This window comes from Mobula hypostoma, chromosome 2 (genome assembly GCF_963921235.1).
Source record: "Mobula hypostoma chromosome 2, sMobHyp1.1, whole genome shotgun sequence".
In the NCBI taxonomy this organism is placed as follows: Eukaryota; Metazoa; Chordata; class Chondrichthyes; order Myliobatiformes; family Myliobatidae; genus Mobula; species Mobula hypostoma.
This window is the reverse complement of record NC_086098.1, coordinates 161,674,788-162,251,503: the sequence shown is the minus strand read 5'-3', so window position 1 is coordinate 162,251,503 and position 576,716 is coordinate 161,674,788. Positions and strand designations below refer to the sequence as shown.

General features: G+C 51.0%; 6 protein-coding genes and 1 long non-coding RNA gene across 10 annotated transcripts in view; 2 read left to right on the top strand and 5 right to left on the bottom strand.

Moving 5' to 3' along the window:
* Positions 1-98,238, bottom strand: part of mtss1 (MTSS I-BAR domain containing 1) — a 180,009-nt gene extending 81,771 nt beyond the window's left edge. The window contains exons 1-3 of the mRNA XM_063040953.1: positions 97,821-98,238; positions 81,273-81,334; positions 6,327-6,400 (exon numbers count right to left, since the gene is read on the bottom strand). Coding sequence (XP_062897023.1) covers positions 6,327-6,400; positions 81,273-81,334; positions 97,821-97,895 — 211 coding nt within the window. The 5' untranslated portion in view covers positions 97,896-98,238. The remainder of the gene's footprint in view (positions 1-6,326; positions 6,401-81,272; positions 81,335-97,820) is intronic.
* A 65,465-nt stretch (positions 98,239-163,703) lies between these two features.
* Positions 163,704-319,103, bottom strand: osgn1 (oxidative stress induced growth inhibitor 1). Of its 3 annotated transcripts, none has more exons than XM_063073642.1 (7): positions 318,993-319,095; positions 312,540-312,629; positions 212,696-212,827; positions 205,957-206,093; positions 187,753-187,944; positions 172,706-172,797; positions 163,704-165,674 (listed from the first exon to the last, which is right to left on the bottom strand). In XM_063073642.1, exons 3-7 carry the CDS (start codon positions 212,757-212,759, stop codon positions 164,681-164,683), a joined length of 1,479 nt encoding a protein of 492 aa, XP_062929712.1. In that variant the 5' UTR covers positions 212,760-212,827; positions 312,540-312,629; positions 318,993-319,095; the 3' UTR covers positions 163,704-164,680. The 3 variants fall into 3 exon arrangements, with proteins under 3 accessions (XP_062929712.1, XP_062929730.1, XP_062929721.1); XM_063073660.1 differs by having other exon boundaries at positions 319,000-319,017; XM_063073651.1 differs by lacking the exon at positions 312,540-312,629 and having other exon boundaries at positions 318,993-319,103.
* On the bottom strand, positions 232,161-236,980 carry LOC134357690 (uncharacterized; the record flags this gene model as incomplete). The annotated part of the gene is made up of 2 exons (XM_063069312.1): positions 232,161-232,225; positions 236,920-236,980. Coding segments are annotated over 2 exons (126 nt in total), but the record flags the coding sequence as incomplete, so codon positions are not given.
* Positions 319,104-319,252: 149 nt separating the features above from the next.
* Positions 319,253-366,571, top strand: LOC134342620 (uncharacterized). Its single transcript, XR_010017059.1, has 4 exons — positions 319,253-319,369; positions 322,996-323,271; positions 355,604-355,949; positions 365,816-366,571. It is a non-coding gene; the product is annotated as an uncharacterized LOC134342620 (long non-coding RNA).
* eif6 (eukaryotic translation initiation factor 6) lies at positions 338,655-435,627 on the bottom strand. The gene is made up of 6 exons (XM_063040952.1): positions 435,343-435,627; positions 409,429-409,514; positions 376,311-376,486; positions 352,505-352,681; positions 351,550-351,731; positions 338,655-338,847 (listed from the first exon to the last, which is right to left on the bottom strand). Exons 1-6 carry the CDS (start codon positions 435,447-435,449, stop codon positions 338,838-338,840), a joined length of 738 nt encoding a protein of 245 aa, XP_062897022.1. The 5' UTR covers positions 435,450-435,627; the 3' UTR covers positions 338,655-338,837.
* Positions 435,516-443,066, top strand: LOC134357679 (uncharacterized). The gene is made up of 5 exons (XM_063069302.1): positions 435,516-435,522; positions 435,587-435,802; positions 439,918-440,174; positions 440,325-440,389; positions 442,702-443,066. Exons 1-5 carry the CDS (start codon positions 435,516-435,518, stop codon positions 442,856-442,858), a joined length of 702 nt encoding a protein of 233 aa, XP_062925372.1. The 3' UTR covers positions 442,859-443,066.
* A 131,145-nt stretch (positions 443,067-574,211) lies between these two features.
* mmp24 (matrix metallopeptidase 24) overlaps positions 574,212-576,716 on the bottom strand; it is a 269,586-nt gene continuing 267,081 nt past the window's right edge. The window contains exons 10-11 of one of the 2 annotated variants that reach the window (XR_010017057.1): positions 574,582-576,716; positions 574,212-574,532 (exon numbers count right to left, since the gene is read on the bottom strand). The exon at positions 574,582-576,716 is cut by the window's right edge and continues 467 nt beyond it. The gene's annotated coding sequence lies outside the window, so the exon portion shown is untranslated. The other variant, XM_063040950.1, reaches the window with a different exon arrangement.

Below are 576,716 nucleotides of genomic sequence, written 5' to 3'. Positions count from 1 at the left end.
TTGTGGAGATTCACAGCAGAACAAAGAAATAGAACAGAATCAACGGAAAACTACATTCGAAGAAAGACCAATGTGTAAAAGACACTGTGGAAATATGAAAAAAATCAAATATAGCTGCAAAAAAAGTTTGTGAACCTTTGCAATTATCTGGTTTTCTGCATTAATTGCTCATAAAATGTGGTCTGATCTTCATCTCAGTCACAATAATAGACAAACACAATATGCCTAAACAGTAGCACACAGACAATTGTACTATTTGTCAATACTGAGTGCACCACTTAAACAATCACAGTCTATGTTCAACAATGTTTGTGAACTTCTGGGTTAGGGTATGTGAACTCTAACCCTTCTACAAAAGCTATTTGGAGTCAAGTGTTCCAATCAATGAGATGAGTTTGGAGGTTTGGGTTACAGAGGCGCCCTGCCCTATAAAAAAGATGCACTAAGTCAGGTTACTGATAGAGCCTGTCGGCTACAAAAGTATTTCTAAAGACCTGAGTGTTCATCGGTCCACAGTAAGAGGAATTGTCTACAAATGGAGGAAATTCAGTACTGTTGCTACTCTCCCTAGGAGTGGGCATCCTGCAAGAACACAGCGTGCAATGCTGAGGGAGGTGAAAAAGAACCCAAGACGATCAGCAAAAGACCTGCATTAATCTCTAGAACCTGCTGAAGTCTCTGTTGTGTCCACTGTAAGGAAAACACTGAACATGAGTGGTGTTCGTGGAAGGACGCCTGGAGGAAACCACTGTTCTCAAACAAAACATTGCTGCACATCTCAAGTTTGCAAAAGACCACCTGAATGATCCACGACACTTCTGGGGCAATGCTCTGTGGACAAATGAGGCAAAAGTTGAATTTTTGGCAGAAATGCACCTTGCTATGTTTGAAGGAAAAAGGCACTGCATACCAATGCTAAAACCTCATCCCAACTGTGAGACATGGTGGAAGGAGCATCATGGTTTGGGGTTGCTTTGTGCCTCAGGGTCTGGAATGCTTGCAATCATTGAGGGAACAATTAATTCTAAATTGTACTAAGATATTGTCCATTACCTGAAGCTTAATAGAAGTTGGATGATACAACAAGACAATGATCTGAAAACCAAGAGTGAATCAATAAGAGAATGGTTTAAAAAAAAAAGAAAATTCATGTTTTGGAAAGGCCAAGTCAAAATCCAGAGCTTAACCCAACTGAGGTTCTGTGCCATGATCTGAAGAGGGCTGTTCATGCAAGGCATCCCAGAAATATTGATGAATGAAACAGTTTTGTATGGAGGAATGGTCTAATATTCCTCCTTGCCACTGTGCAAGTCTGATCAACAGCTCCAGGAAATGTTTGGTGGAGGTTATTGCTGCCCTGTCTGCTGTGCTCAGTGCCTGCTAACATGAGAAATAGATAAGCGAGACTTTGGGTCTACTCGGGGCTGCTCTGGGGTTCGGTTCTGAGGACTCAGCTTTGGTTCCAAATGTTGTTGTTTGCAAGGTTTTATTATTTTTTTTCCTCTTGCACATCGAGTGTTGGTCTTTTATTTTTATTCTTTTCTTCTTTAATTGGATTCTTTCGGGTTTCTTGCTTCGTGACTACCTGTCAGCAAGCGAATCTCAAGGTTGTATAATTTATACATTCTTTGATCATAAATGAATCTTGAGGAGGTTCTACCAGTTATAAAACACAAGAGTTCACATACTATTTCCAGCATGGACTGGGAATAATTAAACAATATGTTCAATAAAGACATGAAAAGTACAATTTTGTGTGTGTGTGTGTGTGTGTGTGTATGTATGTGTGCACACGTACCTGTTATTAGTTTAGGTAGATTGTGTCTATTATTGTGACTTAGATGAAGATCAGACCATATTTTACTAATTAATGCAGAAAACCAGGTCATTACAAAGGGTTCCCAAACTTTTTCTTGCAACTGTAATAACAGGTTGATGGTTCTTGGTTAGTCAGAACATCAATGGTTACAGGGAGAAGGCAGAAGAATGGGGCTGAGGGGATAATAAATCAGCCATAATGAAATGGCAGAGCAGACTCGATGGGCCGAGTGGCCTCATTCTGCTCTTATGGCTTATAATAAATAACTCTGACAACACGGGTTGGAAAGTCCTTGTCCAACAGGTATGCACAATATAGAGCCTGTGATCACTTTGTTACCATCTGCGTTCTCTGATCAATACTCTGTCCAGTACTGGCACAGGGGCTGAGATAGCGACTCCCCGGCTGTTTCCTCTCTGCGCTACAACCTTGCCTGACCGCCACCCTCAAACCATCTCAAATAGATGGTAGGGCTCATTTTGACAGGGGAGGAACGGAGATGAACAGATCCGGGGAAAACTGATAAACATGAGGAAAGGGAACGGATGGAGGGGTGAGGTGAGAGCACAACAACTCTGTGCCATGGAGTTCGATGCATGGTTTACATAGAGTTGCAGAGGCACTGCTGAGCAGTTTTTTTTAGACATACCGCGAGGGACCGGCCCTTCGAGCTTCACCGCCAGCAACCCACCAATTTAACCCTAAACTAATCACGAGACAACTTACAACGACCAATTAACCTGCTAACCAGTAGGTCTTTGAACCGTGGGAGGAAACTGGAACATTCCACGGGAAGGACATACAAACCGCTAACAGTGGGGAAAGCAGAACACAACAGAGAAAAGGCCATTCAGTCCCTCACTCCTGCTACCCCAGCCAATCTATTAACTCCCCCCTGTTCTGCACTAACCCCACACCCCCAACTCTGTTTCCTCTCCAACACCATCACTGACACTGAAGAGGAACTGGAAAGATTCACCAGAGACATGGTGGGGGGTGGGGGGTGGGGGAGGGGACTTTTTTTCATTTAAAGGTACATGATATAGGTTCCAGTAGCTTTAAGATGGATAGACCCCCAGGCCGAGATTAAATGTTTTCCATGCCCCAGAAAAAGCCAAGGATGGAATAGGGAGGACTTGGTCTATTCCTCAAGAGGGGAGGGGCAGAGGAGAGAGGGAGACAGGATGAGCAACTACAGGTCAGCCTGTCTCAGGACAAATCATAGAACATACATTACAGATCAGTACAGGCCCTTCAACGCACAAAGTTGTGCCAGCCTACTCTAATATCAATCTAACCCTTCCCTCCCACATAACCCTCCATTTTTCTATCATCTAAGTGCCCAAGAATCTCTTAAATGTTGTTAGTGTACCTGCCTCCAACACCACTCCCGGCAGAGCATTCCACACACCAACCATTCTCTGTGTAAAAATCCTACTCTGACATCCCCACCCCCCCCCCATATACTCCTCCAAACATAACCCTTCATACTAGCTTTGTTAAAGAATTCTAAGCAATGGCATAAATTAGCATCAATTAGGTGAGACTGGCACAACACAGGCCAAATGGGCTACCCAGTCCTGTACCATGTCAACCCAGGAGAACAGAGCTGTCATACCCAAGTTTCTTTACCATTGTTTGCACTGTTAACACCTTTGTGGAGAGGTTAGGAGATTCTTTTTTTAGTACACGCATGTTTCAGGAGGTTTGACAAAATTTCACACGGCAGTCCAATCAGAAAGCTAATGTCTATGGAATCTAAAGAATGCAAGATGTGTTAAAATAGGTTCTGCAGGTGAAACCAAAGACTGCGGGTTCTTCTCAAGGTATGGGCGAATGACAAGGGAACACAAGGTACACGGAGATGACACTGGTGTTACTCTATCAGGAACCAGAATTGAGAAACTTGCCAATGCTACTGAAACTTGATTAGTTTTAGAGCCTGAAATACACTTTACATTGAACTGGTGACCTAACCACCCCAAGGTATTAGACCAACTACATCCTCTCAAGTCATTGCTTCCAAGATTTTGCATTCTTTCTCTGGGACATCGGAGCAGTCAGATGTCTTCACTCAACCCACAAGGGTCTGCACAATGAGCAGGGGACACAGCGAGCCCAGATCAACCCAACTGGGATTCAAATGGGGAAGTGAGAGGTGATGTTCTGGAGGGGAAAAAGTGACATGCTGTGGGATAGAGGCATCAGACAGAGCCCTGGAGGGAGAAGGACAGGGTGGTGAGGAGCCTGAGGCAGCACAAAGACTGTGAGAACCTGAAACAAACAAAATTCTCAAAGCACCTAGCAGGTCAGGCAGCATCTGTGGGGAGAGAAATGGAGTTAATGTTCCAGGTTAATAATTCCATCAGATGAAAGGTCACAACTTGAAATATGAACAACATTTTCCTTCCCTCCATAAAGCTGCCCTGGCTTGTTGGTATTGGTGGAGTGAGACATACGGCATGGCTAGAGCACTGGACATTGTTACTACTGTTGGTGTGCCTCATGGCTATCTTATCGAGCCACTTTAGTTTATCCCACTTTTTGTAATCATAGTGCCATCCATGGTGGATATCCCCGAAGGCAGTTCTATCAATGCTGTAGGTTAGCTGATTGGTGAGGATGATGTCCAATAGGTTCATCAACTTTTAATGTTAGAAATAAGCACATGCTAGGCAGGTTGTGAGAATGGAGAAGGAAGAGGCAGATGGAATACCGTGTAGGGAAGGGTATGATCATGCACTTTGGTTGAAGGAATAAAGGCATAGACTATTTTCTAAGTGGAGAGAAAATACAAAAGTCTGAGGTGCAAACGGACTTGGGAGTCCTTGTGCCGAGCACCCTAAAGGTTAATTTTCAGGTTGAGTCTGTGGTGAGAAAGACAAATGCAATGTAGCATTCATTTCAAGAGGACAAGAATATAAAAGCAAGGATGTAATGTTGAGACTTTATAAAGCACTGACCAGACCACACCTGGAGTATTGAGAGCAGTTTTGGATGTCGCATTAAAGAAAAGATTTTCTAATATTGGAGAGGGTCCAGAGGAGGTTGACGAGAATGAATCTGGGAATAAAGAGGTTAATGTCTGAGTAGGATTTGATGACTCCGGGCCTGTGCTCAGAGTTCAGAAGAATGGGGGGGGGGGAGAGGAGAGGGGTGGGGGGGACTCGTTGAAACCCATTGAATATCGAAAAACCTTGATGGAGTGGCTATGGAGAGGATGTTCCCTATGGTAGGTTAGACCAGAGGGCATGGCCTCAGAATAGAGACGTCTATTTACACAGAAATAAGGAAGAATTCTTTTTAGATAGAGGGTAGTGATTCTGTGGAATTCATTGCCACAAATTGCCGTGACTAAGCCACAGGAGATTGATAGGTTCTTGATCAGTCAAAGCATCAAAGGTTCCGGGGAGAAAGCAGGAGAATGGGGTTGGGATAACAAATCAGCCATATTGGAATTGTGAAGCAACTCAATGGGCCAAGTATCCTGAGATCTTTCCTATATTGCATGGTCCTATGGTCTGCTGGAAGGCAATCAGGGTGGGTGGGGGGGGGGCCTGGGCCCCACCGGGAATGCACGCAGGGCTGGTGTGGGACGCCTGGGCCTACTGGGAATGCACACGGGTGGGGCGGGACGCCTGGGCCTACTGGGAATGCACACCTGCACCCATTGGGTCGATGCATATGGCTGAGGTGAGGACACGACACTGCTACAGTAGCGAGACAACATAAAGTTGTGACCAAGGCAACTATAGAGAGGATGGGATTAGACTATGTGCACAAGACATCTGTGATGTTGTTGGGGCTGAGGATGTGGCTATATTTATGATTGGACAGACAGCGCCAGCTCCCTCAGAGGGTCAGTAACCCAAGGGCAGAGGTTTATGGTGTTGACAGGAGGTGCAAGGGTATTGTGTGGAGTTTTGTGAATGGTAGGAGTTGAGCATTAACTGAGAGGATTCTGAGGCAGCAGACAGATGATCAGAAGAATTTGGATTGAAGATGGCAGATAGGATTGGACCAAATGACTTCTGGGGCAGCATGGACATAGTGGATCGAATGGCCTCTGTTCTGGTAATTTCCATGATTCCAAGGCTCAGACACAGGAACCCTCTCACTGGATGGATGACTGTCTCCCCAACATCACCACACAATTCTGAATCAATTTTCTCACTCCCAGTCAGAGAAATAGGCCCTTCGGCCTAACTCTCTCACGCTGACCAACATCCCGTTAATGTACCCGCCTCAACCATTCCTCTGGCAGCTTCCCGCATCCATCTGAGTGAAAATGTTGTTTGCTAAGTTCCAATTGAACATCTTCTCTCTCACCTCAAACCCAATTCCTCTAGTCCTTCTCCAGCCATGTCCGTTCACCCAATCCATGTCTCTCATGGTATTGTCCACCTCAAAAGGGTCACCCCTCATTCTCCGACACGCCAATGTAAAAAGCTGCCCAACCAGTCCCTCAAATGCCGACACCATCCGCATGAATCCTCGAAACACTCACCTCGTGTGTTTGTGGCCAGGTCTGCCACTTTCTGGAAAGCATCGAGGAAAGCACCTGCGATAACGATAGTTGTCCTGCAACAGAGAAAGGGCCTTCTCTGGTCACTCAGGCCTGGAAAGACTGGTACGGTGTCACCTCTCTCCCCCGACATGCTCTCCAACACCCTGCAAACGTCACCCTCTCTCCAACATCCTGCAAACGTCACCCTCTCTCCGACACCCTGCAAACGTCACCCTCTCTCCAACATCCTGGGAACATCCCCCCTCTCTCCGATATCCTGGGAACATCGCCCCTCTGTCCGACACCCTGCGAACGTCACCCTCTCTCCAACATCCTGGGAAAATCCCCCCTCTCTCCGACACCCTGTGAACGTCACCTTCTCTCCAACACTCCGCGAACGTCACCCTCTCTCCGACATCCTGCGAACAAAACCCTCTCTCTGATACCCTGCGAACGTACCTCTCTCTCTCTGACACCCTGCGAATGTCCCCCCTCTCTTCGACACCCTGCGAACGTCACCCTCTCTCCGACACCCTGCGAACGTCACTCTCTCTCCGACACCCTGCGAACGTCACCCTCTCTCTCTGAAACCCTGCGAATGTCCGCTCTCTCTCCGACACCCTGCGAACGCCAGCCTCTCTCCGACACCCTGTGAACGCCCCCACTCTCTCTGACACCCTGCAAACGTCACCCTCTCTCTCTGACACCCTGCGAATGTCCCTTCTCTCTCCGACACCCTGCGAACGTCCCCCCCTCTCTCCAATACCCTGCGAACGCCACCCTCTCTCCGACACCCTGTGAATTACCCTCTCACTGACATCCTGTGAACGTCACCCTCTCTCCGACACTCTGCGAACGTCCCCCCTCTCTCCGACACCCTGCGAACGTCCACCCTCTCTCTCCGACACCCTGCGAACGTCACCCTCTCTCTGACACCCTGTGAACGTCCCATCTCTCTCCGATACCCTGGCAACATCCCCCCTCTCTCCGACACCCTGCGAACGTCCCCTCTCTCCGACACCCTGCGAACGTCCCCTCTCTCTCCGACACCCTGCGAACGTCCCCTCTCTCTCCGACACCCTGCGAACGAAACCCTCTCTCTGACGCCCTGCGAACGTCCCATCTCTCTCCGATACACTGGCAACGTCCCATCTCTCTCCGATACACTGGCAACATCCCCCCTCTCTCCGACACCCTGCGAACGTCCCCCGTTCTCCCCAACACCCTGCAAACATCTCCTCACTCTCTGACACCCAGGGAATGTCCCCCTCTCTCTGACACCCTGCGAATGCCACCTTCTCTCTGACATCCTGCGAACAAAACCCTCTCTCTGACACCCTGCGAATGTCCCATCTCTCTCCGATACCCTGGCAACATTCCCCCTCTCTCCGACACCCTGGAAACATCCACCTTCTCTCCGACACCCTGGGAACATCCCCCCTCACTCCAGAACTCTGCGAATGTCCACCCTCTCTCTGACACCCTGCGAATGCCACCTTCTCTCCGACATCCTGCGAATGAAACCCTCTCTCTGACACCCTGCGAATGTCCCCCCTCTCTCCGACACCCTGGGAACATCCCCCCTCACTCCAGAACTCTGCGAATGTCCACCCTCTCTCTGACACCCTGCGAATGTCCCCCCTCTCTCCGACACCCTGGGAACGTCCCCCCTCACTCTGACACCCTGCGAACGCCACCCTCTCTCTCCGACACCCTGCGAACTTCCACCTCACTCCGACACAATGTGAACGTCCCCTCTCTCTCTGACACCCTGTGAACGAAACCCTCTCTCCGACACGCTGCGAACGTCACTCTCTCTCCGACACCCTGCGAACGAAACCCTCTCTCCGACACCCTGGGGAACGTCCCCTCTCTCTCCGACATCCTGCGAATGTCACCCTCTCTCTCCGACATCCTGCGAACATCCCCCCTCTCTCCGACATCCTGCGAACGTCCCCCTCTCTCTCCGACACCCTGCGAACGTCCCCCCCTCTCTTCGACACCCTGCGAACGTCACCCTCTCTCTCCGACACCCTGCGAACGTCCCTCCTCTCTCCAAAACTCTGCGAATGTCCACCCTCTCTCTGACACCCTGCGAATGCCACCTTCTCTCTGACACCCTGCGAACGTCCCCTCTCTCTCTGACACCCTGGGAACGTCCCCCTCTCTCCAACACCGTGGGAACGTCTCGCTCTCTCCGACACCCAGCGAACGTCCCCCTCTCTCCGACACCCTGGGAACGTCCCCTCTCTCTCTGACACCCTGCGAACGCCACCCTCTCTCCGACATCCTGCGAACGTCCCCCTCTCTCTCCGACACCCTGCGAACGTCCCCCCACTCTCTTCGACACCCTGCGTACGTCACCCTCTCTCTCCGACACCCTGCGAACGTCCCTCCTCTCTCCAAAACTCTGCGAATGTCCACCCTCTCTCTGACACCCTGCGAATGCCACCTTCTCTCTGACACCCTGCGAACGTCCCATCTCTCTCCGATACCCTGGCAACATTCCCCCTCTCTCCGACACCCTGCGAACGTCACCCTCTCTCTCTGACACCCTGCGAACGTCTCCCTCTCTCCGACAGCCTGGGAACGTCCCCCTCTCTCGACAGCCTGGGAACGTCCCCCCTCCCTCCGACACCCTGGGAACGTACCCCCTCCCTCCGACACCCTGCAAATGCCCCCCTCTCTCTCTGACATCCTGTGAACAAAACCCTCTCTCTGACACCTTGCAAATGTCCCCCCTCTCTTTGACACCCTGCGAACGCCACCCTCTCTCTCCGACACCCTGCGAATGATACCCTCTCTCCCACACCCTGCGAATGTCCCTCTCTCTCTGACACCCTGTGAACGTCACCCTCTCTCTCCGACACCCTGTGAATGTCCCCTCTCTCTCCAACACCCTGCGAACGTCCCCTCAATCTCTGACACCCTGCGAATGTCCGCTCTCTCTCCGACACTCTGCGAACGCCAGCCTCTCTCCGACACCCTGCGAATGTACCCCCTCTCTCCGACATCCTGGGAACGTCTCCTTTCCCTCCGACACCCTGCGAACATCACCCTCTCTCTCTCTGACACCCTGCGAATGTCCGCTCTCTCTCTGACACCCTGCGAACGTCACCCTCTCTGACACCCTGCGAACGTCACCCTCTCTCTCCGACACCCTGCGAACATCCCCCCTCTCTCCAACACCCTGCGAATGTCCACCCCCTCTCTGACACCCTGCGAATGCCACCTTCTCTCTGACACCCTGCGAATGAAACCCTCTCTCTGACACCCTGCGAATGAAACCCTCTCTCTCCGACATCCTGCGAACATCCCCCCTCTCTCCGACACCCTGCGAACATCACCCTCTCTCTCTCTGACACCCTGCGAATGTCCGCTCTCTCTCTGACACCCTGCGAACGTCACCCTCTCTGACACCCTGCGAATGTCACCCTCTCTCTCCGACATCCTGCGAACATCCCCCCTCTCTCCAACACCCTGCGAACGTCACCCTCTCTCTCTGACACTCTGCGAATGTCCCCTCTCCCTCCCCAACACCCTGCGAACGTCACCCTCTCTCTCCGACACCCTGCGAACGTCCCCCCTCTCTTCAGAACTCTGCGAATGTCCACCCTCTCTCTGACACCCTGCGAATGCCACCTTCTCTCTGACATCCTGCGAACGAAACCCTCTCTCTGACACCCTGCGAATGTCCCCCCTCTCAGACACCCTGCGAACGTCCCCCCTCTCTCTGTTACCCTGCGAACATCCCCCCTCTCTCCAGAACTCTGCGAATGTCCACCCCCTCTCTGACACCCTGCGAATGCCACCTTCTCTCCGACATCCTGCGAATGAAACCCTCTCTCCGACACCCTGCGAATGAAACCCTCTCTCTGACACCCTGCGAATGAAACCCTCTCTCTCCGACATCCTGCGAACATCCCCCTCTCTCTCCGACACCCTGCGAACGTCCCCCCCCTCTCTTCGACACCCTGCGAACGTCACCCTCTCTCTCCGACACCCAGCGAACGTCCCCCTCTCTCCGACACCCTGGGAACGTCCCCTCTCTCTCCGACACCCTGCGAACGTCACCCTCTCTCTCTGACACCCTGTGAACGTCTCCCTCTCTCCGACAGCTTGGGAACGTCCCCCTCTCTCGACAGCCTGGGAACGTCCCCCCTCTCTCCGACACCCTGCAAATGCCCCCCTCTCTCTGACATCCTGTGAACAAAACCGTCTCTCTGACACCTTGCGAATGTCCCCCCTCTCTCTGACACCCTGCGAACGCCACCCTCTCTCTCCGACACCCTGCGAATGATACCCTCTCTCCCACACCCTGCGAATGTCCCTCTCTCTCTGACACCCTGTGAACGTCACCCTCTCTCTCCGACACCCTGCGAATGTCCCCTCTCTCTCCAACACCCTGCGAACGTCCCCTCTATCTCTGACACCCTGCGAATGTCCGCTCTCTCCCCGACACTCTGCAAACGCCAGCCTCTCTCCGACACCCTGCGAACGTACCCCTCTCTCCGACACCCTGCGAACGCCACCCTCTCTCTCTGACACACTGCGAACGTCCCCTCTATCTCTGACACCCTGCGAATGTCCACTCTCTCTCCGACACTCTGCGAACGCCAGCCTCTCTCCGACACCCTGGGAACGTCTCCTTTCCCTCCGACACCCTGCGAACATCACCCTCTCTCTCTCTGACACCCTGCGAATGTCTGCTCTCTCTCCGACACCCTGCGAAAGTTCCCCCTCTCCCTGACACACTGCGAACGCCACCCTCTCTCTCCGACACCCTGCGAACGATACCCTCTCTCCCACACCCTGCGAACGTCTCCCTCTCCCCGACACCCTGGGACCGTCACCCTCTCTCCGACACCCTGCGAACGTCCCACTCTCTCCGACAGCCTGGGAACGTCCCTTCTCCCTCCGACACCCTGCGAATGTCATCCTCTCTCTCTGACACCCTGCGAATTTCCCCTCTCTCTCCAACACTCTGCGAACGTCCCCTCTATCTCTGACACCCTGCGAACGTCACCCTCTCTCCAACACCCTGCGAACGTCACCCTCTCTCTGACACCCTGCAAATGTCCCCTCTCTCTCCAACACCCTGCGAACGTCCCCCCCTCTCTCCGACACCCTGCGAACGTCACCCTCTCTCTCCGACACCCTGCGAACATCCCCGCTCTCTCCAGAACTCTGCGAATGTCCACCCTCTCTGACACCCTGCGAATGCCACCTTCTCTCTGACACCCTGCAAATGTCCCCCTCCTCCGACACTGTGCGAACGTCCCCCCACTCTCTGACACCCTGTGAATGACCCTCACTCTCCCACACCCTGCGAACGCCACCCTCTCTCCGACACCCTGGGAACGTCACCCTCTCTCTCCGACACCCTGCGAACGTCACCCTCTCTCTCTCCGACACCCTGAGAACGTCCCCACTCTCTCTGACACCCTGCGAACGTCTCCTCTCTCTCCGACACGCTGCAAACGTCACCCTCTCGGACACCCTGTGAACGCCACCCTCTCTCCGACACCCTGGGAACGTCCCCCCTCTCTCTGACACCCTGCGAATGTCCCCCCTCTCTCCGATACCCTGCGAACATCACCCTCTCTCCGACACCCTGCGAACGTACTCCCTCTCTCAGACACCCTGCGAATGCCACCCTCTCTCTCTGACACCCTGCGAACGAAACCCTCTCTCCGACACGCTGCGAACGTCCCCCCTCTCTCCGACACGCTGCGAACGTCCCCCTCTCTCTGACACCCTGCGAACGTCCCCTCTCTCTCTGACACCCTGCGAACGCCCCTCTCCAACACCCTGCAAACATCACCCTCTCTGACACCCTGCGAACATCACCCTCTCTCTCTGACATCCTGCGAACAAAACCCTCTCTCCGATACCCTGGGAACATCCCCCCTCTCTCCGACATCCTGCGAATGAAACCCTCTCTCTGACACCCTGCGAACGTCCCCTCTCTCTCTGACACCCTGGGAACGTCCCCCTCTCTCCAACACCGTGGGAATTTCTCGCTCTCTCCGACACCCAGCGAACGTCCCCCTCTCTCCGACACCCTGGGAACGTCCCCTCTCTCTCCGACACCCTGCGAACGTCACCCTCTCTCTCTGACACCCTGCGAACGTCTCCCTCTCTCCGACAGCCTGGGAACGTCCCCCTCTCTCGACAGCCTGGGAACATCCCCCCTCTCTCTGACACCCTGCAAATGCCCCCCTCTCTATGACATTCTGTGAACAAAACCCTCTCTCTGACACCTTGCGAATGTCCCCCCTCTCTCTGACACCCTGCGAATGATACCCACTCTCCCACACCCTGCGAATGTCCCTCTCTCTCCGACACCCTGCGAACGTACCCCTCTCTCTGACACCCTGCGAACGCCACCCTCTCTCTCTGACACACTGCGAACGTCCCCCTCACTCCGACACAATGTGAACGTCCCCTCTCTCCCTGACACCCTGCGAACGAAACCCTCTCTCCGACACCCTGCGAACTCCACCCTCTCTCCGACACCCTGCGAACGTCACCCTCTCTCTCCAACACCCTGCGAACGCCACCCTCTCTCTCCGACACCCTGCAAACGAAACCCTCTCTCTGACACCTTGGGAACGTCACCCTCTCTGCGACACCCTGGGAACGTTACCCTCTCTCCGACACCCTGGGAACGTCTCCTCTCCCTCCGACACCCTGCGAACGTCACCCTCTCTCCGACACCCTGCGAACGTCCCCCGTTCTCTCCGACATCCTGCGAACGTCCCCTCTCTGTCTGACACCCTGCGAACGTCCCCTCTCTCCAACACCGTGGGAACGTCTCGCTCTCTCCGACACCCAGCGAATGTCCCCCTCTCTCCGAAACCCTGGGAACGTCCCCCTCTATCCGAAACCCTGGGAACGTCCCCTCTCTCCCCGACACCCTGCGAACACCACCCTCTCTCCGACACCCTGCGAACGTCACCCTCTCTCTCCGACACCCTGCGAACGTCCCCCGTCTCTCTGACACCCTGCGAACGTCCCCCTCTCTCCGACATCCTGGGAACGTCCCCCTCTCTCCGACATCCTGGGAACGTCCCCCTCCCTCCGACACCCTGGGAACATCTACCCTCTCTCCGACACCCTGGGAACACCACCCTCTCTCCGACACCCTGCGAACGTCCCCCCTCTCTCCGATACCCTGCGAACGTCACCCTCTCTCCGACACCCTGCGAACGTACCCCTCTCTCCGACACCCTGCGAACGCCATCCTCTCTCTCCGACACCCTGGGAATGTCACCCTCTCTCCGACACCCTGCAAACGTCACCCTCTCTCTCCGACATCCTGCGAACATCCCCCTCTCTCCGACATCCTGCGAACGTCACCCTCTCTCTCCGACACCCTACGAACGTCCCCCCCTCTCTCCGACACGCTGCGAACGTCACCCTCTCTCTCCGACACCCTGCGAACGTCACCCTCTCTCTCCGACACCCTGCGAACGTCCCATCTCTCTCCGACACCCTGCGAACGCCCACCTCTCTCCGACAACCTGCGAACGTCTCCCTCTCTCTGACACCCTGGGACCGTCACCCTCTCTCCGACACCCTGGGACCGTCACCCTCTCTCCGACACCCTGGGACCGTCACCCTCTCTCCGACACCCTGCGAACGCCCCCGTCTCTCTGACATCCTGTGAACGAAACCCTCTCTCTGACACCTTGCGAATGTCCCCCCTCTCTCTGACACCCTGCGAACGCCACCCTCTCTCTCCGACACCCTGCGAACGATACCCTCTCTCCCACACCCTGCGAACGTCCCTCTCTCTCCGACACCCTGCGATCGTCCCTCTCTCTCCGACATCCTGCGAATGTCTCCCTCTCTCCGACACCCTGCGAACGTCTCCCTCTCTCCGACACCCTGCGAACGTACCCTCTCTCTCTGACACCCTGGGAATGTCCCCCTCTCTCCAACACCGTGGGAACGTCTCGCTCACTCCGACACCCTGCGAATGTCCCCCTCTCTCCGACACCCTGCGAACATCCCCCCTCTCTCCGACACCCTGCGAATGTCACCCTCTGTCTCCGACATCCTGCGAATGTCACCCTCTCTCTCCGACACCCTGCGACGTCCCCTCTCTCTCTGACACCCTGGGAACGTCCCCCTCTCTCCAACACCGTGGGAACGTCTCGCTCACTCCGACACCCTGTGAACGTCCCCCTATCTCCGACACCCTGCGAATGTCCCCTCTTTCTGACACCCTGCGATTGTCACCCCCTCTCTCCGACACCCTGCGACGTCCCCTCTCTCTCTGACACCCTGGGAATGTCCCCCTCTCTCCAACACCGTGGGAACGTCTCGCTCACTCCGACACCCTGCGAACGTCCCCATCTCTCCGACACCCTGCGAACGTCCCCCCTCTCTCCGACACCCTGCGCACGTCCCCCCTCTCTCCGACACCCTGCGCACGTCACCCTCGCTCTCTGACACCCTGCGAACGTCCCCTCTCTCTCTGACACCCTGGGAACGTCACCCTCTCTCTCTGACACCCTGTAAATGTCCGCTCTCTCTCCGACACCCTGCGAACGCCAGACTCTCTCCGACACCCTGCGAATGCCCTCACTCTCTCCGACACCCTGCGAACATCCCCCCCTCTTCGACACCCTGCGTACGCCCCCCCCTCTCTGACATCCTGTGAACGAAACCCTCTCTGACATCCTGCAAATGCCCCCCTCTCTCTGACATCCTGTGAACAAAACCCTCTCTCTGACACCTTGCAAATATCCCCCCTCTCTTTGACACCCTGCGAACGCCACCCTCTCTCTCCGACACCCTGCGAATGATACACTCTCTCCCACACCCTGCGAATGTCCCTCTCTCTCTGACACCCTGTGAACGTCACCTTCTCTCTCCGACACCCTGTGAATGTCCCCTCTCTCTCCAACACCCTGTGAACGTCCCCTCAATCTCTGACACCCTGCGAATGTCCGCTCTCCCTCTGACACTCTGCGAACGCCAGCCTCTCTCCGACACCCTGCGAATGTACCCCCTCTCTCCGACACCCTGGGAACGTCTCCTTTCCCTCCGACACCCTGCGAACATCACCCTCTCTCTCTCTGACACCCTGCGAATGTCTGCTCTCTCTCTGACACCCTGCGAACGTCACCCTCTCTGACACCCTGCGAATGTCACCCTCTCTCTCCGACATCCTGCGAACATCCCCCCTCTCTCCAACACCCTGCGAACGTCACCCTCTCTCTCTGACACTCTGCGAATGTCCCCTCTCCCTCCCCAACACCCTGCGAACGTCACCCTCTCTCTCCGACACCCTGCGAACGTCCCCCCTCTCTTCAGAACTCTGCGAAATGTCCACCCTCTCTCTGACACCCTGCGAATGCCACCTTCTCTCTGACACCCTGCGAACGAAACCCTCTCTCTGACACCCTGCGAACATACCCCTCTCTCCGACACCCTGCGAACGCCACCCTCTCTCTCTGACACACTGCGAACGTCCCCTCTATCTTTGACACCCTGCGAATGTCCGCTCTCTCTCCGACACTCTGCGAACGCCAGCCTCTCTCCGACACCCTGGGAACGTCTCCTTTCCCTCCGACACCCTGCGAACATCACCCTCTCTCTCTCTGACACCCTGCGAATGTCTGCTCTCTCTCCGACACCCTGCGAAAGTTCCCCCTCTCTCTGACACACTGCGAACGCCACCCTCTCTCTCCGACACCCTGCGAACGATACCCTCTCTCTCCGACACCCTGCGAACGATACCCTCTCTCCCACACCCTGCGAACGTCTCCCTCTCCCCGACACCCTGGGACTGTCACCCTCTCTCCGACACCCTGCGAACGTCCCACTCTCTCCGACAGCCTGGGAACGTCCCTTCTCCCTCCGACACCCTGTGAATGTCATCCTCTCTCTCTGACACCCTGCGAATTTCCCCTCTCTCTCCAACACTCTGCGAACGTCCCCTCTATCTCTGACACCCTGCGAACGTCACCCTCTCTCCGACACCCTGGGAACATCCCCTCTCTCTCCGACACCCTGCGAACGTCACCCTCTCTCTCTGACACCCTGCGAACGTCTCCCTCTCTCCGACAGCCTGGGAACGTCCCCCTCTCTCGACAGCCTGGGAACGTCCCCCCTCTCTCTGACACCCTGCAAATGCCCCCCTCTCTCTGACATTCTGTGAACAAAACCCTCTCTCTGACACCTTGCGAATGTCCCCCCTCTCTTTGACACCCTGCGAACGCCACCCTCTCTCTCCGACACCCTGCGAATGATACCCTCTCTCCCACACCCTGCGAATGTCCCTCTCTCTCCGACACCCTGCGAACGTACCCCTCTCTCTGACACCCTGCGAACGCCACCCTCTCTCTCTGACACACTGCGAACGTCCCCCTCACTCCGACACAATGTGAACGTCTCCCTCTCTCTGACACCTTGGGAACGTCACCCTCTCTGCGACACCCTGGGAACGTTACCCTCTCTCCGACACCCTGGGAACGTCTCCTCTCCCTCCGACACCCTGCGAACGTCACCTTCTCTCCGACACCCTACGAACGTCCCCCCCTCTCTCCGACACGCTGCAAACGTCACCCTCTCTCTCCGACACCCTGCGAACGTCACCCTCTCTCTCCGACACCCTGCGAACGTCCCATCTCTCTCCGACACCCTGCGAACGCCCACCTCTCTCCGACAACCTGCGAACGTCTCCCTCTCTCTGACACCCTGGGACCGTCACCCTCTCTCCGACACCCTGGGACCGTCACCCTCTCTCCGACACTCTGCGAACGCCCCCGTCTCTCTGACATCCTGTGAACGAAACCCTCTCTCTGACACCTTGCGAATGTCCCCCCTCTCTCTGACACCCTGCGAACGCCACCCTCTCTCTCCGACACCCTGCGAACGATACCCTCTCTCCCACACCCTGCGAACGTCCCTCTCTCTCCGACACCCTGCGATCGTCCCTCTCTCTCCGACATCCTGCGAATGTCTCCCTCTCTCCGACACCCTGCGAACGTCTCCCTCTCTCCGACACCCTGCGAACGTCCCCTCTCTCTCTGACACCCTGGGAATGTCCCCCTCTCTCCAACACCGTGGGAACGTCTCGCTCACTCCGACACCCTGCGAATGTCCCCCTCTCTCCGACACCCTGCGAACATCCCCCCTCTCTCCGACACCCTGCGAATGTCACCCTCTGTCTCCGACATCCTGCGAATGTCACCCTCTCTCTCCGAAACCCTGCGACGTCCCCTCTCTCTCTGACACCCTGGGAACGTCCCCCTCTCTCCAACACCGTGGGAACGTCTCGCTCACTCCGACACCCTGTGAACGTCCCCCTATCTCCGACACCCTGCGAATGTCCCCTCTTTCTGACACCCTGCGATTGTCACCCCCTCTCTCCGACACCCTGCGACGTCCCCTCTCTCTCTGACACCCTGGGAATGTCCCCCTCTCTCCAACACCGTGGGAACGTCTCGCTCACTCCGACACCCTGCGAACGTCCCCATCTCTCCGACACCCTGCGAACGTCCCCCCTCTCTCCGACACCCTGCGCACGTCCCCCCTCTCTCCGACACCCTGCGCACGTCACCCTCGCTCTCTGACACCCTGCGAACGTCCCCTCTCTCTCTGACACCCTGGGAACGTCACCCTCTCTCTCTGACACCCTGTAAATGTCCGCTCTCTCTCCGACACCCTGCGAACGCCAGACTCTCTCCGACACCCTGCGAATGCCCTCACTCTCTCCGACACCCTGCGAACATCCCCCCCTCTTCGACACCCTGCGTACGCCCCCCCTCTCTCTGACATCCTGTGAACGAAACCCTCTCTGACATCCTGCAAATGCCCCCCTCTCTCTGACATCCTGTGAACAAAACCCTCTCTCTGACACCTTGCAAATGTCCCCCCTCTCTTTGACACCCTGCGAACGCCACCCTCTCTCTCCGACACCCTGCGAATGATACACTCTCTCCCACACCCTGCGAATGTCCCTCTCTCTCTGACACCCTGTGAACGTCCCCTCAATCTCTGACACCCTGCGAATGTCCGCTCTCCCTCTGACACTCTGCGAACGCCAGCCTCTCTCCGACACCCTGCGAATGTACCCCCTCTCTCCGACACCCTGGGAACGTCTCCTTTCCCTCCGACACCCTGCGAACATCACCCTCTCTCTCTCTGACACCCTGCGAATGTCTGCTCTCTCTCTGACACCCTGCGAACGTCACCCTCTCTGACACCCTGCGAATGTCACCCTCTCTCTCCGACATCCTGTGAACATCCCCCCTCTCTCCAACACCCTGCGAACGTCACCCTCTCTCTCTGACACTCTGCGAATGTCCCCTCTCCCTCCCCAACACCCTGCGAACGTCACCCTCTCTCTCCGACACCCTGCGAACGTCCCCCCTCTCTTCAGAACTCTGCGAATGTCCACCCTCTCTCTGACACCCTGCGAATGCCACCTTCTCTCTGACACCCTGCGAACGAAACCCTCTCTCTGACACCCTGCGAACATACCCCTCTCTCCGACACCCTGCGAACGCCACCCTCTCTCTCTGACACACTGCGAACGTCCCCTCTATCTTTGACACCCTGCGAATGTCCGCTCTCTCTCCGACACTCTGCGAACGCCAGCCTCTCTCCGACACCCTGGGAACGTCTCCTTTCCCTCCGACACCCTGCGAACATCACCCTCTCTCTCTCTGACACCCTGCGAATGTCTGCTCTCTCTCCGACACCCTGCGAAAGTTCCCCCTCTCTCTGACACACTGCGAACGCCACCCTCTCTCTCCGACACCCTGCGAACGATACCCTCTCTCTCCGACACCCTGCGAACGATACCCTCTCTCCCACACCCTGCGAACGTCTCCCTCTCCCCGACACCCTGGGACTGTCACCCTCTCTCCGACACCCTGCGAACGTCCCACTCTCTCCGACAGCCTGGGAACGTCCCTTCTCCCTCCGACACCCTGTGAATGTCATCCTCTCTCTCTGACACCCTGCGAATTTCCCCTCTCTCTCCAACACTCTGCGAACGTCCCCTCTATCTCTGACACCCTGCGAACGTCACCCTCTCTCCGACACCCTGGGAACGTCCCCTCTCTCTCCGACACCCTGCGAACGTCACCCTCTCTCTCTGACACCCTGCGAACGTCTCCCTCTCTCCGACAGCCTGGGAACGTCCCCCTCTCTCGACAGTTTGGGAACGTCCCCCCTCTCTCTGACACCCTGCAAATGCCCCCCTCTCTCTGACATTCTGTGAACAAAACCCTCTCTCTGACACCTTGCGAATGTCCCCCCTCTCTTTGACACCCTGCGAACGCCACCCTCTCTCTCCGACACCCTGCGAATGATACCCTCTCTCCCACACCCTGCGAATGTCCCTCTCTCTCCGACACCCTGCGAACGTACCCCTCTCTCTGACACCCTGCGAACGCCACCCTCTCTCTCTGACACACTGCGAACGTCCCCCTCACTCCGACACAATGTGAACGTCCCCTCTCTCCCTGACACCCTGCGAACGAAACCCTCTCTCCGACACCCTGCGAACGTCACCCTCTCTCTCCAACACCCTGCGAACGCCACCCTCTCTCTCCGACACCCTGCAAACGAAACCCTCTCTCCGACACCCTGCGAACGTCTCCCTCTCTCTGACACCTTGGGAACGTCACCCTCTCTGCGACACCCTGGGAACGTTACCCTCTCTCCGACACCCTGGGAACGTCTCCTCTCCCTCCGACACCCTGCGAACGTCACCTTCTCTCCGACACCCTGCGAACGTCCCCCGTTCTCTCCGACATCCTGCGAACGTCCCCTCTCTGTCTGACACCCTGCGAACGTCCCCTCTCTCCAACACCGTGGGAACGTCTCGCTCTCTCCGACACCCAGCGAATGTCCCCCTCTCTCCGAAACCCTGGGAACGTCCCCCTCTATCCGAAACCCTGGGAACGTCCCTCCTCTCTCCGATACCCTGCGAACGTCACCCTCTCTCTGACACACTGCGAACGTACCCCACTCTCTGACACCCTGCGAACGCCATCCTCTCTCTCCAACACCCTGGGAATGTCACCCTCTCTCCGACACCCTGCAAACATCACCCTCTCTCTCCGACATCCTGCGAACATCCCCCTCTCTCCGACATCCTGCGAACGTCACCCTCTCTCTCCGACACCCTACGAACGTCCCCCCCTCTCTCCGACACGCTGCAAACGTCACCCTCTCTCTCCGACACCCTGCGAACGTCACCCTCTCTCTCCGACACCCTGCGAACGTCCCATCTCTCTCCGACACCCTGCGAACGCCCACCTCTCTCCGACAACCTGCGAACGTCTCCCTCTCTCTGACACCCTGGGACCGTCACCCTCTCTCCGACACCCTGGGACCGTCACCCTCTCTCCGACTCCCTGGGACCGTCACCCTCTCTCCGACACCCTGCGAACGCCCCCGTCTCTCTGACATCCTGTGAACGAAACCCTCTCTCTGACACCTTGCGAATGTCCCCCCTCTCTCTGACACCCTGCGAACGCCACCCTCTCTCTCCGACACCCTGCGAACGATACCCTCTCTCCCACACCCTGCGAATGTCTCCCTCTCTCCGACACCCTGCGAACGTCTCCCTCTCTCCGACACCCTGCGAACGTCCCCTCTCTCTCTGACACCCTGGGAATGTCCCCCTCTCTCCAACACCGTGGGAACGTCTCGCTCACTCCGACACCCTGCGAATGTCCCCCTCTCTCCGACACCCTGCGAACATCCCCCCTCTCTCCGACACCCTGCGAATGTCACCCTCTGTCTCCGACATCCTGCGAATGTCACCCTCTCTCTCCGACACCCTGCGACGTCCCCTCTCTCTCTGACACCCTGGGAACGTCCCCCTCTCTCCAACACCGTGGGAACGTCTCGCTCACTCCGACACCCTGTGAACGTCCCCCTATCTCCGACACCCTGCGAATGTCCCCTCTTTCTGACACCCTGCGATTGTCACCCCCTCTCTCCGACACCCTGCGAACGAAACCCTCTCTCCGACTGCCTGCGAACGTCCCCTCTCTCTCCGACACCCTGCGAACGTCCCCCTCTCTCTGACACCCTGCGTACGTCACCCGCGCTCTCCAACACCCTGCGAATGTCACCCTCTCTCTCCGACATCCTGCGAATGTCACCCTCTCTCTCCGACACCCTGCGACGTCCCCTCTCTCTCTGACACCCTGGGAACGTCCCCCTCTCTCCAACACCGTGGGAACGTCTCGCTCACTCCGACACCCTGCGAAAGTCCCCATCTCTCCGACACCCTGCGAACGTCCCCCCTCTCTCCGACACCCTGCGCACGTCCCCCCTCTCTGCGACACCCTGCGCATGTCACCCTCGCTCTCTGACACCCTGCGAACGTCCCCTCTCTCTCTGACACCCTGGGAACGTCACCCTCTCTCTCTGACACCCTGTAAATGTCCGCTCTCTCTCCGACACCCTGCGAACGCCAGACTCTCTCCGACACCCTGCGAATGCCCTCACTCTCTCCGACACCCTGCGAACACCCCCCCCTCTTCGACACCCTGCGTACGCCCCCCCTCTCTCTGACATCCTGTGAACGAAACCCTCTCTGACACCCTGCAAATGCCCCCCTCTCTCTGACATCCTGTGAACAAAACCCTCTCTCTGACACCTTGCAAATGTCCCCCCTCTCTTTGACACCCTGCGAACGCCACCCCCTCTCTGACACCCTGCGAATGCCACCTTCTCTCCGACATCCTGCGAATGAAACCCTCTCTCTCCGACATCCTGCGAACATCCCCCCTCTCTCCGACACCCTGCGAATGCCACCTTCTCTCCGACATCCTGCGAACGTCCCCTCAATCTCTGACACCCTGCGAATGTCCGCTCTCCCTCCGACACTCTGCGAACATCCCCCCTCTCTCCGACACCCTGCGAACGCCACCCTCTCTCCGACATCCTGCGAACGTCCCCCCCTCTCTCCGACACCCTGCGAACGTCCCCCCCCTCTCTTCGACACCCTGCGAACGTCACCCTCTCTCTCCGACACCCAGCGAACGTCCCCCTCTCTCCGACACCCTGGGAACGTCCCCTCTCTCTCCGACACCCTGCTAACGTCACCCTCTCTCTCTGACACCCTGTGAACGTCTCCCTCTCTCCGACAGCTTGGGAACGTCCCCCTCTCTCGACAGCCTGGGAACGTCCCCCCTCTCTCCGACACCCTGCAAATGCCCCCCTCTCTCTGACATCCTGTGAACAAAACCGTCTCTCTGACACCTTGCGAATGTCCCCACTCTCTCTGACACCCTGCGAACGCCACCCTCTCTCTCCGACACCCTGCGAATGATACCCTCTCTCCCACACCCTGCGAATGTCCCTCTCTCTCTGACACCCTGCGAATGTCCCTCTCTCTCTGACACCCTGCGAATGTCCCCTCTCTCTCCAACACCCTGCGAACGTCCCCTCTATCTCTGACACCCTGCGAATGTCCGCTCTCTCCCCGACACTCTGCAAACACCAGCCTCTCTCCGACACCCTGCGAACGTACCCCTCTCTCCGACACCCTGCGAACGCCACCCTCTCTCTCTGACACACTGCGAACGTCCCCTCTATCTCTGACACCCTGCGAATGTCCGCTCTCTCTCCGACACTCTGCGAACGCCAGCCTCTCTCCGACACCCTGGGAACGTCTCCTTTCCCTCCGACACCCTGCGAACATCACCCTCTCTCTCTCTGACACCCTGCGAATGTCTGCTCTCTCTCCGACACCCTGCGAAAGTTCCCCCTCTCTCTGACACACTGCGAACGCCACCCTCTCTCTCCGACACCCTGCGAACGATACCCTCTCTCTCCGACACCCTGCGAACGATACCCTCTCTCCCACACCCTGCGAACGTCTCCCTCTCCCCGACACCCTGGGACCGTCACCCTCTCTCCGACACCCTGCGAATGTCCCACTCTCTCCGACAGCCTGGGAACGTCCCTTCTCCCTCCGACACCCTGTGAATGTCATCCTCTCTCTCTGACACCCTGCGAATTTCCCCTCTCTCTCCAACACTCTGCGAACGTCCCCTCTATCTCTGACACCCTGCGAACGTCACCCTCTCTCCGACACCCTGCGAACGCCACCCTCTCTCCGACACCCTGCGAACGTCCCCCTCTCTCTCCGACACCCTGCGAACGTCCCCCCCCTCTCTTCGACACCCTGCGAACGTCACTCTCTCTCTCCGACACCCAGCGAACGTCCCCCTCTCTCCGACACCCTGGGAACGTCCCCTCTCTCTCCGACACCCTGTGAACGTCTCCCTCTCTCCGACAGCTTGGGAACTTCCCCCTCTCTCGACAGCCTGGGAACGTCCCCCCTCTCTCCGACACCCTGCAAATGCCCCCCTCTCTCTGACATCCTGTGAACAAAACCGTCTCTCTGACACCTTGCGAATGTCCCCCCTCTCTCTGACACCCTGCGTACGCCACCCTCTCTCTCCGACACCCTGCGAATGATACCCTCTCTCCCACACCCTGCGAATGTCCCTCTCTCTCTGACACCCTGTGAACGTCACCCTCTCTCTCCAACACCCTGCGAATGTCCCCTCTCTCCAGCACCCTGCGAACGTCCCCTCTATCTCTGACACCCTGCGAATGTCCGCTCTCTCTCCGACACTCTGCGAACGCCAGCCTCTCTCCGACACCCTGGGAACGTCTCCTTTCCCTCCGACACCCTGCGAACATCACCCTCTCTCTCTCTGACACCCTGCGAATGTCTGCTCTCTCTCCGACACCCTGCGAAAGTTCCCCCTCTCTCTGACACACTGCGAACGCCACCCTCTCTCTCCGACACCCTGCGAACGATACCCTCTCTCTCCGACACCCTGCGAACGATACCCTCTCTCGCACACCCTGCGAACGTCTCCCTCTCCCCGACACCCTGGGACCGTCACCCTGCGAACGTCCCACTCTCCCCGACAGCCTGGGAACGTCCCTTCTCCCTCCGACACCCTGTGAATGTCATCCTCTCTCTCTGACACCCTGCGAATTTCCCCTCTCTCTCCAACACTCTGCGAACGTCCCCTCTATCTCTGACACCCTGCGAACGTCACCCTCTCTCCAACACCCTGCGAACGTCACCCTCTCTCTGACACCCTGCAAATGTCCCCTCTCTCTCCAACACCCTGCGAACGTCCCCCCCTCTCTCCGACACCCTGCGAACGTCACCCTCTCTCTCCGACACCCTGCAAACATCCCCGCTCTCTCCAGAACTCTGCGAATGTCCACCCTCTCTGACACCCTGCGAATGCCACCTTCTCTCCGACACCCTGCAAATGTTCCCCTCCTCCGATACTGTGCGAACGTCCCCCCACTCTCTGACACCCTGTGAACGTCCCCTCACTCTCCCACACCCTGCGAACGCCACCCTCTCTCCGACACCCTGGGAACGTCACCCTCTCTCTCCGACACCCTGCGAACGTCACCCTCTCTCTCCGACACCCTGAGAACGTCCCCACTCTCTCTGACACCCTGCGAACGTCTCCTCTCTCTCCGACACCCTGCAAACGTCACCCTCTCGGACACCCTGTGAACGCCACCCTCTCTCCGACACCCTGGGAACGTCCCCCCTCTCTCCGACACCCTGCGAATGTCCCCCCTCTCTCCGATACCCTGCGAACATCACCCTCTCTCCGACACCCTGCGAACGTCCCCCCTCTCTCAGACACCCTGCGAACGCCACCCTCTCTCTCTGACACCCTGCGAACGAAACCCTCTCTCCGACACGCTGCGAACGTCCCCCCTCTCTCCGACACGCTGCGAACGTCCCCCCTCTCTCCGACACGCTGCGAACGTCCCCCCTCTCTCCGACACCCTGCGAACGTCCCCTCTCTCTCTGACACCCTGCGAACGCCCCTCTCCAACACCCTGCAAACATCACCCTCTCTGACACCCTGCGAACATCACCCTCTCTCTCTGACATCCTGCGAACAAAACCCTCTCTCCGACACCCTGCGAACGCCACCCTCTCTCCAACACCCTGCGAACGAAACCCTCTCTCCGATACCCTGGGAACATCCCCCCTCTCTCCGACATCCTGCGAATGAAACCCTCTCTCTGACACCCTGCGAACGTCCCCTCTCTCTCTGACACCCTGGGAACGTCCCCCTCTCTCCAACACCGTGGGAACGTCTCGCTCTCTCCGACACCCAGCGAACGTCCCCCTCTCTCCGACACCCTGGGAACGTCCCCTCTCTCTCCGACACCCTGCGAACGTCACCCTCTCTCTCTGACACCCTGCGAACGTCTCCCTCTCTCCGACAGCCTGGGAACGTCCCCCTCTCTCGACAGCCTGGGAACGTCCCCCCTCTCTCTGACACCCTGCGAACGCCACCCTCTCTCTATGACACACTGCGAACGTCCCCCTCACTCCGACACAATGTGAACGTCCCCTCTCTCCCTGACACCCTGCGAACGAAACCCTCTCTCCGACACCCTGCGAACTCCACCCTCTCTCCGACACCCTGCGAACGTCACCCTCTCTCTCCGACACCCAGCGAACGCCCTCCTCTTTGTGACACCCTGCGAACGCCACCCTCTCTCTCCGACACCCTGCAAACAAAACCCTCACTCCGACACCCTGCGAACGTCTCCCTCTCTCTGACACCCTGGGAACGTCACCCTCTCTGCGACACCCTGGGAACGTTACCCTCTCTCCGACACCCTGGGAACGTCTCCTCTCCCTCCAACACCCTGCGAACGTCACCCTCTCTCCGACACCCTGCGAACGTCCCCCGTTCTCTCCGACATCCTGCGAACGTCCCCTCTCTGTCTGACACCCTGCGAACGTCCCCTCTCTCCAACACCGTGGGAACGTCTCGCTCTCTCCGACACCCAGCGAATGTCCCCCTCTCTCCGAAACCATGGGAACGTCCCCCTCTCTCCGAAACCCTGGGAACGTCCCCTCTCTCCCCGACACCCTGCGAACACCACCCTCTCTCCGACACCCTGCGAACGTCACCCTCTCTCTCCGACACCCTGCGAACGAAACCCTCTCTCTGACACCCTGCGAACGTCCCCCTCTCTCTGACACCCTGGGAACGTCCCCCTCCCTCCGACACCCTGGGAACATCTACCCTCTCTCCGACACCCTGGGAACACCACCCTCTCTCCGACACCCTGCGAACGTCCCCCCTCTCTCCGATACCCTGCGAACGTCACCCTCTCTCTGACACCCTGCGAACGTACCCCTCTCTCCGACACCCTGCGAATGCCACCCTCTCTCTCCGACACCCTGGGAATGTCACCCTCTCTCCGACACCCTGCAAACATCACCCTCTCTCTCCGACACCCTGCGAACGTCTCCCTCTCTCCAACACCCTGCGAACGTCTCCCCCTCTCTCCGACACCCTGGGACCGTCACCCTCTCTCCGACACCCTGGGACCGTCACCCTCTCTCCGACAGCCTGGGAACGTCCCCCCTCTCTCCGACACCCTGCGAACGCCCCCGTCTCTCTGACATCCTGTGAACGAAACCCTCTCTCTGACACCTTGCGAATGTCCCCCCTCTCTCTGACACCCTGCGAACGCCACCCTCTCTCTCCGACACCCTGCGAACGATACCCTCTCTCCCACACCCTGCTAACGTCCCTCTCTCTCCGACACCCTGCGATCGTCCCTCTCTCTCCGACATCCTGCGAACGTCTCCCTCTCTCCGACACCCTGCGAACGTCTCCCTCTCTCTGACACCCTGCGAACGTCTCCCTCTCTCCGACACCCTGCGAACGTCCCCTCTCTCTCCGACACCCTGCGAATGTCCCCTCTCTCTCCGACACCCTGCGAACGTCCACCATCTCTCCGACACCCTGCGAACGTCCCCCCTCTCTCCAAAACTCTGCGAATGTCTACCCTCTCTCTGATACCCTGCGAATGCCACCTTCTCTCTGACATCCTGCGAACGAAACCCATCTCTGACACCCTGCGAACGTCCCCTCTCTCTCTGACAGCCTGGGAACGTCCCCTCTCTCTGTGACACCCTGGGAACGTCCCCCTCTCTCCAACACCGTGGGAGCGTCTCGCTCTCTCCGACACCCTGCGAACGTCCCCCTCTCTCCGACACCCTGGGAACGTTCCCTCTCTCTCCGACACCCTGCGAACGTCACCCTCTCTCTCTGACACCCTGCAAATGTCCCCCCTCTCTCCGATACCCTGCGAACCTCACCCTCTCTCTGACACCCTGCGACCGTACCCCTCTCTCCGACACCCTGCGAACGCCACCCTCTCTCTCCGACACCCTCGGAATGTCACCCTCTCTCCGACACCCTGGGAACGTCTCCTCTCCCTCCGACACCCTGCGAACATCCGCTCTCTCTCCAACACCCTGCGAACGCCCCCACTCTCTCCGACACCCTGTGAACGTCCCCCCCTCTCTCCGACACCCTGCAAACGCCCCCATCTCTCTGACATCCTGTGAACGAAACCCTCTCTGACACCCTGCGAATGTCCCCCCTCTCTCCAAAACTCTGCGAATGTCCTCCCTCTCTCCGACACCCTGCGAACGAAACCCTCTCTCCGACACCCTGCGAATGTCCCCTCTCTCTCCGACACCCTGCGAACGTCCACCCTCTCTCCGACACCCTGCGAATGTGCCCCCTCTCTCTGACACGCTACGAACGTCCCCCCTCTCTCTGACACCCTGCGAACATCCCCCTCTCTCCAACACCGTGGGAACGTCTCGATCTCTCCGAAACCCTGCGAACGTCGTCCCCTCTCTCCGACACCCTGCGAACATCGTCCCCTCTCTCCGACACCCTGCAAACGTCACCCTCTCTCTCCGACACCCTGCGAACGTCCCCCTCTCTCTCCGACACCCTGCAAACGTCCCCCCTCTCTCCAAAACTCTGCGAATGTCCACCCTCTCTCTGACACCCTGCGAACATACCCCTATCTCCGACTGCCTGCGAACGTCCCCTCTCTTTCTGACACCCTGCGAATGTCACCCACTCTCTGACACCCTGCGAACGAAACCCTCTCTCCGACTGCCTGCGAACGTCCCCTCTCTCTCTGACACCCTGCGAACGTCCCCCTCTCTCCGACACCCTGCGAACTTCACCCTCGCTCTCTGACACCCTGCGAACGTCCCCCTCTCTCCGACACCCGGGGAACATCCCCCTCTCTTCAACACCGTGGGAACGTCCCCCTCTCTCCGACACCCTGGGAACATCCCCTCTCTCTCCGACACCCTGAGAACGCCAGCCTCTCTCCGACACCTGCGAACGTCTCCCTCTCTCCGACACCCTGGGACCGTCACCCTCTCTCCGACACCCTGCGAACATCCCCCTCTCTCCGACAGCCTGGGAACGTGCCCCCTCTCTCCGACACCCTGCGAACGCCCCCGTCTCTCTGACATCCTGTGAACGAAACCCTCTCTCTGACACCTTGCGAGTGTCCTCCCTCTCTCTGACACCCTGCGAACGCCACCCTCTCTCTCCGACACCCTGCGAACGATACCCTCTCTCCCACACCCTGCGAACATCCCTCTCTCTCCGACACCCTGCGAACGTCTCCCTCTCTCCGACACCCTGCGAACGTCTCCCTCTCTCCGACACCCTGGGACCATCACCCGCTCTCCGACACCCTGCGAACGTCCCCCTCTCTCCGACAGCCTGGGAACGTCCCCCCCTCTCTCCGACAGCCTGGGAACGTCCCCCCCTCTCTCCGACACCCTGCGAACATCACCCTCTCTCTCCGACACCCTGCAAACTTCCCCCCTCTCTCCAAAACTCTGCGAACGTCCCCCTCTCTCTGACACCCTGCGTACGTCACCCGCGCTCTCCAACACCCTGCGAATGTCACCCTCTCTCTCCGACATCCTGCGAATGTCACCCTCTCTCTCCGATACCCTGCGACGTCCCCTCTCTCTCTGACACCCTGGGAACGTCCCCCTCTCTCCAACACCGTGGGAACGTCTCGCTCACTCCGACACCCTGCGAACGTCCCCATCTCTCCGACACCCTGCGAACGCCCCCCCTCTCTCCGACAGCCTGCGCACGTCCCCCCTCTCTCCGACACCCTGCGCACGTCACCCTCGGTCTCTGACACCCTGCGAACGTCCCCTCTCTCTCTGACACCCTGGGAACGTCACCCTCTCTCTCTGACACCCTGCAAATGTCCGCTCTCTCTCCGACACCCTGCGAACGCCAGACTCTCTCCGACACCCTGCGAATGCCCTCACTCTCTCCGACACCCTGCGAACATCCCCCCCTCTTCGACACCCTGCGTACGCCCCCCCTCTCTCTGACATCCTGTGAACGAAACCCTCTCTGACACCCTGCGAATGTCCCCCCTCTCTCTAACACCCTGCGAACGCCACCCTCTCTCTCCGACACCCTGCGAACGATACCCACTTGCCCACACCCTGCGAACGTCCCCCTCTCTCCGACACCCTGCGAACGTCTCCCTCTCCCCGACACCCTGCGACCGTCACCCTCTCTCCGACACCCTGCAAACGTCCCCCTCTCTCCGACAGCCTGGGAACGTCCCCCCCTCTCTCCGACACCCTGCGAACGTCACCCTCTCTCTCCGACACCCTGCAAACTTCCCCCCTCTCTCCAAAACTCTGCGAATGTCCACCCTCTCTCTGACACCCTGCGAATGCCACCTTCTCTCTGACATCCTGCGAACAAAACCCTCTCTCTGACACCCTGCGAACGTCCCATCTCTCTCCGATACCCTGGCAACATTCCCCCGCTCTCCGACACCCTGCGAACGTCCCCCTCTCTCCGAAACCCTGGGAACGTCCCCTCTCTCTCCGAACCCTGGGAACGTCCCCTCTCTCTCCGACACCCTGCGAACGCCACCCTCTCTCCGACACCCTGCGAACGTCACCCTCTCTCTCCGACACCCTGCGAACGAAACCCTCTCTCCGACACCCTGCGAACGTCCCCCTCTCTCCGACACCCTGGGAACGTGCCCCTCCCTCCGACACCCTGGGAACATCCACCCTCTCTCCGACACCCTGGGAACATCCCCCCTCACTCCGACACCCTGCGAACGTCCCCCCCTCTCCGATACCCTGCGAACGTCACCCTCTCTCTGACACCCTGCGAACGTACCCCTCTCTCCGACACCCTGCGAATGTCCCCTCTCTCTCCGACACCCTGCGAATGTCCCCTCTCTCTCCGACACCCTGCGAACGTCCCCCCCTCTCCGATACCCTGCGAACGTCACCCTCTCTCTGACACCCTGCGAACGTACCCCTCTCTCCGACACCCTGCGAATGTCCCCTCTCTCTCCGACACCCTGCGAATGTCCCCTCTCTCTCCGACACCCTGCGAACGTCCACCCTCTCTCCGACACCCTGCGAACGTCCCCCCGCTCTCCAAAACTCTGCGAATGTCTACCCTCTCTCTGATACCCTGCGAATGCCACCTTCTCTCTGACATCCTGCGAACGAAACCCATCTCTGACACCCTGCGAACGTCCCATCTCTCTCCGACACCCTGTGAACGTCCGTTCTCTCCGACACCCTGCGAACGTCCCCTCTCTCTCTGACACCCTGGGAACGTCCCCTCTCTCTCTGACACCCTGGGAACGTCCCCCTCTCTCCAACACCGTGGGAGCGTCTCGCTCTCTCCGACACCCAGCGAACGTCCCCCTCTCTCCGACACCCTGGGAACGTTCCCTCTCTCTCCGACACCCTGCGAACGTCACCCTCTGTCTCTGACACCCTGCAAATGTCCCCCCTCTCTCCGATACCCTGCGAACCTCACCCTCTCTCTGACACCCTGCGACCGTACCCCTCTCTCCGACACCCTGCGAACGCCACCCTCTCTCTCCGACACCCTCGGAATGTCACCCTCTCTCCGACACCCTGGGAACGTCTCCTCTCCCTCCGACACCCTGCGAACATCCGCTCTCTCTCCAACACCCTGCGAACGCCCCCACTCTCTCCGACACCCTGTGAACGTCCCCCCCTCTCTCCGACACCCTGCAAACGCCCCCATCTCTCTGACATCCTGTGAACGAAACCCTCTCTGACACCCTGCGAATGTCCCCCCTCTCTCCAAAACTCTGCGAATGTCCTCCCTCTCTCCGACACCCTGCGAACGAAACCCTCTCTCCGACACCCTGCGAATGTCCCCTCTCTCTCCGACACCCTGCGAACGTCCACCCTCTCTCCGACACCCTGCGAATGTGCCCCCTCTCTCTGACACGCTACGAACGTCCCCCCTCTCTCTGACACCCTGCGAACATCCCCCTCTCTCCAACACCGTGGGAACGTCTCGATCTCTCCGAAACCCTGCGAACGTCGTCCCCTCTCTCCGACACCCTGCGAACATCGTCCCCTCTCTCCGACACCCTGCAAACGTCACCCTCTCTCTCCGACACCCTGCGAACGTCCCCCTCTCTCTCCGACACCCTGCAAACGTCCCCCCTCTCTCCAAAACTCTGCGAATGTCCACCCTCTCTCTGACACCCTGCGAACATACCCCTATCTCCGACTGCCTGCGAACGTCCCCTCTCTTTCTGACACCCTGCGAATGTCACCCACTCTCTGACACCCTGCGAACGAAACCCTCTCTCCGACTGCCTGCGAACGTCCCCTCTCTCTCTGACACCCTGCGAACGTCCCCCTCTCTCCGACACCCTGCGAACGTCTCCCTCTCTCCGACACCCTGGGACCGTCACCCTCTCTCCGACACCCTGCGAACATCCCCCTCTCTCCGACAGCCTGGGAACGTCCCCCCTCTCTCCGACACCCTGCGAACGCCCCCGTCTCTCTGACATCCTGTGAACGAAACCCTCTCTGACACCTTGCGAGTGTCCTCCCTCTCTCTGACACCCTGCGAACGCCACCCTCTCTCTCCGACACCCTGCGAACGATACCCTCTCTCCCACACCCTGCGAACATCCCTCTCTCTCCGACACCCTGCGAACGTCTCCCTCTCTCCGACACCCTGCGAACGTCTCCCTCTCTCCGACACCCTGGGACCATCACCCGCTCTCCGACACCCTGCGAACGTCCCCCTCTCTCCGACAGCCTGGGAACGTCCCCCCCTCTCTCCGACAGCCTGGGAACGTCCCCCCCCTCTCCGACACCCTGCGAACGTCACCCTCTCTCTCTGACACCCTGCAAACTTCCCCCCTCTCTCCAAAACTCTGCGAACGTCCCCCTCTCTCTGACACCCTGCGTACGTCACCCGCGCTCTCCAACACCCTGCGAATGTCACCCTCTCTCTCCGACATCCTGCGAATGTCACCCTCTCTCTCCGATACCCTGCGACGTCCCCTCTCTCTCTGACACCCTGGGAACGTCCCCCTCTCTCCAACACCGTGGGAACGTCTCGCTCACTCCGACACCCTGCGAACGTCCCCATCTCTCCGACACCCTGCGAACGCCCCCCCTCTCTCCGACAGCCTGCGCACGTCCCCCCTCTCTCCGACACCCTGCGCACGTCACCCTCGGTCTCTGACACCCTGCGAACGTCCCCTCTCTCTCTGACACCCTGGGAACGTCACCCTCTCTCTCTGACACCCTGCAAATGTCCGCTCTCTCTCCGACACCCTGCGAACGCCAGACTCTCTCCGACACCCTGCGAATGCCCTCACTCTCTCCGACACCCTGCGAACATCCCCCCCTCTTCGACACCCTGCGTACGCCCCCCCTCTCTCTGACATCCTGTGAACGAAACCCTCTCTGACACCCTGCGAATGTCCCCCCTCTCTCTAACACCCTGCGAACGCCACCCTCTCTCTCCGACACCCTGCGAACGATACCCACTTGCCCACACCCTGCGAACGTCCCCCTCTCTCCGACACCCTGCGAACGTCTCCCTCTCCCCGACACCCTGCGACCGTCACCCTCTCTCCGACACCCTGCAAACGTCCCCCTCTCTCCGACAGCCTGGGAACGTCCCTCCCTCTCTCCGACACCCTGCGAACGTCACCCTCTCACTCCGACACCCTGCAAACTTCCCCCCTCTCTCCAAAACTCTGCGAATGTCCACCCTCTCTCTGACACCCTGCGAATGCCACCTTCTCTCTGACATCCTGCGAACAAAACCCTCTCTCTGACACCCTGCGAACGTCCCATCTCTCTCCGATACCCTGGCAACATTCCCCCGCTCTCCGACACCCTGCGAACGTCCCCCTCTCTCCGAAACCCTGGGAACGTCCCCTCTCTCTCCGAACCCTGGGAACGTCCCCTCTCTCTCCGACACCCTGCGAACGCCACCCTCTCTCCGACACCCTGCGAACGTCACCCTCTCTCTCCGACACCCTGCGAACGTCCCCCTCTCTCCGACACCCTGGGAACGTGCCCCTCCCTCCGACACCCTGGGAACATCCACCCTCTCTCCGACACCCTGGGAACATCCCCCCTCACTCCGACACCCTGCGAACGTCCCCCCCTCTCCGATACCCTGCGAACGTCACCCTCTCTCTGACACCCTGCGAACGTACCCCTCTCTCCGACACCCTGCGAATGTCCCCTCTCTCTCCGACACCCTGCGAATGTCCCCTCTCTCTCCGACACCCTGCGAACGTCCCCCCCTCTCCGATACCCTGCGAACGTCACCCTCTCTCTGACACGCTGCGAACGTACCCCTCTCTCCGACACCCTGCGAATGTCCCCTCTCTCTCCGACACCCTGCGAATGTCCCCTCTCTCTCCGACACCCTGCGAACGTCCACCCTCTCTCCGACACCCTGCGAACGTCCCCCCGCTCTCCAAAACTCTGCGAATGTCTACCCTCTCTCTGATACCCTGCGAATGCCACCTTCTCTCTGACATCCTGCGAACGAAACCCATCTCTGACACCCTGCGAACGTCCCATCTCTCTCCGACACCCTGTGAACGTCCGTTCTCTCCGACACCCTGCGAACGTCCCCTCTCTCTCTGACACCCTGGGAACGTCCCCTCTCTCTCTGACACCCTGGGAACGTCCCCCTCTCTCCAACACCGTGGGAGCGTCTCGCTCTCTCCGACACCCAGCGAACGTCCCCCTCTCTCCGACACCCTGGGAACGTTCCCTCTCTCTCCGACACCCTGCGAACGTCACCCTCCGTCTCTGACACCCTGCAAATGTCCCCCCTCTCTCCGATACCCTGCGAACCTCACCCTCTCTCTGACACCCTGCGACCGTACCCCTCTCTCCGACACCCTGCGAACGCCACCCTCTCTCTCCGACACCCTCGGAATGTCACCCTCTCTCCGACACCCTGGGAACGTCTCCTCTCCCTCCGACACCCTGCGAACATCCGCTCTCTCTCCAACACCCTGCGAACGCCCCCACTCTCTCCGACACCCTGTGAACGTCCCCCCCTCTCTCCGACACCCTGCAAACGCCCCCATCTCTCTGACATCCTGTGAACGAAACCCTCTCTGACACCCTGCGAATGTCCCCCCTCTCTCCAAAACTCTGCGAATGTCCTCCCTCTCTCCGACACCCTGCGAACGAAACCCTCTCTCCGACACCCTGCGAATGTCCCCTCTCTCTCCGACACCCTGCGAACGTCCACCCTCTCTCCGACACCCTGCGAATGTGCCCCCTCTCTCTGACACGCTACGAACGTCCCCCCTCTCTCTGACACCCTGCGAACATCCCCCTCTCTCCAACACCGTGGGAACGTCTCGATCTCTCCGAAACCCTGCGAACGTCGTCCCCTCTCTCCGACACCCTGCGAACATCGTCCCCTCTCTCCGACACCCTGCAAACGTCACCCTCTCTCTCCGACACCCTGCGAACGTCCCCCTCTCTCTCCGACACCCTGCAAACGTCCCCCCTCTCTCCAAAACTCTGCGAATGTCCACCCTCTCTCTGACACCCTGCGAACATACCCCTATCTCCGACTGCCTGCGAACGTCCCCTCTCTTTCTGACACCCTGCGAATGTCACCCACTCTCTGACACCCTGCGAACGAAACCCTCTCTCCGACTGCCTGCGAACGTCCCCTCTCTCTCTGACAACCTGCGAACGTCCCCCTCTCTCCGACACCCTGCGAACGTCACCCTCGCTCTCTGACACCCTGCGAACGTCCCCCTCTCTCCGACACCCTGCGAACGAAACCCTCTCTCCGACACCCTGCGAATGTCCCCTCTCTCTTCGACACCCTGCGAACGTCCCCCCTCTCTCCGACACCCTGCGAACGTCCCCCCTCTCTCCGACACCCTGCGAACGTCCCCCCTCTCTCCAAAACTCTGCGAATGTCTACCCTCTCTCTGATACCCTGCGAATGCCACCTTCTCTCTGACATCCTGCGAACGAAACCCATCTCTCTCCGACACCCTGTGAACGTCCGTTCTCTCCGACACCCTGCGAACGTCCCCTCTCTCTCTGACACCCGGGGAACGTCCCCCTCTCTTCAACACCGTGGGAACGTCCCCCTCTCCCCGACACCCTGGGAACATCCCCTCTCTCTCCGACACCCTGAGAACGCCAGCCTCTCTCCGACACCTGCGAACGCCCCCACTCTCTCCGACACACTGCGAACGTCTCCCTCTCTCCGACACCCTGGGACCGTCACCCTCTCTCCGACACCCTGCGAACATCCCCCTCTCTCCGACAGCCTGGGAACGTCCCCCCTCTCTCCGACACCCTGCGAACGCCCCCGTCTCTCTGACATCCTGTGAACGAAACCCTCTCTCTGACACCTTGCGAGTGTCCTCCCTCTCTCTGACACCCTGCGAACGCCACCCTCTCTCTCCGACACCCTGCGAACGATACCCTCTCTCCCACACCCTGCGAACATCCCTCTCTCTCCGACACCCTGCGAACGTCTCCCTCTCTCCGACACCCTGCGAATGTCTCCCTCTCTCCGACACCCTGGGACCATCACCCGCTCTCCGACACCCTGCGAACGTCCCACTCTCTCCGACAGCCTGGGAACGTCCCCCCTCTCTCTGACACCCTGCGAATATCCCCCTCTCTCCAACACTGTGGGAACGTCTTGCTCTCTCCGAAACCCTGCGAACGTCGTCCCCTCTCTCCGACACCCTGTGAACGTCGTCCCCTCTCTCCGACACCCTGTGAACGTCGTCCCCTCTCTCCGACACCCTGCAAACGTCACCCTCTCTCTCCGACACCTTGCGAACGTCCCCCTCTCTCTCCGACACCCTGCGAACGTCCCCCCTCTCTCCAAAACTCTGCGAATGTCCACCCTCTCTCTGACACCCTGCGAACATACCCCTATCTCCGACTGCCTGCGAACGTCCCCTCTCTTTCTGACACCCTGCGAATGTCACCCACTCTCTGACACCCTGCGAACGAAACCCTCTCTCTGACACCCTGCGAACGTACCCCTCTCTCCGACACCCTGCGAACGCCACCCTCTCTCTCCGACACCCTGGGAATGTCACCCTCTCTCCGACACCCTGGGAACGTCTCCTCTCCCTCCGACACCCTGCGAATGTCACCCTCTCTCTCCGACATCCTGCGAACATCCCCCTCTCTCCGACATCCTGCGAACGTCACTCTCTCTCTCCGACACCCTACGAACGTCCCCCCCTCTCTCCGACACACTGTGAACGTCCCCCCTCTCTCAAAAACTCTGCGAATGTCCACCCTCTCTCTGACACCCTGCGAATGCCACCTTCTCTCTGATATCCTGCGAACGAAACCCTCTCTCCGACTGCCTGCGAAAGTCCCCCTCTCTCCGACACCCTGCGAACGTCCCCCTCTCTCCAACACCCTGCGAACGTCCCCCCTCTCTCCGACACCCTGCGAATGTCCCCTCTCTCTCCGACACCCTGCAAACGTCCACCCTCTCTCCGACACCCTGCGAATGTGCCCCCTCTCTCCGACACCCTGCGAACGTCCCCCCTCTCTCCGACACCCTGCGAACGTCCCCCCTCTCTCTGACACCCTGCGAACATCCCCCTCTCTCCAACACCGTGGGAACATCTTGCTCTCTCCGAAACCCTGCGAATGTTGTCCCCTCTCTCCGACACCCTGCGAACGTCGTCCCCTCTCTCCGACACCCTGCAAACGTCACCCTCTCTCTCTGACACCCTGCGAACGTCCCCCTCTCTCTCCGACACCCTGCGAACGTCCCCCCTCTCTCCAAAACTCTGCGAATGTCCACCCTCTCTCTGACACCCTGCGAACATACCCCTATCTCCGACTGCCTGCGAACGTCCCCTCTCTTTCTGACACCATGCGAATGTCACCCACTCTCTGACACCCTGCGAACGAAACCCTCTCTCCGACTGCCTGCGAACGTCCCCTCTCTCTCTGACACCCTGCGAACATCCCCCTCTCCGACACCCTGCGAACGTCCACCCTCTCTCCAAAACTCTGCGAATGTCTACCCTCTCTCTGATACCCTGCGAATGCCACCTTCTCTCTGATATCCTGCGAAAGCCACCTTCTCTCTGATATCCTGCGAACGAAACCCTCTCTCCGACTGCCTGCGAAAGTCCCCCTCTCTCCGACACCCTGCGAACGTCACCCTCGCTCTCTGACACCCTGCGAACGTCCCCCTCTCTCCGACACCCTGCGAACGTCCCCCCTCTCTCCGACACCCTGCGAATGTCCCCTCTCTCTCCGACACCCTGCAAACGTCCACCCTCTCTCCGACACCCTGCGAATGTGTCCCCTCTCTCCGACACCCTGCGAACGTCCCCCCTCTCTCCGACACCCTGCGAACGTCCCCCCTCTCTCTGACACCCTGCGAACATCCCCCTCTCTCCAACACCGTGGGAACATCTTGCTCTCTCCGAAACCCTGCAAACGTTGTCCCCTCTCTCCGACACCCTGCGAACGTCGTCCCCTCTCTCCGACACCCTGCAAACGTCACCCTCTCTCTCCGACACCCTGCAAACGTCCCCCTCTCTCTCCGACACCCTGCGAACGTCCCCCATCTCTCCAAAACTCTGCGAATGTCCACCCTCTCTCTGACACCCTGCGAACATACCCCTATCTCCGACTGCCTGCGAACGTCCCCTCTCTTTCTGACACCCTGCGAATGTCACCCACTCTCTGACACCCTGCGAACGAAACCCTCTCTCCGACTGCCTGCGAACGTCCCCTCTCTCTCTGACACCCTGCGAACATCCCCCTCTCCGACACCCTGCGAACGTCCACCCTCTCTCCAAAACTCTGCGAATGTCTACCCTCTCTCTGATACCCTGCGAATGCCACCTTCTCTCTGACATCCTGCGAACGAAACCCATCTCTGACACCCTGCGAACGTCCCATCTCTCTCTGACACCCTGTGAACGTCCCCTCTCTCTCTGACACCCTGGGAACGTCCCCCATTCTCTCCGACACCCTGCGAACGTCCGTTTTCTCCGACACCCTGCGAACGTCCCCTCTCTCTCCGACACCCTGCGAATGTCCCCTCTCTCTCCGACACTCTGCAAACGTCCACCCTCTCTCCGACACCCAGCGAACGTCCCCCTCTCTCCGACACCCTGGGAACGTCCCCTCTCTCTCCGACACCCTGCGAACGTCACCCTCTCTCTCTGACACCCTGTGAACGTCCGCTCTCTCTCCGACACCTTGAGAACGCCAGCCTCTCTCTGACACCTGTGAACGCCCCCACTCTCTCCGAAACCCTGCGAACTTCCCCCTCTCTCCGACAACCTGCAAACGTCTCCCTCTCTCCGACAACCTGCAAACGTCTCCCTCTCTCCGACACCCTGGGACCGTCACCCTCTCTCCGACACCCTGGGACCGTCACCCTCTCTCCGACAGCCTGGGAACGTCCCCCCTCTCTCCGACACCCTGCGAACGCCCCCGTCTCTCTGACATCCTGTGAATGAAACCCTCTCTCTGACACCTTGCGAATGTCCCCCCTCTCTCTGACACCCTGCGAACGCCACCCTCTCTCTCCGACACCCTACGAACGATACCCTCTCTCCCACACCCTGCGAACGTCCCTCTCTCTCCGACACCCTGCGAACGTCCCTCTCTCTCCGACACCCTGCGAACGTCTCCCTCTCTCCAACACCCTGCGAACGTCTCCCTCTCTCCGACACCCTGGGACCGTCACCCTCTCTCCGATACCCTGCGAACGTCCCACTCTCTCCGACAGCCTGGGAACGTCCTCTCTCCCTCCGACACAAAGCGAACGTCACCCTCGCTCTCCGACATCCTGCGAATGTCACCCTCTCTCTCCGAAACCCTGCGAACGTCCCCTCTCTCTCTGACACCCTGGGAATGTCCCCCTCTCTCCAACACCGTGGGAACGTCTCCCTCACTCCGACACCCTGTGAACGTCCCCCTCTCTCCGACACGCTGCGAACGTCATCCTCTCTCCGACACCCTGCGAATGTCCCCTCTTTCTGACACCCTGCGATTGTCACCCCCTCTCTCCGACACCCTGCGAACAAAACCCTCTCTCCGACTGCCTGCGAACGTCCCCCCTCTCTCCGACACCCTGCGAACGTCACCCTCTTTCCGACACGCTGCGAACGTCCCCCTCTCTCCGACACCCTGCGAATGTCCCCTCTTTCTGACACCCTGCGATTGTCACCCCCTCTCTCCGACACCCTGCGAACGAAACCCTCTCTCCGACTGCCTGCGTTTGTCACCCACTCTCTCCGACACCCTGCGAACGAAACCCTCTCTCCGACTGCCTGCGAACGTCCCCTCTCTCTCCGACATCCTGCGAATGTCACCCTCTCTCTCCGACACCCTGCGAATGTCCCCTCTCTCCGACACCCTGCGAATGTCACCCTCTCTCTCCGACATCCTGCGAATGTCACCCTCTCTCTCCGACACCCTGCGACGTCCCCTCTCTCTCTGACACCCTGGGAACGTCCCCCTCTCTCCAACACTGTGGGAACGTCTCGCTCACTCCGACACCCTGTGAACGTCCCCCTCTCTCTGACACCCTGCGAACGTCACCCTCTCTCCGACACCCTGCGAACGTCACCCTCTTTCCGACACGCTGCGAACGTCCCCCTCTCTCCGACACCCTGCGAATGTCCCCTCTTTCTGACACCCTGCGATTGTCACCCCCTCTCTCTGACACCCTGCGAACGAAACCCTCTCTCCGACTGCCTGCGAACGTCCCCTCTCTCTCCGACACCCTGCGAACGTCCCCCTCTCTCTCCGACACCCTGCGAATGTCACCCTCTCTCTCCGACACCCTGCGAATGTCACCCTCTCTCTCCGACACACTGCGAACATCCCCTCTCTCTCCGACCCCCTGTGAACGTCCCCCCTCTCTCCGACACCCTGCGAACGAAACCCTCTCTCTGACTGCCTGCGAACGTCCCCTCTCTCTCCGACACCCTGCGAACGTCCCCCTCTCTCTGACACCCTGCGTACGTCACCCGCGCTCTCCGACACCCTGTGAATGTCACCCTCTCTTTCCGACATCCTGCGAATGTCACCCTCTCTCTCCGACACCCTGCGACGTCCCCCCTCTCTCTGACACCCTGGGAACGTCCCCCTCTCTCCAACACCGTGGGAACGTCTCGCTCACTCCGACACCCTGCGAACGTCCCCATCTCTCCGACACCCTGCGAACGTCCCCCCTCTCACCGACACCCTGCGAACGTCACCCTCGCACTCTGACACCCTGCGAATGTCCGCTCTCTCTCCGACACCCTGAGAACGCCAGCCTCTCTCTGACACCTACGAACGTCCCCCCCTCTCTCCGACACCCTGCGAACGTCCCCCCTTTCTCAAAAACTCTGCGAATGTCCACCCTCTCTCTGACACCCTGCGAATACAACCTTCTCTCTGATATCCTGCGAACGAAACCCTCTCTCCGACTGCCTGCGAAAGTCCCCCTCTCTCCGACACCCTGCGAACGTCACCCTCGCTCTCTGACACCCTGCGAACATCCCCCTCTCTCCGACACCCTGCGAACGTCCCCCCTCTCTCCGACACCCTGCGAATGTCCCCTCTCTCTCCGACACCCTGCAAACGTCCACCCTCTCTCCAACACCCTGCGAATGTGCCCCCTCTCTCCGACACCCTGCGAACGTCCCCCCTCTCTCCGACACCCTGCGAACGTCCCCCCTCTCTCTGACACCCTGCGAACATCCCCCTCTCTCCAACACCGTGGGAACATCTTGCTCTCTCCGAAACCCTGCGAACGTTGTCCCCTCTCTCCGACACCCTGCGAACGTCACCCTCTCTCTCCGACACCCTGCGAACGTCCCCCTCTCTCTCCGACACCCTGCGAACATCCCCCCTCTCTCCAAAACTCTGCGAATGTCCACCCTCTCTCTGACACCCTGCGAACATACCCCTATCTCCGACTGCCTGCGAACGTCCCCTCTCTTTCTGACACCCTGCGAATGTCACCCACTCTCTGACACCCTGCGAACGAAACCCTCTCTCCGACTGCCTGCGAACGTCCCCTCTCTCTCTGACACCCTGCGAACATCCCCCTCTCCGACACCCTGCGAACGTCCACCCTCTCTCCAAAACTCTGCGAATGTCTACCTTCTCTCTGACATCCTGCGAACGAAACGCATCTCTGACACCCTGCGAACGTCCCATCTCTCTCCGACACCCTGTGAACGTCCCCTCTCTCTCTGACACCCTGGGAACGTCCCCCATTCTCTCCGACACCCTGCGAACGTCCGTTCTCTCCGACACCCTGCGAACGTCCCCTCTCTCTCCAACACCCTGGGAACGTCCCCCTCTCTCCAACACCGTGGGAACGTCTTGCTCTCTCCGACACCCAGCGAACGTCCCCCTCTCTCCGACACCCTGGGAACGTCCCCTCTCTCTCCGACACCCTGCGAACGTCACCCTGTCTCTCTGACACCCTGCGAACGTCCGCTCTCTCTCCCACACCTTGAGAACGCCAGCCTCTCTCTGACACCTGCGAACGCCCCCACTCTCTCCGAAACCCTGCGAACTTCCCCCTCTCTCCGACAACCTGCAAACGTCTACCTCTCTCCGACACCCTGGGACCGTCACCCTCTCTCCGACACCCTGGGACCGTCACCCTCTCTCCGACACCCTGGGACCGTCACCCTCTCTCCGACAGCCTGGGAACGTCCACCCTCTCTCCGACAGCCTGGGAACGTCCCCCCTCTCTCCGACACCCTGCGAACGCCCCCGTCTCTCTGACATCCTGTGAATGAAACCCTCTCTCTGACACCTTGCGAATGTCCCCCCTCTCTCTGACACCCTGCGAACGCCACCCTCTCTCTCCGACACCCTGCGAACGATACCCTCTCTCCCACACCCTGCGAACATCCCTCTCTCTCCGACACCCTGCGAACGTCTCCCTCTCTCCAACACCCTGCGAACGTCTCCCTCTCTCCGACACCCTGGGACCGTCACCCTCTCTCCGACACCCTGGGACCGTCACCCTCTCTCCGACACCCTGGGACCGTCACCCTCTCTCCGACACCCTGCGAACGTCCCACTCTCTCCGACAGCCTGGGAACGTCCCCTCTCCCTCCGACACAAAGCGAACGTCACCCTCGCTCTCCGACATCCTGCGAATGTCACCCTCTCTCTCCGAAACCCTGCGAACGTCCCCTCTCTCTCTGACACCCTGGGAATGTCCCCCTCTCTCCAACACCGTGGGAACGTCTCGCTCACTCCGACACCCTGTGAACGTCCCCCTCTCTCCGACACCCTGCGAACGTCCCCCCTCTCTCCGACACCCTGCGAACGTCCCCCCTCTCTCCGACACCATGCGAACGTCACCCTCTCTCCGACACCCTGCGAATGTCCCCTCTTTCTGACACCCTGCGATTGTCACCCCCTCTCTCCGACACCCTGCGAACAAAACCCTCTCTCCGACTGCCTGCGAACGTCCCCCCTCTCTCCGACACCCTGCGACCGTCACCCTCTTTCCGACACGCTGCGAACGTCCCCCTCTCTCCGATACCCTGCGAATGTCCCCTCTTTCTGACACGCTGCGATTGTCACCCCCTCTCTCCGACACCCTGCGAACGAAACCCTCTCTCCGACTGCCTGCGAACGTCCCCTCTCTCTCCGACACCCTGCGAATGTCACCCTCTCTCTCTGACATCCTGCGAATGTCACCCTCTCTCTCCGACACCCTGCGACGTCCCCTCTCTCTCTGACACCCTGCGAATGTCCCCTCTCTCCGACACCCTGCGAATGTCACCCTCTCTCTCCGACATCCTGCGAACGTCACCCTCGCTCTCTGACACCCTGCGAACGTCCCCTCTCTCTGACACCCTGCGAACGTCCCCCTCTCTCCAACACCGAGGGAACGTCTCGCTCACTCCGACACCCTGCGAACGTCCCCCTCTCTCCGACACCCTGCAAATGAAACCCTCTCTCCGACACCCTGCGAATGTCCCCTCTCTCTCCGACACTCTGCAAACGTCCACCCTCTCTCCGACACCCTGCGAACGTCTCTCTCTCTCCGACACCCTGCGAACGAAACCCTCTCTCCGACTGCCTGCGAACGTCCCCTCTCTCTCGGACACCCTGCGAACGTCCCCCTCTCTCTGACACCCTGCGTACGTCACCCGCGCTCTCCGACACCCTGCGAATGTCACCCTCTCTTTCCGACACCCTGCGACGTCCCCCCTCTCTCTGACACCCTGGGAACGTCCCCCTCTCTCCAACACCGTGGGAACGTCTCGCTCACTCCGACACCCTGCGAACGTCCCCATCTCTCCGACACCCTGCGAACGTCCCCCCTCTCTCCGACACCCTGCGAACGTCACCCTCGCTCTCTGACACCCTGCGAACGTCCCCTCTCTCTCTGACACCCTGCGAACGTCCCCCTCTCTCCAACACCGAGGGAACGTCCACCCTCTCTCCGACAGCCTGGGAACGTCCCCCCTCTCTCCGACACCCTGCGAACGCCCCCGTCTCTCTGACATCCTGTGAATGAAACCCTCTCTCTGACACCTTGCGAATGTCCCCCCTCTCTCTGACACCCTGCGAACGCCACCCTCTCTCTCCGACACCCTGCGAACGATACCCTCTCTCCCACACCCTGCGAACGTCCCTCTCTCTCCGACACCCTGCGAACGTCTCCCTCTCTCCAACACCCTGCGAACGTCTCCCTCTCTCCGACACCCTGGGACCGTCACCCTCTCTCCGACACCCTGCGAACGTCCCACTCTCTCCGACAGCCTGGGAACGTCCCCTCTCCCTCCGACACAAAGCGAACGTCACCCTCGCTCTCCGACATCCTGCGAATGTCACCCTCTCTCTCCGAAACCCTGCGAACGTCCCCTCTCTCTCTGACACCCTGGGAATGTCCCCCTCTCTCCAACACTGTGGGAACGTCTCGCTCACTCCGACACCCTGTGAACGTCCCCCTCTCTCCGACACCCTGCGAACGTCCCCCCTCTCTCCGACACCCTGCGAACGTCCCCCCTCTCTCCGACACCATGCGAACGTCACCCTCTCTCCGACACCCTGCGAATGTCCCCTCTTTCTGACACCCTGCGATTGTCACCCCCTCTCTCCGACACCCTGCGAACAAAACCCTCTCTCCGACTGCCTGCGAACGTCCCCTCTCTCTCCGACATCCTGCGAATGTCACCCTCTCTCTCCGACACCCTGCGAATGTCCCCTCTCTCTCTGACACCCTGCGACGTCCCCTCTCTCTGACACCCTGCGAATGTCCCCTCTCTCCGACACCCTGCGAATGTCACCCTCTCTCTCCGACATCCTGCGAACGTCACCCTCGCTCTCTGACACCCTGCGAACGTCCCCTCTCTCTCTGACACCCTGCGAACGTCCCCCTCTCTCCAACACCGAGGGAACGTCTCGCTCACTCCGACACCCTGCGAACGTCCCCCTCTCTCCGACACCCTGCAAATGAAACCCTCTCTCCGACACCCTGCGAATGTCCCCTCTCTCTCCGACACTCTGCAAACGTCCACCCTCTCTCCGACACCCTGCGAACGTCTCTCTCTCTCCGACACCCTGGGAACGTCCCCACTCTCTCCGACACCCTGGGAACGTCCCCACTCTCTCCGACACCCTGCGAATGTCACCCTCTCTCTCAGACACCCTGCCAACGTCCCCTCTCTCTCTGACACCCTGGGAACGTCCCCCTCTCTCTGACACTGTGGGAACGTCTCGCTCACTCCGACACCCTGGGAACGTCCCCCCTCTCTCCGACACCCTGCGAACAAAACCCTCTCTCTGACACTCTGCGAACACCCCCCTCTCTCCGACACCCTGCGAACGTCACCCTCTCTCTCCGACACCCTGCGAACGTCCCCCCTCTCTATAAAACTCTGCGAATGTCTACCCTCTCTCTGACACCCTGCGAATGCCACCTTCTCTCTGACATCCTGTGAACGAAACCCATCTCTGACACCCTGCGAACGTCCCATCTCTCTCCGACACCCTGCGAACGTCCCCTCTCTCTCTGACACCCTGGGAAAGTCCCCCGTTCTCGCCGACACCCTGCGAACGTCCGTTCTCTCCGACACCCTGCGAACGTCCCCCCTCTCTCCGACACCCTGCGAACGTCCCCCCTCTCTCCGACACCCTGCGAACGTCACCCTCTTTCCGACACGCTGCGAACGTCCCCCTCTCTCCGACACCCTGCGAACGTCCCCTCTTTCTGACACCCTGCGATTGTCACCCCCTCTCTCCGACACCCTGCGAACGAAACCCTCTCTCCGACACCCTGCGAACGAAACCCTCTCTCCGACTGCCTGCGAACGTCCCCTCTCTCTCGGACACCCTGCGAACGTCCCCCTCTCTCTGACACCCTGCGTACGTCACCCGCGCTCTCCGACACCCTGCGAATGTCACCCTCTCTTTCCGACACCCTGCGACGTCCCCCATCTCTCTGACACCCTGGGAACGTCCCCCTCTCTCCAACACCGTGGGTACGTCTCGCTCACTCCGACACCCTGCGAACGTCCCCATCTCTCCGACACCCTGCGAACGTCCCCCCTCTCTCCGACACCCTGCGAACGTCACCCTTGCTCTCTGACACCCTGCGAACGTCCCCTCTCTCTCTGACACCCTGCGAACGTCCCCCTCTCTCCAACACCGAGGGAACGTCTCGCTCACTCCGACACCCTGCGAATGTCCCCCTCTCTCCGACACCCTGCGAATGTCCCCCCGCTCTCCAACACCCTGCAAATGAAACCCTCTCTCCGACACCCTGCGAATGTCCCCTCTCTCTCCGACACCCTGCGAATGTCCCCTCTCTCCGACACCCTGCGAATGTCACCCTCTCTCTCCGACATCCTGCGAATGTCACCCTCGCTCTCTGACACCCTGCGAACGTCCCCTCTCTCTGACACCCTGCGAACGTCCCCCTCTCTCCAACACCGAGGGAACGTCTCGCTCACTCCGACACCCTGCGAACGTCCCCCTCTCTCCGACACCCTGCAAATGAAACCCTCTCTCCGACACCCTGCGAATGTCCCCTCTCTCTCCGACACTCTGCAAACGTCCACCCTCTCTCCGACACCCTGCGAACGTCTCTCTCTCTCCGACACCCTGGGAACGTCCCCACTCTCTCCGACACCCTGCGAACGAAACCCTCTCTCCGACTGCCTGCGAACGTCCCCTCTCTCTCGGACACCCTGCGAACGTCCCCCTCTCTCTGACACCCTGCGTACGTCACCCGCGCTCTCCGACACCCTGCGAATGTCACCCTCTCTTTCCGACACCCTGCGACGTCCCCCCTCTCTCTGACACCCTGGGAACGTCCCCCTCTCTCCAACACCGTGGGAACGTCTCGCTCACTCCGACACCCTGCGAACGTCCCCATCTCTCCGACACCCTGCGAACGTCCCCCCTCTCTCCGACACCCTGCGAACGTCACCCTCGCTCTCTGACACCCTGCGAACGTCACCCTCTCTCTCCGAAACCCTGCGAACGTCCCCTCTCTCTCTGACACCCTGGGAATGTCCCCCTCTCTCCAACACTGTGGGAACGTCTCGCTCACTCCGACACCCTGTGAACGTCCCCCTCTCTCCGACACCCTGCGAACGTCCCCCCTCTCTCCGACACCCTGCGAACGTCCCCCCTCTCTCCGACACCATGCGAACGTCACCCTCTCTCCGACACCCTGCGAATGTCCCCTCTTTCTGACACCCTGCGATTGTCACCCCCTCTCTCCGACACCCTGCGAACAAAACCCTCTCTCCGACTGCCTGCGAACGTCCCCTCTCTCTCCGACATCCTGCGAATGTCACCCTCTCTCTCCGACACCCTGCGAATGTCCCCTCTCTCTCTGACACCCTGCGACGTCCCCTCTCTCTCTGACACCCTGCGAATGTCCCCTCTCTCCGACACCCTGCGAATGTCACCCTCTCTCTCCGACATCCTGCGAACGTCACCCTCGCTCTCTGACACCCTGCGAACGTCCCCTCTCTCTCTGACACCCTGCGAACGTCCCCCTCTCTCCAACACCGAGGGAACGTCTCGCTCACTCCGACACCCTGCGAACGTCCCCCTCTCTCCGACACCCTGCAAATGAAACCCTCTCTCCGACACCCTGCGAATGTCCCCTCTCTCTCCGACACTCTGCAAACGTCCACCCTCTCTCCGACACCCTGCGAACGTCTCTCTCTCTCCGACACCCTGGGAACGTCCCCACTCTCTCCGACACCCTGCGAATGTCACCCTCTCTCTCAGACACCCTGCCAACGTCCCCTCTCTCTCTGACACCCTGGGAACGTCCCCCTCTCTCTGACACTGTGGGAACGTCTCGCTCACTCCGACACCCTGGGAACGTCCCCCCTCTCTCCGACACCCTGCGAACAAAACCCTCTCTCTGACACTCTGCGAACACCCCCCTCTCTCCGACACCCTGCGAACGTCACCCTCTCTCTCCGACACCCTGCGAACGTCCCCCCTCTCTATAAAACTCTGCGAATGTCTACCCTCTCTCTGACACCCTGCGAATGCCACCTTCTCTCTGACATCCTGTGAACGAAACCCATCTCTGACACCCTGCGAACGTCCCATCTCTCTCCGACACCCTGCGAACGTCCCCTCTCTCTCTGACACCCTGGGAACGTCCCCCGTTCTCGCCGACACCCTGCGAACGTCCGTTCTCTCCGACACCCTGCGAACGTCCCCCCTCTCTCCGACACCCTGCGAACGTCCCCCCTCTCTCCGACACCCTGCGAACGTCCCCCCTCTCTCCGACACCCTGCGAACGTCACCCTCTTTCCGACACGCTGCGAACGTCCCCCTCTCTCCGACACCCTGCGAACGTCCCCTCTTTCTGACACCCTGCGATTGTCACCCCCTCTCTCCGACACCCTGCGAACGAAACCCTCTCTCCGACACCCTGCGAACGAAACCCTCTCTCCGACTGCCTGCGAACGTCCCCTCTCTCTCGGACACCCTGCGAACGTCCCCCTCTCTCTGACACCCTGCGTACGTCACCCGCGCTCTCCGACACCCTGCGAATGTCACCCTCTCTTTCCGACACCCTGCGACGTCCCCCATCTCTCTGACACCCTGGGAACGTCCCCCTCTCTCCAACACCGTGGGAACGTCCCCCTCTCTCCAACACCGTGGGAACGTCTCGCTCACTCCGACACCCTGCGAACGTCCCCATCTCTCCGACACCCTGCGAACGTCCCCCCTCTCTCCGACACCCTGCGAACGTCACCCTCGCTCTCAAACACCCTGCGAACGTCCCCTCTCTCTCTGACACCCTGCGAACGTCCCCCTCTCTCCAACACCGAGGGAACGTCTCGCTCACTCCGACACCCTGCGAACGTCCCCCTCTCTCCGACACCCTGCGAATGTCCCCCCGCTCTCCAACACCCTGCAAATGAAACCCTCTCTCCGACACCCTGCGAATGTCCCCCTCTCTCCGACACCCTGCGAACGTCCCCCCGCTCTCCGACACCCTGCAAATGTCACCCTCGCTCTCCGACACCCTGCGAATGTCACCCTCTCTCTCCGACATCCTGCGAATGTCACCCTCTCTCTCTGACACCCTGTGAACGTCCCCCCTCTCTCCGACACCCTGCGAACGTCACCCTCTTTCCGACACGCTGCGAAGGTCCCCCTCTCTCCGACACCCTGCGAATGTCCCCTCTTTCTGACACCCTGCGATTGTCACCCCCTCTCTCCGACACCCTGCGAACGAAACCCTCTCTTCGACTGCCTGCGAACGTCCCCTCTCTCTCCGACACCCTGCGAATGTCCCCTCTTTCTGACACCCTGCGATTGTCACCCCCTCTCTCCGACACCCTGCAAATGTCCTCTCTTTCTGACACCCTGCGATTGTCACCCCCTCTCTCCGACACCCTGCGAACGAAACCCTCTCTCCGACACCCTGCGAATGTCACCCTCTCTCTCCGACACCCTGCGACGTCCCCTCTCTCTCTCTGACACCCTACGAACATCCCCTCTCTCTCCGACACCCTGTGAACGTCCCCCCTCTCTCCGACACCCTGCGAACATACCCCTATCTCCGACTGCCTGCGAACGTCCCCTCTTTCTGACACCCTGCGATTGTCACCCCCTCTCTCCGACACCCTGCGAACGAAACCCTCTCTCCGACTGCCTGCGAACGTCCCCTCTCTCTCCGACACCCTGCGAACGTCCCCCTCTCTCTGACACCCTGCGTACGTCACCCGCGCTCTCCGACACCCTGCGAATGTCACCCTCTCTCTCCGACATCCTGCGAATGTCACCCTCTCTCTCCGACACCCTGCGACGTCCCCCCTCTCTCTGACACCCTGGGAACGTCCCCCTCTCTCCAACACCGTGGGAACGACTCGCTCACTCCGACACCCTGCGAACGTCCCCATCTCTCCGACACCCTGCGAACGTCCCCCCTCTCTCCGACACCCTGCGAACGTCACCCTCGCTCTCTGACACCCTGTGAACGTCCCCTCTCTCTCTGACACCCTGCGAACGTCCCCCTCTCCCCAACACCGAGGGAACGTCTCGCTCACTCCGACACCCTGCGAACGTCCCCCTTTCTCCGACACCCTGCGAATGTCCCCCCGCTCTCCGACACCCTGCAAACGAAACCCTCTCTCCGACACCCTGCGAATGTCCCCTCTCTCTCCGACACTCTGCAAACTTCCACCCTCTCTCCGACACCCTGCGAACGTCTCCCTCTCTCCGACACCCTGGGAACGTCCCCTCTCTCTCCGACACCCTGCGAATGTCACCCTCTCTCTCCGACACCCTGCCAACGTCCCCTCTCTCTCTGACTCCCTGGGAACGTCCCCCTCTCTCCGACACTGTGGGAACGTCTCGCTCACTCCGACACCCTGGGAACCTCCCCCCTCTCTCCGACACCCTGCGAATAAAACCCTCTCTCTGACACTCTGCGAACACCCCCCTCTCTCCGACACCCTGCGAACGTCACACTCTCTCTCCGACACCCTGCGAACGTCCCCCCTCTCTCCAAAACTCTGCGATTGTCTACCCTCTCTCTGACACCCTGCGAATGCCACCTTCTCTCTGACATCCTGTGAACGAAACCCATCTCTGACACCCTGCGAACGTCCCATCTCTCTCCGACACCCTGCGAACGTCCCCTCTCTCTCTGACACCCTGGGAATGTCCCCCGTTCTCTCCGACACCCTGCGAACGTCCGTTCTCTCCGACACCCTGCGAACGTCCCCTCACTCTCTGACACGCTGGGAACGTCCCCCTCTCTCCAACACCGTGGGAACGTCTCGCTCTCTCCGACACCCTGGGAACGTCCCCCTCTCTCCGACACCCTGCGAACGTCCCCTTCTCTCCGACACCCTGCGAATGACCACCCTCTCTCCGACACCCTGCAAACGAAACCCTCTCTCCGACACCCTGCAACGTCCCCTCTCTCTCTGACACCCTGGGAACGTCCCCCTCTCTCCAACACCGTGGCAACGTCTCGCTCACTCCAACACCCTGCGAACGTCCCCCTCTCTCCGACACCCTGCGAACGTCCCCCCTCTCTCCGACACCCTGCGAACGTCACCCTCGCTCTCTGACACCCTGCGAACGTCCCCTCTCTCTCTGACACCCTGGGAACGTCCCCCTCTCTCCAACACCGTGGGAACGTCTCGCTCACTCCGACACCCTGCGAACGGCCCCCTCTCTCCGACACCCTGCGAACGTCCCCCCTCTCTCCGACACCCTGCGAACGTCACCCTCGCTCTCTGACACCCTGCGAACGTCCCCTCTCTCTCTGACACCCTGCGAACGTCCCCCTCTCTCCGACACCCTGCGAACAAAACCCTCTCTCCGACACCCAGCGAACGCCACTCTCTCTCCAAAACTCTGCGAATGTCCACCCTCTCTCTGACACCCTGTGAATGCCACCTTCTCTCTGACATCCTGCGAACGAAACCCTCTCTCTGACACCCTACGAACGTCCCATCTCTCTCCGATACCCTGGCAACATCCCCCCTCTCTCCGACACCCTGCGAACGTCCCCCTCTCTCCGACACCCTGGGAACGTCCCCTCTCTCTCCGACATCCTGCGAATGTCACCCTCTCTCTCCGACACCCTGCCAACGTCCCCTCTCTCTCTGACACCCTGGGAACGTCCCCCTCTCCCCGACACTGTGGGAACGTCTCGCTCACTCCGACACCCTGCGAACGTCCCCATCTCTCCGACACCCTGCGAACGTCCCCCCTCTCTCCGACACCCTGCGCACGTCCCCCCTCTCTCCGAAACCCTGCGAACGTCACCCCCTCTCTGACACCCTGCGAACATCCCCCTCTCTCTGACACCCTGCGAACGTCCCCTCTCTCTCTGACACCCTGCGAACATCCCCCTCTCTCCGACACCCTGCGAACACCCCTCTCTCTCCGACACCCTGCGAACGTCACCCTCTCTCTCCAACACCCTGCGACGTCCCCTCTCTCTCTCTCTGACACCCTGCGAACATCCCCTCTCTCTCCGACACCCTGTGAACGTCCCCCCTCTCTCCGACACCCTGCGAACATACCCCTATCTCCGACTGCCTGCGAACGTCCCCTCTTTCTGACACCCTGCGATTGTCACCCCCTCTCTCCGACACCCTGCGAACGAAACCCTCTCTCCGACACCCTGCGAACGTCCCCTTCTCTCCGACACCCTGCGAACGTCCCCCTCTCTCCGACACCCTGCGAACGTCCCCCCTCTCTCCGACACCCTGCGAACGTCACCCTCGCTCTCTGACACCCTGCGAACGTCCCCTCTCTCTCTGACACCCTGGGAACGTCCCCCTCTCTCCAACACTGTGGGAACGTCTCGCTCACTCCGACACCCTGCGAACAAAACACTCTCTCCGACACCCTGCGAACAAAACCCTCTCTCCGACACTCTGCGAACATCCCCCCTCTCTCCGAAACCCTGCGAACTTCACCCCCTCTCTGACACCCTGCGAACATCCCTCTCTCTCCGACACCCTGCGAACGTCACCCTCTCTCTCCGACACCCTGCGAACGTCCCCCCCTCTCCAAAACTCTGCGAATGTCTACCCTCTCTTTGACACCCTGCGAATGCCACTTTCTCTCTGACATCCTGTGAACGAAACCCATCTTTGACACCCTGCGAACGTCTCGCTCTCTCCGACACCCTGGGAACGTCCCCTTCTCTCCGACACCCTGCGAATGACCACCCTCTCTCCGACACCCTGCAAACAAAACCCTCTCTCCGACACCCTGCAAACGAAACCCTCTCTCCGACACCCTGCGACGTCCCCTCTCTCTCTGACACCCTGGGAACGTCCCCCTCTCTCCAACACCGTGGCAACGTCTCGCTCACTCCAACACCCTGCGAACGTCCCCCTCTCTCCGACACCCTGCGAATGTCCCACCTCTCTCGGACACCCTGCGAACGTCACCCTCTCTCTCCGACACCCTGCGAACGTCCCCCTCTCTCCGACACCCTGCGAACGTCCCCCCTCTCTCCGACACCCTGCGAACGTCCCCCCTCTCTCCGACACCCTGCAAACGTCACCCTCGCTCTCTGACACCCTGCGAACGTCCCCTCTCTCTCTGACACCCTGGGAACGTCCCCCTCTCTCCAACACCGTGGGAAGGTCTCGCTCACTCCGACACCCTGCGAACGGCCCCCTCTCTCCGACACCCTGCGAACGTTCCCCCTCTCTCCGACACCCTGCGAACGTCACCCTCGCTCTCTGACACCCTGCGAACGTCCCCCTCTCTCCGACACCCTGCGAACGTCCCCCTCTCTCTGACACCCTGCGAATGTCCCCCCTCTCTCCGACACCCTGCAAACGAAACCCTCTGTCCGACACCCTGCGACGTCCCCTCTCTCTCTGACACCCTGGGAACGTCCCCCTCTCTCCAACACCGTGGCAACGTCTCGCTCACTCCAACACCCTGCGAACGTCCCCCTCTCTCCGACACCCTGCGAACGTCACCCTCGCTCTCTGACACCCTGCGAACGTCCCCACTCTCTCTGACACCCTGCGAACGTCCCCCTCTCTCTCTGACACCCTGGGAACGTCCCCCTCTCTCCAACACCGTGGGAACGTCTCGCTCACTCCGACACCCTGCGAACGGCCCCCTCTCTCCGACACCCTGCGAACGTCCCCCCTCTCTCCGACACCCTGCGAACGTCACCCTCGCTCTGACACCCTGCGAACGTCCCCCTCTCTCCGACACCCTGCGAACGTCACCCTCTCTCTCCGACACCCAGCGAACACCACTCTCTCTCCAAAACTCTGCGAATGTCCACCCTCTCTCTGACACCCTGTGAATGCCACCTTCTCTCTGACATCCTGCGAACGAAACCCTCTCTCTGACACCCTACGAACGTCCCATCTCTCTCCGATACCCTGGCAACATCCCCCCTCTCTCCGACACCCTGCAAACGTCCCCCTCTCTCCAACACCCTGGAATCGTCCCCTCTCTCTCCGACATCCTGCGAATGTCACCCTCTCTCTCCGACACCCTGCCAACGTCCCCTCTCTCTCTGACACCCTGGGAACGTCCCCCTCTCTCCGACACTGTGGGAACGTCTCGCTCACTCCGACACCCTGCGAACAAAACACTCTCTCCGACACCCTGCGAACAAAACCCTCTCTCCGACACCCTGCGAACATCCCCCCTCTCTCCGACACCCTGCGAACGTCACCCCCTCTCTGACACCCTGCGAACATCCCCCTCTCTCTGACACCCTGCGAACACCCCTCTCTCTCCGACACCCTGCGAACGTCACCCTCTCTCTCCAACACCCTGCGAACGTCCCCCCCTCTCCAAAACTCTGCGAATGTCTACCCTCTCTCTGACACCCTGCGAATGCCACTTTCTCTCTGACATCCTGTGAACGAAACCCATCTTTGACACCCTGCGAACGTCTCGCTCTCTCCGACACCCTGGGAACGTCCCCCTCTCTCCAACACCGTGGGAACGTCTCGCTCTCTCCGACACCCGGGGAACGTCCCACTCTCTCCAACACCCTGGGAACGTCCCCTCTCTCCAACACCCTGGGAACGTCCCCCTCTCTCCGACACCCTGCGAACGTCCCCCCTCTCTCTGACACCCTGCGAACGTCACCCTCGCTCTCTGACACCCTGCGAACGTCCCCCTCTCTCCGACACCCTGCGAATGACCACCCTCTCTCCGACACCCTGCAAACGAAACCCTCTCTCCGACACCCTGCGACGTCCCCTCTCTCTCTGACACCCTGGGAACGTCCCCCTCTCTCCAACACCGTGGCAACGTCTCGCTCACTCCGACACCCTGCGAACGTCCCCCTCTCTCCGACATCCTGCGAACGTCCCCCCTCTCTCCGACACCCTGCAAACGTCACCCTCGCTCTCTGACACCCTGCGAACGTCCCCTCTCTCTCTGACACACTGGGAACGTCCCCCTCTCTCCAACACTGTGGGAACGTCTCGCTCACTCCGACACCCTGCGAACGGCCCCCTCTCTCCGACACCTAGCGAACGTCACCCTCGCTCTCTGACACCCTGCGAACGTCCCCCTCTCCGACACCCTGCGAACGTCCCCCTCTCCGACACCCTGCGAATGTCCCCCCTCTCTCCGACACCTTGCAAACGAAACCCTCTCTCCGACACCCTGCGAATGTCCCCTCTCTCTGCGAACGTCCCCCCTCTCTCCGACACCCTGCGAACGTCCCCCCTCTCTCCGACACCCTGCGAACGTCCCCTCTCTCTCTGACACCCTGGGAACGTCCCCCTCTCTCCAACACTGTGGGAACGTCACGCTCACTCCGACACCCTGCGAACGGCCCCCTCTCTCCGACACCCTGCGTACGTCACCCTCGTTCTCCGACACCCTGCGAATGTCACCCTCTCTCTCCGACATCCTGCGAATGTCATCCTCTCTCTCCGACACCCTGCGACGTCCCCTCTCTCTCTGACACCCTGGGAACGTCCCCCTCTCTGCAACACCGTGGGAACGTCTCGCTCACTCCGACACCCTGCGAACGTCCCCCTCTCTCCGACACCCTGCGAACGTCCCCCGTCTCTCCGACACCCTGCGAACGTCACCCTCGCTCTCTGACACCCTGCGAACGTCCCCTCTCTCTCTGACACCCTGGGAACGTCCCCATCTCTCCAACACCGTGGCAACGTCTCGCTCACTCCGACACCCTGCGAACGTCCCCCTCTCTCCGACACCCTGCGAACGACCCCCCTCTCTCTGACACCCTGCGAACGTCACCCTCGCTCTCTGACACCCTGCGAACGTCCCCCTCTCTCCGACACCCTGCGAATGTCCCTCCTCTCTCCGACACCCTGGAAACGAAACCCTCTCTCCGACACCCTGGAATCGTCCCCTCTCTCTCCGACATCCTGCGAATGTCACCCTCTCTCTCCGACACCCTGCCAACGTCCCCTCTCTCTCTGACACCCTGGGAACGTCCCCCTCTCTCCGACACTGTGGGAACGTCTCGCTCACTCCGACACCCTGCGAACAAAACACTCTCTCCGACACCCTGCGAACAAAACCCTCTCTCCGACACCCTGCGAACATCCCCCCTCTCTCCGACACCCTGCGAACGTCACCCCCTCTCTGACACCCTGCGAACATCCCCCTCTCTCTGACACCCTGCGAACACCCCTCTCTCTCCGACACCCTGCGAACGTCACCCTCTCTCTCCAACACCCTGCGAACGTCCCCCCCTCTCCAAAACTCTGCGAATGTCTACCCTCTCTCTGACACCCTGCGAATGCCACTTTCTCTCTGACATCCTGTGAACGAAACCCATCTTTGACACCCTGCGAACGTCTCGCTCTCTCCGACACCCTGGGAACGTCCCCCTCTCTCCAACACCGTGGGAACGTCTCGCTCTCTCCGACACCCGGGGAACGTCCCACTCTCTCCAACACCCTGGGAACGTCCCCCTCTCTCCGACACCCTGCGAACGTCCCCCCTCTCTCTGACACCCTGCGAACGTCACCCTCGCTCTCTGACACCCTGCGAACGTCCCCCTCTCTCCGACACCCTGCGAATGACCACCCTCTCTCCGACACCCTGCAAACGAAACCCTCTCTCCGACACCCTGCGACGTCCCCTCTCTCTCTGACACCCTGGGAACGTCCCCCTCTCTCCAACACCGTGGCAACGTCTCGCTCACTCCGACACCCTGCGAACGTCCCCCTCTCTCCGACATCCTGCGAACGTCCCCCCTCTCTCCGACACCCTGCAAACGTCACCCTCGCTCTCTGACACCCTGCGAACGTCCCCTCTCTCTCTGACACACTGGGAACGTCCCCCTCTCTCCAACACTGTGGGAACGTCTCGCTCACTCCGACACCCTGCGAACGGCCCCCTCTCTCCGACACCTAGCGAACGTCACCCTCGCTCTCTGACACCCTGCGAACGTCCCCCACTCCGACCCCCAGCGAACGTCCCCCTCTCCGACACCCTGCGAATGTCCCCCCTCTCTCCGACACCTTGCAAACGAAACCCTCTCTCCGACACCCTGCGAATGTCCCCTCTCTCTCCGACACTCTGCAAATGTCCACCCTCTCTCCAACACCCTGCGAACGTCCCCCCTCTCTCCGACACCCTGCGAACGTCCCCCCTCTCTCCGACACCCTGCGAACGTCCCCTCTCTCTCTGACACCCTGGGAACGTCCCCCTCTCTCCAACACTGTGGGAACGTCACGCTCACTCCGACACCCTGCGAACGGCCCCCTCTCTCCGACACCCTGCGTACGTCACCCTCGTTCTCCGACACCCTGCGAATGTCACCCTCTCTCTCCGACATCCTGCGAATGTCATCCTCTCTCTCCGACACCCTGCGACGTCCCCTCTCTCTCTGACACCCTGGGAACGTCCCCCTCTCTGCAACACCGTGGGAACGTCTCGCTCACTCCGACACCCTGCGAACGTCCCCCTCTCTCCGACACCCTGCGAACGTCCCCCTTCTCTCCGACACCCTGCGAACGTCACCCTCGCTCTCTGACACCCTGCGAACGTCCCCTCTCTCTCTGACACCCTGGGAACGTCCCCATCTCTCCAACACCGTGGCAACGTCTCGCTCACTCCGACACCCTGCGAACGTCCCCCTCTCTCCGACACCCTGCGAACGACCCCCCTCTCTCTGACACCCTGCGAACGTCACCCTCGCTCTCTGACACCCTGCGAACGTCCCCCTCTCTCCGACACCCTGCGAATGTCCCTCCTCTCTCCGACACCCTGGAAACGAAACCCTCTCTCCGACACCCTGCGAACATCCCCCCTCTCTCCAACACCGTGGGAACGTCTCGCTCACTCCGACACCCTGCGAATGTCCCCCTCTCTCCGACACCCTGCGAATGTCACCCTCGCTCTCTGACACCCTGCGAACATCCCCTCTCTCTCTGACACCCTGCGAACGTCCCCCCTCTCTCCGACACCCTGCGAACGTCACCCTCGCTCTCTGACACCCTGCGAACGTCCCCCTCTCTCCGACACCCTGCGAACATCCCCCTTCTCTCCGACACCCTGCGAACGTCCCCCTCTCTCTGACACCCTGCGAACGTCCCCCTCTCTCCGACACCCTGCGAACGTCCCCCTCTCTCCGACACCCTGCGAACGACCCCCCTCTCTCCGACACCCTGCGAACGTCACCCTCGCTCTCTGACACCCTGCGAACGTCCCCCTCTCTCCGACACCCTGCGAATGTCCCTCCTCTCTCCGACACCCTGCAAACGAAACCCTCTCTCCGACACCCTGCGAACATCCCCCCTCTCTCCAACACCCTGCGAACAAAACCCTCTCTCCGACACCCTGCGATGTCCCCTCTCTCTCTGACACCCTGCGAACATCCCCCGTCTCTCCGACACCCTGCGAACATACCCCTATCTCCGACTGCCTGCGAATGTCCCCTCTTTCTGACACCCTGCGATTGTCACCCCCTCTCGACACCCTGCGAACGAAACCCTCTCTCCGACTGCCTGCGAACGTCCCCTCTCTCTCCGACACCCTGCGAACGACACCCTTCGAACGTCACCCTCGCTCTCCGACACCCTGCGAATGTCACCCTATCTCTCCGACATCCTGCGAATGTCACCCTCTCTCTCCGACACCCTGCGACGTCCCCTCTCTGACACCCTGCGAACGTCTCACTCTCTCCGACACCCTGGGACCGTCACCCTCTCTCCGAGACCCTGCGAACATCTCACTCTCTCCGACACCCTGGGACCGTCACCCTCTCTCCGACACCCTGCGAACGTCCCACTCTCTCCGACAGCCTGGGAACGTCCCCTCTCCCTCCGACACCCTGCGAACGTCACCCTCTCTGCAACACCGTGGGAACGTCTCGCTCTCTCCGACACCCAGCGAACGTCACCCTCGCTCTCCGACACCCTGCGAATGTCACCCTCTCTCTCCGACATCCAGCGAACGTCACCCTCGCTCTCCGACACCCTGGGAATGTCCCCCTCTCTCCAACACCGTGGGAACGTCTCGCTCACTCCGACACCCTGCGAATGTCCCCCTCTCTCCGACACCCTGCGAATGTCACCCTGCGAACATCCCCTCTCTCTCTGACACCCTGCGAACGTCCCCCCTCTCTCCGACACCCTGCGAACGTCACCCTCGCTCTCTGACACCCTGCGAACGTCCCCCTCTCTCCGACACCCTGCGAACATCCCCCTTCTCTCCGACACCCTGTGAACGTCCCCCTCTCTCTGACACTCTGCGAACGTCCCCCTCTCTCCGACACCCTGCGAACGTCCCCCTCTCTCCGACACCCTGCGAACGTCACCCTCTCTCTGACACCCTGCGAACATCCCCCTCTCTCCGACACCCTGCGAACGTCCCCCCTCTCTCCGACACCCTGCGAACGTCACCCTCGCTCTCTGACACCCTGCGAACGTCCCCCTCTCTCCGACACGCTGCGAACATCCCCTCTCTCTCTGACACCCTGCGAACGTCCCCCCTCTCTCCGACACCCTGCGAACGTCACCCTCGCTCTCTGACACCCTGCGAACGTCCCCCTCTCTCCGACACCCTGCGAATGTCCCCCCTCTCTCCGACACCCTGCAAACGAAACCCTCTCTCCGACACCCTGCGAATGTCTCCTCTCTCTCCGACACCCTGCAAACGTCCACCCTCTCTCCGACACCCTGCGAACGTCCCCCCCCTCTGACACGCTGCAAACGCCCCCCTCTCTCTGACACCCTGCGGACATCCCCTCTCTCTCCGACACGCTGCGAACGTCCCCCCTCTCTCCGACACCCTGCGAACATACCCCTATCTCCGACTGCATGCGAACGTCCCCTCTTTCTGACACCCTGCGATTGTCACCCCCTCTCTCTGACACCCTGCGAACAAAACCCTCTCTCCGACTGCCTGCGTACGTCACCCTCGCTCTCCGACACCCTGCGAATGTCACCCTCTCTCTCCGACATCCTGCGAATGTCATCCTCTCTCTCCGACACCCTGCGACGTCCCCTCTCTCTCTGACACCCTGGGAACGTCCCCCTCTCTCCAACACCGTGGCAACGTCTCGCTCACTCCGACACCCTGCGAACGTCCCCCTCTCTCCGACACCCTGCGAACGTCCCCCCTCTCTCCGACACCCTGCAAACGTCACCCTCGCTCTCTGACACCCTGCGAACGTCCCCTCTCTCTCTGACACCCTGGGAACGTCCCCCTCTCTCCAACACTGTGGGAACATCTCGCTCACTCCGACACCCTGCGAACGGCCCCCTCTCTCCGACACCCTGCGAACGTTCCCCCTCTCTCCGACACCCTGCGAACGTCACCCTCGCTCTCTGACACCCTGCGAACGTCCCCCTCTCTCCGACACCCTGCGAACGTCCCTCTCTCTCCGACACCCTGCGAATGTCCCCCCTCTCTCCGACACCCTGCAAACGAAACCCTCTCTCCGACACCCTGCGAACGTCTCCCCTCTCTCTGACACTCTGCGAACGTCCTGCCTCTCTCTGACACCCTGCGAACATCCTCCCTCTCTCCAACACCCTGCGAACGTCACCCTCTCTCCGACACCCTGCGAACAAAACCCTCTCTCCGACACCCTGTGAACATCCCCCCTCTCTCCAACACGCTGCGAACGTCACCCTCTCTCTCTGACACACTGCGAACATCCCCCTCTCTCTGACACCCTGCGAACATCCCCCTCTCTCCGACACCCTGCGAACGTCCCCCTCTCCCCGACACCCTGCGAACGTCCCCCCTCTCTCCAAAACTCTGCGAACGTCACCCTCTCTCCGACACCCTGCGAACAAAACCCTCTCTCCAACACCCTGCGAACGTCTCCCCTCTCTCCGACACCCTGCGAACGTCCCCCTCTCTCCGACACCCTGCGAATGTCCCCCCTCTCTCCGACACCCTGCAAACGAAACCCTCTCTCCGACACCCTGCGAACGTCTCCCCTCTCTCTGACACGCTGCGAACGTCCTGCCTCTCTCTGACACCCTGCGAACATCCTCCCTCTCTCCAACACCCTGCGAACGTCACCCTCTCTCCGACACCCTGCGAACAAAACCCTCTCTCCGACACCCTGTGAACATCCCCCCTCTCTCCAACACGCTGCGAACGTCACCCTCTCTCTCTGACACACTGCGAACATCCCCCTCTCTCTGACACCCAGCGAACATCCCCCTCTCTCCGACACCCTGCGAACGTCACCCTCTCTCCCCGACACCCTGCGAACGTCCCCCCTCTCTCCAAAACTCTGCGAACGTCACCCTCTCTCCGACACCCTGCGAACAAAACCCTCTCTCCGACACCCTGCGAACATCCCCCCTCTCTCCAACACCCTGCGAACATCACCCTCTCTCCGACACCCTGCGAACGTCACCCTCTCTCTCCGACACCCTGCGAAAGTCCCCCGTCTCTCCGACACCCTGCGAACATACCCCTATCTCCGACTGCCTGCGAACGTCCCCTCTTTCTGACACCCTGCGATTGTCACCCCCTCTCCGACACCCTGCGAACGAAACCCTCTCTCCGACTGCCTGCGAACGTTCCCTCTCTCTCCGACACCCTGCGAACGTCCCCCTCTCTCTGACACCCTGCGAACGTCACCCTCGCTCTCCGACACCCTGCGAATGTCACCCTATCTATCCGACATCCTGCGAATGTCATCCTCTCTCTCCGACACCCTGTGACGTCCCCTCTCTCTCTGACACCCTGCGAACGTCCCACTCTCTCCGACAGTCTGGGAACGTCCCCTCTCCCTCCGACACCCTGCGAACGTCACCCTCTCTGCAACACCGTGGGAACGTCTCGCGCTCTCCGACACCCAGCGAATGTCATCCTCTCTCTCCGACACCCTGCGACGTCCCCTCTCTCTCTGACACCCTGGGAACGTCCCCCTCTCTCCAACACCGTGGCAACGTCTCGCTCACTCCGACACCCTGCGAACGTCCCCCTCTCTCCGACACCCTGCGAACGTCCCCCCTCTCTCCGACACCCTGCAAACGTCACCCTCGCTCTCTGACACCCTGCGAACGTCCCCTCTCTCTCTGACACCCTGGGAACGTCCCCCTCTCTCCAACACTGTGGGAACATCTCGCTCACTCCGACACCCTGCGAACGGCCCCCTCTCTCCGACACCCTGCGAACGTTCCCCCTCTCTCCGACACCCTGCGAACGTCACCCTCGCTCTCTGACACCCTGCGAACGTCCCCCTCTCTCCGACACCCTGCGAACGTCCCTCTCTCTCCGACACCCTGCGAATGTCCCCCCTCTCTCCGACACCCTGCAAACGAAACCCTCTCTCCGACACCCTGCGAACGTCTCCCCTCTCTCTGACACTCTGCGAACGTCCTGCCTCTCTCTGACACCCTGCGAACATCCTCCCTCTCTCCAACACCCTGCGAACGTCACCCTCTCTCCGACACCCTGCGAACAAAACCCTCTCTCCGACACCCTGTGAACATCCCCCCTCTCTCCAACACGCTGCGAACGTCACCCTCTCTCTCTGACACACTGCGAACATCCCCCTCTCTCTGACACCCTGCGAACATCCCCCTCTCTCCGACACCCTGCGAACGTCCCCCTCTCCCCGACACCCTGCGAACGTCCCCCCTCTCTCCAAAACTCTGCGAACGTCACCCTCTCTCCGACACCCTGCGAACAAAACCCTCTCTCCAACACCCTGCGAACGTCTCCCCTCTCTCCGACACCCTGCGAACGTCCCCCTCTCTCCGACACCCTGCGAATGTCCCCCCTCTCTCCGACACCCTGCAAACGAAACCCTCTCTCCGACACCCTGCGAACGTCTCCCCTCTCTCTGACACGCTGCGAACGTCCTGCCTCTCTCTGACACCCTGCGAACATCCTCCCTCTCTCCAACACCCTGCGAACGTCACCCTCTCTCCGACACCCTGCGAACAAAACCCTCTCTCCGACACCCTGTGAACATCCCCCCTCTCTCCAACACGCTGCGAACGTCACCCTCTCTCTCTGACACACTGCGAACATCCCCCTCTCTCTGACACCCAGCGAACATCCCCCTCTCTCCGACACCCTGCGAACGTCACCCTCTCTCCCCGACACCCTGCGAACGTACCCCCTCTCTCCAAAACTCTGCGAACGTCACCCTCTCTCCGACACCCTGCGAACGTCACCCTCTCTCCGACACCCTGCGAACGTCACCCTCTCTCTCCGACACCCTGCGAAAGTCCCCCGTCTCTCCGACACCCTGCGAACATACCCCTATCTCCGACTGCCTGCGAACGTCCCCTCTTTCTGACACCCTGCGATTGTCACCCCCTCTCCGACACCCTGCGAACGAAACCCTCTCTCCGACTGCCTGCGAACGTTCCCTCTCTCTCCGACACCCTGCGAACGTCCCCCTCTCTCTGACACCCTGCGAACGTCACCCTCGCTCTCCGACACCCTGCGAATGTCACCCTATCTATCCGACATCCTGCGAATGTCATCCTCTCTCTCCGACACCCTGTGACGTCCCCTCTCTCTCTGACACCCTGCGAACGTCCCACTCTCTCCGACAGTCTGGGAACGTCCCCTCTCCCTCCGACACCCTGCGAACGTCACCCTCTCTGCAACACCGTGGGAACGTCTCGCGCTCTCCGACACCCAGCGAACGTCACCCTCGCTCTCCGACACCCTGCGAATGTCACCCTCTCTCTCCCCGACATCCTGCGAATGTCACCCTCTCTCTCCAACACCGTGGCAACGTCTCGCTCACTCCGACACCCTGCGAACGTCCCCCTCTCTCCGACACCCTGCGAACGTCCCCCCTCTCTCCGACACCCTGCAAACGTCACCTTCGCTCTCTGACACCCTGCGAACGTCCCCCTCTCTCCGACACCCTGCGAATGTCCCTCCTCTCCGACACCCTGCAAACGAAACCCTCTCTCTGACACCCTGCGAACATCCCCCCTCTCTCCAACACCCTGCGAACAAAACCCTCTCTCCGACACCCTGCGAATAAAAACCCTCTCTCCGACACCCTGCGATGTCCCTTCTCTCTCTGACACCCTGCGAACGTCCCCCCTGTCTCCGACACCCTGCGAACGTCACCCTCGCTCTCTGACACCCTGCGAACGTCCCCCTCTCTCCGACACCCTGCGAATGTCCCCCCTCTTTCCGACACCCTGCGAACGAAACCCTCTCTCCGACACCCTGCGAATGTCCCCTCTCTCTGACACGCTGCGATCGTCCCCCCTCTCTCTGACACCCTGCGAGCATCCCCTCTCTCCGACACCCTGCGAACGTCCCCCCTCTCTGACACCCTGCGAACGTCCCCCCTCTCTCTGACACCCTCCGAGCATCCCCTCTCTCTCCGACACCCTGCGAACGTCCCCCCTCTCTCCGACACCCTGCGAACGTCCCCTCTCTCTCCGACACCCTGCGAACGTCCCCCCTCTCTCCGACACCCTGCGAACAAAACCCTCTCTCCGACACCCTGTGAACATCACCCTCGCTCTCCGACACCCTGCGAATGTCACCCTCTCTCTCTCCGACATCCTGCGAATGTCATCCTCTCTCTCCGACACCCTGCGACGTCCCCTCTCTCTCTGACACCCTGGGAACGTCCCCCTCTCTCCAACACCGTGGGAACGTCTCGCTCACTCCGACACCCTGCGAACGTCCCCCTCTCTCTGACACCCTGGGAACGTCCCCCTCTCTCCAACACCGTGGGAACGTCTCGCTCACTCCGACACCTGCGAACGTCCCCCTCTCTCTGACACCCTGCGAACGTCCCCCTTCTCTCCGACACCCTGCGAACGTCACCCTCGCTCTCTGACACCCTGCGAACATCCCCTCTCCCTCTGACACCCTGGGAACGTCCCCCTCTCTCCAACACCGTGGCAACGTCTCGCTCACTGCGACACCCTGCGAACGTCCCCCTCTCTTCGACACCCTGCGAATGTCCCCCCTCTCTCCGACACTCTGCAAATGTCCACCCTCTCTCCGACAACCTGCGAACGTCTCCTCTCTCTCCGACACTCTGCAAATGTCCACCCTCTCTCCGACAACCTGCGAACGTCTCCCCTCTCTCTGACACGCTGCGAACGTCCCGCCTCTCTCTGACACCCTGCGAACATCCTCCCTCTCTCCAACACCCTGCGAACAAAACCCTCTCTCCGACACCCTGTGAACATCCCCCCTCTCTCCAACACCCTGCGAACGTCACCCTCTCTCTCTGACACACTGTGAACATCCCCCTCTCTCTGACACCCTGCGAACATCCCCCTCTCTCCGACACCCTGCGAACGTCACCCTCTCTCTCCGACACCCTGCGAACGTCACCCTCTCTCCCCGACACCCTGCGAACGTCCCCCCTCTCTCCAAAACTCTGCGAACGTCACCCTCTCTCCGACACCCTGCGAATAAAACCCTCTCTCCGACACCCTGCGAACATCCCCCCTCTCTCCAATACCTTGCGAACGTCACCCTCTCTCCGACACCCTGCGAACGTCACCCTCTCTCTCCGACACCCTGCGAACGTCCCCCTCTCTCCGACACCCTGCGAATGTCCCTCCTCTCCGACACCCTGCAAACGAAACCCTCTCTCCGACACCCTGCGAACATCCCCCCTCTCTCCAACACCCTGCGAACAAAACCCTCTCTCCGACACCCTGCGAACAAAACCCTCTCTCCGACACCCTGCGATGTCCCTTCTCTCTCTGACACCCTGCGAACGTCCCCCCTCTCTCCGACACCCTGCGAACGTCACCCTCGCTCTCTGACACCCTGCGAATGTCCCCCTCTCTCCGACACCCTGCGAATGTCCCCCCTCTTTCCGACACCCTGCGAACGAAACCCTCTCTCCGACACCCTGCGAATGTCCCCTCTCTCTGACACGCTGCGAACGTCCCCCCTCTCTCTGACACCCTGCGAGCATCCCCTCTCTCTCCGACATCCTGCGAACGTCCCCCCTCTCTCCGACACCCTGCGAACATACCCCTATCTCCGACTGCCTGCGAACGTCCCCTCCTTTTGACACCCTGCGATTGTCACCCCCTCTCTCCGACACCCTGCGAACAAAACCCTCTCTCCGACTGCCTGCGAACGTCCCCTCTCTCTCCGACACCCTGCGAACGTCCCCCTCTTTCTGACAGCCTGCGATTGTCACCCACTCTCTCCGACACCCTGCGAACAAAACCCTCTCTCCGACACCCTGCGATGTCCCTTCTCTCTCTCACACCCTGCGAACGTTCGCCCTCTCTCTGACACCCTGCGAACGTCCCCCTCTCTCCGACACCCTGCGAATGTCCCCCCTCTTTCCGACACCCTGCGAACGAAACCCTCTCTCCGACACCCTGCGAATGTCCCCTCTCTCTGAAACGCTGCGAACGTCCCCCCTCTCTCTGACACCCTGCGAGCATCCCCTCTCTCTCCGACACCCTGCGAACGTCCCCCCTCTCTCCGACACCCTGCGAACGTCCCCTCTCTCTCCGACACCCTGCGAACGTCCCCCCTCTCTCCGACACCCTGCGAACGTCCCCCCTCTCTCCGACACCCTGTGAACATCACCCTCGCTCTCCGACACCCTGCGAATGTCACCCTCTCTCTCCGACATCCTGCGAATGTCATCCTCTCTCTCCGACACCCTGCGACGTCCCCTCTCTCTCTGACACCCTGGGAACGTCCCCCTCTCTCCAACACCGTGGGAACGTCTCGCTCACTCCGACACCCTGCGAACGTCCCCCTCTCTCTGACACCCTGGGAACGTCCCCCTCTCTCCAACACCGTGGGAACGTCTCGCTCACTCCGACACCTGCGAACGTCCCCCTCTCTCTGACACCCTGCGAACGTCCCCCTTCTCTCCGACACCCTGCGAACGTCACCCTCGCTCTCTGACACCCTGCGAACGTCCCCTCTCCCTCTGACACCCTGGGAACGTCCCCCTCTCTCCAACACCGTGGCAACGTCTCGCTCACTGCGACACCCTGCGAACGTCCCCCTCTCTCCGACACCCTGCGAATGTCCCCCCTCTCTCCGACACTCTGCAAATGTCCACCCTCTCTCCGACAACCTGCGAACGTCTCCTCTCTCTCCGACACTCTGCAAATGTCCACCCTCTCTCCGACAACCTGCGAACGTCTCCCCTCTCTCTGACACGCTGCGAACGTCCCGCCTCTCTCTGACACCCTGCGAACATCCTCCCTCTCTCCAACACCCTGCGAACAAAACCCTCTCTCCGACACCGTGAACATCCCCCCTCTCTCCAACACCCTGCGAACGTCACCCTCTCTCTCTGACACACTGCGAACGTCACCCTCTCTCTCTGACACACTGCGAACGTCACCCTCTCTCTCTGACACACTGCGAACGTCACCCTCTCTCTGACACCCTGCGAACATCACCCTCTCTCCCCGACACCCTGCGAACGTCCCCTCTCTCTCCAAAACTCTGCGAACGTCACCCTCTCTCCGACACCCTGCGAATAAAACCCTCTCTCCGACACCCTGCGAACATCCCTCCTCTCTCCAATACCCTGCGAACGTCACCCTCTCTCCGACACCCTGCGAACGTCACCCTCTCTCTCCGACACCCTGCGAACGTCCCCCTCTCTCCGACACCCTGCGAATGTCCCTCCTCTCCGACACCCTGCAAACGAAACCCTCTCTCCGACACCCTGCGAACGTCCCCCTCTCTCCGACACCCTGCGAATGTCCCTCCTCTCCGACACCCTGCAGACGAAACCCTCTCTCCGACACCCTGCGAACAAAACCCTCTCTCCGACACCCTGCGATGTCCCTTCTCTCTCTGACACCCTGCGAACGTCCCCCCTCTCTCCGACACCCTGCGAACGTCACCCTCGCTCTCTGACACCCTGCGAACGTCCCCCTCTCTCCGACACCCTGCGAATGTCCCCCCTCTTTCCGACACCCTGCGAACGAAACCCTCTCTCCGACACCCTGCGAATGTCCCCTCTCTCTGACACGCTGCGAACGTCCCCCCTCTATCTGACACCCTGCGAGCATCCCCTCTCTCTCCGAGACCCTGCGAACGTCCCCCCTCTCTCCGATACCCTGCGAACGTCCCCCTCTCTCCGACACCCTGCCAACGTCACCCTCTCTCCGACACCCTGCGAATGTCCCTTCTCTCTCCGACACCCTGCGAGCGTCCCCTCTCTCTCCGACACCCTGCGAATGTCCCCTCTCTCTCCGAGACCCTGCGAACGAAACCCTCTCTCCGACATCCTGCGAACGTCCCCTCTCTCTCCGATACCCTGCGAACGTCCCCTCTCTCTCCAACACCCTGCGAACGTCCCCCCTCTCTCCGACACCCTGCGAACGTCCCCCCTCTCTCCGACACCCTGCGAACGACACCCTCTCTCCGACACCCTGCGAACGACACCCTCTCTCCGACACCCTGCGAATGAAACCCTCTCGAACACCCTGCGAACGTTCCCCTCTCTCCGACACCCTCCGAATGTCTCCCTCTCTCTCTGACATCCTGCGAACGAAACCCTCTCTCCGACACCCTGCGAACGCCACCCCCTCTCTCTGACACCCTGCGAACGTCCCCCTCTCTCCGACACCCTGCAAGTGTCTCCTTTCTCTCCGACACCCTGCGAACGTCCCCCCTCTCTCCGACACCCTGCGAACAAAACCCTCTCTCCGACACCCTGTGAACATCACCCTCGCTCTCCGACACCCTGCGAATGTCACCCTCTCTCTCCGACATCCTGCGAATGTCATCCTCTCTCTCCGACACCCTGCGACGTCCCCTCTCTCTCTGACACCCTGGGAACGTCCCCCTCTCTCCAACACCGTGGGAACGTCTCGCTCACTCCGACACCCTGCGAACGTCCCCCTCTCTCTGACACCCTGGGAACGTCCCCCTCTCTCCAACACCGTGGGAACGTCTCGCTCACTCCGACACCTGCGAACGTCCCCCTCTCTCTGACACCCTGCGAACGTCCCCCTTCTCTCCGACACCCTGCGAACGTCACCCTCGCTCTCTGACACCCTGCGAACGTCCCCTCTCCCTCTGACACCCTGGGAACGTCCCCCTCTCTCCAACACCGTGGCAACGTCTCGCTCACTGCGACACCCTGCGAACGTCCCCCTCTCTCCGACACCCTGCGAATGTCCCCCCTCTCTCCGACACTCTGCAAATGTCCACCCTCTCTCCGACACCCTGCGAATGTCCCCCCTCTTTCCGACACCCTGCGAACGAAACCCTCTCTCCGACACCCTGCGAATGTCCCCTCTCTCTGACACGCTGCGAACGTCCCCCCTCTCTCTGACACCCTGCGAGCATCCCCTCTCTCTCCGACATCCTGCGAACGTCCCCCCTCTCTCCGACACCCTGCGAACATACCCCTATCTCCGACTGCCTGCGAACGTCCCCTCCTTTTGACACCCTGCGATTGTCACCCCCTCTCTCCGACACCCTGCGAACAAAACCCTCTCTCCGACTGCCTGCGAACGTCCCCTCTCTCTCCGACACCCTGCGAACGTCCCCCTCTTTCTGACAGCCTGCGATTGTCACCCACTCTCTCCGACACCCTGCGAACAAAACCCTCTCTCCGACACCCTGCGATGTCCCTTCTCTCTCTCACACCCTGCGAACGTCCCCCCTCTCTCTGACACCCTGCGAACGTCCCCCTCTCTCCGACACCCTGCGAATGTCCCCCCTCTTTCCGACACCCTGCGAACGAAACCCTCTCTCCGACACCCTGCGAATGTCCCCTCTCTCTGAAACGCTGCGAACGTCCCCCCTCTCTCTGACACCCTGCGAGCATCCCCTCTCTCTCCGACACCCTGCAAACGTCCCCCCTCTCTCCGACACCCTGCGAACGTCCCCTCTCTCTCCGACACCCTGCGAACGTCCCCCCTCTCTCCGACACCCTGCGAACGTCCCCCCTCTCTCCGACACCCTGTGAACATCACCCTCGCTCTCCGACACCCTGCGAATGTCACCCTCTCTCTCCGACATCCTGCGAATGTCATCCTCTCTCTCCGACACCCTGCGACGTCCCCTCTCTCTCTGACACCCTGGGAACGTCCCCCTCTCTCCAACACCGTGGGAACGTCTCGCTCACTCCGACACCCTGCGAACGTCCCCCTCTCTCTGACACCCTGGGAACGTCCCCCTCTCTCCAACACCGTGGGAACGTCTCGCTCACTCCGACACCTGCGAACGTCCCCCTCTCTCTGACACCCTGCGAACGTCCCCCTTCTCTCCGACACCCTGCGAACGTCACCCTCGCTCTCTGACACCCTGCGAACGTCCCCTCTCCCTCTGACACCCTGGGAACGTCCCCCTCTCTCCAACACCGTGGCAACGTCTCGCTCACTGCGACACCCTGCGAACGTCCCCCTCTCTCCGACACCCTGCGAATGTCCCCCCTCTCTCCGACACTCTGCAAATGTCCACCCTCTCTCCGACAACCTGCGAACGTCTCCTCTCTCTCCGACACTCTGCAAATGTCCACCCTCTCTCCGACAACCTGCGAACGTCTCCCCTCTCTCTGACACGCTGCGAACGTCCCGCCTCTCTCTGACACCCTGCGAACATCCTCCCTCTCTCCAACACCCTGCGAACAAAACCCTCTCTCCGACACCGTGAACATCCCCCCTCTCTCCAACACCCTGCGAACGTCACCCTCTCTCTCTGACACACTGCGAACGTCACCCTCTCTCTCTGACACACTGCGAACGTCACCCTCTCTCTCTGACACACTGCGAACATCCCCCTCTCTCCGACACCCTGCGAACGTCCCCCTCTCTCCGACACCCTGCGAATGTCCCTCCTCTCCGACACCCTGCAGACGAAACCCTCTCTCCGACACCCTGCGAACAAAACCCTCTCTCCGACACCCTGCGATGTCCCTTCTCTCTCTGACACCCTGCGAACGTCCCCCCTCTCTCCGACACCCTGCGAACGTCACCCTCGCTCTCTGACACCCTGCGAACGTCCCCCTCTCTCCGACACCCTGCGAATGTCCCCCCTCTTTCCGACACCCTGCGAACGAACCCCTCTCTCCGACACCCTGCGAATGTCCCCTCTCTCTGACACGCTGCGAACGTCCCCCCTCTATCTGACACCCTGCGAGCATCCCCTCTCTCTCCGAGACCCTGCGAACGTCCCCCCTCTCTCCGATACCCTGCGAACGTCCCCCTCTCTCCGACACCCTGCCAACGTCACCCTCTCTCCGACACCCTGCGAATGTCCCTTCTCTCTCCGACACCCTGCGAGCGTCCCCTCTCTCTCCGACACCCTGCGAATGTCCCCTCTCTCTCCGAGACCCTGCGAACGAAACCCTCTCTCCGACATCCTGCGAACGTCCCCTCTCTCTCCGATACCCTGCGAACGTCCCCTCTCTCTCCAACACCCTGCGAACGTCCCCCCTCTCTCCGACACCCTGCGAACGTCCCCCCTCTCTCCGACACCCTGCGAACGACACCCTCTCTCCGACACCCTGCGAACGACACCCTCTCTCCGACACCCTGCGAATGAAACCCTCTCGAACACCCTGCGAACGTTCCCCTCTCTCCGACACCCTCCGAATGTCTCCCTCTCTCTCTGACATCCTGCGAACGAAACCCTCTCTCCGACACCCTGCGAACGCCACCCCCTCTCTCTGACACCCTGCGAACGTCCCCCTCTCTCCGACACCCTGCAAGTGTCTCCTTTCTCTCCGACACCCTGCGAACGTCCCCCCTCTCTCCGACACCCTGCGAACAAAACCCTCTCTCCGACACCCTGTGAACATCACCCTCGCTCTCCGACACCCTGCGAATGTCACCCTCTCTCTCCGACATCCTGCGAATGTCATCCTCTCTCTCCGACACCCTGCGACGTCCCCTCTCTCTCTGACACCCTGGGAACGTCCCCCTCTCTCCAACACCGTGGGAACGTCTCGCTCACTCCGACACCCTGCGAACGTCCCCCTCTCTCTGACACCCTGGGAACGTCCCCCTCTCTCCAACACCGTGGGAACGTCTCGCTCACTCCGACACCTGCGAACGTCCCCCTCTCTCTGACACCCTGCGAACGTCCCCCTTCTCTCCGACACCCTGCGAACGTCACCCTCGCTCTCTGACACCCTGCGAACGTCCCCTCTCCCTCTGACACCCTGGGAACGTCCCCCTCTCTCCAACACCGTGGCAACGTCTCGCTCACTGCGACACCCTGCGAACGTCCCCCTCTCTCCGACACCCTGCGAATGTCCCCCCTCTCTCCGACACTCTGCAAATGTCCACCCTCTCTCCGACACCCTGCGAATGTCCCCCCTCTTTCCGACACCCTGCGAACGAAACCCTCTCTCCGACACCCTGCGAATGTCCCCTCTCTCTGACACGCTGCGAACGTCCCCCCTCTCTCTGACACCCTGCGAGCATCCCCTCTCTCTCCGACATCCTGCGAACGTCCCCCCTCTCTCCGACACCCTGCGAACATACCCCTATCTCCGACTGCCTGCGAACGTCCCCTCCTTTTGACACCCTGCGATTGTCACCCCCTCTCTCCGACACCCTGCGAACAAAACCCTCTCTCCGACTGCCTGCGAACGTCCCCTCTCTCTCCGACACCCTGCGAACGTCCCCCTCTTTCTGACAGCCTGCGATTGTCACCCACTCTCTCCGACACCCTGCGAACAAAACCCTCTCTCCGACACCCTGCGATGTCCCTTCTCTCTCTCACACCCTGCGAACGTCCCCCCTCTCTCTGACACCCTGCGAACGTCCCCCTCTCTCCGACACCCTGCGAATGTCCCCCCTCTTTCCGACACCCTGCGAACGAAACCCTCTCTCCGACACCCTGCGAATGTCCCCTCTCTCTGAAACGCTGCGAACGTCCCCCCTCTCTCTGACACCCTGCGAGCATCCCCTCTCTCTCCGACACCCTGCGAACGTCCCCCCTCTCTCCGACACCCTGCGAACGTCCCCTCTCTCTCCGACACCCTGCGAACGTCCCCCCTCTCTCCGACACCCTGCGAACGTCCCCCCTCTCTCCGACACCCTGTGAACATCACCCTCGCTCTCCGACACCCTGCGAATGTCACCCTCTCTCTCCGACATCCTGCGAATGTCATCCTCTCTCTCCGACACCCTGCGACGTCCCCTCTCTCTCTGACACCCTGGGAACGTCCCCCTCTCTCCAACACCGTGGGAACGTCTCGCTCACTCCGACACCCTGCGAACGTCCCCCTCTCTCTGACACCCTGGGAACGTCCCCCTCTCTCCAACACCGTGGGAACGTCTCGCTCACTCCGACACCTGCGAACGTCCCCCTCTCTCTGACACCCTGCGAACGTCCCCCTTCTCTCCGACACCCTGCGAACGTCACCCTCGCTCTCTGACACCCTGCGAACGTCCCCTCTCCCTCTGACACCCTGGGAACGTCCCCCTCTCTCCAACACCGTGGCAACGTCTCGCTCACTGCGACACCCTGCGAACGTCCCCCTCTCTCCGACACCCTGCGAATGTCCCCCCTCTCTCCGACACTCTGCAAATGTCCACCCTCTCTCCGACAACCTGCGAACGTCTCCTCTCTCTCCGACACTCTGCAAATGTCCACCCTCTCTCCGACAACCTGCGAACGTCTCCCCTCTCTCTGACACGCTGCGAACGTCCCGCCTCTCTCTGACACCCTGCGAACATCCTCCCTCTCTCCAACACCCTGCGAACAAAACCCTCTCTCCGACACCGTGAACATCCCCCCTCTCTCCAACACACTGCGAACGTCACCCTCTCTCTCTGACACACTGCGAACGTCACCCTCTCTCTCTGACACACTGCGAACGTCACCCTCTCTCTCTGACACACTGCGAACATCCCCCTCTCTCTGACACCCTGCGAACGTCACCCTCTCTCCCCGACACCCTGCGAACGTCCCCTCTCTCTCCAAAACTCTGCGAACGTCACCCTCTCTCCGACACCCTGCGAATAAAACCCTCTCTCCGACACCCTGCGAACATCCCTCCTCTCTCCAATACCCTGCGAACGTCACCCTCTCTCCGACACCCTGCGAACGTCACCCTCTCTCTCCGACACCCTGCGAACGTCCCCCTCTCTCCGACACCCTGCGAATGTCCCTCCTCTCCGACACCCTGCAAACGAAACCCTCTCTCCGACACCCTGCGAACGTCCCCCTCTCTCCGACACCCTGCGAATGTCCCTCCTCTCCGACACCCTGCAGACGAAACCCTCTCTCCGACACCCTGCGAACAAAACCCTCTCTCCGACACCCTGCGATGTCCCTTCTCTCTCTGACACCCTGCGAACGTCCCCCCTCTCTCCGACACCCTGCGAACGTCACCCTCGCTCTCTGACACCCTGCGAACGTCCCCCTCTCTCCGACACCCTGCGAATGTCCCCCCTCTTTCCGACACCCTGCGAACGAAACCCTCTCTCCGACACCCTGCGAATGTCCCCTCTCTCTGACACGCTGCGAACGTCCCCCCTCTATCTGACACCCTGCGAGCATCCCCTCTCTCTCCGAGACCCTGCGAACGTCCCCCCTCTCTCCGATACCCTGCGAACGTCCCCCTCTCTCCGACACCCTGCCAACGTCACCCTCTCTCCGACACCCTGCGAATGTCCCTTCTCTCTCCGACACCCTGCGAGCGTCCCCTCTCTCTCCGACACCCTGCGAATGTCCCCTCTCTCTCCGAGACCCTGCGAACGAAACCCTCTCTCCGACATCCTGCGAACGTCCCCTCTCTCTCCGATACCCTGCGAACGTCCCCTCTCTCTCCAACACCCTGCGAACGTCCCCCCTCTCTCCGACACCCTGCGAACGTCCCCCCTCTCTCCGACACCCTGCGAACGACACCCTCTCTCCGACACCCTGCGAACGACACCCTCTCTCCGACACCCTGCGAATGAAACCCTCTCGAACACCCTGCGAACGTTCCCCTCTCTCCGACACCCTCCGAATGTCTCCCTCTCTCTCTGACATCCTGCGAACGAAACCCTCTCTCCGACACCCTGCGAACGCCACCCCCTCTCTCTGACACCCTGCGAACGTCCCCCTCTCTCCGACACCCTGCAAGTGTCTCCTTTCTCTCCGACACCCTGCGAACGTCCCCCCTCTCTCCGACACCCTGCGAACAAAACCCTCTCTCCGACACCCTGTGAACATCACCCTCGCTCTCCGACACCCTGCGAATGTCACCCTCTCTCTCCGACATCCTGCGAATGTCATCCTCTCTCTCCGACACCCTGCGACGTCCCCTCTCTCTCTGACACCCTGGGAACGTCCCCCTCTCTCCAACACCGTGGGAACGTCTCGCTCACTCCGACACCCTGCGAACGTCCCCCTCTCTCTGACACCCTGGGAACGTCCCCCTCTCTCCAACACCGTGGGAACGTCTCGCTCACTCCGACACCTGCGAACGTCCCCCTCTCTCTGACACCCTGCGAACGTCCCCCTTCTCTCCGACACCCTGCGAACGTCACCCTCGCTCTCTGACACCCTGCGAACGTCCCCTCTCCCTCTGACACCCTGGGAACGTCCCCCTCTCTCCAACACCGTGGCAACGTCTCGCTCACTGCGACACCCTGCGAACGTCCCCCTCTCTCCGACACCCTGCGAATGTCCCCCCTCTCTCCGACACTCTGCAAATGTCCACCCTCTCTCCGACAACCTGCGAACGTCTCCTCTCTCTCCGACACTCTGCAAATGTCCACCCTCTCTCCGACAACCTGCGAACGTCTCCCCTCTCTCTGACACCCTGCGAACGTCCCGCCTCTCTCTGACACCCTGCGAACATCCTCCCTCTCTCCAACACCCTGCGAACAAAACCCTCTCTCCGACACCCTGTGAACATCCCCCCTCTCTCCAACACCCTGCGAACGTCACCCTCTCTCTCTGACACACTGCGAACGTCACCCTCTCTCTCTGACACACTGCGAACGTCACCCTCTCTCTCTGACACACTGCGAACATCCCCCTCTCTCTGACACCCTGCGAACATCCCCCTCTCTCCGACACCCTGCGAACGTCACCCTCTCTCCCCGACACCCTGCGAACGTCCCCCCTCTCTCCAAAACTCTGCGAACGTCACCCTCTCTCCGACACCCTGCGAATAAAACCCTCTCTCCGACACCCTGCGAACATCCCCCCTCTCTCCAATACCCTGCGAACGTCACCCTCTCTCCGACACCCTGCGAACGTCACCCTCTCTCTCCGACACCCTGCGAACGTCCCCCTCTCTCCGACACCCTGCGAATGTCCCTCCTCTCCGACACCCTGCAAACGAAACCCTCTCTCCGACACCCTGCGAACGTCCCCCTCTCTCCGACACCCTGCGAATGTCCCTCCTCTCCGACACCCTGCAGACGAAACCCTCTCTCCGACACCCTGCGAACATCCCCCCTCTCTCCAACACCCTGCGAACAAAACCCTCTCTCCGACACCCTGCGAACAAAACCCTCTCTCCGACACCCTGCGATGTCCCTTCTCTCTCTGACACCCTGCGAACGTCCCCCCTCTCTCCGACACCCTGCGAACGTCACCCTCGCTCTCTGACACCCTGCGAACGTCCCCCTCTCTCCGACACCCTGCGAATGTCCCCCCTCTTTCCGACACCCTGCGAACGAAACCCTCTCTCCGACACCCTGCGAATGTCCCCTCTCTCTGACACGCTGCGAACGTCCCCCCTCTCTCTGACACCCTGCGAGCATCCCCTCTCTCTCCGAGACCCTGCGAACGTCCCCCCTCTCTCCGATACCCTGCGAACGTCCCCCTCTCTCCGACACCCTGCCAACGTCACCCTCTCTCCGACACCCTGCGAATGTCCCTTCTCTCTCCGACACCCTGCGAGCGTCCCCTCTCTCTCCGACACCCTGCGAATGTCCCCTCTCTCTCCGAGACCCTGCGAACGAAACCCTCTCTCCGACATCCTGCGAACGTCCCCTCTCTCTCCGATACCCTGCGAACGTCCCCTCTCTCTCCAACACCCTGCGAACGTCCCCCCTCTCTCCGACACCCTGCGAACGTCCCCCCTCTCTCCGACACCCTGCGAACGACACCCTCTCTCCGACACCCTGCGAACGACACCCTCTCTCCGACACCCTGCGAATGAAACCCTCTCGAACACCCTGCGAACGTTCCCCTCTCTCCGACACCCTCCGAATGTCTCCCTCTCTCTCTGACATCCTGCGAACGAAACCCTCTCTCCGACACCCTGCGAACGCCACCCCCTCTCTCTGACACCCTGCGAACGTCCCCCTCTCTCCGACACCCTGCAAGTGTCTCCTTTCTCTCCGTCACCCTGCGAACGTCCCCTCTCTCTCCGACACTCTGCAATCGTCCCCCTCTTTTCGACACCCTGCGAACGAAACCCTCTCTCCGACACCCTGCGAATGTCCCCTCTCTCCGACACCCTGCGAACGTCCCCCCTCTCTATGACACCCTGCGAATGAAACTCTCTCTCCGACACCCTGCGAACGTCCCCCCTCTCTCCGACACCCTGCGAATGAAACTCTCTCTCCGACACCCTGCGAACGTCCCTCCTCTCTCCGACACCCTGCCAACGAAACACTCTCTCCGACACCCTGCGTATGTCCCCCCTCTCTCCGACACCCTGCGAACGACCCCCACTCTCCGACACCCTGCGAACGTCCCCCTCTCTCCGACACCCTGCGAACGTCACCCTCTCTCCGACACCCTGCGAATGTCCCTTCTCTCTCCGACACCCTGGGAACGTCCCCCTCTCTCCGACACCCTGCGAACGTCCCCCTCTCTCCGACACCCTGCGAACGTCACCCTCTCTCCGACACCCTGCGAATGTCCCTTCTCTCTCCGACACCCTGGGAACGTCACCCTCTCTCCGACACCCTGCGAACGTCACCCTCTCTCTCCGACACCCTGCGAACGCCACCCTCTCTCTCCGACACCCTGCGAACGTCGCCCCTCTCTCCGACACCCTGCGAACGTCCCCCCTCTCTCCGACATTCTGCGTACATCCCCCCTCTCTCCGACACCCTGCGAACGTCCCCCCTCTCTCCGACAGCCTGCGAACGTCCCCCCTCTCTCCGACAGCCTGCGAACGTCACCCTCTCTCCGACACCCTGCGAACGTCACCCTCTCTCTCCGACACCCTGCGAACGCCACCCTCTCTCTCTGACACCCTGCGAACTTCCCCCTCTCTCCGATACCCTGCGAACGTGTCCTCTCTCTCCAACACCCTGCGAACGTCCCCCCTCTCTCCGACACCCTGCAATCGTCCCCCTCTTTCCGACACCCTGCGAACGAAACCCTCTCTCCGACACCCTGCGAATGTCCCCTCTCTCTCCGACACCCTGCGAACGTCCCCCCTCCCTCTGACACCCTGCGAACGAAACTCTCTCTCCGACACCCTGCGTACGTCCCCCCTCTCTCCGACACCCTGTGAACGTCCCCCCTCTCTCCGATACCCTGCGAACGTCCCCCTCTCTCCGACACCCTGCCAACGTCACCCTCTCTCCGACACCCTGCGAATGTCCCTTCTCTCTCTGACACCCTGCGAGCGTCCCCTCTCTCTCCGACACCCTGCGAATGTCCCCTCTCTCTCCGAGACCCTGCGAACGAAACCCTCTCTCCGACATCCTGCGAACGTCCCCTCTCTCTCCGATACCCTGCGAACGTCCCCTCTCTCTCCAACACCCTGCGAACGTCCCCCCTCTCTCCAACACCCTGCGAACGTCCCCCCTCTCTCCGACACCCTGCGAACGACACCCTCTCTCCGACACCCTGCGAATGAAACCCTCTCGAACACCCTGCGAACGTTCCCCTCTCTCCGACACCCTCCGAATGTCTCCCTCTCTCTCTGACATCCTGCGAACGAAACCCTCTCTCCGACACCCTGCGAACGCCACCCCTCTCTCCGACACCCTGCGAACGTCCCCCACTCTCCGACACCCTGGGAACGTCCCCCTCTCTCCGACACCCTGCGAACGTCCCCCTCTCTCCGACACCCTGCGAACGTCCCCCTCTCTCCGACACCCTGCGAACGTCCCCCTCTCTCCCACACCCTGCGAATGTCCCTTCTCTCTCCGACACCCTGGGAACGTCCCCCTCTCTCCGACACCCTGCGAACGTCCCCCTCTCTCCGACACCCTGCGAACGTCACCCTCTCTCCGACACCCTGCGAATGTCCCTTCTCTCTCCGACACCCAGGGAACGTCACCCTCTCTCCGACACCCTGCGAACGTCACCCTCTCTCTCCGACACCCTGCGAACGCCACCCTCTCTCTCCGACACCCTGCGAACGTCGCCCCTCTCTCCGACACCCTGCGAACGTCCCCCCTCTCTCCGACATTCTGCGTACGTCCCCCCTCTCTCCGACACCCTGCGAACGTCCCCCCTCTCTCCGACAGCCTGCGAACTTCCCCCCTCTCTCCGACACCCTGCGAACGTCACCCTCTCTCCGACACCCTGCGAACGTCACCCTCTCTCTCCGACACCCTGCGAACGCCACCCTCTCTCTCTGACACCCTGCGAACATCCCCCTCTCTCCGATACCCTGCGAACGTGTCCTCTCTCTCCAACACCCTGCGAACGTCCCCCCTCTCTCCGACACCCTGCAATCGTCCCCCTCTTTCCGACACCCTGCGAACGAAATCCTCTCTCCGACACCCTGCGAATGTCCCCTCTCTCTCCGACACCCTGCGAACGTCCCCCCTCTCCGACACCCTGCCAACGTCACCCTCTCTCCGACACCCTGCGAATGTCCCTTCTCTCTCCGACACCCTGCGAGCGTCCCCTCTCTCTCCGACACCCTGCGAGCGTCCCCTCTCTCTCCGAGACCCTGCGAACGAAACCCTCTCTCCGATATCCTGCGAACGTCCCCTCTCTCTCCGATACCCTGCGAACGTCCCCTCTCTCTCCAACACCCTGCGAACGTCCCCCCTCTCTCCGACACCCTGCGAACGTCCCCCCTCTCTACGACACCCTGCGAACGACACCCTCTCTCCGACACCCTGCGAACGACACCCTCTCTCCGACACCCTGCGAATGAAACGCTCTCTCCGACACCCTGCGAACATCTCCCCTCTCTCCAACACCCTGCAAACATCCCCCCTCTCTCCGACACCCTGCGAACGACACCCTCTCTCCGACACCCTGCGAACGACACCCTCTCTCCGACACCCTGCGAATTAAACGCTCTCTCCGACACCCTGCGAACATCTCCCCTGTCTCCAACACCCTGCAAACGTTCCTCCTCTCTCCGACACCCTGCGAACATCCCCCCTCTCTCCAATACCCTGCGAACGTCCCCCCTCTCTCCGACACCCTGCGAACATCTCCCCTGTCTCCAACACCCTGCAAACGTTCCTCCTCTCTCCGACACCCTGCGAACATCCCCCCTCTCTCCAATACCCTGCGAACGTCCCCCCTCTCTCCGACACCCTGCGAACATCAGCCCCATCTCTCCCTTGTACCAGGTGATCGTTGACCGCCCCCCCCCCAACACCTTACTAACGTCACCTCCCGTTTGCAACACCCTGCGCACGTCGACCCCCCCCGACAAACTAAGAACGTCACACTGTCACACATTTTGAATATCACCTGACAATCCCTCACCATGTGAATGTCACCCCCTTCACGCTCTGTGAATGTCACCCCAACACACCCTCCCGATTTGCCAAAGTCACCCCCTCTGACACCCCACAAATGTCACTCCCTGACACCCTCTCCCCCCCTGCAAACGTCTCCCCCTCTGCATCCTGACCAAGCGGGCCAGTGAATTCTCGGGCAGTGCCACAACACATTCTGGTTTTGTTTTCTCGCCTGACCTCTGGCTACATCCAGTCTTCTGGATACCCAGTTTCAGTGACCCAGCTCTTACTGCTCCCACCCTTCGTCAAGCCCCCATCCTCCCAAAGTTACCTCTTCCTCACTGAGCCCAACAGCCCTCCCCCAACGGCCCACAGTCCGAACTACACCCGACATCACCAGGCCAGCCCCCAAACACTTGCACCCTGACCCACCTAATCCTCACCCCACTGCTCCCCAAACACCCTGACCCACCCAATCCCCACCCCACTGATCCCCAAACACCCTGACCCACCCAATCCCCACCCCACTGCTCCCCAAACACCCTGACCCACCCAATCCCCACCCCACTGCTCCTCAAACACCTTGACCCACCCAATCCTCACCCCACTGCTCCCCAAACACCCTGACCCACCCAATCCCCACCCCACTGCTCCCCAAACACCTTGACCCACCCAATCCCCACCCCACTGCTCCTCAAAGTCATCCAGGATTCCAGGGATTCAGCACAGACGTGAGGTACCAGGGCCTGTCTCTTCATTGAACCTGCATACCTGAGGTGTGACTGCAGCTTTGTGGTTTTCGAGATGAAGTCCTCCCAGACTGGGTACCCACCCTGGAGAGAGAGGAAAACTCGATCAACAACACCGCACACAGCAGCCAGCCTGAGCCCATGGGATTTAAATGAACACGGCCTGTTGGATCGTGACAGCACTAACATAGGAACCCACCTCTGACCACTGACACTCAACACATTAGGCAGGGAGCAACCCCCAGTGTAGTTCAAGGGCACCTGCTCACATCTCTTCAGGGAGAGTGGGAACTTGTCCTGCCCATTTTGGAGCAAAACCAACCAGGTAATTTCTGGTTCCAAGCAGTCACACAGCAGCAGGTACCCCGTACCCTGTAAAACTCGTTCACCTGAAACTGTACCCTGTAAAACTCGTTCACCTGAAACCGTACCCAGTAAAACTCCTTCCTCTCACCTGAAACCGTACCCTGTAAAACTCCTTCCTCTCACCTGAAACCGTACCCTATAAAACTCCTTCACCTGAAACCGTAGCCTGTAAAACTCCTTCACCTGAAACCGTATCCTGTAAAACTCCTTCCTCTCACCTGAAACCGTAGCCTGTAAAACTCCTTGCTTTTGCCCTTGCTTTTGACATTTGCAGCACAGGATCATCTGTTCTTTATATCACTCCAAGGAAAACTAGTCCAGCCTGTCTGATCTTCCCCCATAATTGAAGTCCTTCAATCCAGTCAACATCCTGGTAAGTCTCCTTTGTACTCACTCCAGCACAATCACATCCTCTCTGTGTGGTTAGCACATAGGCAATGGGCCACAGGGTCTTTTTCTCCACTGCACGGTGTTGCTGTTGGGGGTGGGGTGGGGTGCACGGAGGCTGACCAGAGATATCTGACCAACAATCCAGTGTAGGAACCATGGCCCACCCCCTCACACACCTCTGTTTCCACCCACATCCCCACCACTAGGGATGGAAAGTTTCTAAGGGAAGGGAGAAATTGAGGGGAGTATTTTTCCAGGCAGTGGGAATGGGTTGGTGAACTGTCCCGATTAGAAATTAGTTTCAGACTGTGAGCCTGTGCTACCTCTCATGTGAGTTCACACTGCTGAAGCAAACGCGTGCTTCCTGCCTCGCCCTTCTCCACTACAGGCTCTCTTTGGAGTACACAGTTTCCTTTACAGATAAGCACTGTGGCTCCCCACCCTAAACAAACAGCAGGGAGAGAAGGCAATTGGTAGCTCTGTGCTTGGAGAGGCTGTGCAGCAATGACCCGGGACTGATCAAGGCCAGGCCATTTACTGGCCAAGTTCAGTGCCCACAGGGATTAAACACCAACACGAGGGCTACTGCTGGCAATGTGCCCACTCTGCATTGCCTGTGGACCAAGCCCTGGCTCACATTGGCAACACTGGCTGACCACAGAGAGAGAGAAATAAAGAAGGCATACAATAGAGAAAAATAGAGGGCTATGGGTAACCCTAGGTAATTTCTAAAGTAAGGACATGTTCGACACAGCATTGTGAGCTGAAGGGCCTGTGTTGTTCTGTAGGCTTGGTATGTTTCTATGTTTTTAATATGCTTGCTGTCACTGGTTGGGGCATAGAATACCAGAGTCGGGAGACACATTTGGAATATCGTGTACAGTTCTGCTACAGAAGAGGTTCACCAGGATGTTGCCTGGATTACAGCGGAGGAGCTGCAAGGAGAGGCTGTATGAGGGTCAGAAACTGAGAGGAGACCTGATAGAGGTTAAGATTATGAGAGGCATGGATAGGGAGGTAGTCAGACAGCCAACTGTTCCCAGGCAGAAGCCTCAAACACCAGAGGGCATGCGATTAAGGTGGAAGGGGGTAAATTCAAAGGAGATGTGTAGGGCAATTTAGAGTGAGGAGTGCCTGGAACAGATACAGCAGAGTCATTTAAGAGGCTGTTAAATGGACACGTGAATATGTGGGACGGAGGCATACATGCAGAAGGGATTTTGCTCAGCACAGACATTATGGGCTGGGGGCCTGTTCCTGTGCTGTACTGTCACGGTAAGCGTGTCCAACAACTGGGAAACCTGTGCGGAGGGAAAGTGCACAGTCAGAAGGGCAGTCTCGACAAAGCTTTGAAACTGAAGCTGCCAAGGTGGTTTCCTGATGCACAGCAACTTTCATGTGTCACAGAGACCAACCCACTTGTTTCTGACATCTGCCGCATCTAATTTCCAATTCAGGGAGATTGCCTGTGCCTGACCCCAGGAATGTGTGACAGGAGAGTGTGGAGACAGATCCATTCTGTTCCTGACCCTGGGAGTGTGTGATGGGACAGTGTGGAGAGAGATTCATGCTGTTCCTGACTCCGGGAATGTGTGATGGGACACTGTGGAGAGAGATCCATTCTGTTCCTGACCCTGGGAGTGTGTGATGGGACAGTGTGGAGAGAGATTCATGCTGTTCCTGACCCCGGGAATGTGTGATGGGACACTGTGGAGAGAGATCCATTCTGTTCCTGAACCTGGGAGTGTGTGATAGGACATTGTGGAGAGAGATTCATTCTGTTCCTGACCCTGGGAGTGTGTGATGGGACAGTGTGGAGAGAGATTCATGCTGTTCCTGACTCCGGGAATGTGTGATAGGACATTGTGGAGAGAGATTCATTCTGTTCCTGACCCTGGGAGTGTGTGATGGGACAGTGTGGAGAGAGATTCATGCTGTTCCTGACCCCGGGAATGTGTGATGGGACACTGTGGAGAGAGATCCATTCTGTTCCTGAACCTGGGAGTGTGTGATAGGACATTGTGGAGAGAGATTCATTCTGTTCCTGACCCTGGGAGTGTGTGATGGGACAGTGTGGAGAGAGATTCATGCTGTTCCTGACCCCGGGAATGTGTGATGGGACACAGTGGAGAGAGATCCATTCTGTTCCTGAACCTGGGAGTGTGTGATAGGACATTGTGGAGAGAGATTCATTCTGTTCCTGACCCTGGGACTGTGAGATGGGACGTTGGTGTCGAGGGAGTTTCACTCTGTCTGACCCCGGGAGTGTGTGATGGGACAGTGTGGAGGGAGCTTCACTCTGTGTCTGACCCCTGGAGTGTGTGATGGGACGTTGGTGTGGAGAGAGCTTCACACCAGTCCCATCGACCCACACCCATCTGACCCTGGGTGTGTGAGATGGGACAGTGTGGAGAATGTGATGTGTGATGGGACTCTCTGTACCTGACACTGGGAGATGCGAAGTAGAACAATACAACACAGGAACAGAACTTCAGCCCACGAATTCTGTGTCAAACACGATGTACAATTAAACTGATCACTTCTGCCCTTCCTTCATCTGTATCCATGCCCCGAACATTCGTCTGCCTATCTGAAAGACTCATGAACACCTCCATCATCCGGCAACATTTCCCAGACACACACTACTCTGGAAAAAAAAATTGCCCCACCCACCCTCTTTAAACTTTTCCCTTCTTACCTTAAAGTGATGCCCTATAGAACTTAACACTTCTACCCAGTGTGAAAGATTCTGTCTGCCCAACTCACCCTTCCATAACTTTATAAATTCTGTTGGGCCTCTCTTTAGCCTCAACAACCTAAGATAATCCAACCTTGTCTTCAACCCCTTCAAAACCCCCACGCCCTTCCTGCAAAGCACACAATATTCCCAAATTCACTGTCTTCTACGGCTGCAGGATGACTGTTCTACACCGTTCCACAACCAACCAATATAAAGATGTCAAACACCTCCCTTACCACTGTCTAACTGGAGTGTGACTTTCAGGAGCTAGGAACTTAAATGCCAAGATCATTCTGAAGAGGATGTGTAGACTACCAACATGGATATATTTACACTTTGGTTAGACACTGGGTTGAAAGTTTGAGGGTGTTGATATAATTGAGAAGATCCCACTCTCTGCTCTCCTGCAGAGGGACCCCAGGCTGTGGCAGTGGATCTCAGTTCTAAGGTAGTGTCCTGTGCTGACCTTCATCCTTACCATAGAACATTATAGCACACAAACAAGTCCCTCCATCCATCTTGTCCATGGCAAACCATTAATCTCCCTGGTCCCATCGACCCACACCCGGACCATACCCCTCCATATCCCTCCCATCAATGTACCTATCCAAACTTCTCCCTGGTCCCATCAACCCACACCCGGATCATCATAGCCCTCCATATCCTTCTCATCCATGTACCTATCCAAACTTCTCCCTGGTCCATTGACCCACACCCGGACCATACCCCTCCATATCCCTCCCATCAATGTACCTATCCAAACTTCTCCCTGGTCCCATCAACCCACACCCAGATCATCATAGCCCTCCATATCCTTCTCATCCAAGTACCTATCCAAACTTCCCAAATGTTGAAATCGATCACTTCTGCTGGCAGCTCATTCCACTCTCACTACCCTCTCAATGAAGAAATTCCCCCGTGTTTCCCTTAAATATTTCACCTTTCAACCTTAACTTCTAGTTGTAGTCTCACCCAACCTCAGTGGAAAAAGCCTGCTTGCATTTAGCCTATCTATACCCCTCATAATTTTGTATACCTCTATCAAATCTCTTCTCAATCTTCTATATCCAAGGAATACAGTCCCAACCTATTCCACCTTTCCCTATAACTCGGCCCTCCAGTCCCAGCAACATCTGTGTAACAAACAAGATCGGCAGGTGCTGGAAATCCGAGCAACACACGCAAAATGCTGGAGGAACTCAGCAGGCCAGGCAGCATCTATGGAGAAAAGGACAGTCGATGTTTCAGGCCGAAACCCTTCCGCAGGACTGAAAGTTTTGACATTTTTGACAAATCTTGACAATGTGATGCCACTTTCAATGAATTATGGACCTGTATTCCTTTTTCCTACCACCCTCCCCAGTACTCTCCCATTCTCTCCCTACTCTGGTTGGTCTTCCCAAAGTGCAACACCTGACATTTGTCTGCATTAAATTCCATCCGCCATTTTGCAGCTCACTAAACCAGTTGGCCCAGATCCCGCTACAAGCTTTGATCATTTTTCTCGCTGTCCACTTCATCCTTAATCTTGGGGTCATCCACAAATCTGTTGATCCAGTTCACCAGATTATCATTCAGATCACTGATATACCATCACTACACGCGCTAACCAGAAGTCATGGGTGACCGCGGAGGTGCGTGCGCTGCTGAGGACCCGTGACTCCGCCTTCAGAGCAGGCAACAAGGCAGCCCTAACAGCGAGGGCCAGATTGTCCCGGGCCATCAGGGAGGCAAAGCGTGCACATGCCCAGCGAATCCACAGCCACTTCCAGGACAGCGGAGACACACAGCGCATGTGGAAAGGCATTCAGGACATCACCAACTACAAGACAACACCACCTGACTGTGTGGGTGATGCCTCCCTCCCAGATGCGTTGAATAACTTCTACGTTCATTTTGAGGCGGATAATGACGTGGCGGTGAGGAAGACCACCCCTCCTCCAAATGACCAGGTGCTGTGTCTTACCGCGGTCAATGTGAGGAGAACCCTGTGCAGGGTCAACCCACGGAAGGCTGCTGTACCAGACAATATTCCTGGCAGAGTGCTTAGAGGATGTGCAGATCAGCTAGCAGAGATTCTCACTGACATCTTCCCAACATCTCCCTGAGCAGCGCCATCTTTCCTACGTGCTTCAAGGTCGCCACCATCGTCCCCGTGACGAAGAAGTCTTCAGCATCCTGCCTCAATGACTACCATCCCGTTGTACTCACATCCATCATCATGAAGTGTATCAAGAGGCTCATCATGAGGCACATCAAGACCCTGCCGCCCCCTTCACTGGACCCCCTGCAGTTTGCGTACTGTCCCAATCGTTCAACAGACGACGCCATTGCCATCACCCTCCACCTGGCCCTAACCAACCTGGGCAACAAGGACACATACGTTCGAATGCTGTTCATAGACTTCAGTTCAGCATTCAAAATAGTTATTCCTCAGAAACTGATTGGAAAGCTGAGCCTACTGGGCCTGAACACCTCCCTCTGCAACTGGATCCTAGACTTCCTGACTGGGAGACCTCAGTCAGTCCGGATTGGAAGCAGCATCTCCAACACCATCACACTGAGCACGGGGGCTCCCCCAAGAGTCCACTGCTGATCACTCTGTTGACCCACGACTGTGCTGCAACACACAGCTCAAACCACATCATCGAGTCCGCCGATGACACGACCGTGGTGGGTCTCATCAGCAAGAACGATGAGTCAGCATACAGAGAGGAGGTGCAGTGGCTAACGGACTGGTGCAGAGCCAACAACCTGTCTCTGAATGTGAACAAAACAAAAGAGATGGTTGCTGACTTCAGGAGGACACGGAGCGACCACTCTCCGCTGAACAGCGGCGACTCCTCCCTAGAGATTGTTAAGAGCACCAAATTTCTTGGTGTTCATCTGGCGGAGAATCTCACCTGGTCCCTCAACACCAGCTCCATAGCAAAGAAAGACCAGCAGCGTGTCTACTTTCTGCGAAGGCTGAGAAAAGTCCATCTCCCACCCCCCATCCTCACCACATGCTACAGAGGTTGTATTGAGAGCATGCTGAGCAGCTGCATCACTGCCTGGTTCGGAAATTACACCATCTTGGATCGCAAGACCCTGCAGCGGATAGTGAGGTCAGCTGAGAAGATCATTGGGGTCTCTCTTCCCGCCATTACAGACATTTACACCACACGCTGCATCCATAAAGCAAACAATATTATGAAGGACCCCACGTACCCCTCGTACAAACTCTTCTCGCTCCTGCCATCTGGCAAAAGGCATTGAAGCATTCAGGCTGTCACGAGCAGACTATGTAACAGTTTCTTCCCCCATGCCATCAGACTCCTCAATACCCAGAGCCTGGACTGACACCAACCTACTGCCCTCCACTGTGCCTGTTGTCTTATTATTTATTGTCATGCCTGCACTGTTTTGTGCACTTTATGCAATCCTGAGTAGGTCTGTAGTCTAGAGTATTTTTTGTGTTGTTTTACGTAGTTCATTGTAGTTTTTGTATTGTTTCATGTCTCACCATGTTCCTGAAAAACATTGTCTCGTTTTTACTGTGTACTGTACCAGCAGTTATGGTCAAAATGACAATACAAAATGACTTGACTTGACTATAGATGATAAATCTGCCAGCTTCCGGTCAAGATGATGCATGCGTACAACACTCCTTCGCTTGACATCTTCTGGATAGATCGTCACTTCTTTTCTGGTTGTTTGTCATTTTGAGTGTGACTGCGGAACCGTTGGACCTGTGGTTTGCTGTTTGTGTGTCCCAGCACTCTGCAGTCCCTGGGAGGAAGAGGCATCTCGTGGCGGGCAGGCTGCAGGACGGGGCATGAGCGATGTTCGGCGCCACTTGGCCCATTACAGCGGTGAGGGAGACTGAAGCATCCAGGGAAGTGCAGAGCATGAGTGCCAGCTGCCTGCCCGCTGATGGCAGAGGAATGCTCCTCCACGCTGCCAGACAGCCTGCACCTGTGTCCAGAGAGTGTTGCCTAGGCTTTCTGCATCTTGGATGTGGACTTGGAATATATAGAAACATACATCAAAGTTGCTGGTGAACGCAGCAGGCCAAGCAGCATCTATAGGAAGAGGCGCAGTGGACGTTTCAGGCCGAGACCCTTCGTCAGGACTAACTGAAGGAAGAGTGAGTAAGGGCTTTACTCACTCTTCCTTCAGTTAGTCCTGACGAAGGGTCTCGGCCTGAAACGTCGACTGTGCCTCTTCCTATAGATGCTGCTTGGCCTGCTGCGTTCACCAGCAACTTTGATGTATGTTGCTTGAATTTCCAGCATCTGCAGAATTCCTGTTGTTTGGAATATATAGACTTCTTTTTCAGTCTTTAGTGTTTTTATATTCTGTATTTTTCACCCGATCTTTCTGTTTTTATTGGGTGGGAGGACGGATTTGGGGGGGGTGTCGATATGCCTGATCCATTTCGTTTGTTTTTTTGTGTGGGAGGAGGAATTTGGGGGGGGGGGGTCGATATTCCTGATCCGTTTTGTTCGTTTTTTTTGTGCGATGATGGGGGATTTGGGGGTTGATGATCGTGCTGCCTTTCTTTTATTTCTCGGTTTCATGGCTACCCGGAGAAGAATAATTTCAAAGTTGTTTACCTTGATAATAATTGAATGTTTGAACCTCTGAACAATGGACCCAGCAACCCTCTACTACCACTCTCTGGCATCTCCCAGAAAGCCAACGTCTAATCCAATTTACTACCTCATCTTGAATGTTGAGCAACTGAATCCTCTTGACCAGCCTCCCATGCAGGACCTTGTCAAATGCCTTGCTAAAGTCCATGTGGACAACATCCACTAGCATGCCTTCATCAACTTTCCTGGTAACTTCCACAACAAACTTGATAAGATTGATTAGACACGACCTAACTAAAAAAATTCATTTTTGAAGGCCTCTCTCTTTCCAAGTACACCTTTGTCAGAAAACAGCCTGTCCCAATCCACACTTGCCAGATCAAATTTCTCCAATTTAGAATCTCAACCCCCGAACCAGACCTATCTTTTTGCATATTGCTTTGAAACTAATGGCATTGTGATCATTAAATGCAAAGTGTTCCCCTTCACAAATTTCTGTCACCTGCCCTGCCTCATTCTCTCATAACAGATCCAGTATCTCACTCTCTCATTGGGAGTATTGATAAAAGAAACTTTCTTGAACACATTTGATAGACTCTATCTAGACCTTTTTCAGTATGGAAATCCTAATCAACATGTGGAAGGTTAAAATCACCTACTATCACAACCTTCTTCCTACAGTCTGTGATCTTTATAGAAATTGGTTCCTCCAAATCCCACGGACTGTTGGGTTGTCTATAATATAGCCCCATTAACATGGTCGTACCTTTCTTATTCCTCAGTTCCACCCATAAAGTCTGACTAGATGAGTTCTCCAGCTTCGTCTGTCCCGTCTGAGCACTACATTGACATCTTCCCTGACTAGTAATGTCATCCCTCCCCCTTTAATCCCTCCCATTCTATCACATCTAAAACTATCAAGCTGCCGGTTCTGCCCCTCCTGCAACAAGTCCACTAATGGCGACAACGTTATAATTCCAGGGGTTGATCCAAGCTCTGAACTCACCTGCCTTTCCTGTGATACTTCTTGCACTGAAATATACACAGCTCAGAACGTCAGTCCCACCATCTCGACCTTTTGATTGTTGACTTTATGTCGGCTCCACAACATGTCTCCAATATCTCTCTGCTATCTGTTCTAGCATTCTGGTTCCCATTCCCCTGTATAGCCTAGCAAACCTTCCTGAGAGGATAATAATCCCTCCAGTCCAAGTCCCTCCTGTACACCTTCCCTGGGAGAGAGCCCAATGATCCAAAAAAAAATCTTATCCCCTGCCTCCTTCACCAACTCCTTAGCCACGCGTTACATTGTATGATCTTCCTGTTTTTTGCCTCACTAGCATGTGGCACAGGTAGCAGTGCTGAGATCACAACCCTGGAGGTCCTGCCCCCTTAACGCAGCACGCAACTCTCTGAGTTCCCTTTGCAGGACCTCGTTACCCATGTCACTGGACCATAACCCCTGGCTGCTCACCCTCCCCCTTCATAATGCCGTGGATTCCATCCGAGATGGCCTGACCTTGACACACAACGGACGGTTTGATTGTGGAGTGCACAAGGTGGAGCCACTTCAGAGCACAGAACTCAGAGAGAACCTTGCCCTCTAGGTTCAGTGCCAGTGTTGAAGAGAGGCCGTGCAGTAACAGGAGAATCTCCCCTGCATAGCCCGGGTAACAGTGGGCAGTCACCGACCAGAGCAGAGACAGCAGGTTCACACTCACGGGGCTGCTCCCCAGTTCAACTCCCAAGGTGCCTGTGGGGGGTGCGGGCTGCCAATGAGAGGGGTAGATGGTGGGTGGGGAACAGTGGCATTGGCACAGTCATTGTCTGTGCCAACGAGAGGGGTAGATGGTGGAGGGGGAATAGTGGCATTGGCACAGTCATCATCTGTGCCAACGAGAGGGGTAGATGGTGGGTGGGGAACAGTGGCATTGGCACAGTCATTGTCTGCCAACAAGAGGTGTAGATAGTGGTGTGGGCACAGTCATCATCTGTGCCAACCAGCCTCACTCTGACTGCCCTCCTTCAAGCCCAATCCCACCTCAGCTACTGGAGCTTGATGGGCATCAGCTGCCACACAGGAGGGCACAGAAAGGTCCCAGCAGCCTGAGCATGAATCTCCGGGCAGCTAAGCAGGGAAGGGGTAAAGAGTGAGCTCAGTCCACAGAGGGGCCTGAATCCCAGTCACACCCCCAGGAGGTGAAGGGGTGGGGTATTCTCCTTGTCCCAACTCCTCACACAGGGGAGTAGCTACCAGAGCCCAAAGACTGTCAGGCCAGCAGTGCTGAGGGGTCTCCCTGTCCACGGCCGAGAAAGCCACAGGGGAGGACAAAACGAACTGGAGGTGCTCTCTGCCCTAGCGATTGGAGGGGCCGAAGATGGTGAGGACACTGACACTGGAATGAGTATTGCCCGGTGTGTGAAGCACATCGCCTCACAGGAGCCTGGACTGTATACCATCTCTCAGTGAAACAGAGCCAAGAGGCTCAGGCAGGAACAGCGTTAAATCCACAAGTTGTAACAGGCAGCAAGCAGAGGATGAGTTGTGGGGAGAGGAAGGAACAGTGAGTCAGTGATGAGTCAGGCTCTGTCATACTGTTGGTTTGAGGGCCAGTCAAACTCGAGGCTGAGGTGTGCAGGGGGTGGAACTACAGCTGGGTGGGGCCAGCAGCTAGTGATGAACCATTGGCCAGACCCAGAATGGGGAACACAGTTCAGATGAGCGATTGATCAGATCCTGAGAGGGGACCACAGTTCAGATGAGTGATTGATCAGATCCAGAGTGGGGAACACAGGTCAGATGAGCCATTGATCAGATCCCGAGTGGGGAACACAGTTCAGATGAGCGATTGATCAGATCCTGAGAGGGGACCACAGTTCAGATGAGTGGTTGATAAGATCCCGAGAGGGGACCACAGTTCAGATGAGTGATTGATCAGATCCCGAGTGGAGAGCACAGGTCAGATGAGTGATTGATCAGATCCAGAGTGGGGAACACAGTTCAGATGAGCGATTGGTCAGATCCCGAGTGGGGAACACAGTTCAGATGAATTATTGATCAGATCCCGAGTGGGGGAGCACAGTTCAGATGAGTGATTGATCAGATACTGAATGGGGAGCACAGTTCAGATGAGTGATTAGTTAGTCCCAAGTGGGGAACACAGGTCAGATGAATTATTGATGAGACCTGGAATGGGGAACACTGGTCAGTGACTCACCTGTTCACCACTCATTCATACCCTCTGCAGTAAATGGTTACACCGAGGCAGAGAGTTCGCTGCATTCCTGCATACCACCACAGACTGCAGCTCACTCTGGGGCTAGCAAAGGCCCATTACCATTACCACAACCACAGGCTATCAGACACTGCCCAACAGCACCTTCTGTGTGCTCAGTGACAGCCCACGGACATATCAGACCACAGGGACTAGGCATAAACATACAGTATCGCCCCAGTAAACTGTCATACCCCACTATAACAGGCACTGTCCAAACACAAAGCCTGGTAGTTTGGAAAGTCAAGATAGGCACACGGATGAAAGGAAAATGAAGAACTATGTAGGAGGGAAGGGTAGATTGATCTTGGAGTAGGTTAAGGGGTTTGCAGCACATCATGGGCCGAAGAGACTGTGCCGATTTAGAGTTGGACTGTCACAGTAAACAGTAGGGCCCTGGGGAGTGCTGTGTAGCAGAGGATCCTCAGAATACAGCTAACGGTTCCCTCAAAGTGCTATCATGGGTAGACAGGCTGGCCTTCACCACTCAGGGCAGTCTGTATCGAAATTGAGAGGTCACGGTACAAGATGCTGATGAGGCCACACTTGCAGTGTTGTATTCAAAATGTTATTAAATTGGAAAGGTGCAGGAAAGATTTATAAGGATATTGTTAGAAACATAGAACATAGAATAGTACAGCGCAGTACGGGCCCTTTGGCCCACATTGTTGTGCTGACCCTCAAACCCTGCCTCCCATATAACCCCCATCTTAAATTCCTCCATATACTTGTCTAGTAGTCTCTTAAACTTCACTAGTGTATCTGCCTCCACCACTGACTCAGGCAGTGCATTCCACACACCAACCACTCTCTGAGTAAAATACCTTCCTCTAATATCCCCCTTGAACTTCCCACCCCTTACCTTAAAGCCATGTCCTCTTGTATTGAGCAGTGGTGCCCTGGGGAAGAGGCGCTGACTATCCACTCTATCTATTCCTCTTATTATCTTGTACACCTCTATCATGTCTCCTCTCATCCTCCTTCTCTCCAAAGAGTAAAGCCCTAACTCCCTTAATCTCTGATCATAATGCATACTCTCTAAACCAGGCAGCATCCTGGTAAATCTCCTCTGTACCCTTTCCAATGCTTCCACATCCTTCCTATAGTGAGGACACCAGAACTGGACACAGTACTCCAAGTGTGGCCTAACCAGGGTTTTATAGAGCTGCATCATTACATCACGACTCTTAAACTCTATCCCTCGACTTATGAAAGCTAACACCCCATAAGCTTTCTTAACTACCCTATCCACCTGTGAGGCAATTTTCAGGGATCTGTAGACATGTACCCCCAGATCCCTATGCTCCTCCACACTACCAAGTATCCTGCCATTTACTTTGTACTCTGCCTTAGAGTTTGTCCTTCCAAAGTGTACCACCTCACACTTCTCCGGGTTGAACTCCATCTGCCACTTCTCAGCCCACTTCTGCATCCTATCAATGTCTCTCTGCAATCTTCGACAATCCTCTACACTATCTACAACACCACCAACCTTTGTGTCGTCTGCAAACTTGCCAACCCACCCTTCTACCCCCACATCCATGTCGTTAAGTAGAGGTCCCAGAACAGATCCTTGTGGGACACCACTAGACACAATCCTCCAATCTGAATGTACTCCCTCCATCATGACCCTCTGCCTTCTGCAGGCAAGCCAATTCTGAATCCACCTGGCCAAACTTCCTTGGATCCCATGCCTTCTGACTTTCTGAATAAGCCTACTGTGTGGAACCTTGTCAAGTGCCTTACTAAAATCCATATAGATCACATCCACTGCACTACCCTCATCTATATGCCTGGTCACCTCCTCAAGGAATTCTATCAGGCTTGTTAGACACGATCTGCCCTTCACAAAGCCATGCTGACTGTCCCTGATCAGACCATGATTCTCTAAATGCTCAGACATCCCATCTCTAAGGATCTTTTCCAACAGCTTTCCCACCACTGACGTAAGGCTTACTGGTCTATAATTACCCGGACTGTCCCTACTACCTTTTTTAAACGAGGGGACAACATTCGCCTCCCTCCAATCCACCGGTATCATCCCCATGGACAATGAGGACATAAAGATACTAGCCAGAGGCTCAGCAATCTCTCCCTTGGCCTCGTGGAGCAGCCTGGGGAATATTCCGTCAGGTCCCGGGGACTTAACCGTCCTAATGTATTTTAACAACTCCAACACCTCCTCTCCCTTAATATCAACATGCTCCAGAACGTCAACCTCACTCATATTGTCCTCACCATCATCAAGTTCCCTCTCATTGGTGAATACCGAAGAGAAGTGTTCATTGAGGACCTCGCTCACTTCCACAGCCTCCAGGCATATCTTCCCACCTTTATCTCTAATCAGTCCTACCTTCACTTCTGTCATCCTTCTTCACATAATTGAAGAAAGCCTTGGGGTTTTCCTTTACCCTACTTGCCAAGGCTTTCTCATGCCCCCTTCTTGCTCTTCTCAGCCCCTTCTTAAGCTCCTTTCTTGCTTCCCTATATTCCTCAATAGACCCACCTGATCCTTGGCTTCCTAAATCTTATGTATGTTGCCTTCTACCACCTGACTAGATTTTCCATCTCACTTGTCACCCATGGTTCCTTCACCCTACCATTCCTTATCTTCCTCACCAGGATAAATTTAGGACTCGAGAAATTGGGTTATAGAGAGAGATTGGACAGACTTTATCTTCATTCTCTGGAGCGTAGGAGACATAGATGATCTTATAGAGGTGTATAAAATCATGAGGGGCTTAGAGAGGGTAAATACACTGAGTCTCATTCCTAGGGAATCAAGTGGAGGGCAGAGGGTTAATCTGAGACAGGGAAGAGTTGTACACCACACTCAGAGTACATGGACGGAGTGGTTGGTTGAGGCAGATACACAAAAGATATATGGAGAAGTACATGGCCAGGAAAAGTTTAGAGGGAAATAAGCCAAATATCAGCAAATGAGACTGGGAATCTTGGTTGACATGGGCCAGATGGGCTGAAAGGCCTTTCTCCATGCTGAACGACTCTTGGACATTCACAGGTCACAACAGAGAGATAGACGGGTCAGACACTCAGTTATTTCAGCCAGTGAACCAGCCCTACAGCGTTACAGCCAAGGCCAATCGGTCTATCCCATCAGTACTGTTCTATCAGCCTCACAGGTTACTTGTCTTCATGTCACAACTTCCTTTGCCCCCGGTGCAGAAACCTCCTCCTGGAACATGCAGCAGCTCCTCGCCCGCTGGGTCCAGGCACAGCTGTCAAAGTGACACCGGCACGTGTCGGCTCCGCGTGCCGGCCACAGGCGCACAGACACGACGCGACTGCCATGGCAGGAGTAGAGCAGCACCGGTGCCCTGTACAGCTGGTGTCTCCACACCTGAGTGATGCTTTGAAAGGTGATTGACGGGCAACAGTGAGGCACTGAAGCACTGCACTACTGGGCACTGAAATATGGTGACCTTGGGCACTGGTGTACTGCACCACCAGGCACTGGCATGACAGTCTGAAAGACAAGTGCTGGGTAACTTTTTGCCCGTATCTGGTCAGGACATGCACAGTCCAGCCATAGATGGTTACACCATCATGTAACACAGTCTGGACAGCAAATTGTGCTAATGGTCACAGCAGGTCGTAACAGTGACCACAGTTCCGGTATGTTGAAACACACACTGACTGGGACAGCAACAGCAGAGTCTCAATCCGGAGTCTCCCAATGAAGCTGAGTCACAATCTCCCAGGAGGAACCGTGCACCAGAGTTTAACACTGAACCGGGCAGTCAGAGTCTCCAACCTCTTTGGACAGCGAACGACGGCCACAGCGTGGTGGTGCTTGACAGCTCTCACCAATTACTGCCCCTTTCCTCTGCCGAAACACGAAATGAGGCAGCAATACCCAACACAGACACACCTTAGCCACAAACAACTTGAGAGAAACACATCTATATCATTGCAGTTTAAATGTTCCCAAAGATTAGATCTGTAAAGTTAAACATTCCACCAGACTAGATTAAACTTTGAAAAGACTCTTTACAATCTGCCGACCACAGCTGAAGACTGACTTCCAGTATTAAACCACCTGATATTTAACGCATTCAATGGGCTACTGTCAGTGTGCAGTTCTCAGTCTTTGTAACAAGTGCTCCAGCTCTTGCCTCTTTCACATTGTACCTAGCAAGCGTCACAGTCTCTCACACACACACTCCCAAGGAGAGGCACTTCCCAACAACTGACTCCATATCAATAAACGTCTCTCAGTAAAGACTTTGGCCAGACACCTTTACTCAAACCACATCAGACAGCTCAGTCTGTAAGACACTCCCACTCCCTCCCTCTCAACCCACCCTCACTCAGCACCTCCCCCTCCCTCACCCACTCAATCCCCACTCCGAGTCCCTCAGCCCACCACTCGGTTCCCTCCCCCGTCCCTCTCTCCCTCAGACCCTCAGCACCTCCCACTCCCTCACTCCCCCTCCAGACCGTCAGCCCACCTCCTTTCCCCACCCTCCCCTGCCCCTCAGCCCCTCTCCCTCACCCTCCCCGCTCCCTCAACCCCTCTCCCCACCCCTTCACCCCCTCTCCTCTGTTCCCTCAGCCCCTCACCCCCTCCCTCCTGTTCCCTCAGTCCCCCTTCCCTTCCCGCTCCCTCAGCTCCCTTCCCCTCCCTGCTCCCTCAGCCCCTCTCCCCTCGCTCCCAGCCCCTCTCCCCCCTCCCCGCTCCCTCAGCCCCTCTCCCCCTCCCTCCCCGCTCCCTCAGCCCCTCTCCCCCTCCCTCCCCGCTCCCTCAGCCCCTCTCTCCCTCCCTCCCCCGCTCCCTCAGCCCCTCTCTCCCTCCCTCCCCCGCTCCCTCAGCCCCTCTCTCCCTCCCTCCCCCGCTCCCTCAGCCCCTCTCTCCCTCCCTCCCCGCTCCCTCAGCCCCTCTCCCCGTCCCTCCCCGCTCCCTCAGCCTCTCTCCCCTCAGCCTCTCTCCCCCGCTCCCTCAGCCCCTCTCCCCTCCCTCCCCAGACCCTCTCCCCTCTCTCCCCAGACCCTCTCCCCCTCCCTCCCCCGCTCCCTCAGCCCCTCTCCCCTCCCTCCCCCCGATTCATCAGCCCCCTCAGCCCCTCTCCCCTCCCTCCCCCCGATTCATCAGCCCCCTCCCCTCCCCTCCCTCTCCCGCTCCCTCAGTCCTCCGCCTCCAGTCCCTTCCTCCCTCCTCCTCCAGTACCCCAACCCCTCTCCTCGCTCATTCGTTCTCCCACCTTCATGTCGCTCATGATGGTCTGGAAGAGGCCGCCGAGCGCGCTGCAATCCTTCTCCATTCCTCCCGCGTCCATCTTCACCGCGCCGGGTCTCGGTGTCGGGGCTCCGGGACTCCGTCCGATCGGTCACCAGGGCTCTGGGATGGTTGCGGCGCTTAGATGCCGCACGGATACATTGTATCAGAATGTAGCTAGTGGCGGCTCCCGACTCCCGACTCCCGGCTCCCGACTCCCGACTCCCGGCTCCCGACTCCCGACTCAATGCCCGCACTTCCCTCACTCCTTTCGCTCTCTCACTCTGTGTGTGTGTGTGTGCGTCTGTCTCTCTCTCACTTCTCACTTCCTCTCTCCCTCACTACCGCCCTCACTGACCCTCTCGTTCGCCCCCGGCTCCCATTTTCCTCTCCGGGGGCGGCCGCTTCAGTTCGGGGCGGAGTCGAGTATCTTCGGCAATTTCCGCTCAAACGCTTCGGGCATTTCCGCCGCTGCTGCTTACAACGCGTCCGCTGCCCCAGCATTGGGCACCACACTGCCGCCCCCCCCCCCGGCCGCACCACGCTGCCCCCAGCATTGGGCACCATACTGCCCCTCAGCCGCACCACTGGCCATAGACCGAGCTACCGACCACACATCACCTACTGATCATCGTGACCACTCGACCTGGGAGTTTGATGCCATACACAATGGAGGGCCTTGACTTTGTACTAAGCACACTTTTCAAAATAAAATTTAAAAACAGGAATAGAACTGAATAAGAGTCCTCCTCGTCTAGGGTACTCTCTGCCCCTGTGGTGCCATTCTGCAAAGCCTCCAGTTAGTCAATGGCACTGGTCCCTCTCCAGGGACACCCCCAGGAGAGGGGCAGCTATTCTGCTCAGGAAGAATCCACTGCCAGGACCTTGGAACGTCCAGCTCAGTCAGGATGTCCACCTCGGCCAGAATATCCACCTCACCTTGACCAGGCCCAGGGTCAAAGCCATGAGGAGGATGACCAACCATCTGGGTCCTTCCTCCAGCACAGATCCCTGCTTCTCTGAGAACCTTCCACTGGCTATTGATCTGCACAACTGGCAGAACAGACCACCCTGGGGGTGTCTGGTTGGCATGGTGTGGGTGGAGAGTATGCAGGCAGCAGGATGTGGCCGCTCCTGCTGGACTCCTCTCCAAAGTCCTTTGAACTTTCAGCAGACATTCTGCAACAGTGTGCAAAGTGGAATCCAGGCTACAACTACACCAAACCCTCAAAAGAGTTTTTGTAAAGCCTTCTCCTGAGCCACGTGCATCCCTCTGCAACTGGTTCCTAGAAAACCTCATCCTGATTCCTGGTAGAAGGAGACAGACCAGCTACCTGGGAAAGGTGGTCCCGGATTATATAGATGTTTCTTTCCCTGGATGGACCAAACCAAGACCGATGATGTGGGGTAGTATGGAGCCCAGCTGATGAACAAGGCCTGTAATCCACTTCAATGTCAGATGTTGGAAACACTTAATTACTTAACGGGTCAAGCTATGCACTTCCAACAGTCAGTGAGGGAAGAAACGGTTGGTCTTTTAAGTCAGAATTTGGTTTATTGCCAATAACATCACATATGTCAAAGACCCTTCTTCAGAAATGGAAAAGTGAGAGAGAAGTTTGTTGAGGGGTGGAGAGGGCAGAGGGAATGTCTATAAATGGGGCAGATCATCTCTCATTTGACAAATCACCTGAAATTTGGTCAAGGTAGCAATTCCTTTTAAAAATCAACTGTGGACACATCAATGGAGAGGGCATCTACAGCATTCAGAATTCAGAATTCCGAATCAGGTTTATTATCACTGGCATGTGGTATGAAATTTGTTAGCTTAGCAGCAGCAGTTCAATGCAATGCATAATCTAGAAGAAAAAATGATAATGATATATTATATTATATATTATAATATATTATATCATAAAATGATATAATAATTATAAGTAAATAGCTGAGGTAAGTACCTGAAATTGTTACATTTAGTATTAAATACCAAAACCTTTTAAGTTTCCAATATAAAGTTTTCAACATTTTCCATCTCATCTTGAAGCAGTGAACTTGCCTGCACACACAGACTTCCTTACAGAAACAACCTGTCGTACTCTGCATGCAGCCTCACCAGACCCTGCAAACATGCATCAAACTCCCCACCCCTCACATCTGCTAATAATTATAACGGATGAATATTCTTACAGGTTTCACGTGATTTGTCAAATGAGAAGATGAACTGCAGATGCTTGGTGTGGAAATTCTTGATTACGTGGTTTTCACTGAGAGGGGCACAGAACCAAAAGCATCTCAAAGGTACTGTCATTGGGACATGGGCTAATACAAGAGGGCAACAAGAGGGCATATTTTTAAGATGTTTGGAGGAAAGAATGGGGGGGGTGATGTCAGATGTAGGTTTTTTTACACAGAGAGTGATGGGTTTGTAGAACACACTGCTAGGTTGTTGGTAGAGGCAGATACATTGGGGACATTTAGAAAACTCAGGCACATGGATGATAGAAGAGTGGTGGTCTATGTAGTGGGGAAGGGATAGGTTGATCTCAGAGTGGATCAATTTGCTTTGTTGGTAAAAAAAAATGAAATAAAATCATTAGAAAGAGGTGACATACATCAAAGTTGCTGGTGAACGCAGCAGGCCAGGCAGCATCTATAGGAAGAGGCGCAGTCGACGTTTCAGGCCGAGAAAGAGGTGACATAGGGTTGGAAGGTGTTGAATCATTGTTGATAGATCTAAGGAACTGCAAGGGTAAAAAGATCCTGATAGGAGTTGTATGCAGACCCCCAAAGGATGTGGCCAACAAATTACAACATGAGATCAAAAATGCATGTCAAAAAGGCAATGTTACAATAGTCATGGCAGATTTCAATATGTTGGTAGATTAAGAAAATCAGGTTAGTGCTGGGTTATACGAGGGGGGACCTCTAGAGTGCCTATGAAATGGGTTTTTAGAGCGGCTCATGGTTGAGTCCAATAGGGCTATTCTGGATTGGGGTTTGTGTAATGAACCAGAATTGATTAGAGAGTTTAAGGTAAAAGAACCCTTAGGGGAAAGTGATAATACAGTAATATGATCAAATTCATCCTGAAATCTGAGGAGAAGCTAAAGTCGGATGTATCAGTATTACAGTGGAGTAAAGGGAATTATAGAGGCACAAGCGAGGAGTTGGCCAGATTTGATTGGAAAAGAACACTGGCAGGGATATCGGCAGAGCAGCAATGGCTGGAATTTCTGGAAGCAATTCGGAAGGCACAGAATATATACATCCCAAAGAGGAAGAAGTATTTTAAAGGAAAGATGACACAACCATGGCTAACAAGAGAAGTCAAAGCCAACATAAAAACCAAAGACATAATAGAGCAAAGTTCAGTGGGAAGTTAGAGGATTGGGAAGCTTTTAAAAACTAACAGAAGGCAACTAAAAGTCATTAAGAAGGTTAAAGAGGATACCAAAAGTTTCTTCAGATACATAAAGTGTAAAAGAGAGGCGAGAGTGGATAGCGGATTGCTGGAAAACGATACTGGAGAGGTAGTAAAGGGAGACAAGGAAGTGGTGGAGGAACTGAAGAAGTGTTTTATATCAGTCTTCACTGTAGAAGACAGTAGCAGTATGGTGGAAGATCCAGGTATCAGAGGTCATGAATCAGAATCAGGTTTATTATCACCAGTATGTGTCATGAAATTTGTTAACTTAGCAGCAGCAGTTTGATGCAATACATAATCTAGAAAAAAAAAACAATAAATAAATAAGTAAATCAATTACAGTGTATGTATTTTGAATAGATTAAAAATCGTGCAAAAAGCAGAAATAATAGTAAAAAAGTAAGGTGATGTTCACAAGTTCAATGTCCATTTAGGAATCGGATGGCAGAGGGGAAGAAGCTGTTCCTGAATCGCTGAGTGTGTGTCTTCAGGCTTCTGTACCTCCTACCTGATGGTAACAGTGAGGAAAGGGCATGCTCTGGGTAGTGGGAGTCCTTAATAATGGACGCTGCCTTTCTGAGACACCGCTCCCTGAAGATGTCCTGGGTACTTTGTAGGCTAGTACCCAAGATGAAGCTGACTAAATTTACAACCTTTTGCAGCTTTTTTGGCCCTGTGCAGTAGAACCCTCCACTCCCCTCCCCCCCCACCATACCAGACAGTGATGCAGCCTGTCAGAATGCTCTCCATGGTACATCTGTGGAAGTTTTTGAGTGTATTTGTTGTCATACCAAATCTCTTCAAACTCTTAATGAATTACAGATGCTGTCTTGCCTTCTTTATAGCAGCGTCAATATATTAGACCACATTAGATCCTCAGAGATCTTAACACCCAGGATGGTATACACCCAGAGCTCTGAAAGACGTGGCTGAGGAGATTGTGGAGACATTCGTGATGATCTTTCAAAAATCACTAGATTCTGGAATGGTTCCGGAAGACTGGAAAATTACAAATGTTACTTCACTCTTTAAGATGGGAGAGAGGCAGAAGAAAGGAAACTATAGTGGTGTCCCACAAGGATCTGTTCTGGGACCTCTACTTTTCATGATTTTTATTAACGAGTTGGATGTGGGGGTAGAAGGGTGGGTTGGCAAGTTTGCAGACGACACAAATGTTGGTGGTGTTGTAGATAGTGTCGAGGATTGTCGAAGATTGCAGAGAGACATTGATAGGATGCAGAAGTGGGCTGAGAAGTGGCAGATGGAGTTCAACCCAGAGAAGTGTGAGATGGTACACTTCGGAAGGACAAACTCCAAGGCAGAATACAAAGTAAATGGCAGGATACTTGGTAGTGTGGAGGAGCAGAGGGATCTGGGGGTACATGTCCACAGATCCCTGAAAGTTGCCTCACAGGTGGATAGGGTAGTTAAGAAAACTTATGGGGTGTTAGCTTTCATAAGTCGAGGGATAGAGTTTAACAGTCGTGAGGTAATGATGCAGCTGTATAAAACTCTGGTTAGGCCACACTTGAAGTACTGTGTCCAGTTCTGGTCGCCTCACTACAGGAAGGATGTGGAAGCATTGGAAAGGGAACAGAGGAGATTTACCAGGATGCTGCCTGGTTTAGAGAGTATGCACTATGATCAGAGATTAAGGGAGCTAGGGCTTTACTCTTTGGAGAGAAGGAGGATGAGAGGAGACATGATAGAGGTGTACAAGATAATAAGAGGAATAGGTAGAGTGGACAGCCTGCGCCTCTTCCCCAGGGCACCACTGCTCAATACAAGAGGACATGGCTTTAATGTAAAGGGTGGGAAGTTCAAGGGGGATATTAGAGGAAGGTTTTTTACTCAGAGAGTGGTTGGTGCGTGGAATGCACTGCCTGAGTCAGTGGTGGAGGCAGATACATTAGTGAAGTTTAAGAGACTACTAGACAGGTATATGGAGGAATCTAAGGTGGGGGCTTATATGGGAGGCAGGGTTTAAGGGTCAGCACAACATTGTGGGCCAAAGGGCCTGTACTGTGCTGTACTATTCTATGTTCTATGTATTGGCCAGTTAGTCTGACCTCAGTAAACGGGAAGACGTTGGAGTCGATTATTAAGGATGAGGTTTTGGGGAACTCAGAGGCACATGATAAAAATAGGCTGTAGTCAGCATGGTTTCCTCAAGGGAAAATCTTGCCTGACAAATCTGTGGAAATTCTTTGAAGATATAACAAGCAGGATAGACAAAGGAGAATCAGTTGATGTTGTGTACTTGGATTTTCAGAATGCCTTTGACAAGGTGCCACACATGAGGCTGCTTAACAAGCTACGAGCTCATGGTATTACAGGAAAGATTCTAGCATGGATAAAGCAGTGACTAATTGGCAGAAACCAAAGAGTAGGAATAAAGGGAGCCTTTTCTGGTTGGTTGTTTGTGACGAGTGGTGTTCCACAGGGGTCTGTGTTGGAACCAATTCTTTTTACGTTATATGTTAATGATTTGGATGTTGAAATTGATGGCTTTGATGCAAAGTCTGTAGATGAAGATAGGTGGAGGGGCTGGTAGTTTTGAGGAAGTAGAGAGGCTACAGAAGGACTTAGACAGATTAGAAGAAAAGACAAAGGAATGGCAGATGGAATATAGTTTCAGGAAGTGTATGATCATGCATTTTCATAGAAGGAACAAAAGTGTAGACTATTTTCTAAAAGGGGAGAAAATTCAAAAATCAGAGGTACAAAGGGAGAGAGTTCAAAGGAGGTTCACAAAAATTATTCTAAGATTAAATGGGTTGTCATATGAAGAGCATTTGATGGCTCTGGGCCTGTATTCACTAGAATTCAGAAGAATGAGGGGTGAACGAACTGAAACCTCTTGAATGGTGAAAGATCTTCGTGGAGTGGGTGTGGAGAGGATGGTGTGAGAGTCTGAGATTAGATGACACACCTCAGAATTTGGGGGTGGGGGTGGGGAAATATCATTTTAGATTGATGAGGAGGAATTTCTTTAGCTAGACAGTGGTGAATCTGTGGAACTCTTTGGCATCTGTGGAGGCCAAATCTTTATGTATATTTAAGGCAGAGGTTGATAGATTTTTGGTTGGTCAGGGCATGAAGGGATATGGGGAGAAGGCAGGAGATTGGGGCAGAAGGAAAATTGGTTCAGACATGATGAAATGGCGGAGCAGACTCGATGAGCCAAATGGGCTAGTTCTGCTCCTGTAGCTCATGGTCTTATAGACTAAAAGGTCAGCACAGCATCGTGGGCTGAAGTGCCTGTTCTGTGCTGTAATATTCTAAACTTGTCAGTAATCAATGAGATGCCATAGAAGTTTTGATGAAAGTTTGTTGACCTGATATTTGTACTGTTGATATCCATGGATGCTGCCTGACCTGCCGAGTATTTCCAGTGTTTTGATTTTATCCCATTCCAGATGTCATGCTGACTTCACTTCAACAATGTGTAGATACAGACAGTACAAAATTATGACTAGCACTCTGGAATTAATTACTGTGCACAGGTAATTTGAGACATCATTTGGAAAGACCTTGCCAGAACCCGAAGTTTGTTTGTACTGAAGCAGATCCTGTCCAACTGGTTTGTGGTGGTGAGTAGCTGGTGAGGCTGCTCAGAAAGCTCAGCGTGTTTAGTCTGCCTGCTCTGGCTCTTACAGCCGATGGGACATCGACCGTCTCGACTTCACCACTCCTCTCTCCAATCCTAACCTCACTCCTTCCGAACGCACTGCTCTCCACTCTCTCTGCGCTAATCCTAACCTCACCATCAAACCCGCGGATGTGTGGGGGAGGGGTGGTTGTAGTTGTCTGGCAGACTAACCTCCACCTTGCTGAGGCCTGCAACAACTGTCAGACAACTCCTCTTATTTACCCCTTGAACAGGAGCACCAGGCCATTGTCTCCCACACTATCACTGACCTTATTAACTCTGGGGATCTATCAGCCACTGCCACTAACCTCATAGTTCCCTCACCCTGCACCTCCTGTTTCTACCTCCTACCCATGATCCACAAAGCTGCCAGTCCAGGTAGACCCATTTTTTTCTGCTTGTTCCTGCCCCATTGAACTTGTATCTGGATACTTCGACTCAGTTTTATCCCCCCAGTTCCCTCCCTACCTACCTCCATGACCCTTCACATGCTGTTGATCTTTTCAATGTTTTCAAGCTCCCTGGCCCCAATCATCTTATTTTCACATTCCCACTCCCACTCCCTTATACACTTCCATCCCCCACCAGGAAGGGCTCAAAGCTTTCTGCTTCATTCTGGACACCAGACCCAACCAGTTCTCCTCCTCCATACAGCAGAACTTGTCCTCACTCTCAATAATTTCTCCTTTGGCTCCTCCCACTTCCTTCAAACAAAAGGAGTAGCCATGGGCACTCGCATGGGTCCCAGCTATGCCTGCCTTTTTGTCGGTTACATGAACAGTCTATATTCCAAGCCTATACCGGTGTCCGTCCTGCAGTTTTCCTACGCTACATCGATGACTGCGTCCTGCATCCATGTGGAGTTCATTGACTTCATTAACTTTGCCTCCATCTTCCACCATGCCCTCAAATTTATTTATTTTATTTTTTATTTTTCATGTTATTAACATACGAGAGGTGATTGATAAGTTTGTGGCTTAAGGTAGACAGCGTCAATGTTAGAAAACCTAGCACATTTATTTTTCAACATAGTCCCCTCCTACACATACGAACTTAGTGCAGCGGTCGTGGAGCATACGGATCCCTTCTTTGTAGCAGTGGTCCACAGCAGGGGTGATTGATAAGTTCGTGGCCTAAGGTAATAGGAGATGAGTTATTAACTTCAAACTTTCTGCATTTATCACTCAGAGTTGAATTGCACGTGCATGTAATGAGGGTGTCTTTGACCTCCAGGTGGTCCACAGCAAGGGTAATTGATAAGTTTGTGGCCTACAGTAGAAGGAGATGAGTTATACAGCTCTCGTTACATGCACGTGCAGTGCAAGTCTTTGAGTGAAAAAGAAAGGGGCTTTCCTTCCTCCACCATCAACACTGTCCTCAACCACATCTCTACCATTTTACGCACGTCTGCCCTCACCCCATCTTCCTGCCACCCTACCATGGATAGGGTTCCTCTTGTCCTCACCTACCACCCTACCAGCTTCTGTGTCCAGCACATAATTCCCCGTAACTTCCACATTTCTCCAACGGGATCCCACCACCAAGCACGACTTTCCCTCCCCACACTTTCTGCATTCTGCAGGGATCGCTCCCTATGTGACTCCCTTGTCCATTCGTCTCTCCCCACTGATCTCCCTCCTGGCACTTATCCTTGCAAGCAGAACAAGTGCTACACCTGCCCCCACACCTCCTTCACTACCATTCAGGGCTCCAAACAGCCCTTCCAGGTGAGGTGACACTTCACCTGTTGGGGTCATCTACTGTATCCTGTGCTGCTGGTGTGGCCTCCTGTATATCGGTGAGGCCTGACGTAGATTGGGAGACTGCTTTGCTGAGCTGCTACACACGGTGTGCCAGAACAAGTGGGATATCCCAGTAGCCACCCATTTTAATTCCACTTCCCATTCCCATTGCGACATGACAGTCCACGGCCTCTCCACTGCCACGAGGACACACCATGGTGGAGGAGCAACACCTGATTTTCTGTCTGCTAGCTTCCAACCGATGGCATGAACATTGATTTCTTGAACTTCTGGTAATGACCCCCCCCCACCCCGTTCACAATTCCCCATTCCTAATTACTTCTCACAGCTTATCTCCTTACCTACCTATCGTCTCCCTACTGCTCTTCCCTCTTCCCTTTCTTCCATGGTCTTCTGTCCTCTCCTATAAGATTCCCTTTTCTCCAGCCCTTTCACCAATCGACTTCCCAGCTCTTTACTTCACCCCTCCCCCTGTCAGTTTCACTTATCAGCTTGTGTTTCATCCTCTCCTCCCCCGCCCCCCCACCCACCTTCTAACTCCGACCGCTCATCATTTATCTCCAGTCCTGACGGAACTTCACTGTTTGCTCTATTCCATAGAAGCTGGCTGGCTGGCTGAGCTCTTCCAGCATTTTATGTGTGTTGCTTGGATTTCCAGCATCTGCCGATTTTCTCTTGTTTGCGGTGAGAAAGGGGAACCGAGTCCAAATATCAGAGCAGCAGCGTGTTCAAAGCTGGAGAGAGACACCTTCCTCACAGGGTGCGGGCGCCTGAACTCTGACCTTTCCCGGCCATACCACAATGGCTTTGGTCACCTCGCAGTCACGGCGGGTAGTGCTGTTGTCTCTCAGCCCCAGAGATGTTGGTTTGATGCCGACTTCCACTGCTAACTGTGCGGAGACAGTCTGATTGGTAACCGAGTCACAGAGAGATCTCGTACGGAGACAGGGTGATTTGTAACAGGTGTAACCGGGTGACCATTGGATCTTATTCAGCATCGCTTAAAGTGTACGTAGGCATCCATCCAGGTAATGCTAGAATAAGCTGTCTGTGCCTTTAGGGGAGACGGTGATGGCACTATGCACGCTCGGGATAGTGGGCAGACCGTTTTGCTCCCTGCTGAAGACGTGGTAAGGCGTTGGGATTTGGTTCCTCCCGAGGCTGGGCATGGTGAGGGAAGATTTCCACGAGTGAAGAAATCAACGCTGGGTAGCGTGGCTCACCTCACCATCCAAGATTGCCCCTATCGTATTTATACCGTATTAGTTCTGGTATTTTTATACTGCATCCGCAATTCTGTCCATACACCAGGGTGTGAATCGGAAGCTAAACTGAGATTGTAACGGCAAGAACTGGTTGTAAATTCATTCGTTTTGTTTCGCGACCCTCTTCTGGCACTTAAACATCGAAAACCGATAAAGGAATTAAAATCCGAAAAAGTCTTTGTTGTCCTGAGCGTGTACTTTTCCCCAGGCTACACAGAATTAGACAGAGATCTCGTACGGAGACAGTCTGATTAGTAACAGCCACAGAGAGATCTCGTACGGAGACAGGATGATCGGTAACAGAGTCACAGAGAGATCTAGTATGGAAACAGGCCAATTGATCACAAACATCTCGGACTGAGACAAGGTGATCAGTAACAGAAAGATCTTGTTCTGACACAGGGTGATCAGTAACAGAGACAGAGAGATCTCGTACCGTGCCAGAGTGATTGGTAAGAGTCACAGGGTGATTGGTAACAGAGTCAGAGAGCGATCTCGTTACAGACACGGTGATCGGTAACGGAGACACAAAGTGATCTCGTACAGAGACAACAGGAATTCCTGCAGATGCTGGAAATTCAAGCAACACACGTAAAATTTGCTGGTGAACGCAGCAGGCCAGGCAGCATCTCTAGGAAGAGGGTTACTCACTCTTCCTTCAGTTAGTCCTGACGAAGGGTCTCGGCCTGAAACGTCGACTGCACCTCTTCCTAGAGATGCTGCCTGGCCTACTGCATTCACCAGCAACTTTTATGTGTGTTGCTCGTACAGAGACAGTACGGTGACTAACAGAGACACAAGGTGCGGAGACAGTCCAATCCATTACAGAGAGATCACATATGGAGAGAGGCCGATCCGTAACAGTCACAGGGTGATCTCGTTTGGTGACAGGCCACTTGGTAACAGCGTCACAGAGATCTTGTATGGAAACAGGCTGATAGGACAGATGATAAAATAGCATGCAGTCGGATTGTCAGGAAGGGCAGGCAGGTGATGGGACTTATTTTCAGCCAACAAACTGAGCATCAAATCATTAGGGATGCAGAACCAGAAACGATAGCAAATACAGTACTCAAGGTGTTGTATCTAAATCGACGTAGAAAAATAAGGTGATTGATCTTGTTGTAATATTACAAATTGCCAGGTATGATGTCGTGGCCATCACTGAATCATGGCTGAAGAATGGTTGCAGTTGGGAGCTGAATGTCCAAGGTTACTCATTGTATTGGGGTGGGGGGGGGCAGGAAGGTAGTCTGAGGGGGTGTTGTGACAAGTAAAGAATGGCATCAAATCAGTAGAAAGATGTGACATAAGATCGGAGGACATTGAATCCTTGTATGTTGAGTTAAGAAACTGCAAAGGAAAAGGATGTTGGTGGTAGTTATATACAGGCCTGGGAGGGGGACCACAGATTACAATGGGAAGTAGAAAAGGCAAGTTATGGTAGTCATGGGAGATTTTAACCTGCAGGTCAATTGGGAAAATCAGGTTAGTAATGGATCTCAAGAGAGTGAGTTTGTTGAATGTCTAAGAGATGGCTTTCTAGAGCAGTTTGGCGTTGACCCTACAAGGGGATCAACTATACTGGACTGGGTGTTACGTATTGAACCAGAGATTAGGGAGTTTGAGGTAAAAGAACCCTTAGCAACCAGTGATCACAATATGATTGTGTTCAACTTGAAATTTGATCAGGAGAAAGTGAAGTCTGATGTAGCAGTATTCCAGTGGAGTAAGGGAAATTACAGTGGTATGAGACAGGAGTTGGCCAAAGTAAATTGGAAGGAGCTGCTGGCAGGGATACCAGCAGAGCAGCAATGGCTTGTGTTTCTGGGAAAAATGTGGAAGGTGCAGGACATGTGTATTCCAAAAATGAAGAAATACTCAAATAGTAAAATAATACAACCATAGCTGAGAAGCAAAAGAAAGGGCATACATCAAAGCAAAAATTAATGGAAAGATAGGGGATTGGGAAGATTTTAGACTAAAAAAATCATTAGAAGGGAAAAGATGAAATATGAAAGCGAGCCAGCAAATCATATCAAAGTGGATAGTAAAAGTTTTTTCAAGCATGTTAAAAATAAAAGAGAGATGAGAGTGGATATAGGATTGCTAGAGAAACAATAACAGGGGACAAGGAGTTGGTAGATGGACTAAATGAGTATTTTGCATCAGTCTTCACTGTGGAAGACACTAGTAGTGTGCCAGATGTTGAAAGGTGCGAGGGAAGAGAAGTGAGTGCAGTTATTATTACAAGGGAGAAGGTGCTCAAAAAGCTGAAAGACCCAAGGGTAAGTAAGTCACCCAGATCAGATGAACTGCACCCTAGGGTTCTGAAAGAGGTAGAGATTGTGGAGACATTAGTAACGTTCTTTCAAAAATTATTGGACTGTGGCACTGGAAAATTGCAAATGTCACTTCACTCTTTAAGAAAGGAGGAGGGCAGCAAAGAGAAAATTACAGACCAGTTAGCTTGACCTCAATGGTTGGGAAGATGTTGGAGTCAATTGTTAAGGACGAGCTGATGGAGTACTTGGTGACACAGGACAAAATAGGACAAAGTTAGCAGGACAAAGTTCAGGGAAAAATCCTGCCTGACGAACCCGTTGGAATTCTTTGAGGATATTATAAATAGAATAGGTATAGGGGATGCAGTAGATGTTGTATATTTGGACTTTCAGAAGACCTTTGACAAAGTGCCACACATGAGGCTGCTTATGAAGTTAAAGACCCATGGTATTACAGGAAAGTTACTAACATGGTTAGAACATTTGCTGATTGGAAGGAGGCAGCCAGTGGGAATAAAAGTATCCTTTTCTGGTTGGCTGCCAGTGACTGGTGGTGTTCTACAGGGGTCGGTGTTGGGACCACTTATTGTTATGATGTATATCAATGATTTAGATGATGGAATAGATGACTTTGTTGCCAAGGTTGCAGATGAGACAAAGACTGGTGGAGGGGCAAGTTGTGTTGAGGAAACAGGTAAGATGCAGAAGGACTTAGGCAGATTAGGAGAATGGGCAAGAAAATGGCAAATGAAATACAAGGTTGAAAAATGCATGGTCTTGCAATTTAATAGTGGAAATAAATGTGCAGCCTATTTTCTAAATGGGGAGAAAATCCAGGAATCTGAGATGCAAAGGGACTTCAAAGTCCGATTGGTAACAGAGTCACAGAGTGATCTCATTCAGAGACAGGCCAATCAGTAACAGAGTCACAGAGAGATATCGTAAGGAGACAAGTCATTTGGGAAAGAGGGGCTGGGGGCAAGAGGATGCGTGAAATGGGTAAGAGAGGGTGGGGAAGGGGGATAGAGATGAGGTAAGAGATGGGGAATAAAAGGGGAGGGGGAAGGAGAAGGGATGGAAGAAGAGAAGAGATGGGTATGAGATGGGGAAGGAGAAGGGAAAGAGTTAGGGGAAGGAAAGAAGAGATGTGAAAGAGATGTCAAGGAGGTGAGGAAGTGGTGCTGAAGATGTGGGAAATACGGGGTTGGAGGGGACGGGAAGATGGGGAAGAGAAGATGGGGACGAGAAGATGGGGACGAGAAGATGGGGACGTGTGGATTGAAGGGGAGGAGAAAGAATGACGTGGAGAAGAGGGTTTGAATGAATGGGAAAGAGAGAGATAGAAGGAAGAGATTTGGGTATAGATAAAGGTGACAGATGGGGTAAAGAGAGGCAGAAGAGATGGCAGTTGGAAAAGTGGTGGGGCAAGATGGATCTGGGGGGAAGAGGATGAAGTGATGATTGAGAATGGCTGAGGAGCTGGGGGACAGAGATAGGGGTTTGAGTCGGGGGGGACAGAGACGGGGGAAGGAGTTGGTGGAACAGACTTAGGGGGACGGGGTCGGGGTTGGAGAGGACGGAGTCAGGGGGAGGGGGGACAGAGTCGGGGGGGATGGGGAGATGGAGTCGGGGGGACAGAGTTAGGGGGACAGGGGGGAACATGTTGGAAGGCACCCTCGGGATCTGAAGGAAGTATGCTTGAGTGCTCAGCGTGTTGGTGGGTGTAGGGACCAGCGACTGTTGACAGTGCATGAGTGCTCAGTGTGTTGGTGGGTGTAGGGACCAGCGACTGTTGACAGTGCATGAGTGCTCAGTGTGTTGGTGGGTGTAGGGACCAGCGACTGTTGACAGTGCTTGAGTGCTCAGTGTGTTGGTGGGTGTAGGGACCAGCGTCTGTTGACAGTGCTTGAGTGCTCAGTGTGTTGGGTGTAGGGACCAGCGTCTGTTGACAGTGCTTGAGTGCTCAGTGTGTTGGTGGGTGTAGGGACCAGCGTCTGTTGACAGTGCATGAGTGCTCAGTGTGTTGGTGGGTGTAGGGACCAGCGACTGTTGACAGTGCATGAGTGCTCAGTGTGTTGGGTGTAGGGACCAGCGTCTGTTGACAGTGCTTGAGTGCTCAGTGTGTTGGTGGGTGTAGGGACCAGCGACTGTTGACAGTGCTTGACTGCTCAGTATGTTGGTGAGTGGAGGGACCAGCGACTGTTGACATCTGTTGACAGTGCTTGAGTGCTCAGTGTGTTGGTGGGTGTAGGGACCAGCGTCTGTTGACAGTGCATGAGTGCTCAGTGTGTTGGTGGGTGTAGGGACCAGCGACTGTTGACAGTGCATGAGTGCTCAGTGTGCTGGGTGTAGGGACCAGCGTCTGTTGATAGTGCTTGAGGGCACAGTGTGTTGGTGGGTGTAGGGACCAGCGTCTGTTGACAGTGCTTGAGTGCTCAGTGTGTTGGTGGGTGTAGGGACCAGCGTCTGTTGACAGTGCTTGAGTGCACAGTGTGTTGGTGGGTGTAGGGACCAGCGTCTGTTGACAGTGCTTGAGTGCTCAGTGTGTTGGTGGGTGTAGGGACCAGCGACTGTTGACAGTGCATGAGTGCTCAGTGTGTTGGGTGTAGGGACCAGCGTCTGTTGATAGTGCTTGAGGGCTCAGTGTGTTGGTGGGTGTAGGGACCAGCGTCTGTTGACAGTGCTTGAGTGCTCAGTGTGTTGGTGGGTGTAGGGACCAGCGTCTGTTGACAGTGCTTGAGTGCACAGTGTGTTGGTGGGTGTAGGGACCAGCGTCTGTTGACAGTGCTTGAGTGCTCAGCATGTTGGTGGGTGTAGGGACCAGCGACTGTTGACAATGCTTGAGTGCTCAGTGTGTTGGGTGTAGGGACCAGCGACTGTTGACAGTGCTTGAGTGCTCAGTGTGTTGTGTGGAGGGACCAGCGTCTGTTCTGATTGTGCTTGAGTGCTCAGTGTGTTGGTGGGTGTAGGGACCAGCGTCTGTTGACAGTGCTTGAGTGCTCAGTGTGCTGGGTGTAGGGACCAGCGTCTGTTGACAGTGCTTGAGTGCTCAGTGTGTTGGTGGGTGTAGGGACCAGCGACTGTTGACAGTGCATTGGTGCTCAGTGTGTTTGCGGGTGTAGGGACCAGCGCCTTTTGACAGTGCTTGAGTGCTCAGTATGTTGGTGGGTGTAGGGACCAGCGTCTGTTGACAGTGCATGAGTGCTCAGTGTGCTGGGTGTAGGGACCAGCGTCTGTTGACAGTGCTTGAGTGCTCAGTGTGTTGGTGGGTGTAGGTGCCAGCGACTGCTGACAGTGGATGGGTGCTCAGTGTGTTGTGTGGAGGGACCAGCGTCCGTTCTGATTGCGCTTAAGTGCACAGTGTGTTGGTGGGTGTAGGGACCAGCGACTGTTGACAGTGCATGAGTGCTCAGTGTGTTGGTTGGGTGTAGGGACCAGCGACTGTTGACAGTGCATGAGTGCTCAGTGTGTTGGTGGGTGTAGGGACCAGCGTCTGTTGACAGTGCTTGAGTGCTCAGTGTGTTGGGTGTAGGGACCAGCGTCTGTTGACAGTGCTTGAGTGCTCAGTGTGTTGGTGGGTGTAGGGACCAGCGTCTGTTGACAGTGCTTGAGTGCTCAGTGTGCTGGGTGGAGGGACCAGCGTCTGTTCTGATTGTGCTTGAGGGCTCAGTGTGTTGGTGGGTGTAGGGACCAGCGACTGTTGACAGTGCATGAGTGCTCAGTGTATTTGCGGGTGTAGGGACCAGCATCTGTTGACAGTGCTTGAGTGCTCAGTGTGTTGGTGGCTGTAGGGATCAGCGACTGTTGACAGTGCATGAGTGCTCAGTGTGCTGGGTGTAGGGCCCAGCGTCTGTTGATAGTGCTTGAGGGCACAGTGTGTTGGTGGGTGTAGGGACCAGCGTCTGTTGACAGTGCATGAGTGCTCAGTGTGTTGGTGGGTGTAGGGACCAGCGTCTGTTGACAGTGCAGGAGTGCTCAGTGTGCTGGGTGTAGGGACCAGCGTCTGTTGACAGTGCTTGAGTGCTCAGCGTGTTGGTGGGTGTAGGGACCAGCGACTGTTGACAGTGCATTGGTGCTCAGTGTGTTGGGTGGAGGGAACTGCGTCTGTTCTGATTGTGCTTGAGTGCACAGTGTGTTGGTGGGTGTAGGGACCAGCGTCTGTTGACAGTGCTTGAGTGCTCAGTGTGTTGGTGGGTGTAGGGACCAGCGACTGTTGACAGTGCTTGAGTGCTCAGTGTGTTGGGTGTAGGGACCAGCGACTGTTGACAGTGCATGAGTGCTCAGTGTGCTGGGTGTAGGGACCAGCGTCTGTTGACAGTGCTTGAGTGCTCAGTGTGTTGGTGGGTGTAGGGACCAGCGTCTGTTGACAGTGCTTGAGTGCTCAGTGTGTTGGTGGGTGTAGGGACCAGCGACTGTTGACAGTGCATGAGTGCTCAGTGTGTTTGCGGGTGTAGGGTCCAGCGCCTTTTGACAGTGCTTGAGTGTTCAGTGTGCTGGGTGTAGGGCCCAGCGTCTGTTGACAGTGCTTGAGTGCTCAGCGTGTTGGTGGGTGTAGGGACCAGCGACTGTTGTCAATGGTTGAGTGTTCAGTGTGTTGGGTGGAGGGACTAGCGTCTGTTCTGATTGTGCTTGAGTGCACAGTGAGTTGGTGGGTGTAGGGACCAGCGTCTGTTGACAGTGCTTGAGTGCTCAGTATGTTGGTGGGTGTAGGGACCAGCGACTGTTGACAATGCTTGAGTGCTCAGTGTGTTGGGTGGAGGGACCAGCGTCTGTTCTGATTGTGCTTGAGTGCACAGTGTGTTGGTGGGTGTAGGGACCAGCGTCTGTTGACAGTGCTTGAGTGCTCAGTGTGCTGGGTGTCGGGGCCAGCGTCTATTGATAGTGCTTGAGGGCTCAGTGTGTTGGTGGGTGTAGGGACCAGCGACTGTTGACAGTGCATGAGTGCTCAGTGTGTTTGCGGGTGTAGGGACCAGCGACTGTTGACAGTGCTTGAGTGCTCAGTGTGTTGGTGGGTGTAGGGACCAGCGTCTGTTGACAGTGCATGAGTGCTCAGTGTGTTGGTGGGTGTAGGGACCAGCGTCTGTTGACAGTGCTTGAGTGCTCAGTGTGTTGGTGGGTGTAGGGACCAGCGTCTGTTGACAGTGCTTGAGTGCTCAGTGTGTTGGTGGGTGTAGGGACCAGCGACTGTTGACAGTGCATGTGTGCTCAGTGTGTTGGGTGGAGGGACCAGCGTCTGTTCTGATTGTGCTTGAGTGCTCAGTGTGTTGGTGGGTGTACGGACCAGCGTCTGTTGACAGTGCTTGAGTGCTCAGTGTGTTGGGTGGAGGGAGCAGCGTCTGTTCTGATTGTGCTTGAGTGCACAGTGTGTTGGTGGGTGTAGGGACCAGCGTCTGTTGACAGTGCTTGAGTGCTCAGTGTGTTGGTGGGTGTAGGGACCAGCGACTGTTGACAATGCTTGAGTGCTCAGTGTGTTGGGTGTAGGGACCAGCGACTGTTGATAGTGCTTGAGTGCTCAGTGTGTTGGTGGGTGTAGGGACCAGCATCTGTTGACAGTGCATGAGTGCTCAGTGTGTTGGTGGGTGTAGGGACCAGCGTCTGTTGATAGTGCTTGAGTGCTCAGTGTGTCGGTGGGTGTAGGGACCAGCGACTGTTGACAGTGCATGAGTGCTCAGTGTGTTGGGTGTAGGGACCAGCGTCTGTTCTTAGTGCTTGAGTGCACAGTGTGTTGGTGGGTGTAGGGACCAGCGTCTGTTGACAGTGCTTGAGTGCTCAGTGTGTTGGTGGGTGTAGGGACCAGCGTCTGTTGACAGTGCTTGAGTGCTCAGTGTGTTGGGTGTAGGGACCAGCGTCTGTTCTGATTGTGCTTGAGTGCACAGTGTGTTGGTGGGTGTAGGGACCAGCATCTGTTGACAGTGCACGAGTGCTCAGTGTGCTGGGTGTAGGGACCAGCGTCTGTTGACTGTTGTGCTTGAGTGCACAGTGTGTTGGTGGGTGTAGGGACCAGCGTCTGTTGACAGTGCATGAGTGCTCAGTGTGTTGGTGGGTGTAGGGACCATCGTCTGTTGACAGTGCAGGAGTGCTCAGTGTGGTGGGTGTAGGGACCAGCGTCTGTTGACAGTGCTTGAGTGCTCAGTGTGTTGGTGGGTGTAGGGACCAGCGTCTGTTGACAGTGCATGAGTGCTCAGTGTGCTGGGTGTAGGGACCAGCGTCTGTTGATTGTGCTTGAGTGCACAGTGTGTTGGTGGGTGTAGGGACCAGCGTCTGTTGACAGTGCATGAGTGCTCAGTGTGCTGGGGGTAGGGACCAGCGTCTGTTTGACAGTGCTTGAGTGCTCAGTGTGTTGGGGGTGTAGGGACCAGCGTCTGTTGACAGTGCATGAGTGCTCAGTGTGTTGGTGGGTGTAGGGACCAGCGTCTGTTGACAGTGCTTGAGTGCTCAGTGTGTTGGGTGTAGGGACCAGCGTCTGTTGAAGTGATTGAGTGCTCAGCTGTTGAGTGGGACCAGCGACTGTTGTTGGTGGGTTGTAGGGACCAGCGACTGTTGATAGTCCTTGAGTGCTCAGTGTGTTGGTGTGTAGGGACCAGCGTCTGTTGACAGTGCTTGAGTGCTCAGTGTGTTGGGGGTGTAGGGACCAGCGACTGTTGAAGTGCTTCAGTGTGTTGGGGGTGTACTAGCAGCGACTGTTGACAGTGCTTGAGTGCTCAGTGTGTTGGTGGGTGTAGGGACCAGCGTCTGTTGACAGTGCTTGAGTGCTCAGTGTGCTGGGTGTGGGACCAGCGTCTGTTGATAGTGCTTGAGTGCTCAGTGTGTTGGTGGGTGTAGGGACCAGCGACTGTTGACAGTGCTTGAGTGCTCAGTGTGTTGGTGGGTGTAGGGACCAGCGACTGTTGACAATGCTTGAGTGCTCAGTGTGTTGGGTGTAGGGACCAGCGTCTGTTGACAGTGCTTGAGTGCTCAGTGTGTTGGTGGGTGTAGGGACCAGCGTCTGTTGACAGTGCTTGAGTGCTCAGTGTGTTGGTGGGTGTAGGGACCAGCGTCTGTTGACAGTGCTTGAGTGCTCAGTGTGCTGGGTGTAGGGACCAGCGTCTGTTGATAGTGCTTGAGGGCTCAGTGTGTTGGTGGGTGTAGGGACCAGCGTCTGTTGACAGTGCTTGAGTGCTCAGTGTGTTGGGTGTAGGGACCAGCGTCTGTTGACAGTGCTTGAGTGCTCAGTGTGTTGGTGGGTGTAGGGACCAGCGTCTGTTGACAGTGCATGAGTGCTCAGTGTGTTTGTGGGTGTAGGGACCAGCGCCTTTTGACAGTGCTTGAGTGCTCAGCATGTTGGTGGGTGTGGGACCGCCTTTTGCGGGTGTAGGGACCAGCACCTTTTGACTGTCCTTGAGTGCTCAGTATGTTGATGGGTGTAGGGACCAGCATCTGTTGACAGTTAATGGGTGCTCAGTGTGTTGGTGGATGTAGAGACCATCGTCTGTTGACAGTGCTTGAGTGCTCAGTGTGTTGGTGGGTGTAGGGACCAGCGTCTGTTGACAGTGCTTGAGTGCTCAGTGTGTTGGTGGGTGTAGGGACCAGCGTCTGTTGACAGTGCTTGAGTGCTCAGTGTGTTGGGTGGAGGGACCAGCGTCTGTTCTGATTGTGCTTGAGTGCACAGTCTGTTGGTGGGTGTAGGTACCAGCGTCTGTTGACAGTGCCTGAGTGCTCAGTGTGTTGGTGGCTGTAGGGATCAGCGACTGTTGACAGTGCATGAGTGCTCAGTGTGCTGGGTGTAGGGACCAGCGTCTGTTGATAGTGCTTGAGTGCTCAGTGTGTTGGTGGGTGTAGGGACCAGCGACTGTTGACAGTGCATGAGTGCTCAGTGTGTTGGTGGGTGTAGGGACCAGCGTCTGTTGACAGTGCTTGAGTGCTCAGTGTGTTGGTGGGTGTAGGGACCAGCGTCTGTTGACAGTGCTTGAGTGCTCAGTGTGTTGGTGGGTGTAGGGACCAGCGACTGTTGACAGTGCATGAGTGCTCAGTGTGTTGGTGGGTGTAGGGACCAGCGTCTGTACTGATTGTGCTTGAGTGCTCAGTGTGTTGGTGGGTGTAGGGACCATCGTCTGTTGACAGTGCTTGAGTGCTCAGTGTGTTGGTGGGTGTAGGGACCAGCGACTGTTGACAGTGCTTGAGTGCTCAGTGTGTTGTGGGTGTAGGGACCAGCGACTGTTGATATGCTTGAGTGCTCAGTGTGTTGGTGGGTGAGGGACCAGCGTCTGTTGATTTGCTTGAGTGCACAGTGTGTTGGTGGGTGTAGGGACCAGCGTCTGTTGACACTGCTTGAGTGCTCAGTGTGTTGGGTGTAGGGACCAGCATCTGTTGACAGTGCTTGAGTGCTCAGTGTGTTGGTGGGTGTAGGGACCAGCATCTGTTGACAGTGCTTGAGTGCTCAGTGTGTTGGTGGGTGTAGGGACCAGCGTCTGTTCTGATTGTGCTTGAGTGCACAGTGTTGGTGGGTGTAGGGACCAGCGTCTGTTGACAATGCTTGAGGGCTCACTGTGTTGGTTCTAGGGACCAGCGTCTGTTGACTGTGCTTGCGTGCTCAGCGTGTTGGTGGGTGTAGGGACCAGCGACTGTTGACAGTGCTTGAGTGTTCTGTGTGTTGGTGGGTGTAGGGACTAGCGGCTGTTGACAGTGCTTGAGTGTTCTGTGTGTTGGTGGGTGTAGGGACCAGCGTCTGTTGACAGTGCATGAGTGCTCAGTGTGTTGGTGGGTGTAGGGACCAGCGTCTGTTGATAGTGCATGAGTGCTCAGTATGTTGGTGGGTGTATGGACCAGCGGCTGTTGACAGTGCTTGAGTGTTCTGTGTGTTGGTGGGTGTAGGGACTAGCGTCTGTTGACAGTGCTTGAGTGCTCAGTGTGTTGGTGGGTGTACGGACCAGCGTCTGTTGACAGTGCTTGAGTGCTCAGTGTGTTGGGTGGAGGGAGCAGCGTCTTTTCTGATTGTGCTTGAGTGCACAGTGTGCTGGGTGTAGGTACCAGCATCTGTTGATAGTGCTTGAGTGCTCAGTGTGTTGGTGGGTGTAGGGACCAGCGACTGTTGACAGTGCATGAGTGCTCAGTGTTGGTGGGTGTAGGGACCAGCGTCTGTTGACAGTGCTTGAGTGCTCAGTGTGTTGGTGGGTGTAGGGACCAGCGTCTGTTGACAGTGCTTGAGTGCTCAGTGTGTTGGTGGGTGTAGGGACCAGCGTCTGTTGACAGTGCTTGAGTGCTCAGTGTGTTGGTGGGTGTAGGGACCAGCGACTGTTGACAGTGCATGAGTGCTCAGTGTGTTGGGTGTAGGGACCAGCGTCTGTTGACAGTGCATGAGTGCTCAGTGTGTTGGTGGGTGGAGGGACCAGCGTCTTTTCTGATTGTGCTTGAGTGCACAGTGAGTTTGTGGGTGTAGGGACCAACGTCTGTTGACAGTGCTTGAGTGCTCAGTGTGCTGGGTGTAGGGACCAGCGTCTATTGATAGTGCTTGAGGGCTCAGTGTGTTGGGTGGAGGGACCAGCGTCTGTTGACAGTGCTTGAGTGCTCAGTGTGTTGGTGGGTGTAGGGACCATCGTCTGTTGACAGTGCAGGAGTGCTCAGTGTGCTGGGTGTAGGGACCAGCGTCTGTTGACAGTGCTTGAGTGCTCAGCGTGTTGGTGGGTGTAGGGACCAGCGACTGTTGACAGTGCATGAGTGCTCAGTGTGTTTGCGGGTGTAGGGACCAGCACCTTTTGACAGTGCTTGAGTGCTCAGTATGTTGGTGGGTGTAGGGACCAGCGACTGTTGACAGTGCATGAGTGCTCAGTGTGTTGGGTGTAGGGACCAGCGACTGTTGACAATGCTTGAGTGCTCAGTGTGTTGGGTGGAGGGACCAGCGTCTGTTCTGATTGTGCTTGAGTGCACAGTGTGTTGGTGGGTGTAGGGACCAGCGTCTGTTGACAGTGCTTGAGTGCTCAGTGTGCTGGGTGTAGGGACCAGCGTCTGTTGATAGTGCTTGAGGGCTCAGTGTGTTGGTGGGTGTAGGGACCAGCGACTGTTGACAGTGCATGAGTGCTCAGTGTGTTGGGTGTAGGGACCAGCGACTGTTGACAGTGCATGAGTGCTCAGTGTGTTGTGTGGATGTAGTTACCAGCATCTGTTGACAGTGCATGAGTGCTCAGTGTGCTGGGTGTAGGGACCAGCGTCTGTTGACAGTGCTTGAGTGCTCAGTGTGTTGGTGGGTGTAGGGACCAGCGACTGTTGACAGTGCTTGAGTGCTCAGTGTGTTGGTGGGTGTAGGGACCAGCGTCTGTTGACAGTGCATGAGTGCTCAGTGTGTTGGTGGGTGTAGGGACCAGCGACTGTTGACAGTGCATGAGTGCTCAGTGTGTTGGGTGTAGGGACCAGCGTCTGTTGACAGTGCTTGAGTGCTCAGTGTGTTGGTGGGTGTAGGGACCAGCGTCTGTTGACAGTGCATGAGTGCTCAGTGTGTTGGTGGGTGTAGGGACCAGCGTCTGTTGACAATGCTTGAGTGCTCAGTGTGGTGGGTGTAGGGACCAGCGACTGTTGACAGTGCATGGGTGCTCAGTGTGTTGGGTGTAGGGACCAGCGTCTGTTCTGATTGTGCTTGAGTGCACAGTGTGTTGGTGGGTGTAGGGACCAGCGTCTGTTGACAGTGCTTGAGTGCTCAGTGTGCTGGGTGTAGGGGCCAGCGTCTATTGACAGTGCTTGAGTGCTCAGTGTGTTGGTGGGTGTAGGGACCAGCGACTGTTGACAGTGCATGAGTGCTCAGTGTGTTGGTGGGTGTAGGGACCAGCGTCTGTTGACAGTGCTTGAGTGCTCAGTGTGTTGGGTGGAGGGACCAGCGTCTGTTCTGATTGTGCTTGAGTGCACAGTGTGTTGGTGGTTGTAGGGACCAGCGTCTGTTGACAGTGCTTGAGTGCTCAGTGTGCTGGGTGTAGGGGCCAGCGTCTATTGATAGTGCTTGAGGGCTCAGTGTGTTGGTGGGTGTAGGGACCAGCGACTGTTGACAGTGCATGAGTGCTCAGTGTGTTGGTGGGTGTAGGGACCAGCGACTGTTGACAGTGCATGAGTGCTCAGTGTGCTGGGTGTAGGGACCAGCGTCTGTTGATAGTGCTTGAGGGCTCAGTGTGTTGGTGGGTGTAGGGACCAGCGACTGTTGACAGTGCATTGGTGCTCAGTGTGTTTGCGGGTGTAGGGACCAGCGACTTTTGACAGTGCTTGAGTGCTCAGTATGTTGGTGGGTGTAGGGACCAGCGACTGTTGACAATGCTTGAGTGCTCAGTGTGTTGGGGGTGTAGGACCAGCGACTGTTGACAGTGCATGAGTGCTCAGTGTGTTGGTGGGTGTAGGGACCAGCGTCTGTTGACAGTGCTTGAGTGCTCAGTGTGTTGGTGGGTGTAGGGACCAGCGTCTGTTGACAGTGCTTGAGTGCTCAGTGTGCTGGGTGTAGGGACCAGCGTCTGTTGACAGTGCTTGAGTGCTCAGTGTGTTGGTGGGTGTAGGGACCAGCGACTGTTGATAGCCCTTGAGTGCTCAGTGCGTTGGGCGAAGGGACCAGCGTCTGTTGATACTGCTTGAGTGCTCAGTGTGCTGGGCGTAGGGACCAGCGTCTGTTGACAGTGCTTGAGTACTCAGCATGTTGGTGGGTGTAGGGACCAGCGACTGTTGACAGTGCATGAGTGCTCAGTGTGTTGGGTGGAGGGACCAGCGTCTGTTCTGATTGTGCTTGAGTGCACAGTGTGTTGGTGGGTGTAGGGACCAGCGTCTGTTGACAGTGCTTGAGTGCTCAGTGTGGTGGGTGTAGGGACCAGCGACTGTTGACAGTGCTTGAGTGCTCAGTGTGCTGGGTGTAGGGACCAGCGTCTGTTGATAGTGCTTGAGTGCACAGTGTGTTGGTGGGTGTAGGGACCAGCGTCTGTTGACAGTGCTTGAGTGCTCAGTGTGTTGGTGGGTGTAGGGACCAGCGTCTGTTGACAGTGCATGAGTGCTCAGTGTGCTGGGTGTAGGGACCAGCGTCTGTTGACAGTGCTTGAGTGCTCAGTGTGTTGGTGGGTGTAGGGACCAGCGACTGTTGACAGTGCATGAGTGCTCAGTGTGCTGGGTGTAGGGACCAGCGTCTGTTGATAGTGCTTGAGTGCACAGTGTGTTGGTGGGTGTAGGGACCAGCGTCTGTTGACAGTGCTTGAGTGCTCAGTGTGTTGGGTGTAGGGACCAGCGTCTGTTGACAGTGCATGAGTGCTCAGTGTGTTGGTGGGTGTAGGGACCAGCGTCTGTTGACAGTGCTTGAGTGCTCAGTGTGTTGGTGGGTGTAGGGACCAGCGTCTGTTGACAGTGCATGAGTGCTCAGTGTGTTGGGTGCAGTGACCAGCGTCTGTGCTTATTGTGCTTGAGTGCTCAGTGGTTTGGGTGGAGCGACCAGCGTATTTTCTGATTGTGTTTGAGTGCACAGTGTGCTGGCTGTAGGTACCAGCGTCTGTTGATAGTGCTTGAGTGCTGAATGTGTTGGTTGGTGTAGGGACCAGCGTCTGTTGATAGTGCTTGAGTGCTCAGTGTGTTGGTGGGTGTAGGGACCTGCGACTGTTGACAGTGCATGAGTGCTCAGTGTGTTGGGTGTAGGGACCAGCGTCTGTTGACCGTGCTTGAGTGCACAGTGTGTTGGTGGGTGTAGGGACCAGCGTCTGTTGACAGTGCTTGAGTGCTCAGTGTGTTGGTGGGTGTAGGGACCAGCGTCTGTTGACAGTGCTTGAGTGCTCAGTGTGTTGGTGGGTGTAGGGACCAGCGACTGTTGACAGTGCATGAGTGCTCAGTGTGTTTGGGTGTAGGGACCAGCGACTGTTGACAGTGCTTGAGTGCTCAGTATGTTGGTGGGTGTAGGGACCAGCGACTGTTGATAGTGCTTGAGGGCACAGTGTGTTGGTGGGTGTAGGGACCATCGTCTGTTGACAGTGCTTGAGTGCTCAGTGTGCTGGGTGTAGGGACCAGCGTCTGTTGACAGTGCTTGAGTGCTCAGTGTGTTGGTGGGTGTAGGGACCAGCGTCTGTTGACAGTGCTTGAGTGCTCAGTGTGTTGGGTGTAGGGACCATCGTCTGTTGACAGTGCATGAGAGCTCAGTGTGCTGGGTGTAGGGACCAGCGTCTGTTGACAGTGCTTGAGTGCTCAGTGTGTTGGTGGGTGTAGGGACCAGCGACTGTTGACAGTGCATGAGTGCTCAGTGTGTTGGTGGGTGTAGGGACCAGCGACTGTTGACAGTGCATGAGTGCTCAGTGTGTTGGTGGGTGTAGGGACCAGCGACTGTTGACAGTGCATGAGTGCTCAGTGTGTTGGGTGTAGGGACCAGCGTCTGTTGACAGTGCTTGAGTGCTCAGTGTGTTGGGTGGAGGGACCAGCGTCTGTTCTGATTGTGCTTGAGTGCACAGTGTGTTGGTGGGTGTAGGGACCAGCGTCTGTTGACAGTGCTTGAGTGCTCAGTGTGCTGGGTGTAGGGACCAGCGTCTGTTGATAGTGCTTGAGGGCTCAGTGTGTTGGTGGGTGTAGGGACCAGCGACTGTTGACAGTGCATGAGTGCTCAGTGTGTTGGGTGTAGGGACCAGCGACTGTTGACAGTGCTTGAGTGCTCAGTGTGTTGGTGGGTGTAGGGACCAGCGACTGTTGACAGTGCTTGAGTGCTCAGTGTGTTGGTGGGTGTAGGGACCAGCGACTGTTGACAGTGCTTGAGTGCTCAGTGTGTTGGTGGGTGTAGGGACCAGCGACTGTTGACAGTGCATGAGTGCTCAGTGTGTTGGGTGTAGGGACCAGCGTCTGTTGACAGTGCATGAGTGCTCAGTGTGTTGGTGGGTGTAGGGACCAGCGTCTGTTGACAGTGCTTGAGTGCTCAGTGTGTTGGTGGGTGTAGGGACCAGCGTCTGTTGACAGTGCTTGAGTGCTCAGTGTGTTGGTGGGTGTAGGGACCAGCGACTGTTGACAGTGCATGAGTGCTCAGTGTGTTGGGTGTAGGGACCAGCGTCTGTTGACAGTGCTTGAGTGCTCAGTGTGTTGGTGGGTGTAGGGACCAGCGACTGTTGACAGTGCATGAGTGCTCAGTGTGTTGGGTGGAGGGACCAGCGTCTGTTCTGATTGTGCTTGAGTGCACAGTGTGTTGGTGGTTGTAGGGACCAGCGTCTGTTGACAGTGCTTGAGAGCTCAGTGTGCTGGGTCTAGGGACCAGCGTTTATTGATAGTGCTTCAGTGTAGTGTGTTGGTGGGTGTAAGGAGCAGTGTCTGGTGACATTTCATGAGTACTCAGTGTGTTTGTAGGGACCAGCGTTTGTTGACAGTGCGTAAGTACTGAGCATGTTGGTGGGAGGAGGGACCAGCGTCTGTTCTGATTATACTTCAGTGCACAGTGTGTTGGTGGTTTTAGTGACCATTGTCTGTTGACAGTGCATGAGTGCTCAGTGTGTTGGGTGTAGGGACCAGCGTCTGTTGACAGTGCTTGAGTGCTCAGTGTGTTGGGTGTAGGGACCAGCGACTGTTCATAGTGCTTGAGTGCACAGTGTGCTGGGTGTAGGTACCAGCGTCTGTTCATAGTGCTTGAGTGCTGAGTGTGTTGGTTGGTGTAGGGACCAGCATCTGTTGACAGTGCTTGAGTGCTCAGTGTGTTGGTGGGTGTAGGGACCAGCGACTGTTGACAGTGCTTGAGTGCTCAGTGTGTTGGTGGGTGTAGGGACCAGCGTCTGTTGACAGTGCATGAGTGCTCAGTGTGTTGGTGGGTGTAGGGACCAGCGTCTGTTGACAGTGCTTGAGTGCTCAGTATGTTGGTGGGTGTAGGGACCAGCGACTGTTGACAGTGCTTGAGTGCTCAGTGTGTTGGTGGGTGTAGGGACCAGCGTCTGTTGACAGTGCTTGAGTGCTCAGTGTGTTGGTGGGTGTAGGGACCAGCGTCTGTTGACAGTGCATGAGTGCTCAGTGTGTTGGTGGGTGTAGGGACCATCGTCTGTTGACAGTGCAGGAGTGCTCAGTGTGCTGGGTGTAGGGACCAGCGTCTGTTGACAGTGCTTGAGTGCACAGTGTGTTGGTGGGTGTAGGGACCAGCGACTGTTGACAGTGCATGAGTGCTCAGTGTGTTGGGTGGAGGGACCAGCGTCTGTTCTGATTGTGCTTGAGTGCACAGTGTGTTGGTGGGTGTAGGGACCAGCGTCTGTTGACAGTGCATGAGTGCTCAGTGTGTTGGTGGGTGTAGGGACCATCGTCTGTTGACAGTGCAGGAGTGCTCAGTGTGTTGGTGGGTGTAGGGACCAGCGTCTGTTGACAGTGCTTGAGTGCTCAGTGTGTTGGTGGGTGTAGGGACCAGCGTCTGTTGACAGTGCTTGAGTGCTCAGTGTGTTGGGTGTAGGGACCAGCGTCTGTTGACAGTGCTTGAGTGCTCAGTGTGTTGGTGGGTGTAGGGACCAGCGTCTGTTGACAGTGCATGAGTGCTCAGTGTGTTTGGGTGTAGGGACCAGCGTCTGTTGACAGTGCTTGAGTGCTCAGTGTGTTGGTGGGTGTAGGGACCAGCGACTGTTGACAGTGCATGAGTGCTCAGTGTGTTGGGTGGAGGGACTAGCGTCTGTTCTGATTGTGCTTGAGTGCACAGTGTGTTGGTGGGTGTAGGGACCAGCGTCTGTTGACAGTGCTTGAGTGCTCAGTGTGCTGGGTGTAGGGACCAGCGTCTGTTGATAGTGCTTGAGGGCTCAGTGTGTTGGTGGGTGTAGGGACCAGCGTCTGTTGACAGTGCTTGAGTGCTCAGTGTGTTGGTGGGTGTAGGGACCAGCGACTGTTGACAGTGCATGAGTGCTCAGTGTGTTTGTGGGTGTAGGGACCAGCGACTGTTGACAGTGCTTGAGTGCTCAGTGTGTTGGTGGGTGTAGGGACCAGCGTCTGTTGACATTGCATGAGTGCTCAGTGTGTTTGCGGGTGTAGGGACCAGCGCCTTTTGACAGTGCTTTGTGCTCAGAATGTTGGTGGGTGTAGGGACCAGCGTCTGTTGACAGTGCTTGAGTGCTCAGTGTGCTGGGTGTAGGGACCAGCGTCTGTTGACAGTGCTTGAGTGCTCAGTGTGTTGGTGGGTGTAGGGACCAGCGTCTGTTGACAGTGCTTGAGTGCTCAGTGTGTTGGTGGGTGTAGGGACCAGCGTCTGTTGACAGTGCTTGAGTGCTCAGTGTGTTGGTGGGTGTAGGGACCAGCATCTGTTGACAGTGCATGACTGCTCAGTGTGTTGGGTGTAGGGACCAGCGACTGTTGACAGTGCATGAGTGCTCAGTGTGTTGGGTGTAGGGACCAGCGTCTGTTCTGATTGTGCTTGAGTGCACAGTGTGTTGGTGCGTGTAGGGACCAGCATCTGTTGGCAGTGCCTGTGTGCTCAGTGTGTTGGGTGGAGGGACCAGCGTCTGTTCTGATTGTGCTTGAGGGCTCAGTGTGTTGGTGGGTGTAGGGACCAGCGTCTGTTGACAGTGCATGAGTGCTCAGTGTGTTGGTGGGTGTAGGGACCAGCGACTGTTGACAGTGCATGAGTGCTCAGTGTGTTGGTGGGTGTAGGGACCAGCGACTGTTGACAGTGCATGAGTGCTCAGTGTGTTGGTGGGTGTAGGGACCAGCGTCTGTTGACAGTGCTTGAGTGCTCAGTGTGTTGGTGGGTGTAGGGACCAGCGTCTGTTGACAGTGCATGAGTGCTCAGTGTGTTGGGTGTAGGGACCAGCGTCTGTTGACAGTGCTTGAGTGCTCAGTGTGTTGGTGGGTGTAGGGACCAGCGACTGTTGACAGTGCATGAGTGCTCAGTGTTGGGTGTAGGGACCAGCGTCTGTTGATAGTGCTTGAGGGCTCAGTGTGTTGGTGGGTGTAGGGACCAGCGACTGTTGACAGTGCTTGAGTGCTCAGTGTGCTGGGTGTAAAGACCAGCATCTGTTGACAGTGCATGACTGCTCAGTGTTTTGGGTGTAGGGACCAGTGTCTGTTGATAGTCCTTGAGGGCACAGTGTGTTGGTGGGTGTAGGGAACAGTGTCTGTTGACAGTGCTTGAGTGCTCAGTGTGTTGGGTGTAGGGACCAGCGTCTGTTGACAGTGCTTGAGTGCTCAGTGTGTTGGTGGGTGTAGGGACCAGCGACTGTTGACAGTGCATGAGTTCTCAGTGTGTTGTTGGGTGTAGGGACCAGCATCTGTCAACAGTGCATGAGTGCTCAGTGTGTTGGTGGTTGTAGGGACCAGCGTCTGTTGACAGTGCTTGAGTGCTCAGTATGTTGGTGGGTGTAGGGACCAGCGACTGTTGACAGTGCATGAGTGCTCAGTGTGTTGGGTGCAGGGACCAGCGTCTGCACTGATTGTGCTTGAGTGCACAGTGTGCTGGGTGTAGGTACCAGAGTCTGTTGACAGTGCTTGAGTGCTCAGTGTGCTGGGTGTAGGGACCAGCGTCTGTTGACAGTGCTTGAGTGCTCAGTGTGTTGGTGGGTGTAGGGACCAGCGTCTGTTGACAGTGCATGAGTGCTCAGTGTGTTGGTGGGTGTAGGGACCATCGTCTGTTGACAGTGCAGGAGTGCTCAGTGTGCTGGGTGTAGGGACCAGCGTCTGTTGACAGTGCTTGAGTGCTCAGCGTGTTGGTGGGTGTAGGGACCAGCGACTGTTGACAGTGCTTGAGTGCTCAGTGTGTTGCTGGGTGTAGGGAGCAGCACCTTTTGACAGTGCTTGAGTGCTCAGTGTGTTGGTGGGTGTAGGGACCAGCGACTGTTGACAGTGCATGAGTGCTCAGTGTGTTGGGTGTAGGGACCAGCGTCATTTGATACTGCTTGAGGGCTCAGTGTGTTGGGACTAGGGACCAGCATTTGTTGACTGTGCTTGAGTGCACAGTGGGTTGGTGGGTGTAGGGACCAGCGTCTGTTGACAGTGCTTGAGTGCTCAGTGTGCTGGGTGTAGGGACCAGCGTCTGTTGATAGTGCTTGAGTGCTCAGTGTGTTGGTGGGTGTAGGGACCAGCGTCTGTTGACAGTGCATGAGTGCTCAGTGTGCTGGGTGTAGGGACCAGCGACTGTTGACAGTGCATGAGTGCTCAGTGTGTTGGTGGGTGTAGGGACCAGCGTCTGTTGACAGTGCTTGAGTGCTCAGTGTGTTGGTGGGTGTAGGGACCAGCGACTGTTGACAGTGCATGAGTGCTCAGTGTGTTGGGTGGAGGGACCAGCGTCTGTTCTGATTGTGCTTGAGTGCACAGTGAGTTGGTGGGTGTAGGGACCAGCGTCTGTTGACAGTGCTTGAGTGCTCAGTGTGCTGGGTGTAGGGACCAGCGTCTGTTGATAGTGCTTGAGTGCTGAGTGTGTTGGTGGGTGTAGGGACCAGCGTCTGTTGACAGTGCATGAGTGCTCAGTGTGTTGGGTGTAGGGACCAGCGTCTGTTGACAGTGCTTGAGTGCTCAGTGTGTTGGGTGGAGGGACCAGCGTCTGTTCTGAGTGCATGAGTGCACAGTGTGTTGGTGGGTGTAGGGACCAGCGACTGTTGACAGTGCATGAGTGCTCAGTGTGTTGGGTGTAGGGACCAGCGTCTGTTCTGATTGTGCTTGAGTGCTCAGTGTGTTGGTGGGTGTAGGGACCAGCGTCTGTTGACAGTGCATGAGTGCTCAGTGTGTTGGGTGTAGGGACCAGCGTCTGTTGACAGTGCTTGAGAGCTCAGTGTGTTGGGTGTAGGGACCAGCGTCTGTTGACAGTGCTTGAGTGCTCAGTGTGTTGGTGGGTGTAGGGACCAGCGTCTGTTGACAGTGCATGAGTGCTCAGTGTGTTGGGTGTAGGGACCAGCGACTGTTGACAGTGCATGAGTGCTCAGTGTGTTGGGTGGAGGGACCAGCGTCTGTTCTGATTGTGCTTGAGTGCACAGTGTGTTGGTGGGTGTAGGGACCAGCGTCTGTTGACAATGCTTGAGGGCTCAGTGTGTTGGGTGTAGGGACCAGTGTCTGTTGACAGTGCTTGAGTGCTCAGTGTGTTGGTGGGTGTAGGGACCAGCGACTGTTGACAGTGCATGAGTGCTCAGTGTGTTGGTGGGTGTAGGGACCAGCGTCTGTTGACAGTGCTTGAGTGCTCAGTGTGTTGGGTGTAGGGACCAGCGTCTGTTGACAGTGCTTGAGTGCTCAGTGTGTTGGTGGGTGTAGGGACCAGCGTCTGTTGACAGTGCATGAGTGCTCAGTGTGTTGGTGGGTGTAGGGACCAGCGTCTGTTGACAGTGCTTGAGTGCTCAGTGTGTTGGGTGTAGGGACCAGCGTCTGTTGACAGTGCTTGAGTGCTCAGCGTGTTGGTGGGTGTAGGGACCAGCGACTGTTGACAGTGCATGAGTGCTCAGTGTGCTGGGTGGAGGGACCAGCGTCTGTTCTGATTGTGCTTGAGTGCACAGTGTGTTGGTGGGTGCAGGGACCAGCGTCTGTTGACAGTGCAGGAGTGCTCAGTGTGCTGGGTGTAGGGACCAGCGTCTGTTGACAGTGCTTGAGTGCTCAGCGTGTTGGTGGGTGTAGGGACCAGCGACTGTTGACAGTGCTTGAGTGCTCAGTGTGTTGGTGGGTGTAGGGACCAGCGTCTGTTGACAGTGCTTGAGTGCTCAGTGTGTTGGTGGGTGTAGGGACCAGCATCTGTTGACAGTGCATGAGTGCTCAGTGTGTTGGTGGGTGTAGGGACCAGCGTCTGTTGACAGTGCTTGAGTGCTCAGTGTGTTGGGTGCAGGGACCAGCGACTGTTGATAGTGCTTGAGTGCTCAGTGTGTTGGTGGGTGTAGGGACCAGCGACTGTTGACAGTGCATGAGTGCTCAGTGTGTTGGGTGTAGGGACCAGCGACTGTTGACAGTGCATGAGTGCTCAGTGTGTTGGGTGTAGGGACCAGCGTCTGTTGACAGTGCTTGAGTGCTCAGTGTGTTGGTGGGTGTAGGGACCAGCGTCTGTTGACAGTGCTTGAGTGCTCAGTGTGTTGGTGGGTGTAGGGACCAGCGACTGTTGACAGTGCATGAGTGCTCAGTGTGTTTGTGGGTGTAGGGACCAGCACCTTTTGACAGTGCTTGAGTGCTCAGTATGTTGGTGGGTGTAGGGACCAGCGACTGTTGACAATGCTTGAGTGCTCAGTGTGTTGGGTGTAGGGACCATCGTCTGTTGACAGTGCATGAGTGCTCAGTGTGCTGGGTGTAGGGACCAGCGTCTGTTGACAGTGCTTGAGTGCTCAGCGTGTTGGTGGGTGTAGGGACCAGCGACTGTTGACAGTGCTTGAGTGCACAGTGTGTTGGTGGGTGTAGGGACCAGCGTCTGTTGACAGTGCATGAGTGCTCAGTGTGTTGGTGGGTGTAGGGACCAGCGACTGTTGACAGTGCATGAGTGCTCAGTGTGCTGGGTGTAGGGACCAGCGTCTGTTGATAGTGCTTGAGTGCTCAGTGTGTTGGTGGGTGTAGGGACCAGCGACTGTTGACAGTGCATGAGTGCTCAGTGTGTTGGGTGTAGGGACCAGCGTCTGTTGACAGTGCATGAGTGCTCAGTGTGTTGGTGGGTGTACGGACCAGCGTCTGTTGACAGTGCTTGAGTGCTCAGTGTGTTGGGTGTAGGGACCAGCGTCTGTTGACAGTGCTTGAGTGCTCAGTGTGTTGGTGGGTGTAGGGACCAGCGTCTGTTGACAGTGCTTGAGTGCTCAGTGTGTTGGGTGTAGGGACCAGCGTCTGTTGACAGTGCTTGAGTGCTCAGCGTGTTGGTGGGTGTAGGGACCAGCGACTGTTGACAGTGCATGAGTGCTCAGTGTGTAGGGTGTAGGGCCCAGCGTCTGTTGATAGTCCTTGAGGGCACAATGTGTTGGTGGGTGTAGGGACCAGCGTCTGTTGACAGTGCTTGAGTGCTCAGTGTGTTGGGTGTAGGGACCAGCGTCTGTTGACAGTGCTTGAGTGCTCAGTGTGTTGGTGGGTGTAGGGACCAGCGACTGTTGACAGTGCATGAGTGCTCAGTGTGTTGGTGGGTGTAGGGACCAGCGCCTGTTGACAGTGCATGAGTGCTCAGTGTGTTGGTGGGTGGAGGGACCAGCGTCTGATCCGATTGTGCTTGAGTGCACAGTGTGTTGGTGGGTGTAGGGACCATCGTCTGTTGACAGTGCTTGAGTGCTCAGTGTGCTGGGTGTAGGGACCAGCGTCTGTTGACAGTGCTTGAGGGCTCAGTGTGTTGGGTGTAGGGACCAGCATCTGTTGACAGTGCTTGAGTGCACAGTGTGTTGGTGGGTGTAGGGACCAGCGTCTGTTGACAGTGCTTGAGTGCTCAGTGTGCTGGGTGTAGGGACCAGCGTCTGTTGATAGTGCTTGAGTGCTCAGTGTGTTGGTGGGTGTAGGGACCAGCGACTGTTGACAGTGCTTGAGTGCTCAGTGTGTTGGGTGTAGGGACCAGCGTCTGTTGACAGTGCTTGAGTGCTCAGTGTGTTGGTGGGTGTAGGGACCAGCGACTGTTGACAGTGCATGAGTGCTCAGTGTGTTGGGTGTAGGGACCAGCGTCTGTTGACAGTGCTTGAGTGCTCAGTGTGTTGGGTGGAGGGACCAGCGTCTGTTCTGATTGTGCTTGAGTGCACAGTGTGTTGGTGGGTGTAGGGACCAGCGTCTGTTGACAGTGCTTGAGTGCTCAGTGTGCTTGGTGTAGGGACCAGCGTCTGTTGATAGTGCTTGAGGGCTCAGTGTGTTGGTGGGTGTAGGGACCAGCGACTGTTGACAGTGCATGAGTGCTCAGTGTGTTGGTGGGTGTAGGGACCAGCGTCTGTTGACAGTGCTTGAGTGCTCAGTGTGTTGGTGGGTGTAGGGACCAGCGACTGTTGACAGTGCTTGAGTGCTCAGTGTGTTGGTGGGTGTAGGGACCAGCACCTTTTGACAGTGCTTGAGTGCTCAGTATGTTGGTGGGTGTAGGGACCAGCGACTGTTGACAATGCTTGAGTGCTCAGTGTGTTGGGTGTGGGGACCAGCGACTGTTGACAGTGCATGAGTGCTCAGTGTGTTGGTGGGTGTAGGGACCAGCGACTGTTGACAGTGCTTGAGTGCTCAGTGTGTTGGTGGGTGTAGGGACCAGCGTCTGTTGACAGTGCTTGAGTGCTCAGTGTGTTGGTGGCTGCAGGGATCAGCGACTGTTGACAGTGCATGAGTGCTCAGTGTGCTGGGTGTAGGGACCAGCGTCTGTTGACAGTGCATGAGTGCTCAGTGTGTTGGTGGGTGTAGGGACCAGCGACTGTTGACAATGCTTGAGTGCTCAGTGTGTTGGGTGGAGGGACCAGCGTCTGTTCTGATTGTGCTTGAGTGCACAGTGTGTTGGTGGGTGTAGGGACCAGCGTCTGTTGACAGTGCTTGAGTGCTCAGTGTGCTGGGTGTAGGGACCAGCGTCTGTTGATAGTGCTTGAGTGCTCAGTGTGTTGGTGGGTGTAGGGACCAGCGTCTGTTGACATTGCATGAGTGCTCAGTGTGTTTGTAGGGACCAGCGTTTGTTGACAGTGCGTAAGTACTGAGCATGTTGGTGGGAGGAGGGACCAGCGTCTGTTCTGATTGTGCTTGAGTGCACAGTGTGTTGGTGGGTGTAGGGACCAGCGTCTGTTGACAGTGCATGAGTGCTCAGTGTGTTGGGTGTAGGGACCAGCGTCTGTTGATAGTGCTTGAGTGCTCAGTGTGTTGGGTGTAGGGACCAGCGTCTGTTGATTGTGCTTGAGTGCTCAGTGTGCTGGGTGTAGGGACCAGCGTCTGTTGATAGTGCTTGAGTGCTCAGTGTGTTGGTGGGTGTAGGGACCAGCGACTGTTGACAGTGCTTGAGTGCTCAGTGTGTTTGCGGGTGTAGGGACCAGCGTCTTTTGACAGTGCTTGAGTGCTCAGCATGTTGGTGGGTGTAGGGACCAGCGTCTGTTGACAGTGCATGAGTGCTCAGTGTGTTGGTGGGTGTATGGACCAGCGTCTGTTGACAGTGCTTGAGTGCTCAGTGTGTTGGTGGGTGTAGGGACCAGCGGCTGTTGACAGTGCTTGAGTGTTCTGTGTGTTGGTGGGTGTAGGGACCAGCGTCTGTTGACAGTGCTTGAGTGCACAGTGTGTTGGTGGGTGTAGGGACCAGCGTCTGTTGACAGTGCATGAGTGCTCAGTGTGTTGGTGGGTGTAGGGACCAGCGTCTGTTGACAGTGCATGAGTGCTCAGTGTGTTGGGTGTAGGGACCAGCGTCTGTTGACAGTGCATGAGTGCTCAGTGTGTTGGTGGGTGTAGGGACCAGCGACTGTTGACAGTGCATGAGTGCTCAGTGTGTTGGGTGGAGGGACCAGCGTCTGTTCTGATTGTGCTTGAGTGCACAGTGTGTTGGTGGGTGTAGGGACCAGCGTCTGTTGACAGTGCATGAGTGCTCAGTGTGTTGGGTGTAGGGACCAGCGTCTGTTGACAGTGCATGAGTGCTCAGTGTGTTGGTGGGTGTAGGGACCAGCGTCTGTTGACAGTGCTTGAGTGCTCAGTGTGTTGGTGGGTGTAGGGACCAGCATCTGTTGACAGTGCTTGAGTGCTCAGTGTGTTGGGTGTAGGGACCAGCGTCTGTTGACAGTGCATGAGTGCTCAGTGTGTTGGTGGGTGTAGGGACCAGCGTCTGTTGACAGTGCATGAGTGCTCAGTGTGTTGGGTGTAGGGACCAGCGAATGTTGACAGTGCTTGAGTGCACAGTGTGTTGGTGGGTGTAGGGACCAGCGACTGTTGACAGTGCATGAGTGCTCAGTGTGTTGGGTGGAGGGACCAGCGTCTGTTCTGATTGTGCTTGAGTGCACAGTGAGTTGGTGGGTGTAGGGACCAGCGTCTGTTGACAGTGCTTGAGTGCTCAGTGTGCTGGGTGTAGGGACCAGCGTCTGTTGATAGTGCTTGAGGGCACAGTGTGTTGGTGGGTGTAGGGACCAGCGTCTGTTGACAGTGCATGAGTGCTCAGTGTTTTCTGGGTGTAGGGCCCAGCGTTTGTTGATAGTGCTTGAGGGCACCGTGTGTTGGTGGGTGGAGGGACCAGCGTCTTTTCTGATTGTGCTTGAGTGCACAGTGAGTTGGTGGGTGTAGGGACCAGCGTCTGTTGACAGTGCATGAGTGCTCAGTGTGTTGGGTGTAGGGACCAGCGTCTGTTGATCGTGCTTGAGTGCTCAGTGTGTTGGTGGGTGTAGGGACCAGCGTCTGTTGACAGTGCTTGAGTGCTCAGTGTGCTGGGTGTAGGGACCAGCGTCTGTTGATAGTGCTTGAGTGCTCAGTGTGTTGGTGGGTGTAGGGACCAGCGTCTGTTCAGATTGTGCTTGAGTGCACAGTGTGTTGGTGGGTGTAGGGACCAGCGTCTGTTGACAGTGCTTGAGTGCACAGTGTGTTGGTGGGTGTAGGGACCAGCATCTGTTGACAGTGCATGAGTGCTCAGTGTGTTGGTGGGTGTAGGGACCAGCGACTGTTGACAGTGCATGAGTGCTCAGTGTGTTGGGTGGAGGGACCAGCGTCTGTTCTGATTGTGCTTGAGTGCACAGTGTGTTGGTGGGTGTAGGGACCAGCGTCTGTTGACAGTGCTTGAGTGCTCAGTGTGTTGGGTGGAGGGACCAGCGTCTGTTGATTGTGCTTGAGTGCTCAGTGTGTTGGTGGGTGTAGGGACCAGCGACTGTTGACAGTGCATTGGTGCTCAGTGTGTTTGCGGGTGTAGGGACCAGCGACTGTTGACAGTGCATGAGTGCTCAGTGTGTTGGTGGGTGTAGGGACCAGCGACTGTTGACAGTGCATGAGTGCTCAGTGTGTTGGGTGTAGGGACCAGCGTCTGTTGACAGTGCTTGAGTGCTCAGTGTGTTGGTGGGTGTAGGGACCAGCGACTGTTGACAGTGCATGAGTGCTCAGTGTGTTGGGTGTAGGGACCAGCGTCTGTTGACAGTGCTTGAGTGCTCAGTGTGTTGGTGGGTGTAGGGACCAGCGACTGTTGACAGTGCATGAGTGCTCAGTGTGCTGGGTGTAGGGACCAGCGTCTGTTGACAGTGCTTGAGTGCTCAGCGTGTTGGTGGGTGTAGGGACCAGCGACTGTTGTCAATGGTTGAGTACTCAGTGTTCTGGGTGTAGGGGCCAGCGTCTATTGATAGTGCATGAGTGCACAGTGTGTTGGTGGGTGTAGGGACCAGCGTCTGTTGATAGTGCTTGAGTGCTCAGTGTGTTGGGTGTAGGGACCAGCGTCTGTTGACAGTGCTTGAGTGCTCAGTGTGTTGGTGGGTGTAGGGACCAGCGACTGTTGACAGTGCATGAGTGCTCAGTGTGTTGGGTGTAGGGACCAGCGTCTGTTGACAGTGCATGAGTGCTCAGTGTGTTGGTGGGTGTACGGACCAGCGTCTGTTGACAGTGCATGAGTGCTCAGTGTGTTGGTGGGTGTAGGGACCAGCGACTGTTGACAGTGCATGAGTGCTCAGTGTGTTGGGTGCAGGGACCAGCGTCTGTTCTGATTGTGCTTGAGTGCACAGTGTGTTGGTGGGTGTAGGGACCAGCGTCTGTTGACAGTGCTTGAGTGCTCAGTGTGCTGGGTGTAGGGACCAGCGTCTGTTGATAGTGCTTGAGTGCTCAGTGTGTTGGTGGGTGTAGGGACCAGCGACTGTTGACAGTGCTTGAGTGCTCAGTGTGTTGGTGGGTGTAGGGACCAGCGTCTGTTGACAGTGCATGAGAGCTCAGTGTGCTGGGTGTAGGGACCAGCGTCTGTTGATAGTGCTTGAGTGCTCAGTGTGTTGGTGGGTGTAGGGACCTGCGACTGTTGACAGTGCATGAGTGCTCAGTGTGTTGGGTGTAGGGACCAGCGACTGTTGACAGTTCATGAGTGCTCAGTGTGTTGGTGGGTGTAGGGACCAGCGACTGTTGACAGTGCATGAGTGCTCAGTGTGTTGGGTGCAGTGACCAGCGTCTGTTGATTGTGCTTGAGTGCTCAGTGTGTTGGGTGCAGGGACCAGCGTCTGTTCTGATTGTGCTTGAGTGCACAGTGTGTTGGTGGTTGTAGGAACCAGCGACTGTTGACAGTGCTTGAGTGCTCAGTGTGTTGGGTGTAGGGACCAGCGTCTGTTGACAGTGCTTGAGTGCTCAGTGTGTTGGTGGGTGTAGGGACCAGCGTCTGTTGACAGTGCATGAGTGCTCAGTGTGTTGGTGGGTGTAGGGACCATCGTCTGTTGACAGTGCATGAGTGCTCAGTGTGTTGGTGGGTGTAGGGACCAGCGTCTGTTGACAGTGCTTGAGTGCTCAGTGTGTTGGTGGGTGTAGGGACCAGCGACTGTTGACAGTGCATGAGTGCTCAGTGTGTTGGGTGGAGGGACCAGCGTCTGTTCTGATTGTGCTTGAGTGCACAGTGAGTTGGTGGGTGTAGGGACCAGAGTCTGTTGACAGTGCTTGAGTTCTCAGTGTGCTGGGTGTAGGGACCAGCGTCTGTTGATAGTGCTTGAGGGCACAGTGTGTTGGTGGGTGTAGGGACCAGCGTCTGTTGACAGTGCATGAGTGCTCAGTGTGTTTGTGGGTGTAGGGACCAGCGCCTTTTGACAGTGCGTGAGTGTTCAGCATGTTGGTGGGTGTATGGACCAGCGTCTGTTGACAGTGCTTGAGTGCTCAGTGTGTTGGTGGGTGTAGGGACCAGCGTCTGTTGACAGTGCATGAGTGCTCAGTGTGTTGGGTGTAGGGACCAGCGTCTGTTCTGATTGTGCTTGAGTGCTCAGTGTGTTGGTGGGTGTAGGGACCAGCGTCTGTTGACAGTGCTTGAGTGCTCAGTGTGCTGGTGGGTGTAGGGACCAGCGTCTGTTGACAGTGCTTGAGGGCTCAGTGTGTTGGGTGAAGGGACCAGCGTCTGCTGACAGTGCTTGAGTGCTCAGTGTGTTGGTGAGTGTCGGGACCAGCGGCTGTTGACAGTGCTTGAGATCTCAATGTGTTGGTGGGTGTAGGGACCAGCATCTGTTGACAGTGCTTGAGTGCTCAGTGTGTTGGTGGGTGTAGGGACCAGCGACTGTTGACAGTGCATGAGTGCTCAGTGTGTTGGGTGGAGGGACCAGCGTCTGTTCTGATTGTGCTTGAGTGCACAGTGTGTTGGTGGGTGTAGGTACCAGCGTCTGTTGATAGTGCCTGAGTGCTCAGTGTGTTGGGTGTAGGGGACCAGCGTCTGCTGATAGTGCTTGAGGGCTCAGTGTGTTGGTGGGTGTAGGGACCAGCGACTGTTGACAGTGCATGAGTGCTCAGTGTGTTGGTGGGTGTAGGGACCAGCGACTGTTGACAATGCTTGAGTGCTCAGTGTGTTGGGTGTAGGGACCAGCGACTGTTGACAGTGCTTGAGTGCACAGTGTGTTGGTGGGTGTAGGGACCAGCGTCTGTTGACAGTGCATGAGTGCTCAGTGTGTTGGTGGGTGTAGGGACCAACGTCTGTTGACAGTACAGGAGTGCTCAGTGTGCTGGGTGTAGGGACCAGCGTCTGTTGACAGTGTTTGAGTGCTCAGCGTGTTGGTGGGTGTAGGGACCAGCGACTGTTGACAGTGCATGAGTGCTCAGTGTGTTGGGTGGAGGGACCAGCGTCTGTTCTGATTGTGCTTGAGTGCACAGTGTGTTGGTGGGTGTAGGGACCAGCGTCTGTTGACAGTGCATGAGTGCTCAGTGTGTTGGTGGGTGTAGGGACCAGCGTCTGTTGACAGTGCTTGAGTGCTCAGTGTGTTGGTGGGTGTAGGGACCAGCGACTGTTGACAGTGCATGAGTGCTCAGTGTGTTTGCGGGTGTAGGGACCAGCGTCTGTTGACAGTGCTTGAGTGCTCAGTATGTTGGTGGGTGTAGGGACCAGCGACTGTTGACAGTGCTTGAGTGCTCAGTGTGTTGCTGGGTGTAGGGAGCAGCACCTTTTGACAGTGCTTGAGTGATAAGTATGTTGGTGGGTGTAGGGACCAGCGACTGTTGACAGTGCTTGAGTGCTCAGTGTGCTTGTGGGTGTAGGGACCAGCATCTGTTGATAGTGCTTTAGTGCTCAGTGTGTTGGTGGGTGTAGGGACCTGCGACTGTTGACAGTGCATGAGTGCTCTATGTTGTGTGCAGGGAGCAGCGTCTGGTGACAGTGCATCAGAGCTCAGTGTGCTGGGTGTAGGGACCAGCGACTGTTGACAGTGCATGAGTGCTCAGTGTGTTTGGTGTAGGGCCCAGCGTCTGTTGATAGTCCTTGAGGGCACAGTGTGTTGGTGGGTGTAGGGACCAGCGTCTGTTGACAGTGCTTGAGTGCTCAGTGTGTTGGGTGTAGGGACCAGCGTCTGTTGACAGTGCTTGAGTGCTCAGTGTGTTGGTGGGTGTAGGGACCAGCGACTGTTGACAGTGCATGAGTGCTCAGTGTGTTGGGTGGAGGGACCAGCGTCTGTTCTGATTGTGCTTGAGTGCACAGTGTGTTGGTGGGTGTAGGGAACAGCGTCTGTTGACAGTGCTTGAGATCTCAGTGTGTTGGGTGTAGGGACCAGCGTCTGTTGACAGTGCTTGAGTGCTCAGTGTGTTGGTGGGTGTAGGGACCAGCGACTGTTGACAGTGCATGAGTGCTCAGTGTGTTGGGTGTAGGGACCAGCGTCTGTTGACAGTGCTTGAGAGTGCTGAGTGTGTTGGTGGGTGTAGGGACCAGCGTCTGTTCTGATTGTGCTTGAGTGCACAGTGTGTTGGTGGGTGTAGGGACCAGCGTCTGTTGACAGTGCTTGAGTGCTCAGTGTGTTGGTGGGTGTAGGGACCAGCGTCTGTTGACAGTGCTTGAGTGCTCAGTGTGTTGGGTGTAGGGACCAGCGTCTGTTGACAGTGCTTGAGTGCTCAGTGTGTTGGTGGGTGTAGGGACCAGCGTCTGTTGACAGTGCATGAGTGCTCAGTGTGCTGGGTGTAGGGACCAGCGTCTGTTGATAGTGCTTGAGTGCTCAGTGTGTTGGTGGGTGTAGGGACCAGCGACTGTTGACAGTGCATGAGTGCTCAGTGTGTTGGGTGTAGGGACCAGCGTCTGTTGACAGTGCTTGAGTGCTCAGTGTGTCGGTGGGTGTAGGAACCAGCGACTGTTGACAGTGCATGAGTGCTGAGTGTGTTGGGTGCAGAGACCAGCGTCTGTCCTGATTGTGCTTGAGTGCTCAGTGTGTTGGATGCAAGGAGCAGCGTCTGTTCTGATTGTACTTGACTGCACAGTGTGTTGGTGGTTGTTGGGACCAGCGTCTGTTGACAGTGCTTGAGTGCTCAGTGTGCTGGGTGTAGGGACCAGCGTCTGTTGATAGTGCTTGAGTGCTCAGTGTGTTGGTGGGTGTAGGGACCAGCGACTGTTGACAGTGCATGAGTGCTCAGTGTGTTGGGTGTAGGGACCAGCGTCTGTTGACAGTGCTTGAGTGCTCAGTGTGTTGGTGGGTGTAGGGACCATCGACTGTTGACAGTGCATGAGTGCTCAGTGTGCTGGGTGTAGGGACCAGCGTCTGTTGACAGTGCTTGAGTGCTCAGCGTGTTGGTGGGTGTAGGGACCAGCGTCTGTTGACAGTGCTTGAGTGCTCAGTGTGTTGGTGGGTGTAGGGACCAGCGTCTGTTGACAGTGCTTGAGTGCTCAGTGTGTTGGTGGGTGTAGGGACCAGTGACTGTTGACAGTGCATGAGTGCTCAGTGTGTTGGTGGGTGTAGGGACCAGCGTCTGTTGACAGTGCTTGAGTGCTCAGTGTGTTGGTGGGTGTAGGGACCAGCATCTGTTGACAGTGCATGAGTGCTCAGTGTGTTGGGTGTAGGGACCAGCGTCTGTTGACAGTGCTTGAGTGCTCAGTGTGTTGGTGGGTGTAGGGACCAGCGACTGTTGACAGTGCATGAGTGCTCAGTGTGTTGGGTGGAGGGACCAGCGTCTGTTCTGATTGTGCTTGAGTGCACAGTGTGTTGGTGGGTGTAGGGACCAGCGTCTGTTGACAGTGCTTGAGTGCTCAGTGTGCTGGGTGTAGGGACCAGCGTCTGTTGACAGTGCTTGAGTGCAGTGTGTTGGTGGGTGTAAGGAGCAGTGTCTGGTGACATTTCATGAGTACTCAGTGTGTTTGTAGGGACCAGCGTTTGTTGACAGTGCGTAAGTACTGAGCATGTTGGTGGGTGGAGGGACCAGCGTCTGTTCTGATTATACTTCAGTGCACAGTGTGTTGGTGGTTTTAGTGACCATTGTCTGTTGACTGTTCATGAGTGCTCAGTGTGTTGGGTGCAGAGACCAGCGTCTGTTCTGATTGTGCTTGAGTGCTCAGTGGGTTGGGTGGAGCGACCAGCGTATTTTCTGATTGTGCTTGAGTGCACAGTGTGCTGGGTGTAGGTACCAGCGTCTGTTGACAGTGCTTGAGATCTCAGTGTGTTGGTGGGTTTTGGGACAAGCATCTGTGGACAGTGCTTGCATGCTCAGTGTGTTGGTGGGTGTAGGGACCAGCGTCTGTTGACAGTGCTTGAGTGCTCAGTGTGCTGGGTGTAGGGACCAGCGTCTGTTGACAGTGCATGAGAGCTCAGTGTGCTGGGTGTAGGGACAAGCGACTGTTGACAGTGCACGAGTGCTCAGTGTGTTGGTGAGCATAGGAACCAGCGATTGTTGACAGTGCACGAGTGCTCAGTGTGTTGGTGGGTGTAGGGACCAGCATCTGTTGACAGTGCTTGAGTGCTCAGTGTGTTGGTGGGTGTAGGGACCAGCATCTGTTGACAGTGCATGAGTGCTCAGTGTGTTGGTGGGTGTAGGGACCAGCGTCTGTTGACAGTGCATGAGTGCTCAGTGTGTTGGGTGTAGGGACCAGCGAGTGTTGACAGTTCATGAGTGCACAGTGTGTTGGTGGGTGTAGGGACCAGCGACTGTTGACAGTGCATGAGTGCTCAGTGTGTTGGGTGGAGGGACCAGCGTCTGTTCTGATTGTGCTAGAGTGCACAGTGTGCTGGGTGTACGGACCAGCGTCTGTTGACAGTGCATGAGAGCTCAGTGTGTTTGGTGTAGGGACCAGCAACTATTGACAGTTCATGAGTGCACAGTGTGTTGGTGGGTGTAGGGAACAGCGTCTGTTGACAGTGCTTGAGATCTCAGTGTGTTGGTGGGTTTTGGGACAAGCATCTGTGGACAGTGCTTGCATGCTCAGTGTGTTGGGTGAAGGGACCAGCATCTTTTGACAGTGCTTGAGTGCTCAGTATGTTGGTGGGTGTAGGGACCAGCGTCTGCTGACAGTTCATGAGTGCTCGGTGTGTTGGGTGTAGGGACCAGCGACTGTTGACAGTGCATGAGTGCTCAGTGTGTTGGTGGGTGTAGGGACCAGCGACTGTTGACAGTGCATGAGTGCTCAGTGTGTTGGGTGGAGGGACCAGCGTCTGTTCTGATTGTGCTTGAGTGCACAGTGTGTTGGTGGTTGTAGGGACCATTGTCTGTTGACAATGCTTGAGTACTCAGTGTGCTGGGTGTAGGGACCAGCGTCTGTTTACAGTGCATGAGTGCTCTGTGTGTTGGTGGGTGTAGGGGCCAGCGACTGTTGACAGTGCTTGAGTGCTCTGTGTGTTGGTGGGTGTAGGGACCAGCGACTGTTGACAGTGCTTGAGTGCTCAGTGTGTTGGGTGGAGGGACCAGCGTCTGTTCTGATTGTGCTTGAGTGCACAGTGTGTTGGTGGGTGTACGGACCAGCGTCTGTTGACAGTGCATGAGAGCTCAGTGTGTTTGGTGTAGGGACCAGCGTCTGTTCTGATTGTGCTTGAGTGCTCAGTGTGTTGGTGGGTGTAGGGACCAGCGTCTGTTGACAGTGCTTGAGTGCTCAGTGTGCTGGGTGTAGGGACCAGCGTCTGTTGACAGTGCTTGAGTGCTCAGTGTGTTGGTGGGTGTAGGGACCAGCGTCTGTTGATAGTGCTTGAGTGCTCAGTGTGTTGGTGGGTGTAGGGACCAGCGTCTGTTGACAGTGCTTGAGTGCTCAGTGTGTTGGTGGGTGTAGGGACCAGCATCTGTTGACAGTGCATGAGTGCTCAGTGTGTTGGGTGTAGGGACCAGCGTCTGTGCTTATTGTGCTTGTGTGCTCAGTGGGTTGGTGCGTGTAGGGACCAGCGTCTGTTGACAGTGCTTGAGTGCTCAGTGTGTTGGGTGGAGGGACCAGCGTCTATTGATTGTGCTTGAGTGCTCAGTGTGTTGGTGGGTGTAGGGACCAGCGACTGTTGACAGTGCATGAGTGCTCAGTGTGTTGGTGGGTGTAGGGACCAGCGACTGTTGACAGTGCATGAGTGCTCAGTGTGTTGGTGGGTGTAGGGACCAGCGACTGTTGACAGTGCATGAGTGCTCAGTGTGTTGGTGGGTGTAGGGACCAGCGTCTGTTGACAGTGCTTGAGTGCTCAGTGTGTTGGTGGGTGTAGGGACCAGCATCTGTTGACAGTGCATGAGAGCTCAGTGTGTTGGGTGTAGGGACCAGTGTCTGTTGACAGTGCTTGAGTGCTCAGTGTGTTGGTGGGTGTAGGGACCAGCGACTGTTGACAGTGCATGAGTGCTCAGTGTGTTGGGTGTAGGGACCAGCGTCTGTTGACAGTGCTTGAGTGCTCAGTGTGTTGGTGGGTGTAGGGACCATCGTCTGTTGACAGTGCATGAGAGCTCAGTGTGCTGGGTGTAGGGACCAGCGACTGTTGACAGTGCATGAGTGCTCAGTGTGTTGGGTGTGGGGACCAGCGTCTGTTGACAGTTCATGAGTGCACAGTGTGTTGGTGGTTGTAGGGACCAGCGTCTGTTGACAGTGCATGAGTGCTCAGTGTGTTGGGTGAAGGGAACAGCGTCTGCTGACAGTGCTTGAGTGCTCAGTGTGTTGGTGAGTGTAGGGACCAGCGACTGTTGACAGTGCATGAGTGCTCAGTGTGTTGGGTGTAGGGACCAGCGTCTGTTGACAGTGCATGAGTGCTCAGTGTGTTGGTGGGTGTAGGGACCAGCGACTGTTGACAGTGCTTGAGTGCTCAGTGTGTTGGTGGGTGTAGGGACCAGCGACTGTTGACAGTGCATGAGTGCTCAGTGTGTTGGGTGCAGGGACCAGCGTCTGTTCTGATTGTGCTTGAGTGCACAGTGTGTTGGTGGGTGTAGGGACCAGCGTCTGTTGACAGTGCTTGAGTGCTCAGTGTGCTGGGTGTAGGGACCAGCGTCTGTTGACAGTGCTTGAGTGCTCAGTGTGTTGGGTGTAGGGACCAGCGTCTGTTGATAGTGCTTGAGGACACAGTGTGTTGGTGGGTGTAGGGACCAGCGTCTGTTGACAGTGCAGGAGTGCTCAGTGTGCTGGGTGTAGGGACCAGCGTCTGTTGATAGTGCTTGAGTGCTCAGTGTGTTGGTGGGTGTAGGGACCAGCGACTGTTGACAGTGCATGAGTGCTCAGTGTGTTGGGTGTAGGGACCAGCGTCTGTTGACAGTGCATGAGTGCTCAGTGTGTTGGTGGGTGTAGGGACCAGCGACTGTTGACAGTGCATGAGTGCTCAGTGTGTTGGGTGCAGTGACCAGCGTCTGTGCTGATTGTGCTTGAGTGCTCAGTGGGTTGGGTGGAGCGACCAGCGTATTTTCTGATTGTGCTTGAGTGCACAGTGTGTTGGTGGTTGTAGGGACCAGCGACTGTTGACAGTGCTTGAGTGCTCAGTGTGCTGGTTGTAGGTACCAGCGTCTGTTGATAGTGCTTGAGTGCTGAGTGTGTTGGTTGGTGTAGGGACCAGCGTCTGTTGACAGTGCATGAGTGCTCAGTGTGTTGGGTGTAGGGACCAGCGACTGTTGACAGTGCATGAGTGCTCAGTGTGTTGGGTGTAGGGACCAGTGTCTGTTGACAGTGCTTGAGTGCTCAGTGTGTTGGTGGGTGTAGGGACCAGCGACTGTTGACAGTGCATGAGTGCTCAGTGTGTTGGGTGGAGGGACCAGCGTCTGTTCTGATTGTGCTTGAGTGCACAGTGTGTTGGTGGTTGTAGGGAGCAGCGACTGTTGACAATGCTTGAGTGCTCAGTATGCTGGGTGTAGGGACCAGCGTCTGTTGATAGTGCTTGAGGGCACAGTGTGTTGGTGGGTGTAGGGACCAGCGTCTGTTGACAGTGCATGAGTGCTCAGTGTGTTGGTGGGTGTAGGGACCAGCATTTGTTGACAGTGCGTAAGTACTGAGCATGTTGGTGGGTGGAGGGACCAGCGTCTGTTCTGATTGTGCTTGAGTGCTCAGTGTGTTGGTGGGTGTAGGGACCAGCGTCTGTTGACAGTGCTTGAGTGCTCAGTGTGTTGGGTGGAGGGAGCAGCGTCTGTTGATTGTGCTTGAGGGCACTGTGTGTTGGTGGGTGTAGGGACCAGCATCTGTTGACATTGCATGAGTGCTCAGTGTGTTGGTGGGTGTAGGGACCAGCGTCTGTTGACAGTGCTTGAGTGCTCAGTGTGTTGGTGGGTGTAGGGACCAGCGTCTGTTGACAGTGCTTGAGTGCTCAGTGTGTTGGTGGGTGTAGGGACCAGCGTCTGTTGACAGTGCTTGAGTGCTCAGTGTGTTGGTGGGTGTAGGGACCAGCGTCTGTTGACAGTGCATGAGTGCTCAGTGTGTTGGGTGTAGGGACCAGCGACTGTTGACAGTGCATGAGTGCTCAGTGTGTTGGGTGGAGGGACCAGCGTCTGTTCTGATTGCGCTTGAGTGCACAGTGTGTTGGTGGGTGTAGGGACCAGCGTCTGTTGACAATGCTTGAGGGCTCAGTGTGTTGGGTGTAGGGACCAGTGTCTGTTGACAGTGCTTGAGTGTTCAGCGTGTTGGTGGGTGTAGGGACCAGCGACTGTTGACAGTGCATGAGTGCTCAGTGTGTTGGTGGGTGTAGGGACCAGCGTCTGTTGACAGTGCTTGAGTGCTCAGTGTGTTGGGTGTAGGGACCAGCGTCTGTTGACAGTGCTTGAGTGCTCAGTGTGTTGGTGGGTGTAGGGACCAGCGTCTGTTGACAGTGCATGAGTGCTCAGTGTGTTGGTGGGTGTAGGGACCATCGTCTGTTGACAGTGCAGGAGTGCTCAGTGTGTTGGGTGTAGGGACCAGCGAATGTTGACAGTTCATGAGTGCACAGTGTGTTCGTGGGTGTAGGAACCAGCGACTGTTGACAGTGCATGAGTGCTCAGTGTGTTGGGTGGAGGGACCAGCGTCTGTTCTGATTGTGCTTGAGTGCACAGTGTGTTGGTGGGTGTAGGGACCAGCGTCTGTTGACAGTGCTTGAGTGCTCAGTGTGTTGGTGGGTGTAGGGACCAGCGTCTGTTGACAGTGCTTGAGTGCTCAGTGTGTTGGTGGGTGTAGGGACCAGCGTCTGTTGACAGTGCTTGAGTGCTCAGTGTGTTGGTGGGTGTAGGGACCAGCGACTGTTGACAGTGCATGAGTGCTCAGTGTGTTGGGTGTAGGGACCAGCGTCTGTTGACAGTTCATGAGTGCTCAGTGTGTTGGTGGGTGTACAGACCAGCGTCTGTTGACAGTGCTTGAGTGCTCAGTGTGTTGGGTGTAGGGACCAGCGTCTGTTGACAGTGCTTGAGTGCTCAGTGTGTTGGTGGGTGTAGGGACCAGCGACTGTTGACAGTGCATGAGTGCTCAGTGTGTTGGGTGTAGGGACCAGCGTCTGTTGACAGTGCATGAGTGCTCAGTGTGTTGGTGGGTGTAGGGACCAGCGACTGTTGACAGTGCTTGAGTGATCAGTGTGTTGGTGGGTGTTGGGACCTGCGACTGTTGACAGTGCATGAGTGCTCAGTGTGTTGGGTGCAGGGACCAGCTTCTGTTCTGATTGTGCTTGACTGCACAGTGTGTTGGTGGTTGTTGGGACGATCGTCTGTTGACAGTGCTTGAGTGCTCAGTGTGCTGGGTGTAGGGACCAGCGTCTGTTGACAGTGCATGAGTGCTCAGTGTGTTGGTGGGTGTAGGGACCAGCGTCTGTTGACAGTGCTTGAGTGCTCAGGGTGTTGGGTGTAGGGACCATCGTCTGTTGACAGTGCATGAGAGCTCAGTGTGCTGGGTGTAGGGACCAGCGTCTGTTGACAGTGCTTGAGTGCTCAGTGTGTTGGTGGGTGTAGGGACCAGCGTCTGTTGACAGTGCATGAGTGCTCAGTGTGTTGGGTGTAGGGACCAGCGTCTGTTGACAGTGCATGAGTGCTCAGTGTGTTGGTGGGTGTAGGGGCCAGCGACTGTTGACAGTGCATGAGTGCTCAGTGTGTTGGGTGCAGTGACCAGCGTCTGTGCTTATTGTGCTTGAGTGCTCAGTGGGTTGGGTGGAGCGACCAGCGTATTTTCTGATTGTGCTTGAGTGCACAGTGTGTTGGTGGTTGTAGGGACCATCGTCTGTTGACAGTGCTTGAGTGCTCAGTGTGTTGGGTGTAGGGACCAGCATCTTTTGACAGTGCTTGAGTGCTCAGTGTGTTGGTGGGTGTAGGGACCAGCGTCTGTTGACAGTGCATGAGTGCTCAGTGTGTTGGTGGGTGTAGGGACCAGCGTCTGTTGACAGTGCATGAGTGCTCAGTGTGTTGGTGGGTGTAGGGACCAGCGTCTGTTGACAGTGCTTGAGTGCTCAGTGTGTTGGTGGGTGTAGGGACCAGCGACTGTTGACAGTGAATGAGTGCTCAGTGTGTTGGGTGGAAGGACCAGCGTCTGTTCTGATTGTGCTTGACTGCACAGTGTGTTGGTGGTTGTTGGGACGATCGTCTGTTGATAGTGCTTGAGTGCTCAGTGTGCTGGGTCTAGGGACCAGCGTTTATTGATAGTGCTTCAGTGTAGTGTGTTGGTGGGTGTAAGGAGCAGCGTCTGGTGACATTTCATGAGTACTCAGTGTGTTTGTAGGGACCAGCGTTTGTTGACAGTGCGTAAGTACTGAGCATGTTGGTGGGTGGAGGGACCAGCGTCTGTTCTGATTATACTTCAGTGCACAGTGTGTTGGTGGTTTTAGGGACCATTGTCTGTTGACAGTTCATGAGTGCTCAGTGTGTTGGGTGCAGAGACCAGCGTCTGTTCTGATTGTGCTTGAGTGCTCAGTGTGTTGGTGGGTGTAGGAACCATCGTCTGTTGACAGTGCATGAGAGCTCAGTGTGCTGGGTGTAGGGACCAGCGTCTGTTGACAGTGCTTGAGTGCTCAGTGTGTTGGTGTGAAGGGTCAGCGTCTGTTGACAGTGCTTGAGTGCTCAGTGTGTTGGTGAGCATAGGGACCAGCGTCTGTTGACAGTGCTTGAGATCTCAGTGTGTTGGTGGGTTTTGGGACCAGCATCTGTTGACAGTGCATGACTGCTCAGTGTGTTTGGTGCAGGGACCAGCGACTGTTGACAGTGCATGAATGCTCAGCGTGTTGGGTGGAGGGACCAGCTTCTGTTCTGATTGTGCTTGACTGCACAGTGTGTTGGTGGTTGTTGGGACGATCGTCTGTTGACAGGGCTTGAGTGCTCAGTGTGCTGGGTGTAGGTACCAGCGTCTGTTGATAGTGCTTGAGTGCTCAGTGTGTTGGTGGGTGTAGGGACCAGCGACTGTTGACAGTGCATGAGTGCTCAGTGTGTTGGGTGTAGGGACCAGCGTCTGTTGACAGTGCTTGAGTGCTCAGTGTGTTGGGTGAAGGGACCAGCATCTTTTGACAGTGCTTGAGTGCTCAGTATGTTGGTGGGTGTAGGGACCAGCACCTTTTGACAGTTCATGAGTACTCGGCGTGTTGGTGGGTGTAGGGAGCAGCGTCTGCTGGCAGTTCATGAGTGCTTAGTGTGTTGGGTGTAGGGACGAGCGAGTGTTGACAGTGCATGAATGCACAGTGAGTTGGTGGGTGTAGGGACCAGCGACTGTTGACAGTGCATGAGTGCTCAGTGTGTTGGGTGGAGGGACCAGCGTCTGTTCTGATTGTGCTTGAGTGCACAGTGTGTTGGTGGTTTTAGGGACCATTGTCTGTTGACAGTGCATGAGTGCTCAGTGTGCTGGGTGTAGGGACCAGCGTCTGTTGACAGTGCTTGCATCCTCAGTGTGTTGGGTGAAGGGCCAGCGTCTGCTGACAGTGCTTGAGTGCTCAGTGTGTTGGTGAGTGTCGGGACCAGCGTCTGTTGACAGTGCTTGAGATCTCAGTGTGTTGGTGGGTTTTGGGACCAGCATCTGTTGACAGTGCATGAGTGCTCAGTGTGTTGGGTGTAGGGACCAGCGTCTGTTGACAGTGCTTGAGTGCTCAGTGTGTTGGGTGGAGGGACCAGCGTCTGTTGATAGTGCTTGAGTGCTCAGTGTGTTGGTGGGTGTAGGGACCAGCGACTGTTGACAGTGCATGAGTGCTCAGTGTGTTGGTGGGTGTAGGGACCAGCGACTGTTGACAGTGCATGAGTGCTCAGTGTGTTGGGTGTAGGGACCAGCGTCTGTTGACAGTCCATGAGTGCTCAGTGTGTTGGTGGGTGTAGGGACCAGCGTCTGTTGACAGTGCTTGAGTGCTCAGTGTGTTGGTGGGTGTAGGGACCAGCGACTGTTGACAGTGCATGAGTGCTCAGTATGTTGGTGGGTGTAGGGACCAGCGGCTGTTGACAGTGCTTGAGTGCTCAGTGTGTTGGTGGGTGTAGGGACCAGCGTCTGTTGACAGTGCTTGAGTGCTCAGTGTGTTGGTGGGTGTAGGGACCAGCGACTGTTGACAGTGCATGAGTGCTCAGTGTGTTGGGTGTAGGGACCAGCGACTGTTGACAGTTCATGAGTGCAAAGTGTTTTCGTGGGTGTAGGGACCAGCGACTGTTGATAGTGCTTGAGTGCTCAGTGTGGTGGTGGGTGTAGGGACCAGCGACTGTTCACAGTGCATGAGTACTCAGCGAGTTGGTGGGTGCAGGGACCAGCGACTGTTGACAGTGCATGAATGCTCAGTGTGCTGGGTGTAGGGACCAGCGTCTGTTGATAGTGCTTTAGTGCTCAGTGTGTTGGTGGGTGTAGGGACCAGCGACTGTTGACAGTGCATGAGTGCTCAGTGTGTTGGGTGTAGGGACCAGCGTCTGTTGACAGTGCATGAGAGCTCAGTGTGCTGGGTGTAGGGACCAGCGACTGTTGACAGTGCATGAGTGCTCAGTGTGTTGGGTGTGGCGCCCAGCGTCTGTTGACAGTTCATGAGTGCACAGTGTGTTGGTGGGTGTAGGAAACAGGGTCTGTGGACAGTGCTTGCGTCCTGTGTGTTGGGTGAATGGACCAGCGTCTGCTGACAATGCTTGAGTGCTCAGTGTGTTGGTGAGTGTAGGGACCAGCGACTGTTGACAGTGCATGAGTGCTCAGTGTGTTGGTGGGTGTAGGGACCAGTGTCTGTTGACAGTCCATGAGTGCTCAGTGTGTTGGTGGGTGTAGGGACCAGCGACTGTTGACAGTGCTTGAGTGTTCAGTGTTGGTGGGTGTTGGGACCTGCGACTGTTGACAGTGCATGAGTGCTCAGTGTGTTGGGTGCAGGGACCAGCTTCTGTTCTGATTGTGCTTGACTGCACAGTGTGTTGGTGGTTGTAGGGACCATCGTCTGTTGACAGTGCTTGAGTGCTCAGTGTGCTGGGTGTAGGGACCAGCGTCTGTTGACAGTGCTTGAGTGCTCAGTGTGTTGGGTGTAGGGACCAGCGTCTGTTGACAGTGCTTGAGTGCTCAGTGTGTTGGGTGTAGGGACCAGCGTCTGTTGACAGTGCATGAGTGCTCAGTGTGTTGGGTGTAGGGACCAGTGCCTGTTGACAGTTCATGAGTGCACAGTGTGTTGGTGGGTGTAGGGACCAGCGTCTGTTGACAGTGCTTGAGTGCTCAGTGTGTTGGGTGTAGGGACCAGCGTCTGTTGACAGTGCTTGAGTGCTCAGTGTGTTGGTGGGTGCAGGGACCAGCGTCTGTTGACAGTGCTTGAGTGCTCAGTGTGCTGGGTGTAGGGACCAGAGTCTGTTCACAGTGCTTGAGTGATTATAGTGTTGGGTGTAGGGACCAGCATTTGTTGACAGTGCATGAGAGCTGAGTGTGCTGGGTGCAGGGACCTGTGTCTATTGATAGTGCTTGGGTGCTCAGTGTGTTGGGTGGAGGGACCAGCGTCTGTTGACAGTGCTTGAGTGCTCAGTGTGTTGGTGGGTGTAGGGACCAGCGACTGTTGACAGTGCATGAGTGCTCAGTGTGTTGGGTGGAGGGACCAGCGTCTGTTCTGATTGTGCTTGACTGCACAGTGTGTTGGTGGTTGTAGGGACCATCGTCTGTTGACAGTGCTTGAGTGCTCAGTGTGCTGGGTGTAGGGACCAGCGTCTGTTGATAGTGCTTGAGGGCACAGTGTGTTGGTGGGTGTAGGGACCAGCGTCTGTTGACAGTGCATGAGTGCTCAGTGTGTTGGTGGGTGTAGGGACCAGCGTCTGTTGACAGTGCTTGAGTGCTCAGTGTGTTGGGTGGAGGGACCAGCGTCTGTTCTGATTGTGCTTGAGTGCACAGTGTGTTGGTGGGTGTAGGGACCAGCGTCTGTTGACAGTGCATGAGTGCTCAGTGTGTTTGGTGTAGAGACCAGCGTCTGTTCTGATTGTGCTTGAGTGCTCAGTGTGTTGGTGGGTGTAGGAACCATCGTCTGTTGACAGTGCATGAGAGCTCAGTGTGCTGGGTGTAGGGACCAGCGTCTGTTGACAGTGCTTGAGTGCTCAGTGTGTTGGTGGGTGTAGGGACCAGCGTCTGTTGACAGTGCATGAGTGCTCAGTGTGTTGGTGGGTGTAGGGACCAGCGTCTGTTGACAGTGCATGAGTGCTCAGTGTGTTGGGTGTAGGGACCAGCGACTGTTGACAGTACATGAGTGCACAGTATTTTCGTGGGTGTAGGAACCAGCGACTGTTGACAGTGCATGAGCGCTCAGTGTGTTGGGTGGAGGGAACAGAGTCTGTTCTGATTGTGCTTGAGTGCACAGTGTGTTGGTGGTTTTAGGGACCATTGTCTGTTGACAATGCATGAGTGCTCAGTGTGTTGGGTGTGGGGACCAGTGCCTATTGACAGTTCATGAGTGCACAGTGTGTTGGTGGGTGTAGGGAACAGCGTCTGTTGACAGTGCTTGAGATCTCAGTGTGTTGGTGGGTTTTGGGACTAGCATCTGTTGACAGTGCTTGAGTGCTCAGTGTGTTGGTGGGTGTAGGGACCAGCGTCTGTTGACAGTGCTTGAGTGCTCAGTGTGTTGGTGGGTGTAGGGACCAGCATCTGTTGACAGTGCATGAGTGCTCAGTGTGTTGGGTGCAGGGACCAGCCTCTGTTCTGATTGTGCTTGAGTGCACAGTGTGTTGGTGGTTGTAGGGACCATCGTCTGTTGACAGTGCTTGAGTGCTCAGTGTGTTGGGTGTAGGGACCAGCGTCTGTTGATAGTGCTTGAGTGCTCAGTGTGTTGGTGGGTGTAGGGACCAGCGTCTGTTGACAGTGCATGAGTGCTCAGTGTGTTGGGTGTAGGGACCAGCGTCTGTTGACAGTGCATGAGTGCTCAGTGTGTTGGTGGGTGTAGGGACCAGCGACTGTTGACAGTGCATGAGTGCTCAGTGTGTTGGGTGCAGTGACCAGCGTCTGTGCTGATTGTGCTTGAGTGCTCAGTGGATTGGGTGCAGGGAGCAGCGTCTGCTCTGATTGTACTTGACTGGACAGTGTGTTGGATGTAGGGACAAGCGAATGTTGACAGTGCTTGAGTGCTCAGTATGCTGGGTGTAGGGCCCAGCGTCTGTTGATAGTGCTTGAGGACACAGTGTGTTGGTGGGTGTAGGGACCAGCGTCTGTTGACAGTGCTTGAGTGCTCAGTGTGCTGGGTGTAGGGACCAGCGTCTGTTGATAGTGCTTGAGTGCTCAGTGTGTTGGTGGGTGTAGGGACCAGCGACTTATGACAGTGCATGAGTGCTCAGTGTGTTGGTGGTGTAGGGACCAGCGACTATTGACAGTGCATGAATGCTCAGTGTGTTGGGTGGAGGGACCAGCTTCTGTCCTGATTGTGCTTGACTGCGCAGTGTGTTGGTGGTTGTTGGGACGAGCGTCTGTTGACAGTGCTTGAGTGCTCAGTGTGTTGGGTGTAGGGACCAGCGTCTGTTGATAGTGCTTGAGTGCTCAGTGTGTTGGTGGGTGTAGGGACCAGCGACTGTTGACAGTGCATGAGTGCTCAGTGTGTTGGGTGTAGGGACCAGCGACTGTTGACAGTGCATGAGTGCTCAGTGTGTTGGGTGTAGGGAGCAGTGTCTGGTGACAGTTCATGAGTGCTCAGTGTGTTGGTGGGTGTAGGGACCAGCGACTGTTGATAGTGCTTGAGTGCTCAGTGTGTTGGTGGGTGTAGGGACCAGCGACTGTTCACAGTGCATGAGTGCTCAGTGTGTTGGTGGGTGTAGGGACCAGCGACTGTTGACAGTGCATGAGTGCTCAGTGTGCTGGGTGTAGGGACCAGCGTCTGTTGATAGTGCTTGAGTGCTCAGTGTGTTGGTGGGTGTAGGGACCTGCGACTGTTGACAGTGCATGAGTGCTCAGTGTGTTGGGTGTAGGGACCAGCGTCTGTTGACAGTTCATGAGTGCTCAGTGTGTTGGTGGGTGTACGGACCAGCGTCTGTTGACAGTGCTTGAGTGCTCAGTGTGTTGGTGGGTGTAGGGACCATCGTCTGTTGACAGTGCATGAGTGCTCAGTGTGCTGGGTGTAGGGACCAGCGTCTGTTGACAGTGCTTGAGTCCTCAGTGTGTTGGGTGAAGGGACCAGCGTCTGCTGACAGTGCTTGAGTGCTCAGTGTGTTGGTGGGTGTAGGGACCAGCGTCTGTTGACAGTGCTTGAGATCTCAGTGTGTTGGTGGGTTTTGGGACTAGCATCTGTTGACAGTGCATGACTGCTCAGTGTGTTTGGTGCAGGGACCAGCGACTGTTGACAGTGCATGAATGCTCAGTGTGTTGGGTGGAGGGACCAGCTTCTGTTCTGATTGTGCTTGACTGCACAGTGTGTTGGTGGTTGTTGGGACGATCGTCTGTTGACAGTGCTTGAGTGCTCAGTGTGTTGGGTGTAGGGACCAGCGTCTGTTGATAGTGCTTGAGTGCTCAGTGTGTTGGTGGGTGTAGGGACCTGCGACTGTTGACAGTGCATGAGTGCTCAGCGTGTTGGGTGTAGGGACCAGCGACTGTTGACAGTGCATGAGTGCTCAGTGTGTTGGGTGTAGGGAGCAGTGTCTGGTGATAGTTCATGAGTGCTCAGTGTGTTGGTGGGTGTAGGGACCAGCGACTGTTGACAGTGCATGAGTGCTCAGTGTGTTGGGTGTAGGGACCAGCGTCTGTTGACAGTGCTTGAGTGCTCAGTGTGTTGGTGGGTGTAGGGACCAGCGTCTGTTGACAGTGCATGAGAGCTCAGTGTGCTGGGTGTAGGGACCAGCGACTGTTGACAGTGCATGAGTGCTCAGTGTGTTGGGTGTGGCGCCCAGCGTCTGTTGACAGTTCATGACTGCACAGTGTGTTGGTGGGTGTAGGAAACAGTGTCTGTGGACAGTGCTTGCATGCTCAGTGTGTTGGGTGAAGGGACCAGCATCTTTTGACAGTGCTTGAGTGCTCAGTATGTTGGTGAGTGTAGGGACCAGCGACTGTTGACAGTGCATGAGTGCTCAGTGTGTTGGTCGGTGTAGGGACCAGTGAATGTTGAAGTGCATGAGAGTTCAGTATGTTGGTGGGTGTAGGGACCAGCGACTGTTGACAGTGCTTGAGTGTTCTGTGTGTTGGTGGGTGTTGGGACCTGCGACTGTTGACAGTACATGAGTCCTCAGTGTAAACAACAGGAATTCTGCAGATGCTGGAAATTCAAGCAACATACATCAAAGTTGCTGGTGAACGCAGCAGGCCAAGCAGCATCTATAGGAAGAGGCGCAGTCGACATTTCAGGCCGAGACCCTTCGTCAGGACTAACTGTGTTGTTCAGTGCTCAGTGTGTTGGGTGCAGGGACCAGCGTCTGTTCTGATTGTGCTTGACTGCACAGTGTGTTGGTGGTTGTTGGGACGATCGTCTGTTGACAGTGCTTGAGTGCTCAGTGTGCTGGGTGTAGGGACCAGCGTCTGTTGATAGTGCTTGAGTGCTCAGTGTGTTGGTGGGTGTAGGGACCAGCGTCTGTTGACAGTGCTTGAGTGCTCAGTGTGTTGGGTGGAGGGACCAGCGTCTGTTGACAGTGCTTGAGTGCTCAGTGTGTTGGTGGGTGTAGGGACCAGCGACTGTTGACAGTGCATGAGTGCTCAGTGTGTTGGGTGGAGGGACCAGCGTCTGTTCTGATTGTACTTGAGTGCACAGTGTGTTGGTGGTTTTAGGGACCATTGTCTGTTGACAGTGCATGAGTGCTCAGTGTGTTGGGTGCAGGGACCAGCGTCTGTTGATAGTGCTTGAGTGCTCAGTGTGTTGGTGGGTGTAGGGACCAGCGTCTGTTGACAGTGCATGAGTGCTCAGTGTGCTGGGTGTAGGGACCAGCGTCTGTTGACAGTGCTTGAGTGCTCAGTGTGTTGGTGGGTGTAGGGACCAGCGTCTGTTGACAGTGCTTGAGTGCTCAGTGTGTTGGTGGGTGTAGGGACCAGCGTCTGTTGACAGTGCTTGAGTGCTCAGTGTGTTGGTGGGTGTAGGGACCAGCATCTGTTGACAGTGCATGAGTGCTCAGTGTGTTGGGTGTAGGGACCAGCGACTGTTGACAGTGCATGAGTGCTCAGTGTGTTGGGTGGAGGGACCAGCGTCTGTTCTGATTGTGCTTGAGTGCACAGTGGGTTGGTGGGTGTAGGGACCAGCGACTGTTGACAGTGCATGAGTGCTCAGTGTGTTTGCGGGTGTAGGGACCAGCGACTGTTGACAGTGCATGAGTGCTCAGTGTGTTGGTGGGTGTAGGGACCAGCGACTGTTGACAGTGCTTGAGTGCTCAGTGTGTTGGTGGGTGTAGGGACCAGCGACTGTTGACAGTGCATGAGTGCTCAGTGTGTTGGGTGTAGGGACCAGCGTCTGTTGACAGTGCATGAGTGCTCAGTGTGTTGGTGGGTGTAGGGACCATCGTCTGTTGACAGTGCAGGAGTGCTCAGTGTGTTGGGTGTAGGGACCAGCGACTGTTGACAGTGCATGAGTGCTCAGTGTGTTGGGTGTAGGGACCAGCGTCTGTTGACAGTTCATGAGTGCACAGTGTGTTGGTGGGTGTAGGGACCAGCGTCTGTTGACAGTGCTTGAGTGCTCAGTGTGTTGGGTGTAGGGACCAGCGTCTGTTGACAGTGCTTGAGTGCTCAGTGTGTTGGTGGGTGTAGGGACCAGCGACTGTTGACAGTGCATGAGTGCTCAGTGTGTTGGTGGGTGTAGGGACCAGCATCTTTTGACAGTGCGTGAGTGCTCAGCATGTTGGTGGGTGTAGGGACCAGCGACTGTTGACAGTGCTTGAGTGCTCAGTGTGTTGGTGGGTGTTGGGACCTGCGACTGTTGACAGTACATGAGTCCTCAGTGTAAACAACAGGAATTCTGCAGATGCTGGAAATTCAAGCAACATACATCAAAGTTGCTGGTGAACGCAGCAGGCCAAGCAGCATCTATAGGAAGAGGCGCAGTCGACATTTCAGGCCGAGACCCTTCGTCAGGACTAACTGTGTTGTTCAGTGCTCAGTGTGTTGGGTGCAGGGACCAGCGTCTGTTCTGATTGTGCTTGAGTGCACAGTGTGTTGGTGGTTGTAGGGACCATCGTCTGTTGACAGTGCTTGAGTGCTCAGTGTGCTGGGTGTAGGGACCAGCGTCTGTTGATAGTGCTTGAGTGCTCAGTGTGTTGGTGGGTGTAGGGACCAGCACCTTTTGACAGTTCTTGAGTGATAAGTATGTTGGTGGTTGTAGGAAGCAGCGACTGTTGACAGTGCTTGAGTGCTCAGCATGTTGGTGGGTGTAGGGACCAGCGACTGTTGACAGTGCATGAGTGCTCAGTGTGTTGGGTGTAGGGACCAGCGTCTGTTCTTAATGTGCTTGAGTGCACAGTGTGTTGGTGGGTGTAGGGACCAGCGTCTGTTGACAGTGCATGAGTGCTCAGTGTGTTGGGTGCAGAGACCAGCGTCTGTTCTGATTGTGCTTGAGTGCTCAGTGTGTTGGGTGGAGGGAGCAGCGTCTTTTCTGATTGTGCTTGAGTGCACAGTGTGCTGGGTGTAGGTACCAGCATCTGTTGATATTGCTTGAGTGCTCAGTGTGTTGGTGGGTGTAGGGACCAGCGACTGTTGACAGTGCATGAGTGCTCAGTGTGTTGGTGGGTGTAGGGAACAGCGACTGTTGACAGTGCTTGAGTGCTCAGTGTGCTGGGTGTAGGGACCAGCGTCTGTTGATAGTGCTTGAGTGCTCAGTGTGTTGGTGGGTGTAGGGACCAGCGTCTGTTGACAGTGCTTGAGTGCTCAGTGTGTTGGGTGGAGGGACCAGCGTCTGTTCACAGTGCTTGAGTGATCATTGTGTTGGGTGTAGGGACCAGCGTCTGTTGACAGTGCATGAGAGCTCAGTGTGCTGGGTGTAGGGACCTGCGTCTATTGATAGTGCTTGAGTGCTCAGTGTGTTGGTGGGTGTAGGGACCAGCGACTGTTGACAGTGCATGAGTGCTCAGTGTGTTGGGTGTAGGGACCAGTGACTGTTGACAGTTCATGAGTGCACAGTGTGTCGGTGGGTGTAGGAACCAGCGACTGTTGACAGTGCATGAGTGCTGAGTGTGTTGGGTGCAGAGACCAGCGTCTGTTGATTGTGCTTGAGTGCTCAGTGTGTTGGGTGCAGGGAGCAGCGTCTGTTCTGATTGTACTTGACTGCACAGTGTGTTGGTGGTTGTTGGGACGATCGACCGTTGACAGTGCTTGAGTGCTCAGTGGCTGGTTGCAGGGACCAGCGTCTGTTGATAGTCCTTGAGTGCTCAGTGCGTTGGTGGCTGCAGGGACCAGCGACTGTTGACAGTGCATGAGAGCTCAGTGTGTTTGGTGCAGGGACCAGCGACTGTTGACGGTTCTTGAGTGTTCAGGGTGTTGGGTGTAGGAACCATCGTCTGTTGACAGTGCATGAGAGCTCAGTGTGCTGGGTGTAGGGACCAGCGACTGTTGACAGTGCATGAGTGCTCAGTGTGTTGGGTGGAGGGACCAGCGTCTGTTGACAGTGCTTGAGTACTCAGCATGTTGGTGGGTGTAGGGACCAGCGACTGTTGACAGTGCATGAGTGCTCAGTGTGTTGGGTGGAGGGACCAGCGTCTGTTCTGATTGTGCTTGAGTGCACAGTGTGTTGGTGGTTGTAGGGACCATCGTCTGTTGACAGTGCTTGAGTGCTCAGTGTGCTGGGTGTAGGGACCAGCGTTTGTTGACAGTGCTTGAGTGCTCAGTGTGTTGGTGGGTGTAAGGAGCAGCGTCTGGTGACATTTCATGAGTACTCAGTGTGTTTGTAGGGACCAGCGTTTGTTGACAGTGCGTAAGTACTGAGCATGTTGGTGGGTGGAGGGACCAGCGTCTGTTCTGATTGTGCTTGAGTGCTCAGTGTGTTGGTGGGTGTAGGGGCCAGTGACTGTTGACAGTGCATGAGTGCTCAGTGTGTTGGGTGCAGTGACCAGCGTCTGTGCTGATTGTGCTTGAGTGCTCAGTGGGTTGGGTGGAGGGACCAGCGTCTGTTCTGATTGTGCTTGAGTGCACAGTGTGTTGGTGGGTGTAGGGACCAGCGTCTGTTGACAGTGCTTGAGTGCTCAGTGTGTTGGTGGGTGCAGGGACCAGCGACTGTTGACAGTGCATGAGTGCTCAGTGTGTTGGTGGGTGTAGGGACCAGCGACTGTTGACAATGCTTGAGTGCTCAGTGTGTTGGGTGTAGGGACCAGCGACTGTTGACAGTGCATGAGTGCTCAGTGTGTTGGGTGGAGGGACCAGCGTCTGTTCTGATTGTGCTTGAGTGCACAGTGTGTTGGTGGTTGTAGGGACCATCGTCTGTTGACAGTGCTTGAGTGCTCAGGGTGTTGGGTGTAGGAACCATCGTCTGTTGACAGTGCATGAGAGCTCAGTGTGCTGGGTGTAGGGACCAGCGACTGTTGACAGTGCTTGAGTGCTCAGTGTGTTGGTGGGTGTAGGGACCAGCGTCTGTTGACAGTGCACGAGTGCTCAGTGTGTTGGTGGGTGTAGGGACCAGCATCTTTTGACAGTGCTTGAGTGCTCAGTATGTTGGTGGGTGTAGGGACCAGCACCTTTTGACAGTTCTTGAGTGCTCAGTGTGTTGGTGGGTGTAGGGACCAGCGACTGTTGACAGTGCTTGAGAGCTCAGTGTGTTGGGTGTAGGGACCAGCGTCTTTTGACAGTACATGAGTGCACAGTATTTTCGTGGGTGTAGGAACCAGCGACTGTTGACAGTGCATGAGCGCTCAGTGTGTTGGGTGGAGGGACCAGCGTCTGTTCTGATTGTGCTTGAGTGCACAGTGTGTTGGTGGTTTTAGGGACCATTGTCTGTTGACAATGCTTGAGTGCTCAGTGTGCTGGGTGTAGGGACCAGCGTCTGTTGACAGTGCTTGAGTGCTCAGTGTGTTGGTGGGTGTAGGGACCAGCATCTGTTGACAGTGCATGAGTGCTCAGTGTGCTGGGTGTAGGGACCAGCGTCTGTTGACAGTGCTTGCATCCTCAGTGTGTTGGGTGAAGGGCCAGCGTCTGCTGACAGTGCTTGAGTGCTCAGTGTGTTGGTGAGTGTCGGGACCAGCGGCTGTTGACAGTGCTTGAGATCTCAATGTGTTGGTGGGTTTTGGGACTAGCATCTGTTGACAGTGCATGACAGCTCAGTGTGTTGGGTGTAGGGACCAGCTTCTGTTCTGATTGTGCTTGAGAGCACAGTGTGTTGGTGGTTGTTGGGACCATCGTCTGTTGACAGTGCTTGAGTGCTCAGTGTGTTGGGTGGAGGGACCAGCGTCTGTTGATAGTGCTTGAGTGCTCAGTGTGTTGGTGGGTGTAGGGACCAGCGTCTGTTGACAGTGCATGAGTGCTCAGTGTGTTGGGTGTAGGGACCAGCGAGTGTTGACAGTTCATGAGTGCACAGTGTGTCGGTGGGTGTAGGAACCAGCGACTGTTGACAGTGCATGAGTGCTCAGTGTGTTGGGTGCAGAGACCAGCGTCTGTTCTGATTGTGCTTGAGTGCTCAGTGTGTTGGGTGCAGGGAGCAGCGTCTGTTCTGATTGTACTTGACTGCACAGTGTGTTGGTGGTTGTTGGGACGATCGACTGTTGACAGTGCTTGAGTGCTCAGTGTGCTGGGTGTAGGGACCAGCGACTGTTGATAGTCCTTGAGTGCTCAGTGCGTTGGTGGCTGCAGGGACCAGCGACTGTTGATAGTGCTTGAGTGCTCAGTGTGCTGGGTGTAGGGACCAGCGTCTGTTGACAGTGCTTGAGTGCTCAGTGTGCTGGGTGTAGGGACCAGTGTCTGTTGACAGTGCTTGAGTGCTCAGTGTGTTGGTGGGTGTAGGGACCAGCGACTGTTGACAGTGCATGAGTGCTCAGTGTGTTGGGTGTAGGGACCAGCGACTGTTGACAGTGCATGAGTGCTCAGTGTGTTGGGTGTAGGGACCAGCGTCTGTTCTGATTGTGCTTTAGTGCACATTGTGTTCGTGGTTGTAGGAACCATCGTCTGTTGACAGTGCTTGAGTGCTCAGGGTGTTGGGTGTAGGAACCAGCGTCTGTTGACAGTGCATGAGTGCTCAGTGTGTTGGGTGTAGGGACCAGCGTCTGTTGACAGTTCATGAGTGCTCAGTGTTTTCGTGGGTGTAGCAACCAGCGACTGTTGATAGTCCTTGAGTGCTCAGTGCGTTGGTGGCTGCAGGGACCAGCGACTGTTGACAGTGCATGAGTGCTCAGTGTGCTGGGTGTAGGGACCAGCGTCTGTTGATAGTGCTTGAGTGCTCAGTGTGTTGGTGGGTGTAGGGACCTGCGACTGTTGACAGTGCATGAGTGCTCAGTATGTTGGGTGTAGGGAGCAGCGTCTGGTGACAGTTCATGAGTGCTCAGTGTGTTGGTGGGTGTACGGACCAGCGTCTGTTGACAGTGCTTGAGTGCTCAGTGTGTTGGTGGGTTTTGGGACCAGCGTCTGTTGACAGTGCTTGAGTGCTCAGTGTTGGTGGGTGTAGGGACCAGCGTCTGTTGACAGTGCTTGAGTACTCAGCATGTTGGTGGGTGGAGGGACCAGCGTCTGTTCTGATTGTGCTTGAGTGCACAGTGTGTTGGTGGTTTTAGGGACCATTGTCTGTTGACAGTTCATGAGTGCTCAGTGTGTTGGGTGCAGAGACCAGCGTCTGTTCTGATTGTGCTTGAGTGCTCAGTGTGTTGGTGGGTGTAGGAACCATCGTCTGTTGACAGTGCATGAGAGCTCAGTGTGCTGGGTGTAGGGACCAGCGTCTGTTGACAGTGCTTGCATCCTCAGTGTGTTGGGTGAAGGGCCAGCGTCTGCTGACAGTGCTTGAGTGCTCAGTGTGTTGGTGAGTGTCGGGACCAGCGGCTGTTGACAGTGCTTGAGATCTCAATGTGTTGGTGGGTTTTGGGACTAGCATCTGTTGACAGTGCATGACTGCTCAGTGTGTTTGGTGCAGGGACCAGTGTCTGTTGACAGTGCATGAATGCTCAGTGTGTTGGGTGGAGGGACCAGCTTCTGTTCTGATTGTGCTTGACTGCACAGTGTGTTGGTGGGTGTAGGGACCTGCGACTGTTGACAGTGCATGAGTGCTCAGCGTGTTGGGTGTAGGGACCAGCGACTGTTGACAGTGCATGAGTGCTCAGTGTGTTGGTGGGTGTAGGGACCAGCGTCTGTTGACAGTGCATGAGTGCTCAGTGTGTTGGTGGGTGTAGGGACCAGCGACTGTTGACAGTGCATGAGTGCTCAGTGTGTTGGGTGTAGGGACCAGCGTCTGGTGACAGTGCATGAGTGCTCAGTGTGTTGGGTGTAGGTACCATCGTCTGTTGACAGTGCATGAGAGCTCAGTGTGCTGGGTGTAGGGACCAGCGACTGTTGACAGTGCATGAGTGCTCAGTGTGTTGGGTGTGGCGCCCAGCGTCTGTTGACAGTTCATGAGTGCACAGTGTGTTGGTGGGTGTAGGAAACAGGGTCTGTGGACAGTGCTTGCGTCCTCAGTGTGTTGGGTGAATGGACCAGCGTCTGCTGACAATGCTTGAGTGCTCAGTGTGTTGGTGAGTGTAGGGACCAGCGACTGTTGACAGTGCATGAGTGCTCAGTGTGTTGGTCGGTGTAGGGACCAGTGAATGTTGAAGTGCATGAGAGTTCAGTATGTTGGTGGGTGTAGGGACCAGCGGCTGTTGACAGTGCTTGAGTGTTCTGTGTGTTGGTGGGTGTACGGACCAGCGTCTGTTGACAGTGCATGAGTGCTCAGTGTAAACAACAGGAATTCTGCAGATGCTGGAAATTCAAGCAACATACATCAAAGTTGCTGGTGAACGCAGCAGGCCAAGCAGCATCTATAGGAAGAGGCGCAGTCGACATTTCAGGCCGAGACCCTTCGTCAGGACTAACTGTGTTGTTCAGTGCTCAGTGTGTTGGGTGCAGGGACCAGCTTCTGTTCTAATTGTGCTTGACTGCACAGTGTGTTGGTGGTTGTTGGGACGATCGTCTGTTGACAGTGCTTGAGTGCTCAGTGTGCTGGGTGTAGGGACCAGCGTCTGTTGATAGTGCTTGAGTGCTCAGTGTGTTGCTGGGTGTAGGGACCAGCGTCTGTTGACAGTGCTTGAGTGCTCAGTGTGTTGGGTGGAGGGACCAGCGTCTGTTGACAGTGCTTGAGTACTCAGCATGTTGGTGGGTGTAGGGACCAGCGACTGTTGACAGTGCATGAGTGCTCAGTGTGTTGGGTGGAGGGACCAGCGTCTGTTCTGATTGTGCTTGAGTGCACAGTGTGTTGGTGGGTGTAGGGACCAGCGACTGTTGACAGTGCATGAGTGCTGAGTGTGTTGGGTGCAGAGACCAGCGTCTGTTCTGATTGTGCTTGAGTGCTCAGTGTGTTGGGTGCAGGGAGCAGCGTCTGTTGACAGTGCTTGAGTGCTCAGTGTGTTGGTGGGTGTAGGGACCAGCATCTGTTGATAGTGCTTGAGTGCTCAGTGTGTTGGTGGGTGCAGGGACCAGCGACTGTTGACAGTGCATGAGTGCTCAGTGTGTTGGGTGTAGGGACCAGCGTCTGTTGACAGTGCTTGAGTGCTCAGTGGGTTGGGTGGAGCGACCAGCGTATTTTCTGATTGTGCTTGAGTGCACAGTGTGCTGGGTGTAGGTACCAGCGTCTGTTGATAGTGCTTGAGTGCTGAGTGTGTTGGGTGTTGGGACCAGTGTCTGTTGACAGTTCATGAGTGCTCAGTGTGTTGGGTGCAGAGACCAGCGTCTGTTCTGATTGTGCTTGAGTGCTCAGTGTGTTGGTGGGTGTACGGACCAGCGTCTGTTGACAGTGTTTGAGTGCTCAGTGTGTTCGTGGGTGTAGGGACCAGCGTCTGTTGACAGTGCATGAGTGCTCAGTGTGTTGGGTGGAGGGACCAGCGTCTGTTCTGATTGTGCTTGAGTGCACAGTGTGTTCGTGGTTGTAGGAACCATTGTCTGTTGACAGTGCATGAGAGCTCAGTGTGCTGGGTGTAGGGACCAGCGACTGTTGACAGTGCATGAGTGCTCAGTGTGTTGGCTGTAGGGACCAGTGTCTGTTGACAGTTCCTGAGTGCTCAGTGTGTTGGGTGGAGGGACGAGCGTCTTTTCTGATTGTGCTTGAGTGCACAGTGCGTTCATGGTTGTAGGAACCATCAACTGTTGACAGTGCTTGAGTGCTCAGTGTGCTGGGTGTAGGGACCAGCGTCTGTTGTCAGTGCATGAGAGCTCAGTGTGCTGGTTGTAGGGACCAGTGTCTGTTGATAGTGCTTGAGTGCTCAGTGTGTTGGTGGGTGTAGGGACCAGTGACTGTTGACAGTGCATGAGTGCTCAGTGTGTTGGGTGTGGGGACCAGTGCCTGTTGACAGTTCATGAGTGCACAGTGTGTTGGTGGGTGTAGGGAACAGCGTCTGTGGACAGTGCTTGCGTGCTCAGTGAGTTGGGTGTATGGACCAGTGACTGTTGACAGTGCTTGAGAGCTCAGTGTGGTGGTAGGTGTAGGGAACAGCGTCTGGTGGCAGTTCATGAGTGCTTAGTGTGTCGGGTGGAGGGACCAGCTTCTGTTCTGATTGTGATTGACTGCACAGTGTGTTGGTGTTTGTTAGGACGATCGTCTGTTGATAGTGCTTGAGTGCTCTGTGTGTTGGTGGGTGTAGGGACCAGCGACTGTTGACAGTGCATGAGTGCTCAGCGTGTTGGGTGGAGGGACCAGCGTCTTTTCTGATTGTGCTTTAGTGCACAGTGTGTTCGTGGTTGTAGGAACCATCGTCTGTTGACAGTGCTTGAGTGCTCAGTGTGCTGGGTGTAGGGACCAGTGTCTGCTGACAGTGTTTGAGTGATCAGTGTGCTGGGTGTAGGGACCAGCGTTTGTTGACAGTGCATGAGTGCAGAATGTGTTGGGTGTAGGGACCAGCATCTGTTCTGATTGTGCCCTAGCGATCAGTGCGATGGTCGGTCCAGTCTCCTGTTATGCCCAGAGAGTTTCCTGGATTAACACATTAAATTTACAGCAGGCAATTATAGCCAGTACTTTGGTACAAGCAGCCTTTTAATGAGAAGGTAATCATTACACAATGGCAGTCTACTGTGACAATTAAAACTTCAATCTCCTTCCTGCAGCCCCATGGAGAAGTTGTTTATTTTCCCTCCTAGCTTTCACCTTTTCTCTTTCTCAACTAATTCTTTCTGATGATTGACACAGGCTGCTGGTTAGATCCTCATACCCTAACTTTCAGTAGATGAATGTGCTTAGAATGTTTGTGCCAGTGAGGGAGGTAAATATCTGATTTTCGTACACCTCACTCCAAAGAGGTGTGATGTGGAACCAGCCTGCTGGAGACATGCTGACACATCACTTTCTGGGCTGTGGTCAGACAAATTCTCACAGCTCTTGACAGGACTTTCTGCTGTCGGGTGAGGTGAAAATTCACTATAACTAACAGTACTTCTGTGACCTCACCCCAAACTTGACAGAAATCACAATTCAACCCCATGCATGGGACGTGGCCTTTACAGAAAGTGTTTAATTAATTTAGGTAACCAGTGATATGTCGGTGTTGGCCCAAACTTCCTCGTTGATTCAAGGACAAAGTTTTGGCCATCACTCCTAGCAACAGTACATACAATTCAGGAAACAGTGAGTGGAATCTCTTCCATTCCTTTCTGTTCCTCTGGGCCTTCCACATTGGAATGTGTTGGAATGAAAACACTGACACCCCATAGCAGAACAGGCACACAAAGAGGTACCTCCTTGATGGGAACTCCGAGGATCTCCATATTTCCTCCCCTCCCACATCCCAATACATCCCTTCTATTAATTCTCAGGAGCCTATCAACATTCCACATGAGATCAAGGAGGGTTTCACACCAGCCTGGATGAGTCAGGTCAGTGGAACATCTCAAAGTAAAGCTGCCTTGGGAACTCGTTATGACAGTCCTCGCTACGGGCAGCAGGCAGACTGTGTGAAGCACTCACACACGTGCTTCTCTGCCTCTTGTGGTCTGGATGCTCCAGTGTCAATCTGCAGGGAACCACTGTTCCTTGCGTCGCTTCACCAAGCAGCTCGTGATGGCCAGAGCTCCACCCTTCACAAACCGCACAAAGTTATCACCCACCAGGGGTCCCATTGCAAACAAGGAGGACTCCTGCACCAACTCGTGGGTGTAGGGGTGAATGTGTATGGGGTTGTAGCGGCAGGAGATGGACAGTTTGGGGTCCAGCCCCAAGTAGGCACCATTGTCCCTCAGGAAGGAAAGCTTGGGGTTGGTGCCAATCAGCACAAGTGCCATGGACACACTCACTCGTGTTTCCACCCTGTCCCAACTCTCCAGGACACACTTGTGATCAGGCTGGAAACTACAGACCCGGTGCTGCGGCAAGCTGACATAACCCTGGTAAGAGGTGGGCTCCTCACCCACTCGCTGCTGGCTCATCATCTGGTGCACCTTGTGGTATTCTGGATACAGCACCTTCGGCAGCTGGTTGAATATCAGGTTGGGATCGGTAACAGAGGACCGGAAGGCATGGAGGACCGGCACGTTTTGGTGGTGGGCACAGAGAATGGCATCAGCCGCACTCAGTCCAGCACCTACAATCAGTACGGGCTCCGAGAACTCGTTCAGCCGCCCCTGGACCACGGCCGCCTCCAGCTCTGAGACACTATGACCCACGAAGGGCAAGTCCTCGCCTTGTACTCCCAGCCACAATGGCTCGTCATGAGTCCCCGTGGCCAGCACTACGTTCTCTGCGTAGATGAGGAAGGGTGTCTGTGTTCCGTCGCTCCAACTCTGATACCCCTGGACCTCCCACAAGGACGGGCTCCTGTCCTCTCTGCTCTCCTGGTTTACAGGGTGCTCTCCGCCCTTCTCACCCTCAGAAGCACCACAGGCTCGACGTAGCAACGTCACACGGCTTCGGTTCACAAAGTTCTTCTCCAGACCCATCTCACTGACAAAGTTTTGGTAATAGGCAGCAACCTCAGACGGAAGCACCCGGTCATTCCTCAGGCTCCTGTGGTGGTTGGGGTGGGGGTAAGGGGGAGGGAGGGAAAGATATAAAGTGTACAGTGAAGACACTGGGCTGGCAGATGTGCCTCACCCTGGAAGATTCAGCTTTTTGAATGACCCCAGTGGATGGGAACTGTGGATGTCTCCATATCGTCACCAGCCATCAGGGACATACATACAAAGGGAAAGGGCCAGTAACATCATGAAGGAACTCACCCACCCTGCTCATGGACTGATTCCACTCCCATCAGGAAGGAGGCTACGTAGCATCCATACCAGGACCACCAGACTCAAAAACAGTCACTTTCCCCAAGTAGTAAGGCTGATTAACACCACACCACCAACCACCACTACCTTATCATTTCCTGCCAGTCACTCCCCAGTCTAGTGCGACTTTATGGGCAGATAATTGGTCAACGTACAGTGCCTATAAAAATATTCACCCCCCCCCCAGAACTATTCATGCTTTATTGTTTTAAAACATTGAATCACAGTGGATTTAATTTGGCTTTTTTTGACACTGATCAACAGAAAGCGACTCTTTCATGTCAAAGTGAAAACAGATCTCTACAAAGTGATCTAAATTAATTACAAATATAAAACATAAAATAATTGATTGCATAAGTATTCACTCCTTTCAAGTCAGTATTTAGTAGATGCACCTTTGGCAGCAATTACAGCCTTCAGTATGTGTGGATAGGTCTCTATCAGCTTTGCACATCTCAACACTGCAATTTTCCCCATTCTTTACAAAACTGCTCAAGTTCTGTCAGATTGCATAGGGATTGTGGGTTAACAGTCTTTTTCAAGTCTAGCCACGAATTCTCAATTGGATTGAGGTCTGGACTGTGACTTGGCCACTCCAGGACATTAACTTTAACAGGATATACTGGCTTTGGAGTAGTACAGAGGAGGTTCACCAGGTTGATTCCAGAGATCAGAGGGTTGAACTATGAGGAGAGATTGAGTCGCCTGGGACTGTACTTGCTGGAATTCAGGAGAATGAGAGGAGATCTTATAGAAACATATAAAATTATGAAAGGGATAGATAAGATAGAGGTAGGAAAGTTGTTTCCACTGATAGGCAAAACTAGAATTAGGGGACATAGCCTCAAGATTCGGGGGAATAGATTTAGGACGGAGATCAGGAGGAACTGCTTTTCCCAGAGAGTGGCGAATCTGTGGAATTCTCTGCCCAGTGAAGCAGTGGAGGCTTCCTCAGTAAGTATATTTAAGACAAGCTTGGATAGATTTTTTCATAGTAGGGGAATAGGCAAGTCGGTGGAGCTGGGTCCATGGCTAGATCAGCCACGATCTTACTGAATGGTGGCACAGGCTCGATGGGCCGGATGGCCCACTCCTACTTCTTATCTTCTTGTTGTTTTTAAGGCCATTCCTGTGCAGCTTTGGCTTTATGCTTGGGGTCATTGTCTTGCTGGAAAACAAATCTCCCAAGTCGCAGTTCTTTTGCAGACTGCATCAGGTTTTCCTCCAGGATTTCCCTGTATTTTGTTACATTCATTTCACCCTCTATCTTCACAAGCCTTCCAGGTCCTGATGCAGTGAAGCATCCCCACAGCATGATGCAGCCACCACCATGCTTCACAGTAGGAATGGTGTGTATTTGATGATGTGCGGTGTTCAGCTTAAGCCAAATATAGCATAAGTGGTTTCATCAAATCATAGAACCTTCTTCCAGCTGACTTCAGAGTCTCCCACATGCCTTCTGGCAAACTCCAGCCCAGATTTCAGGTGAGGTTTTTTCAACAGTGGCTTTCTATTTGCCATTCTCCCATAAAGTTGCTGTGAAGCACCCGAGCACAGTCTCTTCCATCTCAGACACTGAAGCTTGTAACTCCTCTAAGTTGTCATGGGTCTCTTGATGGCCTCCATCACTAGTCCCCTTCTTGCACGGTCACTCAGTTGTTGAGGACAGCCTGCTCTAGGCAGATTTACAGCTGGGCCATATTCTTTCCATTTCTTGATGACTGACTTCACTGTACTCCAAGGGATATTCAGTGACTTGGAAATTTTCTTGTATCCATCTCCTGACGTGTTTTTCAGAGTTGCTTGGAGTGTTCTTTTGTCTTGGTGTAGTTTTTGCCAGGATACTGACTCACCAGCAGTTGGACCTTCCAGACACAGGTGCATTTTTACTATAATCAATTGCATATAAGTCTCCAAAATCAGATCTCCATTTAACTAATAACATGACTTGTAAAACCACTTGGCTGCACCAGTGATGATTTGATGTGTCATATTAAAGAAGAGAGAATACTTATGCAATCAATAGTGTTTTATATTTGTAATTAATTTAGATCACTTTGTAGAGATCTGTTTTCCCTTTGACATGAAAGAGACTTCTCTGTTGATCAGTGTCAAAAAAGCCAAATTAAATCTACTGTGATTTAATGTTGTAAAACAATAAAACATGAAAACTTCTGGGGGGAGGGGGAATACTTTTTATAGGCACTGTATACAAACTAATGTATTTATATTTATTGTTTTTTATTATTGTGTACTTATCTTATTGTCTTTTTTCCAGCCTAACCACTATTTCATTCTCCATTACTCTTGTGTACTAGAATTAACATTAAGCAATGAAGACCTTAAGACAAAGGTGCAGAATTAAGCCATTTGGCCCTTCAAGTCTGCTCTGGGCTGAGTCCTCACCCTTCTACCCACAATCTGCTCCTGGGGAGACCTCCTCATCTTCTGTCCAGGGTCATTCGCCACTACCTCCACTGCACACTCAAACTATTTCCAACACTTTTCCACTTGTCCTCCCTTGTTCCTTCCTATCATCACCCCAATAAAGACATAAAATGCCAGAAACACTCAGCAGGTCTGCCAACATCTTCAGGGGCAGAAACAGGGTTACTGCTGCAAGTTGAGGACCATCCACAAGAAGCTTCCTGCCCTATGAAGGATTCTTGCTAGGCACATTTTGTATTTGACTGGTTCTCAGTCACTGAGTTAGCTGTCGACCTTGACCCTCCTGGATACTTAATCACGCAACTGATTTCACAAACAGCCCCCCACAACACTAAATAAAGTTATTTCCTGTTTCTCTTCACATAATTCTATCCCAATGCTTTCCACAGCTTCACTCCTCCCTGACTCAGCCCCTTCATATTCTGACAGCTGATTTTCCCTGTCCAGATTTCCATTTCTGAACACAGGCATTCCTGAACTTGCTACCACCCTCCTCACCCTTCCCTTTTATCCTGAACCCAGCTCCCTATCCCCCTTCTCTATGCATCTTTTAATTGGACCTCAGGACAAGTCACTCAGTCCTCTGGAAGGATGTTGGCCAGGCCTGAGCTGCTTGGATGCAAACACAAGCCACTGATAAGGTCACGTGGGACCAGACTGTTGTAAAGCATCAAGCAGCAGGTTTGATGCAAGATAGTGCAACTCAATCCTTCATTTAAGGTGGCGGCAAAGGAGAGCTTCAACATGATCCAACTCTCTCCACTTCATCAGTTTGACCTCTGTTCAAAACCTTGGCCAATAAACTTACCGAATGGAGGTTTAAAAATCTTCTGGCTTGTGACCCCTCACCCAGCCCTTGGATGACTTACATAGAAACATAGAAAATAGGTGCAGGAGTAGGCCATTTGGCCCTTCGAGCTTGCACCGCCATTCAGTACGATCATGGCTGATCATCCAACTCAGAACCCTGTACCTGCCTTCTCTCCATACCCCCGATCCCTTTAGCCACAAGAGCCATATCTAACTCCCTCTTAAATATAGCCAATGAATTGGCCTCAACTGTTTCCTGTGGCAGAGAATTCCACAGATTCACCACTTTCTGTGTGAAGAAGTTTTTCCTCATCTCGGTCCTAAAAGGCTTCCCCTTTATCCTCAAACTGTGACCCCTCGTTCTGGACTTCCCCAATCTTCCTACATCTAGCCTGTCCAATCTCTTTAGAATTTTATATGTTTCAATAAGATCCCCCCTCAATCTTCTAAATTCCAGCGAGTATAAGCCTAGTCGATCCAGTCTTTCATCATATGAAAGTCCTGCCATCCCAGGAATCAATCTGGTGAACCTTCTTTGTACTCCCTCTATGGCAAGAATGTCTTTCCTCAGATTAGGGAACTAAAACTGCGCACAATACTCCAGGTGTGGTCTCACCAAGGCCTTGTACAACTGCAGTAGTACCTCCCTGCTCCTGTATTCGAACCCTCTTGCTATGAATGCCAGCATACCATTCGCCTTTTTCACCGCCTGCTGTAACTGCATGCCCACTTTCAATGACTGGTGTACAATGACACCCAGGTCTCATTGCATCTCCCCTTTTCTGGGGAATAGGCTGGTCCTGGACTTATTTCCTGGCATAATTTACATATGACTATTTAACTATTTATGGTTTTATTACTATTTATTATTTATGGAGCAACTGTAATGAAAATCCAATTTCCCCCAGGATCAATAAAGTATGACCATGACTATGACTACTATTTTCCTAATCAGCCACCATTCAGATAGTATCTGTTTTCCTGTTCTTGCCACCAAAGTGGATAACCTCACATTTATCCACATTAAATTGCATCTGCCATGAATTTGCCCACTCACCTAACCTATCCAAGTCACCCTGCATCCTCTTAGCATCCTCCTCACAGCTAACACTGCCGCTCAGCTTCGTGTCATCCGCAAACTTGGAGATGCTGCATTTAATTCCCTCGTCTAAGTCATTAATATATATTGTAAACAACTGGAGTCCCAGCACTGAGCCTTGTGGTACCCCATTAGTCACTGCCTGCCATTCTGAAAAGGTCCCATTTATTCCCACTCTTTGCTTCCTGTCTGCCAACCAATTCTCTATCTACATCAATACCATACCCCCAATACAGTGTGCATTAAGTTTGCACACTAATCTCCTGTGTGGGACCTTGTCAAAAGCCTTTTGAAAATCCAAATATACCATATCCACTGGTTCTCCCCTATCCACTCTACTAGTTACATCCTCAAAAAATTCTATGAGATTCGTCAGACATGATTTTCCTTACACAAATCCATGCTGACTTTGTCCAATGATTTCACCGCTTTCCAAATGTGCTGTTATCACATCTTTGATAACTGACTCTAGCATTTTCCCCACCACCGATGTTAGGCTAACCGGTCTATAATTCCCTGGTTTCTCTCTCCCTCCTTTTTTAAAAAGTGGGGTTACATTAGCCACCCTCCAATCCTCAGGAACTAATCCAGAATCTAAAGAGTTTTGAAAAATTATCAATAAACCTTCTCTGGTTTATTCTTTTGTCAGACTGGGATGAACAATTGTTGTAGTTCATCCATGCGATCTTTAAATGCTTGCCATTGCATATCCACCGTCAATCCTTTAAGTGTCATTTGCCAGTCTATCTTAGCTAATTCACATCTCATACCTTCAAAGTTACCCTTCTTTAAGTTCAGAACCTTTGTTTCTGAATTAATTATGTCACTCTCCATCTTAATGAAGAATTCCACCATATTATGGTCACTCTTACCCAAGGGGCCTCGCATGACAAGATTGCTAACTAACCCTTCCTCATTGCTCAATACCCAGTCTAGAATGGCCTGCTCTCTAGTTGGTTCCTCGACATGTTGGTTCAAAAAACTATCCCGCATACAATCCAAGAAATCCTCTTCCTCAGCACCCTTACCAATTTGGTTCACCCAATCTATATGTAGATTGAAGTCACCCATTATAACTGCTGTTTCTTTATTGCGCGTATTTTTAATTTCCTGTTTAATGGCATCCCCAACCTCACTACTACTGTTAGGTGGCCTGTACACAACTCCCACCTGCATTTTCTACCCCTTAGTGTTATGCAGCTCTACCCATATCGATTCCACATCTTCCTGGTTAATGTCCTTCTTTTCTATTGTGTTAATCTCCTCTCTAACCAGCAATGCTGCCCCACCTCCTTTTCTTTCATGTCTATCCCTCCTGAATATTGAATATCCCTGAATGTTGAGCTCCCATCCTTGGTCACCCTGGAGCCATGTCTCTGTGATCCCAACTATACCATATTCATTAATAACTATCTGCACTTTCAATTCATCCACCTTGTTACGAATGCTCCTTGCATTGACGCACAAGGCCTTCAGGCTTGCTTTTACAACACTCTTAGCCCTTATACAATTATGTTGAAAAGAGGCCCTTTTTGATTTTTGCCCTGGTTTGCCTGCCTGCCACTTTTACTTTTCACCTTACTACTTGGACTTCTTCCATGAACGGTTATTTCCCTCCCCAGGAACGTGGTGACATAAGTGGGCAGGGTGCTTGAATTCACTGACCACAGTATCATAGTTGGAACATCCGGTTATAAAGCCGGTTAAGCCACATGTTGAGTATCATGTACAGTTCAGATTGACAAGGTACAGAAATGGTATGCTAAGTTAGAGGGACACAAAAAATTCACAAAGATGTTTTCTGGAGTGAAGAGCTTGAGTTACAAGGAGATACTGGACAAGCTGGGACTATTTTCCATGGAGTGAAAGAGGCTGATCAGTGACCTTATAAGAGGTTCAAAACATTATGAGAGGAAATAGATAGGATAATGATGTTTTTTTTCTCCCCAGGATGAGGGGAGTCTAAAACTAGGGGGCATATGTTTAAGGTGAGAGGGCAAGGATTTAAAGGGGATTAGAAGGCAGGTTTTCTCCCCATAGAGAGTGGTGGATATACGGAATGGGTTGCTGGAAATGAGGAAAGGTTCAGAAAGATATGGTCCAAAGCAGACAAACCGGATTAGTTTGGAGAGGCAGACTGGTCAGAAAGGATAAGTTTGGCTGAGGGGTCTGTTTCTGTGTTGTACAAACCTGTGAACTTGTAAAGACTCTCCTTTTAGTAGGAGAAGTCCCAATCCCCATCAAGCCCATATTTTCCAGAATTCTACAAATCACAGGGAATTTATCCATCAGCTTTTTGTATTCCATAGAATACAAGTTTGTGTAAACCTGCTCATAATCTGACCAGTAAACAGAAGCCCTTTCAGGAAAGCGCAATGTTGAGAAGGCAGAGGGTGGATTCTGGTACAGACCTGCGCTTCTCCCCGACCCAGTCCTTCATCTTCAGAGCTGGTAATTCCATCCAGCTGCCAAAGCTTAGTGTAAGCATCGAGCCCTCCATATCCTGAAAGACAAAGCAGCAAGAGGTTTAGATGACCCAGATATGAAGCGCATTGAACATTGAGCCCTCCTTATCCTGAAAGACAAAGCAGTGAGAGGTCTGAGATGGCGCAGGAACAGATCGGCCTCCAGGTCCCAGGACCAAGAGCAGAAGCAGGCAGAAAACCTGGCAACACCTCTGCCATGACAGTGAGTATAGGAATAGAATGAGGTGAAGGATAAATGTGTGGCTGAGGGACTGGAGCAGGAGGCTGGTATTGGGACCTCTTCTGGGGCAGTGTGACCTGTACAAAAAGGACGGGTTGCACTTGAATCCCAGGGGGACCAATATCCTGGTAGGGAGGTTTGCAAAGGAGAGTTTAAACTAGAATTGCTGGGGGGTGGGAACCGAACTGAAGTGACGGAGAAAAGGGAGGTTGGCTCACAAATAGAGAAAGTTTGGAGACAGTGCGAAAGGGAGGATAGGCAGGTGATAGAGAAGGGACGCGCTCAGACTGATGGTTTGAGATGTGTCTATTTTAATGCAAGGAGTATTATGAACAAACCGGATGAGCTTAGAGCATGGACCAGCACTTGGAGCTATGATGTTGTGGCCATTACAGAGATTTGGATGGCTCAGTGGCAGGAGTGCCAGGCTTAGATGTGGGGGTGGGGTGGGGCGGGGCATGGCACTGTTGATCTGAGATAGTGTCATGGCTTCAGAAAAGGAGGAAGTCATGGAGGGATTGTATACTGAGTCTCTGTGGGTGGAAGTTAGGAATAGGAAAAGGTCAATAACTCTATTGGGTGTTTTTTTTATAGACCACCCAATAGTAACATGGACATCGAGGAACAGGTAGGGAGACAGATTCTGCAAAGATGCAATAACAACAGGGTTGGTTGTGGTGGGAGATTTTAATTTCTCAAATATTGATTGGCATCTCCCTAGAGCAAGGGGTTTAGATGGGGTGGAGTTTGTTAGGTGTATTCAGGAAGGTTTCTTGACACAATATGTAGATAAGCCTACAAGAGGAGAGGCTGTACTTGATCTGGTATTGGGAAATGAACCTGGTTAGGTGTCAGGTCTCAGTGGGAGAGCATTTTGGAGATAGTGATCACAATTCTATCTCCTTTACCATAGCATTGGAGAGGGATAGTAACAGACAAATTAGGGAAACGTTTAAGGGAAAATATGAGGCTATCAGGCAGGAACTTGGAAGCATAAATTCTCAGTGAAACGAATGGAAGAAATGTGGGAAATGTTCAGGGAATATTTGTGTGGGGTTCTGCACAGGTACGTTCCAATGAGACAGGAAAAGGATGGCATGGTACAGGAACCATGGTGTACAAAGGCTGTTGTAAATCTAGTCAAGAAGAAAAGAGCTTACGAAAGGTTCAAAAAACAAAACGATAGAGATCTAGAAAATTCTAAGGCTAGCAGGAAGGCGATTAAGAATGAAATTAGGAGAACCAGAAGGGGCCATGAGAAGGCCTTGGCGGACAGGATTAAGGAAAACTCCAAGGCATTCTACAAGTATGTGAAGACCAAGAGGATAAGACATGAGAAAATAGGACCAATCAAGTGTGACAGTGGAAAAGTGTGTATGAAACTGGAGGAGATAGCAGAGGTACCTAATGAATACTTTGCTTCAGTATTCACTATGGAAAAGGATCTTGGCGATTGTAGGGATGACTTGCAGCAGACTGAAAAGCTTGAGCATGTATATATTAAGGAAGAAGATGTGCTGGAGCTTTTGGAAAATCAAGTTGGATAAATCACTGTGACCGGATGAGATGTACCCCAGGCTACTGTGGGAGGCGAGGGAGGAGATTGCTGAGCCTCTGGTGATGATCTTTGCATCATCAATGAGGACGGGAGAGGTTCTGGAGGATTGGAGGGTTGTGAATATTGTTCCCTTATTCAAGAAAGGGAGTAGGGATAGCCCAAGAAATTATAGACCAGCGAGTCTTACTTCAGTGGTTGGTAAGTTGATGGAGAGGATTCTGAGAGGCAAGATTTATGAACATTTGGAGAAGCATAATATGATTAGGAATAGTTAGCATGGCTTTGTCAAAGGCAGGTCATGCCTTATGAGCCTGATTGAATTTTTTGAGGATGTGACTAAACACATTGATGAAGGAAGAGCCATAGATGTAGTGGATATGGATTTCAGCAAGGCATTTGACAAGGTACTCCATCCAAGGCTTATTGAGAAAGTAAGGAGGCATGGGATCAAAGGGGACATTGCTTTGTGGATCCTGAACTGGCTTGCCCACAGAAGGCAAAGAGTAGTTGTAAATGGATCATATTCTGCATGGAGGTTGTTGACCAGTGGTGTGCCTCAGGGATCTGTCCTGGGACCCCTACTCTTCGTGAGTTTTATAAATGACCTGGATGAGCAGTGATGGGTTAGTAAATTTGCTGATGACACAAAGGTTGGGGGTTTTGTAGACAGTGTGGAGGGCTGTCAGAGGTTACAGTGGGACATTGATAGGATGCAAAACTGGGCTGAGAAGTGGCAGGTGGAGTTCAACCCAGTTAAGTGTGAGGTAGCTCATTTTGGTGGTCAAATATGACGGCAGAATATAGCAGTAAGACTCTTGGCAGTGTGGAGGATCAGGAGGATCTTGGGGTCCAAGTCCATAGGACACTCAAAGCTGCTACGCAGGTTGACTCTGTGGTTAAGAAGGCATATGGTGCATTGGCCTTCATCAGTCATCGGATTCAGTTTAAGAATTGAGAGGTAATGTTACAACTATATTGGACCATGGTCAAAGCCCACTTGCAGTACTATGCTCAATTCTGGTCATCTCACTACAGGAAGGATGTGGAAACCATAGAAAGGGTGCAGAGGAGATTTACAAGGACGTTCCCTGGATTGTGGAGCATGCCTTATGAGAATAGGTTGAGTGAGCTCGGCCTTTTCTTCTTGGAGTGACGGAAGATGAAAGGTGACCTGACTGGGGTGTATAAGATAATGAAAGGTATTGATCCTGTGGAGCAAGGACATGGCAGACCAATTGAATAATTACTTTGGTTCTGTCTTCACTAAGGAGGACATAAATAATCTTCCAGAAATAGTAGGGGACAGAGGGTTCAGTGAGATGGAGGAACTGAGCGAAATACATGTTAGTAAGGAAGTGGTGTTAGGTAAATTGAAGGGATTGAAGGCAGATAAATCCCCAGGGCCAGATGGTCTGCATCCTAGAGTGCTTAAGGAAGTAGCCCAAGAAATAGTGGATGCATTAGTGATAATTTTTCAAAACTCGTTAGATTCTGGACTAGTTCCTGAGGATTGGAGGGTGGCTAATGTAACCCCACTTTTTAAAAAAGGAGGGAGAGAGAAACCAGGGAATTATAGACCGGTTAGCCTAACGTCGGTGGTGGGGAAACTGCTGGAGTCAGTTATCAAAGATGTGATAACAGCACATTTGGAAAGCGGTGAAATCATCGGACAAAGTCAGCATGGATTTGTGAAAGGAAAATCATGTCTGACGAATCTCATAGAATTTTTTGAGGATGTAACTAGTAGAGTGGATAGGGGAGAACCAGTGGATGTGGTATATTTGGATTTTCAAAAGGCTTTTGACAAGATCCCACACAGGAGATTAGTGTGCAAACTTAAAGCACACGGTATTGGGGGTAAGGTATTGATGTGGATGGAGAATTGGTTAGCAGACAGGAAGCAAAGAGTGGGAATAAACGGGACCTTTTCAGAATGGCAGGCGGTGACTAGTGGGGTACCGCAAGGCTCAGTGCTGGGACCCCAGTTGTTTACACTATATATTAATGACTTGGATGAGGGAATTAAATGCAGCATCTCCAAGTTTGCGGATGACACGAAGCTGGGTGGCAGTGTTAGCTGTGAGGAGGATGCTAAGAGGATGCAGAGTGACTTGGATAAGTTGGGTGAGTGGGCAAATTCATGGCAGATGCAATTTAATGTGGATAAATGTGAAGTTATCCACTTTGGTGGCAAAAATAGGAAAACAGATTATTATCTGAATGGTGGCCGATTAGGAAAAGGGGAGGTGCAACGAGACCTGGGTGTCATTATACACCAGTCATTGAAAGTAGGCATGCAGGTACAGCAGGCGGTGAAAAAGGCGAATGGTATGCTGGCATTTATAGCGAGAGGATTCGAGTACAGGAGCAGGGAGGTACTACTGCAGTTGTACAAGGCCTTGGTGAGACCACACCTGGAGTATTGCGTGCAGATTTGGTCCTCTAACCTGAGGAAAGACATCCTTGCCATAGAGGGAGTACAAAGAAGGTTCACCAGATTGATTCCTGGGATGGCAGGACTTTCATATGAAGAAAGACTGGATGAACTGGGCTTGTACTCGTTGGAATTCAGAAGATTGAAGGGGGATCTGATTGAAATGTATAAAATCCTAAAGGGATTGGACAGGCTAGAAGCAGGAAGATTGTTCCCGATGTTGGGGAAGTCCAGAACAAGGGGTCACAGTTTGAGGATAAAGGGAACCTTTTAGGACCGAGATTAGGAAAAACTTCTTCACACAGAGAGTGGTGAATCTGTGGAATTCTCTGCCACGGGAAACTGTTGAGGCCAGTTCATTGGCTATATTTAAGAGGGAGTTAGATATGGCCCTTGTGGCTACAGGGGTCAGGGGGTATGGAGGGAAGGCTGGGGCGGGGTTCTGAGTTGGATGATCAGCCATGATCATAATAAATGGCGGTGCAGGCTCAAAGGGCCGAATGGCCTACTCCTGCACCTATTTTCTATGCTTCTATGTTTCTATGGATGGTCAGAGACTTTTTCCCAGAGCTGAAATGGCTAGCACGAAGGGGCATAGTTTTAAGGTGCTTGGAAGAAGGTACAGAGGAGACGTCAGGGGTAAGTTTTTTTTTGTGCAGAGAGTGGTGAGTGCGTGGAATGGGCTGCCGGTGGCGGTGGAGGAGGCAGAAACGATAGGGTCTTTTAAGAGACTCCTGGAATGGTACATGGAGCTTAGAAAAATAGAGGGCTATGGGAAAGCCTAGGTAATTTCTGAAGTAAGTACGTGTTTGGCACAGCTTTGTGGGCCGAAGTGCCTGTATTGTGCTGTAGGTTTTCTATGTTTCTAAATGAAGGCTTCAAAAAGGCTGGTTAGAGAAGAGGGCTTCTTCTTTAACAAAAAATGGGAGAAACTAGAGCGCCTGCAGTCAATGGATTGTACATACAAGGGCACAGTGGGTAAACATGGGGAGAGAGGCACAAAGAAGTATGAGCTGAGTTTGTGCAGAATCTAAGAGGCCCTTTGGACCTCTGTGTCTATATTGACCAGTGGGACTACCTATACCAATTCTTATTAAGTGTAGTTAACAATTTCATACTAAGTATAAATCAATAACTATGATTAAAAATTCATTAACAATAATCTGTAGAAAATTACAGCACAGTACAGGCCCTTCAGCCACAATGTTGAGTCAACCTTTTAATTGAATTGAATTGAACTGAATTGACTTTATTTCTTACATCCTTCACATACATAAGAAGTAAAAATCTTTACATTATGTCTCCACCTAAATATGCAATGTGCAATCAAGGTAATTTATGATAAATAGAACAGTCAATGTAACATAGAAATACAATTGTAGCAGCGTGAGTTAATCAGTCTGATGGCCTGGTGGAAGAAGCTGTTCTGGAGCCTGTTGATCCTTGTTTTTATGCTGCAGTACCATTTCCCGGATGGTAGCAGCTGGAATAGACTGTGGTTGGGATGACCCAGGTCCCCAGTGATCCTTCGGGCCCTTTTTTTTTTACACATTTGTCATTGTAAATGTCTTGAATCATGGGAAGTTCACATCTACAGATGCACTGGGTTGTCTGCACCAATCTCTGCAGAGTCCTGTGATTGAGGGAAGTACAGTTCCCATACCAGGCAATGATGCAGCCAGTGAGGATGCTCTCAATTGTGCCCCTGTAGAAAGTCCTTGGGATCTGGGGGCCCATATCAAACATCCTCGACCGTCTGAGGTGAAAGAGGAGCTATTGTGCCTTTTTCACCACCCAGCTGGTGTGTACAGACCACGAGGTCCTCAGTGATGTGGATGCCGAGGAACTTAAAGCTGTTTACCCTCTCAACCCCAGATCCATTGATGTCAATTGATCTTACCCTGCTTTAAGATCAACCTAACCCTTCCTTCCGACATAGCCCTCCATTTTCTATCATCCATGTGCCTATCTAAGAGTCTCTTAAATGCTCCTGATGTATCTGCCTTCACCCCGACCGCTGGTGGGATGTTCCATGTACCCACCAATCTGTGTAAAGAATTTACTTTTGACACCCCCCCCCCCAATATTCTGTTTCCAATCACCTTAAAATGATACCCCCTTACTTTAGCCATTTCTGCCCCAGGAAACCTATAGTGATTATTCACCCCATTTATTAATTCCCTGCCCCCCTGGTTCCCTGCTCATTTTTGCACCCTACCTTTATATCATCAATCTTTGTATCAAATAATACCAAAGTGAATAGTAAAAACCTTCTCAACTGTGTAAAAAATAAAAGAGAGATGAGAGTGGATAAAGGACCGCTAGAAAATGAGGCAGGTGAAATAATAACAGGGACAAGGAGATGGCAGATGAACTAATGAGTATTTTGCATCAGTCTGCACAGTGTAAGACACTAGCAATGTGCCAGATGTTGTAGTGTGTGAAGGAAGAGAAGTGGGTGCAGTTACTATTACAAGGGAGAAGGTGCTCAAAAAAGCTGGAAGACCTAAAAGGACATAAGTCACCCAGACCAGATGAACTGCACCCTGGGGTCTGAAAGAGGTAGCATTAGAGATTGTGGTGGCTGTTGTGAGCTGGGGCATTACAGGACTTGGGAGTCCTCGTACAGGATTCCCTTAAAGTTAACCTCCAGGTTGAGTCGGTGGTGAAGAAGGCGAATGCAATGTTGGCATTCATTTCTAGAGGAATAGAGTGTAGGAGCAGGGATGTGATGTTGAGGCTCTATAAGGCACTGGTGAGACCTCACTTGGAGTACTGTGGGCAGTTTTGGTCTCCTTATTTAAGAAAGGATGTGCTGACGTTGGAGAGGGTACAGAGGAGATTCACGAGAATGATTCCGGGAATGAGAGGGTTAACATATGAGGAACGTTTGTCCGCTGTTGGACAGTATTCGTTGGAGTTTAGAAGAATGAGGGGAGACCTCATAGAAACATTTTGAATGTTAAAAGGCATGGACAGAGTGGATGTGGCAAAGTTGTTTCCCATAATGGGGGAGTCTAGTACGAGAGGGCATGACTTCAGGATTGAAGGGCGCCCTTTCAGAACAGAAATGCGAAGAAATTTTTTTAGTCAGAGGGTGGTGAATCTATGGAATTTGTTGCCACGGGCAGCAGTGGAGGCCAAGTCATTGGGAGTATTTAAGGCAGAGATTGATAGGTATCTGAGTAGCCAGGGCATCAAAGGTTATGGTGAGAAGGCGGGGCAGTGGGACTAAATAGGATAAAATGGATCAGCTCATGATAAAATGGTGGAGCAGACTCGATGGGCCGAATGGCCTACTTCTGCTCCTTTGTCTTGTGGTCTTATGGGCAGCCGGCTGAGGGTAGCAGACACCAACAGAATCAACAAACTCATCCGTAAGGCCAGTGATGTTGTGGGGATGGAACTGGACTCTCTCACGGAGGTGTCTGAAAAGAGGATGCTGTCCAAGTTGCATGCCATCTTGGACAATGTTCCCCATCCACTACATAATGTACTGGTTGGGCACAGGAGTACATTCAGCCAGAGACTCATTCCACCGAGGTGCAACACTGAGCGTCATAGGAAGTCATTCCTGCCTGTGGCCATCAAACTTTACAACCCCTCCCTTGGAGGGTCAGACACCCTGAGTCAATAGGCTGGTCCTGGATTTATTTCCTGGTATTTACATATTACTGTTTAATTATTTATGGTTTTATATTGCATTATTTATACTCTGTTCTTGGTTGGTGCAACTGTAATGAAAACCGATTTCCCTCAGGATCAATGAAGTATGACTATGACTATGATTAGCAATGATCTTTCAAAAATCATTGGACTCTGGCATGTTGCCAGAGGACTGGAAAATTGCAAATGGCACTCCACTCTTTAAGAAAGGAGGAAGGTAGCAGAAAGGAAATTATAGATCAGTTAGCTTGACCTCAGTGGTTGGGAAGATGTTAGAGTCAATTGTTAAGGACGAGGTGATGGAGTACTTGGTGACACAGGACAAGATAGGCCAGGGATGGCCAACCTATGGCGCATGTGCCAAAAGTGGCACATTGGATGATTAGAAGTGGCACATTGCACCTCAGTGATCTCATGCAAAAAGTATTAACCAAAAACCGATTTGCAGAACAAAAAATCTATAACAGGAATTCAAGTAGCTTAGAGCTACAAATGTGTTTTCCTGAGAATAAGTCTAAACCTTAGCAATTATTTTTAGCGATTTTATTATTTCACGCACATCTTTTGGCAAATGTTATCTTCTCTCACATTAATCTGTTTTCAATTAAAAAATGTTCAATGAGTCAAACTAGGAAAGAAGGACTTCTGTTCTGCAGTCGTTCGATAACTGTTCAATACACGTTTGATACTTGTTTGATCCTGAGGCGCCAGGCGTCTGCACCAGCGGTGCGTCGCAGGTTTTTGCCGGTCAGTTTACAAAACTTGTGCGCTACAGAATTGTGCTTTGTTTGTCCTTTGTGAACACTTGCAGTTTTGTACTGTTTCAAAAATTAAGCCTTGTTTTTACATTCAGTTCCCCATCACAGTGCAAAAGAAAAGCAGAAAGTGATAGTAAGCATGAATTCAATGAACAGTGGGAAAATGAGTTCTTATTTATAGCGGGTCCGTCAGGAAAACTGTTGTGCATTGTTTGTGAAAACACTTTCTCACATGACAGAAGACATGATCTTAATAGACACTATAAAACACAACATCAGACTGAAATAGAAGGAAAACTGAAGCTAATGCTTGGGTCTGAGTTACGGAAAGAATATGTGATTAAGAGAAAGGAAGAAATCAGAAGAAGACAATATATTTGTTAAAAGTCTCATTAAGGTAAGTAATGTTTATCTTGTTCTATATTAAATCAATATATTATATAAAATGCTAAATATGTCTATATTAACATATTTTTACAAGAATTGAATGGGGGTACAAGAGTTGTATGGTGCATCTGAACTCGTGTGTGAAACAACTGACACATGGAATGTAAAAAATTGGCCACCCCTGAGAAAGTCAGCATGGTTTCCTTCAGGGAAAATCTTGTCTGCCAAACCTGTTGGAATTCTTTGAGGAGATTACAAGTAGGATAGATAAAGGGGATGCAGTGGATGTCGTATATTTGGACTTTCAGAAGGTGCCCACACAAGGCTGATTACCAAGTTAAGAGCCCATGGTATTACAGGAAAGTTACTAATGTGGTTAGAGCATTGGCTGATTGGTAGGAGGCAGTGAGTGGGAATAAAAGGATCCTTTTCTGGTTGACTGCCAGTGACTAGTCTTCCACAGGGATCGGTGTTAGGACCACTTCTTTTTATGCGGTATAAAAATGATTTAGATGGTGAAATAGATGGCTTTGTGCCAGGTTTGCAGATGATATGCAGATTGGTGGAGGGGCAGGTAGTGTTGAGGAAACAGGTAAGATGCAGAAGGACTTAGACAGATTAGGAAAATGGGACTATTTTCTAAATAGGGAGAAAATCCAAAAATCCGAGATGCAAAGGGACTTGGAAGTCCTTGTGCAGAATACCCTGAAGGTTAACTTGCAGGTTGAGTCAGTGGTGAGGAGGGCAAATGCAATGTCAACATTCATTTCAAGAGGTCTAGAATACAAGAGCTGGGATGTGATGCTGAGGCTTTATAAGGCACTGCTGAAACATCAACTGTGCTCTTTTCCATTGATGTTGCCTGACCTGCTGAGTTCCTCCAGCATTTTGTGTGTGGGTTGCTTGGATTTCCAGCACTTGCAGTATTTCTCTTGTTTGTGATTGAACAGAAGTGGATGTTTGATGGTCGCTGTGGATTCAGTCAGCAGAAAGATCAGATACTGTGTCACCTCTAAATCTTTAAGGAGGCAGATATATTTGTTAATGACAACTGATGAAGGGATATTTGAAACATAGAAACATAGAAAATAGGTGCAGGAGTAGGCCATTCGGCCCTTCAAGCCTGCACCGCCATTTATTATGATCATGGCTGATCATCCAACTCAGAACCCTGCACCAGCCTTCCCTCCATACCCCCTGATCCCCGTAGCCACAAGGGCCATATCTAACTCCCTCTTAAACATAGCCAATGAACTGGCCTCAACTGTTTCCTGTGGGAAGAAGGTGGGAACAGGATACAGAAGTGAATGGTCAGCCAAGAATGTGTTGAATGGTTCAGCAAGCTGATAGCACCATCCCTCCTCCTGGCCTCCATGTTTCTTGGTGTGTAGCTACTGCCTATAGTTCTTTACATCATCTCACACTGACCTTGTGCTTGATAATGCATCACTTCCATCAAAACCTTTTCTCTACTATCATCTCCCAAACTTTGTTTAGCGCTGTGAACTTTGCCAAGATCTTCCTTACCTAATGAGATTCTTAAACACAAGAGATAGTGCAGATGCTGGAAATCGAAAGCAATACAAACAAAACGCTGGAATTACTCAGCATCTAAGGAGAGAAATACACAGTCAATGTTTTGTGTTGAGTTTCTTCATCAGGACTGGAAAGGAAGGGGCTTGAGGCCAGAATAAGATGATGGGGGGAGGGGAAGGCGTGTAAGCAGGCAGGTGACAGGAGAAACCAGATGGGTGGGGAAGAGAGGCTAAAGTAAGGAAGTTGGAAGGTGATAGATGGAAGAGCTAAAGGGTTGAACAAGGAATTTCATAGGAGAGTAAACCATGGGAGAAAGGGAAGGAGTGGCACTAGAGAGATGATGGGTAGCTGAGTAGAACAGAAGGGAGGCAGAATGGGGAATGAGAAACTGGAGAAAGGACAGGAGGGAGAAATAACCTTTACCCACTTTCAACTCTCCCCAAATGCCCATACCCTTTAATAGTCAGAGAACAGCCCATCGCTTCCCGAGGTCATGTCCCTCAGAGCACAGCCCATCGCTTCCCGAGGTCACCTGTCTCAGAGAACAGTCCATCGCTTCTCAAGGTCACCTGTCTCAGAGAACAGTCCATCGCTTCCCGCAATCACTCTCACAGAGAACAGCCCATTGCTTCCCGAGGTCACGTGTCTCAGAGAACAGCCCATCGCTTCCCGAGGTCACGTGTCTCAGAGAACAGCCCATCGCTTCCCGCAATCACTCTCAGAGAACAGCCCATCGCTTCCCAAGGTCACGTGTCTGAGAGAGCAGCCTATCGCATTCCGCAATCATGTCAAATTACTGTATGAATATTAACTTTTGTTGTAATTCCTAGTCCAAGGAGATATAGGGCTTCAGTTTTAAGCTGTTATTTCTGTAACCTCTTGCCTTGCCTACTGATTTATTTTGAGATCTGAACTCTCTATTTCTTCCTATCACAGCCCACCCATCATTGCCTTACAAATACCACTCTCCAACTCACCTCTCCTCGGCCATTCACAATTTTACAACTTTGATTGCTTCAACCCAGAATTTAGCTTAAAAAAAACCCACAAAGTAAATATCATGCTCCTCACAAGGCAGATGCTGGTATGTGCAAGGGAACAAAGAGGGATGCACTCAATCCACTTCACTTACTTAGGCAAGTATAGGAACTGTCTCATGGCCCACCATGGTTGTACTGACCCCAATCCTAATCTCATCTGCCTCTACACGAATTGTATCTCTCCGTTCCCTGCTTGTGCATGTGTCTGTCTAAATATCATTGTGGTATCTATACCCACCAACTCCTCTGGCAGTGGTTCTAAGCATCTAACCATTGTCTCTCACTCTCTATACAGCAGGGGTCCCCAACCTTTTTTGCATTGCGGACCGGCTGACCGGGGGGGGGGGGGGGGTAGGGTTGCCAATGGACAAGAGTAGCAGTCAAATGCATTGTTTACCCAGAAAGACTACAATGGCCATGAAACCTTGCACGGGCACCCGTGCGCATGCGCGTCATGACCTGCTGATTCCCCCCAGCAAATCCTTTTTGGCGATTCTGTTCGTGGGGGGGGGGGGTGTTAATCACTACTGGAATATAGGCAATAAGTGGGTAATACACTCAATTTTGTTTCTAAAAGGGTTTATCTAACAAATTTAATATTAAACACACAGCGCATATTTTCCTCACATGAATATAGTGATAAGTCAATTATCAGGGGAGCTTGAAGTGTTGAACGAACTTCCAGTAGAATTGGTAGAAGCAGGTTCGATATTATCATTTAAAGAAAAATTGGATAGGTATATGGACAGGAAAGGAATGGAAGGTTATGGGCTGTGTGCAGGTCAGCGGGACTAGGTGAGAGTAGCGTTCGGCACGGAGTAGAAGGGCCGAGATGGCCTGTTTCCGTGCTATAATTGTTATACAGTCAGTTATAAGTCAATAGCATCATAACATTTTAAGTAACATTTGGATATTAAACACACAGCACATATTTTCCCCATATAAATATATAAAATCATTGCAACACACCAATATCGCTGAATCAGTGGGAGCCCTGGGCTTGTTTCCCTGCAACAACACAGTCCTATCGAGGGGTGATGGGAGACGATACTCAAAGGGGGTTCCTGATGTCCAGTCTATTCCGCAGTTTAGTTTTCGTTGCATTCATTGCAGAAAACTCCGCTTCGCAGAAAAATCTTGGAAATGATAGCAAAGTTTTCAGTGCTTCCGTGGCTATCTCAGGATATTCAGCCTTGACTTTGATCCAAAATGCCGACAGAGATGTTATGTCAAACTTTTCAGCCCGTCGTCATTTGCAAGCTCGAGGAGTTGCTCTCCTTCCCACCCTGACACGGATGACGCGCAGGTTACGAGCTCGCAAGCGTAATGGCTGATCAGTGGCCGTGACAGGGAATGAGGAAAGGTGCAGCTGACTCATATCGCCAAATCATATCGCTTCCCCGCAGCCCGGTAGCGCATGCTCTGCGGCCCGGTACCGGTCCGTGGCCTGGCGGTTGGGGACCACTGCTATACAGTACTATACATATATATACATATATATACACACATACATATATACATACATATATACATACATACATATATACATATACACACACACACACACACGTATGTGATGAAAATGTAGGGAAGATTGGTGGTGTGGATAGTATAGAAGACTGGCAAGGAATATAGATCAGTTGCAGATAAGGGTGGAGAAATGGTGGTTGGAGTTTAACCCAGCCAAATGTAAAGTGTTGCACATTAGTAAAGAGAAAGTTAAAGACAAGACCCCTAACAGTGTTGAGGAGCAGAGGGATCGTGGTGTCCAAGGTTGTAGCTCCCTGAAAGCGACTACACAGGTTGATAGAGTGGTTAAGATGGCATATGGTATGTCTTTATTAGTCAAGGCATTGAGTTCAAAAGTCAGGAAAGTATGTTGCAGCTTTATAAAACTCTAGTGAGGCTGTATCTGGAGGATTGCATACAATTCTAGTCGCCCTATTATAGGAAGGATTTTGAGGCTTTGAAGAGGGTGCAGAAGAGGTTTACGAGGATGTTGCCTGGATTAGAGGGCATGTGTTATAATGTAGGTTGCTTTCTCTGGAGCAGCGAAAATTGAGGGGAGATCTGACAGAGGTTTATAAGGTTATGGGAGGCATAGATGAGCAGACAGACAATATATTTTTCCAAAAGTTGAAATGTCTAATACCAGAAGGCCTGCATTAAAGGTAAGAGGGGGCAACTTCAAAGGAGATGTGAGAGGAAAGTTTTTATTTTTAAACAGAGAGTGGTGGCTGCCTAGAATGGTGGTAGAGGCAAAAACATTTACAGACATTTAGAAAAGCCCATGAATGCAAAGAAAATGGAAGGACGTGGACACAGTGTAGCAGAAGAGATGAGTAATCAAGTGGCTACCTAAACTAATTTAAATGGTTCAGCACAGCATTATGGGCCAAAGGGTCTGTTCCTGTGCATTACTCTTCCATTATACAAACGTTCTATATATAATCTATGCTCTCTAGTATTTGACATTTCTACCCTTGGAAAAGGAGAGCTCATTTACACCTCATTATTTTATAAAAGTTCACCAGGTCTCCCCTCAGCCTTTGACACTACCAACCTCTCCTTATAGCGAACAATCTCTAATCCAGGCAACAGTTTGGTAAGATTCAGACACTGCTGGTTTCGGTCCAGCCTCACCCTCAGCTTCATTACAAAAGCAGCCATTTTTGGAGTAGATAGGCTTGGAGCGAAGAGCTTGAGGATTTGGCACTGAGGCTATGCTAAGATTCTCTGAAGTTTCTTTCTCTCTTTCTTATTGTGCAATTGTAGCAGTGTGGATGCCAGGCAGGCCAGCAGAATGCTCCTCCTACAAGATGGGAGAAGACAAACAGACTTCCAGTGTTCTAATTGCATAATAGGCCATAAGATTTAGAAGCAGAATTAGGCTATTTGGCCCATCGAGTCTGTTCTGCCATTTCATCAAGGCTGATCCAATTTTCCTCTCAACCTCAATCGTCTGCCTTCTCCCCATATTCCTTCCTGTTCTGACCAATCAATAATCTAGCCTCTACCTTAAATATAAATAAAGACTTGGCCTCCACAGCTGCCTGTGGCAAAGAATTCCACAGATTCACCACTCTCTGGCAAAAGAAATTCCTCCTTGTCTCTGTTCTAACAGGACGCCCCTACATACACAAAGAGCCTAGATGAGGATGTTAGTAGAGGATCCCTGTGCCTTTATTAATTCAGTATTCAAAGTAGAGCATTGAGTCACGCAAAGATTTGCAGAGCTAAACTATGTCACAACAGAAGTATTTACATATTTTTCCAGGATGCAAATTGTGAATGCAAAACTCCTAGGTTAACCTATCAAGATGTGAAGAGAATAAATAATGGACAAAGTGAAACCAAGTTTGCAGTCACTCACATGCCAGGAACCTCCAGGTAATCCTGTGCCTAGGACCAGATGAGAAATACTCTGTGAAGCCTCCAGTGTCCACCACAAGGGAGAAGCGTGACCCAGACCATAATCACCATCAGGCAGGAGAAGTGTGTCAAACAGCACAGCCACGGGATTCGCGGAGCGACCCTCCAAACCTTCACACAGCCACTCCAGATCCTGAGGACAGTCGAAACAGAAGTTTGCATTCAGTCACTGAAGACAATGAACTTGGTACCTCACACTGGAAACGGCAGTGTGCAACACAAGGCTTGATGGTCAGATAGTGTCAGAACACTTTTATTAGGATCAGATTCAGAACACACACTCCTGAGTCAGTTACTTCTCAGAGTTCAAAGTTAATTTATTATCAAAATACATACATGTTACCAAAGGCCCTACCACTCTGAGATTAATTTTCTTGCAGGTATTCACAATAGAACAAAGAAGTACAGTAGAAAAACAAAGACTGACAAATTGTGGAAATGCAAAAAAAAAATAACAATAATAAATAAGCAAATAAATAATACTGAGAGCTTGAGTCCTTAAGTCTTGGATCACTGGGATCTCTTCTGGGGGAGGTATAACCTGCACAAGAGTGACAGGTTGCACCTGAACCCAAAGGGTCCAATACTCTCACACAGGCAGGTTTGTTAGATTTGTTGGGGAGAGTTTAAACTAATTTGGCAGGGGGTGGGAGCTGGAATGAAGGGACTTGGGATAGGACAGATGGTAAAAAAGCAAAGATAGAGTGCAGTCAACTGTTAGGAAAGGCAGGCAGATGGTAGGACAAAATGGCAGAATCAAGAAGGATAGCAAATACAGTACTAAAAAATGTTATATCTCAATGCATGGAGTATAAGAAATAAGGTGCAGTATTACAGATTGTTGGGTATGATGCTGTGGCCATCACTGAATCATAGAGGTGGTGGTGTGGCTCTGCAGGCAAAGAATGGTATCAAACCAGTAGAAAGATATGACATAGGATCAGAAGATGTTGAATCCTTGTGGGTTGAGTTAAGAAACTGCAAGGGTAAAAGGACCCTGATGACAGTTATATACAGGCTTCCTAACAGTAGCTGGGATGAGGACCACAGATTACAACAGGAAACAGAAAAGGTGTGTCAAAAGGGCAATATTATGATAGTCATGTGAGATTTTAATATGCAGGTCAATTGGGAAAATCAGGTTGGTAATAAATCTCAAGAGAGTGAGTTTGTTGAATGCCTAAGAGATGGCTTTTTACAGCAGTGTGTCATTGAGCCTACTAGGGGATCAGCTATATGGAATTGGGTGTTATTTAATGAAGCAGAGGCGATTAGGGAGCTTCAGGTAAAAGAACCCCTAGGAATCAGTGATCACAATATGATTGAGTTCAACTTGAAATGTGATAGAAAATAAAGTCTGATGTAGTAGTATTCCAGTGGAGTAAAGGAAGTTACAGTGGTATGAGAGAGGAGGTGGTCAAAGTAAATTGGAGATGCCAGCAGGGATAACAGCTGATCAGCAATGGTTTGCTTGAATTTCTGAGAAAAATCAGGAAGGTGCAGGATATAATAATGGGGGACAAGGAGATGGTAGATGAATTAAATGAGTACTTTGCTTCAGTCTTCACTGTGGAAGACACAGTGTGACAGATTTTGAAGGGTGTGAAGGAAGAGAAGTGAGTGCAGTTACTATAACAAGGGAGAAGGTGCTCAAAAAGCTGAAAGACGTAAAGGTGCATAAGTCACCCAGACCAGATGAACTGCACCCTAGGGTTCTGAAAGAGTTAGCAGTAGAGATTGTGGAGGCATTAATAGTGATCTTTCAAAAATCATTGGACTCTGTCATGATGCCAGAGGACTGGAAAATTGAAAATGTCACTCCACTCTTTAAGAAAGCAGAAAGGCAACAGAACCAAAATTATAGACCAGTTAGCCCGATCTTAGTGGTTGGGAAGATGTTGGAGTCAATTGTTAAGGATGAGGTATGGAGCACTTGGTGGACACAGAACAAGGATAAAGTCGGCATGGTTTCCTTCAGGGAAAATCTTGCCTGATGAACCTGTTGGAATTCTTTGAGGAGATTACAGTAGGATAGATAAAGGGGATGAAGGGGATGTTGTATATTTGGACTTGCTTTTCAAATCTTTTAATTATTATATTATTCAAAAATAACACAAGTACATCGAAGTAAGCAACACTAACAACGTCTCAAGGAAAAAAACCATTATTTTAAAGTTTCTGAAAAATTTTGGTGATAATAAAAAAACCCTACTAAGCAGAAAATTTGAGAAAAAAACCCCATTAGGTGTACAACCCCGGAGCCATGCGTCATATAAAAAGCTTCTAAAAATAAACATCAAACCGCCAGCAAGAAAAAAAAAACCCAAAATTTACAATTAAATTGTGGAGGAAATCTATCAATTAACTCAAATGATAATAACGAGCAAATGAACGCCATCTTTTCTCAAAATCAAATAAAGGTTCAAAGGTTTGACTTCTAATTTTCTCCAAACTAAGACATAGCATCACTTGAGAGAACCATTGTGACAAAGTGGGAGCTGATGTATCCTTCCACTTCAGCAAAATCGCCCTCCCAGCTATCAATGAGGGATATGGTCCGTGTGCAGGTCAGTGGAACTAGGCAGAAAATGGTTCGGCACAGCCAAGAAGGGCCAAAAGGCCTGTTTCTGTTCTGTAGTTTCTATGGTTTTTATATATAAATGCAATAACATGTTGGTCAGACACAGAGATACCATGGATATTTTGAGGAATTATTCCAAAAAGCACAGTTAATTTGTTAGGTTGTAAATTAATTTTAAGTGCTTTAGAAATTGTCGAAAAAAATGACTTCCAGAACTGTTCCAGTATAGAACAAGACCAAAACATGTGTGTCAGTGTAGCTGTCTCAGTTTTACATTATTACCATTTGACAAAAGAGAGACTGTCTAAAATATTTCCTAGTGTACATTTGGACTTTCAGAAGGCCTTTGACAAGGTGCCACACATGAGGCTGCTTACAAAGAGCCCATGGTATTACAGGAAAGTTACTAACATGGTTAGAGCATTGGCTGATTGGTAGGAAGCAGTGAGTGGGAATAAATGGAACCTTGTCTGGTCGGCTACCAGCAACTACTGGTGTTCCACAGGGGTCAGTGTTTGGGACCACTTCTTTTTATGCTGTACATAAATGATTTAGATGATAGAATAGATGGCTTTGTTGCCAAGTTTGCAGATGATACAAAGATTAGTGGACGGGCAGGTGCTGTTGAGGAAACAGGTAGGCTGCAGAAGGACTTAGACAGATTAGGAGAATGGGCAAGAAAGTGACAAATGAAATACAAGGTTGGAAAATGCATGGCCATGCACTTTGGTAGTAGAAATAAACGTGTGGAATATTTTCAAAACTGGGAGAAAAGCCAAAGTCTGAAGTGCAGAGGGACTTGGGCGTTGTTGTGCAGAACACCCTGAAGGTTAATTTGCAGGTTGAGTTGGTGGTGAGGAAGGTAAATGCAATGATAACATTCATTTCAAGAGGTCTAGAATACAAGAGCAGGGATGTGATACTGAGGTTTTATAAGGCACTGGTGAGGCCTCACCATAAATACTGTGAACAGTTTTGGGCTCCTTATCTAAGAAAAGATGTGCTGGCATTAGAGGGGGTCCAGAGGAGGTTCACAAATATGATTCCAGGAATGAAAGGGTTATTACATGAGGAACGTTTGATGGCTCTGGGTCTTACTCACTGGAATTTAGAAGGATAAGGGGGGACCTCATTGAAACCTTTCGATTGTTAGAAGTCCCAGACAGAGTAGATGTGGGAAGAATGTTTCTCACGGTGGGGGAGGCAAGGATAAGAGGGCACAGCCTCAGGAGAGAGGGGTGTCCATTTAGAACAGAGTGCAGAGAAATTTCTTTTGCCAGAGGATGGTGAATTTGTGGAATTTGTTATTATAGGCAGCTGAGGAGGCCAGGTTGTTGGGCGTATTTAATACAGAGATTGATAGGTTCTTGATTGGACATAGCATCTAAAGGTTACGGGGGGAAGGCCAGGGAGTGGGGCTGAGGAGGGGGAGGGAAAAGGATCAGCCACGATTGAATGGCGGAGCAGAATCGTTGGGCCAAATGGCCTAATTTTGCTCCTATGTCCTATGGTAAGTACATAGGTTGTGGAATCAGTTTAGTGGTGAGGTGAGGTGAGTGAAGTTATCACCTTTGTTTCAAAAGGCTGATGGTTGAGGTTTAATAACTGCTCCTGAAGCTGGTGGTGTGAGTCCTGAGTCACCTGTGCCTCTTCCTGACAGCAGCAGAGAGAAGAGAGCGAGTCCTGGATGGCGGGGGTCCTTCTCATGATGGAGTCAGCCACTGGACTAGCCTGGGCACGTTGGCTCCCGTCATACCCTTCCCACCCCCTGGTCATGTATATTATTCTTCCTCACTCACCCCACCCCCACACTGATTTGATGCTTTTTGTCACCTACACTAAAGGGTAACTTTCAGTGGCAAATTAACAACTAATCCACATTTTTGGAGTGTGGGACGAAAATAGAGCACTTATGGGAATCCTACAGTCAAAGGGAGAATGTGCAAACTCCATACAGACAGTACCCGAGATCAGGATTGAACTTGGGTCTCTGGGCTTGTGTGTTAGCAAGCCAGTAGAACCCAAGGATGATTATAGGTCACGTCTTGAATGCATCATAACTTCCAAGATCTCTATGTTGTCCCTCCACAAGTCCAGACAAGGAGTGTCCTGCACTGTACAAGCTGAAACACTAGCTTTGGTGTGATCCACAGACTTAGTAATCATACACCTACATTCAAGATTTGCAAATCCAGGAGATCTTGAGCAACACACAAACAATGCTGGAGGAAATCATCAGGTCAGGCAGCATTTATGGAGGGGAATAAACAGTAGGTGTTTCGGGCCAAGACTTGATTTAGGGTCTCTGCCTGAAACATCAGCTGTTTGTTCTCCTCCACAGATGTTGCCTGATTTGCTGAGTTCCTCCAGTATTTCGTGTGTGTTGCTCTGGCAAAATCTCGGCCAAGTGAAAGGGAACCAGTACCACTGGTAATCAACACACATTCTAGATTCCATATATTCCCAGCTTTGTTACACCGCCCTCACCCCCATGGCAATCAATCCTTTGTACAAACACAGGACAGAACTGTGAGCCAACTGTGGAACTCTCCCAGCAATAACCACCCCATCACATAAACAAGCTTCTGCTACTCAGCCAACTGTGGATCCCATTTACCAGTTGCACTTGGATCTCATGGAGTTTTGTTTGACCTGCCCCACACCAAAAACCTTGCTGAAATCCACAAAAACTACATCAGACCTGCTGCTCATGTTGGCTGCTTTAAGGGTGATACATTGTTAAATCAACTTTGGCAAACTTTAACCAAATCAGTCCTGCTACCAGCTAACCTGTGTCCTTCTCCCCTAGAACTGATTCCGGAGGTTTGCTCAACACTGAAGTTAAACTGAAGACACAAGTGACTGCAGCTGCTGCAATCTTTACTGGAGGAATTCAGGGGGCCAGGAGCAATTTGCAGAGGAAAATTGACAGTCAATATTTCAGATTAGAACCCAGTCCTGATGAAGGGTCTCAACCCGAAATGTTGATTGTCCATTTCCCTGCTAAGATGCTGCCTGACCTGCTGAGTTCCTCCAGCAGATTGCATTTTACTCCTCTTCCATTTCTACAGCAGCAGTCCTAGGACCGTAGTATCTCTGCCCACTGAGGCAGAGAAGGCTTCAGTTACTCGCAAATGCTGACGGCAATTTCTATATCCACTGAATTATTCCTGGGACGTCCACCCCAGCTCTGCTGACAGGAACATACAGATGGTACTGGAATTAGCCAATAATCTTAAAGAGGATACCAAAAGTTTCTTCAGACACATAAAATGTAAAACAGAGGCAAGAGTGGATATCGAATTGCTGGAAAATGATCCTGGAGAGGTAGTAATGGGGGACAAGGAAATGGCGGACAAACTGAATAAGTATTTTGCATTAGTTTTTGAATCGATTTTTAAATCGGAGCAAGAGGCTGAGAGTGAAGGAGTAAGGAATCTTGGAGAGAAGTCATTTTGTTTTACACTGCTCGGGGAAAAGAGGCTAGACTGCACAGGTGCGTGACGTAGAGCGCCAAAGGTTTAAAAAATAAGACCACCATATATAGCGGGCAGTGGAGTGAGAGGGAGCAGAGTGGGACGGCTTTGGCTCAACAGGCTTCGGCATAAACAGGAGGAGGTGAGGGTAGATTCTGGTAAGTTTTGTTTTGTTTGTTTAGAGTAGAGAGAATGCCAGGCAGGATGTTGGAATCCTCCTCTTGCAGGATGTGGGAAGTCAGGGAACCCTCCAGTGTCCCTGACAATGATACCTGCAAGAAGTGCATCCAGCTGCAACTCCTAACAAACCGCGTTAGGGAACTGGAACAGGAGCTGGATGACCTCCGGATCATTCGGGAGAATGAGGTGTTTATAGATAGTAGCTTCAGGGAGGATGTTATGCCAGAGGAGCAGCACACAGGTAATTGGGTAACCGTCAGGCGAGGGAAGGGGAAAGGGCAGTTAGAGCAGGGTTCCCCTGTGGCCATTCCCCTCAACAACAAGTATACCAATTTGGATACTGTTGGGGGGGATGATTTACCTGGGATAAGCTGCGGCAGCCGGATCTCTGGCACTGTGTCTGGTTCTGCAGTGCAGAAGGGAGGGTGGAAGAATAGGAGAGCGGTAGTGATAGGGAACTCGATAGTTAGAGGTACAGACAGGAGGTTCTGTGGTCGTGATAGAGACTCCCGGATGCCAGCTCAGAGATGAATAAGAGGACATGGCTTTAAGGTAAGGGGTGGGAAGTTCAAGGGGATATTAGAGGAAAGTTTTTTACTCAGAGAGTGGTTGGTGCGTGGAATACACTGCCTGAGTCAGTGGTGGAGGCAGATACACTAGTGAAGTTTAAGAAACTACTAGACAGGTATATGGAGGAATTTAAGGTGGGGGCTTATATGGGAGGCAGGGTTTGAGGGTTGGCACAACATTGTGGGCCGAAGGGCCTGTACTGTGCTGTACTATTCTACGTTCTATGTCTTTGATCGCGTGCACAGCATTCTGAAGTGGGAGGGTGATCAGCCAGATGTCGTGGTACACATTGGTACCAATGACGTAGGAAGAAAGAGTGAGGAGGTCCTGGAGAGTGAGCATAGAGAGCTTGGTAGGAAGTTAAAAAGCAAGACCTCGAGGGTGGTAATCTCAGGATTGCTACCTGTGCCACGTGCCAGTGAGGGTAAGAATATGATGCTCTGTAGGATGAACAAGTGGCTGAGGAACTGGTGTAGGGGGCAGGGTTTCAGATTTCAGGATCATTGGGACCTCTTCTGGGGCAGGTGGGACCTGTACAAAAGAGACAGGTTACACCTGAACTACAAGGGGACCAATATCCTTGCAGGGAGGTTCGTTAGTGCTGTTGGGGAGGGTTTAAACCTGATTTGCAGGGGTATGGGAACCAGAGTGCCAGAGAAGATAGTGGAGCCGGGGTTAAAATAAATGATGTTAAAAGTTCATGCAAAGCCACAAATAGAAGGGTTGTGTGTGGTGGTAATAATCTTCTGAGGTGTGTCTATTTCATTGCAAGGAGCATTGTGGGGAAGGCAGTCGAGCTGAGGGCGTGGATTGACACATGGAATTATGACATTACAGCCATTAGTGAAACTTGGCTACAGGAGGGGCAGGACTGGCAGCTTAATATTCCAGGGTTCCGATGTTTCAGATGTGATAGAGGCAGGGGAATGAAGGGTGGGGGTGTGGCATTGCTAGTCAGGGGAATGAAGGGTGGGGGTGTGGCATTGCTAGTCAGGGAAAATACTACAGCAGTGCTCAGGCAGGACAGATTAGAGGGCTTGTCTACTGAGGCAATAAGGGTGGAGCTGAGAAACAGGAAAGGTATGACCACATTAATGGGGTTGTATTATAGACCACCCAATAGTCAGCGAGAATTGGAGGAGCAAATCTGCAGAGAGATAGCAGACAACTGCAAGAAACATAAGTCGTGATATTAGGGCATTTTAATTTTCCACATATTGATTGGGACTCCCATACTGTTAAAGGTCTAGATGGTTTAGAGTTTGTAAAATGTGTTCAGGGAAGTTTTCTAAATCAATATATAGAGGTACCAACTGGAGAGGATGCGATATTAGATTTCCTATTAAGAAACGAGTTAGGACAGGTGATGGAAGTATGTGTAGGGGAACACTTTGGTTCCAGTGATCATAACACCATTAGTTTCAACTTGATCATGGACAAGGATAGATCTGGTCCTAGGGTTGAGGTTTTAAACTGGAAAAAGGGCAAATTTAAAGAAATGAGAAAGGATCTAGAGGACCGCTTCCGGGTCACCTAGGGAATGGCAGCGTAAGGAAGATCTCTTGACAAAAAAGAACGTTAACTGCTCCAAAGCCGAAATTAGACAAATATTTAGTATTATATAACTATATCAATAAAAGGAGGAAGGATGACATCTAAGTATAGGAATAAAAAGTCTGCTGAGAATGCTGATAAATATAACCAGTCGCAGCAACACGAGGTGGCTAGTTTCCCCACGGCTAGCCAGGCCGGAGATAACAAGGAAGAGTTGGTAAACCTAACTTTGATTCTCAAAGAGATTCCTGATTTCCAACAAGATAACAACAAACAGCTGGAATTTATTAAAGGAGAAATAATAAAAACTGATCTGAGGTTAGATGAAGCCAAAGTGAGGATTGTAGGGACTGAGGAGAGGCTGCAAAACACAGAGGAAGTAATAGGAGAAATGCTGAAGCTACAAGAGCAGCTCCAGTGGAAGCTAATAGACCAAGAAGGCCGCTCAAGAAGGGAAAATGTGAGGATCTATGGAGTTCCAGAAGGAGCTGAAGGTAAACCCGGACTGGTGATTCCCTTCGTGGAGAAGCTGCTTAGAGAGAACCTTGATATACCGGATGCAAAAGACCTACAGATAGAAAGGGCCCACCGGGCCTTAGCACTGCAGCCTCCAGCAGGTGCCCAGCCCAGATCGATTCTAGTCAGATTTCTTAGCTACAGAACGAAGGAGGAAGTGCTCAAACTGGCATGGCAAAAGAAAGGCTTTATGTGGAGCGATTGTAAAATCAGCTTTGACCATGATTACGCACTGGGGATTCTTGCCAGACAGAAGGAATATACAGAAGCACGGAGGGTCCTGAAGGAAAACAACATCAAATTCGAGACCCTGTATCCAGCTCGGCTAAGAGTCTTTTACAACGAAGGGACAAAAACCTACACTACAGTGGAGGAGGCAACGTCGGACCTGGCGGACCGGGGCTACCCATAAAGGTTATCACCCAACCGGAGTCGTTACTGGAGAAGATTTGGCGGTGGACATGGCAGCCAGTGCGGCGAGGACGTTCCACTCGAACCAGAGTGTCAAGCTACAAGGAAAAGCTGCAAGTATTCAGATGTGAATGTACACAGAGTGTAGAATAATTGAGAAATGTCTGAAAAGAGTAAATCGTACTTAAAGGTAAAATTAAAGCTGGTAACTGAAAATAAACTAGATGGAATAACTTGAATGATAACAATATGGTTGAGACATAAAAAGGAGAGAATTCTCCATGATTGTTCACACTGCGGGGGGCCCTCTAACACAGGATGAAGATAGAGGTTATCCCTCTAAGCTGAAGCAGGGCAGAAATCAGGCCTCATTGTTGGAAGTCGGGGGAAATTTTCAAATATTCTGCATTCAAAAATGCCTAGGGTTTGGTTTTGTGTTTGGGTTTACTGTTGAGAAGGAATTGCTTACTGTTTGTTTAGAAAGGGAGAGTTTTTTTTTCTAGAGAAAAATGCAAGTTGAACCTGTAAAAATAATTTCTTATAATGTTAATGGGGTTTTGAATCCAATTAAGAGAAATAAGATGGTCTAAATTGAAAAAAGAGAGGGCACAAATAGCTTTCCTTCAGGAAATGCACATGAGCCAATCCGAACATGCAAAATTAAAAAGAATGGGCTTTAAGCATGTATTTTATTCATCATACAAACTGAGCCACAAAAGAGGATTAGCTACTTTAATATCAAGTGTTCTTAACTATGAGCGTATTTCAGAGACTAAAGACAAGGATGGATGATTTGTAAAGATTACAGGAAGAATAGAAGGTACTGAAATAACATTGCTGAATGTTTATGCTCCACAGGTAGTGAATGGTCATTTGAGAGACACATTTTTGACCAAATGACCGGCTCTCAAGGGGTAGTAATCTGCAGAGGGGATTTTAATATTAGGTTAAACTCTGCATTAGATTCTTCAGGAACAGTTATTCAGAACAAACCTCTGACTAGAAAAGTGAAATCATTGATGGAGGAGTTGGGAATAATAGATGTGTGGAGGGAATTACACCCCACTAGTAAAGACTATACATACTACTCTTCCCGTCATTCAGCTTATTCAAGGATAGACTTTCTTTTATATTTAACACAGATAGATTCAAGATAAAAGAGTGTAACATTGCAACGTATTAATTTATTAGACCATAGCCCAGTCTCTATGTCTCTAATTCTGGAAAGGAAAATGAGGAAAACACTATGGAGGTTAAATTCACATATACTGGAGGTTAAATTCACATATACTCAATGATTCGAAAGTAATGGAGAGATTAAGGGGAGAAATCAAAGAATACCTAGACCTTAATGACATGGGAGAAACACCACCAGTGATCTTGTGGGATACGTTGAAAGCTATACTGAGGAAAAATTATTTCTATTACTACTCACATGAAAAAATTTAAAGCACAAAAATTGGCAGACCTTCAAGGAAAATTAAAACAACTTCAAGTCATAGATAGCAATAAAATGAATTCTAATTTAAAACAGGAAATTAAGGAATTGCAAAGTGAAATTGATATTTACACATTGGAAACTCAAAAAATTTCTTTACCTGAGACAAAAGAATGAAGTAGGAGGTAAATCAGCTAAATTATTAGCATATAAGTTACGTAAACAACAAGCAGACAATACAATTCATAACATAAAGAATCCAAAAACAAAGCTTGTTCAGAGTACAATACGGAAAGTTTAAGAGAGTTTTGAAATATATTATCGAGAGCTGTACTCTCAACCCCAGGCCTCCAATGAGTCCCATATAGACATATTTCTGAATTCTTTAGAACTACCCAAGCTTACAGATTTACAAAATGAATGCCTATTAGAACCAGTAACTACCAAAGAACTGAATGTGGCCATCTCTAGATTAAAGGCCATAAAGTCTCCAGGTTCTGATGGGTTTACCTCAGAGTGGTACAAATCACTGAAGTCACAGTTAGCTCCCTTATTACTCAACACCTTTAATTGGCTCTTACAGAGCAGAGAAATTCCACCTTCCTGGAGACAGGCGATTATCTCAGTTATTCCTAAAGAGGGTAAAAGATAAACTAGAATGCAGTAATTAATGGCCAATCAGTGTCCTTAATTTGGATTATAAATTATTTACATCTATATTTACTCGTAGACTGGAAAAGCTTCTACCTGGCCTCATCCACTTAGACCAGACTGGATTCATCCAGCAAAGACAAACTCAGGACAACACAAGGAGAACTTTACACATACTAGAACAAGTTGCTAAGAACGGGACAGAGACAATGGCGGTGGGATTAGACGCCGAGAAAGCTTTTGATTCAATTAGATGGGTATTCCTATACAGAGTGTTAGGAAGATTCGGCTTTCAAGGAAAGTTTATTAAGGTAATCCAGACTTTATATGACAGTCTACAGCTCGAATTAAAATAAACGGGGACCTCTCTGACTCTTTAATTTTAGCGAGAGGAACTAGACAGGGATGCCCAATTTCCCCTCTCCTCTTTGCAATATACATTGAAACTCTTGCCCAACTAATAAGACAGAGCAACATTGTAAAAGGTATCAAGTTGGCAGGGATTGAACAGAAGGTTGGGTTATTCGCAGATGATGTCTTAGTTTATTTGAGTGAACCAGAAAAATCATTCATAGGATTATTTACACTATTGGATGAGTTCAGGAAAATATCAGGTTATAAAATTAATGTAAAGAAAACGCAGGTTATGTCCCTAAATTATACAGCATCCAAAAGACTACAGAATACATACGATCTTAAGTGGGAAGCTAAATAATTAAAATATTTAGGAATAACCCTGACAAAAGAGCTTTCAACGTTGTCACAGGTAAACTATGGGCCATTAATTTCAGAGATAAAAGCAAATATACATAGATGGAATCTTATCCCTTTTTTAAGTCTAAATTGAAGGATAAATACCATAAAAATGAATATTCTCCCTCGGTTACTTTACTTTTTCCGGGCTTTACTTGTGGAGGTAGACGATAATCAATTTACGGAATGGGACAAATGGATTTCCCGCTCTATCCGGCAAGGAAAGAAACCTAGAATCTGATTTAACACTTTACAGTTAAGAAAGAAAGGAGGAGGTATGGCACTTCCTCGCTTGAGAAATTATTTTTATGCTTCACAGATAACCCCTCTGAGGCCTCAATTGCGGGACAAAGGATTGATGGCACAATTGGAAAAGATTAAAAACAGCTGGATAAATCTCACATTAAAATATGGCAGAAAGTGGTTAGTTCATGTGGAATCTACAACATGTTAAAACATTTCAGATGGTGTGCTTATGATACCGAATTCCTTCCCAGCAGAGGAGATAAAAGATTTGAACTATAGATAAAGAAAGGTCTTACAAACTACCTCTCATTCACACATAAAGGTGCATTACAAAGTTTTCAATCCCTGCAGGATAAATACGGCGTAGAACACAATGATTTTTTTTTTTAAGGTACCTTCAAGTACGACACTACTTTAACCAGAGTTGTAGATACACAGACTTATCAACAGCAGAATTGGTATTTTTCAAGATTCTGAAATTGGCTTACAGCTCAATACCAAGTAAATCAATTTCTCGATTATATAATGCCCTCTCTCATGCCAAAAATGAAAAGACATTGTATATTAAAGAGAAGAGGGAAAAAGAAGTGGGGTTGGTACTTTCAGAGGAGGCTTGGGGGAAAATATGCAGCTTTCAGTGGTCTTCGACTAACTCTTTGGTTTGGAGAGAACATTGCTGGAATAATATTATAAGATACTTCAAGACCCCATACCAGGAAAAATACAAAGACACAAACGTGACGTGTTGGAGAAGGTGCGGCTCCAAGGAGGCAAATCATTTCCATTTTTTTTGGGATTGCCCTAAATTATATTGGAAAGGTATACACAGAACATTAGTTAAGGTATTTAAGACTCAGATACCTGTGAACTTGGAGACTCTCTATTTGGGGCATGTATTGTTTTTGGAGCAGAAGAAAGATATAAAGCTGCTGCAGGTCCTTTTAGTGGCAAGTAAGAAATCAATCAGCAGAAAGTGGCTAAATCCAACATGACCTACATTAGAAGATTGGCATGAAATTATTTTGAAAATATTTAAAATGGAAAAGATGACTTATTCTCTGAGAATTCAAAATGAAAAATTTTATCAAATTTGGAATAAATGGATTGAATTTATAACCCCAATACGAGCAGACTTTAGATGACTCTCCTTAAGGTTCCTACTGACCTCCTCATCAATATAGTTATAGTGTTAATGTAAGCTCCCTTGGTTAGAATGCTCACTGTTTTATTTATGGAAAATGTGGAATTAATATAAGTAAAGGAAAAGATTTCGGAAAAAAGGATAAAATGAAGTAAATAAGTTCACAGGGATTGGATAAGTATGTCTGTGGGTAGGAGCAAGTATGAACGTGTACTTGTGAATGTATAAATATATATATTTATACATATATAAAAACCTTTTCCATTTTTTTATATGTCAAAAAGTTTGTGTAATACCTGTGAATACCTCACCCAAATAAAAAATAAAATATAAAAAAAAGAGAAAGGATCTAAAAAGCATAGATTGGGACAGGTTGTTCTCTGGCAAGGATGTGATTGGTAAGTGGGAAGCCATCAAAGGAGGAATTTTGAGAGTACAGAGTTTGTATGTTCCTGTTAGGATTAAAGGCAAAGTGGTAAGAATAAGGAACCTTGGTTCTCAAAGGATATTGGAACACCAATAAAGAAGAAGACAGAGATGTGTGACATGTATAGGAAACAGGGAGCAAATAAGGTGCTTGAGGAGTATAAAAAGTGCAAAAAAATACTTAAGAAAGAAATCAGGAGGGCTAAAAGAAGACATGAGGTTGCTTTGGCAATCAAGGAGAAGGATAATCCAAAGAGCTTCTACAGATATATTAAGAGCAAAAGGAAAGTAAGGGATAAAATTGGTCCTCTTGAAGAAGAGTGGTCGGCTATGTATGGAACCAAGAGAAATGGGGGAGATCTTAAATGGGTTTTTTGCATTTGTATTTACTAAGGAAACTGGCATGGAGTCTATGGAAATAAGGCAAACACGTCTTGAGGTCATGGAACCTATACAGATTGAAGAGGAGGAGGTGCTTACTATCTTGAGGCAAATCAGAGTAGAGGGTATTCCCTTGGACCTTGAAAGAGACTAGTGTTGAAATTGAAGGGGCAGATATATTTAAAATATCGGTATCTACGGGTGAGGTGCCGGAGGATTGGAGGATAGCTCATGTTGCTCCGTTGTTTAAAAAAGGCTCCAAAAGTAATCCGGGAAATTATAGGCCGGTAAGTTTGACGTCGGTAGTAGGTAAATTATTGGAAGGAGTATTGAGAGATAGGATCTACAGGTATTTGGATAGACAGGGATTTATTAGGGAGAGTCAACATGACTTTGTGTGTAGTAGGTCATGTTTGACCAATCTATTGGAGTTTTTCGAGGAGGTTACCAGGAAAGTGGATGAGAGGAAGGCAGTGGATGTTGTCTACATGGACTTCAGTAAGGCCTTTGACAAGGTCTTGCATGGGAGGTTAGTTAAGTATACATGGAGAGGTAGTAAATTGGATTAGACATTGGCTTGACGGAAGAAGCCAGAGAGTGGTAGTGGAGGATTGCTTCTCTGAGTGGAGGCCTGTGACTAGTGGTGTGCCACAGGGATCAGTGCTGGGTCCATTGTTATTTGTCATCTATATCAATTATCTGGATGATAATGTGGTAAATTGGATCAGCATATTTGCTGATGATACAAAGATTGGAGGTGTAGTGGACAGTGAGGAGGGTTTTCAAAGCTTACAGAGGGATTTAGACCAGTTGGAAAAATGGACTGAAAAATGGACTGAAAAATGGCAGGAATTTAATACAGACAGGTGTGAGGTATTGCACGTTGGAAGGACAAACCAAGGTAGAACATACAAGGTAAATGGTAGGGCACTGAGGGGTGCAGTAGAACAGAGGGATCTGGGAATACAGATACAAAATTTCCTAAAAGTGGTGTCACAGGTAGATAGGGTTGTAAAGAGATGGTACATTGGCCTTTATAAATCAAAGTACTGAGTATAAGAGTTGGAATGTTATGGAGAGGCTGTATAAGGCATTGGTGAGGCCAAATTTGGGTATTGTGTGCAGTTTTGGTCACCAAATTACAGGAAGGATATTAATAAGGTTGAAAGAGTGCAGAGAAGGTTTATGAGGATATTGCCGGGACTTGAGAAACTCAGTTACAGAGAAAGGTTGAATAGGTTAGGACTTTTTTCCCTGGAGCGTAGAAGAATGAGGGGAGACTTGATAGAGGTATTTAAAATTATGATGGGTATAGATAGAGTGAATGCAAGCAGGCTTTTTCCACTGAGGCTAGGGGAGAAAAAAAAACCTGAGGACACGGGTTAAGCCTGAGGGGGGAAAAGTTTAAAGGGAACATTAGGGAGGGGCTTCTTCACACAGAGAGTGGTGGCAGTGTGGAATGAGCTGCCAGATGAAGTGGTAAATGTGGGCTCATTTTTAACATTTAAGGAAAACTTGGACAGGTACATGGATAAGAGGTGTATGGAGGGATACGGTCCAGGTGCAGGTCAGTGGGACTAGGCAGAAAAATGGTTTGGCACAGCCAAGAAGGACCAAAAGACCTGTTTCTGTGCTGTAATGTTCTATGGTTCTAGTTTTCACTGTGGAAGCCACTAAAGTACCAGGTGTCAGGGGTCATGAAATTTGTGAAGTTATCATTTCTATGGAGGTTCTTGGGAAACTGAAAGGTCTGAAGGTACACTAGTTACCTGGACCAGATGGTGTACACCTCAGGGTTCTGAAAGAGGTGGCTGAAGAGATTGTCGAGGCATTCGTAATGATCTTTCAAAAATAATTCGAGAATGATTCCAGGAATGAAAGAGTTACCATATGAGGAACATCTGGTAGCTCTTGGGCTGTATTCCCTGCAGTTCAGGAGAATAAGGGGGGGGGGATCTCATAAAAAAATTCCAAATGTTAAAAGGCCTGAACAGATTAGATATGGTAAAGTTATTTCCCATGGTAGGGGATTCTAGGACAAGAGGGCACGACTTCAGGATTGAGGGACGTCCTTTTAGAACAGGGATATGGAGAAATTACTTTAGTCAGAGGGTGGTAAATCTGTGGAACTTGTTGCCATGAGCAGCTGTGGAGGCCAAGTCATTGGGTGCATTTAAGGCAGTGATAGATAGGTTCTTGATTAGCCAGGGCAAAAAAGGGTTTGGGGTGAAATCAGGGGAGTGGGGATGACTAGAAGAATTGGATCAGCCCGTGATTGAATGACGGAGCAGACTCGATGGGCCAAATGGCCTACTTCTGCTCCTATATCTTATGGTCTAGATATCACTAGATTCTGGAATGGTTCTGGAAGACTGGAAAATTGCGAATGTCATTCCACTCTTCAAGAAGGGAGAGAGGCAAAAGAATGGAAACTATAGGCCAGTTAGTCTGACCTCTGTGGTTGGGAAGATATTGGAGTCAATTAATAACGATTAGGTCTCAGAGTACTTGGAGGCACATGACAAAATAGGCTGCAGTCAGCATGTTTCCTCAAGAGAAAATCTTGCCTGACAAATCTGTTGGAATTCTTTGAAGAAATAACAAGCAGGATAGACAAAGGAGAATTAGTTGATGTTGTGGACTTTGGATTTTCAGGCCTTTGACAAGGTGCCACACATGAAGCTGCTTAACAAGCTATGAGCTGATGGTATTAGACAAGATTCTAGCATGGATAAAGCAGCTGCCGATTGGCAGGGAGCAAAGAGCGGGAATAAAGGAAGCCTTTTCTGGTTGGCTGCCAGTGATGAGTGGTGTACCACAGGGGTCTGTGTTGGGGCCAATTCTTGTTGCAAAGTGCGCAGACGATACGAAGATTGGTGGAGGGGCAGGTAGTTTTGAGGAAGCAGAGAGGCTACAGAAGGACAGACAGATTAATAGAATGGGCAAAGAAGTGGTGGATGGAATATAGTGTTGGGAAATGTATGTCATGCACTTTGGTGGAAGAAATGAAAGGGTGACTATTTTTTAAATGGTAAGAAAATACAAAAATATGAGGTGCAAGGGGATTAGGGAGTCCTTGTGCAGGATTCCCTAAAGGTTAATTTGCAGTCTGTGCTGAGGAAGGCAAATGCAATGTTCGCATTCGTTTTAAGAGGACTAGAATATAAAAGCAAGGATGTAATGTTGAGACTTTATAAAGCACTGGTGAGGTCTCACTTGGGGTATTGTGAGCCTTTTGGGTCCCTTATCAAAGGATGTGCTGAAACTGCAGAAGATTCAAAGGAGGTTCACGGAAATTATTCCAGAATTTAATGGCTTATCATTTGAAGAGCATTTGATGGATCTGGGCCTGTACTCAAATTCAGAAGGACGAAGGGTGACCTCATTGAAATCTATTGATTGGTGAAAGACCTTGATAGAGTGGATGTGGAGAGGATGTTTCTTGAAGTGGGAGAGTCTTTAAGACCAAGAGGACACAGCCTCAGAATAGGGGGTGTCCTTTTAGAACAGAGATGAGGAGGAATTTCTTTAGCCAGAGAGTGGTGAATCTGTGGACTTCTTTGCCAAAGGCACCTGTGGAGACCAAGACTTTATGTATATTTATATATAGGGGTCATCAGATTCTTGATTGGTCAGGGCATGAAGGGATACGGGGAGAAGGCTGGAAACTGGGGCTGAGAGGAAAAATGGTGATGAAATGGCAGAGCAGACTCATTGGACCAAATGGCCTAATTCTGCTCCTACGTCTTACAGAATTTCACTAAGTTACCCTCGGGAACTCATAGCCTGCCTTTGCCAACAGGAACATATACACACGGTACCTGGTCAACGACTGACAGATGACGATTCTCTTCTAATTTCTGCTGCAGAATTGGGTTTGGATGGCTGGCAACAAGGGATAGGTAGGGCCTGTATCCCGACAGGAGGTAGGACAGGCAGATTCCCGAAGGCCCATTCCCTAAACAACAAACAGCATTAGTCTGTATGCTTTAAGCTGCACTTATGTACAGGAGGTTATTTAGCGCATCAAAACTTTGTAACATTGAATAATGTCAGGCATGAATCTCACCTCAGTGGACCCATTTTGCACAATATTCTGAATACCCTGCCCAATGAATATCCAGCTATTCTCCCTCTGGGGACACCAAATGGCCTCACCATCACAGAGTAGCTCAGTTCTGGGCTTGTCACTGCATCCAGATACACCTTTGCAAACCACAAACTGTTTCTTACTACCTGTGTAATCACACCCATTCACCACTCGAACACCTGATTTGACCAGCTTACCACAGCACAAACCTGGATGAAATGCCCCATCCTCATTACTAAACTAATTCTTTTCCTCTCGTGTTCACTCCAATACTTTCTCAAATGCCCCAGATACCTCTCCCCAGCTACAATGTTTTTATTAATTAACATTTCTAAATCCATTAAATAATTCTAATTACTTAAACCCTGACAAAACACCCTCTACATTCTATCTGCAGAGGAATACAAGATCTTGTAACTGGTCCATTCATTCATTCAGGTGCCTTGCCGTTTGGGGTGGGCGATCATGTCTCTCCACCCATCACAGTCCCTGACCCTCTGAATTGTAGTTATTGCCTCCCTTGTTTCTAACCATGATGTTATTCCATCTGTCATTTTCATTCTGTCTGCCTCTGCTTCTTTTCCCTCCCAGTTTTCCAGTTGTAACTAAATGTTCTAATGTCTCTCTTCACATGATGTGTCCAAAGAATTTTGATTGCTGTCTTCTGATTTTTTTTAAAGTAATGTACATTTTGTTTTATTTCTCTGTAGAACTTCTCAATTGGTTATCCTGTCCGTATATGATATGCATAACATTCTTCTGAGGAACCACATCTCTGCTGCATTGATTCTTTTTTCAATCACATTTGTGATGGTCCATGACTCGCAGCCATACATCAATATAGGAAGAATGTAGCAGCTGAGAGTTCTAAGGCGGATGTCAATTGCTATTTTCTTGTTCATTAGGGTGTTTCTCATTTCTGTAACTGGTTCACCACACTTTAACCTTTGTTCTGTAATTCACATGAACAATTTCAATTATAATTTAACACCTGGGATGGAGGGAAACCAAGTGTCATGGTGTTGACAGCAGAAGGGAAGTGCTGGGAATTAACTATTAAGGTCAGAGATGTAGAGGAAGCTAGAAACTATGGACTACAGATAACTGCTTCTGTTAAAAGGTTGGTACAACACCACGAGCCAAAGGGCCTGAACTGTGCTGCAATGCTTAATGTTCTATAGCCTGGGCAGACAGGGTGGGATAAGGTATTGTATGTAGGAACACAGGGATAAGACACATGGTCAATGTGGGTGAGCTAACATAAATGGAGAAGAATCTGGCCAAGTTTTCAGAGATTGGAAGGTAGAAGAACGCCTGCCAGGCAGATACATAAGGGACATTAAAAGACTCTTAGAAAGGATGATAGAAAAATAGAGGGCTATTGAGGAGAGAAGGGTTAGATTGATCTCAGAGTAGGCTAAAAGGTCAGCACAACACTGTGGGCCAAAGGACCTGTACTGTTCTGTAATGTTCCACGTTCTGGAAGGCTGGGGTGATAGGGGGATAGGGCAGGGATAAATGTGGGGAGACAGAAAATGGAACTAAAAGATCACCTGAGATGACTAGATTAAATTTCAATGGAAGTTCATTTTAACTTTCATGTACCTTATGGATTTGATTGGGTCATGTAACTTATGTAACTACATTCCCAAACAATTTTCCTTCCTGCAGATGCAGTTTTTTGGGATCGGTTTGGGATTCCTATTTCCAATGGCCCCTTGGGGTTGGGAAGGATTCACATTCTGGATATTTCCCTCAGGGTCAACAAAATTCCCCCATCACAGCTACATTTCCCCACTGGCCCCCCCTCACCATCCCCTGCTGCTCCCAGGCTCACTACTGTCACCCCCCCACCCCCAGACCCCGTTCTTATATCTGCTGTTAACAAAAGGAGACAGCCCCAGGGATATCACTGTCAACCAGAGAATACATCTCTAATGCCTATAATCCATCTCCAACACCCCAGTCAGTTTCAGACCTTTGTCAACAGGGTTTCCCCAACAAGTCAACTATCTCCCCCACCTCTCCCCATCTCTTCCCCTTTCATTCTTCAAGAAGGGAGAGAGGCAGAAGAAAGGAAACTTTCGGCCTCAGTGGTTGGAAAGATGTTTGAGTTGATTATCAACGATAAGGTCTTGAGGCAATTGGAGCCACATGATAAAATAGGCTGAAGTCAGCATGGGTTCCTCAAGGGAAAATCTTGCCTAACAAACATTTGATGAAAGAAAAGCAGAATAAAGGGTGTAAAGGTAGTAAGGTAGAAGGGCTAAAGTGCATATACTTCAATGCAAGAAGCATCAGGAACAAAGGTGATGAACTGAGAGCTTGGATACATACATGGAATTATGATGTAGTGGCCATTACAGAGACTTGGCTGGCACCAGGGCAGAAGGGGTGGCATTCCTGGCCAGGGATACTATTACAGCTACAGAAAGGGTGGGTAATGTAGCAAGATTCTCTTGAGTCAGTATGGGTAGAAGTCAGGAACAGGAAGGGAGCAATTACTCTATTGGGAGTATTCTATAGCCCCCCACCCCCGGTAGCAGCAGAGATACCAAAGAGCAGATTGGGAGGCAGATTTTGGAAAGGTGCAAAAATAACAGGGTTGTTATCACAGGTGACTTTAACTTCCCTAATATTGATTGGTACCTGATTAGTTCCAATGGTTTAGATGGGGCAGAGTTTGTTAAGTGTGTCCAGGACGGATTCCTGTTACAGTATGTTGACCAGCCGACTAGGGGGAATGCCATACTAGATCTAGTATATTAGGTAACGAACCAGGTTAGGTCACAGATCTCTCAGTGGGTGAGCATCTAGGGGACAGTGACCACCGCTCCCTGGCCTTTACCATTATCATGGAAAAGGATAGAATCAGAGGAGACAGGAAAATTTTTAATTGGGGAAGGGCAAATTATGAGGCTATAAGTCTGGAACTTGCAGGTGTGAATTGGGATGATGTTTTTGCAGGGAAATGTACTATGGATATGGGGTCGATGTTTAGGGATCTCTTGCAGAATGTTAGGGATAAATTTGTCCCGGTGAGGAAGATAAAGAATGGTAGGGTGAAGGAACTACAGGTGACAAGTGAGGTGGAGAATCTAGTCAGGTGGAAGGCGGCAGCATACATGAGGTTTAGGAAGCAAGGATCAGATGGGTCTATTGAGGAATATAGGGAAGCAAGAAAGGAGCTTAAGAAGGGGCTGATGAGAGCAAGAAGGAGGCATGAGAAGGCCAGGTGAGTAAGGTAAAAGAAAACCCCAAGGCATTCTTCAATTATGTGAAGAACAAAAGGATGACAGGAGTGAAGGTAGGACTGATTTGAGATAAAGGTGGGAAGATGTGCCTGGAGGCTGTGGAAGTGAGCGAGGTCCTCAATGAATACTTCTGTTCCGTATTCACCAATGAGAGGGAACTTGATGACGGTGAGGACAATATGAGTGAGGTTGATGTTCTGGAGCATGTTGATATTAAGGGAGAGGAGGTGTTGGAGTTATTAAAATACATTAGGACAGGTATGTCCCCGGGGCCTGACGGAATATTCCCCAGGCTGCTCCACTAGGCGAAGGAAGAGATTGCTGAGCCTCTGGCTAGGATCTTTATGTCCTCGTTGTCCATGGGAATGGTACCGGAGGATTGGAGGGAGGCGAATGTTGTCCCCTTGTTCAAAAAAGGTAGTAGGGATAGTCCGGATAATTATAGACCAGTGAGCCTTACGTCTGTGGTGGGAAAGCTGTTGGAAAAGATTCTTAGAGATAGGATCTATGGGCATTTAGAGAATCATGGTCTGATCAGGGACAGTCAGCATGGCTTTGTGAAGGGCAGATCGTGTCTAACAAGCCTGATAGAGTTTTTTGAGGTGGTGACCAGGCATATAGATGAGGGTAGTGCAGTGGATGTGACCTACATGGATTTTAGTAAGGCATTTGACAAGTTTCCATACGGTAGGCTTATTCAGAAAGTCAGAAGGCGTGGGATCCAGGGAAGTTTGGCCAGATGGATTCAGAATTGGCTTGCCTGCAGAAGGCAGAGGGTGGTGGTGGAGGGAGTACATTCGGATTGTGGGGTTGTGACTAGTGGTGTCCCACAAGGATCGGTTCTGGGACCTCTACTTTTCATGATTTTTATTAACGACCTGGATGTAGGGGTAGAAGGGGGGGCTGGCAAGTTTGCAGATGACACAAAGGCTGGTGGTGTTGTAGATAGTGTAGAGGATTGTCAAAGATTGCAGAGAGACATTGATAGGATGTAGAAGTGGGCTGAGAAGTGGCAGATGGAGTTCAACCCGGAGAAGTGTGAGGTGGTACACTTTGGAAGGACAAATTCCAAGGCAGAGTACAAAGTAAATGGCAGAATACCTGGTAATGTGGAGGAGCAGAGGGATCTGGGGGTACATGTCCACAGATCCCTGAAAGTTGCCTTACAGGTAGATGGGGTAGTTAAGAAAGCTTATGGGGTGTTAGCTTTCATAAGTCGAGGGACAGAGTTTAAGAGCCACGAGATAATGATGTAGCTCTATAAAACTCTGGTTAGGCCACACTTGGAGTACTGTGTCCGGTTCTGGTCACCTCACTATAGTAAGGATGTGGAAGCGTTGGAAAGGGTACAGAGGAGATTTACCAGGATGCTGCCTGGTTTAGAGAGTATGCATTATGATCAGAGACTAAGTGAGCTAGGGCTTTACTCTTTGGAGAGGAGGGTGAGAGGAGACATGACAGAGGTGTACAAGATATTCAGAGGAATAGATAGAGTGGACAGCCAGCGCCTCTTCCCCAGGGCACCACTGCTCAATACAAGAGGACATAGTTTTAAGGTAAGGGGTGGGAAGTTCAAGGGGGATATTAGAGGAAGGTTTTTACTCAGAGAGTAGTTGGTGCATGGAATGCACTGCCTGAGTCAGTGGTGGAGGCAGATACACTAGTGAAATTTAAGAGACTACTAGACAGGTATATGGAGGAATTTAAGGTGGGGGGTTATATGGGAGGCAGGATTTAAGGGTTGGCAGAACATTGTGGGCCAAAGGGCCTGTACTGTGCTGCACTATTCTATGTTCTATCTAAACCTGTTGGAATTCTTTCCAGGATCAACAAAGGAGGATCAGTTGATATTATGTACTTGGATTTTCAGAAGGTCTTTGACAAGGTGCCACACACGAGATTGCTTAACAAGCTATGAGCCCATGGTATTACAGAAAGATTCCAGCATGGATAAAGCAATAGCTGACTGGCAGGAAACAAATAATAGGAGTTTTTTCTTGCTGGCTGCCAGTGACTTAACCTTGTGGTGTTCCACGGGCGTCAGTGATGGGACCAATTCTATTTACGTTATATATCAATAGTTTGGAGAATAGAATTGATGGCTTTGTTGCAAAGTTTGCATACAAAATGAAGATAGGTGGAGGGACAGGTAGTTTGAGGAAGTAGAGAGGCTACAGAAGGACTTAGATTAAGAAAACAGGAAAAGAAATGGCAGATGGAATATGGTGTTGGGAAGTGCATGGTCATGCACTTTGGTAGAAGAAATTAAAGGGTTAACTACTTTCTAAATGGAGAGAAAATACAAAAAAACTGAGACACAAAGGGATGGGAGTCCTTGTGCAGGATTCCCCAAAGGTGTATTTGCAGGCTGAGTCTGTGGTGAGGAAGACAAATGTGATGCTAGCATTCATTTCAAGAGGACTTGAATATAAAAGGAAGGATGTAATGTTGAGACTTTATAAAGCACTGGTGAGGCCTCACTTGGAGTATTGTGAACAGTTTTGGGCCTCTATCTTCGAAAGAATGTGCTGAAACAGGAGAGGTTCAAAGGAAGTTCACGGAAATTATTCCAGGATTGAATGGCCTGTGTTATGAAGAGTGCTTGATGGCTCTGGGCCTGTATGCATTGGAGTTCAGAAGAATGAGGGGAGACGTCATTGAAACCTATCGAATGGTGAAAGGCCTTGATACTGTGGATGTGGAAAGGATGTTTCCAAAGGTGGAAGAGTCCAAGACCAGAGGACACAGCCTCAGAATAGAGGGGCGTCCTTTTAGAACGGAGATAAGGAGGAAATTCTTTTGCTAGGGGCGGTGAATCTATGGAATTTGTTGCCACAGACAGCTGTGTGGGCCAAGTCTATATGTATGTTTAAGACAGTTAGATAGATTCTTGATTGGTCAGAGCATGAAGGGATATGGGGAGAAGGCAGTAAATTGGGGCCGAGAGGAAAATTGGATCAACCATGAGGAAACGGCAGAGCAGATCCAATCGGTCAAATGGCCAAATTCTGCTCCTATATCTTATGGTCTTTCACGCTTTCCCAATAAAACTCCGTGTTTCTTGTGGCACAGTAATGGCAAGAGAACTGCTGGTGCGCAACGTATTAAAGCAGGGAGCTGCTGGGTCCTTGGCTGCACGTTCCCCAGACCCAAGGACCAGAACCCTGTCCGCTGAAGCCAATCATTAACGTCGCTCCACACCCAATCGTGTCATACCCACGACAAGGACAGGAATGGTCAGAGACCCATCGTTGGGCAGCACTCTCTCCTCCAGCATCATGAAGGGCAGTGACAGGCCTCACACCAAATTGTCACAGAGCCTTCTCCTGGTGATGTCTTGGCACAAAACTGAGGGTGAAAAAGAAACAAAGTGGGAGTAAGTTCCTTTAGGACTGTCTGCAATTGTTCAAAGATCACTGCACACTTTGTACATCCTTAAAACTGTCGTCTCTATCCATCTGTGCCTTGCTGGTTTACGCTCCACCCATGATGTCACCCACTCCCTTACCCTATGATCCCTATGATCGTGAATGGGGAATGGGGGATTGTGAATGGCGAATGGGGAATGGGGAGGAGTCTGAGTGGGGAATGGAGAGGAGTCTGAATGGGGAATGGGGGGACTGTGAGTGGGGAATGGGGAATGGGGAATGGGGGGACTGTGAGTGGGAAATGGGGAATGGGGGGACTGTGAGTGGGGAATGGGGGGATTGTGAGTGGGGAATGGGGGATTGTGAGTGGGTAAAGGGAAATAAGGAATGGGGTATTGTGAGTGGGGAATGGGGAGATTGTGTGGGGAATGGGGGAAATTGAGTAGGGAATAGGGGGATCTAGGGGGGATGGGGGATGGGGGGATCTAGTGGGGGATCGTGAGGGGTGAACGGGGGTTCGTGAGCGGGGAAGGGGGAGGATCGTGAGCAGGGAATGGGGAATGGGGGGATTGTGAGTGGGGAATGGGGAAATTGTGAGTGGGAATGGGGAATTGGGTATTGTGAGTGGGGATTAGGGAATGGGGGATTGTGAGTGGGGAATTGTGAGTGGGGAATGGGGAATGGGGAGAATTGTGTGGGGATTGGGGAGGATTGTGAGTGGGGAATGGGGAGGATTCTGACTGGGAATGGGGAATAGGGGGATTGTGAGTGGGGAATGGGGGGACTGTGAGTGGGGAATGGGGGATTGCGAGTGGGGAATGGGGGATTGCGAGTGGGGAATGGGGAGGATCGTGAGTAGGGAATGGGGAGGATCGTGAGTGGGAATGGGGAGGATTGTGAGTGGGAATGGGGAGGATTGTGAGTGGGGAATGGGGAGGATTGTGAGTGGGGAATGGGGAGGATTGTGAGTGGCAATGGGATATTGTGAGTGAGGAATGGGGAATAGGGAGGATTGTGAGTGGTGAATGGGGAGGATTGTGAGTGGGAATGGGGGGATTGCGAGTGGGGAATGGGGAGATTGCGAATGGGGAATGGGGGAATTGTGAATGGGAAATGGGGGATTGTGAGTGGTGAATGGGAAATGGGGAATGGGGTATTGTGAGTGGGAATACGGAATGGGGTATTGTGAGTGTGGAATGGGGAATGGGGAGATTGTGTGGGGAATGGGGAACTTGAGTGGGGAATGGGGGGGATCGTGAATGGGGAATGGGGGATTGTGAATAGTGAATGGGGAATGCGGGGATTGTGAGTGGGGAATGGGGAGGATTCTGAGTGGGGAATGGGGGGATTGTGAGTGGGGAATGGGGGGACTGTGAGTGGGGAATGGGGAATGGGGAATGGGGAGATTGTGTGGGGAATGGGGAAATCGAGTAGAGAATGGGGGAATCTAGGGGGGATGGGAACGGGCGATCGTGAGGGGGGAATGGGGGTTCGTGAGCGTGGAAGAGGGAGGATCGTGAGCAGGGAATGGGGTATTGAGAGTGGGCAATGGGGGGATTGTGAGTGGGAATGGGGAATTGTGAGTGGGAATGCGGAATGGGGGATTGTGAGTGGGGAATGGGGAGGATTGTGAGTGGGAATGGGGGATTGTGAATGGGAATGGAGAATGGGGGATTGTGAGTGGGGAATGGGGGATTGTGAGTGGGAATGGGGGATTGTGAGTGGGAATGCGGAATGGGGGATTGTGAGTGGGGAATGGGGAATGGGGAGGATTGTGAGTGGGAATGGGGGATTGTGAGTGGGAATGGGAAATGGGGAGGATTGTGAGTGATGAATGGGGAGGATTCTAAGTGGGAATGGGGAATGGGGGATCGCGAGTGGGGAATGGGGAGGATTGTGAGGGGGAATGGGGAATGGGGGATTGTGAGTGGGGAATGGGGAGGATTGTGAGTGATGAATGGGGAGGATTCTAAGTGGGAATGGGAAATGGGGGGATCGCGAATGGGGAATGGGGGATTGTGAATGGCGAATGGGGAATGTGGGGATTGTGAGTGCAGAATGGGGGGATTGTGAATGGGGAATGGGGTGATTGTGAATGGGGAATGGGGGTATTGTGAGTGGGGAATGAGGGGATTGTGAGTGGGGAATGGGGAGATTGTGTGGGGAATGAGGGAAATTGAGTAGGGAATGGGGGGAATGGGGAGATGGGGGATCGAGGGGGGATGGGGAACGGGCGATCGTGAGGGGGGGACGGGGGTTCGTGAGCGGGGAAGGGGTAGGATCATGAGCAGAGAATGGGGTATTGTGAGTGGGGAATGGGGGATTGTGAGTGGGAATGGGGGATTGTGAGTGGGAATGCGGAATGGGGGATTGTAAGTGGGGAATGGGGAATGGGGGGATCGCGAGTGGGGAATGGGGAGGATTGTGAGGGGGAATGGGGAATGGGGGATTGTGAGTGGGGAATGGGGAATGGGGAGGATTGTGAGTGATGAATGGGGAGGATTCTAAGTGGGAATGGGAAATGGGGGGATCGCGAATGGGGAATGGGGGATTGTGAGTGCAGAATGGGGGGATTGTGAATGGGGAATGGGGGGATTGTGAATGGGGAATGGGGGTATTGTGAGTGGGGAATGAGGGGATTGTGAGTGGGGAATGGGAAATGGGGAATGGGGTCTTGTGAGTGGGGAATGGGGAGATTGTGTGGGGAATGAGGGAAATTGAGTAGGGAATGGGGGGAAATGGGGAGATGGGGGATCGAGGGGGGATGGGGAACGGGCGATCGTGAGGGGGGGACGGGGGTTCGTGAGCGGGGAAGGGGTAGGATCATGAGCAGAGAATGGGGTATTGAGAGTGGGGAATGGGGAATGGGGGGATTGTGAGTGGGGAATGGGGAATTTGTGAGTGGGGAATGGGGAATTTGTGAGTGGGGAATGGGGAAATTGTGAGTGGGGAATGGGGAAATTGTGTGTGGGAATGGGGAATTGGGTATTGTGGGTGGGGATTAGGGAATTCTGAGTGGGGGATTGTGAGTGGGGAATGGGGGATTCTGAGTGGGGGATTGTGAGTGGGGAATGGGGGATTGTGAGTGGGGAATGGGGAATTGTGTAGGGATTGGGGAGGATTGTGAATGGGGAATGGGGAGGATTCTGAGTGGGAATGGGGAATGGGGGATTGTGAGTGGGATTGGGGATTGGGGGATTGTGAGTGGGGAATGAGGAGGATTGTGAGTGGAATGGGGGATTGTGAGTGGGGAATGGGGGATTGTGAGTGGGGAATGGGGGATTGTGAGTGGGGAATGGGGAGGATTATGAGTGGCAATGGGATATTGTGAGTGGGGAATGGGCAATGGGGGATTGTGAGTGGGGAATGGGGAGGATTCTGAGTGGGAATGGAGGGATTGTGAGTGGGGAATGGGGGGACTGAGTGGGGAATGGGGAATCGGGTATTGTGAGTGGGGAATGGGGAGATTGTGTGGTGCATGGGGGAACTTGAGTGGGTAATGGGGGGGATCTAGGGGGGATGTTTTGATTGAGTGATCGAGGGGGGATGGGGGGATTGAAGGGGGGATGGGGAAAGGGCGATCGTGAGTGGGGAACGGGGGTTTGTGAGCCGGAAAGGGGGAGGATCGTGAGCGGGGAAGGGGAGAATCGTGAGCGGGGAAGGGGGGAATTGTGAGTGGGGAAGGGGGGAATTGTGAGCGGGGAAAGGGGAAGATCATGAGCAGGGAATGGGGTATTGAGAGTGGGGATTAGGGAATGTGAGTGGGGAATGGGGAATGGGGAATGAGGGATTGTGTGTGGGAATGGGGAATGGGGGATTGAGAGTGGGGAACTGTGAGTGGGGAATTGTGAGTGGGGAATTGTGAGTGGGGAATTGTGAGTGGGGAGTGGGGAATGGGGAGAATTGTGTGGGGATTGGGGAGGATTCTGAGTGGGGAATGGGGAGGATTGTGAATGGGGAATGGGGAGGATTCTGAGTGGGAATGGGGGATTGTGAGTTGGAATGGGGTATTGTGAGTGGGGAATGGGGAGATTGTGTGGCAAATGGGGGAACTTGAGTGGGGAATGGGGGGATCTAGGGAGGATGGGTTGATTGAGTTATCGAGGGGGGGATGGTGGGATTGAAAGGGGGGATGGGGAACGGGCGATCGTGAGCTGGGAACGGGGGTTTGTGAGCGGGAAAGGGGGAGAATCGTGAGCGGGGAAAGGGGAGGATCATGAGCAGGGAATGGGGTATTGAGATTGGGGAATGGGGGGATTGTGAGTGGGGAATGGGGTATTGTGAGTGGGGATTGGGGAATGGGGATTGTGAGTGGGGAATGGGGAGGATTCTGAGTGGGGAATGGGGAGCCTGTGAGTGGGGAATGGGGGGATTGTGAGTGGGGAATGGGGAATGGGGTATTGTGAGTGGGGAATGGGGAATGGGCAGATTGTGTGGGGAATGGGGGAAATTGAGTAGAGAATGGGGGGAATCTAGGGGGGATGGGGAGCGGGCGATCGTGAGCTGGGAACGGGGGTTTGTGAGCGGGAAAGGGGGAGAATCGTGAGTGGGGAAGGGGGGATTTATGAGCGGGGAAAAGGGAGGATCATGAGCAGGGAATGGGATATTGAGATTGGGGAATGGGGGATTGTGAGTGGGGAATGGGGAGGATTCTGAGTGGGGAATGGGGGGACTGTGAATGGGAAATGGGGAATGGGGTATTGTGAGTGGGGAATGAGGAATGTGCAGATTGTGTGGGGAATGGGGGAAATTGAGTAGAGAATGGGGGGAATCTGGGGGGGATGGTGCAATCGAGGGGGGGATGGGGAATGGGCAATCGTGAGAGTGGAACGGGGGTTCGTGAGCGTGGAAGAGGGAGGATCGTGAGCAGGGAATGGGGTATTGAGAGTGGGCAATGGGGGGATTGTGAGTGGGAATGGGGAATTGGGTATTGTGAGTGGGGATTGGGGAATTCTGAGTGGGGGATTGTGAGTGGGGAATGGGGGATTGTGAGTGGGAATGCGGAATGGGGGACTGTGAGTGGGGAATGGGGAATGGGGAGGATTGTGAGTGGGAATGGGGGATTGTGAGTGGGAATGTGGGATTGTGAGTGGGAATGGGGAATGGGGGATTGTGAGTGGGGAATGGGGGATAGTGAGTGGGGAATGGGGAATGGGGAATGGGGAGGATTGTGAGTGATGAATAGGGAGGATTCTAAGTGGGAATGGGGAATGGGGGGATTGCGAGTGGGGAATGGGGAGGATTGTGAGTGGGAATGGGGGATTGTGAGTGGGAATGGGGAATGGGGGATTGTGAGTGATGAATGGGGAGGATTCTAAGTGGGAATGGGGAATGGGGGGATTGCGAGTGGGGAATGGGGAGGATTGTGAGTGGGAATGGGGGATTGTGAGTGGGAATGGGGAATGGGGGATTGTGAGTGGGGACTGGGGGATAGTGAGTGGGGAATGGGGAATGGGGAATGGGGAGGATTGTGAGTGATGAATAGGGAGGATTCTAAGTGGGAATGGGGAATGGGGGGATTGCGAGTGGGGAATGGGGAGGATTGTGAGTGGGAATGGGGGATTGTGAGTGGGAATGGGGAATGGGGGATTGTGAGTGATGAATGGGGAGGATTCTAAGTGGGAATGGGGAATGGGGGGATTGCGAGTGGGGAATGGGGAGGATTGTGAGTGGGAATGGGGGATTGTGAGTGGGAATGGGGAATGGGGGATTGTGAGTGATGAATGGGGAGGATTCTAAGTGGGAATGGGGAAATTGTGAGTGGGGAATGGGGGATGGAGAATGGGGGGATTGTGAGTGGGGAATGGGGGGATTGTGAGTGGGGAATGGGAAAAGGGGAATGGGGTATTGTGAGTGGGGAATGGGGAATGGGGAGATAGAGTGCGGAATGGGGGAACTTGAGTGGGGAATGGGGGGATCGCGAATGGGGAATAGGGGATTGTGAATGCTGAATGGGGAATGGGGGGATTGTGAGTGGGGAATGGGAAATGGGGAATGGGGTATTGTGAGTGGGGAATGGGGAGATTGTGTGTGGAATGGGGGAAATTGAGTAGGGAATGGGGGAAATGGGGAGATGGGGGATCGAGGGGGGATGGGGAACGGGCGATCGTGAGGGGGGGACGGGGGTTCATGAGCGGGGAAGGGGGAGGATCGTGAGCAGAGAATGGGGTATTGAGAATGGGGAATGGGGAATGGGGGGATTGTGAGTGGGGAATGGGGAAATTGTGAGTGGGAAATGGGGAATTTGTGAGTGGGGAATGGGGAATTTGTGAGTGGGGAATGGGGAATTTAGTGTGGGAATGGGGAATTGGGTATTGTGAGTGGGGATTAGGGAATTCTGAGTGGGGGATTGTGAGTGGGGATTGGGGAATGGGGGATTGAGAGTGGGGAATGGGGAATTGTGTGGGGATTGGGGAGGATTCTGAGTGGGAATGGGGAATGGGGGGATTGCGAGTGGGGAATGGGGAGGATTGTGAGTGGTAATGGGGAATGGGGGATTGTGAGTGGGAATGGGGGATTGTGAGTGATGAATGGGGAGGATTCTAAGTGGGAATGGGGAATGGGGGGATTGTGAGTGGGGAATGGGGGGATTGTGAGTGGGGAATGGGGGGATTGTGAATGGGGAATGGGAAATGGGGAATGGGGTATTGTGAGTGGGGAATGGGGGGATTGTGAATGGGGAATGGGAAATGGGGAATGGGGTATTGTGAGTGGGGAATGGGGAGATAGTGTGAGGAATGGGGGAACTTGAGTGGGGAATGGGGGGATGGGGAATGGGGGGATTGTGAGTGGGGAATGGGGGGATTGTGAATGGGGAATGGGAAATGGGGAATGGGGTATTGTGAGTGGGGAATGGGGGGATTGTGAATGGGGAATGGGAAATGGGGAATGGGGTATTGTGAGTGGGGAATGGGGAGATAGTGTGAGGAATGGGGGAACTTGAGTGGGGAATGGGGGGATCGCGAATGGGGAATGGGGGATTGTGAATGGTGAATGGGGAATGGGGGGATTGTGAGTGGGGAATGGGAAATGGGGAATGGGGTATTGTGAGTGGGGAATGGGGAGATAGTGTGCGGAATGGGGGAACTTGAGTGGGGAATGGGGGGATCGCGAATGGGGAATGGGGGATTGTGAGTGCAGAATGGGGGGATTGTGCATGGGGAATGGGGGGATTGTGAATGGGGAATGGGGGTATTGTGAGTGGGGAATGAGGGGATTGTGAGTGGGGAATGGGAAATGGGGAATGGGGTCTTGTGAGTGGGGAATGGGGAGATTGTGTGGGGAATGAGGGAAATTGAGTAGGGAATGGGGGGAAATGGGGAGATGGGGGATCGAGGGGGGATGGGGAACGGGCGATCGTGAGGGGGGGACGGGGGTTCGTGAGCGGGGAAGGGGTAGGATCATGAGCAGAGAATGGGGTATTGAGAGTGGGGAATGGGGAATGGGGAATGGGGGGATTGTGAGTGGGGAATGGGGAATTTGTGAGTGGGGAATGGGGAATTTGTGAGTGGGGAATGGGGAAATTGTGAGTGGGGAATGGGGAAATTGTGTGTGGGAATGGGGAATTGGGTATTGTGGGTGGGGATTAGGGAATTCTGAGTGGGGGATTGTGAGTGGGGAATGGGGGATTCTGAGTGGGGGATTGTGAGTGGGGAATGGGGGATTGTGAGTGGGGAATGGGGAATTGTGTAGGGATTGGGGAGGATTGTGAATGGGGAATGGGGAGGATTCTGAGTGGGAATGGGGAATGGGGGATTGTGAGTGGGAATGGGGAATGGGGGATTGTGAGTGGGGAATGAGGAGGATTGTGAGTGGAATGGGGGATTGTGAGTGGGGAATGGGGGATTGTGAGTGGGGAATGGGGGATTGTGAGTGGGGAATGGGGGATTGTGAGTGGGGAATGGGGAGGATTATGAGTGGCAATGGGATATTGTGAGTGGGGAATGGGCAATGGGGGATTGTGAGTGGGGAATGGGGAGGATTCTGAGTGGGAATGGAGGGATTGTGAGTGGGGAATGGGGGGACTGAGTGGGGAATGGGGAATCGGGTATTGTGAGTGGGGAATGGGGAGATTGTGTGGTGCATGGGGGAACTTGAGTGGGTAATGGGGGGGATCTAGGGGGGATGTTTTGATTGAGTGATCGAGGGGGGATGGGGGGATTGAAGGGGGGATGGGGAAAGGGCGATCGTGAGTGGGGAACGGGGGTTTGTGAGCCGGAAAGGGGGAGGATCGTGAGCGGGGAAGGGGAGAATCATGAGCGGGGAAGGGGGGAATTGTGAGTGGGGAAGGGGGGAATTGTGAGCGGGGAAAGGGGAAGATCATGAGCAGGGAATGGGGTATTGAGAGTGGGGATTAGGGAATGTGAGTGGGGAATGGGGAATGGGGAATGAGGGATTGTGTGTGGGAATGGGGAATGGGGGATTGAGAGTGGGGAACTGTGAGTGGGGAACTGTGAGTGGGGAATTGTGAGTGGGGAATTGTGAGTGGGGAATTGTGAGTGGGGAATTGTGAGTGGGGAGTGGGGAATGGGGAGAATTGTGTGGGGATTGGGGAGGATTCTGAGTGGGGAATGGGGAGGATTGTGAATGGGGAATGGGGAGGATTCTGAGTGGGAATGGGGGATTGTGAGTGGGAATGGGGTATTGTGAGTGGGGAATGGGGAGATTGTGTGGCAAATGGGGGAACTTGAGTGGGGAATGGGGGGATCTAGGGAGGATGGGTTGATTGAGTTATCGAGGGGGGGATGGTGGGATTGAAAGGGGGGATGGGGAACGGGCGATCGTGAGCTGGGAACGGGGGTTTGTGAGCGGGAAAGGGGGAGAATCGTGAGCGGGGAAAGGGGAGGATCATGAGCAGGGAATGGGGTATTGAGATTGGGGAATGGGGGGATTGTGAGTGGGGAATGGGGTATTGTGAGTGGGGATTGGGGAATGGGGATTGTGAGTGGGGAATGGGGAGGATTCTGAGTGGGGAATGGGGAGCCTGTGAGTGGGGAATGGGGGGATTGTGAGTGGGGAATGGGGAATGGGGTATTGTGAGTGGGGAATGGGGAATGGGCAGATTGTGTGGGGAATGGGGGAAATTGAGTAGAGAATGGGGGGAATCTAGGGGGGATGGGGAGCGGGCGATCGTGAGCTGGGAACGGGGGTTTGTGAGCGGGAAAGGGGGAGAATCGTGAGTGGGGAAGGGGGGATTTATGAGCGGGGAAAAGGGAGGATCATGAGCAGGGAATGGGATATTGAGATTGGGGAATGGGGGATTGTGAGTGGGGAATGGGGAGGATTCTGAGTGGGGAATGGGGGGACTGTGAATGGGAAATGGGGAATGGGGTATTGTGAGTGGGGAATGAGGAATGTGCAGATTGTGTGGGGAATGGGGGAAATTGAGTAGAGAATGGGGGGAATCTGGGGGGGATGGTGCAATCGAGGGGGGGATGGGGAATGGGCAATCGTGAGAGTGGAACGGGGGTTCGTGAGCGTGGAAGAGGGAGGATCGTGAGCAGGGAATGGGGTATTGAGAGTGGGCAATGGGGGGATTGTGAGTGGGAATGGGGAATTGGGTATTGTGAGTGGGGATTGGGGAATTCTGAGTGGGGGATTGTGAGTGGGGAATGGGGGATTGTGAGTGGGAATGCGGAATGGGGGACTGTGAGTGGGGAATGGGGAATGGGGAGGATTGTGAGTGGGAATGGGGGATTGTGAGTGGGAATGTGGGATTGTGAGTGGGAATGGGGAATGGGGGATTGTGAGTGGGGAATGGGGGATAGTGAGTGGGGAATGGGGAATGGGGAATGGGGAGGATTGTGAGTGATGAATAGGGAGGATTCTAAGTGGGAATGGGGAATGGGGGGATTGCGAGTGGGGAATGGGGAGGATTGTGAGTGGGAATGGGGGATTGTGAGTGGGAATGGGGAATGGGGGATTGTGAGTGATGAATGGGGAGGATTCTAAGTGGGAATGGGGAATGGGGGGATTGCGAGTGGGGAATGGGGAGGATTGTGAGTGGGAATGGGGGATTGTGAGTGGGAATGGGGAATGGGGGATTGTGAGTGATGAATGGGGAGGATTCTAAGTGGGAATGGGGAAATTGTGAGTGGGGAATGGGGGATGGAGAATGGGGGGATTGTGAGTGGGGAATGGGGAGATAGTGTGAGGAATGGGGGAACTTGAGTGGGGAATGGGGGGATCGCGAATGGGGAATGGGGGATTGTGAATGGTGAATGGGGAATGGGGGGATTGTGAGTGGGGAATGGGAAATGGGGAATGGGGTATTGTGAGTGGGGAATGGGGGAAATTGAGTAGGGAATAGGGGAAATGGGGAGATGGGGGATCGAGGGGGGATGGGGAACGGGCGATCGTGAGGGGGGACGGGGGTTCGTGAGCGGGGAAGGGGGAGGATCGTGAGCAGAGAATGGGGTATTGAGAGTGGGGAATGGGGAATGGGGGGATTGTGAGTGGGGCATGGGGAATTTGTGAGTGGGGAATGGGGAAATTGTGTGTGGGAATGGGGAATTGGGTATTGTGAGTGGCGATTAGGGAATTCTGAGTGGGGGATTGTGAGTGGGGATTGGGGAATGGGGATTGTGAGTGGGGAATGGGGGATTGTGTGGGGATTGAGGAGGATTCTGAGTGGGAATGGGGAATGGGGGGATTGTGAGTGGGGAATGGGGAGGATTGTGAGTGGGAATGGGGAATGGGGGATTGTGAGTGGGGAATGGGGAATGGGGAGGATTGTGAGTGATGAATGGGGAGGATTCTAAGTGGGAATGGGGAATGGGGGGATCGCGAATGGGGAATGGGGGATTGAGAATGGCGAACGGGGAATGGGGGGATTGTGAGTGGGGAATGGGGAGATTGTGTGGGGAATGGGGGAAATTGAGTAGGGAATGGGGGAAATGGGGAGATGGGGGATCGAGGGGGGATGGGGAACGGGGGTTCGTGAGCGGAGAAGGGGTAGGATCATGAGCAGAGAATGCGGTATTGAGAGTGGGGAATGGGGAATGGGGGGATTGTGAGTGGGGAATGGGGAAATTGTGAGTGGGGAATGGGGAATTTGTGAGTGAGGAATGCGGAAATTGTGTGTGGGAATGGGGAATTGGGTATTGTGAGTGGGGATTAGGGAATTCTGAGTGGGGTATTGTGAGTGGGGAATGGGGGATTGTGAGTGGGAATGGGGGATTGTGAGTGGGAATGGGGGATTGTGTGTGGGAATGGGGAATGGGGTATTGTGAGTGGGGAATGGGGAATTGTGAGTGGGGAATGGGGAATTGTGAGTGGGGAATGGGGAATTGTGTAGGGATTGGGGAGGATTGTGAATGGGGAATGGGGAGGATTCTGAGTGGGAATGGGGAATGGGGAGGATTCTGAGTGGGAATGGGGAATGGGGAGGATTCTGAGTGGGAATGGGGAATGGGGGGATTGTGAGTGGAGAATGAGGAGGATTGTGAATGGGGAATGGGGAGGATTCTGAGTGGGAATGGGGAATGGGGAGGATTCTGAGTGGGAATGGGGAATGGGGAGGATTCTGAGTGGGAATGGGGAATGGGGAGGATTCTGAGTGGGAATGGGGAATGGGGGGATTGTGAGTGGAGAATGAGGAGGATTGTGAGTGGGAATGGGGGATTGTGAGTGGGGAATGGGGATTGTTTGTGGGGAATGGTGATTGTGAGTGGGGAATGGGGGATTGTGAGTGGCAATGGGATATTGTGAGTGGGGAATGGGGAATGGGGGATTGTGAGTGGGGATTGGGGAGGATTGAGTGGGAATGGAGGGATTGTGAGTGGGGAATGGGGGGACTGTGAGTGGGGAATGGGGGGACTGTGAGTGGGGAATGGGGAAATTGGGTATTGTGAGTGGCGATTAGGGAATTCTGAGTGGGGGATTGTGAGTGGGGATTGGGGAATGGGGGATTGAGAATGGCGAACAGGGAATGGGGGGATTGTGAGTGGGGAATGGGGAGATTGTGTGGGGAATGGGGGAAATTGAGTAGGGAATGGGGAAATGGGGAGATGGGGGATCGAGGGGGGATGGGGAACGGGGGTTCGTGAGCGGGAAAGGGGTAGGATCATGAGCAGAGAATGCGGTATTGAGAGTGGGGAATGGGGAATGGGGGGATGGGGAATGGGGAATGGGGGGATTGTGAGTGGGGAATGGGGAAATTGTGAGTGGGGAATGGGGAATTTGTGAGTGAGGAATGCGGAAATTGTGTGTGGGAATGGGGAAATTGTGTGTGGGAATGGGGAATTGGGTATTGTGAGTGGGGATTAGGGAATTCTGAGTGGGGATTAGGGAATTCTGAGTGGGGTATTGTGAGTGGGGAATGGGGGATTGTGAGTGGGAATGGGGGATTGTGAGTGGGAATGGGGGATTGTGTGTGGGAATGGGGAATGGGGTATTGTGAGTGGGGAATGGGGAATTGTGAGTGGGGAATGGGGAATTGTGAGTGGGGAATGGGGAATTGTGTAGGGATTGGGGAGGATTGTGAATGGGGAATGGGGAGGATTCTGAGTGGGAATGGGGAATGGGGAGGATTCTGAGTGGGAATGGGGAATGGGGAGGATTCTGAGTGGGAATGGGGAATGGGGAGGATTCTGAGTGGGAATGGGGAATGGGGGGATTGTGAGTGGAGAATGAGGAGGATTGTGAGTGGGAATGGGGGATTGTGAGTGGGGAATGGGGATTGTTTGTGGGGAATGGTGATTGTGAGTGGGGAATGGGGGATTGTGAGTGGCAATGGGATATTGTGAGTGGGGAATGGGGAATGGGGGATTGTGAGTGGGGATTGGGGAGGATTGAGTGGGAATGGAGGGATTGTGAGTGGGGAATGGGGGACTGTGAGTGGGGAATGGGGGAACTGTGAGTGGGGAATGGGGAAATTGTGTGTGGGAATGGGGAATTGGGTATTGTGAGAGGCGATTAGGGAATTCTGAGTGGGGGATTGTGAGTGGGGATTGGGAATGGGGGATTGTGAGTGGGGAATGGGGGATTGTGTGGGGATTGGGGAGGATTCTGAGTGGGAATGTTTAATGGGGGGATTGTGAGTGGGGAATGGGGAGGATTGTGAGTGGGAATGGGGAATGGGGGATTGTGAGTGGGGAATGGGGAATGGGGAGGATTGTGAGTGATGAATGGGGAGGATTCTAAGTGGGAATGGGGAATGGGGGGATCGCGAATGGGGAATGGGGGATTGTGAATGGCGAACGGGGAATGGGGGAATTGTGAGTGGGGAATGGGGAGATTGTGTGGGGAATGGGGGAAATTGAGTAGGGAATGGGGAAATGGGGAGATGGGGGATCGAGGGGGGATGGGGAACGGGGGTTCGTGAGCGGGGAAGGGGTAGGATCATGAGCAGAGAATGGGGTATTGAGAGTGGGGAATGGGGAATGGGGAATGGGAGGATTGTGAGTGGGGAATGGGGAAATTGTGAGTGGGGAATGGGGAATTTGTGAGTGAGGAATGGGGAAATTGTGTGTGGGAATGGGGAATTGGGTATTGTGAGTGGGGATTAGGGAATTCTGAGTGGGGGATTGTGAGTGGGGAATGGGGGATTGTAAGTGGGGAATGGGGGATTGTGTGTGGGGATGGGGGATTGTGTGTGGGGATGGGGGATTGTGTGTGGGAATGGGGAATGGGGTATTGTGAGTGGGGAATGGGGAATTGTGAGTGGGGAATGGGGAATTGTGTAGGGATTGGGGATGATTGTGAATGGGGAATGGGGAGGATTCTGAGTGGGAATGGGGAATGGGGAGGATTCTGAGTGGGAATGGGGAATGGGGGGATTGTGAGTGGGGAATGAGGAGGATTGTGAGTGGGGAATGGGGGATTGTGAGTGGGGAATGGGGGATTGAGAGTGGCAATGGGATATTGTGAGTGGGGAATGGGGATTGTGAGTGGGGATTGGGGAGGATTCTGAGTGGGAATGGAGGGATTGTGAGTGGGGAATGGGGGGACTGTGAGTGGGGAATGGGGGGACTGTGAGTGGGGAATAGGGAAATTGTGTGTGGGAATGGGGAATTGGGTATTGTGAGTGGCGATTAGGGAATTCTGAGTGGGGATTGGGGAATGGGGAATTGTGAGTGGGGAATGGGGAGGATTGTGAGTGGGAATGGGGAATGGGGGATTGTGAGTGGGGAATGGGGAATGGGGAGGATTGTGAGTGATGAATGGGGAGGATTCTAAGTGGGAATGGGGAATGGGGGATTGTGAATGGCGAACGGGGAATGGGGGGATTGTGAGTGGGGAATGGGGGGATTGTGAGTGGGGAATGGGGAGATTGTGTGGGGAATGGGGGAAATTGAGTAGGGAATGGGGGAAATTGAGTAGGGAATGGGGGGAAATGGGGAGATGGGGGATCGACGGGGGATGGGGAACAGGGGTTCGTGAGCGGGGAAGGGGTAGGATCATGAGCAGAGAATGGGGTATTGAGAGTGGGGAATGGGGGGATTGTGAGTGGGGAATGGGGAAATTGTGAGTGGGGAATGGGGGATTGTGAGTGGGGAATGGGGGATTGTGAGTGGCAATGGGATATTGTGAGTGGGGAATGGGGATTGTGAGTGGGGATTGGGGAGGATTCTGAGTGGGAATGGAGGGATTGTGAGTGGGGAATGGGGGGACTGTGAGTGGGGAATGGGGGGACTGTGAGTGGGGAATAGGGAAATTGTGTGTGGGAATGGGGAATTGGGTATTGTGAGTGGCGATTAGGGAATTCTGAGTGGGGGATTGTGAGTGGGGATTGGGGAATGGGGAATTGTGAGTGGGGAATGGGGAGGATTGTGAGTGGGAATGGGGAATGGGGGATTGTGAGTGGGGAATGGGGAATGGGGAGGATTGTGAGTGATGAATGGGTAGGATTCTAAGTGGGAATGGGGAATGGGGGATTGTGAATGGCGAACGGGGAATGGGGGGATTGTGAGTGGGGAATGGGGGGATTGTGAGTGGGGAATGGGGAGATTGTGTGGGGAATGGGGGAAATTGAGTAGGGAATGGGGGAAATTGAGTAGGGAATGGGGGAAATGGGGAGATGGGGGATCGACGGGGGATGGGGAACAGGGGTTCGTGAGCGGGGAAGGGGTAGGATCATGAGCAGAGAATGGGGTATTGAGAGTGGGGAATGGGGGGATTGTGAGTGGGGAATGGGGAAATTGTGAGTGGGGAATGGGGAATTTGTGAGTGAGGAATGGGGAAATTGTGTGTGGGAATGGGGAATTGGGTATTGTGAGTGGGGATTAGGGAATTCTGAGTGGGGGATTGTGAGTGGGGAATGGGGGATTGTGTGTGGGAATGGGGGATTGTGTGTGGGGATGGGGGATTGTGTCTGGGAATGGGGAATGGGGTATTGTGAGTGGGGAATGGGGAATTGTGAGTGGGGAATGGGGAATTGTGAGTGGGGAATGGGGAATTGTGTAGGGATTGGGGAGGATTGTGAAATGGGGAATGGGGAGGATTCTGAGTGGGAATGGGGAATGGGGAGGATTCTGAATGGGAATGGGGAATGGGGGGATTGTGAGTGGGGAATGAGGAGGATTGTGAGTGGGGAATGGGGGATTGTGAGTGGCAATGGGATATTGTGAGTGGGGAATGGGGAATGGGGTATTGTGAGTGGGGAATGGGGAGATTGTGTGGTGCATGGGGGAACTTGAGTGGGTAATGGGGGGATCTAGGGAGGATGGGTTGATTGAGTGATCGAGGGGGATGGGGGATTGAAAGGGGGGATGGGGAAAGGGCGATCGTGAGCGGGGAACGGGGGTTTGTGAGCAGGAAAGGGGGAGGATTGTGAGCGGGGAACGGGGAGAATTGTGAGCGGGGAAGGGGGGAATTGTGAGCGGGGAAAGGGGAGGATCATGAGCAGGGAATGGGGTATTGAGAGTGGGGAATGGGGAATTTGTGAGTGGGGAACGGGGAAATTGTGAGTGGGGAACGGGGAATTTGTGAGTGAGGAATGGGGAAATTGTGTGTGGGAATGGGGAAATTGTGTGTGGGAATGGGGAATGGGGTATTGTGAGTGGGGAATGGGGAATTGTGAGTGGGGAATGGGGAATTGTGTAGGGATTGGGGAGGATTGTGAATGGGGAATGGGGAGGATTCTGAGTGGGAATGGGGAATGGGGAGGATTCTGAGTGGGAATGGGGAATGGGGGGATTGTGAGTGGGGAATGAGGAGGATTGTGAGTGGGAATGGGGGATTGTGAGTGGGGAATGGGGGATTGTGAGTGGGAATGGGGGATTGTGAGTGGGGAATGGGGGGACTGTGAGTGGGGAATGGGGGGACTGTGAGTGGGGAATGGGGAATGGGGTATTGTGAGTGGGGAATGGGGAGATTGTGTGGTGCATGGGGGAACTTGAGTGGGTAATGGGGGGATCTAGGGGGGATGGGTTGATCGAGTGATCGAGGGGGGATGGTGGGATTGAAAAGGGGGATGGGGAAAGGGCGATTGTGAGCGGGGAACGGGGGTTTGTGAGCGGGAAAGGGGGAGAATCATGAGCAGAGAATGGGGTATTGAGAGTGGGGAATGGGGAATGGGGGGATTGTGAGTGGGGAATAGGGAAATTGTGAGTGGGAAATGGGGAATTTGTGAGTGGGGAATGGGGAATTTGTGAGTGGGGAATGGGGAAATTGTGTGTGGGAATGGGGAATTGGGTATTGTGAGTGGGGATTAGGGAATTCTGAGTGGGGGATTGTGAGTGGGGATTGGGGAATGGGGGATTGAGAGTGGGGAATGGGGAATTGTGTGGGGATTGGGGAGGATTCTGAGTGGGAATGGGGAATGGGGGGATTGCGAGTGGGGAATGGGGAGGATTGTGAGTGGTAATGGGGAATGGGGGATTGTGAGTGGGAATGGGGAATGGGGGATTGTGAGTGATGAATGGGGACGATTCTAAGTGGGAATGGGGAATGGGGGGATTGTGAGTGGGGAATGGGGGGATGGGGAATGGGGGGATTGTGAGTGGGGAATGGGGGGATTGTGAATGGGGAATGGGAAATGGGGAATGGGGTATTGTGAGTGGGGAATGGGGAGATAGTGTGAGGAATGGGGGAACTTGAGTGGGGAATGGGGGGATCGCGAATGGGGAATGGGGGATTGTGAATGGTGAATGGGGAATGGGGGGATCGCGAATGGGGAATGGGGGATTGTGAATGGTGAATGGGGAATGGGGGAAATTGAGTAGGGAATGGGGGAAATGGGGAGATGGGGGATCGAGGGGGGATGGGGAACGGACGATCGTGAGGGGGGACGGGGGTTTGTGAGCGGGGAAGGGGAGGATCGTGAGCAGAGAATGGGGTATTGAGAATGGGGAATGGGGAATGGGGGGATTGTGAGTGGGGATTGGGGAGGATTCTGAGTGGGAATGGAGGGATTGTGAGTGGGGAATGGGGGACTGTGAGTGGGGAATGGGGGTACTGTGAGTGGGGAATGGGGGGACTGTGAGTGGGGAATGGGGAATTTGTGAGTGGGGAATGGGGAATTGTGAGTGGGGAATGGGGAATTGTGAGTGGGGAATGGGGAATTGTGTAGGGATTGGGGAGGATTGTGAAATGGGGAATGGGGAGGATTCTGAGTGGGAATGGGGAATGGGGAGGATTCTGAATGGGAATGGGGAATGGGGGGATTGTGAGTGGGGAATGAGGAGGATTGTGAGTGGGGAATGGGGGATTGTGAGTGGCAATGGGATATTGTGAGTGGGGAATGGGGAATGGGGTATTGTGAGTGGGGAATGGGGAGATTGTGTGGTGCATGGGGGAACTTGAGTGGGTAATGGGGGGATCTAGGGAGGATGGGTTGATTGAGTGATCGAGGGGGATGGGGGATTGAAAGGGGGGATGGGGAAAGGGCGATCGTGAGCGGGGAACGGGGGTTTGTGAGCAGGAAAGGGGGAGGATTGTGAGCGGGGAACGGGGAGAATTGTGAGCGGGGAAGGGGGGAATTGTGAGCGGGGAAAGGGGAGGATCATGAGCAGGGAATGGGGTATTGAGAGTGGGGAATGGGGAATTTGTGAGTGGGGAACGGGGAAATTGTGAGTGGGGAACGGGGAATTTGTGAGTGAGGAATGGGGAAATTGTGTGTGGGAATGGGGAAATTGTGTGTGGGAATGGGGAATGGGGTATTGTGAGTGGGGAATGGGGAATTGTGAGTGGGGAATGGGGAATTGTGTAGGGATTGGGGAGGATTGTGAATGGGGAATGGGGAGGATTCTGAGTGGGAATGGGGAATGGGGAGGATTCTGAGTGGGAATGGGGAATGGGGGGATTGTGAGTGGGGAATGAGGAGGATTGTGAGTGGGAATGGGGGATTGTGAGTGGGGAATGGGGGATTGTGAGTGGGAATGGGGGATTGTGAGTGGGGAATGGGGGGACTGTGAGTGGGGAATGGGGGGACTGTGAGTGGGGAATGGGGAATGGGGTATTGTGAGTGGGGAATGGGGAGATTGTGTGGTGCATGGGGGAACTTGAGTGGGTAATGGGGGGATCTAGGGGGGATGGGTTGATCGAGTGATCGAGGGGGGATGGTGGGATTGAAAAGGGGGATGGGGAAAGGGCGATTGTGAGCGGGGAACGGGGGTTTGTGAGCGGGAAAGGGGGAGAATCATGAGCAGAGAATGGGGTATTGAGAGTGGGGAATGGGGAATGGGGGGATTGTGAGTGGGGAATAGGGAAATTGTGAGTGGGAAATGGGGAATTTGTGAGTGGGGAATGGGGAATTTGTGAGTGGGGAATGGGGAAATTGTGTGTGGGAATGGGGAATTGGGTATTGTGAGTGGGGATTAGGGAATTCTGAGTGGGGGATTGTGAGTGGGGATTGGGGAATGGGGGATTGAGAGTGGGGAATGGGGAATTGTGTGGGGATTGGGGAGGATTCTGAGTGGGAATGGGGAATGGGGGGATTGCGAGTGGGGAATGGGGAGGATTGTGAGTGGTAATGGGGAATGGGGGATTGTGAGTGGGAATGGGGAATGGGGGATTGTGAGTGATGAATGGGGACGATTCTAAGTGGGAATGGGGAATGGGGGGATTGTGAGTGGGGAATGGGGGGATGGGGAATGGGGGGATTGTGAGTGGGGAATGGGGGGATTGTGAATGGGGAATGGGAAATGGGGAATGGGGTATTGTGAGTGGGGAATGGGGAGATAGTGTGAGGAATGGGGGAACTTGAGTGGGGAATGGGGGGATCGCGAATGGGGAATGGGGGATTGTGAATGGTGAATGGGGAATGGGGGGATCGCGAATGGGGAATGGGGGATTGTGAATGGTGAATGGGGAATGGGGGAAATTGAGTAGGGAATGGGGGAAATGGGGAGATGGGGGATCGAGGGGGGATGGGGAACGGACGATCGTGAGGGGGGACGGGGGTTTGTGAGCGGGGAAGGGGAGGATCGTGAGCAGAGAATGGGGTATTGAGAATGGGGAATGGGGAATGGGGGGATTGTGAGTGGGGATTGGGGAGGATTCTGAGTGGGAATGGAGGGATTGTGAGTGGGGAATGGGGGACTGTGAGTGGGGAATGGGGGTACTGTGAGTGGGGAATGGGGGGACTGTGAGTGAGGAATGGGGGGACTGTGAGTGGGAATGGGGAATTGGGTATTGTGAGTGGCGATTAGGGAATTCTGAGTGGGGGATTGTGAGTGGGGATTGGGGAATGGGGGATTGTGAGTGGGGAATGGGGGATTGTGTGGGGATTGGGGAGGATTCTGAGTGGGAATGTTTAATGGGGAGATTGTGAGTGGGGAATGGGGAGGATTGTGAGTGGGAATGGGGAATGGGGGATTGTGAGTGGGGAATGGGGAATGGGGAGGATTGTGAGTGATGAATGGGGAGGATTCTAAGTGGGAATGGGGAATGGGGGGATCGCGAATGGGGAATGGGGGATTGTGAATGGCGAACGGGGAATGGGGGATTGTGAGTGGGGAATGGGGGTATTGTGAGTGGGGAATGGGGGGATGGGGAATGGGGGGATTGTGAGTGGGGAATGGGGGGATTGTGAATGGGGAATGGGAAATGGGGAATGGGGTATTGTGAGTGGGGAATGGGGAATGGGGAGATAGTGTGAGGAATGGGGGAACTTGAGTGGGGGAATGGGGGGATCGCGAATGGGGAATGGGGGATTGTGAATGGTGAATGGGGAATGGGGGGATCGCGAATGGGGAATGGGGGATTGTGAATGGTGAATGGGGAATGGGGGAAATTGAGTAGGGAATGGGGGAAATGGGGAGATGGGGGATCGAGGGGGGATGGGGAACGGACGATCGTGAGGGGGGACGGGGGTTTGTGAGCGGGGAAGGGGAGGATCGTGAGCAGAGAATGGGGTATTGAGAATGGGGAATGGGGAATGGGGGGATTGTGAGTGGGGATTGGGGAGGATTCTGAGTGGGAATGGAGGGATTGTGAGTGGGGAATGGGGGACTGTGAGTGGGGAATGGGGGTACTGTGAGTGGGGAATGGGGGGACTGTGAGTGAGGAATGGGGGGACTGTGAGTGGGAATGGGGAATTGGGTATTGTGAGTGGCGATTAGGGAATTCTGAGTGGGGATTGGGGAATGGGGGATTGTGAGTGGGGAATGGGGGATTGTGTGGGGATTGGGGAGGATTCTGAGTGGGAATGTTTAATGGGGGGATTGTGAGTGGGGAATGGGGAGGATTGTGAGTGGGAATGGGGAATGGGGGATTGTGAGTGGGGAATGGGGAATGGGGAGGATTGTGAGTGATGAATGGGGAGGATTCTAAGTGGGAATGGGGAATGGGGGGATCGCGAATGGGGAATGGGGGATTGTGAATGGCGAACGGGGAATGGGGGATTGTGAGTGGGGAATGGGGGGATTGTGAGTGGGGAATGGGGAGATTGTGTGGGGAATGGGGGAAATTGAGTAGGGAATGGGGAAATTGAGTAGGGAATGGGGGAAATGGGGAGATGGGGGATCGAGGGGGGATGGGGAACGGGGGTTCGTGAGCGGGGAAGGGGTAGGATCATGAGCAGAGAATGGGGTATTGAGAGTGGGGAATGGGGAATGGGGGGATTGTGAGTGGGGAATGGGGAAATTGTGAGTGGGGAATGGGGAATTTGTGAGTGAGGAATGGGGAAATTGTGTGTGGGAATGGGGAATTGGGTATTGTGAGTGGGGATTAGGGAATTCTGAGTGGGGGATTGTGAGTGGGGAATGGGGGATTGTGAGTGGGGAATGGGGGATTGTGTGTGGGGATGGGGGATTTTGTCTGGGAATGGAGAATGGGGTATTGTGAGTGGGGAATGGGGAATTGTGAGTGGGGAATGGGGAATTGTGTAGGGATTGGGGAGGATTGTGAATGGGGAATGGGGAGGATTCTGAGTGGGAATGGGGAATGGGGGATTGTGAGTGGGGAATGAGGGGGATTGGGAGGGGGGATTGGGGGATTGTGAGTGGGGAATGGGGGATTGTGAGTGGCAATGGGATATTGTGAGTGGGGAATGGGGTATTGTTAGTGGGGATTGGGGAGGATTCTGAGTGGGAATGGAGGGATTGTGAGTGGGGAATGGGGGGACTGTGAGTGGGGAATGGGGGGACTGTGAGTGGGGAATGGGGAATGTGGTATTGTGAGTGGGGAATGGGGAGATTGTGTGGTGCATGGGGGAACTTGAGTGGGTAATGGGGGGGATCTAGGGGGGATGGGTTGATTGAGTTATCGAGGGGGATGGGGGGATTGAAAGGGGGGATGGGGAAAGGGCGATCGTGAGCGGGGAACGGGGGTTTGTGAGCAGGAAAGGGGGAGGATTGTGAGCGGGGAACGGGGAGAATTGTGAGCGGGGAAGGGGGGAATTGTGAGCGGGGAAAGGGCAGGATCATGAGCAGGGAATGGGGTATTGAGAGTGGGGAATGGGGAAATTGTGAGTGGGGAATGGGGAAATTGTGAGTGAGGAATGGGGAAATTGTGTGTGGGAATGGGGAATGGGGTATTGTGAGTGGGGAATGGGGAATTGTGAGTGGGGAATGGGGAATTGTGTAGGGATTGGGGAGGATTGTGAATGGGGAATGGGGAGGATTCTGAGTGGGAATGGGGAATGGGGAGAAATCTGAGTGGGAATGGGAAATGGGGGGATTGTGAGTGGGGAATGAGGAGGATTGTGAGTGGGAATGGGGGATTGTGAGTGGGGAATGGGGGATTGTGAGTGGCAATGGGATATTGTGAGTGGGGAATGGGGAGGATTCTGAGTGGGAATGGAGGGATTGTGAGTGGGGAATGGGGAATGGGGTATTGTGAGTGGGGAATGGGGAGATTGTGTGGTGCATGGGGGAACTTGAGTGGGTAATGGGGGGATCTAGGGGGGATGGGTTGATCGAGTGATCGAGGGGGGATGGTGAGATTGAAAAGGGGGATGGGGAAAGGGCGATTGTGAGCGGGGAACGGGGGTTTGTGAGCGGGAAAGGGGGAGAATCATGAGCAGAGAATGGGGTATTGAGAGTGGGGAATGGGGAATGGGGGGATTGTGAGTGGGGAATGGGGAAATTGTGAGTGGGAAATGGGGAATTTGTGAGTGGGGAATGGGGAATTTGTGAGTGGGGAATGGGGAAATTGTGTGTGGGAATGGGGAATTGGGTATTGTGAGTGGGGATTAGGGAATTCTGAGTGGGGGATTGTGAGTGGGGATTGGGGAATGGGGGATTGAGAGTGGGGAATGGGGAATTGTGTGGGGATTGGGGAGGATTCTGAGTGGGAATGGGGAATGGGGGGATTGCGAGTGGGGAATGGGGATGATTGTGAGTGGTAATGGGGAATGGGGGATTGTGAGTGGGAATGGGGAATGGGGGATTGTGAGTGATGAATGGGGACGATTCTAAGTGGGAATGGGGAATGGGGGGATTGTGAGTGGGGAATGGGGGGATGGGGAATGGGGAATGGGAAATGGGGAATGGGGTATTGTGAGTGGGGAATGGGGAATGAGGAGATAGTGTGAGGAATGGGGGAACTTGAGTGGGGAATGGGGGGATCGCGAATGGGGAATGGGGGATTGTGAATGGTGAATGGGGAATGGGGGGATTGTGAGTGGGGAATGGGAAATGGGGAATAGGGTATTGTGAGTGGGGAATGGGGAGATTGTGTGGGGAATGGGGGAAATTGAGTAGGGAATGGGGGAAATGGGGAGATGGGGGATCGAGGGGGGATGGGGAACGGACGATCGTGAGGGGGGACGGGGGTTCGTGAGCGGGGAAGGGGTGGATCGTGAGCAGAGAATGGGGTATTGAGAATGGGGAATGGGGAATGGGGGGATTGTGAGTGGGGATTGGGGAGGATTCTGAGTGGGAATGGAGGGATTGTGAGTGGGGAATGGGGGACTGTGAGTGGGGAATGGGGGTACTGTGAGTGGGGAATGGGGGGACTGTGAGTGAGGAATGGGGGGACTGTGAGTGGGAATGGGGAATTGGGTATTGTGAGTGGCGATTAGGGAATTCTGAGTGGGGGATTGTGAGTGGGGATTGGGGAATGGGGGATTGTGAGTGGGGAATGGGGGATTGTGTGGGGATTGGGGAGGATTCTGAGTGGGAATGTTTAATGGGGGGATTGTGAGTGGGAATGGGGAATGGGGGATTGTGAGTGGGGAATGGGGAATGGGGAGGATTGTGAGTGATGAATTGGGAGGATTCTAAGTGGGAATGGGGAATGGGGGGATCGCGAATGGGGAATGGGGGATTGTGAATGGCGAACGGGGAATGGGGGATTGTGAGTGGGGAATGGGGGGATTGTGAGTGGGGAATGGGGAGATTGTGTGGGGAATGGGGGAAATTGAGTAGGGAATGGGGGAAATTGAGTAGGGAATGTGGGAAATGGGGAGATGGGGGATCGAGGGGGGATGGGGAACGGGGGTTCGTGAGTGGGGAAGGGGTAGGATCATGAGCAGAGAATGGGGTATTGAGAGTGGGGAATGGGGAATGGGGGGATTGTGAGTGGGGAATGGGGAAATTGTGAGTGGGGAATGGGGAATTTGTGAGTGAGGAATGGGGAAATTGTGTGTGGGAATGGGGAATTGGGTATTGTGAGTGGGGATTAGGGAATTCTGAGTGGGGATTGTGAGTGGGGAATGGGGGATTGTGAGTGGGGAATGGGGGATTGTGTGTGGGGATGGGGAATTGTGTAGGGATTGGGGAGGATTGTGAATGGGGAATGGGGAGGATTCTGAGTGGGAATGGGGAATGGGGAGGATTCTGAGTGGGAATGGGGAATGAGGGGATTGTGAGTGGGGAATGAGGAGGATTGTGAGTGGGAATGGGGGATTGTGAGTGGGGAATGGGGGATTGTGAGTGGGAATGGGGGATTGTGAGTGGGGAATGGGGGATTGTGAGTGGGGAATGGGGGGACTGTGAGTGGGGAATGGGGGGACTGTGAGTGGGGAATGGGGGGACTGTGAGTGGGGAATGGGGAATGGGGTATTGTGAGTGGGGAATGGGGAGATTGTGTGGTGCATGGGGGAACTTGAGTGGGTAATGGGGGGATCTAGGGGGGATGGGTTGATCGAGTGATCGAGGGGGGATGGTGGGATTGAAAAGGGGGATGGGGAAAGGGCGATTGTGAGCGGGGAACGGGGGTTTGTGAGCGGGAAAGGGGGAGAATCATGAGCAGAGAATGGGGTATTGAGAGTGGGGAATGGGGAATGGGGAATGGGGGGATTGTGAGTGGGGAATGGGGAAATTGTGAGTGGGAAATGGGGAATTTGTGAGTGGGGAATGGGGAATTTGTGAGTGGGGAATGGGGAAATTGTGTGTGGGAATGGGGAATTGGGTATTGTGAGTGGGGATTAGGGAATTCTGAGTGGGGGATTGTGAGTGGGGATTGGGGAATGGGGGATTGAGAGTGGGGAATGGGGAATTGTGTGGGGATTGGGGAGGATTGTGAGTGGGAATGGGGAATGGGGGGATTGCGAGTGGGGAATGGGGAGGATTGTGAGTGGTAATGGGGAATGGGGGATTGTGAGTGAGAATGGGGAATGGGGGATTGTGAGTGATGAATGGGGACGATTCTAAGTGGGAATGGGGAATGGGGGGATTGTGAGTGGGGAATGGGGGGATGGGGAATGGGGGGATTGTGAGTGGGGAATGGGGGGATTGTGAATGGGGAATGGGAAATGGGGAATGGGGTATTGTGAGTGGGGAATGGGGAATGGGGAGATAGTGTGAGGAATGGGGGAACTTGAGTGGGGAATGGGGGGATCGCGAATGGGGAATGGGGGATTGTGAATGGTGAATGGGGAATGGGGGGATTGTGAGTGGGGAATGGGAAAAGGGGAATAGGGTATTGTGAGTGGGGAATGGGGAGATTGTGTGGGGAATGGGGGAAATTGAGTAGGGAATGGGGGAAATGGGGAGATGGGGGATCGAGGGGGGATGGGGAACGGACGATCGTGAGGGGGGACGGGGGTTCGTGAGCGGGGAAGGGGAGGATCGTGAGCAGAGAATGGGGTATTGAGAATGGGGAATGGGGAATGGGGGGATTGTGAGTGGGGATTGGGGAGGATTCTGAGTGGGAATGGATGGATTGTGAGTGGGGAATGGGGGACTGTGAGTGGGGAATGGGGGTACTGTGAGTGGGGAATGGGGGGACTGTGAGTGAGGAATGGGGGGACTGTGAGTGGGAATGGGGAATTGGGTATTGTGAGTGGCGATTAGGGAATTCTGAGTGGGGATTGTGAGTGGGGATTGGGGAATGGGGGATTGTGAGTGGGGAATGGGGGATTGTGTGGGGATTGGGGAGGATTCTGAGTGGGAATGTTTAATGGGGGGATTGTGAGTGGGGAATGGGGAGGATTGTGAGTGGGAATGGGGAATGGGGGATTGTGAGTGGGGAATGGGGAATGGGGAGGATTGTGAGTGATGAATGGGGAGGATTCTAAGTGGGAATGGGGAATGGGGGGATCGCGAATGGGGAATGGGGGATTGTGAATGGCGAACGGGGAATGGGGGATTGTGAGTTGGGAATGGGGGGATTGTGAGTGGGGAATGGGGAGATTGTGTGGGGAATGGGGGAAATTGAGTAGGGAATGGGGGAAATTGAGTAGGGAATGGGGGAAATGGGGAGATGGGGGATCGAGGGGGGATGGGGAACGGGGGTTCGTGAGCGGGGAAGGGGTAGGATCATGAGCAGAGAATGGGGTATTGAGAGTGGGGAATGGGGAATGGGGGGATTGTGAGTGGGGAATGGGGAATTTGTGAGTGAGGAATGGGGAAATTGTGTGTGGGAATGGGGAATTGGGTATTGTGAGTGGGGATTAGGGAATTCTGAGTGGGGGATTGTGAGTGGGGAATGGGGGATTGTGAGTGGGGAATGGGGGATTGTGTGTGGGGATGGGGGATTGTGTCTGGGAATGGAGAATGGGGTATTGTGAGTGGGGAATGGGGAATTGTGAGTGGGGAATGGGGAATTGTGTAGGGATTGGGGAGGATTGTGAATGGGGAATGGGGAGGATTCTGAGTGGGAATGGGGAATGGGGGATTGTGAGTGGGGAATGAGGAGGATTGTGAGTGGGGAATGGGGGATTGTGAGTGGGGAATGGGGGATTGTGAGTGGCAATGGGATATTGTGAGTGGGGAATGGGGTATTGTTAGTGGGGATTGGGGAGGATTCTGAGTGGGAATGGAGGGATTGTGAGTGGGGAATGGGGGGACTGTGAGTGGGGAATGGGGGGAATGTGAGTGGGGAATGGGGAATGTGGTATTGTGAGTGGGGAATGGGGAGATTGTGTGGTGCATGGGGGAACTTGAGTGGGTAATGGGGGGGATCTAGGGGGGATGGGTTGATTGAGTGATCGAGGGGGATGGGGGGATTGAAAGGGGGGATGGGGAAAGGGCGATCGTGAGCGGGGAACGGGGGTTTGTGAGCAGGAAAGGGGGAGGATTGTGAGCGGGGAACGGGGAGAATTGTGAGCGGGGAAGGGGGGAATTGTGAGCGGGGAAAGGGCAGGATCATGAGCAGGGAATGGGGTATTGAGAGTGGGGAATGGGGAATTTGTGAGTGGGGAATGGGGAAATTGTGAGTGGGGAATGGGGAAATTGTGTGTGGGGAATGGGGGTACTGTGAGTGGGGAATGGGGGTACTGTGAGTGGGGAATGGGGAATTGGGTATTGTGAGTGGCGATTAGGGAATTCTGAGTGGGGATTGTGAGTGGGGATTGGGGAATGGGGGATTGTGAGTGGGGAATGGGGGATTGTGTGGGGATTGGGGAGGATTCTGAGTGGGAATGTTTAATGGGGGGATTGTGAGTGGGGAATGGGGAGGATTGTGAGTGGGAATGGGGAATGGGGGATTGTGAGTGGGGAATGGGGAATGGGGAGGATTGTGAGTGATGAATGGGGAGGATTCTAAGTGGGAATGGGGAATGGGGGGATCGCGAATGGGGAATGGGGGATTGTGAATGGCGAACGGGGAATGGGGGATTGTGAGTTGGGAATGGGGGGATTGTGAGTGGGGAATGGGGAGATTGTGTGGGGAATGGGGGAAATTGAGTAGGGAATGGGGGAAATTGAGTAGGGAATGGGGGAAATGGGGAGATGGGGGATCGAGGGGGGATGGGGAACGGGGGTTCGTGAGCGGGGAAGGGGTAGGATCATGAGCAGAGAATGGGGTATTGAGAGTGGGGAATGGGGAATGGGGGGATTGTGAGTGGGGAATGGGGAATTTGTGAGTGAGGAATGGGGAAATTGTGTGTGGGAATGGGGAATTGGGTATTGTGAGTGGGGATTAGGGAATTCTGAGTGGGGGATTGTGAGTGGGGAATGGGGGATTGTGAGTGGGGAATGGGGGATTGTGTGTGGGGATGGGGGATTGTGTCTGGGAATGGAGAATGGGGTATTGTGAGTGGGGAATGGGGAATTGTGAGTGGGGAATGGGGAATTGTGTAGGGATTGGGGAGGATTGTGAATGGGGAATGGGGAGGATTCTGAGTGGGAATGGGGAATGGGGGATTGTGAGTGGGGAATGAGGAGGATTGTGAGTGGGGAATGGGGGATTGTGAGTGGGGAATGGGGGATTGTGAGTGGGGAATGAGGAGGATTGTGAGTGGGGAATGGGGGATTGTGAGTGGGGAATGGGGGATTGTGAGTGGCAATGGGATATTGTGAGTGGGGAATGGGGTATTGTTAGTGGGGATTGGGGAGGATTCTGAGTGGGAATGGAGGGATTGTGAGTGGGGAATGGGGGGACTGTGAGTGGGGAATGGGGGGACTGGGAATGGGGAATGTGGTATTGTGAGTGGGGAATGGGGAGATTGTGTGGTGCATGGGGGAACTTGAGTGGGTAATGGGGGGATCTAGGGGGGATGGGTTGATTGAGTGATCGAGGGGGCTGGGGGGATTGAAAGGGGGGATGGGGAAAGGGCGATCGTGAGCGGGGAACGGGGGTTTGTGAGCAGGAAAGGGGGAGGATTGTGAGCGGGGAACGGGGAGAATTGTGAGCGGGGAAGGGGGGAATTGTGAGCGGGGAAAGGGCAGGATCATGAGCAGGGAATGGGGTATTGAGAGTGGGGAATGGGGAATTTGTGAGTGGGGAATGGGGAAATTGTGAGTGGGGAATGGGGAAATTGTGAGTGAGGAATGGGGAAATTGTGTGTGGGAATGGGGAAATTGTGTGTGGGAATGGGGAATGGGGTATTGTGAGTGGGGAATGGGGAATTGTGAGTGGGGAATGGGGAATTGTGTAGGGATTGGGGAGGATTGTGAATGGGGAATGGGGAGGATTCTGAGTGGGAATGGGGAATGGGGAGAAATCTGAGTGGGAATGGGAAATGAGGGGATTGTGAGTGGGGAATGAGGAGGATTGTGAGTGGGAATGGGGGATTGTGAGTGGGGAATGGGGGATTGTGAGTGGCAATGGGATATTGTGAGTGGGGAATGGGGAATGGGGAATGGGGGATTGTGAGTGGGGTATGGGGAGGATTCTGAGTGGGAATGGAGGGATTGTGAGTGGGGAATGGGGAGATTGTGTGGTGCATGGGGGAACTTGAGTGGGTAATGGGGGGGATCTAGGGGGGATGGGTTGATCGAGTGATCGAGGGGGGATGGTGGGATTGAAAAGGGGGATGGGGAAAGGGCGATTGTGAGCGGGGAACGGGGGTTTGTGAGCGGGAAAGGGGGGAGAATAATGAGCGGGGAAGGGGGAGAATTGTGAGCGGGGAAAGGGGAGGATCATGAGCAGGGAATGGGGTATTGAGAGTGGGGAATGGGGAATGGGGGTATTGTGAGGGGGAATGAGGGATTGTGTGTGGGAATGGGGAATGGGGTATTGTGAGTGGGGAATGGGGAATTGTGAGTGGGGAATGGGGAATGGGGGATTGAGAGTGAGGAATTGTGAGTGGGGAATTGTGAGTGGAGAATTGTGAGTGGGGAATTGTGAGTGGGGAATGGGGAATGGGGAATGGGGAGAATTGTGTGGGGATTGGGGAGGATTGTGTGGGGAATGGGGAGGATTGTGAGTGGGGAATGGGGAGGATTCTGAGTGGGGAATGGGGAGGATTCTGAGTGGGGTATGGGGAGGATTGTGAATGGGGAATGGGGAGGATTCTGAGTGGGAATGGGGAATGGGGGGATTGTGAGTGGGGAATGAGGAGGATTGTGAGTGGGAATGGGGTATTGTGAGTGGGGAATGGGGAGATTGTGTGGCGAATGGGGGAACGAGTGGGGAATGAGGGGAGCTAGGGAGGATGGGTTGATCGAGTGATCGAGGGGGGGATGGTGGGATTGAAAGGGGGGATGGGGAACGGGCGATCGTGAGCTGGGAACGGGGGTTTGTGAGTGGGAAAGGGGGAGAATCGTGAGCGGGGAAGGGGGGAATTGTGAGCAGGGAAAGGGGAGGATCATGAGCAGGGAATGGGGTATTGAGATTGGGGAATGGGGGGATTGTGAGTGGGGAATGGGGTATTGTGAGTGGGGATTGGGGAATGGGGGATTGTGAGTGGGGAATGGGGAGGATTCTGAGTGGTGAATGGGGGGCCTGTGAGTGGGGAATTGGGGACCTGTGAGTGGGGAATGGGGGGATTGTGAGTGGGGTATGGGGAGGATTGTGAGTGGTAATGGGGAATGGGGGATTGTGAGTGAGAATGGGGAATGGGGGATTGTGAGTGATGAATGGGGACGATTCTAAGTGGGAATGGGGAATGGGGGGATTGTGAGTGGGGAATGGGGGGATGGGGAATGGGGGGATTGTGAGTGGGGAATGGGGGGATTGTGAATGGGGAATGGGAAATGGGGAATGGGGTATTGTGAGTGGGGAATGGGGAATGGGGAGATAGTGTGAGGAATGGGGGAACTTGAGTGGGGAATGGGGGGATCGCGAATGGGGAATGGGGGATTGTGAATGGTGAATGGGGAGGATTCTAAGTGGGAATGGGGAATGGGGGGATCGCGAATGGGGAATGGGGGATTGTGAATGGCGAACGGGGAATGGGGGATTGTGAGTTGGGAATGGGGGGATTGTGAGTGGGGAATGGGGAGATTGTGTGGGGAATGGGGAGATTGTGTGGGGAATGGGGGAAATTGAGTAGGGAATGGGGGAAATTGAGTAGGGAATGGGGGAAATGGGGAGATGGGGGATCGAGGGGGGATGGGGAACGGGGGTTCGTGAGCGGGGAAGGGGTAGGATCATGAGCAGAGAATGGGGTATTGAGAGTGGGGAATGGGGAATGGGGGGATTGTGAGTGGGGAATGGGGAATTTGTGAGTGAGGAATGGGGAAATTGTGTGTGGGAATGGGGAATTGGGTATTGTGAGTGGGGATTAGGGAATTCTGAGTGGGGGATTGTGAGTGGGGAATGGGGGATTGTGAGTGGGGAATGGGGGATTGTGTGTGGGGATGGGGGATTGTGTCTGGGAATGGAGAATGGGGTATTGTGAGTGGGGAATGGGGAATTGTGAGTGGGGAATGGGGAATTGTGTAGGGATTGGGGAGGATTGTGAATGGGGAATGGGGAGGATTCTGAGTGGGAATGGGGAATGGGGGATTGTGAGTGGGGAATGAGGAGGATTGTGAGTGGGGAATGGGGGATTGTGAGTGGGGAATGGGGGATTGTGAGTGGCAATGGGATATTGTGAGTGGGGAATGGGGTATTGTTAGTGGGGATTGGGGAGGATTCTGAGTGGGAATGGAGGGATTGTGAGTGGGGAATGGGGGGACTGTGAGTGGGGAATGGGGGGACTGTGAGTGGGGAATGGGGGGACTGTGAGTGGGGAATGGGGAATGTGGTATTGTGAGTGGGGAATGGGGAGATTGTGTGGTGCATGGGGGAACTTGAGTGGGTAATGGGGGGGATCTAGGGGGGATGGGTTGATTGAGTGATCGAGGGGGATGGGGGGATTGAAAGGGGGGATGGGGAAAGGGCGATCGTGAGCGGGGAACGGGGGTTTGTGAGCAGGAAAGGGGGAGGATTGTGAGCGGGGAACGGGGAGAATTGTGAGCGGGGAAGGGGGGAATTGTGAGCGGGGAAAGGGCAGGATCATGAGCAGGGAATGGGGTATTGAGAGTGGGGAATGGGGAATTTGTGAGTGGGGAATGGGGAAATTGTGAGTGGGGAATGGGGAAATTGTGAGTGAGGAATGGGGAAATTGTGTGTGGGAATGGGGAAATTGTGTGTGGGAATGGGGAATGGGGTATTGTGAGTGGGGAATGGGGAATTGTGAGTGGGGAATGGGGAATTGTGTAGGGATTGGGGAGGATTCTGAGTGGGAATGGGGAATGGGGAGAAATCTGAGTGGGAATGGGAAATGAGGGGATTGTGAGTGGGGAATGAGGAGGATTGTGAGTGGGAATGGGGGATTGTGAGTGGGGAATGGGGGATTGTGAGTGGCAATGGGATATTGTGAGTGGGGAATGGGGAATGGGGAATGGGGGATTGTGAGTGGGGTATGGGGAGGATTCTGAGTGGGAATGGAGGGATTGTGAGTGGGGAATGGGGAATGGGGTATTGTGAGTGGGGAATGGGGAGATTGTGTGGTGCATGGGGGAACTTGAGTGGGTAATGGGGGGGATCTAGGGGGGATGGGTTGATCGAGTGATCGAGGGGGGATGGTGGGATTGAAAAGGGGGATGGGGAAAGGGCGATTGTGAGCGGGGAACGGGGGTTTGTGAGCGGGAAAGGGGGGAGAATAATGAGCGGGGAAGGGGGAGAATTGTGAGCGGGGAAAGGGGAGGATCATGAGCAGGGAATGGGGTATTGAGAGTGGGGAATGGGGAATGGGGGTATTGTGAGGGGGAATGAGGGATTGTGTGTGGGAATGGGGAATGGGGTATTGTGAGTGGGGAATGGGGAATTGTGAGTGGGGAATGGGGAATGGGGGATTGAGAGTGGGGAATTGTGAGTGGGGAATTGTGAGTGGAGAATTGTGAGTGGGGAATTGTGAGTGGGGAATGGGGAATGGGGAATGGGGAGAACTGTGTGGGGATTGGGGAGGATTGTGTGGGGAATGGGGAGGATTGTGAGTGGGGAATGGGGAGGATTCTGAGTGGGGAATGGGGAGGATTCTGAGTGGGGTATGGGGAGGATTGTGAATGGGGAATGGGGAGGATTCTGAGTGGGAATGGGGAATGGGGGGATTGTGAGTGGGGAATGAGGAGGATTGTGAGTGGGAATGGGGTATTGTGAGTGGGGAATGGGGAGATTGTGTGGCGAATGGGGGAACGAGTGGGGAATGAGGGGAGCTAGGGAGGATGGGTTGATCGAGTGATCGAGGGGGGGATGGTGGGATTGAAAGGGGGGATGGGGAACGGGCGATCGTGAGCTGGGAACGGGGGTTTGTGAGTGGGAAAGGGGGAGAATCGTGAGCGGGGAAGGGGGGAATTGTGAGCAGGGAAAGGGGAGGATCATGAGCAGGGAATGGGGTATTGAGATTGGGGAATGGGGGGATTGTGAGTGGGGAATGGGGTATTGTGAGTGGGGATTGGGGAATGGGGGATTGTGAGTGGGGAATGGGGAGTATTCTGAGTGGTGAATGGGGGGCCTGTGAGTGGGGAATTGGGGACCTGTGAGTGGGGAATGGGGGGATTGTGAGTGGGGAATGGGGAATGGGGTATTGTGAGTGGAGAATGGGGAATGGGGAATGGGCAGATTGTGTGGGGAATGGGGGAAGTTGAGTAGAGAATGGGGGGAATCTAGGGGGGATGGTGCAATCGAGGGGGGGATGGGGAACGGGCGATCGTGAGCTGGGAACGGGGGTTTGTGAGCGGGAAAGGGGGAGAATCGTGAGCGGGGAAGGGGGGAATTATGAGCGGGGAAAAGGGAGGATCATGAGCAGGGAATGGGGTATTGAGATTGGAGAATGGGGGGATTGTGAATGGGGAATGGGGTATTGTGAGTGGGGATTGGGGAATGGGGTATTGTGAGTGGGGATTGGGGAATGGGGGATTGTGAGTGGGGAATGGGGTGGATTCTGAGTGGGGAATGGGGGGACTGTGAGTGGGAAATGGAGAATGGGGTATTGTGAGTGGGGAAATGGGGAATGGGGAATGGGGGAAATTGAGTAGAGAATGGGGGGAATCTAGGGGAGGATGGTTCAATCGAGGGGGGGATGGGGAACGGGCGATCGTGAGGGGGTAACGGGGGTTCGTGAGCGTGGAAGAGAGAGGATCGTGAGCAGGGAATGGGGTATTGTGAGTGGGCAATGGGGGGATTGTGAGTGGGAATGGGGAATTGGGTATTGAGAGTGGGGATTGGGGAATTCTGAGTGGGGGATTGTGAGTGGGGAATGGGGGATTGTGAGTGGGAATGCGGAATGGGGGACTGTGAGTGGGGAATGGGGAATGGGGAGGATTGTGAGTGGGAATGTGGGATTGTGAGTGGGAATAGGGAATGGGGGATTGTGAGTGGGGAATGGGGAATGGGGAGGATTGTGAGTGATGAATGGGGAGGATTCTAAGTGGGAATGGGGAATGGGGGATTGTGAGTGATGAATGGGGAGGATTCTAAGTGGGAATGGGGAATGGGGGGATTGTGAGTGGGGAATGGGGGGATGGGAATGGGGGTATTGTGAGTGGGGAATGGGGAATGGGGAGATAGTGTGCGGAATGGGGGAACTTGAGTGGGGAATGGGGAGATCGCGAATGGGGAATGGGGGATTGTGAATGGTGAATGGGGAATGGGGGGATTGTGAATGGTGAATGGGGAATGGGGGATTGTGAGTGGGGAATGGGAAATGGGGAATGGGGTATTGTGAGTGGGGAATGGGGAGATTGTGTGGGGAATGGGGGAAATTGAGTAGGGAATGGGGGAAATGGGGAGATGGGGGATCGAGTGGGGATGGGGAACTGGCGATCGTGAGGGGGACGGGGGTTCGTGAGCGGGGAAGGGGGAGGATCGTGAGCAGAGAATGGGGTATTGAGAGTGGGGAATGGGGAATGGGGAATGGGGGATTGTGAGTGGGGAATGGGGAAATTGTGAGTGGGAAATGGGGAATTTGTGAGTGGGGAATGGGGAATTTGTGAGTGGGGAATGGGGAATTTGTGTGTGGGAATGGGGAATTGGGAATTGTGAGTGGGGATTAGGGAATTCTGAGTGGGGGATTGTGAGTGGGGATTGGGGAATGGGGCATTGTGAGTGGGGAATGGGGGATTGTGTGGGGATTGGGGAGGATTCTGAGTGGGAATGGGAAATGGGGAGGATTCTGAGTCGGAAAGGGGGCAATTGTGAGCGGGGAACGGGGAGGATCATGAGCAGGGAATGGGGTATTGAGAGTGGGGAATGGGGATATTGTGAGGGGGGAATGGGGTATTGTGAGTGGGGATTGGGGAATAGGGGATTGTGAGTGGGGAATGGGGAATGAGGGATTGTGTGTGGGAATGGGGAATGGGGGATTGAGAGTGGGGAATGGGGAATGGGGAGGATTGTGAGAGGGGAATGGGGAGGATTCTGAGTGGGAATGGGGAATGGGGGGATTGTGAGTGGGGAATGAGGAGGATTGTGAGTGGGAATGGGGGATTGTGAGTGGGGAATGGGGGATTGTGAGTGGGGAATGGGGGATTGTGAGTGGGGAATGGGGAATGGGGGATTGTGAGTGGGGAATGGCAGATTGTGTGGGGATTGGGGAGGATTGTGAATGGGGAATGGGGAGGATTCTGAGTGGGAATGGGGAATGGGGGAATTGTGAGTGGGGAATGGGGAGGATTCTGATTGGGAATGGGGGGATTGTGAGTGGGGAATGGGGGGACTGTGAGTGGGGAATGGGGAATGGGGTATTGTGAGTGGGGAATGGGGAGATTGTGTGGTGCATGGGGGAACTTGAGAATCATGAGCGGGGAAGGGGGGAATTGTGAGTGGGGAAAGGGGAGGATCATGAGCAGGGAATGGGGATTCTGAGTGGGGAATGGGGAGGATTCTGAGTGGGGAATGGGGGGACTGTGAGTGGGGAATGGGGGGACTGTGAGTGGGGAATGGGGAATGGGGAGATTGTGTGGAGAATGGGGGAAATTGAGTAGAGAATGGGGGAATCTAGGGGGGATGGTGCAATCGAGGGGGGGATGGGGAACGGGCGATCGTGAGGGGGGAACAGGGGTTCGTGAGCGGGGAAGAGGGAGGATCGTGAGCAGGGAATGGGGTATTGAGAGTGGGCAATGGGGGGATTGTGAGGGGGAATGGGGAATTGGGGATTGTGAGTGGGAATGGGGAATTGGGTATTGTGAGTGGGGATTGGGGAATTCTGAGTGGGGGATTGTGAGTGGGGAATGGGGGATTGTGAGTGGGAATGCGGAATGGGGGATTGTGAGTGGGAATGGGGAATGGGGGATTGTGAATGGTGAATGGGGGATTGTGAGTGGGGAATGGGGGGATTGTGAGTGGGGAATGGGGGATTGTGAGTGGGAATGCGGAATGGGGGACTGTGAGTGGGGAATGGGGAATGGGGAGGATTGTGAGTGATGAATGGGGAGAATTCTAATTGGGAATGGGGAATGGGGGGGATTGCGAGTGGGGGATGGGGAGGATTGTGAGTGGGAATGGGGGATTGTGAGTGGGAATGGGGGATTGTGAGTGGGAATGGGGAATGGGGGATTGTGAGTGATGAATGGGGAGGATTCTAAGTGGGAATGGGGAATGGGGGGATTGTGAGTGGGGAATGGGGGGATGGGGAATGGGGGGATTGTGAGTGGGGAATGGGAAATGGGGAATGGGGTATTGTGAGTGGGGAATGGGGAGATAGTGTGCGGAATGGGGGAACTTGAGTGGGGAATGGGGGGATCGCGAATGGGGAATGGGGGATTGTGAATGGTGAATGGGGGATTGTGAGTGGGGAATGGGGGGATTGTGAGTGGGGAATGGGAAATGGGGAATGGGGAGATTGTGTGGGGAATGGGGGAAATTGAGTAGGGAATGGGGGGAAATGGGGAGATGGGGGATTGAGGGGGGATGGGGAACGGGCGAATGGGGAGTTGCGAGTGGGGAATGGGGAGGATTGTGAGTGGGAATGGGGAATGGGGGATTGTGAGGGATGAATGGGGAGGATTTTAAGTGGGAATGGGGAATGGGGGCATTGTGAGTGGGGAAGGGGGGATGGGGAATGGGGAATGGGGGAAATTGAGTAGGGAATGGGGGAAATGGGGAGATGGGGGATCGAGGGGGGATGGGGAATGGGCGATCGTGGGGGGGGGTGGGGGTTCGTGAGCGGGGAAGGGGGAGGATCGTGAGCAGAGAATGGGGTATTGAGAGTGGGAAATGCGGAATGGGGGGATTGTGAGTGGGGAATGGGGAAGTTGTGAGTGGGGAATGGGGAATTTGTGAGTGGGGAATGGGGAATTTGTGAGTGGGGAATGGAGAAATTGTGTGTGGGAATGGGGAATTGGGTATTGTGAGTGGGGATTAGGGAATTCTGAGTGGGGGATTGTGAGTGGGGAATGGGGGATTGTGAGTGGTTATGGGGGATTGTGTGGGGATTGGGGAGGATTGTGAATGGGGAATGGGGAGGATTCTGAGTGGGAATGGGGAATGGGGGAATTGTGAGTGGGGAATGAGGAGGTTTCTGAGTGGGAATGGGGGGATTGTGAGTGGGGAATGGGGGGACTGTGAGTGTAGAATGGGGAATGGGAAATGGGGAATGGGGTATTGTGAGTGGGGAATGGGGAGATTGTGTGGTGAATGGAAGAACTTGAGTGGGTAATGGGGGGATCTAGGGGGGGATGGGTTGATTGAGTGATCGAGGGGGATGGTGGGATTGAAAGGGGGGATGGGGAAAGGGCGATCGTGAGCGGGGAACGGGGGTTTGTGAGCGGGAAAGAGGGAGAATCGTGAGCGGGGAAGGGGGAGAATTGTGAGCGGGGAAGGGGGCAATTGTGAGCGGGGAAAGGGGAGGATCATGAGCAGGGAATGGGGTATTGAGAGTGGGGAATGGGGAATGGGGGTATTGTGAGGGGGGAATGGGGTATTGTGAGTGGGGATTGGGGAATAGGGGATTGTGAGTGGGGAATGGGGAATGGGGAATGAGGGATTGTGTGTGGGAATGGGGAATGGGGGATTGAGAGTGGGGAATTGTGAGTGGGGAATGGGGAATGGGGAGAATTGTGTGGGGATTGGGGAGGATTGTGAGTGGGGAATGGGGAGGATTCTGAGTGGGAATGGGGAATGGGGGGATTGTGAGTGGGGAATGAGGAGGATTGTGAGTGGGGAATGGGGGATTGTGAGTGGGGAATGGGATATTGTGAGTGGGGAATGGGGAATGGGGGATTGTGAATGGGGAATGGGGAGGATTCTGAGTGGGAATGGGGAATGGGGGAATTGTGAGTGGGGAATGGGGAGGATTCTGAGTGGGAATGGGGGGATTGTGAGTGGGGAATGGGGGGACTGTGAGTGGGGAATGGGGAATGGGGTATTGTGAGTGGGGAATGGGGAGATTGTGTGGTGCATGGGGGAACTTGAGTGGGTAATGGCGGGATCTAGGGGGGATGGTGGGATTGAAAGGGGGGATGGGGAAAGAGCGATCATGAGCGGGGAACGGGAGTTTGTGAGCGGGAAAGGGGGAGAATTGTGAGCGGGGAAGGGGGAATTGTGAGCAGGGAAAGGGGAGGATCATGAGCAGGGTATTGAGAGTGGGTAATGGGGAATGGGGGTATTGTGAGGGGGAATAGGGAATGGGGAATGAGGGATTCTGTGTGGGAATGGGGAATGGGGTATTGTGAGTGGGGAATGGGGAATGGGGGATTGAGAGTGGGGAATTGTGAGTGGGGAATTGGGAGTGGGGATTTGTGAGTGGGGAATGGGGAATGGGGAGAATTGTGTGGGGATTGGGGAGGATTGTGTGGGGATTGGGAAGGATTGTGAGTGGGGAATGGGGAGGATTCTGAGTGGGGAATGGGGAGGATTCTGAGTGGGGAATGGGGAGGATTGTGAATGGGGAATGGGGAGGATTCTGAGTGGGAATGGGGAATAGGGAGGATTCTGAGTGCGAATGGGGAATAGGGAGGATTCTGAGTGGGAATGGGGAATGGGGGGATTGTGAGTGGGGAATGGGGAGGATTCTGATTGGGAATGGGGGGATTGTGAGTGGGGAATGGGGGGACTGTGAGTGGGGAATGGGGAATGGGGTATTGTGAGTGGGGAATGGGGAGATTGTGTGGTGCATGGGGGAACTTGAGAATCATGAGCGGGGAAGGGGGGAATTGTGAGTGGGGAAAGGGGAGGATCATGAGCAGGGAATGGGGGATTGTGAGTGGGGAATGGGGAGGATTCTGAGTGGGGAATGGGGAGGATTCTGAGTGGGGAATGGGGGGACTGTGAGTGGGGAATGGGGGGACTGTGAGTGGGGAATGGGGAATGGGGAGATTGTGTGGAGAATGGGGGAAATTGAGTAGAGAATGGGGGGAATCTAGGGGGGATGGTGCAATCGAGGGGGGGGATGGGGAACGGGCGATCGTGAGGGGGGAACAGGGGTTCGTGAGCGGGGAAGAGGGAGGATCGTGAGCAGGGAATGGGGTATTGAGAGTGGGCAATGGGGGGATTGTGAGGGGGAATGGGGAATTGGGTATTGTGAGTGGGAATGGGGAATTGGGTATTGTGAGTGGGGATTGGGGAATTCTGAGTGGGGGATTGTGAGTGGGGAATGGGGGATTGTGAGTGGGGAATGGGGGATTGTGAGTGGGAATGCGGAATGGGGGACTGTGAGTGGGGAATGGGGAATGGGGAGGATTGTGAGTGATGAATGGGGAGAATTCTAATTGGGAATGGGGAATGGGGGGGATTGCGAGTGGGGGATGGGGAGGATTGTGAGTGGGAATGGGGGATTGTGAGTGGGAATGGGGGATTGTGAGTGGGAATGGGGAATGGGGGATTGTGAGTGATGAATGGGGAGGATTCTAAGTGGGAATGGGGAATGGGGGGATTGTGAGTGGGGAATGGGGGATGGGGAATGGGGGGATTGTGAGTGGGGAATGGGAAATGGGGAATGGGGTATTGTGAGTGGGGAATGGGGAGATAGTGTGCGGAATGGGGGAACTTGAGTGGGGAATGGGGGGATCGCGAATGGGGAATGGGGGATTGTGAATGGTGAATGGGGGATTGTGAGTGGGGAATGGGGGGATTGTGAGTGGGGAATGGGGGATTGTGAGTGGGAATGCGGAATGGGGGACTGTGAGTGGGGAATGGGGAATGGGGAGGATTGTGAGTGATGAATGGGGAGAATTCTAATTGGGAATGGGGAATGGGGGGATTGCGAGTGGGGGATGGGGAGGATTGTGAGTGGGAATGGGGGATTGTGAGTGGGAATGGGGGATTGTGAGTGGGAATGGGGAATGGGGGATTGTGAGTGATGAATGGGGAGGATTCTAAGTGGGAATGGGGTATGGGGGGATTGTGAGTGGGGAATGGGGGGATGGGGAATGGGGGGATTGTGAGTGGGGAATGGGAAATGGGGAATGGGGTATTGTGAGTGGGGAATGGGGAGATAGTGTGCGGAATGGGGGAACTTGAGTGGGGAATGGGGGGATCGCGAATGGGGAATGGGGGATTGTGAATGGTGAATGGGGGATTGTGAGTGGGGAATGGGGGGATTGTGAGTGGGGAATGGGAAATGGGGAATGGGGAGATTGTGTGGGGAATGGGGGAAATTGAGTAGGGAATGGGGGGAAATGGGGAGATGGGGGATTGAGAGGGGATGGGGAACGGGCGAATGGGGAGTTGCGAGTGGGGAATGGGGAGGATTGTGAGTGGGAATGGGGAATGGGGGATTGTGAGGGATGAATGGGGAGGATTTTAAGTGGGAATGGGGAATGGGGGCATTGTGAGTGGGGAAGGGGGATGGGGAATGGGGAATGGGGGAAATTGAGTAGGGAATGGGGGAAATGGGGAGATGGGGGATCGAGGGGGGATGGGGAATGGGCGATCGTGGGGGGGGTGGGGGTTCGTGAGCGGGGAAGGGGGAGGATCGTGAGCAGAGAATGGGGTATTGAGAGTGGGAAATGCGGAATGGGGGGATTGTGAGTGGGGAATGGGGAAGTTGTGAGTGGGGAATGGGGAATTTGTGAGTGGGGAATGGGGAATTTGTGAGTGGGGAATGGAGAAATTGTGTGTGGGAATGGGGAATTGGGTATTGTGAGTGGGGATTAGGGAATTCTGAGTGGGGGATTGTGAGTGGGGAATGGGGGATTGTGAGTGGTTATGGGGGATTGTGTGGGGATTGGGGAGGATTGTGAATGGGGAATGGGGAGGATTCTGAGTGGGAATGGGGAATGGGGGAATTGTGAGTGGGGAATGAGGAGGTTTCTGAGTGGGAATGGGGGGATTGTGAGTGGGGAATGGGGGGACTGTGAGTGTAGAATGGGGAATGGGAAATGGGGAATGGGGTATTGTGAGTGGGGAATGGGGAGATTGTGTGGTGAATGGAAGAACTTGAGTGGGTAATGGGGGGATCTAGGGGGGGATGGGTTGATTGAGTGATCGAGGGGGATGGTGGGATTGAAAGGGGGGATGGGGAAAGGGCGATCGTGAGCGGGGAACGGGGGTTTGTGAGCGGGAAAGAGGGAGAATCGTGAGCGGGGAAGGGGGAGAATTGTGAGCGGGGAAGGGGGCAATTGTGAGCGGGGAAAGGGGAGGATCATGAGCAGGGAATGGGGTATTGAGAGTGGGGAATGGGGAATGGGGGTATTGTGAGGGGGGAATGGGGTATTGTGAGTGGGGATTGGGGAATAGGGGATTGTGAGTGGGGAATGGGGAATGGGGAATGAGGGATTGTGTGTGGGAATGGGGAATGGGGGATTGAGAGTGGGGAATTGTGAGTGGGGAATGGGGAATGGGGAGAATTGTGTGGGGATTGGGGAGGATTGTGAGTGGGGAATGGGGAGGATTCTGAGTGGGAATGGGGAATGGGGGGATTGTGAGTGGGGAATGAGGAGGATTGTGAGTGGGGAATGGGGGATTGTGAGTGGGGAATGGGATATTGTGAGTGGGGAATGGGGAATGGGGGATTGTGAATGGGGAATGGGGAGGATTCTGAGTGGGAATGGGGAATGGGGGAATTGTGAGTGGGGAATGGGGAGGATTCTGAGTGGGAATGGGGGGATTGTGAGTGGGGAATGGGGGGACTGTGAGTGGGGAATGGGGAATGGGGTATTGTGAGTGGGGAATGGGGAGATTGTGTGGTGCATGGGGGAACTTGAGTGGGTAATGGCGGGATCTAGGGGGGATGGTGGGATTGAAAGGGGGGATGGGGAAAGAGCGATCATGAGCGGGGAACGGGAGTTTGTGAGCGGGAAAGGGGGAGAATTGTGAGCGGGGAAGGGGGAATTGTGAGCAGGGAAAGGGGAGGATCATGAGCAGGGTATTGAGAGTGGGTAATGTGGAATGGGGGTATTGTGAGGGGGAATAGGGAATGGGGAATGAGGGATTCTGTGTGGGAATGGGGAATGGGGTATTGTGAGTGGGGAATGGGGAATGGGGGATTGAGAGTGGGGAATTGTGAGTGGGGAATTGGGAGTGGGGATTTGTGAGTGGGGAATGGGGAATGGGGAGAATTGTGTGGGGATTGGGGAGGATTGTGTGGGGATTGGGGAGGATTGTGAGTGGGGAATGGGGAGGATTGTGAGTGGGGAATGGGGAGGATTCTGAGTGGGGAATGGGGAGGATTCTGAGTGGGGAATGGGGAGGATTGTGAATGGGGAATGGGGAGGATTCTGAGTGGGAATGGGGAATAGGGAGGATTCTGAGTGCGAATGGGGAATAGGGAGGATTCTGAGTGGGAATGGGGAATGGGGGGATTGTGAGTGGGGAATGAGGAGGATTGTGAGTGGGAATGGGGGATTGTGAGTGGGAATGGGGTATTGTGAGTGGGGAATGGGGAGATTGTGTGGTGAATGGGGGAACTTGAGTGGGGAATGGAGGGATCTAGGGAGGATGGGTTGATCGTGTGATCGAGGGGGGGATGGTGGGATTGAAAGGGGGGAAGGGGAACGGGTGATCGTGAGCTGGGAACAGGGGTTTGTGAGGGGGAAAGGGGGAGAATCATGAGCGGGGAAGGGGGAATTGTGAGCGGGGAAAGGGGAGGATCATGAGCAGGGAATGGGGGATTGTGAGTGGGGAAAGGGGTATTGTGAGTGGGGATTGGGGAATGGGGGATTCTGAGTGGGGAATGGGGAGGATTCTGAGTGGGAAATGGGGAGGATTCTGAGTGGGGAATGGGGGATGGGGAATGGGGGATTGTGAGTGGGGAATGGGAAATGGGGAATGGGGTATTGTGAGTGGGGAATGGGGAGATAGTGTGCGGAATGGGGGAACTTGAGTGGGGAATGGGGGGATCGCGAATGGGGAATGGGGGATTGTGAATGGTGAATGGGGGATTGTGAGTGGGGAATGGGGGGATTGTGAGTGGGGAATGGGGGATTGTGAGTGGGAATGCGGAATGGGGGACTGTGAGTGGGGAATGGGGAATGGGGAGGATTGTGAGTGATGAATGGGGAGAATTCTAATTGGGAATGGGGAATGGGGGGGATTGCGAGTGGGGGATGGGGAGGATTGTGAGTGGGAATGGGGGATTGTGAGTGGGAATGGGGGATTGTGAGTGGGAATGGGGAATGGGGGATTGTGAGTGATGAATGGGGAGGATTCTAAGTGGGAATGGGGAATGGGGGGATTGTGAGTGGGGAATGGGGGGATGGGGAATGGGGGGATTGTGAGTGGGGAATGGGAAATGGGGAATGGGGTATTGTGAGTGGGGAATGGGGAGATAGTGTGCGGAATGGGGGAACTTGAGTGGGGAATGGGGGGATCGCGAATGGGGAATGGGGGATTGTGAATGGTGAATGGGGGATTGTGAGTGGGGAATGGGGGGATTGTGAGTGGGGAATGGGAAATGGGGAATGGGGAGATTGTGTGGGGAATGGGGGAAATTGAGTAGGGAATGGGGGGAAATGGGGAGATGGGGGATTGAGAGGGGATGGGGAACGGGCGAATGGGGAGTTGCGAGTGGGGAATGGGGAGGATTGTGAGTGGGAATGGGGAATGGGGGATTGTGAGGGATGAATGGGGAAGATTTTAAGTGGGAATGGGGAATGGGGGCATTGTGAGTGGGGAAGGGGGATGGGGAATGGGGAATGGGGGAAATGGGGAGATGGGGGATCGAGGGGGGATGGGGAATGGGCGATCGTGGGGGGGGTGGGGGTTCGTGAGCGGGGAAGGGGGAGGATCGTGAGCAGAGAATGGGGTATTGAGAGTGGGAAATGCGGAATGGGGGGATTGTGAGTGGGGAATGGGGAAGTTGTGAGTGGGGAATGGGGAAGTTGTGAGTGGGGAATGGGGAATTTGTGAGTGGGGAATGGAGAAATTGTGTGTGGGAATGGGGAATTGGGTATTGTGAGTGGGGATTAGGGAATTCTGAGTGGGGGATTGTGAGTGGGGAATGGGGGATTGTGAGTGGTTATGGGGGATTGTGTGGGGATTGGGGAGGATTGTGAATGGGGAATGGGGAGGATTCTGAGTGGGAATGGGGAATGGGGGAATTGTGAGTGGGGAATGAGGAGGTTTCTGAGTGGGAATGGGGGGATTGTGAGTGGGGAATGGGGGGACTGTGAGTGTAGAATGGGGAATGGGAAATGGGGAATGGGGTATTGTGAGTGGGGAATGGGGAGATTGTGTGGTGAATGGAAGAACTTGAGTGGGTAATGGGGGGATCTAGGGGGGGATGGGTTGATTGAGTGATCGAGGGGGATTGTGGGATTGAAAGGGGGGATGGGGAAAGGGCGATCGTGAGCGGGGAACGGGGGTTTGTGAGCGGGAAAGAGGGAGAATCGTGAGCGGGGAAGGGGGAGAATTGTGAGCGGGGAAGGGGGCAATTGTGAGCGGGGAAAGGGGAGGATCATGAGCAGGGAATGGGGTATTGAGAGTGGGGAATGGGGAATGGGGGTATTGTGAGGGGGGAATGGGGTATTGTGAGTGGGGATTGGGGAATAGGGGATTGTGAGTGGGGAATGGGGAATGGGGAATGAGGGATTGTGTGTGGGAATGGGGAATGGGGGATTGAGAGTGGGGAATTGTGAGTGGGGAATGGGGAATGGGGAGAATTGTGTGGGGATTGGGGAGGATTGTGAGTGGGGAATGGGGAGGATTCTGAGTGGGAATGGGGAATGGGGGGATTGTGAGTGGGGAATGAGGAGGATTGTGAGTGGGGAATGGGGGATTGTGAGTGGGGAATGGGATATTGTGAGTGGGGAATGGGGAATGGGGGATTGTGAATGGGGAATGGGGAGGATTCTGAGTGGGAATGGGGAATGGGGGAATTGTGAGTGGGGAATGGGGAGGATTCTGAGTGGGAATGGGGGGATTGTGAGTGGGGAATGGGGGGACTGTGAGTGGGGAATGGGGAATGGGGTATTGTGAGTGGGGAATGGGGAGATTGTGTGGTGCATGGGGGAACTTGAGTGGGTAATGGCGGGATCTAGGGGGGATGGTGGGATTGAAAGGGGGGATGGGGAAAGAGCGATCATGAGCGGGGAACGGGAGTTTGTGAGCGGGAAAGGGGGAGAATTGTGAGCGGGGAAGGGGGAATTGTGAGCAGGGAAAGGGGAGGATCATGAGCAGGGTATTGAGAGTGGGTAATGTGGAATGGGGGTATTGTGAGGGGGAATAGGGAATGGGGAATGAGGGATTCTGTGTGGGAATGGGGAATGGGGTATTGTGAGTGGGGAATGGGGAATGGGGGATTGAGAGTGGGGAATTGTGAGTGGGGAATTGGGAGTGGGGATTTGTGAGTGGGGAATGGGGAATGGGGAGAATTGTGTGGGGATTGGGGAGGATTGTGTGGGGATTGGGGAGGATTGTGAGTGGGGAATGGGGAGGATTGTGAGTGGGGAATGGGGAGGATTCTGAGTGGGGAATGGGGAGGATTCTGAGTGGGGAATGGGGAGGATTCTGAGTGGGGAATGGGGAGGATTGTGAATGGGGAATGGGGAGGATTCTGAGTGGGAATGGGGAATAGGGAGGATTCTGAGTGCGAATGGGGAATAGGGAGGATTCTGAGTGGGAATGGGGAATGGGGGGATTGTGAGTGGGGAATGAGGAGGATTGTGAGTGGGAATGGGGGATTGTGAGTGGGAATGGGGTATTGTGAGTGGGGAATGGGGAGATTGTGTGGTGAATGGGGGAACTTGAGTGGGGAATGGAGGGATCTAGGGAGGATGGGTTGATCGTGTGATCGAGGGGGGGATGGTGGGATTGAAAGGGGGGAAGGGGAACGGGTGATCGTGAGCTGGGAACAGGGGTTTGTGAGGGGGAAAGGGGGAGAATCATGAGCGGGGAAGGGGGAATTGTGAGCGGGGAAAGGGGAGGATCATGAGCAGGGAATGGGGGATTGTGAGTGGGGAAAGGGGTATTGTGAGTGGGGATTGGGGAATGGGGGATTCTGAGTGGGGAATGGGGAGGATTCTGAGTGGGAAATGGGGAGGATTCTGAGTGGGGAATGGGGGGATTGTGAGTGGGGAATGGGGGGATTGTGAGTGGGGAATGGGGAATGAGGAGATTATGTGGAGAATGGGGGAAATTGAGTAGAGAATGGGGGGAATCTAGGGGGGATGGTGCAATCGAGGGGGGATGGGGACCGGGCGATCATGAGGGGGGAACGGGGGTTCGTGAGCGGGGAAGAGGGAGGATCGTGAGCAGAGAATGGGGTATTGAGAGTGGGGAATGGGGAATGGGGGGATTGTAAGTGGGAATGGGGGATTGTGAGTGGGAATGTGGGATTGTGAGTGAGAATGGGGAATGGGGGATTGTGAGTGGGGAATGGGGAATGGGGAGGATTGTGAGTGATGAATGGGGAGGATTCTAAGTGGGAATGGGGAATGGGGGGATTGCGAGTGGGGAATGGGGAGGATTGTGAGTGGGAATGGGGAATGGGGGATTATGAGTGATGAATGGGGAGGATTCTAAGTGGGAATGGGGAATGGGGGATTGTGAGTGGGGAATGGGGGGATGGGGAATGGGGGATTGTGAGTGGGGAAAGGGAAATGGGGAATGGGGTATTGTGAGCGGGGAATGGGGAATGGGGGATTGCGAGTGGGGAATGGGGAGGATTGTGAGTGGGAATGAGGGATTGTGAGTGTGAATGGGAAATGGGGGATTGTGACTGATGAATGGGGAGGATTCTAAGTGGGAATGGGGAATGGGGGAATTGTGAGTGGGGAATGGGGGGATGGGGAATGGGGGGATTATGAGTGGGGAATGGGGGGAATATAGGGGGGATGGTGCAATCGAGGGGGGATGGGGAACGGGCGATCGTGAGGGGGAACGGGGGTTCGTGAGCGGGGAAGAGGGAGGATCGTGAGCAGGGAATGGGGTATTGAGAGTGGGCAATGGGGAGATTGTGAGTGGGAATGGGGAATTGGGTATTGTGAGTGGGGATTGGGGAATTCTGAGTGGGGGATTGTGAGTGGGAATGCGGAATGGGGGACTGAGTGGGGAATGGGGAGGATTGTGAGTGGGAATGGGGGATTGTGAATGGGAATGGGGAATGGGGGGATTGCGAGTGGGGAATGGGGAGGATTGTGAGTGGGAATGGGGGATTGTGAGTGGGAATGGGGAATGGGGGATTGTGAGTGATGAATGGGGAGGATTCTAAGTGGGAATGGGGAATGGGGGGATTGTGAGTGGGGAATGGGGGGATTGTGAGTGGGGAATGGGGGGATTGTGAGTGGGGAATGGGAAATGGGGAATGGGGAATGGGGAGATTGTGTGGGGAATGGGGGAAATTGAGTAGGGAATGGGGGAAATGGGGAGATGGGGCATTGAGGGGGGATGGGGAACAGGCGATCGTGAGGGGGGACGGGGGTTCGTGAGCGGGGAAGGGGGAGGATCGTGAGCAGAGAATGGGGTATTGAGAGTGGGAAATGGGGAATGGGGAATGGGGGGATTGTGAGTGGGAAATGGGGAATGGGGAATGGGGAATTTGTGAGTGGGGAATGGAGAAATTGTGTGTGGGAATGGGGAATTGGGTATTGTGAGTGGGGATTAGGAAATTCTGAGTGGGGGATTGTGAGTGGGGAATGGGGGATTGTGAGTGGTTATGGGGGATTGTGTGGGGATTGGGGAGGATTGTGAATGGGGAATGGGGAGGATTCTGAGTGGGAATGGGGAATGGGGGAATTGTGAGTGGGGAATGAGGAGGTTTCTGAGTGGGAATGGGGGGATTGTGAGTGGGGAATGGGGGGACTGTGAGTGTAGAATGGGGAATGGGAAATGGGGAATGGGGTATTGTGAGTGAGGAATGGGGAGATTGTGTGGTGAATGGAAGAATTTGAGTGGGTAATGGGGGGATCTAGGGGGGGATGGATTGATTGAGTGATCGAGGGGGGATGGTGGGATTGAAAGGGGGGATGGGGAAAGGGCGATTGTGAGTGGGGAATGGGGAATGGGGGATTGTGAGTGGGGAATGGGGAAATTGTGAGTGGGGAATGGGGGATTGTGAGTGGGGAATGGGGGATTGTGTGGGGATTGGGGAGGATTGTGAATGGGGAATGGGGAGGATTCTGAGTGGGAATGGGGAATGGGGGAATTGTGAGTGGGGAATGAGGAAGATTCTGAGTGGGAATGGGGGGATTGTGAGTGGGGAATGGGGGGACTGAGTGTGGAATGGGGAATGGGGTATTGTGAGTGGGGAATGGGGAGATTGTGTGGTGAATGGAAGAACTTGAGTGGGTAATGGGATCTAGGGGGTATGGGTTGATTGAGTGATCGAGGGGGGATGGTGCGATTGAAAGGGGGGATGGGGAAAGGGCGATCGTGAGCGGGGAACGGGGGTTTGTGAGCGGGAAAGAGGGAGAATCGTGAGCGGGGACGGGGGAGAATTGTGAGCGGGGAAGAGGGCAATTGTGAGCGGGGAAAGGGGAGGATCATGAGCAGGGAATGGGGTATTGAGAGTGGGGAATGGGGAATGGGGGTATTGTGAGGGGGGAATGGGGTATTGTGAGTGGGGATTGGGGAATAGGGGATTGTGAGTGGGGAATGGGGAATGGGGGATTGTGTGTGGGAATGGGGGATTGAGAGTGGGGAATTGGGAGTGGGGAATGGGGAGTGGGGAATGGGGAGAATTGTGTGGGTATTGGGGAGGATTGTGTGGGGATTGGGGAGGATTCTGAGTGGGGAATGGGGAGGATTCTGAGTGGGGAATGGGGAGGATTGTGAATGGGGAATGGGGAGGATTCTGAGTGGGAATGGGGAATGGGGAGGATTCTGAGTGGGAATGGGGAATGGGGGGATTGTGAGTGGGGAATGAGGAGGATTGTGAGTGGGAATGGGGTATTGTGAGTGGGGAATGGGGAGATTGTGTGGTGAATGGGGGAACTTGAGTGGGGAATGGGGGGATCTAGGGAGGATGGGTTGATCGAGTGATCGAGGGGGGGATGGTGGGATTGAAAGGGGGATGGGGAACGGGCGATCGTGAGCTGGGAGCGGGGGTTTGTGAGCGGGAAAGGGGGAGAATCATGAGCGGGGAAGGGGGGGAATTGTGAGCGGGGAAAGGGGAGGATCATGAGCAGGGAATGGGGGATTGTGAGTGGGGAATGGGGTATTGTGAGTGGGGATTGGGGAATGGGGGATTGTGAGTGGGGAATGGGGAGGATTCTGAGTGGGGAATGGGGGACTGTGAGTGGGGAATGGGGGGATTGTGAGTGGGGAATGGGGAATGGGGAGATTGTGTGGGGAATGGGGAATGGGGAGATTGTGTGGGGAATGGGGGAAATTGAGTAGAGAATGGGGGGAATCTAGGGGGGATGGTGCAGTCGAGGGGGGGATGGGGAACGGGCGATCGTGAGGGGGGAACAGGGGTTCGTGAGCGGGGAAGAGGGAGGATCGTGAGCAGGGAATGGGGTATTGAGAGTGGGCAATGGGGGGATTGTGAGTGGGAATGGGGAATTGTGAGTGGGAATGGGGAATGGGGGATTGTGAGTGGGGAATGGGGGATTGTGAGTGGGGAATGGGGAATGGGGAGGATTGTGAGTGGGAATGGGGGATTGTGAGTGGGGAATGGGGGGACTGTGAGTATGGAATGGGGAATGGGAAATGGGGAATGGGGTATTGTGAGTGGGGAATGGGGAGATTGTGTGGTGAATGGAAGAACTTGAGTGGGTAATGGGGGGATCTAGGGGGGGATGGGTTGATTGAGTGATCGAGGGGGATGGTGGGATTGAAAGGGGGGATGGGGAAAGGGCGATCGTGAGCGGGGAACGGGGGTTTGTGAGCGGGAAAGAGGGAGAATCGTGAGCGGGGAAGGGGGAGAATTGTGAGCGGGGAAGGGGGAGAATTGTGAGCGGGGAAGGGGGAGGATCATGAGCAGGGAATGGGGCATTTAGAGTGGGGAATGGGGAATGGGGGTATTCTGAGGGGGGAATGGGGTATTGTGAGTGGGGATTGGGGAATAGGGGATTATGAGTGGGGAATGGGGAATGAGGGATTGTGTGTGGGAATGGGGAATGGGGGATTGAGAGTGGAGAATTGTGAGTGGGGAATGGGGAATGGGGAATGGGGAGAATTGTGTGGGGATTGGGGAGAATTGTGAGTGGGGAATGGGGAGGTTTCTGATTGGGAATGGGGAATGGGGGCATTGTGAGTGGGGAATGAGGAGGATTGTGAGTGGGGAATGGGGGATTGTGAGTGGGGAATGGGGAGGATTATGAGTGGCAATGGGATATTGTGAGTGGGGAATGGGGAATGGGGGATTGTGAGTGGGGAATGGGGGATTGTGTGGGGATTGGGGAGGATTGTGAATGGGGAATGGGGAGGATTCTGAGTGGGAATGGGGAATGGGGGAATTGTGAGTGGGGAATGGGGAGGATTCTGATTGGGAATGGGGGGATTGTGAGTGCGGAATGGGGGGACTGTGAGTGGGGAATGGGGAATGGGGTATTTTGAGTGGGGAATGGGGAGATTGTGTGGTGCATGGGGGAACTTGAGTGGGTAATGGGGGATCTAGGGGGGATGGGTTGATCGAGTGACCGAGGGGGGATGGTGGGATTGAAAGGGGGGATGGGGAAAGGGCGATCGTGAGCGGGGAACGGGGGTTTGTGAGCGGGAAAGAGGGAGAATCGTGAGCGGGGAAGGGGGCAATTGTGAGCGGGGAAGGGGGAGGATCATGAGCAGGGAATGGGGCATTTAGAGTGGGGAATGGGGAATGGGGGTATTCTGAGGGGGGAATGGGGTATTGTGAGTGGGGAATGGGGAATGAGGGATTGTGTGTGGGAATGGGGAATGGGGTATTGTGAGTGGGGAATGGGGAATGGGGGATTGGGAGTGGGGAATGGGGAGTGGGGAATGGAGAGTGGGGAATGGAGAGTGGGGAATGGAGAGTGGGGAATGGGAGTGGGAGTGGGGAATGGGAGTGGGAGTGGGGAATGGGAGTGGGGAATGGGAGTGGGGAATGGGAGTGGGGAATGGGAGTGGGGAATGGGAGTGGGGAGTGGGAAATGGGGAAAATTGTGTGGGGATTGGGGACGATTGTGTGGGGATTGGGGAGGATTGTGTGGGGATTGGGGAGGACTGTGAGTGGGGAATGGGGAGGATTCTGAGTGGGGAATGGGGAGGATTGTGAATGGGGAATGGGGAGGATTCTGAGTGGGAATGGGGAATGGGGAGGATTCTGAGTGGGAATGGGGAATGGGGGGATTGTGAGTGGGGAATGAGGAGTAATGTGAGTGGGAATGGGGTATTGTGAGTGGGAATGGGGTATTGTGAGTGGGAATGGGGTATTGTGAGTGGGGAATGGGGAGATTGTGTGGTGAATGGGGGAACTTGAGTGGGGAATGGAGGGATCTCGGGAGGATGGGTTGATCGAGTGATCGAGGGGGGGATGGTGGGATTGAAAGGGGGGATGGGGAACGGGCGATCGTGAGCTGGGAACGGGGGTTTGTGAGAGGGAAAGGGGGAGGATCATGAGCAGGGAATGGGGATTGTAAGTGGGGAATGGGGAGGATTCTGAGTGGGGAATGGGGGGATTGTGAGTGGGGAATGGGGAATGGGGAGATTGTGTGGGGAATGGGGGAAATTGAGTAGAGAATGGGGGAATCTAGGGGGGATGGTGCAATCGAGGAGGGATGGGGAACAGGCGATCGTGAGGGGGGAACGGGGGTTCGTGAGCGGGGAAGAGGGAGGATCGTGAGCAGGGAATGGGGTATTGAGAGTGGGCAATGGGGGGATTGTGAGTGGGAATGGGGAATTGGGTATTGTGAGTGGGGATTGGGGAATTCTGAGTGGGGGATTGTGAGTGGGGAATGGGGGATTGTGAGTGGGAATGCGGAATGGGGGACTGAGTGGGGAATGGGGAATGGGGAGGATTGTGAGTGGGAATGGGGGATTGTGAGTGGGAATGGGGGATTGTGAGTGATCAATGGGGAGGATTCTAATTGGGAATGGGGAATGGGGGATTGCGAGTGGGGAATGGGGAGGATTGTGAGTGGGAATGGGGGATTGTGAGTGGGAATGGGGGATTGTGAGTGGGAATGGGGAATGGGGGATTGTGAGTGATGAATGGGGAGGATTCTAAGTGGGAATGGGGAATGGGGGGATTGTGAGTGGGGACTGGGGGATGGGGAATGGGGGGATTGTGAGTGGGGAATGGGAAATGGGGAATGGGGTATTGTGAGTGGGAATTGGGAATGGGGTTTTGTGAGTGGGGAATGGGGAATGGGGAGATAGTGTGCGGAATGGGGGAACTTGAGTGGGGAATGGGGGGTCGCTAATGGGGAATGGGGGATTGTGAATGGCGAACGGGGAATGGGGAGGATTCTGAGTGGGGAATGGGGGGATTGTGAGTGGGGAATGGGGAATGGGGAGATTGTGTGGGGAATGGGAGAAATTGAGTAGAGAATGGGGGGAATCTAGGGGGGATGGTGCAATCGAGGGGGGATGGGGAACAGGCGATCGTGAGGGGGGAACAGGAGTTCGTGAGCGGGGAAGAGGGAGGATCGTGAGCAGGGAATGGGGTATTGAGAGTGGGCAATGGGGGGATTGTGAGTGGGAATGGGGAATTGGGTATTGTGAGTGGGGATTGGGGAATTCTGAGTGGGGGATTGTGAGTGGGGAATGGGGGATTGTGAGTGGGAATGCGGAATGGGGGACTGAGTGGGGAATGGGGAATGGGGAGGATTGTGAGTGGGAATGGAGGATTGTGAGTGGGAATGGGGGATTGTGAGTGGGAATGGGGAATGGGGAGGATTGTGAGTGATCAATGGGGAGGATTCTAAGTGGGAATGGGGAATGGGGGATTGCGAGTGGGGAATGGGGAGGATTGTGAGTGGGAATGGGGAATGGGGGATTGTGAGTGATGACTGGGGAGGATTCTAAGTGGGAATGGGGAATGGGGGGATTCTGAGTGGGGACTGGGGGATGGGGAATGGGAAATGGGGTATTGTGAGTGGGAATTGGGAATGGGGTTTTGTGAGTGGGGAATGGGGAATGGGGAGATTGTGCGGAATGGGGGAACTTGAGTGGGGAATGGGGGGTCGCGAATGGGGAATGGGGGATTGTGAATGGCGAACAGGGAATAGAGGGATTGTGAATGGGGAATGGGGGATTGTGAGTGGGGAAGGGGGGATTGTGAGTGGGGAATGGGGTATTGTGAGTGGGGAACGGGGAGATTGTGTGGGGAAGGGGGGAAATTGAGTAGGGAATGGGGGAAATGGGGAGATGGGGGATCGAGGGGGGATGGGGAACGGGCGATCGTGAGGGGGGGACGGGGGTTCGTGAGCGGGGAAGGGGGAGGATCGTGAGTGGGGAATGGGGAAATTGTGAGTGGGGAATGGGGAATTTGTGAGTGGGGAATGGGGAAATTGTGAGTGGGGAATGGGGAAATTGTGAGTGGGGAATGGGGAATTGGGTATTGTGAGTGGGGATTAGGGAATTCTGAGTGGGGGATTGTGAGTGGGGAATGGGGGATTGTGTGGGGATTGGGGAGGATTGTGAATGGGGAATGGGGAGGATTCTGAGTGGGAATGGGGAATGGGGGGATTGCGAGTGGGGAATGGGGAGGATTGTGAGTGGGAATGGGGGATTGTGAGTGGCAATGGGGGATTGTGAGTGGGAATGGGGGATTGTGAGTGGGAATGGGGAATGGGGGATTGTGAGTGATGAAACGGGCGGATTCTAAGTGGGAATGGGGAATGTGGGGATTGTGAGTAGGGAATGGGGTGATGGGGAATGGGGGGATTGTGAGTGGGGAATGGGGAATGGGGAGATTGTGTGGGGAATGGGGGAAATTGAGTATGGAATAGGGGAAATCGGGAGATGGGGGATCGAGGGGATATGGGGAACGGGCGATCGTGAGGGGGGACGGGGGTTTGTGAACGGGGAAGGGGGAGGATCGTAAGCAGAGAATGGGGTATTGAGAGTGGGAAATGGGGAAAGGGGAATGGGGGGATTGTGAATGGGGAATGGGGAGGATTCTGAGTGGGAATGGGGAATGGGGGAATTGTGAGTGGAGAATGGGGAGGATTCTGAGTGGGAATGGGGGGATTGTGAGTGGGGAATGGGGAATGGGGTATTGTGAGTGGGGAATGGGGAGATTGTGTGGTGCATGGGGGAACTTGAGTGGGTAATAGGGGGGATCTAGGGGGGATGGGTTGATTGAGTGATCGAGGGGGGATGGTGGGATTGAAAGGGGGGATGGGGAAAGGGCGATCGTGAGCGGGGAACTGGGGTTTGTGAGCGGGAAAGGGGGAGAATGGTGAGCGGGGAAGGGGGAGAATTGTGAGCGGGGAAGGGGGGAATTGTGAGCGGGGAAAGGGGAGGATCATGAGCAGGGAATGGGGTATTGACAGTGGGGAATGGGGGTATTGTGAGGGGGGAATGGGGAATTGTGAGTGGGGAATGGGGAATGGGGAATTGGGAGTGGGGAATGGGGAGTGGGGAATGGGGAGTGGGGAATGGGGAGTGGGGAATGGGGAGGATTGTGTGGGGATTGGGGAGGATTCTGAGTGGGGAATGGGGAGGATTCTGAGTGGGGAATGGGGAGGATTCTGAGTGGGGAATGGGGAGGATTCTGAGTGGGAATGGGGAATGGGGGGATTGTGAGTGGGGAATGAGGAGGATTGTGAGTGGGAATGGGGGATTGTGAGTGGGAATGGGGTATTGTGAGCGGGAATGGGGTATTGTGAGTGGGGAATGGGGAGATTGTGTGGTGAATGGGGGAACTTGAGTGGGGAATGGGGGGATCTAGGGAGGATGGGTTGATCGAGTGATCGAGGGGGGGATGGTGGGATTGAAAGGCGGGATGGGGAACGGGCGATCGTGAGCTGGGAACGGGGGTTTGTGAGCGGGAAAGGGGGAGAATCATGAGCGGGGAAGGGGTAATTTGAGCGGGGAAAGGGGAGGATCATGAGCGGGGAATGGGGGATCGTGAGTGGGGAATGGGGGATTGTGAGTGGGAATGCGGAATGGGGGATTGTGAGTGGGAATGCGGAATGGGGGACTGAGTGGGGAATGGGGAATGGGGAGGATTGTGAGTGGGAATGGGGGATTGTGAGTGGGAATGGGGGATTGTGAGTGGGAATGGGGAATGGGGGATTGTGAGTGGGGTATGGGGAGGATTGTGAGTGATCAATGGGGAGGATTCTAAGTGGGAATGGGGAATGGGGGGATTGCGAGTGGGGAATGGGGAGGATTGTGAGTGGGAATGGGGAATGGGGGATTGTGAGTGGGAATGGGGAATGGGGGATTGTGAGTGATGAATGGGGAGGATTCTAAGTGGGAATGGGGAATGGGGGATTGTGAGTGGGGAATGGGGGGATGGGGAATGGGGGGATTGTGAGTGGGGAATGGGGGGATTGTGAGTGGGAATTGGGAATGGGGTCTTGTGAGTGGGGAATGGGGAATGGGGAGACAGTGTGCGGAATGGGGGAACTTGAGTGGGGAATGGGGGGATCGCAAATGGGGAATGGGGGATTGTGAATGGCGAACGGGGAATAGGGGGATTGTGAGTGGGGAATGGGGGGATTGTGAGTGGGGAATGGGGTATTGTGAGTGGGGAATGGGAGATTCTGTGGGGAATGGGGAGATTGTGTGGGAAATGGGGGAAATTGAGTAGGGAATGGGGGGAAATGGGGAGATGGGGATCGAGGGGGGATGGGGAACGGGCGATCTTGAGGGGGGGACGGGGGTTCGTGAGCAGGGAAGGGGGAGGACCGTGAGCAGAGAATGGGGTATTGAGAGTGGGAAATGGGGAATGGGGGATTGTGAGTGGGGAATGGGGAGGATTGTGAGTGATCAATGGGGAGGATTCTAAGTGGGAATGGGGAATGGGGGATTGCGAGTGGGGAATGGGGAGGATTGTGAGTGGGAATGGGGAATGGGGGATTGTGAGTGATGACTGGGGAGGATTCTAAGTGGGAATGGGGAATGGGGGGATTCTGAGTGGGGACTGGGGGATGGGGAATGGGAAATGGGGTATTGTGAGTGGGAATTGGGAATGGGGTTTTGTGAGTGGGGAATGGGGAATGGGGAGATTGTGCGGAATGGGGGAACTTGAGTGGGGAATGGGGGGTCGCGAATGGGGAATGGGGGATTGTGAATGGCGAACAGGGAATAGGGGGATTGTGAATGGGGAATGGGGGATTGTGAGTGGGGAAGGGGGGATTGTGAGTGGGGAATGGGGTATTGTGAGTGGGGAACGGGGAGATTGTGTGGGGAATGGGGGAAATTGAGTAGGGAATGGGGAAATGGGGAGATGGGGGATCGAGGGGGGATGGGGAACGGGCGATCGTGAGGGGGGGACGGGGGTTCGTGAGCGGGGAAGGGGGAGGATCGTGAGCAGAGAATGGGGTATTGAGAGTGGGAAATGGGGAATGGGGAATGGGGGGATTGTGAGTGGGGAATGGGGAAATTGTGAGTGGGAAATGGGGAATTTGTGAGTGGGGAATGGGGAAATTGTGAGTGGGGAATGGGGAAATTGTGAGTGGGGAATGGGGAAATTGTGTGTGGGAATGGGGAAATTGTGTGTGGGAATGGGGAATTGGGTATTGTGAGTGGGGATTAGGGAATTCTGAGTGGGGGATTGTGAGTGGGGAATGGGGGATTGTGTGGGGATTGGGGAGGATTGTGAATGGGGAATGGGGAGGATTCTGAGTGGGAATGGGGAATGGGGGGATTGCGAGTGGGGAATGGGGAGGATTGTGAGTGGGAATGGGGGATTGTGAGTGGCAATGGGGGATTGTGAGTGGGAATGGGGGATTGTGAGTGGGAATGGGGAATGGGGGATTGTGAGTGATGAAACGGGCGGATTCTAAGTGGGAATGGGGAATGTGGGGATTGTGAGTAGGGAATGGGGTGATGGGGAATGGGGGATTGTGAGTGGGGAATGGGGAATGGGGAGATTGTGTGGGGAATGGGGGAAATTGAGTATGGAATGGGGGAAATCGGGAGATGGGGGATCGAGGGGATATGGGGAACGGGCGATCGTGAGGGGGACGGGGGTTTGTGAACGGGGAAGGGGGAGGATCGTAAGCAGAGAATGGGGTATTGAGAGTGGGAAATGGGGAAAGGGGAATGGGGGGATTGTGAATGGGGAATGGGGAGGATTCTGAGTGGGAATGGGGAATGGGGGAATTGTGAGTGGGGAATGGGGAGGATTCTGAGTGGGAATGGGGGGATTGTGAGTGGGGAATGGGGAATGGGGTATTGTGAGTGGGGAATGGGGAGATTGTGTGGTGCATGGGGGAACTTGAGTGGGTAATAGGGGGGATCTAGGGGGGATGGGTTGATTGAGTGATCGAGGGGGGATGGTGGGATTGAAAGGGGGGATGGGGAAAGGGTGATCGTGAGCGGGGAACTGGGGTTTGTGAGCGGGAAAGGGGGAGAATGGTGAGCGGGGAAGGGGGAGAATTGTGAGCGGGGAAGGGGGGAATTGTGAGCGGGGAAAGGGGAGGATCATGAGCAGGGAATGGGGTATTGACAGTGGGGAATGGGGGTATTGTGAGGGGGGAATGGGGAATTGTGAGTGGGGAATGGGGAATGGGGAATTGGGAGTGGGGAATTGGGAGTGGGGAATGGGGAGTGGGGAATGGGGATTGGGGAGGATTGTGTGGGGATTGGGGAGGATTCTGAGTGGGGAATGGGGAGGATTCTGAGTGGGGAATGGGGAGGATTCTGAGTGGGGAATGGGGAGGATTCTGAGTGGGAATGGGGAATGGGGGGATTGTGAGTGGGGAATGAGGAGGATTGTGAGTGGGAATGGGGGATTGTGAGTGGGAATGGGGTATTGTGAGCGGGAATGGGGTATTGTGAGTGGGGAATGGGGAGATTGTGTGGTGAATGGGGGAACTTGAGTGGGGAATGGGGGGATCTAGGGAGGATGGGTTGATCGAGTGATCGAGGGGGGGATGGTGGGATTGAAAGGCGGGATGGGGAACGGGCGATCGTGAGCTGGGAACGGGGGTTTGTGAGCGGGAAAGGGGGAGAATCATGAGCGGGGAAGGGGTAATTTGAGCGGGGAAAGGGGAGGATCATGAGCGGGGAATGGGGGATCGTGAGTGGGGAATGGGGGATTGTGAGTGGGAATGCGGAATGGGGGACTGAGTGGGGAATGGGGAATGGGGAGGATTGTGAGTGGGAATGGGGGATTGTGAGTGGGAATGGGGGATTGTGAGTGGGAATGGGGAATGGGGGATTGTGAGTGGGGAATGGGGGATTGTGAGTGGGGAATGGGGAGGATTGTGAGTGATCAATGGGGAGGATTCTAAGTGGGAATGGGGAATGGGGGGATTGCGAGTGGGGAATGGGGAGGATTGTGAGTGGGAATGGGGAATGGGGGATTGTGAGTGGGAATGGGGAATGGGGGATTGTGAGTGATGAATGGGGAGGATTCTAAGTGGGAATGGGGAATGGGGGATTGTGAGTGGGGAATGGGGGGATGGGGAATGGGGGGATTGTGAGTGGGGAATGGGGGGATTGTGAGTGGGAATTGGGAATGGGGTCTTGTGAGTGGGGAATGGGGAATGGGGAGACAGTGTGCGGAATGGGGGAACTTGAGTGGGGAATGGGGGGATCGCAAATGGGGAATGGGGGATTGTGAATGGCGAACGGGGAATAGGGGGATTGTGAGTGGGGAATGGGGGGATTGTGAGTGGGGAATGGGGTATTGTGAGTGGGGAATGGGAGATTCTGTGGGGAATGGGGAGATTGTGTGGGAAATGGGGGAAATTGAGTAGGGAATGGGGGGAAATGGGGAGATGGGGATCGAGGGGGGATGGGGAACGGGTGATCTTGAGGGGGGGACGGGGGTTCGTGAGCAGGGAAGGGGGAGGATCGTGAGCAGAGAATGGGGTATTGAGAGTGGGAAATGGGGAATGGGGGGATTGTGAGTGGGGAATGGGGAAATTGTGAGTGGGAAATGGGGAATTTGTGAGTGGGAAATGGGGAATTTGTGAGTGGGAATGGGGAATTGGGTATTGTGAGTGGGGATTAGGGAATTTTGAGTGAGGGATAGTAAGTGGGGAATGGGGGATTGTGAGTGGGGATTGGGGAATGGGGTATTGTGTGGGGATTGGGGAGGATTGTGAATGGGGAATGGGGAGGATTCTGAGTGGGAATGGGGAATGGGGGAATTGTGAGTGGGGAATGAGGAGGATTCTGAGTGTGAATGGGGGGATTGTGAGTGGGGAATGGGGGGACTGTGAGTGGGGAATGGGGAATGGGAAATGGGGAATGGGCTATTTTTAGTGGGGAATGGGGAGATTGTGTGGTGAATGGAGGAACTTGAGTGGGTAATGGGGGGATCTGGGGGGATGGGTTGATCGAGTGATCGAGGGGGGATGGTGAGATTGAAAGGGGGATGGGGAAAGGGCGATCGTGAGCAGGGAACGGGGGTTTGTGAGCGGGAAAGGGGGAGAATCGTGAGCGGGGAAGGGGGAGAATTGTGAGCGGGGAAGGGGGGAATTGTGAGCGGGGAAAGGGGAGGATCATGAGCAGGGAATGGGGTATTGACAGTGGGGAATGGGGGTATTGTGAGGGGGGAATGGGGAATTGTGAGTGGGGAATGGGGAATGGGGAATTGGGAGTGGGGAATTGGGAGTGGGGAATGGGGAGTGGGGAATGGGGATTGGGGAGGATTGTGTGGGGATTGGGGAGGATTCTGAGTGGGGAATGGGGAGGATTCTGAGTGGGGAATGGGGAGGATTCTGAGTGGGGAATGGGGAGGATTCTGAGTGGGAATGGGGAATGGGGGGATTGTGAGTGGGGAATGAGGAGGATTGTGAGTGGGAATGGGGGATTGTGAGTGGGAATGGGGTATTGTGAGCGGGAATGGGGTATTGTGAGTGGGGAATGGGGAGATTGTGTGGTGAATGGGGGAACTTGAGTGGGGAATGGGGGATCTAGGGAGGATGGGTTGATCGAGTGATCGAGGGGGGGATGGTGGGATTGAAAGGCGGGATGGGGAACGGGCGATCGTGAGCTGGGAACGGGGGTTTGTGAGCGGGAAAGGGGGAGAATCATGAGCGGGGAAGGGGTAATTTGAGCGGGGAAAGGGGAGGATCATGAGCGGGGAATGGGGGATCGTGAGTGGGGAATGGGGGATTGTGAGTGGGAATGCGGAATGGGGGACTGAGTGGGGAATGGGGAATGGGGAGGATTGTGAGTGGGAATGGGGGATTGTGAGTGGGAATGGGGGATTGTGAGTGGGAATGGGGAATGGGGGATTGTGAGTGGGGAATGGGGGATTGTGAGTGGGGAATGGGGAGGATTGTGAGTGATCAATGGGGAGGATTCTAAGTGGGAATGGGGAATGGGGGGATTGCGAGTGGGGAATGGGGAGGATTGTGAGTGGGAATGGGGAATGGGGGATTGTGAGTGGGAATGGGGAATGGGGGATTGTGAGTGATGAATGGGGAGGATTCTAAGTGGGAATGGGGAATGGGGGATTGTGAGTGGGGAATGGGGGGATGGGGAATGGGGGGATTGTGAGTGGGGAATGGGGGGATTGTGAGTGGGAATTGGGAATGGGGTCTTGTGAGTGGGGAATGGGGAATGGGGAGACAGTGTGCGGAATGGGGGAACTTGAGTGGGGAATGGGGGGATCGCAAATGGGGAATGGGGGATTGTGAATGGCGAACGGGGAATAGGGGGATTGTGAGTGGGGAATGGGGGGATTGTGAGTGGGGAATGGGGTATTGTGAGTGGGGAATGGGAGATTCTGTGGGGAATGGGGAGATTGTGTGGGAAATGGGGGAAATTGAGTAGGGAATGGGGGGAAATGGGGAGATGGGGATCGAGGGGGGATGGGGAACGGGTGATCTTGAGGGGGGGACGGGGGTTCGTGAGCAGGGAAGGGGGAGGATCGTGAGCAGAGAATGGGGTATTGAGAGTGGGAAATGGGGAATGGGGGGATTGTGAGTGGGGAATGGGGAAATTGTGAGTGGGAAATGGGGAATTTGTGAGTGGGAAATGGGGAATTTGTGAGTGGGAATGGGGAATTGGGTATTGTGAGTGGGGATTAGGGAATTTTGAGTGAGGGATAGTAAGTGGGGAATGGGGGATTGTGAGTGGGGATTGGGGAATGGGGTATTGTGTGGGGATTGGGGAGGATTGTGAATGGGGAATGGGGAGGATTCTGAGTGGGAATGGGGAATGGGGGAATTGTGAGTGGGGAATGAGGAGGATTCTGAGTGTGAATGGGGGATTGTGAGTGGGGAATGGGGGGACTGTGAGTGGGGAATGGGGAATGGGAAATGGGGAATGGGCTATTTTTAGTGGGGAATGGGGAGATTGTGTGGTGAATGGAGGAACTTGAGTGGGTAATGGGGGGATCTGGGGGGATGGGTTGATCGAGTGATCGAGGGGGGATGGTGAGATTGAAAGGGGGGATGGGGAAAGGGCGATCGTGAGCAGGGAACGGGGGTTTGTGAGCGGGAAAGGGGGAGAATCGTGAGCGGGGAAGGGGGAGAATTGTGAGCGGGGAAGGGGAGGATCATGAGCAGGGAGTGGGGTATTGAGAGTGGAGAATGGGGAATGGGGGTATTGTGAGGGGGGAATGGGGTATTGTGAGTGGGGATTGGGGAATAGGGGATTGTGAGTGGGGAATGGGGAATGAGGGTTTGTGTGTGGGAATGGGGAATAGGGTATTGTGAGTGGGGAATGGGGAATTGTGAGTGGGGAATGGGGAATGGGGGATTGAGAGTGGGGAATTGTGAGTGGGGAATGGGGAGAATCGCGTGGGGATTGGGAAATGGGGAATAGGGAGTACTGTCAGTGACGTATGTGGAATGGGGGGATTTGAGTGGGGAATGGGAAATGGGGTATTATGAGTGGGGAAACTTGAGTGGGGAAACTTGAGTGGGGAATGGGGGGATCTAGGGGGGGATGGGGATCAAGGGGGGATGGGGAATGGGCGACCGTGAGTGGGGAACGGGGGAGGAACGTGAGCAGGGAAGGGGGTATTGAGAGTGGGGAATGGGGAATGGGGGGATTGTGTGTGGCGAATGAGGTATGGGGGTATTGTGAGTGGGGAATGGGAATGAGGGAATGGGGAGGACGGTCAGTGAGGTATGGGAAATGGGGGGATTGTGAGTGGGGAATGGGGGGATTGTGAGCGGGGAATGGGAAATGGGGTATTGTGAGTGGGGAATGGGAGGATTCTGATTGGGAATGGGTAATGTGGGGATTGTGAGTGGGGAATGGGGGATTGTGAGTGGGAATGGGGTATTGTGAGTGGGGAATGGGAGGTTTGTGAGTGGGGAATGGTGAATGGGGGGATTGTGAGTGGGGAATGGTGAATGGGGGGATTGTGAGTGGGGTATGGGGGGATTGTGAATGGGGAATGGCGGATTGTGAGTGGGGAATGGCGGATTGTGAGTGGGGAATGGGGGGATTGTGAGTGGGGAATGGGGGGATTGTGAGTGGGGAATGGGGGATTGTGAGTGGGGAATGGGGGATTGTGAATGGGGAATGGGGGATTGTGAATGGGGAATGGGGGATGGTGGATTCTGAGTGGGGAATGGGGAGGATTCTGATTGGGGAATGGGGGGACTGTGAGTGGGTAATGGGGAATGGGAGGATTGTGAGTGGGGAATGGGAAATGGGGAATGGGGGATTGTGAGTGGGGAATGGGAAATGGGGAATGGGGAGGACTGTCAGTGAGGTATGGGGAATGGGGGGATTGTGAGCGGAGAATGGGGGGATTGTGAGCGGGGAATGGGAGGATTGTGAGCGGGGAATGGGAGGATTGCGAGCGGGGAATGGGAGGATTGCGAGTGGGGAATGGGAGGATTGTGAGTGGGGAATGGGAAATGGGGTATTGTGAGTGGGGAATGGGAGGATTCTGATTGGGAATGGGGAATGGGGGATTGTGAGTGGGGAATGGGGGCACTGTGAGTGTGGAATGGGGGGATTGTGGGTGGGGAATGTGAGGATTGTGAGTGGGGAATGGGAGGTTTGTGAGTGGGGAATGGTGAATGGGGGGATTGTGAGTGGGGTATGGGGGGATTGTGAATGGGGAATGGCGGATTGTAAGTGGGGAATGGTGGATTGTGAGTGGGGAATGGAGGGATTGTGAATGGGGAATGGGGGATTGTGAATGGGGAATGGGGAGGATTCTGAGTGGGAATGGGGAATGGGGGGATTGAGAGCGGGGATGTGGAATGGGGGGATTTGAGCAGGGATGTGGAATGGGGGGATTTGAGCGGGGATGTGGAATGGGGGATTTGAGTGAGGAATGGGAAATGGGGTATTGTGAGTGGGAATGTGGGATTGTGAGTGGGAATGGGGTATTGTGAGTGTGAATGTGGTATTGTGAGTGTGAATGTGGTATTGTGAGTGGGGAATGGGGGATTGTGAGTGGGGAATGGGGGGTTGTGAGTGGGGAATGGGGGGTTGTGAGTGGGGAATGGGGGGTTGTGAGTGGGGAATGGGGGGTTGTGAGTGGGGAGTGGGGAGTGGGGAATGGGGGATTGTGAATGGGGAATGGGGGATTGTGAGTGGGGAATGGGGAGGATTCTGAGTGGGAATGGGGAATGGGGGGATTGCGAGTGGGGAATGGGGGCACTGTGAGTGGGGAATGGGGGATTGTGGGTGGGGAATGTGAGGATTGTGAGTGGAGAATGGGAGGTTTGTGAGTGGAGAATGGGAGGTTTGTGAGTGGGGAATGGGGAATGGGGGGATTGTGAGTGGGGTATGGGGGGTTGTGAATGGGGAATGGCGGATTGTAAATGGGGAATGGGGGGATTGTGAGTGGGGAATGGAGGGATTGTGAATAGGGAATGGGGGATTGTGAATGGGGAATGGGGTATTGTGAATGGGGAATGGGGTATTGTGAATGGGGGATGGGGGGATTCTGAGTGGGGAATGGGGAGGATTCTGATTGGGGAATGGGGGGACTGTGAGTGGGGAATGGGGGGACTGTGAGTGGGGAATGGGGAGGACTGTCAGTGAGGTATGGGGAATGGGGGGATTGTGAGTGGGGAATGGGGGGATTCTGAGCGGGGAATGGGGGGATTCTGAGCGGGGAATGGGGGGATTGCGAGTGGGGAATGGGAGGATTGTGAGTGGGGAATGGGGTATTGTGAGTGGGAATGGGGGGATTGTGGGTGGGGAATGGGGGGATTGTGGGTGGGGAATGTGAGGATTGTGAGTGGGGAATGGGAGGTTTGTGAGTGGGGAATGGTGAATGGGGGGATTGTGAGTGGAGAATGGGAAATGGGTAATGGGGAGGAATGTCAGTGAGGTATGGGGAATGGGGGGATTGTGAGCGGGGAATGGAGAATGGGGGGATTGTGAGTGGGGATGTGGAATGGGGGGATTTGAGTGGGGAATGGGAAATGGGGTATTGTGAGTGGGGAATGGGGGAACTTAAGTGGGGGATGGGGGGATCGAGGGGGGATGGGGAACAGGCGACTGTGAGCGGGGAATGGGGAGGATCGTGAGCAGTGAATGGGGTATTGAGAGTGGGGAATGAGGTATGGGGGGATTGTGAGTGGGGAATGGGGGGATTGTGAATGGGGAATGGCGGATTGTAAATGGGGAATGGCGGATTGTAAATGGGGAATGGGAATGGGGGGATTGTGAATGGGGAATGGGGGATTGTGAATGGGGAATGGAGGATGGGGGGATTCTGAGTGGGGAGTGGGGAGGATTCTGATTGGGGAATGGGGAGGATTCTGATTGGGGAATGGGGAGGATTCTGATTGGGGAATGGGGGGACAGTGAGTGAGGAATGGGGAATGGAGGGATTGTGAGTGGGGAATGGGGGGATTCTGAGCAGGGAATGGGAGAATTGTGAGCGGGGAATGGGAGAATTGTGAGTGGGGATGTGGAATGTGCCGATTTGAGTGGGAAATGGGAAATGGGGTATTGTGAGTGGGGAATGGGAGGATTGCGAGTGGGGAATGGGGAATGGGGAATGGGGGATTGTGAGTGGGCAATGGGGAGGATTCTGAGTGGGAATGGGGAATGGGGGGATTGTGAGCGGGGAATGGGGGGATTGTGAGCGGGGAATGTGAGCGGGGATGTGGAATGGGATTTGAGTGGGGATGTGGAATGGGGGGATTTGAGTGAGGAATGGGAAATGGGGTATTGTGAGTGGGAATGCGGGATTGTGAGTTGGGAATGGGGAGGATTGTGAGTTGGGAATGGGGAGGATTGTGAGTTGGGAATGGGGAGGATTGTGAGTGGGAATGGGGTATTGTGAGTGGGGAATGGGGGATTGTGAGTGGGGAATGGGGGATTGTGAGTGGGGAATGGGGAGTAGGGGGATTGTCTGTGGGGAATGGGGGCACTGTGAGTGGGGAATGGGGGGATTGTGGGTGGGGAATGTGAGGTTTGTGAGTGGGGAATGGTGAATGGGGGGATTGTGAGTGGAGAATGGGAAATGGGTAATGGGGAGGAATGTCAGTGAGGTATGGGGAATGGGGGGATTGTGAGTGGGGAATGGGGGGATTGTGAGCGGGTAATGGGATTGTTAGCGGGTAATGGGGGTATTGAGAGTGGGGAATGAGGTATGGGGGGATTGTGAGTGGGGAATGGGGTATTTTGAGTGGGGAATGGGGAATGGGGGGATTGTGAGTGGGGAATGGGGAATGGGAGGATTGTGAGTGGGGAATGGGGAATGGCGGGATTGTGAGTGGGGAATGGGGAATGGGGAATGGGGGATTGTGAGTGGGAATGGGGAATGGGGAATTGTGAGTGGGGAATGGGAAATGGGGGGATTGTGAGTGGGGAATGGGGGGACTGTGAGTGGGGAATGGGGGGACTGTGAGTGCGGAATGGGAGGATGTGAGTGCGGAATGGGGAATGGGGGTATTGTGAGTGGGGAATGGGGAATGGGGCATTGTGCGTGGGGATTGGGGAATGGGGGATTGTTAGTGGGGATTGGGGAATGGGGGATTGTTAGTGGGGAATGGGGAATGGGGTATTGTGAGTGGGGAATGGGGTATTGTGAGTGGGGAATGGGGAGTAGGGGGATTGTCTGTGGGGAATGGGGGCACTGTGAGTGGGGAATGGGGGGATTGTGGGTGGGGAATGTGAGGTTTGTGAGTGGGGAATGGTGAATGGGGGGATTGTGAGTGGAGAATGGGAAATGGGTAATGGGGAGGAATGTCAGTGAGGTATGGGGAATGGGGGGATTGTGAGTGGGGAATGGGGGGATTGTGAGCGGGTAATGGGATTGTTAGCGGGTAATGGGGGTATTGAGAGTGGGGAATGAGGTATGGGGGGATTGTGAGTGGGGAATGGGGTATTTTGAGTGGGGAATGGGGAATGGGGGGATTGTGAGTGGGGAATGGGGAATGGGGGGATTGTGAGTGGGGAATGGGGAATGGCGGGATTGTGAGTGGGGAATGGGGAATGGGGAATGGGGGATTGTGAGTGGGAATGGGGAATGGGGAATTGTGAGTGGGGAATGGGAAATGGGGGGATTGTGAGTGGGGAATGGGGGGACTGTGAGTGGGGAATGGGGGGACTGTGAGTGCGGAATGGGAGGATGTGAGTGCGGAATGGGGAATGGGGGTATTGTGAGTGGGGAATGGGGAATGGGGCATTGTGCGTGGGGATTGGGGAATGGGGGATTGTTAGTGGGGATTGGGGAATGGGGGATTGTTAGTGGGGAATGGGGAATGGGGTATTGTGAGTGGGGAATGGGGTATTGTGAGTGGGGATTGGGGAATGGGGGATTGTGAGTGGGGAATGGGGGATTGTGAGTTGGGAATGGGAGGATTGCAAGTGGGGATTGGGGAATGGGGGGATTGTGAATGGGGGGAACGTGAGTGGAGAATGGGGGTATCGAGAGGGGGGATGGTGGGATCGATGTGGGGGGTGGGGGATCGAGGTGGGGGGATGGGGGATCGAGGGGGGGTGGCGGGATTGTGAGTGAGGAATGGGGGGATTGTGAGCGAGGAATGGGAGGATTGTGAGCGGGGAATGGGCGGATTGTGAGTGGGGAATGGGGGGATTGTGAGTGAGGAATGGGGAGGATCGTGAGTGAGTAATGGGGATATAAAGAAGCATCCAGGTAGCAGGGACCAGATGAGTGGCAACAGATATAGCAGCTGTACCACAATGAGGAAAATGCGCTGCATGAAACAGATTGTTTTATAAGGTGACAGGCCACAACATGTTGACTTTCTGAAGGAACATAGTTTTCCATTACACAGTACAGAGGGTTGACATGCAGATAAAGCAAGCAGAGGGATAGTACTGCCTGAGGATGTGAATAAGGATCACAGCAGAACCTTGGTGAGAACAGTGAGGTGTGCCTAGCCAGTAAAAAGCAAATCAAAAACAGCCAAGCACTAATTCCTCCTATCTACACCTTGTCCATATCCCTTCACCTTTCTTACATCTATGTGCCTATCCAAATGTCTCTTAAAAGCCGCTGATGTATTTGCCTCTGCCACCATACCAGAAAGCGCATTCCAGGCATCCACCGCTCTGAGTCAAAAAACTTACGCCTCACCTCCCCTTTGAAACTACCCCCTCTCACCTTCAACGCATGCCCTCTGGTAGTAGACATTTCAACCCTGGTAAACAGAGATATTCATTGTCCACTATCTGTGCCTCTCATAATCATGTAAACCTGTATCAGATCACCCCTCAGTTTCCGGCGCTCCAGAGAAACCAACCCAAGTTTATCCAGCCTCTCCTGATAGTACATACCCTCTAAACCAGGCAGCATCCTGCTGAACCTCTCCTGCACCCTCTGCAAAGCCTCCACATCCTTTCCATAGTGTGGTGACCAGAACTGTATGGAATACTCCAGATGTGGCCTAACCAGAGTTTTATAAAGTTGCAACAAAATCTCAACTTTTGAACCCAATGTCTTGATTAATAAAAGCAAGCATTCCCATAAGCCTTCTTAATCATTTTATCAACCTGTGTAGCCACTTTCAAGGAGCTATGAGCTTGGATCTCCAGATCTCTCTGCTCAGCAACACTTAAGGATCTTGCCCTTAACAGTTGCATCTGCCCTACCAAGGTGCAACAACTCATATTTATCTGCGTTAAACTCCATCTGCCATTTCTTAGCCCATATCTGCAACTGGTCCATATCATGCTGTATTCTTTGCCAGTCTTCTACACTATCCACAACACCACCAGTCTTGGTATCAACCGCAAACTTACTAACCCACCCATTTACATTTTCATCCATATACATCACAAACAGCAGAGGTCTCAGCATAGAACACTGCAGAACACCACTAATTACAGACCTCCAGCTCAAACAAGTCCCTTCAACCACTACCCTCTGTCTTCTATGTGCAAGGCAGTTCTGAATCCAAACAGCCAGTTCGCTGCGGATCCCATGAATCTTAATATTCTGAATTAGCTTCCCATGAAAGACTTCGTCAAATGTCTTACTAAATTTCACGTGGACTACATCCAGTGCCCTATCCTCATCAATCTCTCATCACCTTGTCAAAAAACTCAATTAAGTTGGTATGATACGACCTACCCTGCAACAAATTTTCTCCAGCAATTTCCCTACCACTGTTGTGAAACTCACCGGTCTATAGTTCCAGGATTTTCCCTTGTTCCCTTCTTAAATAGAGGTACAACATTAGCCACTCGCCAGTCCTCTGGGACCTCACCTGTGCCAAGAGAGGACACAAAGCTACAGGTGTCCCCCGCTTTTCCAATGTTTGCTTTACGAAACCTCACTGTTACGAAAGACCTACATTAGCTACCTGTTTTCGCTAACAGAAGGTGTTTTCACTGTTACGAGAAAAGCAGCGTGTGCCCCGAGCAGTCGCTCTTCCCCCAGATTCCGAATTGCATTCTAGCCGGCATTGCTTAAACACGTGCCTGTGAGCATCCGTTTGCAAGATGAGTTCAAAGGTATCGGAAAAGCCTAAAAGAGCTCGTAAGGGTGACATAATTAAGCGTTTCGATCGTGGTGAACGAAGTAAGTTCAAAGTGAGCTTGGCTTGTGGAAGTTGATGAAGATGATGTTGAAGAGGTTTTGGCATCCCATGACCAAGAACTGATAGATGAAGAGCTGATGCAATTGGAAGAGGAAAGGATAACACTCAAAACCGAATGCGAACGGACCGAAAGTGAAGTTGTCCAGGAACTGAACGTGAAGCAACCACGTGAGATTTTCACTGCAATGATAAAGTACTACTTTAATTTTGAAAGAGTATGTCAGTTTAGGGCATATTTGCAAGATGGTTTGAGTGCTTACAAAGAACTGTATGATAGAAAAATGCGCGAGGCTAAGCAGTCAAGCAAGCCTTCCAATCAGCCACAGCAGACGACGAACCTCCACCTTCGACATCGAGGCAGGCAGGCATGGAAGATGACCTGCCTCCCTGATGGAAACAGACGACGATGAGATGACACCCCAGTGTCCCACCACCCAACCCCCGGGCCGCGGACCAATACATTGCCACGGAGAATGCAGCAGTAGCCAGAAGGCACCCAGCATACCTTTAAGAAAAAAGCCGAAATAAACAAGCTAATTAATTAGGTGCCACCCGGCACGTAGATGTCAACCCAGATCAGAGGCGATTGCCGATTGTGTCGCCTCTGATCTGGGCTGACATTTACGTGCCAGGCGGCACCTAATTAATTAGCTTCTTTATTTCGGCTGTTTTCTTAAAGATGTGCTGGGTGCGTCCCGGCCACCGCTGTACCGCTGCATTCTCCGCGGATCGGTATCGGTTCACTGCCTGGAGGGTAGGGGCCACTGCACCACCCCAACCTCCGACGACTCAGCCTAACACACCATCATCAGTGTGCTCTGCGCTGTCTTCCTGATTCCCCTAAGTGATACTACACTGTACATATATCATTTCTACTTTATATAGGCCGTGTATTTTTATGCGTTATTTGGTATGATTTGGCAGCTTCATAGCTTAAAGGTTACTGGAGAGAGTGTTTTTGCCGAGAGCGCTTGCGTGAGGTTTTCTGCCGAGAGCGCTTGCGGAAGATTTTCGCTATAGAGAACAGTGTGGCAATGATTGTAGAGAAGTATTTCTACTTCATATAGGCTGTGTATTTATCATATCATTCCTGCTTTTACTATATATTACTGTTGTTTTAGATTGTATGTGTTATTTGGCATGATTTGGTAGGTTATTTTTGGGTCTGTGAACACCCACAAATTTTTCCCATATCAATAAATGGTAATTGCTTCTTCGCTTTACGACATTCCGGCTTACAAACTGTTTCATAGGAATGCTCTGCCTTCGAATGGCAGGGAAAACCTATACTGGTCAACAGCCCAGCAATCTCATCTCTTGCCTCCTTCAATAACCTGTGAGGACTTCTCCATCTTATCACTCATTAAAAGGCCCAAGACTTACTCCTCCTAGACCTCTAATTGCCCTAACATATTTATACACTCAGCACCGATTCTGCTTGTCCTCAGTGTCTTTTTCCTTGGTAAATACTGAAGCAAAGTTCTCATTAAGTACCTCACTCACATCCTCAGAATCCAAGCAAATGTTCCCCCTCCCTTTATCTTTGAGTGGTACTACCCTGTCCCTAGTTACCCCACTGCTCTTGATATATGTATAGAATGCCTTGGGGTTCACGTTAATCCTACTTGCCAAGGGTTTTTCCATGGCACCTCCTGGCTTTCCTAATTCCCTTCTTTAGTTCACTTCTGGCTTCTTTATACTCATGTGCTTTGTTTAATCCTAACTTCTGAAGATTTACATACTTTTCCTTTTCCTTCTTGACTAAATTCATCACTTTCTGAACAACCAGGGTTCTCCATCTTTCGTCCCCGTCCTTCCTTCTAACAGGAACATACCTTTCCTGTAGCCTATGCAATTGATCTTTAAACACCCTCCACATGTCTGATGTGGACTTAACAGAAAAAAGATATTCCCAATTAGTGCTTCTTGGTTCCTGCCTAATGACTTTATAATTTGCCCTATTCCAATTTAAAACTCTCCTGCAAGGACCCTACCAATCCTTATTTCTAGCTATCCTGAAACATAAGGAGTTGTGATCACTGTTCACCTAACCAGGCTCATTACCCAACACCACATCCAGTACGGTCCCTCTTGTCGGACTGTCGACATGTTGATTTAAGAAACCTTCCTGAATACACTTAACAAATTCTGCCCCATCCAAATCCCTTAACACTAAGAAGGTCCCAGTTTATATTAGGGAAGTTGAAATCCCCCATGACAACAACTCTATTATTTTTACACATTTCCTTAATCTGATCCTATCATATCTGTCCCTCAATGTCTTGGAGGTTATTAGGGTATCTGTAGTACAATCCCATCAGTGTGATTGCACTCATCCTATTTCTGAGTTTCACCCAAATGGACTCAGTGTCTGATTCCTCTGAATGCAGCTGTGATATTGTCTCTGATTAGTAGTGCAACTACCCCTGCCCCCCCACCTTTTACCCCCTCCTCTATCTTTTCTAAAACTTTGAAAATCTGGTGCATTCATTACCCATTCCTGCCCCTCTCTCAACCAAGCTTCAGTAATGGCCACAACATCATAGTTCCATGCTTACATTATCTCCCTTACCCATAAGACTCCTAGCATTAAATATACACTCTTCCAACTATCCTACCCATCATACCTGTTATTTCAATTTTGCCTTTTAACACTTTTCCTGACATCTACCTTCTGGTCCAATCATTCCCTTGCTGATCTGGTGCTCTGGCTCCCAGCTCCCTGCAAAACTAGTTTAAACCCTCCCAAGTAGCATTAACAAACCTCCTGGCCAAGATATTGGTTCCCCCCCACCCCCCCACCAATTCAGGTGCAACCCTTCCCTCTTGTACGGGTCACTCCTTCTCCAGAAAAGGTTCCAATGATCCAACAAATTGAAACCCTGTCCCTTGTACCATCTCCTTAGTCTCCCGTGCTTATTCATCCGTGCTATTTGACGCATATATACTGACTTGGTTTCCGTACTATGGAGGGAATGTGATGATGATTCTTCAAAGAAATTCTGAGGATGGTAGGCTTGCAAGACGAGCAGAGACCAAGTAGAAAAGGCCTGTTATGCCCTATAGATGGACAGATCTCACTGAACCTTACAAAATTCACACCAGACTGGAAAAAGTGGATACAGGGAAGATGTTTCCTCAGCTCAGTGTCTGGAAACAGGCAACATAGTCAGAATAAGGTGCTAGCAATTTAGAAAAGAGGAGGCATTTCTTCATATGAAGGATGGGGAATGTTTGAAGGGCTGTGGAGCTCAGTCAGGGCTCATGGGATGGTGCAGGGACAAGGTGCTGAGGATGAAGATCAGCCGTGAACTTAATGAACCACCCATCTTTTCCTAGTGAAAGATATTACTGTGAAATTTGCAATTCCACATTCGTATTTGTGGATTATGGAGGTTGTCAAAGGAAAAAAGCAGGAGATAAACCATTTGGGTATGCAGACAGAGAAATGGCAGATAGAGTTTAATCTGGACAAGTGTGAGCTGGTGTAGTTTGGAAGGTCAGATGTACACAGTACCTGAAACCTGAAAACCTCTGAAAACCTGTGCCAACCAACTGGCGGGAGTATTGAAGGAGCCTTTGGAGCACTGATGTACACAGGGATCCCGGTATCCAAGTCCATCGCTTATTGAAAGTGTTAACACAGTAGTTGGGGTGGTATAACAGACTTGATTAGTCAGGATGTTGAGTATAAAAGTTGGAAGTCACATCACAGCTATATAAAAATTTGGTTAGACCTTACTTGGTGCATTGTGCGCAGTTCTGGTCACTGCATTACAGGGAGGTGTGAAGGCTTTGAAGAAGTTCAGCTGGATTCGAGAGTATTAGTTATAAGGAGAGGTTGGACTCATGTGACAGCAGAACCCTCAATCGATATGATTAAGTATTCTCGTTTCAGCCTGATACAGCTAAAAAACACAACTGGTTCCAAGGTCAGTACAGTTAACAAAGATGTCTTAATGCGATTAAATGAACTATCACTACTTAAAACTGACAGAAACAAAGCCGATTGTCGATGTACTTTTAGCTGGATTCCACATAGGAAACTTGGCTGCGGGTCAGGGACACAAGTGTGTTAAAGGAAACGGGCTTTTAAACTCCCAATGCCAACTATCTGGCTGGCATACGTGCAGTCTGTGATGAATCAAATCAATGATCTCGGAGCTAGGGTGCTGAATGAGAGGGACATTAGGACCGCATGTGTCCTTTTTCTACACAGAATCCTTGTTAGCCCCTTCCATACTGGATGCAATGATTCAGATTGATGGGTTTACTGTACACTGTCAGGACAGATCTATATAGTTCCTCAAAAGCAGAGGTGGAGGAGTATGCCTCATGATCAACTCCTCTTGGTGTACAAATATATCAGTGCTGTCCCAATTCTGCTCACCAGACCTGGAATATCTAGCAGTTAAGTGTCGTGGGACATCTACCATGGGAGATTTCTGGGATCATTTTGATAGCGGTACACATTCCACCTCAGGCCAATGTTTGCTGATGACACTAAACTGAGTGGAAAAGTAAATTGTGCAGAGGATGTGGAAAGTTTGCAGCGGGATACCGATAGGTTAAGTGAGTGGGCCAAGGTCTGGCAGATGGAATACAACATTGGTAAATGCGAGTTCATCCACTTTGGAGTAATAGAAGAGCAGATTATTATTTAAATGGTGAAAGATTGTAGCATGCTATCGTGCAGAGGGACTTGGGAGCGCTTGTGCATGAATCGCAAAAAGTTCGCTCGCAGGTTATTAAGAAGGCAAACGGAATGTTGGCCTTCATTGCAAGAGGAATTGAATTCAAGAGCAGAGACGGCATACTGCAACTACACAGGGTACTGGTGAGGCCGCATCTGGAGTACTGTGTGCAGTTCTGGTCTCCATACTTAAGGAAGGATATACTGGCTTTGGAGGCAGTGCAGAGGAGGTTCACCAGGTTGATTCCAGAGATGAAGGTGCTAACCTGTGAAGAGAGATTGAGTCACCTGGGACCATAACTCTCTGGAAATCAGAAGAATGAGAGGTGATCTTATAGAAACATACAAAATTTTGAAAGGGATAGATAAGATTGAAGTAGGAAAGTTGTTTCCATTGGTAGGTGAGACTAGAACTAGGGGACATTGCCTCAAGATTCAGGGGAGAAGATTTAGGACAAAGATGAGGAGAAACTGTTTTTCCCAGAGAGTGGTGAATTGGAATTCTCTGCCCAGGGAGAAACAGTTGAGGTTTCTTCACTAAATATATTTAAGATACAATTAGATAGATTTTTACATAGTAGGGGAATTAAGGGTTATGGGGAAAAGGCAGGTAGGTGGAGCTGAGTTTACAGACAGATCAGCTTACTGAATGGTGGAGCAGGCTCGATGGGCCGGATGGCCTAACAAAACAAAAGAGATGGTTGTTGACATCAGGAGGACACGGAGTGACCACTCTCTGCTGAACATCGGTGACTCCTCCATAGAGATCATTAAGAACACCAAATTTCTTGGTGTTCACTTGGCGGAGAATCTCAACTGGTCTCTCAACACCAGCTCCATAGCAAAGAAAGCCCAGCAGCGTCTCTACTTTCTGCGAAGGCTGAGAAAAGTCCATCTCCCACCCCCCATCCTCACCACATTCTACAGAGGTTGTATTGAGTGTATCCTGAGCAGCTGCATCACTGCCTGGTTCGGAAATTGCACCATCTCAGATCGCAAAACCCTGCAGCGGATAGTGAGGACAGCTGAGAAGATCATCGGGGTCTCTCTTCCCGCCATTACAGACATTTACACCACATGCTGCATCCGTAAAGCAAACAGCATTATGAAGGACCCCACGCACCCCTCATACAAACTCTTCTCCCTCCTGCCATCTGGCAAAAGGCACCGAAGCATTCGGGCTCTCACGACCAGACAATGTAACAGTTTCTTCCCCCATGCCATCAAACTCCTCAATACCCAGAGCCTGGACTGACACTATCCTACTGCCCTCTACTGTGCCTGTTGTCTTGTTTATTATTTATTATAACGCCTGCTCTGTTTTCTGCACTTAATGCAGTGCTGGGTAGGTCTGTAGTCTAGTGTAGTTTTTGTGTTGTTTTACGTTGTTCAGCGTAGTTTTTGTATTGTTTCATGTCTCACCATGGTCCTGAAAAACATTGTCTTGTTTTTACTGTGTACTGTACCAGCAGTCATTGTCGAAATGACAATAAAAAGTGACTTAACTTGACTTGATTGTTGGTAGAATCTCAGACGGAGACAAGAGGGCATACAGGAGCAAGATATACCAACTAGTGGAGTGATGTCACAGCAACAACCTTGTACTCAATGTCAGTATGATTAAAGAGATTATTGTGGACTTCATGAAGGGTAATATGAAGGAACACATATCAATCCTCATAAAGGGATCAGAAGGGGAGAGAGTGAGCAGTTTCAAGTTCCTGCATGTCAAGATCTCTGAGGACCTAACCTGGCCCCAACATTTCGATGAAGCTATAAAGAAGACAAGACAGTGACTATACTTATAAAATCATATAACCATATAACAATTACAGCATGGAAACAGGCCATCTCGGCCCTTCTAGTCCGTGCCAAACTCTTACTCTCACCTAGTCCCACCAACCTGCACTCAGCCCATAACCCTCCATTCCTTTCCTGTCCATATAGCTATCCAATTTAACTTTAAATGACAACATCGAACCTGCCTCAACCACTTCTGCTGGAAGCTCGTTCCACACAGCTACCACTCTCTGAGTAAAGTTGTTTCCCCTCATGATACCCTTAAACTTTTGCCCTTTAACTCTCAACTTATGTCCTCTTGTTTGAATCTCCCCCACTCTCAATGGAAAAAGCCTATCCACGTCAACTCTATCTATCCCCCTCATAATTTTAAATACCTCTGTCAAGTACCCCCCTCAACCTTCTACGCTCCAAAGAATAAAGACCCAACTTGTTCAACCTTTCTCTGTCACTTAGGAGATGAAACCCACGTACAGGTGTCCCCCACTTTTCGAACGTTCGCTTTACGAAACCTCACTGTTACGAAAGACTTACATTAGTACACTGTTCTCGCTTTCAGAAGGTGTTTTCACTGTTACGAAAAAAATCAGCGTGCACCCCAAGCAGCCGCTTTCCCCCGGATTCGGAATGGCATTGCTTTAACACGTGCCTGTGAGCAGCCGTTTGCAAGATGAGTTCTGAGGTATTGCAAAAGTCTGAAAGAGCTCGTAAGGGTGTTACAACTAGCGTAAAACTAGACATAATTAAGCCTTTTGATCGTGGTGAACGAAGTAAGGACTCAGTGAGTTTGACTTGTGGAAGCTGACGAAGATGATGTTGTAAAGGTTTTGGCATCGCATGACCAAGAACTGATAGATGAAGAGCTGATGCAATTGGAAGAGGAAAGGATAACGATCGAAACCGAATGCAGTAGCAAAATGAACGTGAAGCCACTGCGTGAGATTTTCGCTGCAATGATAAAGTACGACTTTAATTTTGAAAGGGTACATAGGTTGAGGGGATATTTGCAAGATGGTTTGAGTCCTCACAAAGAACTGTATGATAGAAAAATGCGCGAGGCTCAGCAGTCAAGCAAGCCTTCCACATCAGCCACAGCAGACGACGAACCTCAACCTTCGACATCGAGGCAGGCAGTCATAGAAGATGAGCCACCTGCTCTAATGGAAACAGATGACGATGAGATGACACCCCAGTGTCCCACCGCCCCAACTCCCTGGCTACGGACAGATACCGATTCGCGGAGAATGCAGCGGTAGCCGGGAGGTACACAGCACATCTTTAAGAAAAAAGCCAAAATAAACATGCTAATTAATTAGGTGCCACCCCACATGTAAATGTCGGCCCAGATCAGAGGTGATGCAATCGGCACTGATCTGGGCCGACAATTACGTGCCGGGCAGCACCTAATTAATTAGCCGCAAACAACAGGAATTCTGCAGATGCTGGAAATTCAAGCAACATACATCAAAGTTGCTGGTGAACGCAGCAGGCCAAGCAGCATCTATAGGAAGAGGCGCAGTCGACGTTTCAGGCCGAGACCCTTCGTCAGGACTAACTGAAGGAAGAGTGAGTAAGGGATTTGAAAGCTGGAGGGGGAGGGGGAGATGCAAAATGATAGGAGAAGACAGGAGGGGGAGGGATAGAGCCGAGAGCTGGACAGGTGGTAGGCAAAAGGGGATACGAGAGGATCATGGGACAGGAGGTCCGGGAAGAAAGACGGGGGGCGGGGGTGACCCAGAGGATGGGCAAGAGGTATATTCAGAGGGACAGAGGGAGAAAAAGGAGAGTGAGAGAAAGAATGTGTGCATAAAAATGAGTCACAGCTGGGGTACGAGGGGGAGGTGGGGCCTAGCGGAAGTTAGAGAAGTCAATGTTCATGCCATCAGGTTGGAGGCTACCCAGACGGAATATAAGGTGTTGTTCCTCCAACCTGAGTGTGGCTTCATCTTTACAGTAGAGGAGGCCGTGGATAGACATGTCAGAATGGGAATGGGATGTGGAATTAAAATGTGTGGCCACTGGGAGATCCTGCTTTCTCTGGCGGACAGAGCGTAGATGTTCAGCAAAGCGGTCTCCCAGTCTGCGTCGGGTCTCACCAATATATAAAAGGCCACATCGGGAGCACCGGACGCAGTATATCACCCCAGTCGACTCACAGGTGAAGTGATGCCTCACCTGGAAGGACTGTTTGGGGCCCTGAATGGTGGTAAGGGAGGAAGTGTAAGGGCATGTGTAGCACTTGTTCCGCTTACACGGATAAGTGCCAGGAGGGAGATCAGTGGGGAGGGATGGGGGGGACGAATGGACAAGGGAGTTGTGTAGGGAGTGATCCCTGCGGAATGCAGAGAGAGGGGGGGAGGGAAAGATGTGCTTAGTGGTGGGATCCCGTTGGAGGTGGCGGAAGTTACGGAGAATAATATGTTGGACCCGGAGGCTGGTGGGGTGGTAGGTGAGGACCAGGGGAACCCTATTCCTAGTGGGGTGGTGGGAGGATGGAGTGAGAGCAGATGTACGTGAAATGGGGGTGATGCGTTTAAGAGCAGAGTTGATAGTGGAGGAAGGGAAGCTCCTTTCTTTAAAAAATGAAGACATCTCCCTCGTCCTAGAATGAAAAGCCTCATCCTGAGAGCAGATGCGGCGGAGACGGAGGAATTGCGAGAAGGGGATGGCGTTTTTGCAAGAGACAGGGTGAGAAGAGGAATAGTCCAGATAGCTGTGAGAGTCAGTAGGCTTATAGTAGACATCAGTGGATAAGCTGTCTCCAGAGACAGAGACAGAAAGATCTAGAAAGGGGAGGGAGGTGTCGGAAATGGACCAGGTAAACTTGAGGGCAGGGTGAAAGTTGGAGGCAAAGTTAATAAAGTCAACGAGTTCTGCATGCGTGCAGGAAGCAGCGCCAATGCAGTCGTCGATGTAGCGAAGGAAAAGTGGGGGACAGATACCAGAATAGGCACGGAACATAGATTGTTCCACAAACCCAACAAAAAGGCAGGCATAGCTAGGAGCCATACAGGTGCCCATAGCTACACCTTTAGTTTGGAGGAAATGGGAGGAGCAAAAGGAGAAATTAATTAATTAATTAATTAGCATGTTTATTTCGGCCTTTTTCTTAAAGATGTGCTGGGTGCCTCCCGACTACCGCTGGACCCCTGCATGCTTCGTGGCAATGTATCGGTCGGCAGCCCGGAGGATGGAGGCCACTGCACCACCCCAACCTGCGACGACTCAGTCTAACACACCATCATCAATGTGCTCGGCAAGCTGTCTTCCCGATTCCCGTAAGTGATCCTACACTGTACATACATTATTTCTACTTTATATCGGCTGTGTATTTTTACGTGTTACTTTGTATGATTTGGCAGCTTCATAGCTTAAAGGTTACCGGAGAGCACTTGCGCTGTGTTTTTGTCGATGGCGCTTGCATGAGATTTTTGCTTCGGCGAACAGTGCCAGAAATGATTGCGGAAAAGTATTTCTACTTTATGTAGGCTGTGTATTAATCATATCATTCCTGCTTTTACTATACGTTACTGTTATTTTAGGTTTTATGTGTTATTTGGCATGAATTGGTAGGTTATTTTTCGGTCTGCGAATGCTCACAAAAATTTCCCATACAAAATAAATGGTAATTGCTTCTTCAGTTTAGGACATTTCGGCTTACGAACCGTTTCATAGGAACACTCTACCTTCGGAGGGCGGGGGAAACCTGTAACATTCTAGTAAATCTTCTCTGTACTCTCTCAATTTTGTTGACATCTTTCCTATAATTTGGTGACCAGAACCGTACACAATACTCCAAATTTGGCCTTACCAATGCCTTGTACAATTTCAGCATTACATCCCAACTCCTGTACTCAATGCTCTGATTTATAAAGGCCAGCATACCGAAAGCTTTCTTCACCACCCTATCCACATGAGATTCCACCTTCAGGAAACTATGCACCATTATTCCTAGATTCCCGTGTTCTACTGCATTCTTCAATGCCCTACCACTTACGCCCTATTTTGATTAGTCCTACCAAAATGTAGCACCTCACATTTATCAGCATTAAACTCCATCATAAACCCCTCCCCAACCGTACAGTAAGAACGTCCCTCATAACCCCTCCCCAACAGTACAGTGAGAATCTCCATCATAAACCCCTCCCCAATAGTGAGAACCTTCATCACAAACCCCTCTGCAACAGTTCAGTGAGGACCTACATCATAAACCACCCCCCAATAGTACAGTGAGAACCTCCACCATAAACCCCTCCCCAACAGTAGTGAGAACCTCCATCATAAACCCCTCCCCAACAGTACAGTGAGAACCTCCATCATAAACCCCTCCCCAACAGTACAGAGAGAACCTTCATCATAAACCCTTCCCCAACAGTACAGTGAGAACCTCCATCATAAACCCCACCCTAACAGTAGTGAGAACCTCCATCATAAACCCCTCCCCAACAGTACAGTGATAAAACCCATTATAAACCACACCCCAACAGTACATGGAAACCTTCATCATAAACCCCTCCCCAACAATAGTGAGAACCTCCATCATAAACCCCTCCCCAACAGTACAGTGAGAACCTACATCATAAACCCCTCCCCAAATGTGAAAACCGTCATCATAAACCCCTCCCCAACAGTACAGTGAGAACCTCCATCATAAACCCCTCCCCAACAGTATAGTGAGTACCTTCATCATAAACCCCTCCCCAACAGTACAGTGAGAACCTTCATCATAAACCCCTCCCCAACAACAGTAACGAGAAACTCCATCATAAACCCCTCCCCAACAGTGCAGTGTGAACCTCTATCATAAACCCCTCCCCAACAGTACAGTGAGAAACATAATAAACTGCTCCCCAACAGTACAGTGGGAGCCTTCCTCATAAACCCCTCCCCAACATTAGTGAAAACCTCCATCATAAACCCCTCCCTGACAGTACAGTGAGATCCTCCATGATAAACCTCTCCCCAACCTTACAGTGAGAACGTTCATCATAAACCCCTCCCCAACAGTACAGTGAGAATCTCCATCATAAACCCTTCCCCAATAATGAGAAACTTCATCACAAACCCCTCCCCAACAGTACAGTGAGATCCTCCACCATAAACCCCTCTCCAACAGTACAGTGAGAACCTCCATCATAAACCCCTCCCCAACAGTACAGTAAGAACCTCCATCATCAACCCCTAACAGTACACTGAGAACCTCCATCATAAACCCCTCCCCAACAGTACAGTGAGATCCTCCATCATAAACCCCTCTCCAATCGTACAGTGAGAATCTCCATCATAAACCCCTCCCCAACAGTACAGTGAGAACCTCCACCATAAACCCCTCCCCAACAGTACAGTGAGAGCCTCCATCATAAACCTCTCCCCAACAGTACAGTGAGAACCTCCATCATAAACCCCTCCCCAACAGTACAGTGACAACCTCCATCATAAACCACTCCAAGTGCATGGAGAACCTCCATCATAAACCCCTCCCCGACAGTACAGTGAGATCCTCCATGATAAACCTCTCCCCAACCTTACAGTGAGAACGTTCATCATAAACCCCTCCCCAACAGTACAATGAGAATCTCCATCACAAACCCTTCCCCAATAATGAGAACTTTCATCACAAACCCTTCCCCAACAGTACAGTGAGAACCTCCATCATAAACCACTCCAAGTGCAGTGAGAACCTCCATCATAAACCCCTCCCTAACAGTACAGTGAGAACCTTTATCAGAAACCCCTCCCCAACAGTAGTGAGAACCTTCATCACAAACCCCTCCCCAACAGCACAATGTGATAACCTCCATCATAAACCCCTCCCCAACAGTACAGTGAGAACCTACATCATAAACCCCTCCCCAACCGCAAAATGTGAGAACCATCATCATAAACCCCTCCCCAACAGTGCAGTGAGAACCTCCATCATAAACCCCTAACAGTACACTGAGATCCTCCATCATAAACCCCTCCCCAACCGTACAGTGAGAATCTCTACCATAAACCCCTCCCCAACAGTGAGAACCTTCATCATAAACCCCTCCCCAACAGTACAGTGAGAACCTCCATCATAAAACCCTCCCCAACAGTAGTGGGAAACTCCATCATAATTGGATTCGAGGAAGGAGTCTGAGAGTCTGAGTGGGAGTGCCGAGAAAGATTTTTGAAATTTTCATTATTTTTTTTCTCCAACGGCTTTCTGAGAGGCGGGACTGCGCAGGCGTGTGACGTCGGGCAGTGCAGCGCGGCAGATTTAAAAGGGCAGACATCCTGCTTCGGGTTTGATTCGAAGAAGGAGTCTGAGAGTCTGAGTGGGAGTGCCGAGAAAGAGATTTTTGAAATTTTCGTTATTTTTTTTCTCCAACGGCTTTCTGAGAGGCGGGACTGCGCAGGCGTGTGACGTCGGGCAGTGCAGCGCGGCAGATTTAAAAGGAACAAAGCCTCATAGAGCGGGCAGCGTAGTTTGCGGGCGGCGGAGTGAGCCGGGAGCAGAGTGAAGACTTAAGGGCTTCGGCTCAACGGGCTTAGGCGGAAGCGGGCGAGGCGAGGAAGGTTTGGTATTCATTTTCTGTTGTTATTTGAGGAGAGAGGCATTATGACTGTGAGGGCAGTTTGCTGTTCTTGGTGTCGGATGTGGGAGGCCCTGGAGTCTCCAAGACTCCCGGACGTCTACATCTGCGCCAAGTGCATCGAGATGCAGCTCCTAAGGGACCGCGTTACGGAACTGGAGCTGCAGCTCGATGATCTTCGTCTGGTCAGGGAGAGCGAGGAGGTGATAGAGAGGAGTGGAAGGCAGGTGGTCACGCTGGGGCCACGGGAGGCAGACAAGTGGGTCACGGTTAGGAGGGGGAAGGGGAAAAGTCAGGTGATGGGGAGTACCCCGGTGGCTGTGCCCCTTAACAACAGGTACTCCTGTTTGAGTACTGTTGGGGGGGACAGCTTACCCGGGGGAAGGAACAGTGGCCGTGCCTCCGGCACAGAGTCTGGCCCTGTAGCTCAGAAGGGTAGGGCAAGGAAGAGGAGGGCAGTTGTGATAGGGGACTCGATAGTAAGGGGGTCAGATAGGCGATTCTGTGGACGCAGTCCAGAGACCCGGATGGTAGTTTGCCTCCCTGGTGCCAGGGTCCGGGATATTTCTGATCGTGTCCAAGATATCCTGAAGTGGGAGGGTGAGGAGCCAGAGGTCATGGTACACATAGGTACCAATGACATAGGTAGGAAAAGGGATGAGGTCCTGAAAGGAGAATATAGGGAGCTAGGAAGGGAGTTAAGAAAAAGGACCGCAAAGGTAGTAATCTCGGGATTACTGCCTGTGCCACGCGACAGTGAGAGTAGGAATGCGATGAGGTGGAGGATAAATGCGTGGCTGAGGGATTGGAGCAGGGGGCAGGGATTCAAGTTTTTGGATCATTGGGACCTCTTCTGGGGCAGGTGTGACCTGTACAAAAAGGACGGGTTACACTTGAATCCTAGGGGGACCAATATCCTGGCAGGGAGATTAGCGGGGGCTACTGAGGTGACTTTAAACTAGAACGGTTGGGGGGTGGGAATCAAATTAAAGAGGCTAGGCGTGAGGAGGTTAGTTCACAACAGAGGGATGGGAACCAGTGCAGAGAGACAGAGGGGTGTAAACTGAGGGTAGAAGCAAAAAGTACAAAGGAGAAAAGTAAAAGTGGCAGGCCGACAAATCCAGGGCAAGCATTAAAAAGGGCCACTTTTCAACATAATTGTATAAGGGCTAAGAGAGTTGTAAGAGAGCACCTGAAGGCTTTATGTATCAATGCAAGGAGCATTCGTAATAAGGTGGATGAACTGAAAGTGCAGATTGTTATTAATGATTATGATATAGTTGGGATCACAGAGACATGGCTCCAGGGTGACCAGGGATGGGAGCTCAACGTTCAGGGATATTCAATATTCAGGAGGGATAGACATGAAGGAAGGGGAGGTGGGGTGGCGTTGCTGGTTAAAGAAGACATTAACGCAATAGAAAGGAAGGACATAAGCCGGGAAGATGTGGAATCGATATGGGTAGAGCTGCGTAACACTAAGGGGCAGAAGACGCTGGTGGGAGTTGTGTACAGGCCACCTAACAGTAGTAGTGAGGTCGGAGATGGTATTAAACAGGAAATTAGAAATGTGTGCAATAAAGGAACAGCAGTTATAATGGGTGACTTCAATCTACATGTAGACTGGGTGAACCAAATTGGTAAAGGTGCTGAGGAAGAGGATTTCTTGGAATGTATGCGGGATGGTTTTTTGAACCAACATGTCGAGGAACCGACCAGAGAGCAGGCTATTCTGGACTGGGTTTTGAGCAATGAGGAAGGGTTAATTAGCGATCTTGTCGTGAGAGGCCCCTTGGGTAAGAGTGACCATAATATGGTGGAATTCTTCATTAATATGGAGAGTGAGATAGTTATTTCAGAAACAAAGGTTCTGAACTTAAAGAGGGGTAACTTTGAAGGTATGAGACGTGAATTACCTAAGATAGACTGGCAAATGACACTTAAAGGATTGACGGTGGATATGCAATGGCAAGCATTTAAAGGTTGCATGGATGAACTACAACAATTGTTCATCCCAGTTTGGCAAAAGAATAAATCAAGGAAGGTAGTGCACCCGTGGCTGACAAGAGAAATTAGGGATAGTATCAATTCCAAAGAAGTAGCATACAAATTAGCCAGAGAAAGTGGCTCACCTGAGGACTGGGAGAAATTCAGAGTTCAGCAGAGGAGGACAAAGGGCTTAATTAGGAAGGGGAAAAAAGATTATGAGAGAAAACTGGCGGGGAACTTAAAAACGGACTGTAAAAGCTTTTATAGATATATAAAAAGGAGAAGACTGGTAAAGACAAATGTAGGTCCCCTGCAGACAGAAACAGGTGAATTGATTATGGGGAGCAAGGACATGGCAGACCAATTGAATAATTACTTTGGTTCTGTCTTCACTAAGGAGGACATAAATAATCTTCCAGAAATAGTAAGGGACAGAGGGTCCAGTGAGATGGAGGAACTGAGTGAAATACATGTTAGTAGGGAAGTGGTGTTCGGTAAATTGAAGGGATTGAAGGCAGATAAATCCCCAGGGCCAGATGGTCTGCATCCCAGAGTGCTTAAGGAAGTAGCCCAAGAAATAGTGGATGCATTAGTGATAATTTTTCAAAACTCGTTAGATTCTGGACTAGTTCCTGAGGATTGGAGGGTGGCTAATGTAACCCCACTTTTTAAAAAAGGAGGGAGAGAGAAACCGGGGAATTATAGGCCGGTTAGCCTAACGTCGGTGGTGGGGAAACTGCTGGAGTCGGTTATCAAGGATGTGATAACAGCACATTTGGAAAGCGGTGAAATAATCGGACAAAGTCAGCATGGATTTGTGAAAGGAAAATCATGTCTGACGAATCTCATAGAATTTTTTGAGGATGTAACTAGCAGAGTGGATAGGGGAGAACCAGTGGATGTGGTATATTTGGATTTTCAAAAGGCTTTTGACAAGGTCCCACACAGGAGATGAGTGTGCAAACTTAAAGCACACGGTATTGGGGGTAAGGTATTGGTGTGGGTGGAGAATTGGTTAGCAGACAGGAAGCAAAGAGTGGGAATAAACGGGACCTTTTCAGAATGGCAGGCGGTGACTAGTGGGGTACCGCAAGGCTCAGTGCTGGAACCCCAGTTGTTTACAATATATATTAATGACTTGGATGAGGGAACTAAATGCAGCATCTCCAAGTTTGCGGATGACATGAAGCTGGGCGGCAGTGTTAGCTGTGAGGAGGATGCTAAGAGGATGCAGGGTGACTTGGATAGGTTGGGTGAGTGGGCAAACTCATGGCAGATGCACTTTAATGTGGATAAATGTGAAGTTATCCACTTTGGTGGCAAAAATAGGAAAACAGATTATTATCTGAATGGTGGCCGATTAGGAAAAGGGGAGGTGCAACGAGACCTGGGTGTCATTATACACCAGTCATTGAAAGTGGGCATGCAGGTACAGCAGGCGGTGAAAAAGGCGAATGGTATGCTGGCATTTATAGCGAGAGGATACGAGTACAGGAGCAGGGAGGTACTACTGCAGTTGTACAAGGCCTTGGTGAGACCACACCTGGAGTATTGTGTGCAGTTTTGGTCCCCTAACCTGAGGAAAGACATCTTTGCCATAGAGGGAGTACAAAGAAGGTTCACCAGATTGATTCCTGGGATGGCAGCACTTTCATATGATGAAAGACTGGATGAACTGGGCTTGTACTCGTTGGAATTTAGAAGATTGAGGGGGGATCTGATTGAAACGTATAAGATCCTAAAGGGATTGGACAGGCTAGATGCAGGAAGATTGTTCCCGATGTTGGGGAAGTCCAGAACGAGGGGTCACAGTTTGAGGATAGAGGGGAAGCCTTTTAGGACCGAGATTAGGAAAAACTTCTTCACACAGAGAGTGGTGAATCTGTGGAATTCTCTGCCACGGGAAACTGTTGAGGCCAGTTCATTGGCTATGTTTAAGAGGGAGTTAGATATGGCCCTTGTGGCTACAGGGGTCAGGGGGTATGGAGGGAAGGCTGGGGAGGGGTTCTGAGTTGGATGATCAGCCATGATCATAATAAATGGCGGTGCAGGCTCGAAGGGCCGAATGGCCTACTCCTGCACCTATTTTCTATGCTTCTATGTTTCTATAAACCCCTCTCGAACAGTACAGTGAGAACCTCCATCATATTCGAAGAAGGAGTCTGAGAGTCTGAGTGGGAGTGCCGAGAAAGATTTTTTAAATTTTCATTATTTTTTTTCTCCAACGGCTTTCTGAGAGGCGGGACTGCGCAGGCATGTGACGTCGGGCAGTGCAGCGCGGCAGTTTTAAAAGGGCAGACATCCTGCTTCGGATTTGATTCGAAGAAGGAGTCTGAGAGTCTGAGTGGGAGTGCCGAGAAAGAGATTTTTGAAATTTTCGTTATTTTTTTTCTCCAACGGCTTTCTGAGAGGCGGGACTGCGCAGGCGTGTGACGTCGGGCAGTGCAGCGCGGCAGATTTAAAAGGAACAAAGCCTCATAGAGCGGGCAGCATAGTTTGCAGGCGGCGGAGTGAGCTGGGAGCAGAGTGAAGACTTAAGGGCTTCGGCTCAACGGGCTTAGGCGGAAGCGGGCGAGGCGAGGAAGGTTTGGTATTCATTTTCTGTTGTTATTTGAGGAGAGGGGCATTATGACTGTGAGGGCAGTTTGCTGTTCTCGGTGTCGGATGTGGGAGGCCCTGGAGTCTCCAAGCCTCCCGGACGTCTACATCTGCGCCAAGTGCATCGAGATGCAGCTCCTAAGGGACCGCGTTACGGAACTGGAGCTGCAGCTCGATGACCTTCGTCTGGTCAGGGAGAGCGAGGAGGTGATAGAGAGGAGTGGAAGGCAGGTGGTCACGCCGGGGCCACAGGAGGCAGACAAGTGGGTCACAGTTAGGAGGGGGAAGGGGAAAAGTCATGTGAGGGGGAAGGGGAAAAGTCAGGTGATGGGGAGTACTCCGGTGGCTGTGCCCCTTAACAATAGGTACTCCTGTTTGAGTACTGTTGGGGGGGACAGCTTACCCGGGGGAAGCGACAGTGGCCGTGCCTCCGGCACAGAGTCTGGCCCTGTAGCTCAGAAGGGTACGGCAAGGAAGAGGAGGGCAGTTGTGATAGGGGACTCGATAGTAAGGGGGACAGATAGGCGATTCTGTGGACGCAGTCCAGAGACCCGGATGGTAGTTTGCCTCCCTGGTGCCAGGGTCCGGGATATTTCTGAGCGTGTTCAAGATATCCTGAAGTGGGAGGGTGAGGAGCCAGAGGTCATGGTACACATAGGTACCAATGACATAGGTAGGAAAAGGGATGAGGTCCTGAAAGGAGAATATAGGGAGCTAGGAAGGGAGTTGAGAAAAAGGACCGCAAAGGTAGTAATCTCGGGATTACTGCCTGTGCCACGCGACAGTGAGAGTAGGAATGCGATGAGGTGGAGGATAAATGCGTGGCTGAGGGATTGGAGCAGGGGGTAGGGATTCAAGTTTTTGGATCATTGGGACCTCTTTTGGCGCATGCGTGACCTGTACAAAAAGGACGGGTTACACTTGAATCCTAGGGGGACCAATATCCTGGCGGGGAGATTAGCGGGGGCTACTGAGGTGACTTTAAACTAGAATGGTTGGGGGGTGGGAATCAAATTAAAGAGGCTAGGCGTGAGGAGGTTAGTTCACAACAGAGGGATGGGAACCAGTGCAGAGAGACAGAGGGGTGTAAAGTGAGCGTAGAAGCAAAAAGTACAAAGGAGAAAAGTAAAAGTGGCAGGCCGACAAATCCAGGGCAAGCATTAAAAAGGGCCACTTTTCAACATAATTGTACAACGGCTAAGAGAGTTGTAAAAGAGCGCCTGAAGGCTTTATGTGTCAATGCAAGGAGCATTCGTAATAAGGTGGATGAATTGAAAGTGCAGACTGTTATTAATGATTATGATATAGTTGGGATCACAGAGACATGGCTCCAGGGTGACCAGGGATGGGAGCTCAACGTTCAGGGATATTCAATATTCAGGAGGGATAGACATGAAGGAAGGGGAGGTGGGGTGGCGTTACTGGTTAAAGAAGACATTAACGCAATAGAAAGGAAGGACATAAGCCGGGAAGATGTGGAATCGATATGGGTAGAGCTGCGTAACACTAAGCGGCAGAAGACGCTGGTGGGAGTTGTGTACAGGCCACCTAACAGTAGTAGTGAGGTCGGAGATGGTATTAAACAGGAAATTAGAAATGTGTGCAATAAAGGAACAGCAGTTATAATGGGTGACTTCAATCTACATGTAGACTGGGTGAACCAAATTGGTAAAGGTGCTGAGGAAGAGGATTTCTTGGAATGTATGCGGGATGGTTTTTTGAACCAACATGTCGAGGAACCGACCAGAGAGCAGGCTATTCTGGACTGGGTTTTGAGCAATGAGGAAGGGTTAATTAGCGATCTTGTCGTGAGAGGCCCCTTGGGTAAGAGTGACCATAATATGGTGGAATTCTTCATTAATATGGAGAGTGAGATAGTTATTTCAGAAACAAAGGTTCTGAACTTAAAGAGGGGTAACTTTGAAGGTATGAGACGTGAATTACCTAAGATAGACTGGCAAATGACACTTAAAGGATTGACGGTGGATATGCAATGGCAAGCATTTAAAGGTTGCATGGATGAACTACAACAATTGTTCATCCCAGTTTGGCAAAAGAATAAATCAAGGAAGGTAGTGCACCCGTGGCTGACAAGAGAAATTAGGGATAGTATCAATTCCAAAGAAGTAGCATACAAATTAGCCAGAGAAAGTGGCTCACCTGAGGACTGGGAGAAATTCAGAGTTCAGCAGAGGAGGACAAAGGGCTTAATTAGGAAGGGGAAAAAAGATTATGAAAGAAAACTGGCAGAGAACATAAAAACGGACTGTAAAAGCTTTTATAGATATGTAAAAAGGAAAAGACTGGTAAAGACAAATGTAGGTCCCCTGCAGACAGAAACAGGTGAATTGATTATGGGGAGCAAGGACATGGCAGACCAATTGAATAATTACTTTGGTTCTGTCTTCACTAAGGAGGACATAAATAATCTTCCAGAAATAGTAAGGGACAGAGGGTCCAGTGAGATGGAGGAACTGAGTGAAATACATGTTAGTAGGGAAGTGGTGTTAGGTAAATTGAAGGGATTGAAGGCAGATAAATCCCCAGGGCCAGATGGTCTGCATCCTAGAGTGCTTAAGGAAGTAGCCCAAGAAATAGTGGATGCATTAGTGATAATTTTTCAAAACTCGTTAGATTCTGGACTAGTTCCTGAGGATTGGAGGGTGGCTAATGTAACCCCACTTTTTAAAAAAGGAGGGAGAGAGAAACCGGGGAATTATAGACCGGTTAGCCTAACGTCGGTGGTGGGGAAACTGCTGGAGTCAGTTATCAAGGATGTGATAACAGCACATTTGGAAAGCGGAGAAATGATTGGACAAAGTCAGCATGGATTTGTGAAAGGAAAATCATGTCTGACGAATCTCATAGAATTTTTTGAGGATGTAACTAGTAGAGTGGATAGGGGAGAACCAGTGGATGTGGTATATTTGGATTTTCAAAAGGCTTTTGACAAGGTCCCACACAGGAGATGAGTGTGCAAACTTAAAGCACACGGTATTGGGGGTAAGGTATTGGTGTGGGTGGAGAATTGGTTAGCAGACAGGAAGCAAAGAGTGGGAATAAACGGGACCTTTTCAGAATAGCAGGCGGTGACTAGTGGGGTACCGCAAGGCTCAGTGCTGGGACCCCAGTTGTTTACAATATATATTAATGACTTGGATGAGGGAATTAAATGCAGCATCTCCAAGTTTGCGGATGACACGAAGCTGGGCGGCAGTGTTAGCAGTGAGGAGGATGCTAAGAGGATGCAGGGTGACTTGGATAGGTTGGGTGAGTGGGCAAACTCATGGCAGAAGCTGGGCGGCAGTGTTAGCAGTGAGGAGGATGCTAAGAGGATGCAGGGTGACTTGGATAGGTTGGGTGAGTGGGCAAACTCATGGCAGAAGCTGGGCGGCAGTGTTAGCAGTGAGGAGGATGCTAAGAGGATGCAGGGTGACTTGGATAGGTTGGGTGAGTGGGCAAACTCATGGCAGATGCACTTTAATGTGGATAAATGTGAAGTTATCCACTTTGGTGGCAAAAATAGGAAAACAGATTATTATCTGAATGGTGGCCGATTAGGAAAAGGGGAGGTGCAACGAGACCTGGGTGTCATTATACACCAGTCATTGAAAGTGGGCATGCAGGTACAGCAGGCGGTGAAAAAGGCGAATGGTATGCTGGCATTTATAGCGAGAGGATTCGAGATTGAAACGTATAAGATCCTAAAGGGATTGGACAGGCCAGATGCAGGAAGATTGTTCCCGATGTTGGGGAAGTCCAGAACGAGGGGTCACAGTTTGAGGATAGAGGGGAAGCCTTTTAGGACCGAGATTAGGAAAAACTTCTTCACACAGAGAGTGGTGAATCTGTGGAATTCTCTGCCACGGGAAACTGTTGAGGCCAGTTCATTGGCTATGTTTAAGAGGGAGTTAGATATGGCCCTTGTGGCTACAGGGGTCAGGGGGTATGGAGGGAAGGCTGGGGAGGGGTTCTGAGTTGGATGATCAGCCATGATCATAATAAATGGCGGTGCAGGCTCGAAGGGCCGAATGGCCTAAGGTATTGGTGTGGGTGGAGAATTGGTTAGCAGACAGGAAGCAAAGAGTGGGAATAAACGGGACCTTTTCAGAATGGCAGGCGGTGACTAATGGGGTACCGCAAGGCTCAGTGCTGGAACCCCAGTTGTTTACAATATATATTAATGACTTGGATGAGGGAACTAAATGCAGCATCTCCAAGTTTGCGGATGACATGAAGCTGGGCGGCAGTGTTAGCTGTGAGGAGGATGCTAAGAGGATGCAGGGTGACTTGGATAGGTTGGGTGAGTGGGCAAACTCATGGCAGATGCACTTTAATGTGGATAAATGTGAAGTTATCCACTTTGGTGGCAAAAATAGGAAAACAGATTATTATCTGAATGGTGGCCGATTAGGAAAAGGGGAGGTGCAACGAGACCTGGGTGTCATTATACACCAGTCATTGAAAGTGGGCATGCAGGTACAGCAGGCGGTGAAAAAGGCGAATGGTATGCTGGCATTTATAGCGAGAGGATACGAGTACAGGAGCAGGGAGGTACTACTGCAGTTGTACAAGGCCTTGGTGAGACCACACCTGGAGTATTGTGTGCAGTTTTGGTCCCCTAATCTGAGGAAAGACATCCTTGCCATAGAGGGAGTACAAAGAAGGTTCACCAGATTGATTCCTGGGATGGCAGGACTTTCATATGAAGAAAGACTGGATGAACTGGGCTTGTACTCGTTGGAATTTAGAAGATTGAGGGGGGATCTGATTGAAACGTATAAGATCCTAAAGGGATTGGACAGGCTAGATGCAGGAAGATTGTTCCCGATGTTGGGGAAGTCCAGAACGAGGGGTCACAGTTTGAGGATAGAGGGGAAGCCTTTTAGGACCGAGATTAGGAAAAACGTCTTCACACAGAGAGTGGTGAATCTGTGGAATTCTCTGCCACGGGAAACTGTTGAGGCCAGTTCATTGGCTATGTTTAAGAGGGAGTTAGATATGGCCCTTGTGGCTACAGGGGTCAGGGGGTATGGAGGGAAGGCTGGGGAGGGGTTCTGAGTTGGATGATCAGCCATGATCATAATAAATGGCGGTGCAGGCTCGAAGGGCCGAATGGCCTACTCCTGCACCTATTTTCTATGCTTCTATGTTTCTATAAACCCCTCTCGAACAGTACAGTGAGAACCTCCATCATATTCGAAGAAGGAGTCTGAGAGTCTGAGTGGGAGTGCCGAGAAAGATTTTTTAAATTTTCATTATTTTTTTTCTCCAACGGCTTTCTGAGAGGCGGGACTGCGCAGGCATGTGACGTCGGGCAGTGCAGCGCGGCAGTTTTAAAAGGGCAGACATCCTGCTTCGGATTTGATTCGAAGAAGGAGTCTGAGAGTCTGAGTGGGAGTGCCGAGAAAGAGATTTTTGAAATTTTCGTTATTTTTTTTCTCCAACGGCTTTCTGAGAGGCGGGACTGCGCAGGCGTGTGACGTCGGGCAGTGCAGCGCGGCAGATTTAAAAGGAACAAAGCCTCATAGAGCGGGCAGCATAGTTTGCAGGCGGCGGAGTGAGCTGGGAGCAGAGTGAAGACTTAAGGGCTTCGGCTCAACGGGCTTAGGCGGAAGCGGGCGAGGCGAGGAAGGTTTGGTATTCATTTTCTGTTGTTATTTGAGGAGAGGGGCATTATGACTGTGAGGGCAGTTTGCTGTTCTCGGTGTCGGATGTGGGAGGCCCTGGAGTCTCCAAGCCTCCCGGACGTCTACATCTGCGCCAAGTGCATCGAGATGCAGCTCCTAAGGGACCGCGTTACGGAACTGGAGCTGCAGCTCGATGACCTTCGTCTGGTCAGGGAGAGCGAGGAGGTGATAGAGAGGAGTGGAAGGCAGGTGGTCACGCCGGGGCCACAGGAGGCAGACAAGTGGGTCACAGTTAGGAGGGGGAAGGGGAAAAGTCATGTGAGGGGGAAGGGGAAAAGTCAGGTGATGGGGAGTACTCCGGTGGCTGTGCTCCTTAACAATAGGTACTCCTGTTTGAGTACTGTTGGGGGGGACAGCTTACCCGGGGGAAGCGACAGTGGCCGTGCCTCCGGCACAGAGTCTGGCCCTGTAGCTCAGAAGGGTACGGCAAGGAAGAGGAGGGCAGTTGTGATAGGGGACTCGATAGTAAGGGGGACAGATAGGCGATTCTGTGGACGCAGTCCAGAGACCCGGATGGTAGTTTGCCTCCCTGGTGCCAGGGTCCGGGATATTTCTGAGCGTGTTCAAGATATCCTGAAGTGGGAGGGTGAGGAGCCAGAGGTCATGGTACACATAGGTACCAATGACATAGGTAGGAAAAGGGATGAGGTCCTGAAAGGAGAATATAGGGAGCTAGGAAGGGAGTTGAGAAAAAGGACCGCAAAGGTAGTAATCTCGGGATTACTGCCTGTGCCACGCGACAGTGAGAGTAGGAATGCGATGAGGTGGAGGATAAATGCGTGGCTGAGGGATTGGAGCAGGGGGTAGGGATTCAAGTTTTTGGATCATTGGGACCTCTTTTGGCGCATGCGTGACCTGTACAAAAAGGACGGGTTACACTTGAATCCTAGGGGGACCAATATCCTGGCGGGGAGATTAGCGGGGGCTACTGAGGTGACTTTAAACTAGAATGGTTGGGGGGTGGGAATCAAATTAAAGAGGCTAGGCGTGAGGAGGTTAGTTCACAACAGAGGGATGGGAACCAGTGCAGAGAGACAGAGGGGTGTAAAGTGAGCGTAGAAGCAAAAAGTACAAAGGAGAAAAGTAAAAGTGGCAGGCCGACAAATCCAGGGCAAGCATTAAAAAGGGCCACTTTTCAACATAATTGTACAACGGCTAAGAGAGTTGTAAAAGAGCGCCTGAAGGCTTTATGTGTCAATGCAAGGAGCATTCGTAATAAGGTGGATGAATTGAAAGTGCAGACTGTTATTAATGATTATGATATAGTTGGGATCACAGAGACATGGCTCCAGGGTGACCAGGGATGGGAGCTCAACGTTCAGGGATATTCAATATTCAGGAGGGATAGACATGAAGGAAGGGGAGGTGGGGTGGCGTTACTGGTTAAAGAAGACATTAACGCAATAGAAAGGAAGGACATAAGCCGGGAAGATGTGGAATCGATATGGGTAGAGCTGCGTAACACTAAGCGGCAGAAGACGCTGGTGGGAGTTGTGTACAGGCCACCTAACAGTAGTAGTGAGGTCGGAGATGGTATTAAACAGGAAATTAGAAATGTGTGCAATAAAGGAACAGCAGTTATAATGGGTGACTTCAATCTACATGTAGACTGGGTGAACCAAATTGGTAAAGGTGCTGAGGAAGAGGATTTCTTGGAATGTATGCGGGATGGTTTTTTGAACCAACATGTCGAGGAACCGACCAGAGAGCAGGCTATTCTGGACTGGGTTTTGAGCAATGAGGAAGGGTTAATTAGCGATCTTGTCGTGAGAGGCCCCTTGGGTAAGAGTGACCATAATATGGTGGAATTCTTCATTAATATGGAGAGTGAGATAGTTATTTCAGAAACAAAGGTTCTGAACTTAAAGAGGGGTAACTTTGAAGGTATGAGACGTGAATTACCTAAGATAGACTGGCAAATGACACTTAAAGGATTGACGGTGGATATGCAATGGCAAGCATTTAAAGGTTGCATGGATGAACTACAACAATTGTTCATCCCAGTTTGGCAAAAGAATAAATCAAGGAAGGTAGTGCACCCGTGGCTGACAAGAGAAATTAGGGATAGTATCAATTCCAAAGAAGTAGCATACAAATTAGCCAGAGAAAGTGGCTCACCTGAGGACTGGGAGAAATTCAGAGTTCAGCAGAGGAGGACAAAGGGCTTAATTAGGAAGGGGAAAAAAGATTATGAAAGAAAACTGGCAGAGAACATAAAAACGGACTGTAAAAGCTTTTATAGATATGTAAAAAGGAAAAGACTGGTAAAGACAAATGTAGGTCCCCTGCAGACAGAAACAGGTGAATTGATTATGGGGAGCAAGGACATGGCAGACCAATTGAATAATTACTTTGGTTCTGTCTTCACTAAGGAGGACATAAATAATCTTCCAGAAATAGTAAGGGACAGAGGGTCCAGTGAGATGGAGGAACTGAGTGAAATACATGTTAGTAGGGAAGTGGTGTTAGGTAAATTGAAGGGATTGAAGGCAGATAAATCCCCAGGGCCAGATGGTCTGCATCCTAGAGTGCTTAAGGAAGTAGCCCAAGAAATAGTGGATGCATTAGTGATAATTTTTCAAAACTCGTTAGATTCTGGACTAGTTCCTGAGGATTGGAGGGTGGCTAATGTAACCCCACTTTTTAAAAAAGGAGGGAGAGAGAAACCGGGGAATTATAGACCGGTTAGCCTAACGTCGGTGGTGGGGAAACTGCTGGAGTCAGTTATCAAGGATGTGATAACAGCACATTTGGAAAGCGGAGAAATGATTGGACAAAGTCAGCATGGATTTGTGAAAGGAAAATCATGTCTGACGAATCTCATAGAATTTTTTGAGGATGTAACTAGTAGAGTGGATAGGGGAGAACCAGTGGATGTGGTATATTTGGATTTTCAAAAGGCTTTTGACAAGGTCCCACACAGGAGATGAGTGTGCAAACTTAAAGCACACGGTATTGGGGGTAAGGTATTGGTGTGGGTGGAGAATTGGTTAGCAGACAGGAAGCAAAGAGTGGGAATAAACGGGACCTTTTCAGAATAGCAGGCGGTGACTAGTGGGGTACCGCAAGGCTCAGTGCTGGGACCCCAGTTGTTTACAATATATATTAATGACTTGGATGAGGGAATTAAATGCAGCATCTCCAAGTTTGCGGATGACACGAAGCTGGGCGGCAGTGTTAGCAGTGAGGAGGATGCTAAGAGGATGCAGGGTGACTTGGATAGGTTGGGTGAGTGGGCAAACTCATGGCAGAAGCTGGGCGGCAGTGTTAGCAGTGAGGAGGATGCTAAGAGGATGCAGGGTGACTTGGATAGGTTGGGTGAGTGGGCAAACTCATGGCAGATGCACTTTAATGTGGATAAATGTGAAGTTATCCACTTTGGTGGCAAAAATAGGAAAACAGATTATTATCTGAATGGTGGCCGATTAGGAAAAGGGGAGGTGCAACGAGACCTGGGTGTCATTATACACCAGTCATTGAAAGTGGGCATGCAGGTACAGCAGGCGGTGAAAAAGGCGAATGGTATGCTGGCATTTATAGCGAGAGGATTCGAGTACAGGAGCAGGGAGGTACTACTGCAGTTGTACAAGGCCTTGGTGAGACCACACCTGGAGTATTGTGTGCAGTTTTGGTCCCCTAATCTGAGGAAAGACATCTTTGTCATAGAGGGAGTACAAAGAAGGTTCACCAGATTGATTCCTGGGATGGCAGGACTTTCATATGAAGAAAGACTGGATGAACTGGGCTTGTACTCGTTGGAATTTAGAAGATTGAGGGGGGATCTGATTGAAACGTATAAGGTCCTAAAGGGATTGGACAGGCTAGATGCAGGAAGATTGTTCCCGATGTTGGGGAATCCGGAACGAGGGGTCACAGTTTGAGGATAGAGGGGAAGCCTTTTAGGACCAAGATTAGGAAAAACTTCTTCACACAGAGAGTGGTGAATCTGTGGAATTCTCTGCCACAGCAAACTGTTGAGGCCAGTTCATTGGCTATGTTTAAGAGGGAGTTAGATATGGCCCTTGTGGCTACAGGGGTCAAGGGGTATGGAGGGAAGGCTGGGGCGGGGTTCTGAGTTGGATGATCAGCCATGATCATAATAAATGGCGGTGCAGGCTCGAAGGGCCGAATGGCCTACTCCTGCACCTATTTTCTATGTTTCTATGAACCCCTCCCCAACAGTACAGTGAGAACCTACATCATAAACCACTCCCCAACTGCAAAATGTGAGAACCGTCATCATAAACCCCTCCCCAAAAGTAGTGAGAACCTCCATCATAAACCCCTCCCCAACAGTACAGTGAGAACCTCCATCATAAACCCCTCCCCAACAGTACAGTGAGAACCTCCACCATAAACCCCTCCCCAACAGTAGTGAGAACCTCCATCATAATCCCCTCCCCAACAGTACAGTGAGAACCTCCACCATAAACCCCTCCCCAACAGTACAGTGAGAACCTCCGTCATAAACCCCTCCCTAACAGTAGTGAGAACCTCCATCATAAACCCCTCCCCAACAGTACAGTGAGAACCTTTATCAGAAAGCCCTCCCAAACAGTACAGTGAGAACCTTCATCACAAACCCCTCCCCAACAGCACAATGTGATAACCTCCATCATACACCCCTCCCCAACAGTACAGTGAGAACCTCCATCATAAACCCCTCCCCAACAGTAGTGGGAAACTCCATCATAAACCCCTCTCCAACAGTAGTGAGAACCTCCATCATAATCCCCTCCCCAACAGTAGTGGGAAACTCCATCATAAACCCCTCTCCAACAGTACAGTGAGAACCTACATCATAAACCACTCCCCAACAGTAGTGGGAATCTCCATCATAAACCTCTCCCCAACAGTACAGTGAGAACCTCCATCATAAACCCCTCCCCAACAGTAGTGAGAACCTCCATCATAAACCCCTCCCTAACAGTAGTGAGAACCTTTATCAGAAACCCCTCCCCAACAGTACAATGAGAACCTTCATCACAAACCCCTCCCCAACAGCACAATGTGAGAACCTCCATCATAAACCCCTCCCCAACAGTACAGTGAGAACCATCATCATAAACCCCTCCACAACCGTACAGTGAGAATCTCTATCATAAACCCCTTCCCAATAGTGAGAACCTTCATCACAAACCCCTCCCCAACAGTACAGTGAGAACCTTTATCAGAAACCCCTCCCCAACAGTATCGTGAGAACCTTCATCACAAACCCCTCCCCAACAGCGCAATGTGATAACCTCCATCAAAACCCCTCCCCAACTGCAAAATATGAGAACCGTCATCATAAACCGCTCCCCAACAGTGCAGTGAGAACCTCCATCATAAAACCCTCCCCAACAGTAGTGAGAACCTCCATCATAAACCCCTCCCCAACTGCAAAATATGAGAACTGTCATCATAAACCGCTCCCCAACAGTGCAGTGAGAACCTCCATCATAAACCCCTCCCCAACAGTACAGTGAGATCCTCCATCATAAAACCCTCCCCAACAGTAGTGAGAACCTCCATCATAAACCCCTCCCCAACAGTACAGTGAGAACTTCCATCATAAACCACTCCCCAACAGTAGTGGGAAACTCCATCATAAACCCCTCTCCAACAGTACAGTGAGAACCTCCATCATAAACCCCTCCCCAACAGTGCAGTGAGAACCTCCATCATAATCCCCTAACAGTACACTGAGAACCTCCATCATAAACCCCTCCCCAACAGTACAGTGAGATCCTCCATCATAAACCCCTCCCCAACCGTACAGTGAGAATCTCTATCATAATCACCTCCCCAATAGTGAGAACCTTCATCACAAACCCCTCCCCAACAGTACAGTGAGAACCTTTATCATAATCCCCTAACAGTACACTGAGAACCTCCATCATAAACCCCTCCCCAACAGTACAGTGAGATCCTCCATCATAAACCCCTCCCCAACCGTACAGTGAGAATCTCTATCATAATCACCTCCCCAATAGTGAGAACCTCCATCATAAACCCCTCCCCAACAGTACAGTGAGAACCTCCATCATAATCCCCTAACAGTACACTGAGAACCTCCATCATAAACCCCTCCCCAACAGTACAGTGAGATCCTCCATCATAAACCCCTCCCCAACCGTACAGTGAGAATCTCTATCATAATCACCTCCCCAATAGTGAGAACCTTCATCACAAACCCCTCCCCAACAGTACAGTGAGAACCTTTATCAGAAACCCCTCCCCAACAGTATCGTGAGAACCTTCATCACAAACCCCTCCCCAACAGCGCAATGTGATAACCTACATCATAAACCCCTCCCCAACTGCAAAATGTGAGAACCGTCATCATAAACCCCTCCCCAACAGTGCAGTGAGAACCATCATGATAAACCCCTCCCCAACAGTACAGTTAGATCCTCCATTTTATACCCCTCCCCAACAGTACAGTGAGAACCTTCATCATAAAACCCTCCCCAACAGTACAGTGAGAACCTCAATCATAAACCCCTCCCCAACAGGACAGTGAGAATCTTCATCATGTTTACAATATATATTGATGACTTAGACGAGGAATTAAATGCAGCATCTCCAAGTTTTCGGATGACACGAAGCTGGGCGGCAGTGTTAGCTGTGAGGACGATGCGAAGACGTTTCCGGGTGACTTGGATAGGTTAGGTGAGTGGGCAAATTCATGGCAGACGCAATTTAATGTGGATAAATGTGAGGTTATCCACTTTGGTGGTAAGAACAGGAAAACAGATCATTATCTGAATGGTGGACGATTAGGAAAAGGGCTGGGGGTGGGGGGGGGGTGCAACAAGACCTGGGTGTCATTGTACACCAGTCATTGAAAGTGGGCATGCAGGTACAGCAGCTGGTGAAAAAGGCAAATGGTATGCTGGCATTCATTACGAGAGGATTCGAGTACAGGAGCAGGGAGGTACTACTGCAGTTGTACAAGGCCTTGGTGAGACCACACCTGGAGTATTGTCTGCAGTTTTAGTCCCCTAATCTGAGGAAAGACATTCTTGCCATAGAGAGAGTACAAAGAAATTTCACCAGATTGATTCCTGGGATGGTAGGACTTTCATATGATGAAAGACTGGATGAACTAGGCTTATACTCGTTGGAATTCAGAAGATTGAGGGGGGATCTTATTGAATCGTATAAAATCCTGAAGGGATTGGAGAGGCTGGATGCAGGAAGATTGTTCCCGATGTTGGGCAAGTCCAGAACGAGGGGTCACAGTTTGAGGATAAAGGGGAAGCCTTTTAGGACCGAGATTAGGAAAAACTTCTTGACACAGAGAGTGGTGAATCTGTGGAATTCTCTGCCACAGGAAACAGTTGAGGCCAGTTCATTGGCTATATTTAAGAGGGAGTTAGATATGGCTCTTGTGGCTACGGGGATCGGGGGTATGGAGGGAAGGCTGGGGCGGGGTTCTGAGTTGGATGATCAGCCATGATCATAATAAATGGCGGTGCAGGCTCAAATGGCCTACTCCTGCACCTATTTTCTATGTTTCTATGTAAAAGTCTGGAGATGGAGTCCCTAAGGCAGTCCTACTTTGAGTTCAATGCTGACTGGCAACGCTGTGACAAACTCTTACCAGTTTCTGCCTTTCCTTTGGATTCAGCATTTGCATGGCGAGGGGCAGCCTGCTGCATGGGCAACAGCTTGCTCTCCAAATTGTACAGCCCTAGTAAGATGGAGACAGATGAATGCTATATCTCTGACCAACACTGAGCCTCAGCTCCCTGCTCTGCAACACAGTGTGAGTACCTTCATTGGTGGAACTGCCACTCACACCTGTTGCAATAAGCAATAAATATTTTAAATACTTTCAAATCTGGAAAATCGGAGGAAGTTTTGAGTGAGCCCTCAGGGTGGTATATTTGACATATCCTGTATATAATTTTACAATAAATTTACTTTGAACTTCTCTTTCAGCATAATGCCATGAACACTTTTTTTTACACAGCACAGCAGTGTTGAAGGCACAATACCACAAGAAACCCATCTCATTTTCTTCACTGCGCTTTCCCCTAATCAGAGAGTCCAGCAGGATGTTGAACTGGAACAGTCATTCCTGTACACATTGAATGAGCCTTCTACCAGTCATTAACCTCTAACTAATGACTAAACTCACCCCATGGCAATAAAGTGGCCTAAATACTCAAAATGTTATGTCTCAATGCATGAAGTATAAGAAATAAGGTGGACGATTTTGTTGCACGATTACAGGTCATTTGGTGTTATGCTGTGGCCATCACTGAATTGTGGCTAGAGGGTGGTTGTAGCTGGGAGCTGAATGTCCAAGGTTACACTTTGTATCAGAGGGATAGGCAGGTCGGCAGAGGGGGTGGTGTGGCTCTGCAGGTAAAGAATGGCATCAGATCAGTAGAAAGATGTGACGTAGGATCGGAAAATGGTGAATCCTTGTGGGTTGAGTTAAGCTAACTGGAAGAGTAAAAGGAACCCGATGGCAGTTATGTACAGCATCCAAACAGTAGCTGGTATGTGAACTACAGATTACAACGGGAAGTAGAAAAGGCGTGTCAAGAGGGCTTTGTTATGACAGTTATGGGAGATTTTAACATGCAGGTCAATTGGGAATGTCAGGCTGGTAATGGATCTCAAGAGAGCGAGTTTGTTAAATGTCTACAAGATGGTTTTTTACAGCAGTTTGTCATTGACCCTACTAGGAGATCAGCTATACTGAATTGGGTGTTATATAATGAACCAGAGGTGATTAGGAAGCGTAAGGTAAAAGAACCCTTAGGAGACAGTGATCACAATATGATTGAATTCAACCTGAAATCTGAAAGGGAGAAAGTAACATCTGACATAGGAGACATTATAGTGGTATGAGAGAGAAGTTGGCCAAAGTAAATTGGAAGGAGCTGCTGACAAGGATGACAGCAGAGCAGCAATGGCTTGCTTGAGCTTCTGGGAGAAATGATGAAGTTGCAAGATAGATGTATTACAAAAACAAAGAAATACTCAAATGGCAAAACAGTGCAATAGTGGCTGACAAGGGAACGTAAAAGCAAAAGAGAGAGCATATAACAAAGCAAAAATTAGTGGGAAGACAAAGGATTGGGAAGCTTTTGAAAACCTACAAAGGGAAAATAAAATAAAAGAATGGTTAGGAGGGAAAATCAAATATGGAAACAAGCCAGCAAAGAATATCAAGGTAGATAGTAAAAGCTTTTTCAAGTAAAAAGTCTGACGTAGCAGTATGGAGTAAAGGAAGTTACAGTCGTATGAGAGACGAGTTAGCCAAAGTAAATTGGAGATGCCAGCAGGGATAACAGCAGAACAGCAATGGTTTGCTTGAGTTTCTGAGAAAAATGAGGAAGGTGCTGGATGGATATACTCCATAAACAAAGAAATGCAGAAATGGTAAAATAGTACAACTAAGGCTGACAAAGGAAGTCAAACCTATTATAATAGCAAAAGAGAGGGCATACAACAAAGTAAAAATTAGCGGGAAGAAAGAGGATTGAAAAACTTTTAAAAACTTACAGAGAGCAATTAAAAGAATCATTAGGAGGGGAAATACGAAAGCAAGCTAGCAAACAATATCAAAGTGGATAAGAAAAGCTTTTTCAAGCATGTAAAAAATAAAAGAGATTAGAGTGGATATAGGACCGCTAGAAAATGAGGACGGAGAAATAATAACGAGGGACAAGGAGATGGCAGAGGAACTAAATGAGTGCTTTGCATCAGCCTTCAGTGTGCAAGATTTTGAAGGGTGTGAGGGAAGAAAGGAGAGAAGATGGCGGCACGACGCAGCTCGCAGCGGCCACTCCGGTGGTGATGTCTGTTATTTGTCAAGTGGGGTGCCGTGCACAATCCTGATTTGATGGAGACAGACGTGAGAGTACGGAGGAACATCAGGAGAAACTTCTGAAATGCCTGCTTCTACTGTGTGGTCCAGAATCTCCGGAGGGGAAGGCCCTGAGTCCTTGGCTTTGCTTGTTGCTCAGCAGCCAAGGCAGGGTCGAAGCATTTGGCAGAGGATGGTGCTCGGACAGGCTGTGTCAGAGGGACTCGTCGGATGCTCAAAGTTTTCGGACGGACTCCGAGTCCGCTGCGGTCAAGTGCTTCCAGGGAGCTGCATCGGCAAGTTTGCGGCGCTTGGAGGTTCATGGCAGGGAGAGTTTCTCCCTTCTACCGTCTGCGTGAGATGATGAGGATATCGGGACTTTGAGACTTTTTTTTACCGTGCCCATGGTCTGCTCTTTATCAAATTATGGTATTGCTTTGCACTGTTGTAACTATATATTATAATTATGTGGTTTTGTCAGTTTTAATCTTGGTTTGTTCTGTGTTTTCTTGTGATATCATTCTGGAGGAATGTTGCATCATTTTTTAATGCATGCATTTCTAAATGACAATAAACGAGGACTGAGTGTCTTCATAATCTAAAGAGAAATGAGTGCAGTTACTATTACAGGGGAGAAGGTGCTCAAAAAGCTGAAAGACCTCTAAGGGTACAAAAGTCATCTGGACTACAGGAACTGTACCTCAGGGTTCTGAAAGGGGAAGTGGCAGAGATTGTGGAGGCATTAGTACTGATAGTTCAAAAACATTGGACTCTGGCATGGTGCCAGAGAACTGGAAAATTGCAAATGTCACTTCACTCTTTAAGAAAGGAGGAAGGCAGCAGAAAGGAAATTATAGACCAGTTAGCCTGACCTCAGTGGTTGGGAAGAAGTTAGAGTCAATTGTTAAGGATGAGGTGATGGAGTACTTGGTGACACAGGACAAGATAGTACAAAATCAGCATGGTTTCCTTCAGGGAAAATCCTGCTTGATGAACCTGTTGGAATTCTTGAAGAGATTATAAGTAGAATAGATAAAGGGATGCAGTGGATGTTGCATATTTGGCCTTTCAGAAGGCCTTTGACAAGATGCCACACGAGGCTGCTTCCCAAGTTAAGAGCCCATGGTATTACAGGAAAGTTACTGGCATAGTTAGATCATTGGTTGATTGGTAGGAGGCACTGACTAGGAATAAAAGGATCCTTTTCTGGTTGGCTGCCAGCGACTAGTGGTATTCCACAGGGGTTAGGGATGGGACCACTTCTTTTTATATCTTATCCCAGAGAGAACATCTGCAAACCAGGTGGGGGGGCTAGCAGGGGGAGGGAGGGAGGGAGCGGGGGGAGGGAGGGAGGGAGTGGGGTTCGGACAGGGAGGGAGCGGGCGTAGTTCGGGGGAGGGAGCGGGCGCTGGGTTCGGGGGGAGGGACGGAGCGGGCGCGGGGTTCGGGGGGAGGGACGGAGCGGGGTTCGGGGGGAGGGACGGAGCGGGGTTCGGGGGGAGGGACGGAGCGGGGTTCGGGGGGAGGGACGGAGCGGGGTTCGGGGGGAGGGAGCGGGCGGGCACAGGGTTCGTGGGGAGAGAGGGAGCGGGATTCGGGGAGGGAGGGAAAGAGCGGGGTTTGGGATTCAGCAGAGAGGGGGAGCAGGGCGGCGCGGGGTTCAGGGGGAGGGAGTGGGCAGGCGCGGGGTTCGGTGGGGGGAGGGAGCAGGCAGGCTCGGGGTTCGGTGGGGGGAGGGAGCGGGCAGGCGCGGGGTTCGGGGGGAGGGAGCGGGCAGGCGCGGGGTTCGGGGGGAGGGAGCGGGCAGGCGCGGGGTTCGGGGGGAGGGAGCGGGCAGGCGCGGGGTTCGGGGGGAGGGAGCGGGCAGGCGCAGGGTTCGGCGGGAGGGAGGGAGGGAGCGGGGTTCGGGGGAGGGAGGGAGGGAGCGGGGTTTGGGGGAGGGACGGAGCGGGGTTCGGGTGGAGGGAGCGGGCGGGGGGAGGGAGCGAGCGGGCACAGGGTTCGTGGGGAGAGGGGGAGCGGGGTTCGGGGAAGGAGCGGGGCTTGGGATTCAGCGGAGATGGGAGCGGGGCGGCGCGGGGTTCAGGGGGAGGGAGCGGGCAGGCGCGGGGTTCGGGGGGAGGGAGCGGGCAGGCGCGGGGTTCGGGGGGAGGGAGCGGGCAGGCGTGGGGTTCAGGGGGAGGGAGGGAGGGAGCGGGGGGAGGGAGGGAGGGAGTGGGGTTCGGACAGGGAGGGAGCGGGCGTTTCGGGGAGAGGGATGGAGCGGGTGGAGAGCGTTGGAGAGGGATGGAGCGGGTGGGGAGAGGGAAAGAGCAGGGTTTGGGATTCAGCGTTCAGGGGGAGGGAGTGGGCAGGCGCGGGGTTCGGAGGGAGCGGGCAGGCTCGGGGTTCGGTGGGAGGGATGGAGCGGGTGGAGGGCGGGGCGAGAGGGATGGGGGAGGGCAGGCGCGGGGTTCGGGGGAGGGGCGGGTGGAGGGGGAGAGGGATGGAGCGGGTGGAGGGCGGGGGAGAGGGGATGGAGCGGGTGGAGGGACGGAGCGGGGTTCGGGGGAGGGACGGAGCGGGGTTCGGGGGAGGGACGGAGCGGGCACAGAGTTCGTTGGGAGAGGGGGAGCGGGGTTCCGGGAGGGAGGGAAGGAGCGGGGTTTAGGATTCAGTGGAGAGGGGGAGCGGGGCGGCGCGGGGTTTGGGGGAGGGAGCGGGCAGGCGCGGGGTTCGGGGGAGGGGCGGCGGGGGGGCGGGCAGGCGCGGGGTTCGGGGGAGGGAGCGGGCAGGCGCGGGGTTCGGGGGAGGGCGGGCAGGCGCGGGGTTCGGGGGAGGGGCGGGCAGGCGCGGGGTTCGGGGGAGAGGGGCAGGCGCGGGGTTCGGGGGAGGGGCGGGCAGGCGCGGGGTTCGGGGGAGGGGCGGGCATGGGGGAGCGGGTGGAGGGGGGAGAGGGGAGCGGGGAGAGGGATGGAGCGGGGGGAGGGCGGGGAGGGAGGGAGCGGGGGGGGAGGGAGGGAGCGGGTGGAGGGCGGGGAGAGGGATGGAGCGGGTGGAGAGCGTTGGAGAGGGATGGAGCGGGTGGAGAGCGTTGGAGAGGGATGGAGCGGGTGGAGAGCGTTGGAGAGGGATGGAGCGGGTGGAGAGGTTGGAGAGGGATGGAGCGGGTGGAGGGCGGGGAGAGGGATGGAGCGGGTGGAGGGCGGGGGAGAGGGTGGAGGGCGGGGAGAGGGATGGAGCGGGTGGAGGGCGGGGAGAGGGATGGAGCGGGTGGAGGGCGGGGTGGAGGGCGGGGAGAGGGATGGAGCGGGTGGAGAGCGTTGGAGAGGGATGGAGCGGGTGGAGAGCGTTGGAGAGGGATGGAGCGGGTGGAGGGCGGGGGAGAGGGATGGAGCGGGTGGAGGGCGGGGGAGAGGGATGGAGCGGGTGGAGGGCGGGGGAGAGGGATGGAGCGGGTGGAGGGCGGGGGAGAGGGATGGAGCGGGTGGAGGGCGGGGGAGAGGGATGGAGCGGGTGGAGGGCGGGGGAGAGGGATGGAGCGGGTGGAGGGCGGGGGAGAGGGATGGAGCGGGTGGAGGGCGGGGGAGAGGGATGGAGCGGGTGGAGGGCGGGGGAGAGGGATGGAGCGGGTGGAGGGCGGGGGAGAGGGATGGAGCGGGTGGAGGGCGGGGGAGAGGGATGGAGCGGGTGGAGGGCGGGGGAGAGGTAATGGAGCGGGTGGAGGGCGGGGGAGAGGGAAGGTGGGGGAAGAGGGAAGGTGGGTGGAGAGGGAGGGGTGGCTGGGGTTGAGGGTGGAGACAGAAGGGGAGGGAGGAAGTGAGGAGTGGAGGGTGTGGCAAAAGGAGGAGTGGTGGAAGTTGTGGCGGAGGGAGGTTGTGGTGCAGTTTGTGGATGATGTGTGGGAAGGAGGATATGAATAAGAGGGTGTCGGTACAGGTACGTATGCCTCCTACACTCACTCTCACCCTCTCCTCACCACCGATGCGGACTTTTTGGAAGTGAAGGCACTCAGTAAGCGTCAATGGAACTTACAGCTCACTGTCGTGCACGGCGAGACCGGGAGCTGGGGTGAGCGCCGGCCGGGGACCGGGGTCGGGCAGCCTGCCCTGGGAATGAATGCACCAATCAGGGCACGTGTGAGACAGACGGCCCGTCACCCGTTACCGGGGCGACCCGCTACGCGCACGACACACACACAGTGACCGGTGCTCTCACCCCGGGGGCGGGCATTAACAGCTCTGATCCTACCTCATACCCTGCCTGGGGCACACGCCGATGCCGGTGGCGGTCCCTCCATCATCAAAGCCCAAAACCGCCGTTGCCGGCCATAAACCAAGCGCCGATCTTGCTCACCGCCCCTCCCCCCAACCGTACATGATGGACGTGACGCTCCACCAATCAGCGCCGTAAGGAACTGTGGCTTGACCAATAAACTGGTGGAACACAGGCTGACGTGCTGGATTCGCCGTATCCCTTTCCGGTTAGCAGATGCACGACTTCCGGTCAGTGGCGGACCGATGTTTGGAGGACCGCTCGGTGAGGCCGAGTGCGGTTGTGCGGGGCAGCGATGGCGAAGCTGAAGCAGCGCGGCCCGCTGCATTGCTACTTGTCGTCCCAGGAGAGCGGTAGGAACCGGGTGTGGGGGCAAGAGCCGGCCATGCTCTCCTCAGGCACTCATGGTAGAATCGAGCTCCGGCATTGTTCCAGCCTACACTTCCCATGGCAACCCTTGTCAATATTTCTCCTCAATGTACCTACCCAATTCCAGCTTACTTCTGCAGAAAGGCATTGCAGTTTCCAATCTCAGACCGCATGGAAGTGCTTCCTGTTTTTTTAAATTTCATTTCCTCTTTAATTTTCATATGTAAACAGAGAGCACATCCTCCTGGCCGGTCTGCTGGGGCCCCTCATGTGATCAGAGAGATCACTGTCAGCCTTCTGTAAGGAAAAGTATTCCCAGTTAAAGGATCCCACCAGCATCCTCCACAATCTCTGATATGCCCTCATATTCTAATAGTGATGGCTGCAACTGAAAACGATAAAGGTTCCGCGATGTCTTCCTGTATATACAGCCATATCCCAAGTGCCTCTGCTCATCATTCTGTTGTTACAGTTGGGCAGGTGGGGCTCGGCAGTCCGCCTAGAAGGAATACTGATTTTAAACTTCCGCTGCTTTGCGATCATACCCACCCAGACTTCAGGATAAAAACCCTGAGGAAGAAATCGGGAGCTGGGATCCCTACGGCAGTTTGGTGTTGTTCACAACTTCACACTGACAGCCTCTGCGATGACACTGGTGCCAAGCTGTATTGGCCTTGCCCTTCCCTTGGACTACATCAGTGACGTGGAGAGGGGGAACCCGCTGCATGGGGCAGCAGCCGGTTCTTCAAATCTTCCCGACCAGGCTTGTGCCCTGGAGAGGACACAGTCCACCAGAGGTGCAAACCCATGATCCTCTGGGATTGATGGCTGCCTACACATGTGGATAACATCTGCCGGTGGAGGAACATTCATCTCCACTGTATTTCAAACTGGAACAACAGTTGTGGAGTAAGATGCTCCCTACCGGTCCCTCTTCCTCTGATGGTCACCCAACTATTTGTAGGTGGATGGACTTGTACCTTGTCTGCACGGTCCATCAACACTGATCCATTTATCCACATACTTCCAGAGATTAGCTTTATATGTCGCATGTACACCAAAACATACAGTGAAATTACTTAATTAAATATCTGTCTAAATGTCTCTTAAACACCAAGATTATACTCTGATTCCACCATCACCTCTGGCAACATGTTCTGGATGTAAGACCATAAGACATTGGAGCAGAATTAGGCCATTCAGCCCATCGAGTCCAGTCTACCATTTCATCATGGCTGATCCCAGATCCCATTCAACCCCATACACCTGCCTTCTCACCATATCCCTTGATGCCCCAACCAATCAGAAATCTGTCAATGTCCACTTTAAATGTACCTACAAACTTGGTCTGTGGCAGAACATTCCACAGATTCACTGCTCTGTGGCTAAAAAAAATAATTCCTTAACTCTGTTGTAGAAGGTCACCCCTCAGTTTTGAGGCTGTGCCCCACCAGAGGAAACATCCCAAGTCATATCCCGACCAAAATGTATCACCTTCCCAAGGCATATCACCTTGCACAGGGTGGAATTCTGCAACATTCTTGCTGCGCACGCTATCAATTGTCATGTCATCTGCAACTTACTAGTTAAATTACTACATCATATCCAAGTGAGTAATATACTATATTTTTCATAAACTGCAGGCTTATAAAACGTGATCCATGTAACTCTCTTACTTTCACAAGGTGCATGTACATGGACTCCCACTGACAGCTCAGTCCGTTCCAACACCTGGCCCCTGAGTTCATCAGACCTCCCACCAATGAGGCCATTCAGACCACCGACAGGTCTATCAATTCCCAGTCACTCCAGGAGTCACAGCACACAGGACTGGGTACCCTGATATTCCTCTAACAAGTCCCTCAAAATGATACAAGCAGGAAAGAATGACTTTAAGGTCCCTACACATTACTCCTCTTTATTGAGGAGTGCTGGCCACACTGTGAAGCTAGGGTCATTGTAGTGGTTAATGTAATACTATTATAGCCCCAATGATTTCGCCACCGTCTGTAAGCTTGTACGTTCTCCCTGTGACCGCGTGGGTTCGCTCCCTCATCCCAAAGACGTACGTAGGGGTTAGGGTTAGGAAGTTGTGGGCACGCTATGTTTAGGGTCAGGAAGTTGTGGGCATGCTATGTTTAGGGTTAGGAAGTTGTGGGCATACTGTGTTTAGGATCAGGAAGTTGTGGGCATGCTGTGTTTAGGGTTATTAAGTTGTGGGCATGCTGTGTTTAGGGTTATTAAGTTGTGGGCAATCTGTGTTTAGGATCAGGAAGTTGTGGGCATGCTATGTTTAGGGTTAGGAAGTTGTGGGCATGCTGTGTTTAGGGTCAGGAAGTTGTGGGCAATCTGTGTTTAGGGTTATTAAGTTGTGGGCACGCTATGTTTAGGGTTATTAAGTTGTGGGCATGCTGTGTTTAGGGTTATTAAGTTGTGGGCAATCTGTGTTTAGGATCAGGAAGTTGTGGGCATGCTATGTTTAGGGTTATTAAGTTGTGGGCATGCTGTGTTTAGGGTCAGGAAGTTGTGGGCAATCTGTGTTTAGGGTTATTAAGTTGTGGGCATGCTATGTTTAGGGTCAGGAAGTTGTGGGCATGCTATGTTTAGGGTTAGGAAGTTGTGGGCATGCTGTGTTTAGGGTTAGGAAGTTGTGGGCATGCTGTGTTTAGGGTTAGGAAGTTGTGGGCATGCTATGTTTAGGGTCAGGAAGTTGTGGGCATGCTGTGTTTAGGGTTAGGAAGTTGTGGGCATGCTGTGTTTAGGGTTATTAAGTTGTGGGCATGCTATGTTTAGGGTTAGGAAGTTGTGGGCATACTGTGTTTAGGGTTAGGAAGTTGTGGGCATGCTGTGTTTAGGGTCAGGAAGTTGTGGGCATGCTGTGTTTAGGGTCAGGAAGTTGTGGGCATGCTATGTTTAGGGTCAGGAAGTTGTGGGCATGCTGTGTTTAGGGTCAGGAAGTTGTGGGCATGCTGTGTTTAGGGTCAGGAAGTTGTGGGCATGCTATGTTTAGGGTCAGGAAGTTGTGGGCATGCTGTGTTTAGGGTCAGGAAGTTGTGGGCATGGTATGTTTAGGGTTAGGAAGTTGTGGGCATGCTGTGTTTAGGGTCAGGAAGTTGTGGGCATGCTGTGTTTAGGGTCAGGAAGTTGTGGGCATGCTATGTTTAGGGTTAGGAAGTTGTGGGCATACTGTGTTTAGGGTTAGGAAGTTGTGGGCATGCTGTGTTTAGGGTCAGGAAGTTGTGGGCATGCTATGTTTAGGGTTAGGAAGTTGTGGGCAATCTATGTTTAGGGTTAGGAAGTTGTGGGCATGCTGTGTTTAGGGTCAGGAAGTTGTGGGCATGCTATGTTTAGGGTTAGGAAGTTGTGGGCATGCTGTGTTTAGGGTCAGGAAGTTGTGGGCATGCTGTGTTTAGGGTCAGGAAGTTGTGGGCATGCTATGTTTAGGGTTAGGAAGTTGTGGGCACGCTATGTTGGTGCCAGAAGAGTGATGACACTTGCGGGCTGCCCCAGCAATTTCTCAGACTGAGTTGGTCGTTGACACAAACAATGCATTTTAATATACTTGCAACAAATGAAACTAATGTCTTTATTCTTTCTGTAATCTCCCCAGTGCCTGCTTTGGATTAAACTAGTGAACAGTGGATGTAATGGACACCCTCAGCTGGTCAGACTTTTGCTGAAACAAGATGCCTGCCTCTGCTGCTGGTATCCGTGAGTTGGCGAGCTCAGCCTCCCTTCCCACTGTCCTAACTGGGTGGACAACCCAGTTTCGGAAGTCGGTATTCCGTCAAACGATTGTGCACTATGTTTCCCATTGGCTCCTTTGTGCCTCTCAAGATCTGCAATCGTTGTGACAGGTGTCCCCCTCCGCTTCCTTCACTCAAGGGTAAACAAAGTCTCCAGTTCAGGCAATGTCCTTCCCATGGTGTGTTGACCAGCTACAGAGCTGAGTAACACTGATGAGCAATGCACATAAAAGTCTTCCCTCCCCTCTCTTTCTCTGTCTATTAGGACCTAGACAGTGTGCTGATGTTGAGTCCAGGGTTAATGGCATGTTCTTTGTGCGAGATGTGGAACTCCGGGAGACCTCCAGACTCCCTGACAACTATATCTCTGCAGAGTGCACCGAGCTGCAGCTCCAGAGGGAATGTATTAAGGAACTTGAGCTGCAGCTGAATGCCCTTTGGATTATTTGGGAGAATAAGCAGGTGACATACAGGAGCCAAAGGGAGGTAGCCACCCTGAACTGCAGCAGACAGATACCTGGGTGACAGACAGGAGAAGGAAAGGGAAAAAGCAGCCAGTGTGGAGAACCCCTGCAATCGTTCCCCTCAATAATAAGTATACCACCTTGGATACTGTTGGGGGGGGGGGCGGGTGCAGGGGTGGGAAATGACTTACTAGGGAGGAGCCATAGCAACCAGGAGTCTGACTCTGTAGGTTTTAGATTATGAGGACACTCAGTCCTCATTTATTGTCATTTAGAAATGCATGCATTAAAAAATGATACAATGTTCCTCCAGAATAATATCACAAGAAAACACAGGACAAACCAAGACTAAAACTGACAAAACCACAAAATTATAACATATAGTTACAACAGTGCCAAGCAATACCATAATTTGATAAAGAGCAGACCATGGGCACGGTAAAAAAAAGTCTCAAAGTCCCGATATCCTCATCATCTCACGCAGACGGTAGAAGGGAGAAACTCTCCCTGCCATGAACCTCCAAGCGCCGCAAACTTGCCGATGCAGCACCATTGGAAGCACCCGACCACAGCAGACTCTGAGTCTGTCCGAAAACTTCGAGCCTCTGACACAGCCTCTCTGAGCACCATCCTCTGCTGAGCGCTTCGACCCCGTCCCGGCCACGGAGCAACAAACAAAGCCGAGGACTCGGGGCCTTCCCCTCCAGAGATTCTGGACCACACAGTAGCAGCAGCGAAGCAGGCATTTCAGAAGTTTCACCAAATGTTTCTCCGTGCTCTCACGTCCATCTCCATCAAATCAGGATTGTGCATGGCGCCCTACTTGACAAATAACGGACATCACCACCGGAGTGGCCGCTGCAAGCTGCGTCGCGCATTCATCTTCTCCTCCCCTCTTATAGCTCAGAAGGGAAGGGAGGAAGGAGTGCAGTGGTGACAGAGGATTCCATAGTTAGTGGAGCATGTAGGGGATGCTGTGGATGAAGCTCAGACAGTACTTTGCCTCCTAAGTGCCAGGTTCACAAATGTCCAGATTGGGACCACAGCATTCTAGGGTAAGAAGGTGAGCAGCCAGAAGTCATGATACATATTGGTACCAATAACATGGGGAGGAAAACAGAGAAGGTCCAAAACAGAGAATATAAGGAGTTTGATAGAAAGCTGAAAAGCAGGACCTCCAGGGTAGTCATATCTTGATTGCTACCTGTACCACGCACCAGTGAGGTTAAGGAGATAGAAAAGGCATGTAAAAAGGGAAATGTTAAGATAGTCATTCGGATTTCGATATGCAGGTAGATTGGGAAAATCAGTTTGGCGCCTGATCACAAGAGAGGGAATTTATAGAATGTCCATGAGATAGCTTTTTAGAATAGCGTCTGGTTGAGCCCACTAAGGGAAAGGCAGTTGGGAATTGGGTGTTGTGTAATGGATCAAATTTGATTAGGGAGCTTAAGGTAAAGGAACATTTGAGAGGCAGTGATCAGAATATGACAGAATTTACCCGCGGTTTGAGGAGAAGCTAAAGTCAGATGTATCGGTATTACAGTGGACTAAAGGGTATTACAGAGGCATGAGAGAGGAGCTAGACAAAGTTGATTGGAAGGGGACATGAGCAGGGATGATGGCTTGTGTTTGTGGGGGCAATTCGGAAGGTGCAGAACTGATGTAGTAGTGTTCTAAAGGGGGGACGAAGCAGCCATGGCTGACAAGGGAAGTCAAAGACAGCATAAAAACAAAAGAGGGAACATATAATACAGCAAAATGAATGGGAAATTAGAGGATTGGGAAGCTTTTAAAAACCAACAGAATGCAACTAAAAAAACTTGAGGAAAAATGAAATGTGAGGGTAAGCTAGCCAATAGTAAAAATTATACCGAATTTTTTTTCCGATATGGGAAGAGTAAAAGCACAGTGAGAGTGGATATCAGACCAGTGGAGAGGTAGTAATGGGGGCAAAGGAATGACAAATAAATTTAAATATTTGCGCCAGTCTTCACTGTGGAAGACACTATCACTGTGCCAGAAATTCAAGTTTCAAGGGGCAGAAGTAGGTGTACTTGCTATTGTGAAAAGGTGCTTGGGAATCTGAAACATCTGAAGGTGGATCAACTGGACCAGATGGACTTCACCCCAGGTTCTGCAAGAAGAGGTAGCTGCAGAGATTGTGGAGGCATCAGTAATGATCTTACAAGAATAGAGTGAAGTGGAGAATGGATGCGTGGCTGAGGGATTGGAGCAGGGGGCAGACATTCAGATTTATGGATCATTGGGACCTATTTTGGGACAAGCGTGACCTGTACAAAAAGGACGGGTTGCACTAGAATCTGAGGGGGACCGATATCCTGGCAGGGAGTTTTGCTAAGGCTTTTGGGGAGAGTTTAAATTAGCATTGGAGGGGGCGGGTGGGAACTGCACTGAAGAGACGGAGGAATGGGCTGTTTTAAAGATTCAAGATTCAAAAAACTTTATTGTCATTCTAACCATACATCTGCTCTGCAGGGCAGAATGAGAGCATTTCTCAGGGGCAGTGCAATCATAACATAACAAACGCAACACTAAATAATAAACATAACAATAAATAGTAAAACACAACAGCCGCATGTCAGTTAAAATCAGTTATAAGTGTCCAGTGCAAGTTAAAAGTGTCCAGTCTGACTGCCTGTGGGAGGAAGCTGTTTAGTAGTCTTGTGGTTTTAGTTTTGATGCTCCTGTAATGTTTGCCTGATGGCAGAAGAACAAATAGTTCATGGAGAGGGTGTGAGGGGTCTTTAATGATGGACCGTGACTTCTGGAGGCATCGACTCTGAAAGAGGTCTTGGACAGAAGGTAGGGAGACCCCAATAACCTTCTCTGCTCCCCTAACCACCCTCTGCAAGGCTTTTTTGTCAACAGCACTGCAGCTGGAGTTCCAGGTTGTGATGCAAAAGGTCAACACACACTCAACCACGCCTCTGTAGAATGTAGTTAAGATGTCAGTGGGGAGTGATGCTTGTTTAAGCTTCCTCAGAAAGTGCAATCTCTGCTGGGCCCGTTTCACAATCCCAGTGGTGTTCCTGGACAAGGTGAGATTGTCTGAGATCTGTATCCCAAGGAACTTGATGTTTTCCGCTCTCTCCACTGTGGAGCCGCTGATGCTGAGGGGTGTGTGCTCAGGCTGAGATCGTCTGACGATCATCTCCTTGGTTTTGGTGACATTAAGCATCAAGTTGTTATCCCTGCACCAGCTCTCTAGGTGTTTGACCTCCTCCCTGTACATAGTTTTTCATCATTTTTGCTGATGAGCCCCACCACTGTGGTTTCATCTGCAAATTTAATGATCGGGTTCTCCTTGAATCTGGCTGCACAGTCATGTGTTAGCAGTGTAAACAGCAATGGGCTAAGCACACAGCCTTGTGGGGATCCAGTGCTCAGTGTGATGGAGTCAGAGATGTTCCTGCCAACACGGACTGACTGTAGTCTCTCTGACAAGAAATCCAGAATCCAGCACCACATGGCAGTGCTAAGGCCAAGCAGCGACAGTTTCTCCACTAGTCTCTGCGGGATGATGGTATTGAACGCTGAACTGAAATCAATGTACAGGATTCTGGCATAAGTGTCTTTGTTGTCCAAGTGAGAGAGAACTGTGTGCAGTGTGGTGGATATTGCGATTTGGACGATAAGCAAACTGTAGAGGATCCAGCGATGAGGGGAGGCTGGCTGTGATATGAGGCTTGACAAGCCGTTCAAAACATTTCATCACTATGGGGGTCAGGGCAACGGGACGGTAATCATTCAGACAGGCTACAACTGATTTCTTTGCTACAGGGATGATTGTGGAGGTTTTGAAGTATCTGGGGACAATAGTATGACTAAGGGAGATGTTGAAAATGTCTGTCAGGACATCTGCTAATACATCAGCACATTCCTTGAGCACACGTCCAGGGATGTTGTCGGGACCTCCGGCTTTTCGTGGGTTGACCCTGGCCAGGGTCCTCCGTGTTTGCTCTGGATCAATGTTGGCTCACAAATAGAGAAAGCTTGGAGACAGTGCAAGAGGGAGTATAGGCAGGTGACAGAGAAGGGATGCGCTCAGACCGATGGTTTGAGATGTGTCTATTTTAATGCAAGAAGCATCATGAACAAAGTGGATGAGCTTAGAGTATGGATCAGAACTTGGAGCTATGATGATGTGGCCATGACAGAGACTTGGATGGCTCAGGGGCAGGAATGGCTACTTAGAGTGCCAGGCTTTAGATGTTTCAGAAACGACAGAGAGGGATGCAAAAGAGGTGGGGGCATGGCATTGCTGATCAGAGATAGTGTCATGGTTGCAGAAAAGGAGGAAGTAATGGAGGGATTGTCTACGGAGTCTCTGTGGGTGGAAGTCAGAAACAGGAAGGGGTCAATCTATCATCATGATCAGGTGCCATGCCCAGTTTGAGCTTTGACTGCCATGGCCCACACACTCCTGTTTCGAGTCAAGTGGATCAATTCATTGGTATTCATTTCTAATTCTCTGGCTGCTGTCTCCATCATTTGTCTTTGTCTTCCTCTTGCTTTCTTCCCTTCAATCTTTCCCATAATTACCGTGCATTCTAACTTCTCTTTCCTAATCACATGTCCAATGAAGTTACGTTGCCTTTTCATGATCTCAGACATTATTTCTCTTTTTGTGTTTGCTCTGTTCATGACATCCTCATTAGATATTCATTTCGTCCATGATATTCTTTACATCCTCCTCAAAAACCACATTTCTTCTGCCACAATTCATTTCCTCATGTTACTAGATTGTTCGACATTCTGAGCAATATAACATAACTGGATAAACATAACATTTCAGTGCTCTGAGGTGGGTTGTCATGCCTAGTTTAGTGTTGGTCAGTACACTCTTCATTCTGGTAAAGGTGTCTTTTGCCATCCCTATTCTTCTTTTGATGTCCAAGTCGCACCTGCCATCTGATGTCACCCAGCTTCCCAAGTAGCAAAAGTACTTGTTTTATGTCTTCCCCGTTTATTCTCAGCCTGCAGATAGGATTCTCCTTCTTTTTGGATAGCATCATACATTCTGTCTTTTTGCGATTGATAGATAGACCCATTTTTGCACTTTCTTCAACCAATTATATCAATTAAGTTTTGTAGTTCTTCCTCCGTACTTTGCAATTAACACAGTGTCATCTGGACATCTGAAATTATTGATGTTTTCACCACCAACTTTGATTCCCAAGATGTCTCTTATTTTTTGTAATATTGTTTCACTGTACACATTAAATAAATCAGGGGAGAAAACACACCCTTGTCTAATGCCTGTCTTGATTTTCGTAAACTGACTTACTTCTCCATCTATTCTTACAGCGACAGTTTGTTCCCAGTACAGATTTCTGCTTAGGCGGAGGTCTTTCAAATCTAGATCTAGAGTTTTCTGTAATATTTCAAATAACTTATTATGCTTCACTTTATCAAATACTTTTGTGTAGTTGATAAATCAAACAAATCTTTTTGCACTTGAATAGCTTGTTCTGATAGTATCCTTAACATCAATATTGCGTTTCTTGTACCTTTGTCTTTCACAAAACCACATTGTTCTTTGCCTATTTCAGCTTGTATCTTACTTTTAGCTCTTGTCATTAAAATTCTTAGAAGTATCTTGGTGATATGACTCATTAAACTTATGTAATTCACATTCTATTGCTCCAGCTTTCTTAGGAAGAGTGATCAAGATTTTTTATAGACCACCCAATAGTAACAGGGACATCAAGGAGCAGATAGGGAGAGAGATTCTGGAAAGGTGTAATAATAACAGGGTTGTCATGGTGGGAGATTTTAATTTCCTAAATATTGATTGGCATCTCCCTAGAGCAAAGGGTTTAGATGGAGTAGAGTTTGTTAGGTGTGTTTAGGAAGGTTTCTTGACCCAATATGTAGATAAGCCTACAAGGAGGAGAGGCTGTACTTGATCTGGTATTGGGAAATGAACCTGGTCAGGTGTCAGATCTCTCAGTGGGAGAGCAATTTGGAGATAGTGATCACAATTCTATCTCCTTCACCACTGCATTGGAGAGGGATAGGAACAGACAAGTTAGGGAAGTGTTTAATTGGAGTAAGGGGAAATATGAAGCTATCAGGCAGGAACTTGGAAGCATAAATTGGAAACAGATGTTCTCAGGGAAATGTATGGCAGAAAGGTAGCAAATGTTTAGGGGATATTTGAGTGGCGTTCTGCATAGGTATGTTCCAATGAGACAGGGAAAGAATGGTAGGGTACAGGAACCATGGTGTACAAAGGCTGTTGAGAATCTAGTCAAGAGGAAAAGCTTATGAAAGGTTCAAAAAAACTAGATAATGATATAGAGATCCAGAAGATTATAAGGCTAGCAGGAAGGAGCTTAAGAATGAAATTAGGAGTGCCAGAAGGGGCCATGAGAAGGCCTTGATGGACAGGATTAAAGAAAACCCCAAGGCATTCTACAAGCATGTGAAGAGCAACAGGATAAGATCTGAGAGAATAGGACCAATCAAGTGTGACAGCGGAATAGTGTGTATTGAACCGGAGGAGATAGCAAAGATACTTAATGAATACTTTGCTTCAGTATTCACTATGGAAAAGGATCTTGGCAATTGTAGGGATGACTTGCAGCAAACTGAAAAGATTGAGCATATAGACATTAAGAAAAAGTGTGTGCTGGAGCTTTTGGAAAGCATCAAGTTGGATAAGTCACTGGGACCGGATGAGATTTACCCCAGGCTACTGTGGGAGGCGAGGGAGGAGATTGCTGAGCCTCTGGTGATGATCTCTGCATCATCAATGGAGATGGGAGAGGTTCCAGAGGATTGGAGGATTGTAGATGTTATTCCCTTATTCAAGAAAGGGAGTAGGGATAGCCCAGGAAATTATAGACCAGTGAGTCTTAATTCAGTAAGTTGATGGAGAAGATCCTGAGAGGCAGGATTCATGAACATTTGGAGATGCATAATATTGATTAGGAATAGTCAGCATGGCTTTGTCAAAGGCAGGTCGTGCCTTACGAGCCTGATTGAATTTTTTGAGGATGTAACTAAACATATTGATGAAGATAGAACAGTAGATGTACTGTTTATGGATTTCAGCAAGGCATTTGACAAGGTACCTCATGCAAGTCTTATTAAGTGAGGCGGCATGGGATCCAAGGGGACCTTGCTTTGTGGATCCAGAATTGACTTGCTCACAGAAGGCAAAGAGTGGTTGTAGACGGGTCATATTCTGCATTGTGGTTGGTGACCAGTGGTGTGCCTCAGGGATCTGTTCTGGGACCCCTTCTCTTTGTGATTTTTATAAATGACCTGGATGAAGAAGTGGAGGGATGGGTTAGTAAATATGCTGATGACACAAAGGTTGGGGGTGTTGTGGATAGTGTGGAGGGCTGTCAGAGATTACAGTGGGACATCGATGGGATGCAAAAGTGGGCTGAGAAATGTCAGATGGAGCTCAACCCAGCTAAGTATGAGGTGGTTCATTTTGGTAGGTCAAATATGATGGCAGAATATAGTATTGATGGTAAGACTGTTGGCACTGTGGAGGATCGGGGGATCTTGGAGTCCAAGTCCATAGGACACCTAAAGCTGCTGTGCAGATTGACTCTGTGGTTAAGAAGGCATACGGTGCATTGGCCTTCATCAATCATGGGATTTAGTTTAAGAGTTGAGAGGTAATGTTACAATTCTATAGGACCCTGGTCAGACCTCACTTGGAGTACTGTGCTCATTTCTGGTCACCTCACTACAGGAAGGATGTGGAAACTATAGAAAGGGTGCAGAGAAGATCTACAAGAATGTTGCTTGAATTGGAGAGAATGCCTTATGAGAATAGGTTGAGTGAATTCGGCCTTTTCTCCTTGGAGCGACGAAGGATGAGAGGTGACCCGACAGAGGTGTCTAAGATGATGAGAGGCATTGATCGTGTGGATAGTCAGAGGCTTTTTCCCAGGGCTGAAATAGCCAATTTGAGAGGGCATAGTTTTAAGGTGCTTGGAAGTAGGTACAGAGGAGATGTCAGGGGTAAGTTTTTTTTACTCAGGGAGTGGTGAGTGCGTGGAATGGGCCACTGGCAAAGGTGGTGGAGGCAGATACGATAGGGCCTTTTAAGAGACTCCTGGATAGGTACGTGGAGCTTTGAAAAATAGTGGGCTATGGGTAACCCTAGATAATTTCTAAAGTAAGTACATGTTTGGCACAGCATTGTGGGCCAAAGGGGCTGTATTGATCTATAGGTTTTCTATGTTTCTTAGAATCACTAAATTCTGGAGGACTGGAAAATTGCAAATGTCACTCCAATCTTTGAGAAAGGAAATTTTATGCCAGTTAGCCTGCCTTCAGTGGTTGGGAAGATGTTGGAGTCCATCATTAAGGATGAGATATCAGGGTACTTGGAGCACATGAGAAAATAGGCCAAAGTCAGCATGGTTTCCTTAGGGGGAAATTTTGCCTGACTAATCTGTTGGCAACAGATTCCTTGAGACAGGATAAGCAAAGGAGGGTCAGTGGAGGTGATTGACTTCGATTTTCAGAAGGCTGTCGAGAAGGTGCCACGCTTGAGGCTACTTACCAAGATGAAAGACCACGGTATTTCAATCAAAATCGAATGTAATCATCATCCAGAATATGGATACAGTTAAACGAGACTGTTTCTCTTGGGCCCAGGTGCATAACATACATTCAAAACAGTGAGAGGGGAAAAACACACACACACACCATCATACAAGAAAACACATGTATATTCCAAGTCCCTCAGCAACATGCAAATTGACAGTGGAGGAAAGCATGGATAGAAGATTAGCTGACTGGCAGGGGGCTAAGAGCGGAAATAAAGCGGGCCTTTTCTGCTTGGCTGCTGGTGACTAGTGGTGTTCCACAGGGGTCTGTGGTGGGACCACTTCTTTTCACGTTATATGTCAATGATTTGGATGAAGAAATTGATGGCTTTATGGCCATGATTGCAGACAACATGAAGATAGGTGGATGGGTAGGTAGTTTTGAGGAAGTAGAGAGGCTACAGGAGGACTTGGACAGATTAGGAGAATGGGCAAAGAAGTGGCAAATGGAATGCAGTGTTGGGAAGTGTATGGTCATGCACTTTGGTAAAAGGAACAAAGCTTGTCAGTACTTCCAGTTGAACTCTGTCTTTTTGTGTGTTTTCCCCCTAGCTGTCAGTCTGTGGTTTTGTATTGTCATATGCTCCTGTCCCCGCTCCTACTCTACTCCAGCCCCTGTATTACTGAGTACTCCGTCTCTCACCTGTTTCTCATTATTACCTGTATTGCTGCCACCTGTGTCTCATTGTGCTCCACCTATCATCTGCCTCTCTGTTTATTGCTCACTGTATTTCAGTCATGCCTTTTCACCTGTTTGTTGCCAGATTGTGCCAGTGAGTTTTCCTGAGCCTTTCCAGCATTCATATCTCTACTCTGTCCGTCTGAATATCGACTCTGCCTGTTTCCTGATTTAGGTTTTTGGATTTCTCTGGCTGGTTTAATCTCTGCCTGAATTTTGACGCCAAATTTGTTCGCACCTTGGGATTTGTTACTCAATTAATATCACTGTGTGCACACTACTGGGTTTGTGATTGGATCCCTGCTCCAGCGCCCTGACAGTACAATCTGGCCAGAATGGATCTAGCAGACCCCGGTCATCTGACAGCTGCCCTGGAACAACGGAGTGATGCTGTGGAGACACCAGAACCAGCTGGACTCCGTGTTCAGGGCAGTGGAGTCACTTTCTGCCAAAGTAGCCGATCTTGTGGCCCAGACTCAGTCACTCCAGCTGTCCCTGAGCGCCCATCAACATTCTGCGACTGCATCTGCCGCCCTAATCTCCGCGTTCTCGCATGCTCCTCCCATCCAAGAGCTCAGGTGAGCCTGGTACCTGCTGCTCTTTTCTTTCCCAGTGCAAACAACAACCTTTCCAACTGATCGAGTCCATCACTCAACTGTCTGGTCGGGCGAGAGAATGAGGAACAGCCGTCTGGGAGGCAGGCTCACCTTTCTGCATCAGTTTTCTTTTTTTTTTGTCATGCGAGTTTGTGCGTGCGCGTCTGCGTGCATGTCCGCGATGTCTTTTTCACGGCTTTTACAAGGTGCAGAGCGACAGAGAGACTGTGTGGCGCGCCACTCATCACACAGACATTTTTGCAGTATTTTTCCCTTTTTATTTTACAAGGTCGAGTTGCAATCTCGACGCCCAACCCGGCACGGATGGAAAGCGTACTCGGGAGCGGACCCGAGTGGTTTCGAACCCGGAGCCTCCACTCCTGGGTCCGACGCCGATGTCATTGCGCCACCAGCCGGCCCTCTGCATCAGTTTTCAGTTATTTTCTAAGGAGGTGGGAAAAGTGTTTGATCGCTCCAAACATAGGAGAGAGGCTGCCCGTGAAATGCTGCACATGCACCAGGGGTGCAGATCTGTGTCAGATTACGCCATAGAGTTCCGGACCCTAGCCAACTCCAGCGGCTGGAACTCTAAGGCACAGTACGACATCTTCCCGAATGGCCTCTCCGAAGACATCAAAGATGAGCTGGTCACCCAGGACCTTCCTGCCACTTTTGACCTTTGAAGCCTTGGTGGATTTGGCCATCCGTATTGATATTCGCCTTCAGCAGCGCTGCAGAAGGAGGGGTTGCAGAGGGTCCCTGGGGGCACTGGGTGAGTTCCAAGCTCCTCATCCGTCTACATTGGCCTGCTGTTTGCCCCCATCTACAATTCCTGTTTCAGAGCCCGAAGCTACTAAAGTTGACTGTACCTGCCTGACGCTGACTGAAAGACAAAGGAGAATCACCACCCGTTCCTGTCTGCACTGTGGCCAACCAGACCACTTTATCTCCACCTGTCCAGTAAAAGCCAAGCGCTCACCAGTAGGACGAGGAGTACTGGTGAGCGTGACCCCTGTCCGGCCCTCCTCGATGCCACGCACTCTCAAACCTGCTTCTCTGGAGTGGGGTGCCAATGGCAAGCAGTCTCTGTCTTTTCTGTTGATTCTGCCCATTGGGGATTACCCACATCTGCTTTCCAGTCACCTTGAACGGTCAGAGACTGGTTAACATCACCCACGTCACGTCCTCAGTGAGTCTCAGTTTATCCGGCGACCAACATGAACAGTTGACTCTCCTGAAGCTCCCATTGTGCTGGGCCATCCCTGGTTAGTCAGACACGACCCCCACATTGACTGGCTCAGTCACAAGATTGTAGGCTGGAGCCCATTCTGTCACTCCCACTGCCTCCGCCATGCTCAGATCCCCTTGTCTCCAAGCCCAAATTCCCCCAGGGAATTTCTGGACCTTAGTGCCATCCCTCCTGAATACATGGACCTCAAGGCTATGTTCAGCAAGTTCTGGGCCCCTCCCCTGCTGCCTCATTGTCCATATGATTGAACCATGGACGACTTGCCTGGCACATCTCCCCCAAGGGGCCACCTGTATTCCCTGTCCGTACCTGAAACAGAAGCCATGAGTAAGTAGATTCGAGAGTCTCTGGCTGCTGGCATCATCTGGCTGTCTTCCTCCCCTGCTGGTGCCGGTTTTTTCCTTGTTGAAAAGGATGGCTCCTTGCGTCCATGCATTGATTACTGGGGACTGAATGAAGTCACTGTTAAGAACCGTTACCCTCTTCCACTCATGACCTCGACAATTGACTACTACAAGGAGCCTCAGTTTTCACCAAGCTTGATCTCCATAATGCCTACCACCTTGTCCACATCCGCAAAGGGGACGAGTGGAAGACGGTCTTCAACACCACTTCAGGCCATTACGAGTATCTGGTCATGCCATTCGGTCTCACCAACGTCCCTGCCATCTTCCAAGCCCTGGTAAATGACGTTCTCGGGGACATGCTGAACCAATCTGTTTGTGTATCTCAACGGCATTTTGATTTGTTTTCTAAGTCCCTTGCTGAATACGCCTTCTGGGGAACCAGCTCTTTGTGAAGGCTGAGAAATGTGAGTTTCATCAAAATACAGTCTCCTTCCTGGGGTATGTAATTTCAGTTGGTCCAATTCAGATGGACCAACAGAAGGTCAAGGCGCTGGTCGAATGGCCCCGACCTTCGACTCGTCGGGAGTTACAACGCTTCTTGGGCTTTGCTAACTTCTATCGCCGCTTCATCAGAAATTGCAGTACACTGGCTGCACCACTCGCTGCTCTTACCTCATCAGCTGTCAGATTCTCCTGGTCCCCTGCTGCTGAAAAAGAATTCTCTGACCTGAAGAAACGTTTCACCTCTGCCCCCATCCTAATTCAACCTGACACTGACCGGCAGTTTATTGTGGGGGTGGATGCGTCTGACATTGGTGTAGGAGCTGTTCTCTCTCAGCACTCGGCCAAGGATGAGAAGGTACACCCCTGTGCCGCCTTCTCCCACCTCCTCACTCCCACGGAGTGGAATTACAATGTCAGAAACTGGGAACTGCTGGCTGTGAAGCTAGCTCTGGAGGAGTGGAGGTATTGGCTGGAGGGAGCAAAGGTGGTCTGGACTGATCACAAGAATCTGGAATATATCCATACAGCCACACATCTCAACTCCAGTCAAGCTCTTTGGTCCCTGTTTTTCTCAAGATTCAATTTTGCTCTGTGCTTCCGCCCCAGTTCCAAGAATGGAAAACCTGATGCCCTCTCCTGAAGATTTCCTTCCTCTGAGACCCCTGAGGTCCCCAGTGTGATCCTCCCTGCTCACTGTCTCATGGGTGCAGCGCAATGGAACATTGAAGCCATGGTGCAAGCTGGTCAACAGAGCAAGGCAGCCCCTAGTCATTGCCCCACTAACTGTGTTTGTTCCCAGCTCTGTCCACCTACAGGTATTGCAGTGGGTTCATTCTTCCCTGTTATCCTGTCACCCTGGAACCAAGCATACTCAGGCCTTCATCAGTCAGCGGTTCTGGTGGCCCTCCATGGGAGATGACATCCGTGACTTCAGAGGAGATTCATGAGAATGAAAGGGTTAACACAGAAGCATTTGATGGTTCTGTGCCTGTACTCATTGGAGTTGAAGGGATATTACACTAAAACCTATTGAGTATTGAAAGACCTGGATAGAATGGATATAGGGGGTGAGAATAGGACCTGCAGAACAGAGGTACATACATTTAGAACAGAGATGAGGAGAAATTTCTTTAGCCAGAGGGTGATGAATCTGTGGAATTCGTTGCCACAGACAGCTGTGGAGACGAAGTCATTGAGTATATTTAAAGCAGAGGTTGATAGGTTCATTAGTCAGGACTTCAGAGGTTACAGGGAAAAATCAGAAGAATGGTATTGAGGGGGCTAATAGATCAGCCATGATGGAATGGTGGAGTACACTCGATGGGCCAAGTGGCCTAACTCTGCTCCTTTGTCTCGTCCAAAATACTGGAGCAACACGGCAGGCCAGGCAGCATCCATGGAGAGGAATAAACAGTTGATGTTTTGGGTCAGGACTAATCAACGTCTCATCCTGAAACGTTGCCTATTTATCCTCTCCATGGATGCTGCATGGCCTGCTGAGACACTGTGTGGGTATATGTGTGTGAGAGAGTGAGAGACAGACAGACAGACACTGTGGAGATTCGGCAGGAGCTGGTGCAGGCAAAGGGGCCCTGGATAGTCAAGAGCCCAGTATTCCTGGTGCCTGGACTCCACAGCCCTCCCACTCCAAGATTGTCCCATAACCCCCACTGTGGAATTACACCTCAGACAGGACAGGAGGTGGATTTACTTCCTGCTTTGCAATGAAACCCAACCTGTCGCTTCAGCAAATTAAGGACTTCCTATTAAACAATAACTCATGGCTCCCCAGCCGTATACACATGCAGACAGTAATGTCCCCACAAGGAAGAAGCTGTGTGCGGACAGGGGATGTTATTGCACGGAGGACATGAAGTTACAAAGAGAGACTGAGTTTGTGAGTAGGCAAAGACCCAAATGGATAAATATGAAATGGCCCATTTGGCAAGGAAATGAGTGTCTTTTATATAAGGGTCAGAGATGGCTGTGGGTGAAAATAGGTATCATAGTTCCTGATTTGCAAAGGGCTAGTGTGAAGGTACAGTAATAATTAGGAAGGTTAATATATGTTCCTTTTGCAAAGCAGGGAGGTTATGCTTTAGTTATTGGTGTTAAATACAGGATGATGTTAATGCACTGGGAGCAGTTCAGAGTTATACACCTGGAGGTGGCAGGTTCAGCAGGCTATAGGTTTGTGTCTGCTTGAGAGGGTACCTGACTGATGTTCCCCACTCTAGTCTCTTGCCTCTTCTCTTCACCTGCCTATCACCCCTCTCTCTGGTATCCCTCCTCTTTTCCTTTCTCTCATGGTCCACTCTCCTATCAGATTCCTTCTTCTGCAGTCCTTCTTTGCCTTTTCCACCAATCACCTCCCAGCCTCTGATTTTATTCCACTGTCCCCCACCTGGCTTCACCTATCACCTAGCTTGTCCTCATTTCCCTCCCCCCATCTTCCCCTTCCTTTCCAGTCCTAATGAAGTATCTAGTTTCAACTGTTTAATTCTTCTTCATAGATGCTGCCTGACCTGCTGAGTTTCTCCAGCATTTTTGTGTGTGTTGCACCTGACTGAAGTAGAGGATGGATGTGAGATAAAAAGTAAAGGGTTGTCTGTTTAATAAAGATAAGACAAAATGTTTTCTCTCAGAGGGTCAGGGGTCTTTGGAAATCTGCAAGGGGTGGTAGAAATGGAGTCTGTGAATTTCTTTCACACAGGGATACTTAGCAGGGGTGAAGGTTTATGGGGCTGAAGTTAATCAGACACATCAGAGTGGAGGGTCTGAATAGCAGCTCCTGCTCCTAACTGACATGCACAAGGCCACTGGTGATCTGGCCTAGGTGTACTGCAGCAACCAGCTCGTACTCTGTCACAGAGGCCAGTGATTCCAAGGTGGAAATGTGGCCAGCCACCATCCACGAGTCCCACCAACAGCTCTTCACCGCAGCTCATTCCCATATTCTGGAGAGGAATTCTTCCATTTCAGTAGCGCTTTGCAGCTCATCAATCCAAGCTTATGAAGAATAATTCACATGTGCTTTGCAAGAATTTGTATTTTTAAACACAGAAAATAGGAAACTGTTGGCTTTATCGAGAGTGATCATTCGGCAACCTTTTATTTTATATTCGGTTTTCCACAGTATTTGGCTACTAAATAGGGGAGGTGTGAATCCAACATGGAATGGTAAGTGTTGGTCTGGCCCAGGCCTGTGTTGCTTTCCTGCTCTGTACAGTTGGCTCAATGTCCAGAAATGCTTCCATCTCCACACTATGTTAAGCTGAGAGGAAGAGAGAAAGAACGTGTCAGTCTTGTTCTGCTGAAATACAACAAATAGCCAGACTACATTGACCAATAAATATGCCAGACAACACAGTCCGTCATGGCCCCTGTGATCTAGTTCCATACTGACCTTGTCTGTTGTATGTGTGGAGTCTGCCCGGTTTCTCCCCCTGCATGTCAGTATTCCCCTCCCATTCCAAACATGAACAGTTCTGGAAGTTAGTAACAAGAGGAGAGAATAATCACAGGGATTCAACTGTGACAGGTGCAGTCCCAGCTGGGGAGGGTGGCAGCAGTTCCACTAAGCCCAAGCCTGAAGCAGTCCCATATCACCGGCTCCGCTGACTGCCAGACATGGGGCAGTCCCACAGCACCGGCTCCACAAACAGAAAGGAAGGCATAGGTGGTGGTCTGGCTCTGCTGGTAGGAGATGAAATTACATCTTCAGAAAGAGGTGACATAGGATCAGAGAATGTTGAACCTTTGTGGGTGGAGTTAATAAATTGCAAGGGTTTTAGAAAAAAAACTATTGTGGGAATCATATACAGTGGCATGCAAAAGTTTGGGCACCCCTGGTCCAAATTTCTGTTACTGTGAATAGTTAAGTGAGTAGAAGATGAACTGATCTCCGAAAGTCATAAAGTTAAAGATGAAAATTCTTTTCAACTTTTTAAGCAAAATTAGTGTATTATTTTTGTTTTGTATAATTTTAGAGTGGGGGGAAAAAAGGAAAGGAGCATCATGCAAAAGTTTGGGTACCCGAAGAGATTTGAGCTCTCAGATAACTTTTATCAAGGTTTCAGACCTTAATTAGCTTGTTAGGGCTATGGCTTGTTCACAGTTATCATTAAGAAAGGCCAGGTGATACAAATTTCAAAGCTTAATAAATACACTGACTCCTCAAACCTTGTCCTAACAATCAGTAGCCATGGGCTCCTCTAAACCGCTGCCTAGCACTCTGAAAATTAAAATAAATGATGCCCACAAAGCAGGAGTAGGCTATAAGAAGATAGCAAAGTGTTTTCAGGTAGCAGTTTCCTCAGTTCGTAATGTAATTAAGAAATGGCAGTTAACAGGAACGGTGGAGGTCAAGTTGAGGTCTGGAAGACCAAGAAAACTTTCCGACAGAACTGCTCGTAGGATTGCTAGAAAGGCAAATCAAAACCTCCGTTTAACTGCAAAAGACCTTCAGGAAGATTTAGCAGACTCTGGAGTGGTGGTGCACTGTTCTACTGTGCAGCGACACCTGCACAAATATGACCTTCATGGAAGAGTCATCAGAAGAAAACCTTTCCTGTGTCCACACCACAAAATTCAGTGACAGAAGTTTGGAAAGGAACACCTAAACAAGCCTCTTGCATTTTGGAAACAAGTCCTGTGGACTGATGAAGTTAAAATAGAACTTTTTGGCCACAATGAGCAAAGGTATGTTTGGAGAAAAAAGGGTGCAGAATTTCATGAAAAGAACACCCCTCCAACTGTTAAGCACGGGGTGGATCAATCATGCTTTGGGCTTGTGTTGCAGCCAGTGGCATGGGGAACATTTCACTGGTGGAGGGAAGAATGAATTCAATTAAATACCAGCAAATTCTGGAAGCAAATATCACACAGTCTGTAAAAAAAAAGCTGAAGATGAAAAGAGGATGGCTTCTACAACAGGATAATGATCCTAAACACACCTCAAAATCCACAATGGACTACTTAAAGAGGCACAAGCTGAAGGTTTTGCCATGGCCCTCACAGTCCCCTGACGTAAATATCATCGAAAATCTGTGGATAGACCTCAAAAGAGCAGTGCATACAAAACGGCCCAAGAATCTCACAGAACTAGAAGCCTTTTGCAAGGAGTAATGGGCAAAAATCCGCCAAACAAGAATTGAAAGACTCTTAGCTGGCTACAGAAAGCGTTTACAAGCTGTGATACTTGCCAAAGGGAGTGTTACTAAGTACTACCCATGCAAGGTGCCCAAACATTTGCTTCGGGCCCTTTTCCTTTTTTGTTATTTTGAAACTGTAAAAGATGGAAATAAAAAAGTAATCTTGCTTAAAATATTAAAGAAATGTGTCATCTTTAACTTTATGCCTTTTGGAAAGCAGGTCATCTTTTACTCATTTAGCTACTCACAGTAACAGAAATTTTGACCGGGGTGCCCAAACTTTTGCATACCACTGTATAGGCCTCCAAATAGTAGCCAAGTTGTGGAGTTTAGATTGCAAAGGCAGTTGGAAAAGGCAGGTAATAAGGGTAATGACACAATTGTAATAGGGGACTTCAATATGCAAGGGGATTGGGAAAATCGGATTGGTGTTGGATCACAAGAGAGAATTTGTTGAATGCCAGCTGAAGGCTTTTTAGAGCAGCTTGTGCTTAAGCCTACTCAGGGAGAGGCCATCTTAGATTGGGTGTTGTGTAATAACCCAGATTTTATTTGTCAGCTTAATGTGAAGGAACCCTTAGGAAGCGGTGATCATAATATGATTGAATTCATACTGCAATTTGAGAGGGAGAAGCACAACTCATATGTATCAGTATCGCAAAGGAATAAAGGGAATTACAGAGGCACAAGAGAGGAGCTTGCCCAGGTGGATTGGATGGGGACACTGGCAGGGATGACGGCAGAGCAGAGATGGCTTAAGTTTCCGGGAGTAGTTCACAAGGCACAGAATAGGTAAGTTCCACAGAGGAAGTTGTTCTCTAATGTCAGGGGTAGGCAACCATGGCTGACAAAATAAGTTAAAGACAAGGAAACGGCATACAATATAGCAAAGGTGAGTGGGAATTTGAAGATTGGGAAACTTTTGAAATCCAGCAAAAGGCAACTAAAAAAGCTATAAGGAGGGACAAGATGAAATATGAGGGCAAACTAGCCAATAATATAAAGCAGGATACTGAAAATTTTTTCAGTTATGTAAAGAGTAAAAGGGAGGTGAGAGTTGATATTGGAGCACTGGAAAATGAGATGCTGGTGAGGTAGTAATAGAAACATAGAAAACCTATACCACAATACAGGCCCTTCCGCCCACAATGATGTGCCAAACATGTACTTACTTTAGAAATTACCTAGGGTTACCCATAGCCCTCTATTTTTCTAAGCTCCATCTACCTATCCAGGAGTCTCTTAAAAGATCCTATTGTATCTGCCTCCACCACCATCGCCGGCAGCCCATTCCACACACTCACCACTCTCTGCGTTTTTAATAAAAAAAAACTTACCCCCCTGACATCTCCTCTGTACCTACTTCCAAGCACCTTAAAACAGTGCACTCTCATGCTAGCCATTTCAGCCCTGGGAAGAAACCTCTGACTATCCACACGATCAGTGCCTCTCATCATCTTATACACCTCTATCAGGTCACCACTCATCCTCCATTGCTCCAAGGAGAAAAGGCCGAGTTCACTCAACCTATTCTCATAAGGCATGCTCTCCAATCCAGGCAACATCCTTGTAAATCTCCTCTGCGCCCTTTCCACATCCTTCCTGTAGTGAGGTGACCAGACCTGAGCGCAGTACTCTACAAGTGGGGTCTGATCAGAACCCTGTATAGCTGTAACATCACCTCTCAGTTGAATAAGGCCAATGTACTGTATGCTTTCTTAACCACAGAGTCAATCTGCACAGCAGCTTTGAGTGTCCTATGGACTCGGACCCCAAGATCCCTCTGGTCCTCCACACTGCCAAGAGTCTTACCATTAATACTATATTCTGCCTTCAAATTGGACCTACACCTCACACTTATCTGGGTTGAACTCCATCTGCCACTTCTCAGCCCAGATTTGCATCCTATCAATGTCCCGCTGTAACATCTGACAGCCCTCCACACTATCCACAACACCCCCAACCTCTGTGTCATCAGCAAATTTACTAACCCATCCCTCCACTTCCTCCTTCACATCATTTTAAAAAAATCACGAAGAGTAGGGGTCCCAGAACAGATCCCTGAGGCGCACCACTGGTGACCGACCTCCATGCAGAATATGACCCATCTACAACCATTCTTTGCATTTGTAATGGGGGACAAAGAAATGGCAGATGAACTTAAGTACTTTGTTTCAGTCTTTACTGTGGAAGACACTAGCCAGAGGTCTATGAATGTCAGGGAACAGGAATGAGTGCCATTGCTATTACAAAGGAAAAAACTGCCAGGCAAATTGAAAGATCTTAAGATAGATAAGCCAACAGGAGCAGATGGACTACACCCCAGAATCCTGAGAGAGGTTGCTGAAGAGATAACAGATGGATTGGTCATGATCTTTCAAGAATCACTTGATTCTGACATGTTCCTGGAGTGCTGGAAAATTACAAATGTCACTCCACTCTTTAACAAGAGATGAAGACAAAAGAGAGAATTATGTTAACTTCAGTGGTTGGGAAAGTGTTGGAGTCCATTATTAAGGACAATGTTTTGGGGTACTTGGAGACTAATGACAAAATAAATCAAAGTCAGTATGGTTTCTGTAAAGGAGAATCTTGCCTGACAAATCTGTTAAGAGTTCTTCAAGGAGGTACCAAGCAGGGTGGACAAAGGAAAGACAGTGGATCTTATCTACTTAAGATTTTCAGAAGGCATTTGGTAAGATGCCTCCCAACATAAAATCCTATGGTGTTACAGGAAATATACTGGCATAGATAGAGGAATAATGGAGGCAGTGAGTGGGAATAAAGGGGGCCTTTCCTGGTTGGCTGCCAGTGACGAGTGGTGTTCCACAGGGGTCAGCATTGGGACCGATACTTTTCACATCGTTTGTCAATGATTTGGATAATGGAATTGATAGCTTTGTGGCAAAGTTTGTGGATGATATGAAGGTAGGTGGAGTTGTATGTAGTGTTGAGGAAGCAATGCGATTGCAGCAGGACTTAGACAAATTGGAAGAATGGGCAAAAAAAGTGGCAGATGGAATAGTGTTGGGAAATGTACGATAATGCATATTGGTAAAAGGAATAATAGTGCAGACTATTATTTAAATGGGGAGAAAATTCAAACATCAGAGGTTCAGAGGGACTTAGGAGTCCTCATGCAAGACTTCTAGAAGGTTAATTCACAGGTTCAGTCTGTGGTAAAGAAGGCAAATGCAAAGTTGCCATTTAATTCAAGAGGAACAGAATATAAAAGCAAGCAGATAATGCTGAAGCTTTATAAGGCATTTGAGCCCATATAGTCCACTCCGCCATTTCATCATGGCTGATCCCAGATCCCACTCAACCCCAAACATCTGCCCTCTCAACATATATCACTTGATGCCCCAACCAGTCAGGAATCTATCAAGTTCCACGTTAAATATATTCACGGACTTGGCCTCCACTGTAGTCCGTGGCAGAGCATTCCACAGATTGAATACTCTTTGGCTAAGAGACTCCTGGCGGTGTGGAGGATCAGAGGGATCTTTGGGTCCAAGTCCATAGGTCAGTCAAAGCTGCTGCGCAGGTTGACTCTGTGGTTAAGAAGGCATATAGTGCATTGGCCTTCATCAAATGTGAGATTGAGTTTGAGAGCCGAGTGGTAATGTTACAGCTATACAGGACCCTGGTCAGACTCCACTTGGAGTACTGTGCTCAATTCTGGTCGCCTCACTACAGGAAGGATGTGGAAACCATAGATAGGGTGCAGAGGAGATTTACGAGGATGTTGCCTGGATTGGGGAGCATGCCTTATGAGAACAGGTTGAGTGAACTTGGCCTTTTCTCCTTGGAGTAACAGAGGGTGAGAGGTGACTTGACGGAGGTGTATAAAATGATGAGAGGCATTGATCATGTGGATAGTCAGAGGCTTTTTCCCAGGACTGAAATGGCTAGCACGAGAGGGCTAAGGTGCTTGGAAATAGGTACAAAGGAGATGTCAGGGGGGTAAGTGGTGGAGGTGGATACGATAGGACCTTTTAAGAGACTCTTGGATAGGTACATGGAGCTTAGAAAAATAGAGGGCGATAGATAACACTAGGCAATTTGAAAAGTAAGTACATGTTCGGCAAGGCATTGTAGGCCGAAGGGCCTGTATTGTGCTGTAGGTTTTCTATGTGTCTATGTTAAAAAAAAAATTCCTCCTTACTTCTGTTCTGAAAAGTCACCCCTCAATTTTGAGGCTATGCCCTCTAGTTCTGGATATCCCTACCATAGGAAACATCCTCTCCACATCCATCCTGTCTAGTCCTTTCAACATTCAGTAGGTTTCAATGAGACTTCCACGCATTCTTCTAAATTCCAGGGAGTACAGGCCCAAAGCTGTCAGATGCTCCTCGTATGTTAAACCCTTCATTCCCTGAATCGATCTCTTGAACCTTGTCTGGACCCTCTCCCTTTCTGAGAAATGGAGCCCAAAACTGTTGACAATAGTCCAACTGCAACCTGTGCAGTCGCTTATAAAGCTTCAGCATTATCTCCTTGCTTTTATATTCTATTCCCCTCGAAATAAATGCCAACATTGCACTTCCCTTCTTTACCAGACTCCACCTGTAAATTAACCTTCTTGGAGTTTTGCACGAAGATTCCTAAGTCCCTCTGCATCTCTGATGTTTGAACTTTCTTCCCATTTAGATAATATTATTTATCCTATTGTTAATATTGTTCCTTTTACCAAAATGCATTATCATACATTTCCCAACACTGTATTCCATCTGCCAGTTTTTTGCCCATTCCTCCAATTTGTCCAAGTCCTTCTGCAATCCCATTGCTTCCTCAGCACTACATACGACTCCAGCTACCTTCATATCATCCACAAACTTTGCTACAAAGCCATCAATTCCATTGTCCAAATCACTGACAAGCAATGTGAAAATTAGTGGTCCCGATACTGACCCTGTGGAACACCACTCGTCACTGGCAGCCAACCAGAAAAGTCCCCCCTTATTCCCACTTGGCTGCTTCCTGCTTGTCAGCCATTCTTCTATCTATGCCAGTCTATTTCCTGTAAGACCATAGGATTTTATCTTGTTCGGCAGCCTCATGTGTGGCACCTTATCCTGGCCGTAGGTCACAGGCTTGAGGACAGGGGCTCGGCCATTCAATCCAGACAATGGTGACTGTTGGGAATACTCTCCCTGTCAGGGCTGGGCTGGGTGTACAAGACAGACGATGGTGACTGTTGGGAATACTCTCCCTGTCAGGGCTGTGTGCGCGAGACAGAGGGATGGTGACTGTCGGGAATACTCTCCCTGTCAGGGCTGTGTGCGCGAGACAGACGATGGTGACTGTTGGGAATACTCTCCCTGTCAGGGCTGGGTGCGCGAGACAGAGGGATGGTGACTGTTGGGAATACTCTCCCTGTCAGGGCTGTGTGCGCGAGACAGAGGGATGGTGACTGTCGGGAATACTCTCCCTGTCAGGGCTGTGTGCGCGAGACAGAGGGATGGTGACTGTTGGGAATACTCTCCCTGTCAGGGCTGGGTGTGCGAGACAGAGGGATGGTGACTGTTGGGAATACTCTCCCTGTCAGGGCTGGGTGTGCGAGACAGAGGGATGGTGACTGTCGGGAATACTCTCCCTGTCAGGGCTGGGTGTGCGAGACAGAGGGATGGTGACTGTTGGGAATACTCTCCCTGTCAGGGCTGGGTGTGCGAGACAGAGGGATGGTGACTGTTGGGAATACTCTCCCTGTCAGGGCTGTGTGCGCGAGACAGAGGGATGGTGACTGTCGGGAATACTCTCCCTGTCAGGGCTGGGTGTGCGAGACAGAGGGATGGTGACTGTTGGGAATACTCTCCCTGTCAGGGCTGTGTGCGCGAGACAGAGGGATGGTGACTGTTGGGAATACTCTCTCTGTCAGAGCTGGGCTGGGTGTACAAGACAGACGATGGTGACTGTTGGGAATACTCCCCCTGTCAGGGCTGTGTGCGCGAGACAGAGGGATGATGACTGTCGGGAATACTCTCCCTGTCAGGGCTGGGTGTGCGAGACAGAGGGATGGTGACTGTCGGGAATACTCTCCCTGTCAGGGCTGTGTGCGCGAGACAGAGGGATGGTGACTGTTGGGAATACTCTCCCTGTCAGGGCTGGGTGTGCGAGACAGAGGGATGGTGACTGTTGGGAATACTCTCCCTGTCAGGGCTGGGTGCGCGAGACAGAGGGATGGTGACTGTTGGGAATACTCTCCCTGTCAGGGCTGTGTGCGCGAGACAGAGGGATGGTGACTGTCGGGAATACTCTCCCTGTCAGGGCTGGGTGTGCGAGACAGAGGGATGGTGACTGTTGGGAATACTCTCCCTGTCAGGGCTGTGTGCGCGAGACAGAGGGATGGTGACTGTTGGGAATACTCTCTCTGTCAGAGCTGGGCTGGGTGTACAAGACAGACGATGGTGACTGTTGGGAATACTCCCCCTGTCAGGGCTGTGTGCGCGAGACAGAGGGATGATGACTGTCGGGAATACTCTCCCTGTCAGGGCTGGGTGTGCGAGACAGAGGGATGGTGACTGTCGGGAATACTCTCCCTGTCAGGGCTGTGTGCGCGAGACAGAGGGATGGTGACTGTTGGGAATACTCTCCCTGTCAGGGCTGGGTGTGCGAGACAGAGGGATGGTGACTGTTGGGAATACTCTCCCTGTCAGGGCTGGGTGCGCGAGACAGAGGGATGGTGACTGTTGGGAATACTCTCCCTGTCAGGGCTGGGTGCGCGAGACAGAGGGATGGTGACTGTTGGGAATACTCTCCCTGTCAGGGCTGGGTGTGCGAGACAGAGGGATGGTGACTGTTGGGAATACTCTCTCTGTCAGAGCTGGGCTGGGTGTACAAGACAGACGATGGTGACTGTTGGGAATACTCTCCCTGTCAGGGCTGTGTGCGCGAGACAGAGGGATGGTAACTGTTGGGAATACTCTCCCTGTCAGGGCTGGGTGTGAGACAGAGGGATGGTGACTGTTGGGAATACTCTCTCTGTCAGAGCTGGGTGTACAAGACAGACGATGGTGACTGTTGGGAATACTCTCCCTGTCAGGGCTGTGTGTGAGAGACAGAGGGATGGTGACTGTTGGGAATACTCTCCCTGTCAGAGCTGGGTGTGCGAGACAGAGGGTTGGTGACTGTTGGGAATACTCTGTCTGTCAAGGCAGAGGGGTGTGGGCAGGTGCAGGCAAGTGTTGCTGAGGTGACAGATGGGCCTGGTTGTAGGATTGGTGAAACGAGAGACAACTCCAGCACTGACTACTTCAACATGACAAACAAGACCATACCTCAGCATGTGACACAGCTCACGTTTTGGTCTCTGTCTCTGGTCAAGTTTGTCATTTCACTATATATATGTAAGAACATAGAAATCTACAGAACATTACAGGCCCTTCAGCCCACAATGTTGTGCCAACAATGTAACCTGCTCTAGAAACTGCCAAGAATTTCCCTATCGCATAGCCCTCTATTTTACTAAGTTCCTATCTAAGAATCTCTTAAAAGACTCTATTGTATCGCCTCTACTACCATCGCTGGCAGTGCATTCCAGGCACCCACCACTCTGTGTGAAAAACTTACCCCTGACATCCTGACTGACCCCATAACAGGGTTGTTATCATGGGTGACTTTAACTTCCCTAATATTGATTGGCACCTGATTAGTTCCAAGGGTTTGGACAGGGCAGAGTTTGTTAAGTGTGTCCAGGATGGATTCCTGTCACAGTATGTGGACAGGCTGACTAGGGGGAATGCCATACTAGGTCTGGTACTAGGTAATGAACCGGGTCAGGTCACAGATCTCTCAGTGGGTGATCATCTGGGGGACAGTGACCACTGCTCCCTGGCCTTTAGCATTATCATGGAAAAGGAAGAATCAGAGAGGACAGGAAAATTTTTAATTGGGGAAGGGCAAATTATGAGGCTATAAAGCTAGAACTTGTGGGTGTGAATTGGGATGATGTTTTTGCAGGGAAATGTACTATGGACATGTGGTCAATGTTTAGAGTTCTCTTGCAAGGTGTTAAAACTTGTCCCAGTAAGGAAGATAAAGAATGGTAGGGTGAAGGAACCATGGGTGACAAGTGAAGTGGAGAATCTAGCCAGGTGGAAGAAGGCAGCATACATGAGGTTTAGGAAGCAAGGATCAGATGGGTCTATTGAGGAATATAGGGAAACAAGAAAGGAGCTTCAGAAGTGGCTGAGAAGAGCAAGAAGGGGACATGAGAAGGCCTTGTCGAGTTGGGTAAAGGAAAACCCCAAGGCATTCTTCATTATGTGAAGAACAAAAGGATGACAGGAGTGAAGGTAGGACCGATTAGAGATAAAGGTGGGAAGATGTGCCTGGAGGCTGTGAAAGTGAGCGAGGTCCTCAATGAATACTTCTCTTCGGTATTTACCAATGAAAGGGAACTTGATGACGGTGAGGACAATATGAGTGAGGTTGATGTTCTGGAGCATGTTGATATTAAGGAGAGGAAGTGTTGGAGTTATTAAAATACATTAGGACGGATAAGTCCCCAGGGCCTGACGGAATAACCCCCAGGCTGCTCCACGAGGCGAGGGAAGAGATTGCTGAGCCTCTGGCTAGGATCTTTATGTCCTCGTTGACTATGGGAATGGTACCGGAGGATCGAAGGGAGGCGAATGTTGTCCCCTTGTTTAAAAAAGGGTAGTAGGGAGAGTCCGGGTAAATATAGACCAGTTAGCCTTACGTCTGTGGTGAGAAAGCTGTTGGAAAAGATTCTTAGAGATAGGATCTATGGGCATTTAGAGAATCATGGTCTGATCAGGGACAGTCAGCATGGCTTTGTGAAGGGTGGATCGTGTCTAACAAGCCTGATAGAGTTCTTTGAGGAGGTGATCAGGCATATAGATGAGGGTAGTGCAGTGGATGTGATCTACATGGATTTTAGTAAGGCATTTGACAAGGTTCCACACGGTAGGCTTATTCAGAAAATCAGAAGGCATGGGATCCAGGGCAGTTTGGCCAGGTGGATTCAGAACTGGTTTGCCTGCAGAAAGCAGAGGGTCGTGGTGGAGGGAGTACATTCGGATTGGAGGGTTATGACTAGTGGTGTCCCACAAGGATCAGTTCTGGGACCTCTACTTTTCGTGATTTTTATTAATGACCTGGATGTGGGGGTAGAAGGGTGGGTTGGCAAGTTTGCAGACGACACAAAGGTTGGTGTTGTAGATAACGTAGAGGGTTGTTGAAAATTGCAGAGAGACATTGATAGGATGCAGAAGTGGGCTGAGAAGTGGCAGATGGAGTTCAACCCGGAGAAGCGTGAGGTGGTACACTTTGGAAGGAGGTACCACCTTGGGGGTACATGTCCACAGGTCCCTGAAAGTTGCCTCACAGGTGGATAGGGGTGTTAGCTTTCATAAGTCGAGGGATAGAGTTTAAGAGTCGCGAGGTAATGATGTAGCTCTATAAAACTCTGGTTAGGCCACACTTGGAGTACTGTGTCCAGTTCTGGTTGCCTCACTATAGGAAGCATGTAGAAGCATTGGAAAGGGTACAGAGGAGATTTACGAGGATGCTGCCTGGCTTAGAGAGTATGGACTATGATCAGAGATTAAGGGAGCAAGGGCTTTACTCTTTGGAGAGGAGGAGGATGAGAGGAGACATGATAGAGGTATACAAGATATTAAGAGGAATAGATAGAGTGGATAGCCAGCACCTCTTCCCCAGGGAACCACTGCTCAATACAAGGGGACATGGCTTTAAGGTAAGGGGTGTGAAGTTCAAGGGGGATATTAGAGGAAGGTTTTTTCACTCAGAGAGTGGTTGGTGCGTGGAATGCACTGCCTGAATCAGTGGTGGAGGCAGATACACTAGTGAAATTTAAGAGACTACTAGATAGGTATATGGAGGAATTTATGGTGGGGGGTTATATGGGAGGCAGGGTTTGAGGGTCGGCACAACAATGTGGGCCGAAGGGCCTGTACTGTGCTGTACTATTCTATGTTCTATCCCCTTACTACCTATTTCCAAGCACCTTAAAACTATGACCCTTCATGTTAGCCATTTCAGTCCTGGGAAAAAGCCTCTGGCTATCTACATGATCAATGCCTCTCATCATCTTGTACACCTCTATCAGGTCACCTCTCATCCTCTGTCGTTCCAAGGAGAAAAGGCCAAGTTCACTCAACCTATTCTGAGAAGGCATGCTCCCCAATCCAGACAACATCCTTGTAAATTTCCTCTGCACTCTCTCTATAGTATCCACATCCTTCCTGTAGTGAGGTGACCAGAACTGAACACAGTACTCCATGTGGGGTCTGACTAAGGTTTTATACTGCTGCAACATTAATTCTCGGCTCTTAAACTCAATCCCACAGCTGATCAATGCCAACACACCATACGCCTCGTTAACAACACTGTCAACCTGCACAGCAGCTTTGAATGTCTTACGGACACAGACCCCAAGATCTCTCTGATCCCTCACACTGCCAAGAGTCTTACCATTTATATTATATTCTGTCCTCAAATTGGACCTACCGAAATGAACCACTTCACACTTACCTGAGTTGAACTCCATCTGCAACTTCTCAGCCCAGTTCTGAGGTGGGGGTGGTGTTTGTGTGTGTGTCTCTCTCTGTCTACACACACACACACACACCTATATAAACCTTACAATGTTTATAGAAATGAGGCAAAGTTTCTCTGAACCAGGGTGTAAGGCTCAGGAACATACAAAATACACGGTAACTTATGAAAGTAAGGATAAAACCTACAGATGGATCACAGATAAATAACAAACTAAAATGCATTAATATTGAAGACTGTAAGGTGTCACTTGTCCATTTAGCCAGATCACTACTCACCTTTCTATCAGTGAATCTCTCATACTGGTTGCAATTGCACTCGGCTGTGCTTCATTTAACCTGAAAACACTCTCAATAACAGACAGTTCTGTGCTGGTAGTGTCCAGCCCACAGAAAGCGCACCAATCGTTCACCACCAGACCTCCAGCAATCACCTCGCTGCCACGGTTCACGGTACCGGCCTGAAACACAGCAGCAGGTACAATGAGCAGGAATTCTGCAGCCGCCCAACTCCAGACCCAGGGGACAACGGTCACACGGCCCCAGAAAACAATCATTCAGTCGCCATCCACAGTGGGAAAGAGTCTGGTGAACGTACATGCAGTGGACGGGCATGACCGGGACACATGTCCCGTTACTGGGAATGAGGGTGAGGTGGGGTAGAAAGACACACACGAGGGGTGTCATTGGGACACACCACTGTAACTCACACTCAGCCTGATGGTGTTACACAGACTTCACTGATCACATAAAACCATTGGATCACAGGTGGCAGTGAAGGCTGCCTGAGCTAGCCTCTTCTCCTCCCCACCCCACCTCCGTCCAGACACTAGACCAGTCTGATAATGTGGGGTGCTGCTAGGGCAAAGTGCTGAAGTCAGTTCTACGTGGCCTTGCGCAGCAGAGCTCACACCACGTATCCATGGTGAACGTACTGACCAGCTCTTGTAGCGAAACTGTCCTGTTTGGTGTCAGGTCCATATGGACCTGTCAGCTAAGACCAGCTGACCCGCGGTAAAACTGCCCTGTTTGATGCCAGGTTCATACTGATCTTTCAGCTGGGACCAGCTCTCCCACGGCAACACTGTCCGCTGTTTGATGAAGATACTGAAGGCTGCTCTCAAACACTTAATGGTTAATGGGTGATGATCCACAGTTAACTGATAATTTATCAATGGTTAATTGGGCTCCACAATACAATGGCTTGGAGAAGGAAGGAAGAAACAGGCCTTACCACCAGGGGAACCTGGAGTAGGGAGGACAGCTCATCCTGGTCTTCAATGGATGTTTTCGGGTGAACCAAACCTCCCTGGTTACTGAAAGCACAGTAACTTCCGACCAGAACCTGCTGGGCAACTGTCTGCCGGAACACCTCCACCTTCAGCACATCTGCTAAGATCTCCTCCGTCTCCTGTACAAGGGAACATGAAACGTGCTCAGTGTTGTCACCAAGGCTACAATGTACCCCTCCACCAAACCATGTCCCCACAAATTCCTCCAGCCTGCTTAACCCAACACAATTATTGACACTGTTAATGGAACACACAGCTCTGACCTGTGACAAAGGTGGTCAGCAGAGACCAAGCAGCACACTGCAATGGAACAGTACCGTTGGTTTTACAGTGTAGAGTTCTGGGGCAAGGCCCTGCCCGATGAAGGCAAGTGTGCCACACGCCACCTTCACCACACTGTCTGTATCGCCACCTTCACCACACTGTCTATCTGTGTTGCCACCTTCAGAGAACCATGTACTTGTAAGCCGAGATTCCTCTGTTCTACAATAGACTCTAGGGTCTGCCATTTATTGTGCAAGTCCTGCCCTGGTTTAACTTCCCATAACACAACACCTCACACTCGTCTGTGTTAAATGCCACCTGCCATTCATTGGCCCACTTCTCCATCCGATCTAGATCATGTTGTGGCTTTAGACAAGTACACTCTCATCTGCCGTCTCTGTAGGGACTTTTGTAAGCCTAGTCCAAAGACAGAGTTCATTTTGACTGGAATGTTGGTCTCAAGGGTTTATAAAATTATGAGAGGCACAGATAGGATCGATTACCTGAATCTTTTTCACAATGCATGGGAGTCTAGACTAGAGGTCACAGGCTTAAGGTGAGAGGAAAGAAATCTGAAGGAGATCTGAGGGCAAGTTTCCACAGGGAAAGTGGTGAGTACTTGGAACAAACTGGTGGAGTGGTAGTCGAGGCAGATAATGTTCTGGGTTTAAGAGGTACCTGTCATATAGGAAAGGAGTAGAGAAATACAGGTCCAGCGCAGGCCAATGGGACTAATGTAGATAGCCATTGCACTTGATGAAGCCGGCAGTATTGTTGCTAGAGTAATTCAGCACAGCCCTGTACTACAAGAGCCAGGAGTGGGTTTAAATCTCTGAAGTGAAGGTCAGAAACCCTGCCCATACATACTGTGACGGAATTCTGAATTATCCCTATAAACTGTGCTTTTAAAAAAAGAGAGTTGTTCAATACAAGCACCTTGTTATTGAGAGAGAGAGAGGTGAAGACTGCTTTGAGATGGTGTCTCTGCAGTGTGTTTACGCTTTTGCAAGGACACTGCCAGTTTCTGTGTTCTTACAGAGAAGGGAGGAGCTACTTGATGGACAGCTGGTGTTCAGCATGGTGAGATAAATACAAGGTCAGCAGATAGACACACAGACACATGGTTTTGATCACTGGATGAGCTTTGTTGTACCCGCAGAAAGGTGGGTTTTTGGAGGATCAATCAGGAGAATCGATCAGTGGCTCTTGCAGTGTGGAAAAGGTGTGACCGGTGGGGAGTTATTAGTGTCCAACCCTTGCCTGGGTTGATAATTCCACCACAGAAGAACAGTCCCCTTTGTTGTGGTCACATTCGGTGACTTCTAAAGGATTTTGGAGGACAACGGGAAGATCGACGACATCAGCTCACCTGAAGACTCAAACCTCTCTCTCTCTATCACTACTCGACAATACCACGAACTGAACTGAACTTTAAGACTGTTCACCGTAAGACTGTATCACTTTACCCCTAGGCTTGAAGAAGCTTGGTTTCTATATTTCCACACAAATCTTTGCTAACCTGTTTGATTTATCTGAATTATATTACTGTATTGCGTAGTTACTAATAAATACCATTAGTTAATAGCAATACCGGACCCCAAGGTGTTTTCCACCTCTGCTGGTTCTTTAACCCGTCACGGAGTATGTGACAATACACAAACACATACTTCAACAAGGCCTTTAACATAGCAGTTCAAGGCACAGGTTACCTCAGCACCCAACCTGTGCACTAAGTGCGAGAGGCAATAGTGAGGGAAAGAACACAGAAAGTGGAAGAAGGTGCAGACTGAGCTTTTTCCCAGTTCGGACCATTTGGCAGGGAGCTGCAAAATATCACAATGCTAAAATAACCTGAAACACATGAGCCAGTTCCTCAGTTTGCAATATGACAACTTGGAAGAAATGTTAACTCTTCACCACACATGGGTACTTAGCAACAACAAGATGGTCCTTTTTTTTTAAATAGAGGTTATAGGGGGAGGGGGAGGGGGAGGAGAGGCAGGTACAGCCGGGATGGGGGAGGGCTCATCAGGAAGGTAGTTGGGTAAGGTTAGATGACAATATAAGAGAGTCATTGAATGTGACATCACACATCTCCAACACAAGGGTCTAACCGCCTCCTCTCGACCACCAACACCAGAACCACTGTCAAATCATCCTGCATTTCTGCATTCTGTCACAGACCTTGATTTTGGCAGATTTTGTTTCCTGAACCAGGTGGGATTTCATCCAACTGTTTCACAGTTACCATTACTGAAAACTGAAATGTTTCAATTCCAGGTTTTTTATTTAGAACTTGAATTTCAATTTCTCTACAGCCGTGGTGAGATATGAAGTCATGCTTGACACACACAACACTAGTTAGGCCCCAGCTTGACTTGTGCACACGATCTTGGTCACTATATTACTGTGCGATTAAACAGAGGATATGCCAGCATGGGGAAGTTGCAGCCATAATGACAGACTGGAAACCCTGGGCTGTTCTCTTTGGAACAGCAGGCTGAGTGGAGACCGAGGACTTTAGAATTTCCAGAGGGCTAAATAGAGTAAATAAGGAGGGCCCATCTCCCTCAACATCTTTGTCATAAAAAAGGAGTGGGAGCAGCTGACAGAAGAATGACTTGCTGCCCGATTCTCACCCTTTCAGAAACCCCAGAACATTTGGAAGTACGTGAGCATGCACCTGAATACTGTGGCTGGGGACCGACCCAGTGCTTGGTGGGATTTGGTTGGGGAATCTTAATTGGTCTCAATTTGTTTGGTATTATTTTGTTCAGTTTCAGAACTGGAGCGAAAGATTGGCTGTTGCTCCACTCACTTAACTACAGTTATCATAGTGGAGGAAGTTGTGTGCCTGGGAGCTGGAAGGTGGATGAGGAACAGTAAACAGATGGAAGTTTCCCCCATCTACCCAACTGTCATTGTGGACCCCCTCACCAGAGACTGTGCAGCGGTCAAAGATGATGGCTCACCTACACTTTCCCACGTCAGCAAGAAAGGGCCAATGTTGGCTCACTACGGTTATCACTAAACACGAGGAATTCTGCAGATGCTGGAAATTCAAGCAACACACATCAAAGTTGCTGGTGAACACAGCAGGCCATGCAGCATCTCTAGGAAGAGGTACAGTCGACGTCAGTCCTGATGAAGGGTCTCGGCCCGATACGTCTTCTGTGTGTTGTGATGTGTGTTGCTACGGTTATCACTAAAAGTGTGTTTGAAAAAACCTCATTCGCCCTTAATGATGAGATGGAATCCATGGGAACGGTTGGGTCTTCCAGGGCCTGGTAAAATGGCTTCAGTTGACCAAATATTCAGCTCCCACAATACTTAGTTTATCAATAATGAGTCAATCCTGTCAGCAGGATCCCATTCTACAGACCATTATCAACTTATATAACCTTCTCAAATCTTCACCTTTTAGTGAATGTTCAAGACACTGTGATTACTCATCACCCAGACTCAGATGGACTGATAGTCTTCCAGTTATAACCTCCAGAAAATAATTTAAAAACTACAAATAGGGCACATTACAAACACTGTGCAGCCTGAAGGTAAGAATTAAACAGGCCACTTAGTCCATCGCCTTCACCTACCCACACAGCAGACTTGTGAATCCCACCAAGAGTAACCAGTGACTTCAGTTTAAGGTTCCAGAAAGAGGGAAGTTCAAACTCAATTAGACACAATGGTCTTCACAGTAAGTTCTAAACTAAATGGCTCTCACATTTCAGTGAGAGGAAAACATTTGCGTTGAGGGAAGATACAAAGAAAATACTGAATGTTCAGAAGCTTGTAAAAATTCCCAGCATTGACAGGCACCAAGAAGAGGACACAGGGCCTTGCCTTTCACAGCCCTAATGATGTCCCAGTGACATACAACCAATAAAGGACTCTGCGTACTGTCACTGTTAGTCTTGGAAATGTCATCTGATCTTTTCCCTTCCCCTGCTATAGCACTTTTCCCAGATCACCTCATTACCCCCCTTCTAATGAACCTAACTCCAAGAATCACAAGCCTGAGTTAATCCACCAATTTCTCCCCCGCAACCCTTAATATAGTTCTACAATATTTTATGGGTCTCCTTTATCTTAGTGGCCAAAGCAGTATCACATCCTCTTTTAACCCTCCTGCTTTCCTACTTGTGTATTCCAGTATTTCTTATAATGCAAGGAATTTATTAGATCACACTGCCTGTACTTGACATATGCCTCCTTTTTCTTGACCAGACCTTCAACATTCCTCATCAGCCAGGGTCCCATATACTTGCCAGCCTTAGTCTTCACTCAACACGAGCTCATTCCTATATCACCTCTTTACCGTGATGAGCCTCTCCCAATCAACCTTGGCAAATTTTGAGGGCATTGGGCAGGAACTAGCAATGTCCTAGTTCAGGGCTTCAGGAGAATCAGCCCCACTTTTTCCTATAACTATTTTAAAACTAAAATGATTTTGTTGACTGGTCCCCAAGTGTTCCCCACTGACTGCCCAGCCTCATTTTCTAACAGGAAGTTATGTAGCCCCCTCTCAAGAAAAGACATCTACATATTACTTGAGAAAACGTAATTATTACCCCAAAGTAGTTTCAGTTAGGGAAGTTAATATCAGCCAGGATTATTACCCTATTCTGCCCACACAGTTGCTTCTCTAATTCCTGCTGACCATGGGGGGGTCCCTCCAAGACAATCCCATCAAAGTGAACCTCCTTTATTATGTTCAAGACTTACTGAAATGGACCACTCTGGGATATCCTCACTAAGTACTGCTGTGACATTCTCCCTAGCAGTGAAACTCTCTCCCTCTCAAACATCATCCTCTGCTATGGCAAACTCATCAGTTCCTGGAACACTGACCTGTCAGTCCTACCCAGTTTATCAGAACCCTGAGTGACACCCCAAGGAGCATCACCAAGGCATCAGCGCATCAGCCCCGACTCTGAGCTATGCAAAGGAGATACAAAGACGAGTGAACAAGGCAGAAGGGCTCAGGGACGCTACTCCAGAGTATAAGAGCTTGTAGTTGATGGACTGGCAGAGATTACAAAGTAGGAAGGGGCAATTCAAGAAGACCATAAGACAAAGGAGCAGAAGTCAGCCATTTGGCCCATCGAGTCTGCTCTACCACTTTATCATGAGCTGATCCATTCTCACATTTAGTCCCACTGCCCCGCCTTCTCACCATAACCTTTGATGCGCTGGCTACTCAGATACCTATCAATCTCTGCCTTAAATACACCCAATGACTTGGCCTCCACTGCCGCCTGTGGCAACAAATTCCATAGATTTATCACTCTCTGGCTAAAAAAATTTCTTCACATTTCTGTTCACACATGAAACAGCAAGACCATTAAGTAATCTGAAAGAAAGACTGAGAATTCTTGTTGAAAAAAATCAAGCCACTGTTCTCCCAAGGGCCGGTTCAGAGCAGCCAGCAGGCAGGGTAAGTGAACAGTAACAGACACTTGCCATCTGGGGGCGCCTGGAGCCAGCAAAACTCGCCTGAACTATAATTGCTTATGAAAGGACAGAAATGGACAGAACAGGTAGCCCTTGGTTACTGGGCATTGGTGTCCCTACAAACTGTCTGTTTTGTGACTTTCTGTTATGCAAAGCCACAAGGAACACGTTGAAAAAGCATTCTGCAAGGACAAAGAGTAAACAGTCAACATTTAGGGCCAAGGCCTTCATCAGGACTGGAGAAAAAAGATGAAAAGGTGGTGGGGGGGGGGAGGAGGGATGAAGCAAAGAACTGGGAAGTTGAATGATGAAAGAGATACGGGGTGGAGAAGGGGGTATAGAATAGAAGAGGACAGAAAGCTATGGAAAGGGGAGGAGCACCAGAGGGAGGTGATGGGCAGGCAAGGAGATAAGGTGGGAGAGGGGAGAGGGGACGTGAGAGGGAGAGAGAGAGAGAGAGAGCGTGGGCGAGAGAGAGAAAGAAAGAAATGGGGAATGGTGGGGTTGGTATTACTGGAACTTTGAGAAATCAATGTTTATGCCATCAGGTTGGAGGCTACCCAGACGGAATACAAGGCGTTCCTCCAACCTGAGTGTGGCCTCGTCGCGGCAGTAGAGAAGGCCGTGAACTTCCGTCCTCTCCCATCAGATTCCCCCTTCTAAAGCTCTTTATCTCTTTCATCAATCAACTTCCCAGCACATTACTTCATTTCCGCACCTCCTAGTTTCTCCTATCACCTACTACCTTGTATTTCTTCCTTCCCGCCCCTCCACCTTCTTAATCTGATTTCTCTTTTTTTTTCCCAGTCTTCATTCTTACCCTTGGCCATTAGGATCTAAAATGAATCAACCTATAGCTGGGGAAAGTGATTCCCTCCTTTCCACTTTTCTTCTAATATTTGTATATCTGTGCATTTGCAATGCCACTGTGACACTGTAATTTCCTTCAGGATCCATAAAGTATCTATCTGATAAGGGGTCTCAGCCCAAAACACCCATTGATTCTGCCTGGCCTGCTGCATTCTTCCAGCATTTCGTGCTTATTGATCTTCATATCAAAGCCCGCGTGAAAACGTTTATTAATCTTTAACAGGGGATATGCTTTCATTGATGGAGAGGAGTCAGGGATAACATTTCAGATAATCAGAGCCTGTGTGAAAACATGTATTAATCTTTAACAGGGGATATGCTTTCGTTGGTGGGGAGGAGTCAGGGATAACATTTCAGACATTCTGCGATGGGACATCACGGAACAAGTTGCTAACCTGGTGCACAGATTTGTCTGGCACTCTAATGATAATCACAGGCCCTTCAGCACTTTACCTACAGCTGAATGAGGACACATTCAGGTAGAGACTACTGTCCTCCGTCTTGCCAGCTCCAGTCACAGAACATTGAACAGCAACAGGCCCCTCATCCCACCACCTTTGTGCCAACCATGATGCCAATTTAAACTCCACATTGCCCTAAACCCTTCAAACTTTGCCTTCACATCTTCCCCTGGCAGCACATCACAGGCACCTGCCAGTCCGCTTTAAAAAAAACTTTGTTTAAACTTATCCCCGGTCACTTTAAAGCTCTGCCCTGTGGTATCTAACATCTCTACTCTGGGAAAGAATGTGTGTGCTGCCCCTCACACATGTCAATGACCTGTCTTTCAGCACTTTCACTCAGAGTCAAACTCTACACAGCTCCAGTGGAGTAATACCTCTTCCCAGCTTTCTCGAACTTCCGGTAATACCCCCCACCCCTCCTTCTCCATTTCCCTCTCTCCTTGCCCGCCTATCGCCTCCCTCCCAATTTACTTCCCAGCTTTTTACTTCATCCCCTCCCACTCTGGTTTCACCTATCACCATGTGTTCCTCTCTCCCCTCCCCAACCTTTTAAATCTATTCCTCAGCATTTTTTCTCCAGTCCTGCCAAAAATGGAGGCATGCGAGACATGACATGGAGAATATATCTGAAGGGCCTGTCACCATGATGTTATACTATAGCTACCAATGAAGTCACTGGTTTTGTAAACCTATGTCAGGATGCTGTTCGTTGGCTATAGCTGAGTGTTTAACACCATCATTCCCATAATCCTGATCGATAAATTACAGAACCTCCCTCTGCAATTGGATCCTCGACTTCCTAACCACAATCCATGTGGATTGGTGATAACATCTCCTCCTTGCTGATGATCAATACTGGTGCACCTCAGGGGTGTGTGCTTAGCCCACTGCTCTACCCTTTATATACCCATGACTGTGTGGCTAGGCATAGCTCAAATACCATCTATAAATTTGCTGATGATACAACCATTGTTGGTAGAATCTCAGATGAAGATGAGAGGGTGTACAGGAGCGAGATATACCAACTAGTGAAGTGGTGTTGCAGCAACAACCTGGCACTCAATGTCAGGAAGACAAAAGAGCAGATTGTGAACTTCGGGAAGGGTAAGACGAGGAAACATGAACCAATCCTCGTAGAGGGCTCAAAAGTGAAGAAAGTGAGCTATTTCAAGTTCCTAGGTGTCAAGATCTCTGAAGATCTTAGTCGCAATATATTGATGCAGCTATAAAGGCAGCAAGACGGCAACTATATTTCATTAGGAGTTTGAAGAGATTTGGTTTGTCACCTGAAACGCTCGAAAACTTCTATAGATGTACTGTGGAGAGCATTCTGACAGGCTGCATCACTGTCTGGTATGGGGGAGGGGCTACTACACAGGACAAAAGAAAGATGGAGCTGTTGTAAAATTACTTAGCTCCACCTTGGGTACCAGGCTTAATCAGACGTTACTAAGATCACAGCAATTCAATTCTTCTCTCAACAGGATCTGAACATATGAAAGAGTTCCTCTGCACAGACATTGCAATCTGAGACATTGCTGCCAGGCAATTTAAATATTACAGCAAGGACTTGTATCTGAGATTCAAGCAGATCAAGCACATGGTGTAGACTTGCTTTCCATAATCTTTCTTTAATCAACACCCTGAGTTCAGCCAATTGCAGACCACAAAGCACATGAAAATACTTAGCAAACCTTATCTGCCTTGGGCAGACATCAGCACAAAGCACTTGTTACACCGTCTGTGGCAGCGCTGATCCCCTCAGCAATCCTTGCTGTACCCAGGATGGCAGGATTTAGCTGAAGCTGGCTCATGCAGCCATTAACCATCTTTTCACTGTGCCCCATGCACCGCAGGTCTCAGATGCAGAGGGGCAGTGACCAGAGCTGCTCCGTACACCACAGAGCTGAGGTTCAATCTCTCAGACGAGCAGACAGGCAGAGTGGAGACTGAAAGATTGCAAATTTGTAACAACCAAGAGGGTGACAAAACCTTGTGAGCTGCAGATGATTTGTCTGGAGGAAAGCACATGACCACATACAGACAGGGATCATCACATGCTTTGGTTTCTTCCCTCAGGCTGGGAGGTTCACTTCCCTGCTACCGAGAATGTGGAAGGATATATAATGTAGGAGCTGTGCAAATATGCTAGCATGGACTTGCAGGGCAGAATGGTCTGTCTCCATACCAAATATCTCTATGAATCAACGTGTGCTCACCTAGCACTGAGAAAGCAAAACCAGTCTGGAATGCTCTGTTCTGTGCAGTGCTTCCAGTCACCTACATTCCTGCTCCAATTTTGCTTTCTGGTATCATTCCAATGAAAACTGATGCAAAGTCAGATGTAACACATTCTCTCTCTGCCTGGTTGCCTGGGTATTTGCAGCATTCTCCTCTGGGTGTTACTCCATATGGTGTCCAGTATGGCGTTTTGGTTTCTCTCTTCAGCCCTCACACATCCGTTAACTAAATGGTATTAAAACTCACAACACGCTGGAGGAACTCAGCAGGTCGGGCAGCATCCGTGGAAACGATCAGTCAATATTTTGGGCCGGAACCCTTCGTCAGGACTGTAGAGGGAAGGGGCAGAGGCCCTATAAAGAAGGTTGGGGGGGAAGGTGGGAAGGAGAAGGCTGGTAGGTGCCAGGTGAAAAACCAGTAAGGGGAAAGATAAAGAGGTGGGGATGGGGAAGCAGGAAAGGTGAAGAAGGAATAGTAGAAAACACAATGGGTAGTAGGAGGCGGCAGAACCATGAGGGAGGTAGTAGGCAGCTGGGGGAGGGGGCAGAGTGAAACTGGAATAGGGAGGGAATTACCGGAAGTTGGAGAATTTAATGTTCATACCAAGGGGCTGGAGACTACTCCAACCCGAGTTTAGCCTCATCTTGGCAGGAGAGGAGGCCATGTATGGACATATCCGAATGGGAATGTGAAGCAGAGTTGAAGTGGCATTAAAACTCGTTTGTCACCTGGAAGTCACTGCCTCTGTTCGACACAATAAATGACAATGCACGGCTTTTCTCACTTCTCATATTCTGACGAAACATCAACTCTGCTTTGTCCTCCACAGACACTGTCTGGCCCTCTGGGGAGTTCTAGCACTTTGATTTTATTTCAAAATGCCACCCTTGGAAACAGATAAAGGAAAATGGATCTCTCTCCAATTCAATGTAGATATTCTCCAAAGCAGTTGTCATGGTTACAGCACCCGATACTTCTTCCAACAGAAATGTGAGAATCTTCACACTCCAAACATCTTTACTCAATGAGATGGCATCAGTGCAAGGGGCAGGAATCACAACTCATATTTCATCAGTCGGCACACATGGAGAGGGCTCCTTCTGTAAATCACATCAAATGGATGGAGATCTCAGAACAAGTCACCATACCACTTATAAATATTTCACTGAAGTTGCGGCCTGCCAGTTTAGGGACACTAATGAAAAGTGGCTAAAGTAAATGACATTTAAATAAACTTACTATCAACGATACTCAACAGACTGTTGGCAGTCAAAACTGCCAGCTCCAGATGGAAGATGCAAGTCAGGAAGCCGCACCCTTTAAAAGCAAACCTCTCATTTCCAGCTGTATACAGGATCACAGCGCGGACATGCGGACCAAGTGGGATCGCAACGTGCACACACTGGTTTGGGGTTTGGGGTTTTGGGGGTGGTAGGAATCAGCAGGTTAACTCTGCAGTGACTTTATCAAAGTGCATCTCCCCATAGGCCTGCACATTTGGCCTGTCTCATACTTGTGCAGCTCATTTTTGGAGCTGCCTCCTCCCCACTCTCTGGCACTGGATGCCAACTCTAACTGCTGCATATTCTTCCCCTGATCTACATTCCTTTTGCCAATCAAAGATAAAGATTATCTTTATTTGTCACACTTACATCGAAATGTACCGTGGAATGTGTCATTTGTGTCACATCAAATCAGTGAGGATGCTCTGGGTACAGGAGCAACCCACAAGTGTCACTGCGCTTCTGACGCCAGCGTAGCAGGTCCACAATTTCCTAATCCGAACCCGAACATGCTTGGAATGTGGGAGGAAACTCCACACAGTCATGAGAAGAACATACAAGCTTCTTACAGACAGTGGCAGGAATCGAACTCCAATCTCCCAACATAACCACTATACTAATACTTTCACTGTAAGTCCTCAAGTTCCTGACCCTTCTGCCAGGCCTGCTCACATCCTCAGGCTCTCAATAGAGCATGTAGAAGAGAATGGTTTCTCTCCTGAGAAAACCTACAACCAATCATCACCGTTTAAATACAAAGGGTGGTGAAATATGTTCTCTTATAGCATCAGGAGACTTTGGAACTCTTTCTCAAAGGACAGGTGAGGGAGCAGAGTACGCTCAGACCCCACAAAACACTACCTTGTCAAACGCTGATTCGTTGCAACGCAGTCATTCAATTCTTTATTGAAATTTATAAAGAATGATAATTCATTCTAAACAACACAACTTCTCAAGAGAGGTTGCCATTACAGTAAACATTCAATCAACCAATAAGAGTGCTTTACATATACTCTGGAGTACTTACAGCCAATCACATATTAGTTCACGCTCTGCCTCCCCCACGTGTGTAAACGTTCTTGCTCTCTCACCAATTTATTCCATTTTTTTCATCCACAATGTCCGGAAAATGGCTTGCAACTTCCAGTGCTGATAGTACATCTAAGATTAGCATGGATATGAAACTGCAAGTGATATGGCGTTTGGAAGCTGCTTAGCGTCAGGTTGATGGTGGTGCCCCTTTGAAATTGGCTACCTCAACAATTAGAACAATTATAAAAAATGTAGACAAGATAAAAGCTTCTGCAACGACAACCTCAAAGTTATCATTAACAAAGATGACTCGATCAAGGAGCCAGAGTGTAAACAAATAAGTGATTGGCTGTAAGTACTCCAGAGTATATGCAAAGCACTCTAATTGGCTGATTGAATGTTAACTGCAATTGCAGTCACTCTCGAGAAAACAGACTGAATATACAGATGGATGACCAAACACAACGAAACATGCCCCTAAACCAGCTGATGATAGTGGAAAAGGCAAGAAGCATCTTCAATCTTATTCAAAAAGGAGAGGAAGATACGGTCAGTAGCATTCACAGCCGGCAGAGCTTGGCTTGATAGATTTAAACAGTGTAGTAACCTCCATAGCTTTCGTGTCTCTGGTGAAGCGGCTAGTGCAGACAGCAAGGCAGCCCAGGATTTCCCTCTTTCTCCTAAACTCCAGGAAATACAGCCCAAGAGCTGCCAGACATTCCTCATACAATAACCCTTTCATTCCTGGAATCATTCTTGTGAATCTTCTCTGAATCGTCTCCAACGTTCGTATATCCTTTCTAAAATAAGGAGCCCAAAACTGCACACAATACTCTCACAACTGCCTTATAGAGCCTCAACATCATATCTTGTATAGAATTGCAAGGGGGAAAGGTAGAACAAATATATGCAGATTTTTCCCCTTAGATTTAGTGAGACCACAACTAGAGGTCATAGGTTGAGGGTGAAAGGTAAAATTTAAGGAGAACCTGAGGGGGATCTTATTCAATCAGGATGGTGCAAGTGTAGATGAAATTACCAGTGGTGGAGGTGGTGGATGTGAGTTTGATAAATTTGGATAGGCACATGGATGGAAGGGGTATGGAAGGGTATGTTCCATGTGCAGGTAGGTGAGACTAAGCAGAAGACCAGATTAGTACAGACTAGAATAGCCTGTTTCTGTATTGTAGTCCTCAACGACTATTAACTGGACACTAGAAATATTCAACAAAAAAAATTAACAGAATCCAGAGATTTTAGATATAGTACACCAAGATTACAGTGTATTAGCTTCAAGCAGAATTGGGCAAACACATGTTCTCTGGACTCTTGGAGGCTGTGGCATAGCTAGGGTAGATGGTCAGGGTAGAAATGTCAAATATAAAGGAAATAAATACAAGGTGAGAGGAGTAAAATTTACTTTCAAGGCGTTTATTTTTTCGCTTTGCACAGGTTGGTGGTGTGTGGAACGTGCTGCCAGGGTGACATTTAAGAGGTGTTTCGACAGGCACGTGAAGACCAGGAGTGGATGGATAGGGATCACATGAAAAAAATCCACTCAAGGTGGCGCTAGTGTACAACACTCTCTCCATCAACATCTTCCAGGAAGCCCACAAAAATGTCTATTTTACTTCTTTTACAGATGTTTTTCATCTAAATGCTTTTCTGGAGCTGTCAGAGCCTACGATTTACAGTCTGGAGTAATCGATCGAGAGGTGCAGCACTTCACTCTCTCCCTGATTATGTGAAGCAAGTGTGTACCTGATGCAAAGAAACTTAGAGACAATGTTTGACTCCATTTCATCAATTAAAACGTCCATTATTCGTCAATTAAAGCATCGAGGACGATTGAGACAGACATTGAAGCCAATGTGGAAGGTGAGCGGGAGTTCAGCGCCAACTGCCTGCCTTTTGATCACTGCTGTAGAAGAAATTAGTGAGCAGCCTATCGCTGTGTGGCTCACTGTGGCAGGTGGGTAGGCCTCTGTGCTCATTTGGTCTCTCTCTCGATGATGGAGGATGTTACGCGGTTCTGCGTTTATGCACTATGGACTTCTTCAGACTTATGGTTTTTATATACATTGTTTCTCGCCTGTTCCTTTTCTGTTTTGTTGTGCAGGAGGAAGGGGAATTTGAAGTTCATGTTCTTGTTGTATTTTGTGTGAGGATGGGGAGGATGCTCTTGTTGCATTTTGTGTGAAGGGAGGGGATTTGGGGGTTGATCGGGATGCTGTTCTTTTTTGTGTGGGGGCAGGTGAGTTTGATGTTTCTCTCTGAACATCTTTCATGTTCTTTCTTTGTTTCGTGGCTATCTGTAGAAGACGAATCTCAGAGCTGTATATGGATGCGTACTTTGCAAATAAATGAACCTTTTGAACATGCAGGCAGATAGACTTAGTTTAATTTGGAGTCATGGTCAGCACAGACATTGTGGGCTGAAATGCTTATTCCTATGCCGCATTGTCCTATCCTTTAATATTGTGCAGAGAAAAGTAACCAACTTCAAATAATAGCCCTCTTCCCTCATTATTCCATGAAAGATTCTTTTCCTTGTTCAATTGTGCCTCAATTCTTGACGGCATGGAGCAATAGTTACTTTAGCATTTAATGCAGCACGTATCAGGCTCCCTATTAAAAATAAAGTCTTAACCTACATCCCCTCCTCTTGTCTCCTCTACTGTAACACAAATTACTTAATATTTTATTCTTACCCTAAAATACCTTTAAAGTATTGAATTGCATAGTCATACTTTATTAATCCCCGGGGAAATTGGTTTTCATTACAGTTGCTCCATAAATAATAAATAGTAATAGAACCATACTAATATGTAAATGGTAATATGTAAATTATGCCTGTAAATTATGAAATAAGTCCAGGACCAGCCTATTGGCTCAGGATGTCTGACCCTCCAAGGGAGGAGTTGTAAAGTTTGATGGCCACAGGCAGGAATGACTTCCTTTTTAAATCTTTTTATTAATTTTTCAAAATTATGAACTCAATAACGAAGTTGGTACAAAGAGATTGGAAAAATGTTCATCAGCATATATAAAATGAATTATAAGTAACATAGATATAAAAGACTACCAAACTCATAATGAGATTAAACATTAAAAAAAGAAATTAAAAGAAAAAAAAATAAACAAAAAAAACCCCAAAAGAAAAAGAAAAAAAAACCCAACAAAAGGCAAAACAGGGCTAGACCAACAGCTTATATCAGACACGTTCAGTGTTCAGACAGCCTCAGTGTTCTTTGACCAGTCCAGTTTATTGTCAATTCGTATCCCCAGGTATTTGTAATCCTCCACCATGTCCACACTGACCCCCTGGATGGAAATGCATGGTCAGAAACAGCAATAGAATCATATTCGCAACCCGTAACAAAAGGAATTAATCGAGAGTCAATAAGAAAGTAGTCAATTCTTGAATAGTGCTGATGTACATGTGAAAAAAATGCGAACTCTTTGTCATTCGGATACAAGAATCTCCAAATTTCTGAGATTCCAGAGTCAGTCATAAAAGAGTTAATAAGGGTAGCCGATTTATTCCGAAGTGCTTGATTAAACTTGGATCTATCTATCAAAGGATTTAAACAACAATTAAAATCACCACCCATAATCAGCATATAGTCATTTAAGTTAGGAAGAGATGTGAGGAGATTCTTAAAAAAAATCAGGACAGTCAACATTTGGGGCATAAACATTGAGCATAGCAACTTTTTTGTTAAATAGCAAGCCAGTAATCAACAAAAATCTGCCATTAGAATCTGAAAACGTCTCATAGTGCATTAATGAAATTGACAAATCTATAAATATAGAAACACCTTTTACTTTAGCCTGTGAATTCGTATGGTACTGTTAGTCCTTCCAGAATCTAAAGAAACGTTGATTATCCTCTTTCCGGACATGAGTTTCTTGTACAAAAATAATATGAGCAATCGTCCTATGGAATACTTTAAAAATTTTCTTCCGTTTAATCAGGTGGTTTAAACCATTTGTATTCCAAGAAACTAAATTGATAGACTTATCCATCATAATGAGCTCGAGTATAAAGTATGTAAAGGGTTAACCAGAGTAGAGACTCATGACCCCGGAAGAGGAAAAAAGGTCCAAAGAGGAACCGGAAATTACGACATTTCAGTAGTTTCTGGTCGGTCCGTTTAAAAAGAAAAAATGAAAAAGGAATAAAAGGAAAAATACCACCCACCTCCCACAAAAACCCAGAAAAAAGCCAGACAGTGACCAATGCTAAATCTAAGACTAAACCTAACCACATCTTTCTGGAAGGCATCCCAACAGAAATATGTTTATCAAAAAAAAGACACCACCCTTATGGAAAAAAGTAAAAACTAGCTATAACAGTAAAAAAAAAGTTAAAGCGATTAAAAGCATCGAATAGTTCCTTCCTACTCATATTTCAAAGAACATCAAACGTTAGATCATATTACTATATCAATTTTTCAAATATAAATGATCGGAAATGACTAAGAAACAGCAAGGATTCTGGGGAGAAGAAAACAATCCACCATTTTAAAATATAATACTTTAGTAACATTTCAAAAAGAAAACAAGCATTAAACTTATAACTAAATACACAACCAAAAGGTATTAAGAGTAAGATATACAGGATCACTAACAGAAAAGCCTAATATCGTTTAACTATATAAAACGAACCTACACTGCCAAATCGAGAAAACAAAACCTCGAACTATACAATCAGAGACGAGAGAAAAAAAACAAACGATACATTAATTAATCCTCTGTAAAGGGAGGTAGATCATCGAGAAAACTTTGGACTCCCATCAGATTTTTAAACAGGCTACGCAAGTTATCCGACATAACCACTCTCAGACAGGCTGGAAACAGTAGCGCTATTTTATAACCCCGACGATAGAGTTCTGCCATCTGAGGTTTAAAAGCCATCCGTTTTTTCAGTACGTCTTGGCTGTAGTCTTCAACAATTCTGAACTGGAAATCTTGAAATTCGATCATGTCTTTCTTCCGAGCAGCTCGGATAACTCGTTCCTTCTCGTGGATATAATGAAACCAAATAATGATCGGTCTCGGTATGGCCGAATTCTCTTGATTAAAACGGAATGAATGATGAGCACGATCTAATAACGGGGGTTCTTCCAATATATCAGAGCCAAACACATCCATTAGCAACTTAGAAAAATATTTGGTAGGATCTCCCTTCTCAGCATCCTCAGGAAAACCAATTATTCGCAAATTCTGTCGTCGGGAACGATTTTCAAGATCGATAGTCTTAGCTTGATAGCGTTCCAATTGCTGAGTTACCGAAGTTAAACCTTTTTCAAGCGCTTCAATTCTTTTTTCTCTTTTACGACCATCTTCATCTAATTCCGAAATTCTGACTTGATGTTGGTCGATTTCACGTCTGAATGTTCTTGATTCTTCTTTCCTCAAATTCAACGCTTCTTCAATTGCGGTGAGTCTTCGATTAACTGTATCTTCTAAAAGTCTCTTCATTAGTTCCATAGTCACCAGAGTTTCCTTCGAAGTTCCAGGATCACCATTTTTTTTCCCGTTCCCACCGGAACCTTTCACTTCTTTAACTTCTCGTGTTCTGGTATTCATTTTCAATACGTAAAAGTCGTAGTTCAGTAATATAAATGTAATATAGATCGTCTAGTGTAGGTATAGGTAAGGTAGGTAAGAGTGGTTACATGTAAGAAAGTAAAGGGTATGGAGCAACGCCCAAATGCAGCTCACTCCATGAGTCCCCTGCCGGAAAGCTCCAGGAATGACTTCCTATGACGCTCAGTGCTGCATCTCGGTGGAATGAGTCTCTGGCTGAATGTAATCCTGTGCCCACCCAGTACGTTACATAGTGGATGGGAGACATTGACCAAGATGGCATGCAATTTAGACAGCATCCTCTTTTCAGACACCACCGTGAGAGAGTCCAGTTCCATCCCCACATCACTGCCTTACGAATGAGTTTGTTGATTCTGTTGGTGTCTGCCACCCTCAGCCTGCTGCCCCAGCACACAACAGCAAACATGATAGCACAGGCCACCACGGACTCGTAGAACATCCTCAGCATCATCCGGCAGATGTTAAAGGACCTCAGTCTCCTCAGGAAATAGAGACTGCTCTGACCCTTCTTGTAGACAGCCTCAGTGTTCTTTGACCAGTCCAGTTTATTGTCAATTCGTATCCCCAGGTATTTGTAATCCTCCACCATGTCCACACTGACCCCCTGGATGGAAACAGGGGTCACCGGTACCTTAGCTCTCCTCAGGTCCACCACCAGCTCCTTAGTCTTTTTCACATTAAGCTGCAGATAATTCTGCTCACACCATGTGACAAAGTTTCCTACCGTAGCCCTGTACTCAGCCTCATCTCCCTTGCTGATGCATCCAACTATGGCAGAGTAAGCAGTACTTACATCTACTCCACCAAAGAGATCAAAAATGTGGGTGTTGGGAAATTTGGATTCTAGGACACCTTTTCCATCCTCCATCACAAATGCCATTGCTTCCATTGACAGAAGTGGAGCAAGATCCTTAAAAATCCCTTGGGTTAGGGTTAGGATTACTACCTGCGTCACACATTCAAGCAACTTGTAGAAGAAACAAAAGGCAATCCATCAGGCAATTTTGGAAAAACTACAATGTCATGGAAGCTGTAGACAATATCAGAGCAGCTTGGGATGAAGTAACTTCAAACTGCATGAACAGAGTGTGGAAGAATCCATGGCCAGAAGCATGCAACAATATTGTAGGATTTCAGGCAAAACCCGTCATTTAAAACATCGTTGAACTGGCCGATGAAGTAGGATTACATGATGCTAATGATGGCGATGTTGAAGAGGTACTGCAGTCTCACGGTGAGAGCCTTAATAACAAAGAGCTTCAAGTATTGGCAGAGCAATTGGGTGAATCGGAGGACATGGATGGAGAAGAGGAAACACCGGTAAGAAAACTCATCACAAAATTCCTCAGCACTGGCATCACCAAGATCACACAAATCATGGACTAGTTCATTGATAATGACCATGACTGGGTTCTCGACCTGATTTCCTGCTATGAGAACTGATTCATGAGAGGAAATTGGAAAAGGCAGTCAAACTTCAACACCTGTTTGAAGAAGTCAAAGTTAGAGGAGGACGCAGAGCCTGGCCGCTGCCCCACTGACGTACAGGTTAGGCTTATGAGGGTTTGTTGCTCTATGAATTACTTCTGTTATTTTATGTATACATCATGTATCTTGGGTTTGACTTTTTAAAATTAGGCACAACATGTCCATTTACGTAATGTTGTAATGACCCCACATAGCGCTGATTTACATGGCGCTCCACCTCTGAGGGAAGCATCCTCAGTGTTAAGTGGGGTCTGAGTGTATTTTAATCATTTTAAAGCACAGCTTGATTATGGGCCAACTGGAATAAGGAATATTATGCTTGACCCAGATAAACCATCTCATTACTTCATCAGTGTCAGGGAATTTGTTGGGGAAGATTCTGAGGGACATGATGCATGTTCACTTGGAAAGGCAGCAGCTCATTAGAAGTTAGTATGGTTTTATGAAGAGGAGAAACTAAGAAAATGGATGAAGGCAGAGCAGTTGACATGGTTGATACGAATTTTGCCAAGCTCTTAGATATAGAACATAGAAACACAGAAAACCTACAGCACAATACAGGCCCTTTTGCCCACAATGTTGTGCTGAACATGTCCCTACCTTAGAAATTACCTCGGGTTACCCATAGTCCTCTATTTTTCTAAGCTCCATGTACCTATCCAAGATCCCTCTGATCCTCAACACTGCCAAGAGTCTTACCATTAACACTATATTCTGCCATCATATTCATTTGCCATCAACCTCACACTTATCTGGGTTGAACTCCATCTGCCACTTCTCAGCCCAGTTTTCCTATCGATGTCCTGCTGAAACCTCTGACAGCCCTCCACACAATCCACATCACACCCAACCTTTGTGTCATCAGCAAATTTACTAACCCATCCTTCCAGTTCCTCTTCCACGTCATTTATAAAAATCACAAAGAGAAGGGGTCCCAGAACAGATCCCTGAGGTACACCACAGGTCACCGACCTCCATGCAAAATATGACCCGGCTACAACCACTCTTTGCCTCTGTGGGCAAGCCAATTCTGGATCCACAAAGCAAAGTCCCCTTGGATCCCAAGCCTCCTTACTTTCTCAATTAGTCTTGCATGCGGTACCTTATGAAATGCCTTGCTGAAATCCATATACGCTACATCTACTGCTCTACCTTCACCAATGTGTTTAGTCACATCCTCAAAAAATTCAATCAGGTTCGTAAGCCTTTAACAAGCCTTGCTGACTATTCCTAATCATATTATGCCTCTCCAAATATTCATAAATCCTGCCTCTCAGGATCTTTTCCATCAACTTACCAACCACTGAAGAAAGACTCACTGGTCTATAATTTTCTGGTCTATCTCTACTCCCTTTCTTGAATAAGGGAACAACATCTGCAACCCTCTAATCCTCTGGAACCTCTCCCGCCTCCATTGATGATGCAAAGATCATTGCCAGAAGGTCCCGGAGACTTATCCAACTTGATACTTTCCTAAAGCTCCAGTACATCCTCTTTCTCAATGTCTAATGCTCAAGCTTTTCAATCCGCTGTAAGTCATCCCTACAATCACCAAGATCCTTTTCCGTAGTTAATACTGAAGCAAAGTATTCATTAAGCACCTCTGCTATATCCTCTGGTTCCATACACACTTTTCCACTGTCACACTTGATTGGTCCTATTTTCTCATGTTTTATCCTCTTGCTCTTCACATACTTGTAGAATGCCTTGGGGTTTTCTTTAATCCTGTTCGCCAAGGCCTTCTCATGGCCTCTTCTGGCACTCCTAATTTCATTCTTAAGCTCCTTCCTGCTAGCCTTATAATCTTCTAGATCTCTATCATTACCTAGTTTTTTTGAACCTTTCGTAAGCTTTTCTTTTCTCCTTGACTAGATTTTCAACAGCCTTTGTACACCATGGTTCCTGTACCCTACCATCCTTTACCTGTCTCATTAGAATGTACCTATGCAGAACGCCACGCAAATATTCCCTGAACATTTACCACATTTCTGAGAACATCTGTTCCCAATTTATGCTTCCAAGTTCCTGCCTGATAGCTTCATAGTTCCCCTTACTCCAGTTAAATGCTTTCCTAACTTATCTGTTCCTATCCCTCTCCAATGGTATGGTAAAGGAGATAGAATTGTGATCACTATCTCCAAAACGTTCTCCCACAGAATCACCTGTCTGACCCCCCAACTATAGAGTCCCCTATCACTACTGCCTTCTTCCTTTCCCTACCCTTCTGAGCCACAGGGCCAGACTCTGTGCCAGAGGCGCGGCCACTATTGCTTCCTCCAGGTAGTGCCCCCTCTCCCCCCAACAGTACTCAAGCAGGAGTACTTATTGTTAAGGGGGACGGCCACAGATGCACTCTCTAGTATCTGACTCTTGCCCCTCCCTCTCCTGACTGTTACCCACTTATCTGTCTCCCAAGGCCCCTGTGTGACTACTTGCCTATAGTTCCTCTCTATCACTTCCTCACTTTCCCTGACCAGACAAAGGTCATCAAGCTGCATCTCCAGTTCCAGAATGCGGTCCCTAAGGAGCTACAGCTCGATGTACATGGTGGAGATGTGGTCATCCCGGAGGCTGGGAGTCTCCCAGACATCCCACATTTGATACCCAGTACAGAACACCAGCCTCATGGACATACTTCCTGTTTCTATTCCTCACAGGTATTCCTCGTCTCGACCCTTTATCGCCAAAGCCCTACCACTCTGCCTCAGATCACTCCGTTAGGCAATGACCACTCCGCTAGGCAATGTCTCTCTTTTATGCCTGAACCTTCCCTGCTCTCTAACTCACGATTGGTGCTCCTTTTTATAGCCACTGATAGGCCACGTACAATGGACAAACACTCTCGAAGCTCCTTTTTTAAATAACTGTCACCAACCTGCGAGAAGTCCTTCTTGGTAAAGCTCTGTTGACGCTGCTGATAGGCCACATATATAGGCTAGCACACAGGATGAGAGCTGTGTCAAACTGGGTTTATATGGATTTTAGTAAGGTTTTTGCCAAGCTCCCAAATATAGGCTAGCACACAGGATGAAAAATGTGCTAACTTGGTGAAAGGAGGCAGAGAGCACTGATGGTTGGGTGTTTCTCTGTCGGGAAGTGGTGTACTGTGTACTGTGTACTGCAGGAATCAATGCAGGAAAACGCTGTCAACAATTTGGACACAACCTCAGGGAATCTGATTAGCATCTCTTCAACTGACACAAGACTGCAGAGTATAGAGAGACACAGATAAATTGGAATGTTGATTGGAGTGGGAACGGTAAGATGATTCACTTTGGGAAGTCAAACTCTGGTTGGACATACAGAATAAACAGCAGGGTCCCGATGAATATTGATGTACCAAGAAACCTTGGGGTGCAAGTTCACAGCTCCTTAAAAATGATGACGCTTATGGATAGGGTAGAAGAAAAAGTGCTTCACATTCTAAGAGATTGGGTATAAAAGTAAGGATGTCATTGCATATAGTTCTAGTCCTCGTGTTATATGAAGGATGTGGAGGTTTCGGAGAGGGTGCACAAGTGGTCACAGTTATGCTGTCTGGAATGGAGAGCTATAGTTATAAAAGAGATTGGATAGACTGGTTTCTCTTCAAAAGGTGCAGAGGAGACTTACAAGGATGTTGCCTGGATTGGGGAGCATGCCTTATGAGAATAGGTTGAGTGAACTCAGCCTTTTTTCCTTAGAGCGACAGATTGAGGTGTATAAGATGATGAGAGGCATTGACTGTTTGGATAGACAGAGGCTTTTTCCCCAGGGCTGAAATGGCTAGCACAAGAGGGCACAGTTTTAAGGCGCTTGGAAGTAGGTACAGAGGAGACGTCAGGCTAAGTTTTTTAATGCAGAGAGTGGTATGTGGAATGGGCTGCTGGTAACGGTGATGGAGGCAGATGCAATAGGGTCTTTTAAGAGACTTTTGGATAGATACAAGAGCTTAGAAAAATAGAGGGCTATGGGTAACCCTAGGTAATTTCTAAGGTAAGGACAAGTTTGGCACAGCTTGTGGGCTGAAGGGCCTGTATTGTGCTGTAGGTTTTCTATGTTTCTATGGAATGTGGGAGGCTGAGGAGTGAGTTCCTACAGGTTTATAAAACTGAGGAGCATAGATAAGATAAAGAGTCAGTCTTTCTTCCCCCCAGAGTTCAGAACTAGAAGGCACAGTTGCAAGGTGAAAGGGGACAAGTTTTTTGACACGGAGGATATTGGCTACCTAAAGTGAGCTGTTAATGAGGTAGTACAGCCAGACACAGTTAGAATGTATTTTAACTGATACTTGGATAGGAAAGGTGTAGAGGAAGACAGGTAAGTGGGATCAGTGTAGATGCTATGAGAGACCTACTTCTTCCCTGGATTTGTCCGTATAAACCCCAGCCTCTCTCGTCCACTTGCATGACTAAAGTCTTTGTCCTTGGAGTCTTCTGGTTTGGCTTCTTCTGCACCCTCTTTTGAATTTCATATCTAAAGGGCAGCCTGAAAGGAGCACTAAATCACAGCTTTGGCCAAAACAATGCTTTGATTTTCCATGCTCTTGTACTCCGTGCCTGTGCCAAAAGATGACATTCAGATTCAAATTTATTTGTCATACGTACATCAAATCATGTAGTGAAATGCTTTGTTTGCATTGTTTACCCCTACCAAACAGTGTACATCTATCCCACATCTGCATCCTGGCAGAACTGTACACTCCAGTTAATAATCCCCCTTCCCAGTTTCTCAACGTGAAGCAACACTTCACCTTAACTTTCTCTCTTCCACCAGTGTACCTGCATCTGCACTATTGTCCCTTGAAGTTCACAATGTCTACAAGCATTACTGAATGTTACTTGCAAGTTTAGAAATTCTATCTTTTCTACTCAGATTGGTGAGTTTGATTCCATTTCTATTTCTGTTCTGTATGGCGATGTCACCCGAAAGCCAAGCCTAGAATAAATTTTCCACTGAGGTTTAGTCTGCCTGCCACACCAATCAGAACAACCATTGTCATTACTTGCTGGATTTCTCGCTCAATCAGAACTACCAAAAGGAGGGACACGTACCCTGTCGAGGTCAGGGTGCACCAAGGCCACGTAGTCGTTGCAGGCAATAACGTTGCCGAGTGCAGAGAGGCGTTCCTCAATTCTTTGGATGGCGACCGGGTCTGGGAGACAATTGCGTATGTGCTGCAGCTCCTGGTCAGTCGTGTTATTGGGAACCAGTAATCCGTGCCGGTTACCTGCGGGAGTCAACAGGTCAAGTCTATTTTTTGCCCCAGTACCTGAATACGTAGGCATGATCAGTAACCTAGTTTACCATTACAGCACAATAATAAGAATCAAGGACGGAGGGAAACAGGCCCGTCCCACCAACTCCATGTCAACCCTCAACCATCCACTCATCCCACTTTAGTCCTCCAATGTTCCCCTCAACTGCCACCCAGATTTCACCCCTCACCCACACACGAAGGGCAAGTTACACTGGCCACTATCAAAGTGCATATCTTTGGGATGCATAGGGTCAAAGGGTGAATGTGTAAACTCCGCACAGACAAATTGCATTCAGCTCACTGGAGCAGAGCCATTAACTTGTCAGATCTAAACACCCTTCAGTATAAATTACACTATGTCAAACACTCACTTCTGGGATAAGGGCATCACCAGCAAAGCCAGTGTTTATCACCCATTGCTCACTGCCATGGAGAAGGTGGAGCTAAGCCGCTTTGACCCATCGTGGACCTTCTGGTGAAGGCACTCTCACTAAGCAACAGACACAAAATGCTGGAGGAACTCAACAAGCCAGGCAGCATCTGTGGAAAAGCATACAGTCAATGTTTCAGGCCGATACCCTCCATCAGGGCTGGAAAAAAAGATGAGAAGTTCAAGCAAGAAGGTGAGGGTGGGGAAGTAGTGGTACAAGGTGGTAGGTGATAGGTGAAACAAGGAGAGAGGAGGGTTGAAGTAAAGAGCTGGGAACCTAGTAGGTGAAAGAGCTAAAGGGATAGAGAGGGCGGAAACTGATAGAGAGAAGAAGACCATGAAAGAAAGGTGGGGGGAGGAACACCAGAGGGAAGTGAAGGGCAGGTAAAAAGATAAGGTGAGAGGGGGAAATCGGAATGGTGAATGGTGAAGGGTGCTTTAAAAATCAATGCTCATGCCATCAGGTTGAAAGCTACCCCGATGGAATACAAGGTGTTGCTCCTCCAACCTGAGTGTGGCCTCATGGCAGCAGTAGAGGAGGCCATGGAGTGACATGTCAGAATGGGAATGGGAGTGGAATTGAAATGGATGGCCACTAGGAGATCCCAAACAGCTCTCACCGTGCTGTCAGGAACGCCCAGGAATAAAACTGCAGTGATCACATGGCAAAGACTCAATGGGAGGAAAGGCCTGATTCTGCCATGCTGTTTGGTGTGCCCAGCATCTAAACTCAACAACAACAAAGGAACAGCAATTTATTCAAAGTACTGGTTGGTGCAACTTGGAGGGTAATCTTGGAAGTGACGTTCCTTTTAGATAGCCATCTCATAAAATGCCAGCTAATACAACGATTTTTCAGGAAGATCCTTCTGGTACTGAAATGAAAACTTAACTCTTTACTTGTCAAATCAGAGTTCAAAGCAGGCTCCAAGATGATAAAGATTTAAAACAGCTATCACTATAACATTTTCAACACTCAGCAGCAAACAGATCATCTCACTTAGACAGGTGGATGGAGAAGAAACAATTGCAACCCTTCAGTAAGGTAATGACAAGAGTCCTGTTGCTTCTACACTGAAGTCACATCATCACGTGCTGAGATCGCACCACATTAAATCAAATGCCTTTGAAGGAAAAGTGGTTATCCAATCACAAATCAGAGATGAAGAGGCAAAGGTGAAATTTTACACGTTACTGCAGACCAGCAGTAACGTGTAAAATCCAAGCAACACACACAAAATGCTGGAGAAACTCAGCAGGCCAGGCAGTGTTTGAGAAAAGAGTAAACAGTTGACGTTTCGGGCCAAAATCCAAAGAAGAAAAGCTGAGGAGTAGATTTGAAAGGTGGGGCAAGGGGAGAGAGGTGAAACCTGGTGGGGAGGGATGAAGTAAAAGTTGATTGGTGAAAGAGACAGAAAAGGAGGGAGGAGCACGAGAGGAAGGCTATGGGTGGGCAAGGAGATAAGATAAGAGGGGGAAAAAGGGGGATGGAAATGGTTTCTCTCATTTCCGGTAATGCCCCCCACCACATCTCCTTCACCATTTCCCATCCCCTTTTCTTATTCTGAAGATTTAAATGTGGAGTAACTGAGAAACTGCACAACATTTTTGTTAGGGAAATGTATTATGGAACACAAAATAAAAGGCAGATAGATACAAATCAGAGTCGGAGTCTCTCTCCCCCCCACCCCCAGAGAACCACAACTGGGGACGGAGTCTCTCCCGCCCCCACCACAACTGAAGACAGTGTCTCTCCCCCCACCCCCAGAGAAACACAACTGGGGACGGAGTCTCTCCCCCCACCCCCAGAGAACCACAACTGGGGACGGTGTCTCTCCGCCCACCCCCAGAGAACCACAACTGGGGACGGAGTCTCTCCCCATCCCCATTCAAAAACATGAATTTTCTTCTTTTTAATCCAGTTGTTAGTTTACTCTGATATTTTGGATCACTATCTTGTTGCATTATCGAACTTCTGTTAAGCTTCAGGTGTGTTACCTGTCCACAGTTTGAGTATTGATTCCCGTGGGTGTCCCATGACTTTGTTGTCTGTGAGTGTCACATGATGGCATATCGCACTGGTATAAAAAGGGGGACCGCCGATTGTTGGAAGTCGTTTTTGTTGGGGAGTCGCAGTTGGTGGTTATGCAATCGTAGGAGAGAGAGAGCGAGAGAAAAAGTGAAGATTGTAGGCTTCGAACGAACCCAAAAGATTGTGGTTAATCAGCGGCATTCGGTGCATTTCAGGTGTGATTGACACTTGGTATAATCCGTATGTGGCACGCACTTTTGTTAACCCTTACATGGTTTGGGTGTTGTGTGGTGACCACTTCAGCGAAAGGTCAGTTACTTTGAGAAAACTCACTTCGTAGTCTCTTCGGAAAAGGTATTTCTCGGCTGGGATCGGCGTCAACGGTTTCTTCGTTTCTTCAAGCATCCCCTCATCGCTGCTTCGGGAAGTCTCTCCTTTCACTTATTTCATGAATCACTTGGACTTCTTAAACTACCACTTTAAGACTGTGCTTGAGTAAGATCTGTTAAGAATTGTCTTTAAGTTCGACTGTTTGATAGCTATAGATGCATAACACTGTTGACTTCCATTTAAGTTAGTCGTTTGTTTACTTTTCTGTTTTTGAGTAGAGGTTAATAACTTTCGTCGCTTATCTATAAAAACCCGACTTAATTTCATATCTATTGCTGCTGGTATGTAACAGGTGACATGCCACTACTCTAATATTCTCCTTCATTGTTCCCTCAACAATTGCAAGCTGTCCAGGCCCCGAGGCACAAAGCAGCCCCAAACCATGATGCTCCTTCCACCATGCTACAGGTGAGATGAAGTTTTCATGTTGGTGCACAGTACCCTTTTCTCTCCAAACATAGCAGTGTGCATTTCTGCCAAAAACTAGTGTCTCCTTTGTCCACAGAACCTTGTCCCAGAACCATTGTGGAACATCCAGGTAGACTTTTGCAAATTTCAGATGCGCAGCAATGTTTATTTGGTTTCCTCCGTGGTGTTCTTCCATGGACACCATTCCTATTCAGTGTTTTTCTTATAGTGGACACGTGAACACATGGGAGTGCGGAGGAAGCCATTTTGAATTTTTCATTTTTTTTCCATCGGCGTTCAGAGAGGCGGGACTGCGCAGGCGTGTGACATCGGGGAGTGAAGTGCGGAAGATTTAAAAGGAACACAGCCGTATACAGCGGGCAGCGGAGTGAGCTGGAAGCAGAGTGAAGGCTTACGGGCTTAGGCAGAAATGAGGAGGTGAGGAAGGTTTGGTATTCATCTTTTGTTGTTATTTGAGGAGGGGGGAAGTATGTGTGTGAGGGCAGCTTGTTGTTCTCAGTGCCGGAGTCTCCCAGCCTCCTGGACGTCCACATCTGCGCCAGGTGCGCCAAGATACAGCTTCTAAGAGACCGCGTTAGGGAACTGGAGCTGCAGCTCGATGACCTTCAGGGAGAGTGAGGAGTTGACAGAGAGGAGTTACAGGTAGGTGGTCACACCGGGGCCACGGGAGGCATACAAGTGGGTCACGGTTAGGAGGGGGAATAGGAAGAGTCAGGTAATACCTGTGGCTGTGTCCCTTGACAATAAGTACTCCTGTTTGAGTACTGTTGGGGGCGGGGGGGGACAGCATACCTGGGGGAAGCAACAATTGCCGTGCCTCCAGCACAGAGTCCGGCCCTGTAGCTCAGAAGGGTAGGGAAAGGAAGAGGAGGGCAGTTGTAATAGGGGACTCGATAGTAAGGGGGTCAGATAGGCGATTCTGTGGACGCAGTCCGGAGACCCGGATGGTAGTTTGCCTCCCTGGTTCCAGGGTCCGGGATGTTTCTGATCGTGTCCAAGAGATCCTGAAGCGGGAGGGAGAGGAGCCAGAGGTCGTGGTACATATAGGTACCAATGACATAGGTAGGAAAAGGGAAGAGGTCCTGAAAGAAGAATATAGGGAGTTAGGAAGGGAGTTGAGAAAAAGAACCACAAAGGTAGTAATCTCGGGATTACTACCTATGCCATGCAACAGTGAGAGTAGGAATGCAATGAGGTGGAGGATAAATGCGTGGCTGAGGGATTGGAGCAGGGGGCAGGGATTCAAGTTTTTGGATCATTGGGACCTCTTTTGGCGCAGGCGTGACCTGTACAAAAAGGACGGGTTACACTTGAATCCTAGGGGGACCAATATCCTGGCAGGGAGATTTGTGAGGGCTGCTGAGGTGACTTTAAACTAGAATGGTTGGGGGAGAGAATCAAATTAAAGAGGCTAGGACAGAGGAGGTTAGATCACAAATAGAGAAAGCAGGTAGACACTGTGTGAGAGAAGATAGGCAGGGGACAGAGATCAGGAGCACTCAGACCAAAGATGTAGAGGACATGGAAGAAAAAGATAACAAAGTTGTTTGTTCCATTAAGGATAAACAGAAAGTAAGAGGTGGAGAGTTTCTTAAATGCATCTATTTTAATGCTAGGAGCATTGTAAGAAAGGTGGATGAGCTGAGAGCATGGACTGATACCTGGAAATATGATGTTGTAGCTATTAGTGAAACGTGGTTGCAGGAGGGGTGTGATTGGCAACTAAATATTCCAGAATTTCAAGGCTTCGGGTGTGATAGAATAGGAGGGGCAAGAGGGGGAGGTGTTGCATTGCTTGTCAAAGAAATTATAACAGCGGTGCTCTGGCATGATAGATTAGTGGACTCGTCTAGGGAGGCTATTTGGGTGGAATTGAGGAATAGGAACGGTGTTGTGACGCTTATAGGGGTGTATTATAGACCACCTAATGGGGACTGAGAACAGGAGGAGCAAATTTGTAAGGAGATAGCAGATATTTGTAGTAAGCACAAGGTTGTGATTGTCGGAGATTTTAATTTTCCACACATAGACTGGGAAGCCCATTCTGTAAAAGGGCTGGATGGTTTGGAGTTTGTCAGGTGTGTGCAAGATAGTTTTTGGCAGCAATACATAGAGGTACCAACGAGAGAAGGGGCAGTGTTGGACCTCCAGTTAAGGAATGAGATAGGGCAGGTGACGGAGGTATGTGTTGGGGAGCACTTCAGGTCCAGTGATCACAATACCATTAGTTTCAATATAATTATGGAGAAGAATAGGACTTAACCTAGGGTTGAGATTTTTGATTGGAGAAAGGCTAACTTTGAGGAGATGCGAAAGGATTTAGAAGGAGTGGATTGGGACAATTTGTTTTATGGGAAGGATGTAATAGTGAAATGGAGGTCATTTAAAGGTGAAATTTTGAGGGTACAGGATTTTCATGTTCCTGTTAGGATGAAAGGAAAGGTTAAAAGTTTGAGAGAGCCATGGTTTTCAAGGGATATTGGAAACTTGGTTCGGAAAAAGAGAGGGATCTACAATAAATATAGGCAGCTTGGAGTTAGTGAGGTGCTCCAGGAATATAAAGAATGTAAAAAGAATCTTAAGAAAGAAATTAGAAAAGCTAAAAGAAGATACGAGGCTGCTTTGGCAAGTAAGGTGAAAATAAATCCAAAGGGTTCCTACAGTTATGTTAATAGCAAAAGGATAGTGAGGAATAAAATTGGTCCCTTAGAGAATCAGAGAGGACGGCTATGTGCGGAGCCAAAAGAGATGGGGATTTTGAACAATTTCTTTTCTTCGGCATTCACTAAGGAGAAGGACATTGAATTGGGTAAGGTAAAGGAAACAAGAAGGGTAGTTATGGAAAGTATGATGTTTAAAGAAGAGGAAGTACTGGTGCTTTTAAGGAATATAAAAGTGGATAAGTCTCCAGGTCCAGACAAAATATTCCCTGGGACCTTGAGGGAAGTTAGTGTGGAAATAGCAGAGGCTCTGACAGAAATATTTCAAATGTCATTAGAAACAGGGATGGTGCTGGAGGATTGGCGTATTGCTCATGTGGTTCCATTGTTTAAAAAGGGTTCTAAGAGTAAACCTAGCAATTATCGGCCTGTGAGTTTGATGTCAGTGGTGGGTAAATTGATGGAAAGTATTCTTAGAGATGGTATATATATAATTATCTGGATAGACAGGGTCTGATTCGGAACAGTCAACATGGATTTGTGCGTGGCAAGTCATGTTTGACATACCTTATTGAATTTTTTGATGAGGTTACTAAGAAAGTTGACGAGGGTAAAGCGGTGGATGTTGTCTACATGGACTTCAGTAAGGCCTTTGACAAGGTTCCACACGGAAGGTTAGTTAGGAAGGTTCAATCGTTAGGCATTAATATCGAAGTAGTAAAATGGATTCAGCAGTAGCTAAATGTGAGACGTCAAAGAGTAGTGGTGGATAACTGTGTGTCAGATTGGAGGACGGTGTGTAGTGGTGTGCCTCAGAGATCTGTACTGGGTCCAATGTTGTTTGTCATATATATTAATGATCTGGATGATGGGGTGGTAAATTGGATTAGTAAGTACGCAGATGATACTAAGATAGGTGGCGTTGTGGATAATGAAGTAGGTTTTCAAAGCTTGCAGAGAGATTTAGGCCAGTTAGAAGAGTGGGCTGAAAGATGGCAGATGGAGTTTAATGCTGAAAAATGTGAGGTGCTACGTTTTGGTAGGACTAATCAAAATAGGACATACATGGTAAATGGTAGGGCATTGAAGAATGCTGTAGAACAGAGGGATCTAGGAATAATGGTGCATAGTTCCCTGAAGGTAGAATCTCACGTGGATAGGGTGGTGAAGAAAGCTTTTGGTATGCTGGCCTTTATTAATCAGAGCATTGAGTATAGAATTTGAGATGTAATGTTGAAATTGTATAAAGCATTGGTAAGGCCAAATTTGGAGTATTGTGTACAGTTCTGGTCATTGAATTATAGGAAAGTTGTCAATAAAATTGAGAGTACAGAGGAGGTTTACTAAAATGTTGCCTGGGTTTCATCTCCTAAGTTACAAAGAAAGGTTGAACAAGTTAAGTCTTTATTCTCTGGAGCGTAGAAGGTTGAGGGGGGACTTGATAGAGGTGTTTAAAATTATGAGGGGGATTGATAGAGTTGACGTGGATAGGTCACCAATACAACCTCATCATAACATTCCAGCTCTTATACTCAATACTTTGATTAATAAAGGCCAATGTACCAAAAGCTCTCTTTATGACCCTATCTACCTATGATGCCACTTTTAGGGAATTTTGTATCTGTATTCCCAGACCCCTCTGTTCTACTGCACTCCTCAGTGCCTTACCATTTACCCTGTATGTTCTACCTTGGTTTGTCCTTCCAAGGTGCAATACCTCACATTTGTCTGTATTAAACTCCATCTGCCATTTTTCAGCCCATTTTTTCAGCTGGTCCAAATCCCTCTACAAGCTTTGAAAACCTTCCTCACTGTCCACTACACCTCCAATCTTTGTATCATCAGCAAATTTGCCAATCCAATTTACCACATTATCATCCAGATCATTGATATAGATTGCAAATAACAATGGACCCAGCACTGATCCCTGTGGCACACCACCAGTCACAGGCCTCCACTCTGAGAAGCAATCCTCTACCACTCTTTGGCTTCTTCCATTGAGCCAATATCTAATCCAATTTACCACCTCTCCATGTATACCTAGCGACTGAATTTTCCTAACGAACCTCCCATGCGGGACCTTGTCAAAGGCCTTACTGAAGTCCATGTAGACAACATCTAATGCCTTCCCTTCATCCACTTTCTTGGTAACCTCCTCAAAAAACTCCAATAGATTGGTCAACATGACCTACCACACACAAAGCCATGTTGACTCTCCCTTGGAGAGTCAGACGCCCTGAGCCAATAGGCTGGTCCTGGACTTATTTCCTGGCATAATTTACATATTAGTATTTAACTATTTATGGTTTTATTAATATTTATTATTTATGGTGCAACTGTAATGAAAACCAATTTCCCCTGGGATCAATAAAGTATGACTATGACTAATAAGTCCCTGTCCATCCAAATGCTTGTTTCTGTCTCTTAGTACTCCCTCCAATAACTTACTCACTACCGACGTCAAATTTATTGGCCTATAATTTCCCGGATTACTTTTCGATCCTTTTTTAAACAACGGAACAACATGAGCCATTCTCCAATCCTCCGGCACCTCACCCATAAACACCGACATTTTAAATATATCTCCCAGGGGCCCTGCAATTTCAACACTAGTCTCCTTCAAGGTCCGAGGGAATACCCTGTCAGGTCCTGGGGATTTATCCACTTTAATTTGCCTCAAGATACCTCCTCCTTTTCAATCTGTACAGTTTCCACGATCTCACTACTTGTTTCCCTTAATTCCATAGACTTCATGCCAGTTTCCTTCGTAAATACAGACGCAAAAAACCCATTTAAGATCTCCCCCATTTCTTTAGTTCCGCACATAGCTGACCACTCTGATCTTCAAGAGGACCAATTATATCCCTTACAATCCTTCTACTCTTAATATACCTATAAAAGCTCTTTGGATTATCCTTCACTTTGACTGCCAAGGCAACCTCATGTCTTCTTTTAGTCCTCCTGATTTCCTTAAGTATTTTCTTGCACTTTTTATACTCCCCAAGACCTTATTTACTTCGTTTCCTATACATGTCATACAACTCTCTCCTCTTCTTTATCAGAGTTGAAATATCCCTTGAGAACCAAGGTTCCTTATTCCTATTCACTTTGTCTTTAATCCTGACAGGAACATACAAGCCCTGCACTCTCAAAACTTCTCCTTTGAAGGTTTCCCACTTACCGATCACATCCTTGCCAAAGAACAACCTGTCCCAATCCACGCTTTTTAGATCCTTTCTCATTTCTTCAAATTTGGCCTTCTTCCAGTTTAGAACCTCAACCCTACGACCAGATCTATCTTTATCCATGATCAAGTTGAAACTAATGGTGTTATGATCACTGGAACCAAAGTGTTCCCCTACACACACTTCCGTCACTTGTCCTAACTCATTTCCTAATAGGAGATCTAATATTGCATCCTCTCTAGTTGGTACTTCTATATATTGATTTAGAAAACTTTCCTGAACACATTTTACAAACTCTAACCCATCTAGACCCCTAACAGTATGGGAGTCCCAATCAATATGTGGAAAATTAAAATTCCCTACCACCACAACTTTATGTTTCCTGCAATTGCCTGCTATCTCTCTGCAGATTTGCTCCTCCAATTCTCGCTGACTATTGGGTGGTCTATAATACAGCCCCCTTAATGTGGCCATACATTTCCTGTTTCTCAGCTCCACCCATAAGGACTCAGTAGACAAGCCCTCTAATCTGTCCTGCCTGAGCACTGCTGTAATATTTTCCCTAACAAGCAATGCTACTCCCCCACCTTTCATTCCTCTGCCTCTATCACATCTGAAACATCGGAACCCTGGAATATTAAGCTGCCAGTCCTGCCCCTCCTGTAGCCAAGTTTCACTAATTGCTATAACGTCATAATTCCACATGTCAATCCACACCCTCCACTCGTCTGCCTTCCCCACAATACTCCTAGCATTGAAATATATACACCTCAGAAGATTTTTACCACCACTCACAACCTCTGTATTTGCGGCTTTGCTTGAACTTTTAACATCATTTATTTTCAACCCAGCCCCACTGTCAGCTCTGGCACTCTGGTTCCAGTGGTGGGACAAAATCAAAAAGGGTAAATACAGGACTGAAGGTGTTGTATCTGAATTTGCGCAGTTTACAGAATAAGGTAGATGAACTTGCAGTACAGTTGCAGATTGGCAGGTATGATGTTGTAGCCATCACAGAATCATGGTTGAAAGATTATGTCTGGGAGGTTAATATCCAAGAAAATGCACGCCAAAAGGGCAATGTTGCAATAGTCATGGGGGACTTCAGTATGCAGGTAGATTGGGAAAATCAGGTTGGTGCTAGATTAAAGGAGAGCGAATTTCTAGAGTGCCGATGAGATGGCTTTATAAAGTGCTCTCCCTCCCTCCTACTCCAACTCCTTAACCACGTATTAAACTGTATAAACATCCTAGTTTTGGCCTCACTAGCAGTGGTATGGGTAGCAATCCTGAGATCACAACCCTGGAGATCCTGCCCTTTAACCCAGCTCCCAATTCCCTGAACTCCCTATGCAGAACCTTATCACTCACCATACCCATGTCATTGGTACCTATATGGACCATGACTTCTGGCCATTCACCCTCCCACTTACAAGAATGCTGAGGACTCGATCCGAGATATCCTGGACCCTGGCACCCGGGAGGCAACATACCATCTAGGAGTCTCGTTCCTGCCCATAGAATCTCCTCTCAGTTCCCCTCACTGACAAATCACCTATCACTACAGCGTGCCTCTTCCCTCTAAGTCACAGAGGCAGACTCAGTGCCAGAGACCCAACCACTGTGACTTTCCGGTTAGGTCGTCCCATTCCCTCTCCCCAACAATATCCCAAGTGATTGAGCTGTTGTTGAGGAGATAGATACTCTGCACTGCAGAAAACCAGGTAAATGCAAAGGGTTCACAAACTTTTTCCTGCAACTGTATATAAGTGACTAGAGGCATAAATCAGATGAGCACAGTCTTTTCCTCCAGGGTAGGGGACTCTAAAACTAGAGGCATAGGTTTAGGGATGACAGGAAAAGAGTTAAAAGGGGCTTAAAGGGTAACTTTTACCCCATTCAGAGGGTGGAGGGTATATAGGATGAGTGGTAGAGGGGATATAATTGCAAAAGATTTAAGACATTTTGGAAAGGTTTATAGATGAGAAAAGTCTAGGGATATGGATGGCCAACATGGACTAGTGAAGAGTTGATATAAAAAAATCATTCTGAACCTATGTAACCTCTGGCTAAAAGAATAATTGGGACAATAGGAATTTTTGAACTGATGTAAGCTCTGTCTTCAGCAGTTAGCTAAGACAGACTCATTACCCGTTCTCCCGGGCTTGCAGAGGACAATGAGAGTTTGATAACATTGTACATTGTACCCTTGTTTGAGTAGGGGAAGTTGGAATCACTGATAAGGACAGGAATGAACATCCATCTGTAATTAAGTCAGACAATAGACAATAGGTGCAGGAGTAGGCCATTCGGCCCTTCGAGCCAGCACTGCCATTCACTGTAATCATGGCTGATCACCCACAATCAGTATCCAGTTCCTGCCCTATCCCCATAACCTTTGATTCCACTATCTTTAAGAGCTCTATCCACCTCTTTTTTGAAAGCATCCAGAGACTTGGCCTCCACAGCCTTCTGGGGCAGAGCATTCCACATATCCACCACTCTCTAGGTGAAAAAGTTTTTCCTCAACTCCGTTCTAAATAGCCTACCCCTAATTCTTAAACTGTGGCCTCTGGTTCTGGACTCACCCATCAGCGGGAACATGCTTCCTTCCTCCAGCGTGTCCAATCCCTTAATAATCTTATATGTTTCAATAAGATCCCCTCTCAGCTTTCTAAATTCCAGAGTATACAAGCCCAGTCGCTTCAATCTTTCGACATATGACAGTCCCGTCATCCCGGGAATTAACCTTGTGAACCTACGCTGCACTCCCTCAATAGCAAGAATGTCCTTCCGCAAATTTGGAGACCAAAACTGCACACAGTACTCCAGGTGTGGTCTCAACAGGGCCCTGTACAGCTGCAGAAGGACCTGTTTGCTCTTATACTCAATTCCCCTTGTTATGAAGGCCAGTATGCCATTAGCTTTCTTCACTGCCTGCTGTACTTGCATGCTTGCTTTCAGTGACTGATGTACAAGAACACCTAGATCTCGTTGTGCTTCCCCTTTTCCTAACTTGACTCCATTTAGATAATAATCTGCCTTCCCGTTCTTACCACCAAAGTGGATAACCTCACATTTATCCACATTAAACTGCATCTGCCCACTCACCCAGCCTGTCCAAGTCACCCTGCATTCTCATAACATCCTCCTCACATTTCACACTGCCACCCAGCTTTGTGTCATCGGCAAATTTGCTAATGTTACTTTTAATTCCCTCATCTAAATCATTAATATATATTGGAAACAGCTGCGGTTCCAGCACTGAACCCTGCGGTATCCCACCGGTCACTGCCTGCCATTCCGAAAGGGACCCGTTAATTGCTACTCTTTGTTTTCTGTCAGCTAGCCAATTTTTAATCCATGTCAGTACTCTGCCCCCAATACCATGTGCCCTAATTTTGCCCACTAATCTGCTATGTGGGACTTTATCAAAGGCTTTCTGAAAGTCCAGGTGCACTACATCCACTGGCTCTCCCTTGTCCATTTTCATAGTTACATCCTCAAAAAATTCCAGAAGATTAGTCAAGCACGATTTCCCCTTCGTAAATCCATGCTGACTCGGACCAATCCTGTTACTACTATCCAGATGAGTCGTAATTTCATCTTTTATAATTGACTCCAGCATCTTTCCCACCACCGACGTCAGGCTAACTGCTAGAGTATTGTTCCATTGAACTTTGGCCAGCTCCTCCCTCATAGCACCATAGTTCCCTTTGTTCAACTGTAATACTGACAGTTTCGAGTTTCCCATCTCCCTCTCAAATTGTAGATTAAAACTTATATTATGGTCACTACCTCCTAATGGCTCCTTTACCTCGAGGTCCCTGATCAAATCCGGTTCATTACACAACACTAAATCTAGAATTGCGTTCTCTCTGGTAGGCTCCGGTACAAGCTGTTCTAAGAATCCATCTTGGAGGGACTCCACAAACTCCCTTTCTTGGGGTCCAGTACCAACCTGATTCCTCCAGTATACCTGCATGTTGAAGTCACACATAACAATTGTAGCATTATCTTTGCGACATGGGTCCCAAGTGGGTTTAAAGGAAGCAGCAGTCAGGGTCCCCAGTGGTTTTAAGGGAAGTGCGAGACTGGGTCCCAGTGGGTTTAAGGGAAACGTGAGACCGGGTTCCTGGTGGTTTAAAGGGAGCAGAACACAGTGTCCCGAAGGATTTAAAGGGAGCAGGAGACAAGGATCTTGAGTGTTTAAAGGGACTTATTTCCTGGCATAATTTACATATTACTACTTAACTATTTATGGTTTTTATTATTACTATTTAGTTATTTATGGTGCAACTGTAACCAAAACCAATTTCCCCCGGGATCAATAAAGTATGACTATGACTATGAGCACGAGAGTGAGTGTTGATAAGTAGGGCAATCTCTATGGTTGGGAGTGTAAAAGTAGAGGACAACTGTGTTAAGGTGAGTCAAGGGGGATGACTTTAGTACGCCATGGTCTTTCCACGGGACAAGCTGCCGGACGACGTGCTTGAGGCAAGCACACAGAAACAGAAATCTACAGCACATTACAGGCCCTTTGACCCACAGCGCTGTGCCAACCATGTAACCTACTCCAGAATTTCCTTACCACATAGCTCTCTATTTTTCTCAGCTCCATGTACCTATCTAAGAGTCTCTTAAAAGACCCTATTGTATCCACCTCTACCACTGTTGCTGGCACTGCATTCTACACCACTGTGTGTGTGAAAAACTTACCCTTGACATTCCTCTTGTACCTACTTCCAAGCACCTTAAAACCCCCTCATGTTAGGCATTTCAGCCCGTGGAAAAAGCCTCTGGCTATCCACACCATCAAGGTCTCTTTTCATCATATACACATTAACAACATTTAAGAGAGACTTGAACAGGCACAGGGATAGGAAAGATTTAGAGGGAGACGGGGCAAACACAGGTAGATGGGAGCGGTCAGGAAAATATCTTTGGTTAACATGGACAATTTGGGCTGAAAAGCCTTCGGCTCTAACACAGGAGATAACAATTTTGTATCACAATTTATTAATAAGAAATTCTTTGAAATTAACAAACACACTGGGCAAATCATCAAATTATAACAAAACTCTGATAAGCCACAATCACGAAATCCAAAAGGTTTAGGCAGCTGGTTCCCTGACTGATGTTTAGGGCCCACCGCGACCCCTTCTTGCTTGAAAGTCACTAGACGCCATCTCCCTTCAAACTCACCGGGATCCCGTCTCTCTCAAAACCCGTCGGAACCTTGTCTCTCTTCAAACATGCCGGGATCCAGCTCCCTGTAAACTCAGTGGGGCTGCGTCTCCTTTCAAACATGCCGAGACGTAGTCTTCTTTGAAACCCGCCGGAACTTTACCTCCCTGTAAACCCACCGCGATGCCATCTCCCTGAAAACCCGCTGGGACTCCATCTCCCTCTAACCCATCGAGACGCCATTTTCCTCCAAGCCCTTTGGACTGTGTCTCCCTTCAAACCCACCAGGACCTCATTTCTCCCTAATCCCACCAGGACCTTATTTGAGCCTAGCAAAGGGAATAACTGATAAGGACTGGACAGCAGTCCTTAATTAAGGACTGTAATTAAGTCTGTAATTAAGCCTTGATCTAGCAGACTCTCTTATCTGTAAGTAAGTTTTGCACGAACAGACTTGGTGGGCGTACCAGTTCAAATGACATCTTGCAACAGTAATGTATAGGGCGTACTATGCATAAATATACGACTATAACCGGAGAGGGTGGGCCCACTTGTCGAATGGTGGCAGTATTTAAGTGCCTTCCCTTCGACAACTGGATCTCAAACTCCTGTAGGAGGGTGTGCAATAAACTGTTTGTAATTATAAGAAGCTGGTCTCCCGAGCTTTATTCAGATTCGACTTTAACACTAGTTGGGCTGAAAGGCCTGTTGTTATGGAGGCCTACGGCTGCACACCTTGCCCAAACAAAACAACTGCCTTTCAAAGGAGGATGGATAATCTTGGGAGCTGATCACAGGGAAGAGAATGCAGAGCTATGAACCTCCAGGTGTTTGCAGTCACAGTAGAAAATAGAAGAAAGAACATCCTTCTACTAGGCAGAAAATGGTTCGGCACAGCCAAGAAGGGCCAAAAGGCCTGTTTCTGTGCTGTAGTTTTTCTGTGGTTTCTATGGAACAGGAAGGAAGCAGTTACTCTATTGGGGGTATTCTATAGGCCCCCTGGTAGCAGCAGAGATACCGAGGAGCAGATTGGGAGGCAGATTTTGGAAAGGTGCAAAAGTAACAGGGTTGTTATCATGGGTGACTTGAACTTCCCTAATATTGATTGGCACCTGATTAGTTCCAATGGATTAGACGGGGCAGAGTTGGTTAAGTGTGTCCAGGATGGATACCTGTCGCTGCGGGCCCGCTTCCATAGGCCAGTAACCAAGGTGATCATCCCAACGGCGGAGCAGGCAGAAGAGGAGACATCTCTCAACGGCTGCAAAGGCGGATGAGGATGCCCAACAATGGGTAGGGAGGCTTGCGAACACACCGCAAGAACCGCTGTAGACCCACAACACTCAGGGCTTGTCTACCTAGCGTGTGAAGCGGCAGACTGCACGGAAGAAACCATCACTGGTTCAACGGGCAGAAAGGCGATTCTCAGCAATGCGTCGTGGAGCGCTAAGAGGGCACAGTGAGACACACAGAACACTGCTGGCCATCCACTGCATCCTGACCTACCTCCAGCCGTCTCAACTATGTCTTGCCACTGGGTCCAGATAGGCCGGGACGAGAGAGTGAGGCTGACGACCTGCGCAACTCTCCCTCACTTTAATCCAAGTCAAGCGCAAGTCATGACTTCAAACCCAACGCGCAACCTAAAGTCCTGTGGCGATGGGGGAGTGGCGAAGCAGCAGGTACGGATACACTGGAAGCTGTCGTCACAAACCTGCACACAGGCGGCCCAGGGCATAGGGTCGCTCTCTACTGGACCGAAGCAGCAGTTGAGTTCGGCAGCCCCCTGGGTGTCTGAGCAGCCCTCTTTAGGATCGCTCTGCTCACCTCCATGGAGGAAGGGGCTGGAAAAGGTGCCTCAAACATAGTCTGCTTCACTTCACCCTGGCTGGTGGGGATCCCTCATAGCGGTCGACCTACAACAGTGAAGAAGAAAGTGATGGTGCTCAACCTTGGCACATGGAACGTGAGAACTCTGCTAGATAACATCAAGGCAGACAGACCAGAGAGAAGAACTGCACTGGTTGCAAAAGAGCTAGCTCCCTACCACGTGGACATAGCAGCTCTCAGTGAAACGCCCCTAGCAGACAAGGGCCAGCTGACAGAACGTAGTGGTGGATACACGTTCTTCTGGAGCGGTCGCAGCAGTGCTGAACGATGAGAAGCAGGCGTGGGATTTGCCATCAATTCTAACCTCGCCCGTAAACTCACCAAGCACCCAGAGAGCATCAACGACCGCCTGATGACACTTCAGCTCCCACTTGCAAACAAGAAGAGTACTACGCTGATTAGTGCCTACGCTCCCACCATGACCAACCCAGATGACATTAAAGACAAGTTCTATGAAGAACCCGACGCCCTCATCTCAGCAATCCCACAGTCAGAGAAGCTCATCATTCTCGGGGACTTCAATGCCAGAGTAGGGACAGACTACCAAACCTGGGAAGGGATCATTGGAAGACACGGCACTGGCAAGTGTAACAACAACAGCCTTCTGCTCCTCAAGACGTGCCACACACGACCTTGTCATCACCAACACCCTGTTCTGCCTACCCACCCATAAGAAGACGTCATGGATGCACCCACGCTCGAAGCACTGGCATCTGATTGACTACATCATCACCAGGAAGAGGGACAGGATGGATGTCAGAGTGACGAGAGCCATGTGTGGTGCCGACTGCTGGACCGATCACCGCCTCATTGTGTCCAAGTTCAGGCTTCGCATTCTGCCCATGAGAAGACCCCAAGGGCAGAAGACTGCAAAAAGGCTGAATGTCTCCAAGCTGAAAAGCAGCAGGGTTGCAGAAGAATTCGTCAATGACCTTGAACGCAGACTACCAGACACACCACAGGATGACGGGACCAGCGTTGAGGAACAGTGGACGGCCTTCAGAGATGCTGTCTACACTACCGCCCTCGAACATCTCAGACCAGCAACCCGAAGAAACCAAGACTGGTTCGATGAAAATGATGAAGAAATACAGGCACTACTAACGGAGAAACATCAACATTACAGAGCGCATCAGAACGACCCCACGTCGCTAGCCAAGCAAGATGCCTTTACCAACACAAGAAGAAAGGTGCAAAAAAAACTTCGCAAGATGCAGGACAGCTGGTTCAGCAAGAAGGCCGATGAAATCCAGGGCTATGCAGACAGCCACGATATAAAGCGCTTCTACGATGTGCTTAAGGCTGTATACGGACCCCAGTCCTCCGGCTGCTCACCCCTCCTCAACGCAGATGAGACGCAGCTGCTGACAGAGAAGAAGCAGATTCTGGATCGGTGGGCTGGGCACTTTAACAACGTCCTTAACCACCCTGCCGACATCAGCGACGAGGCCATTGCCCGCTTGCCCCAGGTAGAGATCAACAAGAACCTCGACACCCTCCCCACAGTAGATGAAGTCAGGAAGGCAGGGAAGCAACTCTCCTGTGGCAAAGCGCCAGGACCCGATGCAATCCCTGCTGAGGTATACAAAGCAGGAGGCCCTGTCATGATGCAAAAGCTGACTGTACTCTTCCAGTCCATGTGGAAAAAGAGACAGATCCTGCAACAGCTGAAAGATGCCAGCATAGTCCACATCTACAAGAGGAAAGGCAACCGCCAGTCTTGCGACAACCACCTAGGCATCTCCCTCTTGCCCCTTGCGGGGAAGATTCTGGCCCGTGTCCTGCTCAACCGCCTTCTCCAACATCTTGAGCAAGGTCTGCTCCCAGAAAGCCAGTGCGGCTTCCGTGCTGAACGTGGGACCGCGGACATGATTTTTGCTGCGTGCCAACTCCAGGAAAAATGCCAGGAGCAACACAGTGACCTCTTCGTGACCTTTGTCGATCTAACCAAGGCTTTCAATACGGTCAGCAGAGAAGGCTTATGGAAAATCATGGAGAAGTTTGGCTGCCCCAGCAAGTTCATCACAATCGTCCGGCAGTTCCACGACGGTATGATGGTGAAAGTTCTGGATGACGGCGACGAGTCGGAGGCCTTCCCAGTGACAAATGGCATCAAACAAGGTTGCGTTCTTGCCCCGACTCTGTTCAGTATGGTATTCTCTGCCATGCTGACAGATGCCTTCCGTAACTATGAAGAAGGAATCCACGTCAGGTACAGGATTGACAGCAGGTTGTTCAACCTTAGGCGCCTGCAGGCAGTTACAAAGGTGCAAGAGACTGTCATCAGAGACTTCTTGTTTGCTGGTGACTGCGCACTCAACGCCAGCACAGAGCAGGAGATGCAGCGTGAAATGGACTGCTTCTCACAAGCCTGCAACAACTTCGGTCTCACTATCAGCACCAAAAAGACCAAAGTTATGTACCAGCCTGCCTCAGGAAAGCCATACCAGGAGCCGCGCATCACGGTGAAGGGCCAGAACCTCCAGGCAGTCGCCAACTTCACCTACCTGGGTAGCATACTTTCTCGCACAGTGAACGTAGACGCTGAGGTCAACAACAGGATTGCCAAAGCCAGCACCGCCTTTGGGAGTCTCCGTGAGAACGTCTGGGAGCAGAGAGGACTCAGTCTCACCACCAAGCTGAAGGTCTACTGTGCAGTGGTCCTTACCCCTCCTTTACGCCAGCGACACCTGGACTGTCTACAGCAGACACGCCAAACAGCTCAACCACTTTCACCTGAGCTGTCTCCGCAGACTCCTCCACATCAGGTGGCAGGACAAAGTGCCCGACACGGAAATCCTGGAACGAGCTGGGCTCTGCAGCGGCTACACCTTCCTGCTGAAAGCCCAAGCCAGGTGGGCTGGACATGTGGTCAGAATGCCAGACAGCCGATTGCCTAAGCAGCTGCCATACGGAGAACTGTGTCAGGGCAAGCGCTCAGTCGGGGGGCAGAAGAAACGTTACAAAGACTGCCTCAAAGCATCCCTCAAAAGCCTGGGTGTCGACATCAACATGTGGGAGACGCTTGCCCTCGACCGTCCAGCTTGACACAGCAAGATCACCACAGGAGCCCGTGCAGCTGAAGTCAGGCACATCATTGAGGCGCAATGAAAGCGTGCTGTGCGCAAGGCCCGAGCAGCATCCACTGCCACGACAGCACCCACCCACTTGTGTCCCACATGTGGGCGAGCCTTCAGGGCCCGGACTGGTCTCATCAGTCACCTCCGGACCCACAGCCACCAATCTCCCATTTGACTTTGAAGCCATGGTCATCTTCGGTTACGAAGGACGAACAACAACAACAGGGGGAATGCCATACTAGATCTTGTATTAGGTAACAAACCGGGTCAGGTCACAGATCTCTCAGTGAGTGAGCATCTGGGGGACAGTGACCACCGCTCCTTGGCCTTGAGCATTATCATGGAAAAGGATAGTATCAGAGAGGACAGGAAAATTTTTAATTCGGGAAGGGCAAATTATGAGGCTATAAGGCTGGAACTTGTGGCTGTGAATTGGGATGATGTTTTTGCAGGGAAATGTACTATGGACATGTGGTCGATGTTTAGAGATCTCTTGCAGGATGTTAGGGATAAACTTGTCCTGCTGAGGAAGATAAAGAATGGTAGGGTGAAGGAACTATGGGTGACAAGTGAGGTGGAAAATCTAGTCAGGTGGAAGAAGGCAGCATACATGAGGTTTAGGAAGCAAGGATCAGATGGGTCTATTGAGGAATATAGGGAAGCAAGAAAGGAGCTTAAGAAGGGGCTGAGAAGAGCAAGAAGGGGGCATGTGAAGGCCTTGGCGAGTAGGGTAAAGGAAAACCCCAAGGCATTCTTCAATTATGTGAAGAACAAAAGGATGACAGGAGTGAAGGTAGGACCGATTAGAGATAAAGGTGGGAAGATGTGCCTGGAGGCTGTGGAAGTGAGCGAGGTCCTCAATGAATACTTCTCTTCGGTATTCACCAATGACAGGGAACTTGATGACGGTGAGGACAATATGAGTGAGGTTGATGTTCTGGAGCACGTTGATATTAAGGGAGAGGAGGTGTTGGAGTTATTAAAATACATTAGGACGGAAAAGTCCCCGGGGCCTGACGGAATATTCCCCAGGCTGCTCCATGAGGCAAGGGAAGAGATTGCTGAGCCTGTGGCTAGGATCTTTATGTTCTCGTTGTCTACGGGAATAGTACCGGAGAATTGGAGGGAGGCGAATGTTGTCCCCTTGTTCAAAAAAGGTAGTAGGGATAGTCCAGATAATTATAGACCAGTGAGCTATACGTCTGTGGTGGGAAAGCTGTTGGAAAAGATTCTTAGAGATAGGACCTCTGGGCATTTACAGAATCATGGTCTGATCAGGGACAGTCAGCATGGCTTTGTGAAGGGCAGATCATGTCTAACAAGCCTGATAGACTTTTTGAGGAGGTGACCAGGCATATAGATGAGGGTAGTGCAGTGGATGTGATCTATATGGATTTTAGTAAGGCATTTGACAAGGTTCCACACAGTAGGCTTATTCACAAAGTCAGAAGGCATGGGATCCAGGGAAGTTTGGCCAGGTGGATTCAGAATTGGCTTGCCTGCAGAAAGCAGAGGGTCATGGTAGAGGGCGTACATTCGGATTGGAGGGTTGTGACTAGTGGTGTCCTAGAAGGATCGGTTCTGGGACCTCTACTTTTCGTGATTTCTATTAATGACCTGGATGTGGGGGTAGAAGGGTGGGTTGGCAAGTTTGTAGATGACACAAAGGTTGGTGGTGTTATGGATAGTGTAGAGGATTGTTGAAGATTGCAGAGAGATATTGATAGGGTGCAGAAGTGGGCTGAGAAGTGGCAGATGGAGTTCAACCCGGAGAAGGGTGAGGTGGTACACCTTGGAAAAACAAACTCTAAGGCAGAGGACAAAGTAAATGGCAGGATACTTGGTAGTGTGGAGGAGCAGAGGGATCTGGTGGTACTTGTCGACAGGTCCCTGAAAGTTGCCTCACAGGTAGATAGGGTAGTTAAGAAAGCTTATGGGTTGTTAGCTTTCATAAGTCGATGGATAGAATTTAAGAAGTAATGATGCAGCTCTATAAAACTCTGGTTAGGCCACACTTGGAGTACTGTGTCCAGTTCTGGTTGCTTCTCTATAAGAAGGATGTGGAAGCATTGGAAAGGGTACAGAGGAGATTTACCAGGACACTGCCTGGTTTAGAGAGTATGCATTATGATCAGAGATTAAGGGAGCTAGAGCTTTACTCTTTGGAGAGAAGGAGGATGAGAAGAGACATGATAGAGGTGTACAAGATATTAAGAGGAATAGATAGAGTGGATAGCCAGCGCTTCTTCCCCAGGGCACCACTACTCAATACAAGGGACATGGCTTTAAGGTAAGGGGTGGGAAGTTCAAGGGGGATATTAGGGGAAGGTATTTTACTCAGAGAGTGGTTGGTGCGTGGAATGCACTGCCTGAGTCAGTGGTGGAGGCAGATACACTAGTGAAATTTAAGAGGCTACTAGACAGGTATATGTAGGAATTTAAGGTGGGGGGTTATATGGGAGGCAGGGTTTGAGGGTCAGCACAACATTGTGGGCTGAAGGGCCTGTACTGTGCTGTACTGTACTATTCTATGTTCTATGTTCCAATGGCAGTAGACCTGTGATAATGTTTTGGTATCATTACCTAGTTTTTTGAACTTTTCATAAGCTTTTCTTTTCTTCTTGACTAGATTTTCAACAGCCTTTGTACACCAGTTCCTGTACCCTACCATCCTTTCCGTCTCATTAGAACGTACTATGCAGAACTCCACGCAAATATCCCCTGAACATTTGCCACATTTCTGCCATACATTTCCGAGAACATCTGTTCCCAATTTCTGCTTCCAAGTTCCTGCCTGATAGCTTTATATTTCCCATTACTCCAATTACACGCTTTCCTAACTTGTCTGTCCCTATCCCTCTCCAATGCTATGGTAAAGGAGACAGAATTGTGATCACCATCTCCAAACTGCTCTCCCACTGAGAGACCTGACACCTGACCAGGTTCATTTCCCAATACCAGATCAAGTACAGCCTCTCCTCTTGTAGGCTATATTGTGTCAGGAAGCCTTCCTGAACACACCTAACAAACTTCACTCCATCTAAACCCCTTTCTCTAGGAACATGCCAATCACTATTTGGGAAATTCAAATTTCCCACCAGGACAACCCCGCTATTATTACATCTTTTCAGAATCTGTCTCCCTATCTGCTCCTCGATGTCCCTGTAACTATTGGGTGGTCTATAAAGAACACCCAGTAGAGTTATTGACCCTTTCCTGTTTCTAACTTCCACCCACAGAGACTCAGTATACAATCCCTCCATGACTTCCTCCTTTTCTGCAGCCGTGACACTATCTCTGATCAACAGTGCCATGCCCCGCCCCACCCCACCTCCACATCTAAGCCTGGCACTCCTGCCCCTGAGCCATTCAAATCTCTGTAATGGCCACAACATCATAGCTCCAAGTGCAGCTCCACACTTTAAGCTCATCCATTTTGATCATGATACTCCTTGCATTAAAATAGACACGTCTCATACCATCAGTCTGAGCGTATCCCTTCACTATCACCTGCCTATCCTCGCTCCCACACTGTCTACAACTGCCCCTTCCTGCCTCTCTTCAGCTCAGTTCCCACCACCCAATGATTCTGGTTTAAACTCTCCCCAATAGCCTTAGCAAACCTCCCCGCCAGGATATTGGTTCCCCTGGGATTCAAGTGCAATCCGTCCTTTTTTCTACAGGTCACTCCTGCCCCAAAGGAGGTCCCAATGATCCAGAAATCTGAATCCCTTTCCCCTGCTCCAATCCCTCAGCCACGCATTTATCCTCCACCTCACTCTTTTCCTATACTCACTGTCACATGGCACAGGCAGTAATCCCGAGATTACTACCTTTGCAGTCGTGTTTCTCAACTCCCTTCCTAACTCCCTGTAATCTGTTTTCAGGACCTCCTCCCTTTTCCTACCTATATCGTTGGTACCAGTATGCACCAAGACATCTGGGCTGTTCACCTTCCCACTTCAGGATAGCGTAGCCATGATCAGAAACATTCCGGACCCTGACACCTGGGAGGCGAACTGCCATCTGTGTTTCTTTCCTGTGTCCACAGAATCGCCTGTCTGACCCCTAACTATAGAGTCCCCTACCACTGCTGCCATCCTCTTCCTTTCCCTACCCTTCTGAGCCACAGGACCAGACTCCATGCCAAAGGCACGGCCACTGTTGCTTTCCCCAGGTAAGCTGACTCCCCCAACAGTACTCAAATAGGAATACTTACTGTTAAGGGGCACAGCCACAAGGGTACTCTCTAGTATCTGACTCTTGCCCTTCCCTCTCCTGACTGTTACCCACTAATCTGTCTCCCGAGGTCCAGGTGTGACTACTTGCCTATAGCTCCTCTCTATCCCCTCCTCACTCTCCCTGACCAGACGAAGGTCATTGAGCTGCATCTCCAGTTCCCTAATGTGGTCCCTAAGGAGCTGCTGCTCGACGGACCTGGTGCAGATGTGATGGTCCAGGAAGCATACCAGACATGCTGCATCTGACACCCAGTACAGACACTGGCTTCACAGGCATGCTTGATACATATTTCAAGTATCACTTGATTCTGGCATGGTCCCAGAGGACAGGAAGATACCACATGTCTCTCCACTCTTAAAGTGTTGGAGAATATTACTAAGGGTGAAGTTTCAGGGTACTTGGAGACTAATGATAAAATAAGTCAAAGTCAGCATTGTTTCTGTAAAGGGAAATATTGCCTGACAAATCTGCTAGAGTTCTTCGAGGAAGTAACAAGCAGGGTGGACAAAGGAGAAGCAGTGGTGACATTTACTTTACTTGGATTTTCAGAAGACATTTGATGAGGTGCCACATGAGGCTGCTTAACAAGATGAAATCTTATGGAAAGTTACTGGCATGGATAGAGGAGGCAGCGAGTGGGAATAAAGGGGGCCTTTTCTGGTGGGCTGCCAGTGACTAGTGGTGTCCCTCAGTATTGGGGCTGCTACTTGTCACATTGTTTGTCAATGATTTAAATAATGGAATTGATAGTTTTGTGGCAAAGTTTGCAGATGATACAAAGATAGGTGGAGGGGTAGGTGGTGCTGAGGAAGCAGTGCGATTGCAGCAGGACTTTGACAAATTGGGAGAATGAGTAAAAAAAAGTGGCAGATGGAATACAGTGTTGGGAAATATATGATAATGCATTTTGGTAAAAGGAACAATAGAGCAGACTATTATCTAAATGGGGAGAAGGTTCAAACATCAGGAAAAAAAATAGAAAAATAGAGGGCTATGGCTAACCCTAGTAATTTCTAAGGTAGGGACATGTTCGGCACAACTTTGGACCGCAGGGCTTGTATTGTGCTGTAGGTTTTCTATGTTTCTAGGTGCAGAGGGACTTAGGAGTCCTCGTGCATGGCTCCTAGAAGGTTAATTTACAGGCTGAGTGTGTGGTAAGGAAGGGAAATGCAATGTTGCCATTTATTTCAAGGGGAATAGATTATAAAAGCAAGGAAATAATGCTGAGCCTTTATAAGACACTAGTCACGCCACACGGAGTATTGTCAACAGTTTTGAGCCCCATATCTCAGGATGTGCTGTCATTGGAGAGTCCAGAAGAAGTTCAAGAGGATGATCCTGGGATTGAAGGGGTTAACATATGAGGAGCACCTGGAAACTTAGGGCCTGTACTCACTGGAATTTAGAAGAATGTGGGTGGATCTCATTGAAACCTACCGAATGTTGAAAAGACTAGATAGAGTGGATGTGGACAGGATGCTTCCTGTGGTGGGGGTATCCAGAACTCGAGGGCACAGCCTCAAAACTGAGGGGTGACTTTTTAGAACAGATGTAAGGATAGATTTTTTTAATCCAGAGAGTCATGAATCTGTGGAATGCTCTGCCAGACAGCGGTGGAGGCCAAGTCCATGCATATATTTAAGGCAGAAGTTGATGGTTTCCTGATTGGTCAGGGCATCAAAGGATGTGGCGAGAAGGCAGGTGTATGGGGTTGAGTAGGATCCAGGATCAGCCATGATGGAATGGTGGGACAGACTCGATGGGCTGAATGGCCTAATTCTGCTCCTATGTCTGATTGTACTAACTGCAGAGGGAACAGAATCCATCCGCAGTGCTCCACATCAGGAAGACTGCCCGAAAACATGAAATATTCATGGTTGTCACCTTCGTCAGCTCAAGTGCCGTGCAACAGCTGACAGGAATAAATTACGGAGCAGAGGGGCAGGCAGTCACTGTCACACAGATTCTCACCGCACTGACGACACAACCAGAGCCTCTACTTTGGAGGAAAGTAGAGCACAGCGTAATGTTACAGAAAACCTACCAGATCACTGAGATGGAAATTTCAATGGCATTTGGATGTAAATTTAAAAAGGAATCAATTGTAGGTGCATGGAGAAAGATCAGGGATGGGTTAGAAAACATTTAAAATCCTTTGCATGAAAGAATAATTTGAACAGCATCCTGAAATAAAGAGTGTTTGCCACCTGTTGGCGGGTTGCACAAGATCATCAGTCTCCTCGGGTAGCCGGTTTGGAGTCTGAATTATTGAAGAGAAAGCACAGCAGCAGAGGAAGCTGGTTCATCACATGGTCTGAACAGTGAGAAGGTGACCTCAATTTCACAGCCTGCTTGGCAGTTTTAAGATCCCATTTCAGGCCAGGTGTTTTGAAAAGGGTCTTTTGAACTGGTAATTCATCACTCCCTGATCCTCTGAATGCATCACTAACTAATCCTAAGTGGTTCTGAGGTACTATACCTTAGGACTGATCCGTACCGCTATGATGTATTCTGGAAAAGCAAGCAGTGGCTAAAGCACACTATAAATCTGTGTGAGCTTTCTGTTGCAGGTACAGCTATCAACACAGCTAGCGTAGACACCCAGCACAAGTCTCAATAACTCCACTGGTCTGGTCCTTCTTAGCTGGAATGGTAATGTAGTTCAAACAGACTGAAGTGCTTCACATCAACCATCAAACTCACAGCACAGGAAAGGCCATTCTGCCCAAATGGTCCAGAAGAGATTCACTGGGTTGATTCCTGGGCTTTCAAAACAGGAACAATTGGGCAGGTTTCTAACTCTCAGGAGTTTGGACGTGAGCGATCGTACTGAGGAGAGCTAACAGAGTAGACGCTAATCATTCCTCTCCTGAGGAATCTAAAATCGGGGATAGTCTCAGAAAAAGGAATGTATTGAAAACAAAGATGAGGATGCAATTCATCTCTCAGATTCGATGACATTTTCGACCCTGGACAGTTCCAGAGACATCACTGAACTATGTGAGGCCTGGACAATGGGAGAGCTGAGCTTATGGGAATCAGGATAAAGATAAGGGTTGAGGCAAGAGCAGCCACACTCCTCTTCCAGTCCACTGGAGCTACACCCTACCCTGCCTGACCCACCAGGGCATGGGAGGTGAAAAGAACATAGAACAGTACAGCACAAGAACAAGCCCTTCAACCCACAATGTTGTGAAAAACCAATGAAATTTGTATTTAAGTAGCCAACTAAACTAATTTCTTCAGCTTACATAATGTCCATATCCTTCTATTTTCCTCACATTAATGTGCCTATATATAAAAGTCCCTCACATACCTGCCTCTACCACCGCCCCAAACAGTGCATTCCAGGCACCCACCACTGAGTTAAAAAACTTGCCCCTCACATCGCTTTTGAAATTATCCCCCTCTCGTCCTAAATGCATGCCCCCTGGTATTAGACATTTCAACTCTGGGAAAAAGATACTCCCTGTCTACTCTATCCATGTCTTTCAAAATCTTCTAAACTTTTATCAGATCTCCCCTCTGCCTCTGTTGTGTCAGAGAAAACAACCCAAGTTTGATTAGAAAGGCTGGTTCTATTATAGGAGTCAAACTGGACACACTGGAGGCGTGGTAGAACAAAGGACCCTATGGAAAATCCTGGCAATTCTGGACAATGTTTCTCACCCTCTGTATGCCACCTTGGCTGAACGGAGGATCACTTTTAGCAAAAGACTAAAACAACTGCTCTGCTCCAAAGAGCACTATACGAGGTCATTCTTACCCTACCCTCGGCCATTAGGCTCTATAATGAGTCAGCCTATAGCCAGGGAAGTGATAACATCTTCCTGTTAGACTGTTTGAGGTAACTTATTTTTATTTTTCCTTGCTTCTCTTCTCATGTTTGTGCACTTGTAATGCACTGTGACACTGCAATTCCCTTTGGGATCGATAAAGTATCTATCTACACATGTCCTCTAATCCAGGCAGCATCCTGGTAAACCTCTTCTGCATCTCTTCCTACAATGAGGCAACCAGAACTGTATGCAATGCTCCAGATGCAGCCGAACTAGAGATTTATAAAGTTCAAAGTAAATTTATTATCAAAGTATATATATATAATCACCATATACAACCCTGAGACTGTGTCTTGTGAGCATTCCCAGTAAATACAAGAAACACAATAGAATCAATGCAAGATTGTACCCAGCAATATGGACAAACAATAAATATCGAGAACATGAGATGAAGAGCCCTTGAAAGTAAGTCCATAGGTTGTGGGAATAGTTCTGTGTGGGGTGAGTGAAGCTGAGTGAAGTTAGCCCCTCTGATTCAGGAACCTGATGGCTGAGGGGTAATAACTGCTCCTGAACCTGATGGTGTGAGTCCTGAGGCTCCTCTACCTTCTTTCTGATGGTAGCAGTGAGAAGAGTGCATGGCCTGGACGGTGGGGGTCCCTGATGATGGATGCTGCTTTCCTGCGACAGCGCTCTGTGTGGATCTGCTCAGTGGTGGGGAGGACTTTACCTGTGATGGATAGCTGGGCCGTACCCACTATATTTTTGTAGGATTTTTCATTCAAGGGCATTGGTGTTTCCATTCCAGGCTGTGATGCGGCCAGTCAATACACACATATAGAAGGCTGTCAAAAGTTTGAGATGACATGTAAAATCCTCATAAACTTCTTAGAAAAAGAGAGGTGCTACCATCCTTTCTTCATAATGGCACTTACAAACTGAACCCAGGACAAATCCTTTGAAATGATCCACTGAAGCATTTCAAGTTGCTGACCCTCTCCACCTCTGATCCCCAATGAGGCCAGACTGGCAAACCTCTGTTTCCTCCTCGAAGTCAGTAATCAGCTCCTGAGTCTTGTTAACGTTATGCGAGAGACTTTGCTGTGGCACCACTCAGCCAGATTTTGAGTCTCCATCCTATATGCTGATTTGTCCCCTCTTTCGATTCGGCCTATAACAGTGCTGTCATCAGAAAATTTACCAAAAGACCACAAAAAAAGGGAGCAGAATTAGGCCATCGAGTCTGCTTTGCCATTTCATCATGACTGATCCATTTCCCCCTCAGCCCCAATCTCCTGCCCTTATCCTTCATGTGCCCTGACCAATCAAGAATCTTTCAACCGCTGCCTTAAATATGCCCAATGACTTAGCCTCCACAGCCGCCTGTGGCAACAAATTCCACAGATTCACCACTCTGGCTAAAGAAATTCCTCCTCATCCCCATTCTAAAAGGGCGCCCCTCTATTCTGAGGCTGTGTTCTCTGGTCTTAGATTCTCCCACCATAGGAAATCCTCTCCACATCCACTCAATCAAGGCCTTTCAACATTCAATAGATTTCAATGAGGTCACCCCTCATTCTTCTGAATTCCAGTGAGTACAGCACCAGAGCCATCAAATGCTTCTCATATGACAAGCCTTTCAATCGCAGAATATTTTTTGTGAACCTCCTTTGAACCCTCTCTAATGTCAGCTCATCCTTTGTAAGATTAGGGGTCCAAAACTGCTCACAATACTCCAAGTGAAGCCTCTCCAGTGCTTTATGAGGCATGTACATTACATAATTGCTTTTATATTCTAGTCCTCTCGAAATGATTGCTAACACCACACTTGCCAACGTTGGAGTTGTGCTCAGATTCACAGTCGGAAGCATAAAGTGAGTCGAGTAAGGGCTTGTGCGTACCTGCACCGTAACTTCATGTCTTTTGAACTCAGTGCTTCGACTGATAAGGGCAAGAATACCATGTGCCTTCTTCAACCCCCTATCAACCTGTGCAGCCACTCTCAGGGAGCAGTGAGTTTGAACCCCAAGATCTCTCTGCTCATCAACACTGTTAGGGGTCTTGCTGTTAACATGGCACTGTCTCTTACACTACCTAGCAAGGTGCAACATTTCACATTTGGCCGGGTTAAACTCCATCCGCCAATTCTCAGCCCATACCTACAATTGATCAATATACCACTGTATCCTTTCATAGTCATACTCATAGCCATACTTTATTAATCCCGGAGGAAATTGATTTTCATTACAGTTGCTCCATAAATAATAAATAGTAATAAAACCATAAATAGTTAAATAGTAATATGTAAATTATGCCAGTAAATTATGAAATAAGTCCAGGACCAGCCTATTGGCTCAGAGTGTCAGACCCTCCAAGGGAGGAGTTGTAAAGTTTGATGGCCGCAGGCAGGAATGACTTCCTATGACACTCAGTGCTGCATCTCGGTGGAATGAGTCTCTGGCTGAATGTACTCCTGTGCCCACCTAGTACATTATGTAGTGGATGGGAGACATTGACCAAGATGGCATGCAACTTAGACAGCATCCTCTTTTCAGACACCACCGTAAGAGAGTCCAGTTCCATCCCCACAACATCACTGGCCTTACGAATGAGTTTGTTGATTCTGTTGGTGTCTGCCACCCTCAGTCTGTTGCCCCAGCACACAACAGCAAACATAATAGCACTGGCCACCACAGACTCGTAGAACATCCTCAGCATCGTCCGGCAGATGTTAAAGGACCTCAGTCTCCTCAGGAAATAGAGGCAGCTCTGACCCTTCTTGTAGACAGCCTCAGTGTCCTTTGACCAGTCCAGTTTATTGTTAATACATATCCCCAGGTACTTGTAATCCTCCACCATGTCTACACTGACCCCCGGGAAGGAAACAGGGGTCACCGGTACCTTAGCTCTCCTCAGGTCTACTGCCAGCTCCTTAGACTCTTTCACATTAAGCTGCAGATAATTCTGCTCACACCATGTGACAAAGTTTCCTACCGTAGCCCTGTACTCAGCCTCATCTCCCTTGCTGATGCTTCCAACTATGGCAGAGTCATCCGAAAACTTCTGAAGATGACAAGACTCTGTGCAGTAGTTGAAGTCCGAGGTGTAAATGGTGAAGAAAAAGGGAGACAAGACAGTCCCCTGTGGAGCCCCAATGCTGCTGATTACTCTGTCGGACACACAGTGTTGCAAGCACACGTACTGTGGTCTGCCAGTCAGGTAATCAAGAATCCATGATACCAGGGAAGCATCCACCTGCATCGCTGTCAGCTTCTCCCCCAGCAGAGCAGGGCGGATGGTGTAGAATGCACTGGAGAAGTCAAAAAACATGTCCCTCACAGTGCTCGCTGGCTTTCCAGGTGGGCGTAGACACAGTTCAGCAGGAAGACGATGCATCCTCAACTTCTAGTTGGGGCTGGTAGGCGAACTGGAGGGGATCTAAGTGTGGCCTGACCATAGGCCGGAGCAGCTCCGGAACAAGTGTCTCCAGGGTCTTCATGATGTGGGAGGTCAATGCCACCGGTCTGTAGTCATTGAGGCCGCTGGGGCGCGGTGTCCTCGGCACAGGGACGAGGCAGGACGTCTTCCACAGTACAGGAACCCTCCGGAGCCTCAGGCTCAGGTTGAATACATGGCGAAGTACTCCGTTTCAGCTGTCTTCTCACCTGTTCAGCTGCGAAGCCCAACGTGGTGGTTTCGTGTGGGGAAGGGGTATAGTCATGACAGCAGGGTGGGGAACTGTGAGGAAGGGTAGGAGGGGAGAGTGGAATACGTTTTGGATGAGGATGGGCAGGGGCCACAATGTCAAATCTGTTAAAGAACAGGTTAAGTTCATTGGCCCTGTCAATACTGCCTTCCGCTCCTCGGTTGCTAGTTTGCTGGAACCCAGTGATGGTCCTCATCGCCCTCCAGACCTCTCTCATGTTGTTCTGCTGGAGTTTCCACTTAAGCTTCCTCCTGTACCTGTCTTTAGCAGTATTCACAACTCCACCAATCTTTGTATCATCTGCAGACTTACTAACTTACCAAGAAAGTCGGTGCAGGAACTGTAGCAACTACCCTTAAGGGTCAATTAAATTACTGATTGGAAAAGGATCAGAACTATCAATATCAGAAATAGTAAGGCAGTACGTGCCCATATTATTAGTTCCAATGTGGACAACGACCCCTTCCCCTTTCAGAATGCCTCCTCAGAGACATCTTGATTCTCGCATTGGGTGGTGGGGGAAAATAACACACCATCTTGAACATCTGTCTGTTCCTCTGACTCTTGCATCCCCTATCACTATCACTTGACAAGACTTTGACCTTCCTTGATATACAGGAGCCAGTCATGGCCGTCCTGATCTGGCTGCTGTTGCTGGCTTCCCCTCCTACCAACACTATCCAATGGAGTATCCCTTAGAGCAGGGACTAGCCACAGAGGACCCATGCATTATCTGCCTGCCCCTCCTGTCGATCAGTTACCTAAACGGGCAGTGTGACTGCTTCCCCGACACCCGACTCTGTAAAGCCTTTTGCCTCCTGTCTGCTCCAATGAGCTCTCCTTCGTGACTGCTGCTGCAAATGGCCCATCCGGACCAAGAGAAGCTGTGCATGGACAGAGACGTGAGACTGCTCTCTGATCTCCCATATCTGACAGCAGAACACACCACCCGACTAACTGACATCACTGCCCTTCAGCTTACTGCTGGATTAAAAAGAGAAGATCTTTATCCTGACTTTACTTTGTTACTGTTCACCCTCCTTACTGTTGCCTCACTCGTCAAAGCTCTGCACCTGAGCCTCAAGAACAGCCTCAAATTGTCCCTTGAATACATTCCAATGATCAAGATAGCTGAAGCCCTCCCTCCTGCACCAGCAATACAACCACTCATTCAACTGTTCTGGTTACAACCCTACATGTCTAACTTTTTACATTTTCAAACTAACTCCCTAAATTCCCAACACAGTATGTCACCTCTGTTAACCGCAGGGCTTTCCACATTGCAACTCTGCTATATGAAGTGAAAAGCACAGCAACTCATTCCCTATAAGGAAGTGAAGCAGATGGTGTTGGTGCTTTTAACAGGGAAGGGAAGCTGTATAAAGAGGAAGATGTGAGTATACTGGGGAGGGTGCAGAACAGATCCCTCAGGACACTGCCTCCCAGTTCTGTGCCGTGACCCCCACAGGCAGCATTTGTTTGTTTTCCTTAATGAGGCGGCAGAGAAGGGAACTGATAGAGCAACACTAAGTTGTGGGGGAGGCAGACAGTAGAAAGCCATTGCTCTAACAGGGATGCCTAAAACTAAAGGGCAAGGTGCAGACAGGTTTAGAATGGACTGGAGTGTTTTCACCCAGTGGAATTTGGAAAGCGCTACCAAATAGTGTTATAGAGTAATCTTCACTCACAACACTAAAACAGCATCTAGCCAAGCAATCAACAAGGCATAAAAGGTTATGGACAAAATGATACACATAAAGATAGGTACTAGATGATCAGCACAGACATGTGTGATAAAGGGCTATACGAACCTACAGCCCCAAGTTGATGCAATGAGATGGAAGATGAAATAAGTTGAGTGAACTGATATGACCCGAGCTTTGTATAAAAGAAACTCACCAACACACATCCTTCCAATGATTCTGCAGCCGGCGATGGAAGCATGCACGACGGGAATTGTTTCCGATAACTCCCCTTCAAAGACACTGGAAGACAGCACAGCTCATTAGTAGCAGATCTCAGCATTTCATTCCAATCATACTAGAGTGGTGCAGGGGAGAAATCTGTAACACTTCACCCAACAATTCCAGACAAAACCAGAAAACTATTTGCCTCCACATTGTGACCTTTCTTCATCACAGTCACAGAACCTTAAAGCAATGGTGAATACTGAGTCATGGGATTTCTCTCTCAGCCTCTCTGGAACGAAGTGGGATTCCATCAGGCAGAAAATGACAGTGTGAATGACAGGGACAGGATGCTGAGACCTGTAAATCACCAAAGGATTCAGTCTTTCTCTCATCATCACTGCTAACATCGTGATTGGACACACACAGACTGGAATTCACTGCTAACCTTGTGATTCCACACACACACACACACACACACACACACACACACACACAAACTGGGGTTCACTGCTAACATTGTGATTGGACACAGACTGGGGTTCACTGCTGACATCGAAAGGAGCTGCTGGTAGGGATGTCAGCAGAGCAGCAATGGTGTGCGTTTCTGGGAAAAATGAGGAAGGTGCAGGACATGTGTATTCCAAAAATGAAGAAATACTCAAATGATAAAACAGTACAACCATGGCTAACAAGGGAAGTCAAAGCTATTGTAAAAGCAAAAGAAAGGGCATACAACAAAGCAAAAATTAGTGGGAAGATAGAGGATTGGGAAGTTTTTAGAAACCTATAGAGAGCAACTAAAAAAATTCATTAGAAGGGAAAAGATGAAATATGAAAGCAAGCTAGCAAATAATATCAAAGTGGTGTGAAGACAATAACCTGTCCCTCAATGTCAGCGAGACGAAGGAATTGGTTGTTGACTTCAGAAGGAGTAGCGGACCGCACGACCCAATTTACATCAGTGGGGTGCCAAGTGGAACAGGTCAAAAGCTTTAAGTTCCTTGGGGTCAATATCACAAATGACCCGACTTGGTCCAACCAAGCAGAGTCCACTGCCAAGAAGGCCCACCAGCGCCTTTACTTCCTGAGAATTTGGCCTGTCCCCTAAAACCCTCACTAATTTTTATAGATGCACCATAGAAAGCATTCTTTTGGGGTGCATCACAACCTGGTATGGAAGTTGTCCTGTCTAAGACCGGAAGAAGCTGCAGAAGATCGTGAACATGGCGTAGCACATCACACAAACCAATCTTCCGTCCTTGGACTCACTTTACACCGCACGCTGTCGGAGCAGTGCTGCCAGTATAATCAAGGACACGACCCACCCAGCCAACACACTTTTCGTCCCTCTTCCCTCCGGGAGAAGGCTCAGGAGCTTGAAGACTCATACGGCCAGATTTGGGAACAGTTTCCTTCCAACTGTGATAAGACTGCTGAACAGATCCTGACCCGGATCTGGGCTGTACCCTCCAAATATCCAGACCTGCATCTTGATATTTTTGCACTACCTTACTCTCCATTTTTCTATTTTCTATTTATGATTTATAATTTAAATTTGTAATATCTACTATTGATTTGTAATCCAGGAAGCGAGAAGCGCAGAATCAAATATTGCTATGATGATTGTACGTTCTAGTATCAACTGTTTGGCGACAATAAAGTATAAAGTATAACAGATTTTTTTCAAGTGCGCTAAAAAAAAAGAGAATTGAGAGTGGATATAGGACCACTGGAAAATGAGGCAGGAGAAATAATAACGGGGGACAAGGAAATGGCTAATGAACTAAATGAGTATTTTGCATCAGTTTGCACTGTGTAAGACACTAGCAATGTGCCAGATGTTGTAGTATGTGAAGGAAGAGAAGTGGGTGCAGTTACTATTACAAGAGAGAAGGTGCTCAAAAAGCTGGAAGACCTAAAAGTACATACGTCACCTGGACCAGATGAACTTCACCCTACAGTTCTGAAAGACGTAGTGTTAGAGATTGTGGTGGCATTTGAAATGATCTTTCAAAAATTATTAGACTCCGGTATGGTGCCAGAGGACTGGAAAACTGCAAATGTCACTCCACTATTTAAGAAAGGAGGAAGGCAGCAGAAAGGAAATTATAGACCAGTTAGCCTGACCTTGGGGGTTGGAAAAATGTTAGAGTTAATTGTTAAGGATGAGGTGATGGGAGTACTTGGTGACACACGACAAGATAGTACAAAGTCAGCCTGCCAAACCTGTTGGAATTCTTTGAGGATGTTACAAGTAGGATAGATAAAGGGGATGCAGTGGATGTTGTATATTTGGACTTTCAGAAGGAGCCCACACATGAGGCTGCTTACCAATTTAAGAGCCCATGGTATTACAGGAAAGTTACTAACATGGTTAGAGCATTGGCTGATTGGAAGAAGGCAGTGAGTGGGAATAGAAGGATCCTTTTCTGGTTGGCTGCCAGTGACTAGTGGTGTTCCACAGGGGTCAGTGTTGGGACCACTTCTTTTTATGCTATATATAAATGATTTAGATGATGGAATAGATCGCTTTGTTGCCAAGTTTGCAGATGATACGAAGGTTGGTGGAGGGGCAGGTAGCGTTGAGGAAACAGGTAGGATGTAGATGGACTTAAGACAGATTAGGAGAATGGACAAGAAAGTGGCAGATGAAATACAATGTTGGAAAATGCATGGTCATGCACTTCAGTAGAAGAAATAAATATATGGACTATTTTCTAAATGGGGAGAAAATCCAAAAATCTGAGATGCAAAGGGAATTGGAAGTCCTTGTACAGAACACCCTAAAGGTTAACTTGCAGGTCGAGTCGGTGGTGAGGAAGGCAAATGCCATGTTAGCATTCATTTCAAGTGATCTAGAATACAAGAGCAAGGATGTGATGCTGAGGCTTTTTAAGGCACTGGTGAGGCCTCATGTATTGTGTACAGTTTTGGGCCCCTCATCTTAGAAAAGATGTGCTGGCATTGGAAAGGGTCAGATGAGGTTCACAAGGATAATTCCAGAGATGAAAGGGTTATCATAAGAGAAATGTTTGATGGCTGTGTGTGTGTGTGTGTGTGTGTGTGTGTGTGTGTGTGTGTGTGTGTGTGTGTGTGTGTACGTACTCACTGGAATTCAGAAGAATGAGAGGGGATCTCATTGAAACCTTTCAAATGTTGAAAGGCCTAGATAGAGTAGACGTGAAAAGGATGTTTTCCATGGTGGGAGAGTCTAGGACAAGAGGGCACAGCCTCAGGATGGAGGGGCATCCTTACCAAACAGAGATGTGGAGAAACGTCTTCAGCCAAAGGGTGGTGAACTTGTGAAATTTGTTACCACATGCAGCAGTGGAGGCCAGGTTGTTGGCTGTATTTAAGGCAGAGATTGATAGGTTCCTAATTGGACATGGCATCAAAGGTTACGAAGAAAAGGTTGGAAACTGGGGTTGAGGAGGAGAAAATAAAGAAAAAAGAACAGCCATGATTGAATGGTGGAAAAGACTCTATGGGCCAGATGGCCTAATTTTGCTCCTATGTCTTATAGACTGGACACACACACACAGACTGGGGTTGATGGCTAACACTATGATAGGACACACACAGATTGGCATTCACTACTAACACGGTGATTGGGCACACAGACTGGCATTCACTGCTAACCGTGATTGGGCACACACACAGACTGGGGTTTGAAGGATGACTTAAGGATGCCTATCAGCATCCTTCATAAATTCATTTCTCTGCCATTTCCCCCATTATTGTATGCTTATTGCATGATCTTGCAGGACTAGGCAGATGAATGCACATCAGTTTAAAATTCATGAAGCTATATTTAGTCAAGGAAAATATGGAAGCATTCAATTGGAAACATTTTTATTATGCAAAATCCAATCAGGATATAAATATCAAGCCAATCAAATTAGTTCAGATTGACATGTTTAAAAGTGATGTGAGAGGTTTCTGTAGGCCTGCCCTTTGAACCAGCATCCTTGAATATTCTGGTCCACTCCTGATGAAGAGCTTGGAAGGGTGGGGTTCCAGGGAAGGGAATGATCCACTACAACATTCCTCGCTTTACATTCAAACCTTTATCCTTGCTGTGCTAAATTCATTATAGATTGGAAACTATGTCTGTAATTTACCTTTCCCAGCGTTGGCACTAAGCGGCTGTACTAGGGGCAGGGGATGGTCAAAGGCTTTGAAAAGTGTGTACAAGCCTGGAGTGGTGTTAGATCAGAGAAACAAACAAGCGCCAAATGTCAGTCTCACATGTCCACATATCACTGTATCAGAATGCAGTAGCAAACATTCACTTCAGAGCCGGGGATTTGGTGACAATAGTTACAAAGGCAAATATGTCTAATTTCACCTATCCCAACCAGATTTTGTCCCAAATAGAAATTTATAGGAAACAAAATTCATTCCATAAAACACGGAAACAGGCTCTCGTGCCCCTGTCACTCTAACCATTCAGTACCAATGTACATAAGAGTCCGAATTTTATAGCACCAAAATAGGCCCACTGGCTCACCACATACACTGGACTGGGACCGATTATATTGATCTACATTACAATGTGGGCATGTTAAACTGGCACTGGAATGTGTGGTGACACATCGGCTACACCCAGCACATCCATGTGTGTTGGTTCCATAAGACAGTGGAGAAGAATTAGGCCATTCGGCCTGCCTTTTCCACCATTCCATCTTCGCCAATTAATTATCCTTCTCAATCCCATCCTCATCCCTTCTCCCCATAACCTGACTATCAAATTCTGTTTTAAATAATCTCAATCCCTTGGCCTCCACAGCATCTCTAGCAATGAATTCCACAGATTCACCACCCTCCGGCTAAAGAAATTTCCCCTCATCTGTTCTAGATAGACATCCCTCTATTCTGAGGCTATGCCCTCTGGACCTAGACTCACCCGATATAGGAGACATCCCCTCCACATCTACTCTTTCTAAGTCTTTCAATACTCAACGGGTTTCAATGAGATTCCCTCTCATTCTTCTAAACTCCAGTCAGCACAGGCTCAGAGCCATCAAATGCTCCTCATACAATCACCCTTTCATCCCCAGAATTAATCTCGTTAACATCTTCTGCAATCCCAGCACATCTTTAGGTAGAGCCCAAAACTGCTCACTCCAAGAGCAGCCTGACCAGTGCCTTATAAAGCCTCAGCATTACATCCTTGCTTTTACATTCTAGTCCACTTGAAATGAATGCCAACATTGCATTTGCTTTCCTCACTACTCTCAACCTGCAAATTAGGTTCAATAGGTACATTTTATGTCATAGAAATGTGTACAATATACATGCTAAAATTCTTTATCTTCACAAACATCCACAAAAACAGAGGAGTGCCCCAAAGAATGAATGACAGCTAAACGTTAGAACCCCAAAGCCCTCCCCCACTGCCCCCTTCCCACGCATAAACAGCAGCAAAGCATCATTAAAGATACAGACTTGCTGTTCCCCGAAGAATCACCCGGTAATTCAACATACCACAGCCTCTCTCTCTCTCTCTTCAATAAGGGTAAAGGAGATGTCCCCATTTCACAGCGAGAGGAGAGACATAAAAATTAATCCTTTGGGAATCCTGTACGGGGACTCCCAAGTCCCTTTGCAACTCAGATTTTTGAATTTTTTCCCCTTCTACCGAAGTGCAGGACCATACACTTCTCTCTCTCTATAGTATCCACTTCCTTCCTGTAATGAGGTGATCAGAACTGAACACAGTACTCCAAGTGGAGTCCAACTAAGGTCATACATAGCTTTCCTGGCACACTTGTAATTTTCTAGAGCTCTAACGGTACCTCATTTCTTGAACCTTTCATTAGCTTTTCTTTTCTTAATTAAATTTTCTACATCCTTTGCATACCATGATTCTTTTACCTTGCCATCTTTTCCCTGCCTCAATGGAATATACCTATGCGGAATGCCATGCAAATGCTCCCTGACATTTGCCACATTTCTGCCGTGCATTTCCCTGAGAACATCTGCTGCCAAGTTCCTGGCTAATATTTCCTCCTACCCCAATTAAATATTTTCCCAAATTGTCTGCCTCTATCCCTCTCCCGTGCTATAGTAAAGAAGATAGAGTTGTGATCACTACCTTCAAAATGCTCTCCCACCGAGAGATCTGACACCTGACCAGGTTCATTTCCCAATACCAGATCAAGTACAGCCTCTCCTCTAGTTGGCTTACCTACATCAGAAAACCTTCCTGAACACACCTAACAAACTCCACCCCATCTAAACACTTTGCACTAAGGAGATGCCAGTTAATATTGGGCAAGTTAAAATCATTCATCACAACAACCCTATTATTATTACCCCGTTCCAGAATCTGCCTCCCTATCTGTTCCTCCATGTCTCTGTTATTATTGGGGGGGGGGTCTATAAAAAAAAACACCCAGTAGTTATTGCCCCCTTCCTGGTTCTGACTTCCACCCACACTGACTCAGTGTATAATCTGTCCATGACTTCCTCCTTTTCTGCAACTGTGACACTATCCCTGATTAGCAGTGCCTCTCCCCCACCTCTTTATCTAAAGCCCGGCACACTCAGCAGCCATTCCTGCCCCTGAGACATCCAAATATCTATAATGGCCACAACATCAGAGTTCTACGTATTAATCCATGCTCTAAGTTTATCCACCGTGTTAATGATACTCCTTGCATAAAAAAGACACATCTCAAACCATCTGGCTGAGTGCTTCTTTGCTCTATCATCTGCTTATCCTTCCTCACAAACTCACCACAAGCTGTCTCTACTTGTGTGCCAACTGCCCCATTCTCTGCCTCTTCACTTCGGTTCCCATTCCCCTTCATATCTAGTTTAAACACTCCCCAATAGCATTAGCAAACCTCTCTCACAGAATATTGGTTCCCTTCCAGTTCAGATGCAACCTGTCCCACTTGTAGAGCTCACTGCTTCACCAGTAATGATTCTAATAATCCAAGAACTTGAAGATCTGCCCCATCTCTTCAGTGACTCATTCACCTGTGCCATCTTCCTGTTGGGATCTTCCCCAGCTCGTGGCACCAGGAGTAATTCAGAGATGACCATCTTGGAGTCCCGCTCTTCAACCTCCTTCCCAACTACCTAAACTTACTGCACAGGACCTCTACCCCTCTCCTGCCATGTCACTGGAACCAACATGTACCACGACCTGCAGCTGCTCATCCTCCCCTTCAAGGATATTCTGCAACTGCTCAGAGACATCCTGGACCCCAGCACTTGGGAGGCAACACACTACCCTGGTGTCTCTTGCTGCTGCAGAATCTCTTATCTGTCCCCCTAACTATGGAGTCCCCCATGACTGTTGCTCCCCGACTTCACCCTACCCTTCTGAGGCTCAGAGCCGACCACAGTGCTATTGGTCTGGCTGCTGCCGCCCTGGCCAGATAGGTCCTCCCCCTCAGCAGTATCCAAAGCGAATAGCCACAGGGGGACCCTGCACTGACTTTTTTCTCCCTTTTCTCAGTGTTCACACATCTACTCCCTGAATTCTGCACTCAGGGTGTAACCACCTGCTCAGAAGTTGTACCTATCAAATGCTCTGCCTCCCAGATTATCCCAAATTCATCCAGCTCCTCCAGCTTCTTAAAGCAGTCCTTCCGCTTTCTCAACACTACCTGCCCCTCCAACTATCTTCATATCATCCAAAAACTTGGCTACAAAGCCATCAAGTCCATCATCCAAATCAATGACATTTAATGTGAAAAGAAGCGATCTCAACACTGACCCCTGCAGAACACCACTAGTCACCGGCAGCCAACCAAAAAAGACGCTCTTTATTCCTACCCTTTCCCTCCTGCTAGTAAGCCAATCTTCTATCCATGATAGCATTTTTCCTGTAATACCACGGACTCTTATCTTGTTAAGCAGCCTCATGTGTGGCACTTTGTCAAATGCCTTCTGAAAATCGAAGTAAACAACATCCACTGACACTCCTTTGTCTCTCCTGCTTGTTATTTCCTCAAAGAATTCCAACAGATTTGTCAAGCAAGATTTCCCCTGAAGGAAACCATGTTGACTTTGGCCTATTTTATCATGTGCCTCCAAGTACCTTGAAACCTCACCTTTAATAATGGACTCCACTTCCCCGCCACTGAAGTCAGGCTAACTGGCATGTAATTTCTTTTCTTCTACCTCCCTCCCTTCTTGAAGAGTGAAGTGACGTTTGCAATTTTCAAGTCCTCTGGAACCAGGCCAGAATCTAGTGATCCTTGAAAGATCATTACTAATGCCTCCACAGTCTCTCAGCTACCTTTTTCAGAACCCTGGGGTGTACACCATCTGGTCCAGGTGACTTATCTACCTTCAGACCTTTCAGCTTCCCAAGCACTTTCTCCTTAGTACCAGCAACTACACTTACCTCAGCCGCCTGGCACTCTCTAATTTCTGGCATACTGCTCGTGTCTTCCACAGAGAAAACTGACACAAAATACTTAAGTTCATCTGCCATTTCTTTGCCCCCTCCATTACTACCTCTCCAACATAATCTTCCAGCAGTCCAATATCTACTCTCACCTCTTTTCCTCTTGATAGATCTGAAAAATGTTTCTATCCTCTTATTAGCCAACTTACCTTCATACTTCATCTTTTCTCTCCTTATGACTTGTAGCTGCTTTCTTTTGGTTTCTAAAATAATAGGTTAGGTTTTGTAATACCCTAAATTGTCCCTGCACAACAGCCGTTATGTGGTCTTTCCTGCTCTGCTTGTTCTGTTGAGAATTATTGAGTCTCTTCACGTGCTCACATTTACTTAAGTTTGATTTTGACATTTGCGCATGTGGCTATTCTGCTAATTGTTGATTGCTCATGGCTGTTTGCACTATTGACTTATAAATTGTGTTGTCTGTTATGGTATTGTCCTGTGTTTTATGTTTGGCATCGAACCACAATCAATTCTGGTCTGTTTCACACACTGACAATAAAGTGATTCTGATTCAGAAAACCTTCCCAATCCTCTTAACTTCCCACTAATTTTTGTTACATTATATACCCGCTTTTCCTTTTATGCTGTCTTCCACTTCCCTTGGCCGCCTCCCTTTAGAATACTACTTCACCCTTGGGCTGAAACCATCTTATCCCTTTTGAACTGATCCCAGAAACTACAACCCTTATTGTTCTACCATCAACTTTGCTAGTGTCATCTTCCAATCAACTCTGGCCAGCTCCCCTCTCACAGCCCTAATTCCCTTTACTCCACTGCAATACAGTTACAACTGATTTTAGCTTTTCCTTCTGAAACTGCAGGATGAATTCTATCATATCATAATCACTGCCTCCTAAAAGTTCCTTTACCTTAAACTCCCTAATCAAATCTGTTTCATTAAACAACGTCCAATCCAGCATAGCCTACAAATTCCTGCTCTTAGGATCCACCTCATTTTCCCAATCTACCTGCATTATTGAAACCCCCATCACACTGCCCTTTGACATGCCTTTTCTATCACCCATTGTAATTTATATCCCACGTCCTGGCTACTGTTTGGAAGCCTATACACAACTCCCATCTGGGTCGTTTTACCCTTGCAGTTTCTTAGATCTACCACAAGGATTCTACATCTTCTGATCCTATGTCACCCCTTTCTAAGGATTTGATTTCATTTTTACCAATACTACCACATCATCCCTCTGCCTACCTCCCTGTCCTTTTGAATCAAGGTGTATCCTTAGATGTTAACATCCATCTCTGTGATCTTCTTTTACCATGACTCAGTTATGCCCAAAATGTCATTCCTGTCAATCTCTAACTGCGCCACAAAATCCTCTACCATATTCTATATACTGCGTGCATTCAAATATAAAACCTTCAGTCCTGTATTCATCACCCTCTTTGATTTTGCAGTCAACTCATCCCACCGACTGCAATTTTGCTCTGTTATCTACCTGTCCTTCCTCACAGTCTCACTACACACTGCATTTGCTTGTACAGTTGCCTATCCTTTGCCTAGTCACTCCAGTTCCCACCCCCCTGCCAAACCCTCCCCAGCAGATCTAACAAACCTACCCACAAGAATGTTGATCTTTCTCAGGTTGAGGTGTAACTAGTCTCTTTTGTATAGGTAATAACTTTCAGAGCAGCTCCCAATGATCCAGAAATCTGAAACCTTGCCCCCTGCACCAGTTCCTCTGCCACATTCTTCTGTAAATCTGTTTCAATGTACACGTAATAAATAAATCTGAATCTATCCAGATTGCCTTTACAATAATCTTGCACTAGTTCCACTTTATGCACCCTACATTCCCATCTACTACTCTCCCCCCAATCATTCTGCGACAATAGTCAGTGACATTAATGACCTGCACAGCCCTGGGATGTGGGAGGCCAGCAGAGCACCCAGGAAAACCACACACAGGGAGAAGGTGCAAACCTTCAGGATAGAACCTGCTCGCTGGAGCTGGGATATGGCCCCTCTACTGACTATTCCTCCAAACGCAATCTCATTCTGGATAAGGAAAGCAGGTATGGAATGAGAGGGAATGTGATGGGATCTTAAGTTTCATTTGTTATGGACTATGCCTTTAGGGGGAGGGGGGAGGGGGGAGGAGGAGGAGGAGGAGGAGGAGAGGGGGGAGGAGGAGGAGGAGGAGAGGGGGAGGAGGAGGAGGAGGAGAGGGAGGAGGAGGAGGAGGAGGGGGGAGGAGGAGGAGAGGGGGAGGAGGAGGAGAGGGGGAGGAGGAGGAGGAGGAGAGGGGGAGGAGGAGGAGGAGGAGAGGGGGAGGAGGAGGAGGAGGAGAGGGGGAGGAGGAGGAGGAGGAGAGGGGGAGGAGGAGGAGGGGGAGGAGGAGGAGGAGGGGGAGGAGGAGGAGGGGGAGGAGGAGGAGGGGGAGGAGGAGGAGGAGGGGGAGGAGGAGGAGGAGGGGGGAGAAGGAGGAGGAGGGGGAGGAGGAGGAGGAGGGGGAGAAGGAGGAGGAGGGGGAGGAGGAGGAGGAGAGGGGGAGGAGGAGGAGGAGAGGGGGAGGAGGAGGAGGAGAGGGGGAGGAGGAGGAGGAGAGGGGGAGGAGGAGGAGGAGGAGGAGAGGGGGAGGAGGAGGAGGAGGAGGAGAGGGGGAGGAGGAGGAGGAGGAGGAGAGGGGGAGGAGGAGGAGGAGGAGAGGGGGAGGAGGAGGAGGAGGAGGAGGAGAGGGGGAGGAGGAGGAGGAGGAGAGGGGGAGGAGGAGGAGGAGGAGAGGGGGAGGAGGAGGAGGAGGAGAGGGGGAGGAGGAGGAGAGAGGGGAGGAGGAGGAGAGAGGGGAGGAGGAGGAGGAGAGGGGGAGGAGGAGGAGGAGGAGAGGGGGAGGAGGAGGAGGAGGAGAGGGGGAGGAGGAGGAGGAGGAGAGGGGGAGGAGGAGGAGGAGGAGAGGGGGAGGAGGAGGAGGAGAGGGGGAGGAGGAGGAGGAGGAGGAGAGGGGGAGGAGGAGGAGGAGGAGGAGAGGGGGAGGAGGAGAGGGGGAGGGGGAGGAGGAGGAGGAGAGGGGGAGGAGGAGGAGGAGAGGGGAGGAGGAGGGGGAGAGGGGGGAGGAGGAGGAGGAGGAGAGGGGGAGGAGGAGAGGGGGAGGAGGAGGAGGAGGAGAGGGGGAGGAGGAGGAGGAGGAGAGGGGGAGGAGGAGGAGGAGGAGAGGGGGAGGGAGGAGGAGGAGGAGGAGGAGGGAGGAGGGAGGAGGGGGAGGGGGGGAGGAGGAGGAGGAGAGGGGGAGGAGGAGGAGAGGGGGAGGAGGAGGAGGAGGAGGAGGAGAGGGGAGGAGGAGAGGGGGAGGGGAGGAGGAGGAGGAGAGGGGGAGGAGGAGGGGAGAGGGGGAGGAGGAGGGGGAGAGGGGGAGGAGGAGGGGGAGAGGGGGAGGAGGAGGGGGAGAGGGGGAGGAGGAGGGGGAGAGGGGGGAGGAGGAGGAGGAGGAGAGGGGGAGGAGGAGGAGGAGGAGAGGGGGAGGAGGAGGAGGAGGAGAGGGGGAGGAGGAGGAGGAGAGGGGGAGGAGGAGGAGGAGAGGGGGAGGAGGAGGAGGTGGAGAGGGGGAGGAGGAGGAGGAGAGGGGGAGGAGGAGGAGGAGAGGGGGAGGAGGAGGAGGAGAGGGGGAGGAGGAGGAGGTGAGGGGGAGGAGGAGGAGGAGAGGGGGAGGAGGAGGAGGAGAGGAGAGGGGGAGGAGGAGAGGAGAGGGGGAGGAGGAGGAGGAGAGGAGAGGGGGAGGAGAGGAGAGGGGGAGGAGAGGAGAGGGGGAGGAGGAGGAGAGGGGGAGGAGGAGGAGAGGGGGAGGAGGAGGAGAGGGGGAGGAGGAGGAGAGGGGGAGGAGGAGGAGAGGGGAGGAGGAGGAGAGGGGGAGGAGAAGGAGGAGGAGAGGGGGAGGAGGAGAGGGGGAGGACGAGAGGGGGAGGAAGAGAGGGGGAGGAGGAGGAGGAGGAGGAGAGGGGGAGGAGGAGAGGGGGAGGAGGAGAGGGGGAGGAGGAGAGGGGGAGGAGGAGAGGGGGAGGAGGAGAGGGGGAGGAGGAGAGGGGGAGGAGGAGAGGGGGAGGAGGAGAGGGGGAGGAGGAGAGGGGGAGGAGGAGAGGGGGAGAGGGGCGCGAGGAGGAGGAGAGGGGCGCGAGGAGGAGGAGAGGGGCGCGAGGAGGAGGAGAGGGGCGCGAGGAGGAGGAGAGGGGCGCGAGGAGGAGGAGAGGGGCGCGAGGAGGAGGAGAGGGGCGCGAGGAGGAGGAGAGGGGCGCGAGGAGGAGGAGAGGGGCGCGAGGAGGAGGAGAGGGGCGCGAGGAGGAGGAGAGGGGCGCGAGGAGGAGGAGAGGGGCGCGAGGAGGAGGAGAGGGGCGCGAGGAGGAGGAGAGGGGCGCGAGGAGGAGGAGAGGGGCGCGAGGAGGAGGAGAGGGGCGCGAGGAGGAGGAGAGGGGCGCGAGGAGGAGGAGAGGGGGCGAGGAGGAGAGGGGGCGAGGAGGAGAGGGGGCGAGGAGGAGAGGGGGCGAGGAGGAGAGGGGGCGAGGAGGAGAGGGGGGAGGGAGAGAGACTGAATACAGTGTTATGAAAAGCAGCTGTCTTCTACTGCTGACTGAGTTGCTATAGAGGGAGAGGAGGAGTTACATGATGGACAGCTGGTGTTTGGCATGTGTGTATTTAAACAAGGTCAACTGTCTTTCTCACTGACACACAGAAGCTGGTGACGGAACAGTCACTGAATGAACTCTTTGAGTGCCCACGAGGGTGGGTTGAGGATCGATCAAGAAAGATCGATCAGTGGCTGTAACAGTGCGTGTAAGGGTGACCCTGAGGGAACTACCGGTGTGTTTAACCCTTGCCTGGATTAGTAGTTTTACCAATTGAAGACGGTACCCTTAGTGTAGTCACATTTGGGCTAACTTGAAAGATTCGGAGGACAACGGGAAGATCAATGACACCTTTATCTATACACCTAGATATGCATAACACTCAACTCTTGATTTACCTGGTTTAAGTTACTATATTACAATATATATTGTTTACATATATATTAATGACTTGGATGAGGGAATTGAATGTAGCATCTCCAAGTTTGCGGATGACACGAAGCTGGGTGGCAGTGTTAGCTGTGAGGAGGATGCTAAGAGGATGCAGGGTGACTTGGATAGGTTAGGTGAATGGGCAAATTCATGGCAGATGCAATTTGATGTGGATAAATGTGAAGTTATCCACTTTGGTGGCAAAAATAGGAAAACAGATTATTATCTGAATGGTGGCCGATTAGGAAAAGGGGAGGTGCAACGAGACCTGGGTGTCATTATACACCAGTCATTGAAAGTGGGCATACAGGTACAGCAGGCGGTGAAAAAGGCGAATGGTATGCTGGCACTTATAGCGAGAGGATTCGAGTACAGGAGCAGAGAGGTACTACTGCAGTTGTACAAGGCCTTGGTGAGACTACACCTGGAGTATTGTGTGCAGTTTTGGTCCCCTAATCTGAGGAAAGACATCCTTACCATAGAGGGAGTACAAAGAAGGTTCACCAGATTGATTCCTGGGATAGCAGGTCTTTCATATGAAGAAAGACTGGATGAACTGGGCTTGTACTCGTTGGAATTTAGAAGATTGAGGGGGATCTGATTGAAACGTATAAAATCCCAAAGGGATTGGACAGGCTAGATGCAGGAAGATTGTTCCCGATGTTGGGGAAGTCCAGAACGAGGAGCCACATTTGAGGATAGAGGGAAGCCTTTTAGGACCGAGATCAGGAAAAACTTCTTCACACAGAGAGTGGTGAATCTGTGGAATTCTCTGCCACAGGAAACAGTTGAGGCCAGTTCATTGGCTATATTTAAGAGGGAGTTAGATATGGCCCTTGTGGCTACGGGGGTCAGGGGGTATGGAGGGAAGGCTGGGGTGGGGTTCTGCGTTGGATGATCAGCCATGATCATAATAAATGGCGGTGCAGGCTCAAAGGGCCGAATGGCCTACTCCTGCACCTATTTTCTATGTTTCTATTACGTAGTTACTAATAAAATAGTGATTTGTTAACAGCGACACCAGACTCCAGGTGTGTTCTATTGCTGCTGAGGTTACAGCGGGACATTGATATGATGCAAAACTGGGCAGAAAGTGGCAGATGGAGTTCAACCCAGATAAGTATGAAGTGGTTCATTTTGGTAGGTCCAATATGATGACAGAATTAATGGGGTAAGACTCTTGGCAGTGTGGAGAATCAGAGGGATCATGGGGTCCAAGTCCATAGGACACTCAAAGCTGCTGCGCAGGTTGACTCTGTAGTAAGAAGGCATACAGTGCATTGGCCTTCATCAACCGTGGGATTGAGTTTAAGAGCAGAGAGGTGATGTTGCAGCTATATAGAACCCTAGTCAGACCCCACTTGGAGTACTGTGCTCAATTATGGTCGCCTCACTTTCGGAAGGATGTGGAAACCACAGAAAGGGTGCAGAGGAGATTTACAAGGATGTTGCCTGGATTGGGGAGCATGCCTTATGAGAATAGGTTGAGGGAACTCGGCCTTTTCTCCTTGGAGCGACGAGGATGAGAGGTGACCTGATTGAGGTGTATAAGATGATCAGAGGCACTGATTGTGTGGATAGTCAGAGGCTTTTGCTCAGGGCTGAAATGGCTAGCATGAGAGGGCACAGTTTTAAGGTGCTTGGAAGCAGGTACAGAGGAGATGTCAGGGGAAGTGTTTTTTTTACACAGAGAGTGGTGAGTGTGTGGAATGGGCTGCCAGCGACGGTGGTGTAGACGGATAGGATAGGGTCTTTTCAGAGACTCCTGGACATGTATATGGAGCTCAGAAAAATAGAGGGCTATGGGTAACCCTAGGTAATTTCTCAGGTAAGGACATATTCAGCACAGCTTTGTGGGCCGAAGAGTGTGTATTGTGCTGTAGGTTTTCTATGTTCTGTGTTTCCTCAAAATCTATAGAACAGCAGACGCTTCAAGCCTCCCCTCCATAACCTTTGTCAAAGTTTCTTGCTGCCTCGGTAAAGCAGTCAGCACAATTGAAGACCCCACTACTCTGGATATTCTCTCTTCACCCTGCCTTGTGCAGCTGGATCCTGGACTTCCTGTCAGGTCTGACAGGTGGTAAGAGTGGGCTCCCTCACCTCTATCCATCTGACACTCAACACAGGAGCCCCCTATCGCTCCATCCTAACTCTCCCTTTCACTCTCTGTACACCCATGACAGTGTCACCACCCATAGCTCCGATCCGCTAATGAAATTTGCAGATGATACTACATTGATTGGTCTATCTCAAATAATAACGAGGCAGCCTACAGAAAAGTCATCACCCGGACACAGTGGTGTCAAGAGAACAACCTCTTCCTGAATGTCGCGAAAACAAAGCAGCTGGTTGTGGACTACAGGAGGAATGGAGACAGACTAACCCCCATTGACAATAATGGATCTAGGGTTCAGAGGGTGAACAGCTTCAAGTTCCTCGGCATAAACATCACCAATGACCTCACTCCACCGAGCTGTGAAGATTCCTACTGCACCCGATGACACTTGTGATCTCTGTCACAGATATTAGGCTGTCTTTTAAGAGCACAAGGAAGAAGACCCCGATGGAGTACCTGGTAAGGCTCTGTAAACTTGTGCCAACTAACTGACGAGAGCATTCAAGGACATTTTCAACCTCTCACTACAAAGGGGAGAAGTTCCCACTTGCTACCAGTGCCCAAGAAGAATAATGTGAGCTACCTTAATGACTATCGCCCAGTAGCACTCACATCTAGTGACGAAATGCTGAGAGGTTGGTCATGACTCGCCTGAACTCCTGCCTCAGCAAGGACCTGGACCACTGCAATTTACCTATCGCCACAATAGGTCAACGGCAGACATAATCTTAATGGCTCTTCATACAGCCTGAGACCACCTAGACAACACAAACACCTACGTCAGGATGCAGTTCATCGACTATAGCTCAGTATTTAACACCATCATTCCTACATTCCTGATTGATAAGTTACAGAACTTGGGCCTCTGTACCTCCTTGCTGATGATCAACACTGGTGCACCTCAGGGGTGTGTGCTTAGTCCATTGCTCTCTCTATACCCACGACTGCATGGCTAGGCATAGCTCAAACACCATCGATAAATTTGCTGATGATACAACCATTGTTGGTAGAATCTCAGATAGAGATGAGAGGGTGTACAGGAGTGAGATATACCAACTAGTGGAGTGGTGTTGCAGCAAAAACCTGGCACTCAACGTCAGTAAGGTGAAAGAGCTGATTGTGGACCTCAGGAAGGGCAAGACAAAAGAACACACAACTCATAGAGGGATCAGAAGTGGAGAGAATGAGCAGTTTCAAGTTCCTGGGTGTCAAGATCTCTGAGGATCGAACCTGGTCTAACATATTGACGCTGCTATAAAGAAGGCAAGACAGCGGCTATACTTCATTAGGTGTTTGAAGAGATGTGATACAAATAAACTCAAAAACTTCTATAAATATACTGTGGAGAGCAATCTGACAGGCTACATCACTGTCTGGTATGGGGAGGGCTACTGCACAGGACCGCAAGAAGCTGCAGAAGGTTGTAAATTTAGTCAGCTCCATCTTGGACACCAGCCTACAAAGTACCCAGGACATCTTCAAGGACTGGTGTCTCAGAAAGGCAGCGTCCATTATCAAGGACCCCCAGTACCCAGGGCATGCCCTTTCCTCACTGTTATCATCAGGAAGGAGGTACAGAAGCCTGAAGGCACACACTCAGTGATTCAGGAACAGCTTCTTCCCCTCTGCCATCTGATTCTTAAATGGACATTGAACCCATGAACACTACCTCACTTTTTTACTATTATTTCTGTTTTTGCACGATTTTAATCTATTCAATATACATATACTGTAATTGACTTATTTATTTTCTTCTATATTATGTATTGCATTGAACTGCTGCTGCTAAGTTAACAGATTTCACGACACATGCCGGTGATAATAAACCCAATTCTGAACTTCTGTACATACCGGCTGTGTGGTGAAAAAAAAAGCACAAAAATGCCTCTTTCACCTCAGACAGTTAAAGAACTTTGGCATGAGTCCCCAAATCCTAAGCACTTTCTACAGGGGCACAATTGACAGCATCCTGACTGACTGCATCACTGCCTGGTATGGGAACTGTACCTCCCTCAATCGCAGGGTTCTGCAGAGAGTGGTGCGGACAGCCCAGCGCATCAGTAGATGTGAACTTCCCACTATTCAGGCCATTTACAGTGACAGGTGCATAAAAAGGGCCCATAGAAACCATAGAAACTACAGCACAGAAACAAGCCTTTTGGCCCTTCTTGGCTGTGCCGAACCATTTTCTGCCTAGTCCCACTGACCTGCACACGGACCATATCCCTCCATACACCTCCCATCCATGTATCTGTCCAATTTATTCTTAAATGTTAAAAAAGAACCCGCATTTACCACCTCGTCTGGCAGCTCATTCCATACTCCCACTACTCTGTGTGTGAAGAAGCCCCTCCTAATGTTCCCTTTAAACTTTCCCCCCCTCACCCTAAACCCATGTCCTCTGGTTTTTTTCTCCCCTTGCCTCAGTGGAAAAATCCCGCTTGCATTCACTCTATCTATACCCATCATAATTTTATATACCTCATTCTTCTACGGTCCAGGGAATAAAGTCCCAACCTATTCAACCTTTCTCTGTAACTGAGTTTCTCAAGTCCCGGCAACATCCTTGTAAACCTTCTCCACACTCTTTCAACTTTATTTATATCCTTTCTGTAATTTGGTGACCAAAACTGAACACAATACTCCAGATTCGGCCTCACCAATGCCTTATACAACCTCATCATAACATTCCAGCTCTTATACTCAATAGGTCCGAAGGATCATTGAAGACCCAAGCAATCCCAACCACAAATTGTTCCAGCGGCTACCATCTGGGAAATTGTACTGCAGCATAAAAGCCAGGACCAACGGGCTCCAGACAGCTACCTCCACCAGGTCATAAGACTGATTAATTCACGCTGACACAGCTGTCTTTCTAAGCTATATTGACTGTTCTGTAATATATCTTACTGTACACACTATTACAAATTACTATAAATTGCACATTGCACATTTAGGCGGAGATGTAACATAAAGAGTTTTAGTTCTCATGTACAAACCTCATTTTCAGAAAAGTTGGGATATTTTCCAAAATCCAATAAAAACAAAATTCTGTGATATGTTAATTCACCTGAACCTTTATTTAATTGACAAAAGTACAAAGAAAAGATTTTCAATAGTTTTACTGACCAACTTAATTGTATTTTGTAAACATACACAAATTTAGAATTTGATGGCTGCAACACACTCAACAAAAGTTGGGACAGAGTTAAAATAAGATTGAAAAGTGCACAGAATATTCAAGTATCAGTTCAAAAGGAACATTTCTCAATGCAAGATTGCAGAGAATTTAGGTCTTTCAACATCTACTGTACATAATATTGTGAAAAGATTCAGAGAATTCAGAGACATCTCAGTACGTAAAGGGCATGGTCGGAAACCACTGTTGAATGCGCGTGATCTTCAAGTCCTCAGGTGGCACTGCCTAAGAAACCATCATACTACTGTGACAATTATAGCCACCTGGGCTCAGGAGTACTCTGGAAAACCATTGTCACTCACAGTCCGTCGCTGCATCCAGAAATGCAACTTGAAACTGTATTACGCATCAACTGTATCAACTCTATGCAGAAACGCCGGTGAGTTCTCTGGGCCCAAGCTCATCTCAGATGGACCGAAAGACTGTGGAACCGTGTGCTGTGGTCAGATGAGTCCACATTTCAGCTAGTTTTCGGAAAAAACAGGCGTCGAGTTCTCTGTGCCAAAGATGAAAACGACCATCCAGATTGTTATCAGTGAAAGGTGCAAAAGCCAGCATCAGTGCCCACGGTATGGGTGAGTTGCATGTACGTGAAGGTACCATTGACTCTGAGGCATATATTAGGATTTTAGAGAGACATATGTTGCCGTCAAGGCGACGTCTCTTCCTGGGACGTCCATGCTTATTTCAGCAGGACAATGCCAGACCACATTCTGCACAGGCTACAACAGCATAGCTTTGTAGACACAGAGTGCGTGTGCTTGACTGGCCTGCTGCCAGTCCAGATCCATCTCCTGTTGAAAATGTATGGCACATCATGAATCAGACAACGGAGACCACGGACTGTTGAAAAGCTGAAGTCTTATATCAAGCAAGAATGGACAAAATTTCCAATTGCAAATTTACCACAATTTGTATCCTCAGTTCCAAAACGATTAAAAAGTGTTACTAAAAGGAAAGGTGATGTAACACAATGGTAAACATGCCTCTGTCCCAACTTTTGTTGAGTGTGTTGTAGCCAACAAATTCTAAATTTGTGTATGTTTACAAAATACAATTAAGTTGGTCAGTAAAACTATCGAAAATCTTTTCTTTGTACTTTTGTCAGTTAAATAAAGGTTCACGTGAATTAACATATCACAGATTTTTGTTTTTATTGCATTTTGGAAAATATCCCATCTTTTCTGGAAATGGGGTTTGTATGTGAAGGATGTAAGAAATAAAGTCAATTCAATTCTCCCCTCTCCTATCGGGTAGAAGATACAAAACCACGTATCACCAGGCTCGAGGACAGCTTCTAACCCACTGTTATCAGAATAATGGTTCTCAGTATGATAGTAAAGGCATCCGTTAGTCTTGCAAGACCATGGACCTGCGCCTGGAAAGTCTTCACTCTCCAGGGTGCAGGCCTGGGTAAGGTTGTATGGAAGACCAGCAGTTGCCCATGCTGCAAGTCTCCCCTCTCCACGACACCAATGTTGTCCAAGGGAAGGGCATTAGGACCCATACAGCTTGGCACCAGTGTTGTCGCAGAGCAATGTGTGATTAAGTGCCTTGCTCAAGGACACAACACGTTCCCTCGGCTGAGGCTCGAACTCACGACCTTCAGGTCACTAGTCCAATGCCTTAACCACTTGGCCACGTGCCCACCAGTATGATAAGGTGAGCTGTTAACCTCATAACCTACCCCATTGTGACCTTGCACCTCATTGTTTACATGTGCTGTAGCTGTTACACTATTCAGCGTTATTGTTTTGTCTCAGTGCACTGGTGTAATTGAACAATCTGCATGGTTGGCATACAAAACAGCTTACCACTGCACCTCAGTATACGTGACAATAATAAATCCATTTAGTGACAGGGTGGGTGCTGAGACGGTCCCACTCGTTGGTCAACTTCAAATGAGGGGATACAATAACAAGATGAAAGAACACTCATTTAAAACTGAGGTATGTTGAAACTGCTTCTCAGAGGGTGATAATCTGTGGAACTCTCCTCCCAAAGGGCTGCTGAGACTACAACTAGAAATAATTATTTTTGAAAGATTGGAAAACTTGGGGTACAGGGAATAGTATATTTCCGGTAAGATGGCAGTGGCCTCTCAGGGGCCAACCACAGGTGTTTTTTGTCTTCTTTACAATCGCAAGGCAATGTTGGACTTCAAGAAATTTGGACACTGTTAAGTCTACCCAATCAGCAAGCTGCTCGTTGGCGGTGGAGCTGGACTTGGTGCAGACCACGTCACTGCTTACTACAGGAAGGCATCAGAGTTGGTACGTGAAGGCGGCATGCGGTGTAACGGTGGGTGATTAGTCTTGGACTTGTGTCACTCATAATACAAGATGTCACAAGCCCATTTCCTGTGTTTGTAGGCATGTCAGATGGCAGGGGAACGGTATGGCCTTGGTTGTAACGAGAACTAGCCTTCAAGCTGCAGATGGGGTGTCCATGCTCAAGGGGGGCTGGCACCTAGCATTGGTGCTGCCCTCCAGTGTTTGATCAGTGGAATGACAAGCTAAGTTGCATGCCTGTGTTCATGTGCGGACTGGCAGGAACTGCACCATCAATTTGCGGGACATGTCATTCAGGGACTTGCACTATAAATATTCTTTGTCTGACTATGTTTACTTGCTATCTTGAATGTGCTGTGTATGTTTCACACCTTGGCTGTAGCGGAACACTTTTGTTTGGCTGTATTCACGTACGGCTGAATGATAATTAAACTTGAACTATCATAGAGACATGGGGAAAACTAGTACTGTGATTAACAGTCAAGAGACAATCTGCAGATGCTGGAAACCCAAAACCCACAACCCACACACAAAATGCTGGAGGAACTCAGCAGGCCAGGCAGCATCTATGGAAAAAGTACAGTCGACGTTTCCGGGCAAAACCCTTCGGCAGGACCGGAGTAAAAAAGCTGAGGAGTAGATTTGAAAGGTGGGGGGAGGGGAGAGAGAAACACCCGGCAATAGGTGAAACCTGGAGGGGGAGGAATGAAGCAAAGAGCTGGGAAGTTGATTGTGAAAAAGGCAGAAAGACCGGGGGGGGGGGGAAGGAGGAGCACCAGAGGGAGGCGCTGGGCGGGCAGGGAGATAACATGAGAGAGAGCAACGGGGGGGGTGGTTTGAGGCATTACCGGAAGTTTGAGAAATCGATGCTCATGCCATCAGGTTGCCAAGAAACAGAATACAAGGTGTTGTTCCTCCAACCTAAGTGTGGCCTTATCATGACAGTGGAGGAGGCCATGGATGGACCTATCGGAATGGAAATGGGAAGTGCAATTAAACCACCCCACCCCCAGAACTTTTCATGTTTTATTGTTTTACAACATTGAATCACAGTGGATTTAATTTGGGTTTTCTGACGTTGATCAATAGAAAAGGGCTCTTTCATGTCAAAGTGAAAACAGATCTCAACAAAGTGATCTAAATTAATTACAAATATAAAACCCAAAATAATTGATTGCGTAAGTATTCGCCTCTTTCAACTCAGTATTTAGTAGATGCACCTTTGGCAGCAATTACAGCCTTGAGTCTGTGTGGATAATTCTCTACCAGCTTTTCACATCTGGACACTGCAATTTTTCCCCATTCTTCTTTACAATACTGCTCAAGCTCTGTTAGTTTGCATGAGGATTGTGAGTGAACAGCCCTTTTTAAGTCCGGCCATAAATTCTCAATTGGATTGAGGTCTGGACTCTGACTTGGCCACTCCAAGACATTAACTTTGTTGTTTTTAAGCCATTTCTGTGTAGCTTTGGCTTTATGCTTGGGGTCATTGTCTTGCTGGAAAACAAATCTTCTTCCAAGTCACAGTTCTTGTGCAGACTGCATCAGGATTTCCCTGGATTTTGCTGCATTCATTTTACCCTCTACCTTCACAAGCCTTCCAGGGTCTTCTGCAGTGAAGCATCCCCACAGCATGATGCAGTCATCACAACGCTTCACGATAGGGATGGTGTGGTTTTGATGACGTCTGGTGTTCGGCTTATGCCAAACATAGCACTTAATCTAATGGCAAAAAAGCTCAATTTTGGTTTCATCAGACCAAAGAAACTTCTTCCAGAGGACTCCAGTCTCCCACATGCCTTCTGGCAAACTCTAGCCAAGATTTCATATATAGTTTTTCAACAGTGGCTTTCTCTTTGCCACTCTCCCATAAGGCTGCGACTGGTGAAGCACCCGGGCAACAGCTGTTGTCTGCACAGTCTCTTCCATCTCAGCCACTGAAGTTTGTAACTTCTCCAGAGTTGTCATAGGTCTCCTGGTGGCCTCCCTCACTCGTCCCCTTCTTGCACGGTCACTCAGTCTTTGAGGATGGGCTGCTCTAGGCAGATTTACAGCTATGCCACATTCTTTCCGTTTCTTGATGATTGACTTCACTGTACTCCAAGGGATATTCAGGGACTTAGAAATTTTCTTGTATCCATCTCCTGACATGCTTTACAATAACCTTTTCATGGAGTTGTTTGTCTTCATGGTGTTGCTTTTGCCAGGACACTGACTCACCAGAAGTTGGGCCTTCCAGATTCAGGTGTATTTTTACTACAATCAATTGAAACACCTTGACTGCACACAGGTGATCTCCATTTAACTAATTATGTGACTTCTGAAACCAGTTGGCTGCACCAGTGATGATTTGGTGTGTCATATTAAAGGGGGGGGGGTGAATACTTATGCAATCAGTTTTTTTTGTTTTATATTTGTAATTAGATCACTTTGTAGAAATCTGCTTTCACTTTTGACACGGAAGCTTCTTGTTGATCAGTGTCAAAAAAACAAGTTAAATCCACTGTGATTCAATATTGTAAAACAATAAAACATGAAAACTTCCAAGGGAGGCGATTACTTTTTATAAGCACTGTATATGTGTGCCTGCTGCACACAGAAGGGCGGGAAGGCTCGAGGGCCAAATTGACAACACTAACCATTTTCTTATTTGCTGAGAAAATGGCTTCTCTTTGCCTTTGAAATCACCTCTTGTTCCTAATCTCAACAGCAATCCATCAGGCTGCTGTTTATTGAATGCCTGGCATCGTCCCCTCAGTACTAATCAACAAGCTTCGACCCTATGAACAACACTTCTTCCTCCCCTCCCCATCTTTTTATTCAGTCCTGAAGAAGGGACTTGGCTCAAAAAGCCAACAGTTTATTCCTTTACATAGATGCTGCCTGGCCTGCTGAGTTTCTCCAGAATTTTCTGTGTGTTGCTTAGATTTCCAGCATCTGCAGATTTTTTTGTTTAAACTTCCTTTCTTCTGCTTCCCTCCCTTCTTGAAGAGTGAAGTGACATTTACAATTTTCCAGTCCTCCAGAACCATTCCAGAATCTATTGATTCCTGAAAAATCATTACCAACTCCTCCAGAATCTTTTCAACTACATCTTTCTGGTTACTATTTGGAGGGCAATATAGAGTCTTTTTACCTTGCATGTTGTTAACTCTACCCACAAGGATTAGAACACAGAAACAGAGAAAACCTACAGCACAAGGAGTCTCTTAAAAGACCCTATTACATCCGCCTCCACCACCGTCACCAGCAGCCCATTCCACGCACTCACCACTCTCTGCGTAAAAAACTTACCCGATATCTCCTCTATATCTACTTCCAAGCACCTTAAAACTTTGCCCTCTCGTGCTAGCCATTTCAGCCCTGGGGAAAAGCCTCTGACTAGCCACACGATCAATGCTTCTCATTATTTTATACCCCTCCATCAGGTCACCTCTCATCCTCCAACGCTCCAAGGAGAAAAGGCCAAGTTCCCTCAACCTATTCTCATAAGGCATGCTCCCCAATCCAGGCAACATCCTTGTAAATCTCCTCTGCACCCTTTCTGTGGTTTCCACATCCTTCCTGTGGTGAGGCACTAGAACTGAGCACAGTACTCCAAGTGGGGTCTGACCAGGGTTCTATATAGCTGCAACATTACCTCTCGGCTCTTAAACTCAATCCCACGGTTGATGAAGGCCAATACACCGTATGCCTTCTTATCCACAGAATCAACCTGCGCAGCAGCTTTGAGTGTCCTATGGACTTGGACCCCAAGATCCCACTGATCCTCCACACTGCCAAGAGTCTGACCATTAAAACTATATTCTACTATCATATTGGACCTACCAAAATGAACCACCTCACACTCATCTGGGTTGAACATCTGCCATTCTATTTGGTGGGGGAGTTTAAGATCAGAGGACACAACCTTAAAATAGAGAGACATCAATTTAGAATGGAGATGAGGAGGAATTTCTTTAGCCAGAGGGTGGTGAATCTGCAGAACTACAGCTGCAGAGGTAAAGCATTGGGTACATTTAAGGCTGGGGTTGATAGATTCATGATTCGTTAGGGTGTTGAGGGATACAGGGAAAAAGCAGGAGATTGGGGCTGAGAGGGAAAATGGATCAGCCATGATGAAATGGCAGAGCAGACTCGATGGGCTGAATGGAACCATTCTATATCCTATCTTCTGATCCTTATCACTTCTTTCTAAGGATTTTGGTTTCATTTTATTTAAACCTTTAAAGCCTCCCCCACCCTATCCGCTCACCTACTAATCCTTTCCATGCAATATGTATCCTTAGATTTTAAGTTTCCTGTTGTGCTCAGCACTGAATCTTACAGCACAGTACAGGCCCCTTGGCCCATGATGTGGTGGTGGTGATCGTTTAAACCTACTTCAAGTTCAATCTAACCCTTCCCTCCTAAATAGCCCTCTATTTTTCAATCATCCATAACTATGTGATGCCCACAACCTGCCAATCTCTAACTGCGCTACAAGATCACCTACTTTATTCTATCTACTGCGTGCATTCAAATATAACATCTTCAGTCCAGTATTCAACACCTTCCTGTCAATTTTATCTGTATGGCCTTAAGTTAAATTCTTGTCGCTTTCTGACCTTTTTGTCTTAGTATATATTCTAGACACTCCCGTAACCTCTCCTGCACTCTCCCTTGTACTTTACGTATACTTTTGCAAGTTGCCGAACCCAGGGGAAGTGGAGAGGAAGAGCGAGGCCATCCGGGAGAAAGTGAGTGTGAGCTGAGAGACACGGGGAGGACGGAGAGCACCGGATGTAGCGGGTCGGGATCCCCTCTCCACACACCCCACGCCTCCCCGCTCTTATCCCGGATACTCCTCCACCCAGACCCCTTACCCGTAGAAGTTTTCGGAGCCGCCGATCGCCACCAGGCAGTAGGCATTGGTCAACTTGGCGAAGCAGCCGATCTCGTTGTTGTTTTCAAAGGAAGCGCGGACGGCCATAGTCAAGGCAGCGGGACCCGAGGGCTGAGAGCTGACGCTGAGAATCGGAGCCGGGGCCTGGGCCTGATGCGGGGTCGGGGTCGGGGTCGGGGTCCGGGGCCGCTGCCGCTGCACCGCCTCGCTCTCTCAGTACCGAGGAAACGTGCTCCTTGGCAACGCCGCTTCCGCCCCTGACGTCACCTCCGGTTTGAGCCCCGACTGCAGCCGGAATAGAGCGCTTTCACTTCCTCCATCTGATCACCGGAAGTGGATACCCATTCTGGAGATTAAGTCACCTCTCCTGCCTCTTGTACATTTCCCAGCTGTTGAACCCGAGGGGAGAGGACAGGAAGAGCGAGGCCAGCGGAGAGAAGGTGAGAAACACCGAGGGACCCGCTTGCCTGGAACGGACCGTCCGGTAAACTGGGCAGCACATAATTCTCCCAAATTTGCGCCATCTCCGTCGGGATCCCGCTACCAGGCACAGCTTTCCTCCGCCCCCCACTTTCTGCTTTCCGCAGGGATCGTTCCCTACGCGACTCCCTTGTTCATCCGTCTCTTCCTACTGATCTCCCTCCTGGCACATTCTTGCAAGCGGAATAAGTGCTACACCTGCCCCTACACCACCTCTCTCACCACCATTCAGAGCCCCAAACAGTCCTCCCAGGTGAGGCTACACTTCACCGTGCGTCTGTTGCGGTTATTTACTGTGTCCGGTGCTCCCGGTGTGGCCCCATGTATATCGGTTGACGCACTATCAATTACTCCAAAAGACTGGAAGTAGAGTAAATACTGAAAGGCTTTTATTAACAGTAAAATAGATCCACGACCACGCTGTATGTCTATCCTGGACTGTGGGAGGAGCAGTGGCACAATCGCCTTTATTCAGGGATCTGTGGGAGGAGCCACAGGAGCAGTCAGCAGAGGGGCGTGTCCAGGCATGTCCAGACAGGTACCCCAATTATGACATATATACATGGTTTACCGCATTCACCCCTCCTTTTAAAAAGAAAGAGGGTCCCGTGGGGTGAAGTGACTGACAATATTTAATAAATAAAAATAAAGGCATCCGTTAGTCTTGCGAGACCATGGATCTGCGCCTGGAAAGTCTTCACTCTCCAGGGCACAGGCCTGGGCAAGGTTGTATGGAAGACCAGCAGTTGCCCATGCTGCAAGTCTCCCCTCTCCATGACACCAATGTTGTCCAAGGGAAGGGCATTAGGACCCATACAGCTTGGCACCAGTGTCATCGCAGAGCAATGTATGATTATGTGCCTTGCTCAAGGACACAACACGTTCGCTCGGCTGGGGTTCAAACTCACAACCTTCAGGTAGCTAGTCCAATGCCGTAACCATTTGGTCACGTGCCCACACAATATTTAAAAGCAAGTATTTTTACAGGTCAAGTCTATCAGGCGGTCGAGTCCGTCGCTGTGATCTATGTAGCACTGGCGGTGATTGCATCAGCGATGGCGGTTGTGCTGACTCCGGCCTGACTTGAGGTGCCAGCAATTTAGGCGTTGTTAATCCTTTGTGCGTGTGCATCGCGCCCGGTATGGGAGAGTTGTGTGGTGTCTGTGTAGGGTTTGGAGTGGGCAGTGTCTCGTGGATACATACATCGGTGGATACGGGGTCAATAGTCACCACGGAGTGTTCAGGGTAGGGGCCCGGTTCTCCTGCGGGCACCAGGTCGCAGATGGAGACCGTGTTCTCCCGTCCATCAGGTAAAACCACGTAGGCATACTGAGGGTTCGCATGAAGTAAGTGAACCCTCTCGACCATCGGGGAGTATTTATTGCTCCTCGCATGTTTCCGGAGCAGCACTGGCCCGGGGATGTCAGCCAAGTTGGTAGGGTGGTTCCAGTGGTCGACTTTCTGGGAAAAGAAAAGAACCGCTCATGAGGGGTGGCATTGGTGGCTGTGCATAACCGGGAGCGGATGGAGTGGAGTGCCTCGGGAAGGACCTCCTGCCAGCGGGAGACCGGCAGTCCCTTTGACCTGTGGGCTAAGATCATTCTCCTGCTTCACCTGTCCATTCCCCCGGGGATTATAGCTTGTGGTCCTACTTTTACAGTTGCAATTCCCCTACTCAGCAGATATTGGCACAGCGCGTCACTCATAAACGAGGACCCTCTGTCACTGTGGATATAGCATGGGTATCCGAACAGAGTGAAGAACTTGTGCAGGGCTTTTATGACTGACGTGGTAGTGGTGCCGGGGCAGGGGATGGCGAAGGGGAACCGCCGATTACATTAAGAAAGTACACATTGCGGTCGGTGGAGTGAAGGGGGGCCCTTAAAGTCAACACTCAGTCGCTCAAAAGGGCGGGTGGCCTTGATGAGTTGTGCCTTTTCAGGTCGGTAGAAGTGCGGTCTGCACGCTGTGCAGACTTGGCAGTCCCTGGCCATCGTCCTGATCTCCTCAAGGGAGTAAGGCAGGTTCTGGGCTTTCACGAAGTGGAAAAGCCGGGTGACCCCCGGGTGGCAAAGATCTACATGTAGGGCGTATAGCCGGTCGATCTGCGCGCTGGCGCACGTTCCCGGGATAGGACATCGGAGGGCTCGTTGAGCTTCCCAGGCCTGTACATGATGTAATAATTGTAGGTGGAGAGTTCGATTCTCCACTCAGAATTTTATCATTTTTGATTTTGCCCTGCTGTTGGTTATTAAACATGAATGCGACTGAGCGCTGGTCAATCAGCAGGGTGAACTTTTTGCCGGCGAAATAGTACCTCCAGTGCCTAATAGCTTCCCCTATAGCCTGGGCCTCTTTCTTCACTGCAGAGTGCCGAATTTCAGGGCCTTGAAGAGTACGAGAGAAGAACGCCACTGGTCTTCCTGCCTGGTTGAGGGTAGCAGCCAGCGCAAAGTCGGAGGCGTCACTCTCTACTTGGAAGGGAATGGCCTCATCCACCGCATGCATTGCTGCTTTGGCAGTCCCCTTTCATGCATCTGAAGGCCGCGCGGGCCTCGGCTGAGAGGGGGAATGTGGTGGACTTGACCAGGGGGCGGGCCTTGTCTGCGTAGTTAGGGACCCATTGGGTGTAATATGAAAAGAAGCCCAGGCAACTTTTGAGGGCTCTGAGGGTGTTGGGAAGAGGGAGTTCCAACAGAGGGCGCATACGGTCAGGGTCAGGGCCAATGACTCTATTCTCCACGACACCCAAGGATAGCAAGTTGGGTGGTCCCAAATACACACTTGTCCTTGTTATAGGTGAGGTTGAAAGCTTTGGCCGCTTGGAGAAATTTTTGGAGGTTGTTGCCATGATCCTGCCGGTCGTGACTGCAGGTGGTGGTGTTATCCAGATATGGGAACATGGCCTTCAGTTGGCACTGGTCCACCATCTGGTCCATTTCCCTCTGGAAGACAGATACACCATTCGTGACACCAAACAGGATGCGCAGGAAGTAATAAAGCCTGCTGTCCGCCTCGAAGGCAGTGTAAGGGCAGTCCTCCCGGCAGATGGGGAGCTGATGGTAAGTGGATTTTAGGTCTATGGTCGGGTACACCTTGTACCGTGCTATCTGATTAACCATATCCGCGATGCGGGGTAGAGGGTACACGTCGAGCTGCGTGAACCTATTGATGGTCTGGCTATAGTCCACGACCATCCTATTTTTCTCCCCGTTCTGAACAACAACCCCCTGGGCCCTCCAAGGACTTGTGCTTACCTCAATGACCCCCTCCCTGAGCAGCCGCTGCACCTCCGACTTAATGAAAGCTCTGTCCCCCGCGCTGTACCTCCTGCTTTTAGTTGCCACAGGTTTACAGTCGGGGGTCAGGTTGGCGAACAGCGGTGGGGGAGGGATCTTGAGGGTGGAGACGCCGCAAGTGGTGTCTGTAGTGCAGCTGTTGGCATGATGTTGGGTGGGATGTGCGGGTCGGTGTGTGTGCGTGGTCAGTAGCGGGGTATGTGACATATCTCTACAAAACTGGGGATTTATGACAGTAATTGGTGGGAGGGGCCCATCATACTCCATTGTCACGCTTTTCAGGTGGCTCTGGAAGTCGAGCCCCAATAGCACAGGGGCTCACAGTTGAGGCATGACCAGTAACGTAAAGTCTCGATATTCTGTGCCCTGCACCACTAGTGTCGCTACACAACCCCCCTGGATGTCTGTTGTATGTGACCCGGAAGCCATGGCGACCCTCTGACTTACCGGCCGTATCATGAGTCCGCAATGCTGCACCGTGTCTGGGTGGATAAAACGCTCCGTGCTGCACATGTCAAACAGGCAGCTTGTCCTGCACCCCTCCACCAGGATGTCCATCATTGACCTTGCGAGCTGGTGGGGAGCGCTTTGGTCGAGGGTCACGGAAGCCAGGGTTGGGTCGCTGTCTTGGTGGTGGGGTGCTCCGTGAGCACCCGTTGGTCGTAGGCGGTGGGAGGTGGCGCCGACTAAGATGGCCGCCCCCATGTCTTGCACGTGGTGGCGGCGTGCAGGCAAGATGGCGACCCCCATGCCTCACTCGTGGTTTGGACTTACAGGCCTTGGCGAAGTGGCCCTTCTTTCCGCAGTTGGAGCAGGTAGCTTCTCGGGCCGGGCAACGTTTCCGGGGGTGCTTCTCGAGTCCGCAGAAGTATCACTTCGCGGACTTGCGACTGGCAGCAGCTGTGTTGATTCGCCGGCGGGTTGCGGGGTCTGCGGCGTCCATGAGGCCGTCGGGAGATTGCGTGCCTGGAGAGCGTCAGAGTTGTGCAGAGCGGCCTCCAGCGTGTCAGCCAACTCAATTGCCGAACTTAAGGTAAGGTAAGATCCCTCTCGTCCTCACATCTTTATCCCTCCCCCTCCCTCCCATCCCCCCCCCATCTCTAAATCTACTCCTCAGCTTTTATTCCTTTGCTCCTGCAGATGGGTTTCGACCTGAAACGTCGACTGTACTTTTTTTTCACAGATGCTGCCTGGTCAGCTGAGTTCCTCCAGCATTTTGCGTGTGTTGCTTGGATTTCCCCTCTGCAGGTTTGTGTTGGGGAAACTGGGATTTGTTCATCTGACCACGACCGACAGTTGATGACTGGACGGTCAAATGGCTCGGGCTGACAGGTAGTGGCGCCCCAGTTGTTCACTAGCAATAATTTGACCGAGGAGTCCAAACTTCATTTCTTTCTCAGGTATGCTGACGTTTCCAGCTTGTAGGGAGGAGGATTTAGTCGGCTCCATCTTGGGCACTAGCCTACAAAGTACCCAGATGAGGGCATTAAATGCAGCATCTTCAAGTTTGCGGATGACACGAAGCTGGGCGGCAGTGTTAGCTGTGAGGAGGATGCTAAGAGGATGCAGGGTGACTTGGATAGGTTAGGTGAATGGGCAAATTCATGGCAGATGCAATTTGATGTGGATAAATGTGAGGTTATCCACTTTGGTGGCAAAAATAGGAAAACAGATTATTATCTGAATGGTGGCCGATTAGGAAAAGGGGAGGTGCAATGAGACCTGGGTGTCATTATACACCAGTCATTGAAAGTGGGCATGCAGGTACAGCAGGCGGTGAAATAGGCAAATGGTATGCTGGCATTTATAGCAAGAGGATTCGATAACAGGAGCAGGGAGGTACTACTGCAGTTGTACAAGGCCTTGGTGAGACCACACCTGGAGTATTGTGTGCAATTTTGGTCCCCTAATCTGAGGAAAGACATCCTTGCCATAGAGGGAGTACAAAGAAGGTTCACCAGATTGATTCTTGGGATGGCAGGAATTGCATATGATGAAAGACTGGAACGACTAGGCTTATACTCGCTGGAATTTAGAAGATTGCGTTTACCGGCCGCAGGTATTGTCCTCTGAGGGCGCTCATCGTGCTGCCGTAGCTCGGCTGGTCTCTAATCATTGAGTAGACCCGTGGACTGACCCTGGAGTCTGCGCCTTGCGGTGGACTCGGTCACTTCAATTCCCTCCAGGTATGATTCGAAGCAGGGGATGAAGACAAATGAGGAAAAGTTTATGAAACATTTCATTGTACTGTACTTCATTATACTCTTCATTTAATAAATAAAATCAAAAGGATGTGATTTTTCCCCATTTTCATTCTAAATATTCACAGTACACATATTCCAAATAAACATTTAAGGAGCCGTGCAGTTTTCAGGCCATTTCAATATTTCCTGCCCAGAGCAATGATTGGTCCAAGCAGCTGTAAAAAAAAAAGAGAGAAGGTTGGTTGCAAACACTTCAGCTGCATTTCTGGGATCAGCATTCTGGCCACAAGTCATTTCTTGGAATCTCCTGTTCCCGTTTGCACCACCTTTGGTGATGAGATGAGGTGGGAATGTGGAGATTTATAAAATTAGGGAGGCACAGAGAAGGTGAATGGTGAAAGTCTTTTATCCAAGATCAGGAATGCAAAACTAGAGTGAATGGGGTTAAGGTGAGAAGGAAGGATTTAACGATGCCTGAGGGGCAACATTTTCATACAGAGCTTGATCAGCATAGGAAGTGGTTGAGGTCAATGTAACGACCCCATTCAGGACGTGTTTGGATCGGTGTATGCAGTGGGATATGGGCCAAATGCATGAAGTTGTGACAAGTTCAGTGACACCTTGGTCAGCATGAAGGGGCTGGGCTGAACAGCCTGAGGCAATGCTGTCAGACTCCAATCACAGGAACATTGCACTAGCTCACATCAAAAACTTGGTACAAATGAGTTGGACCAAAGGCTTGTGTCTGTGCTGTATGAATGTAGGTGTGATCAGTTATGGCAATACTGCACTCTGCCAGCATGCTGTCTCTTACCGCCGGCACAGAATCTTCAATCTAACATAACACATCAGCTGAGGCAGTGTCTGTGGAGGGAACTGATGTTCCAGGTCATGACAGGGTCTCAACCCGAGAAGCTGATTTCCCAGTTGCTGAGCTGCTCCACGCTGTGAGTTGCCCTTCAGTGGGCCAGGTCGGCAGTGAGGGATGTACTGATACAGGAGGCTACAGCTCCTTTGCTGATACTCCCCTCACAGCTGGGAGCTGGCCGCTGTGGAGTCTTCATGCTCAATTATGGAGAGATTTGTTGTGTTCCAGAGTGGTGGTGGCACAGTACGGGGGTGTCCTCGGTGTGAAGACTGGACGTCTCCTTCACGCGGGTGGCAAGGTGAACTCCCCTTCCAACGCTGACATCTGATAGATTGATGAGGACAAGATTAAATGAGTCGGTAGTGCGAGGAAATGAAATGAGGGTTTCTGCAGGAGATCAGTGTAGATTCAGGTGAGGGAAGAATGTGGCAGTGATAAATGGTCTCTCTGTTGCTTCACTGACTCCTGTGATTTTATTTCTTTACCAGCGATGGGTGGAGAGCAGAGCACCGATCACATAGAAACGACCCTGAGCAAGGAGACCGCAGGAAATGGAAAGGAAGCAGTGGGGTCATCCAGCCAGTCGGAGTCAGTGGAGGGAGCGACTGTTCCTCAAACTCACATCGGCACCAAAGCCGTGGATGACATGTGCTTCATGGTTGTTTGCACAAATTGGTACTGAGGCCAGGGGATCGAGGGGCTTGGGGTGTGTGGGGTGTAGGGCATTGTCACTGATACCCCTGGAAGAGGACTTGGGAGATGGTACCGATTACACTACAGCAGCATTCGCAGATATATGTGTTCTGATAATTTCTGTCATTAGTTTGTCCACCAGTAATAAATACTGTGTGATTTGAAAACATTGAAACCATTTGTTCCTGAATTAATTATTAACATTTAACTCGATTCCTTTTACAGAGGAAGGAGTGAACCAGAAAACCATTTCCCCACAGCCTGACACTGTACCCTGGCACATTTCAACACAGCCTGAACTGTACCCTGGCACATTTCAACACAGCCTGAACTGTACCCTGGCACATTTCCCCACAGCCTGACACTGTACCCTGGCACATTTCCACACAGCCTGACACTGTACCCTGGCACATTTCCACACAGCCTGACACTGTACCCTGGCACATTTCCACACAGCCTGACACTGTACCCTGGCACATTTCCCCACAGCCTGACACTCTACCCTGGCACATTTCCACACAGCCTGACTCTGTACCCTGGCACATTTCCACACAGCCTGACACTGTACCCTGGCACATTTCCCCACAGCCTGACACTGTACCCTGGCACATTTCCACACAGTCTGACACTGTACACTGGCACATTTCCACACAGCCTGACACTGTACCCTGGCACATTTCCCCACAGCCTGACACTGTACCCTGGCACATTTCCACACAGCCTGACACTGTACCCTGGCACATTTCCACACAGCCTGACACTGTACCCTGGCACATTTCCCCACAGCCTGACACAGTACCCTGGCACATTTCCACACAGCCTGACACTGTACCCTGGCACACTTCCCCACAGCCTGACACTCTACCCTGGCACATTTCCACACAGCCTGACTCTACCCTAGCACATTTCCACACAGCCTGACACTCTACACTGCCACATTTCCAAACAGCCTGACACTAACCTGGTACATTTCCCCAGAGCCTGACTCTGTACCCTGGCACATTTACACACAGCCTGACACTGTACTCTGAATCATTTCCCCACAACCTGACACAGTACCCTGGCACATTTCCAGACAGTCTGACAATGTGCACTGGCACATTTCCACACAGCCTGACACTGTACCCTAGAACATTTCCCCACAACCTGACACTGTACCCTGGCACATTTACACACAGCCTGACACTATATACTGGCACATTTACCCACAGGCTGACACTGTACCCTGGCACATTTCCCCACAGCCTGACACTACCCTGCCACATTTCCAAACAGCCTGACACTAACCTGGTACATTTCCCCAGAGCCTGACTCTGTACCCTGGCACATTTGCACACAGCCTGACACTGTACCTTGGCACATTTCCCCACAGCCTGACACTACCCTGGCACATTTCCACACAGCCCTACGCTGTACCCTAGCACTTTTCCACACCGTATGTCACTGTACCCTGGCACATTTCCACTCAGTGTGACAATGTATCCTGGGACATTTATCCAGAGTCTGACACTCTACCCTGGCACATTTCCACACAGCCTGACACTACCCTGGCACATTTCCCCACAGCCTGACACTGTACCCTGGCACATTTCCCCACAGCCTGACACTACCCTGGCACATTTCCACACAGCCTGACACTACCCTGGCACATTTCCCCACAGCCTGACACTGTACCCTGGCACATTTCCACACAGCCTGACACTGTACCCTGGCACATTTCCCCACAGCCTGACACTGTACCCTGGCACATTTCCACACAGCCTGACACTGTACCCTGGCACATTTCCCCACAGCCTGACACTGTACCCTGGCACATTTCCACACAGCCTGACACTGTACCCTGGCACATTTCCCCACAGCCTGACTCTGTACCCTGGCACATTTCCACACAGCCTGACACTGTACCCTGGCACATTTCCCACAGCCTGACACTGTACCCTGGCACACTTCCCCAGAGCCTAACACTACCCTGGTACATTTCCATACAGCCTGAACCTGTACCCTGGCACATATCCACACATTTTGACAATATCCTGGCACCTTTCCACACAGCCTGACACTGCACCCTGGTACATTTCCCCACAGACTCATACTACCCTGGCACATATCCACACAGCCCTACACTGTACCCTGGCACATATCCACACAGCCCTACACTGTACCCTGGCACATTTCCACACAGCCTGAACCTGTACACTGGCACATATCCACACTGTTTGACACTGCACCCTGGCACACTTCCCCACAGCCTGACACTACCCTGGCACATTTCCACACAGCCTGACACTACCCTGGCACATTTCCACACAGCCTGACTCTACCATGGCACATTTCCCGACGGCCTGACACTGTACACTGGCACATTTTCCAACAGCCTGATCCTACCCTGGCACATTTCCACACACCTTGACACTGTACCCTGGCACATTTTCCCACAGCCTGACACTACCCTGGCACATTTCCAAACAGCCTGACACTAACCTGGTACATTTCCCCACAGCCTGACTCTGTACCCTGGCACATTTCCACACAGCCTGACACTGTACCCTGGCACATTTCCCCACAGCCTGACACTGTACCCTGGCACATTTCCACACAGCCTGACACTATATACTGGCACATTTACCCACAGCCTGACACTGTACCCTGGCACATTTCCACACAGCCTGACGCTACCCTGGCACATTTCCCCACAGCCTGACTCTACCCTGGCACATTTACCCACAGCCTGACACTGTACCCTGGCACATTTCCACACAGCCTGACACTGTACCCTGGCACATTTCCACACAGCCTGACACTGTACCCTGGCACATTTCCACACAGCCTGAACCTGTACACTGGCACATATCCACACTGTTTGACACTACCCTGGCACATTTCCATACAGCCTGAACCTGTACACTGGCACATATCCACACAGTTTGACACTACCCTGGCTTATTTCCCCACAGCCTGACACTACCCTGGCACATTTCCACACAGCCCTATACTGTACCCTGGCACATTTCCACACAGTATGACACTGTACCCTGGCACATTTCCCCACAGCCTGACACTGTACCCTGGCACATTTCCCCACAGCCTGACACTGTACCCTGGCACATTTCCACACAGCCTGACACTGCACCCTGGCACATTTCCACACAGCCTGACTCTACCCTGGCACATTTCCACACAGCCTGACACTGTACCCTGGCACATTTCCACACAGCCTGACACTGTACCCTGGCACATTTCCCCACAGCCTGACACTCTACCCTGGCACATTTCCACACAGCCTGACTCTACCCTGGCACATTTCCACACAGCCTGACTCTACCCCAGCACATTTCCACACAGCCTGACACTGTACCCTGGCACATTTCCACACAGCCTGACACTGTACCCTGGCACATTTCCCCACAGCCTGACACTGTACCCTGGCACATTTCCCAACAGCCTGATCCTACCCTGTCACATTTCCACCCAGCCTGACACTGTACACTGGCACATTTCCACACAGCCTGACACTGTACCCTGGCACATTTCCACACAGCCTGACACTGTACCCTGAAACATTTCCCCACAGCCTGACACTGCACCCTGGCACATCTCCACCCAACCTGACAATGTACACTGGCACATTTCCACACAGCCTGACACTGTACCCTGGCACATTTCCCCACAGCCTGACACTGTACCCTGGCACATTTCCCCACAGCCTGACACTGTACCCTGGCACATTTACACACAGCCTGACACTATATACTGGCACATTTACCCACAGCCTGACACTGTACCCTGCCACATTTCCAAACAGCCTGACACTAACCTGGTACATTTCCCCAGAGCCTGACTCTGTACCCTGGCACATTTGCACACAGCCTGACACTGTACCCTAGCACATTTCCACACAGCCTGACACTGTACCCTGGCACATTTCCCCACAGCCTGACACTCTACCCTGGCACATTTCCACACAGCCTGACTCTACCCTAGCACATTTCCACACAGCCTGACACTGTACCCTGGCACATTTCCAGACAGTCTGACACTGTACACTGGTACATTTCCACACAGCCTGACACTGTACCCTGGCACATTTCCCCACAGCCTGACACTGTACCCTGGCACATTTCCACACAGCCTGACACTATATACTGGCACATTTACCCACAGCCTGACACTGTACCCTGCCACATATCCACACAGTTTGACACTACCCTGGCTCATTTCCACAGAGCCTGACACTACCCTGGCACATTTCCACACAGCCCTACGCTGTACCCTGGCACATTTCCACACAGTATGACACTGTACCCTGGCACATTTCCCCAGAGACTGACACTACCGTGGCACATTTCCATACAGCCTGACACTGCACACTGTCACATTTCCACACAGCATGACACTCAACCCTGGCATAGTTCCATACAGCCTGACACTGTACCCTGGCACATTTCTACACAGCCTGACGCTAACATGGCACATTTCCCCACAGACTGACTCTACCCTGGCACATTTACCCACCGCCTGACATTGTACCCTGGCACATTTCCACACAGCCTGACACTGTACCCTGGCACATTTCCCACAGCCTGACACTGTACCCTGGCACACTTCCCCAGAGCCTAACACTACCCTGGTACATTTCCATACAGCCTGAACCTGTACACTGGCACATATCCACACTGTTTGACACTACCCTGGCACATTTGTCCATAGCCTATCTCTACCCTGGCACATTTCCACATAGCCTGATACTCTACCCTGGGACATTTCCCCACAGCCTGACACTACCCTGGCACATTTCCTCACATCCCTACGCTGTACCCTGGCACATTTCCACACAGTATGACACTGTACCCTGGCACATTTCCACACAGTATGACAATGTATCCTGGCACATTTCTCCAGAGCCTGACACTACCCTGGCACATTTCCATACAGCCTGGCACTGCACACTGGCACATTTCCCCACAGCCTGACATTGTATCCTGGCACATTACCACCCAGTCTGACAATGTACACTGGCACATTTCCACACCGCCTCAGACTGCGCAATGGCACATTTCCGCACAGCCTGACTCTACCCTGGAACAATTCCACACAGCCTAACACTGTACACTGGCACATTTCCTCATAGCCTGACACTGTACCCTGGCACATTTCCCTACAGCCTGACACTCTACCCTGGCACATTTCCCCACAGACTGACTCTACCCTGGCACATTTACCCACCTCCTGACATTGTACCCTGGCACATTTCCACTCAGCATTACACTGTACCCGAGCACAATTCCCCACAGCCTGACTCTACGCTGGCACATTTCCAGACAGCCTGACACTGTATCCTGGCACATTTCCACACAGCCTGACACTGTACCCTGGCACACTTCCCCACAGCCTGACACTCTACCCTGGCACATTTCCACACAGCCTGACTCTACCCTAGCACATTTCCACACAGCCTGACTCTACCCTAGCACATTTCCACACAGCCTGACACTGTACCCTGGCACATTTCCACACAGCCTGACACTGTACCCTGGCACACTTCCCCACAGCCTGACTCTGTACACTGGCACATTTCCCAACAGCCTGATCCTACCCTGTCCCATTTCCACCCAGTCTGACACTGTACACCGGCACATTTCCACACAGCCTGACACTGTACCCTGTCACATTTCATCACAGCCTGACACTGTACCATGAATCATTTCCCCACAAGCTGACACTGTACCCTGGCACATTTACAGACAGTCTGACACTGTACCCTGGCACATTTCCACACAGCCTGACACTGTACCCTGGCACATTTCCCCACAGCCTGACACTGTACCCTGGCACATTTCCACACAGCCTGACACTGTACCCTGGCACATTTCCACACAGTATGACACTGTACCCTGGCACATTTCCCCACAGCCTGACACTCTACCCTGGCACATTTCCACACAGCCTGACTCTACCCTAGCACATTTCCACACAGCCTGACACTGTACACTGGCACATTTCCCAACAGGTTGATCCTACCCTGTCACATTTCCACCCAGTCTGACACTGTACACTGGCACATTTCCACACAGCCTGACACTGTACCCTGGCACATTTCCCCACAGCCTGACACTGTACCCTGGCACATTTCCACACAGCCTGACTCTACCCTGGCACATTTCCACACAGCCTGACACTATATACTGGCACATTTACCCACAGCCTGACACTGTACCCTGGCACATTTTCCCACAGCCTGACACTACCCTGCCACATTTCCAAACAGCCTGACACTAACCTGGTACATTTCCCCAGAGCCTGACTCTGTACCCTGGCACATTTGCACACAGCCTGACACTGTACCCTAGAACATTTCCCCACAACCTGACACTGTACCCTGGCACATTTACACACAGCCTGACACTATATACTGGGACATTTACCCACAGCCTGACACTGTACCCTGGCACATTTCCCCACAGCCTGACACTAACCTGGTACATTTCCCCACAGCCTGACATTGTATCCTGGCACATTACCACCCAGTCTGACAATGTACACTGGCACATTTCCACACCGCCTCAGACTGCGCAATGGCACATTTCCGCACAGCCTGACTCTACCCTGGAACAATTCCACACAGCCTAACACTGTACACTGGCACATTTCCACATAGGCTGACACTATACCCTGGCACATTTCCACACAGCCTGACGCTAACATGGCACATTTCCCCACAGCCTGACTCTACCCTACATTTACCCTCTGCCTGACATTGTACCCTGGCACATTTACCCACAGCCTGACACTGTACCCTGGCACATTTCCCCAGAGCCTAAAACTACCCTGGTACATTTCCATACAGCCTGAACCTGTACACTGGCACATATCCACACAGTTTGACACTACCCTGGCTCATTTCCATACAGCCTGAACCTGTACACTGGCACATATCCACACAGTTTGACACTACCCTGGCACATTTCCACAGAGCCTGACACTGTACCCAGGCACATTTCCACACAGCCCTATACTGTACCCTAGCACATTTCCCTACAGCCTGACACTGTACCCTGGCACATTTCCACACAGCCTGACTTTACCCTGGCACATTTCCCCACAGCCTGACACTACCTGGACACATTTCCACACAGCCTGACACTACCCTGGAACATTTCCATACAGCCTGACTCTACCATGGCACATTTCCCGACGGCCTGACACTGTACACTGGCACATTTTCCAACAGCCTGATCCTACCCTGGCACATTTCCACACACCTTGACACTGTACCCTGGCACATTTCCCCACAGCCTGACACTGTACGCTGGCACTCTTCCACACAACCTGATACTGTACCCTGGCACATTTCCACACAGCCTGACACTGTACCCTGGCACATTTCCACACAGCCTGACACTGTACCCTGGCACATTTCTACACACCCTGACTCTACCCTAGCACATTTCCACACAGCCTGACTCTACCCTAGCACATTTCCACACAGCCTGACACTGTACCCTGGCACATTTCCACACAGCCTGACACTGTACCCTGGCACACTTCCCCACAGCCTGACTCTGTACACTGGCACATTTCCCAACAGCCTGATCCTACCCTGTCCCATTTCCACCCAGTCTGACACTGTACACCGGCACATTTCCACACAGCCTGACACTGTACCCTGTCACATTTCATCACAGCCTGACACTGTACCATGAATCATTTCCCCACAAGCTGACACTGTACCCTGGCACATTTACAGACAGTCTGACAATGTACACTGGCACATTTCCACACAGCCTGACACTGTACCCTGGCACATTTCCCCACAGCCTGACACTGTACCCTGGCACATTTCCACACAGCCTGACACTATATACTGGCACATTTACCCACAGCCTGACACTGTACCCTGCCACATTTCCAAACAGCCTGACACTAACCTGGTACATTTCCCCAGATCCTGACTCTGTACACTGGCACATTTGCACACAGCCTGACACTGTACCCTAGCACATTTCCACACCGTATGTCACTGTACCCTGGCACATTTCCCCACAGCCTGACACTCTACCCTGGCACATTTCCACACAGCCTGACTCTACCCTAGCACATTTCCACACAGCCTGACACTGTACCCTGGCACATTTCCCCACAGCCTGACACTACCCTGGCACATTTCCACACAGCCTGACACTGTACCCTGGCAAATTTACAGACAGTCTGACAATGTATACTGGCACATTTCCACACCGCCTCAGACTGCGCAATGGCACATTTCCGCACAGCCTGACTCTACCCTGGCACATTTCCACACAGCCTGACACTGTACCCTGGCACATTTCCCTACAGCCTGACACTCTACCCTGGCACATTTCCCCACAGACTGACTCTACCCTGGCACATTTACCCACCTCCTGACATTGTACCCTGGCACATTTCCACACAGCCTGACACTGTACCCTGGCACATTTCCCCACAGCCTGACTCTACCCTGGCACATTTCCACACAGCCTGACACTGTACCCTGGCACATTTCCACACAGCCTGACACTGTACCCTGGCACATTTCCCCACAGCCTGACACTCTACCCTGGCACATTTCCACACAGTCTGACTCTACCCTGGCACATTTCCATACAGCCTGACTCTACCCTGGCACATTTCCCGACAGCCTGACACTGTACCCTGGCACATTTCCACACAGCCTGACACTGTACCCTGGCACACTTCCCCACAGCCTGACACTGTACACTGGCACATTTCCCAACAGCCTGATCCTACCCTGTCCCATTTCCACCCAGTCTGACACTGTACACCGGCACATTTCCACACAGCCTGACACTGTACCCTGTCACATTTCATCACAGCCTGACACTGTACCATGAATCATTTCCCCACAAGCTGACACAGTACCCTGGCACATTTACAGACAGTCTGACAATGTACACTGGCACATTTCCACACAGCCTGACACTGTACCCTGGCACATTTCCACACAGCCTGACACTGTACCCTGGCACATTTCCCCACAGCCTGACACTGTACCCTGGCACATTTCCCCACAGCCTGACACTACCCTGCCACATTTCCAAACAGCCTGACACTAACCTGGTACATTTCCCCAGAGCCTGACTCTGTACCCTGGCACATTTGCACACAGCCTGACACTGTACCCTGAATCATTTCCCCACAAGCGGACACAGTACCCTGGCACAATTCCACACAGCCCTATGCTGTACCCTAGAAAATTTCTCCACAACCTGACACTGTACCCTGGCACATTTACAGACAGCCTGACACTGTACCCTGGCACATTTCCACACAGCCCTACGCTGTACCCTAGCACATTTCCACACCGTATGACACTGTACCCTGGCACATTTCCAGACAGTATGACAATGTATCCTGGCATAACTCCACACAACCTAACACTGTACCCTGGCATATTTCCACATAGCCTGAGACTGTACCCTGGCACATTTCCACACAGACCTATACTGTACCCTGGCACATTTCCACACAGTATGACACTGTACCCTGGCACATTTCCCCACAGCCTGACACTGTACCCTGGCACATTTCCACACAGCCTGATCCTACCCTGTCACATTTCTACACAGCCTGACTCTACCCTGGCACATTTCCACACAGCTTGACACTGTACCCTGGCACATTTCCCCACAGCTTGACACTGTACACTGGCACACTTCCACACAGCCTGACTCTAACATGGCACATTTCCCCACATTTTCACAATATCCTGGCACCTTTCCACACAGCCTGTCACTGCACCCTGGCACATTTCAAGACAGGCTGACACTGTACACTGGTACATTTCCACACAGCCTGACACTCTACCCTGGCATAGTTCCATACAGCCTGACACTGTACCCTGGCACATTTCTACACAGCCTGACGCTAACATGGCACATTTCCCCACAGACTGACACTCTACCCTGGCACATTTCCACACAGCCTGACACTGTACCCTGGCACATTTCCCACAGCCTGACACTGTACCCTGGCATACTTCCCCAGAGCCTAACACTACCCTGGTACATTTCCTTACAGCCTGAACCTGCACACTGGCACATTACCCCACAGCCTGACATTGTATCCTGGCATATTACCACCCAGTCTGACAATGTACACTGGCACATTTCCACACCGCCTCAGACTGCGCAATGGCACATTTCCGCACAGCCTGACTCTACCCTGGCATAGTTCTATACAGCCTGACACTGTACCCGGAAACATTTCCCCACAGCCTGACACTGCACCCTGGCACATTTCCACACAACCTGACAATGTACACTGGCACATTTCCACACAGCCTGACACTGTACCCTGGCACATTTCCACACAACCTGATACTGTACCCTGGCACATTTCCACACAGCCTGACACTGTACCCTGGCACATTTCCACACAGCCTGACACTGTACCCTGGCACATTTCCCACAGCCTGACACTGTACCCTGGCACACTTCCCCAGAGCCTAACACTACCCTGGTACATTTCCATACAGCCTGAACCTGTACACTGGCACATATCCACACTGTTTGACACTACCCTGGCACATTTGTCCATAGCCTATCTCTACCCTGGCACATTTCCACATAGCCTGATACTCTACCCTGGCACATTTCCCCACAGCCTGACACTACCCTGGCACATTTCCACACAGCCCTACACTGCACCCTGGCACATTTCCACACAGTATGACACTGTACCCTGGCACATTTCCACACAGTATGACAATGTATCCTGGCACATTTCTCCAGAGCCTGACACTACCCTGGCACATTTCCATACAGCCTGGCACTGCACACTGGCACATTACCCCACAGCCTGACATTGTATCCTGGCACATTACCACCCAGTCTGACAATGTACACTGGCACATTTCCACACCGCCTCAGACTGCGCAATGGCACATTTCCGCAAAGCCTGACTCTACCCTGGCATAGTTCTATACAGCCTGACACTGTACCCGGAAACATTTCCCCACAGCCTGACACTGCACCCTGGCACATTTCCACCCAACCTGACAATGTACACTGGCACATTTCCACACAGCCTGACACTGTACCCTGGCACATTTCCACAGAGCCTGGGTCTACCCTGGCACATTTCACCACAGCCTGAGACTGCACACTGGCACATGTCCTGACACTGTACACTGGCACATTACCCAACAGCCTGATCCTAACCTGTCACATTTCTACACAGCCTGACTCTACCCTGGCACATTTCCACACAGCTTGACACTGTACCCTGGCACATTTCCCCACAGCCTGACACTATACCCTGGCACACAGCCTGACAATGCCCTGGAATAACTCCACACAGCCTAACACTGTACCCTGGCACATTTCCACACAGCCTGACACTGTACCCTGGCACATTTCCACACAGCCTGACACTGTACCCTGGCACATTTCCACACAGTATGACACTGTACCCTGGAACAATTCCCCAGAGACTGACACTACCCTGGCACATTTCCATACAGCCTGACACTGCACACTGTCACATTTCCGCACAGCCTGACACTCTACCCTGGCACAATTCCACACAGCCTGTCACTGTACCCTGGCACATTTCCCCACAGCCTGACACTGTACCCTGGCACATTTCCACACAGCCTGACACTGTACCCTGGCACATTTCCACACAGCCTGACACTGTACCCTGGCACATTTCCACACAGCCTGACACTGTACCCTGGCACATTTCCCCACAGCCTGACACTGTACCCTGGCACATTTCCACACAGCCTGACATTGCACCCTGGCACATTTCAAGACAGGCTGACACTATACCCTGGCACATTTCCACATAGGCTGACACTATACCCTGGCACATTTCCACACAGCCTGACGCTAACATGGCACATTTCCCCACAGCCTGACTCTACCCTGGCACATTTACCCACAGCCTGACACTGTACCCTGGCACATTTCCACACAGCCTGACACTGTACCCTGGCACATTTCCCACAGCCTGACACTGTACCCTGGCACACTTCCCCAGAGCCTAACACTACCCTGGTACATTTCCATACAGCCTGAACCTGTACACTGGCACATATCCACACTGTTTGACACTACCCTGGCACATTTGTCCATAGCCTATCGCTACCCTGGCACATTTCCACATAGCCTGATACTATCCTGGCACATTTCCACACAGCCCTACGCTGTACCCGAGCACATTTCCACACAGTATGACACTGTGCCCTGCACATTTCCACACAGCCAGACACTGTATCCTGGCACATTTCTCCAGAGCCTGACACTACCCTGGCACATTTCCATACAGCCTGGCACTGCACACTGGCACATTTCCCCACAGCCTGACATTGTATCCTGGCACATTACCACCCAGTCTGACAATGTACACTGGCACATTTCCACACCGCCTCAGACTGCGCAATGGCACATTTCCGCACAGCCTGACTCTACCCTGGAACAATTCCACACAGCCTAACACTGTACACTGGCACATTTCCCCACAGCCTGACACTGTACCCTGGCACATTTCCACACAGCCTGACACTCTACCCTGGCACATTTCCACACAGCCTGACTCTACCCTGGCACATTTCCACACAGCCTGACACTGTACCCTGGCACATTTCCACTCAGCATTACACTGTACCCGAGCACAATTCCCCACAGCCTGACTCTACGCTGGCACATTTCCAGACAGCCTGACACTGTACCCTGGCACATTTCCACACAGCCTGACACTGTACCCTGGCACACTTCCCCACAGCCTGACACTCTACCCTGGCACATTTCCACACAGCCTGACTCTACCCTAGCACATTTCCACACAGCCTGACACTGTACCCTGGCACATTTCCACACAGCCTGACACTGTACCCTGGCACACTTCCCCACAGCCTGACACTGTACACTGGCACATTTCCCAACAGCCTGATCCTACCCTGTCACATTTCCACCCAGTCTGACACTGTACACTGGCACATTTCCACACAGCCTGACACTGTACCCTGGCACATTTCCCCACAGCCTGACACTGTACCCTGGCACATTTCCACACAGCCTGACTCTACCCTGGCACATTTCCACACAGCCTGACACTGTACACTGGCACATTTCCCCACAGCCTGACACTGTACCCTGGCACATTTCCACACAGCCTGACACTGTACCCTGGCACATTTCCACACAGCCTGACACTGTACCCTGGCACATTTCCCCACAGCCTGACACTGTACCCTGGCACATTTCCCCACAGCCTGACACTGTACCCTGGCACATTTCCCCACAGCCTGACACTAACCTGGTACATTTCCCCAGAGCCTGACTCTGTACCCTGGCACATTTCCACACAGCCTGACACTGTACTCTGAATCATTTCCCCACAAGCTGACACAGTACCCTGGCATATTTCCACACAGCCTGACACTGTACACTGGCACATTTCCCCACAGCCTGACACTGTACCCTGGCACATTTCCACACAGCCTGACACTGTACACTGGCACATTTCCACACAGCCTGACACTGTACCCTGGCACATTTCCACACAGCCTGACACTATATACTGGCACATTTACCCACAGCCTGACACTGTACCCTGGCACATTTCCCCACAGCCTGACACTACCCTGCCACATTTCCAAACAGCCTGACACTAACCTGGTACATTTCCCCAGAGCCTGACTCTGTACCCTGGCACATTTGCACACAGCCTGACACTGTACCCTGGCACATTTCCCCACAGCCTGACACTGTACCCTGGCACATTTCCACCCAACCTGACAATGTACACTGGCACATTTCCACACAGCCTGACACTGCGCAATGGCACATTTCCGCACAGCCTGACTCTACCCTGGAACAATTCCACACAGCCTAACACTGTACACTGGCACATTTCCCCACAGCCTGACACTGTACCCTGGCACATTTCCCTACAGCCTGATAATGTACCCTGGCACATTTCTACACGGCCTGACGCTATCATGGCACATTTCCCCACAGACTGACTCTACCCTGGCACATTTACCCACCGCCTGACATTGTACCCTGGCACATTTCCACACAGCCTGACACTGTACCCTGGCACATTTCCACACAGCCTGACTCTACCCTGGCACATTTCCACACAGCCTGACACTGTACCCTGGCACATTTCCACACAGCCTGACACTGTACCCTGGCACACTTCCCCAGAGCCTAACACTACCCTGGTACATTTCCATACAGCCTGAACCTGTACACTGGCACATATCCACACTGTTTGACACTACCCTGGCACATTTGTCCATCGCCTATCTCTACCCTGGCACATTTCCACATAGCCTGATACACTGCCCTGGGACATTACCCCACAGCCTGACACTACCCTGGCACATTTCCAAACAGCCTGACACTAACCTGGTACATTTCCCCAGAGCCTGACTCTGTACCCTGGCACATTTGCACACAGCCTGACACTGTACCCTGAATCATTTCCCCACAGCCTGACATTGTATCCTGGCACATTACCACCCAGTCTGACAATGTACACTGGCACATTTCCACACCGCCTCAGACTGCGCAATGGCACATTTCCGCACAGCCTGACTCTACCCTGGAACAATTCCACACAGCCTAACACTGTACACTGGCACATTTCCCCACAGCCTGACACTGTACCCTGGCACATTTCCCTACAGCCTGACACTGTACCCTGGCACATTTCTACACGGCCTGACGCTAACATGGCACATTTCCCCACAGACTGACTCTACCCTGGCACATTTACCCACCGCCTGACATTGTACCCTGGCACATTTCCACACAGCATTACACTGTACCCTAGCACAGTTCCCCACAGCCTGACTCTACGCTGGCACATTTCCACACAGCCTGACACTGTACCCTGGCACATTTCCCACAGCCTGACACTGTACCCTGGCACACTTCCCCAGAGCCTAACACTACCCTGGTACATTTCCATACAGCCTGAACCTGTACACTGGCACATATCCACACTGTTTGACACTACCCTGGCACATTTGTCCATCGCCTATCTCTACCCTGGCACATTTCCATATAGCCTGATACACTGCCCTGGGACATTACCCCACAGCATGACACTACCCTGGCACATTTCCACACAGCCCTACGCTGTACCCTAGCACATTTCCACACCGTATGTCACTGTACCCTGGCACATTTCCACACAGTGTGACAATGTATCCTGGCACATTTATCCAGAGTCTGACACTACCCTGGCACATTTCCATACAGCCTGGCACTGCACACTGGCACATTTCGCCACATCCTAACACTGTACACTGGCACATTTCCCCACAGCCTGACACTCTACCCTGGCACATTTCCACACAGCCTGACTCTACCCTAGCACATTTCCACACAGCCTGACACTGTACCCTGGCACATTTGCACACAGCCTGACACTGTACCCTGGCACACTTCGCCACAGCCTGACACTGTACACTGGCACATTTCCCAACAGGTTGATCCTACCCTGTCACATTTCCACCCAGTCTGACACTGTACACTGGCACATTTCCACACAGCCTGACACTGTACCCTGGCACATTTCCCCACAGCCTGACACTGTACCCTGGCACATTTCCACACAGCCTGACTCTACCCTGGCACATTTCCACACAGCCTGACACTATATACTGGCACATTTACCCACAGCCTGACACTGGACCCTGGCACATTTTCCCACAGCCTGACACTCTACCCTGGCACATTTCCACACAGCCTGACTCTACCCTGGCACATTTCCACACAGCCTGACACTGTACCCTGGCACATTTCCACACAGCCTGACACTGTACCCTGGCACATTTCCCCACAGCCTGACACTGTACCCTGGCACATTTCCACACAGCCTGACACTACCCTGGCACATTTCCACACAGCCTGACACTGTACCCTGGCACATTTCCACACAGCCTGACACTGTACCCTGGCACATTTCCCCACAGCCTGACACTGTACCCTGGCACATTTCCACACAGCCTGACTCTACCGTGGCACATTTCCCCACAGCCTAACACTGTACACTGGCACATTTCCCCACAGCCTGACACTGTACCCTGGCACATTTCCACACAGCCTGACTCTACCCTGGCACATTTCCACACAGCCTGACACTGTACCCTGGCACACTTCCCCAGAGCCTAACACTACCCTGGTACATTTCCATACAGCCTGAACCTGTACACTGGCACATATCCACACAGTTTGACACTACCCTGGCTCATTTCCACAGAGCCTGACACTACCCTGGCACATTTCCACACAGCCCTATACTGTACCCGAGCTCATTTCCTCACATTATGACACTGTACCCTGGAACAATTCCCCAGAGCCTGACGCTACCCTGGCACATTTCCATACAGCCTGACACTACCCTGCCACATTTCCAAACAGCCTGACACTAACCTGGTACATTTCCCCAGAGCCTGACTCTGTACCCTGGCACATTTGCACACAGCCTGACACTGTACCCTGAATCATTTCCCCACATGCTGACACTGTACCCTGGCACATTTACACACAGCCTGACACTATATACTCGCACATTTACCCACAGCCTGACACTGTACCCTGGCACATTTCCCCACAGCCTGACACTACCCTGCCACATTTCCAAACAGCCTGACATTGTATCCTGGCACATTACCACCCAGTCTGATAATGTACACTGGCACATTTCCACACCGCCTCAGACTGCGCAATGGCACATTTCCGCACAGCCTGACTCTACCCTGGAACAATTCCACACAGCCTAACACTGTACACTGGCACATTTCCACACAGCCTGACACTGTACCCTGGCACATTTCTACACAGCCTGACACTAACATGGCACATTTCCCCACAGACTGACTCTACCCTGGCATATTTACCCACCGCCTGACATTGTACCCTGGCACATTTTCACACAGCATTACACTGTACCCTGGCACATTTCCCCAGAGCCTAAAACTACCCTGGTACATTTCCATACAGCCTGAACCTGTACACTGGCACATATCCACACAGTTTGACACTACCCTGGCTCATTTCCATACAGCCTGAACCTGTACACTGGCACATATCCACACAGTTTGACACTACCCTGGCTTATTTCCACAGAGCCTGACACTACCCAGGCACATTTCCACACAGCCCTATACTGTACCCTAGCTCATTTCCTCACATTATGACACTGGACCCTGGAACAATTCCCCAGAGACTGACAGTACCCTGGCACATTTCCCCACAGCCTGACACTACCTGGACACATTTCCACACAGCCTGACACTACCCTGGAACATTTCCATGCAGCCTGACTCTACCATGGCACATTTCCCGACGGCCTGACACTGTACACTGGCACATTTTCCAACAGCCTGATCCTACCCTGGCACATTTCCACACACCTTGACACTGTACCCTGGCACATTTCCCCACAGCCTGACACTGTACGCTGGCACTCTTCCACACAACCTGATACTGTACCCTGGCACATTTCCACACAGCCTGACACTGTACCCTGGAACAATTCCCCAAAGACTGACACTACCCTGGCACATTTCCATACAGCCTGAACCTGTACCCTGGCACATATCCACACATTTTGACAATATCCTGGCACCTTTCCACACAGCCTGACACTGCACCCTGGTACATTTCCCCACAGACTCATAGTACCCTGGCACATTTCCACACAGCCCTACACTGTACCCTGGCACATTTCCACACAGTATGACACTGTATCCTGGTACATTTCCCCACAGCCTGACACTGCACCCTGGCACATTTCCACACAGGCTGACACTGTACACTGGCACATTTCCACACAGCCTGACACTGTACACTGGTACATTCCCAGGCAGTCTGACACTGTACACTGACACATGTCCACACAGCCTGGCACCATACCCTGGCACACTTCCCCACAGCCGGACTCTACCCTGGCACATTTCCCCACAGCCTGACACTGCCCTGGCACATTACCACACAGTCTGACACTGCACACTGGGACATTTCACCAGAGCCTGACATAACCCTGGCACATTTCCATATAGCCTGTTACTACACACTGGCACATTTCCCCACAGACTGACACTCTACCCTGGCATAGTTCTATACAGCCTGACACTGTACCCTGAAACATTTCCCCACAGCCTGACACTGCACCCTGGCACATTTCCACCCAACCTGACAATGTACACTGGCACATTTCCACACAGCCTGACACTGTACCCTGGCACATTTCCACAGAGCCTGTGTCTACCATGGCACATTTCACCACAGCCTGACACTGAACACTGTCACATTTCCGCACAGCCTGACACTCTACCCTGGCATATTTCCACACAGCCTGACACTGTACCCTGGCACATTTCTACACAGCCTGACGCTAACATGGCACATTTCCCCACAGACTGACTCTACCCTGGCACATTTACCCACCGCCTGACATTGTACCCTGGCACATTTCCACACAGCCTGACACTGTACCCTGGCACATTTCCCACAGCCTGACACTGTACCCTGGCACACTTCCCCAGAGCCTAACACTACCCTGGTACATTTCCATACAGCCTGAACCTGTACACTGGCACATATCCACACTGTTTGACACTACCCTGGCACATTTGTCCATAGCCTATCTCTACCCTGGCACATTTCCACATAGCCTGATACTCTACCCTGGCACATTTCCCCACAGCCTGACACTACCCTGGCACATTTCCACACAGCCCTACGCTGTACCCTGGCACATTTCCACACAGTATGACACTGTACCCTGGCACATTTCCACACAGTATGACAATGTATCCTGGCACATTTCTCCAGAGCCTGACACTACCCTGGCACATTTCCATACAGCCTGGCACTGCACACTGGCACATTTCCCCACAGCCTGACATTGTATCCTGGCACATTACCACCCAGTCTGACAATGTACACTGGCACATTTCCACACCGCCTCAGACTGCGCAATGGCACATTTCCGCACAGCCTGACTCTACCCTGGAACAATTCCACACAGCCTAACACTGTACACTGGCACATTTCCCCACAGCCTGACACTGTACCCTGGCACATTTCCACACAGCCTGACTCTACCCTGGCACATTTCCACACAGCCTGACACTGTACCCTGGCACATTTCCACACAGCCTGACACTGTACCCTGGCACATTTCCCCACAGCCTGACACTGTACCCTGGCACATTTCCCCACAGCCTGATCCTACCCTGGCACATTTCCACACAGCCTGACACTGTACACTGGCACATTTCCACACAGCCTGACACTGTACCCTGGCACATTTCCACACAGCCTGACTCTACCCTGGCACATTTCCACACAGCCTGACACTGTACCCTGGCACATTTCCACACAGCCTGACACTGTACCCTGGCACATTTCCCCACAGCCTGACACTGCACCCTGGCACATTTCCACACAGCCTGACACTACCCTGGCACATTTCCACACAGCCTGACACTGTACCCTGGCACATTTCCACACAGCCTGACACTGTACCCTGGCACATTTCCACACAGCCTGACTCTACCCTGGCACATTTCCCCACAGCCTGACACTGTACACTGGCACATTTCCCCACAGCCTGACACTCTACCCTGGCACATTTCCACACAGCCTGACTCTACCCTGGCACATTTCCACACAGCCTGACACTGTACCCTGGCACATTTCCACACAGCCTGACACTGTACCCTGGCACATTTCCCCACAGCCTGACACTGTACACTGGCACATTTCCACACAGCCTGACACCATACCCTGGCACATTTCCACACAGCCTGACACTGTACCCTGGCACATTTCCCCACAGCCTGACACTGTACCCTGGCACATTTCCACACAGCCTGACTCTACCGTGGCACATTTCCACACAGCCTGACACTATATACTGGCACATTTACCTACACCCTGAAAATGTACCCTGGCACATTTCCCCACAGCCTGACACTGTACCCTGGCACATTTCCCCACAGCCTGACACTAACCTGGTACATTTCCCCAGAGCCTGACACTGTACACTGGTGCATTACCCAACAGCCTGATCCTACCCTGTCACATTTCTACACAGCCTGACTCTACCCTGGCACATTTCCACACAGCTTGGCATTGCACCCTGGCACATTTCAAGACAGGCTGACACTATACCCTGGCACATTTCCACATAGGCTGACACTGTACCCTGGCACATTTCCACACAGCCTGACACTGTACCCTGGCACATTTCCCCACAGCCTGACACTGTACCCTGGCACATTTCCCCACAGCCTGACACTACCCTGGCACATTTCCACACAGCCTGACTCTACCCTGGCACATTTCCCCACAGCCTGACACTCTACCCTGGCACATTTCCACACAGCCTGACTCTACCCTAGCACATTTCCACACAGCCTGACACTGTACCCTGGCACATTTCCACACAGCCTGACACTGTACCCTGGCACACTTCCCCACAGCCTGACACTGTACACTGGCACATTTCCCAACAGCCTGATCCTACCCTGTCACATTTCCACCCAGTCTGACACTGTACCCTGGCACATTTCCCCACAGCCTGCACTGTACCCTGGCACATTTCCACACAGCCTGACTCTACCCTGGCACATTTCCACACAGCCTGACACTATATACTGGCACATTTACCCACAGCCTGACACTGTACCCTGGCACATTTCCCCACAGCCTGACAGTACCCTGCCACATTTCCAAACAGCCTGACACTAACCTGGTACATTTCCCCAGAGCCTGACACTGTACACTGGTGCATTACCCAACAGCCTGATCCTACCCTGTCACATTTCTACACAGCCTGACTCTACCCTGGCACATTTCCACACAGCTTGACACTGTACCCTGGCACATTTCCACACAGGCTGACACTGTACCCTGGCACATTTCCACACAGCCTGACACTGTACCCTGGCACATTTCCACACAGCCTGACACTGTACCCTGGCACATTTCCACACAGTGTGACACTGTACCCTGGCACACTTCCCCAGAGCCTAACACTACCCTGGTACATTTCCATACAGCCTGAACCTGTACACTGGCACATATCCACACAGTTTGACACTACCCTGCCACATTTGCCCACAGTCTGACACTAGCCTGGCAGATTTCCCGACAGCCTGACACTGTACCCTGGCAGAGTTCCCCACAGCCTGACACTATACCCTGGCACATTTCCCCACAGCCTGACTCTACCCTGGCACATTTCCATACAGCCTGACTCTACCATGGCACATTTCCCGACGGCCTGACACTGTACCCTGGCACATTTCCACACAGCCTGACTTTACCCTGGCACATTTCCCCACAACCTGACACTGTACCCTGGCACATTTACACACAGACTGACCCTATATACTGGCACATTTACCCACAGGCTGACACTGTACCCTGGCACATTTCCATACAGCCTGGCACTGCACACTGGCACATTTCCCCACAGCCTGACATTGTATCCTGACACATTACCACACAGCCTAACACTGTACACTGGCACATTTCTCCACAGCCTGACACTGTACCCTGGCACATTTCCCTATAGCCTGACTCTACCCTGGCACATTTCCACACAGCTTGACACTGTACCCTGGCACATTTCCACACAGCTTGACACTGTACACTGGCACATTTCCCCACAGCTTGACACTGTACACTGGCACATTTCCACACAGCCTGACACTCTACCCTGGCACATTTCCACACAGCCTGACTCTACCCTAGCACATTTCCACACAGCCTGACACTGTACCCTGGCACATTTCCCACAGTCTGACACTCTACCCTGGCACATTTCCACACAGCCTGACTCTACCCTGGCACATTTCCACACAGCCTGACACTGTACCCTGGCACATTTCCCCACAGCCTACTACTGTACCCTGGCACACTTCCCCACAGCCTGACTCTACCCTGGCACATTTCCACACAGCCTGACACTATACATTGGCACATTTACCCACAGCCTGACACTGTACCCTGGCACATTTCCCCACAGCCTGACACTACCCTGCCACATTTCCAAACAGCCTGACACTAACCTGGTACATTTCCCCAGAGCCTGACTCTGTACCCTGGCACATTTGCACACAGCCTGACACTATACCCTGAATCATTTCCCCACAACCTGACACAGTACCCTGGCACATTTCCAGACAGTCTGACAATGTACACTGGCACATTTCCACACAGCCTGACACTGTACCCTAGAACAGTTCCCCACAACTGGACTCTACCCTGGCACATTTCCCCACAGCCTGACACTGCACTGGCACATTACCACACAGTCTGACACTGCACACTGGGACATTTCACCAGAGCCTGACATAACCCTGGCACATTTCCATATAGCCTGTTACTACACACTGGCACATTTCCCCACAGACTGACACTCTACCCTGGCATAGTTCTATACAGCCTGACACTGTACCCTGGCACATTACCACCCAACCACTGGCACATTTCCATACAGCCTGACACTGTACCCTGGCATATTTCCACAGAGCCTGGGTCTACCCTGGCACATTTCACCACAGCCTGAGACTGCACACTGGCACATGTCCTGACACTGTACACTGGCACATTACCCAACAGCCTGATCCTAACCTGTCACATTTCTACACAGCCTGACTCTACCCTGGCACATTTCCACACAGCTTGACACTGTACCCTGGCACATTTCCCCACAGCTTGACACTGTACCCTGGCACACTTCCACACAGCCTGACAATGCCCTGGAATAACTCCACACAGCCTAACACTGTAACCTGGCACATTTCCACATAGCCTGACACTGTACCCTGGCACATTCCCACACAACCCTATACTGTACCCTGGCACATTTCCACACAGTATGACACTGTACCCTGGAACAATTCCTCAGAGACTGACACTACCCTGGCACATTTCCATACAGCCTGACACTGCACACTGTCACATTTCTACACAACCTGACGCTAAAATGGCACATTTCCCCACAGACTGACTCTATCCTGGCACATTTACCCACCGCCTGACACTGTACCCTAGCACATTTCCCCACAGCCTGACTCTACCCTGGCACATTTACCCACAGCCTGACACTGTACCCGGCACACTTCCACAGAGCCTAACACTACCCTGGTACATTTCCATACAGCCTGAACCTGTACACTGGCACATATCCACACAGTTTGACACTGTACCCTGGCACATTTCCAGACAGCCTGACACTGTACCCTGGACATTTCCAGACAGCCTGATACTCTACCCTGGCACATTTACCCACAGCCTGACACTGTACCCTGGCACATTTACCCACAGCCTGACACTACCCTGCCACATTTCCAAACAGCCTGACACTAACCTGGTACATTTCCCCAGATCCTGACTCTGTACCCTGGCACATTTGCACACAGCCTGACACTGTACCCTGAATCATTTCCCCACAAGCTGACACAGTACCCTGGCACATTTCCAGACAGTCTGACAATGTACACTGGCACATTTCCACACAGCCTGACACTGTACCCCAGAACATTTCCCCACAACCTGACACTGTACCCTGGCACATTTACACACAGCCTGACACTATATACTGGCACATTTACCCACAGCCTGACACTGTACCCTGGCACATTTCCACACAGCCTGACACTAACCTGGCACATTTCCCCACAGCCTGACTCTACCCTGGCACATTTACCCACCGCCTGACACTGTACCCTGAATCATTTCCCCACAGCCTGACAATGTACCCTGGCACATTACCACCCAGTCTGACAATGTACACTGGCACATTTCCACACCGCCTCAGACTGCACAATGGCACATTTCCGCACAGCCTGACTCTACCCTGGAACAATTCCACACAGCCTAACACTGTACACTGGCACATTTCCCCACAGTCTGACATTGTATCCTGGCACATTACCACCCAGTCTGACAATGTACACTGGCACATTTCCACACCGCCTCAGACTGCACAATGGCACATTTCCGCACAGCCTGACTCTACCCTGGAACAATTCCACACAGCCTAACACTGTACACTGGCACATTTCCCCACAGCCTGACACTGTACCCTGGCACATTTCCCTACAGCCTGACACTCTACCCTGGCACAATTCCACACATCCTGACACTACCTTGGCACATTTCCACACAGCCTGACACTGTACCGAGGCACATTTCCCTACAGCCTGACACTCTACCCTGGCACATTTCCACACAGCCTGACACTGTACCCTGGCACATTTCCCCACAGCCTGACACTACCCTGCCACATTTCCACACAGCCTGACACTAACCTGGTACATTTCCCCAGATCCTGACTCTGTACCCTGGCACATTTGCACACAGCCTGACACTGTACCCTGAATCATTTCCCCACAACCTGACACAGTACCCTGGCACATTTCCAGACAGTCTGACACTGTACCCTGGCACATTTCAACACAGCCTGACGCTAACATGGCACATTTCCCCACGGGCTGACTCTACCCTGGCACATTTACCCACCGCCTGACAATGTACCCTGGCACATTTCCACACAGCCTGACACTGTACCCTGAATCATTTCCCCACAGCCTGACATTGTATCCTGGCACATTACCACCCAGTCTGACAATGTACACTGGCACATTTCCACACCGCCTCAGACTGCGCAATGGCACATTTCCGCACAGCCTGACTCTACCCTGGAACAATTCCACACAGCCTAACACTGTACACTGGCACATTTCCCCACAGCCTGACACTGTACCCTGGCACATTTCCACACAGCCTGAATCTACCCTGGAACATTTCCACACAGCCTAACACTGTACACTGGCACATTTCCCCACAGCCTGACACTGTACCCTGGCACATTTCCACACAGCATGACACTGTACCCTGGCACACTTCCCCAGAGCCTAACACTACCCTGGTACATTTCCATACAGCCTGAACCTGTACACTGGCACATATCCACACTGTTTGACACTACCCTGGCACATTTGTCCATAGCCTATTGCTACCCTGGACATTTCCAGATAGCCTGATACTCTGCCCTGGCACATTTCCCCACAGCCTGATACTAACCTGGCACATTTCCACACAGCCCTACGCTGTACCCGAGCACATTTCCACACAGTATGACACTGTGCCCTGCACATTTCCACACAGCCAGACACTGTACCCTGGCAAACTTCCCCACAGCCTGACACTCTACCCTGGCACATTTCCACACAGCCTGACTCTACCCTAGCACAGTTCCACACATCCTGACACTGTACCCTGGCACATTTCCCACAGTCTGACACTCTACCCTGGCACATTTCCACACAGCCTGACTCTACCCTAGCACATTTCCACACAGCCTGATACTCTACCCTGGCACATTTCCCCACAGCCTGACACTACCCTGGCACATTTCCACACAGCCTGACACTGTACCCTGGCACATTTCCCCACAGCCTGACACTGTACCCTGGCACATTTCCACACAGCCTGACACTGTACCCTGGCACATTTCCACACAGCCTGACACTGTACACTGGCACATTTCCCCACAGCCTGACTCTACCCTGGCACATTTCCACACAGCCTGACACTGTACCCTGGCACATTTCCCCACAACCTGACACTGTACCCTGGCACATTTCCACACAGCCTGACACTACCCTGGCACATTTCCACACAGCCTGACACTGTACCCTGGCACATTTCCACACAGCCCTACGCTGTACCCTGGCACATTTCCACACAGCCTGACACTGTACCCTGGCACATTTCCCCACAGACTGACACTCTACCCAGGCATAGTTCTATACAGCCTGACACTGTACCCTGGCACATTTTCCCACAGCCTGACACTGTACCCTGGCACATTTCCACACAGCCTGACACTGTACCCTGGCACATTTCCACACAGCCTGACACTACCCTGGCACATTTCCCCACAGCCTGACACTGTACCCTGGCACATTTCCACACAGCCTGACACTGTACCCTGGCACATTTCCACACAGCCTGACACTGTACCCTGGCACATTTCCACACAGCCTGACACTGTACACTGGCACATTTCCACACAGCCTGACACTGTACCCTGGCACATTTCCACACAGCCTGACACTACCCTGGCACATTTCCCCACAGCCTGACACTGACCTGGCACATTTTCACACAGCCTGACACTGTACCTTGGCACATTTCCCCACAGCCTGACACGTACCCTGGCACATTTCCACACAGCCTGACACTGTACTCTGGCACATTTCCACACAGCCTGACTCTACCCTGGCACATTTCCAGACAGCTGACACTGTACCCTGGCACATTTCCCTACAGCCTGACACTGTACCTGGCACACTTCCCCACAGCCTGACACTACCCTGCCACATTTCCACACAGCCTGACAATGTACCCTGGCACATTTCCACACAGCCTGACACTGTACCCTGGCACATTCCCCCACAGCCTGACATTATCCTGGCACATTTCCACGAGCCTGACACTGTACCCTGGCACATTTCCACATAGCCTGACACTGTACCCTGGCACATTTCCCCACAGCCTGACACTACCCTGGCACATTTCCACACAGCCTGACACTGTACCCTGGCACATTTCCTCACAGCTTGACACTCCCTGGCACATTTCCACACGGCCTGACACTATACCCTGGCAAATTTCCACACAGTCTGACACTGTACCCTGGCACATTTCCACACAGCCTGACACTGTACCCTGGCACATTTCAACACAACCTGATACTGTACCCTGGCACATTTCCACACAGCCTGACACTGTACTCTGGCACATTTCCACACAGCCTGACACTGTACCCTGGCACATTTCAACACAGCCTGACACTACCCTGCAAAATTTCCCCACAGCCTGACACTAAACTGGAACATTTCCCCACAGACCTGACTGTGTAACCTGGCACATTTCCCCACAGCCCGCCTCTACCATGCAACATTTCCAGAAGCCTGACAGTACCCTGGCACATTTGCACACAGCCTGACACTCTACCCTGGCACATTTTCCCACAGCCTGACACTGTACCCTGGCACATTTCCACACAGCCTGACACTGTACACTGGCACATTTCCACACAGCCTGACACTGTACCCTGGCACATTTCCCCACAGCCTGACACTACCCTGGCACATTTCCACACAGCCTGACACTGTACCCTGTCACAATTCCACACAGCCTGACACTGTACCCTGGCACATTTCCACACAGCCTGACACTGTACCCTGGCACATTTCAACACAGCCTGACACTGTACCCTGGCACATTTCCACACAGCCCTACGCTGTACCCTGGCACATTTCCACACAGCCTGACACTGTACCCTGGCACATTTCCCCACAGACTGACACTCTACCCAGGCATAGTTCTATACAGCCTGACACTGTACCCTGGCACATTTCCCCACAGCCTGACACTGTACCCTGGCACATTTCCACACAGCCTGACACTGTACCCTGGCACATTTCCACACAGCCTGACTCTACCCTGGCACATTTCCACACAGCTTGACAATGTACCCTGGCACATTTCCCCACAGCTTGACACTGTACACTGGCACATTTCCCCACAGCCTGACACTCTACCCTGGCACATTTCCACACAGCCTGACTCTACCCTGGCACATTTCCACACAGCCTGACACTGTACCCTGGCACATTTCCACACAGCCTGACACTGTACCCTGGCACATTTCCCCACAGCCTGACACTGTACCCTGGCACATTTCCACACAGCCTGACACTGTACCCTGGCACATTTCCACACAGCCTGACACTGTACCCTGGCACATTTCCACACAGCCTGACACTACCTGGCACATTTCCCACAGCCTGACACTACCCTGACATTCAACAGCCTGACACTGTACCCTGGCACATTTCCACACAGCCTGACACTGTACCCTGGCACATTTCCCCACAGCCTGACACTGTACCCTGGCACATTTCCACACAGCCTGACACTGTACCCTGGCACATTTCCCCACAGCCTGACACTGTACCCTGGCACATTTCCCCACAGCCTGACACTCTACCTGGCACATTTCCACACAGCCTGACACTGTACACTGGCACATTTCCCCAGAGCCTGGATCTACCCTGGCACATTTCCATACAGCCTGACACTGCACACTGGCACATTTCCCTACAGCCTGACACTCTACCCTGGCACATTTCCACACAGCCTGACTCTACCCTGGCACATTTCCACACAGCCTGACACTGTACCCTGGCACATTTCCACACAGCCTGACACTGTACCCTGGCACATTTCCACACAGCCTGACACTGTACCCTGGCACATTTCCCCACAGCCTGACACTGTACCCTGGCACATTTCCACACAGCCTGACACTGTACCCTGGCACATTTCCACACAGCCTGACACTGTACCCTGGCACATTTCCCCACAGCCTGACACTGTACCCAGGCACAGTTCCACACAGCCTGACACTGTACCCTGTCACAATTCCACACAGCCTGACACTGTACCCAGGCACATTTCCACACAGCCTGACACTGTACCCTGGCACATTTCCACACAGCCTTACACTGTACCCTGGCACATTTCCAAACAGCCTGACTCTACCCTGGCACATTTCCCCACAGCCTGACACTGTACCCTGGCACATTTCCACACAGCCTGACACTGTACCCTGGCACATTTCCCCACAGCCTGACACTGTACCCTGGCACATTTCCACACAGCCTGACACTGTACCCTGGCACATTTCCACACAGCCTGACTCTACCCTGGCACATTTCCACACAGCCTGACACTGTACCCTGGCACATTTCCCCACAGCCTGACACTGTACACTGGCACATTTCCCACAGCCTGACACTACCCTGGCACATTTCCACACAGCTTGACACTGTAAACTGGCACATTTCCACACAGTATGACACTGTACCCTGGAACAATTCCCCAGAGACTGACACTACCCTGGCACATTTCTACACAACCTGACACTACACCCTGGCACATTTCCCCACAGCCTGACACTACCCTGGCACATTTCCACACAGCCTGACCCTGTACCCTGGTACATTTCCCTACAGCCTGACGCTCTAATTTTGCACATTTCCACATGGTCTGACGATAACTTGGCACATTTCCCACAGCCTGACACTGTACCCTGGCACATTTCCACACAGCCTGACACTGTACCCTGGCACATTTCCACACAGCCTGACACTGTACCCTGGCAAATTTCCACACAGTCTGACACTGTACTCTGGCACATTTCCACACAGCCTGACACTGAACCCTGGCACATTTCAACACAGCCTGACACTACCCTGCAAAATTTCCACACAGCCTGACATTAAACTGGAACATTTCCCCACGGACTGACTGTGTAACATGTCACATTTCCCCACAGCCTGCCTCGACCATGCAACATTTCCAGACAGCCTGACAGTACCATGGCACACTTTCCCATAGGCTGACACTGTACCCTGGCACACTTCCCACAGCCTGACACTGTACCCTGGCACATTTCCACACAGCCTGACACTGTACCCTGGCACATTTCCACACAGCCTGACACTGTACCCTGGCACATTTCCCCACAGCCTGACACTATCCTGGCACATTTCCACACAGCCTGACACTGTACCCTGGTACATATCTCTACAGCCTGATGCTCTAACTTTGCACATTTCCACATGTTCTGATGCTAACTTGGCACACATTCCCCCAGTCTGAAACTACCCTGGCACATTTCATGACAGCTTGACACTACCTTGGCACATTTCCACACGGCCTGGCACTGTACCCTGGCAAATTTCCCCACAGCCTTACACTATCCTGGCACAATTCCCCACAGCCTGACACTGTACCCTGGTACATTTCCCCACAGCTTGACACCACCGAGGCACATTTTCACACAGCCTGACACTGTACCCTGGCACATTTCCCCACAGACTGACACTCTACCCAGGCATAGTTCTACACAGCCTGACACTGTGCCCTGGCACATTTCCACACAGCCTGACACTACCCTGCAAAATTTCCGCACAGCCTTACTCTACCCTGCAACATTTCCCCACAGACTGACACTAAACTGGAACATTTCACCACAGACTGACAGTGTAACATGTCACATTTCCCCACAGCCTGACTCTACCCTGCAACATTTCCACACAGCTTGACAATGTACCCTGGCACATTTCCCCACAGCTTGACACTGTACACTGGCACATTTCCACACAGCCTGACACTCTACCCTGGCACATTTCCACACAGCCTGACTCTACCCTGGCACATTTCCACACAGCCTGACACTGTACCCTGGCACATTTCCACACAGCCTGACACTGTACCCTGGCACATTTCCACACAGCCTGACTCTACCCTGGCACATTTCCCCACAGCCTGACACTGTACCCTGGCAAATTTCCACACAGCCTGACACTGTGCCCTGGCAAATTTCCACACAGCCTGACACTGTACCCTGGCACATTTCCACACAGCCTGACACTACCCTGCAAAATTTCCCCACAGCCTGAATCTACCCTGCAACATTTCCCCACAGACTCATACTAAACTGGAACATTTCACCACGTACTGACAGTGTAACATGTCACATTTCCCCACAGCCTGACTCTACCCTGCAACACTTCCAGACAGCTTCAAAGTACCCTGGTACATTTGCCCTCAGCCTGACACTGTACGGTGGCACATTTCCCCACAGCCTGACACTGTACCCTGGCACATTTCCACACAGTACGACACTGTACCCTGGCACATTTCCACACAGCCTGACACTGTACCCTGGCACATTTCCACACAGCCTGACACTGTACCCTGGCACATTTCCCCACAGCCTGACACTGTACCCTGGCACATTTCCACACAGCCTGACTCTACCCTGGCACATTTCCACACAGCCTGACACTATATACTGGCACATTTACCCACAGCCTGACACTGTACCCTGGCACATTTCCCCACAGCCTGACACTGTACCCTGCCACATTTCCAAACAGCCTGACACTAACCTGGTACATTTCAACAAAGCCTGACACTCCACACTGGTACATTTCCCCAGAGTCTGGCACTACCCTGGCACATTTCGATATACCCTGACACTGCACACTGGCACATTTCCCTACAACCTGATACCCTACCTTGGCAAATTTCCACACAGCCTGACTCTACCCTGGCACATTTGCACACAGCCTGACACTGTACCCTGGCACATTTCCACACAGTCTGACACTGTACCTTGCCACATTTCCCTACAGCCTGACACTCCACCTTGGCACATTTCCACACAGCCTGACTCTACACTGGCACATTTCCCCACAGCCTGACACTACCCTGGCACATTTCCACACAGCCTGACACTGTACCCTGTCACAATTCCACACAGCCTGACACTGTATCCTGGCACATTTCCACACAGCCTGACACTGTACCCTGGCACATTTCCACACAGCCTGACACTGTACACTGGCACATTTCCAAACAGCCTGATTCTAACCTGGCACATTTCCCCACAGCTTGACACCACCGTGGCACATTTTCACACAGCCTGACACTGTACCCTGGCACATTTCCCCACAGCCTGACACTGTACCCTGGCACATTTCCACACAGCCTGACACTGTACACTGGCACATTTCCACACAGCCTGACACTAACCTGGCACATTTCCCCACAGCTTGACACCACCGTGGCACATTTCCACACAGCCTGACACTGTACCCTGGCACATTTCCCCACAGCCTGACACTGTACCCTGGCAAATTTCCACACAGCCTGACACTGTACCCTGGCACATTTCCCCACAGCCTGACACGGTACCCTGGCAAATTTCCACACAGCCTGACACTGTACCCTGGCACATTTCCCCACAGCCTGACTCTACCCTGCAACATTTCCAGACAGCTTGAAAATACCCTGGTACATTTGCCCACAGCCTGACACTGTACGCTGGCACACTTTCCCACAGGCTGACACTGCCCTGGCACATTTGCACTCAGCTTGACACTGCATTGGCACATTTCCACACAGCCTGACACTACCCTGGCACATTTCCCCACAGCCTGACACGGTACCCTGGCAAATTTCCACACATCCTGACACTGTGCCCTGGCACATTTCCCCACAGCCTGACTCTACCCTGCAACATTTCCAGACAGCTTGAAAATACCCTGGTACATTTGCCCACAGCCTGACACTGTACGCTGGCACACTTCCCCACAGGCTGACACTGCCGTGGCACATTTCCACACATCCTGATACTGTACGCTGGCATATTTCCACACAGTGCGACACTGTACCCGAGAACATTTCCCCACAGCCTGACACTATCCTGGCACATTTCCACACAGCCTGACACTTTATCCTGGCACATTTCCACATAGTCCGACACTGTTCCCTGTAACATTTCTCCACAGCCTTACACTATCCTGGCACATTTCCACAAAGCCTGACACTGTACCCTGGTACATTTTCCTACAGCCTGACGCTCTAACTTTGCACATTTCCACATGGTCTGACGCTAAGTTGGCACACTTTCCCACAGTCTGAAACTACCCTGCACATTTCCACACAGCTTGACACTACCTTGGCACATTTCCACACGGCCTGACACTGTGCCCTGGCAAATTTCCACACAGCCTAACACTGTACTCTAGCACATTTCCACACAGCCTGACACTGTACCCTGGCACATTTCCACACAGCCTGACACTACCCTGTGAAATTTCCCCACAGCCTGAATCTACCCTGCAACATTTCCCCACAGCCTGACATTTAACTGGAATATTTCCCCACGGACTAACTGTGTAACATGTCACATTTCCCCACAGCCTGCTTCAACCATGCAACATTTCCAGACAGCCTGACAGTACCCAGGCACATTTGCGCACAGCCTGACACTGTACCCTGGCACATTTCCAGACAATCTGACAATGTACACTGCCACATTTCTACACAGCCTGACACTGTACCCTGGAACATTTCCCCACAGCCTGACACTGTACCCTGGCATATTTCCACACTGCCTGACACAGTACACTTGCACATTTCCCCACAGCCTGACACTGTACCCTGGCACATTTCCCTATCGCCTGACACTCTACCTTGGCACATTTCCACAAAGCCTGACACTCCACACTGGTACATTTCCACAGAGTCTGGCACTACCCTGTCACATTTCGATATAGCCTGACACTGCACACTGGCACATTTCCCTACAACCTGATACCCTACCTTGGCACATTTCCACACAGCCTGACTCTACCCTGGCACATTTCCACACAGCCTGACACTGTACCCTGGCACATTTCCCCACAGCCTGACACTCTACCCAGGCATAGTTCTATACAGCCTGACACTGTACCCTGGCACATTACCACCCAACCACTGGCACATTTCCACACAGCCTGACACTGTACCCTGGCACATTTCCACACAGCCTGACACTGTACCCTGGCACATTTCCACACAGCCTGACACTGTACCCAGGCACATTTCCACACATCCTGACACTGTACCCTGGCACATTTCAACACAGCCTTACACTGTACCCTGGCACATTTCCAAACAGCCTGACTGTAACCTGGCACATTTCCACACAGCCTGACACTGTGCCCTGGCAAATTTCCACACAGTCTGACACTGTACCCTGGCACATTTCCACACAGCCTGACACTGTACCCTGGCACATTTCCCCACAGCCTGACACTCTACCCTGGCACATTTTCCCCACAGCCTGACATTAAACTGGAAATTTCCCCACGGACTGACTGTGTAACATGTGACATTTCCCCACAGCCTGGCTCTACCATGCAACATTTCCAGACAGCCTGACAGTACCATGGCACATTTGCGCACAGCCTGACACTGTACCCTGGCACATTTCCAGACATTCTGACAATGTACACTGCCACATTTCCACACAGCCTGACACTGTACCCTCGAACATTTCCCCACAACCTGACAATGTACCCTAGAACATTTCCCCACAGCCTGACACTATCCTGGCACATTTCCACACAGCCTGACACTGTACCCTGGCACATTTCCACACAGCCTGACACTGTACCCTGGCACATTTCCCCACAGCCTGACACTATCCTGGCAGATATCCACACAGCCTGACACGGTACCCTAGTACATTTTCCTACAGCCTGACGCTCTAACTTTGCACATTTCCACATGGTCTGACGCTTACTTGGCATACTTTCCCACAGTCTGAAACTAATCTGGCACATTTCCACACAGCTTGACACCATTTGGCACATTTCCACATGGCCTGACACTGTGCCCTGGCAAATTTCAACACAGCCTGATACTGTACTCTGGCACATTTCCACACAGCCTGACACTGAACCCTGGCACATTTCAACACAGCCTGACACTACCCTGCAAAATTTCCCCACAGCCTGAATCTACCCTGCAACATTTCCCCACAGACTGATACTAAACTGGAACATTTCACCACAGACTGACAGTGTACCATGTTCAATTTCCCCACAGCCTGACTCTACCCTACAACATTTCCAGAGAGCTTGAAAGTACCCTGGTACATTTGCCCACCCCCTGACACTGTACGCTGGCACACTTCCCCACAGGCTGACACTGCCCTGGCACATTTCCACACATCCTGATACTGTACGCTGGCACATTTCCACACAGCCTGATACTCTACCCTGGCACATTTCCCCACAGCCTGACACTACCCTGGCACATTTCCACACAGCCCTACGCTGTACCCTGGCACATTTCCACACAGCCTGACACTGTACCCTGGCACATTTCCCCACAGACTGACACTCTACCCTGGCACATTTCCATACAGCCTAACACTACCCTGGCACATTTCTCCACAGCCTGACACGACCTGAGCACATTTCCACACAGCCTGACGCTACCCTGGCACACTTTCCCACAGCCTGAAACTACCCTGGCACATTTCCACACAGCCTGACACTGTACCCTGGCACATTTCCACACAGCCTGACACTGTACCCTGGCACATTTCCCCACCGCCTGACACTGTACCCTGGCAAATTTCCACACAGCCTGACACTCTATCTTGGCACATTTCCACACAGCCTGACTCTACACTGGCACATTTCAACACAACCTGTCACTGCACACTGGCACATTTCCCCAGTGCCTGGCACTACACTGACACATGTCGATACAGCCTGACATTGCACACTGGCACACTTCCCCGCAAACTGACACTGTACCCCAGAACATTTCCCCACAACCTGACACTCTACCCTGCCACATTTGCCCACAGCCTGACACTACCCTGCCACATTTCCACACAGCCTGACCCTTTACCCTGGCACATTTCTGCACAGCCTGACACTGTACACTGGCACATTTCCACACAGCCTGACACTGTACACTGGCACATTTCCACACAGCCTGACTGTACCCTGGCACATTTCCACACAGCTTGACACTGTACCCTGGCACATTTCCCCACAGCCTGACTCTACCCTGACACATTTCCCCACACTGACACTAAACTGGAACATTTCACCACAGACTGACAGTGTACCATGTCACATTTCCACACAGCCTGACACTGTACCCTGAAACATTTCCCCACAGCTTGACACTGTACACTGGCACATTTCCCCACCGCCTGTCACTGTACCCTGGCACATTTCCCCACAGCCTGACACTGTACCCTGGCACATTTCCACACAGCCTGACTCTGTACCCTGGCACATTTCCCCACAGCCTGACACTACCCTGGCACATTTCCACACAGCCTGACACTGTACCCTGTCACAATTCCACACAGCCTGATACTGTACCCTGGCACATTTCCACACAGCCTGACACTGTACCCTGGCACATTTCCACACAGCCTGACTCTACCCTGGCACATTTCCACACAGCTTGACACTGTACCCTGGCACATTTCCACACAGCCTGACACTGTACCCTGGCACATTTCCACACAGCCTGACACTGTACCCTGGCACATTTCCACACAGCCTGACACTGTACCCTGGCACATTTCCACACAGCCTGACACTGTACCCTGGCACATTTCCACACAGCCTGACACTAACCTGGCACATTTCCCCACAGCCTGACACTGTACCCTGGCACATTTCCACACAGCCTGACACTGTACCTCGGCACATTTCCCCACAGCCTGACACGGTACCCTGGCAAATTTCCACACAGCCTGACACTACCCTGCAAAATATCCCCACAGCCTTACTCTACTCTGCAACATTTCCCCACAGACTGACACTGTACTCTGGCAGATTTCCCACAGCCTGACAGTGTACCCTGGCACACTTCCCCACAGCCTGACTCTACCCTGCAACATTTCCAGACAGCTTGAAAGTACCCTGGTACATTTGCCCACAGCCTGACACTGTACGCTGGCACATTTCCCCACAGCCTGACACTGTACCCTGGCACATTTCCACACAGCCTGACACTGTACGCTGGCACATTTCCACACAGTACGACACTGTACCCTGTAACATTTCCCCACAGCCTGACACTATCCTGGCACATGTCCACACAGCCTGACACTATACCCTGGTACATTTCCCTACAGCCTGACGCTCTAACTTTCCACATTTCCACATGGTCTGACGCTAACTTGGCACACTTTCCCACAGTCTGAAACTACCCTGGCAAATTTCCAGACAATCTGACAATGTACACTGCCACATTTCCACACAGCCTGACACTGTACCCTGCCTATTCCCCCACAGCCTGACACTACCCTGCCACATTTCCACACAGCCTGACCCTTTACCCTGGCACATTTCGCAACAGTCCGACACTGTACACTGGCCCATTTCCACACTGCCTGAACAACCCTGGCACACTTCTACACTGCCTGACCTTGTACCCTGGCACATTTCCACGCAGTCTGACAATGTACAATTGCACATTTCCCCACAGCCTGACACTACCCTGCCACATTTCCCCACAGCTTGACACGACCCTGGCACATTTCCACACAGCCTGACACTGTACCTCAGCACATTTCTCCACAGCCTGATACTGTACCCTGGTACATTTCCCCACAGCCTGACACTGTACCCTTGCACATTTCCCTACAGCCTGACGCTCTAACTTGGCACATTTCCACACAGCTTGACACTACCTTGGCACATTTCCACACAGCCTGACATGGTACCCTGGCAAATTTCCACATAGCCTCACACTGTGCCCTGGCACATTGCACACAGCCTGATACTACCCTGCAAAATTTCCCCACAGCCTGAATCTACCCTGCAACATTTCCCCACAGACTGACACTAAACTGGAACATTTCACCACAGACTGACAGTGTACCATGTCACATTTCCCCACAGCCTGACTCTACCCTGCAACATTTCCAGACAGCTTGAATGTACCCTGGTACATTTGCCCACAGCCTGACACTGTACGCTGGCACACTTTCCCACAGTCTGAAACTACCCTGGCACATTTCCACACAGCCTGACACTGTACCCTGGCAAATTTCCACACAGCCTGACACTGTACCCTGGCACATTTCCACACAGCCTGACACTGTACCTTGGCACATTTCCACACAGCCTGACACTACCCTGCAACATTTCCCCACAGCCTGACACTAAACTGGAATATTTCCCCACGGACTGACTGTGTAACATGTCACATTTCCCCACAGCCTGCCTCTACCATGCAACATTTCCAGACAGCCTGACAGTACCCTGGCGCATTTCCCCACTGCCTGACACTGTACCCTAGCACATTCCATTACAGCCCGACACTCTATCTTGGCACATTTCCACACAGCCTGACTCTACACTGGCACATTTCAACACAGCCTGACACGGTACCCTGACCCATTTCCACACAGCCTGACAGTGCACCCTGGCACATTTCCACACAGCCTGACACTGCACACTGGCACATTTCCACAGAGCCTGGCACTACCCTGTCACATTTCGATACAGCCTGACATTGCACACTGGCATATTTCCCCACAAAATGACACTCTACCTTGGCACATTCTCACACAGCCAGACACTGTACCCTGAAACATTTCCCCACAGCCTGACAGAGTACCCTGGCACATTTCCTCAGATTCTGACAATGTACATGGGCACATTTACCTACAGCCTGACACTCTACCTTGGCACATTTCCACACAGCCTGACTCTACCCTGGCACATTTCTAGACAGTCTGACAATGTACGCTGGGACATTTCCATACAGCCTGACACCGTACCCTAGAACATTTCCCCACAACGTGACACTGTGTCCTAGCACATTTCCACGCAGCCTGACACTGTACCCTGGCACATTTCCCCACAGCTGACTCTGTACACTGACACATTTCCACACAGCCTGACACTGTACTCTGTCACATTTCCACACAGCCTGACACTGTACACTGTCACATTTCCCCACAGCCTCGCAATACCCTGGCACATTTCCATATGGCCGGACACTACCCATGGCATATTTCCACACAGCCTGACACAGTACTCTGGCACATTTCCAAACAGTCTGACAATGTACACGGGCACATTTCCACACAGCCTGACACTGTACCCCAGAACATTTCCCCACAGCCTGACACAGTACCCTGGCACATTTCCACACAGCCTGACAATGAACACTGGCACATTTCCACACAGCCTGACACAGTACCCTGGCACATTTCCACGCTGCTTGACACTGTATCCTGGCACATTTCCCCACAGCCTGACACTGTACCCTGGCACAATTCCCTACAGTCTGACACTCTACCTTGCATATTTCCACACAGCATGAAACTGCACACTGGTACATTTCCCTAGAGTCTGGCACTACCCTGGCACATTTTGATACAGCCTGACACTGCATACTGGCACATTTCCCTACAGCCAGACACTCTATCTTGGCACATTTCCACACAGCCTGACAGTGTACCCTGGTGCATTTCCACACAGTCCGACGCTGTACACTGGCAGATTTCCCTACACCCTGACAGTCTACCTTGGCACATTTCCACACAGCCTGACTCTACCCTGGCACATTTCCACACAGCCTGACACTGTACCTCAGCACATTTCCCCACAGCCTGATACTGTACACTGGCACATTTCCCTACAGCCTGACGCTCTAACTTGGCACATTTCCACACCGTCTGACACTACTTTGGCACACTTTCCCACAGCCTGAAACAACCCTGGCACAGTTCCACACAGCTTGACACTGTACCCTGGCACATTTCCACACAGCCTGACACTGTACCCTGGCACATTTCCACACAGCCTGACACTACCCTGGCACATTTCCCCACAGCCTGACTCTACCCTGCAACATTTTCCCACAGACTGATACTAACCTGGAACATTTCACCACAGACTGACAGTGTACCATGTCACATTTCCCCACAGACTGACTCTACCCTGCAACATTTCCAGACAGCTTGAAAGTACCCTGGTACATTTGCCCACGCCTGACACTGTACCCTGGCACACTTCCCCACAGGCTGACACTGCCCTGGCACATTTCCACACAGCCTGATACTGAACCCTGGCACATTTCCACACAGTACAACACTGTACCCTGGCACATTTCCCCACAGCCTGACACGATACTGGCACATTTCCAGACAGCCTGACACTGTACGCTGGTACATTTCCCTACAGCCTGACGCTCTAACTTTGCACATTTCCACATGGTCTGACGCTAACTTGGCACACTTTTCTACAGTCTGCAACTACCCTGGCACATTTCCACACAGCCTGAGACTGTACCCTGGCACATTTCCACACAGCCTGACTCTACCCAGGCACATTTGCACACAGCTTGACACTGTACCCTGGCACATTTCAACACAGTCTGATAATGTACATTGGCACATTTCCACACAGCCTGACACTGTACCCTAGAACATTTCCCCACAACCTGACACTGTACCCTGGCACATTTCCACACAGCCTGACACTGTACCCTGGCACATTTCCACACAGCCTGACACTGTACCCTGGCACATTTCCCTACAGCCTGACACTCTACCTTGGCACATTTCCACACAGCCTGACTCTACACTGGCACATTTCCCCACAGCCTGACACTACCCTGGCACATTTCCACACAGCCTGACACTGTACCCTGTCACATTTCCACACAGCCTGACACTGTACCCTGGCACATTTCCCCACAGCCTGACACAGTACCCTGGCACATTTCCAGACAGTCTGACAATGTACACTGGCACATTTCCACACAGCCTGACACTGTACCCCAGAACATTTCCCCACAGCCTGACAGTGTACCCTGGCACATTTCCACACAGCCTGACACTGTACCCTGGCACATTTCCCCACAGCCTGACACTGTACCTTGCCACATTTCCCTACAGCCTGACACTCTACCTTGGCACATTTCCACACAGCCTGACTCTACACTGGCACATTTCCCCACAGTCTGAACCTACCCTGGCACATTACCACACAGTCTCACACTGTACCCTGTCACAATTCCACACAGCCTGACACTGTACCCTGGCACATTTCCACACAGCCTGACACTGTACCCTGGCACATTTCCAAACAGCCTGACTCTACCCTGGCACATTTCCACACAGCCTGACACTGTACACTGCCACATTTCCACACAGCCTGACACTAACCTGGTACATTTCCCCACAGCCTTACTCTACCCTGCAACATTTCCCCACAGCTTGAAAGTACTCTGGCACACTTCCCCACAGGCTGACACTGCCCTGGAACATTTCCACACAGCCTGATACTGTCCATTGGCACATTTCCACACAGTACGACCCTGTACCCTGGAACATTTCCCCACAGCCTGACACTATCCTGGCACATTTCCACACAGCCTGACACTTTATCCTGGCACATTTCCACATAGTCCGACACTGTTCCCTGTAACATTTCCCCACAGCCTTACACTATCCTGGCACATTTCCACACAGCCTGACACTGTACCCTGGTACATTTCCCTACAGCCTGACGCTCTAACTTTGCACATTTCCACATGGTCTGACGCTAACTTGGCACACTTTCCCACAGTCTGAAACTACCCTGGCACATTTCCACACAGCCTGACACTACCTTGGCACATTTCCACACAGCCTGACACAGTACCCTGGCACATTTCCAGACAGTCTGACAATGTACACTGGCACATTTCCACACAGCCTGACACTGTACCCTAGAACATTTCCCCACAACCTGACACTGTACCCTGGCACATTTCCAGACAGTCTGACAATGTACACTGCCACATTTCCCCACAGCCTGACACTGTACCCTGGCACATTTCCCTACAGCCTGACACTCTACCTTGGCACATTTCCACACAGTCTGACACTCCACACTGGTACATTTCCACACAGCCTGACTCTACCCTGGCACATTTGCACACAGCCTGACACGACCTTGGCACATTTCCACACGGCCTGACACAGTACCCTGGCACATTTCCAGACAGTCTGACAATGTACACTGCCACATTTCCACACAGCCTGACACTGTACCCTAGAACATTTCCCCACAACCTGACGCTGCACACTGGCATATTTCCACGCTGCCTGACACTGTACCCTTTCACATTTCCCCACAGCCTGACACTGTACGCTGGCACATTTCCCTACAGCCTGACACTCTACCTTGGCACATTTCCACACAGTTTGACACTCCATACTGGTACATTTCCACACAGCCTGACTCTACCCTGGCACATTTGAACACAGCCTGACACTGTACCCTGGCACATTTCCACACAACCTGACACTGTACCCTGGCACATTTACACACAGCCTGACACTGTACCCTGGCACATTTCCCCACCGCCTGACTGTACCTTGCCACGTTTCCCTACAGCCTGACAGTCCACCTTGGCACATTTCCACACAGCCTGACTCGACCCTGGCACATTTGCACACAGCCTGACACTATACCCTGGTACATTTCCACACAGCCTTACACTGTAACCTGGCACATTTCCAAACAGCCCGACTCTAACCTGGCACATTTCCCCACAGCTTGACACGACCGTGGAACATTTTTACACAGCCTGAAACTGTACCTCGGCACATTTCCCCACAGCCTGACACGGTACCCTGGCAAATTTCCACACAGCCTGACACTGTGCCCTGGCACATTTCCACACAGCCTGACACTACCCTGCAAAATTTCCCCACAGCCTTACTCTACCCTGCAACATTTCCCCATAGACTGACACTAAACTGGAATATTTCACCACAGACTGACAGTGTACCATGTCACATTTCCCCACAGCCTGACTCTACCCTGCAACATTTCCAGACAGCTTGAAAGTACCCTGGTACATTTGCCCACAGCCTGACACTGTACGCTGGCACATTTCCACACAGACTGACACTACCTTGCAAAATTTCCCCACAGTCTGAATCTACCCTGCAACATTTCCCCACAGCCTGACATTAAACTGGAACATTTCCCCACGGACTGACTGTGTAACATGTCACATTTCCCCACAGCCTGACTCTACCCTGCAACATTTTCAGACAGCTTGAAAGTACCCTGGCACATTTGCGCACAGCCTGACACTGTACCCTGGCACACTTTCCCACAGGCTGACACTGCCCTGGCACATTTCCACACTGCCTGATACGGTACCCTGGCACATTTCCACACAGTACTACACTGTACCCTGGCATTTTCCCCACAGCCTGACACTTCCTTGGCACATTTCCACATGGTCCGATACTGTACACTGGCACATTTCCACATAGTCCGACACTGTACCCTGGCACATTTCCCCACAGCCTGACACTATCCTGGCACATTTCCACACAGCCTCACACTTTACACTGGCACATTTCCACATTGTCCGACACTGTACATTGGCACATTTCCACACATCCTGACTCTACCCTGGCACATTTGCACACAGCCTGACACTACACTCTGGTACATTTCCCCAGAGCCTGCGAGTACCCTGCCACATTTCGATACAGCCTGACACTGCACACTGGCACAGTTCCACACAGCCTGACACTGTACCCTGGCCCATTTCCACACAACCTGACAGTGTAGCCTGGCACAGTTCCACACAGTCTAACACTGAACACTGGCACAATTCCACACAGCCTGACGCTGCACACTGGCACATTTCCTCAGCGCCTGGCACATTTTGATACAGCCTGACATTGCACACTGGCACATTTCCACACAAACTGACACTCTACCCTGGCACATTTCTATAAGGCCTGACACTACCCTGGCACATTCCCACACAGCCTGACACTGTACTCTGGCACATTCCCACACAGCCTGACACTGTACCCTGGCACATTTCCAAACAGACTAACTCTAACCTGGGACATTTCCCCACAGATTGACATGACCGTGGCACATTTACACACAGCCTGACACCGTAACCTGACAAATTTCCACACAGTCCGACACTGTACACTGGCCCATTTCCACACTGCCTGAACAACCCTGGCACACTTCTACACTGCCTGACCTTGTACCCTGGCACATTTCCACGCAGTCTGACAATGTACAATTGCACATTTCCCCACAGCCTGACACTACCCTGGCACATTTCCACACAGCCTGACACTGTACACTGGCACATTTCCCCACAGCCTGACACTGTACCCTGGCACATTTCCACACAGCCTGACACTGTACCCTGAATCATTTCCCCACAACCTGACACAGTACCCTGGCACATTTCCATTCAGTCTGACAATGCACACTGGCACATTTCCCTACAACCTGACACTCTATCTTGGCACATTGCCACACAGCCTGACTCTACCCTGGCACATTTGCACACAGCCTGACACTGTACTCTGGCACACTTGCACACAGCCTGACACTTTACCCTGGCACATTTCTACACAGTCCGACGCTGTACACAGGCACATTTTCCCACAGCCTGACACTGTACCCTGGTTCATTTCCACACAGCCTGACACTGTACCCTGAATCATTTCCCCACTACCTGATACAGTACCCTGGCACATTTCCATTCAGTCTGACAATGTACACTGGCACATTTCCCTACAGCCTGACCCTCTACCTTGGCACATTTCCACACAGCCTGACTCTACCCTGGCACATTTCCACACAGCCTGACTCTACCCTGGCACATTTGCACACAGCCTGGCACTGTACTCTGGCACATTTGCACACAGCCTGACACTTTACCCTGGCACATTTCCACACAGACCGACGCTATACACAGGCACATTTCCCCACAGCCTGACACTGTATCCTGGCACTCTTCCCCACAGCTTGACACGACCGTGGCACATTTCCACACAGCCTGACACTGTACCTCAGCACATTTCCCCACAGCCTGATACTGTACCCTGGTACATTTCCCCACAGCCTGACGCTCTAACTTGGCACATTTCCACACCGTCTGATGCTACTTTGGCACACTTTCCCACAGCCTGAAACAACCCTGGCACAGTTCCACACAGCTTGACACTACCTTGGCACATTTCCACACAGCCTGACACGGTACCCTGGCAATTTTCCACACTGCCTGACACTACCCTGCAAAATTTCCCCACAGCCTGACTCTACCCTGCAACATTTTCCCACAGACTGATACTAACCTGGAACATTTCACCACAGACTGACAGTGTACCATGTCACATTTCCCCACAGCCTGACTCTACCCTGCAACATTTCCAGACAGCTTGAAAGTACCCTGGTACATTTGCCCACACCCTGACACTGTACGCTGGCACACTTCCCCACAGGCTGACACTGCCCTGGCACATTTCCACACAGCCTGATACTGAACCCTGGCACATTTCCACACAGTACAACACTGTACCCTGTAACATTTCCCCACAGCCTGACACGATACTGGCACATTTCCAGACAGCCTGACACTGTACGCTGGTACATTTCCCTACAGCCTGACGCTCTAACTTTGCACATTTCCACATGGTCTGACGCTAACTTGGCACACTTTTCTACAGTCTGCAACTACCCTGGCACATTTCCACACAGCCTGACACTGTACCCTGAAACATTTCCCCACAGCTTGACACTGTACACTGGCACATTTCCACTCCGTCTGATAATGTACACTGGCACATTTCCACACATCCTGACACTGTACCCTAGAACATGTCCCCACAACCTGACACTGTACCCTGGCACATTTACACACAGCCTGACACTGTACCCTGGCACATTTCCCACCGCCTGACACTGTACCTTGCCACATTTCCCTACAGCCTGACACTCTACCTTGGCAGATTTCCACACAGCCTGACTCTACACTGACACAGTTCCCCACAGCCTGAACCTACCCTGGCAAATTTCCACACAGCCTGACACTGTACCCTGTCACAATTCCACACAGCCTGACACTGTACCCTGGCAAATTTCCCCACAGCCTGACACAGTACGCTGGCACATTTCCAGACAGTCTGACAATGTACACTGCCACATTTCCACACAGCCTGACACTGTACCCCAGACCATTTCCCCACAACCTGACAATGTACCCTGGCTCATTTCCACGCTTCCTGACACTGTACCCTGGCACATTTCCCCACCGCTTGACACTGCACCTTGCCACATTTCCCTACATCCTGACACTCTACCTTGGCACATTTCCACACAGCCTGACTCTACACTGGCACATTTCCCCACAGTCTGAACCTACCCTTGCACATTACCACACAGCCTGACACTGTACCCTGTCACAATTCCACACAGCCTGACACTGTACCCTGGCACATTTCCACACAGCCTGACACAGTACGCTGGCACATTTCCAGACAGTCTGACAATGTACACTGCCACATTTCCACACAGTCTGACACTGTACCCCAGACCATTTTCCCACAACCTGACAATGTACCCTGGCTCATTTCCACGCTTCCTGACACTGTACCCTGGCACATTTCCCCACCGCTTGACACTGCACCTTGCCACACTTCCCTACATCCTGACACTCTACCTTGGCACATTTCCACACAGCCTGACTCTACACTGGCACATTTCCCCACAGTCTGAACCTACCCTGGCACATTACCACACAGCCTGACACTGTACCCTGTCACAATTCCACACAGCCTGACACTGTACCCTGGCACATTTCCACACACCCTTACACTGTAACCTGGCACATTTCCAAATAGCCTAACTCTACCCTGGCACAATTCCACACAGCCTGACACTGTGACGTGGCACACTTTCCCACAGGCTGACACTGCCCTGGCACATTTCCACACTGCCTGATACGGTACCCTGGCACATTTCCACACAGTACTACACTGTACCCTGGCATTTTCCCCACAGCCTGACACTTCCTTGGCACATTTCCACATAGTCCGATACTGTACACTGGCACATTTCCACATAGTCCGACACTGTACCCTGTAACATTTCCCCACAGCCTGACACTATCCTGGCACATTTCCACACAGCCTCACACTTTACACTGGCACATTTCCACATTGTCCGACACTGTACATTGGCACATTTCCACACATCCTGACTCTACCCTGGCACATTTGCACACAGCCTGACACTACACACTAGTACATTTCCCCAGAGCCTGCGAGTACCCTGCCACATTTCGATACAGCCTGACACTGCACACTGGCACAGTTCCACACAGCCTGACACTGTACCCTGGCCCATTTCCACACAACCTGACAGTGTAGCCTGGCACAGTTCCACACAGTCTAACACCGAACACTGGCACAATTCCACACAGCCTGACGCTGCACACTGGCACATTTCCTCAGCGCCTGGCACTACCCTGGCACATTTCGATACAGCCTGACATTGCACACTGGCACATTTCCACACAAACTGACACTCTACCCTGGCACATTTCTATAAGGCCTGACACTACCCTGGCACATTCCCACACAGCCTGACACTGTACTCTGGCACATTCCCACACAGCCTGACACTGTACCCTGGCACATTTCCACACAGCCTTACACTGTACCCTGGCACATTTCCAAACAGACTAACTCTAACCTGGGACATTTCCCCACAAATTGACATGACCGTGGCACATTTACACACAGCCTGACACTGTACACTGTCACAATTCCACACAGCCTGACACTGTATCCTGGCAAATTTCCACACAGTCCGACTCTGTACACAGGCACATTTCCACACTGCCTGACACAACCCTGGCTCACTTCTACACTGCCTGATCATGTACCCTGGCACATATCCACACAGTCTGACAATGTACAATGGCACATTTTCCCACAGCCTGACACTGTACCCTGGCACATTTCCACACAGTCCGACGCTGTACACAGGCACATTTCCCCACAGCCTGACACTGTACCCTGACACATTTGCACACAGCCTGACACTGTACCCTGAATCATTTCCCCACAACCTGACACAGTACCCTGGCACATTTCCATTCAGTCTGACAATGCACACTGGCACATTTCCCTACAACCTGACACTCTATCTTGGCACATTGCCACACAGCCTGACTCTACCCTGGCACATTTGCACACAGCCTGACACTGTACTCTGGCACACTTAAACACAGCCTGACACTGTACCCTGGCAAATTTCCCCACAGCCTGACACAGTACCCTGGCACATTTCCAGACAGTCTGACACTGTACCCCAGACCATTTCCCCACAACCTGACAATGTACCCTGGCTCATTTCCACGCTTCCTGACACTGTACCCTGGCACATTTCCCCACCGCTTGACACTGCACCTTGCCACATTTCCCTACATCCTGACACTCTACCTTGGCACATTTCCACACAGCCTGACTCTACACTGGCACATTTCCCCACTGTCTGAACCTACCCTGGCACATTACCACACAGCCTGACACTGTACCCTGTCACAATTCCACACAGCCTGACACTGTACCCTGGCACATTTCCACACAGCCTGACACAGTACGCTGGCACATTTCCAGACAGTCTGACAATGTACACTGCCACATTTCCACACAGCCTGACACTGTACCCCAGACCATTTCCCCACAACCTGACAATGTACCCTGGCTCATTTCCACGCTTCCTGACACTGTACCCTGGCACATTTCCCCACCGCCTGACACTGTACCTTGCCACATTTCCCTACAGCCTGACACTCTACCTTGGCACATTTCCACACAGCCTGACTCTACACTGGCACATTTCCCCACAGTCTGAACATACCCTGGCACATTACCACACAGCCTGACACTGTACCCTGTCACAATTCCACACAGCCTGACACTACCCTGGCACATTTCCACACAGCCTGACACTGTACCCTGGCACATTTCCAGACAGTCTGACAATGTACACTGGCACATTTCCACACAGCCTGACACTGTACCCCAGACCATTTCCCCACAACCTGACAATGTACCCTGGCTCATTTCCATGCTTCCTGACACTGTACCCTGGCACATTTCCCCACCGCTTGACACTGCACCTTGCCACACTTCCCTACATCCTGACACTCTACCTTGGCACATTTCCACACAGCCTGACTCTACACTGGCACATTTCCCCACAGCCTGACACTGTACCCTGGCACATTTCCACACAGCCTGACACTGTACCCTGTCACAATTCCACACAGCCTGACACTGTACCCTGGCACATTTCCACACACCCTTACACTGTAACCTGGCACATTTCCAAACAGCCTAACTCTACCCTGGCACAATTCCACACAGCCTGACACTGTGACCTGACACATTTCCACACAGCCTGACACTACCCTGCAAAATTTCCCCACAGCCTTACTCTACCCTGCAACATTTCCCCACAGCTTGAAAGTACCCTGGCACACTTCCCCACAGGCTGACACTGCCCTGGAACATTTCCACACAGCCTGATACTGTACCATGGCACATTTCCACACAGTACGACCCTGTACCCTGGAACATTTCCCCACAGCCTGACACTATCCTGGCACATTTCCACACAGGCTGACACTTTATCGTGGCACATTTCCACATAGTCCAACACTGTTCCCTGTAACATTTCCCCACAGCCTTACACTATCCTGGCACATTTCCACACAGCCTTACACTGTACCCTGGTACATTTCCCTACAGCCTGACACTGTACGCTGGCACACTTCCCCACAGGCTGACACTGCCCTGGCACATTTCCACACATCCTGATACTGTACGCTGGCACATTTCCACACAGTACGACACTGTACCCTAGAACATTTCCCCACAGCCTGACACTATCCTGGCACATTTCCACACAGCCTGACACTTTATCCTGGCACATTTCCACATAGTCCGACACTGTTCCCTGTAACATTTCCCCACAGCCTTACACTATCCTGGCACATTTCCACACAGCCTGACACTGTACCCTGGTACATTTCCCTACAGCCTGACGCTCTAACTTTGCACATTTCCACATGGTCTGATGCTAACTTGGCACACTTTCCCACAGTCTGAAACTACCCTGGCACATTTCCACACAGCTTGACACTACCTTGGCACATTTCCACACGGCCTGACACTGTACCCTGGCACATTTCCAGACAGTCTGACAATGTACACTGCCACATTTCCACACAGCCTGACACTGTACCCTAGAACATTTCCCCACAACCTGACACTGCACACTGGCATATTTCCACGCTGCCTGACACTGTACCCTTTCACATTTCCCCACAGCCTGACACTGTACCCTGGCACATTTCCCTACAGCCTGACACTCTACCTTGGCACATTTCCACACAGCCTGACTCTACCCTGGCACATTTGCACACAGCCTGACACTGTACCCTGGCACATTTCCACACAACCTGACACTTTACCCTGGCACATTTACACACAGCCTGACACTGTACCCTGGCACATTTCCCCACAGCCTGACACTGTACCTTGCCACGTTTCCCTACAGCCTGACAGTCCACCTTGGCACATTTCCACACAGCCTGACTCTACCCTGGCACATTTGCACACAGCCTGACACTATACCCTGGCACATTTCCACGCAGCCTGACACTGTACCCTGGTACATTTCCACACAGCCTTACACTGTAACCTGGCACATTTCCAAACAGCCTGACGCTAACCTGGCACATTTCCCCACAGCTTGACACGACCGTGGCACATTTTCACACAGCCTGACACTGTACCTCGGCACATTTCCCCACAGCCTGACACGGTACCCTGGCAAATTTCCACACAGCCTGACGCTTTACACTGGCACATTTCCACATTGTCCGACACTGTACACTGGCACATTTCCACACAGCTTGGCACTACCTTGGCACACTTCCACGTTGCCTGACACTGACTGTACCCTGGCAAATTTCCACACAGCCTGACACTGTACCCAGGCACATTTCCACACAGCCTGACACTACCTTGCAAAATTTCCCCACAGTCTGAATCTACCCTGCAACATTTCCCCACAGCCTGACATTAAACTGGAACATTTCCCCACGGACTGACTGTGTAACATGTCACATTCCCCCACAGCCTGCCTCTACCATGCAACATTTCCAGACAGCCTGACAGTAACCTGGCACATTTGCGCACAGCCTGACACTCTACCCTGGCACACTTTCCCACAGGCTGACACTGCCCTGGCACATTTCCACACAGCCTGATACGGTACCCTGGCACATTTCCACGCAGTACAACACTGTACCCTGTAACATTTCCCCACAGCCTGACACTATCCTGGCACATTTCCACACAGCCTCACACTTTACACTGGCACATTTCCACATTGTCCGACACTGTACATTGGCACATTTCCACACATCCTGACTCTACCCTGGCACATTTGCACACAGCCTGACACTACACACTGGTACATTTCCCCAGAGCCTGCGAGTACCCTGCCACATTTCGATACAGCCTGACACTGCACACTGGCACAGTTCCACACAGCCTGACACTGTACCCTGGCCCATTTCCACACAACCTGACAGTGTAGCCTGGCACAGTTCCACACAGTCTAACACTGAACACTGGCACAATTCCACACAGCCTGACGCTGCACACTGGCACATTTCCTCAGCGCCTGGCACATTTCGATACAGCCTGACATTGCACACTGGCACATTTCCACACAAACTGACACTCTACCCTGGCACATTTCTATAAGGCCTGACACTACCCTGGCACATTCCCACACAGCCTGACACTGTACTCTGGCACATTCCCACAAAGCCTGACACTGTACCCTGGCACATTTCCACACAGCCTTACACTGTACCCTGGCACATTTCCAAACAGACTAACTCTAACCTGGGACATTTCCCCACAGATTGACATGACCGTGGCACATTTACACACAGCCTGACACCGTATCCTGACAAATTTCCACACAGTCCGACTCTGTACACAGGCACATTTCCACACTGCCTGACACAACCCTGGCTCACTTCTACACTGCCTGATCTTGTACCCTGGCACATATCCACACAGTCTGACAATGTACAATGGCACATTTTCCCACAGCTTGACACTTTACCCTGGCACATTTCCACACAGTCCGACGCTGTACACAGGCACATTTCCCCACAGCCTGACACTGTACCCTGACACATTTCCACACAGCCTGACACTGTACCCTGAATCATTTCCCCACAACCTGACACAGTACCCTGGCACATTTCCATTCAGTCTGACAATGCACACTGGCACATTTCCCTACAACCTGACACTCTATCTTGGCACATTGCCACACAGCCTGACTCTACCCTGGCACATTTGCACACAGCCTGGCACTGTACTCTGGCACACTTACACACAGCCTGACACTTTACCCTGGCACATTTCTACACAGTCCGACGCTGTACACAGGCACATTTTCCCACAGCCTGACACTGTACCCTGGTTCATTTCCACACAGCCTGACACTGTACCCTGAATCATTTCCCCACTACCTGATACAGTACCCTGGCACATTTCCATTCAGTCTGACAATGTACACTGGCACATTTCCCTACAACCTGACCCTCTACCTTGGCACATTTCCACACAGCCTGACTCTACCCTGGCACATTTCCACACAGCCTGACTCTACCCTGGCACATTTGCACACAGCCTGACACTGTACTCTGGCACATTTGCACACAGCCTGACACTTTACCCTGGCACATTTCCACACAGACCGACGCTGTACACAGGCACATTTCCCCACAGCCTGACACTGTATCCTGGCACTCTTCCCCACAGCTTGACACGACCGTGGCACATTTCCACACAGCCTGACACTGTACCTCAGCACATTTCCCCACAGCCTGATACTGTACCCTGGTACATTTCCCCACAGCCTGACGCTCTAACTTGGCACATTTCCACACCGTCTGATGCTACTTTGGCACACTTTCCCACAGCCTGAAACAACCCTGGCACAGTTCCACACAGCTTGACACTACCTTGGCACATTTCCACACAGCCTGACACGGTACCCTGGCAATTTTCCACACTGCCTGACACTACCCTGCAAAATTTCCCCACAGCCTGACTCTACCCTGCAACATTTTCCCACAGACTGATACTAACCTGGAACATTTCACCACAGACTGACAGTGTACCATGTCACATTTCCCCACAGCCTGACTCTACCCTGCAACATTTCCAGACAGCTTGAAAGTACCCTGGTACATTTGCCCACACCCTGACACTGTACGCTGGCACACTTCCCCAGAGGCTGACACTGCCCTGGCACATTTCCACACAGCCTGATACTGAACCCTGGCACATTTCCACACAGTACAACACTGTACCCTGTAACATTTCCCCACAGCCTGACACGATACTGGCACATTTCCAGACAGCCTGACACTGTACGCTGGTACATTTCCCTACAGCCTGACGCTCTAACTTTGCACATTTCCACATGGTCTGACGCTAACTTGGCACACTTTTCTACAGTCTGCAACTACCCTGGCACATTTCCACACAGCCTGACACTGTACCCTGAAACATTTCCCCACAGCTTGACACTGTACACTGGCACATTTCCACTCCGTCTGATAATGTACACTGGCACATTTCCACACATCCTGACACTGTACCCTAGAACATGTCCCCACAACCTGACACTGTACCCTGGCACATTTACACACAGCCTGACACTGTACCCTGGCACATTTCCACACAGCCTGACACTGTACCCTGAATCATTTCCCCACAACCTGACACTCTACCTTGGCACATTTCCACACAGCCTGACTCTACCCTGGCACATTTGCACACAGCCTGACACTGTACCCTGGCACATTTCCACACAACCTGACACTTTACCCTGGCACATTTACACACAGCCTGACACTGTACCCTGGCACATTTCCCCACAGCCTGACACTGTACCTTGCCACGTTTCCCTACAGCCTGACAGTCCACCTTGGCACATTTCCACACAGCCTGACTCTACCCTGGCACATTTGCACACAGCCTGACACTATACCCTGGCACATTTCCACGCAGCCTGACACTGTACCCTGGTACATTTCCACACAGCCTTACACTGTACCCTGGCACATTTCCAAACAGCCTGACTCTAACCTGGCACATTTCCCCACAGCTTGACACGACCGTGGCACATTTTCACACAGCCTGACACTGTACCTCGGCACATTTCCCCACAGCCTGACACGGTACCCTGGCAAATTTCCACACAGCCTGACGCTTTACACTGGCACATTTCCACATTGTCCGACACTGTACACTGGCACATTCCCACACACCCTGACTCTACCCTGGCACATTTCCACACAGCTTGACACTACCTTGGCACACTTCCACGTTGCCTGACATTGACTGTACCCTGGCAAATTTCCACACAGCCTGACACTGTACCCAGGCACATTTCCACACAGCCTGACACTACCTTGCAAAATTTCCCCACAGTCTGAATCTACCCTGCAACATTTCCCCACAGCCTGACATTAAACTGGAACATTTCCCCACGGACTGACTGTGTAACATGTCACATTCCCCCACAGCCTGCCTCTACCATGCAACATTTCCAGACAGCCTGACAGTAACCTGGCACATTTGCGCACAGCCTGACACTCTACCCTGGCACACTTTCCCACAGGCTGACACTGCCCTGGCACATTTCCACACAGCCTGATACGGTACCCTGGCACATTTCCACACAGTACGACACTGTACCCTGGCACTTTCCCCACAGCCTGACACTTCCTTGGCAGATTTCCACATAGTCCGACGCTGTACCCTGTAACATTTCCCCACAGCCTGACACTATCCTGGCACATTTCCACACAGCCTCACACTTTACACTGGCACATTTCCACATTGTCCGACACTGTACATTGGCACATTTCCACACATCCTGACTCTACCCTGGCACATTTGCACACAGCCTGACACTACACACTGGTACATTTCCCCAGAGCCTGCGAGTACCCTGCCACATTTCGATACAGCCTGACACTGCACACTGGCACAGTTCCACACAGCCTGACACTGTACCCTGGCCCATTTCCACACAACCTGACAGTGTAGCCTGGCACAGTTCCACACAGTCTAACACTGAACACTGGCACAATTCCACACAGCCTGATACGGTACCATGGCACATTTCCACGCAGTACAACACTGTACCCTGTAACATTTCCCCACAGCCTGACACTATCCTGGCACATTTCCACACAGCCTCACACTTTACACTGGCACATTTCCACATTGTCCGACACTGTACATTGGCACATTTCCACACATCCTGACTCTACCCTGGCACATTTGCACACAGCCTGACACTACACACTGGTACATTTCCCCAGAGCCTGCGAGTACCCTGCCACATTTCGATACAGCCTGACACTGCACACTGGCACAGTTCCACACAGCCTGACACTGTACCCTGGCCCATTTCCACACAACCTGACAGTGTACCCTGGCACAGTTCCACACAGTCTAACACTGAACACTGGCACAATTCCACACAGCCTGACGCTGCACACTGGCACATTTCCTCAGCGCCTGGCACATTTCGATACAGCCTGACATTGCACACTGGCACATTTCCACACAAACTGACACTCTACCCTGGCACATTTCTATAAGGCCTGACACTACCCTGGCACATTCCCACACAGCCTGACACTGTACCCTGAAACATTTCCCCACAGCCTGACACTCTACCCTGGCACATTTCCACACAGCCTTACACTGTACCCTGGCACATTTCCAAACAGACTAACTCTAACCTGGGACATTTCCCCACAGATTGACATGACCGTGGCACATTTACACACAGCCTGACACTGTACACTGTCACAATTCCACACAGCCTGACACTGTATCCTGGCACATTTCCACACAGTCCGACTCTGTACACAGGCACATTTCCACACTGCCTGACACAACCCTGGCTCACTTCTACACTGCCTGATCTTGTACCCTGGCACATATCCACACAGTCTGACAATGTACAATGGCACATTTTCCCACAGTCCGACGCTGTACACAGGCACATTTCCCCACAGCCTGACACTGTACCCTGGCACATTTCCACACAGTCCGACGCTGTACACAGGCACATTTCCCCACAGCCTGACACTGTACCCTGGCACATTTCCACACAGCCTTACACTGTACCCTGGCACATTTCCAAACAGCCTGACACTAACCTGGCACATTTCCCCACAGCCTGACACTGTACCCTGACACATTTCCACACAGCCTGACACTGTACCCTGAATCATTTCCCCACAACCTGACACAGTACCCTGGCTCATTTCCAAACAGCCTGACTCTAACCTGGCACATTTCCCCACAGCTTGACACGACCGTGGAACATTTTTACACAGCCTGAAACTGTACCTCGGCACATTTCCCCACAGCCTGACACGGTACCCTGGCAAATTTCCACACAGCCTGACGCTTTACACTGGCACATTTCCACATTGTCCGACACTGTACACTGGCACATTCCCACACACCCTGACTCTACCCTGGCACATTTCCACACAGCTTGACACTACCTTGGCACACTTCCACGTTGCCTGACATTGACTGTACCCTGGCAAATTTCCACACAGCCTGACACTGTACCCAGGCACATTTCCACACAGCCTGACACTACCCTGCAAAATTTCCCCACAGTCTGAATCTACCCTGCAACATTTCCCCACAGCCTGACATTAAACTGGAACATTTCCCCACGGACTGACTGTGTAACATGTCACATTTCCCCACAGCCTGCCTCTACCATGCAACATTTCCAGACAGCCTGACAGTAACCTGGCACATTTGCGCACAGCCTGACACTCTACCCTGGCACACTTTCCCACAGGCTGACACTGCCCTGGCACATTTCCACACAGCCTGATACGGTACCCTGGCACATTTCCACACAGTACGACACTGTACCCTGGCACTTTCCCCACAGCCTGACACTTCCTTGGCAGATTTCCACATAGTCCGACGCTGTACCCTGTAACATTTCCCCACAGCCTGACACTATCCTGGCACATTTCCACACAGCCTCACACTTTACACTGGCACATTTCCACATTGTCCGACACTGTACATTGGCACATTTCCACACATCCTGACTCTACCCTGGCACATTTGCACACAGCCTGACACTGCACACTGGTACATTTCCCCAGAGCCTGCCAGTACCCTGCCACATTTCGATACAGCCTGACACTGCACACTGGCACATTTCCACACAGCCTGACACTGTACCCTGGCCCATTTCCACACAACCTGACAGTGTACCCTGGCACAGTTCCACACAGTCTAACACTGAACACTGGCACAATTCCACACAGCCTGATATGGTACACTGGCACATTTCCACACAGTACGACACTGTACCCTGTAACATTTCCCCACAGCCTGACACTATCTTGGCAGATTTCCACACAGTCTGACACTTAACAGTGGCACATTTCCATATTGTCCGACACTGTACATTGGCACATTTCCACACATCCTGACTCTACCCTGGCACATTTGCACACAGCCTGACACTGCACACTGGTACATTTCCCCAGAGCCTGCCAGTACCCTGCCACATTTCGATACAGCCTGACACTGCACACTGGCACATTTCCACACAGCCTGACACTGTACCCTGGCCCATTTCCACACAACCTGACAGTGTACCCTGGCACATTTCCACACAGTCTAACACTGAACACTGGCACAATTCCACACAGCCTGACACTGCACACTGGCACATTTCCTCAGTGCCTGGCACTACCCTGGCACACTTCGATACAGCCTGACATTGCACACTGGCACATTTCCACACAAACTGACACTCTACCCTGGCACATTTCTATAAGGCCTGACACTACCCTGGCACATTCCCACACAGCCTGACACTGTACTCTGGCACATTCCCACACAGCCTGACACTGTACCCTGGCACATTTCCACACAGCCTTACACTGTACCCTGGCACATTTCCAAACAGACTAACTCTAACCTGGGACATTTCCCCACAGATTGACATGACCGTGGCACATTTACACACAGCCTGACACTGTACACTGTCACAATTCCACACAGCCTGACACTGTATCCTGGCAAATTTCCACACAGTCCGACTCTGTACACAGGCACATTTCCACACTGCCTGACACAACCCTGGCTCACTTCTACACTGCCTGATCTTGTACCCTGGCACATATCCACACAGTCTGACAATGTACAATGGCACATTTTCCCACAGTCCGACGCTGTACACAGGCACATTTCCCCACAGCCTGACACTGTACCCTGGCACATTTCCACACAGTCCGACGCTGTACACAGGCACATTTCCCCACAGCCTGACACTGTACCCTGGCACATTTCCACACAGCCTTACACTGTACCCTGGCACATTTCCAAACAGCCTGACACTAACCTGGCACATTTCCCCACAGCCTGACACTGTACCCTGACACATTTCCACACAGCCTGACACTGTACCCTGAATCATTTCCCCACAACCTGACACAGTACCCTGGCACATTTCCATTCAGTCTGACAATGTACACTGGCACATTTCCCTACAACCTGACACTCTACCTTGGCACATTGCCACACAGCCTGACTCTACCCTGGCACATTTGCACACAGCCTGACACTGTACTCTGGCACACTTACACACAGCCTGACACTTTACCCTGGCACATTTCTACACAGTCCGACGCTGTACACAGGCACATTTTCCCACAGCCTGACACTGTACCCTGACACATTTCCACACAGCCTGACACTGTACCCTGAATCATTTCCCCACAACCTGACACAGTACCCTGGCACATTTCCATTCAGTCTGACAATATACACTGGCACATTTCCCTACAACCTGACACTCTACCTTGGCACATTTGCACACAGCCTGACACTGTACTCTGGCACATTTGCACACAGCCTGACACTTTACCCTGGCACATTTCCACACAGTCCGACGCTGTACACAGGCACATTTCCCCACAGCCTGACACTGTCCTGGCACATTTCCACATAGTCCGATACTGTACCCTGGTACATTTCCCTACAGCCTGACGCTCTAACTTTGCATATTTCCACATGGTCTGACGCTAACTTGGCACACTTTCCCACAGTCTGAAACTACCCTGGCACATTTCCACACAGCTTGATACAACCTTTGCACATTTCCACACGGCCTGACACTGTACACTGGCACATTTCCCTACAACATGACACTCTACCTTGGCACATTTCCACACAGCCTGACTCTACCCGGGCACATTTGCACACAGACTGACACTGTACTCTGGCACATTTCCCCACAGCCTGACACTACCCTGCCACTTTTCCACACAGCTTGACACTTTACCCTGACACAGATCCACACAGTCTGACAATGTACAATGGCACATTTTCCCACAGCCTGACACGATCCTGGACATTTGCACACAACCTCAGTGTACCCTGGCACATTTCCCCACAGCTTGACACGACCGTGGCACATTTCCACACAGCCTGACACTGTACCTCAGCACATTTCCCCACAGCCTGATACTGTACCCTGGTACATTTCCCCACAGCCTGACATTGTACCCTGGCACATTTCCCTACAGCCTGACGCTCTAACTTGGCACATTTCCACACCGTCTGGCGCTACTTTGGCACACTTTCCCACAGCCTGAAACAACCCTGGCACTGTTCCACACAGCTTGACACTACCTTGGCACATTTCCACATGGCCTGACACTGTACCCTGGCAAATTTCCACACAGCCTGACACTACCCTGCAAAATTTCCCCACAGCCTGACTCTACCCTGCAACATTTTCCCACAGACTGATACTAACCTGGAACATTTCACCACAGACTGACAGTGTATCATGTCACATTTCCCCACAGCCTGACTCTACCCTGCAACATTTCCAGACAGCTTGAAAGTACCCTGGTACATTTGCCCACACCCTGACACTGTACGGTGGCACACTTCCCCACAGGCTGACACTGCCCTGGCACATTTCCACACAGCCTGATACTGAACCCTGGCACATTTCCACACAGTACAACACTGTACCCTGTAACATTTCCCCACAGCCTGACACGATACTGGCACATTTCCAGACAGCCTGACACTGTACGCTGGTACATTTCCCTACAGCCTGACGCTCTAACTTTGCACATTTCCACATGGTCTGACGCTAACTTGGCACACTTTTCTACAGTCTGCAACTACCCTGGCACATTTCCACACAGCTTGACACTGTACCCTGAAACATTTCCACACAGCTTGACACTGTACACTGGCACATTTCCCTACAGCCTGACACTCTACCTTGGTACATTTCCAGACAGTCTGACAATGTGCACTGGCACATTTCCACACAGCCTGACACTGTACCCTAGAACATTTCCCCACAACCTGACACTGTACCCTGGCACATTTACACACAGCCTGACACTGTACCCTGGCACATTTCCCCACAGCCTGACACTGTACCCTGGCACATTTCCACACAGTCTGACACTGTACCCTGGCACATTTCCCCACAGCCTGACACTGTACCCTGGCACATTTCCACACAGCCTGACACTGTACCCTGGCACATTTCCACACAGCCTGACACTGTACCCTGGCACATTTCCACACAGCCTGACACTGTACCCTGGCACATTTCCCCACAGCCTGACACTGTACCCTGGCACATTTCCACACAGCCTGACACTGTACCCTGGCACATTTCCAAACAGCCTGACACTAACCTGGCACATTTCCCCACAGCCTGACACTGTACCCTGGCAGAGTTCCCCACAGCCTAACAGAGTACATTTCCCTACAGCCTGACACTGTACCCTGGCACATTTCCACACAGCCTGACTCTGTACACTGGCACATTTCCACACAGCCTGACACTGTACCCTGGCACATTTCCACACAGCCTGACACTGTACCCTGGCACATTTCCACACAGCCTTACACTGTACCCTGGCACATTTCCAAACAGCCTGACACTAACCTGGCACATTTCCCCACAGCCTGACTCTGTACCCTGGCACATTTGCACACAGCCTGACACTGTACTCTGAATCATTTCCCCACAACCTGACACAGTACCCTGGCACATTTCCAGACAGTCTGACAATGTACACTGGCACATTTCCACACAGCCTGACACTGTACCCTGGCACATTTACACACAGCCTGACACTGTACCCTGGCACATTTCCACACAGCCTGACACTGTACCCTGGCACATTTCCACACAGCCTGACACTGTACCCTGGCACATTTCCACACAGCCTGACACTGTACACTGGCACATTTCCACACTGCCTGAACAACCCTGGCACACTTCTACACTGCCTGACCTTGTACCCTGGCACATTTCCACGCAGTCTGACAATGTACCCTGGCACATTTCCCCACAGCCTTACACTATCCTGGCACAATTCCCCACAGCCTGACACTGTACCCTGGTACATTTCCCCACAGCTTGACACCACCGAGGCACATTTTCACACAGCCTGACACTGTACCTCGGCACATTTCCCCACAGCCTGACACGGTACCCTGGCAAATTTCCACACAGCCTGACACTGTGCCCTGGCACATTTCCACACAGCCTGACACTACCCTGCAAAATTTCCCCACAGCCTGACTCTACCCTGCAACATTTCCCCACAGACTGACACTAAACTGGAACATTTCACCACAGACTGACAGTGTAACATGTCACATTTCCCCACAGCCTGACTCTACCCTGCAACATTTCCAGACAGCTTGAAAGTACCCTGGTACATTTGCCCACAGCCTGACACTGTACGCTGGCACACTTCCCCACAGGCTGACACTGCCCTGGCACATTTCCACACAGCCTGATACTGTACGCTGGCACATTTCCACACAGTACGACACTGTACCCTGTAACATTTCCCCACAGCCTGACACTATCCTTGGCACATTTCCACACAGCCTGACACTATACCCTGGCACATTTCCCCACAGCCTGACACTGTACCCTGGCACACTTTCCCACAGGCTGACACTGCCCTGGCACTTTTCCACACAGCCTGATATGGTACACTGGCACATTTCCACACAGCCTGACACTTTACACTGGCACATTTCCACATTGTCCGACACTGTACACTGGCACATTTCCACACATCCTGACTCTACCTTGGCACATTTCCACACAGCCTGACATTCCACACTGGTACATTTCCCCAGAGTCTGGCACTACCCTGGCACATTTCAATATAGCCTGACACTGCACACTGGCACATTTCCACACAGCCTGACACTGTACCCTGGCACATTTCCACACAGCCTGACACTGTACCCTGGCACATTTCCACACAGCCTGACACTGTACCCTGGCACATTTCCACACAGCCTGACACTGAACACTGGCACATTTCCACACAGCCCAACACTGTACCCTGGCACATTTCCTCACAGCCTGACACTGTACCCTGGCACATTCCCACACAGCCTGACACTGTACCTTGGCACATTTCCCCACAGCCTGACACTGTACCCTGGCACATTTCCACACAGTCCGACGCTGTACACAGGCACATTTCCCCACAGCCTGACACTGTACCCTGGCACATTTCCACACAGCCTTACACTGTACCCTGGCACATTTCCAAACAGCCTGACACTAACCTGGCACATTTCCCCACAGCCTGACTCTGTACCCTGGCACATTTGCACACAGCCTGACACTGTACCCTGAATCATTTCCCCACAACCTGACACAGTACCCTGGCACATTTCCAGACAGTCTGACAATGTAAACTGGCACATTTCCATACAGCCTGACACTGTAACCTAGAACATTTCCCCACAACCTGACACTGTACCCTGGCATATTTACACACAGCCTGGCACTGTACCCTGGCACATTTCCCCACCGCCTGACTCTACACTGGCTCATTTCCACACAGTCTGACACTGTGCCCTCACACATTTCCCCACAGCCTGATGCTGTACCCTGGCACATTTGCACACAGCCTGACACTGTTCTCTGGCACATTTGCACACAGCCTGACACTTTACCCTGGCACATTTCCACACAGTCCGACGCTGTACACAGGCACATTTCCCCACAGCCTGACACTGTACCCTGGCACATTTGCACACAGCCTTACACTGTACCCTGGCACATTTCCAAACAGCCTGACACTAACCTGGCACATTTCCCCACAGCCTGACTCTGTACCCTGGCACATTTCCCCACCGCCTGACACTGTACCTTACCACATTTCCCTACATTTCACACTCTGCCTTGGCACATTTCCACACAGCCTGACTCTACACTGGCACATTTCCACACAGTCTGACACTGTAACCTCACACATTTCCACACAGCCTGACACTGTACCTTGGCACATTTCCACACAGCCTTACACTGTACCCTGGCACATTTCCAAACAGCCTGACACTAACCTGGCACATTTCCCCACAGCCTGACTCTGTACCCTGGCACATTTGCACACAGCCTGACACTGTACCCTGAATCATTTCCCCACAACCTGACACAGTACCCTGGCACATTTCCATTCAGTCTGACAATGTACACTGGCACATTTCCACACAGCCTGACTCCACCCCGGCACATTTGCACACAGCCTGACACTGTTCTCTGGCACATTTGCACACAGCCTGACACTTTACCCTGGCACATTTCCACACAGCCTGACACTGTACCCTGGCACATTTCCACACAGTCCGACGCTGTACACTGGCACGTTTCCCCACTGCCTGAACAACCCTGGCACACTTCTACACTGCCTGACCTTGTACCCTGGCACATATCCACACAGTCTGACAATGTACAATGGCACATTTTCCCACAGCCTGACACGAACCTGGACATTTACACACAACCTGACTGTACCCTGCCACATTTCCCCACAGCTTGACATGACCCTGGCACATTTCCACACAGCCTGACACTGTACCTCGGCACATTTCCCTACAGCCTGACACGGTACCCTGGCAAATTTCCACATAGCCTGACACTGTGCCCTGGCACATTCCACACAGCCTGACACTACCCTGCAAAATTTCCCCACAGCCTGACTCTACCCTGCAACATTTCCCCACAGACTGACCCTAAACTGGAACATTTCACCACAGACTGACAGTGTACCATGTCACATTTCCCCACAGCCGGACTCTACCCTGCAACATTTCCAGACAGCTTGAAAGTACCCTGGTACATTTGCCCACAGCCTGACACTGTACGCTGGCACACTTCCCCACAGGCTGACACTATCCTGTCACATTTCCACACAGCCTGACACTTTACCCTGGCACATTTCCACATAGACCGACACTGAACCCTGTAACATTTCCCCACAGCTTGACACTTCCTTGGCACATTTCCACACGGCCTGACAGTGTACTCTGGCACATTTGCCCAGAGCCTGACACTGTACCCTGGTACACTTTCCCACAGGCTGACACTGCCCTGGCACAATTCTACACAGCCTGATACGGTACCCTGGCACATTTCCACACAGCCTGACACTTTACACTGGCACATTTCCACATTGTCCGACACTGTACACTGGCACATTTCCACACATCTTGGCTCTACCCTATCACATTTGCACACTGCCTGACACTGCACACTGGTACATTTCCCCAGAGCCTGGCAGTACCCTGGCACATTTCAATACAGCCTGACACTGCACACTGGCACATTTCCACACAGCCTGACACTGTACCCTGGCACATTTCCACACAGCCTGACACTGTACCCTGGCGCATTTCCACACAGCCTGACAGTGTACCCTGGCACATTACCACACAGTCTAACACTGAACACTGGCACATTTCCACACAGCCCAACACTGTACCCTGGCACATTTCCTCACAGCCTGACACTGTACCCTGGCACATTCCCACACAGCCTGACACTGTACCTTGGCACATTTCCCCACGGCCTGGCAATACCCTGGCACATTTTGATACAGCCTGACACTGTACTCTGGCACTGCAGTAGTACCTCCCTGCTCCTGTACTCGAATCCTCTTGCTATGAATGCCAGCAGACCATTCGCCTTTTTCACCGCCTGCTGTACCTGCATGCCCACTTTCAATGACTGGTGTATAACGACACCCAGGTCTCGTTGCACCTCCCCTTTTCCTAATCGGCCACCATTCAGATAATAATCTGTTTTCCTGTTTTTGCCCCCGAAGTGGATAATCTCACATTTATCCATATTAAATTGCATCTGCCATGAATTTGCCCACTCACCTAACCTATCCAAGTCACCCTGCATCCTCTTAGCAACCTCCTCACAGCTAACACTGCCGCCCAGCCTCCTGTCTTCCGCAAACTTGGAGATGATGCATTTAATTTCCTCATCTAAGTCATTAATATATATTGTAAACAACTGGGGTCCCAGCACTGAACCTTGCGGAACTCCACCAGTCACTGCCTGCCATTCAGAAAAGGTCCCGTTTCTTCCCACTGTTTGCTTCCTGTCTGCCAACCAATTCTCTATCCACATCAATACCTTACCCCCAATACAGTGTGCTTTAAGTTTGCACACTAATCTCCTGTGTGGAACCTTGTTAAAAGCCTTTTGAAAATCCAAATATACCACATCCACTGGTTCTCCCCTGTCCACTCTACTAGCTACATCCTCAAAAAATTCTATGAGATTCGTCAGACATGGTTTTCATTTCACAAATCGATGCTGACTTTGTCCGATGATTTCACCATTTTCCAAATGTGCTGTTATTACATCTTTGATAACTGACTCTAGCATTTTCCCCACCACCGATGTTAGGCTAACCGGTCTATAGTTCCCCCATTTCTCTCTCCCTCCTTTTTTAAAAAGTGGGGTTACATTAGCCACCTTCCAATCCTCAGGAACTACTCCAGAATCTAAAGAGTTTTGAAAAATTATCACTACTGCATCCACTATTTCTTGGGCTACTTCCTTAAGCACTCTGGGATGCAGACCATCTGGCCCTGGGGATTTATCTGCCTTTAATCCCTTCAATTTACCTAACACCACTTCCCTACTAACATGTATTTCCATCAGTTCCTCCATCTCACTGGAGCCTCTGTCCCCTACCATTTCCAGAAGATTATTTATGTCCTCCTTAGTGAAGACAGAACCCACTGCCTGACACTGTACCCTCGCACATTTCCCCACAGCCTGACACTAGCCGGGCACATTTCCCCACAGTCTGACACTGTACCCTCGCACATTTCCACACAGTCTGACACATTATTCTGGAATATTTCCCCACAGCCTGACACTGTACCCTGGCACATTTCCACACAGCCCGACACCGTACCTTGGCACATTTCCACACAGTCCGACTCTACCTTGTTACATTTCCACACAGCTTGACACTGTACCTTGGTAGACTTCCACACAGCCTGACTCCACCCTGGCACACTTCCCCACAGCCTGACACTACCCTGACACATTTCCACACAGCCTGTCACTGTACCCTGGCACATTTCCCCACAGCCTGACACTGTACCCTGGCACACTTCCACACAGCCTGACACTGTACCCTGGCACATTTCCACACAGCCTGACACTGTACCCTGGCACACTTCCACACAGCCTGACACTGTACCCTGGCACATTTCCACACAGCCTAGCACATATGCACGCAGGTTGACACTACCCTGGCACATTTCCACGCAGCCTGACACTGTACCCTGGCACATTTGCCGACAGCCTGACACTGTACCCTGGCACATTTGCCGACAGCCTGACACTGTACCCTGGCACATTTCCACACAGCTTGACACTATCCTGGCACATTTCCACACAGTCTGATACTGTACACTGGCACATTTCCACACAGCCCGACACTGTACCTTGGCACATTTCCACACAGCCTGACTATCCTGGCACACTTCCCCACAGCCTGACACTACCCTGGCACATTTCCACACATAGAAACATAGAAACATAGAAAATAGGTGCAGAGAGTAGGCCAGACGGCCCTTCGAGCCTGCACCGCCATTCAGTATGATCATGGCTGATCATCCAACTCAGAACCCTGAACCAGCCTTCTCTCCATACCCCCTGATCCCTTTAGCCTCAAGGACCATATCTAACTCCCTCCTAAATATAGCCAATGAACTGGCCTCAACTGTTTCCTGTAGCAGAGAATTCCACAGATTCACCACTCTCTGTGTGAAGCTGTTTTTCCTCATCTCAGTCGTAAAAGGCTTCCCCTATATCCTCAAACTGTGACCCCTCGTTCTGGACTTCCCCAACATCGGGAACAATCTTCCTGCATCTAGCCTGTCCAATCCCTTTAGGATTTTATACGTTTCAATCGGATCCCCCCTCAATCTTCTAAATTCCAATGAGTATAAGCCTAGTTCATCCAGTCTTTCATCATATGAAAGTCCGGCCATCCCAGGAATCAATCTGGTGAATCTTCTTTGTACTCCCTCTATGGCAAGGATGTCTTTCCTCAGATTAGGGGACCAAAACTGCACACAATACTCCAGGTGTGGTCTCACCAAGGCCTTGTAGAACTGCAGTAGTACCTCCCTGCTCCTGTACTCGAATCCTCTTGCTATGAATGCCAGCAGACCATTCGCCTTTTTCACCGCCTGCTGTACCTGCATGCCCACTTTCAATGACTGGTCTATAATGACACCCAGGTCTCATTGCACCTCCCCTTTTCCTAATCGGCCACCATTCAGATAATAATCTGTTTTCCTGTTTTTGCCCCCAAAGTGGATAATCTCACATTTATCCACATTAAATTGCATCTGCCATGAATTTGCCCACTCACCTAACCTATCCAAGTCACCTTGCATCCTCTTAGCATCCTCCTCACAGCTAGCACTGCTGCCCAGCTTCGTGTCATCTGTAAACTTGGAGATACTGCATTTAATTCCCTTATCTAAGTCATTAATATATATTGTAAACAACTGGGGTCCCAGCACTGAGCCTTGTGGTACCCCACTAGTCACTGCCTGCCATTCAGAAAAGGTCCCATTTATTCCCACTCTTTGTTTCCTGTCTGCCAACCAATTTTCTATCCACATCAATACCTTACCCCAATACCGTGTGCTTTAAGTTTGCACACTAATCTCCTGTGTGGGACCTTGTCAAAAGCCTTTTGAAAATCTAAATATACCACATCCACTGGTTCTCCCCTATCCACTCTACTAGTTACAACCTCAAAAAATTCTATGAGATTCGTCAGACATGATTTTCCTTTCACAAATCGATGCTGACTTTGTCCAATGATTTCACCGCTTTCCAAATGTGCTGTTATCACATCGTTGATAACTGACTCTAGCATTTTCCCCACCACCGATGTTAGGCTAACTGGTCTATAATTCCCCGGTTTCTCTCTCCCTCCTTTTTTAAAAAGTGGGGTTACATTAGCCACCCTCCAATCCTCAGGAACTAGTTCAGAATCTAAAGAGTTTTGAAAATTTATCACTAATGCATCCACTATTTCTTGGGCTACTTCCTTAAGCACTCTGGGATGCAGACCATCTGGCCCTGGGGATTTATCTGCCTTTAATCCTTTCAATTTACCTAACACCACTTCGCTACTAACATATATTTCCATCATTTCCTCCATCTCATGGACCCTCTGTCCCCTACTATTTCCAGAAGATTATTTAAGTCCTCCTTAGTGAAGACAGAACCCACTGCCTGACACTGTACCCTGACACATTTCCCCACAGCCTGACACTACCCTGGCACATTTCCACACAGACTGACACTGTACCCTGTCACATTTCCACGCAGTCTGACACTGTACCCTGACACATTTCCACACAGCCTGACACTCTACCTTGGCACATTTCCATACAGCCTGACACTGTACCCTGGCACATTTCCACACAGTCTGACACTGTACCCTGGCACATTTCCCCACAGCCGAACACTACCCTGGCCCAGTTCCACAAACCAACTCTACCATTTCATTCAGCCCTTCAGCCACTCAAAACTCCACCAAATAGGCACCCCCTGAACTTCCTGTGTCCTGATCTATCATCTAGCTTTGAGCCTGAGGACCCAAGCTCTGACTGGCTCAGGAAGGATGCACTGGACAGGTGGGGACTGTTTCGGTGGGCAAAGGAGACCGAGAGGTGACCTTTGAGGGCCTTCATTGGTTGGGATTGTTGTGTCCGAGCTGTCTACGTGATACACGGGGCTGTACAATATGGAGAGCGAGCTGTTGCCCATGTAGCAGGCTCCCACTCCAAACAGCCGATGAATCCAAAGCAACAGCAGAGGCTGATACAGTTTGGCACCAGTTGCCAGTCAGCATTGAACTCAAAGTATGACTGCATTAAGGACTCCAGCTCTGGATTTTTCCCTCCCACTTTATTCCCAAAGCCTTCCCCACGAGTGGATATAGCCACAAGGCAGCAGAGGTTTGAGAGCTGAGTTTTCCTTCTCCGAGATGAGCTGCCAACCCCGGCTGATGAGCCCCATCTGCCCGAAGGATGACTCCAGAGGTGTCCCCCGTGGTTTATAAAATCACCTGGGACATTGCCAAGGTGGATGGTCACAGACTTTTTCCAAGAAAAGAGGAGAGTCAAGATAAAGATAAAGGTGGAGGGGGAATTTAATAAGAATCTGAGAGCCAAAATTCTCCCACACAGGAAGTGACGGGTGTGTGGAGCAAACAGCAAGGGAGAGGGGCAGAGGTGGGTGGACATTCAGACAGCTGCACGAATCTGGACATTTAGGGAAAACGCAGGGAATGGGTTCGGTTTGTACGCCATGATGCGGAACTTTTCTTCCGCCGTCTCCGTCTCCGAGCCTACTTCTTCGGCAAGGACTCTTCCACCCCCACCGATGACCCCTTCTCCCGTCTTCAACCCTCCTCTTCTTCATGGACACCCCGCTCTGGTCTTCTGCCTGCTCTGGATCTCTTATTGCCAACTGCCGACGGGACATCAACCGTCTCGACTTCACTGCACCTTGTCCCCATTCCAACCTCACTCCTTCGGAACGCTCTGCTCTCCACTCCCTCCGCACTAATCCTAACCTTATTATTAAACCCGCTGATAAAGGGGGTGCTGTTGTAGTCTGGCGTACTGACCTCTACCTTGCCGAGGCACAGCGACAACTCGCGGATACCTCCTCTTATTTACCCCTCGATCGTGACCCCACTAAGGAGCACCAGGCCATTGTCTCCCACACCATCACCGACTTTATCCGCTCAGGGGATCTCCCATCCACTGCTACCAACCTTATAGTTCCCACACCCCGCACTTCCCGTTTCTACCTCCTACCCAAGATCCACAAACCTGCCTGTCCTGGCCGACCTATTGTCTCAGCTTGCTCCTGCCCCACCGAACTCGTTTCTGCATACCTCGACACTGTTTTATCACCTCTTGTTCAATCCCTTCTGACCTATGTTCGTGACACTTCTCACGCTCTTAAACTTTTCGATGATTTTAAGTTCCCTGGACCCCACTGCTTTATTTTCACCATGGATGTCCAGTCCCTATATACTTCCATCCCCCATCAGGAAGGTCTCAAAGCTCTACGCTTCTTTTTGGATTCCAGACCTAATCAGTTCCCCTCTACCACCACTCTGCTCCGTCTAGCGGAATTAGTCCTTACTCTTAATAATTTCTCCTTTTGCTCCTCCCATTTCCTCCAAACTAAAGGTGTAGCTATGGGCACCCGTATGGGTCCTAGCTATGCCTGCCTTTTTGTTGGGTTTGTGGAACAATCTATGTTCCGTGCCTATTCTGGTATCTGTCCCCCACTTTTCCTTCGCTACATCGACGACTGCATTGGCGCTGCTTCCTGCACGCATGCAGAACTCGTTGACTTTATTAACTTTGCCTCCAACTTTCACCCTGCCCTCAAGTTTACCTGGTCCATTTCCGACACCTCCCTCCCCTTTCTAGATCTTTCTGTCTCTGTCTCTGGAGACAGCTTATCCACTGATGTCTACTATAAGCCTACTGACTCTCACAGCTATCTGGACTATTCCTCTTCTCACCCTGTCTCTTGCAAAAACGCCATCCCCTTCTCGTATTCCTCCATCTCCGCCGCATCTGCTCTCAGGATGAGGCTTTTCATTCTAGGACGAGGGAGATGTCTTCATTTTTTAAAGAAAGGGGCTTCCCTTCCTCCACTATCAACTTTGCTCTTAAACGCATCTCCCCCATTTCACGTACATCTGCTCTCACTCCATCCTCCCACCACCCCACTAGGAATAGGGTTCCCCTGGTCCTCACCTACCACCCCACCAGCCTCCGGGTCCAACATATTATTCTCCGTAACTTCCACCACCTCCAACGGGATCCCACCACTAAGCACATCTTTCCCTCCCCCCCTCTCTCTGCATTCCGCAGGGATCGCTCCCTACACAACTCCCTTGTCCATTCGTCCCCCCCATCCCTCCCCACTGATCTCCCTCCTGGCACTTATCTGTGTAAGCGGAACAAGTGCTACACATGCCCTTACACTTCCTCCCTTACCACCATTCAGGGCCCCAAACAGTCCTTCCAGGTGAGGCATCACTTCACCTGTGAGTCGACTGGGGTGATATACTGCGTCCGGTGCTCCCGATGTGGCCTTTTATATATTGGTGAGACCCGACGCAGACTGGGAGACCGCTTTGCTGAACATCTACGCTCTGTCCGCCCGAGAGAGCAGGATCTCCCAGTGGCCACACATTTTAATTCCACATCCCATTCCCATTCTGACATGTCTATCCACGGCCTCCTCTACTGTAAAGATGAAGCCACACTCAGGTTGGAGGAACAACACCTTATATTCCGTCTGGGTAGCCTCCAACCTGATGGCATGAACATCGACTTCTCTAACTTCCGCTAAGGCCCCACCTCCCCCTCGTACCCCATCTGTTACTCATTTTTATGCACACATTCTTTCTCTCACTCTCCTTTTTCTCCCTCTGTCCCTCTGAATATACCTCTTGCCCATCCTCTGGGTCACCCCCCCCCCCCACTCCTTGTCTTTCTTCCCGGACCTCCTGTCCCATGATCCTCTCGTATCCCCTTTGGCCTATCACCTGTCCAGCTCTCGGCTCTATCCCTCCCCCTCCTGTTTTCTCCTATCATTTTGCATCTCCCCCTTCCCCTCCAGCTTTCAAATCCCTTACTCACTCTTCCTTCAGTTAGTCCTGACGAAGGGTCTTGGCCTGAAACGTCGACTGCGCCTCTTCCTATAGATGCTGCTTGGCCTGCTGCGTTCACCAACAACTTTGATGTATGTTGCTTGGTTTGTATCGGCATGTTTGTTGGCATGGATGGTGTGAACTGTTTCAATGCTGTATTAATCTCTGAATTATCACTGAATTTTAAAAGGTTCAATACACCCCCATCTTTACCATTATAAATAGAAGCAGAAGAAAGATCTAGTCTCCCCAGAGGCTGCCTGACCCACCGAGTTCCTCCAGCACACAGACCCCATTTGCTTTATCATCACCATCAAAATTGGATCATTGAATGTCTCCTCCAAATCAACATTTCAGCTCTCAGATCAACTGCAGATGCAGAGGTGGTGGAACTGTGTTTATCATCTGTGGATTGATGCAGGGGTGGTGGGACTGTGTTTATCATCTGTGGCCTGATTCAGGGATGATGGGACTGTGTTTATCATCTGTTGATTGATGCAGAGGTGGTGGGACTGTGTTTATCATCTGTGGCCCGATGCAGGGGTGGTTTGACTGTGTTTATCATCCGTGGTATATTGCAGGGGTGGTGGGACTGTGTTTATTGTCTGTGGTCTATTGCAGGGGTGGTGGGACTGTGTTTATCATCCGTGGTCTATTGCAGGGGTGGTGGGACTGTGTTTATCATCTGTGGCCTGATTCAGGGATGATGGGACTGTGTTTATCATCTGTGGATTGATGCAGGGGTGGTGGGACTGTGTTTATGGTCTGTGGATTGATGCAGGGGTGGTGGGACTCTGTTTATCGTCTGTGGTCTATTGCAGGGGTGGTGGGACTGTGCTTATTGTCTGTGGTCTACTGCAGGGGTGGTGGGACTGTGTTTATTTTCTGTGGTCTATTGCAGGAGTGGTGGGACTATGTTTATCGTCTGTGGCCTGATGCAGGGGTGGTGGGACTGTGTTTATGGTCTGTGGATTATTGCAGGGGTGGTGGGACTATATTTATCATCTGTGGCCTGATGCAGGAGAGGAGGGACTGTGTTCATCATCTGTGGTCTATTGCAGGGACTGTATTTATTGTCTGTGGTCTATTGCAGGGCTGGTGGGACAGTGTTTATCATCTGTGGCCTGATGCAGGGGTGGTGGAACTGTGTTTATCGTCTGTGGCCTGATTCAGGGGTGGTGGGACTGTGTTTATGGTCTGTTGTCTATTGCAGGGGTGGTGGGACTGTGTTTATCGTCTTTAGATTGATGCAGGGATGGTGGGACTGTGTTTATCATCTATGGTCTATTGCAGGGATGATGGGACTGTATTTATTGTCTGTGGTCTATTGCGGCAGTGGTGGGACTGTGTTTATTGTCTGTGGCCTAATGCAGGGGTGGTGGCAATGTGTTTATCGTCTGTGGCCTGATGCAGGGGTGGTGGGACTGTGTTTATCGTCTGTGGATTATTGCAGCGGTGGTGGGACTGTATTTATCATCTGTGGTCTATTGCAGGAGTGGTGGGACTTTATTTATCATCTGTGGCCTGATGCAAGGGATGGTGGGACTGTATTTATCATCTGTGGCCTGATGCAGGGGTGGTGGAACTGTGTTTATTGTCTTTAGATTGATGCAGAGATGGTGGAACTGTGTTTATAATTCTATGGTCTATTGCAGGGATGATGGGACTGTATTTATTGTCTGTGGTCTATTGCGGGAGTGGTGGGACTGTGTTTATTGTCTGTGGCCTACTGCAGGGGTGGTGGGACTGTATTTATCATCTGTGGCCTGATGCAAGGGGTGGTGGGACTGTATATATCATCTGTGGCCTGATGCAGGAGTGGTGGGACTGTGTTCATCATCTGTGGTCTATTGCAGGGATGATGGGACAGTGTTTATCATCTGTGGCCTGATGCAAGGGCGGTGGGACTGTGTTTATCATCTGTGGTCTATTGCAGGAGTGGTGGAACTGTGTTTATCGTCTGTCGTCTATCGCAGGGGTGGTGGGACTCTATTTATCATCTGTGGATTGATGCAGGGGTGGGGGACTGTGTTTATCGTCTTTAGATTGATGCAGGGATGGTGGGACTGCGTTTATCATCTATGGTCTATTGCAGAGATGATGGGACTGTATTTATTGTCTGTGGTCTATTGCAGGACTGGTGGGACAGTGTTTATCATCTGCGGCCTGATGCAGGGATGGTGGGACTGTGTTTATCATCTGTGGATTGATGCAGGGGTGGTGGGACTGTGTTTATCATCTCCGGCCTGATGTACGGATGGTGGGTCTGTGATTATCGTCTTTAGAGTGATGCAGGGATGGTGGGACTGTTTTTATCGTCTGCGGATTAATGCAGGGGTGGTTTGACTGTGTTTATCAATTGTTGATTAATGCAGGGTTGGTGGGACTGTATTTATCATCTGTGGCCTGATGCAGGGGCGGTGGGACTGCGTTTATCATCAGTGGTCTATTGCAGGTATGGTGGGACTGTGTTTATCATCTATGGATTGATTCAGGGGTGGTGGGACTGTGTTTATTGTCTTTAGATTGATGCAGGGATGGTGGGACTGTGTTTATCATCTCTGGTGTATTGCAGGGATGATGGGACTGTACTTATTGTCTGTGGTCTATTGCAGGAGTGGTGGGACTGTGTTTTTCGTCTGTGGCCTAATGCAGGGCGGTGGGACTGTGTTTATCAGCTGTGGTCTATTGCAGGAGTGGTGGGAATGTGTTTATCATCTATGGTCTATTGCAGGGATGATGGGACTGTATTTATGGTCTGTGGTCTATTGCAGGAGTGGTGGGACTGTGTTTCTTGCCTATGGCCTAATGCAGGGGTGGTGGCACTGTGTTTATCGTCTGTGGTCTATTGCAGGGGTGGTGGGACTGTATTTATCATCTATGGATTGCCGCAGGGTTGGTGGGACTGTGTTTATCGTCTTTAGATTGATGCAGGGATGGTGGGACTGTGTTTATCATCTATGGTCTATTGCAGGGATGATGGGACTGTATTTATTGTCTGTGGTCTATTGTGGAAGTGGTGGGACTGTGTTTATTGTCTGTGGCCTAATGCAGGGCTGGTGGCAATGTGTTTATCATCTGTGGCCTGATGCAGGGGTGGTGGGACTGTGTTTATCGTCTGTGGATTATTGCAGGGGTGGTGGGACTGTATTTATCATCTGTGGTCTATTGCAGGAGTGGTGGGACTTTATTTATCATCTGTGGCCTGATGCAAGGGATGGTGGGACTGTATTTATCATCTGTAGTCTATTGCAGGAGTTGTGGGACTGTGTTTATCGTCTGTGGCCTGATGCAGGGGTGGTAAGACTGTGTTTATTGTCTGTGGCCTGATGCAGTGGTGGTGGGACTGTGTTTATCATCTCCGGCCTGATGTAGGGATGGTGGGACTGTGATTATCGTCTTTAGAGTGATGCAGGGATGGTGGGACTGATTTTATCATCTGCGGATTAATGCAGGGGTGGTTTGACTGTGTTTATCAATTGTTGATTAATGCAGGGTTTGTGGGACTGTATTTATCATCTGTGGCCTGATGCAGGGGCGATTGGACTGTGTTTATCATCAGTGGTCTATTGCAGGGATGGTGGGACTGTGTTTATCATCTATGGATTGATTCAGGGGTGGTGGGACTGTGTCTATTGTCTTTAGATTGATGCAGGGATGGTGGGACTGTGTTTATCATCTATGGTCTATTGCAGGGATAATGGGACTGTGTTTATCATCTGAGGATTGATTCAGGGGTGGTGGGACTGTGTTTATCGTCTGTGGTCTATTGCAGGGATGGTGGGACTGTGTTTATCATCTATGGATTGACTCAGGGCTGGTGGGACTGTGTTTATCGTCTTTAGATTGATGCAGGGATCATGGGACTGTATTTATTTGTCTGTTGGCAATTGCAGGAGTGGTGGGACTGTGTTCATCATCTCTGGCCTGACGCAGGGGAGGTGGGACTGTGTTTATCGTCTGTGGTCTATTTCAGGGGTGGTGGGACTGTGTTTGTCATCTGTGGTCTATTTCAGGGGTGGTGAGATGTGTTCATCGTCTGTGGATTGATGCAGCGGTGGTGGGACTGTGTTTATCAATTGTTGATTGATGCAGGGGTGGTGGGACTGTGTTTATCAATTGTTGATTAATGCAGGGGTGGTGGGACTATGTTTATCATCTGTGGTCTATTGCACTGGTGTTGGGACTGTGTTTATCATCTGTGTATTGATTCAGGGGTGGTGGGACTGTGTTTATCATCTGTGGATTGATGCAGGGGTATTGGTACTGTGTTTATCATCAGTGGCCTGATGCAGGGGTGGTGGGACTGTGTTTATCGTCTATGGTCTATTGCAGGCGTGGTGGGTCTGTGTTTATTAATTGTTGATTGATGCAGGAGTGGTGGGAAGGTGTTTATCGTCTGTGGATTAATGCAGGGTTGTTTGGACTGTGTTTATCATCTGTGGCCTGATGCAGGGGCGTTCGGACTATATTTATCATTTGTGGTCTATTGCAGGGATGGTGGGACTGTGTTCATCGTCTCTGGCCTGACGCAGGGGTGGTGGGACTGTGTTTATCTTCCGTGGTCTATTGCAGGGGTGGTGGGACTGTGTTTATCGTCTGTGGTCTATTGCAGGGGCGGTGGGACTGTGTTTATCATCTGTGGTCTATTTCAGAGGTGGTGGGACTGTGTTCATCGTCTGTGGATTGATGCAGCGGTGGTGGGACTGTGTTTATCAATTGTTGATTGATGCAGGGGTAGTGGGACTGTGTTTATCAATTGTTGATTGACGCAGGGGTGGTGGGACTGTGTTTATCTATTGTTGATTGATGCAGGGGTGGTGGGACTATTTTTATCGTCTGTGGCCTGATGCAGGGGTGGTGGGACAGTGTTTATCATCTGTGGTCTATTGCAGGCGTGGTGGGTCTGTGTTTATTAATTGTTGATTGATGCAGGAGTGGTGGGAAGGTGTTTATCGTCTGTGGATTAATGCAGGGTTGGTTGGACTGTGTTTATCATCTGTGGCCTGATGCAGGGGCGTTCAGACTGTATTTATCATTTGTGGTCTATTGCAGGAATGGTGGGACTGCGTTTATCATCTGTAGTCTATTGCAGGAGTTGTGGGACCGTGTTTATCGTCTGTGGCCTGATGCAGGGGTGGTAAGACTGTGTTTATTGTCTGTGGCCTGACGCAGCGGTGGTGGGACTGTGGTTATCATCTCCGGTCTGATGTAGGGATGGTGGGTCTGTGATTATCGTCTTCAGAGTGATGCAGGGATGGTGGGACTGTTTTTATCGTCTGCGGATTAATGCAGGGGTGGTTTGACTGTGTTTATCAATTGTTGATTAATGCAGGGTTGGTGTGACTGTATTTATCATCTGTGGCCTGATGCAGGGGCGGTGGGACTGCGTTTATCATCAGTGGTCTATTGCAGGGATGGTGGGACTGTGTTTATCATCTATGGATTGACTCAGGGCTGGTGGGACTGTGTTTATCATCTTTAGATTGATGCAGGGATGATGGGACTGTGTTTATCATCTATGGTCTATTGCAGGGATGATGGGACTGTGTTTATTATCTGTGGATTGATTCAGGGGTGGTGGGTCTGTGTTTATCGTCTGTGGTCTATTGCAGGGGTGGTGGGATAGCATTTATCGTCTGTGGTCTATTGCAGGGTTGGTGGGACTGTCTTTATCATCTGCGGCCTGTTGCAGGGGTGGTGGGACTGTGTTTATCATCTGTGGATTGATGCAGGGGTATTGGTACTGTGTTTATCATCTGTGGGCTGATGCAGGGGTGGTGGGACTGTGTTTATCGTCTATGGTCTATTGCAAGGATCATGGGACTGTATTTATTTGTCTGTGGTCTATTGCAGGATTGGTGGGACTGTGTTCATCGTCTCTGGCCTGACGCAGGGGTGGTGGGACTGTGTTTATCAATTGTTGATTGATGCAGGGGCGGTGGGACTATGTTTATCATCTGTGGTCTATTGCAGTGGTGTTGAGACTGTGTTTATAGTCTGTGGCCTGATGCAGGGGTGGTGGGACAGTGTTTATTGTCTGTGGTCTATTGCAGGGGTGGTGGGACTGTGTTCATCAATTGTTGATTGATGCAGGGGCGGTGGGACTATGTTTATCATCTGTGGTCTATTGCAGTGGTGTTGAGACTGTGTTTATAGTCTGTGGCCTGATGCAGGGGTGGTGGGACAGTGTTTATTGTCTGTGGTCTATTGCAGGGGTGGTGGGACTGTGTTCATCAATTGTTGATTGATGCAGGGGCGGTGGGACTATGTTTATCATCTGTGGTCTATTGCAGTGGTGTTGAGACTGTGTTTATAGTGGAGGGAAGGTTTTTATCATCTGTGGATTGATTCAGGGTTGGTGGGACTGTGTTTATCCTCTGTGGTCTGTTGCAGGAGTGGTGGGATAGCATTTATCGTCTGTGGTCTATTGCAGGGTTGGTGGGACTGTCTTTATCATCTGCGACCTGATGCAGGGGTGGTGGGACTGTGTTTATCATCAGTGGCCTGATGCAGGGGTGGTGGGACTGTGTTTATCGTCTATGGTCTATTGCAAGAATCATGGGACTGTATTTATTTGTCTGTGGTCTATTGCAGGAGTGGTGGGACTGTGTTTATCTTCTGTGGTCTATTGCAGGGGTGGTGGGACTGTGTTTATCGTCTGTGGTCTATTGCAGGAGTGGTGGGACTGTGTTCATCGTCTGTGGATTGATGCAGCGGTGGTGGGACTGTGTTTATCAATTGTTGATTGATGCAGGGGTGGCGGGACTGTGTTTATCAATTCTTGATTGATGCAGGGGAGGTGGGACTATGTTTATCGTCTGTGGCCTGATGCAGGGGTGGTGGGACGGTGTTTATCGTCTGTGGTCTATTGCAGGCGTGGTGGGTCTGTGTTTATTAATTGTTGATTGATGCAGGAGTGGTGGGAAGGTGTTTATCGTCTGTGGATTAATGCAGGGTTGGTTGGACTGTGTTTATCATCTGTGGCCTGATGCAGGGGCGTTCGGACTGTATTTATCATTTGTGGTCTATTGCAGGGATGGTGGAACTGCGTTTATAATCTATAGTCTATTGCAGGAGTTGTGGGACTGTGTTTATCATCTGTGGCCTGATGCAGGGGTGGTAATACTGTGTTTATTGTCTGTGGCCTGACGCAGCGGTGGTGGGACTGTGTTTATCAATTGTTGATTAATGCAGGGTTGGTGGGACTGTATTTATCCTCTGTGGTCTGTTGCAGGGGTGGTGGGATAGCATTTATCGTCTGTGGTCTATTGCAGGGTTGGTAGGACTGTCTTTATCATCTGCGGCCTGATGCAGGGGTGGTGGGACTGTGTTTATCATCAGTGGCCTGATGCAGGGGTGGTGGGACTGTGTTTATCATCTGTGGTCTATCAGAGGTGGTGGGACTGTGTTCATCGTCTGTGGCCTGATGCAGTGGTGTTGGGACTGTGTTTAACGTCTGTGGTCTATTGCAGGCGTGGTGGGTCTGTGTTTATTAATTGTTGATTGATGCAGGAGTGGTGGGAAGGTGTTTATCGTCTGTGGATTAATGCAGGGTTGGTTGGACTGTGTTTATCATCTGTGGCCTGATGCAGGGGCGTTCGGACTGTATTTATCATTTGTGGTCTATTGCAGGGATGGTGGAACTGCGTTTATCATCTGTAGTCTATTGCAGGAGTTGTGGGACTGTGTTTATCATCTGTGGCCTGATGCAGGGGTGGTAATACTGTGTTTATTGTCTGTGGCCTGACGCAGCGGTGTTGGGACGGTGTTTATCATCTCCGGCCTGATGTAGGGATGGTGGGTCTGTGATTATCGTCTTTAGAGTGATGCAGGGATGGTGGGACTGTTTTTATCGTCTGCGGATTAATGCAGGGGTGGTTTGACTGTGTTTATCAATTGTTGATTAATGCAGGGTTGGTGGGACTGTATTTATCATCTGCGGATTAATGCAGGGGTGGTTTGACTGTGTTTATCAATTGTTGATTAATGCAGGGTTGGTGGGACTGTATTTATCATCTGTGGCCTGATGCAGGGGCGGTGGGACTGCGTTTATCATCAGTGATCTATTGCAGGGATGGTGGGACTGTGTTTATCATCTATGGATTGATTCAGGGGTGGTGGGACTGTGTTTATTGTCTTTAGATTGATGCAGGGATGGTGGGACTGTGTTTATCATCTATGGTCTATTGCAGGGATGATGGGACTGTGTTTATCATCTGTGGATTGATTCGGGGTGGTGGGACTGTGTTTATCGTCTGTGGTCTATTGCAGGGATGGTGGGACTGTGTTTATCATCTATGGATTGACTCAGGGCTGGTGGGACTGTGTTTATCGTCTTTAGATTGATGCAGGGATGATGGGACTGTGTTTATCATCTATGGTCTATTGCAGGGATGATGGGACTGTGTTTATCATCTGTGGATTGATTCAGGGGTGGTGGGTCTGTGGTATCGTCTGTGGTCTATTGCAGGGGTGGTGGGATAGCATTTATCGTCTGTGGTCTATTGCAGGGTTGGTGGGACTGTCTTTATCATCTGCGGCCTGATGCAGGGGTGGTGGGACTGTGTTTATCGTCTATGGTCTATTGCAAGGATCATGGGACTGTATTTATTTGTCTGTGGTCTATTGCAGGAGTGGCGGGACTGTGTTCATCGTCTCTGGCCTGACGCAGGGGTGGTGGGACTGTGTTTATCGTCTGTGGTCTATATCAGGGGTGGTGGGACTGTGTTCATCGTCTGTGGATTGATGCAGCGGTGGTGGGACTGTGTTTATCAATTGTTGATTGATGCAGGGGTGGTGGGACTGTGTTTATCAATTGTTGATTGACGCAGGGGGGTGGGACTGTGTTTATCAATTGTTGATTGATGCAGGGGCAGTGGGACTATGTTTATCATCTGTGGTCTATTGCAGTGGTGTTGGGACTGTGTTTATCGTCTGTGGCCTGATGCAGGGGTGGTGGGACAGTGTTTATCGTCTGTGGTCTATTGCAGGCGTGGTGGGTCTGTGTTTATTATTTGTTGATTGATGCAGGAGTGGAGGGAAGGTGTTTATCATCTCTGGAATAATGCAGGGTTGGTGGGACTGTGTTTATCATCTGTGGCCTGATGCAGGGGCGTTCGGACTGTATTTATCATCTGTGGTCTATTGCAGGGATGGTGGGACTGCGTTTATCATCTATGGTCTATTGCAGGGATGATGGGACTGTATTTATCATCTGTGGATTGATTCAGGGTTGGTGGGACTGTGTTTATCGTCATTGGTCTGTTGCAGGGTTGGTGGGACTGTGTTTTTCATCTGCGGCCTGATGCAGGGGTGGTGGGACTGTCTTTATCATCTGTGGCCTGATGCAGGGGTGGTGGGACTGTGTTTATCATCAGTGGCCTGATGCAGGGGTGGTGGGACTGTGTTTATCGTCTATGGTCTATTGCAAGGATCATGGGACTGTATTTATTTGTCTGTGGTCTATTGCAGGAGTGGTGGGACTGTATTTATCAATTGTTAATTCATGTTGGGGTGGTGGGACTGTGTTTATCATCTGCGGCCTGAAGCAGGGGTGGTGGGACTGTGTTTATCGTCTCTGGTCTATTGCAGGGGTGGTGGGACTGTGTTTATCATCTGTGGTCTATTTCAGAGGTGGTGGGACTGTGCTTATCGTCTGTGGATTGATGCAGCGGTGGTGGGACTGTGCTTAGCAATTGTTGATTGATGCAGGGGTGGTGGGACTGTCTTTATCAATTCTTGATTGATGCAGGGGAGGTGGGACTATGTTTATCGTCTGTGGCCTGATGCAGGGGTGGTGGGACGGTGTTTATTGTCTGTGGCCTGACGCAGCGGTGGTGGGACTGTGTTCATCGTCTGTGGATTGATGCAGCGGTGGTGGGACTGTGTTTATCAATTGTTGATTGATGCAGGGGTGGTGGGACTGTGTTTATCAATTGTTGATTGACGCAGGTGGGGTGGGACTGTGTTTATCAATTGTTGATTGATGCAGGGGAGGTGGGACTATGTTTATCGTCTGTGGCCTGATGCAGGGGTGGTGGGACGGTGTTTATCGTCTGTGGTCTATTGCAGGCATGGTGGGTCTGTGTTTATCAATTGTTGATTGATGCAGGGGAGGTGGGACTATGTTTATCGTCTGTGGCCTGATGCAGGGTTGGTGGGACGGTGTTTATTGTCTGTGGCCTGACGCAGCGGTGGTGGGACTGTGTTCATCGTCTGTGGATTGATGCAGCGGTGGTGGGACTGTGTTTATCAATTGTTGATTGATGCAGGGGTGGTGGGACTGTGTTTATCAATTGTTGATTGACGCAGGGGGGGTGGGACTGTGTTTATCAATTGTTGATTGATGCAGGGGCGGTGGGACTATGTTTATCATCTGTGGTCTATTGCAGTGGTGTTGGGACTGTGTTTATCGTCTGTGGCTTGATGCAGGGGTGGTGGGACTGTGTTTATCGTCTATGGTCTATTGCAGGCGTGGTGGGTCTGTGTTTATTATTTGTTGATTGATGCAGGAGTGGAGGGAAGGTGTTTATCATCTCTGGATTAATGCAGGGTTGGTGGGACTGTGTTTATTATCTGTGGCCTGATGTAGGGGCGTTCGGACTGTATTTATCATCTGTGGTCTATTGCAGGGATGGTGGGACTGCGTTTATCATCTATGGTCTATTGCAGGGATGATGGGACTGTGTTTATCATCTGTGGATTGATTCAGGGTTGGTGGGACTGTGTTTATCGTCGTTGGTCTGTTGCAGGGTTGGTGGGACTGTCTTTATCATCTGTGGCCTGATGCAGGGGTGGTGGGACTGTGTTTATCGTCTGTGGTCTATTGCAGGCGTGGTGGGTCTGTGTTTATTATTTGTTGATTGATGCAGGAGTGGAGGGAAGGTGTTTATCGTCTGTGGATTAATGCAGGGTTGGTGGGACTGTGTTTATCATCTGTGGCCTGATGCAGGGGCGTACGGACTGTATTTATCATCTGTGGTCTATTGCAGGGATGGTGGGACTGCGTTTATCATCTATGGTCTATTGCAGGGATGATGGGACTGTGTTTATCATCTGTGGATTGATTCAGGGTTGGTGGGACTGTGTTTATCGTCAGTGGTCTGTTGCAGGGTTGGTGGGACTGTCTTTATCATCTGCAGCCTGATGCAGGGGTGGTGGGACTGTGTTTATCATCAGTGGCCTGATGCAGGGGTGGTGGGACTGTGTTTATCGTCTATGGTCTATTGCAAGGATCATGGGACTGTATTTATTTGTCTGTGGTCTATTGCAGGAGTGGTGGGACTGTATTTATCAATTGTTAATTCATGTTGGGGTGGTGGGACTGTGTTTATCATCTGCGGCCTGAAGCAGGGGTGGTGGGACTGTGTTTATCGTCTGTGGATTGATGCAGCGGTGGTGTGGACTGTGCTTAGCAATTGTTGATTGATGCAGGGGTGGTGGGACTGTGTTTATCAATTGTTGATTGATGCAGGGGAGGTGGGACTATGTTTATCGTCTGTGGCCTGATGCAGGGGTGGTGGGACGGTGTTTATCATCGGTGGTCTATTGCAGGCGTGGTGGGTCTGTGTTTATTAATTGTTGATTGATGCAGGAGTGGTGGGAAGGTGTTTATCGTCTGTGGATTAATGCAGTGTTGGTTGGACTGTGTTTATCATCTGTGGCCTGATGCAGGGGCGTTCGGACTGTATTTATCATTTGTGGTCTATTGCAGGGATGGTGGAACTGCGTTTATCATCTATAGTCTATTGCAGGAGTTGTGGGACTGTGTTTATCATCTGTGGTCTATTGCAGCGGTGGTGGGACTGTGTTTATCATCTCCGGCCTGATGTACGGATGGTGGGTCTGTGATTATCGTCTTTAGAGTGATGCAGGGATGGTGGGACTGTTTTTATCGTCTGCGGATTAATGCAGGGGTGGTTTGACTGTGTTTATCAATTGTTGATTAAAGCAGTGTTGGTGGGACTGTGGGACTGTATTTATCATCTGTGGCCTGATGCAGGGGCGGTTGGACTGTGTTTATCATCAGTGGTCTATTGCAGGGATGGTGGGACTGTGTTTATCATCTATGGATTGATTCAGGGGTGGTGGGACTGTGTTTATCATCTATGGTCTATTGCAGGGATGATGGGACTGTGTTTATCATCTGTGGATTGATTCGGGGTGGTGGGACTGTGTTTATCGTCTGTGGTCTATTGCAGGGTTGGTGGGACTGTATTTATCATCTGTGGCCTGATGCAGGGGCGGTGGGACTGTGTTTATCATCTGTGGTCTATTGCAGGGATGGTGGGACTGTCTTTATCATCTATGGATTGCCTCAGGGCTGGTGGGACTGTGTTTATCGTCTTTAGATTGATGCAGGGATGGTGGTACTGTGTTTATCATCTACGGTCTATTGCAGGGATGTTGGGACTGTGTTTATTATCTGTGGTCTATTGAAGGGGTGGTGGGTCTGTGTTCATCGTCTCTGGCCTGACGCAGGGGTGGTGGGACTGTGTTTATCGTTTGTGGTCTATTGCAGGAGTGGTGGGACTGTGTTTATCGTATGTGGTCTATTGCAGGAGTGGTGGGACTGTGTTTATTATCTGTGGTCTATTGCATGGGTGGTGGGACTGTGTTTTTTATCTGTGGTCTATTTCAGGGGTGGTGGGACTGTGTTTATCATCTGTGGATTGATGCAGCGGTGGTGGGACTGCGTTTATCAATTGTTGATTGATTCAGGGGTGGTGGGACTGTGTTTATCAATTGTTGATTGATGTAGGGGTGGTGGGGTTGTGTTCATCATCTGTGGTCTATTTCAGGGGTGGTGGGACTGTGCTCATCGTCTGTGGATAGATGCAGCGGTGGTGGGACTGTGTTTATCAATTGTTGATTGACGCAGGGGTGGTGGGGTTGTGTTCATCATCTGTGGTCTATTTCAGGGGTGGTGGGACTGTGCTCATCGTCTGTGGATTGATGCAGCGGTGGTGGGACTGTGTTTATCAATTGTTGATTGACGCAGGGGGGTGGGACTGTGTTTATCAATTGTTGATTGATGCAGGGGTGGTGGGACTATGTTTATCATCTGTGGTCTATTGCAGTGGTGTTGGGACTGTGTTTAACGTCTGTGGTCTATTGCAGGCGTGGTGGGTCTGTGTTTATTAATTGTTGATTGATGCAGGAGTGGAGGGAAGGTGTTTATCGTCTGTGGATTAATGCAGGGTTGGTGGGACTGTGTTTATCATCTGTGGCCTGATGCAGGGGCGTTCGGACTGTATTTATCATCTGTGGTCTATTGCAGGGATGGTGGGACTGCATTTATCATCTATAGTCTACTGCAGGGATGATGGGACTGTGTTTATCATCTGTGGATTGATTCAGGGGTGGTGGGACTGTGTTTATCGTCTGTGGTCTGTTGCAGGGGTGGTGGGATAGCATTTATCGTCTGTGGTCCATTGCAGGGTTGGTGGGACTGTCTTTATCATCTGCGGCCTGATGCAGGGGTGGTGGGAATGTGTTTATCATCAGTGGCCTGATGCAGGGGTGGTGGGACTGTGTTTATCGTCTATGGTCTATTGCAAGGATCATGGGACTGTATTTATTTGTCTGTGGTCTATTGCAGGAGTGGTGGGACTGTGTTTATCTTCTGTGGTCTATTGCAGGGGTGGTGGGACTGTGTTTATCGTCTGTGGTCTATTGCAGGAGTGGTGGGACTGTGTTCATCGTCTGTGGATTGATGCAGCCGTGTTGGGACTGTGTTTATCAATTGTTGATTGATGCAGGGGTGGTGGGACTGTGTTTATCAATTGTTGATTGACGCAGGGGTGGTGGGACTGTGTTTATCAATTGTTGATTGATGCAGGGGTGGTGGGACGGTGCTTATCGTCTGTGGTCTATTGCAGGCGTGGTGGGTCTGTGTTTATTAATTGTTGATTGATGCAGGAGTGGTGGGAAGGTGTTTATCGTCTGTGGATTAATGCAGGGTTGGTTGGACTGTGTTTATCATCTGTGGCCTGATGCAGGGGCGTTTGGGCTGTATTTATCATTTGTGGTCTATTACAGGGATGGTGGGACTGCGTTTATCATCTATAGTCTATTGCAGGAGTTGTGGGACTGTGTTTATCGTCTGTGGCCTGATGCAGGGGTGGTAAGACTGTGTTTATTGTCTGTGGCCTGACGCAGCGGTGGTGGGACTGTGTTTATCATCAGTGGCCTGATGCAGGGGTGGTGGGAATGTGTTTAGCGTCTATGGTCTATTGCAAGGATCATGGGACTGTATTTATTTGTCTGTGGTCTATTGCAGGAGTGGTGGGACTGTGTTCATCGTCTCAGGCCTGACGCAGGGGTGGTGGGACTGTGTTTATCTTCTGATGTCTATTGCAGGGGTGATGGGACTGTGTTTATCATCTGTGGTCTATTTCAGAGGTGGTGGGACTGTGTTCATCGTCTGTGGATTGATGCAGCGGTGGTGGGACTGAGCTTAGCAATTGTTGATTGATGCAGGGGTGGTGGGACTGTGTTTATCAATTGTTGATTGATGCAGGGGAGGTGGGACTATGTTTATCGTCTGTGGCCTGATGCAGGGGTGGTGGGACGGTGTTTATCGTCTGTGGTCTATTGCAGGCGTGGTGGGTCTGTGTTTATTAATTGTTGATTGATGCAGGAGTGGTGGGAAGGTGTTTATCGTCTGTGGATTAATGCAGGGTTGGTTGGACTGTGTTTATCATCTGTGGCCTGATGTAGGGGCGTTCGGACTGTATTTATCATCTATAGTCTATTGCAGGAGTTGTGGGACTGTGTTTATCATCTGTGGCCTGATGCAGGGGTGGTAAGACTGTGTTTATTGTCTGTGGCTTGACGCAGCGGTGTTGGGACTGTGTTTATCATCTCCGGCCTGATGTGGTGATGGTGGGTCTGTGATTATCGTCTTTAGAGTGATGCAGGGATGGTGGGACTGTTTTTATCGTCTGCGGATTAATGCAGGGGTGGTTTGACTGTGTTTATCAATTGTTGATTTATGCAGGGTTGGTGGGACTGTATTTATCATCTGTGGCCTGATGCAGGGGCGGTGGGACTGCGTTTATCATCAGTGGTCTATTGCAGGGATGGTGGGACTGTGTTTATCATCTATGGATTGATTCAGGGGTGGTGGGACTGTGTTTATTGTCTTTAGATTGATGCAGGGATGGTGGGACTGTGTTTATCATCTATTGTCTATTGCAGGGATGATGGGACTGTGTTTATCATCTATGGATTGATTCAGGGGTGGTGGGACTGTGTTTATTGTCTTTAGATTGATGCAGGGATGGTGGGACTGTGTTTATCATCTGTGGTCTATTGCAGGGATGATGGGACTCTGTTTATCATCTATGGATTGCCTCAGGGCGGGTGGGACTGTCTTTATCGTCTTTAGATTAATGCAGGGTTGGTGGGACTGTATTTATCATCTGTGGCCTGATGCAGGGGCGGTGGGACTGTGTTTATCATCTGTGGTCTATTGCAGGGATGGTGGGACTGTGTTTATCATCTATGGATTGCCTCAGGGCGGGTGGGACTGTGTTTATCATCTTTAGATTGATGCAGGGATGATGGGACTGTGTTTATCATCTATGGTCTATTGCAGGGATGATGGGACTGTGTTTATCATCTGTGGATTGATTCAGGGGTGGTGGGTCTGTGGTATCGTCTGTGGTCTATTGCAGGGGTGGTGGGATAGCATTTATCGTCTGTGGTCTATTGCAGGGTTGGTGGGACTGTCTTTATCATCTGCGGCCTGATGCAGGGGTGGTGGGACTGTGTTTATCGTCTATGGTCTATTGCAAGGATCATGGGACTGTATTTATTTGTCTGTGGTCTATTGCAGGAGTGGTGGGACTGTGTTCATCGTCTCTGGCCTAACGCAGGGGTGGTGGGACTGTGTTTATCGTCTGTGGTCTATATCAGGGGTGGTGGGACTGTGTTCATCGTCTGTGGATTGATGCAGCGGTGGTGGGACTGTGTTTATCAATTGTTGATTGATGCAGGGGTGGTGGGACTGTGTTTATCAATTGTTGATTGACGCAGGGGGGGTGGGACTGTGTTTATCAATTGTTGATTGATGCAGGGGCGGTGGGACTATGTTTATCATCTGTGGTCTATTGCAGTGGTGTTGGGACTGTGTTTATCGTCTGTGGCCTGATGCAGGGGTGGTGGGACAGTGTTTATCGTCAGTGGTCTATTGCAGGCGTGGTGGGTCTGTGTTTATTATTTGTTGAATTATGCAGGAGTGGAGGGAAGGTGTTTATCATCTCTGGATTAATGCAGGGTTGGTGGGACTGTGTTTATCATCTGTGGCCTGATGCAGGGGCGTTCGGACTGTATTTATCATCTGTGGTCTATTGCAGGGATGGTGGGACTGCGTTTATCATCTATGTTCTATTGCAGGGATGATGGGACTGTATTTATCATCTGTGGATTGATTCAGGGTTGGTGGGACTGTGTTTATCGTCGTTGGTCTGTTGCAGGGTTGGTGGGACTGTCTTTATCATCTGTGGCCTGATGCAGGGGTGGTGGGACTGTGTTTATCATCAGTGGCCTGATGCAGGGGTGGTGGGACTGTGTTTATCGTCTATGGTCTATTGCAAGGATCATGGGACTGTATTTATTTGTCTGTGGTCTATTGCAGGAGTGGTGGGACTGTATTTATCAATTGTTAATTCATGTTGGGGTGGTGGGACTGTGTTTATCATCTGCGGCCTGAAGCAGGGGTGCTGGGACTGTGTTTATCGTCTCTGGTCTATTGCAGGGGTGGTGGGACTGTGTTTATCATCTGTGGTCTATTTCAGAGGTGGTGGGACTGTGTTTATCGTCTGTGGATTGATGCAGCGGTGGTGGGACTGTGCTTAGCAATTGTTGATTGATGCAGGGGTGGTGGGACTGTGTTTATCAATTGTTGATTGACGCAGGGGTGGTGGGACTGTGTTTATCAATTGTTGATTGATGCAGGGGAGGTGGGACTATGTTTATCGTCTGTGGCCTGATGCAGGGGTGGTGGGACGGTGTTTATCGTCTGTGGTCTATTGCAGGCGTGGTGGGTCTGTGTTTATTAATTGTTGATTGATGCAGGAGTGGTGGGAAGGTGTTTATCGTCTGTGGATTAATGCAGTGTTGGTTGGACTGTGTTTATCATCTGTGGCCTGATGCAGGGGCGTTCGGACTGTATTTATCATTTGTGGTCTATTACAGGGATAGTGGAACTGCGTTTATCATCTATAGTCTATTGCAGGAGTTGTGGGACTGTATTTATCATCTGTGGCCTGATGCTGGTGCGTTGGGACTATGTTTATCATCTGTGGTCTATTGCAGCGGTGGTGGGACTGTGTTTATCATCTCTGGCCTGATGTAGGGATGGTGGGTCTGTGATTATCGTCTTTAGGGTGATGCAGGGATGGTGGGAGTGTTTTTATCGTCTGCGGATTAATGCAGGGGTGGTTTGACTGTGTTTATCAATTGTTGATTAATGCAGTGTTTGTAGGACTGTATTTATCATCTGTGGCCTGATGCAGGGGCGGTGGGACTGTGTTTATCATCTGTGGATTGATGCAGCGGTGGTGGGACTGCGTTTATCAATTGTTGATTGATTCAGGGGTGGTGGGACTGTGTTTATCAATTGTTGATTGATGTAGGGGTGGTGGGGTTGTGTTTATCATCTTTGGTCTATTTCAGGGGTGGTAGGACTGTGCTCATCGTCTGTGGATAGATGCAGCGGTGGTGGGACTGTGTTTATCAATTGTTGACTGACGCAGGGGGGTGGGACTGTGTTTATCAATTGTTGATTGATGCAGGGGTGGTGGGACTATGTTTATCATCTGTGGTCTATTGCAGTGGTGTTGGGACTGTGTTTAACGTCTGTGGTCTATTGCAGGCGTGGTGGGTCTGTGTTTATTAATTGTTGATTGATGCAGGAGTGGAGGGAAGGTGTTTATCGTCTGTGGATTAATGCAGGGTTGGTGGGACTGTGTTTATCATCTGTGGCCTGATGCAGGGGCGTTCGGACTGTATTTATCATCTGTGGTCTATTGCAGGGATGGTGGGACTGCGTTTATCATCCATGGTCTACTGCAGGGATGATGGGACTGTGTTTATCATCTGTGGATTGATTCAGGGGTGGTGGGACTGTGTTTATCGTCTGTGGTCTGTTGCAGGGGTGGTGGGATAGCATTTATCGTCTGTGGTCCATTGCAGGGTTGGTGGGACTGTCTTTATCATCTGCGGCCTGATGCAGGGGTGGTGGGAATGTGTTTATCATCAGTGGCCTGATGCAGGGGTGGTGGGAATGTGTTTAGCGTCTATGGTCTATTGCAAGGATCATGGGACTGTATTTATTTGTCTGTGGTCTATTGCAGGAGTGGTGGGACTGTGTTCATCGTCTCTGGCCTGACGCAGGGGTGGTGGGACTGTGTTTATCTTCTGTGGTCTATTGCAGGGGTGGTGGGACTGTGTTTATCGTCTGTGGTCTATTGCAGGGGTGGTGGGACTGTGTTTATCACCTGTGGTCTATTTCAGAGGTGGTGGGACTGTGTTCATCGTCTGTGGATTGATGCAGCCGTGGTGGGACTGTGTTTATCAATTGTTGATTGATGCAGTGGTGTTGGGACTGTGTTTATCGTCTGTGGCCTGATGCAGGGGTGGTGGGACAGTGTTTATCAATTGTTGATTGATGCAGGGGTGGTGGGACTGTGTTTATCAATTGTTGATTGACGCAGGGGTGGTGGGACTGTGTTTATCAATTGTTGATTGACGCAGGGGTGGTGGGACAGTGTTTATCGTCAGTGGTCTATTGCAGGCGTGGTGGGTCTGTGTTTATTATTTGTTGATTGATGCAGGAGTGGAGGGAAGGTGTTTATCATCTCTGGATTAATGCAGGGTTGGTGGGACTGTGTTTATCATCTGTGGCCTGATGCAGGGGCGTTCGGACTGTATTTATCATCTGTGGTCTATTGCAGGGATGGTGGGACTGCGTTTATCATCTATGGTCTATTGCAGGGATGATGGGACTGTATTTATCATCTGTGGATTGATTCAGGGTTGGTGGGACTGTGTTTATCGTCGTTGGTCTGTTGCAGGGTTGGTGGGACTGTCTTTATCATCTGTGGCCTGATGCAGGGGTGGTGGGACTGTGTTTATCATCAGTGGCCTGATGCAGGGGTGGTGGGACTGTGTTTATCGTCTCTCGTCTATTGCAGGGGTGGTGGGACTGTGTTTATCGTCTATGGTCTATTGCAAGGATCATGGGACTGTATTTATTTGTCTGTGGTCTATTGCAGGAGTGGTGGGACTGTATTTATCAATTGTTAATTCATGTTGGGGTGGTGGGACTGTGTTTATCATCTGCGGCCTGAAGCAGGGGTGCTGGGACTGTGTTTATCGTCTCTCGTCTATTGCAGGGGTGGTGGGACTGTGTTTATCATCTGTGGTCTATTTCAGAGGTGGTGGGACTGTGTTCATCGTCTGTGGATTGATGCAGCGGTGGTGGGACTGTGCTTAGCAATTGTTGATTGATGCAGGGGTGGTGGGACTGTGTTTATCAATTGTTGATTGACGCAGGGGTGGTGGGACTGTGTTTATCAATTGTTGATTGATGCAGGGGAGGTGGGACTATGTTTATCGTCTGTGGCCTGATGCAGGGGTGGTGGGACGGTGTTTATCGTCTGTGGTCTATTGCAGGCGTGGTGGGTCTGTGTTTATCAATTCTTGATTGATGCAGGGGAGGTGGGACTATGTTTATCGTCTGTGGCCTGATGCAGGGGTGGTGGGACGGTGTTTATCGTCTGTGGTCTATTGCAGGCGTGGTGGGTCTGTGTTTATTAATTGTTGATTGATGCAGGAGTGGTGGGAAGGTGTTTATCGTCTGTGGATTAATGCAGTGTTGGTTGGACTGTGTTTATCATCTGTGGCCTGATGCAGGGGCGTTCGGACTGTATTTATCATTTGTGGTCTATTACAGGGATAGTGGAACTGCGTTTATCATCTGTAGTCTATTGCAGGAGTTGTGGGACTGTATTTATCATCTGTGGCCTGATGCTGGTGCGTTGGGACTATGTTTATCATCTGTGGTCTATTGCAGCGGTGGTGGGACTGTGTTTATCATCTCTGGCCTGATGTAGGGATGGTGGGTCTGTGATTATCGTCTTTAGGGTGATTCAGGGATGGTGGGACTGTTTTTATCGTCTGCGGATTAATGCAGGGGTGGTTTGACTGTGTTTATCAATTGTTGATTAATGCAGTGTTGGTGGGACTGTATTTATTATCTGTGGCCTGATGCAGGGGCGGTGGGACTGTGTTTATCATCTGTGGATTGATGCAGCGGTGGTGGGACTGCGTTTATCAATTGTTGATTGATTCAGGGGTGGTGGGACTGTGTTTATCAATTGTTGATTGATGTAGGGGTGGTGGGGTTGTGTTTATCATCTTTGGTCTATTTCAGGGGTGGTGGGACTGTGCTCATCGTCTGTGGATAGATGCAGCGGTGGTGGGACTGTGTTTATCAATTGTTGATTGACGCAGGGGGGGTGGGACTGTGTTTATCAATTGTTGATTGATGCAGGGGTGGTGGGACTATGTTTATCATCTGTGGTCTATTGCAGTGGTGTTGGGACTGTGTTTAACGTCTGTGGTCTATTGCAGGCGTGGTGGGTCTGTGTTTATTAATTGTTGATTGATGCAGGAGTGGAGGGAAGGTGTTTATCGTCTGTGGATTAATGCAGGGTTGGTGGGACTGTGTTTATCATCTGTGGCCTGATGCAGGGGCGTTCGGACTGTATTTATCATCTGTGGTCTATTGCAGGGATGGTGGGACTGCGTTTATCATCCATGGTCTACTGCAGGGATGATGGGACTGTGTTTATCATCTGTGGATTGATTCAGGGGTGGTGGGACTGTGTTTATCGTCTGTGGTCTGTTGCAGGGGTGGTGGGATAGCATTTATCGTCTGTAGTCCATTGCAGGGTTGGTGGGACTGTCTTTATCATCTGCGGCCTGATGCAGGGGTGGTGGGAATGTGTTTATCATCAGTGGCCTGATGCAGGGGTGGTGGGAATGTGTTTAGCGTCTATGGTCTATTGCAAGGATCATGGGACTGTATTTATTTGTCTGTGGTCTATTGCAGGAGTGGTGGGACTGTGTTCATCGTCTCTGGCCTGACGCAGGGGTGGTGGGACTGTGTTTATCTTCTGTGGTCTATTGCAGGGGTGGTGGGACTGTGTTTATCGTCTGTGGTCTATTGCAGGGGTGGTGGGACTGTGTTTATCAATTGTTGATTAATGCAGGGTTGGTGGGACTGTATTTATCCTCTGTGGTCTGTTGCAGGGGTGGTGGGATAGCATTTATCGTCTGTGGTCTATTGCAGGGTTGGTAGGACTGTCTTTATCATCTGCCGCCTGATGCAGGGGTGGTGGGACTGTGTTTATCATCAGTGGCCTGATGCAGGGGTGGTGGGACTGTGTTTATCGTCTATGGTCTATTGCAAGGATCATGGGACTGTATTTATTTGTCTGTGGCCTGACGCAGGGGTGGTGGGACTGTGTTTATCTTCTGTGGTTTATTGCAGGGGTGGTGGGACTGTGTTTATCGTCTGTGGTCTATTGCAGGGGTGATGGGACTGTGTTTATCATCTGTGGTCTATTTCAGAGGTGGTGGGACTGTGTTCATCGTCTGTGGATTGATGCAGCGGTGGTGGGACTGTGTTTATCAATTGTTGATTGATGCAGGGGTGGTGGGTCTGTGTTTATCAATTGTTGATTGATGCAGGGGAGGTGGGACTATGTTTATCGTCTGTGGCCTGATGCAGGGGTGGTGGGACGGTGTTTATCGTCTGTGGTCTATTGCAGGCGTGGTGGGTCTGTGTTTATTAATTGTTCATTGATGCAGGAGTGGTGGGAAGGTGTTTATCGTCTGTGGATTAATGCAGGGTTGGTGGGACTGTGTTTATCATCTGTGGCTTGATGCAGGGGCGTTCGGACTGTATTTATCATTTGTGGTCTATTGCAGGGATGGTGGAACTGCGTTTATCATCTGTAGTCTATTGCAGGAGTTGTGGGACTGTGTTTATCATCTGTGGCCTGATGCAGGGGTGGTAAGACTGTGTTTATTGTCTGTGGCCTGACGCAGCGGTGTTGGGACTGTGTTTATCATCTCCGGCCTGATGTAGGGATGGTGGGTCTGTGATTATCGTCTTTAGAGTGATGCAGGGATGGTGGGACTGTTTTTATCATCTGCGGATTAATGCAGGGGTGGTTTGACTGTGTTTATCAATTGTTGATTAATGCAGGGTTGGTGGGACTGTATTTATCATCTGTGGCCTGATGCAGGGGCGGTGGGACTGCGTTTATCATCAGTGGTCTATTGCAGGGATGGTGGGACTGTGTTTATCATCTATGGATTTATTCAGGGGTGGTGGGACTGTGTTTATTGTCTTTAGATTGATGCAGGGATGGTGGGACTGTGTTTATCATCTATGGTCTATTGCAGGGATGATGGGACTGTGTTTATCATCTGTGGATTGATTCAGGGGTGGTGGGTCTGTGGTATCGTCTGTGGTCTATTGCAGGGGTGGTGGGATAGCATTTATCGTCTGTGGTCTATTGCAGGGTTGGTGGGACTGTCTTTATCATCTGCGGCCTGATGCAGGGGTGGTGGGACTGTGTTTATCGTCTATGGTCTATTGCAAGGATCATGGGACTGTATTTATTTGTCTGTGGTCTATTGCAGGAGTGGCGGGACTGTGTTCATCGTCTCTGGCCTAACGCAGGGGTGGTGGGACTGTGTTTATCGTCTGTTGGCTATATCAGGGGTGGTGGGACTGTGTTCATCGTCTGTGGATTGATGCAGCGGTGGTGGGACTGTGTTTATCAATTGTTGATTGATGCAGGGGTGGTGGGACTGTGTTTATCAATTGTTGATTGACGCAGGGGGGGTGGGACTGTGTTTATCAATTGTTGATTGATGCAGGGGCGGTGGGACTATGTTTATCATCTGTGGTCTATTGCAGTGGTGTTGGGACTGTGTTTATCGTCTGTGGCCTGATGCAGGGGTGGTGGGACTGTGTTTATCGTCTATGGTCTATTGCAGGCGTGGTGGGTCTGTGTTTATTATTTGTTGATTGATGCAGGAGTGGAGGGAAGGTGTTTATCATCTCTGGATTAATGCAGGGTTGGTGGGACTGTGTTTATTATCTGTGGCCTGATGTAGGGGCGTTCGGACTGTATTTATCATCTGTGGTCTATTGCAGGGATGGTGGGACTGCGTTTATCATCTATGGTCTATTGCAGGGATGATGGGACTGTATTTATCATCTGTGGATTGATTCAGGGTTGGTGGGACTGTGTTTATCGTCGTTGGTCTGTTGCAGGGTTGGTGGGACTGTCTTTATTATCAGTGGCCTGATGCAGGGGTGGTGGGACTGTGTTTATCGTCTATGGTCTATTGCAAGGATCATGGGACTGTATTTATTTGTCTGTGGTCTATTGCAGGAGTGGTGGGACTGTATTTATCAATTGTTAATTCATGTTGGGGTGGTGGGACTGTGTTTATCATCTGCGGCCTGAAGCAGGGGTGCTGGGACTGTGTTTATCGTCTCTGGTCTATTGCAGGGGTGGTGGGACTGTGTTTATCATCTGTGGTCTATTGCAGGAGTGGTGGGACTGTGTTTATCGTCTGTGGATTGATGCAGCGGTGGTGGGACTGTGCTTAGCAATTGTTGATTGATGCAGGGGTGGTGGGACTGTGTTTATCAATTGTTGATTGACGCAGGGGTGGTGGGACTGTGCTTAGCAATTGTTGATTGATGCAGCGGTGGTGGGACTGAGCTTAGCAATTGTTGATTGATGCAGGGGTGGTGGGACTGTGTTTATCAATTGTTGATTGATGCAGGGGAGGTGGGACTATGTTTATCGTCTGTGGCCTGATGCAGGGGTGGTGGGACGGTGTTTATCGTCTGTGGTCTATTGCAGGCGTGGTGGGTCTGTGTTTATCAATTGTTGATTGATGCAGGGGAGGTGGGACTATGTTTATCGTCTGTGGCCTGATGCAGGGGTGGTGGGACGGTGTTTATCGTCTGTGGTCTATTGCAGGCGTGGTGGGTCTGTGTTTATTAATTGTTGATTGATGCAGGAGTGGTGGGAAGGTGTTTATCGTCTGTGGATTAATGCAGTGTTGGTTGGACTGTGTTTATCATCTGTGGCCTGATGCAGGGGCGTTCGGACTGTATTTATCATTTGTGGTCTATTACAGGGATAGTGGAACTGCGTTTATCATCTATAGTCTATTGCAGGAGTTGTGGGACTGTATTTATCATCTGTGGCCTGATGCTGGTGCGTTGGGACTGTGTTTATCATCTGTTGTCTATTGCAGCGGTGGTGGGACTGTGTTTATCATCTCCGGCCTGATGTAGGGATGGTGGGTCTGTGATTTTCGTCTTTAGGGTGATGCAGGGATGGTCGGACTGTTTTTATCGTCTGCGGATGAATGCAGGGGTGGTTTGACTGTGTTTATCAATTGTTGATTAATGCAGTGTTGGTGGGACTGTATTTATCATCTGTGGCCTGATGCAGGGGCGGTGGGACTGTGTTTATCATCTGTGGATTGATGCAGCGGTGGTGGGACTGCGTTTATCAATTGTTGATTGATTCAAGGGTGGTGGGACTGTGTTTATCAATTGTTGATTGATGTAGGGGTGGTGGGGTTGTATTTATCATCTTTGGTCTATTTCAGGGGTGGTGGGACTGTGCTCATCGTCTGTGGATAGATGCAGCGGTGGTGGGACTGTGTTTATCAATTGTTGATTGACGCAGGGGGGGTGGGACTGTGTTTATCAATTGTTGATTGATGCAGGGGTTGTGGACTATGTTTATCATCTGTGGTCTATTGCAGGCGTGGTGGGTCTGTGTTTATTAATTGTTGATTGATGCAGGAGTGGAGGGAAGGTGTTTATCGTCTGTGGATTAATGCAGGGTTGGTGGGACTGTGTTTATCATCTGTGGCCTGATGCAGGGGCGTTCGGACTGTATTTATCATCTGTGGTCTATTGCAGGGATGGTGGGACTGCGTTTATCATCCATGGTCTACTGCAGGGATGATGGGACTGTGTTTATCATCTGTGGATTGATTCAGGGGTGGTGGGACTGTGTTTATCGTCTGTGGTCTGTTGCAGGGGTGGTGGGATAGCATTTATCGTCTGTGGTCCATAGCAGGGTTGGTGGGACTGTCTTTATCATCTGCGGCCTGATGCAGGGGTGGTGGGAATGTGTTTATCATCAGTGGCCTGATGCAGGGGTGGTGGGAATGTGTTTAGCGTCTATGGTCTATTGCAAGGATCATGGGACTGTATTTATTTGTCTCTGGTCTATTGCAGGAGTGGTGGGACTGTGTTCATCGTCTCTGGCCTGACGCAGGGGTGGTGGGACTGTGTTTATCTTCTGTGGTCTATTGCAGGGGTGGTGGGACTGTGTTTATCGTCTGTGGTCTATTGCAGGGGTGGTGGGACTGTGTTTATCACCTGTGGTCTATTTCAGAGGTGGTGGGACTGTGTTTATCGTCTGTGGTCTATTGCAGGGGTGGTGGGACTGTGTTTATCACCTGTGGTCTATTTCAGAGGTGGTGGGACTGTGTTCATCGTCTGTTGATTGATGCAGCGGTGGTGGGACTGTGTTTATCAATTGTTGATTGATGCAGGGGTGGTGGGACTGTGTTTATCAATTGTTGATTGACGCAGGGGTGGTTGGACTGTGTTTATCAATTGTTGATTGATGCAGGGGTGGTGGGACGGTGCTTATCGTCTGTGGTCTATTGCAGGCGTGGTGGGTCTGTGTTTATTAATTGTTGATTGATGCAGGAGTGGTGGGAAGGTGTTTATCGTCTGTGGATTAATGCAGGGTTGGTTGGACTGTGTTTATCATCTGTGGCCTGATGCAGGGGCGTTTGGGCTGTATTTATCATTTGTGGTCTATTACAGGGATGGTGGGACTGCGTTTATCATCTATAGTCTATTGCAGGAGTTGTGGGACTGTGTTTATCGTCTGTGGCCTGATGCAGGGGTGGTAAGACTGTGTTTATTATCTGTGGCCTGACGCAGCGGTGGTGGGACTGTGTTTATCATCAGTGGCCTGATGCAGGTGTGGTGGGAATGTGTTTAGCGTCTATGGTCTATTGCAAGGATCATGGGACTGTATTTATTTGTCTGTGGTCTATTGCAGGAGTGGTGGGACTGTGTTCATCGTCTCTGGCCTGACGCAGGGGTGGTGGGACTGTGTTTATCTTCTGATGTCTATTGCAGGGGTGGTGGGACTGTGTTTATCACCTGTGGTCTATTTCAGAGGTGGTGGGACTGTGTTTATCAATTGTTGATTGATGCAGGAGTGGTGGGACTGTGTTCATCGTCTGTGGATTGATGCAGCGGTGGTGGGACTGTGTTTATCAATTGTTGATTGATGCAGGGGTGGTGGGACTGTGTTTATCATCTGTGGCCTGATGCAGGGGGGTTCGGACTGCGTTTATCATCTATAGTCTATTGCAGGAGTGGTAAGACTGTGTTTATTGTCTGTAGCCTGATGCAACAGTGGTGGGACTGCGTTTATCATCTCCAGCCTGATGTAGGGATGGTGGGACTGTGATTTTCGTCTTTAGAGTGATTCAGGGGTGGTGGGACTGTGTTTATCGTCTGTGGTCTATTACAGGGGTGGTGGGATAGTATTTATCGTCTCTGGTCTATGGCAGGGTTGGTGGGACTGTCTTTATCAATTGTTGATTGATTAAGGGGTGGTGTGACTGTGTTTATCGTTTGTGGATTGATGCAGCGGTGGTGGGACTGCGTTTATCAATTGTTCATTGATTCAGGGGTGGTGGGACTGTGTTTATCAATTGTTGATTGACGCAGGGGTGGTGGGACTGTATTTATCAAATGTTGATTGATGCAGGGGTGGTGGGATTGTGTTTATCATCTGTGGATTGATGCAGGGGTATTGGTACTGTGTTTATTATCAGTGGCCTGATGCAGGGGTGGTGGGACTGGGTTTATCGTCCATGGTCTATTGCAAGGATCATGGGACTGTATTTATTTGTCTGTGGTCTATTGCAGGAGTGGTGGGACTGTGTTCATCGTCTCTGGCCTGACGCAGGGGTCGTGGGACTGTGTTTATCTTCTGATGTCTATTGCAGGGGTGGTGGGACTGTGTTTATCGTCTGTGGTCTATTGCAGGGGTGGTGGGACTGTGTTTATCTTCTGTGGTCTATTGCAGGGGTGGTGGGACTGTGTTTATCGTCTGTGGTCTATTGCAGGGGTGGTGGGACTGTGTTTATCACCTGTGGTCTATTTCAGAGGTGGTGGGACTGTGTTCATCGTCTGTGGATTGATGCAGCCGTGTTGGGACTGTGTTTATCAATTGTTGATTGATGCAGGGGTGGTGGGACTGTGTTTATCAATTGTTGATTGACGCAGGGGTGGTGGGACTGTGTTTATCAATTGTTGATTGATGCAGGGGTGGTGGGACGGTGCTTATCGTCTGTGGTCTATTGCAGGCGTGGTGGGTCTGTGTTTATTAATTGTTGATTGATGCAGGAGTGGTGGGAAGGTGTTTATCGTCTGTGGATTAATGCAGGGTTGGTTGGACTGTGTTTATCATCTGTGGCCTGATGCAGGGGCGTTTGGGCTGTATTTATCATTTGTGGTCTATTACAGGGATGGTGGGACTGCGTTTATCATCTATAGTCTATTGCAGGAGTTGTGGGACTGTGTTTATCGTCTGTGGCCTGATGCAGGGGTGGTAAGACTGTGTTTATTGTCTGTGGCCTGACGCAGCGGTGGTGGGACTGTGTTTATCATCTCCGGCCTGATGTAGGGATGGTGGGTCTGTGATTATCGTCTTCAGAGTGATGCAGGGATGGTGGGACTGTTTTTATCGTCTGTGGATTAATGCAGGGGTGGTTTGACTGTGTTTATCAATTGTTGATTAATGCAGGGTTGCTGGGACTGTATTTATCATCTGTGGCTGATGCAGGGGGGGTGGGACTGCGTTTATCATCAGTGGTCTATTGCAGGGATGGTGGGACTGTGTTTATCATCTATGGATTTATTCAGGGGTGGTGGGACTGTGTTTATCGTCTTTAGATTGATGCAGGGATGGTGGGACTGTGTTTATCATCTATGGTCTATTGCAGGGATGATGGGACTGTGTTTATCATCTGTGGATTGATTCGGGGTGGTGGGACTGTGTTTATCGTCTGTGGCCTGATGCTGGTGCGGTGGGACTGTGTTTATCATCTGTGGTCTATTGCAGCGGTGGTGGGACTGTGTTTATCATCTCCGGCCTGATGTACGGATGGTGGGTCTGTGATTATCGTCTTTAGAGTGATGCAGGGATGGTGGGACTGTTTTTATCGTCTGCGGATTAATGCAGGGGTGGTTTGACTGTGTTTATCAATTGTTGATTAATGCAGGGTTGGTGGGACTGTATTTATCATCTGTGGCCTGATGCAGGGGCGGTGGGACTGCGTTTATCATCAGTGGTCTATTGCAGGTATGGTGGGACTGTGTTTATCATCTATGGATTGATTCAGGGGTGGTGGGACTGTGTTTATTGTCTTTAGATTGATGCAGGGATGGTGGGACTGTGTTTATCATCTCTGGTGTATTGCAGGGATGATGGGACTGTGTTTATCATCTGTGGATTGATTCGGGGTGGTGGGACTGTGTTTATCGTCTGTGGTCTATTGCAGGGATGGTGGGACTGTCTTTATCATCTATGGATTGCCGCAGGGTTGGTGGGACTGTGTTTATCGTCTTTAGATTGATGCAGGGATGGTGGGACTGTGTTTATCATCTATGGTCTATTGCAGGGATGTTGGGACTGTGTTTATTATCTGTGGTCTATTGCAGGGGTGGTGGGACTGTGTTCATCGTCTCTGGCCTGACGCAGGGGTGGTGGGACTGTGTTTGTCGTTTGTGGTCTATTGCAGGAGTGGTGGGACTGTGTTTATCGTCTGTGGTCTATTACAGGAGTGGTGGGACTGTGTTTATTATCTGTGGTCTATTGCAGGGGTGGTGGGACTGTGTTTTTTATCTGTGGTCTATTGCAGGGGTGGTGGGACTGTGTTTGTCATCTGTGGTCTATTTCAGGGGTGGTGGGACTGTGTTTATCGTCTGTGGATTGATGCAGCGGTGGTGGGACTGCGTTTATCAATTGTTGATTGATTCAGGGGTTGTGGGACTGTGTTTATCAATTGTTGATTGATGTAGGGGTGGTGGGATTGTGTTTATCATCTTTGGTCTATTTCAGGGGTGGTGGGACTGTGCTCATCGTCTGTGGATTGATGCAGCGGTGGTGGGACTGTGTTTATCAATTGTTGATTGATGCAGGGGTGGTGGGACTCTGTTTATCATCTGTGGTCTATTGCAGTGGTGTTGGGACTGTGTTTATCGTCTGTGGCCTGATGCAGGGGTGGTGGGACCGTGTTTATCGTCTGTGGTCTATTGCACGCGTTGTGGGTCTGTGTTTATTAATTGTTGATTGATGCAGGAGTGGTGGGAAGGTGTTTATCGTCCGTGGATTGATGCATGAGTGGTGGGACTGTGATTATAAATTGTTGATTAATGCAGGGGTGGTGGGACAGTATTTATCATCTGTGGCCTGATGCAGGGGGGTTCGGACTGCGTTTATCATCTATAGTCTATTGCAGGAGTGGTGGGACTGTGTTTATCGTCTGCGGCCTGGTGCAGGGGTGGTAAGACTGTGTTTATTGTCTGTAGCCTGATGCAACAGTGGTGGGACTGCGTTTATCATCTCCAGCCTGATGTAGGGATGGTGGGACTGTGATTTTCGTCTTTAGAGTGATTCAGGGGTGGTGGGACTGTGTTTATCGTCTGTGGTCTATTACAGGGGTGGTGGGATAGTATTTATCGTCTGTGGTCTATGGCAGGGTTGGTGGGACTGTGTTTATCAATTGTTGATTGATTAAGGGGTGGTGTGACTGTGTTTATCGTTTGTGGATTGATGCAGCGGTGGTGGGACTGCGTTTATCAATTGTTCATTGATTCAGGGGTGGTGGGACTGTGTTTATCAATTGTTGATTGACGCAGGGGTGGTGGGACTGTATTTATCAATTGTTGATTGATGCAGGGGTGGTGGGATTGTGTTTATCATCTGTGGATTGATGCAGGGGTATTGGTACTGTGTTTATTATCAGTGGCCTGATGCAGGGGTGGTGGGACTGGGTTTATCGTCCATGGTCTATTGCAAGGATCATGGGACTGTATTTATTTGTCTGTGGTCTATTGCAGGAGTGGTGGGACTGTGTTCATCGTCTCTGGCCTGACGCAGGGGTGGTGGGACTGTGTTTATCTTCTGTGGTCTATTGCAGGGGTGGTGGGACTGTGTTTATCGTCTGTGGTCTATTGCAGGGGTGGTGGGACTGTGTTTATCACCTGTGGTCTATTTCAGAGGTGGTGGGACTGTGTTCATCGTCTGTGGATTGATGCAGCGGTGGTGGGACTGTGTTTATCAATTGTTGATTGATGCAGGGGTGGTGGGACTGTGTTTATCAATTGTTGATTGACGCAGGGGTGGTGGGACTGTGTTTATCAATTGTTGATTGATGCAGGGGTGGTGGGACGGTGCTTATCGTCTGTGGTCTATTGCAGGCGTGGTGGGTCTGTGTTTATTAATTGTTGATTGATGCAGGAGTGGTGGGAAGGTGTTTATCGTCTGTGGATTAATGCAGGGTTGGTTGGACTGTGTTTATCATCTGTGGCCTGATGCAGGGGCGTTTGGGCTGTATTTATCATTTGTGGTCTATTACAGGGATGGTGGGACTGCGTTTATCATCTATAGTCTATTGCAGGAGTTGTGGGACTGTGTTTATCGTCTGTGGCCTGATGCAGGGGTGGTAAGACTGTGTTTATTATCTGTGGCCTGACGCAGCGGTGGTGGGACTGTGTTTATCATCAGTGGCCTGATGCAGGGGTGGTGGGAATGTGTTTAGCGTCTATGGTCTATTGCAAGGATCATGGGACTGTATTTATTTGTCTGTGGTCTATTGCAGGAGTGGTGGGACTGTGTTCATCGTCTCTGGCCTGACGCAGGGGTGGTGGGACTGTGTTTATCTTCTGATGTCTATTGCAGGGGTGGTGGGACTGTGTTTATCGTCTGTGGCCTGATGCAGGGGAGGTGGGACTATGTTTATCGTCTGTGGTCTATTGCAGGCGTGGTGGGTCTGTGTTTATTAATTGTTGATTGATGCAGGAGTGGTGGGAAGGTGTTTATCGTCTGTGGATTAATGCAGGGTTGGTTGGACTGTGTTTATCATCTGTGGCCTGATGCAGGGGCGTTTGGGCTGTATTTATCATTTGTGGTCTATTACAGGGATGGTGGGACTGCGTTTATCATCTATAGTCTATTGCAGGAGTTGTGGGACTGTGTTTATCGTCTGTGGACTGATGCAGGGGTGGTAAGACTGTGTTTATTATCTGTGGCCTGACGCAGCGGTGGTGGGACTGTGTTTATCATCTCCGGCCTGATGTAGGGATGGTGGGTCTGTGATTATCGTCTTTAGAGTGATGCAGGGATGGTGGGACTGTTTTTATCGTCTGTGGATTAATGCAGGGGTGGTTTGACTGTGTTTATCAATTGTTGATTAATGCAGGGTTGCTGGGACTGTATTTATCATCTGTGGCTGATGCAGGGGCGGTGGGACTGCGTTTATCATCAGTGGTCTATTGCAGGGATGGTGGGACTGTGTTTATCATCTATGGATTTATTCAGGGGTGGTGGGACTGTGTTTATCGTCTGTGGTCTATTACAGGGGTGGTGGGATAGTATTTATCGTCTGTGGTCTATGGCAGGGTTGGTGGGACTGTCTTTATCAATTGTTGATTGATTAAGGGGTGGTGTGACTGTGTTTATCGTTTGTGGATTGATGCAGCGGTGGTGGGACTGCGTTTATCAATTGTTCATTGATTCAGGGGTGGTGGGACTGTGTTTATCAATTGTTGATTGACGCAGGGGTGGTGGGACTGTATTTATCAATTGTTGATTGATGCAGGGGTGGTGGGATTGTGTTTATCATCTGTGGATTGATGCAGGGGTATTGGTACTGTGTTTATTATCAGTGGCCTGATGCAGGGGTGGTGGGACTGGGTTTATCGTCCATGGTCTATTGCAAGGATCATGGGACTGTATTTATTTGTCTGTGGTCTATTGCAGGAGTGGTGGGACTGTGTTCATCGTCTCTGGCCTGACGCAGGGGTGGTGGGACTGTGTTTATCTTCTGTGGTCTATTGCAGGGGTGGTGGGACTGTGTTTATCGTCTGTGGTCTATTGCAGGGGTGGTGGGACTGTGTTTATCACCTGTGGTCTATTTCAGAGGTGGTGGGACTGTGTTCATCGTCTGTGGATTGATGCAGCGGTGGTGGGACTGTGTTTATCAATTGTTGATTGATGCAGGGGTGGTGGGACTGTGTTTATCAATTGTTGATTGACGCAGGGGTGGTGGGACTGTGTTTATCAATTGTTGATTGATGCAGGGGTGGTGGGACGGTGCTTATCGTCTGTGGTCTATTGCAGGCGTGGTGGGTCTGTGTTTATTAATTGTTGATTGATGCAGGAGTGGTGGGAAGGTGTTTATCGTCTGTGGATTAATGCAGGGTTGGTTGGACTGTGTTTATCATCTGTGGCCTGATGCAGGGGCGTTTGGGCTGTATTTATCATTTGTGGTCTATTACAGGGATGGTGGGACTGCGTTTATCATCTATAGTCTATTGCAGGAGTTGTGGGACTGTGTTTATCGTCTGTGGCCTGATGCAGGGGTGGTAAGACTGTGTTTATTATCTGTGGCCTGACGCAGCGGTGGTGGGACTGTGTTTATCATCAGTGGCCTGATGCAGGGGTGGTGGGAATGTGTTTAGCGTCTATGGTCTATTGCAAGGATCATGGGATGTATTTATTTGTCTGTGGTCTATTGCAGGAGTGGTGGGACTGTGTTCATCGTCTCTGGCCTGACGCAGGGGTGGTGGGACTGTTTTATCTTCTGATGTCTATTGCAGGGGTGGTGGGACTGTGTTTATCGTCTGTGGCCTGATGCAGGGGAGGTGGGACTATGTTTATCGTCTGTGGTCTATTGCAGGCGTGGTGGGTCTGTGTTTATTAATTGTTGATTGATGCAGGAGTGGTGGGAAGGTGTTTATCGTCTGTGGATTAATGCAGGGTTGGTTGGACTGTGTTTATCATCTGTGGCCTGATGCAGGGGCGTTTGGGCTGTATTTATCATTTGTGGTCTATTACAGGGATGGTGGGACTGCGTTTATCATCTATAGTCTATTGCAGGAGTTGTGGGACTGTGTTTATCGTCTGTGGCCTGATGCAGGGGTGGTAAGACTGTGTTTATTATCTGTGGCCTGACGCAGCGGTGGTGGGACTGTGTTTATCATCTCCGGCCTGATGTAGGGATGGTGGGTCTGTGATTATCGTCTTTAGAGTGATGCAGGGATGGTGGGACTGTTTTTATCGTCTGTGGATTAATGCAGGGGTGGTTTGACTGTGTTTATCAATTGTTGATTAATGCAGGGTTGCTGGGACTGTATTTATCATCTGTGGCTGATGCAGGGGCGGTGGGACTGCGTTTATCATCAGTGGTCTATTGCAGGGATGGTGGGACTGTGTTTATCATCTATGGATTTATTCAGGGGTGGTGGGACTGTGTTTATCGTCTGTGGTCTATTACAGGGGTGGTGGGATAGTATTTATCGTCTGTGGTCTATGGCAGGGTTGGTGGGACTGTCTTTATCAATTGTTGATTGATTAAGGGGTGGTGTGACTGTGTTTATCGTTTGTGGATTGATGCAGCGGTGGTGGGACTGTATTTATCAATTGTTGATTGATGCAGGGGTGGTGGGATTGTGTTTATCATCTGTGGATTGATGCAGGGGTATTGGTACTGTGTTTATTATCAGTGGCCTGATGCAGGGGTGGTGGGACTGGGTTTATCGTCCATGGTCTATTGCAAGGATCATGGGACTGTATTTATTTGTCTGTGGTCTATTGCAGGAGTGGTGGGACTGTGTTCATCGTCTCTGGCCTGACGCAGGGGTGGTGGGACTGTGTTTATCTTCTGTGGTCTATTGCAGGGGTGGTGGGACTGTGTTTATCGTCTGTGGTCTATTGCAGGGGTGGTGGGACTGTGTTTATCACCTGTGGTCTATTTCAGAGGTGGTGGGACTGTGTTCATCGTCTGTGGATTGATGCAGCGGTGGTGGGACTGTGTTTATCAATTGTTGATTGATGCAGGGGTGGTGGGACTGTGTTTATCAATTGTTGATTGACGCAGGGGTGGTGGGACTGTGTTTATCAATTGTTGATTGATGCAGGGGTGGTGGGACGGTGCTTATCGTCTGTGGTCTATTGCAGGCGTGGTGGGTCTGTGTTTATTAATTGTTGATTGATGCAGGGGTGGTGGGACGGTGATTATCGTCTGTGGTCTATTGCAGGCGTGGTGGGTCTGTGTTTATTAATTGTTGATTGATGCAGGAGTGGTGGGAAGGTGTTTATCGTCTGTGGATTAATGCAGGGTTGGTTGGACTGTGTTTATCATCTGTGGCCTGATGCAGGGGCGTTTGGGCTGTATTTATCATTTGTGGTCTATTACAGGGATGGTGGGACTGCGTTTATCATCTATAGTCTATTGCAGGAGTTGTGGGACTGTGTTTATCGTCTGTGGCCTGATGCAGGGGTGGTAAGACTGTGTTTATTGTCTGTGGCCTGACGCAGCGGTGGTGGGACTGTGTTTATCATCTCCGGCCTGATGTAGGGATGGTGGGTCTGTGATTATCGTCTTTAGAGTGATGCAGGGATGGTGGGACTGTTTTTATCGTCTGTGGATTAATGCAGGGGTGGTTTGACTGTGTTTATCAATTGTTGATTAATGCAGGGTTGCTGGGACTGTATTTATCATCTGTAGCTGATGCAGGGGCGGTGGGACTGCGTTTATCATCAGTGGTCTATTGCAGGGATGGTGGGACTGTGTTTATCATCTATGGATTTATTCAGGGGTGGTGGGACTGTGTTTATCGTCTTTAGATTGATGCAGGGATGGTGGGACTGTGTTTATCATCTGTGGCCTGATGCAGGGGCGTTTGGGCTGTATTTATCATTTGTGGTCTATTACAGGGATGGTGGGACTGCGTTTATCATCTATAGTCTATTGCAGGAGTTGTGGGACTGTGTTTATCGTCTGTGGCCTGATGCAGGGGTGGTAAGACTGTGTTTATTATCTGTGGCCTGACTCAGCGGTGGTGGGACTGTGTTTATCATCAGTGCCTGATGCAGGGGTGGTGGGAATGTGTTTAGCGTCTATGGTCTATTGCAAGGATCATGGGACTGTATTTATTTGTCTGTGGTCTATTGCAGGAGTGGTGGGACTGTGTTCATCGTCTCTGGCCTGACGCAGGGGTGGTGGGACTGTGTTTATCTTCTGATGTCTATTGCAGGGGTGGTGGGACTGTGTTTATCGTCTGTGGCCTGATGCAGGGGAGGTGGGACTATGTTTATCGTCTGTGGTCTATTGCAGGCGTGGTGGGTCTGTGTTTATTAATTGTTGATTGATGCAGGAGTGGTGGGAAGGTGTTTATCGTCTGTGGATTAATGCAGGGTTGGTTGGACTGTGTTTATCATCTGTGGCCTGATGCAGGGGCGTTTGGGCTGTATTTATCATTTGTGGTCTATTACAGGGATGGTGGGACTGCGTTTATCATCTATAGTCTATTGCAGGAGTTGTGGGACTGTGTTTATCGTCTGTGGCCTGATGCAGGGGTGGTAAGACTGTGTTTATTGTCTGTGGCCTGACGCAGCGGTGGTGGGACTGTGTTTATCATCTCCGGCCTGATGTAGGGATGCTGGGTCTGTGATTATCGTCTTTAGAGTGATGCAGGGATGGTGGGACTGTTTTTATCGTCTGTGGATTAATGCAGGGGTGGTTTGACTGTGTTTATCAATTGTTGATTAATGCAGGGTTGCTGGGACTGTATTTATCATCTGTGGCTGATGCAGGGGCGGTGGGACTGCGTATATCATCAGTGGTCTATTGCAGGGATGGTGGGACTGTGTTTATCATCTATGGATTTATTCAGGGGTGGTGGGACTGTGTTTATCGTCTTTAGATTGATGCAGGGATGGTGGGACTGTGTTTATCATCTATGGTCTATTGCAGGGATGATGGGACTGTGTTTATCATCTGTGGATTGATTCGGGGTGGTGGGACTGTGTTTATCGTCTGTGGCCTGATGCTGGTGCGGTGGGACTGTGTTTATCATCTGTGGTCTATTGCAGCGGTGGTGGGACTGTGTTTATCATCTCCGGCCTGATGTACGGATGGTGGGTCTGTGATTATCGTCTTTAGAGTGATGCAGGGATGGTGGGACTGTTTTTATCGTCTGCGGATTAATGCAGGGGTGGTTTGACTGTGTTTATCAATTGTTGATTAATGCAGGGTTGGTGGGACTGTATTTATCATCTGTGGCCTGATGCAGGGGCGGTGGGACTGCGTTTATCATCAGTGGTCTATTGCAGGTATGGTGGGACTGTGTTTATCATCTATGGATTGATTCAGGGGTGGTGGGACTGTGTTTATTGTCTTTAGATTGATGCAGGGATGGTGGGACTGTGTTTATCATCTCTGGTGTATTGCAGGGATGATGGGACTGTGTTTATCATCTGTGGATTGATTCGGGGTGGTGGGACTGTGTTTATCGTCTGTGGTCTATTGCAGGGATGGTGGGACTGTCTTTATCATCTATGGATTGCCGCAGGGCTGGTGGGACTGTGTTTATCGTCTTTAGATTGATGCAGGGATGGTGGGACTGTGTTTATCATCTATGGTCTATTGCAGGGATGTTGGGACTGTGTTTATTATCTGTGGTCTATTGCAGGGGTGGTGGGACTGTGTTCATCGTCTCTGGCCTGACGCAGGGGTGGTGGGACTGTGTTTGTCGTTTGTGGTCTATTGCAGGAGTGGTGGGACTGTGTTTATCGTCTGTGGTCTATTACAGGAGTGGTGGGACTGTGTTTATTATCTGTGGTCTATTGCAGGGGTGGTGGGACTGTGTTTTTTATCTGTGGTCTATTTCAGGGGTGGTGGGACTGTGTTTATCGTCTGTGGATTGATGCAGCGGTGGTGGGACTGCGTTTATCAATTGTTGATTGATTCAGGGGTTGTGGGACTGTGTTTATCAATTGTTGATTGATGTAGGGGTGGTGGGATTGTGTTTATCATCTTTGGTCTATTTCAGGGGTGGTGGGACTGTGCTCATCGTCTGTGGATTGATGCAGCGGTGGTGGGACTGTGTTTATCAATTGTTGATTGATGCAGGGGTGGTGGGACTCTGTTTATCATCTGTGGTCTATTGCAGTGGTGTTGGGACTGTGTTTATCGTCTGTGGCCTGATGCAGGGGTGGTGGGACCGTGTTTATCGTCTGTGGTCTATTGCACGCGTTGTGGGTCTGTGTTTATTAATTGTTGATTGATGCAGGAGTGGTGGGAAGGTGTTTATCGTCCGTGGATCGATGCATGAGTGGTGGGACTGTGATTATAAATTGTTGATTAATGCAGGGGTGGTGGGACAGTATTTATCATCTGTGGCCTGATGCAGGGGGGTTCGGACTGCGTTTATCATCTATAGTCTATTGCAGGAGTGGTGGGACTGTGTTTATCGTCTGCGGCCTGGTGCAGGGGTGGTAAGACTGTGTTTATTGTCTGTAGCCTGATGCAACAGTGGTGGGACTGCGTTTATCATCTCCAGCCTGATGTAGGGATGGTGGGACTGTGATTTTCGTCTTTAGAGTGATTCAGGGGTGGTGGGACTGTGTTTATCGTCTGTGGTCTATTACAGGGGTGGTGGGATAGTATTTATCGTCTGTGGTCTATGGCAGGGTTGGTGGGACTGTCTTTATCAATTGTTGATTGATTAAGGGGTGGTGTGACTGTGTTTATCGTTTGTGGATTGATGCAGCGGTGGTGGGACTGCGTTTATCAATTGTTCATTGATTCAGGGGTGGTGGGACTGTGTTTATCAATTGTTGATTGACGCAGGGGTGGTGGGACTGTATTTATCAATTGTTGATTGATGCAGGGGTGGTGGGATTGTGTTTATCATCTGTGGATTGATGCAGGGGTATTGGTACTGTGTTTATTATCAGTGGCCTGATGCAGGGGTGGTGGGACTGGGTTTATCGTCCATGGTCTATTGCAAGGATCATGGGACTGTATTTATTTGTCTGTGGTCTATTGCAGGAGTGGTGGGACTGTGTTCATCGTCTCTGGCCTGACGCAGGGGTGGTGGGACTGTGTTTATCTTCTGTGGTCTATTGCAGGGGTGGTGGGACTGTGTTTATCTTCTGTGGTCTATTTCAGAGGTGGTGGGACTGTGTTTATCACCTGTGGTCTATTGCAGGGGTGGTGGGACTGTGTTTATCGTCTGTGGTCTATTGCAGGGGTGGTGGGACTGTGTTTATCACCTGTGGTCTATTTCAGAGGTGGTGGGACTGTGCTTATCGTCTTTAGATTGATGCAGGGATGATGGGATTGTGTTTATCGTCTGTGGTCTGTTGCAGGGGTGATGGGATAGTATTGATCGTCTGTGGTCTATTGCACGGCTGGTGGGACTGTTTTTATCATCTGCGGCCTGATGCAGGGGTGGTGGGACTGTGTTTATCACCTGTGGCCTGATGCAGCGTTGGTGGGACTCTGTTTATCGTCGATGGTCTATTGCAGGGCTGATGGGAGTGTATTTATTTGTCTGTGGTCTATTGTAAGAGTGGTGGGACTGTGTTTATCGTCTGTGGCCTGATGCAGGGCTGGTGGGACTGTGTTTATCGTCTGTGGTCTATTGCAGGGATGGTGGGACTGTGTTTATCATCTGTGGACTGATTCAGGGGTGGTGGGACTGTGTATATTGTCTGTGGTCTATTGCAGAGGTGGTGGGACTGCATTTATCATCTGTGGCCTGATGCAGGGATGGTGGGACTGTGTTTATCATCTGTGGTCTATTGCAGTAGTGGTGGGATTGTGTTTATGGTCTGTGGTCTATTGCAGGGGTGGTGGGACTGTATTTATCATCTGTGTCCTGAAGCAGGGGTGGTGGGACTGTGTTTATCGTCTGTGGTCTATTGCAGGGGTGGTGGGACTATGTTTATCATCTGTGGTCTATTTCAGGGGTGGTGGGACTGTGTTTATCGTCTGTGGATTGATGCAGCGGTGTTGGGACTGTGTTTATCGATTGTTGATTGATGCAGGGGTGGTGGGACTGTGTTTATCAATTGTTGATTGATGCAGGGGTGGTGGGAGTGTGTTTATCATCTGTGGTCTATTGCAGGGGTGTTGGGACGGTGTTTATCGTCTGTGGCCTGATGCAGTGGAGGTGGGTCTGTGTTTATCAATTGTTGATTGATGCAGGAGTGGTGGGACTGTGTTTATCATCTGTGGTCTATGTCAGGGGTGGTGGGACTGTGTTTATCATCTGTGGATTGATGCAGCGGTGGTGGGACTGTGTTTATCAATTGTTGATTGATGCAGGGGTGGTGGGACTGTGTTTATCAATTGTTGATTGACGCAGGGGTTGTGGGACTGTGTTTATCATCTGTGGTCTATTGCAGGGGTGTTGGGACTGTTTTTATCGTCTGTGTCCGGATGCAGGGGAGGTGGGACTGTGTTTATCGTCTGTGGCCTGATGCAGGCATGGTGGGACTGTGTTTATCGTCTGTGGTCTATTGCAGGGGTGGTGGGACTGTGTTTATCGTCTGTGGTGTATTGCAGGTGTGGTGGGACTGTGTTTATTGTCTGTGGTCTATTGCAGGGGTGGTGGGACTGTATTTATCATCTGTGGCCTGATGCAGGGATGGTGGGACTGTGTTTATCATCTGTGGTTTATTTCAGGGGTGGTGGGACTGTGTTTATCAATCGTTGATTGATGCAGGAGTGGTCGGACTGTGTTTATCATTTGTTGATTGATGTTGGGGTGGTGGGACTGTGTTTATCATCTGTGGCCTGAAGCAGGGGTGGTGGGACTGTGTTTATCGTCTGTGGTCTATTGCAGGGGTGGTGGGACTTTTTTATCATCTGTGGATTGATGCAGCGGTGGTGGGACTGTGTTTATCAATTGATTGATGCAGGGGTGTTGCGGCTGTGCTAATTTTCCCTGGCTTGTGTTGGTGACAGGACTGTGTTTATTTTCCTTGGCTTGTGTTGATGACGGGACTGTGTTTATTTTCTCTCGCTTGTGTTGATGACGGGACTGTGTTTATTTTCCCTGGCTTGTGTTGATGATGGGACTGTGTTTATTTTCTCTGGCTTGTGTTAATGACAGGACTGTGTGTATTTTCCCTAGCTCGTGTTTATGACAGGACTGTGTTTATTTTCTCTGGCTTGTGTTGATGACAGGATTGTGTTTATTTTCTCTGGCTTGTGTTGATGACAGTACTGTGTTTATTTTCCCTGGCTTGTATTGATGACTGGACTGTGTTTATTTTCTCTGGATTGTATTGATGACAGTACTGTCTTTATTTTCCCTGGCTTGTGTTGATGACGGGACTGTGTTTATTTTCCCTGGCTTGTGTTGATGACAGTACTCTGTTTATTTTCCCTGGCTTGTGTTGATGACAGGACTGTGTTTATTTTCTCTGGCTTGTGTTGATGACGGTACTGTGTTTATTTTCCCTGGCTTGCGTTGATGACAGTACTGTGTTTATTTTCCCTGGCTTGTATTGATGACTGGACTGTGTTTATTTTCTCTGGATTGTGTTGATGACAGTACTGTGTTTATTTTCCCTGGCTTGTGTTGATGACGGGACTGTGTTTATTTTCCCTGGCTTGTGTTGATGACAGTACTCTGTTTATTTTCCCTGGCTTGTGTTGATGACAGGACTGTGTTTATTTTCTCTGGCTTGTGTTGATGACGGTACTGTGTTTATTTTCCCTGGCTTGCGTTGATGACGGGACTGTGTTTATTTTCTCTAACTTGTGTTGATGACAGTACTCTGTTTATTTTCTCTGGCTTGTGTTGATGACAGGAGTGTATTTATTTTCTCTGGCCTGTGTTGATGATGGGACTGGCTCAGTGCTGTTGAGATGCACTCTGCTGTCCACAGTCACAATGAAGAGCCGTTGCCCTTACCCCTGGCTCAGGGATCGGAAACCACCAGTTCGGAGAAACTAGCCCCTTCACAAGACACTAATATACAGCCCATCACAAGGCACCAAAGCTGCTCCCAGTCACAAAAAAACAAAAGGACACCAAGTCATGAGACACCAAAACGACATCCCATCACAACTCAACCAAACTACACCCAGACACAAGGTACAACACTAAAGCCCTTCACAAGACACACAAACTACATCCCTTCAGAAGGTACAACACTACACCTGATCACAATACACCCAAGACTACACACCATCACTATGTTTTCTATAAACACTACACCCAGTCACAAGAACCCAAACTACACCCCTTCACAAGGTACAACACTACACCTGATCACAATACACCCAAGACTACACACCATCACAAGACACCAAAAATAGACCTCATCACAAGACACCAACACTACACCCCATCACAAGGTACAACACTATACCCCATAATAAGATACCCAAACCACATGCCTTCACAAAGTACAATGTTACAACCCATCACAAGGCACCAAAACTACACCGCATTCCAAGGCACCAAAAGTACACCCAGCCACAAGACACCAAGACCATACCCCATCATCGTAGCAGCTTCGAGGCTTTGGTTCGAGAGGCTTCGGTGAGCAGAGGCTGTGGACGAACTTGCTCCCAGTGAGGTAAGGCTGGGTAAGCTCCTTTAATTAACCTAATTAACTTAGAAGTAGGTAACGGAGGCAGCAGTTAGGGTAGTCGAGTGCTCTGTATGCAGTATGTGGGAAGTCAGGGCGAGCACAATTGTCCCTGATGACTACACCTGTAAAAGGTGCATCCAGCTGCAGCTCCTGACAAATTGAGTTAGAGAACTGGAGCTGGAGCTGGATGAACTTCGGATCATTCATGAGGCAGAGGCAGAAATAGACAGGAGTTACAGGGAGATAGTCACCCCTAAAAGTCAGGAGACAAGTAGCTGGGTGAGTGTCAGAAGAGGGAACTGGAATAGACAGAATGAGCAGAGCACCCTGTGGCCATTCCCACCAATAATAAGTATACCGTTTTGGATACTGTTGTGGGGTCGACCTACCAGGGACAAGTTGCAGTGGTTGCATCTCTGGCACCGAGATGGGACCCTCAGCTCAGAAGGGAAGGAGGGAAAAGAGGAGAGCAGCAGTGATAGGGGATTCGATAGTTAGGGAGACAGATAGAGGTTCTGTGGAAGAGATCGAGAATCTCGGATGGTCTGTTGCCTCCCTGGTGCCAAGGTCCGCAATATCTCGGATCAAGTTCTCGGTATTCTCAGGAGGGAGGGTGAGCAGCCAGATGTCGTGGTCCATGTAGGGACCAATGACGTGGATAGGAAGGAGAAGGAGGTCCTGCAAAGAGAATTTAGGGAGTTAGGTGCAAAGTTGAAGGACAGGACCACCAGGGTTGCAATCTCAGGATTGCTACGCGTGCCACGTGCTAGTGAGGCTAGAAACAGGAAGATAATGCAGCTAAATACGTGGCTAAGGAGTTGGTGCAGGAGGGAGGGCTTCATGTTTCTGGACAATTGGGCCTTGTTCCAGGGAAGGTGGGACCTGTTCTGATGGGATGGGTTGCACCTGAACTGAAGGGGGACTAACATCCTGGCAGGAAGGTTTGCTAGTTCTGCTCCAGGGGGTTTAAACTAGATTTGCAGGGGAAGGGGAATGAGAGTGTTAGAGCAGATAGTGAGGTGGAGGAGGATAAAGGTCATGCGAGAACTGCAAATATAGTGCATGGAGTAAAGCCAGATCTAACATATAAAGAGGCTTTGAGGAAAGAGAAACAGAATAAAGGGTGTAAAGGTAGTAAGGTCGAAGGGCTAAAGTGCGTCTACTTCAATGCAAGAAGCATCAGGAACAAAGGTGATGAACAGAGAGCTTGGATACAGTACATGGATTTATGATTTAGTGGCCATTACAGAGACTTGGCTGGCACCAGGGAAGGAATGGATTTTCAATATTCCTGGATTTCTGTCATGGTCCCGTCCGTAAAGTCGGCATTCCGGTTCACGGTCTAGTCCATGGACTCAGGACTCCAGGTCTTCCAGCTGTCCCTTGTTTGACTAAATCAAAGGCACCTGATTCCCATTTTTGGGCTTGCAATATAAGTAGCCTTGGGATTGTGTATGGGCTGCTGGTTTGTCTTGTCAGCCCCCCCTCCTCCCCCCCTCCCTCCTCCCCTCCTCCCCTCCTCCCCTCCTCCCCTCCTCCCCTCCTCCCTCCCTCCCTCCCTCCCCTCCCCTCCCCTCCCCCCCTCCCCCCCTCCCCCTCCTTGGAGCAACCTGCTGACGGAAGGCTAATGAAACCATTTGTGATATCTAGGCCTGGTAGGAGGACCACTGCTTCATGGAGCCTTGTTGCCACTTGTTCGAGTAGTCTTTGTGGTATGGATTTGGCTGTTTCCTGGGTCAGCTGAGTTGCTGCCAGCCACTCTGAGCTAGGTAGGGATCTGGCTGTTTCTGTAGCCAGCTGAGGTTGCTGGCTGAACTGAGACTTGGAGCTTCCCTGGAGCAGAGATGGAACTGTCTGCTGTTCTTTGGTGTTTGTCTCTTGTCCTTGCCTCTGTGGGGTAAATCAGGCTGTTCTGCTGTTGCCTGTGGGGGGTCATGTCTAGTCTTGTCCTTGCCTCTGTGGGGTAAGTCAGGCTGTCTTACTGTTGCCCTGTGGGGGGACATGTCTTGCCCTTGCCTCTGTTGGGTAAGTCTGGCTGTTCTGCCATTACCTGATGGTGAGAACTGTCCCACCTTGGTGTGGAGATGAAGTTGAGTCCTGGCTTGTTGAAGGATAAGTCCTGGCTCTATGTTGATGTTCAGTTCCCAGTCTCTCTCAGTTCCAGCCTCTGCATTTCAAGATGAAGACCCCAAGCCACAAGGATCCCAAGCCAAGCTCAAGCCCCCAGGCCTCGGGGATCCCGCAGCCAAGCCCCCAGGCCTCGGGGATCCCGCAGCCAAGCCCCCAGGCCTCGGGGATCCCGCAGCCAAGCCCCCAGGCCTCGGGGATCCCACAGCCAAGCCCCCAGGACCCCATAGAAACATTTCAAATGTTGAAAGGCATGGACAGAGTGGATGTGGCAAAGTTGTTTCCCATGATGGGGGAGTCTAGTACGAGAGGGCATGACTTAAGGATTGAAGGGTGCCCATTCAAAACAGAAATGTGAAGAAATTTTTTTAGTCAGAGGGTGGTGAATCTATAGAATTTGTTGCCACGGGCAGCAGTGGGGGTCAAGTCATTGGGTGTATTTAAGGCAGAGATTGATAGGTATCTGAATAGCCAGGGCATCAAAGGTTATGGTGAGAAGGTGGGGGAGTGGGACTAAATGGGAGAATGGATCAGCTCATGATAAAATGGCAGAGCAGACTCGATAGGCCGAATGGCTGACTTCTGCTCCTTTGTCTTATGGTCTTATGACCCCAGCCTCAAGCCATGTCATGTCCTTGCCTGGTTCTGGGGTCCGAGCCTGAGGCAAGACCCAGCTTCTGGGTCCTTGTCCAGTCTCAGGCTCAGAGTCCGAGCCTTGTCTCCTAGTCCGTGGTACCTTGTCCTGGTCCGGGTTTCCCTAGCCTAACTCTGCATTCTTGTCCCTGCTCCTTGCCTGAATCCTGTCACATCCCGACTCTAGTCAAGTCCTGTCCCTTGTACTTCAGTGTCTGTGTCTTGCATTTGGATCTGTTCCCAGCACCCCCATGTAACAATTTCAGTGCTTTAAAGGGATAGAGAGGAGGGAAAGGGGAGGAGGGGTGGCATTACTGGTCAGGGATACTATTACAGCTACAGAAAGGGTGGGTAATGTAGCAGGATCCTCTTTTGAGTCAGTATGGGTGGAAGTCAGGAACAGGAAGGGAGCAGTTACTCTATTGAGAGTATTCTATCGGCCCCCTGGTAGCAGCAGAGATACAGAGGAGCAGATTGGGAGGCAGATTTTGGAAAAGTGCAAAAATAGCAGGGTTATTATCATGGGTAACTTTAACTTCCCTAATATTGATTGGCACCTGATTACTTCCAATGGTTTAGATGGGGCAGAGTTTAAGTGTGTCCAGGATGGATTCCTGTTGCAGTATGTTGACAGGATGACTAGGTGGGAATGCCATTCTAGATCTAGTATTAGGTAACAAACCTGGTCAGGTTACAGATCTCTCAGTGGGTGAGCATCTGGGGGACAGTGACCACTGCTCCCTGGTCTTCAACATTATCATGGAAAAGGATAGAATCAGAGGACAGGAAAATTTTTAATTGGGGCAGGGCAAATTGAGGCTATAAGGCTAGAACTTGTGGGTGTGAATTGGGATGATGTTTCTGCAGGGAAATGTACTATGAACATGTGATCGATGTTCAGCGATCTCTTGGGATGTTAGGGATAAATTTGTCCTGGTGAGGAAGATAAAGAATGGTAGGGTGAAGGAACCATGGGTGACAAGTGAGGTGGAAGAAGGCAGCTTACATGAGGTTTAGGAAGCAAGAATCAGATGGGTCTATTGAGGAATATAGGGAAGCAAGAAAGGAGCTTAAGAAGGGGCTGAGGAGGCCTAGGCGAGTAGGGTAAAGGAAAACCCCAAGGCATTCTTCAATAATGTGAAGAACAAAGGGATGACAGGAGTGAAGGTAGGACCGATTAGAGATAAAGGTGGGAAGATGTGCCTGGAGGCTGTGGAAGTGAGCGAGGTCCTCGATGCATATTTCTCTTTGGTATTCACCAATGAGAGGGAACTTGATGATGGTGAGGACAATGAGTGAGGTTGATGTTCTGGAGCATGTTGATATTAAGGGAGAGGAGGTGTTGGAGTTGTTAAAATACATTAGGATGGATAAGTCCATGAGGCCTGACGGAATATTCCCCAGGCTGCTCCATGAGGCGAGGGAAGAGATTTCTGAGCCTTTGGCTAGGATCTTTGTCCTCGTTGTCTATGGGAATGGTACTGGCGTATTGGAGGGAGGCGAATGTTGTCCCCTTGTTCAAAAAAGGTAGTAGGGATAGTCCGGGTAATTATAGACCAGTGAGCTTTACGTCTGTGGGGGGAAAGCTGTTGCAAAAGATTCTTAGATAGGATCTATGGGCATTTAGAGAATCATGGTCTGAATCAGGGACAGTCAGCATGGCTTTGTGAAGGGCAGATCGTGTCTAACTTGCCTGATAGAGTTCTTTGAGGAGGTGACCAGGCATCTAGATGAGGGTAGTGCAGTGGATGTGATCTATATGGATTTTAGTAAGGCATTTGACAAGGTTCCACATGGTAGGCTTATTCAGAAAGTCAGAAAGCATGGGATCCAGGGAAGTTTGGCCAGGTGGATTCAGAATTGGCTTGCCTGCAGAAGGCATAGGGTAGTGGTAGAGGGAGTACATTTGGATTGGAGGGATGTGACTAGTGGTGTCCCACAAGGATTGGTTCTGGGAACTCTACTTTTCGTGATTTTTATTAATGACCTGGATGTGGGGGTAGAAGGGTGGGTTGGCAAGTTTGCAGATAATACAAAGATTGGTGTTGTGGATCGTGTAGAGAATTGTCGAAGATTGCAGAGACATTAATGGGATGCAGAAGTGGGCTGAGAAGTGGCAGATGGAGTTCAACCTGGAGAAGTGTGAGGTGGTACACTTTGGAAGGACAAACTCCAAGGCAGAGTACAAAGTAAATGGCAGGATACTTGGTAGTGTGGAGGAGCAGAAGGATTTGGGGGTACGCACACATCCCTGAAAGTTGCCTCACAGGTAGATAGGGTAGTTAAGAAAGCTTATGGGGTGATAGCTTTCATAAGTTGACAGATAGTTTAGGAGTTGCGAGGTAATGATGCAGCTCTATAAGACTCTGGTGGGGCCACACTTGGAATACTGTGTTCACTTCTGGTTGCCTCACTATAGGAAGGATGTGGAAGCATTGGAAAGGGTACAGAGGAGATTTACCAGGATGCTGTCTGGTTTAGAGTGTGCATTATGATGAGAGATTAAAGGAGCTAAGGCTTCTCTCTCTGGAGAGGAGGAGGATGAGAGGAGACATTATATAGGTATACAAAATATTAAGATAGTGGACAGCCAGCGCCTCTTCCCCAGGGCACCACTGCTCAATACAAGAGGACACGGCTTTAATGTAAGGGGTGGGAAGTTCAAGGGGGATATTCGAGGAAGATTTTTTACTCAGTGGTTGGTGCGTGGAATGCACTGCCTGAGTCAGTGATGGAGGCAGATACACTAGTGAAATTTGAGAGACTACTAGACAGGTATAGGGAGGAATTTAAGGTGGGGGGTTATATGGGAGGCAGGGTTTAAGGGTCAGCACAACATTGTGGGTCGAAGGGCCTGTACTGTTCTATGTTCTATCACAAGTCACCAAAATTACACTCCATAGCAAGACACCCAAATTACACCCATTCACATGGTACAACACTACACCCAGTCACAAGGTACAACACTGCACCCCATCAAAAGGCACACAAATTGCACCCCTATGCAAGGTACAACACTACACCCTATCACAAGACACCCCAACTACACCCTTTCACATGGTACAACACTACACCTGGTCACAATGTACTACTGACCAACAAAACTACACTCCATCACAAGACATCCAAATAACATACCTTCACAGGTTAAAGTACTACATCCCTTCACGAAGTACAACAGTACACCTGATGACAAGGTACAAAACTACACCCCATCACAAGGTACAACACCACACCCTATCACAAGATACCAAAACTACAACACATCACAAGACACCAAAACTGCACCCCATCACAAGGCATCAAATCTACAAGGTACAACACTGCACCCCATCACAGGTAACAAAAATATACCCCATCACAAGACATGAAGACTACACTCAAACACAAGGTACAACACGAAACCTGGTCACAAAGTACAACACTAAAGCCCTTCACCAGATACAGAAATGACACCCCTTCACAAGGTACAACACTACTCCCCATATCAAGACACCTAAACCACACCCTTCACAAGGCACAACACTACACCTGGCCACAAGGTACAACCCTACACCTAGTCACAAGACACCCAAACTACACCTGATCACAAGGTACAACACTACATCCAGTCACTAGTGTGACGGGGTCCTGAATTACCCCTATGAACTGTGCTTTTGAAAAGAGAGTTTTTAACACTGACATCTTGTTTTTAAGAGAAGCGAAGACTGCTCAGTTTGTTTATACTTTCCCAAGGACATTGCCTGTTTGCACGTTCTTACAGACAGAGAAGGGAGGAGCTGTTTGAATGACAGTTGGTACTCAGCACGGTGAGATAAATAGAAGGTCAGATGATAGACCTGACACACATGATTTTGGACACTGAATGAGCTTTGTTGTGCCCACAGAAAAAATGGGTTTTGGAGAATCGATTAGGTGGATCAATCAGTGGCTCTCGCAGTGTGGAGAAGGTGTGACTGGTGGGGAGTTATTTGTGTGTCTAACCCTCGCCTGGATTGATAGCTCCACAACAGAAGAACGGTCCCCTTTGTTGGAGTCATGGTTGGTGACTTCCAAAGGATTTCGGAGGACAAAGGGAAGATTGATGGCATCAGCTCACTTGAAGACTCAAATCTCTCCCTCCCTCTCTCACTACTCAACTCAATACCATGAACTGAACTGAACTTTACTCATCATTGTAAGACTATCTATTTACCCTTGGACTTGAAGAAGCTTGATTTTCATATATTTCCACACCTACTTATATATAATCATTGCTAATCTGTTTGATTTATCTGCATTTATAATCAGTCATACTTTATTGATCCCAGGGGAAATTACTTTTTGTTACAGTTGCACCATAAATAATAAATAGTAATAGAAATAGTAATAGTAATACTACTATTAGTAAATAGTAATAGTCATGGAAATAATAAATAGTAATAGAATAGTAATAGAAAATAGTAATAAATAGTTAAATAGTAAATTATGCCAGTAATTTATGAAATAAGTCCAGGACCAGCCTATCGGCTCAGGGTGTCTGACCCTCCAAGGAAGGAGTTGTAAAGTTTGATGGCAACAGGCAGGAATGACTTCCTACGATGCTCTGTGTTGCATCTCAGAGGAATGAGTCTCTTGCTGAATGTACTCCTGTGCCCACCCAGTACATTATGTACTGGATGGGAGACATTGACCAAGATGGCATGCAACTTAGACAGCATCCTCTTTTCAGACACCACTGTGAGAGAGTCCTGTTCCATCCCCACAACATCACTGGCCTTAAGAGTGAGTTTGTTGATTCTGTTGGTGTCTGCCACCCTCAGCCTGCTGCCCCAGCACACAACAGCAAACATGATAGCACTGGCCACCACAGACTCGTAGAACATCCTCAGCATCATCCGGCAGATGTTAAAGGACTTCAGTCTTCTCAGGAAATAGAGACGGCTCTGACCCTTCTTGTAGACAGCCTCAGTGTTCTTTGACCAGTCCAGTTTATTGTCAATTCGTATCCCCAGGTATTTGTAATCCTCCACCATGTCCACACTGACCCCCTGGATGGAAACAGGGGTCACTGGTACCTTAGCTCTCCTCAGATCTACCACCAGCTCCTTAGTCTTTTTCACATTAAGCTGCAGATAATTCTGCTCACACCATGTGACAAAGTTTCCTACCGTAGCCCTGTACTCAACCTCATCTCCCTTGCTGATGCATCCAACTATGGCAGAGTCATCTGAAAATTTCTGAAGATGACAAGACTCTGTGCAGTAGTTGAAGTCTGAGGTGTAAATGGTGAAGAGAAAGGGAGACAAGACAGTCCCCTGTGGAGCCCCAGTGCTGCTGATCACTCTGTCGGACACACAGTGTTGCAAGCACACGTACTGTGGTCTGCCAGTCAGGTAATCAAGAATCCATGATACCAGGGAAGCATCCACCTGTATCGCTGTCAGCTTCTCCCCCAGCAGAGCAGGGCGGATGGTGTAGAATGCACTGGAGAAGTCAAAAAACATGACCCTCACAGTGCTCGCTGGCTTGTCCAGGTGGGCGTAGACACGGTTCGGCTGGTAGACGATGGCATCCTCGACTCCTAGTCAGGGCTGGTAGGTGAACTGGAGGGGATCTAAGTGTGGCCTGACTGTAGGCCGGAGCAGCTCTGGAACAAGTGTCTCCAGGGTCTTCATGATGTGGGAGGTCAATGCCACCGGTCTGTAGTCATTGAGGCAGCTGGGGCTCGGCGTCTTTGGCACAGGGACGAGGCAGGACATCTTCCACAGCACAGGAACCCTCTGGAGCCTCAGGCTCAGGTTGAATACATGGCGAAGTACTCCACATAGCTGAGGGGCACAGGCTTTGAGCACCCTGGTACTGACACCAACCAGTCCTGCAGCCTTGCTTAGGTTGAGACGTTTCAGCTGTCTTCTCACCTGTTCAGCCGTGAAGCCCACCGTGGTGGTTTCATGTGGGGGAGGGGTATAGTCATGAGAGCAGGGTGGGGAACTGTGAGGAAGGGTAGGAGGGGAGAGTGGAATACGTTTTGGATGAGGATGGGCAGGGGCCACAATGTCAAATCTGTTAAAGAACAGGTTAAGTTCTTTGGCCCTGTCCACACTGCCTTCAGCTCCTCTGTTGCTAGTTTGCTGGAACCCAATGATGGTCCTCATCCCCCTCCAGACCTCTCTCATGTTGTTCTGCCGGAGTTTCCACTCAAGCTTCCTCCTGTACCTGTCTTTAGCCTCCCTGATCCTGGCTTTCAGGTCCCTCTGTATTGCTCTCAGCTCCTCCCTATCTCCATCTCTAAACGCCCTCTTTTTAGTGTTCAGGATGTCCTTAATGTCCTTTGTCACCCATGGCTTGTTATTTGAATAACAAAGGACAGTTCTTGTCAGAACATTGCAGTCCACACAGAAGTTAATGTAATCAGTGATGCACTCTGTATCCTCTCCATGTGGCTCACAGAGTGCCTGCCAGTCTGTCACCTCAAAACAACCCTGGAGCGCCTCATAAGCCTCCTCCGACCATTTCCTCACTGTCCTCGAGGTTGCAGGTTTACTCTTCACCAGAGGCACGTAGCAGGGTTTTAGATGCACCAGGTTGTGATCTGACCTTCCCAGTGGGGGGAGGGGAGAGGAGCTGTATGCATCCTTAACATTAGCGTACATCAAATCCAGAATCCTTTCCCCTCTGGTTGTACGGCTCACATACTGCGTGAAGTTGGGCAGTGTTCTAGCCATGGTAACATGGTTGAAGTCACCCGAGATGGTAATGAGGGCACTCGGGTGCTGGGTTTGTAATCTGGCTATAACGGTGTAAATGATGTTACATGCCGACGTCGGGTTGGCAGAGGGAGGGATGTACACAACAACCACAATTGCATGTAAGATTTCCCTTGGCAAATAATATGGCCGGAATCCAACAGCAAAAAATTCAATATCCGGGCTACAGACACGTTCCTTGATCGTAATATGCCCATGATTGCACTATCTGTTATTTACCAGAACCACCAGCCCCCCTCCTTAGTGCTTACCGGTCTCAGAGCAATTCCGGTCAGCTGGAACGGTCTGGAAGCCCTCTATGGAAACACTTTAATCGGGTATGTCCTCCTGCAGCCACGTCTTAGTGAAGCATATGACACTGCTCTCCCGAAATGTTCTCTGACTCCTGACAAGCGCAGTCAGTTCGTCCATTTTATTCCCCAGCGATCTCACATTTCCCATGATGAGAGAGGGGAGACACAGCTTATAACTTCTCTTCTCCATAAGCCTCCGTTGTCTCGACCCGGTCCTCTTCCCTCGCCTTTTTGATCCCCCTCTGCATCCTCTGTGTGTTTTGCTCCAGATTTCAGCCGGGATGTCTGCTGCTCTGTTCGCTAAACCGGCGGGCATGAGCGCAATCAATCGGTCCCTTGAATACACAATGCGGCCATCCTGCTGCCACGCTAACGAGACGTGTCCGAAAGTAACTAATTCCAGCGCTAAAAAAACAAATAAAACTCTCTCCACCAGCATGTTAGGGAGGGTGCAGCTTCAACATGTTACCATGAGAAAAAAAATACAACAAATAACTAAGTTAAAAAGTTTAAAAGTAAGAAATTACGGAGCAACTGTAACTGGCTGCATGCACGACCGGCGCATGCGCACTTCAGCATTTATATTACTGTATTACATAGAACATAGACTAGTACAGCACAGTACAGGCCCTTCGGCCCACAATGTTGGACTGACCCTCAAACCCTGCCTCCCATATAAGCCCCCCCCCACCTTAAATTCCTCCATAGACCTGTCTAGTAGTCTCTTAAACTTCACTGGTGCATCTTCCTCCACCACTGACTCAGGCAGTGCGTTCCACGCACCAACCACTCTCTGAGTAAAAACCCTTCCTCTAATATCCCCCTTGAACTTCCCACCCCTTACCTTAAAGCCATGTCCTCTTGTATTGAGCAGTGGTGCCCTAGGGAAGAGGCGCTGGCTGTCCACTCTATCTATCTATTGCGGGGTTACTAATAAATACCATTAGTTAATAGCAATACTGGACTCCAAAGTGTTTTCCATTTCTGCTGGTTCTTTAAACCCGTCATGGGGTACGTGACACAAGGTACAACACCATACTGGGTCACAAGGTATAACACTACACTGTATCATAAGACACCTAGACTACACTCCTTCACAAGGTACAACAATAGAACCAGTCACAAGATACTACACTACATCCTATCACAATACACCCCTACACAAAGTGCGACACTACACTCCATCACAAGGCACCAAGACTACACCCCATCACAAGGCACCATAACGACATCCAATGACCAGGCATCAAAATACACTCAATCACAAGACATCCAAACTACTCCCCTTCACAAGACACAACACTACACCCAATCACAAGACCACCCAATTGACACTCCTTAACAAGCTACAACAGTACACCCCATCACAAGATGTACAAACTATATCCCAGCACAAGGTACAACACTACAACCAATCACAAGGTACAATACTACAGCCAATAACAATCCTTGACAATGTACAACACCAGACCTGGTCACAGGATAAAACAGTACATCCCATCACAAGGCACTAAAACTACACCCCACCACAAGGTACCAAAATACAGCCATCACAAGACACCAAAACTACACCCAGTCACAGGGCACTAAAACCAATCCTCATCACAAGACACCCAAACGACACCCCTTGATTAGGTACAACACCACCCGGTCACAAGATACAACATTACACCCTGTCACAAGACACCCCTTCACATGGTACAACACTACACCCCATCACAATACACCAAAGCTATACCCCATTACAAGACACTCAAACTACTCTCCTTCACAAGGTACAAAACTACACCCATTCCAATCTGAAGGATTGTATTTATTCAAATGAAACCTTCAAGTGCCTCTTGAGGCAAATGCTTTTACAGCTTTATTCATTTAAATCTTGTGAGATCCATTTCTTATCAATCCATTGTCACGTACCCTGTGACGGGTTAAAGAACCAGCAGAAATGGAAAACACTTTGGAGTCCAGTATTGCTATTAACTAATAATATTTATTAGTAACTACGCAATATAGTAATATAAATGTAGATAAATCAAACAGGTTAGTAATGATTATATATAAGTAAGTAAATCAGTAAGTGTGGAAATATATGTGAAAAACCAAGTTTCTTCAAGTCTAGGGGTGAAAAAATACAGTCTTACGATGATGACTAAAGTTCAGTTCAGTTCGTGGTATTGAGTTGAGTAGTGATGGAGAGAGAGGGAGGGAGAGATCTGAATCTTCAGGTGAGCTGACGCCGTCGATCTTCTCGTTGTCCTCCGAAATCCTTTAAAAGTCACCGACTGTGACCACAACAAAGGGGACCATTTTTCTGTGGTGGAGCTATCAACCCAGGCAAGGGTTGGACACATGGACAACTCCCCACTGGTCAATCCCTTTTCTCACTGCAAGAGCCACTGATCGATCCGCCTGATCAATCCTCCAAAAACCCACCTTTTCAGTGGGAACAACAAAGCTCATTCAGTGTGCAAAACATGTCTGAGGTCTATATTATCTGACCTCCTATTTATTTCACCATACTGAGTACCAACTGTCTCTCACATGAACCACATGAGCAATATGCCAATCCTCCAGCACTATCCCCGTTTCTAATGCCATTTGAAATATTTCTGTCAGAGCCCCTGCTATTTCCACACTAACTTCCCTCAATGTCCTAGGGAATATCTTGTCTGGACCCGGAGACTTATCCACTTTTATATTCCTTAAAAGTGCCAGTACTTCTTCTTCATTAATCGTCATACTTTCCATAACTACCCTTCTTGTTTCCTTTACCTTACACAATTCAATATCCTTCTCCTTAGTGAACACCGAAGAAAAGAAATAGTTCAAAATCTCCCCCATCTCTTTTGGCTCCGCACATAGCCGTCCACTGTAATTCTCTAAGGGACCATTTTTATCCCTCACTATCCTTTTGCTATTAATATAACTGTAGAAACCCTTTGGATTTATTTTCACCTTACTTGCCAAAGCAGCCTCGTATCTTTGTTTAGCTTTTCTAATTTCTTTCTTAAGATTCTTTTTACATTCTTTATATTTCTCGAGCACCTCATTTACTCCATGTTGTCTATATTTATTGTAGATCTCTCTCTTTTTCCAAACCAAGTTTCCAATATCCCTTGAAAACCATGGCTCACTCAAACTTTTAATCTTTCCTTTCAACCTAACAGGAACATGAAGATTCTGTACCCTCAAAATTTCATCTTTAAATGACCTCCAGAAAATGTACAGTTGGACAATCCCGATGGGTAAATACAGAAAATGTCAAACTCACAATCCCGACAGGTAAATACCGAAAATGTCCAATTGGACAATCTCGATTGGTAAGGAGAGAAAATGTCCAAATGGACAAATACTGACGAGCAAATACAGAAAAAGTCCATCAGGCAAATCCCAAAGGGTAAATACAGAAAATCTCCAATTGGACAAATACCAAAGGGTAAATACAGAAAATCTCCAATTGGACAAATCCCAAAGGGTAAATACAGAAAATCTCCAATTGGACAAATCCCGACGGGTAAATACAGAAAATCTCCAATTGGACAAATCCCAAAGGGTAAATACAGAAAATCTCCAATTGGACAAATCCCGACGGGTAAATACAGAAAATCTCCAACTGGACAAATCCCAAAGGGTAAATACAGAAAATCTCCAATTGGACAAATCCCGATGGGTAAATACAGAAAATGTGCAACTAGACAAATCCCAACGGATAAATAGAGAAAATATCCAATTGGACAAATCCCGACGGGTAAATACAGAAAATGTCCAACTGGACAAATCCCGATGGGTAAATACCGAAAATGTACAACTGGACAAATACTGACGGTTAAATACACAAAATATCAAACTGAAAAATCCCAATGGGTAAGTAGAGAAAATGTCCAACTAGACAAACCGTGGTTAAATACAGAAAATCTCCAAGTGGACAATCCCGACGGGTAAATACAGAAAATGATCAACTGGACAGTCCCAAGGGATAAATACAGAAAATGTCTGTTTGGACAAATCCGAACGGCAAATACAGAAAATGTCCAATTGGACCATCCTGACAGGTAGATACAGAAAATGTCCAGTTGGACAATCCCGCAGGGTAAATACCGAAAATGTCCAACTGGACAATCTCGATTGGTAAGGAGAGAAAATGTCCAAATGGACAAGTACCGACGAGTAAATAAAGAAAAAGTCCAACAGAACAAATCCCGACGGGTAAATACAGAAAATTTCCAATTGGACAAATCCCGATGGGTAAATACAGAAAATTTCCAATTGGACAAATCCCGATGGGTAAATACAGAAAATGTCCAACTGGATAAATCCCAATGGGTAAATACAGAAAATGTCCAACTAGACATTCCCGACGGGTAGATATGGAAAATGTCCAATTGGACAAATCCTGAAGGGTAAATACAGAAAATGACCAACTTACAGATCCTGATGGGTAAATACAAAAAATGTTCAACAGGAAAAATTCCGGCGAGTAACTACAGAAAATGTCCAACTGGATAAATCCCGACAAGTAAATACAGAAAATGACCAACTGGATCAATCCCGATGGGAAAATACCCAAAATGACAAACTGGACAAACCCGATGGCTAAATACAGAAAATCTCCAACTGGTGACATCCCAACATGTAAATACAGAAAATGTCCAACTAGACAATCCCAACGGGTAACTACAGAAAATGTCAAACTGGACAAATCCCGATGGGAAAATACCGAAAATGTACAACTGGACAAATCATGATGGTTAAGTACACAAAATATCAAATTGGACAATCCCAATGGGTAAATAGAGAAAAAGTCCAACTGGACAAATCCTGATGGGTAAATACAGAAAATATCCAATTGGACAAATCCGGACAAGTAAATTCAGGAAATGTCCAACTGGACAAAACCAGACAGGAAAAGGAGGAAATGTCGAACTGGACCAATCCCGATGGATAGATATAGAAAATGTTAATTTGGACAAATCCTGATAGGTAAATACAAAAAATGTCCAACTGGACAATCCCAAGGTGTAAAAAGAGAAAATGTCCAACTGGACAAATCCAGACAGGAAAAAGAGGAAATGTCCACTGGACCAGTCCCGATGGATAAATACAGAGAATGTCAATTTGGACAAATCCTGATAGGTAAATACAAAAAATGTCCAACTGGACAAATCCTGATGGGTACATCCAGAAATTGTCTAACTGGACAATCCCGATGGGTAAATACCGAAAATGTCCAACAGGACAAATTCCGACGGGTAAGTACAGAAAATGACCAACTGGACAAATCTCTATGGGTAAATACAGAAAATGTGAAATGGACTTTTTTGAGTTACTGAATACAGTAAGTGTCAAACTGTGCTAATGTGGGCAGGTGAATACACCAAATGTCAAACTCGACTCAACTGGGTCGGTAAATACAGGAAATGTCAAACTGGACTAATCTGGCAATGTGAATACAAAAAAATATCAAACTGGAGTATGCTGGGTCAGTGTATACAACAAATGTCAAACTGGGCTCCTCCCAGTCAGTGAATATGTCAAATGTCAAACTGGGCTCATCCTAAAGAGATAATATTGAAAATATCTAACTGGACTCAGCCTGTAGGTGAATACAGCAAATATCGAACTGCACTAATCCCGATAGGTGACACCAGCAAATGTGAAACTGGAAACGAGAAAATCTGCAGATGCTGGATATTCAAGAGACACATACGAAAGGCCAAGCGGTATCCATGGAAAATAATAGACCATGTTTTGGGCTGAGACCCTTCATCGGGGGGAGGAGCACCAGAGGGAGGCATTGGGCAGGCAAAGAGGTAAGGTGAGAGAGGGAAAAGGGGATGGGAAATGGTGGAGAGGTGGGGGTGGGCATTACTGGAGGTTTGAGAAATCGATGCTCCTGCCATCAGGTTGGAGGCTGCCTAGACAGAATATAAGGTGTTGCTTTTCCAACCTAAGTGTGGCCTCATCGTGACAGTAGAGGAGGCCATGGACTGACATGTCAGAATAAGAGTGGGAAGTGGAATTAAAATATGTTGCCACTGGGATACTGCTTTTTCTGATGGACAGAGTGTAGGTGATTGGCGAAGCAGTCTCCCAATCTATGTTAGACCGATATACAGGAGACCACACCAGGCGTACTGGACACAGTATATGACTGCAACGGACCTGTCGCCTCACCTGGAAGGACTTTTAGGAGGCCTGAATGGTAGTGAGGGAGGAAGTATAGCGGCAGGTGTAGCACTGGAGATCAGTGGGGAGGGACGAATGGACAAGGGAGTTGCATGGGGAGCAATCCCTGAGGAAAACAGAAAGTGGGAAGGAGAGAACAATGTGCTTGGAGGCGGGATCCCGTTGGAGATGGCAGAAGTTGCGGGCAATTATGTGCTGGACGCGGATACTGCTGGGGTGGTAGGTGACAAATTGACTCATCCTGATAGGTGAAGACAGCAAATGTCAAATCGGACTCATCCTGATAGGTGAATACAGCAACAGGAAAAGGTATGCAAAGAAAGACAAACTTTGTGAAACTTTCCATAATTTTTTGTTAAACTTTACAAAGAATTTCTACATCTTTTCTCAACATTTACATCTGTACAAAGCTTCAGCTCAGTTCACACTCAATGATTCCAACAACGCACACACTGTTGCTTCAAACCTTAAAGGCAAATTAGATTCCTTCAACACAAATAGATCACTGGTCAGTCACCATCAGTGTTAGCAGCCATCTGGAGTACAACAGTCACTGTAAACTGAATGTACATAACATAACTGCACCACAGGTGAGATATGAATAGATTTAATAAATAAGCACTTAGAAATTAACAATCCAAAAAAATTTAAAAAGCTGAATTGTAGTTCAGAAATAATTGGATATGTACTGTATCACACTAGATAACAAGAGGCATTAAATCTGGTGCAGAGAGTCCTGGAGAGATTCAGCAAACAGGAGATTGAGACTGAGTCATGTGAAGGTTGCTCTGTCCTGTCGTCAATGGCACTAAGTGTAGCAGTTGCAATTTACAGTTAACCAGAGGAAGAGACATGAATGACTAATCAGTTAACATTTAACCACACTTTCCGGATAGCAGAGCTATCTAATACCCAAATAAAGTCACACAGTTCAGACTTGACAACAGTAATCTGTGCAGTTCACGTGTAAATGGTCTCAAACATCCATCTTCAACCAGAATGAGAACTCCTCATGCACCCTGTGATTCACATCATCCACCCATGTCTTGCCCTGTGACCTGGGGATGTTTGATTAAACATTTCACTGCTTTGCAGAATTGAACAGAAGACCATCTAACTCAATGGGACCGTACACCGGCTGCCTCCCCAAACACAATTAATACCCACCTCTCTCTCTGACACCCGCTACCTCCACAAACACGATTAATACCCACCTCTCTCTCTAACACCGGTTACCTTCACAAACACGATTAATACCCATGTCTCTCTCTAACACTGGCTGCTTCCTAAACATGATTAATACCCACCACTCTCTCTGACAACGGCTGCTTCCCAAACACGATTAATACCCACCTCTCTCTCTGACACCCGCTACCTTCCCAAACACGATTATTACCCACTTCTCTCTCTAACACCCGCTACCTTCCCAAACACGATATACACACAGTCTCCCCCTGACACCAGCTACCTTCACAAACACGATTAATACCCACCTCTCACTCTGACACCGGCTACCTTCCCAAACATGATTAATACCCACCTCTCTAATACTGGTTACCTTCACAAACACGATTAATACTCACCTCTCTCTCTGACATTGGCTACCTTCCCAAACACAATTAATACCCATCTCTCTCTCTCTGACACCCACTACCTCCCCAAACACGATTAATACCCACCTCTCTCTCTGACACCGGCTATCTTCTCAAACACGATTAATACCCATCTCTCTCTCTCTCTGACACCGACTGCTTCCCAAGCACAATTAATACCCACCTCAAAGTTGCTGGTGAATGCAGCAGGCCAGGCAGCATCTCTAGGAAGAGGTACAGTCGACGTTTCAGGCCGAGACCCTCTGTCAGGACGAAGGGTCTCAGCCCGAAACGTCGACTGTACCTCTTCCTAGAGATGCTGCCTGGCCTGCTGCATTCACCAGCAACTTTGATGTGTGTTGCTTGAATTTCCAGCTTCTGCAGAATTCCTGTTGTTTGCGTAATACCCACCTCTCTCTCTGACACTGGCTGCATTCCCAAACACGATTAATACCCACCTCTCTCTCTAACACCGGCTATCTTCTCAAACACGATTAATACCCACCTCTCTCTCTCTGACACCCGCTACCTCCCCAAACACGATTAATACCCACCTCTCTCTCTGACACCGGCTACCTTCACAAACACGATTAATACCCACCTCTCTCTCTGACACCGACTACCTTCACAAACACGATTAATACCCACCTCTCTCTCTCTGACACCCGCTACCTCCCCAAACACGATTAATACCCACCTCTCTCTCTGACACCGACTACCTTCACAAACACGATTAATACCCACCTCTCTCTCTTCCCAAACACGATATACACACAGTCTCCCTCTGACACCGGCTACTTTCCCAAACACGATAAACACCTCTGACACCAGCTACCTTCTAAAATAAGAGCTTCTGTTGTCAATTCCACAGCACAGTGAATTTTGATTGGGCTCATCTGATTGTGATGGTGACAAACCAGTTGGTGGTTAATGTGCTGGTCAATGGAAAAGTCACTTTAACCTTGAACCGAGTCAAGATCACTGTTGAACAATCACTGCTTTTGAAGCCTCACCAATCCTAACAGAGCCACAGAAACATTGCCCATCAGGTTAAAATGGATATCTGCAATTTTTTATTATCTGCTCATAATTTACAATTAAGTGTAAACAGGTGTTGGTGCAGCTGTTCAGAAAGAGACTCCCCATACACTAGACGGTCCTGCATTGTCAAACCCCTTTCTAAGCTGTCAGACTGGGGCAGCCCTGGGGACGATGGCAGTGGTCAGACCCTGGGACGGAAGCCAGCCCTGGTATGGCCCAGGGCAGAGTCAGCCCAGAAGTGCTCAGCCCTGTGGTGTCCAAATGTAGTCATCGGTCTAGGGTCAGCATTCAGCCCTGGGGATGATAGCAGCCTGGGGTCAGTGGTCCTCCCTGGGTGGCTGAAAGCTGTGGTCAATTCAGGGGAAGCTGTCAGTCCCGGGGGCTGGGGTAGCGGTCAGCTGTCAGCCTGAGCTCATGCTCACTCGCTGGGCCTGTGGGCAGTGGTGTGGCTGAGGGCTGTCGTCGGTTCTGGAGGCTGGGGGAAGCACTCAGCAATGGGTGCTGGGGGCAGAGGTCAGTCAGATGTCAGTGGTGAACCCTCGTGACTTTGAGGGCTGTGGTCAGCAGTTAGTCCAGGGGATGTAGTGTGCCTTGGGGGGATGATGGCAGCACTAAGCCCTGGGGAGGGGAGAGGAAGGAATTCGGGGTCAGCAGTCAGTCCTGGGGCTAGGGAGGGATTGGTCAGCCCTGGGGTGGGGGTAATGGGGGCCACAGTCAGTCTATGGACAGCTAAAAGTCCCACAGGGAGTTTGGCCCAGGATCATAGGTCAGTACCAAAGGGACAGTTAACCCCAGGGGGATGAGGGCCAGGGTTGGCCTGTGGTCAGCAGACAGTCCCAGGGGGTTGGGGTCTGGGGACTGCAGCTAGCCCAGGGACAGAGGTCATTCCCAGGGATGGTCAGCCTGTGGCTGCAGCAGCACATACGGTGTCACCTGGAGCCCAGTCAGGTTCCTCCATCCGGTTACCCTGACAAACTTACTCTCCGCTTTCACACAGACCATGGAATAATACTGTTTGGCTCAGACCCAGACCCTGGCCATGTCCAAGTCACTACTTTCCCTTTCAGAGAAATGACCACCTCACTGACTTGTGTGGCTTATGCTTGTGGATAGTTCTGGGTGAAAGGGCGGGTCTGGATCTACCAGTACACTAGACAGGTAACTGCTAACACTGACCTTTCAACATGCTTGGTCTCCCGGCCTGAATTGGGTTGGCCTCTGATCGAACCGCTGTGGTCACAGATTCAATAATGATAGCTCACAAAGACTTGTTAATGTTGACATTCAAGACTTGACCAAACAACTAACAAAAAAAATGTTTTAAGGCTGTTTAACTATTGTAGATATTTTGGCCCCCACTTATTTCAAAATACATTGAAATGTTTTAATCCCCCTGTAGATTAACAAATCTAAGTTTCCTTTCCTCTAGTGTTCCACTTAATGTGTAATAAAATGACATTACATGAAGAGTTGGGATCTTTGTTTGACTTGAGATATCTGAGGACCGGTAGCATCTTTTCTCATTCAACATTGAGTTTTAAAAGACTGTGTTCTGCTGCGAACATCTGCCAAACCAGTAACCGTTCAACAACACTGCAGAGAAGAAACACAGGCCCAAGTTCATCCTTGCGTCTCTGCGGCACTTGCCTGTGTTTATTGAAAAGGTCCACCCACTGACGTATCAACGTACGCAGGCAGACTGGGCTAACACAATGGCACATCACAAACATGAATGAGGCATTGTAGGAAAGATGCGAGATGTGTGTGGTGGGAGCCCCCAGTTCACTTGTC

Bases quoted from the DNA above. Each gene is read 5' to 3' on its own strand.
- osgn1 (XM_063073651.1), bottom strand. From the start codon at position 212,759: ATGATGCTGGAGGAGAGAGTGCTGCCCAACGATGGGTCTCTGACCATT. The intron at 206,094-212,695 runs GTATGACACGAT...TTTGTTGTTTAG, and splicing joins CATTCCTGTCCTTGTCGTGG to GGAATGGGCCTTCGGGAATC. The intron at 165,675-172,705 runs GTCTGTACCAGA...CAACCACCACAG, and splicing joins TGGGTCGGGGAGAAGCGCAG to GAGCCTGAGGAATGACCGGG.
- eif6 (XM_063040952.1), bottom strand. From the start codon at position 435,449: ATGGCCGTCCGCGCTTCCTTTGAAAACAACAACGAGATCGGCTGCTTC. The intron at 409,515-435,342 runs GTAAGGGGTCTG...GCTGTCTTCCAG, and splicing joins GGCTCCGAAAACTTCTACGG to TGTCTTTGAAGGGGAGTTAT. The intron at 351,732-352,504 runs GTAAGGCCTGTT...GCTGTGTTTCAG, and splicing joins TACTCCAGGTTCCCCTGGTG to GCCGGTACCGTGAACCGTGG.
- LOC134357679 (XM_063069302.1), top strand. The intron at 440,175-440,324 runs GTAAGGTAAGAT...TTTTTTTCACAG, and splicing joins ACTCAATTGCCGAACTTAAG to ATGCTGCCTGGTCAGCTGAG. The intron at 440,390-442,701 runs GTTTGTGTTGGG...TTTCTTTACCAG, and splicing joins CTTGGATTTCCCCTCTGCAG to CGATGGGTGGAGAGCAGAGC.